The following is a 548,094-nucleotide window of genomic DNA, read 5'->3' on the forward strand; positions in this document are numbered from 1 at the left end:
AGGGACTTTGGACTGTGGGTTTTGCTCTGTAGGCTTCAAAGGAAGCAGGGGTTAATCATTGACAGAGCACTGGGCAGGGCTGCAAGGAGCAGGTCTGGAAGGGGCACAAGGGGGGAAACATTGGGATCATTCTGATTTGTTTCAGCAGAAATGCAATATTTTGGTGAATTAATTCCTACTGACAAAAGGGTTCATTTAAATCGTAGAGAACGTTCCTCTCCTTTGGGGGGCTAAATGTATTACACGTAAAGTATTTGGTGCTTTAATAAGAAGACCAGTTTCAAAAGGAAGCATTGTCAGAAGATGCTTTGGTTCAAAGGTTGCCACATGGAAATACTTCCACCAGAGCATCTCCTTCCTTCTGTTTTGCTGATCCCCTAAGCTAACATTTTGGGCAAACACATGAATCTCTTATCATTGTGCTTTTATTGTTCTCATTGTATCTGCAAGTTCTATTCCAGGCTCCACCACTCAATGCCTTTGGGATGCTCTGCTTGTGTCCATCTGCAGCCATTCACACCCAACCCAGCAAGCACTTCCATGGCTGCTCCGGGTTCTCCAGCAGTGTTTGCACAGAGCACAGCCCAGCAAAGCCAGGAGGGGCAATGGCTGCATTCTGAGCTGCTCAGACCACGGCAGCAGAGCAAAGCCATCCCCAGGCAGAACAGGGCCAACAGCGAAGGAAGAAGAGCTTCTCACCTATCAGACCACCTCTCATCCTCTGCAGCTTCCTCTCTTCCAGCCCAGCTCCTGCTCATCCTGGGGATGTCTCTGAGAGCACGGAGCTCTTCTACAGCAAACCTGATTACAGCTGACCTCCGTGCTGCAGCACTTCAGCTGTTCCCCATTTAGCACCAATCCTGCTGTCATTACTCTGCTCGAGCTGTTTCCTCCAGGCACAGATCCTTGCTGACAGCTCTCTGGAGGAGAAAGTTGCAGTGCATTAAGCTGGAGACGTGGAGGAGAGCTTGTGATGTGTCCCCAGGAGGGGTCAGCAGCAGAGCTGGGGCAGTGGGTGGCAGTGGGATGGGGCATCAGCAATCCCATAGGATTCACAGGAATGGGGCAGAAGCAGGCATTACAAGGCTTCAAACCCTACCAAATACATTTAAAAGAAAAACCTTATGGGAAAAAATTACTGTATTTAGAGGTGCCCAAAGCAACCCAGGGTGATCATGAGCAGTTCCAACGCAGTCCTCCATAGCTGCTTTAGGACACAGCATGCAAGAACAGAGAGGCACTGCAACCTTATTTCCTTACCTTGCACCTGATCCACTGCCGTTAGCCAAGAAAACAAGCTGAGTTATCACAACTTATAGCTACCCCCCAACTAGCTGAGTGACCATATGTGTGACAGATACCCAAAACCATCAGCTTCAGTGTCTGGGAACCCAGGAAACTGGGAGCAGGGATGTGAGATGGGATGGGGCACAGCTCACCACCTCTGCACCACTCCACGTTTGTTTTGGTGATCTGCTCAATAAAATGAACAAGCACAACACATGCTAGGCTCGCTCCCCAGGGAAGGAGGATGAGTTCCTACTCAGTTCTGGCAGGATCCCACGCTGCCTCACTCCTTTCCAGGGAGCTGGAGGAGACTTGGCACAAACAGAACTCCTCTGGGGGTGGAGGAAACTCTGTGTCTCCCCAGTTTGAATTAAGGAATGTACTGTTAATTGAAATCCAACTCTAATGAGACTTGCAGCTGGGCACAGACCTCATTTCAGGGCTGGTCACAGCATCAGGGCTGCTACCACTGCCTGAGGCTGTGGCTGTCACTTCCAACAAACCCAGCAAGCAACAGATTGAGAGATTATTTTCCAAGCACCTCACGTGGCCAGAATCTTGCTCTAATTCTTCCTCACACTGCACTTTATTATTTTTAAGAGAAGGAAGTAGGAACAATTGTAAACCAAAGCAAAGACCCAACATAACAGCACTGGGCACTGTCACCATCCCCCATTTTCAGTAGCATTTCCAGACTTGAAGGGACAAAGCTATTTTCCCAGAGTGGTTAACACCTTCCTTGAACCTTCATGGCTTGTATTACACAAGAGCCATTGCCTCTCCTGCCAGCTTGGTGTTTCCCCAGATGTAATACAATCAGAGCACAAAGGAGCTTTACCTTCTCAAAGCTAACAGTCAATAGTAGGTGGGCAACCTCTTGAGGATGCCTTTTGCCATCACCCCTGGTAGCTGGCCTTCTTTTAAAGTGGAGAGATGGTGGTGGTAGGTGGACTGGATGATCTTGGAGGTCTTTTCCAACCTTGATGAGTCTATGATTCTAAAATGGGCTGACCCCACCTAGAGCAGCCCAGTTAACACCAAGCCACACACAGCTCCCAGCTCCGAGCCACCCAGGCTTCAGAGGAGGAACAGCAGAGCAGGTCACGATGCCAGCAGATAGGAACCACTGCATGGAGCAAACACCAGGTACACATAAATCACTGACCTCTAACGCTCCTCCCAGCCCTTTAATTGACCACCAGAAGAGCTCAATGCACATCATAGGGAGGAAAAAAAAAAAAGAAAAAAAAAAAAAAAAAAAGAAAAAGCATTCTTCAGTTCTGCACTGGCTGCTGACATGGGTGCTGCCTCTCTTTCTTCCCAGGCTGAAGCTCAGAAGCAGACCGTTACCACCACAGCCAGGGTGAGGTGCATGAAGACCATGAGTGCAACGAGGACGAGTAACACAAGCACAACAATATCAGACAATTCACATCGCTCCGCCACATCCTGGGCTACTTCTGCTCTGTTCTCCTTTTCCTGAGCTGCTACTTCTGCAGCCTCTGCCTTTATTGGTAGCAATGGCTCCACTTCCACTAGTCTCATTTTCTTCTGCACCGGTGACAACTTGCTCTTTATCTTTGGCCTTTTCCTGCTGGTCCTGCAGGACAGACAAACAGACACACACGGTTTCAAGAACCTGAGATCTCATCACTGACCTTACAGAACCAAGGTGTTACCTTCTGGATGCATCACAAAGGCTATAACAGAACCCATCAGGGGAGGAAAGGCACCTCCAAGCTGTTATTCTATGGGTAACCAGGATGAGCTTCTCCAAAACGTAAAAACAAACCAAAGCAGAGGTTGGTTGACAGCAAGAAAGAGGAAAAGAGGTTAAATGCACATTACCTGATTCCTTTGGGAGACAGAGAAACAGCAAAGCATGTTTCATCCTGGTCATCTTCATCCTGTCCATCACTAGATGTTCCACTCGACTAATGGGAAAGAGGGTTACACTTAGAGATTTAGTGGATTCAATGCACTGGGCTTTATTTCTAGCAAGCAAAGCCACCATACAAGCTGCAGGTTGTCACAAAGGAGGCCACCTGAATTTCAAGGGTGAGAATACTCCATCTTTTTGAGCTCTAGGGGTTATCAGAACAACATTAACAAATAAGTAACTGTGTTATTGACCGCAGGAGTCTAACAGCAACAGTGCCCAGACCTAAGAAACACCATGGAACCTCCTGAAGAGTGAATGGAAGGACTTTAATCCACCAAAGAGATGAGGTTAAAAGCAAAGCTGGTTGCCTGCAGTCTGACACAGAGCCTCTGGAATGTTAACTGGCATTCAGTAAGCCACTGTACTCTTGTCGTGCTGCAAGAAGAAACACAGCTTGTATTGCACAAGGCAGTGAGTAATGCACGAGAACAGTGCTTTGCCTCCAGACACAGCATCTAATCACAGCACTCAAACTCATCTGTAGGCAAGGAGAACAGTGCTGTAATCACCATTCCTGTGACACCAATGTTCCAAGGCCTCTCTGTAGCTGCAATCCCCTCATCCTGGCTGCCAGCGGGACACAAACCCCGTGCCAAAGGCTGATGATGGTTAAATCTGTGCAGGATGAGGCCATTATCTTTAACATGATGCAACAGGGTCCATTTCCAGGGCTGAAGCCTAAGCAGATACTGTTCCTAATCAACTACTTGCATTTAACATTGCACATGCAAGTGCTTGTGCACAAAGATCTCCTCACTCCAGAGGATCCATGGCTGAATTCTACACATGAAGAGCAATTTATTCTGCAAATACATCAAAAAGTTTTCCCAGAGGGTTCTCTTCAAAGGGAGTGTCATCTTCTCTGAGATAGCATCTTCTGGGCTGCACACAATGCTGGGAAGGAAGCGAGATGCCTTGAGGGGAACGTCTGGTTCCCCTGCCAGCATTCCTGTGTGCAAGTTCACTCGCTCAGAGCTGACTCAAGGTCTTAACTCTGCACTGTGAGCCTCACAGGAGATGAGCTCTGATAAGATGCAAGACTTAGAGACCAAGGGAAGCACTTTTGGAATGCTGTTAATAGTAAATGAAATGAGATCTGATGACTCAACGTCATTTGGATCAGCCCGAAGGTGGAAGCATTTTGTGGCAGAGGGAACACAGCAAGCAGCTGCTGTAAGGTGACAGTGCCACAATACCCCAACACAGCCCTGGGACCACCACGGGGACTGCCACCACGCTGCCCTTGCACCAGCACATCAGCAGCTGGATGGATAAGATGATTTTGGAGTTCTTCTCCAAGCTCAGCATTCTACGAACGCATCCTCCAGCAGTATTTGCTCTGGCTGTTAATATTTCAACACAGACTCATCAACGCAGGCTATAGGTCTGTAATTATGGTTTCTCGTGGCGAGTTACCACAAAGTCCTGAGTGCCACACAGCACAGACCAAGCTCCTGTTAATCACGCTGATTTAATGAGGAACTTCTTACAGCTTTTCCACCTGCGACAAGTCTACGCATACAGTTACAATGCAAAGTTGATTTACAGGTATGTAATTAAGAGTCTGAATTAATCTGCAGTCCATAAAAAATAGCTTCTAGTTTATCACTAATTAGCTGTCTGATATATACTCTGTTCTTAACCCAATGAACTGAAGGCTCTGAGAGCATCCCAGCAGAGCACAAACCCAACTGAATGTTCTGTAGCCAGAAATGGACCTGGCTCCCTTCAGTAATCACCACCAGGATGTCAGAGTCAGAAGGCAGCAAATAGATGGAAATCCAGGTTAATTGCCTTCTACGATTTGGGGATGCGTGGAAGCACAGAGACATCATCACTTTTCTCCGCCATTATCTTAGCAAGCCCACAACCCACCCCATGGACAGAAGCTCCATAGGGCTTTCAGCCATTCCCAGGTGTGAAGCAGCAAGACAGACTGAGGACATGCCAATTATTTTCACTGTGGTGTTTAAAGGTGAGTATATTTTCCAACAGCAGGGCCAACCCTGAGCCAACCATTGCAGCCCAAAAGCCCCTCAGGCACTCAGAGCAGATCTCCATCCAGGACACATGGAGAAAAGCACATCCCTCTGTCATAGAGGGGTTCTGGACATCATGCACTAGACAGCCAAGTGTCCATTTGCAGCCACTAATTGGCACTGATTGTCATTACTGTGGAATCTCTTGTAAGAAAAGTTATTATTTAACATAGAGAATGTATTGAATGCATCGGGGGCTGGTCCCAGTTTTGAACACAGTGCTAAATCTAAGTGATGTCAGTATTGCAGAAGAGAGCTTGGCTTATTCTCACACTCAGGCTGGTGAGCAGACAGCACAAAACCAGGCTCAGGCTATAGAAGGATGCTATAATTAACTGATTGGAGGTAATTGCTGCAGTTGTCATGAGCTAACACAAAGAACATCAGTTGATATCAACTTGCAATTGCCTCCATTTAGCTGCACACACACAAAACATTCATGTGTTGGGAGATTCCTTACCTCACTGCTGGCAGCAATGCAGCCTGCTGTCACTTTGAAGTCCTTTGTTTCAAACGTTACTTCAGGATTTCTGTCTGAGTGAGGAGAAAGAAAGAAGGGCTTCAAATGCAAGCAAATGAGCCTGAACTATCTGTAGTAAGGCTGCATAACGTGATGCTTTTGATAGTCACAGTTCAGGGGAACTTTACAAATGTCATTGTTTAATTATCCCTGCAGTACTCTTTGATTGCAGATGGGGTTTGCATGCACGTGCCACCAGAATTCAAGCAGGCACCCACGCAAAGCAGACCCAGAAACCAGAAGTGGCTAAGAGCCATTCATCTGCTGGGGCTCACCCAAGCAAAGCAGCAGCAAACAGCATTCACCCACCCCGAGCTCAGCACAGCACAACCAGAATGCAATCTTTCCCTTATTTTCAATGGCCATACAAAGAGGCTGTGTTTGAGGCTCTGCTTTTGTTATGACAGCTGCTGAGCCATCCCAGCAGCTCAGTGCACAGCTGTTGGATTCATGGTGGAGTCTTTTTTGGCAAAAGATGTTTAAAGCACTCAGGATTTGGGAACTTTTCTTTAAAGTGTAACAGAAATGGCCCTGCCATGCTAATTGCTCCAACAAAGCTGGATATTCATTCCAGTCTGCAGCATACATGGGAAGTTTGCTTTTGTCTTTGAAGAGAACTTCAAAGGGCACTGCAATAAAGGAGAGGTGGGGACAGAGCAGGGTTTAATCCTAAAGAACTTCTAAAAAGGCTTTTAGAGATTAAAACATGGAATGTTCCACTTCAGTAAGAGAAAACGACGTTGTCTCAGGTTACCCCAAACACCTTCATTTTGGATAGGAGTTCCCAAGCAGGTGAGAAATGCATGAATTCCAGCAGGCAGCCTGCTGGCCATCACCAGAAGGGCTGGGAAGAACTACGCCCAGAGCACAGCTTGGTCTGAACGAGGCACACACAACAGAGCAGCGTGCAGATCTGTGATAGCACTGCAAAGAGAGGCTGCTCCCAGGGGGGGTAGATCTCATCTAATGCATAGGGAGCCGCTTTGGCAGCCAGCACAGAGCAAATACAGGAGTGGAAAGACACCTTTGTTCTCTTCAGGGTTTGAAAATTAGTTTGAATGCCACTTCTTGTCCAATCAACCCTCTTCATAACGACGTGGGTTTGTTTTCACCCCCCTCGCTGAAGCAAACACCTTACTGCCACTCAACCACTCTCTCCTCCCAAACTGGAAAATAAATTAATCTCAGCTGCTATTCTGCATCTTTGGATCCTCAGGAACATGTTGCACTTGGTTCCTGGATGAGGATATGTCCCTCAGAACGCAATACGGTGCTGGAATTCTGCTGCCTTCCATACAGAAGCAGCAGCACACCTCATTCCTCCCCATCCTGAGCTTATTGCCACCAAATGCCCCTGGGGAAGCTCAGCCTCTCCCATCTCACCCCAAACCGTCACCCTTTAGGTCTCATTCTGTATGACCTCAAGCACAGTGCACGCAATGCACACACAGCACTGGTCCTGGTGTGGCTGCACATCACCACCACTCACTTTGCACATTGAGCTCCTCTGGGTCGTGCTCAGCTTCAGTGTCCTTCTGTCGTTCTATCAGTGCATTGGATTTGGTCTTGAACATCTTTCCCATCTGCGGAGCTTTTGGGAAAAATAAGCAGAGAGCAGATGGTCGCCACTGCTTGAAAGACATCTGCCAGCAGTTCCCCTCTCACATCACATCACATCCAGTCCAGAAGTGCTTAGGACAACTTTGGGATCGCTGCCACTGCTGGGATGGTTTCTAACAGCCTCAGATCCCACCCAAAGATTTCAACACTTCCTTATATAGCATCCTCATGAAGATTTAGTAGCACGTTATCAATTAAACTGGTTAAACTCATTATCTATGAATAATTAGCAAGTACAGATAAACTGAATAAAGCAACACACACAGTTTTCCAGAGGATCTTCATGTTCCTGCCCCACCATTTTACTACTGGACCAGTGGCACAGCTCTCCCAGCCTCTTCCCCACCCATGGAGGAGCACAGAGCATCCCTTCCAGCTCAGTTTGCTTGAAGACCTTGGGGATGGGCTGTCCTCCCCCACCATTCCCATTATTCTACACCCATTTGCTCATTCAGAATGTTTCTGCAGCAGGATTTCATTTGCTCTCCATACAGCTCCCTGTGGCAGCCCTCATTTAGTTGATGCCTTCAGTGCTGAGGCTGTTGCATTCAGATATGTCAGTCTAAAAGCAGCACATAGAGACAGATTAAATACAGCCAAGCAATTCTACCAGAACTAAGTTAGATGCCTCTGTTTATTTGACATAGCATAAAGGAGAAAAGCACGTACAATCCACAAACCAAAGATCAGCTCTGTTGGAGCTCTATGAATAAAATAGGATATATCCAGCCATCCTCCTGCAGCACATTTCCATATATATTGCACAGAGTAAACGAATCACTTCTGGCACTGAAATATTGTGCATGACTGCATGCAACAGCTGCTCTTTCGTGCATCAGTCGCCTGTGATCAGATTTTTATTACAAGATGCACAATCCCAATAGGGGTGGAAATAAACCCAGGCGAGCACAAACTGCTTGGCTTAAGGAGCAGGGATCTTGCCTGAAGATACACCTCATTTGCTTCCCCTTACAAGGCTCTGGATCTCCCTTTTATGCCTTTCCAGTCTGAGCAATGCTCTCTGCTCACTGTACAGCAACCAGGACATGATAAATCACAACAACCTCGATGGCATTCACTATTTCCAGGTAGGCAGGCACCTATCCCAAGGGACCCAAAATCCCAGCCAGAGGCATACACGGACACCTCCAGCAAAAAACAGCGATGAAAGGGAGGGAGGGGAGGTCAGGAAGATGAGTTTCACCCAAATTGGGGTGGCAGGACCCCAGAGGTCATCTCTTACCTGTTCACATGGCCAGCAGGAAGCTGCTCTCTGAGAGCTGTTCATGGAGTGCACCCTTCCCACTGTGACATCGCTGCTCCCCACGGCAACCGACGGAGAAGTGAATGGGAAAGAAACCTTTCCAAGGGGAAATGCTTCAAAAGAAGTTGAAACCATCTGAAGCATCACAGGAGGTCAACACTGAGAGGTTGTGTTGGAGGAGCGGAGTGAGTGAATGCACGAGGGGGAGCTCATGCAGAGGGGATGTTGGGGTTGTGACCCCTGGGCTGAAGGTTTCAGGAGGAAGACACAGCAGTGATGGATACTTGCTCACTTTAATGCATGGATGTGCAGAAAAGAGAGCATAGAAAGACATCCTGAAGGGCAGATGTTCCCTCTGCTCAGTGCAGCCAGCTCACAGCAGGGCAAGGGAAGCGATGCAGCTCAATAGCAGTACTCCGATTCTACACAGACCAAAAAAAAACCCAACCAAACAAAAAACCCCAAACTACTGCATTGACTATGCATTAAAACACAACGAAAAGCCTTTCGGTGATGCTTTCTGTGAGCAGACACATTCCACTCTCATCCTAACCCCAAAACAGGATCCATCCTGCAGCCACCCCACAGAGTTCCAGGGAGCACACTGCCGTGGATAACACTTCCAGAAAGCAATTGTTTCTCCACTCTGCTTAATTAAAATCCCAACAGCAAAGGGAAAACAGACCACTCCAAAGTTTTGCCCCTACCACGACTCACACTTTGTTCCCTCTGTTAGACCCCAGCAAAGAAAACACTTTTCTGAAGTAAAAAAAGAGTGAACCCCCCATGGGAACACGGTGACCCCGACGTGATTCGAACACGCAGCCTTCTGATCTGGAGTCAGACGCGCTACCGTTGCGCCACGAGGTCCCGGAAAACCGACTCTCCGCCTGCCTCCAAGAGCCTACGCTCCACCCCGCGCATGCGTACAACCTTAAATTTTCAACGGCCCTTCCGTGGATCTCCCGCTACCGGAAAGCCCCGAAAGGCCTCCGTTGCCACCCCTCGGAGGCTCGGCTCCTCTCCTGGAAGCTACCCCCAGCACCACTAACTCCCGTTACTCCCCAAGCCACGCAAGGCCGCTGACCGCATTTCAAGCAGCCCGCCCGCCCGCCTGGCCACGCCCCCTCGGGCTGTACCACCGCCGGGGGAGGAGCCGCCCCGCACCACCGGGCAGAGCCCACGTGACCCCTCCACTCCCCAGGCCCCCCCCCCCTCCCACCTTGGTCTGTCCCAACGCCGGCACCGCAGATTTAAAGGGGCCGCGCCACGGAAAAAAGAGCTCTATTCTGAGCGCGAGGCTGCGTGCTTCTGCTTCGCTCCCAGCGAACCCACTGCCCCTCAAACCCCCGGATCTGGGCCACACGTGCAGACCCAAAATGAAGCCCATCGTTCAGAGGGGGATGAAAAACCACTTTATTGCAACAGTCGCCAAGGCTGCCTTTGGTTGTGCTCGCGCAACCAGGCTGGGAAAGTGCTGGCTCCAAGTGCAGGGATTGGGGATGTATAAATGAGCACAAACACGTGCAGGTCCAGGAGCAAAACTCAACAGTAACCGAGATGAGAGAGGGTGGGGAGGGAAGGGGAGCAATGAGGGGAGGGGAATGGAAAGGAATGGAAAGGAATGGAAAGGAATGGAATGGAATGGAAAGGAATAGAATAGAATAGAATAGAATAGAATAGAATAGAATAGAATAGAATAGAATAGAATAGAATAGATCAATAGACCCGTCCTTCAGTGCAAACCACAGTCATGATATGCATCTAGAATTCACAGTACAGTGCTGTCGGTCAAATCCATCAGAGCAGAAGCCATTGGGATGTGTGTATTTCCATCTCCTGGTGTGCTCGGAATGGGAACAGTCCCCATCTGTGCTTGTAGGGGTTTTGCCCATTGCATCCCATGCACTGCTCCATCTCTGCCAGGTGGTCGGGTTCCAAAACTCTGTTCATTTGTATGAAGAAGGCTGAAAACCAGCTCGGAGAAGGACAAGGTTTGTCACATAGCAAAAACCCTGATCTCCAAAGGTTGACAAAATCCACAGTCTAGAAATTTGCATATATAATTTGTCCAGATAATAAATACAATAAGAACAAACCTGCTCTGTGCGTTGATGTGTGCATTTGTTTGCAAATGCCACGTTTATCTTCTCAAGGGGATGCACAGCTTTGCATTTGCCACGCATGGGGCTGACCTGGTCTTCTGCCTCTCCAAAGTAGAGAAAAGTCATTTGCTGGCATCATGAAAACAGACTAAAAATAGCTGGTTTCTATGGCTACTGAGGCTGGGAGACTCCTGAGGAACAAGTCTGGGTAGGTCCCTTCGTGATGAAATCCAGGCAGTGGGATAAAAGGGAAGGACAATAAAAAGAGGTTGAATGCTTTGATCCTCCATCGACACCGCAGAGCTCTCCATGTGAGTGCAGTAACTGCAGCGATCAGTGCAGGTTTATTAGGGGGGGAACCAAGGAATTGTATAGGATCCGACATGAAACACCACACAGATGCACTCAGGAATGGGGTTTACTCCCTTCTCTTTTCCCCCTCTCTCATAAAATCTGCACCAGGAGGTGCCATGTGGGCACTGCTTGGGTTTGCTGGAAGGGGCTGAGCTATGGTCCATCCATCCCCAAAGCCTGAGTGCAACGGGGAGCCTCCTTCTGCACCCACCCCCGCTTGGATGTTTTCCCTGGTGTAATAGGATTAAAGGAGGATTATTGCTGGTGGGAAGAAATGCATTTTTCAGGAGTGCTGCGTTCCTCTTCTTAAGGAGCAACGGTAAAAAAAAACAAAAACAAAAAAAACCTGGAAAGCCACAGCATAGATGTCATGCAGTGTGCACAGTGCCAGCGTGCAATGGAAAGCATGATTTGCATCTTGCACTTTGCACCCTTTGCACGAGGATGACTGGGAGCTGCTCAGCACCCAGCAGCCAACTCATGGGTGGTTCAGCAGCCTCAGCTTCAGGCACCCTGAGGGTGGAAAAGTCTTGGAAAAGTGTTTGGGTATCACTGGAGGGACACCCCCAGTGTGCACTGCCTCCAACGTGGGTAGGATGTAGCTGTTGTGGTGCAGTCACTTTTGGAGGGGAGAGGCAAAAGCAGTGTGGATGAGCCAAAGGCGGTGTGTGTGTGTCTGTCGCTCAGGAGAGCAAGAGGAAATCCTGAACAAGAAGCAAAATCCCAGCTTATAAAAACGCCTGGGGTTGTGCAAATGTGGGGGAGAGAGAAAGAGAGGCAGGGAGAGCGTTTCTCTTCTGAAGAGAGCTGTCAGCTCCCAGCCCTCGCAGTCTCAGAAGCATCCCAGCCTTGTTAAAATGCTGCCACTGGGAAAAAATAATAATAATAATTTAAAAAAAGGAGAAAAAAAAAAGCCCCACAACTTTGCTTTGACCGCTGCAGGATTGTCAGGTGGCAGCAGGAGGAGCGCAGCATCCTGGCAGGTTGGCTACAGAGAGCGGCAGGCTGAGCCTGGTGGGAAACAATACGCAGCTGAAAGGACCTTCACCATAAATCTGGAGGTCAAGGCATGATGATGGGGGAATCAAAAAGCACCACGAGCCGTTTATGAGCACAATAGAGGTCAATCCAGGAGCAAACCATTTTGCTCGGAGCCACGGTGGAAAACATATTGTTGCTCTGAGAGCTCCATCCATGCAGGGAGGTGGAAAGTTCACTTCGAAAATAACTGTAACTCGGGCTCCTGAGCATTCAGGCTGCACCTGGTTAATTTATTGTGTTTTCACACGCACACGTAATGGGTGTGGGTGAGCATCTGCCTGTCTTGCTTCTACATCCCACATCCATTCACTGGAGATGGGAGTACTAGAGATACAGGGACAGCCCAAGCAGGCACAGAGCTGCCAGTGTGCAACCGTGGTGTGCTCCTGAGCAAGCACAGAGCTGCTGCACACAGCCAGTGTGCAACATGGTGGTGTGCTCCATGCAGGTGTGCACGGCACGAGCAGTGCGTGCAGTGTGTGTGCACAGAGCGTGCAGTGTGTGCTGGGCGTGCACCGTGTGCAGTGTGTGCAGCATGCACGTGCCATGGATAGCGTGCAGAGTGTGTGCAGTGTGCGTGCACTGTGTACAGCGAGTGCATAGCGTGAGTGCAGTGCTTCCAGCAGAGTTCTCAGCTCATCTCTTAGCACCCAGGAGCACTCAGAGCACCCCCTCCATGCACAGACTCCTTTGCAGGGATGCTCTCTGTGTATCCAGCTTGACACAGAGCCTCGGAGCAGCTGTTAGCTGCACATCCTTTGCTGCCAAACTGTGATGGATCTGCAGTCAAAGAGGTTTAGCAGCGAGGGTTTTGAGGTCATGAACCTCTCCCTCAACCCAGAGCAATATGTTAGCCTCTGTAAAAAACCCGACTGAGCAAAGCTGCCCATCATCTCCCCGAATCTCACCCTGCTGCCAAAACAGCCCTGAGAGGGGTCATCATCCCACATCTTCACTGGGGGGAACAAATTGTGTGCCCCCAGGAGTGGGGCACCAACAGCTGAACCCAAACGTGGGTGCATCAGCATTAACCTTGGTGTCTTCAGCTTCCCTGGGACCCTCTGTGTGCACTGCAAAGTAAAAGGCTGCTGCAGCCTCAGAGCTCCCAGAGGACACATTACAGCCTGCATTAACCACAGCATTTCCCACTGATCTGTGCTTGCCAGGCTGAAATCTGCTGAGCTCCACGGTGATGAAGGCAGGGACACCTGGCCAACACCCAGAGCCCAGCAGGGAAACCCCCAGCAGGGCATCACCCAGTTGGCATCACCTGAGCTCAGAGAGGGGAGAAGCAAAGTGCCCCCAGAGTGCCCCCAATCCTGGGGTTGGTGTTCAGGGACCAGGCATTGCTGCCATCCTACATCCATCCACTGCTTCCCAACCGCAGTCCAGCCCACTGGCACGCAGTGGAGAGGATTTAGAGCTCCTCAGCTGCACCTTCTGTTCTTGGCACTTCTGGCTGCTTTTTGTCCTAAATCCTTCAGATGAGAAAATAAAGTACTGGCCGTGTTGGTTCTGGGTGTTGGCTGAGCCAACAGATCTCTGAAGGAGAGCTGTCACTGGTGGCTACAGCTCTGTTTGTCATGTGCAAATGTGCTCTGAGAGCACTGGGAAAGTCGAGCTGCTTAACAAGGTGGGGGGGGAATTGCTCTCCAAGTGTGCTCAGCCCCCTCCATGGGAGCTCCCAGGGGGTGTCAGGCTGCTGCAGTTCATGCCCCCTGCTCCAGAGACTTGTCCCCCAAGTATTTACCTTCCCCACGAGCTGTCCCTCCTGCTTTTCTCAATTCTTGGCATGGCAGCACCAAGGCTCCAGTGCCTGAAATGAGATCTTGAATTTTGGGTATAAATGGGGTCAAGGATGCAGGCTGCAGCCTGCCCCAGCATCGTGACACCGAGACCCCAGCAATGTTCCCAGATCTGTGGGGACCAGGGGTTGGCTGCGGGGGAACATCTTTAGGACACCCCCTGAAAGGCACAGAATGTGGGGAGCTCCTGTATGGCTTTAACCGTAGGATGCACAGAGAGGGTGGAGGGGAAATGGGGACCCAGGGGACCTCAGGAACAGCCACACAGTGCCAGGTGAAGGCAGTGGGAGCAGGAGCAGCCCTAGGGGTGAGCATCTCCTGCCTGGTGCCCGTGAGCATCGCTTTCAGCCCCCCGTGATTGGGTTCTTCATATAGAGAAGGGAAACAGCAGGTGGAAGAATTTAAGGATTTCTGCTCTGGAGGACAAGGTTGTGCCAGAAATGTCCCTGCAGAGAGCCCCCAGTGACACGAGCTGGGGGCAGTTGGCCTTTGTGCCAACCATGAACCAGCTCCTGTTGGACAGCATTGCTCAGTGGCACAGGAACGAATGCCACCACCACTGTTGTCTCCTGCACGAGCCTGGTGGTGTTCTTGGTGTCCCCAACAGGCTCTGCTGTGCTGCAGCCACAGAGCCAGGCATGGCTGAGAGGTGGAGATTGGCTTCTTGCAGTCCCAGACATTTGCTCGAGAAAAACTTAATAAATAATAATTAAAAAAATATATATTAAAAATACAGCTTGCTTATGTGTTCAGCCAATTCTGCAGCAGTGAGAGCACTTACCACCCTGGGGCAGCCCACCCCCCAGCACTATTAATCCATGCAGGACATGGTCTGGCTCTGGATTTTGGAAACCCCTTTAGGGTTTGTCTGCAGAGCAGTGCTGGGGTGAGGGCAGGGCGGTGGGGAATCCTCCTCCGACTGCAGCTGTTGGGGTGCAGAGGGCTCAGTGCATGTGGCAGGATGGCTGCAGCACTCCAGTAATGTCTGCCACGCCAGCTGGTGCCTCCCAGTTTGGGCACTCCCATGTTTCAGCTCCTTCCTGGCCAGGCAGATGTCTGCAGAGAGAAAATGAGCAGAGCTGCAGGCTGAGTGCATTAGGGCAGATGGAGCTCTCAGCCCCATGCTGAGCCCCCCAACACTCCCTGCCCCGTCCCACCTCTGCAGCCCAGGGATCCTTATAGAGGTGACAGGAGAGGGGACAGCCAATGTCCCCCAGCAGCTCCGATGTCCCACTCCTGTCCCAGCTGCTCACACCGCCGTCTCCTGCTCTGCACTGGGTTCCTCCTTCTTCCTCTTCATCTTGCAGAAGCCATGCAGCCCGCAGAAGCAAGCAAAAGTGAATTGTGGCATCACCTGGAGCATCCAAGGGGACCTGGATGGGGACAGGAAGAGGAAGAGAAATCAGGGCAGCTCTGACAGCATGAGCAGACAGGTCTCTAAAATCCCCAAAGCGGAAAACCTCTCACTGGCACATCTCTCTGCCCCACACCCAGTGAAAAATGATGGGATGAAAGCCAACCTCAGCCCCCATACAGAACTGGGGGCAATCGGGACAGAAGTGGGGACGGCTTGCAGTGCCTGGTGCTGGTTTGTAGCCCCCCGTAGAGAAGGAGCCCGGGACCCCCCTGGCAGCACAGCACCACAGGCACAGCACAATGGGACACAGCTGAGAGCGTTGTCCCCTCACTCAGTGTCCATTTGCAGCAAAGAAAATGATGCCCCAAAGCACAGCCCTAATGATGGGCCAACAGCTGCAAAACGTGATGATGCAAATGAAAGGCTGTTTGGCTTTAAAAAAAAAAATAAAACAACACAAACTAGCAGAAATGCTATCTGCAGCAAAACCTTTCTCTTCTCCCTGTTTTCATCTGTAGCACTCGCACAGTTTGCAGGTGATCAGCCCTATGCCTGCCCACCCCACATCACCCTCCAGCCCCACACAGCTTCAGTTCATCCCGTCTGTGAAATGGGCACAAAGTTATCAAAGAGCCACGTGGGAATCTCAGTGTGTGAAATACTTTTGCATCCAGACCCACAGCTCCAACAAGGAGCAAATTCTACTTCTTTCACTGCCCCCTCCCCAGCTGTTGCCAACCATCTGGGTACCTGCCGAGCAGCCCCATGAAATACTGCTACCTCTGGAGCTCACAAATAACGACAGCAGGCTCTTTAATGAGTCTCTCTCTGGCTCTGAATGCCTCTCAGCGTAGCGGTGGGTCCCTGCGCCTCTCTTTGTGCTGCTGCTTTTTGTTAGGAGCCCAAGAATGGGGATCTGGGAGGGAAGGGCTGGAGCTGAGGGCCATGGGGATGGTGGAACCTCTGGGTTAGGGCACTCAGTCCGGATCCCTGTGCACGATCAGATCCTTGCATGGCTCATGCCACACTCCCCACCATGACGACGCCACGTCCAACAGTCTGTTATACATCAGGTGAATGGGGCTGTGCAGGATGTGCTGAGCACTGCTTGGTCCCCTCGTGCCCATTCTCACTGCTCCATGTCACTGCATCCCAGTGGCACCCATGTCCCTGTGCCACCCACATCCCTGTGCCACTCATGTCCATGTGCCACCCATGTTTCTGTGCCACCCATGTCCCTGTGCCACCCACATCCCTGTGCCACTCACGTCCATGTGCCACCCATGTCCCTGTGCCACCCACATCCCTGTGCCACCCATGTCCATGTGCCACCTATATCCCTGTGCCACCCATTTCCCTCTGCCACCCATATTCCAGTGCCATCCATACCCCAGTGCCACCCACATCCCCGTGCCACCCATACCACTGTACCACCCACATCTCTCTGCCACCCACATTCCTGTGCCACCCACATCCCCGTGCCACCCATATTCCTGTGCCACCCACGTCCCCACACTGCAAACACAAAGCATCTGGGGGGTCAGGCTGCCAGGACCCCCACACCCAGAAGGGACCCATTGACAGATCCGGAGGAGTTTGTAACGCTGAGGCTTTTCAGGCTGACCCTCTGCCTCCCATTCAGGCAGCAGACAATGATGAATGAGCCCCAGAGAATAGAGGCAGCCCAGCTGAGGCTGGCGCTCCTGTTCTTCTTGAAAAGGTGGAAAAAGGATCCTGAAGGAGCAAGGAATAATTAAAAAAATAAATGAACCAGCTTGGGCAGCGATGACAGAAACCCTGCTTGATTTGCAAGGGCCGGGCATGCTTCACAGCCCCACGCTGCCCTTTCTATTCAAGGGAGAAGATCCTTTGGATAAAACTCCGCTGCAGCAGAGAAAATGCGAGGAGCATTAAAAATGTAAAGCTCGAGAATTCTCTTTAGTCAACTGCATAACCCCAGGCCGTGTTTGTCACTGTCACGGTGATGAATTGGGAGCTGTCTGGAATCAGCATGCTCACTTTAATAATGTCACTTTCCTCGAGCCCTAAAAAATGTCTTTGCGAAGCAGCTGGACAGAGCTTGTCCCTTAGCAATGCAATTACCAGGCTGGGCTTTGCTTTGCATCCATGCAATGCTCACAGTGCACCGAAATCTCTGCTCCTCCTCCTCCTCCCCATGCAGGGGTTTGTGATGAGGGTGCACAGCGTGCACAAAGGGAGACAGAGCATCAGCATCTCACTCCAGTGCTGCTTTCCTACCCCACCCCAGCTTTGCTTTGCTTTGCTGCTTTTATTTCTGGGAGAAATGAAATCGAATGAACTTTCAGTTGGAAAGAAAACGACGTTAAGTTTTGCATTTTAAACTCTGGGTTTCAAAGCCACCAGCGTGTCGGGATTTTTGTCTTGTTTTGTTTTGTTTTCCTGGGAAATGGGATCATTTGCAATGGTAATGGGACTTTTTTACTTTATTTAGTTTTGGGGTATTTTTTTTTGCTGTTGTTGTTGTTTCGGAGGAACTGAACGGAATTAAATCGTTTGTAATGAAGAGTAGAGAAGCTCCCAGCAATTTGATTCTGGTTTGCCTTTCACTGCAGCTGGGCAGTGCACCTCTGCAGCTGGAAGAGCTGGGTGGGATGGATGCTATAGGGAACACAGGGACTTCGGAGAGCCTTGTGGGTCACAACCCCAGAGCTGCTCTGAGCATCACAGCACCATCCAGTGCCCCCTAAGCACAGCACCCCATGGTTCCCACGCAGCACCCATCACGTGAAACCCTTCCCCATCTCCTTGCGGCCACAGCATCCACCCAAATTGGTCGTTATTTCCAAGCCATCATTTCCTAGCATTGCTTTCACCCCCCTTTTCACAAAGCACGGGCATCACGCTGCTCACAGCCCAGCCTAAGACAAAGCCAACTTCAAAGCAGCCTCTCTAATGAGCGGCAGCGCATTGGAAACCCGAGACCGGGGGATGAAACCGGCCAGAAAAGAAGCGCTGTCCCTTTAAGGAGAGATAATGAACGGCCAGGCTGTTGCTTGGCATGTTTGCAGAGAAGTGCTAATTAAAACATCGCTTCTGTAAAGTATGCTGATCCCATTGATTCTTCCCCCCACACAGTTAATTTGCTGCTAGGAAGGCAAAGTCGCAAGGGCCCTCATTATAAAAATTTCACTGGCTGCAGCTAATGGTTGTAATTAATAGGTGCAATAAATTCCAAATGGGCAGCCGGGGTGTTCATTAGCTGCGGGCTGACTCAGCACCGGTGGCCTCACAGTTACTAAATAATCCATTTCCAGCAGCCGGGAGGGGGAAGGTGCCCCATGACACATTCAGAATTCCCCACCTAGAATCACACAGAACGGCCAGGGTTGGAAGGGAGCTCAAGGATCACGAAGCTCCAACCCCCTGCCACATGCAGGGCCACCAACCTGCACATTTCATAGCAGCCCAGGCTGCCCAGGGCCCCATCCAACCTGGCCTTGAACACCTCCAGGGATGGACGGGGATCCACAGCCTCTCTGGGCAGCTGTTCCAGCACCTCCCCACTCTCACAGCAAAGAACTTCCCCCTGACATCCAACCTCAATCTCCCCTCCCTCAACTTAAAACCATTTCCCCTTGTCCTGCAGTTATCAACCCTTTCAAAGAGTTGGAAAAACAATTCCCAGCAAGGCGAGGATCCCCTTCTTTTTGTCTCCTTTGGGAAATGCCCATGAAACCCCCCCTCCCCAGTGTCTCTACCAGCAAAGCAGGGTAGGGTTTCCCAAAAGTGCAACGATGCTACCTGCAGACAGGCACAGTGCAGCACCTCACAGAGCCATGCATGCCCATGCAAAAAGCAGCAGTTGCTGATGTGCTGCAGCTCTGCTGCCAGAGCTATGGGTTGTGGCACGCTCAGAGGTGTGCTAGCAGTGCACACCCAGGCTCCTCAACCACCTGCTCCATGCTGAGCATCATCCTCTATGGGATGTCCACGAGCTTGGGTGCATCACAGCTCTGATTACAAAACAACGGCTTTTGGGTTTGTTATCATCTGGCTGTAATTAAAGCATTCATTGTCGGCACTCCTTCTTTTGGTTATCTCTCAGGATTGGTATCCACAGGGCTGGGTAACCCACAGAGAAGCTGCTGCTGTTTGTGCTGCTCTCCCAGCACAGCGTTACACTGAGACCTGGGCGTGAGCCAGGTGGCCCTGCCATGCGTGGAGCCAAACTTAGGGCTGGTGACAGCAGGAGGGACAGCCAGGGTGACACTGCAGCTCCGGGCACAGCAGCGCAGCACACAGCTGCAGTCATTCCTCCCCGCAGGGCAGCACAGAACAAGCCCCAGCCTTGCCCAGGGAGGACGGCGGATGCCTCACTCTAAGCAGTGGTTATTATCTGTAATTAGCAACGTGTCCTGCTCTGCACGCTCTCTCCTGGGAGCTCAGGAAGGCTCCAGCAGTTTTCTCTGCTGCTGAAGGACAACTGCCCAGGAGCACCCTGCAGCTGCTCCTCTTCTCCGGAGCGCGGATGGAATTTTGCTCAGCACCTTTTGAAAAATAGGTGCATTCCCACATTGTCTGAGACGCTTTGAAAACGCCAACCTGCCCTCCTGTTTTATTTAACACCATGAATGTTTTATAAGCACAGCAGCAGAGGGGCTTTGCTTTGCTGCTCGGTGCTCTCTGGAGTCGATCTGCACAGCGAAGGGAGGCTCTGAGCTGGGACTGCCATAGACCCAAATGGCAGAACTGAACTCCAAAATTTGGGTGAGCAATACCAGCAGTCCTGACCCTGTGGGACTGCTGCAGCCAGCCGGGACGAGGTGGTCACTGGGGACACAGAGGCCACACTGTGGTTGAGCTGAGAGCTCACCTGATGCTGGCAGCATCTCCTCTGCACGATGGACCCCCGCCAGGGCTCCCTGCCAAGGCTTTTTGCACAGTGCAGTCTGCAGAGAAACACTTGTCCTGAGCACGTCCCCCCCCCCCCACCTCCTGCATGCCCCGCTCAGATGTCCCTCTGAGGATCAAACAGATGGAAAAAGCAGAAGCCAAACTTTGCTGCTTAAGCCTTTGTGTGCTGGATCTGCACAAACAAGGGCAAGGAAGATGGAGATTTAGCATGCAGTCACCACAGCCCCGGCTGCTGAGCATCCGATGCCCTGAGAAGCACCGCCCCAACCCCCCCATTGCTGCAGCCCCCCAGGACACAGCACTCCCTCTGTTTCTCCTGCCTGCCTGCCTTGCTAAAAAAATAAAAAATAAAATCAATAGCATAAAAGGGAGTGAGAGCAAGTCTCAGGGGCAGCATTGCACAGACACACTGCTGATAAACTTGCACTGAGCTGCTTTGCACAGCAGCCACCAAAACATCCACAGGAGCTGCTGCTGCTCCGGGGTGGGGACTCAGGTTCTCCTGTGCTTCTCAATGCTGGGGAGTGATTGAAGCTCAGAAATGGGTCTACACCCAACACCACATCCCCAGTGGTGGATTTGCAGGCTGTTTCCACGGAGCAAAGCCCCCAACACGGGGACCACAGCACCTGGAAAGGATGCGTTGGATGGAGCGGACTTTCCTTGCTACTTCCCAGCCCAACACGTAGAGTTGCAATGAAAAGGATGTTCCCAAGCTGATGTTTCACTGCTCTTTGCCATTCCCTCTGTTGTGGTAGCAGCACCCCCAGCTCCCAGCCTGGGCACACACACCAAAGCTGTGCACATCCAACCCGGGGTGCAGCCCTCCTTGGTGTGAATGGCGACCATTGTGACGGGTGAATTTTCTGAATGAGCAAATCCTCATTAAAAAATAATTAAAACAGCCCGGCGAGGTTGGCTTAATTCCTTTCATTTTGACTGATGGTGTTTAGTTTTGATGATTTATGTGGCACAGCCGTGCCAGCTCTCATGCTTCCATTGTCGGAGCTCATGGGATTTCATGATTCCCTTCCTTCCACACCTCCTTGAGTCATGGGATTACAGCGAATCTCAGCTTTCATTTTTTTCAATGACTATTATTTTTAAGGATGCATTCCAAGCTGGTGAACTCAACTTGAAAGCCTGACACCTAATGACTCAAAGCTCAGGAAGCGGAGGTGGGGAGGGGGGGGCGAAAAGAACACAACCAAACAAAGAACTGAAAATCCCTCTCTTCCTGCACGGAGAGCTGGTGGTGACCCTCAGCTATTGCTTGGTGGCATCGCCCTCCTCTCTCACACTCAGTGCTGCCCCATCCACATGTGATCTGTGCAGATTTTAATTAAAAGTGCAGATTTGCCCAACTTCTGCCTTTCTCACATGCTTAGCTTGGCACCCTCAGGGCTGCAGGGATGGGTGCAGCGTGGCACAACCCATTCAGTTCCAGGCTGCACAGCCTCCCCAGCGGGGTCGTGGTGCACCAGACTGATGGGACAGAGGTGTCAGAGCTTTTCTCAGCCACCTGCAAACCCTATCAGACAATAGCAGAGAAAAGTCTCCTGCCTTCACCTGGCTGCCGTGCCCATCGGCCCTTGGAAATTCCCCCAGCTCTCCGCCTGCCACTTTTGTTCCACAGGGTCTGCAGGTGGGGATGCTTTGAACCGCGTGAGAAAAGCTGAGTGCAAAGAAAAGCTGCTCCCTCCGCCGTGCACTGAATGGGGACGGAGGCGCCTGAAAGGCCGTGCCCCCCACCATCCCCATCCCCTTTGTCTGCCCCTCTGCTCGCCACCCCCTGCCCCATCCGTCTTGCTAAGGCCCCGCAAGGCTTCAATGCCCCCTTTCACTCGGTATTTGTTACCAAATAAATATGGGTGATTAAAAAGGGATCAGGAGTCCATGTGGTTTGCGGAGGTGCCTGGAAGGTGGAGTCCCTCCCCTGAGTAGCCCATGGCTTTTCGCCCTACATGAGTTAGGAAAAGCAATCACATAGGAATAAAAAGCCATAGACCACAGCAGAGGGCTTACCGAGGATAAGCCAGCAGTCTTTGGGGAAAGAAAAGGAAAAAGAGGGGTAAAAAGAAAAACAACAACTAATAATTACTTAAGGCTCTGTCTAAGCTCTCATCTCCCCACAGTCAGTTGGAACACAACCTGTCGCCCAAGTGCTGAGCTGCACAAAGATGGGACTTCCCCCCTTCCCCCCCCCCAGCCAGCCCCTGTGGCAGCTCTCAGCACTGCTGCAATGCTCTGCCCCATGGGCTGGGAAAGGAGAGCCAACCCCATCCCCCAGCAGTGCCTTCTCTGCTCCTTACACAGCAACAAGCAGCGATTATGGAAACAGCCACCTATCACAGCAGAGGCGATGCTGAGAAAATGCCATAGCCTCAATCAAGGGCAATATATCCAAGGAGCAGAAAATGAGAAGGTTTATTTTCACTTTGCCAGTGCTCTGGCCGCAGCCCTACCTTATCTCCTTTGCTAAACACTGGGTGTTCCCCCTCACACCGTTCTGAGCTGCTCTTCAGATGCCAATACACCCTGCAAACCTCGAGTCGCACCGGATGGTTGGCGATGGAGCAGCGCAGCCGCACACCTGTGGGCCAGGTGCTCCTTTGCAGAGAGGAGCAGCAGCCTGCAGACGCATCCCTTCTGCAGACAGGAGCTCGGGGTGCAGCTGCAACCTGTCCTGGGGCTGTTTGGGAAACCTGACCCCGAGGCCCTTGCAGCAGAATGGGGAACAGGAGCCGGCTCACCTGGCAGCACGGCGGGCGGATGCGTGGTGTGGAAGGAATGAACAGAGGTGTCTTTGTCGGGGAGACAAAGGGCTACAGAGAGCCCTGGCTGCAGAGTCACCTCCTGCAGTGCCTTCCCCTGCTGCCTTCAGGAGCCTCATCCCTCCCTGCACGTACCCAGAGGCAGCTCAGGACAAGGTGCTGCAACAGGCAGCTTCTCCAAGACTCCGTGCCTTCATTTATTCTTTAGGGAAAGCCTCTGTGCTGCTCCACACCCAAGGGAGCTCTTCTACCATCACCTCCAACCTTCGCAGATCATACCTGCAGAATGCACAGGCTCTGCCTTTATTCTCTCCCCCTGCCCAGACTTGGGCTTGGTCATCGTGACTGCTAATTGCTGGCAGCTGATAAGGTCAGCTCTGCTGTGGAACCCAGGAAATTCCCCTGCCAAAATCCGAGGGGAATTCAGCGTTTCTAAAACAACACAACCAGCAGATTTGGAATTGGGAAGGGTTCTGCACCCAGACAGGTTCTGAACACTGCAGTTTGGATAGCAGTGACCTGAAAACCAAGCTTATGAAGCACAGTGGTAGCTCTGAAGCAGCACTTCTCAAGACTTCACTTCCTTATATACTCCCATATACCACTCCCAAGAAGGAAAGGCAGCTGCATGCACACCTCATGACATGGACACACTCAATTTGCAGCCCCTTGTCCCATGGGCAGAAGGGTCCTGAGCCCCACATGGTGCCCACGTGGGAAGCACCCATGGGTGCTGGGTGCCCTATACCCACCTCTGTTCCCTCACCCAGCACTGAGCTGCTCCCAGGGGCGCACTGAGGATGCAGCCCACGCTTCCCAGATCCTCATGCACTGCAGGGTGGGGGGATGACTGTCAAGCCAGACTTAACATCTGTTTGAGATACAGCCCTACGGCTCTGCTGTGGCACTCAGCTCCGGGTGTTTGCAGCTCCACCTTTCTCTGCCCACCATTGGAGCACTGAGAGCGCACGCCCCTATGAGTGCCACCAGCCCCACACAACCCCACAGGACCCCTCAGGATGACCCAGCACCTGTCCACACCTCCCTGGGACTGACCTCACCTTTGGCAGCGCAGCATCCTCTCTGAGGGAACAGCACCACACCGACGGGGCACGGGGATGGGGATGGCATCGCCTGCACCCCCCAGCAGCACTCAGGCACCACAGGGATGCTCCAGGACCAGGGAAGCATTCCCAGCACTCTGAGCTCTGGGGGCTCACGCCTGTCCCCAGTGTCCCATCCTCACATCCCCGCCGAGCCTTGCTGCACGGGTGCATACTTGGAATGGTTGTGCACCGAGGGGCCGCGAGGGGGGGAGGGGGGTGTGGGGGGTCAGGTATTTCTCCATCCCCAGCTCCACAGAGCCGGTAACAAAGGCGCTATTGAACGGCAGCCTCTCTGGTCTGTGAAGCAGAAACCTCTTGTATCTACTTCAGTGCCTTTGATCTAACTCCCCCAGTGGGATAGATATTACTCATGTCCTGCTGCTCGGGTACTGCTGCCAGAGCGGGATGGGGGGGACCTGCCTCCCCTTCTCCTCACCCTGGGGGCATCCCAGCTCTTTCTCTATAAACCCCCTCTGCCCCACAGATTCCCCTTCCTGGCTGCGTGGGGCACAAGGCATGGCACGGAGGTGGTGGGAGTAGTGCTCTGCACCTCGCATTCCTCTCCTGTAATTAAAGCCGGTGAGCTGGGTGGAGGGGGGAATTTCCCAGAGGGTTTTACTGGCGTCTGGACAAGGGTCAGACAATGAGAACATTTGACAAGGTGCCCAAATCCTCTGTATCTTGGATACGCTCAAAGCCTCCCCTGTGTTGTTTGTCCCAGGCGCTGCAGGATGGAGGTGGGGCCCTCGGAGCAGGTTGGGGGCTCTCAGCCTTCATCCCATCAGGGCTGCCCTAAAAACACCTGCAAAGAGCTGTGAGCATTGCTGGATTGCACTGCATGTCCCCCCAGGGTCCCCCAGGAAACCCCCAGAAAAGCATCAAACACCTCAGACACTCACCTTGTGGTGTTTTAAAAAACACTTTGCTGCTATCAGCAAGAGACCTGCAAGCTCCCCATGGAGCTGGGGGCACTCTGGGCTTAGCCTGGTTCTGCCGGTCCTGGGGGACACGGGGATGCTGCAGCAAGCTGCCTGTGTATCATCCCAGAAGCACTGGAGTGCTTTTGGAAATCCTATTCCCAGCTGGTCTGCAGAAATCCTTGTGCCTGGCAGATCCCATCAGCACACAAAGAGCTGCATGTGGGCATCACCTCTGGGGCTGTCAGTGCCCACATTGTAGTGCCCAAAGGGAGGGAACCCAAAATTCTAGCACAAGTTGCAGGGAGAGCTGAGATGGGCACAGAGCTGGGGCTGCCCCATCCTGCTGCAATAGCACAGAGCAAGCAATGAAACAGTGGGGTGGGTGGACGGATGGATGGATAGATGGACAAATGGATGGATGGATGGATGGATGGATGGACCAATGCTCAAGAACACAGAGGGGCCAAGCCAAGTTCACCTATAGGAGCCCACAGCATCCCAACAAGGAGCAATCAGCTTTTCTTTTGGGGATCACCTAAAGCCCCCAGCCCCCCTCCCCAGCCCCACGCTGCCTGCAGGGTGTGTAGGACCAAACTGCTGCGTAGCTTTTAAACTTTAAGTATTATAACTTGGGGAGCATTTGAAGTCAGAGTTGGGCAGAGATCCATTTTCAAGCTGTCTTGACAACAGGCTCCAGCACAGCAAGATTAGATCTACTAATCACATTTATAAGGCGCCCAGGATCATGAATTGGGTATTTGGAGAATATCTGTCATTGTAACAATGTCATTTTCCAGCCTTCAGCGTGCATTGCTGTGTCCTCCAAGTCATCACTACTGGACTTTTTGTTTTTTATAGAAACATCTACGTGGGGAAGAGGAGGCTCAAATGTATTCCTGGTATTGCTGCTGAGGTGCATGCTGTCTGCCACTCATTTGTCCCACGGATGGGGTGATATTGGGGTTATTTATGGATTTTAATCAGCTTTCTCATCACCTGAGTTTATATGAATTCCTCAGCAAGCAGACACAAACCTGCTGCCCTCAAAAGCAGGCTGGTGTCTGCAGCAATGGGAAACACCTGAGAGAGACATGTTCAACAAATCCATGCTTGCAGCAGCGGTGCAGCAATCACAGCATTGCATTCCATGCACAGCAGCTGCTGTTCACCTGCAAGCACTGCAGCTCTGCATTACTCCTTGCTCTGAGTGCTCTGGCAGCCACAGAAAACCCAAATCCTCACCTTGCAGGTACACATGAGATCACACACTCCTCCCAAAACACACAACGCAGCAGAAAACTGTTCTGCTTTCTTTTAAGGAGAGGAGATCTCTTCATTTTCTAGCTACTTTTGCAACTTGCTCCATGCCTGAGGGTTGCTCTGCCTGCTTCTGCAACCTCTCCCTGATGCCCTGGCAGCCCCATGGGGTGGGTTATCCTCTGCCAGTGGGTCCAGGGCCCCATATGCCCTTAACTCAGGGAACTTTGCAGCAAAACCTCCCATCAGCACAGCCTGGCCAGCAGCAGGATCCCAGAGGACCGCCTGCTCCAGGGATGACTCTGGGGAGCAGCAATGTTTGCACAGAAACATTCAGCTCTGAGCCAGGAGGAATAGCTTGCAAATCCAGACAATTTGTACCAATGGGCTTCAGGTGCAAAACCAATTCTGAGAAGTCGCCAGCTTGCTCTCCTACTTTTCCATTTGGAACAGTGTCACTTTCAGCTCTCCTTTGCTTTCAGAAATAAATAAATACATACATACATACATACATAAAAATAAAAATAGAAATAAATAATAATAATCAGGTGATTGAAGCATAACGAATGGGTGAAACAAAATGCTCACCAACCCCAGAGGATTTTGCTTCTCAGAATATCTGCAATTTGACTTGACCCCTCCATGCTCTGCAAACCAACCATAAATGCGTCTCAGAATAAGCCCTGCCCCTGAAGTGAAGCCCTTACAGCCCTGGGAGCCCAAAGCCACCACGCTGTGTCCTGGATCCCATTACAAACCCTGCTGTCCCCCAACCCCTCAGCTCAGCCCCATGCATACAGTGTGGCTGTTTGCTCCAGCTTTATCTCCGAGTGGAGGGATGAGAAAGGCAGAGAGGGAAGGGACGAGATAATGACCCAGATCTGCTCCTACAAATTGCCACAGAACCCATTAGGAGAGGGCAAACGCAGCTTGGGAATCCAGGTAAGTCATCACTAACAAGATCCTCCTGGGCCTTTTAGCACATTCCTGGTCACAGCCAGTTCAGTTCCCGCGGCCCCAGCTGTAATTAAGTCTGGGCTGTGAGGCAGGAGACGCTGCAGCATCCACGGGGGGGTTCGTCTGGGGTTGCAGGAGCACACAGGGCTGATGAAGTGTTCTTTCTCAGGCAGGGGATGAGAGCATGCAGCAGCCTGTGGCGATGCCCTGAGCTCTGAGTCAGCTCCTGGGCAGGACACAGCCAGCAGCACCCATCGGGGCCCTGCACTGCAGCCAGGCAACCCCAGCCCCTCTTTCTGGCCCTGGAGGATTGCAGTGACACAAGTGAGAGAAGCCAGAGCCTGCCCTCAGAGTGCTGCTCCACCAGCTGCAGCTGGGGATGTGGCTGAGAACATGATGGGCTGCCCATGCATGGGAATGCGAGGTGGAAAGGTGACCTCATGCAGCCCTTTGTGCACTATTCCACCAATATCTGTGCCCAGTTTGGTGGCCATGGTCTCACTCTGGGTCCTCAGAGTCCCCACTCAGGGGTGGCACTCAGGGAAGGCGCTCCCCTGGATGGATTCATCCCCACCTCACTTCTCAGCCTGACCATCTTCCCACCACGTGAAAAACGGAGCGGTGTCACATCTGAGGTGATGCAGACAGGAGGGATTTGTGTTTCGTCTGCCGTTGTTTGCCATTCCCAGCGATTTGTCATGCTCTGCTGACAACTCATTGGGGACTCGTGACACAGTGTGCCACCTATTAGCATGAGGACAAATCCTGACAGAGAAAGCATCCCTCCTCCACCTCGGAGACCTTTCCTCCCTTGGTTGCCCTGCTGGACACCAGCTGCTCCCTCCTAGGTGATAAGGGACAGCCAAACCAAGGGGACACAAACCATATGGGCAGACCCAGAGCGTGATGTGGAAGTGCCCTGAGCCCATATCAAACATTTTCTTTCTGCCCAGAGCCACCCCAGTCCTGGTCCCACCCTGCCCAGTGCCAGCATGCTCTGGGCAGACACCAGAAGGTGACATCTCCAGCTCCCCGTGGTCCCCAGCCCTCCCCTCTCATCACCATCGCCTGTGCTTCCAGCAGAGAAAAATGCTTATTCTCCTTAATGTGCTATTGCAGCCCAGACAGGCATTGCACACACACACACACACACTCACACACACACAGGCTCTGCACTACCCATACCAAATCCCTGCCCAAACCATGGGGGACCATTCTATTTCTCCATACCGTTTCACCCCCCCCAGGACTCCACCACTGTCCCTTTGCTTTCAGCAGCCAAGCACGGATGAAATAACAGCAGGGATCAAACGACACCGAAATCAAGGCTATTCCTACCTGGCAGTCATTGATTTCCTTCCCCCTTTGCTGACATCACCGCTCCCTTCAGGTTAATACATGCACCACTTTCCTTATCTCTGCTCAGGATTACCTCATCGCAGCAAACCCAGCGCGCTCACTCCTGCTCTGCCGGATGCCAGCACTGTGTCTGAACTGCAACTTCCCAACCAGAGGAAGGATTTCTCCAACGCTGTTCCATCACAGCCCTGATCTCTCCCTCATACACTGACACACGGCTCTTTTTTCTTACAAATCAGCTCTTTGCTCTCCAGTGCATGCCTCTGCTCCACGCAGACCCGATCGTTCCCTTTGCTTGCTACTTGCACGCACGCTGCAAACTGCAAAAGTGCTGTGCACACACACAAAAAACTTGGCATGCATGCACACCAACATGTGCAGGAGCACTCACACAACTGCATACCTCACTGCTGAAATACAACACTCCAAGGGCTCCTCAGCTCATTAAGCTATATGCTAACGTGCTCCATGCAAACTGTGCCAATATAAGCAAGGTGAATGCACACGGACGCGTGCCATCTTCACAGATATTCATATCCTAATGAATTTTGACCAGCTGCTGATCGTTCTGCCCTAAAACAAAGAGAACTGACATTCTTTTTCTTTTTTTGGCTAATCACACCTCGTCCCTAAGAACAGCACCACTGCAAGCCAATGCCGTCTATTGGCTACAGCGTAAATATTTACATCCCTCTGCACACACAGACAGACACACACACAGACACATTTCCAACACACAGAAGCAGAAGGTGAAGCTCTTTGCAGCGCTGCTGTGCGGCCGCAGGAGGCGGTGCAGGTAATGCACGCACTGCTGCATGCAGGTGTGGGTGCACCGGTGCACTCCTGCCTCTCACCCACACAACCCCACCACGCAACGCTCCGAACAAAGAGAGAAAGAGAAAAACGCTGCCTTACTTTCTTCCTCTTTTGTTTGTTTGGTTTGTTTGTTGTTTTTTTTTTCCTCTCTCTCTTCTCCTCCTCTATTTCAGGACTTTCCGCTGGAGGTGATTACGGAGAGGAACTTAACGCGGTCGGGCGGAGTGGGGGAAAGCGTTTCGTCGGCGGAGCGGAGATGGAACAAAAGCCACGGGAGCGGTGCTGAATAGGTGTCCTCCTAATTGTCGGGAATCGTGTGGCTGTGTGTGGCGCGGGCGGGAGGGGCGGTGGGCAGCGGCCTCCTTCCCTCCCCCCCTTCCTGGGGACGGGGTGAGCTCAGAGCAGAGGGACCCTCCGCTACCCGCACCGCAACGGGCTGCGGAGCCGAGCGCACGGCCGCACCCCGCAAGAGCGTGTGGCCACCGCGGGGACAGCGGGGATGTGGAGATGGGGACAGCAGGGACACAGAGATGGGAACAGAGGGGATGCCGAGATGGGGACGGCAGGGATAAAGTGATGGGGACAATGGGGATACTGCAATGGGGATGGTGGGGATACAGGGATGGGGAAGTGAAGACACAGTGATGGGGATGATGGGGATACAGGGGTGGGGACAGCAGGGATATAGTGATGGGGACAGTGAGGATAAAGGGATGGGGAAGTGAGGATATACAGGGTTGGGGACAATGGGGATACTGCAATGGGGACGGTGGGGATACAGGGATGGGGACAGCAGGGATACAGTGGTGGGGACAGTGGGGATACGGGGATGGGGAAGTGAGGACAGTGATGGGGACGATGGGGATACAAGGATGGGGACAGTATGGATACAGTGATGGGGACAGTGAGGATACTGTTGGGGACAATGGGGATACTGCAATGGGGATGGTGGGGATACAGTGATGGGGACAGAGGGACACAGCGATAGGGATGCAGTGATGGGGACAGTGGGGACACAGTGATGGGGACACAGTAATGGGAACAGCAGGGATATAGTGATGGGGACAGTGGGGACAGAGGGACACAGCGATGGGGATGCAGTGGTGGGGACAGTGGGGATACAGAGATAACGACAGCAGGGATACGGTTGTGGGACAATGGGAATACTGTGATAGGAACAGCGGGAACACATTGATGGGGACAGCAGGGATAAAGTGATGGGGACAATGGGGATTCTGCAGTGGGGACAGTGGGGCACAATGATGGGGACAGTGGGGGTACTGTGATGGGTACAGCAGGGATACAGAGATAAGGACAGCAGGGATGCAGTGATGTGGATGGTGAGGACACAGCGATGGAGAGAGTGAGGATACAGGGATGGGGACAGAGGGACACAGTGGTGGAGATGCAGTGGTGGGGACAGTGGGGACACAGTGATGAGGACACAGTGATGGGGACAGTGGGGATATAGTGATGGGAACCATGGGAACACAGCAATAGGGGCAGCAGGGATACAGAGATAAGGACAGCAGGGATACGGTTATGGGGACAACGGGGATACTGTGATAAGGACAGCGGGGACACAGTGATGGAGACAGCGGGGATACCGTGATGAGGACTGTGGGAACACAGCAACGGGGACAGCAGGGACACAGCACTGGGGCCGCCCGGTGCCCTCTCCCCGTTCCTCCCCCTGCTTTGTCTCCATCCCAGTCTCCCAGCCAGGCAGACACAAAGAGCCTCTGACCTGGGAGGAGAAATACGTCTTGCCGAGAAAATCCGCCCCAGCGCCCTGAGGTGAGCTTTTGGCAGCAGGGAATTAAAAATAGCTGCTGTGGCTCCAAGTCGGAGACAGCACTCCTTCCCTAATGAGTATAATTAGCACAGAGCGGATGGAAGCGCGGTTCCCCGGCTGCTCCCCGTATTGCTCAGTGTCTCCAAGTGCCACTCACTGACATCTCCTCCATGCACACTGGGGAAGTGGTGTTTTCCCACATCCAGGAGCTGTGCCTGGATCAGCTCCTTGGCTGCCCCGAGCTCTTTCTCCGTCTCCATGTCAAAATAAAGATGTTCCAATGGAACAAATCCTCAAAAGCACAACCTGAGGCTTCTGTGTTCTGCAAGAGCAAAGAGAAGTCAGATCCGGGACCTTTTCTCCTGCTCACTGCTATCCGTTCCCTCAAGCACTCATAAATCCTGGTTGTACCAATGGTGTACAGGAGGGGGGTCAGGCAGGCTGCAGGCTCACAGTGCCCCACAGATCCTCCTCCTATGTCTGTGTCCAACCATCAACAAGCAGAGCATTACCTCACCATCCCCTGCTGCTGGGCTGCCCTCCCATGAGGACAGGCATGGGGACAAGGCCACCTCTCCGCTCTCTGCCCCATTGGTGACCCCAGAGATCTCAATTCTTCTTAAGCACTGATTTTGGCTGCGGGTGAGCACAGCACTGAGGACACAGCACAGTCCACCCAGAGCATCCCACCCTGAGCGTGGTGCAGACGAAATCCCTTTGAGAGCAATGCACTGGGGATGCGTTGGGCAGCTCATTAGCTGATGGGGTTAACAAGCTGCTCGGTGGGTTCCCTGCAGCCAGGGCTGGGCACAGGGTGAGCTGCAGGTGCATCAGGTCAGGAGCGGCTGCACCTCTCGCAGCATCTGCTCAGCTCTGACACGGTGCTCACTTGGGCTTTTTTTTTTAATTGTCTTGATGTCCCTCATTTGCATAATCCCCACAATGCAGCGCAGCAGGACTTTTGCTCTGAGCTAATAAATAGATGACAAAAATAAATGTGTCATGTAAGATTTGCTTCCATTTCTTTCCCCCTTTGTGAGCGAGCTATCACCAAGAAATGATGCTGGCGGAGCTGATCTCCCAGGAGCTGTCAGGCTGGGCTGCCATGAGCAGCAAAGCTTGCTTTGCCCATGGAACACAACTTGGCCAGATGTTCGAGTGAGTTGTGCGAGCTGAGAGCAGCAGGAGGAGGAGATGTCTGCACTCCTCAGTCCCTCTGCATTGCTCCCTATAGAGATGGTCCTGCAAAATCAGCCCCAGGGCTGCGGGCAAAGGGCATTCAGAAATCCATTGCTGTGATTGCGGTGTGTCCATGGCCAGGCAGGTGTTGGCAGTGCTCTATTTTCAGAGTGATTTTCTTCAAAATCACCACGCACAGGCTCTCGGTGCTCGCAGTGGAGATGGCACCATTTAGGAAATGAGCTCCCTGAGCCAAGAAAAAGAGTGATCACTCAGCTGTGAGCATCCAAGGGGACTCCTGAGGCTGGAACAGCACCATGTGTTTCCTACAGGATGATTCTTCCTGCAAGACTGTATTTCTCACTTCGAGGAACTTGGCTGGATGGCACCCAGTGAACCAAAGGGAACAAACTCAAAGTCCTAAAGGAGAGCTGAAATCCACCCTCGGGGCCCTGCATGGCTGCATGTTCTTGGGGCTGGGATGGCAGCAATGCAGGGTCAGGGATGAACTGCCTAACCCATCTCCATGCAATGCAGGATGCGGATGTGAGCACAGAGAGCAGCAGGATGCATTGGGTTCCACAAGGTTTAGGAGCTGGTTACTTTGCACCAGGTGCTGGCAGCTCTGGAGTTCATCTCTTGGGCCATTTTTTCTCCTCCCCACAGCCCTGTGAGTCAGGAGGATTCTCAGTTCTCATATAAAAGCATTTCCAACTGCGTTGTTTGTGCTGGAAAATGTGAATCCTAATGGGTAGGAGCTAGAAGAGAAATAAAGACCTGATAATATACGAGCTTCCTTTTTTTTTTTCTTTTCTTTTAGAGCCCTGGCCCGCTTTAAATCACTTTTATGGCTGTACACAACTGCCTTCTGGCACGCGGATGCTCAAGTCTGGTGTTGCTGAAAAGATGGATTCACAACTGCTGGTCAGTGGAGGAAGAAGCACTGCGTGTGCTTCCCAAACAACCCAGTGAAAGAGCTTCAGCTGCATCGATTGGTATTTCACACGTCCTGGGATGGGGCACGGGGACCCCTAGCAGAGAGGCTCCACGTCCTGTTGGTGAGGTCTGCTCCCAGTGCCAGGTGGGTTGGTGGGCGCTGGGCAGCACAAGGCAGAGCCAGGAAGGTGTCAGGAGGAACAAAACGTGGAGAGAGGTGGAAATCAGATGAGTGATGGGTGCGAGGCGCAGAGGAGCACAGAGCATCCCTCCAGGATGTGGTGGATAATTTCCCCCTTCCCCAAAGCACTGCGGTGAGGGGATGGGATCATCCATCTTCATTACATCCCCAGAAGAGGCTCTGTCAGGTTATGGTGTAAAGGCAATCGATAGCCCCATGGGCTCCCTGCGTGCTGGGCTGTGCTGCACACGTGTGCTGTCCCTGCTCCTTGCTCTCCATGGCACGGGGGACACCAGGTATTGCCACACACTGTCGGCGCCCACACTTTTTTCAGTGAGTTCATGCTTTTTCAGCTCAGAACACCCGGGTGTTTTATTTTCCCCTTCTCGCTGTAGCCTGGCACCTTGTTGACTCTTTTCCATCAGCTCCCAGCAAAGCTCCTGCAAGAAAACCTCCCAGAAGAGCTTCTCTCCAGGGAGCAAAAACCCCTACTGACACATCGACCTGCCCACGTGCAATCACATGAGCCCACTTATACTGCACCTAATTCAATCCAGTGCCCGCAGCACCTTCTGCAAAGATATCTAAGAGAAGCTACGCACGGGACACACTCCTTGTCCCCTCTGCCTTCATGCATAGGGCAGGAAGGTAACCAATGGAAGAAATAAAGGGGAAGGTCCAAACAACAGGTGATGCTGAGCCCCAGCAGCACTTGGACTTGCACCCATTTGTCCCACTGAGTGCCCACCCTTGGGACCATTCCCTGGGCAGGTGCCTGTGAGCATCCTGCTTTGCAGCAGGGAGATTCACTGTTTGCAGCTTTCAAAGCCCCGTGCCCAAGCCCCTGCTGCAAGGCAGAAGTCTCACCCAAGATGAGCCCCATCCATCTTCCTCTCAGCTCGGCCGCACGGCTAAAAACAAGCCAATAAAGTAGCAATCACCTTGGAGCAGCAGCAGCTCTATTAAAGCACAGCAGGCTGCAGCACCTGCGCCCCAACTCCACGGTGTAAACCAAAGCCACAAAGCCTCCTCCTCCTCATTGTGCCCCATGTCATGGTGTGAGGAGCCAGCCCTGTGGCCCCACTACCCAGCCAGGCTTGGGTGCACCCCACTCTGCTCCTCCAGGGATGCTGCCTTTCCACGTATAGCACACAACCAGTTCCCAGCCTGCAAAAAGGGCAGTGCTCACCTTGCACCTCTGCTCTGTACCACCAGCTTTCAGATCCCAGTATCCATTGGGACCCCCATCCACCAGCTGGGGCTGCTCCTGTGCCTCCTCGAAAAGCAGAAGGGGATCACACGGATGCAATGTGCTGGATGTTTGCATCAGTTCCCATTGCAAACACTCGTTTGTCATGTAGATCTCCTGGCATTTTTTTAAAGGGTAGATTAATTTAGGGGAGTTCTCAGATCCAATTTCCTCTGGCAATGGCTCTATTAGGCTGTGCACAGCAGAGATACAGGCTCCCGTCCTCCTGCTGCTACTGATGGAATTTGATTCCACACTGCCAAATCTGCAGGGCTGCAAACACATTCTCACTCTTGATTAATGTGAGTAATTTCTGCTTGAAAGAAGGTTGAAATGAGCAGCCAAGGGGAAGCGAGCGGTGAGGGTTCCCCCCCACATCCCTCCTCCTCCCCCATCCCTCGCTGCTGTTTGCATTTTCCCAGCTCTGGCATAGAGCTGAGGGATAAACAAAAATGCTGGCCCCGTTTCAAGAGCAGCAGAAGGTGTGGGAGCAGGGGGCACCTCGCTGGGTACCAGGCTTTGCTGCGCTCCTGCAATGCAATGCAATGCAAGGGGAGAGGTCTGGGCTGAGAGTAGGAGCAGCACGGGGTAGGCTGCACGTGGAGGTGCCTGCACGGCTCTCCAGATGGGGAGCTGCTGTATTACTGCATGCCAAGGTGGGGTGTGACCCTGCTCAGCACCCACAGCCCCACCTGCCCCACACGGAGCTGCTGTGCCATAGTGGCAGCTGGAATGGGAGCTGCTCCCCAGCGACTCCCTGGCTCCTCCGTCCCCTCCCTTGGGAGCGGCGGTGGCTGTGCATCTCCTTTTCCATTTATTTTTATAAGGAAAGAGGGAAGGAGAGAGAGAGAGACACATCCTAATCTGGCAAAATGTCAGCGAGTGATTCAGAGAAGAGGCGAGCAGCAGAGAGAGACAGCCCACACAGGAGAATTGTTTCTGATTTCCAAATGTCAGCATGTCCTTTAATTAAATGCTGATTAACAGGGGACGTGATCCCTTGCTGCTGGTAACACCGCTCTCCGCGGGGCTCCAGGGCGATGCCACCGACTGTCTGCACCCATGGGATCAGCTGGAGGAAAAAGGTCTGGGGTTTGCACTGCTCCAGATGCACTGAAAGGTGCTGGTCCTGCTGCTGTTCATCTCGGTGACACGGGGGGGGGGGGGAGGGGAACCCTGTTGTGCCCTGACCCCGTTGCCCCATCTGCCTTCTGAGCAGGGCTGTGATCGCACTTGAGGTTTTTTATCTCTGGATGAAAGTTGCATCAGATCTGCCATAGGGAAACTGCATGCAGACCCCGATGTGAATGCTCTTACTGCTGTCAGAGCAGCTCTTTTCTTCCTCAGCTTCTGTCTGTTTTCCGTACACTTCTGCAAAGCTGCAAAAATGCCGTGGCATTTCGGATTGCCAGAAACACCACTGTACTTCAGATCCCCCAAAACACCACTGCGTTTGGGATCCTCTAAAAACACCTTATGCATCTAACAGCATCCCAAAGCCCTGTCACCTTCAGTGCTGCTCTTTGTCCTCTGGGCCTGGAAGTCAGCAGAGGTTATCCCTGAAGTTAGGAGAGCTGTGTCTGCCCTGGGCGATGGCAAACCCTCCCTGACCCTAAAAGTGGAGAGCAGATGTACAGTCCTAACTGCATCTCCTCTGCCTGACCCCATCCCCTTGCACTGGGGTGGATTCTCCCCTGTGGTGCAAGGAGGTGGCACATGGATGCAGCAGCTCTGTGACATTTGGGATGGTTTGGGCTGATCGAGCTGTGGGTTCTATAGGGCTGACTGAGGTTTGTAGGGCTGCTATAGTGCTGCAGGATGCTGTAGGGCCGCTGTAGGTTTATGGAGACCATAGGGGCACGCTCTGCTCTGCACCCCAAGCATCTGCTGATCACAAGTTGCACACTGAGGCTCTCAGCCTGCTCACAGACATTCACCCTGCACAGCCCCACGTTACACCACGTGCACGGAGCACCTCATGCAAGCAAAGCCCACGAGGTGACGACGCTGCAATCACATGCCAGACGGGTCTAAAGCTAAAGAAACAGCCTGTACTTAAAATCACACTTTCCAGTACAGCAGAGGAAAAGCTTTCACGCTTATCTCCCCATCTCTAACCGTGCACGGCTCTGAGCGTTGCCCCCTTCTCTTCTCCCTGCTATCACCTCGCAGAACAGCGCAGCCGATGCTTGGCTTTGGGTCCCGGTGCCCGCGCATCTCTCAGCAACAAGTGCGTCCCGCAGCGCTGCCGCCTATTCCCAAGCGCCACCTGACGGCACCGACCTCGGCACTGAGATATCAGACATCTACACAGACACAAAGCAGCCCCAAACCGGCACCGGGGCCGTGGGGGTGGGAAATAGCAGAGGGGTTGAGCGCATCCTGCTTGCAGCACCTTGCCCTGCGCTGGGGCAGAACACAGCTGTGATTGTGCTGAAAAATCAAGAGCACCAAAGTTCCTCCAAGCTGCCCAGAAATCATGCAGGTGCTGCTTGGGGCACCCCTATGACTCTCCCTCTCTTTAATTTTGCTTGAGAAAGCAGCTCTGTGTGTCTAACTGGGGGGCAAGAAGCCCCACGCACTTCCCACCCAGCAGTGGGGAAGAAATCACTACTTTCTTCCACCCTCCAGCAAAGGGTTGTGCCTCTCTGGGGCCATACAGTTGTCAAAACCCCCTCCACACCCAAATGGGAGGGCATCCCCCAGCACAACCCGAGGTCAGCACATAGTACAGCTCACTTAACCCACATGGGTGCAGTGGCGAGGAGAGGGTCAGTTCTCCTCCCTTCCCACCCCCAAAGCCTGGCACCCCATTATAGGGTCAGATGAAGGCATCGCCAGATCAGGGTGTGCTTTGAGAGCAGATCCCCAGGGGAGGGGAATAGAACTCAGCCCTCGGAAATGGAATAGAACTCATCAATAGGAAACAGAGAATAGAACTTCCCTTCCTGCCCATCCCTCCCTGCCCCCCTGGGAGCATCGGGGACCCCTCACTGCACCCCGAGCGCGAAGCAGGGCAGCACCCGGTTCCCCGAGGACGGATCTTACCGGGGAGATCCCAGCTCGGCTCCCTCCAGCAGCCAAAATCGCAATGCCCCACGAGTGCCACCGGGACACCGACACACAGACAGCGACACGACGGCACCCAGCGGGAGGGAGAGCGGCGGGGACTGTATGGGAGGGGTGGGAAGGGGATGAATCATTTCGATGGAGCCAGATTTCCATATTCCCCCTGCTGGAAAATTCAAGTCTGCTCCGAGTTTGAATCCCAAATGTGATTGCTTTCGGATCCCCGCCTCGGAAGGACGTACCTCTCAGCAGCCGGTCCTGCCGGGATCATCGCTGTCCGTGCTTCCCATGCTGTCCACCTGCCAGCAGGCGCTGCCTTCTGTTCCCGCTGAGCATCACATTTGCTTTGAACACGGAGATAGTTAAAAGCTGCAACTTAAGGACTCGATGCGGGGTGGGGGGGCTGCGGGGAGGTGGACAGACTCACTGAGCATGAGAAGCAGCCATTGGCTCTGCTTCCCCACTGCTCTGCCAGTGGGTTAGGCTGCACATGTGTCAGCCTTCCCCCTGCTTCCCCATCACCGTGCTTTGTGCTGGGCAGGCTGTGTTTCTTGCTGGGGTTGGAAGCCCCCGGCTTGCACCTGCCCCGTGCACTGGGGTGGATGCTGCCCCAAAGCCCCCCCTTGCTGTGCACCATATGGCACGAGGCATTTAATTTCCTTCGGGGCTGCGATGCACGGAGCTGGCAGGTTTCTTCACGGGCCTTTGGTTAACCCCCTGTAGACCCATCCGTGCCAATTGCCTGCATGGGTGGAACAAAGCGCTTCCCGAATTCACCACTCCCTGCTTCCTTCCCCATTTGTGTGGAGCTCTTCCTTTGAGCTGCAGCCAGGGCAGCAGGATCGGGTCCTCCTTTCAAGCTCTCTATCCAGGCAGGTGAGATCTGTTCTCTGGAAGAGGAGCCCGGTTCCAGTCCTTCACACCCTGCCTGCCTGCTCGGTGTCAGCCCGTGCGAGATGGATCTTGCCCAGTTAAATAGCTGAGCCTTTAAGTCAGCGACAGTGCAAGAGGCCAGCAGCTCCGCAGGGCTCTGCACGCAAAGGTGGAGCTGTTGAGCTTCCACAGGTCCTCCTGGGATGGTTTTCTCTGCAACCCACTTTCCTTGCCACATGTGAGTCCCTTATTGACATGAGAATCCCCCACTTGGACACATCCCTATGCAACAGCATGGAGCTGTGGCACTGGCAGTAGAAGTAACAATCACATCGTGTTGTGCACATAAGGAGCGTGGAGAATGGATTTGCAGCCTTGGTGGACTTTGTTTCTTAACAAAAGCACAGAGAGCAAGAAATGTAATCACTTTACACTGCTGCTGTCACAAAATAAAGAGGGATCCTGCTCACCCCCAGCAAACACTGAATCATTCAGTTCTGTCTGCAGATCCCGTTGGGGAAATCTGTTTTTTTTTTGTTCTTTGGTAGAGCTCAAGATTGCAAGAACTGGGAACTGAGGTTTGGTGTGTGTTCAGTGCATGGGATGGAGATGCTGGCAGCACTGCTGAACCCAGGGATATTGCTTCCCAGAGGCAAAGACTCAAAGCAAACTGAAGCTGCTGGCACAGACACACATTGGACACTGCTGAGGAGGGACAGAATGCATTATTACAGCATTGGGATGAATAGCAAGGTGAATTCCTGCAAATTTGCAGTGAACTGCAAGAAATGCAACGCTTGCACAGCCTGTGATATGGTCAGATTGTTTGCAACGCATCCCTGGCTACAGAAGTTTTACAGCCTTGCAAATTCCAGGAGATGCTGCAGCTCGGATGCAGCGAATATTGAGAAAGCATCCCGCCGCTAGAGCGCATCGAGTTGGATTTCTGCAGCACTGAGCTCCGCAGAGGGGAGGGATGGGGATTCCCGTGGGGTATTTCAGCGCGGTGCAGCGCAGAGCTCTTCCAAATCCACTGCTTGCTGGAGCCGCGAATAGGGAGGGATGCTCTGACGGCTCGGAAGGTGTTTTTCTCAAATCCACCCGCTAGCGGGCAGTAGGAGCTGAGCTGGGGAGGGAGGCGACCCCCGGGAATTGCAAGGGAGGGGTCGTCTGACTTAAAGATATTGCAGGCGAGGTGTAACAGCTGCGGCCCAGAGCAAACCCGCGGATGTGTCACCCCCGCCCTATGCAGTAAGAACAGCCAAAACTGCGGGGCGGTGGTGGGAAATCCGAGCTGTGGGGGTTTCCTGGAGCAGTGAAGCTCGAGTAGGGGACCGGGTGTCACAGCTCAGCTCGGGTGGGTGGTGATGGAGCCGGCAATGGGGTGGCACAGAGGCGTCCCTGCCTGGAATTGGGTTGATGGGCGCAGCCTGGCACCTGACAGACGGTCGTTTCTGCAGAGGGCCACGAGGTGGAAGCAATTTTCCAAAAACTCCTGCGGTGCTTTGGGAGCCGCCATGGAGCCGGGCTGCAGGACGTGCTGAGAAAGGATGAGCAGGGATACGGGACACAGGGATAAAAGCCCATCTCCAAGGAAAGCCTCAGCCCGTGGTGTCAGCTGCTGCCATCACCAATCCGATGGAGTTACCTGGGATGTCTGTTCCATCCCTGCAGCTCAGGGATCTTTCCACATAGGCAGTGTGCAGCTCCGGGGCAGGGATGCAGCAGCACATGTTGCACAGGAACCATTTTTCCTCCTTCAAACAGAACTTGGAAACTTGAATCTGCTGCAGCTCTGTGCAGCCCACCCCCTATTCCATTTCACAGGGGGGCATCCAGACAGCTGGACACTTCTCTATCCCTCCCTATCTCATGTGCTCCACGTCCTGCTGCTCACATCATCCTTGTTTCTCACCCGAGGTGATGCAGCTGAAAGCAGGGCATGCTGCTTGGCATAGAACTGTGCTTTGCCCAACCCAACCTGCTGCATCACATCAATCAGCTGTGCCTTATCAGAATGGGGAGCAGGCAGCTGCTCCAGCCTCACAGGCCCTCCCAGCCGGGCAGGGATTGCTGGCACTTTGCAGTGCATGGCACATATCAGTGGTTTTGTCCCAGCCAGGAGAGCTCGGCTGCTGCCCAGGGTCTGGCACCAAGTGGGTTGCACAGCCCCTGTTCACATCCTTATGGCCGTGAGCAGTGAGACCTCTCTCCTGCAAAACCTCAGTGCTGAGTGTGCTAAAATATCTCCCTGAAGCATTTTATGAGTCTGAGGATAAAGGATTTGGCAGCAAGGAAATGGTGCCAAGACTTGTCCTCGTGGTCGAGGGCTCCTGCTCAGTGCCCATCAGCTTTGGGTGAGGCCCTGCACCTCTTCTCCACTGGAGATGGGCACCTTTATTAACTGTGGGGTGAAACACGGTAAAAACCCAGTAGAGGATCACACGTGGGTGTTGCACTGCTCTGACAGATGTGCTCAGCTCCCAGCTGTTTGGGGGGTTACAAGCAGCATCTGCTTCTGGGCAGACCCCAGGACCAAGGCACAGAAGCCATTTGCTCCAGCATCCCAGTGTGTGACAGCATAAACGCAGAGAGTCCAGCTCGGTACGCAGAAATGCCTTGACATTTAGCCCTCCCTTATGCTTGTTAGTAAGTAAACAGCTAAAAATACACTGGTTATACCCAAGGGGCTTTGGAGAAGCACTAAACCAAGAGAGGGAAGGTTGAGTGCTGGGTAGCAGAGCTGGCATTTTCCTCTCACTCTCAGTTCTACATTGAAGTAGCTTTATGGACTTTATTTATTTCTGGCTTGAAGCAGCATGAGCACAAGCAGAATCAGGCTCAGCATCTGCAAATACAGACCTCTTCTGTGGTGTGGATTGATGTAATCTGTGAGACAACAAGAGCAGAAATGTATCCAGAGCTTTCTTGCCTAAAACACGTATTTTGCTTTTTTTTCTTGTGGGGTCACACACATGACATCCCATCCACCACTGCCACTTTCCATTTGGAAATGCTCCTGGTCATTTAGGGCGGGATGGATGCAATGGAGCAGTCTCATGCTTTGTCCTCAAGCCAGAAATGACTGCAAAGAACGTCTGTCTGCCTGCAGCCTTGTGCAGGCTCAGAGCTCACCAAACCAAAGCAGCCAGAGGCAGGATCAGGTTGGGACCTGAGGAGAGCACTGTGCTGCAGCCCCATCCACAGAGCAGTCAGCTTGTGTCAGAACAGATCAAAGCTCCCCCAGCCAGAAGGAATCAGAGGGAAAGTTTCTCTGCAGCCTGTCAGGGGAGATGATTTCAGGCTGTGTTTATAGCAGGTGTGCAGCATGTGAGCAGGAGAGGAGCCTCAACATGCCATTAGAGCACTTACTGGCTGGGCAATTACAGCACTAATGAAATAATGGGTGCGTGCAGCCTGGAGAAGGTTGTGCTGGAGGTTCTCCCTGGAGGCTGCCTTGCAGAAGCTGCGTGCCAGCAGCCCACGGGGGTTTTCTGCTGGGCAGATGCCCCAACAGCAGCTCTGGGGCTCAGGCTGTCCTGCAGGGCTTTGTCTCACCACCAGGAACATCTCTCTGCCTGTCATCACCTTTGCATGTGCACAAATGTAGGATGCACGTACAGCAGAAGGAGGGGGAAGATACTTGCCTGCATTAACCAGTTTTATTTTTACTAGCTAGCTATTTGATTTCATGGGTGTTGTGGCTGCAACCCCCTGCCCTGGCAGCCCCCCTCTGCTACAGGGGCTGATACCTGCCCAGGAGGGAAGGACTTGCTCACAGCAAGAGGCAGCTGTGTGTGATTTTCTTTCAGCTCACTCTGCTGCCAGCTGCTCCAGTTCCCTAATTACAGCAGTGAGGTGGGGGCTGGCACAAGCACCAGCATGGAAATGGGGCAGTGTGCCCACCCCACTCCAAGATATCCAGCCACATTTCTGGGCATGCTCCCACCCCATCCTGCTTTGCTCTGTGCCCACTGTGCCCATGCCCAGCCCTGCAACCCAAACCCTCCCTTGGCTCTGCTTTTTGGAGATGTACTGGCATTTATCATCCCTCGCATGCTGCCGAAGCTTCTGCCTGCATCAATGTTTTGGGAAGCCAGAGCTGGGCTAGATTCCTCATTTGGGCTGAAAATAGCTAACAGACTGCGAGGCAAGCAGCAAACCCTGGCTGAGCTTCCTGAGGCTGTCACAGGCAGCAGAGAGGGAGTCCCTTGCTGTGACACCCAAGCTGTTCTCACTGCACAGTGCCAGCTTGCTGCTGGGGCTCCTCCCTTCCATCCATCCATCCATCCATCCATCCATCCACCCATCCATCCATCCACCCATCCCTTTGGGGGCAAGGCTGAGGAGAGCCACTATTATTCTGCATCCAGACCTCCTGCACTGCCTAGGCCAGAAGCTCTGCTGATGGGGGTCTTGTGGATTGGGCTGGAAGATTGGGCTTCTGATGCTCCATTCTTAATCACAAGATATTTCAGTCCACGCAGGGACTTCCACTTTCTGTTGGCAGGAGATGTGCCTTGATGGTGTTTCTGCTGCCTGCTGGAGAAGAGAAGCATTTAGTGCACTGAATTTGCCCAGGGACACCCTTTGCAGCACTGTGACCCCAGCTCCCAGGAGGAAGCAGAGATTTAAGGCACGTGCTGTGCTTACTCGTCTCCTCCTAGCAGTGAGGATAGAGCACCCACCCTATGGCTCACCCCATGAACTGACTGGAAAAGGGAAGCTTGTCAGTGAGTCAGTGGGACAGAGATGGATTGTCCCCTGGATAAATACTTTATCTTCTGCTTGCACTTGTGGCACGGAGGGTCAGAGGGGACAAGGTCCACTTGCAGGGCCAAACTCCCCTGGGTTGCTTTGGAAGCAGAGCAGAGCACCCATTGCTGGCATGTGGGCTGCTCTGAGCTCTGTGAAGCACCTGCAAAGCTCAGTTTCCCCCAGGTCCCACAGCTTGGTGAAGAGTCTCTGCAGAGCAGAAGGTTTGGTGCCTGATGTGCATTTGTCTGGCTTTGCTGCAGAAGTTTTGCAGGGGAATGCATTTGCAGTAGGATCCTAGTGGAAGTAGTGGACAATTGTTACTTTTTCCTACTTTGGCAGCTTCTGGTTGCTACGTGCATGAAGCTCTGGCTTGGATTGGTGGTTTTGTTGTTATGGTGATGCTCCACCAGCAAAATTCGGAGGACTTATTGCTGGATTCCCCCACTTGGCCTGATAGCTGCTATGGTCAGCTGTGTTTAGGCCAACACACATATCAGGGTGGGCAGTTGGGTGACCCACAGCCATCACACCCCCTGATAACCCCATGTGTGGTTACTGAGCCCTGTGGTGCCCCATGGTGAGTGCAGACCCATCCATGCCATGCTGGGCACTCAGCATGGACCATTTCCCTGCTTCCCCTGACTGTGCAGCAGCTTTTAGTCTAAAACATTCTGTCACTGAAACACAGCACTCATCTCTGGGCGATGATTTCCACATGCCTGCGTGTGCACAAGGGAGAACCATCCACGGGCAGGGGAAGCATTGAACACATTTACTTTCCATGACTCGCTGCCTGCACTGCTATTGAATGTCAGGGAGAAGAGAACCGCTGCCCGGATGCAGTGACTGTGAAATATTCCCTGCAGACCTCCAGGCAGCCACTTGCCTTGGAGCAGCAGCACACATGCATGCCCATGTGAGCTTAGTGGTGGGGAAAACGTGTCTGTGAGCAGCTGGGGGTCACTGTGCAGGGGAAGGAGGGCTGCAGGGGGAAACAGGTGAGATCCCCCTGGAGCTGACTGTGTTTTCTCTGTGAGTGAAGCACATTCATGCTGCTGCCATTTCACCCAGGCTCCAGCCTAGGCTGTCACAATGAATACACTCCTGTATATACAAGGATTGACAGGACTTTGCTGTGTGAGCGCTGGGCTGCAGCCTGGGGCTCCCAATCTCTCCCATGGAGGCAGTGATGCCCACTGAGCAAAGCACTTTTTGGTGGCCATCTCTTCCTTAACTGGGTCTGGAGCTTTGCTGTTTCGTCTGCAAGGGATGTTTTGCTGCTCCTTTCCTCCTTGGTGCCCCTCAGCTCTCTCCCCCCTCTCTCCCACGGATGGATGCAATGTCCCCATTGGGGCCTCACAACCACGAGGGAGGATTTAATGATCTGGCTGGGAGCCACACAGGGAGCAGCTCCACGAGGCCAGCAGTGCCCTGGCCCTCATGCTGTGCTACGCTCCTGTGCCCCATCCTCAGGCAGGTTTGGACCCTTGCATGGCTGGGATGCTCTCTCCCTGCCGTCCCTGGGCTGGCTGATATCATACAGTGACAGGGAAGGCTCTGAGAGGAGCAGCCCTGACAAACCCCTCGGGTCTGTGATTAAAATGCCACTCAGGATGCTGCAGCTTCCCTGCTGCTTCTGGAAAACACCCTGCTTGCAGCCTGCAAACAGAGGGAGCATCCCTTCCAGCTGAGGAAAGGGGCCTAGCACACAGCTGGAGTGTTTCTGAGGGTGAACTGCAGGAGGGTGAGTGATCTTATAGGGCACAGCACTAATGGGATCACTTCTACCTGGAGGATGGATGCAGGATGCTGGGGGGAAACTGTTTGTCGTACGTGGGCAGCTGGAGCCACAGGCTTTGGGTCTGGGACCTGTGAGGAACGCCAGGGCTGTGCCAGGAGCACACACAGAGCAGAGCCAGTGCTGCCCTGACTGCAGCAGGTGAGAGGCACGTTAGGAAATGCATCACTGGAGGAGGAGGAGAAGGATTTGCTGAGCAAAATCCCCCCCCAGTATGAACTGGGGTGGTCGCAGCCATGGACTTGCACAAGGTCTTGTAGTTTCCCTGCCAGACCCTTTTTGCATAAAACACCCCTAATGGCACTGAGCCCACTTCACCCCTGATTTCTCCTGCAGCTCCACAAGGATTTCACTACGGGATTTCATCACAACAATACAAAAGGTAAAAAAAAAAAAAAAAACAACAACACAAAACAACCTCAGAGCCCGATGTAATTTCAAGGATAAAGCTCCCCAGAAACAACCATGCATGCCTTTTGCTCAGCCATTAAGTTGGCGTGTTTGAAAACCGCCCTGCAGGCGCTGCCTTGCAAATGCACTGCAGAGGCATCTGCTGTGGGTGCCAAATTCTACAGCAGCAGCCTCAGTTTGCATTGCCCTCCACAGAGCACACACTGAGGGACGGTTTGCTTTGGGCTACTATTGGTGGAATGGACTCAGCCCATCACCAGGCATAAAGTCTCACTGGGACCTTGTGACCCTGCTGCGCTCTTGGCCCAGGTAAAAAAACCCATCACACCCATCGAGCCTTTGGATACACAGCTCTGGGAATCCCCCCCCTCCCCTTTTCTGCACATCTTCCTCCCAAAGCCAGCAGGCTCACAGCGAGCCCTTCCTTGGCACGGTGATTATTGTAATTTATGTTGATGGGGAACGTCATGCACCAATAAGCAGCTTGTGTGACACAGCCAGCGAGCTCGTGTCTCTGCTGCTAATTGCTTGTAACATTCCTGCCCTCCTCACATCGCCTTTTTCTCTGCCCATTTTTTGATGTGGGGGCTTCCTCTCCTTAATTAGCCACAGCTCGTGTTGGGGATCTCCTCTGTTTTCTGTTTTAGGGTAGAATCCCAGGGCCAGGTGGTCTCAGGGCTGCGGTATGGAGGGCACGGCAGCAGTTGCTCTGCTGGGAATGGCACAGAAGTGTTTGAGCCATCTCCCCCCTGGGCTGCCCACTGTTTGCATAGAGGGGAAGGGTGAGGTGGGAGCTGGAGGCAAAGGGCTTCATGGCTGCGTCACCCCGAGCCCCACTGCCTCTGCGGCCACATGACTGGGTACTCATTGACCAGGGGTGAAGGGAGGGCAGGCTTCAAGCCTGCACATTGCACCTCTGGCTTTGCATCCCCCCAACTGCTCCCCCTCCATCCGAGCACTGCAGAGCAAAGGGTGCAAAGCCCCACGGTGAGGCTGGGTTTTGTCACCTCCTGCTGGGGCAACGTGCCTCGAGCTTAGAGTCCATTTCTGGGGGCGAGTTCCAGGTCAAAGCCCATTCGTTCAGCTCCCTGAGCTCACACGGCCCCAAAATGAGCTGACTGCAGGGCTGGTGCTGAGTATTTTGCCCCACAAGAGCTGCCTTAAGCATTACTACAGGCTGTGGGTCTTAGCTGGGTGTTGCTATGGGACGAGTTTAATACAAACAAAATGGGGTTTTGAGCAGCCTGGAAAGCTGCTCCTCCATTGGGGCTCAACTTTATGCTTCTTGCAGTGCCATCTGTGAACCACTTCCCCGTTCCTCCAAACGTCTCCCAGCAAAACTTGATGGTTCTAATATAAGAAACGAGAGTTCAGCAAGTCTCCCAAGACTCCCACGTTCAAAAAGGAAAAGGGAAAAGGGAGCTCTGGCAGCAGCAGAACTAAAGAAGCCCATATCTCTTCTGGACAGTTTTCCCTGTCGGGTCTCAGAGCAGATCCCACGTGTTTCCCTGCAATAGGATTTCCCCACAGAGTGCCCCTCTCCTTGTTCTCTGTGCAGATGGATTTTGTCCCTTCCCTGCACGGGTGTCCTGCTGGCACCCCTGTCCCTCCCCCAGCCACATTAAATCCCCTGCACACCCCTCAGATTCATACACAATACCCATTAATTACAAAACTCCGCTGACAGCACGCTCATGTGGAAGGAGGGCGAGGATTAATATAGCAGGGGATATAAGAAATTAATTAGTTTCAGACAGACGACGTTGGCACCTCCAGTCAGCCTGATTTATTTCCACGGCTGCACTATTTTTGGCAAACTGCAAATGTTTGCCTCAATCTAAAGCCATAAATAGCCGGGAATGGAAGGTGAGGCCGCCACTAAAAACATTGTCCCGCTGGAGTGACGGAGGCTGAAATTTCCGGGGCAGCCCGAAGAACGGAGGCGGCCCGGGTTGGAGGAAAAGCTGCGGTGTTCCGAGCTCCCTGCATCCCGGCACGGTTGGCTCCGGGCCGTTGCATCCCGGAGAGCTGCGGGGAGAGCGGGGCTGCCCGGCCCGGGGCTGCGGCGGGGAGGAGCCTGAGCGGAACGGAGCGGAACGGAGCGGGGCGAGCGGCCGGTACCGCAGCGGGTAATGCGGGAGCAGCGCTCCGCTTCCAGCACCGGCACCGACAACGGCACCGCACCGGGTCCTGCAGAGTCAACGCTCCGCTTTTAGCTCCGGCACCGATACACCTTTCTGGTTCCGGCACTGGAACCGACGCCAAAACCGCTCCTGTTCCTGCAGCTCCGGCACCGCTTCGCTTCAGCACCAGAACCGATACCAACACCGCACCGGCACCGCTTCCGACACCGCACCGCTTCCAACACCGCCACCGGTACCGTTCCGCTTCCAGCACCCGCACTTCCCCGCCCCGCACCCATTCCCGACCCCGGTTCGGCCCCGCAGCGCCGTCCCCGCCCGTCCCCGCACCCCAGCGAGGAAGGAGGAAGGAGGGGAGCAGAGCTCTGCCCGCGGTGCGGTGAGTGCGGGGCTGCGGCCGTGCTCGGGGGGTCTCAGCCTCTTTCGGTTCGGGGCACGAAGCGGTGAGGGAGGGGACACGGTAAAAGTTGGAGGTGGGGGGAAGGGGGGGCTCAGCTGCGCACCGAGTGCTGGAGGAATTTCTGGAAGGGATCCCTGCTCGTGTTTTGGTGCTTCAGCCCGATTCAGCCTTTCCTTCAGTGGGGGTTGGGGGGGGTGGGCACGCATCCATCCCTCCGGCCAAAAGTTCCCCAGTAGGCTGAGCTGATTGCTCCTTGAGCTGCATTTTTGGGGCTGTCAGAATGAGCTGTGCCTGTTGCTCAGATAAGTTCCTGGGTGTGCAACACCATCTCCAGCACCACCCCCACCCACCCCCCCCCCAGCCATAACCACAGTCAATGTGTGTCTGTGCCGTGCCAACCCTGTGCCAGTCCGCCTTTAAACTGGCTCTTCTCTCTGCAAAAACAGATGCAATGAGCATGCAAGGCTGCTGGACACGGCTGTGGCATGACTGCAAGCAGCAGTCAGGCCTGGGGCTGTCGTGGGGTTGTGGGTTTTTTGTTTTTTTTTTTTTTTGCACTCTGCATTAACTAAATGCACAGCACGAGGTGTATATGTGTGTTTGCTGGGAGTTGAGAAGATGCCCAAAGGGAAAGAGGTCTGAACAAGCAGAGGGCAGAGAGCTGTGCTTATGGATGAGATGCAGAAGGGAAAATGCCTCTTCCAGGACCCTCTTCCTGCAAGGAAATAGGCTCTAATTACCTCCTGCATGGTAAAGGGGCAGTGTGTAGAGCTTTGGTGTGTGCTGAGACGGAGCTGCAATGGAGTAAGTGCATGTGGAGTTTTGCCTTTGGCCTCACATGGTGGTGATGAGGCATCTGGGTCACCCCGTCAGCACTGGTTCCTGTGATCCTGAAAAGATCTCCTTGATGCAAACACCAAACCATGCATCCTTTCCTCCCAGGAGTAGATACAGGCGTGTCAGTGGGATGTGATGTGATCAGGAGCTTGATGCAAGAAAAGGAGCTGGGAACCTCTGAGTTCATCCTCTCTTAACTGCTTGAAAAAAAGAAGAAATGCTGTGGCTAAAGAGCAGCACTCCAGCAGTCTGCCTCTGCCCTTGGACCCATCCCTGCATCCCCATGCCTGAGTTCACCATCTGTTAACACTTGACCTTGCTTTGTTCTCAGAGCTTTGCTCCCCGAGCTCAGTAAAGCCCTGGGATGGTGGCAGAGATGGGCATGGAAGCACGAAAACACTTGTTTCAGTGCTGGGAGGGCCCCTTGCACCAAACAAGCACTCTTTGTGGTCCCTTGAATGGACCCTTCAGACAGGCAGTGCTGAGCAGTGACAAAGAGCAAAGTGGTGGTGTCACATATTCATGCATTACAGGTGACTGAAATGCAGCAGGCGTGCCCCGATTTTCTGAATCTGCAGCTCCTGCTTTTCATACACGTTTATTGCCGTGGTTCTGCGTTGCTCATCACAGCTGGGCACGGGCTGGGCTGCAGGAGGAGATGGGTTCTGCCTTCTGGTGCTGCCACTGTCACTGGACAAGATGACAACAGCTTCGTTTTGCATCTGGGAGAAGTGGAGAGGTGAAATGGTTTGCTCCAGGTGCTGCAGAATTTTGCTCTGAGTCCATGAGCATCCCTCCTTTGCTCGGTCCCCTGCCCTAGGGAGGCAGAAACTTGTGTATTTGCTTCATGTATGCATTCAAACATCAGTGCTGCAGTTTCCACTGAAATTATCCCTTAGGCCTGGGCTGCTGGAGAAAAATCACTGCTCGGCCATTCCTTGTAAACCCTGAGACATTCCTCTGGCTTCCTCACAGTGCTGAGGTTTGGGCCAGGAGCTCTGAGAACCTCCAGAAAACCTGGGACACGTGTTTGGAGTCGCGTCCAAATAACCAGAGGAGTTTCCAGGAGGGTTTATGCTCTGTAAAGGCCTCCCACGCTCTCATTCCATGCTCAGGAGAGCTGAGGCGAAGCAGCATCTCCCTGGCATTGGCAGCAGGACGGGGGTCCCTGGGCCAGCTGCAGAGCTTGGAGCGAGTTCTGCTGTGGGTAATTGGTGCACTGAAACTCTGAGAGGTCACCTCTGCCACTGCTGCACAGCACAGGCTCGGTTTACATCCATACAGGCAGAAAAACAAAAGGTCTGTGCTTCCAGGGGCCCCTGCTTTCAGCAGGCTCTGCCCATGCAGGGGTTCGACGTGCAGGATTTGCTTTTCTCCCACTTTACTCACTTCTGTTTGTAGAGGGAAAACCGACAGCAGAGAGAGCGACCTGTTGATTAATGCAGACCTGAAAGCCCAGATTACAATCTGGCGAACAATTAACTTTGCAGAGTCGAACTGTAATCAGACGAAGCATCTTTTCTCTCTGTCTAATCGAGGTTTCTTTTCAGGTAGCATTGTGCCTGCAGCCAGTGCTGCTCATCTGGTTGTTTGCTCAGCCTCTTGCAATCCTGTGCTGCTTTGTCTGGCCAGCGTGGCTCAGCCAGGAGCAGTGAAGGGCTGAAATTGTTTTCAAGCCACAGAGCAGAGCCTGCAGAGATGGCTGTGGGTTCGTCTGTGCAGCTGACACTGCTTCAGCATCTCATCTCCCCTGTTCTTTCTCTGCCTCCCTCCTTTCTGAGGCTTAGCCATGCTTTATCTCCAGTCACAACCAGAGAGCTGCATTCTCTTACCTTCTGGGTTTTCTCACTGCTTTAGGAATGAGCTCCAAGCCACCACAGCTAAGAGCAGATCTTGCAGACAGTCCAGGTGCTCCCCACTCCTGCAGCGAAATGCCCACAGATCTCAGCCCCACCGATCCACCTGAGCAGCAGCTGGGCTCTTGTTAACATTCCCTCTTGTGCTGAATGTGTAATGACCCATGGTTTTAAGAGTGCAGGGTGTGATGTGGGAGGGAGCTCCAGGCTTTGGAGTTGGAGTTGTTGGAGTTGGAGTTGGCTGTGTTCCTATGCCCCCATTTGACACCAGGCACTGCCCTTGCCATGCTGGGAGGATAAATAGCTCAGAAGTGCTCCTGCTGTGGAACTGGGGGCTGTTTGACCTGCTGTTTTCCAAGATTGATGCTCACTGCTTCTTTTGGGAACCAGATCTCCCAGGGCAGCTCAGGTGGAGGTGTTTCAGAGCATCTCTAGCTGCACGCACTGCATTGAGCCCCATGTTGTTCTTCCCTCATATCTCCCCATGCAGACTGAAATCGAGGGCATTCTGAAGCAGAGGCTATTTCTCATTGCTGCCTTTTGCACCCTTGATCCCCAGGGCCAACGTAATGAAAATCATATATTATCCAAGGAGCAAATTGGTGAGGCAGTGCTGTCAGTGCCTAGTACTGTGGGAACGTGCAGGGCTTTGCTGCTTGTGGTGCAGAGAGGAGGAAGTAAACCAGGATGGAGAGGGGTGAGATTTGCTGCCATGTCCTCAGTGCACGGGGAAGAGATGCTATCTTTGCTCGACCCAGTGAATTATTTGATAAGTGCTAACCTTTGCTGGAACCACTCAGGGCTGTGATTTATGACCCCTATTGGGTGTAGCTCAAAACCCCCCAATGTCTCCATCTCCCCCTCTTTCCCCCAGCGCTGTCTGCTCCTGAAGCCAACTGTGCTGCTGAGCATCTCAGTCACATGTGGTGTATGAATGGGAGCCCGAGCTCCGCACCTGTGAAAATATACATGCATAAAAATCCACCTGGGGGGGTGTTTGTCCAGCATGGAACATCACCTGGAGGTTGAGTTTATGGCTTGAAGTGTTTGGAGGAATGACTCACAGGCTGTCAGATTATGCAGTGCTGGAGCAAATGCCACCAATGTGCAGGTGCTGGAGGTGTAGATCCTGCTAGCAGTGGTGCTTTGGATCCTTTTAGTGTTTCAGGCTCTATAGCTGGTTTGAAGGGCGCTGCAGCAGCCGAGGTGACCTCTTTTCACCCAGGAAATGTCCTCCCGTTGCATCTGCCCCTGTCGGGAGGTTAAACTCCTCTCTGCCATGCTTCACCAAGCGCTCAAGTGGTGCAAATCAGAACTGATTGCTGAAGTCAGCCCTCAGCAGCACAATGCATGGCCCTTCTGTCATCATCAGGGCTGCGAGCATCACGAATCCCCTCGAGTTTCATAGCAGGGTTGAACTCTTAGTGAGTCCTGCCCCATCCCCATCCCTCTCATCCCCATCCATGGGGTAATGGCCAAATCCGCAGCACAGCTGGTGGTGAAGTGCATGGCTGTCCTGAGCAGGCAGCAGTCAGAGAGGTGAGAACTGCCCCTGTGTTACTGTGGGCTGAAAAACCTTTCTGGCATCAGTGCCTCAAATTGAAACAATGATTAAAGCTGTAAGGAAATCTGCATTCAGCCTAAGGCACGTCGTGCTCCTTCTGCTACGGATGTTCCCAAGGGCTGGTCAGCTTCTAATTATTAACTAATTACTGCAGAATAATCACAGTGCCACAGCACGTAGGAGGTACAGGCGGTGTGGAACACGCTGTGTCTCACAAATCCCAGCCCTTTCTCATCTGTCCTTTGTATTTTGCCCATTGGGGTGGTATCTGATGGCAGCAGTGCAATGCAGTGAGGTGGCCTGTGGCTGCAGCTTGGTGGTGGCATTTGGGGGACTGAAGGGCAGTTTTCCCTCTGGGGAACAGAGAGGGAGAAGCTGTGGCCACGAGGAAGGCCTCCTTGGCAGGATCCTGCTTGGAGGTGACCGCATCCAAAGGCAGATCACAGGCTTGCCCCTACAGTGAGAGCACTGATGTTGTGTGTTGTGGCAGCAGCCAGAGGAGGGAAATGAGCAGCCCTGGGGATGAAAGGCTCTGTGCATCCCAGCAGCAGGTTGGGGGCAGGCTGCTGGTGGTGTCACACTACGGGTGCTGCCCATGGTGGCACATGTCCCGAGCAGAGCTGCACATCCTTTGGGGTCCCATCAGACCCAGGGGACCATGCAGAGCCCGTGGCACTCCTCCCTGCTGATGGGGCCACGGGCCAGCACAGCACTGGTGTGTTCTCCTTTTTAGAAGAAGAGCAGAGTCTGGAATGCTGCTTATCACAAGGAAACCTCAGCAGAGCCACGCTGTGCTGCAGGCACTTCCATCCCAGGGTTGCCTCCAGCTGCCCTGCTCCAAAGAGCCACAAGGTTTGCTTTTCCACTTGTTTTATCACTGAGTCGAGGCAGAAAACTTCTCTGTGTGGGTCTCAGTGCTTCTCAGCATCGAGAGCTGCTGCTGTGCCCATAGCACGGGGACGTGGGCATTTCCTATGTGCAAGAAGTCCAATGAAGCCCCTTCAGTTCCATAGCACCGTAACTGCAGGAGAAGGCGCGTTTTTATCAAGTACCATTAGCAGCATGTGTTCTATTTAAATCCTTAATCCCTTCCAATCCCTCCTTATTAACGATTAATTGTGCAACTAATCATGCTATGATAGCAGCGGTGCGGGCGCAGGTTGTTGTTGTGCACACTGCAAATGTGAAGGAGGTAAGAATTGAGCCGTGCACTCAGCTTGGCTCATGTGCTGGCCAGACCTCCTTTCCTGTCCCTTCAGCTCTCTGAGTTACGATCCTTTCTTATCTCGAAGCTTATCAGCTCGTGGGGCAGGAGAGGAACAGAACTGAATGCAGCCAGTGAGCTTTGAACGCTGCTGTGCTGCAGCCCTTCATCCTGCTGAGCTCGGAGTCCCCTTGGCTCAGTGCCTGAGCACCACGTGGATCTGTGGACATGGTTTGATTTGGGGCTGAAACAGAATTGTTTCAGGATGTGCTCCCATGGCCCCCTCCCTGCACCCAGTGTTTGCAGCACCCATCTCTGCCCAGCAGCATCCAAGGAATGGGTCTGGCTGTGTGTTTTCCCTCCCTCTTTCGTTCCCTTGATCTCTGCAGGGCTCTGTTATCTCCCCCACTTCCCAAGGCTGCTGCAGGAATGCTCAGAGCTCACAAGGACACCGGAGCGGTGAGTCTGTGGGAGAGCAGCCGTGCTTTGGAAGTGGGGCAGGGAGTGAGGAGATGGATGGGAGTGAGAAGATGGGGCTGGAGACAAGAGAACCGTTCAGGGTGTTAAAACCCACCGACTCCATTGCTCTGCCTGCCGTGCTCATGGTGACACTGCGACTTTCAGGGCGCCGTGCTGGGGCTTGGCTTGCCAAAGCAGACGTTATTTACAGTTTAACAAGGAACAAGGTTTATCTGAACAGCGTGTGCTCGCCGAGTTCCCAGATAGGCATGAAATGTTGCCCTCCATAGGGAAGTGAGGAAAAAGCTGCGGGCACCAGGGCGTGCTTAATCTATTTCTATCTATACCTGGGATGCAGGCAGGTCCGGGTTGGGTTTAATGGGATCGTGTCACAATGGTGGGAAGGTTCCTCCAGGAGGTGCAGAAGGATGGTGGGTTCCTGCGGGGTGGAGCAGGAGCTCTGCACACCTCGCCTTGGGATGCTCAGTGCTTCTGTGCTATTCCTGCCCTCTGCGTGGCCTCAATGCTGGTTTTCATGCTGTTGCCCAACCCGGGGCTCTTTGCAAAGTGGAAATGCTTTGTGTGCAGAAATCAGGAGCTCTTGTATCAGCGCAGAGATCTGAGAAGCAGAGGGGTGAAAGGGGCACTCGGCTCCCTCCAAGCAAAAGCTGAGTGTTGAAACAGGGAGAGAGCATCAGGGTGAGAAATGCATGCACACGTGTGTGCAAAGCCCTCCGAGGTGCACAACAGGTTTAAGATTAAATAGCAGCTTAGTGCAGCCCTTGGCAGGAAGGGGACTTGCAGTGTTTGCTCACTACCTTGCTATCATGTGACCATCTCAGAGCTTTAAATAAAACAGATTTGCAAAGAGTTTTATGTGCCTAATGCTGAGCCGTGGTACTGCTGCTCCAGAGTGTGGTCCTGGGGGGGAACCCAGCTCGGAGCTGTGCTGGAGTGGGGAGAAATAGGTCAGGAGCACCGTCTGCACGCACTTCTTTCTCTGTTGCTGCACAAAGATCTGTGTGAGTGCAGCAGGGAGCTGCTTCATTAGTGCCAAGGAGCTCCTGGGTCTGAGTTTGCCACGGTCGGAAGGAGCCTTAATCCCTCCGAAGCTGTTTGCACAGTCCCTGCAGCTCCTCCTCCCATTGCTGGGTGGGCAGAAAGTGCCTGAGCGGGTGCTGGAGGCATGCAGAGGGGTGCAGCTATCTGCAGCAGGTGAGGGCTGGGCTGCTTGGCAATGCAATGTGTTGGAGCAGAGCAGAGCTCCACGAAAATGCGTGGCAAAGGGCTGAGCTGTGCGTTGCTTTGGGCGCTGGTGGTGCTTCTTAGAAACGCTGTGCTTCTGTTTGTGTTCAAGCCGTTTCTCTGGGAAGAGAGATCCTGTGATAGCATGGGCCCTTTGCATGGCTTTTTGCAGGGATCCGACCCTTCCTTCATCCCTCCACCTATTTGTTGCTTCTCCTTTCTGTCCCACCCTCCCTCCCTGTTTCTCCTTGTGCCAGAGGTGGCTGCATTTCTCAAATTCCACGCGGCTATGGGGTGTGCAGGGTGTGCTTTCTGCTTCCCTAAATAACCCCTCTCAGAGTGCTTGCAGCCATTCCCTGCACAGCTGCAGGGCAGCAGCTCTGAGCCCCCTCCCCAATGCCTTTGTCAGCGGTGGATGAGGCCGTGGGTCATGGGGAGGAAAAGCTGCAGTGTTCTCTGTTAGACAGGGAAGGCTTCCCCTGCTCCCCCTGTGCTGCTTTCCAGGAGCTCTGGGAGTTGTGTGTGGGCTGAGAAAGGAGGGAAAGCTCTAATTAAGAGAGAAGAGGGAAAAAAAAAAAAAAGAGACAATAAGGAAATGGTAATTAAGAAGCCAGCAGACCCTACACACCCTGTGGGGAGGGAATGCAGGTGTGCCCTAATGCAAGGGATCTTCTCCCATAGGATTCCCCAGAAGCTCGGTGCTCCTAGAGCATCCTTCACCCCCAGGGTCTGTGCCCTTTTTCCATATCCATGCTGTGCATCCTGGTGCTCCTGAAGGGCTGAATGGAGAAAGAGAGGCACAGAAAAGGAGGAGGATAACTCAATGCCCTGCAGCAGTGCTCGGTCTGTCGGAGCATGGGATGTGCTGATCTGTGGGGCAGAGGCAGTACCATAGGGCTGCTGGCACCTTCCAACAGCGAGGGCATTGAGATGCTGCAGTGCACGCAGGCCACTGGCACTCTGTTGTGGCTGCAGCCCAATGCTGGGCACTGCTCTCAGGTTTTGCTCCAGCAAGGAATAAACACGCAGTGTTTTGTGGCAGCTGGAATAATGTGGGTTGTTCTGGTGCCTTCCTGGGAGCTGCCCTGATCTCACCACGGGCCGGGCAGAGCTGAGAGCATCACGCAGGGCTGTGGTGTGGTAGGAGTGGAACAAATCCCTCTGTGTGCCCTCATTACTGGGCTCCTTGTTGGGATGGAGACAAATGGGAGTGGAGCTGCAAGCAGAGCAGCTTTGCATCCCACAAGAGTCCCATCGCCGAGGAGAAGGGAGGAAGGATGCATCACCATTGATTATTTACAGTGGGGGAAAAGCCGTGCACGCTGTGAGCTGCATTGGAAGCCAGCCTGGTGCATTTGCTGCAGGATCATTTCTCCTCCCAAATCTCCTTTGAGAAGAGAGGACAGAAAACTCCTGGCTGCCGTCATTGCATTCCTGGTGCTCTGCATTTTTTGTATTGGCTTCTGTGATTACAGGAGAGGAAAAGATTGCAGCACAAGGGTGGATGGATGAACTGCTCCCAAAGCTCCATTTCCAGTTCTGTCCAGCACAGTCGCTGCTGTGGGATGATGGCTGTGCTGCTTGCTGCAGGGCTGCTGCAGATCGGTAGGAGCTGATTGTGCTCCCCTCCTGCAGGACCACCAGCTCCTGGTGCAGGGCTTTGCTCCCTGCATGGGGGAAGGGAAATGTCGGAGCTGCACGTAGCAGAGCCCAGCAGCAGGGAGGAGCTGGGAGCTCTGTGTGATGGGCAGGGACTGCTGCCTGTCCCAGGGTGCAGGGCTGTGCTGGCCCCTCGGGCAGCCCCATCCCTGTGAATGAAGGATTTGGGCTGTGCTCAGCTCTGCAGCATCTGCTGTAGGGTGGGAGAGGCTGGGAGAGGATTCCACGCCAACAGCTGAGCAGTCCATTAGATGGTGGGGGGCTGCTTTCCTTCCCTGCCCCACTGGATTCCCAGCTGCTGCAGAGCATGCAGCATCACCTTTCTGCATATCAGTGCTGACTGTTGCCTTGCTATGTGATGTGAGGAGGGCCACGTCCTCACCTGGCTCCTGCACACGCCGTCTGCTCAGCCCCATGGCCACGTGTGGCTCTGCATGATAGAGGTGTTTGCTGAGCAAATAGGGCTCTACCAGCAGAAGTCACCATTTCCCCTAAGTTGTTTCCTTGTTTGTGGAAAGGAATGGTTACTTGCAAGCCCAGCAGTGTGCTGAAGGAGGGAGGAGAGAGCTTCATATTGAAGCTGTGCCCAAAATACGTGGCTCTGAAGTTGCACAGAGGAGAACCGAAGAGTTTTGCTGTGCAAAGGGAAGCGATCCATGTGCACAGCCCCATCCCCAGGGCCTATGGGAGCAGTTTGCTGAACACATCACTGCAAGTGCAGCAAATACAGCTTTGAATGCAGTGCTTAAAGAATTGTTAACACCCAGTCCCAGTCATGTGATTCCTTTTCCTGACGGGATGCAGCTTTGGGCCCTTTGAAGTGTTTTAGTTACTATCTGCCTGTGTTACAGCAAATGCGGATCATTCACGCTGCTGGCTTTCATCCTGGCTTTTCTTCCTGGCCAGCTTCCAGCCGGGGTGATTTCATTTCTGCCTGTTGATGCCTGAATTCCTTCGTGCTGTTTCAGACCACTGCTCCCCTCCTCGCTCCATCCCAGGAATGGTTGCAGCTCAGGGCTGCCCCAATTCCCGGGTGATTTGAGGCTGTAAAATGAAGGATGTCATGGCTTTGCTTAGCGAGCATCACCTTCTTGCAGGAAGTCACAAAGTGCCCACGCTTCCTTTAGTGCACTGCTGCTAAAATTGATGGGGTGCAGGCAATGGCAAGCGGTTCTTCCTTTGAAATCCATAATGTGGGAAAGGGCTGGGCTGCTCCTGTAGCTGGGCTGCCTTCTCCTAGGGGAAACACAATCACAGGTTGTCCCCGGTGGGGGGACAAAGCCCTTCATACCCCATATGGGGTCAGGGTGCCCTCCTGCCTGCAGGGCTGGGAGCAGGGATGTGGGATGCTGTGTGCTGGGAGGAGCGCATCCCAACTTTGGGGCACCTCGTGGCCACGCAGGGCAGGGTGAGCTCGACCAAAAAGCACAAACAGCCCTGCAGCCTCCATCTGTCAAACCCTTTCGCATGAACCCCATCGCTGGACGCCAAGTAGGTCCAGGTGAAGCTGGAAAAAAACAGTGCCAATTACGCAGAGCCATAAAGATAAGGAGCAGCCCTGTGCATAGCAGGAGAGGCAGCCACTGCTATTTTTACCCCACCCTGCTTCCTCTCCGAGGAGGTTTATATTTAGCAGCTGCTGGGAGGGAATGAAGGACTTGGGATGATCTGGAGCATCAATTCATTGCTCAGGTGTCTGTCTTCTAAAGCTTTGGTACCGTTAGAGAAGGATGAGCAGAGAGGGGAGGAGATGGAAAAAGCCATTTCCCTCACCCGCTTCTTCCTCCACCTCCAGGTGGAATATCTGGGTTATTCCCTGTATTTTCCCTGGTTCTGGGGCTGTGGGGTGTTGTGGTGCTCAGCACCTTCCCCATCCTCCAGGTCCTGCTGTGTGGTGTGTTGTCCTGGCTGTCCCCTGCTGCTCCCTGCCAGGACTTTGTCCCAGTGCTGAGGGCTGATTGCTGTCAATGGGCATGGCAGGCGTGGTGAAGTGATGGAGAGGCTGCAGTGTCCCTCATCAAGGAGCAGGATCTGTTCTTCCTGGAGGAGAGGAAGCTCAGGGGGATCTGAGTGATGTCTACAAGAATCTGAAGGGATGGTGTCAATAGGATGGGGTCAGACTCACCTGTTGGTGGGCTCCAATGAGGAATGGGCACAAACTGAAACGTTGGAAGTCCCATCTGAAGGTGAGGTGGTGGAGTCTCCTTCCTTGGAGATACATCAGAACCATCGGGATGTGATCCAGGATGATGTGCTCTGCTGAGCAGGGCTTGGGTGATGTGACCTCCATCGGTCCCTTCCAACTTCAGCCATTCTTGGCCATGAGAAAAGCATCCTTTGTTAATGCAGCATTCATTAGTGTCAGCATCTTGGTCATCAAAGCACGTCCCTGCAGTGCTGAGAAAACATTTAAATGGCTGATGGATGTGCCTAGCATCCTCCTTGCTCACTTTGCCACTCCGAACAGCCTCACGCCTCCCATCCCACCCCCAGCCAAGCAATGCATCCTGCCTTGAATTCGGGCACACTGATCCTTCAGCTGTAGGGTTTTGCATCCCTAAAGGCGTGCGAGGAGTGGGGTGGCTGAGTCTGAGTGGTCCAGGTGAATCCCAAGGATTTGGGGGGATGGCAGCGCAGCAGGAGGCCGTGCCTCGAAGCACTGTTTGCATTGCTGATGGTAATCTTTTAAGCTTTGGGATGCCAGCATGTCAACCCAAGTGTTCCCGTTGCCCTGGCGACGCGATGCATCGGCTCTGCGATGCTATGTCTGATCGCATCAGTCTGGAATGCAATCACCAGGGTTTGTGCTGACCAGCCTGGGATGGGGGGGGCTGGGGGCTGGCAATTGGGCCACCCAGGAGCAGGGGTGCCTGTTTGGTCCCAAGGGCTGAGTTCCCTCTTACTGTCCCCTCTCCTCAGAGCCCAGCAGGCAGGTTAGGGTCTGCAAGGAGGGACCTCCCTGTGTTGGATGCCTGCAGGTGCATTCTGTTTGCTGGGAGCAGGACTGTGTGCTTCCACTGTGCTACAAAATGCATGGGGGAGAGCAAGGCTGGTGCTGCAGAGCTGTGTGCTCCCACTGTACGACTCCAGCTGGTGCTGTGTGTGAGCCTGAAGCAGGCAAGCAAGGTGGGGATGCCGAGAGCGAGCTGCTCGTGTGGCTGCTCAGGGAGCTGTGCCACGTGTCCCTTAAGGGTTTTCTTCATTTAAGGGTTTAATGGCTTTAATCAGATCTCTGGCTTAAGGAGATCCCAGTGCCTCACATCCCAGGATGTGAATCAATGGGAGCATGCTGAGCTTGGAGCATCACCCTTTTTTGGGACCCCCGTTGGTCCAGCTCCCTCCAGCACTTTGGGAAGCTTTTCTTGCATGGGGAAAGTGGGGAGACAAGGCTGCCAGGGGAAAGGTGTGCCTTGCACAGGGTGGTGTTACATCTTTTCTGTCACTGTTTATTTTTCTTTCTCGCTTTTCTTCTGCTTCTGCCCTGCTACTCCCTTTTCCAGGCATTCCCAGAGTTTCCAAGCACAGCCAGTGCTGATACTCATGACTCAGTGTCCACAGCTCTGCCCTGGGCTCACCTCTGGCAATTGGCTCAGAAAAGCCCTGTGCATTCAATGACACAAAGATCCCCATCCCCTGCTGATGCCCGGGGATCCCAATGAGGGAACATGTGGGTTTGGCTGCTGCTGACCCCAATGATGGTGGGCTGTGGGACCGTCCCACCCTACAACCACCTCTTTCCCCTTCCCTGCAGGTCAGGAGGTAAAATGAACAAGATGAAAAACTTCAAGCGGAGGTTCTCACTCTCAGTTCCTCGGACGGAGACCATCGAGGAGTCGCTGACGGAGTTCACAGAGCAGTTCAACCAGCTCAACAACCAGAGGAATGAGGGTAAGGGGTTGGGAAAGCAGCCTGGAAAGCTACTGCCCCACTGCCTGGGCTGCTTCCTACCCATGGAGGAGTTAAATCTGCTTTGAAGTGAGATTTATGCCTTAAAGAAGGAAAGGAGGAGGGCAAGGTGTTTGCACAGGGGGATGAGACATCTGTGGTTAAGGTGGGGAGTGTGAAAGTGGGGGATGCCCTCCCCCTGCTGGACCCACAGCCTTCTCCTGGTGTAGGATTCAAGGCGTTGGGTTCAGAGCAAGGCTGTGCAGGCAGAGAGCAGAGAGCTGCAGACAGCAAACCTGGTGGAGCCGGGCTGCATTCCCCCAGGGGGAGCAGAGTGCTGCGGGTTCAAGGCCAAATTGCCTGCAGTATCACATCGTGTGCTTTGCCACCTCCTCCCAAAGCAGCCCTGACATGGGTTCATGTGTCAGTGCTCTGGGCTCCACTCAGGATGTGCTGGTGCTTTTTTTTTTCCCCTCGTCCTGCAGCCACAACTGCTGCAAGCAGGGGCTGAGGCCGTGATGTAACTGCCTGGCACCTGTGCCTGCCCCAGCAGGGAGGGATGGGCTCTGCTTCAAAGTGGAGATGCAGAGGCTGATTTGAGGCTGCCTTTCCTCTCTCCTGCAGCTCATGCCACTCCTCAGATCCCTGCAGACACCCCAGCTGCCCTCAGCAGCATCGCTTCACACCCCTCCCTTCGCACCGCAGCAAACAGCTGGGGCTATAATTAGACTCGAGCCCTTAATTAGACGTGTAGAAGCCGTGGGGATAACATGGTGCAAGGCTCAGAAAGCCGCGGGTGCTGACAGCTGCTGCTGCTGTTACCCCCTGGGGCTACTGGGTGCTGGGCTGGCTGAGCCTGGGCTCATTACCTGTGCTGTGCCAGCTGAGCTGCTGGAGAGGCAATTTCCCTCTTCTTCTGCTTTAATGAGCCTTTGGTCACAGCACTTCCTCTGCAAACCAGCGCGTGCAGCAGCTGCCTGTCCTCTGCCTTTCGGTCTCTCTCCTGAAGGAGGTGGGGAAGAAACAGGGCAAAGCCAAAGTTGGCTGTGCTGGGGCTGAGGGCACTGAGCAGAGGCTGGAGCGGTGCTTGGCAGTGCTGTGCTGTGATCAAAATGCCCTGCATGGAGCTGGGGATGCAGCAGGGTATGGGAGCCCCCCACCCACAGCCCCATGTTGGAGCTAAGCCCTCTGCCATAGCTATGTGCACACTGCTCCTCCCTCCTGGGTGATGGTTTTTGGGATGTAAACGCCCCCAAAAGCCACCTCCATAGTGCCCCTAATCTCAGCCATGCACCTGACCCATCTCCTGGCTTCTCCCTATGGCTGGGAATGCTTCGCCCACAGATCTGCACCAGCATCAGTTTGTTTTTTTTTTTCTTTTCTCACCTCACACAGCACCGTGGGAAGCTGTTTTCAGGTTCTGTTTTCCCTCCAGCATCAGAGCTCATAGGTTGTCAACACTCCTGGGTCACAGCTTGGGTGTCTCCACACAGGTCCCCAGGGATGCAGAGTCCAGGAGATGGAGATGTCCAGAGTCCAGGAGATGGTGCCTCTGGCAATGGGAAAAGATGTGGACTTCCCATGGGTTGATATCTACCTCCTCCACTGGGGTGTGGAGGGGGATCCCCAGCCCTGTGCTCTCCATCCTCCCATTCCCAGGGCCCCACTGCCAGCCATGAGGGCTGGTAGAGGGAGGTTTGGGGAAGCAGAGCCAGCAAATGGAGAAGCAAACAGCTTCCCAATGTGGGCACATCCTGAGCCAGGCAGTGTCACCTTGGGGAGTCCAACGCAGCCACAAGGTGTCCAGCGTGCCCCCACACTGCCACACATCTCCATTGTACCACAGCCTTTCCTTGGGTAGAAGAAGAATCCTGGGTTAAGGGGAGCTCTGGGCAGCATCTGATCCTTGACGAGGGCCTGCACCATTTCTGAGTCTTCAGAGGCCAAACGAGGGCTCATGCAATGGCATAAATCAGAGCTAAGCCTGGCCGTCAGAGCGCAGGGATGTAAAGCAGCAATGTTGTGTGGGAGGAAGGAGGATGGATGACCCACGATCCGAGCGCTGCCCTGCCTTGAAACAGCTTTGGGAGGAGAGCTCATGCTTAGCAAAGTAATTAAAAGTTCTGAGCCGTGCAGGCAGCAAAGGGTTCTGGCCCTTTTCCTTGGGAGATCAAAGCTTGTTTTGGCAGAGGCAGTGTTTAAATATATTTATATTAAAAAAAGAAAAAGAAAAAAAAAAAGAAGGCAGAGGCAGCTGCCGTGTCTGCGGTCTCGCTTTAATTTGCTTTGATATCCCATGCAGCCTCATTACTTGCAGGGTGTCAGAGCTCACAGTGATCCACACAAAATGCTGAGCAGAATGGAACAGACCCCTGCATTTGCACACCTGTGTGATGCTGCTGTAGATGGAGGTGGCACTGAGGGTGGGTGCAGACACTGCTCTTATTTGCTGCTCCTGGGGCCAGGCTGCATCCTTGGACGTTGGATCTGTGTTCTTATGGCCCAGCACAAATTCACCCAAACTGTCTTTTAAAGTGGATGAGTTGAACTACGATCGTTCTGCTGTTGCTCTTTGGTTTTAGTTCAGATAATTTGCTTAGGACAGGAGCAAGGTGAAAAGGGTTGATCTAGCTTAAGTGATCTGTGCTACCTGTTCTTAGTGCAGGGTTCTGAGCTGTGCCTGCACAGATGGCCAGAAAGGGACAGGGACCAGAGCCCTGCAGTGCTCCTGGGGGAAGGGGTGCTTTGTGCCTCCCTGCCCAACTCTACAGAACCTCCTGGCATGGTTTCAGCTGCTGTCAGCCCCATTGGCATGGGCTGCACCCCTGCTATGGGTATAGGCTGTGTGCAGAGGACACCCCGCATCCCTTAGCTCACAGATCCCCTTGTATACAGTGACCATGGCAGGAAACTGCATTTTTTCCCAGGTCACTTGCCTGTCACCTCTCATCCATCAGATGAGCAACGAGCAGCCAGATCCCAGCCCTCTTGCAAAAGCCAGCCATCCCCTTCCATCCTCAGCAATGAGATCATCTCTGGCTGCAGAGCACGCAGGGAATGGAAGCCCAAATTTGCATTAGGCACAGAGAGGGATGGCCTTCATTCCAGCACTCCCAGTTAGCTCTGCCTCCTCCATCCCAGCACTCCCAGTTAGCTCTGCCTCCTCTCAGACAGCCCCTCTGAAAGCAGCCCCTTGTGAATGGGGGAAATGCACTTCTTACCAACCAGCCCTTAATTACCCAGTGGGAAGACGTGTGGGCTTCAAGCTGTAGACCAGGGGGGGCTCAGTGCCTCACTTTACTCTGTTTGGTTTTTTTTTTGCTCCTTTCTGGGTTCCTTGGGCTTGATGTGGCTTCACACCTGGAGTCCCATGAGAAGAGTGACTTTTAGAAGTCGCTTTGGTTTTCAAGGGAGCTTCTGTGTTGCTCGGGGCTGTGTGTGGCTGAGTGCAGCAGTGGAGCAGGATAGGAAGGGACTTCCTCACGACGCATCTCTGCACCTCCCTGCCCTTCTCTCTCCCTTTTCCCCAAAGCGAAGCGTTCGGCACCTCCGCTGCCTCCCAGCAGCTCTCCCTCCTTTCTCTTTGTCTTCAGACCTGGCCCAAGGGCACTTGCAGCTGGGACACCTGGGCAGGGACATCAGAGCAGACCCCACAGCCATCTCCCCACCCGACACAGAGGGTCCATCCCCGATGGCCGTGCGCTACCGCAGCAGCACCCAGCGCCGCTTCTCCACAGAGGCAAGTGCTGGGGCGAAGGTCCCGCAGGTGTCACCCCAGTTGCTGCCCCACTGCCATCATCACTCTTCCTTTCCCTGGGTGTTCTCCTCACCTTCCCCCTCTGCGCTCTCTGCAGGATGTCAGCAAACGCCTCTCCCTGCCCATGGACATCCGGCTGCCCCCCGAGTTCCTGCAGAAGCTGCAGATGGAGAGCCCAGAGTTCCCCAAGCCGCTCAGCAGGATGTCACGGCGAGCATCCCTTGTAAGTCACAGCACAGCATCTTTTTTGTGCATACAAGATGCGTGTGCTGATTGCCACCCACCCACTGCAGTCGCGTCCCTCTGGAGCAAGCTTCCGTGCACTGAGACACACACAGTGCAAATCCCTTTCTGCACGCTCCCAGCGGTGCACATCCCCGTGTTCCCTGTGCATACTCACACCTGTGCACGTGCACATATGCACCTTTCCCCGTGCTACTCCTACATATGCAAATCCCCAGCCTGCACATTGCTCGCCTTGCACACACCTGGCTTCTCTCCCAGCCCTTCACCTTCCAGGGAAGAGGAGGTGGAGAACCTCCCGCGGCGCCGCAAGTGCTGGAGCCTCTGCTGATGGAAATGCAAATGTGGATAAATAATGAATTACCCCTTGCATTAATGCTGACATTTCAGTTTCTTGACTGCAGAGCATCAGCTTATGTAGGAGCAAAAACACAGTGCCCTGTTTGCAAATTGCAAAGGCACATCCTGCTGCCTGGGAGCACACGGTTACAGTGGTGAGGTCTCAGCAGCACCTTCAGATGTGGCACTCCTATTTGTGAGGAGGGAGGAGAGAATGGCAGCTCCAGGAGCTGCAGTTTGGCCCCTGGCTTTGGGTCCTTTAGCGCTGGGAAACAACCCCCTGCCATGGGATGTGAGTGACCCCAAGTGACCGAGGTGCAGTGTGAGGGATCTGCTAGGAGGGCCTTGCAGTGGTTGCCCATCACTGGGTACAGGCAAACAGGTCTCAGCAACACGGCAATGAGTCCAAGTTCCAAATGGGGAAATGTGCCTTTCACACTTGACTGGAGGAGCACACAGAAACAAAGGGAGTTGCAGCAAAGGGCAGCATGTAGGGAAGCACTTAAGAAAAGGGCAGGGCTTTGCCACAGGGTCCCATCATGCTGCTCTGACACAAAGGGCATCAGCTGCTGCAGTTGGTTGTGATGGTGTTCTGATGGATGCACACAGGATCCATGCAGGACGTGATGGATTGTCCCCATAACAATCCCCTTCTGGTGTTCTCCATCCAGCCCAACACTGGTGAGATCCCTCCCAGTGATGTTGTCCTTTTTCTCTTACAGTCGGATATCGGGTTTGGGAAGCTGGAGACCTATGTTAAACTGGACAAACTGGGTGAGGTAAGGAGGTGCTGAGACCCCAACGAGGATTCAAAAGAAGTTGGAAGGACTACGATAAATCACAGAACGGAAATCATGGGCTCCAGCCCTTTAGCTTCCAATGATCCTTCCTGCAGATGTTATGGAGCATGTCCCTGTTGTGCCGCCCCCACAATGGGGCAGCCACCTGCTCACCCCTCCTGTCCTCTCTCTCCCCACAGGGCACTTATGCCACTGTCTTCAAGGGGCGCAGCAAGCTGACAGAAAACCTGGTGGCACTGAAGGAGATCCGCCTGGAGCACGAGGAAGGGGCTCCGTGCACCGCTATCCGGGAAGGTGAGGTCTTGGAGGGGGGGCTTTTCCTGCCCCTGGCCCTTGGGGATGTCCCACCTGGCACCCAGCTGTCCCAACCTGCTGCCTCCTGTCCCCGCAGTGTCACTGCTGAAGAACCTCAAGCACGCCAACATCGTGACCCTGCATGATATCATCCACACGGAGCGCTCCCTCACGCTGGTCTTCGAGTACCTGGTGTGTTGGGGAGATGCTGTGGTTCTGACTGGGGAGCGGGGAGGGAGGGAACTGGAGGCTGATGGGTGCTCCTCGTTGCAGGAAAACGACCTCAAGCAGTACCTGGATAACTGTGGGAACCTGATGAGCGTGCACAATGTGAAGGTGAGTCGGGCCTGGCTGTCCCTATGGGCGTCCCTGGCTTTGTAGGGTCTCCCCTGGCCCTGTGTTCTTGAGACAGCATCGTGGTGCCCACTGCCCACCCCCTGCGCCTCCCCAGATCTTCATGTTCCAGCTGCTGCGTGGCCTGTCCTACTGTCACGGGAGGAAAATCCTACACCGAGACCTCAAACCTCAGAACCTGCTCATCAACGAGAGAGGGGAGCTCAAACTGGCCGACTTTGGTACGTGGGGTGGGGAGGGCAGAGCATTCATGGTCCCATTGGGCAACCACACAGCTGGCAGCAGCTTCACTGCCCTCGGAACAGGGAGGGGGACCTCATAAGCAGCCTGGGACATAGTTCTCCAGCAATGATTTTTAATGTGCTGGGATTGCATGGCTGTTTTCTACCCGATTGAGAGCATCTCCGCACAGTGCTGTCCCATCCCTGAGCCTCTGCCCTGGGGAGGACGCAGCACTGCAGGAAGGTGCGGCTTCACATCCCTCCCTCCACCTCCAGGCCTCGCCAGAGCCAAGTCGGTGCCTACCAAAACGTATTCCAACGAGGTGGTCACGCTGTGGTACCGACCCCCCGACGTCCTGCTGGGATCCACCGAATATTCCACCCCCATCGACATGTGGTGAGGCTGAGCGGGGCCCATGGGATGGCGCTGCTCGCACCGTGGGCGCCGGGTTCTCCACGCCTTGTTCTCTGTGTCCTCTGCGGCTCCATCCAGAGCCAGGTGGACGGGCACAGATCCCCATCCTGGAGCCCATTTCCCCCTGCCCTGCCGTGGGGGGTGATGCATCCCATGACTTTCCCTTCTCGCTGATGCCGCTTTTCCATCACTGCCGTAGGGGGGTGGGATGCATCCACTACGAGATGGTCACCGGACGGCCGATGTTCCCCGGCTCTACGGTGAAGGAGGAGTTGCATCTCATCTTCCGGCTGTTGGGTGAGCGTGCTGCCGTGCTCCGAGCGCCCGCGGGAGGGCAGCGGTGACAAAGCAGAGCGCTGCGCTCCGGGACCGAGCGCTGAGCGCGACGGTGCCGCGTGTGTCCCCAATAAGGAGCAGCGCTGGGATGGTGAAGCTGTTGTTCCCGCAGCCGGTGACCACGTTCCCCTTTTCCTCCCCCTCCCAGGAACGCCGACAGAAGATACCTGGCCGGGGATAACGTCCAACGAGGAGTTCAGGGCGTACAACTTCACGCAGTACCGAGCGCAGCCGTTAATCAATCACGCCCCGAGGTAACCTCCTCCCTGCCCCCCGCCCCAGCACAGATCCGGAGGCGTAGGGCAGCCTGGCACTGCTCCGAAATGGGAGCTGGGGGCACTGGGTTCATCTGCTGGATGTGATGCTGAGCGCAGCTGTGTGGGGGAGGTCCCAGTTCTCCCCGCACCTCTGCCTTTTGCTGATGATTGCAACGTCCCCCAGGTGCGATAGTGCTCCAGTTTGTATTTCTTTCTTTTCTCAGGTTGGACCCAGACGGCATTGACTTGCTGATGAACCTCCTCCTGGTAAGCAACAGCGAGATGCTGGTGGATGGCAGAGGGATGCAGTGCGCTCACCCTGATTTTGGGGGCAGGGAGAGGGGCTGTGACTGCAGCATAAGCCTTATCCACACAGCTGCTGGCCCAAACCCACTGAGGAGGTCCCAGCTGTGCACTTTGGTGTGAGCAGGCTCACAGGTGTGCACTGCAGACTGTGTGATTGCCTTTCCCTGGGTCTTTGTGCAGTATGAAGCCAAGAGCCGGATTTCAGCAGAGGTGGCCCTGAGGCATCCGTACTTCAAAAGCCTGGGGGAGCGGGTGCACCTCCTGCCTGACAGTAAGTGTGCATGGTCCCCTCACCTGGGGGCATGGAGCAGCACTGCAGTGCAGCCCGAGGGGACAGCCAGCTCTGTGGTTGCTGCTTGCCTTTGCTTGAGTGCTCCTGCAGCAGAGTGGGGTGGGAAAGCAAGGAAAAACTTGGGGCAGGGTGATGTAAAGCAAGAGGAACGCAGCGCTGCGCTGCCATCCTTGCTGGCTGTGGCTCGGCCAACTGACCTCGCTCTCTGTCTACTCCCCCAGATGTCTCCATCTTCTCTCTGAAGGAAATCCAGCTTCAGAAGGACCCTGGCTACCGAGGCTCAGCCTTTCAGCAGTCAGGTAGGATGGGGGAAGATGGCAGCATGCTCTGTGTGTGGTGCCATGGATCCTGCTGGCACCTCTGGATACCCACACAAGGAAAATCCAGACCTGCCCTCTGCTTCAGTCCCTGTCTCACCTATCTGACCCATCTTTCTCTCTCTTCCTTAGCCCGAGGGAAGAACAGGAGGCAGAGTATATTTTAAACCTGGACCTCATGTTCCCTTTGTCACCATGGAGATCAGTGCACTGAGAAAGGAGACGGCGGTGCGCTCCTACCCGCCCCACCGCGTCGCTCAGCCCAGCAGGACGGAGCTGATGGCTCTCCCCACATCCCCCAGCAGCTGGTGGCAATGGACCTGTGGCCTTTTTCCCCTCTCGTTCCCTATCGGCTGCCACTCCCTGTGCAGGTGCTGCACATCCCTCCTAGGAGCTGGGTCCTGCCCTGCGCTGGGGGAGCTGCCTGTGGGGTTGAGCTGGGTGAAGGGGGGCTGTGTGAGCACGGGTTGGGGTCTGTGAAGCAGGAGCTGTGGCTGCATTGCATTCAGCCCAGGCAGGCAGCATCCCACTGCTCAGACAGCCTGCATGCAGCCCCATCCCACTGAGAGCTGAGCATCCCCCAGCCTGGCACCGGAGGACTGCTGCTGGGGCAGCCCTCCCTGCTGTGCCATTGCTTCTGCCTCTGTAACGCCTTCATCTCTGCCAATTGTTGGTACCTGAATCCCGATGACGTGGAACAGCCTCACTCAGCATCCCCTCTTCTTGCCACCGTTGCGTTCCCCAGTTCTGCTGCCATCACAAGAGGTGGGATGTGATTCCCAGAGTGATTCCCAGCTGTTCACAGGAGCCTACAGCTGAACAGAGCCCTGCAGCATCACTGCACCCCAATGCTGCGCACTCCCTGCAGTGCATTCCCCACCTGGAGGACTGGGGAGAGGTGCCGAATCTCCCCAGCTCAGCTACAGGGACCAGAAATAGACCCACAGGACAGCAAATCAGCCCTCCCCACGTGTAGCCAACATCACACCAAGCAGCTCTGGCTCAGACCGACGCCGCAGGACCGAGGGGCACACTGTGCTGGCCAAGAGCTGCTCCTGAGGCATTTTAACTGGACCCTGCCAAACCAGTCTATGGAGGATGCGCCAATGTCCCAACCTGCCAGCATCCCAGGACAAGAAGAGCTCAGGAGACACTAACTCTGCCCACACGGCTGTTTCTCCGTGGAGAGGAATTGGAACTCTATTTTTCTCCCTGCAAATGCAAAGCTGGAGGAGAAAGGAGGAGAGCCCGGGGTTCTCCAGTGCTCAGTGCACCGCACTTTGCGCTCCTCCTGTCAGCCCAAAGCTGTTAAGTTGGGTTTGTCCCAGACAAGCATCCAGACGTCTGCATTGTTTGAGGTTTGCCCATCCCTGCTCGGTTCCTTTCTCAGTATGTCCAGCATACAGCAGGCTGAATAGTTCATTAATTGTTTCCATTTGATAGGGAAGAGCGTGAAGAGCCATCAGCCACCAGTGACGCGTTTCGCTCTGATGTGAGGGTTGGGCTGTGCCTGGTTCCCTGCACCCTGCTTGGGTTGCACAGGGCTTTTCACCAGTGGGGTTTACAAAAGGAAGTGCTGAGCTCATGCTGTCACCTTTCCTTTCATTAAGGTGTTTACATTGGGATTTTTCTGGGCACGATAGGGATCTGTGGTGCTTCCCAAGGCACCAAGGGCACAGATCTGGGCAAGTCCTGCTCTTGGGAAGCCCCAACAGGACGTGCATGACCAGTTCTGGCTTTACCAGCCCTGTGCCCCGAGGCTGTCTTGGGCATAAAGCATGCCAGGGCAGAGGAAGCCTTGCTGATCCTTCAATGGGAGAGCAAGGCAGAGCTGTGGGACACAGAGCTCTGCTCACTGCTGCTTGGCAGATCCCTTGGGAACCAATGGGAACCAGTATCCCCATGGGGCAGACATCTCCAGGGTGCAGCAAGGTGACCCATGGAACGTGAGCGTACAGACAGCTCTGCTTTATCTGCAATCAGATAAGGAAGACAAAGAGTCTGCTGGCTGCTGTTTGCTCTTTCACAGCCTTTGCCTTTCCTTCTCCAAGACAGGAGATCTTTGTGTGGAGGCACTATTATTTATTTGCCCCGTGTATGACCAGCAGACTGCATTTCAGATAACCCCTTTTGTTCTGCTGTTTTCCATGGGTATTGGATTCCTATTCAGGAAGGTGATAAAGTGCATAAATATTTGGTGCCCCATTAAGCAAGCTGTGATGTATGCACTGCTGCTGTGCGTCCCAATGCCAAGAGAGGGAGGTCAGCAAAGTCCCCCCGCCTGCACAAGGTCAGCATCCCATGAGGGTATAGGGTCTGTATGGGTTTGGGTCAGCATCTCAAATGGTGCAGGGTCCGTATGGGTTCAGGTCAGCATCTCAGATGGTGCAGGGTCTGTATGGGTTTGGGTCAGCATCTCACAATGGTGCAGGGTCTGTATGGGTTTGGGTCAGCATCTCAAATGGTGCAGGGTCCGTATGGGTTCAGGTCAGCATCTCAGATGGTGCAGGGTCTGTATGGGTTTGGGTCAGCATCTCACAATGGTGCAGGGTCTGTATGGGTTTGGGTCAGCATCCCACCATGTTGCAGGCTCCATATGGGTTCAGATCAGCATCCCACAAGAGTATGAGGTCCATATGGGTTCCTGAGGACTGCAACACCCCAGTGCTGGGGATGGAGACACGAAGTGAGCTCCCAGCTCTGCCCAGTGCTGGAGCACCAGCTGCTTGAAGCAGCGCTGATGAAAACATTGCAAATGTCTGTGGCTTTCTGGAATTTATTTTCTTTTCCATTTTATGGCACCCAGCGTGGCTTGGGAGCTGTTGTTTTGTCTTCCAGGCATTATTTTCTTGCATTTTTTTATTTTTTCCTACCAATTCTGCCTGCACACTGGGGAAAGGCTGCATTGCTTTGTGCACTCAGCAGCTCCGGTCTGTGCACCACTCCTGCTGTGGTTTTGTATTTCCATCAGTCAGAATTGAGGGCAGCACCCCTCACTGCAGTACAGGTGGGATGCATCACAGGAACAGCTTCAGCCCCATGTCCTGCAGCAGGAAAACGTGACCCAGAGTGCTCAGGTTCCCACTGTGAGCATCCCCTGGTGTGCTCCGTTTGCAGGATACCGATGGCCGTACCGTTGTATGAATGGAAGATGTGTTTTAAAAGATTTATTCCAAAAAAAAGCAATGTTTTGTTTTGTTTTTATATGTATATGTATATATATATATAGACAGAGAGAGAGAGAGAGGAAGTTTTTTTCTGGAATAAATGGAAAGCAAAAAGGAATAAAAGGCTGCACCCATCGATCAACCATGTGTGTGTTTCATACAAAGACTTCAGTTGTTGCATGTCAGCTGTGACATGGACCATCCTGAGGCTGTGCTTCTGTTACAGCTGTACTGTGAGTGCTCCACAGCCAAAATTGGGCAATGAACTGTGTTGGTTGTGGGGTGTTTGCATGCGATGTGATTTTGCTCTCTTCTGTTTGGTAGGAGAAGGCTCTGTGTTGACCCAGAGTGAGTTTCCTTCCCTGTGACCTTTAAGAAGGCTGAAACCAACTCCAGAGGGGCTCGAGCACAATGGGAGTGTGTTCCTGCAGTCCCTTACGTGGATCCTAAAGCCCTGAACAAATATTGCCATAAGTTAATCAGGCCGATAAAAGAGCTCAACTGTGCCCGGCCCAAGGCTGCAAAGTGACTCAAGGGCAATGCCAGTGCGTGGATGGGGGAGTGCTGTTCCCCAGTGCTTTGGCACCTGAAAGTCCCTGGGACTGGGGCAATTCAGCATGGCAGTCCCCTGTAGGTATCACTGCTCTGTGGCCCTACAGCCACTGGGGAGATGTGAGAAGGGCCTGAAATGGAGTGCAGAGGGAACTTTGGGGCTGTGGTCCCCGGGCTGCCCCTACAGCAGCACCCAACTGCCTGAGTCACAGCAGGGCCGGGCAGCACAGGGGTTGCTCCTTCCTCATCCCATAGCACTGGGGAATGCAGCCAAGCAGCCTCAGCCACATCCTCCACCCATAGGCAAACCACAGCCGGATGCACCCAGATGGCACCAGCTCATCCCATAGGGCATCCTGGTGCCCTACAGCTGTGTGTGAGCCCTCTGCGGCTGCACCACGGCTCTCTTGGGGCTCTCAATGTTCTCAAGTGTGACCCAGAAGGGCTCTGTGCTGCATTGGCACAGTGCAGGAGGAAGCCCTGATGATCCCAGCCCGACTGGACTGGGTGTGTGGGGTGATTTCAGTTGGTAGGAAAACACGCAGCGCTTCCTCCTCCCCGACACGTGTCTGCACTGCACCAAGAGCTCTGCAGCGTGCCTGATCTCACAGCAGTGCCAGCTGCTCTGCCTTGCACTGTGTTGGCACTGCTGGCTGTGCTGTGCATGGGGTGAGCACCTCCTCGTGTCCCTGCAATGCTTCATCTCAGAGCATCCTAATAGAATCATAGAATGGCCCGGGTTGGAAGGGACCTCAAGGATCATGAATCTCCAACCCTCCTGCTACAGGCAGGGCCACCAACCTCCACAATTAAGACCAGGCTGCCCAGGGCCCCGTCCAACCTGGCTTGAACACCTCCAGGGTGTAGAATAGAAGTAATACCAATTTAACAGCTAACACGAGCAAAACCTTCCTTCGGGAGCAATCACACCAAAGCAGAACTGACCAAAGTAAAGAAGCAATTACTCCACTGGCCAAACAGAACCAGCTGATTTGATGTGAAAAATTGGGAAGAATGTGTGAGCACACGGGAAGCAAAAAGTGCTCCTCAAACCCTGCTCACATCCCTTTGAGCAGCACCAGCTTGGAGACGCTGCTGCTCGGTGGTTCACTCATTCACTCTGCACTTTGCAGAGAGGAGGGTGTTTAATTCATTGCAAGCACAACATTGGCTTCAGTTTGGAAAACAGCCCAAAATGCCTCTTCACAAAGCTAATTCTGGTCGCACACACTCAGAGCCCCACAGCTTGCATTTTTATGAGCTCCCTCTGTGGATCTGTGGAAGGATCTGTGCGTTCTTGTGCTGACAAACCCACCCACGCTGCATTTTTTATTTGCAAGCAGATCTTGCATGGTTTGTGTTAGCCCTGATGGAATGGGTTGATATTCCTGGAACCAGCCTTTATGGCATTGCTCTGCAAAGCAGGGCTGGGGCTGCCATGGGGTTGTGCTGCCATGGGGTTGTGCTGCCATGGGGTTGGGGTGCAATGGCTTTGCCCAGGTGTGGGAACTGCTCAGCTCTGTCACAACAGAAAGCCCAAAGAGCTGAGCTGATGCTGTTGGGTTACGGTGAGCCAGCAATGAAGGCGGGAGCAGACCATGGGTCTCCTGCCCATCTAGTACCCTGGAATTGATCTTTGCTGAAGATGCTGGGTCTGACCATCCATAACAGGCCCACCTCCTTGCTTGCCACCCGGAAGCAAGAAAACAGAGCTCTCCAGATCAGAGTGGTTGCTGCCAGCAGGAGGGATGTGGTCATTTCAGGTGCTGTAAAACCAGAATACTCCCAAGCCCTCCTACTGAACTTGAGGGTATACATTAAATATCTTATTCCATACTGAGCAGTTCCGCACTGACCCCTCCAGCCCCATGCCCAGCGAGCCTTCAGTTTTCCCATTGGTGAACCACTTAACAGCATTTCTCCACCTCTGGCAGCTGAGCTGCTCTCTGGCTCCTTGGTTGCTGCTGGGCACCCACAGGTGAAATCAGGGCTCCATCCCCCACCTGCTCTGTGGTGCTGCCCACGCTCAGTAGCTGCCCTCCTTACCATGGGAGGTCACCTGTGGATGCCATGGAGGTGGCAGAACTGGGACTCGGATGCAATTTGGGTTAGCTAAACATTAAGCTATGTCCAGGTGGAAATGAGCACCTGTGACCCGGAGCAACATTCCTGAAATGTGGGTCACGGGATGCTGAGTACAGCTGTGGGCTTCTGGCACTGGAGCAGCTCTACCCACAGCTCAGCTCCATCGATTCTGCTTTGCCTGGAAAGAGCAATCTAAAAATTGCAGTCCTTCCCTAAAGTAGGTGAAATATTTATAATCTCAGCCTCTAGAGGAGACCTTTTGCGTAAGCATCAGCCGCTCCAGCTCCAAAATGCACACACTCCCACAGCCCATCTCACCCTTCTTATCCACAGGAGGGGCACAGGCACCTTTAATTGCATTTGTCTGGAGCGGTTGTCTTTATTTACGGCGCTCAGGCAGCAGAGCGAGGGATTCAGCGGCTGCTTCGCTTTCTGTTGTGCTGGATGCAGTCTGAGCAGTGAAGCTCGGAGCGAGCAGTGGGAGCTGCCCACCTCTTTCTGGGTGAGATGCTGCTCCACCCCACCGCGAGGTGATGCTGGAGGCGGCGGTTCGGACGGTTCTCTCTCCCCACGGGGATGCGCTGAAGTCTCGGGGGGCTCCGGGTGGGCTTCGTGGGTTCCGTACCGCACCGCCCGCCGGAGGAAGGCTCCGCCCGGCCCCGGGAGGCGGCGGCGGTCCCCGGTCCCGGAGGCGGAGTCAGCGGCCGGCGGGCTTCGGAGCCACAGCCCGGGGAGGAGGAGCGGGGAGCGGGGCGGCGGCGGGGCCGGGCTGGGAGCGGGGCCGGGCGGTGCGGGAGCCGCATCTCCGCGGGCCGCCCCGCGCCGCCGCCCAGGATGTGGTGGGACGAGCGGGTATCGGCTCGGTTCCGCAGGAACCTGCAGCCCACCCTCACCTACTGGAGCGTCTTCTTTAGCTTCGGCCTCTGCATCGCCTTTCTGGGGCCCACGCTGCTGGACCTGCGTTGCCAGACGCAGAGCTCGCTCTCGCAGATCACCTGGGTGTTCTTCTCGCAGCAGTTCTGCCTCCTGCTCGGCAGCTGCCTCGGAGGGGTCTTCAAGAGGACGTAAGGGCTGCTTTGCTCTGGGGGGTGGAGGAGCAGCGCTGCCCCTTCGGGTCCGTGGGGCTGAGATGGGCGCGGAGATGCGGGACGGAGGGATGGGGCTGCGGGGCGGCTCCGCTCCCACCCGCACGGAACGACGCGATCCCCGCAGCTCGGGACGGGGACAGCGAAGTTGATGTGAGAACTTCCTAGAGGATGTTTTCCAAATCGTGGATCGAGGGCGTTGCGTTGACCCGGTCTGATAACCCCGGGGTCGGGAGGTGATAACTGGGGGTCGCTGGGACAGCCCACCCCGATCCCACTCTCCAAGGTGTCTTTAGAGCAAATAACGCCCAAGGCTCAGCCCTAAGGGCTGCCATCTGCGTTTGGTCTGAGGTGTGATGGACAGTCGTGCTGTAGGGCGAATCAGCTGATTATTTACATTGTTGGTAATTGTTTGGGCTGTGGCGTAATGCACCTCCATGTGCGTTTCCATACGTCACACGTGTATATTTAACAGGCACGTAAAGGAATCTTGCATAAGTGCTTCATTTCTCTAAGGCACCCGTTTGGAAACGCTTCGTTGAACTCTTGTCTCATGAATTGAGAAGGGAACTGAGTGGGAAGTGTTGGTTGGTGAAGGTGGCACTGGGGCACCAACAGCTGTTGTCCCACTTCATGAGCTGTCCCAGCACTCCTGACCCCAGAGAAGCTGCTGAACGTGGGGCTGAAGTCCTGGAGCACTGCGAGTTCAGAGCATGACGATGGCCCAAATCCCTCTGCAACTCAGAGTCCGTTTTGGTTGCCAGGATGAACTCCAAAATTCCCGCTAGCTTTCAAAGAAGAAATTTTCTCACCAAAAAGCTGGTGCTTGCAGTGCTCGGTGCCCAGCAGCTGCTTTGGCAGAGCAGCCATCACGATGGATGCTCACGACGTGCTCTGCTCTCTGCAAACTCATGCTTGGGGTTTTGCTGAGCTGTACTTGCAGCTCTGGCTCAGAATTCAACTTTTCACGTGGTGCTGTGAAATCATTCCCTTGCGTGAGTGGGGATGGGGTTTGGGGCTCGAAACACCTCCTGGACTTGGGATTCATAGTGGGAGCTGAGCCCTCAGGTGGACCCATCCTGAGGCAGTGCGAAATCCAGGTGTGGGCTCCATGCACCTGCATCCCCTCTTGCATTCCTCACCTTTGCTTTTTCCATTTGGCTGGATGTTATGCTTGCCTTGTGAAGTTGTTCTCCCTCCTTGCTGCTGTGCCACGTGCACTTGTGACAGAAGCACCGTGGTGACCAAGTGCTTGTGCCTCAGTTTGCTTTTTCCCCATCCTGAAGGTGCATTTTTGTGTCCTCCTGCATTTTTGATTTTGGTCTTGGTGTCAGAACAGCCTGAGCTCATCCTATTAGCATTAATAGGAGAGCAGAGGTTGGGAGGGGGGGTGAGGGGGGCTGCTCTGTGCCGGAGCCCTGCACAGGCTCTGCCCAAAGGCACAGCACAGCTGGAGCAGGAGAGGTGTGAGATGGCAGCCCCCAGCCCTCCCCTCATCCTCTTAGGGCTCTGGGTTTTTAATTATTGCTTTTGCAGAGTGGAATTAACCTGATGGTCATTTGTCTTCTTGACTTGAGGGATGTAGAATATGCTTCGTGAGGTCTGGAAAACCATCCTTCATGTCGGAGGGTGCTGCAGGAGCAGTGAGCTGGGGGTTATGTTACTGTGTGTGGGGGGGGAGAAGGCGAGTTTGCTGGCATTGATACAGCACAGCACTGCATCTTATGGAGGTCAGCCTGGACCTCTGGGTGTCAGATGTGGATTCTTTCTTGGGTTGTGATGGAGCCAGGTGTGTCGAGTGCTCCAGGAACCAAAAAAACTGGAAAGATCATTTTCACGATCAGTATTCGTGCTGAAAATCAAAGGAGCTTTTGTGATGCTACTGACCTCCTTTCACACCTGAATGCCTGGGACAGGAGGTGGCTGCAGGCAGGGAGCTCTGCTGGGGACACAGGGCTGGGGAGGTGATGGGTGCTGCATCATGACACTCATCTGGGTGCCCTTAAGGAGGGGCACATCAGTTTCACACCATCCAGATGTGGGGTTCAGAACCACTCTGAAGTCCTGAGGTGTCTCCTTTGAGGATGCTTCCCAAGAGTTTGTCTCTGCAAATACCCCCAGCTGCTGTTAGGGGCTGAGCAGTGCCCTCGAGAGCATCTGGGTGCTGTGCTGGGGGAAGGGATGACCCCTCAGTACCCCCAAAGGCTGGGTGCCCCCCAGACTGTGTACCACTGTCTCGGGGTGCGAGTGTGTGATGAATGTCTTATGGCTGCAGGCAGTTTTTGCACTTTGGGAACATCAAAGCGAGCTATTCAGTGCTTTATAAGGACATCACATTATTTGCAATTAATATTTAACTCCAGTAATGAGTGTGGCACCAGCAGTGCTGGGCCTGCAGGAGGGAAGAGGTGTCTCAGGGATGTCTCGATGCATGTTGCTCCATCACTCCCAGCCTCCCTGCAGGCTCAAGGCTGCTTCCCTCCCATGTGCTCACTGCTTTCCCCGCATGCATCTCACTCCCTGGCTGCAAAACCACATGTGGGATCACTGGGTGCTGTCAGAGGGAGGTCAGCATTTAGGGCTCTGCAAACCATGGGCTCCTGCAGGATGGAGGCTTATAAGCACCTCGTGTCACCGCCTGATAAGGGGCAGCTGTCCTTGTGCTGTTCCTCCCCATGCTGCTGAAGCACAGCACAAGCCACAGGCAGGATGTGGGAGGTCACGTTGCTGCGGGTTTGGGATGAAGGAGGGCTGTGCAGAAGCACAGTGGTGTGCCTGGGGCTGAGCCATCCTGCTGCCCATCACTTCTGCCTCTTTGGGTGTTCCGCTTGCTGGTCCTATGCCCATGTGTTCCCCCAGCTGCTAATTACACCTCATTTCTCTGAGCTGTTGGTCATTGCCCCGGGCTCCTCGCAGGCTGGGAGGTGCCTCTGCTATTTACTCACTGCTGTGACTCTGAAGTCCCATCTTTCTGCTGGCCTCAGTGATTCCAGCTCTCGGCTGTCTGCTCCTCGTTTCCTTCCTTCCTTCCTGCTTTCCCACTTGGCAGCTCAGGCGCAGTGCGGTGCCAACCTGGGCTCTGTTCTGCAGGATGCAGATGCTGCCCGTGCAGAGCACAGCGCAGGGCATGGAGGGAGAATGCAGATCCGTGCAGGTAACAAAGGGAGGTCCTCGTCCCTCTTCTGCCTTGGAATGTGCAGAATGGGTTTCTAGAGGTGGCTCCTCTTCTCCTCAAAAGCTGGCTGAAAGGGACAGGTCTTTGAGGCAGGACATGGCTGTGCTGTGGGGTGGTGGTGGCTGGATGAGGATGCACAGAAGGGAGCAAGTTGCTCAGCATTCCAATTGCAGCATCAGAAGAGCACGTGCTGGAGCAGAGTTAGCACGAGATACAGCCCACGGACACATCCTGTGCCACCAGCTGGCCTAGGGCTGAGAACACAATATAATGCTATGGTGCAGATGTGGCTCTCACGGAGGTAATTCTGTTTTCTTTCCCCTTTCTGCCCCAGGTTGGCTCAGTCACTGTTTGCGCTCTTCGCCTCGTCCCTGGCCATCTCCCTGGTCTTTGCCATCATCCCACTGTGCCACAATGTGGTGGTGCTGGCTGTGGTCATGGCCGTGGCAGGCCTGGCCATGGGCTGCATCGACACCATCTCCAACATGCAGCTGGTGAAGATCTACCAGAAGGACTCTGCCATCTTCCTGCAGGTGAGCACACAGCCCACGACCCCCCCGGCTGTGCTTCCTCCTCTTCCTCCATGACCCCATCCTTGCCTCATCCCACAGGCTCTGCATTTCTTCGTGGGCTTCGGAGCGCTGCTGAGCCCCCTGATAGCCGACCCCTTCCTCTCTGACACCAACTGCATCCTGTCCAATGGCACGGCCAATGCTTCCTCCAACCTGCCCCACATCCGCAAGTCCCTGGTGCCGCACCACCCGGGCAACCTGTCCCACTACGACCTGCCCATGAAAGGCATGGTGGTCACACGCGTCTCCTACGCCTTCTGGATCATGGCCCTCATCAATGTAAGTGGATGGGATCTGGGCGTTCGGGGCGTCGTTGGCAGTGATAAAGGAGGTGTGAGGGCAGATTAGAAACCGAACCAAAGCGCCCAGCAGGGCTGCGTGCATGGCAGCTGCTGATGAGAGAGAAACAGACAGCAGAACTGCTGGGCAGTGACTCTGTGCAGTGCAGGGAAGGATGCTCCCTGCCCAGCAGCAGCTTTAGTTACCTCTGACACTGTGCATGCCGTGGGAAATGTGCTTTTAATTACACCAGGGCATTGCCTACTTTCCCAGTCTGTCTTGAGCAAGGTAATTGAGTTTTTGAGCATTTAATATCTATTTTGAATGTGAGCGTGTGCAGCATGGAAAGGACTCAGCATTCAGTGCTGACACCCCAGGGAAGTGGATGGGATGAGTGAGCTGTAGGAATGGAAACCAGGACCAGCAACTGTGTTGTTATTATTTTTTAAATGGCCAAACCACAGCTCCACGCCCGTTTTCACAGCGTTGTGTGTATCCTGATGGCTGCAATGATTCATTTCCATTCCTTGCTTTGTTTCAAGTCGAAATGTCTCAATTTGACTTTGGCATCAGTGCAAAGTGTAAAGCTGACTCCGTTTTGGTGCTATTGAAGCAAAATGTTTTTGCTGTAGTTATCAGATGAAGTGCTTGGATGACTCTCGGAATGAAAAAAATTTGGCTGGGAGGAAAATTCGGGGCTTTTCATCCAGATTTGGAACAAAAACTACACTTTACAATTCGGTTTCCCACAGAACGGAAATGTCCTCATCCAAAGGGGCTGGAAATTGGGGCAACGTTCCTCTGTAGGGCTGTGCTTGTAAGGACGGTGTCTGTCCTGGGGGAGTGCTGTGCTGGGTTTGGTGCTGGGAGCACCACGGGGAGCGATGCTGGGATCTGAAATGAGAACTGGGAGATGCTGGAGGTGTACCCACACTGAGCAGCAACAGTGCAACAAATCATTGAGCTTGTAATGATTAATACCTGCAAGGGGTGGAGGTGATGTCCCCTTTGGCTCAGTGCACGGAGCTGGAGCACCTGCTGGGAGTGGAAGGGCTGGGATGGGGCAGCTGTGCCTGCAGTGTGGGCCGTCCCAGTGCTGGGTGATGTGTGCCCAAGCAGTGTGTTGGCACTCAGCTCTGTTTGTTCCTCTCCACCTGCCCGTGTAATGAGCAGAGTGCTTCCCAGGACACCCTGTCCCTGTGTTCAGTCTGGGTTTATGGTCAGGCTGTGCCACGGGGTCACAGCTTTTGGGAATCTCCTACCAGAGAGTGGCAGAGCTGAGAGCCATGGGTGACCAACCTATGTCCTGTAGGGTCTGGGCTCTTGTGCACTCAAGGCACGGCCAGCTTTGAGATATCATCTGGATATAGGGAAAGGGAGCAGCTTGCTTTGCAGATGGGATGCGTGCACAGTCCCATTGGGAACTGAGGATCCCCTCCATGCAGGTGCTGGGTGCTCCTGAAGTGCCTGGAGCTGTTATTTCTATGGCCAGTCCCTCTGGTTCGTTTTTCTTTCTTTTTTTTTTTTTTTTTTTTTTTTTTTTTTTTTTTTTGCAAAATTAGCAATTTAAAAGAATAAAATCTGGTCCTGACCTCCGGAAGGATTAGAACTATCAAGCAAATGCATTTTTCTTCCATGGGACCGAACTCACTGTTCCTATTCCCATTGTTCCCAGAACAATGAAGTCCTCATAAATGAATTCAGGCAAGAGAGGCGGGTGTGGGGGGAATTCTCCATACATTTAAATAATGCCACAAGCCAACAAAAAGCAGGAAATTGGAGCTCGAGCTCACACTTGCTCACAGACGTGGAGAAAACAAGAGCTGGGTGGCTGGAGAGTGAGCTGTCACTTAGGATTTCCTGGCTTTCTCCCCATTTGTTGCAGAATAAACACCACTCAGTTGCAGGGAGGAGGAGGCTGCTCAGGGGCAGACCCAGCTTTTCATTTACTTCCCTCTATTTTCATTCCCCTGAGAAAGAGCAGTCCCTCTGGGTTTGCAGGCACCACCAAGTCGGGGTGCATGCAGGGTGTCCCAAGGGCAGATCTGAGCTCACTGTGTTTCGTCCCTATGTGGGGACACTGAACGCTGGCACAGCCCATGCAGTGCTGACCCTGGGGTGTGGGTGTCATGCAGCTGTGGATTAGAGGGTGCTTGCATCCCAGGTCCTGCAGCATAGGCTGGGCTCAGGGGCTGTTTGCAGCTGTCTGGCTGCAGCTGTCGGCCTGGGAACCAGGAGCTCATCTCTCATGAGATGCTGAGCAACCCCTGCTAATGGCTGGGCAAAGCAGGTCTTGGAGCAGCTTGCTTGTTCCCCACAGTTCCAGCCAGAGGACTCTCGTTCATACCTCTCTGCTCTCCATGGGCAAAACCTATTTTATTATTCTTTGGGTAAAAGCAGACGTGCATTGATGGAGTTGGATGGTGACTCCTGGAGGTGTCCAAGGAACCCAGAGACGTGGCACTGAAGGATGCGCTTAGCAAGGATGGGTTGGGCTTCCCAAAAGGCCCTTGTGAATGAGGAACTGTTTGTGTCAGCTGTGCATTGCCCTTACCTGCCCCTCTCTGCTCCTCCTCAGCTGCCGGTGCCCATCGCCGTGTTCTTCCTGCTCTACAAGGAGCGCATGGTGCCGTGCTTCAATAGCAGCAGCCACCCACTGCTGTCAGCAGATGAACTGGCAATGGAAGCACGTCCCGTGGAGAAGGACGACCTGTCCACCTCTGTGCACAGAGCCCACGCTGCAGGAGGTGAGCTGCAGGCACCTCGCTTATGGTTCTGGGGAGCAGGGGGTGAGCTGAGGGAGAAAAAGCCTTCTTTTCTGCATGTCTCCGTGGTGGTTAACAAGTGAGCTTAATTGCTATTGTCTAAGGAGAAAACTTTCCAAAACATACGTGAACGTAATCCAAAAGTGCCCGAATGATCCCATCCGTTTGGTGCCCAATTGCCTTCAGATCTGATGGGGCTGCAGGGATTCCAGGCTGCTCTCCTGCGAGCTGCCCTGAAATTAAACCCACGCTACCAGGTCGCGTGGGCACAAGTGAAAGTTCTGCCCCTCTATTTCCTTCTGGTTTTCCGTCAGGTTTAGAGCTCCTCTGTCTGCTCCATGTGAAAGCAGTGATTGCTGCAGAATGCTGACTGGTATGAATCTGAGAGGTGTGAGGACAGTGCTCTTGTTTGAGACAAAGGTAAACACCAGCAATAGCCTGAACTGGTGACTACAGCCCGTTCGGTGGGCAACATCACCTTGTTCTCTGCTGCCCAAGAGGAACGTTATCCAAGTAAATCCTCCAGCTGAACGGTGAATCTCTGAAGCAGCCACATCTTCAGTTGTGCGCAGAGCGCTGTTGCAGGTGTGGCTGCTTCACCCCAACAATACAATTTTAGGGAATGCTGGAAAGAAGTGGAGGCAGCTGGAGATGTGCTGAGGTGCTGCAAGGAATGCACCTGAAGGTGTGGGTTCTCTGGTGTCTAGTAAGGTTGTGTTCATCTACCAGCACTCCCCTTAGCTGAGACATTAAGGGTTTCTTTCCTCAACCCAGCTGCCCCTTCTCATACAATCCACATTCTTCTCATCTCCATCCTTTTCTTACACACATTTGAGAGCAGCCCTTAGAGAAGCAGGACAGCTGCATGGCTGACTACTGTGATCTGTGACAGACGTTTCTGTGCTGGCAAAATCCCTCATTTCCCTATAGAAGTGGTGAGAATTTCCTCTTTGCCAGTGCAGGAACAGTCAACGGCATGGTGTGAGCCTGAGGATGGGACAGCTGGGCACACCAGGGTGCTGAGTCCCAGCTGGTTTGGACAGACTCGTGTTCTCAGTGGTTGTCAGAGGAGGTGACAGCAGACCGTGTGTTTATCACCTTTTTTCCCAGAGTTGGCTTGTTTGGTTCAGTACCTTTTAGCTGAGAAATGTGAGCTGCCCTGGGCAGGACTCTGGTGTGCCTGTACCATGTGTGAGGAGCTCTGAGGATGAGTGCTGTGGTTGAACGGGTTTATTTCTTTTAAGAACGGGAGCAGCAACGTGGAGCTCCTAAATGGGAAGGGAAGCATAAGCAGCTTTTTGCAAGCTAAGGAGCAAATATCCTAGAGAGCTGGGATCCCAGTCTGTGGGCAGTCAGCCTATGATCATAGCTGTATCCCTTCTGAAGGTTTAGGTAGGTTAAAATTAAAAAATAAAAGACATTGTGCTGGCAGAGGTTAGCAGCACTGCACGTTGTTCACAGTCCCTTTGAATCTCTGTCCTGCAGCAGAGCACAAAACAAATCCCCAGTGTGGGCTGGCAACTACCCAGCCCCAGGGGGACGTTCCAGCTAAGTTTGCTTTGCATTGTTTTTCACCAGGTCATGATGACTTGTTTAGCTGCTGCCAAAGCAAAAACTTCAGAGGGGCTTCTTACACCTACTTCGCAGTCCACATCACCGGGGCTCTTGTTCTCTTCATGACTGATGGGATTGTGGTGAGTTCAGCCGATAGAAGGATCTTGTCTGAGCAAAGCTATATGGCTTTCTTCCTTCCACATCACTTGCAACAGCCCATACCCAGAGACACCCACGTGTCCCCTGTGTGCAGTGGGCTGGACCTGATGCTCTGTCTGTGCAGCAGAGGGGTTCCCAAGGTAGCTCATTAAAAGCTGATGGCTCTGGCTGACGTGTTCCCTGCTTCTTGGGAGGGTTGTGTACCTTCTCCTAGGCAGCTAGATGGCTACTGCTACTCTCCTAGCCAGGGTAGAGCTGGAGTTGTGATGGTGTCCTTGCAGGCAGTGGAATTCTCTTCTCACTTTAGCCAGGGTGTAAAAACAGCTTTACATTGTAAGAAACGGAGGTTCTTTGCTTGATGGGTCCAAGAGGAAAGCGTGCATGCAGCCTCTCTTGGCCTGACAGCACATCCCCCAGCAGGGCAGTCACAGGAGGCTCATAGTGCTCCTCCAGATGAGGAGGGCTCATGTGGCTGCTGCTCCTTCAAGCAGGTTTGTCTCAGTCTACTCGTGGTAAAATCCTGCTGAATCTCACTAAGGCCTTAAACAGGATCCGGGAAGATGAGTGGGGTTACATCGAGCAGCTGTCAGAGACAGAACCTCTCTAGGGCTTCCATCTTCAAGGATGATTTACTCTGAGTTCTTACTTGAGATGTGTTCAGAGTATGCAATTCTAAGACAGTCCTAGGGGAAGAGAGCATCTCCATGGGGAAGAGCTTAGCACGCCTTCTGCCTAGTGCAGCTGCTCTGTGGTGCCCTTTTAGGGGTGTCTCAGTCCTGTGTTCTACTTCTGTGTCCAGCTGCAAACTCTTGGGAATAAGGTTCACCGTAGCAAATCCGTAGGCAGACTCTCCTGTGCTGTACTGTCAATATTGAAGGACAGGTTAAAGTTAACATTGCAAAGCCTGGAGATCATCACATCACCACGATGTGCTGTTCTGCCTTCCCCACAGGGAGAATACTCGGGCTTCATTTACAGCTACGCCGTGGAAGAGCCTCTCTCTGTAGTGCACAAGGTGGCTGGCTACCTGCCCAGCCTCTTCTGGGGATTCATCACACTGGGCAGGCTCATCTCCATCCCCGTGTCCTACAGAATGAAGCCAGCAACCATGGTCTTCATCAATGTGGTAAGGCTATTCCTACCTTCCTCCTGCTTGCTGTCTAGTTTCGATGCCATACCTGGGGTAGCTTCGCACCAGGCACCGTGACAAGCACAGCACTGGGGTGAGCTGCATCACCATCTCTATGTGAGTGTGAGTGACGTGCAGGAGGGAGCTAACACCTGCAGCGTGGTTGTACTGCTTTTCTGAGCTTGAGGTTTCTGAAAGCAACTAGTAAACCATCTGCCAACTTCATTTATTTTCACATCATCTTCTCTGGCATCCACAGGGAAATCAATGTCTGTGTCAGCCATGGGGAAAGGAAGGCAGCTAGCTTGAAAGTTCTCTGCATAAACTTTACTGGTTGTCAAACAAATCAATGTTACGTTTGCTTGCTTAAATTAATAAAATGTATGCACCTGAAGAAAGGGGATGGAACCCTGAGAGGATATAGGAGAGATGCACAGAAGGATATGACAGACAGCAGGGAGGGAACTGGTCCCATTTCCCCATCATGAAGAGATGGCAGTTAATTTACAATTTATTTAAACCAGAAGTTATTCTGGTGGCAGGTTTTACTGCTAATAAACAAAACAGAGTGGTGACAATGCACATCGGGACCTTCTGAAGCCTTATGCTAATATCTGTTGCTGACAAATGAGGAAGCCTGCCTGGCACCTTATTGCTGGTCACTTTGTCAACTAAATCTATATACCAACAGCTACAGCAAAGTGCTTTGCCCTTATTTTTAAAATGAGTATAACCACCTCCTGTTTCAGAATGTAGTCACTAGTGTGGTGACAAGGGAGCAGGGAAGGCTCAGCCCCATCAGCTCTAGGTCAGGTATGTGGCATGAGCCTCACCTCGACCGGCTTTATCACTTTCTGAGCTGTTTGACTGCACTCTAAAACCTGAGGACAAGACATTTTAGCAGCTGCTCATGTTTGGAGAGATAAGGGAGGAGCCTCCAACTCTTAACGGAAGCCTCCTCACTTCCTTTTAAAGGCAATAACATCACCCAAGGACAAAAACACGCATTTCATGCAGTGCTTGCTTGTTGGTACTGCTGCATGTAGTCAGACAGAGCAGCTCGTGGCAGTCAGTCCATCATCATAGCAAATTCAGTTTGAATTCAATTTCTTTACAATCCAAATTGCTCCTGTTTATATGCAAATACCCATCACCAGGGCATGAATATTTAAGGTCTCTTAAGTTGGTACAGAAGAGCTCCCTCTGCTGCCTCCCTGTGCCACGGTTACCAGCACAGTTCTTGCTATTATTGTATACTGCAGCACGACAGAAGCGAGGGCAGGTTTGGTTTAATGCCTTTGGCACTTTGGCTTTACTCTTCCTGTGAGAGGTGGGGTGTGAGAAGTTATGGAGCGACTGAACTCTTCAGCCTGCTGAGCAAGACTTGTTAATGATCGAGACTGCTGCCTCCACAATATTTACTTCATTTTAATTCAGCATTTGCCCTCCTGCTGACTCTGTGCTTGTTGCTTACAGATTGGAGTCCTGATAACCTTCCTCCTGCTCCTGATTTTCTCCTCCAGCGTCGTCTTCTTGTTTGTGGGGACAGCATCTCTGGGTCTGTTTCTCAGCAGCACTTTCCCCAGCATGCTCGCCTACACTGAGGACATCCTGCAGTACAAAGGTGAGTGGGGACCTGGGCACACCTGGCAGACTCTGAAAGCAGGCAGGTGCTCAAGCCTAGAGCTCAGGTCCTGTGACACCCAGCAAGTCCCCCCTCCTGCTTCAGGGATGCTTAGGAGGATTAGAAGAAAGGTCTGTTTTTGAATACCATCTTCATTTGAGCTTGTAGTTGGAAAAGCTGACTGCACAAATCCCGGATTTGCTGCACTAATAACTCCCACAGGCAGGGATCCAGACTGCTGCTTAGTTTCCTGCAGCTTCAGGGCTCTCAGACAAGAACGTCCGTTCTGAAAGCATCATCCAGGTTATCAGTGAACTGAAAATCCCAGAGCTTGGCCAGCTCCTACAGGAGGTCACTGCCAACCTCAGCCTCTGGGATAAGCGATACAGAAGAATGAAAATCTTTTCAGCAAGAAGCAACAGCACTTCTGCTGATGGGGACAAGTGACAGATGTTTTTTGTATTAACGTTGTTACTTCTCTGACTCCCACGAGTCAGTCTCACCGTTAGATGGAAACTTCCACTCTGCAATTTAAAGTGGTTACAGGCTGGTCCTGCTGGCTGTCACTATCACTTGTGCTGTTTCTTTTCAGGCTGTGCCACAACTGTGTTAGTGACAGGAGCTGGAATTGGAGAGATGGTACTACAGCTGCTGGTGGGATCGGTAAGCGTGGGCAAAGGGAGAAGATGAGGAGTGCCAAAACCTGCCTGAACTTCACTAGAATTCTTAGTGCAGGTTTTAGACAGCTGCTGCAAGAGCACTGTCTTACCCTCGAGCTGTCAAAAAGTAAAGCTCTCACCAAGTGCCAATTAGGTGTTGAAATGCTGCGATGACACATCTGCTGCTTTTTCTTTTCTCTCCAATTGCAGATTATACACGATCAGGGCAGCTACAGTTTCCTAGTCTGCGGGATGATCTTTGGAGGCTTGGCCTTTACCTTCTATGCTTTCCTCTTGTTTTTCCACAGGATATACCCCAAGCCCTCAACAGGTAAGAAAGCACCAGCACTCAGCCCTGCTTTATAATGAGAGGAAGAATGGCATATGCATCAACACATAACCAGGGTGCAGCACTTCAGCAAAATGAAAGGAAATGTTTATTTTACTGCTGCTTCCTGTCCCCTCTTCCTGCTTTGACTTGCCCACAAAGCCTTGGCAGCCACAGCTCAGGGTTTGCTTTCTTTGCAGTTGGAGGAACAAGGGAAAAGAAAGGAACAATCTGTGGATATCACAGAGGAGCTACAAACCAAGTAGGATACTTGCTGTGCTAGCACCACTGTGCTACTGCATAGCTAGCAGGAGCAAGCCCTACTAGGGAGGAATTGTCTGTGTGCAGTCTGTCCTGGGTTTTAGCCAGGGAACAAGCTGCCATCCAAAGGGAGCTGTCAAGATTTCTCTTACTCCTTTATCAGTCTACATGCACTATATTCCTTCCTCAAGCACCTTTTATAAAAGGAACACTGCATAACTTACCCAGGCTACTGGAAATTGAGGCCTTTCTTCCATGATCAGCAAAGCAAAACGAGTGGGATGGGCTGGATGATAGAATTGGCAATTTCAGATGAAGTACCTAACGTCCATTTTGCAGATATGGATGCTGTCTCACCTGACAAACCAGCAGTAATGGATGACACCGGACAGTATCAGCGCTGAAGAAGTGGCCATGCCCTGGAGAAGCAATAAAACAGCACACAATTAAGCAGTACTATTAAGGATGATTTTGCACTTAATGACTAAATCGTACAAGTTTCCTACAATCAAAAGCACATTAGATTGGGTAAGTCAGAATCAAGAAAACAACCTCAAACAACACAGCAAGCTCAGCACAAGTTGCCTGTGCCACATGGACCAAAAAGACTGTAAACATCAGAATGACCCTATACCCAAAAGGCTATGAATAGGGCAGGGATGATGTTGAACTCCTGCAAATGAGCTTTCACACAAATCCAGGATGGAGGGTGGGAACAAAGAAGGTCTGTTTGTTCCAGATGTAGGACTTTGACCATCTCTTGGCTTAAGTCATTGAACTCGACAGGTGTTTTTTTTTTCTGGTCTGTAAAGTACAGGAAGCCTTAAAAACGTACAGCACAATACTGGCTTTTAATTCCTTCTTGGTGCAACACATGAGTATATGCAATCACCAGGAATACTTCCAGAAAAATTATGCCATTGGTAGAACCCACCAAGTGCACAGTGGTAGCAGGATCTATCTATATTTGCACAGTTGATTCTTGTATAATACACAGTACCAGACCCGTTCACTAAGACAGTGTCTTATTCAGCATGCTGGGGCCTCTTGATTATTAAAATCATTAGCTTTTTTCTTTTTTTTTTTTTTTAAAGAGTCAAGAATGAGTTATGAGTTGTGATGGTTTGTTTTGCTTTAAGTCGTTATTTTAGCTGCTACAGTTGCAGTGTTTTTTTAGGGCAGTTTTATTTCTAGCTTCCAGTTGAAGCTTAAACAGAGGTATTTGGGAGCCAGACTCCAGCTGCTTAATCTGTGCAATACTTATTATAAAAGGTGCCTTCTGTAAGGTACTCTTATACCCCCATGCATGGCCTTTTACAAGCGATGAAGAAAGGACTGGCTTTAGGAGAATGTAAAGCTACACGCATCTATTTCTTCAGTGAGTGACTGGACATGTACTTTTTGCTTCAACTGCTGTATGTGGATGTACATATGTACGTGTGTATATAAAGCTGTGTTTAATTAAAGGTGATTTATTGATTGCTAGATTCTCAGCATGACTGGACTCGGATAACTGAAGCCTCTGGGGCCAGGATTATCTGCTGCTACCTCCACCAGTTCTGCTCTCACATTTAGACTGAATCTAACAGAATTTCTATTTTTCCAAGCAGCAGCTCTTACCTCCCATCACTACCTTCCATAGAAACCCTCTCTGAAGGGAAGTCTTGCTGACCTGCCCTTAACTCATGGCTGTACTTCAGGAGCCCTTCTCACTGGACCCAAAGCAGTAATTCTTCTCTAGAGCCACAGGATGTCACTGTTACTCTCCTTGACACAGCTGGGATGAAAAATAAGGGGTGAACTACAAAACCCAGTTGTAGGGGAAAAAAAAACAACCACCAAAACCTGTCATTACTAAAGCTCCTCCCCCTATGAGAGCATTCTCTCCATTGCTGTAGAGGAAATGAGCATGAAACAAACTGAGAAAGTTCGTTTCGAAAGACATCATACCAAGTGCTGTTAGCTAATTAACAAAAATAATCTGACTGTGGCTTTGCAGATGGGTGATACCAAGCTAAATGCTATTTTCAGAGCGGTGTTTCTTTTGGTTAAGGCATGCTTTGCAACTCCAACTCCCTCTCTGCCATTATCACTACGTAAAGAAAGCAGCCACTCACCAGAAGATCTTCACCAGGAGGTGCAGGTGGCTGATCTGGCCCAAAGGGAGTCTGGCACTGCAAAGCTGGCACCAGCAGCCTCGTCTCCATTCAAGCAAAATGTGAGGGATCCTCTGCCTCTGTGAACAAGACAGGTTAGCTCAAGGTCTGATCAACTCTCTCATTAGCACAGAGTCATTAGCACAGAGTCATTAGCACAGAGTCCTTAGCACAGAGTCATTAGCACAGAGTCCTTAGCACAGAGTCCTTAGCACAGAGTCCTTAGCACTGCCCCACAGCTGTAACTTTCAGTTTCCTCCGCTGAAAAAAACAAACAAACAAAAACCAAACAGCCAAAAGATCAGGAACTTTGTTAAAAATATTTATTTAAAAAAATACAATTGTTTTGCATGTCTGGTTGCACATAACTATTAACATATGATTGACTTGAATAATTTGCTACAATGCTTTTTTAAAGCCAGCTTGCATTATACAAAGCAAATCTCTCTGTCAGTTCTTACATAAAATAGTTTTCTTTAACTATTCCCACCCTATTTAAAAAAAAAAAAAAAAGATTGCAATACATGGATTTATTTTTTTTTTTTGCACAAAAATTGAAGCAATAGAAAAGTCACCTGATTCCTCAGGAAAGACCTTCATTATGTTTGAATAAAAACTGCCAATACGCTGCTCTGTAAAAGCAGCACGAGTCACTTTGAAGTCATTACAGTGCACTTCCTCCAAAACACCTTTTGCATCTCAGAACTTCGCCCTCCAAATCGCAGCCAAACCTGAAATGTGTTCAAAGAACTGCATATGTACAAGGATTAAGTTGATCAGACTTTTTTTTTTTTTCTCCCAACATGGTATCAACACGCTGAAGGTCTTCCTAATATGTTACCTTGGAAGGTTAAATAAAAGCAAATTTAGTAACGCTGAACAATTACTGAAAACTTTGGCTATTTATGTACTTGCATTACATACCAGCATTTTATTTTTTAAACACAATGGCATTAAGATACTCTTATTATAAGGTATTATTTTTCTGAAGTAAGAAAGACTGAGAAGCTACTCTCTCCAACTCTAACCAGAGCACCGAAGCAGTGCAAGGTCCTTGCTGTCTCCAAACCCCAGGTCTAGGATCAATCTCCAAGGTAGGAAGCACGCAGATGTTTGCTATGACATAACTTTGCATCTTGACTTGGCACTAGACACGTGAATCCAATGCAATTCTGTTCTGGAAAGAGCAACTGAAAACGTCATCTGCTGACTTCGTATCATTTTTACCACTCATGTTTCTACTAAATTGCAGGAAAATAAGAGAGGATCCACTTACAGAGTTAGCTGATGTGGTTGTCTCCTCAATCTGCCCCAAGCAGAAGAGTCAGAGCTGCAGGAGTATGAAAAATACTGCAGACATCATTGTGCTGATCCACACAGAGCCCAGACTGACCTGAAAAAACCACTCGAGGAGCAGCACTAAAGGCATCAGAAAAATCACTTTCCAAAACAGATCTGCGCTTGAAAAAGAAACAGAACAGCTGCCAACCATCACCACTGCTGAGTTGGTTGCTTAAAGTCTCTCCCATTCAGCTGATGCTTTCCTCCCTGGCTCCAGCTGAGCCACAGGCAGAAAGCTGCAAGGAGCAGACCTTCAGCTGCTGCAACTCAGAGCAGTTCTGCTGCAGCCAAGGGACCTTCCCTGCTTTACAAGCTCGTGGCACACGAGAGCTGTCTGCCATCAGCATGCTCTGTGTTCTCAGCAGTCCCAAGACAAAGCCCCATGCTGGTTGCCTCCCCTGTTCAGCCTCAGATTGATTCCAGCTGTCCCAATGCGCACGAGAGGAGACAACCACTATCTTCACTATGCGTGTCGCTTCAGCTTCCCTATTTATTCCATCTCTGTTATTAAGAATACGCTTCTCAGCTATAAAAACAGAGGGGTTGGGGGAGAGAAGCATTAAATGTGCTACTGTACTTATCACAAAACACTGTGACGTACATAAGGCCATCTGGTAACACTGCAACAGGATACAAACAAGATTTTCAAAGGGAGTTTTAGAATACTTTTTTTTTTTTTTTTTGCTTTTTTTTTTTTTTTGCTTTGCTTTTTTTAAACTACAATGAATAGTTAATCTCAACCCTGTTCACGGAGAATTAACGTTAAAACTAGTACATCATATATATAAAAACTCTGTGCAACTGAACAACAGCAGAACAAAAAGTCAACACAATTCTCTAAAGCAGTTCCAAAGCCTGAAGAGTTAAGACATGCTTGCCAAAACAACCCACAACACAGCTCAAGGAGCCCAGAGCACACCCAGGTATTGTAGTATTGTACCCCGGCACACAGCACACACACCAGGATCCATGCAGAGCCCATCCTCACCACCTTCCTGTGTTCCAGAAAATAAGGAAAGGAAAAAGAAAAACAAAAAACAGCTTCCAGTTATTAGTACAGCACTGCTGCACGTACTGCTCCAGGACGTGGGCTCCAAGCAGTGCTTTCCAACCTCCCTGCACTGCTGACAGTTGGATCCGTGTCTCCATTTCAAGACCCCTGTTTTCCAAATGCTGACAATTACACCTTCTGCAACACCTGGTCTCAACAGAGAAAGTTGAAAAAAAAAAAAAAAAAAAAAAAGCCCCAATTTTTTGTTCCATGAGCATAAAACTGTTCAAAGATACATTTAAGACACTTCTTTTTCCAGGAAGATGTGGCATACGGCAACGCCAAAGATGCATTTAAAAATAACCTTTGGGAATCCTTAGCCCACATGCTGTGATACAACCAAGAGAAAAAGAAAAGCCCCCCCCCCCCCTCCCCCCAGAAGCATCCACAGCACGTGCAAAACGTTTTCAAGTGGCAACTGCATCGTGCAGTGTTTGCTCTGGGTGTACAAACCTGGAAGCTGCACTGCATCCTGAACACACGTCCCCTGGCAGTGAACAGGTGTGCACGTGTATGTTTGTATGGAGAGAGCTGTTCAGCCTCGGTGGAACAATGCATAGAGGAAACAAGCTGTACAAGTTTGCCTTTTTTGATTAGATGCCTGCGACGGCTCTGCAATTCAAGTCTTCTACAACATTCTTTGGAAGGGGAGGGGAAATGAAAATCAATTCTGATCAGTCCTACTGTGTTTGGTAGGATAATTTATATGAATCTGATGTCTTGCTGTCTGAAAAGGGAAATACATTAGCATGCACATCCAAGCAGAAGCATGGGGCCCTGAACAGCTTTCTTATCCTGAAGGTCACTTTCTTGGGGGGGAAAAGGAACAAACAAACCAAAACAAGGATGGTGACAGTCAGCAAAGCAGCATCCTCCAGAAAGAACCAACTTCCTGCACTGAACATCATCTCCCTTATGTCTGTTTGTTCTTTGTACAAATCAAGAATAACACTCCTCACTTCTAGATCTACCAGAGACCCAAAACCAACGCTCTCCTCCTGCTTCAGGCAGCACCAGGACAGTCAGGGGATCTGAGCAGAGGGTCCAACAGTGATGCACAACACAGACTGCAGAAACACGGCAGCACTGCCATTAGTGCAGCTTCGCTGCCCCTAGATTGCATCCTCAGGACTAAAAGCCAGCTACAGAGAAAAGATTTAGTTCTGTTTTCAGGAATATTTCTCTGTTTGGAACCTGTTTTGTAGGGCTCCTGCAGAGTCCATAGGCTTTGCTCTCTCCAAGTGGAAAGCAGCGGCCGCAGATGTCAATCTAGGAAAAAGCCTCTGGCAGGAACAGCCCCACAGAACTGTGTAAAACAACTGTCACCACGTTTTATCTTTTAATCTTCATCTGACAGCCTCTGATTTCAGCAGATCAACTTTAGCACGGCACATATTCACTGCCACTCAACTTGATGGCAGTCGCCAAAGGCTCCACATTAAGCAGATTTGCTACCACTGCTCAGACTAAACAGCAGCCATTGCCAATTACTGCTTAATTAAACTCAAATCAAGCAACAACAAAAAAATCCCTGTTTAGACAAGACGTACCACCCCTCATTACAGCACCCCGAACAGCTTTTTAAGGAACACGACTGCAATTTTAATGGATTTCCATCTGATTTTCATCGGATTTTTAATTGATCTGCTGAGCATAAATCCTGCGAGGCTCGGGCTGTTTGCAAAAAGATGCTCCAAAACTGGTCAGACAAAATAAACCACTCATACCCAGGACCAGAAGAGAAATCTATTTCCTACACAGGTGAACTAAGGAACAAACCAGAACAACAGTGTTACAGACACCCAAAACTCACACGTGGAGTTTCAAAGCATCTGGCCATTCTGACAACGTTCCTGAACTACTGATGTAGTTTATTCCATAGCTGACAATACCAAGATAGCCTCTTGATACAGCACTGAGATGTGCCTTGTAAACAAACACGCGTTCAAAATGGAAGAGGTTAAGTGGTAGAGTAAAATATGAGTACATACAACAACAAAAAAAAGCTATAAAACAGTCGCAAAACTTAACTAAAAAATACACTGATAAACCACGGGTGGCCAACAGACTGGCAGTTCTATGGGCTCCGAACCAAGCACAAGGAAAATGCTACAGAAGTGGAGCAGAACTCTGAACCCATGCTTACTTGGAGCTGGCTGGATGTGCCAGGCCAGCTCTGCCACCCAGTCCCAAGCTGCTGAAATTCTTGCACCCAAGTTGAAGTCACAGAGGGTGGGGGATCTGACGTCACACAGCGCTTTGTGGTTGAAGATATGCACAAAAACAGCCCTCGTTGTGGTTAAAATGAACACTATATTAAAAAAAAAAAAAAAAAAAACCAAGAAGAATCTATCTGCTAGATATCCAAGGCTTGAAAAAACTATTGGGAGAAACTATCCCAAACAAACTACTGAACAGCCAAAGCCCTTCCTGTGATAACACACTCCTTTCTAGCAAGGATGCACAGATACCGAAGCCTTAAGACACTCTGAGGGAACACAGTGAACTCCCAAATTTGAGGAATTTCATCACTTCCTGCCCTACTGCAGAATGCAATGTGCCAAAGGCGCTGCATAGGAACCACATCCAGCCAGCCAGATTCCTGAAACGAGGCTCCGGGGTTCCACTCTGCTAAGGAAAAAGCTTCCTTCCACCACCCTCATCATTGGGATCACGTTCTCTGAAAACAGGAAGGTGGAACAGGGAACGTTGTATGACTGCAGGGGATTATCAGCACAATTCTGCTTTCCATGGATTGTCTGCTTGCAGCTAGTGGCATCCTGATGGTTCAGCTTCTCAAAAAAGACAGACATAGCACAGACAGCAGCAGCACAAGCTTTGCAACTCTGCAGTACTATTATACAGCAGCAGTGACATTTAAAAGAGATTTCTAGAAGCAAGACAGATGTTCAGCTTCCATGCTCATCCAGTCTAATTCTACCACCACCTAGGAATTAACCAATGCAAATACTATCAAAGCATTCAACAATACCACAGTTACTTCAGCAACATGAACTGCAATGTCACACAACGTTTCTGTAATGCTGCACTATTTTTTTAAACCAACATGGTACTACACCCATATTACAAACTGCTAACGTGATAATTAAAGAAGAGCCTATACTAACCCCACCTTCCCTATACTAAAAACAAGTTGCAATGAGCTGCAAACTGCTCCTGAATTGAGCCAGTAGAGCTCCAGCAAGTCACATCACCGAGCTCCGAGGAATGTGATCCAAAAAAGCTGGCAGTTCTATGCTTATTAATAAACGTCTGCTTAATGAGGCAGCATATATACAATATTAAGTATTATCTTAAGTGACCTGAAGTGGGGAAAACCTCAGCAAGCCTCTCTCCCCGTGCCCAGACTTCCAGTTTGCTTTCCCAACTGCCTCCTGAGATTACAACCCCATAGGGGACTCCTGTTTTCCAAGGCAGGTGCCTAAGCAAAAGTAATCATCTTCTCACATCACCTGTCAGGAAGTTGGACACCACCAGGCTGAAATACAGAGAGGCTGCACTTTCATAGCAACTTTCCCTAAGAAGGTATTCCTGAAGGTGAGCGTGCATCTCACAGCTATGGCAGTGCAATCTGCTGCAGCTACTTGGAGAACAGCATGAAATTAGGCCAAGCAAAAACTGACAAGCTCTATTAGTCAGCATTTGGTTCTCTTGCATATCTATGCTGAAAGTGATGCAGTTTACAAAAAAATTAAGTGCACGTGTGCACATACACAACTTTTAAACTAAAACTTGGCTTTTCTCCATAGGGGACAAGGAAAGGGAAGCAATTAAATTGCAAGTCTTTAGTGCTCATTAGTCATTTTTAAACTCTAATCCTAGTCTGCAATGTTGCTCTCAAATCCACACACACATTGGGCATAAAATTGGCCAACCTAAAACAACCATTAAAAGTGCTGCTATTTATATATAGCTATATATATTTTTCTAGAGCAAACTCATAAGCTATCATGCAAACCAGAAAATTCCACATGCCTGCTCTTAATTATGATCTGCAGGTTTCTCTCTGCATTTAAAAAAAAAAAAAAAAAGTCAATATTGCACATTGTCATTTTAAGAGCCACCGGCACAGGAACTTTATCCTGTATCTGCTGATGTCTAAATGCAAAGCAGTTATCACTCCTCCAATGAAACTCAACAGGAAGACAGTTCATTACACGAGCTCACTCCCTGCTACCAGCACCTGAAATAGGCACACTCTTTTCTCCCACTTGGCAGAGGACTTTCTGGATGAACAATGCCCAAAAAGCAACTCCATTACACCCACTCGTGTCGAGGGTGCTGTATCAGAAACATACAAAGTGGTTTATTCAATGCTAGAATAGAGAGAGAACATCACTGCAGTAAGTTAAGTCCTGGGTATTGTCGTACGTACGCTTTAAAGTGAATTCAGTCTGCAAAAGTGGCAAAAGGAAAACTGTGGTAAGCCTCAGCTCACCGTTTCTCCATCAAACAGGTGTGCTCTGCAAGAAGCACACTGCCAGCTCCTCGTGCTGTTAAGGTACAACCTTCCTCTGCTCATTAAAACTTCACAGCCAGCCACTGGGGATACCAAAGGAAGGAGACTGCTTCAATCTGTTTTCTAGAAGGTATTTTACCAAGATTACCTTGTGTCACTCAGCTCAACGTGAGTGGCAAACAGAAGTTGCTGCCTGACAGCAGATGCCCCAAAGTGGAAGGGCACGGACTGAGACATCCCACCCGTGAGGGCAAGTCCCTCTTCTTTCATTCCTCCGTTCTCTTAAAAAGGCCTCCTGAGGTTTAAAAATCGAATTAAAAAATTTCATCAGTGTTTCAAATGGCTCTGGAAACTCGTCTTCTATTAATTCACACACACACACGTGGCCACCAAGGAAAGAAAAACAAGTGCAAATTTACAGTGAGGTGGGCACCCCCGGTACCTCTGTCAGCCAGCGGTACAACATTAAGCCTAACTTTCTCAGGGTCTGAGTGCTTCCTCGAATAATAATAAAAAAAGCAATAGATTTAAAGCCAAACTCGAGATAAGAGCTGGGAAAAGCTTCTCCACTTCAAACTGTGGAAAAAAAGCAGTAACAACACTCAGACATCAGCGTTCTCACCCACTGCTTGGGGATGAAAACGCAGCATCAGGCAGCAACCTCATGTCACAGATAAACCCTCAACACCTCACGTAAAATCCACCATTCTGCTCATCTTCCAGCAGTGAGATTACAGGTCTCCGGCACAAGAAATGTTTGGACTTCAGCATTCAAACTTTCTGAGAACTGAAAAGAACTGATCCCACCAGTTGTTTGTCTCCAGGCTTTGCCCCCTCGCTGAAGGAGGGCTCGGAAGCATCCAGGAGCCAAGCACTGCAAGGCTGGGCTGTCTGCATGCAGCGTCATTGAGAAATTGTCCACATCTCAGAAACACAATCATGGAGTATGCCTTGAAAATTTCTACCTGCAAAGAGACAAGATGTTTTTACAGCAGATAAGATGCGGGCTGTTTTGCAGCTGCAGAAGTCATCAGGCCCCAAGGCAAAGCTGAGTGCACACACACACTCCTTTCCCAAGCATTTCCTGCAATGCCAGCTTCGATCGTGATTATATTTCTTCTTGCCAAGCACAGGAAGCAGAAGAACAGAGGTTTTCCAAGAGTCATAGAGAAGAGACTTCTCTGATACTATTTACTGCAAACAGTGCAGACTCAGTTACTGCAACACCAATTGAAACTCCCTTTAACCATAGTGAAGTCTTCCAACCAAGGAGGGAAGAGACCGGAGCTTCAGCTCCTATTAAGGCATTTGCATAAACATTACCAATCTGGGTCTTCAAAAAACAGGAATTTTGCAAAAAAAGGCATTTTATCTGGGAATGGCAAAAACTATGACTGCTGATAATCTCTGTGGAATTATAAATCGCTCTTTTAAAAAAATCGTGGTTAAATATAAGTGTCATCTCTTTTCCTTGCTTGCCAATATGTCCTTTCCATGAGTTCGTGTGCTATGTCTTCTGCAGATCAGGGGAAAATGGGCCAGGGGTAGAGGGTCCATCCAGTCCAGACAGTGTGAATGGGCCATGACTGTTCAGCACTGATGGAAACTAAAAGACAAAACAAAAGTGCTTGAGAAAGGGCATTTTAATTTTATGTTCTTCTCTAACTCTGCATAAAGAAGCTCCCCAGGAAACAAACAAACAAACAAAAAAACCCTTCAAAGAATCTTCCTGTCTTCCCCCAGCTAATTACTTTTTAAGTGCCACCACACCACAGATTGCACAACTCCAGCTATTACAGCCAGTGCTACAGGAGGGACACAGACTGCAGCCTCTGCACTGAGCACTGCCTATGTCCTAAACTAGTCATATCACAAGAAAATGACTTGATACAGCTTGTTGGGAAACAATGTCCTATGTTGTTCTTCAATTAATTATCGCCTGTTTGCAGAGAAAAGGGTACCAGCTACAAAAAGATCCCCTGAATTAAAGGAAACCTTTTAGTACTTCAAACTTGGAAAGACTGAGCAAACCAAAGCATGACAATATTTCATGACATATCATGAAATGCCTCTACTTAACTGCCTCATCTTATTAAACAGCAAATATTACTGCCCAAACTTGTCATCAGATTCTTGGGCTAACAGATCCCTACAGGTCTTCTGAAGAAAGCACTGACAAGTATGGCTCAGAGATGGGCTGAACTTGCTGGAACTTACCTGAAAGAGTGTATTAGCACCTTGCAACCTTGCAGGACTGAGAGGAGCAACCGGGCTGAGGGTACTCCAGAAATGAATACTGGAGAGCAAGGGGCTTGGGGTCAGCAAGATGGGAGTCTGCAAAACACACAAAGACAGTCAGTCGTGTGAAAGCTGCACTTGGAGTAATGCACTGCATATGTAAATCTGGCCACAGTAATCCAGCTCCTCCAGCTGCAGAGGGCTGGATCCCATTTTAGGAACTCCCATCCTCTCCTTCTGCCTCCTCCCACCTCCTCTTCTTCCCTTCAAACCCCACAACAGCAGCAGCAGCCATCAGTTCTCCCTCCCCTTTCTTAGCAACTGGCCCTCTCCTCCCAGCAGCTGCCAAATCCTGCTGTAACCTACAGCAAATTGCCTTCTCCTGCAATTCATATGCAGCACCTGCAAGTGACTTTGGAGAACTCAGCTAATTTAAAATGAGCAGACAGCGGGCACACACATGGTCTGAGTGACATGGGGAATGTAAGCTACAACAAAAGAAATGCACACCCAGCTTCTGAATGCTCTGGACGTTCCAGGTTTACAAGCCAAACACTTTGAAGGGTTCCAAAAGTGCAACTGCACTCTGTTTTTCTCCTGTCTTCAGCCATTTCAATTTTCTATCAGCAGTTTCCCTGCAGTTTAACTCCAATTTATTACAGGAAGGAGATTAAATGTATACAGAACAATATAACAGCATACTTGGATTCAGTTCTCTTCCAGATTTTCCATGAGGAACGAAAGCTTTCCTTTCCCACGCACTGAGAACAACCAAATTATGCAGCCATTGTTATCACATTAAATCACATTATTATGGTTTTAATGGCTACTAAATCAAGTGAAAGAACATTGCTGAACCACACACCTGTTTTTAAAGGAATTTCAGAATCAACCTGAAGGATTTCAGAATGAGCCTGAAGTGCTTTGGTAATAATTCAGTGTCACTCTGGGATGTTTACAAAAGGATCCTTACAGTGCTGGTTTGGTTCATCTGCCCTCCCTTACTGCCTTACAGTGTAACACAACCACTATTGTGGTTAAAAAAAAAAAAAAGAAAAGAAAAAAAGGAGGTGGGGGAATTGGGTTACCTGGGAGAAAAGTGCTGGAGTAAGAGAAGCAGTGGGGAGGGAAGGGCTCAGTATTCCCAATGGACTTGGATCACTGCCTGTAATGACGAGAGTAGGAGCCAACTCCAGCCCTTTGGGTTTTTTAGATCTGGAGAGGTGATTGGCAAATTCCTTCTCCAGAACAGATGAATCCTGCTCTTTGGGCTCTGGGGATTGATGCTGAAGGCTCTGAGCCTGCTCCAGCTGCTGAGAAGCCACTGATTCTATGTCCGTGTCAATGTCCAGGTCAGGATTAGAACTCAGGGGCGGCGATGGGGGGGTGGAAGGAACTTGCAGAACGGGAGAAACCGAGGATACAGGTGGAGTTGGGGTAAAGCTGGTGGTCAAGTTTGGCAAAGGTGCTGGAGCTTCAGGGATAGTTAACTTGGGGAGAACGAGAGTCTCCAAGGTCTGCAGCGTTTCTTCTGATCCCATGGGAAGAGAGGATGCAGTTGAGGTGGCAGAAGCAGTGGATGTAGCAGAGACTGTCGAAGTGGTGGCGATCAGGGGGACGGATGAAGGCTTTTTGGAGGGCATGGTGACAAACTTGATGACAGACGGCGTTGGATCCTGAGCAGCTTTCTTCTCTGTCAGTTTCTCAGCCGGATTCTCAATCTTGATGGACCTGAAGAGTTTTACGTTGGAAGAGTTCAGGGAGTTCAGCGTAAAAGAGGAGTACAAGCCTGAGTGGATGTAGTCGTTGCGGCTGGAGGATTTAGCACACGACTGAGACTTCTCCTTCCCACAGCTTTCCACGTCCTTTGGAGCACTGTTAACCTCTGCAAAGCTGCTCAGCTCGGGCTCTCCTTCTATCCTTCCCACGACAAGTGGATCCATTTTTAAGATCTCCGGATAAGAAACAAACTTGTACACAAACTTCTTACCATTCACTTTTTTAATGATATTCTGTGGGTAAGAAGATAGGTATTTTTAGCCTTTCTTTAGATTCATTTTCCTGCTACAAACTCTGCCTAAAATAGACTGAGGAATTCAATAGTTTGTCATCTTTCAACAGAAATTCTTTTTTTTCTTTTGTTTTAAACACACTGCAGTCTTGCAGTTCAGTTATCCTGCCAAAGTATCATCTCCAGAGCTCACAGACACAACAGGTGAGGCTCAACCTGACCTCAGCGCACCCACAGCAACCCTAAGAGAGCAGAGCAATTCTGTTTCAAATATTTAAGATGATCCACTAGGAAACAAAGGTACCACCATTGAAGTTAACGTCACTGCAAGCATAATCTAAGAGGAGAACATACAAGATTAAGGCTTACGAAGTTTGTAGAATTGATGCCTAATACATTAAATCAAACCACCCTTATTCTTAGTGAGATGATAACAAAAGAAAGCAGCAGAACGTGGGCTTATCAGTTATCTTAATACCACAAACTTTGTCAAACTTGCTTAGCTCCTCACTGAAACACCACACACAATTTGGGCCACAGAGGATGCTGATTTGTTGTACAGTTATTATTACTGAGACCTCATGGTGCAAAATCAGATGAAGGAAATTGTGCTGCCCAATATTAAACTCCAAGCACCACACTGCACCCCACAAGCTGACAGCTTCTTCAGAAACCTTTTTTTTTTAAATCTCTACACCCACATGACAACAGCTGTGGGATAAATGGCTTACTGGAAGGTTACTGAAATGAAGGTAACAATCCCACACTGTGGTTCCAGTTCAGCTTTTTGACACTACTCGTGTTCTTCCAAGTTCTTTGAAGACATCAGCTTCAGAAGAGAAGCACCTCACTCTGCTGGACTAAACTCAGTCTCCTCAGTAGAGGTGCATTTCTGAACACAAGAATGAAAACAAAGAACCTCTAAGCTACCATGCTGGAAATCCCTATTTTGATAGCCCCTTCATAGAGATAATTACAGAAAAGGTTTTAATGTGGTTGGAAAGGAGAATATTACTCACAGAAGGATAATAGCAAGGGCATAAATTAAAGAGGAAAACATTTTGCCATCCAGAACCTTAGAAAATAACCACTGGAGAGGAACCAGGCACGAGGATAAACAAAAGGAAAAAGAAAAACCTCTAAACTTAAGTCAGTGCACCTCACTTAACTCTTGGAGCCAGAAGTGACACCTATCCCCTCGAAGAGAATGAAAAAGGAAACAAAGCTCATTAGGCAGAAGCTGGTAAGATGGATAAGGACTTCAGGTGGATTTATGGACTTTGTTACCTTCACATAATAGTATCTGAGAGCACGGCTGAGTTTATCGTAGTTCATGCTGGGCTTGTTCTTGCGGATTCCCCACAGTCTGGCCACCTCCTCTGCCTGCTGCAGTTTGAACTCCCCGTCATTGGAGGTCCAACAGATGATATTCTTGTTCTGAGGCTCTTTCAGGAGTTGGAGGAGGAACTGCCACAGGGTGATAGCACTGTCCATAGCAGTAAGCTGAAATGCAGAGAAAAGGCAACAGATTAGGAACCGTGCATCTTCTGCATCTCCCTAGAAGGAGGGTGAGGGCACAGAGATGTTATTTCCAAAGGCAGCAAGAGTAAAAAATTATTAGTCACCAGTCGTGAAAGATGTTCCCTGCAGAACAGGGAGGCTGAGAGCCAACTGCTATCGTCTCCTCCCACATGTCAGTCCTTTTCACATGGGTTATATTTAGCCTCATTTAACTAAATCAGGTCATTTTGGGTAAGTTGCAATGAGTCATTACCCAAAGAAAAGAAAAAAAAAAAAAAAACCCCAAAAAGAAAACCACCCCAATTCTTAGTTGTTCCACGGTCACCCATTCTGAGTTGCACTGAGGAACAGCTCAGGTGCACCCAGGTAAAAATCAAACCACCTCCTCCCTTCCCACCCACTCACCTGCAGCCTCCTCCTTCAGCTTCAGATGTCACTGTGAAGAACAACCCAACCTTCCTTCAGTTCACATTTCTAACGTCCCTCCCAGCCAACCCCCAGCCTGCTCCCTTATCTTTCTTACGCAATTTTCATCCCTTTCATAAGAAATTAAGCAAAGAAAAAAAAAAAAAAAAAAAAAGAAGCAAATACAATTTCAAGCATTGACTTGGCTTTTCAAGTTTTCAAGGCTGAGGTCTCTTAGGACCAGTGTCACTCCAGCACAGTTTTCCTGCACTGCAGGAGGGATGTACAGCCACCAGTACAGACATGGAGGCCATTCCCTGACCACATCTGCCTACATGAGGTGATGCTTCCACCAAAATGTAAGCGCAACACCAATAATCCTGTCCGTACAAAGAAACCAGGCTGTGAATTAAAACAGCTAGAACCATATTCATGCAGCATCCCATATGGATTCTCCTCTCCCAGAACACGTGGCTTCTCTCCATACAGCTTCAACTTCTTCCAACGTAACAAAAACAAACACGGCTGCTCTGCAATAAGAGCCTTCCCAAAGAACTACGCTGGATGTGCGCCCTGCTAGATTTCCCCCTGCCCCAACCCTCCATAAAGGCCAACCTTTATGGCACAGGGGCTCCTACTGGGGTGAGTGCAGCTCTAGCTACCAAGTGCTGTTGGCAGGAGGAGGCTCTGAAGGCTCGCAGCCCCAGCAAGGACTCGTGTCCGTGTTGTTGAGGTCCAGGCACACACAGGGCTAAGTTTGAGATCCAGGCAGGACTGCCAGTTTGTCCTCATTACCAAAGCCTTTATTCCAATCTCGTTACTGCCCAGCACTTAGCCAGCCCTAAATAAGGAAGAGAACAGTCTACATGTCAGAGCCTCAGAATCCAGTCAGCCCTGAAAAAGGATTACTGCTGACAGTTTACACAGGACCAAGCATTCCTATTTTAAATCAGGTGCCCCGGGGCAGGTATTCTTTTTGGGCAGAGCCCATTGCATTTAACCTATTTTCACAAATACCTGCCTGATGGCACACTGACATGATGTTACATTGATCAACTCGGTTAAATTGCTGCAATTACAGGGAACAATCTCAAAATGAAGGACACCCACACCACCTAGTTATGCTGGCCTAAGGTGCTTTCCTCGTTAATTACTGATGAGCGCAACTCTGCGCTTGCCCAAATTAATTGCTGAGCACTCTAAGAAAGGCATCAGCTGCTGAGCAAGTCGTGAAGCACGGAGCTGTGGGGCAGGGAATGGAGTTAAAGCCCTCCCAGCTCTCTGCTGTGCACTTTGCCAATGCATTTCCTACAGAGCATCACCAGCACAGCCTCATTATCCTGTCAGGATGATGCACACGCACGGGGTGTTGTGTAGACATCAGGACTTGATTCTACCATTCTATAGAGCTGTCAATACCCGTGATAAGTGTTAAGAGAGAAAGAGCAGGAAAAATGAAGTTGAGTGATTATTCCCACGCTACGTTTATCTGCAGCAGCTTCAAAGCCCATAAGCAGCACTGCACCAAACAGCGCTGAGCGATGCAACGGGAGGTAATCACACAGAAATTAGATTAGCAGGAGAATATCAGGGAGGCAAAGGCTTTTTCTCCTAAAAACCTGTGATGATTGCATCCCCGAATTGAAACGCCGTGTAATTTCAGCGCTGTGCTTCCCTTTAGCAAGAAGCACTTTGCTGTCATTATCAGAAAGCTCTCCAACCTTACTGCAGTCACATCATTGCCTGGCTTATGGCTGGAGCAGAGCTGAGATGCACACAGCCGACACAACTGTGCTCCCGTGGCACGAACAGCAGCACAGCACACGCCTGGATTGAACAGAAGGGTAGATTTGTTAAAAGCCACCTTCAGAGCAATGTGCCACGTTGTCCTGAGCAGCAGAACAACACCAGGGCTCCTCGCTGGCATCACGATCTCTACATACAGCACAGCTTTACGGCTGCAGGAATCCCCCCCCAGGGGCACAGCCACGACTACAGCAAACATCAGATCATCCAGCTGCTACCAAGACTCCTGGAATCACAGGTTTCAGCACTCTGTGCCATTCCTCCCATCATTTCGCCAAGGATGCAGCACGGCATCGTGCACAGACAGGTTATGCTGCAGACGAACGCCCCTCTTCGTTCATTATTTATTGCACACACCTACAGGAAACAACGGAGCGACACCTGAACGTATCCAGGAGCCTGTCCTGGTTAGATAGAAAGGGAAATAATATCCCTGCAACCTGGCTAAAGCAATGGGACAGGTGGGCAGGTACAACCTGTCCCTTCGGGGACCTGGAGCAACTGGGAGAGAGTAACACATCCGCAGGAGAACGTGGTGCTATGAACAAAGGCACATCTAATTTAACTTTATTAAAGTTGCCTTGATACGGCATGAGAACACAAAGAACTGCTGCTTCTCCAGGATGAAGCGGGAGAAAGTAAAAGCAAACCAAAACATCACATGAGATGTACAATTAAAAAGCAGGCAGCCGACCTGCGTGTGACTTCAGAAAACCCAAAGGATGCATTCAGCATCAATTCCTCCTTCTGCAGCTGGGGCAGGAGGATGGGAACCCACCACCCCGCTCTCACAATGCTGAGATGCTGCTCCTCTTATGGCTCCTATGGAACATCTCAACTTCTTCCAGATGCACGGCCCTGCCCGTGAAAGCCATCAGTTTGCAGCACAGCTCCCGTCAGCAGAAAAAGCCTCCTTGTCTGATTGCTTTTCCTTCAAGATGATTGTGCTGATAATTACAAGCACGCCACTGAAAAACTGCCTTTCAGCTGAAGGTTATTTGCCTTGCAAGAGTCCACGGAGAAGGAAAAAGGTCTCACACGAAAAGACAAAGAGGGAATTAGGCAGACAGGCAACAGCACTGTTTATGACAACAGCCTTCCCACTTCTGCACCATTTGAGTACGAGGAAAAAATAGTTGCTAGAGGCAGAGGGCAGTTATACTTTGTAATGAGCATGCTAAAATAGAGCACTATTATTGTCTTGAGATCTTCTCTGACGCCTACAGATGACCCTTGAAGTACACAGAGGAGCTGACAGCATTTGGCTGCACTTTTCTAAATAGGAGTGCTGCAAAGCGGAGCTTTCTCGCGTTGCTGCGGCTCCGTTTGAGGCCTTGACAAAGGTACAAAGCCTCACGTTTACATGAGAGCTGGGACACGAGATATGCATCTTTTCCAGCAACTTCTCATCCATCTATGCCACAATCCGTGCGATTGCAGAGCCTCGGGGCTCCGCATCGTTTGTGGCAGGCAGTGTGCAATTGCTGGGTGGCACGGCTTCGGAAGTGGCACAGGGCAATCTGTGCTGCGGCCACAGATTTACTCACCACTGCAGAACAACCTTCAGCATTCAGCCCCGAGGGAGGCGGAACCCAGAGGAGCTCCAGCAAGGCAGGTCTGTATCCCACCCTCGCCCCCCTCCCCATCTTCGAGGTCTTCTGGCACGTTTCCTGTGTTTGACTCAGCCCTGAGAACAGCTCGAGTAATCCTTCGCCTCGGCATGTTTCCTTATCAGCAGCTGCAGGCTGATGACTTCTGCAGATGGACTGATTACAGCAGTCAGGGCTGCAACCTCGTCAGAATCCCCCACAGAGGCAACACAGAGCGTAAAGGAGAGGGAGGAAGAAGGCCGTCCCGCACAGTGAGGACAAAACCATCACCTGCAGGCACTTAACTGGCACCCATACAGCTGCCCAGCCAGCGGCACAGAAGCAGCATCTCCAAAGACCGGCAGAGCAGCACAGAGCAGCAGCAGCAGAGCCACCGGGTGACAACGCCACAAAAGATGCTGCTCAAAGATTGCCAGCAACAAAACCAGCACTGCGTATGCGTGCACCAACCACAAGGCACAGACATCTGCCAGGAGGGAGTGAAACCGCTCTGCGGGGCACGTATGCTCCTGCTCAAAAACTATTCTAATAAAACAGCAGCAGTAAGTGAGAGGTGGTCTTTGGGACCTCGTGCTAACAGTGCAGTCAGACACGCAGCAGGTGTGCAAACGAGGCTCTTGCACTGTGACAGGAAGCCCTTGCTTTGCATGGGCACTCTGCACACAGACTGCAAAAGCTGAGCTGCTAGGGCTGCACTGTACCGTTCCCCAGTGTTTCTAATGGCTGAAGATGGCCACGGTGTGCAAACAGAAGGAATGTGCAGACAATAAACCACCCCCCCCCCCCCCACCTCCTCCCGTGCAACGTTGTGCAACGCTCCTGCACAGACACGGCCTTTTGATGGTTGTTCCAGGAAAACAAACAAACAAAAAAGCAACACGGAGCACTGAGATTAAAGGAGATCTCTGCAGGTCACAGGCCCAGACAGGGTTAACCTCAAGGTAAAATCAAGCAGTTTGGTGTCTGCAGCCAAAACAACAAGTAAATAGCCACTCTATTCCCCCTACTCCTTTTGTTGTAGTAAAAGGACAAGAGCTGCAACATCACTGATGAAATATCTAATTAAGCAGTCATCAACACACAATCAAGCAACGGTTTCATTAGCACAGCACTTGAAATATCCTATTACCAACAAACCTTTCACAAAACACTTGCAAGCCCCTGGGAAAGTGATTCACCCCAACTATTACCTTCAGCATTTTATCAATTTTGATTAATTTTAGTGCATACAAAACCAAAAGTCAGCTTCCCCCGGGGGAGGGAGGGGGGCTGGCAACAGCATTCAGCCCTCACCAGAAACACACACAGCACTGTAAGGTCTCCTTTACTCCTTCTGTCGCTGTCTTGGTAGCTCCATCCCCAAAGCCAAAAGCCCAAAGTTGCCACATGTAAGGAATTCACCTAAACCTGCAGCTTGCCACATCGGTGCCTCCATCACTAAGTACATAGAAACCCCTTCCAAGGAGCATTCAGACCACCAAAATCAGGTTAGAATAAGAAACAAACAGTGAGGAAACAACTCCAGGCTCCGACAGGTTGCAGCCCTCCCTCAGCCCTGGCAGGACAAAGCAGCTCAGCTCTCAGGGCAGGAAGCTCTGGGAAGGAAGCACCAGAGGATGTCCTCTCGATAAGCACTGCTCCTCAGCTTCCCTCACCTCATCCCTCTCCAAGTCCAGCAGTCCTATTTACTTAAACCAAATGCTGCACTCCATTTTGCACTCTTGGCTCAAAAACTGAGCCTCGAGTTTATAAGAAATCAAGGCGTCAGAAAAATATTTTGAGCTTTGGGAGCAGCTTGTTTCATCGCTGTTTTGTTTGATCATTTTACCTCCTGTCTGAAAAATGAGACCTTCCTACCCGAAGTGAGCATTTTCTGGTCTCCACCTCTCAGCTGTGTGCTCAGGACAAATAGAATGGCAAACTTAAACCAACGCAGAGCCTGCGATTGGTTTCTATCACTGACGTGACTGTTTCTGAGTAAGCCACAGAAACACGTATTTCGACGAAAATGCCTCTTTAAGTAGATTACACGCTTGCTTCCTCCTTATTTGCCACCACAACGGGCTGAAGGGAATGTTTACCAACAGCAGATGACATTGGCTTCGATAGCACCATACAACAGCATCCCTGCTGGGCAGGCCTGCGCATCACCGAGCCCCGAACAACAGGTCCCATGCATTCTGCTGACCCTAACCTTATTACCGACAGGAAGCCTCATTTAAGATGGAAAAGGTCTCCTTTCATAATGTTTATAATACACTCAGCCCGGTTGCTATGACGATGGAACAACTCCTCTCTCCAAACAGGCTCTGGGACCCTAAAAATAAACAGGCGGGCCGAAATCACGACGGCGCAGTTTGTAGGGAGGGCTGTGCTGGTGCAGGCATTTTGGGGGGGGTTGGGGGGGGGAGGGGGGAAAGCAATGCTAATGACCAAACTCTGCACCCAGAGCGTGCAGCTCTGCGGTTCTCTCTGCTGCTGCTTCAAAAACAAAGCAGCCGAGCTGAGCTGACGCTGCGTGGCCACCAGTGTGATGGAGCAGGCTGTAGAACGGAGCGGGTTGGAGGAAGTCTTGGCCGTGCAAAGGAGGTGAGCGTTGTGTAATGGGTGCGTAAAGCCGGACGGGTGTAAAGAGGCGTGCAAATAACACGAGCAACAGCGGCGGATTTGCATACTTTCTCCACGGATTCACCCATTGATGTGGGCAGCATCCGCCCATCTGGCGAGGAGAGGAGAAAAGGCTGAGGGAAACCGTGGCGGAGTTGGCAGGGGGAAAAAAAAGAAAAATGTATGTATATATATATATATATAAGATAAAATATAAAACCCCAACGCAGAGCGTTGGATGGAACTGCAGCCTCCTCTCAACCCCACAGCACCGCAGACGTCGGAATCCCGAACAGCACAACGGTACGGCGGGTCCGCGATTCCCACAGCCGCGTTCAAAGCGGGTCGGACAGAAAACGGACAGAAAACAGACAGAAAACGGACCCAAACACCCCCTCCCCCCCCCCGCACCGCCGCTTTCCCTTCCCGACTTCCTGACCCCCCCTACAGCCGGCTGCCCCCCCAGCACCGCTCCCCTCCCCCCCCCAGGTCCCCCCGCCGCCCCCCAGCGCTCACCGAGGAGGAGCCCCGCCGATCCCCGGACGTCGCGGTCCCGTCGCGGCGGGCAGGTGCTGGGAGCGGCCCCCCCGCCGCCCTTCATGGCCGGGAGCCCCCTCGGCGGGCCGGGCGCCGGACCCCCATCGCTGAGAGGGAGGAGCCGGGCGAGCAGCAAAAGACAGCGGTGCGGTAAAACGGGAGGAGGCGGCGGGGAGCGGCGGCGCGTTACATGGCGGGACGCGAAGCGCCAACCTCAACGCCGCGGAGCCACCGCGGCCGCCGTACGCCACACTTCCGCCCACGGCTCCGCTGAGGGTCCGAAGGCGGCGACCAATCCCCGCGCAGAGCGGGGGCGACGCTGACCAATAGGGGAGGAGGGAACCGCCTCCCGCCGCAATGCCTCGTGGGAAGTGTAGTCCGCGCCGCCCCGCGCTCGCAGCCATGTGCCCGCAAGCCGGCTCCAACGCTGCCGCTTCTCGCCGGGTTGAGCCCCGCTGCTCACGGGAGAGAGACGGGACCCGGTCACGGCCGGTGCGGGATGCCCGAGCTGTTTGATCGGAAGGAAAACGGAGGGTAAACGTGGAAATAAGTTTAAAACAAAGAAATCGCTGTGATACCGCCGGTTCTCCGGGCAGAGGGGAGATGGTGGGCATGGGGAGATGGAGGCACTCCTAAACCAGAAAGGCTGAAGGTGTATCCCAAAATGAAGAAGGCCGAGGGGAAAAAAAAAAACAAACAACTTTTCCAAGGGGTTACGGAGCAGGAAGAGCTTCGGGGACACAGCTTGTCTCTACCAAGAGAGGTCCAGCAGGGCTGCCCAATTCCATCAGCTCTTCCAGTGCCGGTAGTGTTGATGAGGAGAGCTGCCAGTGCTGTACAACCCGCACAGCAACAGTTCTGCCCGAGCTCAGGCACAGCATGTGGCCACTTCGAACCATTAGGGCTGGAAATGGTTGTTTATGGCCAACCCTGGGAGCACAGAGGAGAGGCATTCACTGTGCCGCCAGAAGGGGTGGACCCTAGGTCTCCTAACTAATCCCCCCTGATCCCATTTAGGGGCTGGTAACAAATAGGGAAGTATCTCTACTTGGAAATCATCTCCCTTTGGAGTTTCTGGTAAGCCCCGATCTTTGGAAATGCTAAGCTATTTCTTGTTACTGAATTCTGACCACTACCTTTCTTGTTAAGATTAAAGGCAACTATCCTCACAGAGACTATAAAAAAGAAGGGGACAGACTCTAGCAGAATCTGTTGTGATACGACAAGGAGAAATGATTTCAAATGAAAAGGAGGGGCAGTTAAATTGGATGTGAGAGAAAAACTTTTTTTTCTAATAAGTGTAGTGAAGCAGTGGAACGGGTTGCACAGATTGGCGGTGGATATTGAGCCTCTGGAGATGTTCAAGGTCAGGCTGGATGGGCTCTGAGCAACCTGACCTAGCTGTTGATGTCCCTGTTCATTACAAGAAAGTTAATTTAAAGGTCCTTTCCATCTCAAATGATACTACTCTGATTCTACAATGAAAAGACCACTGAGATCATCTGCTCCACTTGGGAAAACCCACCTGGATCACTCCCTGCAGACATCCCCTATTCCCACACCTTTCCTGTGGTTCTCATTCCAGTAGCAAAAGCACAACCCTACAGCACTCCTAGGGCTGAGCAGAAGTGATGGGGGATCGCAGAGAGCAGACAGCACACGCACAGCAGGAGCCTTAATCACACTGAAGCTCATTAAAGCAGCCCATGCACACACTCCAGTCCCCAGGAAGCTGCTCACTGTGGTCAGCTGCTGCTCATTGCCTCGGCCTGCAGCAGCACACAGATGAGTGGTGATTGCCCTGAGTTAAGCCCTAAGAAAGCACATTGTGGACCAGTTGGAGAGCGGAGATTTCCCCGTTGGATTTGGCATTGGGAGCAGCAGTGAAATGCCACAAAGGCAGCGCTCTCCCCAGCGCACGCACAGCCTCAAGATTCCCACCCACTGGCAGAGGAAAACAAAAAACTAAGCTGCACTCCACTGTCAAACACCACACATGCCAAAACATGCAACCCTTGGCTTTCCAGATACGTGCCAGCAAGAGGTGAGATGTGTTTGTACAAAGTCCTCCGTGCACATTTCACCTAATTGCCTTCTCACAAACCTGACTGCTGCTCATTTTTTGTTTGGGATGTGCCATCACCCCAAACACACAAGAAGGTGTAGCTGAGATCCCAGCTAAGCCCAAGCACCTCCAGCTGCAATCAGTGCTGCTTCTCTGAAGGCAAGTTCTGTGTTGTTACAGCCCATCTCCTTCAGCTGGTCCCACTCAAATGAAGTGAAAGGACCAAGATGGGGCACGACGTTTTATTTCACAATCCCTTTAATAGCATTTACTGTTCAAGGTACAGGAGATGGAAAGGGAGGTGAAAGCCAGAATAGAATGAAGCTCAGGGAATCCTGGCACAACAGAACCTGAGGTGTCACGCAAGATGTCATCTGACCACAGCTTACAGGGATGAAGCACGGGGTCCTTCTGCAAAGCATTGGAAGAAGGGAAGCTTTTAAACCAAGCTGCTGACCATTATCTATTTATTTACACAATTTAACTACTCCATCTGATAGATAGTGTGAAAAAGAGTGGGCAGGGAGGGGAAGCACTGCATCCCCTGCACTACAGGTGACTCAAACAGAACTGATGCTCCGCAAGTGATGTGCTAACAAACCTTGGGCTCCCTCTGTACTCCATGCTGACTGCTTGCTCTGTTTGGAGCTTGGGCTCCTTCAACCACCACAAGCCAGAGAAACAAAGAAAAGAGGAAAATAAAGACGAGTCCTGCGTTCTATCAGACTCTTCCTGGAGGGTCACAGATGGGAGGTTTGCCAACATCTGCTCATGTGTACCTCAAACAGAGCTCAAGCCGTTTGTTTGGGGAAGGAGGAGCACCCGGGTTCACACATGTTGCTCAGAGCTCCTGGATCGGGCTGCTTTTTGTCCCAACCCCTTCCACTTACCATCAGCAAAATATCTCCCCCCAGATTTATGTGCTCTGATAGGAAACCATGTGTGAGCTGCACCCCAAAAGGCACTGCGGGCTCTCCCAGCACACAAAACCCTCCTGCGCTGTGCCCTGCCATCTCCGTGGCCTCAGCTGCAGCTCAGTGCTTGTGACAGCTTCACTGAGAAACAGCCCCAAAGGGTCTTTCCTAGAGAGGGAGAATAAATTTCCTGCTTTGTGCAACTCCCATTTTGTTCTGCTTCCCCTGCCGTGGGTTTGCAAGCGAACGTGGGTTTGTTCCCATCTTAGACAACATCACAAGGGGGAAAATATGTAGGACAAAGGGATGGGATGAAATAGCGCAGGCAAGCAGGCAGGTCTTAGAAAAAGCTCATACGTAAAGATGCTTTAAAAAGAAGCACTCAAGCAACAGTGTTTTAAAGGGGAAGAGACAGCAGAAAGAGAAGTCAGAGTGGGGCTGCTGGTGAAGGTCGGTTGTATTGGGGTACAGATGTTCAGATGTCACAGAATCGTTATGGTTGGAAAAGACCACCAAGTCCAACCATCAACCCCTCCCCACCGTGCCCACCAATTTGTCTTAATTGTTGCCAAGCTGGAGGCAAGGACAAAGCTGGGAAGTGAAATGTAGCTGTTGGCTGTAGGAAAACACCGGGCAGCCCAAGAGGAGAAGCGCAGAGATTGCTAAATCAACTGAAAAAGAGAAATCTCACTGCATGGCTCTGACTTTGCATCACGTGTGGTTGGTTGAGATGGTGCTGGGAGCAGAGCTCCCCTACAAGAAGCGATAGGCTGCCATAGGAGCTGCAGGGCCACCATGAGGACCCCCAGCAGCCCCCTCTTGTCCAGCCCAAACAACCCCATGGACTTCACACCTCCTGCTTGGACACGGTGGGGATGGACACAGTGAAAGCTCATCATGCAACCATGGGGACAGCAGGTCCGGATGCTGCTGCCCACCTCACTGAGATGTGCCAGCTTGTTGGCGAGGCCTTGATGGTGCTGGTCGTCAACCTGATGGGATTATAGCAGAAATCTGCCCTCACCAGGCACCCAACACACAGCAGAGCCCCCTGTTCAGCCTCCAGCCCCTTGCACAGTGTCACCTCCACATCCCTCCTGCACACCCTGGGACAGCAGTGCTGCCGTGGGCTGCAGCGTGGGGCCGGCGCTGCCTGCTGCTATATCCAGAGTAAATTCATCCCTGTATCCAGGCGGACAGATTTAGAAACGTTGCCTGAATTTCTCTTTGTGCTCTTCCCACATCCTGCCCTGCTACAACTCCTGCCTGCTTGCATTTAATTTCCTAAAGAGCAGCGCTTAGCAACCCGACAGCCTTCTCACTGCGAGCGGATCCTCCCATCCCCTCCCATCCCAGACATGCAGCCCAGCTCAGCACAGAGCTGGGGTACAACCCAGCAGCCCCAATGACACACGTGTGAGATGCATCTCAGCACCTCCGGCATAGTTTTAGCTGTGGGAAGGCAGAAGGGTCTCCTCTTCCTCGTTCCTCCCGTTGCCACAGCTCTCATCTGTACTTCCACAAAGCGTTTCTGCTGCAGAGTAATATCCTCACTGGAGCAAAGGATGGGTAATTACAGAGCCTTCAGTAAACCTTCTAAGCCAGTCATCCAAAGTCCCCAGAGGGAAGCAGGTGAGACTATAACACACATTGCTCAAGAGATATGTATCTGGAGTATTTTATTTTATAAAAATCTCTCCCCTCCCTTTGCGGTCTGCTTAAAAGAGATGGCAAAACAAACCAGGTGAGCTGCAAGCCAGCACCGCCAGCACTCCCAGCCCCGTCTTCCATGGCAGATCCACCCCGTGCATCTGCTCAGCAAATAGCTGCTGCAGCAAGGAGAAGTGCCTGGCACGAAGGCTGAGGCACAGCTCTTCTTGCTCCAGTTTGGAAAAGCGCCTTTCCCAGTTGCCTTCGGCTGCAAACAGAGGGAGGCAGGATGGGGCAGGTCCAAAACGAACAGGGAGTGTGCTGGGAGAGTCTGGATGAGGGAGAGGAGCAAAGAAGGGCAGATGAAAGCACGAGACGGGCATGAGTCACGCTGGCACGCAGCCCCTGGAGAAAGCCCTCAAGGAAAGGGCATTTAGTGAATTCCTGGTCAGGCAAAAATCCACGAACACAAAAGGCAACCAAAAATAGGCCCTTGCGTACCTGCCTGCCCTGGCTCCTCATTCAGAGCTCAGTGTTACGATGGCTCAGGAGGTGTTTCTTGGGCACGGGGCGGCAGCAGGAGTGCTCAGTGCCACCCGTGTGCCCCATAGGGGAGAGCTCTGGCTGAGGTCGCAGGTGCTACACGCTCCCACGGAAAGAAACCCCGCTGCAGGCAGAAGCTTTCTGCTCAGATTTATCCACACCTACCCAAGGACGGAGGAGTTTCAGCCAGCATCCAGAATCCAGCCCTCCCAGACCTTTGGGGAAGGCTTGGCTCTGAAGTTAAGCAGCTCCAGCGCTTTCTGTTGTAACCCCTGCTCATGTGCCTGGGGACCTGGAAAGCAATGCAGGTGTTCTCCTAAAAAACATGCAGCTGAGGCAGAGCAACTTGCTGGAAGCCAAAGCAGAGTTCCATTAGCTGTGGCCTGCACACAGGAAAAGACTCAGGGGAAGCAGACCCTTCTTTTTAATGCTTGTAACCCCAAACATTGTAGGTGAGGAATAAATCAAGGAGTTTCGGCTCAGCTTTAGGTGGAGGAACAGGGTTTGGTCCACTTCCCCACCCTTCTTCTGGGTACATCCCAACTCTCCCCACCAAAGCAGCAGCTCGACACAAGGACACAAAGTCCTGCCCTGGAAGCACACTGGAATAATGGCACAAACATTGAGTCACAAAGAGCCTGCAGGCACCAAACATCAGCCTGAGACACGCAGGCAAAGCCACGTAGGAGGGACACAGCGCCTAGCTGGAACTCCTGACGTTCGTTCTTTGTTTGTACAAGCACCTAATTCCCTCCCAGATGTTTGCAAAAGCTTGGCAAGCTGGCACGGTACAAAGAATTGGCCTTTAATTAACCAGAAGTTAAATACAAAGAGGACGTCAGCAAGCTGCACGTTGCAGCGCTCCCCCCAGCCAATGCATGCAGCTCTCCTGCATCCACATGCATCGGTGTCTCTGCACACAGAGGTTCCTTCAGCACGTGAAAAAAGGGCTTTGCTGCTGGTGCTGCTGCTTATTACATCCCTCCTGATCCCCTCCTGACACCACGCACGTCCCTCCTCACACCGCAGCAAAGTCACACTGCCCAAGGACTCCGATAGATTTCCACCACGTGGATTTCAAAGCAACAAACCCTGAACTCAACCCGTCCTTGAGGAAAGCTCCAACACACACCGTTTGCTACAACAAAGTCACTTCTCCTCTTCGGCACTCCTTTCATTACCACCAGGACTGCTCCTCACCGGGTCAGCCCTACATCCCAGTGCTGCCCAGTTGGTCCCTGTGGATCCTCACGTGCTTGGCCAGGTGGTCACTGCGGGCAAAACGCTTCTGGCAGGCGGCACATTGGTACGGTTTGACACCGGAGTGAGAGCGCTTGTGTCGGGAGAGTTCATCTGAGCGGGAGAACCTGCGGGAGAAGGGCAGCGTGGAGGGCGCAGCCGCTGTGCCAGGCAGTGCACAGCAGCCCAGGATCCTCCTGGAGGGAGCAGAAAGGAAGAAACCTCTCCGAGGAGTGGTTTAGAGATAGGGAAGAGAGGAGTAGAGCCACTGAGATCTTGCTTTCCGTTGGTTTTTAAGTTCTACCTGCTTCCTTCCTCTGTTCGACGCTCGTGGGAAGGAGAGCTGATGGCCCTAAGGACAGATGCTGAGAGAACTGCTCTTTGGGGCATCAGCTCAGGCTGGCAGGGATGTGAGGACAGAGTTCAGAGTTCCTATTGCTTCACACATCCAGCCAAAAAAGGCGCTGCTGTTGAGAGAAGCGCCTGTTTTTCCTAAGCACGCATTCTCCTTGCAAGCATCTCAGAATGGCAGCGAGTTTTCAGTGTCAGGGCTGGGAGAGAGGAGCAGCCTGCAAGCTGGCTTAGCACAGAGCACAAAGGAGGAGCAGCAAATGCAGCCAGCCCGCAGCAGAGGAGCAGAGGTTTCCATGCCAATGCGAATTTACTGGAGGATGCAGCAGCAAGGACTGCAGGAATACTCAGTGCTCACACTGCTTCTGGCTGTGTGATATCCACACCTGGTGCAGATCAGCTGCACCACCTGGAAAATCCCTTTAACCACATGCACATCCCTGCTCAATTCTCCTGTGCCCTTCTGCTCGGCACAGAGCTCCAGGAGGGAGCAGGGAGGTGATGCTCAGCCCTTCTAAAGTGCCACCTCAATGAGGCTGGGAGTTGGTGGGACTGCAGCGTGTTTTGCATGTCCGAGTGCCAGGGGAATGCTGGACAGGAGGACTGGGCAGGATTTACTCCTGTTCTGCCTCTACGGAGCCAACACAGATGGCAGGAGTATTAGGATGGAAGGGTTTTTCCATCTGGCTGAAACGTGCCCACGCAAAGAAGCACAAAGCAAGGAGCTTCAGATGTAACCCCAGACTCCCAGCAATAGGATTTCACGCTCACACCTGGTACAGCAAACATTACGCTTGCCCTTCAAAAGCTCTGTGAAGATTAAATGCATCCCAAGGACGTCCTCAGTTCATCCACACAACGACTTCTTTTCCAGCTCTATTGCAAAAAGTGAGTTCCAAAGTCTCAGCTCCTCCTGAGACAGCAGCCATCCTCCACCGTGCAGGGAATCAAGGCAGCGAGGTGGTGCCAAGGCGTTGCACGAGAAACCAAGGAAGCTGAGTGCTGCCAGCACCAGTTTTCCTTGTGATATCCTTTCAGATCTGCTGAGGAGAAGCACTATGCAAGACCTGAGGACTGTTAACCCTCCTCGCCAAAGGCTGTGCCGAGCATCCTGCCCCTCAGGACAGGCATGTGGTACCAGGAAGAGAGCACAGCAGCAGGAAGCAATCAGAGGAGCGCAGAGTGGTTTATTTAGGGAACGGAGATGAAAGAAAACAATGCTGTGCACAGAGCAAACGGGAGAATACGCACAAAGGAGCCATGCTGCAGGCCCAGCAGGAGGGACACAGGCAGGCAGGGTGGGCACACAGCGAGAGAAAGCAAAGGGATGGCCGACATGGCCATGAACCAACATGGGAATGAAGCAGCAGCTCCTGTTTTCTGGGAGAAGAATTCATTGGAAGAGCCATTTTCGTAGTCCAGCTGCACAAACTGCATTGCCAGAGAGCAACTCAGAATACTTTTTATTTTCCTCTGGGCCTCCTTAAGGGTCTCACCTGCTTTCCCCCCCCCCCATCCACGCTCCCACTTACCGCCAGCCGCAGTCGGGCCAGGCACAGCTGTAGGGTTTCTCCCCGGTGTGCCGGCGGATGTGGGCCTTCAGGTGGGAGCTTTTGGTGTACGCCTTGCTGCAGCCCAGCTGTGGGCACTTGTGGACACGTGTGGGGGCTTTTGGACACACAGGGGCTGCTTCCTGATCCTGCACACCCCCCAGCATCCTCGCTCCCATGGCGTTGGGCAGTGGGGCGATCTTGATGTACTTTTGGTCCACGAGGGTGACGGGGTGCTGGAGCTGAGGTAGGAGGGATAGGTTTTGTCCCTGTAAGCTGATGACCAGTTGGGTCACTCTGACAGCAGGCTGTGCCAGCAGGCTGCTGTTATCAAGTTGGAAAGGCTGGATATGGAGGACAACGGGAACGTCTCCGTCAGCCGCTGCCTGGTTGCTCCCATCAGCTGTCCCTCCAGGCTGGGAACCATCTGAGCCATCTTCTTGAAGTGGATGTCCCTCAGAGCCACCCGAACCGGTTTCAGATTCAACTCCAGCCACGTGCTGCTCGCTCACTCCATCCTTCAGGAACTCAGCCTTCTCCCTCAGGAACTCCTCGATCTCCTCCAAGGTGGGGATGAAGTCCTGGGAAAGGCTGCAGCAGAAGTCGGGCAGCTGGAGGTGAGCCTCGCAGGCAGTCAGGGGGGGTTTCTCCTCCTCCCCATCAGTCCCTGGTAGGGGGAGTGGGTCGCCTTCATGGCAGCCTGTGTTGCCCTCCAGGAGGTGGTCAGAGCCTTCCTTGGGGCCGTGCCTCGGCAGGAGGGATGGCGGCATGTTGTGCTGCTGGGATAAAGAACCTGAAGGGGTTGGCAGCTCCTGGCTGCTCACACAGAGCACCGGCCGGCCCACATCCCCCACCTGCACCGAGCTCCTGCTGGGCTGGATCAGGAGCCTCTGCACCACTTCGGCTGGGGAAGTCTTTGCTCATCTGCAAGGGAACACCACCAAGGTTATTTCCAATGGGAAACGAGCAAGAAAACTCCAGGCTTCGAGTGTAACAGACCGTGCCTTAGAAAGAAAACAGCAAAAGCAGTCAGTGGTCTTTGTTTGATAATAAAGATGCTGCGGCTCAGAAAACACATGCCAACCCCCTTCCTATGGAGGCTGCTAAGGGCTCGATCCCTCCCAGAAGCAAACTTCTCTGGGATGTTTATTAAGGCAAAACTACACAGTGAAACTCTTCCACCTGCAGCAGAGGGCAGCCATGTGCTGCTGGATGGCAAAGGCTCACAAATGGGTGTTAGTGGAGATCCAGAGGAAGGTTCTGGCTTCTCCAAACACTGGCACAACGACAGCCTCACACAGACATATCACAGCCAGGTTCAAACTGACTGGTTTGGGAACCATTAATAACAGTGGGAGCTGCCAGCCTGCCCAGGTTCTGGGAACGCATGGGTACCACTGTGCTGCACTGCGTGGTGCCTGGAGGAGCACTGAGCACATCCAGGCAGGTCGGCCTGCACTGTGGCACTCCTTCAGAAAGCAGTGCAGACAGATCTGGGGTCAGCTCACGGGGCCCCTGAGGGCACACAGCTCAAAGCAGATGGGAATCATCACAGTACTGAGACACGCAGTGAGGCACGGCCCGCCTGCCTGCTTGTCTTGGACTTTTAATAAGGAAAGTGAGTTTTCAAGAGAAAGAAAACCGATGCCAAAGTCACCTAAGAGTGTTTTCCAGAGTAAACAAGTCCATGAGATCTCTGCAGAGCTGCAAACCAGTTGAGCCAGTCCTCCTTATCAGTGCTTCCCCAGGGTCCTGAGAACTGGGAGAGGGAATTTCTGAGAAGCAGCCTGGATATAACAGAAAGGCTCTTCCTTTAAGAAGAAATAATCCCCACCTAAGCTCCCTGTCTGCCCGGAGTTGCACTGCATCGCTTGGGGCTGCCCACAGCCGTCCCCTCACAGCTCTGTGCCAACAAGTTGTGAGGAGCAGAGCCAGCCCTGCTCCCATGGGAGGTGAGGACGGCGCTCGGACCAACCTCAGCCTGCAGGCTGCGTGTTTTCATCACAACACAAATCCGTGCTCTGAATCATCACCTGAAAGGCAGCACCAAATCACACCCTGCTTCTGTTCCAGTGTTCTGATCCTCCTCTGATCTCTGCTTTCTGACCCTCTCATCAGCTCCGTCTGCACGCTTCAGAGGCTCTGAAGAGCCTTCCCCCTCTGGCTACCAAACACTGCTGTTTTCCAACCTGATTTTCCACCTTGCAGGGCAGCTCAGGAAGTCTTCATCCTTTCAGAATGCCCCCAAGGATAACTGAATTACACCATGAACTCCTCAGCTCTGAAGGTTTATTTAGTATATATCCCACAAATCCAAAGCGAACAGTTCTGTTGAGTGAACAACACAAACAAAAGCGCAACCAGAGGGCAGGAAGGTCTGGGGCTGAGCAGACCTGGGCAGGTTTCCTGCAGCCTCGTGCAGCTCCAGCAGAGCTCTGATGCCCTCTAAGAGCAGCAATAGCAATGCAGAAGGGAAAAGGGCAACTAATAGGGAGCTCCACTGCTAATCGACATCGGGGATGTGTTACAGACAGCAGTGACTTATCAACCCGCAGCATTTCTGCAAAATGCACATCCACCATTCTGTCGCCCCAGATAAAGCACTGCAGTGGCACGGAGGCCCCACTTTGGCCTTCAAGCAAACGTGCTGCACAAGGTCAGCGCTGCTGCCGAGCTTCACTTTGCATTTCCACCCCTGGAGCTGTTCAGATTCCCAGGAGCACTCAATTACTGCCTGAACTCCGCAGACGTGCAGCTCTCATACGGAGGGAAAATCACGGGCCAAAGTCAGTGTGAGCAGTGCTGAATGACCGCTCCACCAACACCCGCGGCCCCAGAACCCCGACTTACCTCGGGGCACAGCCCGCCCTCCCAGAACCCTCAAAAGACGCTTTACAGCGGTGCCACGTGGAGCAGAACCGTCGAGATAAAGGGATGCCCCCACGCTCCGACCCAGCCGAGGACACGCGGGCGTTCGCAGCCCGAATGGAACCCGGCGCACCGGGAACGGCTGGACCCCCCCGCCCCATTCACCCCCCGGCAGCCCCTCATCCTCACCTGTTGGGCTCCGCGCTGCCACCGCGGTCCCATCGCCCAGGGGCGGCTCCGCGCCCGCTCCGCCCCGCGGGGGTTCGGCTCCGGGGGCGGCTCCGCGTCGCTGCGCTGCTGCGGCCGATCCCGCAGGAGAAGCCCCCGGTTCTGCTATCTTATCTTTTCCTTTTTCAACGTTTCAGAGAAAGAAAAGGACAAGGGAAAGGTAGCCGTGCCCTAGCAGGCAGCTGCAGTCCGAACCACAGTAACGAAACTGAGAGCGCGAGGTCCCCGCGTGGAGGCAAACGCACTGAGCAGGGAGAAGGGAATCGCGTTTTCCTCTGCTGTCTCAAAGCACTCGTAGGGTTTGATGGCGACAGAGGTTTGGGGTCAAATATTTTCAAGCAGGTGAACAGTTCTGAGGCTGGAAGTGCCCTTGTAGGAAATGAGATTTTTCTTGTCGCGGTTTGCACGGCAGAGACTGGAGGACGCTCATCTGCCACAGCACCGTAAAGCCAAGGAAATGAATGTACATTCCTCTGCTTTGTTAGAGAGCAATTTGAGCCTGAACAAAAGCTCTCCCAGGTCTGAGCAGGACTTCGTGCTCGGGAAAAAAAAAACAAACAAACCAACCAACCGCAAGCAAACAAAAACTCCCAAACTAAAAACTAAAGGCGTGTGGTTGCTCGGACAGGGCAGCTCACCGCTGTCCCCTGAATGGGGGAGAACACCCTGGGGGAGAACACCCTCGGGTGCCACTTGCACAAACCTGAGACACGGGGTAAGAGCTGATATTACCGCAGTTCTTTGCAGGAATTGGGGAAATCCCAGCTGTTTAACGACGCGGGGTTCCAACACAGCCGGCCGAGAACGGCCGGAACGCGGCGCCGCGCTCTGTGCGCGCGGAGCGGCAGCGCTGCGGAGCCGCCGCGGTTATGGCGCCTCCTTGCGGCGCACGGCAGTAACGCACAACGTCCGTCCGTCCATCCAACACCTTTAATTTCCTCCTTTACATAATAAAATTATAACAGCCTTCTTCTCGCGTCATATACAAAATATTTACTCTACTGAATAAATAAAACATTCGCGTCTTGCAGACAGTATGTGATCTCGAAAGGAAAAAACAGCATCAAACGCTCTTCCCTCGCCCGGAGATCCACAGCAATCATCTCCTGTTAGAAAATACATTCTCCCTTTTTCCCTCCACATCCCAAAATCACCACCTTGCAAAAGGAAAAGAGAAGCACAGTGTGGCCCACCCAAGCAGAAGTGCACCTACAGAAACAGAAGGGCTCCCAGCAACAGCCTCTGAGAAGCTTGCACCCATACCTACAAATTGTACAGTATGATCCAGTCCTAAGGAGAATTCTGTGCTCGCACAAGTTAGATCAGTAACAGTGTGCGAGGGCTGTGCTTTCGTTTACCAGAACATACACAGCAGAACCCCTGCTGGGCTGTGTGGGATGTGGACACAGGGAGCTGGTCCAGCAGCACGCTGCTTACCAGAAAGGACAGTCTTAGGAAGACAGGAGTTTCTCAGTACGTATCCTGGAAAATGCCTCTCCTATAAGCCTCAGTGACATCCTGACCTAGGAAGAAAGGCTTTTGGTAATGATCCAGGACCAGACTGCACTCTGTGGTTTTCTACACAGCTCTCTTGCAGACAGCCCCCATCTGTCTGGGTTTGGGCTCCTGCAGGGGACAGGGTTAGCAAAGAGCAACGGGTCTTGGCAAGAGCTCCTCCCTGCACCCATCTGCCCACTGTGTTGGGAGCTGGCAGAGGGCCCAGCAGATTTCTCCTGGTGTAACAGGAGGGTAAGGAGGAAAGGAGCAATTACCGAATCCGCAGGGTTTCACTCCAGTTGAGGAAATGGAAAGAAGGGAGAAGAGGGAGCTGAGAAATCAGAGAGTACATAACCAGGGAGCTCTTCTCACACTTGCTGAGCTGACTGGAACAAGAGCAGCACAGCCAGGATGCGAATGGATGGTTAGATGGGACCACATCTCTGCGGAGAAGGAGCTGTGTCACCAACCACCTCCCAGGTCAGGCCAAGGTGAAACACCAGGCACCCACCTGGAATGAAGCAGCAAGAGCAGCTGGCCACAGCCATGGGCTCAATGGTCTTTTCAGAACATAAATGAAATAAAAGCAGGCACCTCCCTGGAAGTGTAAGATCAGAGTTACCACCAAGACCTGGGCACCAAAGCCTTAGGGCAGATGTGGATGGGTGATCACAGAGCCTGAGTGGAGGGCAGATCTGAGACCCAACCAGCATGGACCGACCTCAGGCCCTCCAGCTCAGCTGGGACACACAGCCTGCTGCACCCAACGTCACCACAAACCACTCCTGGCCATCGGTACATCGCTGCTCCAAAGCCATCTCTGTGGATGGGGGAGTCGGGCAGGTTTCAGCCTTCCACTCTCGACAGACAGCTATGAGTTAAGGATGAAGAACTGCACCACCTTTGGCTCTCACATTCCAAGCCAAAAGATGTTATGAGGAAAGGCTGCCAACCCCCTGAGCCCACTGCTCTCTCGAGTATCACTTAGATGTTCTTAACGAAGCTCTCAAGGCCCTCATCGTTCCACCTGCACACCCGGGCTGTGTTGTGGAAGCACTTTTCAGGCACTTAAACAAATGGCAAAGTGTTCCAGCACTCAGGCAGGGAGCTCTTCGAAAAGGTTACTGATCCCTGGGAGCATTCAAGAAGTGCTGCACCTTTAGTAGTGACCTTCTGCCTGCAGGACTTCCCCCTGAAGTCTGGGGAGGACAGAGACCAGGGGTGGAAGCACACACAGAAAACCGCTTCCGTCAATGGTTACGCAGCTGCCAAATCCATTCCCAAAACAGCTGCATTTCAGCACACGGGGCTTCTTGTGGGAAAGGGAAGCTGGTAGGCATATAATTTGAGGAGAAATAAAACAAAAAGAGTCACCCCTTACGGGAAAGATGTGTTTAAAGCAGTGAGGAGAAGCCCTCTTAGGACCCGCTTGCAAACAGCAGGGCAGTAATCTCACTTCCATGCCAAGGAATATTCTGCCACGACCTTGCAAAAATAGCAACATTTTGCCCTTCAGCAGTGCCTCACCAGCACATCTCACTGCCCACACATCTCCACTGAAAATTGGTCCCAAACACTTTGTTTGCAGCTGAAACTGAGGGCTGCTGAGTCGTGCCTCCAGATGTTCGTGCCTCACTCTGGGCACTGTTTGCACCATTTCAGAGCCTAAGTGCTAACTGCAAGCTGGGATCTCGGCTCCTACTCAGCACAGGGGTGATCTCTGAGTGCCAGAGCTTTGGTGCAGCTGGTGCACTTGTCTCGGGCCAGCAGAAGGTGACTCACATCTGAGGGCTGACCAACCCAGCAGCACTGGTCCCAGTGTTATGGGATTGAGAGGCACTTGGAGCAGATAAGAATTTGATGAGGTACGTTTGTTCCCAGATCGTCTTCATGGAGAGCTCTGCCTGTTCTCCTCCCTCGCTGCAGGACTGAACCCTCGTGATGCTGCAGCATCGGGTTTGGGGGTGCAAACCAGTCTGGATCTGGTAGGAGGCACTGGGAGAGAGCAGGCGGCTGTTCTGGGCATTGAGAGAGAGGTCAGTTATCCAGAAGTGTAAGGAAAGCTAAAAAGAATCATTCCTAAGAAAAGAAATAAAAACGTTAAGCAGTCCTTTCCATCTGATGCAATTTGGTGCATAGGTAAAAGATAAGTCATCTTTTGGAATCGGTCCTAATGAAACGTTCCTTGTTTTTCCAAAACATGCCGTAGTGACTTTTCTCCTGGGTGGTTTCTCCCAGTCAGAACAGACACACATCCCTCCTGCTCCACAGCCAAACCTGAGCTCCCATCCTTCTTCCAAGGTGATCTCCTCTCAGTGTCCTCTTTGAGGAAGCGTTACTCAATAAGTTGAGTACAACTGCAGCAAGCGGGGGAAGAGGATAAATGCATCACTGGAAGGCAGGAGAGCCAGTGGCTCTTCCCCCCTCCCCACACCCGTTACTAAAGGAAAAGCCCGATTCCTTCCTCCCCCCCATTGCAATTCCTTTGGTGTTGGCTGTGCAGTGCTTACTTTTGAGAAAGGCACTGTGTGGAAAGCACTGATGGCCCAAAGCACGATGCCCCAGTGCCTCCTATTTACACCTGAGCTTATCCCTGCCGCCTCTCTGCCATCCCCAGCCCCAGAGCAGCACTGGGGTTCCCTGCAGCAGCACGGGGCAGCACACACGACACGGAGCACTCCAGAAGCAGCCATGGGGACGTGCACACCCCTCATCTTGGCACCCACGTGCTGCCCCGGTGCGTTCGCCATCACACCGAATACTTGGCCATGTCACTCTTATCAAAGACAACTTTGGTTGCAAAGTAAATGGCAACGAGGCCAAAGCTGGCAGCTGACACCATGTAGGCAGTCACCGACTGCGTAAACTGGACGATGGACCCCATGAAGAGAGAGGGGACGACCTGAGAGAGGAGGAAAGCACTGTCCAAAATGGCCAGGTCCAAACAGATCCCTCGGCCTGGAGGAACCGAGTCCGGCTCGCCCACCATCATCATCAGTGAGACATCGCAGGAGGAGCTGCCACACAGGGCAGAGCTGGCAGCTGGGGGAGAGGAGGAAGAGGAGGATGAGGAGTAGAGGCCCCCGGAGTGTCCGTTCTGGTAAGGCAGCTTTTGGCTGGAGAGGTGGCCTTTGGGGAAGGATGATTTCTTGTCCGATCGAGCTGCGTCTCTCTCCTCTTTGCTCTTGTATTTATGCAAAAATACCTGGTGGAAAGGAGGAGGGCACGTGAGGAATGAGGAGGAAGGGCGGAGGCCGTCGCGCGAGGTGGGGGGTCGGGGTGGGGGGCTTAGCGGGTGTGAGGGAGCAAAACCACCCCGTGCTGGGAGTGCTGGGTGTGCTGCTGCAGGTGGGAGAGCCCGGTCCACGTGAGATGGCCTCCAGGAGCCAGCCTGGCTCTTCCCGGCTGGCACAGGGCTCAAAGCAGCCATGACTCACAGGGAAAGCAGCCAAGAGGTGCCTGTGCTGCGTTGAAGCAGAGCACTGCAGCCCAATGCCAGCCCTGCGCTTGGGGACGTGGTGTTCTGAGTCCTGGGTTGTCACATACCTGCTGGGGAGGTGATAACCTGAGGCTGAGGTGCTCTGCTTAGAAAGGAGCAAAGGGGCAGAGCATCACAGAGCCAGACATCCCCCCCCCCAGCACAAGGACAAGCCTTTATAAGGAGGCTGACTCCTTAATAACTGGGATATGAGGGACAACATCAGTGAGGGCGCAACGCTGGGGGCTCAGGAGAAAACTCCCTGCTCGGCTCTGCGCAGACCTGGGTGAGATGCTCTCCCCACTCAGGCTGGAAGAGCGAGGGAAGAAAAGATTTTTCCTTCTCACCTTCTTGTGCCTCACTGCACCCAGGCTGTGCGATCTCTGGGGCATGGCTCACTGCAGCAGTTACTCACAGAGTGTTTGGATCAAAAAAAGCTCTCCGTCTTAACAGCAATAAATAACATGCAGTCGGGTGCAAAAATGTTGCAGAGCCCCAGCTACAGAACCCCAGGGCATTTGCAATTATGCACAACCACTGGCCTGTATAGGGTACAGCAGATAAGGAAGGACACGTTCATCCGTGATGATGAAATAGAGCAAACAAAGAAACTAAAAGGGAAAAAACAGTGGCTGTTTGTGAGCAGAGAACGCTGTGTTCAGCTCCAGGGCTCAGAGGGGCTTGCTGAACGACCTTGCCTTGTGCAGGAGGGACAGGGACACAGAGTGCCAGCTTCCCCAGCCCTGTTGCAGCCACCCCAGAGCTTCCAGCAGCACTGGAACCCCCCCAGCTGCACCCAGCCCTGCCCCAATGTGTGTCAGCACCAGGCAGCCGCTGTTTGCACAGCCCCAGGCCATGGCTGCACTTCTGCAACACAAACAGTTTTAGGTCCCATCAGAGAAGAGAAACCAGACGGGAATTTCACAGAGCAGGAATCAGCTTCCAAAGGTTTTCCTTGCAACAACCAGGCTTTGCTCAGCTGCTCACTGCACCCTTCAGCCCCTCGAGGCTGGGCTCAGAAGCACAAACCCAGGCTGTCACATATCTCACGTGGAGCACAAAAATCTGCCCACGTGGCTCCTGCTACCACCAGGAAGGGCACTGCGTGATCCAAACTTGGCTGCGCCCCACATTTCCAGCCTTCATCTATTTTGTGTCGATGCTCCCAAAATCCTGCTCAGGTTAGGACGTGAGGTGCTCACAGGAACGAGCATGGTGAGGATATACACTCCCAGATCAGCCCGTGTAATACAGCACACAACCCAGGGGCTGCTGCCTCCATCAGCAGCTTCGTTTCCCTCTACGTTTGATGGCAAGAGGTGGGAATGAGGAACCTCTCCCTAACCCCACGTGTGACCATTCACTATGTCCCTCACCGTGCCCTCGGGTGCTGTTAGAACATGCAGGTCCTTTTCCACCCGTTCCAGACAAGGTTTAGTGGCCATGCAAAGATGGGAGGGCATGCAGCAGAATGGAGTGACTTACAGAGCCTGCACACAGCATGAAGCTCCAGCAGCTCCAGCCAAGGTGGGCTGGCAGCTGTCACCACAATCCTGCACGGGGTGGGAGCAACAGCTGCTCTGGATGCCCCTCTGCTGATTCAGTCTGGGAGCAGTTCAAATAAATGAAAGGTGAAAAAAGAAAGAGAGGGAAGAAAGGAAGCAGGGAAGAGGGAAGGCAAGCAAAGCTGATGATGGATTTCAATAGTAAGAGGGAAAAAAAGCGGTGAAGGTGGAGAATATTCTGCACGGGGATGCCTACCGTGGGTCTCCCTGCAGCCTGCTGGAGTGTGGTTGGTGGAGGAAGGAGAAGCCCTCAAGCTAAGACAACAGAAAGACCAAACCCAGCTGTGCCCCATCTCATTGTACTAACGAGCTTTTCCCCATCAAGCAGTTGGATGTGTGGCCTTTGCACTCACAGCCCGTGGGGTTTGGTTCTGCCACATCCGTAAGAGATCCCAGCCAAGCTCTCCTTTATCTCCCTGTTTGGACGCAGTGCCTGCTGCAAATCAGGACAGGTTGGTCAGAAGTATTTGTTCAATGTGAACATCTGGATGCCTGCAGTGAGAACTTCTTATTTCACCATATTACCATTGGGATGAAAGGGCTGCTCTCAAGCCACAGATTAATTGTGCATTTGCAGCACAAGAGAAACTCCTATTAATCCTGTGCACAACTCAGGAACCTCTTAAGACTTTCCCACTAGGGAATCCCATCTGTGGGATGGGATTACTAGCTTTGGTGCTGGTGTCAGAGGGGTTTCAGTGTCTGTACTTCTTGGAGCCAGAGGAATAGGAAGAACCGTAGTTCATTATACGGACAAAAACTGTAAGCCTCAGGTCAACAATTTTGAGAGCACAGAGGGATGCTGGACACCCCTTTTCACTCACTTCTCTCTCCCATTCTACTCCCACCCCAATTCTTAACACTTCCTAATGCTTGTTGAGAGATGCTGAGCTCTCTTCTCTCCTTAACATCATGGGAATCTTTAGAGAGGACACAGCCTGGGGATAAGAGGTGAAGGAAGAGAACCTTTGTGTGCTCCCACCGCACGCCCAAGCAGTCCTGGCAGCTCCAGAGCAGATCCCTACCTGTTTTTCATGATGGTACAGTGATGCCAGCGTGTATGGCAGGATCTGGAGTGCAGAGAAGGTGAAGCCCGTCAGAGCAGCAGAGATGGTGACAACGGTGACACTGTGGGAAAGGCACATGACAAAGGCAGCAGCAGGGAAGAATACCACGCTGGCCAGGTACACAGCTCGTGTCCCAAACTGCTTCACCATCCGGTCCATGATTGTCGAAAAGAAAATGGAGGTGACGCACTGCAAAAAGAGCCCCAAACTGCCCATCCGGACACCTGCAGGAAAAGAGAGGGTCAGACACTGCCACAATGGCTTCAGGCAGCTGAGCACCTTTCAGCCTCAATCTGTCCCTGCGCTGTCTGACAGCATCGCCCACATGTGCTCCTGGACTCCTTGGTCTGACTGGAGGAGCAATGGGAGGTGGGAATCCAAATGGTGTTCTTCTCCTGTATACAGTTCTTGTTCTCACCTTATTCTAGGCCAAGATCTGTCACCTGCCCATAAACCAGGATCTGTTATCTGATGCCTAAAGCAGCAACAGAACAAAAGGAGCAAGAAATTGTGCTTCAGCCAAGGGAAAGCATACAACCACCACTGAGCAACTGCCGTATCTGGTAGCAATCCGGACCTCACCCTTTCCAAAGATCTATCAGATTTCAGGGAATTAAAGCCATTAACTCTTTGAAGCGAGGATCATTACTCAACACATGTTTCTGTGACTGCTAGCACAATGGAGCCCTGACCTGCAGGAAGCTTTACAGTGCAAGTGTTAAATAATAATTAAGCTCCTTCTAAGTTAAACAGACACTTGGCACAAAGAGGCAGTGTACTGCAGAGGCAGCGAGTGGAAAACCTGGAGGGCAAGGTACACAGCTGGGGAAGGAGGGCCAGGGAAGTGCCTCCAGGAATAATAGACTTAGATCTGGGGGGGGGGAAAGAAGAGCTGAATGGTGGAGTCAAGGCTGTGGGGCAACACAGCCACTAAACAGAGGACAGCAGGCAACAACGAGGCTGCACTGCCAGCTCTACTCCTGTGCTCAAAGAACAGATGTGTTTCCCTATTTGATCCACTGTGGGTCACGGCAGAATGCTTTCTCCTGACTCAGCTGCAGAAAATCTGGTTTAACAGTGTTGTGTTTTTGCATCACTGGCAGAGCTGAACCCATTCCTAGCTCCCACTAAATACTCCTGTAGCCTCAAAAAAAAAAAAAAAAAAAAAAACAAACCACAAAAAACCAACAACCCAGTTTATTTCTTACCTTCATCATAGCGGCGTCTGGCATCTGTGCCTGGCTTGGCTCTGGGGACACCATGGTACAGCCCTTCCCCAACAAAGTCCGTGTAGAACAGCATGAAAGTCATGAGTGCCATCCAGCTGCAGAGCTCAGCCACAAACAGGCGCCGGATGACCTTGGGGATGCGGCAGTAGAGGCTGTGAAGCCGTGGCACCAACGTGCAGAGGTTTCTCAGGGCCTGCATCATGTGCCTGGCCTGCAGGAAGCTCGTGGAGAGCTGGCAAGAGCAGCAGGCAGAGGGTGAGGGCTTAGGGAGAGCATCCTTCAGTGCTGGGCCATCCAGAGCATCTGCTTGAGCAGCTGCTTCTTCGGTCACAAAGAGCGTGGCCAGCACACAGCCAAGGAAAATGACAGCGAGGAGGCTGAAGAGGCACGTCTCCTGTCCTCCCAGGTATGGGGCCAGAAAGCTGGCCCCCCAGTCAATGGCTGGAAGCAGGTAGCCGATGCAGCCCCCCAAGCTGATCATGAAGGCGTACATGGAGAAGGCCTGGCGGCAGTTATCCGGCTCCTGGAAGAGGTCTGAGAGCAGAGCCTCCAGTGGGGTGAAGCAGACCTGGCCGCAGAAATCCAGCAGTCCAATGCCCAGGATGAGGAAGGCGATCTCCAGAGGGCGAGTATTGAGGGCAAACAGGCTGGCCAGGCTGCTGGAGTGAGGGATGATGAAGAGGCTCAGCAGGACTCCCAGGCACAGCACCCAGATGAACGGCCGCCTTCGGCCATAGCTGCTGTGCCAGTGGTCACTGGCGGATCCAATCAGTGGGACAAAAACCAGGCCAAGGACAGGTCCTATCCCTGGGGCAGAGAAAGAAGTGGTGTTAGGGGACAGATCTGGACAGGACGGACATCTGTGTGCACGGTAACAAAAGCCTGGGGCATTTCTGGAACTCACTGGGCTTCAGTGGGTCACAGCCTCCTCCTCAAACACAAGGCTGCCCCAATATCACAACAGTCCTGCAAACAGCCCCCCCAGACACACACACTTTTATGCCCTCATCCGCCTCTCAAAGGAGAAACAAACCCCACAAGGATAAGGGAGAAACTGCCTACCCAACACCATGGTCATGAACTTCTCTTCCACGCCCACTTCCAGGAGCAATGGAGGCACGTAGGTGATGCCAGCAGCCAGGCAGACCTCCAGCCCGAATGTCAGAGAGTTGAGCAGCAGGAGCTGAGCCCTGCGGTTGTGCAGGAGCACATTGAGAGCCATGCTGTCCCTCACTGCCCGTGGGCTGCAGCACTGCAGCACAACCTGGGGTGTCCCACAGGTAAAGTCTGCAGTTTCTTTTCCCTGTCTGCCGGACAGATGCTGCCTCCCATTTTTAGCATCGGTGAACGAAGCGTCTTTTCCTCCTGCTGAGAGATGTGGTCCCAGTAACGTCAAGTGCGGGCAGGCAGGGATCCGCTCTGCGCTCACCCTTCTGCTCACATGATGTGCTCTAAGAAAAGAGAGAGCTTCGTTAGACAAGCAGAGGAAAGGGCTTGGACCCGGTGCTACTTGGACACATCACAGCTGAAGGAGACAGCCCCTGACCCAAGGGCCCCTGGGAGAGCTGGGGGGTTCTGCGACTCGTGCTGGGCCGCTCTCCAAGGGCTCATGGCAGGTGAGATGGGCACCTGTCAGAAATGGTTTGGGAAAATCCAATCCTGCCTTCAGGCTACAAGAGGTCTAATGACCCCTCGGTGTCCCGCTCAGCCTCATCTTGCAGTGGGAACAGAGCCACAAAGAGCAGATCCTCCAAAAGGACACAGCATCCCTTTTCCCAGTGAAATCAATTAGGAGCCCCTGTCTGAGGACAGTGCGTCCACAGGGACACTCTGGAGACCTGAGCCATCGCTTAATGATAGGGACACCTCCTACTCAGCTCCTGGGGAAGCACTCACCCAAATCCTGCTGCCAGCCCCCAGCACGGGGCGCAGGGAACAGATGGTGCCTCCGTGGAGTTTCACAAACAAACCTGACCCACTTTATCCCTGTCTAACAGTGAGCGGCAATTACCTTCCTCATTAGTCTGAGTCATTTATTTGCCCTGTAACACGCTCCCTCTTCCCAGCCTTCTTCCGAGGGGAGAGGCCACCAGATCCGGACGGGGTCTGAGCAAATAAGGGAAGGCAGCAGGTGCTGCTTAGAAGTTTGTAAGGAGCGTGCCACTGTGCCAGCTATAAGCAAAGCGACAGCACAAGGCTTCCAGCATCCAGCCCCCTCCACCGAACTGTTTTGCTGAAAGCAACTCGGGAAGATGGTCTGTGGTTATGCTGGGAAAGGCAGAGGGTTTAGCAGTGGGGTGACGTTCAGCTCCTGCACAGATGTTGCTTCGGGAGTAAAACAAACTGCAGCCTCATTCTCAGGGATTGACCCATTCTAACCTCATTCCCTGAATAACCTGCCAGTGGGTTTCTCTGCACGGACGCAGCAGGTCTTGCTGTCCTGATCATGGATATCAGCGGGGCATTCAGGAGGAGCACTTTATCTCCACCTGCCCCATCTCTGGGTGCAGGGAAGCAGTGGCTGCGTATATCATTCCCTTAACAGCACAGGGTGAGTCCAGCAGGAGGAACAAGGTGAAAATCCAGTTTCGCAGTCCTATCCCCCTCTAAATTCTTTGTCTCAGCTGGAGGAAAAACCATCTCCTCCTACAGGGAACGTGTCCAGGCCAACACGTGTTCCTGTCTCCAGCTCCCAGGGATGGACATGGCTGGGCGGTGCTGGAGGAGCAGCAGTGAGGTTTTACAAAGACAGAAGCATCACTCACTGCTGCAGGGAAAGGGTGCAGCTCCCCAGCTGAGGAGCTGTCAGGCTGCCAATTACACACAATGAGCACTGATTATTTTCCTACCAGAATCCCTCACCTTCCTTCTCCGCGCTCCCTCAGACCTTGACTGTCACGAAGAATATCTTCTTTTAACAACTGGGAACATTTAAATGGCTCGCTCAAGGTCAAATAGCAAGCTGACAGCAGAGGGGGGAGAGCAGCAGCTCGTCTTTAATCTCTGCACAGCACTTCAAAGGAACTCTCAGAAGCCCCAGCTATGCTCAGAGGCACTCAGTTTGCAAGGAAGCGACTGGGGGCAGCAACCACCTTTCTTAGTTGTGGGCCAGACACAGGATGTCAGCCTCGCTCCTTGGTGATGGGTACACAGCTGGCTGACAGCCTCAGGATAGGATAGGAAGCTAAGCTGCAGCCCTCCGGCTCCGGCAGAGGAAAAAGCAGCTCACAAAGCAAAGCCCACGGATCCTCCACCACTCTGAGCTGCATCTGGATGGGTGATGCTGCGTTACCGGCTGCTGAAATCCCACTGCTGTAGCCTGGGGGTGTGGAGAGCTTATGGAGGGAAACGTATCCCACCTTGAATAGAAAGTAAATGATGCCTCACACACACGTATGCACAAGGAAATAAAATCTTCTGCTCTTTATCCCGGTGATATTGCTAGCACTGATTAACTAACTAGCACTGGGGAGGAAGAGGGAAGCTGTACCTCTCCCCGACTGCCTGAGAACTTTGAGTTAAGGGAGAGAGCCTGAATTTCTCACCAGTAAGAAAGAAGAGACCCATCTCTTCCCCTCTCCACACTCTCAAAGGACTTCAAAGAGGAAAGAGATCTCATTGTACCCAGTGGTGATACCCACGCACAGCCAGAGATCAGAACTTAGCAGCTGTCATCTGTTGCTACAGATGATCACGCACCTCCTGCTCTTTAAGCTGCATTCTGTCCCAGTGTTTTTTAACTACCTCTTTATTTTGCCCACAGGGCACAGAGGGGCTGAGCTGGAAGGAATTGCCAGCGCAGACTCCAAAAGGTGTCTGGTCTGTTGGTCTGCAAGGATGGGGCAGAGAGGTGGAAAAGGGAGAAGTGTCAGGCTTGCAAGAGCCAGTACTCACCTCCTCCATGCCAAGCAGGACAGCAGATCCCTGCAGCACTCCCTTGAGCCAAGCCCGGGTACATAGCATTCAGGCAAAGCTATTTAAGCGGTGTGCAGGCAAGCAGAGGTGGAACCGAGCAGCAGGTACACACGAGGGTTTGGTTTCAGGGCCCTCCCTGCCTTCTGATAACAGCACGTGGTGTGTTATTAGCAGCACAGCCACACCTGTGCTGGGCCCCTCGTGTATGGTGCTGAGCAAACACAGGCTGCCAGCAGCAGCCTCACGGAGCCCCTGTCCCAAACCAGCTCAGAAGGAAATGCCCAGACACGGGCTCACAGCTGAACCTTGCCCAAAGCCCTGCCTTGGTGTCAGTGTTTGTCACCTCTGATCTGCTGGCGCTTTGCAAACAGCTCCTCTGCACTGCAGGCGTGGGCAGGTGACAGGGCAGGGATGTGCAAATGGGGCTGCTGTCCCCCAGCAGAAGGACCACGCTGCTCCTCCCTGCTGAAGGGCCCGGCGCTGAAACAGGGTATTATCATTTTATTACAAGACGATGAGATGTTGCCTTCAGTTCTGCAGGTGACACCTGGCTCTGAGCAACAGACCCAGCAGAAGACCTAGCACCTCATTTAAAATGCAATTTGCCTGGCAGACTCTGCAGGAGGACTGCTTGGGGCTGCTGCTCTGACCCTTCATCTCAATGGGGAGGGAGAGATCTGCAGCTCAGCAGCATTCATTCATTCCTTACACCCAAGTCGGCAGAACACTGCTCCTCCAGTGCAGTGGGACCTGATGCACCTTGTGCTGAAGAGCCCTCCACCATCAGCTGGGAGTGGCTGGCCAGAAAGCTGCAGGACAGAAAGCATTTTTTGCCCTCTGGCCTCAGTTTCCCCAAGCTGCTACAACACAGACAATGTTTGGACACGATGCCAAGCGCCTTGACAAGGGTAACAGCCACCCCCCAAAAAAGGGCACGCCAGCCCCACTCTCTGCCTAAGATTTCCTGCACGCAGAAGCAGAAGGAGCCACGTGTGGGACTTTCTCCCAGCTTTCACAGAGTTGTTGTGCCATGGGGACACCACCTGCTGTGAGCACTAAGGTTTTTCCTCTCCCTCCTGCAGGAGAAATGAAGCACCTTTTCACCCCAGCTTTCTGTTTTAGTTTTAAGCTTGCAAACCAAACTTTTCCTTTCCTTCCTCTACGGAGAAACAGCAGATCAACACCCGGAGGCTTTCAGCTGGCACCAGGAGGAGGGCGGTCCTGGAGCAGCTCCTACCACTCACCCCAGCTCAGCCTGCCCAGCACATGAAGGGCTGCACCCCTGGTGCCTCCTGCACCCACTCCCTTCCCTGAAAGCAACCAGAAGGGCAGGAGGAAGGCAGGCTGGACTGTCTGCATCCCACTCACCTGGCAGCACCAGGGGTGAAGCCAAGAAAACCAGCTTCAGAGTGTCCATTTCTTCCCAGGTCTTGGGCCATTCCCTCAGTGCCCACTCACACGCTACAGAAAAGCTCTGACGCACATTCTCCCCATCTCGAAGCATTGCAGGTACAGCATGGCCATGCAGGGGGAAGCCCAGTGTGAAGCCCAGAAATGTGCCAGCAGGTGCACAGGCACACGGAAATACTGAATGCACTGCTGGTCTCGCACACAGGGACTCATTCACTGAGCAATACAGCATGTAGAAAGTTAACCTCCCACTTCCTTTCTCAGGGCAGAGGCTCCGGGTCACACCTTTTGCTTTCAGATGGCACAAACCTCACAGCACCCGGAGAAATATTTTAAAAGTAGAGTTTGGGTGCAGTTGTGTGGCTGAGAAAAACTCGCGGGCTCCTCAGGAGGATCCGTATCTTACCTCTCCTTAACCTTCCCAGTCACTACAGGCACAGAAGAGCTGAGATCACCCTGCACACAGCTGCAACCTTCCTGATTTATGGCTGCCATGCACCTAACCCTGGTTAACAAACAGCTGCAGCAACCGTCAGACCACAGAGGATGAGATTCTCCTGTTGTTTGCAACCTGCTAGGGCTCCGTAACAAGCCGAGCTCTTTCCTATACGGGAAATAATTACTCTGCATAATTGCCAAGGCTGGAGGCAGGCAGTGCTGCTGGGCAGGGGCTGCTGCAGGTGACACAGCCCCACACCTTTCCTCCCCTCCGAGCCACAGACTGGATGCAGAAACGCATTCCCCATGAGCAGCAGAGAGAGAGGGGAGGGCGAAGGGTATTGTCAGCCCTTGGGTTTCCATTCATACCCGCAACGTTACATTTCCAACCTTCCAAGGGGCTCTTTATGAACGTTATTAATTCCCCGCTCCCTGGAAGCCCTTTGGAAGAAAAGGGTGGGAGCGAGCGCTTAGGGAAGGGCTGTTCATACAGTGCCAGATCCTTTCACAGCTATCAGTGTCCATTCACCGCAGCTGAATGTGAAATACACCATGGAGAATAGCTCTGGCAGGCTCGCGCGGGATGAAATGGAAAACTCACCTGACCTCTCCTGACCCTCTCCCCTTACCCCCCCTGCCAAATCTCCTTGACCCCATTCACAGTGTGGGGAGAGGGGAGTGGTCATTAAGCGGCGATGGGAGAATTGTGATGTATTTAGGCTCTCTGAATTAACTCTGCGTTTCCTTTGAGCTCAGGGCTCCATTATATGGGCAGCTTGGCTTAGGAAAGGAGCAGCAGCGGGTGGAAATCCCCTTAGACCAGAACAAGACCTGAGTGCCACTGCTTGTTTGAAATCCCCTCCCTTACCCCACAGCACCCAGCAGCTCAGATGCTGGGAGCTATGAATCCAGGATAAGCACTGGGTGCTCCAGATGCCTCAGGGGATGTCCAGAACCCCGAGGTGGCTCCAATGCCTTCCGCCTGATTTGTTCATAATGAGGCAATGCCATTTGTTAGATTGAGAGCTGTGCTTTGGTGCTGCATGGAATCACCTCCCTGCAGCACCCACCATGCGTTTTCGCTGCTCTCAGAGCTATCAAGAGGGCACAGCTCCGCTCATGCTTGGCATTTCCTTGAAGGACAGATGGATCCCTGCCCAATGCATGCTTGCACAGATTTTCAGGGGGTTGTGGGCCACCAAACCACACCGTGCCACCTTATCCATGGCTGCTGGAGCTCGCCAGGATGGGGTTCGAGATGCAGCCTCCAGCCCTGCCACCTCAGAGCTGTCGTGATCCATCCATGGCCACCTGGGAGCAGGGGGAGGAGGCAGGTGAGTGCTGAGCACCTTCCCTGCTTTGCAGCAGAAAGGGTGCGAGAAGTAAGTCAGGATCTGTCCCATTCTGATCAGTTGGACAAAGCAAAGGCACTGGGGCAGGCTACGAGCAGCAAACAAAAGTCTCTATGAGATGGAGAGGGTCAGGATGTGCTTTTAAGAATGGACATAAGGAAAGGATGCTTTCCTGTCCTGGTTAGCAGCACTGCCCGTTCTGCACTGCTCATATAGAGAGGAGACTTTCCAAAAGAAGGGAGAGCTCTGCCCTGCCTGCCCAGCACTCCACACTTCTTCATCTGCACCAACAGAGCTGCCACTGCAGAGCATCACTCCTCATCACCACTCATCCTGAGCTGGAACCAGCTCTGCAAGGAGCAGCCCCAGACCCCCAGATGGGGCTTGGGGCTCTACATCAGAGCTGCAGCTTTCTTTTGCTATGGCACAGCCTGAGCCCTTGCTTTCACTCACAAGAGAAGCCCTTGTTCTGGGGTGGGAGGGGGAAACAAGATGATGCAGTTCCGTTTTCTGCTCGAGTTCATTTCTGCTGTTTAAAGTACTGCACCCATCACTTGCTCTGACTCAGCCTTTCCTCCACCCCCTCCCTCTTTTTTGTTTTTTTTTTTTTTAAATTATAATTATTTTTAGCAAAAGAATAAAAACCTAAATCAAACTGGAGAGGAGGAAAATAAATGAGAAAAGCCCCCTCCAGGTGCCCCCCTTCTCAGCAGTGCCGTAATGGGCCCAGATTATATCCAGCACCTCATGAGCAGTGTCTGTATTTATCTGTCAGTGTGCAGAGCCCACCCTGCTGAGTCCTTTTCTCTGGGGGTTCTCACTCTGTGCCCATCCAGCAGGCCCACAAAGGGGATTATGGAGAGCTTCCCCCCCCCAAATCCTGCAGAGTAATCCATCAAATTATCCCTTGCTGGCGTCGTTGTCCTCTTCAGAAGAGGAGGGGGGGGTGGGGGGAAATAGGGGAAAAAAAATAAATAAGAAAGTGCTCTGAAGGCTTTTAAAGGCACCGAAATTACACTTGAGCCTGAAATGCTCCATCCAGCTGCCACAGCCCTCTGCACAATGGGTTGGTTGTGAAGGGAATACTGGGCAGCAAGGAACAGGAGAGGGACACTGTGGATGAGGGACAGGAGCTCCCTCCAGGAGCTCAGACCCCATAGAACCAATGCAGTGTGCACCCCACTGCTGCGTGCTGGGAAGAGATGGGAGGTGGTGGCCGTGCCCAGAGCAGCCCCAGCCCTCTTCTGATGGGACAAGAGATGTGCTCAGCACCAGCCCGACCCCAGTGTCAATCCATGCAATCCCACAGAGCCCTGCACAGCACTGATGCATGCAATGGGCTTTTCCAAGTGCCCCCCACAAGCAGTGCAAAGCCAAAGGAAGACCACTCTCACCAAAACTCTTCAATATTGAATCCACGTTTCCCTCCGCTGCAGGTATTTAAGAAAATGATGGTGTCATTTTTGGATCACCTCTGGCACAAGTATGAAGTACAAGCTCAGCTCTGGAGGATGACTTTCAGCACGTGTAGAGAACACACAGCTGTCCCAGCGCAGCTCATGACACACAACTGCTGAGCTTTAATCAGTGGTGCTGACCAGAAGAAAAAAAATTCCCCACCTCTTACGGAGAAGAGAGGGCAGAAACCCCAGCTGCTTCACACGGTATCTGCTTTGCCATGGCTGCTTGCAAGGCTGAGAAAACGGGAAGTGAAATTGGAACTCATGGTTTCCACGCAAAGCACAAATGCTGCGTAACGGCACGCCTGAGTCCCTGCTGCCCCTCCTGCCTCCAGCACAGCTCTGGGACTTCCAGCCCATCAGAAGGCTTCTCCATTTCTGGCTTTACTTGGAAACCTGTGACAGTCACAGGGACAGCACTGATGTCCCAGGTTTGTGCATAGGGAAGAGAGGAGAGCAGCCAGCCCCAACCTGCTCGGATGGCATCAGGCAACCAGCACGGACCTCTGCAGTCCCTTTTGCTTCAAGTTTTGGGAGCGTGACCTCACGCTCTCCCTCAAAGGACAGACTTTGAGTCCTAGACACACACAGAACGAATGGGCTCTTTTGTAATCACATGCTAGTTAGTCCATTTTTTCATGGTAATTTTCTGGTCTGCAATTCCAGTCATTTGTGTCCCCGTCGCAGAAGCTGGATGCTAACATATCGCTCAGGAGCCCTTTGACCCCCGCTGGCAGGTTGGTGGGTTTCTCCCTCTCTGTTTTCTGTCTCTAAAAATGAGGTCATGGCTTTGAATGAGACAAAGAGCCTTTGCAGTGTGAGGAACAGCCCCAGGACAGCTGTGAGTGCAGAGCCCCGTCCATCACATCGGCCCCTGAGCACGTGAGAGGCAAACGAGCTGCTGCAACACTACAGGAGCAGCAGCATTTCCATGCACCCGGGATAGTGGAGCTCTGCACGGGCTCTGTCAGCAGCCAAGAGGTTGTTCCTCATCACAACAGACCAGTCATGAGGTTTGGGTCTGAAAATGAGAGATTCTACGATTTTACTTCTGTCCCAAACCGTCCAGATAACGACAAAGATAAGAAGCAATCAGATGGTATTTTTTAAAGCAGATAAGCTTCACTGAGAGATTGTTAGAGGGAACTTCAGGAGTCTTCTGCTTTCCTCATTATCAGTTTCATGTACCAAGGTCTCCACACATGCAAGGATTTCGTGTTATGCCGTAGCCATCTATGCAGAACTCACAGCAACACCGACCATCAGGAAGGGGAGGTTTTTCCTTCTGAGAAGACAAGGCTCAAAGCTGCAATTCCTATAGGCAGCAAATGGAGCAAAGCACTGTGCACCCCTCACCTCTCCTTACAACCAGGCGCCTCGCTTCTGCTTCCAGCTGCAGGTACCAGCAAGGAGTTCAGGTCCAAATCTTCCTGAGTTTTGCAGAACATCTGTTGGTTAGATTTGTGCCTTGGTGCGGAGTACATCCATCAGGGAGGACAGGCAGGAGGTGATCTGAGCTCCGAAGTTACTCAGCGCTTGCTGAAAAGGTTTGCTGTAGCAGAGAGGATAAGTGGGAGATTGTGCACTGCAGACTCTCCAAGCAGAGGTGGGATCTTTCTCTCCACATTGCCTATGTTTACTGGAATAAAGTTCAGCGAGCCACAAACGAAGCAGAAGGACCTCTGCTATCCCTGCAGGGTGCTCCAGGCAACTCATGTGGGGCCACACAGTGCTGCCATGCCCAGCAAGAGCCAGGACACAGGGGTTATCACCAGCACCGACCCCAGCATGTGCTAACTAGTCCCAGTGGCACTGTCCTGCTAACGGAGGGGATTGCCAGCATTCCCTGCTCTTGCCCCAAAGGCTCATTTGTGGCTATCGGTGTTGGACACAGACAGTGATGAATGGAAGTATCTGGGGGGGGGGGCAGCACAAACATGGACTGTGTTCACAGAAATCAAAGATGAAAGAGGCCCTGTTGAATCACTCTCCCTGGGGCTGCTGCAGGGCTGCTCCCAAAATGCACATTCTCCAGCAATTTGTCCAGTGGATGGATGGATCTCAAGCACTGAGGTTGCAAGAATAATACATGTAGGCTGAGCGACTTCACAGCTGGAAGCACCCTTCCCACTTGCCCTCCCTCTGGCTGCCCTCACGCCCTTCTCTTCACCTGCATGGTCTGACCCCCCTCCAGACCACACTTTGCCACTCTCCCAAACCTGGTTTTAGTCAGTCCTCAGGAAAAGCCACCCTTCCCAGCCCAATAATTGCTGCTCCGGCCTTGGCTGCAGCACAGCAGCCTTTTGTTCCAGCACAGCTCCAGCTGCTCCCACCGCCGTGCACACAGCAGCTGTTTGTCACAGCGCACCTCTTGGATCCAACAGCACCCACACAAAGCCCTCTCCTGTCACCACACATCGGTACCTGGTACGCACGGAAATGGAAAGCTGCTGTCTTCTCATTGCTCCTTTGTTCTCCATCTCTTTGTATTTACGAGCTGCCTCCAGCCCAGACCTACAAGGGCGCTCTCTCTGCGAGTGGAACAATCCTTTATTCTGTTTGCACAGCTCCAAGCAAAGCAGGAGCATCCTGCAGAGAGCAGCGCAAGCAATAAGCACTGCAGAGCGAGGACATCCAGCAGCAGCACATTGGCCCAGATGCTGTGGATCACTGACCCACACTGGGTGCTCTCTCTCCAAGCAGAGGATCAGAGCAGCTCCAGACAGAGCACTGCTCTGCAGCCAGCATGAATTCAACAGCAGGCGACTCTTGGTGTCCTTGGAGAGGACAGAGCGAGCACACCTATACCCACTGAGCAAAGAGCCACTTCTCTGCTTTTCTCCTATAAATAAAATGCAGGTAGTTGGGAGGAGATGGCAGAAGAGCAGTGGGTGTGAGGTCTGAGCACTGGGAGGTCAGATCCCAGCAGGATCACTGCTAACACTGGGTAATGAAAGTGCAATTTCTGAGTTTTATTGCATGTACCATTTCACCAAAAGTCATAGCCCGTAAATCCAAAGCAGGATCCGGATGCTCTCCATAACTGTGCACAAATTGGCTCTAGCCTACTCTGCAAGAACATTAATGTCATTTGAGTGCTGACATCTCGCATGGATTTGAGTCACTGCACTCATTATATTTGCATTTTTCCATAAGTCTTAACTCCTGGAGACAAACAGCCACAGAGAACTTCAGCTCCCAGCAGAGCAAAGGGAAAGCCAGCCTGCTCCCTGCATGGAAGAGGACCTCAACCTCACAGACCAAAACCACTGCCCATCGCTGCTTCAGTTTCCTTATCAAACAACCCCCATTACTTTGCCAGAGGTCAAAAACTGGCAACTATGGGAGCCTACCTGCAAGCCCCCAGCTGCTGCTTCTTGCTGAAATCAAAAGGGCTGCTCTCACGTGCCTCTGCAGGAAGGTTTCCCTCCAATGTAAGATGGGACAGGCCCTGGAGGTAGCCTGGCAGCAGCTCCTGTCTGTGTGCAGACAGCAATTGGAGGCAAAATTCATGGGGTCTGCTCCTCCTCTCATGCAGGATAGCAAAATTAAACTCATAGCTTTGGGCTGTGAGAGGAACTGACATGCTAGGATATGAAAACAAGGAAGGAGGGAACAAATCTGTGGACCTCTAAGGAATAGCACGTGTAAAATCATAATAAAATGGGTGCTTTATATATCCATGTTTTCAGAACAAGCAGCTCAATGGCTTTGTTGGCACATCAGCAACTTTCTGCAGTTCTATAACACAAAATTGGATTCAGAGATTCTTAGAGCACTGATAAACAATAGCAGCACAAGAAATAGACCCCACCTGGGTGCTCGTGCATGGCATCCTACACTACTTTAAACCAGTCTAGGGCTATAGAAACAACACATAAAGAGTGGTACAGTGCAGCAGATTAGCAGCATTGTGTATAAAGGCTACAGGGCATCCAGATCTGTTTTCATTTGCTTTCGTACAGTTCTTGGAAGCAATTTGCAAGCCTTCAGTGGACCCAACACAAACAGCTCCGGGTTCAGGTGCTCAGAGTGAGGCAGGGACATCACGGAGCAGCTGCCACCTCCAAAAAGCATTCACAAAAACACACTCAGGGAGACCCACACATCTAAGAGCCACCTCTGCCCTGCCGCTTTGCTGTTTCATAGATGTGATGCTTTTAGAACCAGCTTCTTCGGTACACATGCTGGCAAAGCTCCTACCAGTGGCTTCTCTACAGGATTGGGCCACTTGGGTTATTATTACTTTTAAACTTCATTATTTATTTTAGAGAGAGCAGTGACCACAGCGCAGGAATACATGTGGCCACAGAGTGCCCCTGGGGGAACGCTTAGCAGGAGGGGGGCCACACATACCCCCATCTCTCCTAGGGACTCTGGCAATGAGCAAACAGACCAAAAGGTTTCACTTTCCAACTCAGCCACCAGCCTAGAGATTCTGGCTTCTCACAGAGCATTTCTCACTGCTGGCAACAATAGGCTATGAGCTTCCAAAAGAGATGCTGTCTGGAATACGCTCAGCACCTGCTGTCACTCTGCTGTGTAACTGATGATAAGCTCAGAGAGCAGCCTGTGGGATTGCTGCTTTATATGCAGGTATCTCCAGGCTGCTGCAACGCACAGCCACGAGGTTTGAGCTCAGTGCTGCTCAACCAGAAGCTCTTCCAGAAGAGGAGATGCTCCCACAGAAGACCCCACAGCAGCTGTGTACATAGAGCTGCAAGGCAACATACCCACCAGCAAACAGCACAGGGAGAAACTCCCTACAAGGAGAAGCTTCTCCCTAAATCCTAAGATTGGCTTCTGCCCCGAAATACGGGGATTTATATCCCTTGCAAAGCCCTCGTTTAATTTCCTATTAATTCTAGAGATTCTTGCTATCCATATCAAGTTTCTAATCCTTTCTTTTCCCCCAAATCCCATAAGCTGAGCCCTCTTGGCTCCCACAGCATTGTGCAGTAATAACTTTCAAGGCACTGCAGGGATTGCTGCTCTCAGCTCTGCACTGCTCCCACTGAGGGACAACACTGCGAGCTGTGGGTCGGGCAGGTCCAGCTCACCAAAAATGAGAAGCAAATTGCAGGCAGGGTGAATAACAGGGATGGTTTAAAGGCTGGTACACGTTTTTCAGGAGCGCCTGCATGATTCCGGTGCCCAAATCATTTGGGTGCTTTTGAAGTTCTTACTCATGTTCTATTTCTATAAATCCCTGGTTATTCTCACGTTACACACACACACAAACACTTCTCTCCTAAGCCCTTACGGAGGACTAAACCAGCCACAGACCCGGATCTGCCCCAAGCTGGGTTGCTTTCTCTGTGCTGTCCACAGAGAGGTCTGAATGAGGACCGGGAAAATCGTTGCTGAGATGTTACCCCTCCAAATTCAGTCTTGTTATTCTAAATGCAAGCACGAAAGCCCAGCACCTTGCCAAGCCTGCCTGCCACCGCAGTGAAAGCTCTACCCGATCCCAGTGCTCTTCTCTTCCTCCTAAAGCTGTCACTCACGGGACGACCGATAAATGCCACAAACAAGGGATGCAAACATCTGTACCATCAAAGCTCACAGCCGTGCCCAAGGCAGGAACTCTGCAGAGCAGTCACACAAAACCCAACGCAGCCCCGTGTGCTCCCCCCCATACCCGAGAAGGACTCAGCGCAGCGCAGCAGCAAAACCACGCAGATCTGCAATGAACGCCTCCTCCTGCCACGTGCTGGCTTCCTTTGGTTTAAACATCCACTGACCTGCGCTCGTAGGTGCTCACAGGTCCCCGTGGCTCCTCGGGGGGTTCAGGAGGTGCGCGCTCAGCTCTCGCTCCCCAAACCTTCCGCTCGGTTGTCCTTAAGCCGAACTCGGTCACAGCAGCCGCCTCTGCAACAACGAGAAGCGTGGGAAGCGCTCCGGCCGCGGCTCCGGGGGCTGAGAGGTGCCGCCCCGCAGCCGCTCTCCCTCCGGTTCCGCACACGTCGGATTTTTGGGTTTGGCTTTCCCGCAGCGATAGGCTCGAGGGGAGAATCGGCAGAGGAGATCTCCATTCGGCTATGAGCAAGCCGCAAACGCTGCCCCGAGCCCTGCGAGCCGCCCCCAGCCGGAGCATCCCCATCCCCATCCCCATCCCCATCCCCATCCCCATCCCCATCCCCATCCCCATCCCCATCCCCATCCCCGCTCCTACCTCAGCCCGGTCCCGGTGCAGCGCCCGCGTCTCCGCCGCCGTTTAAATGTGCAGGTGGGGGCGGGAGCGAGCGCTGCTACGGGCGGAGCAGGGCCGTTGGGGGGATCGGTCGGTCGGTCTGTCTGTCTGTCGTCCGCCCCTCTCCCTCCCGGTCCCGGCACCCTCGGGTCAACGAGCAGTCGAGATTTTAAGAGCCTTCCCTTCCCCTCCCCGCCCTCTTTTTTTTTTTTTTTTTTCTTTCCTTTTTCTTTCCTCCTTTCTGCTGAGGAATTAACAGCAGCCTGAATCGTTTCTCGTTTTGTTTGGTTTTCCTAATCTATTCATTACTTGTAATTGCTCGGATTGTATGCAAATGAATTCCATGCTATGGGAAGCTTGTGACCTGGCCCCTGGACATTATTCATGGTACATGACTGCTTCAAATCACACGGCATGTGTGCGAGAGCGGGGGGAAGACAGACAGACAGACTGACCATGGACCCACACACTGTCTGGCCCTCTCTGAGTAATGTCTAATTGCTCTCACAACAGCCAAACAGAAATGGGAGCTGAGGAGAAACGAACACCGACCCACACGATGAGCACAGCAGCCATCCTCAAACATCTGCAGCAACGCAGGGACAGGGGAGAGGAAAAACAAGAGCACGGCTGACAAAAGCAGCTGTTCTTCAGTCCGTGCTCACAAAGGGGAGGGCGAGCACTTCAGCCCATCGGTCATCAAAAGGCTGTTGTCAATTTGTACTATTTAATAGCAGGCTGTGTGTTTTGCAATGCTTTGGCCAAGCTGCAGAAGCGTTGGGGAGATGGAGTTATTTTTAATCTTCGCAGGGTCCCTCCTTTGGGCAACTTTGTACCTCTCAAGGTCAGAAATCCCATTTCCCCGTCACATTTCAGCTTGGGTCAGCAGGATGGCCTTGTTTTCACCCAGCAGCTGTTCCCTCCCTGCTTGCTGAAAGGACTCACCCGTCGTGGAAAAAGCAGACAGGCACCTGCACGTGTTGTCACTTGAACCGATGAGGACTCGCTCGCAGCAGACAAGGAGAAATGACACTCCTGTTTCCTGCAATAAGTTTTTTGGCACTTTCAGATGCACTCACTGGAAGGAAAATAACAGAAAGCCCTGAAGAGCTAGCTATGACTTCAGTTGGTAAAGCGCCAGAGCGCACATTTGGGTGGGGAGAGCTGCCCCTGTTCACAGGCAATTCAGTATCTATGAGCACTGCTCTTTTTATGCTCTTCCTTTGCAGCAGAGCACACGGCTCTCACCCAGAGGATTCCTGAGCACAGGGCTGGGGCTCAGTGCTGCAAGGCTCTGCTCGCACCGGCAGCACAAAGTTGGATTTCTTATTCCCCTCTGCCAGTTCTGCCTCCAGTGTGGAACCCCGGCTCAAGCAGAAGCACCTGCAGGTTGGGATGGCAGGTGCTGCTGCTAAGGGGAGGCTCTGCTCCTTCCATGGGTTGTCACAGACTCTCATTTCATTTCTTCCTTTAATAAAGCAGCACTAACATTCACATGCTGACACACAAGTCAGTAAGCTAGCAGCACAGCAGTGGCAGCACCCACACAGCTGTGAGCACAGAGTGGGTTCCAGTGTTCCCAGCAGAGCAGAGGAGGCTGCCAGGGCAGCACTGTGCCTGCAATGCATCTCCTGCTCACACACCTATGGGATGCACCAATTTCCAAAAGAGTGACGCTTGCCTACAGGGACATGAGGCCTTCTTCATAGACACCACTAAAGTGAAAGAAGACCCACCTCACTGTGCTGATTTCCACTCCTCCCTGCTTGGGTTCTTCTTCCTTTTACTATAGCTTTATGGATCTCAGTCTGTATCACAGACACAATCACAGCTCCCAGCAGAACAATGAGGCATGAGAAGACTGGATATTTTCTGAGTATTCCTACGTGCTCCTAAATGCATCCAGCAGGTAACCACAGGGTTCTGAAACGTCAGGCCTGAGCACAGCAGTAAGAGCTTAGCACCATTTGTGCTGCTTGTTGCAGTAGATCCAGTCCTGCGCTTGTAACTGGACCTGATCGCATTGCTGAAGCAGAATGAGGAGGTTCAGAACATTGCAGGATGGAGCCATCATGGGAATCTGCAAATAAGATTAATTTATCAAAAGAGGGGAATACAGCATCAACTCACGTCTCAGCTGCTCACGCCTGATTAGATGGCAGCACAGATTTGCCCCAGCCTTATCTAAATCTCATGCGTCCAGCCCAGCAGAGCTCAGATCGTGGTATCTGCTAGAACCTGACAAGGATTAGACACCACCACATGTGGCACATAACACAAGTAGCTGGTGAGCAGGAGAGGGCCCCAGCTTTACCGTAGGTGCTGTGCTGTGACAGCTCAGGCCATTTGGCTGTAGGTCTCTTCCTCAGACCTTCACCCTGCTGCACAGAGGAATTCCAGGGATGCTCTGCATTACCCTGGAAGCCACAACAGCCCCGGATTGGCCAAAGGTAGCCTTAAACCCATCTCGTGTTTAATTACTGAGCTTGAATGCTGACTCACAACGCAAACCTTTTGCTCTCCGTAAGCCAAGAAAACAAACCCATCCCCAGCACCCCACCCGGGAGGTTAGCAGTGACTATTTACAGAGCGCTCCGATGCTATGGTGGAGAAATATTACAGAAATGCAAACAAGTAACATGCTTTGGAGGTGCTCAGTTCTGCGCCTTGAGCACAAAGGTGGGAATTCAGCGTCGGAACTGCGTCCTCCAGGCAGATTTCCTGATGAGCTGATGGTCCCGGAGCTCTCGTGCCAGTCAGGAGTGATGCTGCCAGAAAATGGACTTTGTATAATTGTGCCTAATGTACCTTTAAGGAGAGAAAGCTGCTAGAACAAACAAAAGCAGCGCCCGGCTGTGCAGGCTGTTTATACTTGGGGTAGCCAGAGCACAAGGCTGCACTTTAGGGCTTATCTTCTCTCTCTTTTTAAACAGGAAACGCACTTTTGTTTTGAGCATTCTGGGAGAAGCCACTAGGGCAGAACCTTCAGAACACAGGGTGTCAAAAAATGAGTGTTTCAATTCCCTCCTGATGCCCAATGGGTGAGCACCCCAACCAGCAGGGATGCTGCTCCTAACCACTACAGGGACATCCACACTGAGCAGCCAGTAAGGCCAGCTGTAGGTCAGGCAAGTCTTTAATTGCTATTTCTTAATTAGGATTCTCAAGACTTAAATAATCTCATGCTTTCGGTGTTTTGGGGTTTTTTTTCTTTTTCTTTTTCTTTTCAGACACTGCAGAGTTTGGGCAAATTTGGTTAGAAAACCAGTGTTTGGTGCAGAGGAAGAGTCACTGGTGTACCCCTTGCTGGATTCCAAGGCCTTTGCAGCCAAGCAGACTCTCGCCCTTGTCAAAGTCCTTCTTGATACTAGAACTGCTCCCACCATTTGCCACTCAGCATCAGTGTTACTGTTCCCGTAGGCGACGCAGAAAGCAAGCTGTCTGCGAAACTGTATGCACACGAGTGTTGCTAAACTGGGTTTGAAATGCAGGCATATCTGCTGTATTTACAGAGCATAGGACAAACATTTTAGCGTTCCCCCTGCTGTTCCCTGGGCTGCATTCTTAACCTCTGCCTCCTCCAGCCGAGCTCCTCCGCTGTACGCAGCATCACGCGCTCAGTTGCCTCTGCTGATTTTCAGGATGGAGCTGCAGTGTGGAGCTGCCTGCCCTCCACCAGGCAAGCTGTGGTTGCCCCTTTCCCTGCCAGGAGGGCACTGCAGAGCCTGGCAGGGAGGCGTATCCTTGCTACAGGGAGAAACAGCCAGCCACAACAGCAGCACGAATCCAAACAATCCCACAAAGGGGAAGCTGAGCATCACCTCACTGTACAGCCTATAGGACATCACAGACACCACACAGCACATTGCTGCCCCTTCTCCTTCATCACTCCTCACCCTACAAATGAGGCAGGGAAGGATTTCCCAGCCAGGGTCTTCAGCCAGGTTAGGAAGCATGCCTCTGAGATAGCTCAAGTTCTCCTCACTAGATTATTCAGCAGCTTCCCACATCCTGCCCACTTTCTTCCCACGTTTAACCAAAGGGGGTATATTTTATTTTGCTGCAGCCTGGTCACATCCCCACAGGGAAAAGCAGTTGTTTCTAGTGTCAGTTTACAATTTTCAGCTCCCAGAATAAGATTTTAGGGTCTTCCTCACGGGTTAGCCTAACTCGATTCAAATCTTGTCAGAGAAAGAGGATTTAGCTCCTTCCCACCCTGCATATTTGGTACCTGAAACTTAAAACTGCCCTCTCTGCCTTGTCCCGCTCAGTTCTGCTAAGCTAGAGACAAAGGAAAGGATTTATTTCTGTTTCGGGTGCCAAGGAAACTGTCAGCTCCCATTCAGCCTGGGCCATTCCCCGCACCACACTTGCTCAGCCACTTGCAAATGATGCACCCCATGAGCCATCCATTCGATTTCCCAGGACAGCTTCAGCCACCAGCACTGCTGGAGACCGCATGGCAGCAGGCAGAGAGCAGTGGGATGGGGCCCTGGGGTGCACCAGGCAGAGGACCTCGGCTGAGCAGTGCTTACTAATAAAAGTCCCTCTCGAAACAGGGCAACAAGATGAAAAAACATGTTCTTGGCTGCCAGTTCCAGCTGGGGGCCATCTCATTAATGAAATCTTACTCATTTGCAAGTGGAAATGCAAAGTTCCAGTTCCCTGAAAAATATCAGGACTCCAACAATGAGAATTCCTTCCTCCAGCTGACAGCAGGAGATCCCAGCAATCACAGCCATGCTTACTGAGGAGAACTCGCAGCACTATTTTTCTAAGATTAAAACTTCCATTTTCTTGGCTATTTTATGGCACAATTACTGGACGGATTTTTTGCTCCAGGTAAACAGCATGCACCCTGTTTATAGGACACAGCACAAATATTTCCCAGCGTGTTTACTCCCAGATACTCGTGCTGTATGGACAGGAAGCGACTGCAGAAGAAAGCCATCCCAGCTCTGCTCCTTCCCAAAGCACTGTCAGGAGGTAAGAGCAGCTTTGCTGGATGCAGAATTCTGCCACAGAGGACCAGAGATATCAGAGATGGAGAACACTGCCACACACTCATCTGCAGAGATACAGAAAGCAGCCCCATAGGATCGATTCCATTTCATTCAATTAAAAAAAAAAAAAAAAATCATTTAAAGAGTAAGATTTTTCTGTTCAAATCTCAAAATGATAGAGCAGAGTGAAGATACCTATGATTTACTCATAATCACTCCAGGTTTCTGGGCTTTCACTTGTCTTGCTCCTTTCTCCCTTTGTTTGCTCTAACAACTAATTTTCTCTCACATTTCTCTATGAAGAACTGAGTGCTGTCCCCAGCATTATGAATCAGGAAGGTGTTCCAGCACCTGCCAAGATAAAAGCTCTTTTGCTTCTGCTGTGATATTGATGTGACAAACTTAAGTCCTAGGGATGACCAATCTGAAAGTTAAAAATGGTTCTGTGATGAAACCTGTGAGATATTACTGACCATTCTCTCCCAGCCCAGGAGACTTTCTGAGGGGTCCCTGGAATCCAACAAATCACTCGTTTAACAAAGGAAGAATGGAAGCATTGCCTGAGGTCAAGACACAAGCACCACTGGAGACCCACCCCAGCAGTGGTCCTAGACAGAACCCTCCCCCTTTTTCCATATGGTAGAGTGAGCGCTCAAATTTGATGTAATGAGAACTGTCAGAATGGGATCAGCTACAGAGAATGATCAGTTACCTCCCTTAATTCCTTCTAAGGAGCACAGAACCCTTCTCCTGGCGTGGAGTCACCTTTGTATAGGGCAGCTTTTTACTTTGCTGAAACCTAAAAGTCAGAGCTGGAAAAGATCAGACAGCTTTGCCATCAAAATTAACACAGGGCTGCCTGCCAGCATACCTCTTGCACCGCAGGGCAGCTCAGCACCTCTAGCTGGTTGGCCACAGCCACTTCTTAGAATGAAGGAATGTCCTGAAACACTCCAGCCACCTACAGAGACTCAGGGCTACCAAAAGGATAGTGCTGCAGTGCTCACATCAGAAGTTTGCTCTCCAGTTAGATGGAGATCACCACCGATCTGTTTCCACTGGGTTTATTTTTTCCGTGTCAAGGTCAATTGCAGATATGTTCCAATGAGGAATGTGCTGTAAGCAGCAGCTAACTGAGTCAAAGTTTGTTATCAGAGCTTACCACAGGAGGACAAAGCTTTCTCTAAACTTCTAATCCTCTTATCGCCATGCAAGCACAGCCCCCTAGTGCAGACACAGCTCTGGGATGGTGTTCCCTACTCCCTCCTTGCTCTGGGACCAGGATATGCCAAAGAAAAGCCTGGAGACAAAAACTAAGAGCTTTCAGAAATGTTGCAAAGTGAGAAGGATTTTTGTTGCTGTTGTTTTCTTTGCTTTTTGTTGTTAAGATGCTGTTATGTCAACAGCTGATCTGCCAAGGCTGCCAGACTGGGTTTATGTAAGCTTTATTATTTGTTTTGGTGTCATGTATGCCTTCAAGCATCCACAGACTTTGATTTTTTTAAATAATTATTATTTTTAATTTTAATGAGTACTGTGTTCTACCATCAGATCAGAGAACGAGTCTCTTCCTCGTCAGGTTTGCACTGAACTGACTGAACAAGCAAAAGAGATTATAGTTGAAAGAATCTTACTTGAAAAGACCTGTTTGAAAAGAGAAAGAGATAACAGTCAGTAATTTTGCGTGAGAGAAACCTTTCTGCACCTATGTTTGACAGAACCAAAGTAGTTTCACTGTCCTGAGAGACCTTTGAAGTATACAGGTTTTTCTTAGGAAGAAAGGTCACGGAGGAGCCACACATTACTGCAGAGAAAACGAAAGAACAGTCATGTAGGTGCAGTTTCCAAAGGAGGTGACTCTAAGAGCCACAGCCTGAGCTCAACTTTAAGATCAGACTACTTGAGAGGATGAGAAAGGGTTTCAGAGAGAAGAGCAAGTGGCACTGTGAGCATTTAACTCAGCAAGCTGCGGAGTGCTCCAGCATCGAGCTTCTGTGATGGGACTGCAGAGAGCCCAAGGAGCCAAAATCCCCAGCCCATGTTCTCGTGGCAAAGTTCCACCAGGCATCCTTAAGGAGCAACGCTGTGATAATGCAAGCTCTCACACCCTCATTAACTAACTGAAATCACTATCTGGAAGTATGTGTAAAGTAAAACAGACTAAGGTGATTTATACCTTCCCAAATGGCACTTTAATGAGCTAAACCATTTCACCACGTAGTAGCTTGACAGATGACGTTAACTATATATTAAAGACTTTGCATTGGAAAAACTACCTTTTCATCAGATTGCACACACTTTATTTTCTAACACAAACCAGCTATGTTCCAGCATGGAACAGCAATGAAAGAGATGCAATGGTGAACAGAGAAATAATAGAATAAAGAGCACCACCCTTGGGGCATTTACCTAAGGGTTCAGCTAAAGCTAAACCTATGGAATCAACGCTAAGAAGGAAGGAGTTTCCATTGGGCAGGGCTTTTCCCCTTCCTAAACTGTCTTTGGGTCCCTTTAACAGAGCCTCTGAAAGAGCTTGGCCTCTCTTACAGGAGATGCAGTCTGTCCTCACCAACGCTCAGTGCATCCATTCAGCAAAGACCTGGCAAAGACCAAACTGAGACATATTTCTGGAAAGAAAGAAAGAAAGAAACCAAAATCCAACAAGCTCTCTTAGATTGGAGACAGTCTAATAACATCTAGCACTGACATAATAGCCCTCTTTTTCAAACTATTTATGTTAATATTCGTGTTTGAATCTAATGACCTTGGGAAAATAAAATGTAACAAGTCACAGAAAGATTAAAAAAATCTGCAATTTGGTCTTCTACACTTAAAAGCCACTGGTGCTGTGGGGAGACGGAGATGCAAGAGCCAGAACGAGGACTTGCACCCCAGATGCTTTGTCTCTCCTTTTGGTACCCTTGCTCAAGAAATGAACAACATGAGAAAGGAGTTTAAAAGTCATTAAGTGGTATTACACATTTAAGGGTGCAAAACCAGTTTAGTTGGATGTGAATGAGAGTGAAAGAACCCAAACCATCTCTGAATGCAAGGCCTGGTTCGACTGATTTCAAATGCACCGTCATAATCAGCAGCGTGGCGTGAGTTCTAGGGAGAAAAGTGATGGTTCAGTATAATAAACAGGAGTGTGCTCCAACTATTCCTTCCCTTCATTCATTTCTCAGGAAGTAAAAACTGCATATTTTAGAAGTGACAACGATATCCTTCTCACAAAACATTCAGCAGAAAAGCTGGGGAAAATATCAGCGCTGATGTCATCTCGAGAAAAAAAATGGACTGAAGTTCTCAGCCATAAAACATTCCAATTTATCAAAAATGTTTGAAAGGGAAAATGTTTGTAATGAACAAAGCTAACAGACACCGCTGTTAAGGAAAGCCACTAATTGATGATGCTGAACAAAAGCTCCTAACAAGGCCAACTGCTTAGTTAGAAATGCTTAGGGAAAAAAGATAGCGCGACTACAGGAAATTTATTGCTGCTGGAACTGTTATCTTATCTACTTAAAACACAAATGTTATTTAACCTGAAAGAAAAGAGATTATTCAAATAAAATACCAGCCTTTCTTTAAGCTACGGCGTTTGCAAGCAAAGCCCTGAATATAAAACAGATCATCATTCTGAAAGGTAAATTAAATATGAGGGGAGAGAGTGAGAAATTCACCTCTGCCTTTGTGCAAGATTATTTCCATTGGCTGCCTATCTAAAAAGCAGGCAGCCAGGAGACCAAACTGCAACCACACACTAAGGCCAAGGGGTGGGTTTGACCTGGAGACTTTAATTTGGTACTTACTTAAATGAAGAGAAGCCCTCGTGGGTCTCTGTCACAATGAGAGAGTACACTGTGCTGCCTGCCCGCAGTTGGATAACAGTGCTTGAACTTGACCTGTATCTATGGAAAGAGTTAACCCAAAACACACAAAAACCATTTCCTGGTCTACATAAAACTCTGAGGCTGGAGATGTGTGTTAGCCCAGGATGTGGTTATTACTGAGCTAACAAGCCACACTTCCAGATCAAACTCAAGTCTAACGTATCACACGTCGCAGGCGTTTGTACTTTTCAATCAATGCATCACAAACACAGCAGGCTGCCTCACCAGAGCTCCACATTATCCTCACCCTGCAGCCCCAGGGCCTTTGCTGCACAAATAACCTCAGCTCCTGTGGGGCAGCTATTTTCATCTACCATATTGCATGGGGGCACAGACCCCAAACACCGGTGCAAGAATGAAGAATTATTCTTTTTGTGGTTTGCTTTATAAAAACCATACGTAAAATATGTCCCTTAACGTACAGGAATCTCTCCATCTCCACAGTTCTTCCAGGTTTCTTCTGATGCACAAGATTAGTAAGAACAAAAATGGCAGCTCTTCACATCAACTTGATCTCATTTATGCATTTTCAAGGCCACCTACAGGGCCAAAATATGCTGGACAGCAGAATAAATATCTTGAACTCCACCTTTTGACTTTATTTCCATCCTATAATCGAGCACCACCAAAAGAAACACAAACAGTATATTCCTAGGGCAAAACTCTCAGATTAAGACTTCACAGCTACTGTTCTTTGCCAAGGGAATCTTATCCCCCTGGTTGGCCATGCTTGCTGCAGTTACAAAACCCTACATGCTTACTTCTCAGTTGCACACCCTTTAAAAGTGACAAAGAATCATTTGGTTCTGTATTAATTCCCTGTAAATCTCACTTCAGAGCCAATGGAGACTTTTAACTTGTGCTGGCTGAGCAGTCAGTAAATATACCAGGTTCAAAAGATCAATACTGAGGAACAAAGGGGCTTAAGCTCAAAATCATACACACAAAGACCAGGGGCAGTGGGGAAGAGCAGCTCTTTAAGGAGAGCTCACAGACCCTGGTGCTGCACCATTTCATACTAAGTCGTTATTTCTGGGACAAAGTAAGTGCCACACCTCCTGATTCCATCACTGCTAATTAATCAAAAGCTGAAGCAGTGCAGTAGTACCTGGAGGTAATGCTGTATCTGCTCCAGATAAAAACATCCGTGACACAAATGCAGTGTACAACTGCAGATACCATAGCGATGAGGGTAAGTGCCCGGTATGTTTAAAAAGAAAAGGAAGGAATGCCATAAGCTGCATTATTAAAACACTCCTTTGATACAGAATCTCATTTTATCAAACTATGGAGGAAAATAATCAGGTCAGGTAGAAAAACAGAGACTGCAGCCAAGCACCAGCTTATAGCTGGCAGTAAGCTTGCAAGAGTTGAGCACAGAGAGGGTAGCTCACAAAGTTTCCCTAACAACCTCTGAAAGCAAACACAGTAAGCATCGTTTGCTGCAGCTGATGGAAGCAGCAAACTGGTGCCCTGTGCAATTGCATCCATCACCAAATGGATGAGCCACCATAGCACCCTTTATGGCTAAGCGTGCTGCTGAATTGGGTACATACAAGATGCATTGAAATTACATGTGCTGTAAGATCACAAGCTTGAGTATTCTGCCATAACACACCCTTAGAAAAACTGGGTCCCTTAGGATGAAGCTGCTTCTGGGATCCTAAAAGGAATTAGGAACGAATGCTTTGCAACGTTTATACTGATGAACAGTAACTTCTGTTTTTAAAAGATACACAAGCAAAATGCAGACAGAATAGCAAGACGTAGAACTTTTGATGACAAGGCACTGTTAGCTTAGCACTGCTTACAACAAACGCCAAGGTGTTTTCCATCTCATCCTGGACAGAGGAGGAGGAGAAGCATGCTCAAAGCATCCTCGCGTGCACTGCAGAGGTCCATGCACGCCCTCTGCTGCTGGCCTGAGCTCCCACTGGCAGAGCCGGAGAGCGAAGGGGGTTGATCCATCCCCAGGGACCACCAAGAAATTAGAAGTGCTTTTAAACCAGCTGCTAATTAAAAACAAAGTTTCGCTGGAATTGAGACAAGGATCTGCTATAACCTATCTTTTAAAAGTGCAAGCTCGCTATGTATGATAACCCAGCTGCACGTGATGATGCATTGAGAATGCAATCTGCACCGTGGGTCAATTTATCTGCACGTGCACTGACAGCCCCTCTATCTAACTAAGCCAAAGTGTACATACAGGATGAATGCAGCTGTCATCTGACACCCCCAGATAATGCACAGACTGTATATTTACTCTCACTGCTGGGACATACGTGGCAAAATAGGCTATTAATCGCTAAGGGAAAACTTGTAGAAGCAAGGATGACAAATAAAGGGCTTTGTCTCCTTGTAACTGGGCTTCACTTCGTTTTGAACTTGACAGCCTCCATTTTCTTTGCTGCCAAGATGACTTAATTCCTAACGTCTTCTCAACTTATAGGTAGTAACAGGGAAGGATACTTGCCAAACTGTTCTGGCCAAAACCTGACTCACCCTCCTCAGAAAGAAGCAGAGTCTGCAAAGGAACAAATCCCAAAACAATCTATGAGACATCAGGAAAGAGGAACACATATCTCACTAGCATTGGCAAAGCAAAAAGCAACCGCAGAACAGCGATACCCTTGGATAGCAGAAAAATTACACAAGTCGTGTTTATGGGTTATAAAAGCCCTTTTATAAAGCCATTTTTAAACAAAACCAAAAAGTTTACAAAAGAAAATAAAAGATACAGAAGAATGAGTTGCTTAATATATTCCAAAAAGGAGAAAAAATAAAAGAGGGGACACAATTCCAACATGCTGAACAATAAAGGGTTCTTTTTCCTTGTGTTTTTTTTTAATACAAAATACAAGCGAAGGATACACATATTTAAAACAGAGCTCAGGAGCAGGTATGCAGTCCTGGGAACCCTTCAATAAAAGCAAAGCAGGGTTTTGTTATTTTTTAACTTTTCTTTCTTTGCAGGTACATACAGAGACTGGAATATGTCAAATTAAGTAGCACAAAAGACCATCACACAATTCTACCAATGAATGTTGCATCTATAAATTCACGAACATGGTCAACAGTCATGTTCACTTCAACCCCTTTAAAAAAAAAAAAAAAGAAAAAAAAAATGTTGTTTTTATTTTAAATAAAGCATTAATGTTACATTCAAACAGAACTCCTAGTACCATGCTGTAGAGCTCAGTATTGTCAAGGTATTGCAAAAGTTGCCAACCCTGTCGGGCCCAGCGATGGCAGCCACGTCTGCGCACACCCCAACCATGGGGCAGCTGCCCCTTTTTCTGGCCACTCTTGACATAAAAAAAATATATATATATATTAAAAGGGATAAGGAGGGTTAACTGCAAAGAGCCTGATTTTTAGAAAAGCTCAACATGGGACTGCAAATACTCCGAACAAGTACTTGTTGCATACCATATAACGATGCTTCGCTGAAAGCCAAAGGCCCAAGGCCCTACCTGGAGTCTCTTCCTTCTCTACCTTCAGAGCCATTATTCAGGGTTTGCTGTGACATGATGTTCATGGTTAAACAAAAGAAGAAAGTCATGTAGCTCTTATTTACAATTTTTTTTTTTTTTGTTAACAATTGCTTCTGCAGGAAGAAAAAAAAAAAAAAGTAAAACTCACAAATTTTCAGAACACAAAGGGAATAAAGATGTCAGACACTCCCATGCGTGCACTCACACTCGCGCACTCACACACCAAATACTTCAGGGGCTTTTACACACATTATTCTGGCTTAAGTTGATTGAGTATTTCTCCATCCCACCCGCTACCCCTCCCAAAATATATATATAAAAAACCCTTGCCCCAATATACAAAGCATATGCACAATGGTGTTTTGCAGTCACACTGAGCATGCTCAGACCGATGGACCCATTCGACTCGCTGCAGCTGGAGGGGGCAGGCAGTTGTTTCCCATAGTGGTTGATGCAGAGTCAGCACGTAAGTGAGAACTTGACTAGACTTAGAAACGGTTTTGTTTTGTTTTTAATACAAAGAGTTCGATGAAAAGACATTTGGATGCCAGTCTGCTACTGACATGGGAAGTCTAAAATGAGGATATGCTCAATCTGGGGACTCGAAAGGACACTGTCACCTTTCGGAGCTCTCCTATTCCTCAGCATTTTGAACAGAACAGCTTCATTGCCCAGTTCCACGCACATCGTTTGTATTTAAACCTCCCAAAACTATAGGAAAATATTCAAAGTTCAGGGAAAATTTTCTATTTGATCATATACATATAGAATATATAATTTCCACATATAGATGGGACCCCACCCACCCCCCAACTTAATGCATCCTATATGCCAGCAACTATCTTGTGACAGTGTCCCTTTACACAGCTATCTGCTTACATTTTTCTTATCCTGCCTCCCCCAACAGATGAATTTCCACTTCTCAAATACTTAAACTCATGGATCAGTTTGTGGTTTTTAAAGAACCATGTGTTCAACAATATGATCTGTTATAAAAATAAACACTTCACAAACAAATTACATAAAGCAAAGCACCAGTTTCTACAGCTCAAAAGCTTCCAGCATGTTACAGTTTACTTCCCTCCCTCCTTAACCTGGGTGCCTCAGTGTCTATTGTACCTTTGTGACCATCAACAGTGGAGGGGGAAAAAAAAGAAAAAAAAAAAAGAAAAAGAAATTCAAGTGCATTTTCTGCCACTGCCCTGGTAGTTCATCACCTGCAGTTGTGTGGTGGCACAGGAGCTGAGCACGTTCACCTGGCATTTAGGTAAGGTGTACTGCTTTTCCCTCCCCATGCACTCCTTTGCTTTGCTGAAGTTAACACAACAGAACTAAAAGTTTCCTGGCTGCCATATTTCTAAGTGCTCTCACCCACGAGCCATTCTGAAACCCATCTAACTTGACATGTATGGTGCTCTCATGCTGATCAAATACAAACTGGAACAAGTAATCTTTAGGATGAAATTCCAACCACAATTGCAAATCTTTACTGATCAAGCCTTGTGGCCAATTAAGACAGTATTCTTTGCGTACAAATGTAAAACAGAATGTACAGAGGGATGCAGAATAGAAATTAATAACAAACCTTTAAGTGTGAGACCAGGGCAGGGCACAAGGTTAACTGAACTTTGGAATAAATCTGTTTACCTCTCTGCAAACGCTCCACAACTACAGCTGTTTAGCAGAAGACAATCTTTTCAAAGCTTTCTCCTGTGAATGAAGCTTTCTGCTCCTTGGTGGGCTATTCACGTCTCTAGAGAAAGGTTTTTTTTTTTTTTTCTCTTTTTAACAGCTTTCCTTCAAGAAACCAGAATGCTTAAAATACAAATTAATTTAGAAGGACATTTTTAAATGTTAACTTTGTTGCTATCGAAAAGTGTGTACTAAAAAGTTATGTATTAACCTTCACAATTTTCTTCAATCTGTAAAAATGTAAACTGTGGTATTTCTAACAGGGTAACCAAGAGACCATTAGGGCTTAGTGTCTGCACAAACCAGCAAAACAGTAAGGCTATAGAAAATGTTACAAAATCCCAGTAGTAGTACAGGATTTACATAGTGTTTGGGTTGTGACACAAACTCGAAGATAACATCATGCAGCCCGTGACAGCCATAAGAGATGAATATATGAGAAAACAGAACAGTTTTACAAGAGAAAGGGCCAAAATCACCAGGCATAAAATAATCTGCAGTCCAAAACCTGAACTGAAAACAACGGAAATGCATTTTTCACAGCCTGAACTTAAGTTAACCATGTTAGGAAAATTAAAAAAGAACAACACAAATATATATCTTAAGTGGAACTTACAAAATACACTCTTAAGAAAAAAAATCTGGTCTAGCAGGTAAAGAAATAGCTGTGTGATTAGATCAACTAGAGGTATTCTACATTTATGTGATCCTTGTACATTTTAATACCAAAAAAATAAATCAAGACCCTAAAGAGATTAGAATAACTTGAAACACAGTCTTGACTGAAGAGGGAAAAACTACGTGGGCCAGACACTAAGGAAAGTATATACTACCCCCAAAATATTAATCCAAACATTATTTGAAATTTGGCCATTTATTTTCCCGTATGAGCCAAGAAATGCTGAGCTGGGAGTGCAGGGGATGCAAGAGGCTCTGCCCTCCCAGAAGATGGAAAAAGTTGGTGAGGAGGAAAGGGGAGCACGTTCACTTCTTTTCAAAGACTGATACTTGACTCCAGCCTTAAGCTGTTCTGCAAAACTAAACCAGGTAAAAAAAAGATTTACAATGGAAACACTGATCATCTTTATTGTAACGGCAACAGTAGTTTCATTATAGTAAAGAACGTTAGAGAACTTCAAATTTTATAAGCCAAGGTAAAGTAATTTACCAGCCTCAATAAAATCCATGGCTATGAATCACACAAGACAATCACTTGGCCGTTATATTAACGTTCCATTCTGTGGTATAGGCTCCACACTGTGCTCAGTATCTTCAGGCTCCCTCTGCCATTCAGCCAAGTGTCCTTCCTGGTCATATTAGTGTATCACATCTAAAAGCTCTCTGAAGTCCAAACAGGATTAAAAAATCTGGTAGCACGTCCACCAGAAATCCGACTAGTTAGCTGCCTTATGTTACCTTCAAGAGGCTGGTTACAAAATGTGTACTTCATGACAAAAAAAAAAAAAAAGAAAGATGCAAAGCTTGTCAGCTGTAAGGTAACTGTGAGCAACATACAAAAGCACAAAGGGTCTAAGGAAAAAAAGAAAGAAAAATGGCAGATCCAGTTTTTAATATTTCCACCAACAAACATGGCAGCAATCTCTGCATCAGGGTTTGAAAACCAAGGCTTGTGTACTTCAATTAAGTTTTAAAAAAAAAAAAAAAAAGATATGGCTGCTTTGATAAAAACACATTAAAAATGCCACTACACACACCTCAAGTATCTCGCGTTTAGAGGGACATCCTGCTTTTGTTACAGAACCATAGCCCTGCTACACTGTTTTCAAAATTCATTTCCTCTCAGTTTCATCCTTTAACACTGTTCCCTACTCCACACTTCTTAGGCTTCGGGAACAGAATGACAACCAACAGAGGCAGACATGTCAGTGTGGGAGCAGAACGAATAAATCCTCCCATGCTGCAGTATGGGAGGATGAAGAAATGGAAGTGGTACTGGGGTGATGTTCACTATTGATGGAGTCTACTGTCCAACACCGTAGCTGGAGAGGCTTAGACATGATTACACAGCCTTCTGAGGACAGATGGAGGGAGAGAAGAGAAGCACTTAAGCGTGACTCATGGGATCCGAGACTGACCAGAGCATTACAGGAATCCTTTGCTTCACATTTATAAAAGGACATCCCTCACCCCAAAAGACAAAAAAAAAAAAAAAATCTACTTCTATAATGTCCATCATTTTTTTCCCTTGGAACTTTATAGAAAATTTCCACAATGTCAACTGGAAACCAGAGCTTTAAAACTTGTTTTCAAATTTCTCTTCCCTATTCTGCCCATCTATAGCCGACCTTGGAAGAAGTAACACAGAATTAGTGGATGTGAGCAGCTTCTAGTTGTGTGTCTGAAATAGTACAGAATGAACTGAGATCTGCCTAAGCAGAATAGTATTCTATCCAGGAAAGATGAAAGATCTTGCATCCTAACTGGAGGATTTTTCCAGATAAAAGATAGTGGACCCCCTATAAGTCTCTTGATTGCTTTCCATTAAAAAGTTGCATGAATCCAAGAAACACAGGCTTCCTCCCCATGTTTCCTCTTCTGCAGTTTATATATATATATTTTTCCTTTTCTGAGAGAAGGTACTTCTATTGAGAAAAGTCTATTAAAGCATGGTTGGTTTGTTTTTTTAACCATGTATTGAAATACAGAATTATAGTTTTGAAGAACTCTTACCAGCACTGGGAAATCTATTCTACTCAGTGATTTGTAAGTGTAGTTTCCGTTTATCAGTCCCAAACCTTATTGCTTCACAACTGCAGTATCCCTTGAAAAAAAAAATATATATTCAAATGGTCTGTTAATTTGTCTCAAATGGCTTTTGGATTTGGAGGGGAAGGGAGAACGGAATGGCCAACAGAGAACAGTGACTTCAAAATATTACTGTATGAGGGTTTCCTCTTATTAAAAAAAGGATACACTGTATTAAACAGCTGAAAGTAAAGACAGCATTCAAAGCCCATGAGTCAAGCCACAGCCAAAACCGTGTTCTACCCCTAAGTATGTTTTCTTTTTCCTTTTTTCTCTCTTTTTTTTTTTTTTTTTTTTTTAAACAAAGATATCCTCAACTGCCATTTAATCTTCACCAGAGGGTGCTTCCTCTTCAGATCCCTCATCCCCTGACTTCTCTGGTGGAGGGCTGGCTGATTTTTTCTTTTCTGGAGGACTTTCAGGCTCTTCATCCTCTTCTTTGGGGGATGGGGTCTTTTCTTTTGTTGTCTTGGAAGCTGTGGGGCGGCCTGCCTTCCCTTTGCCTTTCACTGGACTGGGAGTCACTGGAAAAGGAAAAAGCTTATACAAGTTATTATTAGCTACCAAAACAAGAAAGTGACATGCCTTTATACAAACAGAATTTACAAGACACTGCAGTAGCAGGTCTCATTTTGCTTTGACCATGGCGTTATACTCATTCCATAATCCTGAAGTTGAACTGAATGAGGACTGCTAGCTCCTCCACCCTGAATACTTATTAATGACCAAGAATCCCAAACAAAGCCACAGATTACATTAATTAGTCATGAGATGCAGAATGTCAGACTGCACCATACCAGTAGATGTTCACAATCAACGCAGGTTTTGTCAATGATATATAAATACTAATTCAATCTCTTTATTAAGTAAGAATTCAAGACATTATCACTTCACTGTGTTACTTTAAATCACGATAAGTTACTACTTACAAGAAAAAGCCCTTCAACATAATGATGTAATGCCTGCTGGCCCCAAAACTTACTGTTCAGTCCTCAATAAGTAAGTACTAGTCTCTAAATTAAATTGCATAGTTCTGCACAGACTCACCTGTAGCCTTTAGCCTGGGCTTTGGCATCTTCTTTTCTTTCCTCTCTGGTTTGGACTTCTTGGAGGCCTTTTTATTTTTCTTTTTTGAACTGCCATAGTCACTATCATCATCATCTTCCATGAGAAAATCTTCATCGCTTCCTGAATCTTTTGAAACAATAACAAAATTAAGTTCTTGAAGACAAGGAGAGGAAGCAAAAAAAAAAAAAAACCCAACCAAAAAACAAGTTAAACAGAGAAGTCAGAAAACTAAAGATGCTGTGACCTTATGAGCTTCCACCTGCCTGCTGTCCTAGAGAAATGCGGCAGAAGATTTCATAGTAGCAGGGATAAAGTATGACAGAACAGGTGGCCTTTTTCAGAACCTTGAAATACGATCCATCCTAAGGAATCCATTAAAAAATGGATTTGTGATGATAATCGTACTCCCTTCTGAACTTACATTTGCATCCACTATTTCAAAGAAACTTACTGTGGTTCATTACTGGTTGAATTCATCTCTCCTTGTGAAACTAACTGTTCTACTTTGATCAATCAAGGATAAAGTATTTTTTTCCATCAGCTGAAAAGTAGCACCAACACCTCAAAACTGATGGAGGTAACAAGAAGCAGCAAGAAACATTAAGAAGTTTTCAGTGCTCCTCAAGTGTTGCTTATGAAGAATTCCATATTTGCTGCAAACTTAGAACAAAATTTTTAAATGTCAAAAATTGACAGTCTGACAGACAGGTATTCATTAACAAGCAAGCACCAAAAAGAATAACTTATATCTTAATAGTCAAGTCAAAAAGGAAACTGCTCCTTTTTCTATTTGGCCAGACCCATCAACCTACATCTGGTACTACTGCCCATATGACCAGGGTTTAAACTTTTTATGATGTTTGTCAGTACAGTCCCATTTACTCACTCTCTTGAAACTGTGCCTCATCGTCCTCTTGTTCTTCCTCCTCACTACCCACATCATCCATAAGCATCTCTCGTTGTTTGGAAGCCGCTTTGGATGCTGCCTGTCTCTGTTGACGCACGTTTTTGTGGTCTTCTTTCTCATCCTCGCTGTCCTCTGCAGCACAAAGTCATTGTGTTATAATGAAGACAGGAAATACTGGCCAGCACGTCTTCATCAGCCAGTGAGTGGACAGACAAAAGTCTACTTTATAGAATGTGTGTAATGAGTAAATGCATATGCAGTACAGAACTACTGCAATGCAACACAGGGAATGAATACAACAATCAACATTCATACTTCTTGAACGACTTTCTCAAAAAAAATTAGACTTATTATTGCAATTGTTTCTTTACCTGCAGGCCTTTTCCTGGTTTTAGAGGCTCTCTTATTCTTATCTGGTTTGGCCTTCTTTCCTTTTTTGCTTTTTTGAGAACTCTCATAGTCACTGTCAGCTTTGCCATCATCTGCTCCTAAGTCATCATCTTCACTGCCAAAATCTTCATCTGAAAGGAAAAAGTGAGAATATTAAGCTTCTTCTATGACCATGGAACAGATGAGAATCCCAGGGAGGAGATGAACATCCATCTCTCTACCTGTGAGGACAATCTATAGCAGCATCACATTACACAAAACACATCTGCTGCCCCCAACCAGGGCTGGAAGTAACAAGCAGCAGAGGCAGCACCCAGCTTAAGGTAAACGTGTTAGAAAAGTGCATGCTTCTCTAAGCAGAAGAACTTCTTGTGTGTGTCAGATCCTGCAATATTCTTACAGATTGGTCTTTATTTTGAAGGTAACATTATCAGTGCAGCATGGTTAGTTACCTGCTGAGTGCGAATCATCTTTCTTAGTCTTCACATCTTTTTCCTCTGAATCCTCACTGAAAAGGAGGGAAAGATTGCTTAACTCCTATTTCAGTCATTTGCTATATGGAAAATAACAATTTTCAGAGAGTAGAATTGATTTCTAGGCCAAGAATACCCACTTTTCCTGAACATTACCACATTATACTTTAGCATTACTCAGAAGCATATGTAGTTATGGTTGGAAAGAAAGTTCAAACTTTGTATCACATAGTGCCAAGGAAACCAACCAGGAAATAAGAATAAGATAACCCACGCATTTTTCTCCAGAGTCTACTGATAATCCAGATGTCTTCCATTTCACAGTTAGGATTTTGAAGTTATATATGCTAATACATGGTCAAATCTATTAAAAGGAATATAGTTTTATCCTGACTATACGTATAGTGAAGTCCCTTCTCTTTTTCTCATTGCTTTCTTTGGAAACCTTCACTCTGTCTGATCAGTTAACTAGAACATATTTGGTCTGCAAGCTCCCAGTCTGATCTCTGACAGACTTTCACCATCCCTTACAGTGGTTTCAGTCCTTATTAAAGACTGTTCCATCAAGTAGGTACTACTGCTTCTGTTCTTACCCAAATCCCTATCACTTGTCATTTTTACTGTCCAGGTTTGGCAGTTGGAGCTAACACATAACATTGCTCAAGAACATCCATAGTTTAGATAACATATTACACTGCAGTCCCTCAGGCCCATTTGATTTCAGTCTGATGGACAACTGTGGATTTCAAATCAATACATGCATTTGTTTCACATTCCGACTCTGTGCAATGCTTGTAATACAAACAGAAGTGTTCTTACATACTTAAATATCACCTGAGTTAATAGGACATTGTGGTCAACTATTTAGTTGCTCTGGGAGCTCCCTAGCCCAGTTTCTTTATAGAACATCTTATCTACTGAAATCTTTATTTCATGCGTTATCTGGAAGTCTGACCTCTAGAATTTCTTTAAGCATTGCATGAGCAGAACAAACACACTGGTCTAAGCAAACTGCAGCAATCTGCCAAGCAACAGATGAGCTACACTGGGCCACAAATAACACAGTTAATTGTGATACCTGATAGTACTTGTATAACGTCACTTCTGCATTAAATTTTTACCCATCATTTGTGTCAAAACAGTGCAACACGAGTCAAGAGCAACAGCAGGAAATGATTGCTTGGCTTTTCTTTCCTGAAACCATTTCAAGATATGAAAACATGATGTTCACAACTTTGGGAAAATTAAAAGCCATGGTGAAAATGGCCTCGCCCTCTCAGTTTATAATAGTAAGTAAAAATGTTCCCTCATGCCTACATTCAGCTTCCACCTTATAGCACAGGAACTTTAAGGGAGAGAGAGATGGAGAGAAACATCTTAAGCATACCTTGTGGTAAGTTAGCTATATTCCACCAAACAATGCAAGACAGTTAAGAGATAACCAGCTGGCAGAATCTCCGTCCCTGAAAGCAGTCAATTGATTTAATAGGTCTCTTTTCATCATGTTTCTTACAGCAACCATTTGCTGATTACAGCTATTGTAAATGCAAGATACCCTCACTCTACAGGAAGGACTTCCACTGTTAGCAGGGAATCACTTAGAATGCAGACATTTCACATTGCCACAGCAATTCAGTTATCAAAACAAGTTACTCAGTTTCTGAATTAGACAAAATAGGAAGTGAAAAAAACCAGAGCTGCAAAACTAACAAATGGCCCCTACTACTACAGTCACTGTACCTGCCCTATTTAATCTTCAACCACATAAATGCTCTGAGCACACAAAAAAAAACACAGAGAATGAAAGGCACCCAGCCACTAACTTACCTGGAGATAATTGCACCAGCTGCCAATCTTTGTAACTCGTATCAAGCTCCTTGCCATTCCAATTGTATAGCTCTGGAAGGCTATTTTAATGCCAAAGTGCTAGTGACAAGTACTTTACACATGATTTCCCTGCCAACTTCAATAAAAAAGAACCACCTCAATGTCCAAGCTGGTTAGGAAAGCTTAGTGATCAAGAGCTCTGTATCTCACACTGCACGTTTTGAATTCCACTTACAATCATTCCTCTTAGAAGATACAGCTCCCCACATACAGGACAAGGTTTAGAGACATGTTCTTAACAGATGAAGTGCTTCTTTTACCTGTCTTCCTGAGAATTCTTCCCAGATCTCCTCTTATTTTTAGCCTCTCGGGGAGATGAGCGGATTTTCTTGGATGGGGGACCTGAATCTCTCCCATAATCTTCATCTAGATGGGACAGTACAAAATGGTTTTGAATCAAACTCCTACTTCCCAGCAAAATGACTTCCTCAGCCAGCTGAAACTGACCAATTCAAGCACATAAAAAGTAGCTCTTAAAGAAAAAAAGATAAAACCACAGTTACAAAGAAAGCTTTACAGAAGTGAAGTCCTCCCTTCAGCTACTGATTTACCTTTTCTTCTGCCAACAGCACAATAACAGCACTGCACACAACCAAATCTGAAACAGAAGTGTTGGGAAACACACAAAATGCTTCAGAAGAAAAAGGGGTATCTTAACTTTACAGCTCATTAGGAACACAAACCATTACAGAAACCTATTGGAGGTTAACATCCATTCATATATTTGTATGCTTTTAACAGCAACAACTTTATTTACTGCCCTATGATGGAAACAGAGCATTACACAATACCTTATACAATACAACAGGGCATATTTGTTCCCAATAATTATCAGTGTAAGCACCCTTAGGAGACAGTAGCACTGCATCTATTTTCTAAGAACACAAAACATATTCCATATGGCTGCCAGAAATATTTCATTAATTCTGACAGAATATGCTAAGTTTTTTTTTTTTTAGGTGCAATTCACAACTATGCCCGACATGATGGAATTAACTGAAGCCCACTAAAATAAATTGAAAACACATTTAACTATAGGAAAAAAAAAAAAAGCAGCACCAGGGTTGTTGTTTTTTTTTGCCACAGAACATAACAGAGCAAGGAAGATGGTTGCTGCCAACAGCCTGAAGGCACTACAACAATACAAGCGTTAAATAACAAGATTTCTATCACCATTGTTTGTTTAATACAAAACACATGAGAACCATTATATTTTCAAATGCTCATTAACAGTTCACAGACTGCAGAGTAGAAACTCCCCAGAATTTAGGTTAAAGATGTGACTAGAAGCAACGTAATTAATATGCAAAGCCTTAAACGAACCCCTGTAACCCAAGGATATTATATTGTTAAGAACAAAGTCATTTACCAGCATCATCTGATTCCTGAAACTGGGAGTAATCGACCACCTTCCTGTTCCTGTTAGAAAGGAGGAGGGGGAAAAATAAGTCAGCAGTTCACAATCTCAGGGATACAAAAGCTTTATTTAAGTAACAAGAAAGTGCCACACTCTTATTTCCAGTGCAGTGTTTGTAGACCAAAAAACATCCCGAGAGGTCCTACACAAATAAGCCACCTACAGCTTTGTGGTCCCAACAGAAAACATGATATATTTGAGCATTTTTCTAAGGCTGAATTATAGTCTCAGAATTCAAAGGTGCTTTTTGATAAGCAGCGCTCCCTGACGGCTCATAGCTGCTGTGACAAGAAGCCACCCAACCCCGTGTCATGCAGTTCTTTCATTATTAAATCTACACATACATCATTACAGCCACTGCTGTAAAAGCACTCTTTAAAGGCAGAGCCCACATCCAAAGATTAAAGATGCATTTGAAGAAGGCATTGATCTGAGGTTTCTTAAGGCAGAGCTCCCACTAACTGTTTCAAAGCTGTGATGTTCAGGATTCTGGATTAAGAACAAAAAACAAATGCAAGGAAAGGAATGCTGACAACTTATTAAATGTCTTTTGGATATTAAAAGTGCCTCTTAACAAGGGAGCCTTGCTGAAATAAACCAAAGTTTTCAACAGGTGCCAGTGCACAGGTGAGGCAGCAATAAACACCACTTGTAATGCAACACTGCACATGAAGCCTCTCTGCTTTTTATTCCAGTACTACAGTTGTGGGTTTTCTGCAGTCAATGAAATCTGACAAAGTTACTGGAATGCTTTTCAGAATGACTTGAAAAGCTAAGGGTTTATGTCTCCTTGTCACACAAAAATGAATTAAAAAAAATCACTTAATTATTTGCATTTTTACTCTTGAAGGAAAATCTTAACATTATACTTCTCATAATGGTTTAAAGCATTCATTTCTGTCAATTAACTCTCACAATTGATTAAATAATGCTTTGGGGAAAGTACACTAAAGTCTTCTCAAAGCTCCTAATAGCACAAATTAGCTGTTTCCTAGCTGCTCTTTTTCAGATTTCAGCTCCTCACAGCTCAATATAATCATGCTTGCTCTCATACCTCCTTGAGCTGCTCCTGTTCCCATGTGTTCTCTAACACCTGCAGTTCATTGCTGCCTTTTGGCTGCCTTGTCAATCAGTTACTCTGATGCTCTAATTAATATGTATGACAGCCCTAACAACGGTTAAAGCTGTTCCCAAACGGAACATTAGCAAAGGTTCTGCATGCATTTTACCCCACCTGCATTTCTGAGCAGCACCTGAGCACGGACCAATTCTGTCCTTACCCCATCAGCACCTTCTCTGCTCTCTAATAAGCTGCAAATTGTGCAGTAATGAGTGTCCTTAACACAGCAAACACAACAGCCCAGGACAGTCAAAATAGGCAACTGCAGAAATAGAGGCCACCAATGCCTCGCTTGCCAACAAAAAGTGTTTCTCTAACTTACTTTTGACTCATGGTGAGAGATGAAGCCATCTGCCTCCATCACAGACCTGAGGACCCAACACAAACCCCTCCAGCACCCTGCCCTTCTCCTGAGCTGTACGCAGGACTGCTGGATTTCATGTTCACTTTCCAGAACTGAGCTGCATTTTGGTCAATATCACACTTGGGATATTCAACCGGGCAATCTTATCAACCACGAGCCAGTATTGAGTTCTGGTTGTCGCTCCCATTTTAAGCATTCCTCCTGTCCAAGTACCTCTATTTGTGACCTACAGCAGAGCAGCAGCCTTCCAACAGAGGAAGCAGCATCATTACTTTATTTCAAGCCTACACAAAGCCTCTTAAAGCTCCAACAACAATAAAAAACAAACCAACATAGCCATCAAAAGAAAGCAAGATCAGTCATCAGATTTCTACAGGTTGAATCCCATCCAAGCTTCAGGGTAAACGTGAGTACAAAGTACAGCTGCAATGCACTACAGAGCACAGCCAGCCCTAACAGTACAATGCCCATTCAGGAATACTATACCAGCAAGGCCTGCACCACACAACTCAACCCCCTGGTCCAAGAGGCAGTCAGAGCACAGAATCATAGAATGGCCTTGCTTGAAAAGGACCACAATGATCATCTAGTCCTCATGGGGACTCCTGCCCACACGTGGGAAGCCAAGTTTATTCTGGTAAGCATGTGAAGAACGATGAAGTTGCTAAGTGAGATGTTTGATTAGGTTTAAGTTTGAGGTATTATGCTTTTCTCAATAAATGTAACCAGGGAAAAGAAGGTAGAACTGCTGTACATTCAGTTCTAGCAGGTTTGTAATACAGTGGTTTCAAAGATCACTTTACTAAGAAGCAAGATGGAAATTGCAATATTGCAATATTTGGTCATACACAGCTTACCTTGCTTATTTCAGTTACAGACCCACACTGAATCACATATTTAATAGAAAACAACAAACAAAAGGATACAAATCGTCAATGTCCTTTCTCTACATACTGTACATTATGTGTTTTTAGTCAGAAAGTAAATTCTGCTATTTTCTCATTACCTGCCCTAAGGAGTAGGGACATTTGGAATCATTAAAGAATCACTATGGCAGAAGCAAACAAGAACAAAACAGTATCTGTACTGATATTACCTAACTTGAAAGACTTCCAGCAGAATCAGAGAAGCTCACGAGCAGAAACAAAACCAACTGCTTTCCCATTTGCCATTCTTCTCACTCCACTCTCATCACTCACCCCACTTATCCTCATATTTTTCTTCAGAACCGCCAGCAGTAACTGCATGTTTGCAAAGACTGCATCTCCTACTGCACTGATGTGATAAAGTCAGGGAACTTCACTGGAGATGAGATCCAGGGAAAGCAAACAACCCAAACCCACCAAATTGCAAGCAAACATACAAAAATACACTGTTAAACTCAGACTGAGCATAAAAAGACAGACTAAAAGACATCTGGGACAGATGTTGTTCAATCTGGTTTAAAACAGACCATGAAATTTTAAGATAACTTCTTTGCTCTTACAGCTTAATATTTAAAGTGTACATCTGAGAATGAGCTGGGGGAGGAAAGGCACAGAGAAAGCCCTGAGAGCTGAAGTTTCTCGTAGCAGCTGTCAGTTCTGCATTTCTGGAATGAAGATCAACTCACCCAGAAGCACGATGGCACATGGCATTAAAAGCTCTCCAATGATTTCATAAGAACTCAGAGCTGCACAGCAGAGTTCTGACAACTCATACTTGAAGCGTATCAGAATCCAGTTCTAACATGATGAAAAACAACATCAGTATTTAAAAGGATCACTGAACACCTACATGACTGAATACAGGCTGTATAACAGTATCACATCTCCAGCTAACACAGTCCCTTGAACAGCAGCATTCTGAAGTTGCCTTGTCAGCACACAAAATAATGGGGAGTTAAAATTGTTCTGTTTCTGTAAGGAAATGTTTAAATCCTTCCATATTTCCACAGGCACTACAGATAAAGTCCAAGATAAAAAAATATATATACATATGCCACTGAAAAGCAAAGCTAAGAGTCTTCAGAAAGCTCATAGCTGCCTCATCTTGCAAGGAAGAGGAATGTTTAGGTCAAGCAATTATCAGCAGAAATAACAACCTACTCTCTTATACAACTTGAGAAGTAAAATGAATGAGAGGTTAAGTGGTTACTGATGGCTTTGTTTTAAATTGTGGCATGTAATTAAATAAACATCCAACCAAGCTTCTGTGAAGAGGCACAGCCTGCTTTCATCCCCCATGCCTGGCACACGCAGGGTCCGTTTCAACTGCAGGTTTTCATTCTAGTGGGCAGAGCTGCCCTGCTTGGATGGCAACGTGTTACCAGTAAACACTGTCACTAACAGCACCACTCTGTGCCTTCTTACAGAGACACAAAAGATGGGTAGGAAATATTCTTAGGGGCTAGCTCTACTGAGGCAAGGCTCACTGTCCAGAGGATCCCAATTAAAGGGGTCATTATTTGGGTCTGGACTTGATGCAACTCCAAACATCAGTAAGACTGGGCACAGCCGATGTTGCATCTGCAGGATTTTTAGGGATACACAAATTGAAACCCAATAGAACAATTAAATGATTGATGTGGCAGCAGTTTTATCAGCCTTGTGCCCATCCTCCTTTTGAACTTAACTGCAAATGAGAAGATGTTATAACGTGATATAGAAACATTCTAAAAACAAACAAAAAGAACACAAGATAGCAGAAGCCTGCCTTCTACCTTGCTTCTTGTTTCTCATCACACCGCAAATCTTCAGAGCAACTGACTTGTCTTTTTACCTATCCAGAAACTATCTTGCTCATCTCTGGACATTGCCACATGAATTACCCAAATTAATTGCCGCTGCCCAAGGCATTTTCTGCTCCCCCATGCAACTTATCCAGAATCCCACTACTTACACTTCACATTGTTCAGGTGCAATACTAGCAACAAGACAACTGATATTTAATAAGTGCATTCTTTTTCCTGCAACACTATTGCCAACGCAGGACTGGAAGTTGCTAGTGATGAAGAGCTAAGTACGTAAAGCTATGAAGCCTTGAGACACTGACAGAGATCTATTCGTAACTGACTTTAATCTCCAAACAAATCAACCAACCACGCTGGGATTTCAGTGCTTGCCCACACCTTTCCATTTTGCAATGCCTGCAGGAAAGAAGCAGCAGCAGCAAGAGAAAGTGACCACTGTGCAGCAGAATGTGGGAGTTGATTGCAGGATTTCATTAATCAGCCACATGAGGGAAAGGTTCACTAATTGTAGCTTCCTTCACTTTTCACTACTCGCCATCTTCTAACAATAGTGCAGATACCATCATCAGCCACCCAGAAGTTGTCTAATTGCATAGAAAGGATTTAGCTCTGAATTAACAAGCATGAAACCTGTAAACACATGGGCTTTATAACTACTTAACAACTACAAGCAACTGAATTCAACAACCGGACTCAGTTTTAAGGCAGCCTTCTACTGACAAGCAAAAACTGGGGATACCTGCTGGGTGTTACAAAGTTCATTGTTTTAGGTATGTATACATTCAATAGAAAACCAGCAAACATCATCAGTGAATTAAAAAACATCACTACATCCAATTCTGATGAGGAACTTGTCACCAGACTTCCAGATCACCAACAATAAAACATCCAGAAGTTATAATCTTAAAGGTTTAGGATTTGAAACTATGGTGAGAGTTCTCCAGCTACTCCCAAGCACAGCAGTGCAACGGACTGGCCAAGTTTTGTCCTGAGAGAGCTACGAAATACAGCTGGGCAGCAGATTGCTACACCTCGTGCTGACACGTGCCAAAGGGTGCTGTGCTACTAGCAGCATGCTGGACTTTGGCACTGAGCTCTGCTGCATAGCAGTGCCTGTGAACTGCAAGACAGGTCAAGTCTTTTGCAACACTGCATGATTTTATGGATTTTTGTTGTTGTTGTTCTGGTTTATGATAGGCTTCTTACAAAGCTTCCCTGATACCAGAAGCCTTAAGAACTGAGTTGTTAAAGAAACACTTTCCCAACCTGCAGCAAAACTCCAGTGCTGGCAAGTAAATCAGCAGCAGAACACACACTGAGCAGCATAGTCACATCAGCACTATTCCAGGACACAAACACTGCCAGTCAACATCAGACCACGGGTCCATTTACCCCAACAGCCGGTCTTGCAAAAAGCCAGAAGCTGATGGGGCAGAGCAAGGTGTTCACTCTGCTCACCACCTCCCAGACCTGAAGCCATTCCTGAGCTTAGCCCCCCTTCTTTTTGCAGGCAGCCAAAGCTGCTGACCAAACAGTCAAACCAACCAGCTGTGACAACTGTTCCATGGATCAGTGTGACAAACATCCTGATTTCATGCTGTATTCCCACTCTGTTTTGTAAACTCTCATGTTAGGGACATGAAATGAAAAAGTAACACCTACAAGTTGGCATACATAAATAGTTTATGGCCTATATTTACAGAATCATAGAATGGTTTGGTTGGAAGGGACCTTTTTAAGGTGATCTAGCTCCAGCCCCCCATATAAAATAAACCTTAGGAATGATATAAGTCACATCTTTCCAGCCTATGAGGTTATCCCATGTCACAGAATCATAGAACTGCAAGGTTGGAAAGGACCTACAAGATCATCCAATCCAACTGTCCTCCCATTACCCTTGATAGCCTAGATCACGTTAACAGAACCACAGAATGACTAGGTTGGAAGGGACCTCAAGGATCATGAAGCTCCAACCCCCTGCCACATGCAGGGCCACCAACTTCCCCATTTAATACCAGCCCAGGCTGCCCAGGGCCCCATCCAACCTGGCCTCGAACACCTCCAGGGATGGACGGGGCATCCACAACCTCTCTGGGCAGCTGTTCCAGCACCTCACCACTCTCTCTGTAAAGAACTTCCCCCTGACATCCAACCTCAATCCTCCCCAACGACCTAAAAAGTTTAAGTAATAACTGCTGTGCAACCTTGAGAAAAATGGTCAGAACATGCAAACAACACACGAAGAAACACCTCACCAACAACGACGATTTCAACGACAGAAAAACACGGCCAGCAGCCTCCTCACGTTCCTAAACCCCACACAAACCTCGCCTACCGCCGGCACATCCGAACGGCCCGACCCGAGCAACGCGGGTCGGGCGGGGCTCTGAGAGCGAGGTTCCCGCGGGGGCGGCTCCATACGGCTCCGCCCCCCCAACAACGCGCGGTTCTGCTCCGCTCCCCCGCACGGCTCCCCCACCCTCCCCCCCAGCCCCACACTGCGCTCCGCCGTGCGGAAATGGCGCCGCGCTCCGCAGCCCCACGCGGGTCCGTGACTGAGGCGCTGCGCTCAGCTCCAAGCAGCGAACGGCGCTCCCTTCTTCTTCTCCTCCTCCTCCCCCCCCCCCCCACACACACACACAGCGAGGCCTACACAACCCCTGTCTGTAATCACATTTCTATACGCGATTTTACACACGTAAAGGACGGGGTTACACCAACCAGCGGCCCACGCTGCAACCCGCCCGGCCTCCCCGCCCCCTCCGCCTCGCACAGCTCACAGCCCGGCCTCCCCGCCCCGCCTGCCCGCCTCAGGCCCGGCCCCGCGCTCAGGGCCTACACCGACGGCCTACACACGGCTCCGGGCCTTGAGGAAAGGCGGGAACGCGGCCTCGGCGCCCTCAAGGACTCACCTGACAGGCCTGGACATTTTCCCCGGCGCTTCGGGCCCGGCCCGTTGGAAGCCTCCCGCAGCCGAGGGGGAGGGAAAGAAAAAAAAAATAAACCCCGCAACGGTCGCTCGGTGCCGCCCGTCTCCTCCCCGCAGCGCTGGGCCCGGAGCCTACAGGCCGACGCCTCTCCGCCCAGCTCAGCCCCCTCAGGGCCGCAGCCTCCGGCCCGCGCCCGCCCGCGGGAGGCTCCGCGCTTCCTGTGTGTGGGCCCGGCGCCGCCGCTCCGCCGATCCCCCCCGCAAAATGGTCGCGTTCGCACCGCTGAGAGGATGCGAGCGGGGGGCGGTGCAGCCTAGCTCACTGGTACCACCTCCCGCCTCGCTCATTGGTTGCGAAAGGAGGCCGGCCGCCACTCATTGGTCAGTTCGAACCATCACGGCCGGTAGGCCCCGCCTACTCTCCCCGCGGGGAAGGGGGGTGAGGACGCCCCGCATGCTCAAGCTGCTCTGAGTCACAGAGCGGGTTGAAGCGCCGCCGGCAGATTCGCCGCCGGCTCCGCCGCTCCGAGTGCCGCGCCGCCCACTTATCCGCACACCTCCTCTTCAGATACAAAGCCTGAATTTTCTCCGGGGGGCAAACGGCTGTGGAACAGGCGGGGCGCGATCGGCAGATTCGCCGCGCGGGGCCCGGCGTGCCGTTGGAGGAAAAAGGCGGGGAAGCTCCGCGCCGCCCCGCAGCGGCAACCAGAGCCCCGCAGCGCCGCCCCCGCACGGCCGGGCCTGCGCGGCTCCTCTCGCACTGAGGCCCCGCTACCCAGGAGAGCTCATCCGCTCAACCGCCCGGCCCTGCAGCTTAAGGCCGCGCGGTTAGAGCAGGGAGCGGCCTTTGTCATGTAAGTGTGCCCGCGGGCCGGGCCTCCCGCCGAGGGCTTTACCGAGAGGGAGCCGCAAACGCAGCCCTGCGGGGCCTCGTGGTTAGAAAAGGAGCTGCTTTTCGCTTGTGGAGAAATGAAACCTACCCACAAAGGACTGGTGGGGTTGTAAGGGAGATGTTTGAGGTCTTCACATCCAAGCCCTGCTAACGTGGCAGCTCCTGGGGCAGCTGTAGGATGTATCACAGAATGGCCTGGGTTGGAAGGGACCTCAAGGATCATGAATCTCAACCCCCCCCCACCGCATGCAGGGCCACGAACCTGCACATTTCATAGCAGCCCAGGCTGCCCATGGTCCCATCCAACCTGGCCTTGAACACCTCCAGGGATGGACGGGGATCCACAGCCTCTCTGGGCAGCTGTTCCAGCACCTCACCACTCTCTCTGTAAAAAACTTCCCCATGACATCCAATCTAAATCATCCCTCCCTCAACTTCAAACCATTTCCCCTTGTCCTGCAGTTATCTACCCTTTCAAAGAGTCGACTCCCCTCCTGTCTGTAGGCTCCCTTTAGGTACTGAAAGGCTGCAATGAGGTCACCCCGCAGCCTTCTTTTCTCCAGGCTGAACAAGTCCAGCTCCCTTGGCCTGTCCTCATAGGGGAGGTGCTGCAGCCCCCTGATCATCTTTGTGGGAGACTTTCCTCTGGACCCTCTCCCACAGCTGCCTTGTACTGGGGGCTCCAGACCTGGACACAGTACTCCAGATGAGGCCTCACAAGAGCAGAGTAGAGGGGGACAATCCATGTCCCTGCTGGCCACGCCTTCTCTGATGGAAGAGTACCCCTGTACACTGCAGGGACTCATTCCTTAGTGCCATTAAAAAACATTTTTGTGAGATTTGAGATTGTCTGAGAAGACGACCCAATCTGCTCAGGTCTCACCTAACGGCAGGAGTCATTGGGATCATTAATTCCTTGCCTGAGCCTCATTTGCCCCCTTTGCAATCATTTCTGATCAGTTCAGATGTGCCCCGTCCTTCCTGCAAGTCAATACTCATGAAAATCAAGCTGATCAGGAAAAGAAAGGGGCATTCAGAGCCAGCCTCCAACTACACTGTGTGAGCTAATGAGCCATAAGGAGCAAGGCCTATTAACAAACAGCCACATCAAGGAATTCTTTTCTTTCTCCTCTTAGCTGGATATATTGGATTAAAAGCCACTATGACTGCCTCACAGATGCGAAAGTTTTGCATGCTGATGTCCCACTTGTAGGACACAACAATAATGAAGACAGCAAGATTTTCCAGTGAAAAGGATCTAATCTGCTTTGTTAGGGAAGTCCACACTGGATGCTTTATAACACTTCCCGTTCTTGGCAGCAATATTTCTGTTTTGATCTCATGAACCCATTTCTTAGGGCTCTTGTGACAGGAAAACAACTACTACACAAGTAATGTCAAACTCTTTTATTTCAGACCTTTGCTATACTGCATTCAGTTACAGATTGATAGGGAGAAAAACCTCCCAGCAGTTTCTTCTCTTTGCATTAACACGATAATACTGCAGTGTTACAGTACAGAGAAACCTGTCTCTCAAATACTTGTGCATAACTGCAAGCTGTTTAAAAACAAAACAAAACAAAACAAAACTCAATTTTGACCTCATTATTTCTGATTCTATTTCAGTATATATTTCTACGTGGATCCACAGATTGCTGTCATTTGAGACCCATGACCACAAATTTAAAGAGTTAAGCATGAGAAACACGTGGAATGGAGTGAAATAGATATGGTTTGCCCAGAATCACACAGAGTACAATGTCAAAGCAGGCACTGCAGGAAGGAGAAACCAAAGTCATTTTCAAAACAAGTGGAACAGGAGTCACGTATAACATAAGAAAATCAGAAAAGTTCTTCCTTTGGCTTTTCCTTGTTTCTGAGAAGCACTTAAGGAAAAAATCAGAGGTCTAGATATTAAAGAGGCACTGGTATGTATCCAACCAATGTACAGAAGGTATGAGATGCTTTCCTGCAGGATGCATGGCATGCTGGCAGGCCATGGAAACCATGGCTGTGCAGTTCCTGCTCAGTTCCAAGCTTTTGTGGCTGCAGCAGTTGGTCCTGGGCAGAGATTTCCACTGTGAGCCTCAGCCCCTTCACCTGTATGGGCAGCTCTAACTCCTGGCCTTTGCTCAAATATAGCACACACAGCAATCAGTAAATAACACACGAGTCTTTATGGCTTCATGATGGACCCTTTTAAAAATTAGACCCTTTTCCCTGTATTTCTAAAAATATTTATAGGATTTTTTTTTCTTTTCCCTGACATGTTTAGGAAGTAAAACACAAGACAGTTCAATTTTGCTCCTAACCACTTCTACACATTTCATGTGTTTCTCCAGTTAATCCAATGGCACAGAGAAAGATATATTTAAGTGCTTATAAGGCAATATTTGCACAACAGAATCTTACCCCAGATATTTGGAACACAACATTAGGCCTAGATTTTGTAGCCCTTACTCACAGCTTATCTTTCTCAACCTCAGGTAACAAAAACTCAGCTTTTTTGTTGGTGCTTAGTGAAGGTAATCAGTTCCTATTCTTACTCTGCATCCACAGGCAATGGATGCTCTTAAGGGAAAGTTCTGTCTTTTAATCTTTTGGCACACTGAGAGATGTAAACTATTAGAGAAGAGAAAAATTATTGAAGAGCACTTCTTTAAATCCTAACCTCAGCACAGGCAGGACAATTCTATGGCACAGCACGGTGATGAGAAGTTCATCAGTGCTGCATAACTGCAGCCTTGCAGACTGGCCTTCCTATGAACTCCTCCAGGATAACTCTAATGTGCCCTTACAGTTTGTTGTTGGCAAGAGCCATTCACAGCTGTGCATACCTAGGGGATGCACTAGGAAAAGCAGGCACAAAAAAGCAAGTGGGGAGCAGGTCTCTCCATTTCCTTTTGCCCTGCAAAGTCTTTTCCTTTGCTTGCACTTTGGAGCACTAAAGGCAGTGGGCTTCCAGCACCACGCCTGCCACCAAAGTCGCTGCACAGTAACGGTAGGAAGGCAATTCATCAGCAATTGCAAAGCTTTGTGAGATGCGAGGACACAGAGTGGGCTAAAAGTGAAAAGAACCGTTATTCTGTCATACAAAGGAGTTTACAACCCATTCCTCATTCAGCTCCCAGTGTCCTGACAAAGCAGCAGCAGAAGAGAACACTTAGGATTCTGCTAGACAGAGGGTAAGAGCAAAGGAACAGAAGGCAACTGGGCAATGCTTGACAGAGTTGTGGTCTGTGCTTTTCAGTTCCACAGTCAGCACACACGTGATTTAGGGCTGTGCTACATCTCAAATCCACACCTTAAGGACATTGGATGACAGTGCTGAGATGCGTTGGTCTCCAGTGACTTGCAGGCAGAGGTGTGCAGTTCCAGAGCACAGAATGAAAGGTTTGCTGTAATCCCACCTCAGGAACACACAGGAGCAGAGAGAACAATTCAACTTTGTGTGGATCAAACGAAGGTCACTGCAGCACTCCGGAATGGTGCCTCTGTGGATCGGGCTCAGGTTGTGGGGAATAAAAGGTGCAACAGCATTAAAAATACATGTTCCACGTCCTTCACCCTGTGTGACACAGGCTGTCCCACAGGAGAAGATGAAGAAAAGTGCTCAATGTTTTAAAAGATAAATCTCAGCCATGTGCTTGAGCACAGACTGCGCCGTGCTCCCACTGCTGCTGTGCTGGAAGAAAAAGGACTTCCTTTTCTCACTCCTTCCATTCCTCCCTCCAAGCCATTGCAGCAGTGCTTAGTGAGGATGAATGTATGCTAAAGAGAGGACAGTTCACTATCTTCGAAAACAAACAAACAAAAAAAAGGGGTAGGAAACAGAAGCAGGTGGTGCAGGCAGTGCATCAGCAGCATGCCCAGCCTGGCGGGGACGTCTCCTTGATATTAATATAATCCCCCCTCCAGGAAGCAGCAGAACTTCCATCCCCGGTGGATGAGGACATCATCTTCTCAATCAGGACTCTGGAAGACAAACAGATGTAAAATTGGTTTTTTTCTTCAACAAGCAGCATTGGGCCACAGAGAAGAACAAAATAAAACAACAAAAAACCAAAGCAACAACTCCTAGTTGTACACAAAACTCCAGAGCTTTAAGGAACAGAGGATCAGCTTCCTGGGTACAAGCTGCTTGACCAAGGGCAGCAGAACTTCTGACCTCTCAGAATTCAGTTTCCCTTCAGGAGATTCACTTGCATGTTATTGCTGCTATCTGTTACTCACTGACAGCATCTCCCCTTACCTCAGCCAGTGCTGTTGAAGGAGGGAATTAACTCCTGCAGTGTGCCCCAATCGCTGTTCCTACCTCATAGACTCATTGATGTTCTTGTTCTCCTTGACGGATGTTTCCACCCAACCAGAAAAGCCATTTTCTTTGCTGAAACGATCCACTTCTTCTCTTGTCACTGCCCACGGGGAAAGGTCACACTGTAAAACAGGAGTCAGCCAGGTGATGCTCAGTCTTTCCATTCCCAAGCTGGGAGGGGAACTTCCCCTCTTGCCCGTTCAGTGGTGGGCAGTGGGAGGAGGGCTCAGCCCTTCACATCTCCGCAACCCCAACCTGACACAGAGTTCTCAAGGCAAGGTTCTTAGCAGGATGTTGCAAGCAGCAATACATTTATCTCATCAGAGATCCTGACACACCTCGGTCAAGCACGCATGGAATGGAGGTTCCTCCAGAAAGCACTGTCACTCATCCCCAACCCACCAGCAGCAGGATAGCATGAGTGGCACAGTGCTGCTGGGGCACCTACACTGCTGGCACTGGGAGGAGTGGGAGCACCTGTGCAAGGAGAGCCCGTGTTAGTGTGAGCACAGCACCCATAGGCACACAGCTGCTCCCAGTTCAGGCACAGCTGCTGTCAGGAAAAGCATTATTTGTGAAGAAGAGGAGAAGAAAAGCTGTTTTTCCACCCAACCTTCATGTTTTTGATTCAGCTTCAACTTCAGGTTCTTTCAAACCAGGCAAGCTGAATCTGGAAATGACTGCTGAGCTGATGTTAGCACGTGAAGAACATAAAGGTACTTTTAAAATGAAAAGCAAATGAATCATTAAATGACAGCAACCAGCCTGCACAGTGAAACTTGATGCTGCATTCAGAGGAAAAGCAGTCATCCATCCCTGCAGAGCTTGTTTGTCACACACCAACTCTGCTGTGTAGCACAAACCAATGGAAGAGCAGGAGGAAAGCTTTGAACACAGGGGCTGCAGAACTGCAAAAGGAACTGCATCCTAGGAGCAAGCAGTTGCTAACATCTCCTTGGGGCCACCGGTGTGTTAAGTCCTACTGTATTCTTATTAATGCAAAGCCTTGCTAGAGACAGACAAACCAAGAAGAATTCAGGAAAGCATTAGGAAGGATTTTGGAACAGGCTGCCCAGAGAGGCTGTGGATGCCCCATCCATCCCTGGAGGTGTTCAAGGCCAGGTTAGATGGGGCCCTGGGCAGCCTGGGCTGGTATTAAATGTGAAGGTTGGTGGCCCTGCCTGCAGCACGGGGTTGGAGCTTCGTGATCCTTGAGGTCCCTTCCAACCTGGGCCATTCTGTGATTCTTTGAAGACCACAAGCTGTCCTACAACCTACTGGTGATTCGTCTCCTTGCATTCTGCATTCCCTTTGAGTTGTTGGTCCAGGCACACACACACACACACACACACACAACCTGCTCTGTGCTTCTCACCTTGTTGGCCAGCAGCAGGCACGGCACAGGGCTCCCATCCGGCAGCGTCAGCTTGCTGTCCAAGTCCTGCTTCCACTTCTGGCTGTTGCTGAAGGTGCTGACATTGGTGACATCAAACATGATGATGCAGGCTGATGCCTCCCTGTAGTACAGCCGGGTCATGGACGTGAAGCGTTCCTGCCCTTCAGGATCAAAAGAAAAGAAAAAAATCCCCCAAGAATTTACCGTTTTTAAGACATAACCAAATAAGTGCCTACAGCAGTACTTCATTTCTAAACTCCACTGAGGAAACAGAGGCACTGAGGTGCACCATAATGTGAGGTGAGAAAGCAGCGATGTGGGACCACCTGCACTCATCTCCTCCTGCTCAGCCCCCACCAAGCACTGCATGGGATGAGGGACTCTGCTTTCCCTTCCCAAATATCTTTTGGGGACTTTTTCTTAATCCTCTTTTCAGGACTGAAACCGAAATCCACTTCTTTGCTGCAATCTCCTCATTGCAAACTTCTCCTTCCTGTTTTCTTTATGAAGATTCCAAACGCTCACACCCAAACGGCGAAAACGGGGGGGGGGAAACCCACAACTCTGCATCCCGATCTGCTCTGCATCCAAAATGCCCTCCCATCCCAGCACAGGGAGCTCAGGACTGTGTCCCCTGGAGGAGCCTCATCCCAACCTGGATGCAATTCTGGGCTCTGTATGAACATACCTGCAATATCCCAGAGCTGAAGCCGCACCGTCTCTGACTCCGACCACTGGACAACCTTCAGGGCAAAGTCCACTGTGAATCCCCAAAAGAAAGGAAAAGTTGTTAGGGGCATTTTGCACGGAGCAGGAGGGGCTGTGAGAGCTGTGCCCTCTCCTCTGTCATAGGAAGCTGCAAAATTAGCCTTAAATCCAAACAGCCCCACACGCTGCCCACCTCACAGCCAATGCCTGCAGCTCAGCTTAACAAACTTGGCAGGGAGCAGAAAGGCACAGCCATTATCTCAGGTTGGGCTGCTTTATTTTTTAACTGTGGGAGGAAAACCGTCCCCCAGTGCTGCCAACCCTGCAGGCCTGGAGCTTTTTGAAGCTGGGAACTCATCATAAAAAGGATCGTGGAGCTCCCGGTGCTGCAGCTTCCCCAGGACGTGGCTCTGCAGAGCATTCAGCATCGGGCTGACGAATCCCCTCCGGGTTCACGACAGCCCCTGCGTCCCCAGTAAAGCCTCAGAACCCCGCACTCTTTGCAGCTTCGTTCACCTCCACATTACACAAAGATCTCACCCCAAACCTCGTTCCAAAGCAGTCGCAGTCTGTCGTCCCCCCCCCCTCCCTCCAACCCTTCCATCCGCCCCATCTCCGAGCACAGATCTCACACACAACAAACACCGGGGGCTACACGGGACGGAGCCGGGACCCCCCCGAACCCACAAAGCATTGAGAAAAACCCCGCTCAACACCTCGGATCTCCGCTATCGGCACGGATGAGGATTTAATCCCATCCCACCTCCCCACCCCCCGGTAATTCGGATCCCCCCGAGCCGCGCTCACCCCCCACTGTGGATTTGTAGTGCCGGTTGAAGCTGTCGTTAGCGTAGCGTTGCACCAGCGATGTTTTCCCCACCGTGGCATCTCCCACCACCAGCACTTTGAACATTCGGTCCCGATGCCCCATCGCTTCCCTCCCCCCCTCCCAAGCTTCGCCCCCCCCGCCTCCCCCCCCGGCGCTGAGGTCACGTGACGGTCAGGCGGACTCGCGCAGTTCCGGAGCGCTTCGGGGCGGGGGAGGATCGGAATAGAAGAGAGAGAACGGAACGGAGGTGAGCGGGATGGGATAGAACAGAATAAAACGGAACAGGATAGAAGAGAGCGAAACAGAACGGGAGAGAATAGGACAGAATAGAATGGAATAAGATAGAATAGAATGGAATGGAATAGCACGGAGTGGAACAGAACAGAGCGGAATGGAAGAGCGCGGAAGGGAACGGCGGAGAGCAGGAGAGCTGTGGGAGGCACCAGAGATCACAGAGCCCCGTTCCCTGAGCGCTGTGGGCCGGCCTGAAGTTACAGCACATCATTGAGAGCGTCACCGACATGTGCAGGCCCCACAGCTCTGCTGCTAACCCCTCTCCCCCCATAGGAAAGCCCTTTCCTTACTGCTTCCTGACCCCCCATGCACAGCTCTGTGCCGTTCCCATGTGTTCTGCCATCAGTTCCCAGGAGCACAAACCCACACCTCCTTCCTTCCTCCCTCCCTCCCTCCATCCCCCCAAAGCTGAACACGGAGCATCACCACTGCAAAACAGGAGCAGCTTTGAGCCACACACGGAGACCGATGAAAGAACGGCACCAAAGTCCACATAAATAAATGTCATCTTTATTTAACGAAATATAATTTATCAGCAGTTGACATCCGTCAATCCAGTTACAGTAACTATAAATAATTAAGACAGTCTTTTTTTTTTCTCCTTTAATAAAAAGAGTAAACGGGTGTTTCTCATTTGCAGTCAGCTGTAGGTTGGGCCATGCAACCGAGTGCAAGTGGTTGGAAAAGCTTTTGGCTGTCGATGTGCTGAAATGCTAAATGAGATTCTGCCCCACTCCATTCACCCCACAGCACCTCTGCACCCATGGGAGACCACGAGCACAGCTCTGGCACCACTTCTTTCCTGCGGAACCAAAAGCTGATATCACAGCACAGAGCAGCAGTGGCACAGCTATACACAAATGTGTGTTAGCAGAAGGAAATCTCACATCCACTCCTCAGCATCAGGCATGGATAGGAGGTGACAGCAGAGGATGCTGTAGGAGTCCCTGGGCTCAGACTTCTTGCTTTGGGATGTGATTTTGGTTGGTTGGTTGTTTTGGTTTTCCTTGTGTTTTTGAATAGAGCTGTGGCTGAATCAGACCTGCGAGCAGCCAAAGTCACTATGGGGAACAGGAGGAGGGTCAGAGCTACTGCAACTAAGGACAGCACAGAGATAGAGAGGGGGAAGGCGAACTTCACATCAGCAAGGTAAGGAGGGGAGCACTGCCTCTTTGTGCAAGAAATGCTGAGGATAACCTCAGGGAGGAACTGCAGCCAGTCTACACAAAACAAGAAAAGCAGCAGCCTGTAGGCAACCCCAAATCCTGCAGCTCTCGAGGGATGCTCTGGATCTGCAGGCAAACAGGACAGGCAGCAGCACAGCAGGAGCAGGGCTGCAGTGTGAGCTTTGTGAGAGCTCAGGTGTTATTTCAGGGCCAGAACATGATGCTGGGCACTGTGGGCATCCCCCTGTGCTTTGGGCACTGCAGCAGCAAAACTAGGTCCTGTAGGACACCACGATCCCTATCCCTACCAACATTAGAAGCTCTCTCCCATGCATTCAGTTTACATCAGAGCCTGTTTAACAGTGCTGTCTGCTTGAGTGCATCACTTAAACTCGATGCAGCTGACTGAAGCTTCCAAGTCAGTAAGACCTGCTTAAATAAACTGTGCTCAGCTCACTGAATCAATTTATATCCAAATGGGAAAAGTAAAAAGCGCTGAGTGCCAACAGCACTCAGGAAGATGATTTACAAATGCCTCAGTCACACAGCCAGAACAAGTTTTCTCTTGCTATGCTGCTGCAGACTGCATGAGAATCCTCCCAGCCTGCAAAGGCAGAGGAAGGGAAGGCTTCCTGGCCACCTCCAAGCTGGGCAGCACAAAAAGCAGGAGGGAAATAAGGCTCACAGTGCTCAGCCTCTGCTGGCATGCTGGGCTGTCACCAACCCCAGGCTCCCTGTGCAGCTCAAGGCAAGCAAGGTGCTCTGCTGAGAGCCACGCAGAGCACTGCACCCACAGCGCATGGCTGCACAACTCAGGCTGTGCTGCTGACCTGTTTTCCTGCTTTCTCCTACGCATACAGGGAAAGCCAACGACTGAACACAGATGGCATCTTCTAAGAGCCAGCAGTAGCATAAGGCTCCCGAGTTTGAAATGCTTCAGGCTCAACAAGGGAAGGTACTGAGCAGCTCCTGCCCAGCTGCAGCGGGCCCATCAGCAGCACACACACAGCAGCTGAAAGCAAGCCTAAATGCACAAAACTGGATCATCTCCGGACCAGACAGCTGCATGCTTTGGGTGCGAGGCACAGGGGAGGGATTTGGGGAGAAAACATGAGGGAGAAGGGTCACAGGACAGAGAAAACAGGAGATCCCCGTGTCCTCACCCACAAAGCTGTACTTTGCTAGAAGGTGCCCTCTCAGCAACATATATCTGAACCTTATCTCCAGTATTTAAAACGCTTATGAAGCGAACAAAGCAGCCCTTCACCTCCAGTGGCTGGGACAGGTGGGCCTCCTGTGTGCTCCATCAACTGATGGGCAGCTCCCCTGGAACACTGGTCAGACAACTGCTAGGAAATTGCACTTGGTGATTGTCTCGTTACACTTTCGCGTCCTTCCTAAAACTAGATTTATTTTCTGTACAAACTTGGCTTGAAATATAAACCACATAAAATTCCCATTGAAAATAATGAGAATCTTGTATCAAAGATGAAGTCTCGTGAGAGACGGGGTTGGAGGAGGAGGGAGGAGAGGAGAGCGAGGATGGAAGAAAAACAACCATGACAAAAATGAATGGAGGAGAACAGAGAGGAGGGGAGGGGCAGCAGGGAGAGCTAATCCCCCACATCGGAATCTCGGTCACCAATAAGCCAGAGGACATGAAAGCTGAGAGCAAGGAGACCTGTTCCGATCAGGTCACCCAACGCTGTCAAGTAGGGGATGGAGAAGTTGTCAGGATCGAGGTCCCTGCCCCACATCCAATGCACCATCCAGTCAGCAATGTAGAGCAGAATGAGAACCTGGGAGGGAGGCAGAAAAGAGCCACGTCAGCCACAGCCCCAACCTCTGCAACCCCTGTCCTCATGAAGCACCACTGCAGCCCGCTCACCCCTCCTTCCCTCCATGTGTCCCCATCACATTCAAGCATAAAGGCTCAGCACACTGATACCCGAACACCAGGAAGTCTACATTTTGCATCTCCATCTTCAGATCTAACCAAAACAAGCTCAGAGATATAGGGCAAAAGAGAGGACTCAGAAGCACACAGGACTCTTAGCAGCATTTGGATCCCAGGGATAAAGAGCAGCTTCCCAGCAGCTGAAGCTACCGGAGTGTGATGTTCTCCCCACTTCCTCCATATCAGTGATTAAAGACAGCACAAATCCACACTGGATCCTCTGAAGCCTCAGGTCTGGGACAAGGTCTGGAAGAGGCTACCTACCTCTGAGCACCACCTCTGGTTTCTCAGGGCTGGGAGGGCCTCTCTTGCAAAGCAGCAGCACCACAGAACCACACAGCCCAGTGCCCCCAGCCTGCATGCTGCTCATACTGTGGCTTCACAGAACAGCTGTGAGCAGAAGCCCCCTCCTCGTGCCCCCAAGCAGGAGCTCATAACTCAAATTTAGCCTCATGGATGACAGCTCCCTGCTCTTGTCTCTGATGGATGCTCTGACTCATTTCCTCAAGCCAGTTTCGGTTGTTGATTTTAGGGGGCACCAAAACCATGGGGTGAGCAGAGGGAGCTTGGCCAGGCTTTGTACAAAACCCCCCAAGCAGAGCAGCTCTCCCTTCCCTCCTACACAGACAACAGCTGCTGCATTTCTGCAGCAGGAGCAGCTGGGTCTGTGCGCATCCCTCACAACAACCACTGCCCGTGGGCTCACACAGCTGCTGTGAGAGGAACAGGAGTGCCAGGCCCCTTCCCCACGTGGGCAGGAAGAGCCACGAGAATGGGGGTCCTGCAAACTGCACAGCCTGCTTTCTTCACCAGCAGTTTTCAAACGACTAAAGCACCTTACAGAATAGATGAACACAGAAGAAGGAAACAGCAGAGAGACCTCTTGGGGATAGCATACATCCCTCAGCAATGCACCTACAACAGCAGCTCCCTGCTGCAGGTGACATGGCAGTGTTCCTTACTGCAGCCTGAGCAGTTGCAGCCACCCGGAGGGGCTTCAGCTCACCTGGAGAAGTGCAGCTGTCATGTAGAAAACAATGAAAATAGGGGTGAGTGTAGTGTGTCCACCTTGCATGGAGCTGATGGTGTAAAGGAAAACCAGGTGTCCAGGCACGACCAGAAGGAAGAGCACACGGGCAGAGCGAGAATTCACATCTGTTGGGAAATGAAGGTGGAGTTTGGGCTTCAGTGGGATGGGAGCACAGCAGCCCTGCAGCCTACCTACAGCTGTGGGCTAAGCAAAAGCAGACACCAGAGCTCTGGACTCTCATCCCTGCAGTCCAGATTTAGGCTGGAAAACAGCACCCTGAATGCTGACTTAAGTGTCAAGATGAACAAAGATTCCATCAAACTTGGTAGGAATGCTTAACTCTGCTCCCAGAGCAAAAGCTGTTCTCAAAGCCCAGCTGCCAAAAGGACTCGTCCCACCTCTGAGAGCACTAAGTTCCAAGCTGCCAGGAGTCCAACATGAACACTGAATTTCCTTGGAGCTCTGCTGGCACCTTGTCTGGAGCTCAGTTTTCTGACAGGTGATGACCACACTGGAGACCTCTCCCCCTTTCTGCTTCCAAACCCTGCAGATTACAGCTGGTACACACGAACAGAGCACCTCAGATCTCCCTTTCCAGGTGGCAGCCCCTCTATCAGAAGGTCAGAACCCAGGCTGTGGAGGATCAAACCTCTCCCAGGCAGTCTGGAGTATAACCACCTCTGCCCACACTATGTAGGAACGCAGGTTTGGCTGCTCTCTGCTACACAACAGCTACAAATAGCAGGGCTAAGAAGCATTTGCAAGCTAGTTTTCTGTAACAGTAGCTCAATAGGCCCAGCAGACCTGTAAGACTCAAGCAGCCTCAAAGCAGGTTTAGGTATCCTGAACATCTGGAAAAGATTTACAGGGTGGAGGAGTTACAGCATTACACAGTCACGGCATGAGACTTTGGCAACGTGTTTCCCTAATCCAGCAGGGATACGTCCTCTTGCATAGCAGCTTTGCTAAAGGTCCACCCGTCTCTAGAGGGCAGGGCAGGCCAGAAGAGCAGACATCCACCAGCTGACAGCTGCCTCTGAGCCTCAGCCACCATTTCCTGCGACAGTGCTCCAGTGACAGCCACAGCCAAGCTCGGCCAGCCATTTGCAGCAACTGCTGCTGGCAGAACTCAACACATTTCAATCCATAACTTGAGTACCTGAGCTGAAGAAAGTGCTGCAAGGGCTGGGGCATTTGCGAGGGGCTGTTTCAGGGCTCTCTCCAGGCATCCCACTCATGTGCAGGTAAGTGGAGATGCGACTCGCCTGCACTGCCACCAGGTTGCCACCCACACCTGCAGATAAGGAGAGAACAATAAGGCAACATTTCAATCCCATCTGAAAGCCATTTTCAGCAGCCAGCACAACCAGAGCTGCCAGGTGCTGGGACAGTGCAAGACAGTCTATTTCTGACACAAACTCCACCACTTCAGGATGTAAAGAGCTGAGACAAAGAATGCTGTTCTGCAGCTTCCCCCAAGGTCTCCTAGTAAAATACATACAATTCTATCATGGCAGCTTTGATTGGAAAGAATATGTGAAACAAACATGACGAGTGGGTCATCAAAACAGACATGGGAAGTTTAAAGCTGCTGCTTTTTGCATGAAGCACAATGAAACTCTGGAACTCACTAACCCAAAGATGCTCTGCTGCAGAATTAACTCAATTTATTAGAATTAACTCAATTTATTGCAAGGCTGAGAACTAGTACACAACAGAGCTCCCTTGGTTCATCAGGCAGAAAGGAGGTCAAAGCTTCATTCCAGAACAAACTAGATTTCCTGACTCAAGTTGCAAACCCAAATCTTTATGTTATTGAGTGCTGCAGGGCTTGTATCTTGCATCAGGGGTCTTCAACCAGCCAGAAGGAAGTGGAAAACAAACACAGCTCTTGTGGCTCAGATTTGGAAAGCTTCTCTCAGGCAATAGCCTCCCCTAGACCTGTTACCCTCTGCTGAAGGAGAAGCCACGCTGCTGTAAAGATTGGGTCTAACCTCATCTCACTGGTGATCTAGCAGAATTAGCCTCCTTAATCTGCCTGCACTGAGGCAGAGGCCAATTTCAATGTTTGCCAAGAACCAGAATCAGAGCTGCAATATCAGCATGAAAAAGAGCTTACCATTAATAACTGGTGTGAAGACAGCCATCCCAGCAAAGTTTGGATCCGAGACTGTTCTGTCCAGAATTAAACCCCCAACACTGCAGAGGGAAGAACGAAGAGGTCAGTGCTGAAAGCTCATCAGGCAGCACACAAAGCACTGCAGGTCCTCTCTGCTGCAGTGTGTGCACTGGGTGACGTATCCACCCAGTGAGGTGTGCAGCTACCCCAGTAGGTGCTGTAGGTGCTTGGTTTTAGGCCTTGATATTTGGTAACAAAAGAAAGTTTTAACACAAGCTTTATCCCCCAACGTACAGCTTACTGCAACACAGTAAACAACAGCAACCCTGCCCCATTCAGAGGGCAAACAAGGCTCCTGTGAGGACTGCTGGACAGGATCTGCAGCCGTGCCAGCTGTGCAGCAGCAGGCACACTGCTGAGGCCTTGGATTCCAGCAGTCAGGTGCCCAAAACCCCTGGGCCTCGATCCCAGTGTCTTTGTCTGGAAAACACAACGTGACGTCCAGTTTCCTGGCAGAGGCCACTGTGAAAGGAGAAGTTTGGTTCTCCATCTTCTTTTGGAATCTGTCAAGCGTGAATAGGTTGGAAGGACTGGGGAAAAAAAAGAGGCGTTTTCTGTCTGTGTTTCAGGGAGAAGAACTCTTGCACACCTTCCTACCTGCTAATTGCCATTGCAATAATGACTGGCTCCCAACCAGAGTACAGCACCTCCCGAGTCGCTGCATTCTTCTTGGCAATGATGATCCAGATGGGCAGCAGGGCTATGAAGAAGGCACACACCAAAGGATTCACGTATGCTTTGCTCTCTGAGGGGGAAATAAGCAAAGGCAACAGATCAAGGACACATCCTCAGCAGTGAGCACATACTTCAGCTGAGCTCATCAGCCCTGCCAGCAGAGAGCTGCCATCCCCACAGTCAGAAACATACAAACAAGAGCCAGCGTTTCCTCCTGATGCACCTGCTGAGTGCATCTTTAGTTTCCCAACTGCTCCTTCCTACTTCCCACTCCTGGGTGAGACCTCCCAGCAATGCTTCACCTTTGACTGAACCTGGCTGAGTCACATCCTCTGCATCCCAGCCGCCAGGGAAGGAGAATGGAGGAGAGGGAGGAGGAAATGTCATCACACAGCTGCAGCTCTGCACTGAGGAACTCCCAGCTGGTGCTGACAGTACACAGGATTACAGCCAAAGCTGCCTTCCTCCACTGTTTTAGCCCTACCAAGCTCCTGGCACTCGGAAGCCCCAGAAGGATTAAGGGTAAAGGAACAGGGTGAAACTCAAGGGAGACACTGCAGCAGACACAAGGACCAGGGAGAAACAAAAGCCTTTTGTTGCTCCTCACCCAGCTCTTTGTACAAGCCCCAGCTGATTCCTGAAAGCAGAGCCAGGGTGATGAGATCCCCCAGGCTGGCAGCAATTGGTGTGGCTACATTATCAGGATTGATTCCCATCTTCCTGGATCCAATGATGACTCCAATCATGATCATGCCTACAGCAAAAAAAAAAAGAGGAAGAAAATAGGATGAAGGCAAGGAGAGCCCAGCATGTTAGGAAGAGGTGCATGGAGAACGTACATGATATATCTCCTACCCAGAACAAGGGAAGCAATGAAAGCAGTAGCCACGCTGCTGGCACAGAGCAGGACAGCATGGTCAAGGCTGAAGTGCCCATCTGGAATCCATCCAAATATCACTGCTGCAATTGAGGCCAGAAAGCCAACCACGGTAGCCTGAACCTGAAAATAAAAGCAAAATAATCATCAAGAAGACTGAGGCAAAATGGTACTGGGGTACTATTTCAGGTGGGTTAGCACTCAGCAAGGAAACACCAAGTTCAACCTTCAGGGCAAACTGCTATGGTAATGTGACTATGGGATAATAAGGTGCCATTTGTTTCCCCACCAGACTGCAATACTGAATACCCAAGTCAATACCCAAGAGGAGACATTCAAGCCTTCCGACACCTCTTCAAGTTGGACTTCAACAACCACCAATGTTCCTCAGTTTTCTTTCCCATTTTCTTACCTGTATCAGAGCCATGTTCCCTGTTATCATCTTCCAGAGCTCCTTGGGTGTATCCATTTGGCCAATATTAGCCTGCAAGAAGACATCATAGGAACATCAGAACATTAAAAGATGGATGGCATTTCACACTTTCCAACAGTCAGATTCCTGCCTTTCAGCTATGCAGGTTTGTGCCAGGAGCAGGAGAGAATAATGACTGCAAATCCTCACCTCTCATAGCAGAGCAATTTAGCAGCAAAGGCACGTGTGTCCACGTGCACACAGATGCACAGCCAGGGTACATCTCTGCAGTAACACCCAAGTTTGGGGCATGCAGTTCTGTGAGTATCACGTGGGCTCCACAGTCCAAGCAACAACCTGTAGCTCTTCCAACAGTTAGCCTGGCTTTGTTGCCCAGCACACCAAAGCTGTTCCCAGTTTCGGCTTTGACACCTCTTTCCATCAACAAGAATGGGCTGAGACACTCCTGTGCAGCAAGAGCAGAGCACTACAGAAGGAATTTTGAAGGGAGCATAAGGTAGAATCAACAGCAATAGAAATTCTGATGAAAATCCTGCCAAAGCAACAAGATACACTTTGCCCTCACGCAGAGCCACGCACTGCTGCTTGAATTTACTTCGGTGGTGATGAAGCCAGGCCTGGCCCAGGCCCAGTTGGGTCACACTACCCCTCGATTTGGCCAGGCAGGAGGGAAGCAGGGGTTGCACAGATCCCAGGTCAGCTATCTGAGTGCCCCCAGCTCTGACATGGGACAAAGCCAGAGCAGCATCACGTGGGCACAAGGAGCTGGCAGCAAGAACTACTGCTGGGGATAAAAGTTGAGTAAACAAGGCTAGTGCCACGTGGAGACCTACTGAGTAGCAGGAAGCAGCCATGGCACACGGGTCATCTGGCATCACTACGGGAGATGCTGATCAGAATAAGCAGAACAGAAGGAAAGCTGCTTTAATTTCTTGGCATACAATCCAAACAAAACCCAGCAGACTCCCTGCAGGTCGCAGCTTATGCAGAACGCAGGAGTTCTGCTCTCCCCAGCACCTTCTGGTCTTCACAGTAAGTTGGAAAGAAGGACAGGCAGAGAGATTGTGCCTGTGTACAATCTTGTAGTATTCAAAGCTGATGGACACGAGGGAGAAACGAGTTTGTCACTATGAAATCATAAGGGAGAGGCTCAAGAAATGTGAAGTAGTTGCACGATGGAGTCACTGGCTGAAAGTGTCAGACTTCAGACAAACAATAGAGCAGCAATTCCTGCCTCTTGGGTTTCTTTCCTGGTCTACACAAAGAAAGAAATCTATGATCAGTCAACCCTCGTGCTCTCCTTACTGCATACACACTTCAGAGAGCTGCCAGGCCATGTCCACCATCACTCAGATATGCCCATCTCCAGGGTGAATTCTTCTGGTTGGTATAGGGGAAAGGGAAGAAAGACTGGGGAAAAACAAAACCTTGATTATAGAGCTGCACTGAGCACATCCAGCACAGGAATTTGAGCTCCATACGAAGCCTGACCTTAACATTCCTGCCACATGGCAATTAGGTTGGGATTAACATAACCTAGCTGTAGTCACTGGCAACAGGATTTTAATCCTTTAATTTAATGGGAGAGTTTTGCTTCTTAATTGTGAAAGGAACTTCTGAGGTGACTTAATGCAGCACTAATTAGAAACCCACAATCTCAGAAATCCTTCCAAGTCTGCTTTCCTGCAGGGCGAGCACGAGAACTGCATCGTGAAGCACTGCCCAGAGGAGAGCCCACTCCCCATGGGAAAAAAGGGAAAACTAAAGAGGCTGTCAAACCCCATCATGCATCAATACAAGGGAGTGGTGTGCAAGGCTGGGAGATTCACACAGAAGCAGCACAGCCTTCGTGGGATGAAGGAAAGCAGGGGAAAAAGGCAGGACAGGCGTGTGAACTGGAGGGATGCTCTCTGTGCCAGTTTCTTGGTGACTCTGCTGCAGCCACCAGAGCAGATGGGAGAAAGTTCTGCATTCCTGTGACTTTCCACGCAGCCAGGACAGTCTCATTTCCCCACCAAGCTGCCCCAGGGTTGCTCTGGGCCAAGCCCATCAGGGATGGGGATGGAGAAAACCAAAGCTGCAGAAAAACTTTGCTATCTATCTTAGTCCTAGCAGAGCTAAGCACTCACCCTGATCAGTCCATGCTTAAAGTGTGCTCTGAAAGCTGGCCAAGGCCAAGCCAAGGCCAAGAGGGAAAATGGCCTGTGTTCGGGTCAGTGAGGATTCTGACATGATCCGAACAATAGGGAATGAATAAAACAAAGGGATTTGTTTCTGAGAATGAAGGAGCAAACAAAGCTCAGCCTGCCACAAGCTGCAGCGCTCAGCCTGACCCTGCAAGCTCCGGGTGCAGCACAGCAGCTTTGTTCTCTCCAGTAGCACCTGGAGAGAGGAGATCAGCACCAAGGGAAGCTGTTCCCAGGTGGAGGTGGTACCCAGCAGAGCTGGGGCCAAGCCAAGGGCAAGTGATGCCCATGTGCCACTGGTTCAGTGAGTTAGAAGGCACTGAGGAGCAAAGAGTCTCAGCATGGATCTGCTTAAGATGGAAGAAAGAGAAGCCAGAGGAGCAAATACGCAGAGAGCTCTTCTATGCTTCTCTATGCTTTCTCCTGCAGCAACCAGAAAGAGGAAAGGGAGCATGATAAGCAGCAGTTCTGCTAGCTGTGCTTGCTGCTGCCACCCAGACAATTCTTCTTCTGCAGTGCCAAGGCTGAGCCCAGGCTCTTGCTGCAAGGGTTCTCTTCCAGCACCACCCAGCACAGAAACAGTAGAGGTGAACACTCAGCAGCAGGTAGCTAACACCCTGCAGATGGAAGATTCAAAGCTACACGCTCACCATGGGACCCACAGAAACATCAGGCTGCCACTTGCTGTCCCGTTCAAGTAGATGCTTTACAGATGGAGTATTACTGTCCCTGTTAAAAGAAGATGCCTCTCTCCAGTTCTGCTCAGCTACAGAGAGACCGCTGTGTTACAGAAACATTTAAACACAAAGCAATTCATTTACAGCTGGACTGAGACACTATTCTGAGGAGCTAACAGAGCCTGTCTCCATTTCTCATAGGGAGCTCACTGTTACGTGAGAATCAGACTGAGTTCTAGCAAGAGAAATGCCCTGCCATTCCTCTCCATCATTTTGAAGAGGCTGTCAATCCACCTGACAACTCTCTCTGCAAGCTCTCTTCCATCTCAGCCTTTGCTGTACAATTCTCTGCAGGCTCTCACCTCCCAGCCCTGCTGAACCTGGCTTGTTTTGGCCTGCTCTGTGTGCTCTGGTTGCATGCCTGCACCCAGCTTCCTTGTAAACGAAACCAGATCCAAGCACTCCAGGTATTAAACTGCCAAAGCCTTTTTGTGCACCATACCTCCAGGCTCACGAGCAGTCCTGACAAGGAAGTGAACTGTCAGCAAAGCTTAAGGACTATTGAGCCCTTTAAATCTGATCAGTCAAATGGGATGGAAACACCTGGCTAGACAGTTCAGCTCCAGCCTCTGCTTTGGGTGGTCACTGCATTCGTAAGCACGTGCACATCCCCTCCTGCCTCCCAAAAAACAGACATCCAGCTCCTCAGCATGCCCTGGATACTCACAGCTGTCGACAGTCGAGATGCCAGAGTCATCTCCAGGTTCCCCTTCAGACCCAGCAGCGCAGGCACCAAGATGAAAACCTCGGTCACGTATTTGAAGACATCCCAGTGCTGCAAGATCGAAACAAACAAACAAACAAAAAGACAAAATAAATAAATAAATAAATCACAGCTGTTAGAAACCTTTGCTTTGGATTGAGAACCTCCTCCACTCCCTTTGCATTCTGGCACTGCCTGCGTGCAGCCCTGAGCGGATGACTCAGTTTCACTTCCAGTTCTGGTGCCACACTTTCCAGCAACGTTAGTGCTTCTGACATTTACGTAGTAGTGACCACACGGTTCCTGCTGAGCTTACAAACAGGATCTCAGCCTGAAACTTTCAGTTCAAAATCCCCTAAAGCTCAACTGCTGACAAAACGCTTACACAAGTAGAGGCCAAGAACAGGGAGAGAGGAAGAAGCTTTGCCCAACACACGTCGGTTTTGGCAGAATCCAGCACTGAAGTTTGCCCAGAGGCACTTCCCATATGAGCTTCTTCCAAACACCTCGCAGAGCACAGCACTGCAGCTCCCTGATGCTGCCAGCCCCAAGCAGTGCCTCACTGCTGTCTCTGCTCCCACTTCCACTGCAGAGGGGTTGGAACCACACGGTTATTAAGATCCCTTCCAACCTAAGGCATTGGATGACCCTACGATGCTCTCCCAGAGGTGTGTGCCGTCCCTCTACCTGGCACATACATCACACCTGCAGGTGTTTGCAACCCTCCCTGGCTCTAGAGCAGAGTCAGTTTCTCTGGACAAGAGACAGAGCAGGCAGCCACGGTTTTTTAAGGAAAAAAAACCCAAACAGAGTCTCATAGGAGAGCAGCTGGCTTCCCAGAAAACATGAAACCATCCCCCAAAACTCACAACCACATAAAAAATAATAATAATAATGCAGGCTGTGCAAACCTCTCTGCTTGATTCCCTATTCTCATGAGCGTTTTGCAAGAAGACAGTGTCCAAAATAACCCCTGCTTCCCACACTGCCTAACTGGCATCCTCCTCAGAGGAAGCTGCTGGAATGGTGTGTTCAGAAGCTGCCTCCTGTGCTGAGCACGTTGGCAGCTGCAGTTTCCTTCCTGCTCTGTTACCTGCACTGGGCTCCGTGTCCTCAGCTCCCCCCTTGGCAGTGCTGCTCAGGCTGAGTACCCAAAAGGATGTGGAATTCCTTCTAGGACAAGGAACGCTACCAGCCAACACCTTACAGCAAATAAAGCTCACTACCTGCATGACTAACACCTTCCTGTTGGGAAAGACTTCAGTTATTTTTGTTTATTTTCCCATCCTTTGTGATGCTTGCCTCCGGATCTGGGACACTAAAAGCCATCACTTCCTGCCAGGTCCCCTCCAGTACCATGCTCAAGCTGCAAGCATTGGAAGAACGGTCTGAGAGAGAAGTGTGACCACAGGAGGCTGTAAGCCCTTGAGAAGGATGAACTGGGACCATTTCTCCTTAAAGAGAAAACAGCTCCTCGGTCAGTCAAAAAGCAGTTTCCTTTTTAGCACATCTGACAGCTCAGTGAGATGAGCCAACAAAGTTCCCACCCCCGGGTGCAGGGATGGAAGCTGCTCAGCTGTTCCAGGCACTCCTCAGAGCCCCCCACTGCCCGAGGACAGCAGGTTCCAGACACTCACCTCCTTCTGAAGCAAATTCTCTCCCAGCTGCTGCTATGGGCACTGCCCAAGGAAACCCTGCAGCCTCTGAACTGCTTGCACACAGTGAGCCTGAGCCCCAGAGACCTCCTGCCCACAGCCAGAGGTGCCCTAAAAGCTCCATCTCTGCACAGCCATCCCAGCCAGCATGCAGAGGGATGCTTCCTTGCAGCACCCACCACCGAGCAGACAGAGGAGGGAGAATCAGTCTGTAAGATTTCCTTTGGCACAGCAGCACGCCAGGCTGTGCTTCCTTTAAGGTCACACCTAGGAGCAGGGAGCTCTGCTCTCCTCAGACTATTTTTAGGCAGGCATGGCAGTCACTACAATTATTTTGCTGCTTGCTGTAACTGCAGATCCTTTACTACGACTTCCCCGTGCAGAACCTGGAATTCAATCAGTGTGCAGCACGCTCCCACTTCGCAGCTGGATGAGCTGGGTGTCAGAATCACTAAATGAAAGGAAGTCTGACCACAGGATGGAAGTGCTGTGCAACATCTGCCTGGCTCCCCCTTCCTCCAGGCAGACCACAGGGGCACGAAAGGGTCAGGAATAGCCAGCACAGGGCTGCAGCCCTCTGCACCTCACCCCAGTGCCAGCAGTGCACCTTAACCTTTGCAGGAGGCTGCTCTGCAACCAGTGCCAGGAGCTGCTGTAACTGAGTAAGACAGAGGTGTTCCTGGGGAAAGGGAAAAAAACCATCTTTGGGGAGAGAAAACAAGAAGATTTCTGCAGACATCAGCAGCTCGCTTACTGCAAAGAGCAGGACCTGTGGGCTCCTGCCAACGTGCTTAATATAAGATGTTATACAACACTGGTCTACGGGCACTTCGTACGTCTCAAAGGCCTCCTGGCTCCTGCAGAGCACAGCCTTACAGGAGAGCCACTTCACAAGCCCCATAAGGGGGGCAGACAGCACAGCCCACGTGGGTTGCCTTACTTCACCCCCATCTGCCCAGCAGAGGCCCTGGGCTCCAGCATCAAACCCAGGTGGTGTTTTGCTGTTCTTCCAGGCTTGCTGCGTTTCAGAAGCTTTGCACCTGCAGGCATCAGATTCTTCCAGGACAACAGCTGCTTTTTGGCCTCTGCTGCATTCAGTTGCTGCGTGTGGGGTTAAGGCATGCAGCAGCATCGTGGGTCGGAGCAGGATGGTGACTCAGGACTCAGAGGGAAGGAAGCGCTGTGGAGCAGCAGGTCGGAGCTATCGCTGCCTCAGCACACTGCATCTTGGCCCTCCAATGCCCCAAAGAGACAAACAGCCTTGCCAGGAGAGCTTCAGCCCCGTGCTCCTTGGGGAGGAGGAAAGCACCAGGCACAGCAGATGCGTGGGGAGTCATGCAAGATTCTTCCAGGATCACCCTCTCAACCACAGCGCTCAGTGGGGCGAGTCTGGAATTCTGGGCAACTGCACAGCAATGAGAAGTGGGCCAGACCTGGATGAAGAAGGAAGGCTCAGCATTCCCCAGTGCTCCCGAGGGGGATGCTGACACCAGAGGTGGCCAAATGGGGAATGAGCAGACTCCCTCCTCCATATTCAATCCCATCTAAAGCATCTCCAGGGAACAGGCAAGTCTGGAAAACAACAATCGAAGCTCTGCAGGGAGAGGGGACTGTGCCAACAGTGCCCTGCTGTACGCAGAGAAGCAGGTGGCACACGTGTAGGTCTCCAAACCCAAAGGGAGCAGAAACAAATTAATAGGGACACATTAATGGGACAACGTGGCCAGAGGCCAGGGCTGCTTGTTTTCACACTGGGGAGACCAATTACAGCTGGTTGATTACCCCATTTGTCTCAAGTGGAGCAAATTGAGTGCACGGTGCCCTCCATCCATCACAAACCACGGCTACATCCAAAGCAATGGGACTCCTGCCTGCCCCCAGCAGCTCGCTGCCTCCTTCCCCAAGGCTCTGAGCCTCTGGGAAGCCAGTTCTTAAGATCAGCTCCCCAAACTCCCCAGGCAGACAAGCCTCACGTTTCCCTCCCCCCGTTTCCACCCTATGGCATTTAGATGCCTCATTTAATCCCAAGGCTAAAGGGAGTTAAAGGAGTTGGCAGGACACGCTGCGTAGCTACACGCTGAGCTGCTGTGGAACAGAGGAATTACGAAGCTTTATTTCTAATGGCCGTAAATAAAAGGCAGGAGAGCACAGCAGTATGCCACAGTATCCCACCCAGACCTCCCCCCCCAGTCAGGAGGGCTGTGCCTCTTCCAGGAAGGACCTGGGGCTGTGTTCAAAGCCCTGGTCCAGGAAATTGCCAGAAGAGCCAAACATGAGCTTACAGGGATTTTGCAAACGACAACATGCTTGAAATTTCTCTCTTTTCAAGGAATCTATTCTAGTAAATCTCTTCTGGCTTAATTTAACACAGCCAGCCCTTCCTGTTCTCAGGCACAAGTCCTGCTTCACAACTCTCCCAGCAGGTTGCATCAGGAGAAACTGTAAAGATGACCAGGGTGCTAAGGCATGCAGGAAGCAGCCACTGGGGCAAAATAGCAAAAGAAGTGCCTGCCTGACAACCTGCACATGTGGGAAAGAGCCTGCCTCACACAACGGACAGCTCAGGTGCAGATAAACATCACTGCCATCAATACACACACAAGTGACTGACATAAGTGTTTTTATGTCAACATTGCAAGGGCTTGTTTACACTATTTGAGTAGATGAGAGAGCATCAAACAGAAATTTTGGTTGACCGCAGCTCTGACGTGGCACCACCTGCCTGCTGCTGATGATCAAACCTTGTGCATCATTCACTGCTTTGTGCTGGGCATCACGACAAGGAACTGCACAGGAGGAGGGGGTGAGCAGCTGATCAGCTGCCAAGAGACACCTGCTTGGATTTCCATGTTGAAAGACATGGCCTGGTAAGTCAGCACACTGCCCACGTCAAGCTGTGCACTTCCCACAGTGCCACCCACCTCGAAACACCTAAGGAGATGTCTGGTAACACAGCAGTTTGCAGCTGGAGGTATCAGCCAGCTCTCTGGTTGGTCTTTCCTAAGAATCAGCTCCACACAGCTCTCAGGAGGAATCCTGTTAGCCCAGTTGCTCTTGGGTTGCTTCAAGCACATGAGAAGGCAGAGCAGGGCCACTCAGCCTGAGCAAGCCACCAGCAAGTGTCCTGCACCCACTGCAGCACGGGGATCATTAACCCAGCTGGCATCAGCCCAGTGTGCTGAAACAGTACAGCAAACACCACAGGCAGTAACAGGAAACGGGACCCAGGGAACTGTGGAGCAGGGCTGGGATGATGGTCATCATCAGGAAATGATTACCACATTATTCCCAGCAGGAACGTGCATCAGTTCCCAGATAGGTCCTTTGGCTGTACATTTGGTAGCCATGACCTTGTCCTAAGAGCTGGAGCAGGGCTGCAGTGTGTAAGGGTGACCAAAGGGCTCCTTCCCTTGCTCCAAGTCATCACTGAGGTCTGCCTCAGTCCCAACTGCCATGCAAGGAAACACAAGTCTTCCCATTGTAGCTGCTATTTGCCAAACTAGCCTTCCAATTCAAACACCCCCCTAAGCTATCCAAATAGCTTAGGATCAAGCCAACAAAGATGGGGTTCAGAGCCCAGCACCACACCTGAGAGCTTAGTCTTACCTGCACAATGTCCAGCACCATTCCAGCAGCAACTGTCCCAAAGCCTGCCAGGAGGAAGGGGAAGAGGACTTGCAGCCCGATGGAAAAGGAGGTCTCCTTGAGTGGAGAGGCTGGCTCGGGGCCTCTGTCTGTGCTGGTGTCATCACTTTCGTTGCTCTGGCTGCCATTTTCCAGCAGGGCATCTTCTTCTCGCACACCTTTAGCATTGGCACGGGACTCCAGCACCACCACTTCCACCCCGACACCATCAGGTCCCAGGAAATTGGAGGGCTCCACCAGCTGCCCCCGGTCCGGACTGACAAGGCAGTCCATGGGCACAGCAGGCAGCACAGCCCCATTGGCCTGGTGGGTGTCCTTCTGCTCTGGCTTGGAAGACATGCTGCAGAGAGGCTATCCTGAACCTCAGCTTGGTGGGCCTACAGCCAGCAGCTGTTCCAGAAGAGACCTTCTGCCAGGAACTTACACAAATGGCCTTTCCGGCATCTAGAGGCCACCTCTCCTACCCCTGCTCTCCTGCCTTTGAGTGCAGAGGCTGCTCCCGCAGCAGAGATCCCCATCAAGCACAGTCCAGGAATGGGGGACACCAACAGCTGAGCCAGCAGAGAACACAGCGGGACCTGGGAGCTACAGCAAGTTCTTCCTTGTCCTCCTTCCTTCCTTCCAGCACTGGGAGGTACACAGCCACCAAGGCAGGATCCAAGCTTCTCCTCTTTGACGTGTGAGGCTTTAGCACATCCTTCTCCAGGTTTTCTTCCAGCTGTTGTGATGGAGCACGCGAGGCAGAGAGAAAAACAGATGAAGTAAAGATCACCGAATAAAACAGAAGCTTAAAGGAAGCAGAGGAGAGCTGTGAGATGGGTTGGCTTTCAGGGGTGATACAATCCAGCTCTTCTTACTCTCAGGGCTTTGTTACTTTCTCCAGTGGCACTTTTCCTCTGCAGAACTCGAGCCTGACAGCTCCTGCAGGCGTTTACTCCGACCCAGCCTGCTTTCTGCTCTCTGCCAAGCTGCCAGCACCACCAGCGAGTTCCAAGTGTCACCGCCGTCCTCTTCCAAAAGAAATTTCTCACCTTACAGCACGAGGCACGGAGAGTTCTTATTTAAAGTAACAGCGGCTCCCAGTTAAGGTTACTTACTGAGGCGAGCAGGCTGCAGGGAAGGAGCTGGCATTTAGGCTCTCCTCTCCAAAAACCCAGCTTTCACCTGAAGGGAAAAAAAAAAAAAAAAAAAAAAAAAAGGGGGATTCTTTGGCGCTCGCAGCACAACGCCTCATTCATCCCGCAGCATCATCCTTCGCAGCTCGACACGTCAACAGCCGCCGCGCCGCTCCGGCCGCTCCTCCCAGCCGCGGTGCGGTGCCGGATGGCCGCGGACGCTCACGCGGAGCCCCCAGCCGGGATGCCGCAATCTCGCAGCGCTCACAGCCGTTTTTCCCCCGCGCCGCGGGAAGCACGCCGTTCCCACTACCCGCAGCGAGCTCGGCCAACCCCCCGCCCTCCAACACGGGATCCCCGCGGGGCCGAGCGGCTCTCGTCCCTCCGCCCGCCGCCTCGTCTCACCGCTCCGCTCCGCCGCCCGTAGCCGTGCCCATGCGCGGCGGGGAGGGGCGCGCTGCCCACGCACCGAGCAGAAGCCCCGCCCCCGTCCGGAAAGGGGGTGTGGCCTGGGTCACGTGATGCCGAGCCCACCTGGAGCCCGCCGCGCTGCCGAGCGCAAGCCGTAGGAAGTTTGGTAATTAGGGAGCGCGCGGCAATTAAGCGAGGCACCGTAATTAGAGAGCTCGCTTAGGACGCAGGCCCAAAAGCAGCGACCCAGCCCGAACGTCCCTTTGCTTCTCAGACCTCTGCCAGCCCGAAGGCTTCGGCAAAGACAGCCTGCAATATCACGGCGCGCACCAAACCCATCCGACGAACCTCCAGCTGCTCCCCAGCGCCTCACTGCAGCGCGCGACTCCGCCCTTCTGAACGATCCGAGCGCTCCTGATTCGTGTTTCCTTTTATTTCCATTTTTTTTTTCCCCTTTGCACAAATGGAACTTGTGACCAGCGGCTGTTTTTCCTTCCCTTTCCTTCCCTTTCCTCCCAGGAAGCAGCCAACCACGAGTTGCTGCCATGCCCAACTCCGTGCCCTGGGGATGATGCTCAGCAGCAGCACCAGCATTGAGACACGCATGGGAGAGGAAGCAGAGCTCAGATCTGTGCCCCGCGGGTGTGGTGACTTCATTCCTTACAGCAAGGAAAAGGAGGCAGCTGTGTGAAGGCAGCAGGACACACGTGGAGGCTGAAGACTCTAAAGGATGTGTGCTGTGCTGCTTAACTCCTTTCTGCCCACGTTAATGGTTGAGTGTTGGGAGTTTGCTGAAACATTTTGTACGTTGGAAGCAAAGGCAGAGCAGAATACATCCAGCTATACATCCAGAATATCTATCAAGCAGTATGAAGATAGCACAAATAAAACTACCATGCTTTTCCAACTCCCCCCGGCCCCAAAATCTTTGCAGATGTCTAAGAAAGCTGAACTGCTGCAGCAGATCATCAGCACGCTGCTTTCAGTGTGTTGACAGCAGCAAAATGCACTCCATTTTGTTCCAACCTGCTGCTGCTCTGTCTACTTGAACCCACTGCTCCAAAGGCTAACGAGCATTAGTGGTATATTTGTGCTAATTTAATTCTCACAACCTGTGATGTGACACTGGCAAAGAAACATAGAAAACTTGAGGCATACAGAGGTGATATCTAAACTGAAGCACTGGTCTAGCATTAAATGGAGAGGTTGGTGGGTTGGTGGCAGGTGGGTTGGAGATTCATAATCCTTGAGGCTCCTTCCAACCCGGGGCCATTCTGTGATTATGTGAAGCAGCAGCAGTTCCACACTGCAGCTGGGATGGCAGCCCCAAATCCTGCCCTCGGCCCCAGCCTTCGTCCTCCTTTGTCCAAACAAACCTGCTCTGCAAGGCTCTGCCTTCATCTTTCCTTCCTGACCTGGAAAATCCACATCTCCCCCAGAATAACCACTCTTCCCCCACCCCATAAAGACAACGTGCACCAAAATGTGACCTTGTTGATTAGCAGCCCGGCCAGCTGCACGCTCAGGAAGTGGAAGCGTGAAGACAAAAGCTACATGAGACAAGAGAACAGAAATAGATAAAATCCCCAGCAGCTACGCTGACACGCGGAGATCAGAAAGGCAGAGGATGAAAGGGCAGGAAATGGCTTTCCAATTACAGGTACCAAAGGCAACAAACGTTTGGAAAGGAAAGAATTTACCACTGAGCTACACTGGATCATGGAATTGGTGGCCATGTGTTTTACAGCACTCACGTGAGTTCAGTGCTACCATACTAACACAGCACTGCCCAGCTCTGGACATGCACAAGAGGATCCAGCAAAAGGAAGTAATTTGGTCAAAGTCAGTGAAAACAAAAAGCTGTCATATAATGTAAGAGTGTTCTGGGAGCTCTGGACCCTTTGTTCCCTGTTTTAGCTTTGCTGCAGTCTGTCCCAGATCCAAAGTCAGACTAATCAGGTTATGGATAATGACTTATTTACCCCTGCAGACGTCAGTCCTGAGCAAACAGTTCACAATGGCAGGCAGCACTGGGAAGCTGACCCTAATCTGGCCCTGATCTGGAAGAAGAAATGCAGCTCGTGGAATTTTGTTTTCTAGCCTGGAAACAAACAAAACCATCACCATCCTTTTTCTCGAGGATTAAACCACATCTCTCAACTGCACTCAGGTGTCACCCACGTGCTGTGTGACAAACAAACACAGGCTGCCCTCAGCCAGGAACATCCTGAGGGCTTTCAGCCATGGGAGAGCACCTGGCACAGGGGAGCTGGAAGGTTTTGGCTTCCTGTGCTCCAGGGCAGAGGTTCCTGTGTCACAGCTGCTGACCCAGTGACAGCACAGACACCTGCCACGTGGGGACTGAGGACATGCCTCTCATTGCTGCTTTGCTCCGGATATAAGCTCCAAATTCATTTATATTCTGAAATTAAGGTGAAAAAAGGACTAACAGCACAAGGCTGCTGGGACGGAGAAGTGAGAATCACTTTCTGACTCTCCACTATCCCCCACTCCATAAAGGTCCTTTCACTTCCCAACAGCCCAAAGGTGACACTGGATTAATTCTGGTGTCTAAGTAAAACTACACAGTACTGCAGTAACAAGATTTAAGTATCCAGGTGGACTTGGAAGGATAAAAGTACTGCAGGGCACATTACTCTTCCTAAGTACTTACACAGCTTGCTAGGTAGGCTGAAATCAGTCCTGTACCAAAGTTAGAGTATGGTGAGTAGGGAAGCTACAAAGTTTAAATGTGGTTTGGATATGTACATAACAGATGTAGTAGCCAGAAAAAGAAAGAAAAAACAACCACCAACCTTTCAGGTTCCCTCTTGTAAGCTTTCTGGAGGAGCTCAACTCCTTTGCTGTGGCCTTTGGATCAGTCTATGACAGCAACCTGCTGCTGCCTCTCTCTAATCACCTTTATCAAACAGAAAATACAAAAATCAGCTGGTAGAGTTGTGTAGCCAGAGAGCATGCAGAGAACCTCAGCACTGCCATGCAGCGAGCACAGCCCCTGAGCAGAGGATTATTGCCATGAGCTAGAAGGAGCTTTCTGATTACTCAGAGAAATAACTGAAGTGCAGCCAGGCTCCTCCGTGTGGCTGTCCCAGTAGTGCACTATTAGGCACAGTGCTCAATGATCCAAGTGCTCACAGGGCTACAGTAAGCCACATAATTACGCTGGATTAAAGTTATAAAAGAAAAGATATGCCAAAAAGCTTCCTGGGATATGCTTCGTGACTTGCACGTTGCCCCTCACACCCCACTGCCCAGGCAGAGCCCAACACAGAAGTGCATTCACTCTTTGTCTCCCACCCGTTGCACTAACCACCCTTCCATGCAGTCATTTTCCTTCCTGCTGAGAACTGAGTGCAGCTTCCTTTGGGGCCCCCCATCCCAGCTCTGAAATCAGTCAGCAAGATCTCTGCAGTGCAGGGCAGGGCACTCCCTTCCCCCCCACGCTGAGCTCTTGATCACAGCCGCCCTGGCAGCTGTGGAAGTAGAGCTGAGCCCCCTGCATGGCAGTGCTGACCACACGCTGCCTGCCTTGTCTGTGTTGTTTGGTTAAAGCCAATAAATGGCAGGGCAGCACTGCTGAATACCTCCAGGCTTTGCTATGAGCACTGGGAGATGGTGGAATGCAACTGGTAGTGCTGTAAAAGAGACCTCAGAGGTGAAGGGAGTGTCATTTCTTTAAGAGCTGAATCTAGGGACTAAAACGACAAACCCACGGCTGTAAGTGTTTCTGAGTGCCAGCAAGCACTCTGCTGCTGCTGAGGACTGCATGCAGTGCAAAGGCCAATGCTGGGTTCATCCTCCAAGCTCCTCAGTGAACAACAGAATGGCTTAGGTTGGAAAGGACCTTAAAGACACCCAAATTCCCCATTGTGGGTTGGCTGCCCCCCACAGCTCAGGCTGCCCAGGGCTCATCACAGCACCTCCAGGAAAGGGGCACCAACATTTCTCCATGGCCTCACTGCCCTCTGAGTGAAGAATCTGCCCCTCACATCTACCTTAAACTCTTTGTTCTGTGGCACTGACAAGACCAGGGCTTGGTGATGGCACAGCCTGCACTGCGTTCTCATAGCACCTGCTTGAGCAAATAGATTCACCAATGAAACAGCAATCAAAATGGCAAAGAGGAGCCAAAAACATCGACCAAATGTAAGGCTGGAGGGAAACAACTCTGTAAACACCTTGTTCCTGCATTCTTCTTCAGCCCTGAACTGTCCATGGTCACTCAGGTCTCAAAATAAACCACGTTGTTTTAAATAGATGCTAGCAACAGAGTTTTCTTTAGGCAGTGCAGGTGTGGAGCATGACCTTCTCACCATCCTACTGCAGGCACATACGACCCTCCATCAGCTGGGGTGCTAGCAAGCAGGCTGCTAATTTCAAACAACAGACCTGCTGCTTTGAGAAACCACTGTCAGAAGAATGGCAGCTTTGTAAACTTGCCTATTAAGAAGGAAGTTACTATGGCTTTAACACAGGAACATGTTAATGTACTGGAATCTGACTAATGCAAACAGCATTCACAACCCTGTTAGATACAACGCCAAATTACGTGTCTTCAGAACAGAAAATCAGGCTTTTACTTCTCTGATGAATCAGAGGTAATTGCCCTAAATGACCAGAGCACTGTGACTCTTTACAAAAAAAAAAAAAGAGCCAGAGCTATCAATCTGTATTTGTGATGGTGTACTTGATATTACCAAGCAGTTACTTATGCTATGCAAAGTATAAGATCTCAGCAGAAAAGGCTAAAGCATCATCCTTACGTTTTTATTTACATGATGACACGAAGATTTCAAACACTACACAAGATGAGAGACATTCCTGGAGAGCATATCATGAACAGAAAAAGGAGCAGGGAAGAAAAACTGCTCTGTTAGAAGAGGTGTGCAGATACCAACACTGAGCAATCGTTCAGAACTGAGCCAGATGAGCGTGGCATGGCTGCTGATCAGCTGGGAATACAAAAGCAAAGCTGCTGCACAGGAAAAAAAAAAAAGCAGAAATGACTGGAGAGAAATGGGGAAAGGTGGAAAACGTGCTCTCCACCATTGCATCCTGGATGAGGCCTTCAGTTGAGTGGCTTCAGGTTGTAACAAAGCTCTGCTTGAACATCTGCACATTGCAGAGGCGCTGCATGATGAGCAGTAATTAATGAGGTTCTGCAATGAAATGCATTAGCAAAACCTCATGGCACACATTTGCACCTTACCTGCCAAAAACAACCATGCTTTCCCAGAACTGCTTTGCTCTTCACTTTTCCTTCAGCAGCAAAATGAATCTTCAAATGAATCGTTTTAAAGAAACAGCCCTCACCAAAACACAACTGATGAGCGATTTTTATTTGGGGACAGGAAATTACAAAAGAATAAAGGATGCTTTGTGTCTTTAAGGCCCATTTGCTATTAGAACAGGCAACAAATCCCTCCTAAACACCACAACACAATTTCCACTGCACAACAGCATGGCCTAAGATAAGATTTTTGCAACATGATCCCTACAACAGAATCAGAACAGTTAAGATTGGAAGGGACCACGAGACACCATCTAACCCTTTATGTTACTACCCAGTAACACATAGACTTAGTGAGTTAATTTTTGTATAAAAAGAACACCAAGGAGGGTGCAAAGACTAAAGCAGGCTGGAAAATATGTGGAATTGTTTTGATGGAAACTTCATGACTCGCTCTGCTGTAGAATCAGGTGTGGAAATGATTTCATTGCAATTATAAAGGTACATCATAAAACTAAATAATCATCATGAAAAGAACCTGCACTCGTTGCTTTATTAGATAAAAGTGCTGGTTTGGTTTCAGTTATTTAATAGCTTGAGGCAGCTCAGCCCATTGGCAATACTGATAAGATCAGTCTGCAAATAAATAGAAAATGGTGAATGGGAATTAGGAATCACAGTTCCACTGTTTTTCAGGCTACATTCCTGGGTATTTCCTGCACATCCCAGCACATTTTACACTATGAATTAAGAGCAGAACAACCATCCGATTCCAGTCTATCACTCACACTCAGAAAAAAGAGACACACATCTCTGCAACAGTGCAACAGGAGAAGGTCTGCCTCCTTCCTACAGCAGACTCTGCATGTCAGTGCAAGAAAACAACCTCCACAGTCTTTTCTTTGGCTAATGCCTAATTCTGAATTCTTTAACAAATAACAGTAACTGCAACTGAACAGACTGTTGAGGCCAAGAGAATGCTTAACCCTTTAGTGTCAACAAAGACAGGTGTGCTAGTGCAAGAAGAAATAAAAACACAGCCAATATCAATGGCCTGTGCACATTAGACTTCCCAGAGAGCTGAGTCAATAGAAGCAGGAGGTAAAGTGAGAAGTGGAAGAGTAGGCCATGAAGGTGGAGAGAAGGCTCTGCTCCCTCTGAACTGGAGAAAATGGGAGAGCTTCACCATCTTTCACAAAGAAGTTCTCTGGGGAGGAAAAGAGGAATGCTATAGAAATAGATTCAGTGAAAAAAGAGATGGGACGATCAGACAGTTTAGTTTAGTTTACCTGTTTCAAGCCACATTTCCTCACTCAGACACTCAGCATCACAACGTGTCCTGGGCCTTACTAGAGGGAGACAGGGAGAGCCACAGAAAAGAGAGGAAAAAACATTTCTAGCACCACATAGATCAGAGCAACTTATGTTAAAGCAACACTGCTAAAACCCCCCAAAGCTCAGCATTTTAAGCTACAATCAGAAATCAGTCAGAAAACAGCAATATCAATTTCACCCTGGCATCATCTGAGAGCACCACTGATGCTGGTTAAAAGGATCAGCTGGGAAAGGAGCCCCACCCCATCAGCAGTGCAACAGCCTCTTAGTGCAGCTGTATCCAATGACATCCAACCTACAGCCCATCCTGTTCTCCTCACGTGAGCTTCTGACAGGCACATCGTTTGTGAAAACTAATTAACTGTAAAAGACAACTCTGACATTGGAAGATCAGCCTCTTTTAACGATGCATGAATGATTACAAATCACAGCTTCAATATTTAAGTGACTTCCAATTTCAGAGGCTTAAAGACTGAAGAAAATGCTGAAAAAATTAATAATCTCAGATTAATGGCTGCATGTAAGGCCAGGGATGCACAGAAGTCTGGTTGGCTGTGTTTTGTTCCTATTCTTATCACTTAACAGCAAACTGTATGTTTGCCTGGAGCTGCAAACCAGCAGTGTTTCCATCTGTATGTAAAACCAAACTCCAGACATCACTCAACGTGCAACACACAACTGCTGCTTATGGCCCAGACCTCTGCCATCCCAAAGTCCACCTCAGTAGCTGTTCCTCTTGGGTTTTTGTCTCACAGCTCATGAGAGTTTGCGTGAGGCTCCGGAAGCTCGTCAACATCACAGTTCTTAATCAGCTGAAAGAGAAACTCGACCTGTTTCTCATAACTCTCAACTGAGATTCTCTCATTCAACCCATGGATCCTGGTAGAAAGAGAAGAACGTTTTTCATTCCAACATGCATTTGTGACCCACCTGCACATACCCAGCACCTACTTGCCACTTCATTAAGCAATGCTCAGCACAAAAATATACAGCAACAGATGCCAAAAATACTGCAGTGTCTGTTGCTCAATCTAACTGAAGTAATTTACTGATCCTAAGGCTCACAGCACAACTAAACTCATGGTGTACATGGAAAAGAAAACTTATCCCAACTCTTTTCCCACCTCCTGACCATTTATGTCACTGTCCCACACAGCTATCAAAGCATTACAGCACTCCTGTGACACTTGCACCTCAGTAAGATGACAAATGTACTACATATTACTCAAAGAAACAATCCTTTCTATGTTGGAGTTCTTGGTTATTGCTTTACCCCAGAAAATCTAAAATGCAAACAAATTCAGTGTCCAAACAGGGACAAACCTCTTAAACAAGGCCAAGCACCAGGACAATACCTTTCACACTGCAGCACTATATAAAGGAGCCAGTCAGCCTCACTGTATTGCCAGCACCTGAAGGAGGTCTTGCTCACATTTAGAGTAAAGAAGAGTAAGGGCTAACGCTCTCTCAGTGTAATTACCATCCCCTATTTGTGCAGCACCCAAATATGCAGGAAATGGGTGGCCTTGCAGAACGTGCAGCAACACCAGCACCACGCCAAGGTACACAAGGCTGGGTTTCCTTCAGCCTAATGCATATCAACTCTCTCTTTCTCTACTCCCCACCCCAAACAGCTGCCCACATGCAGACAGAATACAGTACCTGGGGAGATCATCTGACTTCAAGAGCACTGGGTTGAATCGATAAATGGCATCTGTGACGTTAGTGAAATGCCTGCTGTCTGTGTTTCCAATACACGTGCCTGGAAAACAAACCTCAGGTTTACTTTGCATGGCAGCAGCAATTTAATGACTCACACTTTTTTCCCCAGGAGAAAGGAAAGGCATCTGATTACAGTTCTGTGTGACACTGAACTACATCAAAATCAAAAATCACTGAGAACAGTTTATTGGAACATCCTGGAAGAACAACATTCTCTCCTTTACGAAGAAGAGGAACTGAACATATGATTCAGTCATTCTAAGAACAGCTGTGATACTAAACCTGTACCAAAGTTCAAGCTTCAAACTGCAGTCTAACAAATAGTACAGAAATAGAAAGGAACTGCAAGCAAGGGAAGGGGCTGGGATGATAAGGAACAATACAGAAAAGTAGGAATGGCTTTGCCAGCTCTGAAAACTATAAAAGAAGAGCTAAAGAAAGAAGACCTCCTACTTTCCCCTCACAATTCCTTTCTTCCCTGAAGAGATTCCTTTGTATGTGCAGAGAGTCAAATTCAAGGCTCATTGTTCCTGCTGGTTTCCTGTTTGCTTTTTTACTTCCACCACTAAAAACTAACATAAAACTTGAAAACATAAAGAGGGAACTGAGTAAAAGAGGAAAAAACAGCTGTTTCCAGTAGTTAACAGCTGGGGTGGAGAAATACATAGAAAATGGAAACAAGGCAATACTGGGAGGTGGGGGAGAGAAAAGCAGGGAGGAAGCTGAAGAGGAAATAATTGTCATGTGCTTGTTGTTACCTGGGACTACACTGTCAACATTTGGGAAAGTATCCAGAATGGTTCTCTGAAAAACATGGACTCCAAAGGTCTGGTCATCCCATGGGCTGATGGGAAGGGGGTCAAAGGCCTCTACAACATCAATCTTCACTCTGTCATCAGCAATCGTGTTTCTAACTGTCTCTAGCACCTATGGGTAAATCACAGAGATTAATCATAATAATAAAGAGAAGAAAGAAATGAGAGCATCTCTTCTAGATGTCAATATACTACTTTGCAGAAGATGTTTCTCTACGGACTGCTAACTTTTGCTCCAAATATAGATGCAGAATCAGGACCAAAATGGTGTGGCAGCCTCTCTTCCTTTACTGGGTGGGTAGCTGACACTTAAGCTAACATTTCTGTCTCAGTGCAATCAGATGCACATCACTGCCTCAAGGTGTTCCTCAACTACTTCAGCTCTGACAGCTTGTTGCCAATCTCCTTTAATCCAGAACAAGCTTCCAGAAAATACAAACTTCCAGAGGTTTTGGAAGGGAAGACACTACTTTTTGATAATTTATCACAGCTGTCCTTGGCTGAGCAGGAATGTCCAGCCTGGAGCATGCAAGACTCACACATTCTCACAAGTCACAAGTCCTAAGCTTTATTCCATTCCACAATCACATATAATGCACATATGCTCTTTGGCACAAGGAAACTTTTGAAATCTGCTCAGTGTAATTGCAAGACACAATTCCAAGTTTAGTCTGCCTCTTGATCTGTTCCATATTCAGAAAATACTCAGAATCTGTACAGCATTTCTAAGAAGGTTGTTCTGAATAAACTCTATTCCACTCATAAACAAATCAATTTTGCTCACTTGCACTGCACTCCTAAAAACAATACCCAGAACAGAGCCTGACTGAAGCAAACATACCCACATGTAGTGCAGTACTGAGGCTAAGTGAGGAACAGGCCATAGTAAACAATGCACTTTGCACTCCATCTCAGAGGAGAAAGGACAGGAGCTCAGCTGCACTTCTGACAGCCTCCATTAAGAAGCAGCTCCCAAACCTTCCCATGCAACTGTTTAAGCATAAAGAGAGATGAAAAGAGTGTTCTTACATCTACTGCCACAAGGGCTAAGTTAATTTCAGATGGCAGAGCTTCACTTTGCTGCGGAGGGATGGAGAAGAGTGGGGAGGACTCACGTGCCTATATGCCAAGGCACTGTATTGCCACATCCCACGTCTGAGCTGTGTTATGTGTGGTTCTCAAGTAGAAAACACTCAAAAGCTTGGAAGGCAGAATGCATGAGAGCATGGAAAAGCATTAAAACAGAGGGGAGCTTCCAGTCAGCAGAGCAGCCATTAGTTATCTGTTTCAAAGGTAGAAAAAAAGTAAGTTATTTGAGATGAGAGCAAAAAAATGAACATTTGTGCAGGCAGGAATACCTCCCTGGCCTTCTCTGCAGAGTGGATCCGGAAGTTCACAGTTGCTCTTGCAGATGATGGGATGACATTGAGCTAAAAAAAAAAATATCAGGACATAAAAGGAAGGTTAGAAACAGATTAAAAAGGCAACTGCAAACTCAGAAACTGCTCAGTGATGCTGGGCCTCGCAGATGAATGTGTCACTCCATTTCCACTGATACAAATACGAGATCTGTTTCTGTATCCAGCATTCAAATACTGCATCTCATTTATAATGCAGATAACTACAAAAATAAATAGTTGAGTCAATGAAAAAATGAAGCTAGCTGCTACACAAAAGCTTTCTTCCTGTGATGAGACACTTGCCTTCAGAAACTCTGCATTGAGAAACTTTGAGAAAGCCTTTTTTCAGTATTTTTCCTTTTACGGCCACATTATTTTTTTTTAGTTCTGGGATGTGTTGTGTCTTCACTAAAAAAGTAACTTACTCTTCTTTGCTGCAGAATATTTAAATTTTGTTGAAAAGGTATGAATTAAAACAACAAAAGAAATGAGAGTGTTACTTCTCTCCTGGCCACTCAGTGTCACTGTTCAGCCACTGTATCACTCCTGTATCAGGGACAGACACACCAAAAGTCCTGTTTATTTTCCAGGGCTGTAATATTTTTGGATAGCTACACCTCTTTATCAGGGCAAAATCTGCCTCTATCAGCCAGAACCTGTTTTCTCTCAGTCCAAGGTGCATGCTAACCCTCCTCAAATGATGGTAAAAACCTGACCTATGCTCACAAAAGCAAGTTCCCATCTAGGTGAGGGAAGCAGCTGTAACAGTTTCAGTTAGTGTCCACAACACTTTGTGTAGTTTCTCGTCTATCCTAAAATGTAAACAATTTTAATGTTGGTTTACAAATGTCTCTCTGTGACAGATTTCAGATACTTCAGAGAGGAAATAAGTCGCAACTGCAGCTAAATTCAAGTCATGCCCGAAGTAAGAACCGGACCGGTTGTGACAGCACACAGGGTCTGAAATTAGGGCTGTACTGATCTTATAATTAAATGCATGTAGACAGAAACTGAAAGTCCTAACTGCCCCATTATACTAAACAAATAATAATAATAATGATAAACATTATCAAGATGAAGCTACCTTGATTCCTGCGTTAAACATTGTGACTGCTGTAGTAGTTCGAATCAAGGCATTAGTGGAAGGTTTCCAGGCAAGAACTCTTACAAAAAGAAAAGAGTCATTTTTCAAAGACATTTCTTTTCAACACAAGCACCACATTTACATAGGGAACAAGCTGAACTGAGCCCTATTTAATTAACAAATTGCTTATTATCTGTAAAGCACTGACTTTAAATGGTAGAAGTGATTTCCTGGGATGACCAGAAATCAATAGTTTCTGACAAGCCTTCGTTTCTTACAAGTGAGACTGAGAGTGTTCAGCAAGGATATGAATTCTTACCTGCTGACAATAGGTGAAAACAGCCAGAGATTGCTCATGATGAGATTGAGAGGAAAATTGAACTAAATGGAAGAAACAGAGCCACAAAGTAGTAAGTTGCTGGTTGTCAAGAAGATAACGCGTTCATGCATGTGAAACAAGGCCAACAGAAAAAACTCACAGCATGGGACAAAGCCAGCTTCAGTCTTCTTTCCAAGAATTACCTAACTGTGCTCCAAGCTCATATGCTGAGTTACTCTTCACTCAGCAATATGAAAAACTGGGAATTAAATTATGGCTCTTTCCTCACCTCTGATGCAAGGTGCTCCATAGTCATGAGTTCCGGACCATGGCCAAACAGATTGCGCATGGGATTCTGCTCCAGCCTAAGGCAAAGCAAATCAACATTGGGAATTAGAACAGTCTTTGGCTGTTACTGCTTCAGAAGGCTGATGGGGATTTGGTTTCTAAAACATATCTACGTATTGGAGATGTAACCACACTTTCATCCATGAACACAGGTCCAATTTCTGGGCGTTCCAGTCACATGCAAAAATTTTCTTTCTAGACCAACTGAAGAACTCTCATAAAGAATACATAAAAATCCGTTTAAAAATGACTCCACATATGAGGTTTATCTGAAATATGTACCTACTAGTCAGTTTGCTACCCACAAAGATATGTAGTGAGAAGATTTACTCAGCTTCAGGATAAAACATTCTAACGCTACATCATGTTGATTGGTTTGGACAATTAGCAGCTAGACACTCTAGACATGTGGCTATTGTCCCTTTGCTGGGCACTGCATTTCTGCCCTTCAAAGTGAGCTGCAAACTTCAGCTTCAAATTTGTAAGGGGAATTTGCTAAATACTCTAAAAGCAAATATCACAAAAGCAAGTCAAATATCAACACCTGAGGAACCTGCCTGTCTTTGATGTCAGACAACAGGGAAGCTCTCACCTGGACATTGCTGTTGCAAGAATGCCAATACTTGTCTCTTTTGGAGGGAAGGATGAATGTCCTGGCTCTTTTTCCACGGTGAAGTTCAGTGTTATTGAACCTTTTTCTGTGACAGCAATTCTGGCCAAATACAAATAAATAAATGATTGATGCAACTCCAAACACACATGCACAGAGCATAGGTAGAAGAAACTAGCCTGTACACTTCTAGCATTACATGAAACACTGTAGAAGCAGCAATAACAAATTCTCAGCAATCTTTAAACATTTGAAAGTCTGATAAGTCTGATATCTTGGCTTCTCCTCCTGTGAACAGACTACAGCATACAATTAGCACTCTTGCATGAGATAAGCAGAACATTCTGCTTTTGTCAGCACAGCTGTGATGGACAGCAAGCAAACCAAAGGCCCTTTGCTCGCTGTCATTTCAGCAATGCCAACGCTGCCTCATGCCTTGAAAACATTTTGGTGACATTAGCAAAGTCATTTCTAACACATAATTAATGGAAATGAATCACTTTCATCACAATGATTCTTTTTCTGCTTTACTTACAGAGCTACTGGCTTCTTCATGCCCGCAATGATGCCGTCCAGTATCGCACTTCCCTCATCCAGCAGGAAGGAGAGTTTCACTCCTCTGGATTCCAGCAGAGCTGCAATCTTCACTGCTCCCTTCCGACCAAACACCTGTGAGAAGCCAGTCAGGAAATGGCAAAGTTTAGCCACATCACAGGGAGGAATGCTGGAAAGCATTTTACTGTTCATCACCTGCAACAACGAAGCCAATCTTTGGCCAGCTTGCCATGTCTTACTTACACTCCCAAGCTCTTCCACGTCTGCAATCAGAAAAGAACTTGAAATAACACTCTGCTGCCTTTTCTCATTGCTCATTACACCAAACCCCATCAATGTCACTTAAAGCCAAACAATCAATACATAACTATGAGCACGAGCCTGACAGTATCTACACACATAACAAAGAACAGGAAGGATTTTCTAGGTGAACAGTGTTTAAAGAAGTAAGACTTGTTATGTACATGCCCATCAAGTAGTTATCTAGCCAAAATGAAAGAAAATACCTCTTCATCATGGCCAATGCCAACATAGAAAGACCTGCGGGGTCTGTAATTTCTTCTCAGTAAGAATTCTAGAGCTTGCAGAATGCCCTGCAGAAAAGAAACACATAAACCCACCTCAGAATATTTTACTACCCTATGGCGTTAGAGGGAGGATAAGTGTAAAAGATTGTAATGTAACAGAAAGGAACCACGATGCATTCTCAGCCTGTAAGGAGACTTTCTCCTGCTCACAACTGAGTTTTTACTTCTTCAGCTCCTGCTGATGACATTCATATTCTCAAGTAATGCTTCAGGCTTGGTGTGATACAGTGTCAGTCTATGCACACACAATACAGTGCAGGTTTGTTCTTCCAACTGTGAAATCAGGGACAAACTGCATAGCAAGCACGATGCTTTTCATCATCCAAGGACTCCACTGCTCCTTTAAATCGTCTATCTTTTACACAGCCTGGCTCTGACTTGAGCTACCAATCCCATTTATGTTAAGGAGCAACGTGTTTCATACAAAAAGTACTACGGTAGAAACAGAAGAATGAGAAATTTACTCTGAAATGAAATGAAATCTACCCTTTGCCCCTTTGCCATATTTTTCCATTTCCCTTGTCTTTTAAACTACAGTTTTCTGTTTGTTTGTCATTTTTAGCAGAAATTTATATCACCTCAACCTCACAAGCAACCATCTCATCTTTTCCACCAAAATCACTGATTTTTATTGTCCATTTGTGGGATCACTCGTGCGGTTCACAGTAGGAGGGAGTGTCAAAACAAAACCACTCAACCAAATACATCTGCATCCGTAAATATATTTTTCTACATCTTGAAAGAGACCTCACTGTTTTCTTCAGTAATAGAAGACCACCTCGCTGCATCTCTAGGAAAAGTTGGGGAGAAATTGCAGGGCTCAGGAATTTTCTTAGGAAAGAAGGGCAAGAGAGATAACTTGGTCAATCTCAAAAGAGCACATTCTTTCAATTTGCTTTTTCCTCTCCCTGAAATATTACCAAGAAGACGTACAATGGCAGAGTTTTTGTTGTCCAGAGTTCCTCGTCCATAGATGAAACCTTCATGCTCTGCAGCTGAGAAAGGAGGGAAATCCCAACCCTCAAGGGGAGCAGGCACAACATCCATGTGTGCAAGCAGCATGTAGGGCATCATTTCAGAGTCAGAACCCTGAACTGTGAAGAGGTGGCTGTACTCCCCAACGATTTCATGTTGAATGAACTTGGAAGAAAATACAGCTGGGAAGACTGTTTGGAAGAACAGATAAATAAAAACACAAGAAAAAGAAAAATCAGTGCTAATTTCCAATTGTATCACTGTACACCCCACGGAGCAGTCAGATACTTAGCTTCGGTGGGCTCAACAAGCTTGCTCCAGGAAGCAGATGTGCAGCTTCACTCTTACACTCCCACCAGCCCATATGGGCTCATATTTGGGATTTTCTTAAGGAAAAATGGGAACTGTCATCTATCAGTGCTGCAGCTGTTTTAGAGCAATGATGGAGCTGTCAGTTAGGCTGAAACAGTACCTTAATTTTTTTTTTTATGGCAAAGTCATTTAGCCATCTAACGAACACTAAAAAGGGCATCTGAACTTTTTCTTTGCTAGCTTTGGCTGTTGGTGTATCCCTCATAAAATCACAGGACGGCCTGGGTTGAAAAGGACCACAATGCTCATCCAGTTCCAACTCCCTGCTATGTGCAGGGTTGCCAACCACCAGACCAGGCTGCCCAGAGCCACATCCAGCCTGCATGTACTGCTCCACTGTACAGTGAAAAAAGAGTAGCAGGGATGACTACTTAGGATAAGCTTAATACCTTTCTGAATGTAATCCCCAAATTCTGCCATGGCGGTTGCATTTAAGTCCTCCGGAGACACGGAAACAGTCGGGATTTTAACAGCACCTTCGGTCAAACAGAAAAGAGATCAAATGACACTGAAATCAGACTGGCACTTCAAAAGGCAAAGCAATATTTACATTCCTTGGCATTTTTGAGGCTTTACAGATTGTTTCACAGCTCAGGGAAGGGTGACCGCAATGGGAAGGACGGGCGCCCTTCAGCTCAGCTGTGTCTGCTGCATTTCCCTTCTGTTTCAGTCTTTTTCTCCCCACAAAACCGGAACATATTTTGTTTTTTCAGCCCAGAGGGGTGCCTGATGGTTGTCATTAGGGATGGCACCACTACTAAGGAAACCGATTCCTTGCCCACACAGCGTTCTGACAGTTGGGAATTCCCATTCCCAACGGCAATACACTCAACCCACAAAGCCTTATCACCGAACAATGCTTTCCTTGCTCAGTCTCAGCCCTCCGAGTCGCACACACAGACCCTCCAACACCGAACCCTGCGGGACAGCCCGGGGCTCTCGAAACGCCCCTCACCTCGCAGCGTTTCCTTCATTTCCAACCTCTCTTCGATACTGAAAGCGGCCGTTCCCCCGCGCCGTGCCCACAGTCGCGGGATGGCCGGGGATCGCAGCGCGTAGGCGCGGATCAGCACCGCTGCCGTCAGCGCCAGCAGCGCCGCGCAAAGCCCCGCAGCAACCGCGCACAGCGCTGCCCGCCATCGCCCGCAGCCACCCGCCATGACCGGCGGACTTCGACCGCCACTGCCTCCCGCTCTCGCTAGGAGGCGGACGGACGTGGCCGCGGACCAATCGCCTCGCGGCTGCTCGAGGAGTTGGCCAATGGGAGGCGCGGTCCCGCCCTCTGCGTGAGGTATCTTGGGAGTTGTAGTTGTGTGCTGTTGGCGTGGAGGGAAGTGCTTTTCTCCTGTGTGTGCGCTCGCTGAAAATTGAGCTTTTTATCCAGGAGTGAGCTGTGCCACGGGGCTGCTGGCAATGTGACAGAGTGATGTGGTGAAAAACGGGTGTCTTTGTGGGGGAGTAAGCCGCGCTGTGGCAGCGGAGATGTCTGGCAGCAGCAGGCCTCATGCTGAGGGGATTCAGGCCCTCAGGAGGTTCAGACCTCAAGAGGTTCAGCCTCTCAGCTTCCAGCAGCTCCACAATCCACCCCAGCCACATCTCCTTGACTCCCACAACATTTTTTCCTTCCATATGTGTCTCCCAGTGTTCCCCCTCGCTCTTCCCAGCATTAGAACACATACCTCCTGTCTGGTTTCACCATGGAGCATGATGGAAAACATGTTCCTTCTTTACAGCAGCGTTGTGCTGAAGGGTTGCATTGTTTTATCCCATAGCATCAATGTTTCTGAGGTGCTAAATGCCAGCTGGGAGCTATCAGAAAGCCTCAAAGCAGCAGCAGAAGCGAGTGATTGTTCAGACATTCTTTATTATAAAAAAGAAAAAAAAAAGAAAAAAGAAAAAAGAACAAAACCAATATTAAATTAAATAAATTACAAACATTCTGAGCTGGTTATACATCATGAGTTTATCGGGGGAGGCTTCAGAGCTGTTACATACCATCAGCAATAAAAGGACACTGAATTTAAGATTTTCTACCCCAGTATAAATTGGAGTTACCCTCACTCTCCTGACCAGGACACGGAAATGAAGACATTGTTGAGCTTCCAGTGGTTCTATCTGTCCACGTTGTCACCAGAAGTAACCTGTGGCTACCAAAAGGAGGAATCATTTTTCCTGGGCTGTCATCACTGTATGCCAGTGCTCATATTGCAAGGAGTCTCCCTTGAGATCCCATCTGTTATGTTGTAGGAAACAAAATCTATTCTTCATGCACAGCCTGTTGCTCTGAGGTTTCCTGTGTGAGGTCTGGCAGATCCTGAGGAATCAGCCTCCTCCAACTAAACATGAACGAGGAACTGGAAACTGCAATTTTCCTTGTTTGAAGCAAAGCGACCTCAGAGATACAGAAATACTGACTGCTTACTGTAGAATAGCTTCGTGTTCCATTGCACCAATTTCTTTTTTTTTTTTTTTTTTTTTCAAATGAGTGAATAAAAGGAACTCTCAGGCAGTAGCAAAACAGCGTGAGTAATCACCCTCAAAGATAAGACAATTCAGCTCTTGTTTTCAGCTTGTACAACAAAACACAGTTCTGGAAAAAGCACTGCTGTCTCTGATCAAAATAAGTAATAACTATTAGTAGGTGGCTTTTTTCTTTTGGGAAAATAACTTTCTTTGGTGTTATTACTCTCGTGCACCACATAATCCGAAACTGAGGTAGAGAAATGGTGGCTTAGTTTAATGAGATGTTACATAAAACCAAAGTGGCAGGTCGTGATGTGATTACCTGTAATGGTTGTCTAGCTCTGATGGTACATGAAGCTCTATTTTCCTTAAAAATGGGACATCTGGCAGCAATAGGGAAGCTCTGCTTTTTCTGCCCAGAAGGCCTTCCAGCAATGTGTTAATGAATCAACTCAGTATGTCCCTTGAAATTGTATGCTAAAGCTTGTTTATCTTTTTAAAGTCGTGGAGCAATAAAATCAAAATGAGCTTTAAAAATATAATTTGCTTTGATTATTAAGGCTACTTTCTTTTTTTTTTTTTTTTTTCCATTCATGGAAGTATAACAGACTGTTCAGTTTTGCTTGTTGACTCTTGTCTTTATCCCAGTGCTGGAAATACTTTGTAGGAGGATTTGAAAATCAAACAGAAAAAGCTGCATTCGTTGCAACTGAAGACATACTAAATTTTCTATGGCCTTACTTTCATCTAAGCCATATTTGAGGTTGAAATGCACTGAAGAAGGGTCCCTTTAACTCCTGGCTTCTGCTTAGATTTTTTCAGGCTTTAGATTGTTATCTTGTCATTTCTGTCACAATATCAGCACTGGGTAAGAAGGGAAGATGTCAGAAAGGGAAATTAAAATAGCACTTGTTATAAGCATCTCTCAAATATAAAAGAATGCCAGATTTCTAGAAATGATTAAGATCTCATCTGTCTATCTCTGGTTAGAGTGTCAGGCTTGTTTGCCTGAGAGGTAGATGGTCCTGGTATTATCAATCTGAGATGAATTTTAATGAAAATCGTCAAATATGCAGTAGAGAATTGTTACAGAAATATCACCTATAAAAAAGAGTGTTCCCTTGCTGCCTGAGTGACCATTTGAGAGCTCGTCATCGGAAGCCCTCCATAGTGCAGGTGTTACAGTTGCAGATACAAAATGGGCTGAAATTTTCAACTTGCTGCCCTGGATCCAGGACTTTACAAGAAAGAGATTCCTCGCTGTCCCTGCATTTGCTTTTTGTGGTCAAAACGACTTCGGAAAAAATATATATAGATGTATATATATCTCCACAAAACACTAATCCACCTACCAGGCTGAATCATTTAGATACTGCAGTCAACAAGATGGAAAGAGAGGCAGAACACCCTTGGAATTAATGCTTTCATGACATGCACAGTCTAAAAATTTTATCTGCAGCCCGGTTCAGACAGAAGGAAGATGCCTAAAAATGTCAGGAGGGATTTTAACTGCAGCCTGAGTTCTTCTGAACACATACTGACTTACTGGGCAGGCAGACCAGCGTGCACACACAGCACACCTTGACAGGGAATTCATACTCCCAATTATAAGCTAGTCCTATTAATAAGTAAAAATATAATCTGGAAAATAGCCCTCCTGAGATACTGCACCAGGGTGTTTAGGGTGTGAGAAACACAGCACTGATTGGAAGCTATGGTTTCTAGGTCACACAGAGAGCAGTGCAGGGGCATGGAGAAATGTGGGGGAACACAAAGGTTGGCACCTGCAGTGCAGGCTCCCCGACAGTCAGTGCACATTTTGAAACAACATTACCTTACAGGCTGCACCTTGCAAAAGCTGTTTTTGCTTGTGATTCAAAGCCGTGAGAGGCTCACAATATTTGCTTAATTTCATTTCATTGGGAAAAGAAGAAGGAAGGAAGAGAAAGAAGGGGGTTGCCCAAATGATGTAATGCCTCTGTGGGCAGAAGATTGTGACTGTGTGAGACAAAGGCAAGCATGTGGCAAAACCAACTGATCATCCCATGTGCTGAGGCATCTGCCATCAGGTGAGCTTGCTTCTCTTCTGTGATTAATAGGTGGCATTTCCTGAGTTCCTGCTCCGTGGTGTTCTGTTGTCTGCTCCAGAGGCCATTTCTCTGAGCACCAGAAGCAGAGCAGGAGGAGAAATTTACCAGTTCAAGAGGTATGATGACCTCTTGCTTTGCAAACTCTTTGTATTCCTGGGAAGGAGTGCAGCTCTTCATGATGGGATGGGAGAGAGGAGGCTGTCCAGGAGGGTTTATCAGCACGAGGCTCACAGCGCTGTCTGTGTCTCTGAATGGAACATGCTTCCAAACATCTCCTAGAGGGCACACAAGGCGTGCTGAGTTAGGGCTGGTGCCATGGCAGAGCACAAAGCAAGTGTTTCAATCACACAGAGAAATGTCAGCTAAAGCCCCAGCCCTTCCCTGGTCTCCTTCTTATAATAAGGGGGTCAGCATCAGGCAATGCCTCCTCCTGGGGAACTGCCTCCTGGTTCAAGGTAGAATGTCCCACCTGGTCTCCCTCCTGCCCACAGGTGAAGAAGTGACCCAAGGCACTAGGACTGACCTCCTCCAAGTTTGTGAACTCCGAGCTGCTTTCATCCACAGACTCATCGTAGATGGAGAGTTCTGTCTGATTCGGCCTCTGGGAAGGAAAGAATCAAATTCATGAATTAAGAGAGTTCAGGGACAAACACAGTGAAAGAAATGAGTAGCCCACACGTGCCCAAAAGGAAGTGCCCAAGCAGAAAGGGCACAGGTGGAATCTTGTTGCAGCTGTTTATCATCACTGACTGAGCTAGCACTTCCATATCACTGCAGAGATAAGGCACACGTAAACTTATTCTTATGAGATAACTGAGTAAAACTGCCCTGGTTCTAGCCCTGGTTATTATGCAATAAACCAATGTATGTTTGGGAAATAACCTATCTGACCCTCTGTTGTCAGCATGTGCCATATTCCTGCTTTGACCTTTTCTCTTCCTACCAAGGGAAGCATTCATGGATGTTCAAGGGCAGGTGCATTTGCTTTGCCTCCTTTTGCAGTGGCCATATTCTGCTCTTGAGAGCAGTTGCATGCTCCAGCCAACGCCAAACAGAGAGCACAGACCTGGCACTGCTCTATGGGCCTCTACCAGCTACATTCATCTCCCAGCTTGGGCCTTGCAGAAAACATTTACACTTCTTACTTCCATTTAATGCAATTCAATCAGCAGGTGCTTGGCTCGTACATGAAAATTCGGATACGAAACAGTTTGTTGGATTTAGATCTTTACCGCTTAAGATAAACTAGAACGTTTACTACGTGCATTAGTGAGATTTTGTTCTTCCTTTGTGCTGGCACAGTGTATGGACTTAACAGTACAGTACTGTGAGGTGGAGAGAAAGGAAATGGGGAGCAAATGTACCTCTTCTAAGATGGGTGGGTGGACGACTTCTTTGATATTTGCCAGTGCGAACAAAACAGCATCGTGGATGGTCAGGAAGATGTGTTTTCTGTCCAGGCCTCCTTCTTCAAAAACACCACCTGTGCTAATGTCGTTGTACACCTGGGCTGGGGAAAAGAAAGGTGCGTGAAGCAGGGTGAGAGCAAAGAAGGAAGCCTTCAAAAGCAACATGGCTGATGGCGGCTCTCTGAGGTAGGGCAAGCCCAGAATGCAGTTTGCTGAATTATCCTATTGCCAGTCTATTTTTCTATGTGCTAAAGGCAGAGATTTTTCAGTAATACCACTTCCCAAACGAAAGAACCTATTATGCAGACAGAGAACAGTGTTTCTCCTTTGTTTCTTCTGTTCTTTCATCTGTTCTACTCTTTCATCTGTTCTGATTTAGTCCTACGAAGGGATGACAGCTAGCAAAGTTTGCATGAAGAAAACAAAAAAGCCCCAAAATGGAGAAAATGCACATGGAAATGTGCTCTTCATGGATTCTTACCATGCACGTTTGCCAAGAACACTTTAATCCCAATCTTCTGATAGCTGGAACACAGCTAGAAGGGATGAGAGGGCAGAGAAAGGATTAATAACACTGCTGCTCTGGCTTTGTGTTTATACATTAAGTCTTTTATCCAAGGCTTTACACGTGTCCTGGGAATGCTGAAGGAGAAACTCACACAAACCTCCGATTGAGGAGGGTAAACATCTTTATCTAAACTGCACAAGGGAGTGGAAAGTACTTGGGTGGTAAGGAGCCTGGCTGTGTTCGTAGCAGAGGACTCACCTTGCCCAGTGCTTTTGTGCCCATGAGGTCAACAAAGCACACCCCACTCATGTCCAGGATGATGGTGTGGAAGCTGACGTAGGGCGGTGCCGTGGCCATGGGGTCACCATCTGCAGTTGACATGTCCCTGAAGGTGCTTCCTTGTAGAGTGGTGGTGCTGCCCAGCTCGCTGGAGGTGTGTACCTGCCTGGTGCCGTTGGCAGGAGGGCAGAACGTGATGTAAGAGATGCTGGCGCCGTTAGCAGTCGTCTGGTTGTTGTTGGTGTCTGTTGGAGAGGTGCTTTCGAAGTCTTTCTGGAGCTCTTGCAATGATAAGGTCTATGGGAAAGCAGAGGTAAGCAGACAGGCAGGACTGCTGCTCTTTGTGAGCCAAGAAACGCTTTCTTTTTTGCACTGAAGTAATGCAGGATCTTTTCAGACACTGAGAAAGGATGACTGGAAATGTGCTTCACAATGGAAGGATTTGAGCTGAAATGCTGACATAGGTACATCCTTAGGGCAAGTCCACATTCTAGCAAAAGAAACTTTCTTGCTGTCATTCCAAACTTGCTATCTCTACATTTTTCCTGCTTCCAGCCATTTCCAGTTGTCCTGCACATAAACGTTTTGACTACTGGGAGAAATGGAACTGTGGGTGGGAAGGAAAGAGTGCAAGTGGTAGTAAATGTGACTGGGAAGACCGTACAGAAAATCATACATTGAGAGGAGCTCTCTGATGGAGACCTGGGGAGTTTTGTTCAGCAACACTAGCACCCAAACTGAGTTACCTTGTTCTGCCTCAGTAAGAATTTTGGTGGCTTTGTTGATGGTTGTGCTGTCCCCTTCTCCTGCCATTTCACGTATTTCTTCCTGGCTAAGTACACTTTCCCAGGATCCACTCCAGTCTGCAGAAAAGAGATTTTCTCTGAAAAAGCCTCTTCAGCCCCAGAATCAGGGATCCCCCCGAGCTTTCCTGGCCTGTGGCATGCAGCACAAGAGGACAGCAGCAGCAGTTGTGCACAGGAGGTGACAGTGGTGGCAACCAGACAGCAGCACCATGTCCTGCAACGCAGGGTGGGCACGTGCATGGAGAGACACGTGCAGTAGGGCAACTACTTTGGCAGAGCCTGGAGGAGGAGACTTGCCAAGATGCAAATATAACCTCTAAAGTGAGATCTAAGAACAGATCAGAGAGAAAAGGGCAGAAGAGTATGTCTCTTGATCTACAAGAGCATGATGATCCTTGGATTAATTATCTCAGCCTGGCAAGACAGGAGAGAGCAAGGGCTATTTGGGATTGGCTGCAAGCAGGAATTTCTCAGGGCATTGCTCACCTTGGCTATAATCTTCTCGCGGAATATCTCTGAGTTGGCAAAATACAGTGGCGAGCAGTAGGTCACAATTTTAATGCCGTTGAGTTCGTGTACCTGCAAGAGAGAGGAGAGCTCAAACCAGATGTGGTGGGGCTGCGTGGGGTGCAGAGTGGTCAGGGCTTCGGGCAGTGGATAATTGGGAAAGCCAAGGTGAAGGGCAGCCCTGAAACAAACAGCAAACAACCTCACTGGGACAGAAACCTGGGCTTGGGCCTCCTGGTCACATTGGGCACCAAAGGCAAAGAACAGCTTCCTCTCTGAGGATATTTTAACTCCTGCTTACCTTGTTGTAAGCTTTGGGGTTCTTGTAGATGTCCATGGATGTTACTTGGCCGAGTGCAGAACCGTTCCGGCTGGGAGAAAAATCCAACCAGAGTTAGAGAAGATCTTACAGAAGAAGAAAACTGCTTCTCTTTGTACCCATCACCAGGATTTGAAGCACCACTTTAGGAACACGCTCAAATTTCAGCCCTGCAGAGCCTGTTTGGATGCTGGCAGAACACAGCCAACCCACAGGACTGCCTTGCTCACCAGGGAAAGACCCAGCACAAGGCTGCAGAGCAGCCAGGCAGCACTTCAGCTGGATCCCATGCTTGGCTGCAAGCCTGCTCCTGGCAGGGCTCCCCACCCCAGGGGCCAACTGGCTTTACCTGAGCTCCCAGTCTGGGAGGTGTTAATGAAGGGCTTTGTGGATTAAAAATAGCGCTTCTCTACACATACATGGGGCTCTTTCTATGAGCAGCACTGCTGGGAACTATGCAGGTAGCTTTTCTGGCTGAGGTGAATACCTTCTGACATCCCCCTGCCTTGGATGTGCACATCGCTAACCGTGCACAGGAGTGGGAATGCAGGCAGTAAATTAGCGCCTGCCATTCCTGTTTGCACATTCCAGGGGCTGAGGAGGACACCTGCACTCCCCCAGGCTCACATTGCACGTTCCTTCGAAACACAGGCCAGAGGTTGCTTATGAAAATAACCTACTGCTTATTATTCTGCAGCTGGGAGATGTTTCCTTCTCTTTAGGTTTTTGGAGCTATGGTGGTACTTACAACTGGGTATGGAAAACCACGACCAGCACGGAAAATCCCACACCCACTGCGACTCCGTAGGGCAGGCTCAGGAAGAAGGCAGCCAGGAAGCTCACCAGCCAGACCAGCTGCAGAAAGAGAAGGGCAAGGCATGGTTATTCTGCTGTGCCCGGGCTGGAGCACAGCGAGGGATGGAAAATGGCTTGTGCTGATATTCGGGACCCAAAGAACAGCACAGCTGAGGATCAAAAGAATGCTGCAGCTATTCTAATTACACTGCTTATTGCATGTTTTCGTGTGAAGCGTCGCTGCTGGGAAGCTAGCCAGAAGCCCCAGCTTTTCAGCTGTAAAGCAACCAGTGTAATTCTTCATAGCTGCATGACCCTCCGTCACTCATTCAGCTCAAAAAGTCTCAAGAAAAGGCTCCTGCAGATCAGACCATCTGCTGCTCAGCAGCACTCCCACCCCCGGGAAAGCTCCTGCTGTCATTCAGGGCGTTTGGAAGGAATGAGCATCGATCTGCAAACCACCTGAGAGCCTGCTGTAAATGACCTGAGCACAGAGCAGATCTGATGACAAGGTGTGACAGGGCATAGCAAAACCTGCTCCACCTCTCAGCTCAGAGTCCTGTCATCTGTCATTTTTATATATTAGCACGTGAGCATCTCCATCCACATGAAATTAGTCCTCTATAAACGTGCCTTGTGAGAATTATTATCAGAGGATTATAAGCTCATCTTCAAGACTATGAGGAGTTAACTTTGATATTAGTCAAATCAGGGTGATTTTGATAATTTCAGCATCTCAATATCAGATTAAGAATGATGCCTTTACATGGGAATTCTCTCCATCTGGACTGGACACAGGAGTGTGCCTATGGAGCAATCTGTGTGATTAGCACCAAAACACGACCGGACCTGAGGTAATGGACACCAATGGGCTGACAACACCCAGAAGTGGTATTCCCCAGTTTGGGACAGGAAGGGCATTGAATCTAGTTCAAATTCCAGGAAGATTAAGGTCAGTGGAGCGCAGTTCACCCCAATGGCATTTGCTTTGTCCTCACTCTCTTTGCACTGAAGGCAGCTTGTGCCTACTGGGAGCTCTGTGCTGGACAGAGTGCCTTCACCACACATCACAGAGCTCAGCTGGGACTGCTCACCCATCTCTGTTTGAACAGTGTTTTGGGAAAGCTGTTGATGACTCAGTTCAGCCCCTTTGGACTCGCGATGTCTGCGATAAGGCAGTGCACCGGGTCCCGACAGGATATTGGCTCGGTGTCCACGCACACCACTCAGCCCTGGGAGCCCTGTTCAAACACTGTCTTTTTATGTCAGACATTTCCAAATTCCGTTCTCGCTCCCCCTCACGCCACCCCCTTGGGTTTATACATCAACCAGTGCCTGGAGTCCTTATCGCTGCGAAGGGCTCTCCTCACCCTGGAGGGCTATTGTGTGAGTTTTTAAGTCATGACTCCTAGATATTGAGCAGGGCCGGTTTGGCTAGTTCTGGGCAAACAGGCTCCTGCCGATGATTGGCATTTAAAAAGAGCAGGTAATAGTTCAGCCTCCATGATATGTGGCCAGGCCGCGGTTCCGGACCACTCAGAAGTGGATGGAGCACAGCAGTGGAGCAAAACCCACTTTCCCCAGGAGGGATCCAGGGGTCTCCCCACCCACCCCCAGGCACTCACGCAGTCCAGCTTGCTCTTCTTCCACAGGTAGAAGGGGTCAGCCAGCTGCTTGAGGGAGTTCTTCAGGTTGACAGCGATGAGGGCTCCCAGGACGGACTGTGGAGGGGAGGGCATGGTGTTACCCTGTGCACGGTGCTGAGCGTGTGCCACATTTCACAGCAGATGCTTTCCCAGCCCGCCAGCACAGTGGAGACAATGAAGATCACGAAGATCATGTTTGGAGCATGATGGTTTAAAAGATCATTGTTTCCTACAGACAGGACCCCAGCCCATAGCAAATCATGCTGTGCAATGGTTTGCATCAAGCAAGGCTTGATGAGTTCTCTGAAGCAAGGCTGAGCATTCTCCAGCATGGAGAGGTTGAGATGCTGCTGCTGCACTTTTTGCACATTTGTTCACCTTACCTTTGGAAGAGGCTCAAGATAAATTCCCAGAGAAAGCATGGTCACCATAACCACCAATGCCACGAAGAAACTTGCCACCTGTAGAAAGGAAAAAAACCATTTCATTAAACATCAGAGTCTTCCTGAACCACCTCCTGGTCCTTGCTCTCCAACTGCTTCAGCCAACACTGGAGCTGGGCACTGCAGGACTGTGTGAGCAGCCATTGCCTCTGAGAAGCAGGCTAAAATTTCCCACTTCTCACAGACAGCCCAAAGCTTCCCTCATGTGGGAGCTCTGCTCTGCTCTGCTCAGTCTGAGCAGCCAGAGTGGGAGCACACATTGACAGCCCTACGTCTGTGATGGGTCCAATGAACCGTGCAGGGAAAAAATGGGGTTGGTGGAGTAAATTTTGTATTTAAATTGTATTAGCAATGTGAAGAACTCCTACATGGAGCTTTTTCAAGCCTGCAGTGATGTCATGCTGGCAGCATGCACCTCTGCAGGGATTTGCATTGAACATGTGGGAGTACTAACTTGTGATTTCCCTCCTGCCCCATCCACAGCGAGAGTGACAGAGAGAGCGCAGCAGATGACGTGGATTTTGAAGAAGGATCCAAAGAAGTTACTGCAGCCCAGGGCCAGCATTTCCTGTGGAGAAGGAGGAAGACAGTCATCTCAGTAAGCAGCTCCAGTCCTGCCCTGTAAAGATGTTTGAGAAGAGAAACACAGCCCCCAGCTCCTATTCTCTACAGTGTATCCCAGAGCCTTTCCTTTCAAGAAGAGCTGAGATGGGTTCCAGCCACTGTGGCAGGGCAGCCTGGAAGCACCATGCCATACAAACATGTTGTCAGTTGTTGACACACTGAGGGCAGGGCTTCGTGTGGTATGCGTGGCTCTTACTGAAAGCTACCACTGGTGCCAGTGATGACAGGAGAGGATTATTTAATGTCCTGCCTCTCACAGTATCTAGGTGACACACCAGGAATCCAGGCCCTCGTCTGCTCTATAAGAAACACATGTGCTTCACCGTGCTTCAACAACCTGCAAAAAATGCCATCTGGGCCACAACCTGGGGCTGAAGTCTCAGCTCTGGAGGGAAAGCAAAGCAGTGAGCTGAAGCTATGTCTTTTCTTCCTTTTGACAGTGCCTCTCCCACCTGTAGGAAATGGATCTGCCATGTCCTTTCGGCCTCTGCCTGGCAGGCTGCCACGTGCGTGGGAGAAGCACGTACATTTTGAGCAGCCACAGCTTGCATTTGCAAGCTTCCCATTCATGCAGCAAGGTCTTCCTTTCACGCTGAGAGCCAGGGGAACATTCCTGCATCTCTCCAGAGCAAGCTTTACCTGGTTGGGGTCCACATCATAGCCATGCTTGGCTGCAAGCGTCCTCCCCATGGCCAGGTTGATCACGTAGCTCACGATGGCGAGTGAGAAGGCTGTGCCAATCATGTCCTTCCACTTGCTCACCAGGGGCAGGGTGGGCTCTGGGAACCTGCATTCAGAACAGAGGAAAGAGGTGGTTGGGATGCTGGCATTGGAGGCAGGGATGTGTTTTTAGGAATGGTGTCTAAGCTGTGGGCAGGGTTAGGGGATGGTGGCATGGTGGAACAGGGCACAGCAAATCTGCCTGGAAGTTCTGAAAGGGGATTGTTGTAGAGCAGAGAGGGGTTTTCCAGGATGCGGAATAAGGAGGAGGAAGGGAAATTATTTGGATGGTGAGTCAGACATGCACACATGCTTACCCCATGCTGATCTTCCCAACCACTGGCATATTGTACTTTTCAGGCATCTTAAAGCTGCCAGAGATTGCAGTTGCAACTATTACCTGCAAATGCAGAGAGTAAAAGAGCAATAAGCAGAAAGAAGGTGAGCTCTCTCAGAAGCATTAAGTGGTGTTCCTGAGGCTGATGGTAGAAAATTAGCTCCAAATTCAGACTGGAACAGAAGAGAATGTCCCATGCAGGAATTTTGTTTCTCATGTTTGGCATTACCAGGATGCAGTTGCAGCCCAACAGGGATGAGCTGTGTTTCAAGGGTATCCTCCATGAGGATGGCCCAATTTCAGACTCCAGAGTACTGCACTGAGCATGGACATGCTATACTCCTCCAAAGTCCCCTTCAGAGCAGAATTGGGCATCCCAGGACTGAGATGGGAGAGAAGGTCTGTCTCCTGGAGGTCTGAGGGACAGCTCATGTGTCACTTACAATGATGATCTCCATGGGAATGGGCATCCGGATCTTTTTCATGTACTTCAGGTTGAGTTCCTTGACAACAATCAGAAGCACAGCACTGATCAGGGCATAGACCAGGGAGGCCACGTTGGTTTTGGGCAGACCTTTGCAAATATCAATGAATGTCTAAAGGGGAGAGAAGAGGAGAAGGTGTCATGGGACTCCAGACCCAATGGACAGCACAGTGGACAGTACTCATTATGGAATCACCTGCAAACACCCTGAGACGTGATGGGGCAGCACTGCAGGTGTGCAGCCAGCTGCGTTCCCCCTCCCTCCAGCCTTTCCCCTTCTCCAAGTCCCAGTTTCCCCAGCACAGTAACAGTGGTGCCTGCAGTGTGGTGGGGAGGAGGTACAGGGAAGGACCCTGTCCAAGCACCCACTTACATAGACGATAGCTAAGGGCCCGGTGTAAGACGGGACTGTCAAGCCGAAGACGTACTTGAGCACGGAGATGAGGATCTGCAGCCCTGCTGCTGTCATGAAGCCCCTGATGAAAGACTCTGACAGGTAGATAGCAACAAAGCCAAACTGCACGAATCCCAGGCACAGCTAGGGTAGGACAGACAAGGAGTTATTAGAAATGGGCCAGCCCCAGTAGGGCCACTTCCAGCGTCTGCTCCCAGCCCTCGCCTCTGCTCCAGGGAGGATGAATCCCTGGGGGTCAGCTTTGGACGGGGCACACAGCAGAGGCAGTGAAGAGTCCTTACTTGTATGATGGCAGTCAGGCAGGCTAGCGTGGCAGAGATCTCCAGTCTGGCTGCTTCCATGGCTGTGGTATTCACGCTTGTCTCATTGGTAGTGTGGTTGAAGTACTGGAAGTCTGACTCTGGAGCCAGCTCATGGCAGACGTTGCCAACAATAATGCTGATGACTGCAAAAGTACCTTTGGCACAACACAGTGATGTCAGTAGTTTGTTCTGGAGAGTGTCCTGCCCTGAAAAGCACTTGGACAGGTTAGGCTGTCCTGAACGAGTCACTCAGCCCATCAGGGGATCATGGACACCATAAGCCAAGCCTGCCCAAACATTGCTACTCCAGGACACACTGAGTATTCCCATCCAGTTGGTACTTAGCTACCCTGTGCAGAGAACTGCTCTGCAGACTCACCTGGGACCATCTGGTGGATACCGCCAAGGAAGAGGTATGTTATCAAAGGGAAGAAGGAGGAGTAGAGCCCGTTGACAGGAGGCAGGTTGGCCAGCAGTGCAAAAGCCATCCCTGGGGAACACAAGGGGAAGGTGCAGGTCAGCCTGGTCCGAGCAGCCCCTGCCCTGCTCGTGCTCTATTCCTGGTCCTGAGGATGCTGACAGTCCCAGAGCTAAGCACTATATGGCCAGTGTGGGTGATGCTTTCCAGGCAGAGCTGGAAGGGGAAGGGTTCCAGAGGAACATACAGGGACAACCAAATAGGAGGGAGAGCTTGGGTTTGCATGTGCCAGCAGTAACGGAGGTAACCCCGACAGACTGCGCATCCTCTGTGCTATCCCCTCTCAGTGATAGGGAAAGCTGTTGCTTCTCACCTTGTGGCACTTGGATTGTCCCCGCACTGACCCCACCGAGAACATCAGGCAAAATGTACTCCTTGATTTTATACTTGGGAAGCCATACAAGTATTGGGAACAGGCTGAAGAGAATGAGCTTGAATCTGGAAGCTGAACATCTGGAGGAGACAAAATATGCAAAGAAGTAGAGAAGGAAGGAAGTAATCAGGGACATGAGCAAGGAAGGAAACAAGGAAGCAAGGAAGGACTTTCTGAGCAATGTCTCAGCCTTTCCCCGATACCAAATCCTATGCCCAGTGTTTTGGGCACAGCCCTTCCATGCAAGTGCAAGGCTCTTGCAGTTAGCAGCTGGCTGTGCCATGGAGGATTATTGTGGGAAGTCCTGGGAAGTCCCCAGCGCTTCACAGCTCTGAAGGGTTTGGCTGCCCAATATCTTGAGTCTTTATTTCTAGTACAAAAGGTGTGACACAGCTCAGAGATTGACGGGGCAGTTGTGCAGAGACAAAGATGAACTTCTGCAGGTGTTTGGTCAAAAAACCCAAAGTATGTCAGAAAGAACACTGTTTCTGAGCTGACACATGCAGCTTCTCACACCTCTGCCTGCCAGCATGTGTGCGTTCCTTCCCTGTACCACTGCCTTCACTCTTCCAGGGAGCAGAGTGAGATTTCCAGGACAACAATCAGCAGGATTATTCATCTTTCTTTAATGGAAGCGAGTACAGGAGCTGACAGAAGGAAATCCCAGCTGGAAAGCTTAAAGAAATAGTCTACTTGCTCATACCTGTATCGCCATTTACGCTTTTTTCATTATTAGTAAAATTTGGAAAACAGCAACTCAAATCCCCAAAGCAATTGGTGCAAACCTTTCTGCTTCTGTGCCTTACAGTGTAGCAGCTGAGGCAGTGAGAACAGCGTCCTGCTCCACTTGCTTCTGCACCACGTGTGTTTTTCCCATGCTTTTCATTCATCAAAGACCGCGGAGGTTTCCCAGGATTAAAATCTGAACTATGTCCCCAGGTCCAAATAATAACCCAATTCCAGACCAGCTCTGCTGTAGTTTTGCCCCATGAGTAGAGATAGGATTCTGTGTTACCTGAAAAGGTTTTTCAACTTTTCCCCAACGGGATAACTTCTGCTTTTCTTCTCAAACTCTTCATCAAAGAGGCTGACCGAGTACGCAGGGCGTTCGATGGCATAGCGGGGTCTGGCGTGGCTCATCTCTGGATCATTTAAATGTTTCCCAGAAAAAAAAAAAAACAACAAGCAAAGCCAAGAATGTGACTGGAGCTGTCCCCACCTGCAGTATAACAGACCGGACACCTCCAGCGTCTGGGAGCCCTCCCAGAACATCTCCACCCTAAATAGTTTCCCTATGCGCAGAGGCAGGCGCTGGGAGTGGCTTCTCCAGCACTGGGGACTGCTGCTCCCCATGAGCCTTCCCCAGCTACTTTGAGGTGATGCTAACGAGGGATGCTGTGTGAAGGGGACAGAGCCCACCCTGCACAGGTGTTAGACTCAGTTCTGCCCTTTTTGCCTTAGGCAGGTCACTTGAGCCATCTCGTGCCTCAGTTTCCCCACCTGCCATCAGGGTTGGCACAGCTGCACCGCATGCTCCTATACAGCAGACACCGGTGCTGTGGTGGAATCTTGTTCCCATCCAAAGTGTCCCTGTTTTGCTGCCTACTGCACTCAATCACATTCAGCAGCCTTTCTACGTCCCCTTTGCCTTGAGAGGCTGTTAAGTTGTCCTGGATCTATTCTAGGAAGCGATGCACGGAAAGATAACTGTTGCTAATTTGTTTCAGTGATGATGTTGCTGAAGCATCCTGATGGACTAGTCCTGAGCAGTATCTGGGTCTTACCAAAGAAGCTGAGGAACTTCAGAAAGCCCTCATTTTACCATGACTGGGTAGAGGGGAGAAACGTTACAAGTTGGGAAGTCTGAGGGTGGAGAGAGGAAGTGGTCAGGCGTGGATTGGGGTATTGGTAATGATCTGTGGCACAGCAGTGATGTAAGTGGGTCGTTGCCCAACACAGGAGCAAAAGAGGGGGTGGAAAAAGCAGGTGATTCAGACAGGAGCGTGGATCAAGAAACAACATCCAGGTTGCCAAGGCTGCGTGGAGCGATCTGAATCCTCCCTCCCCTCTTTCCTCACTGCTTCCAGGTACCACTGAAGTCAGCACACATCCAGGATGAGCAAACGTTCCTGTGTAGGAGCGACTCTGCCAGCGCCGTGCGGATCCCTCCCTGGGTTGGAGGGCGTGAGCAGCACAGAGCAGGAAGGAACATGTGATGCATGCAGCCGAAACTTTGGGGGAATTTAGGTCAGCAGAATCATAATGCTAATGGGTTAAGAGAGGGAGGTCATCAACTCCACTGTCGTCTTAGAATCACAGTGGCACCGAGAGCACCTTGTTGTAAACCAGCACCAGCAGTGCTGCGCTTGGGAATCCGGGCTCTGCTCCACACTGCCATGGCTCGTGGGACGCCCAGGAGCCCCCACTCTGGATGGCTCTGAGGGCCTGGTGATGTCCCTACAGCAGGCCCTCAGTCCTCCTGCATCCACAGGCACTGCAGCCACTGCCCTCTGCAGGCACACATCCACTGCCAGCTCTGCATCCCTTCCTACCAGGGATGCCCTTCCCAGAGAAACTGATTTCTGCCTTCTGGAGGTTTGGTGCAGGCTGAGAACAAGCAATGTTCAAGGTTCTTCTCCACTCCCCACAGCAAAAACCCCTCTGCTCTTCTCATGTCGAGAAGATCCTGTCCCAGCTTCACAGCCTTGTTCCAGGTCCCAGCCCCACTCCTCTGCTTTAAATTTCCTATTCTCCCTCATAAACATTTTCTACTCCAAGTCCAAACCATACAACAAGCTTCTAAGAATGACAAACCCATCAGTTTTGGTCTCCCAGCTTTATTTCTCGGCTCCATCACTGCCCAGCAGCCTGCCTGCCATCAGACAGACTCAATCAGCCGATTATACCACAACTCTTTAATGAATTTCTCCCGCTGAGCAAATGTGCTGGCAATCAGGAATAATAATAAACAAGGCAAGAACAGAGGGGAAAATATCCCCATGATTAAATTCCATCTTAAACAAACAAGCTGATGATGTCAGCGTCTCGGACAGAGTCAAGTTCTTGACTTGGCTTATCACTGGCCTTGCCTTAGATCAAACAGCAGGTTAAACCTTTGAGATTTTGGAATTAAAGAGAACCAGCCGTGTGATTTCGCCCTGAACAAAGGCAGAACCAGCTGTCCTGGTGCTTATGGGTAAGACCACAGGGACAGTGAAACAATGCAATGCATGCGAGAAGGAAAGCAGAACAACAGCACGTTGTTGCCTCAAAGGCAACAGAGCTCTGATCCAGTATGGGCATGGAAATAAAGCACGGGGCTGGGGAAGAGCTCCAAGAGCAAAGCTCCCACGGCTCAGTGCCCAATACAAGCTGAGGCTTCAGGAAATCCATTTCTCTGTGTGCTGGCTGGAGTGGGTGGTGCTGAGAAATGTGTCATTGGCCCCGTGGATGAGCCCACTGAGCATGGCATCTTGGACAGCTCGGGAAGCACTGGGGATGCAGCTGTGATGTGATACCTTGTGCAAGCAACAAGTGAAGCAGGACCACATCACTCCGAGACTGGGATGTGGGTGATGGGTGTTGTGCCAGGTCACAGCTGAGTCCCACCAGGACACACCTGGCTGCTCCCTGCCCTGCTGATCTCAAACCACTTTGTGTTTGCCAAGCACAGACTTTTCCTCCCAACGTTCATCTCACAAGTGCACTTTCTGGGCTCTTATCTCCTGTCCCCGTGCTGGTGATAGCTTTGTTTGGGAAAAGTCACATTGAGGTTTCTGGTGAGTGTTGATAGGACCCATTGGCGTAACGCTGCTTTCCTGTACTGGCACAGCCCAGCAATGGGACTCCAGTCCAGTCAGTAGGAATCAGAATTTGGTGAGAGAGAGAACAACGTGATCTGGAGCTGTGTTGTGCACAGGGTAAGGGCCCAAACTCATCCCAGTATGGGAGTATGGCATTCAAGGAATCTATAAATCTATAATTTACAGAGAAAAAAATCGGTGCTCTGGAAAGGTTTCCTCCTTTTTCTACCCCCTTTCCATCCCCCTTCTCCTTGCACAAGCATGTGCACACACAGATCTTCTGCTGACTGTTAGTGGAGGTCAGAGGTCTGGCCCCTTCCAAATCCTGGCTGGATCTTTGTTAGAAACATCTCTCTCCCAGCTGCATTGCCCAAGAACGGGCTGTAAAAAGCTGCTCTCCCCTACCCCAGGAAGGAGAGTCTGGCCACAGACAGCAAGCACAGGTGCAAGGGTTTGGTTGCGACACCAGGACAAGGTCTTGACTTCATCTGCTCTGAACCACTGCTTCCAGCTCCCACACAGCTCTGACTGCAGGTGCCATGGGAGCCCTGGGGCAATGCAACAAAAGGGCTCACATCTCTGAGGGACATGTGGGGAAGCTGTCACCTCTCCCCTGAAACCCTTAGATGCTCACTTGCTGAGATGGAGCATGGGAAAGGACAGGGTAGTTGTGGTGCTGGGTGCTGCAATGCTAGGGGCTGTGGTGTTGGATGCTGCCATGCTGGATGCTCCTTGAGGCTGAGCTCTGCCTCAGCCTCACACCACACACCTGCATCTATCTCACACCTTCTCCCTTTCACATCTCCAATGTCCAGCTGGGCTTGCCAAACACGCAGGCAGGAAGAAGAGAAGGAGGTGGAGGTTTCTACCGTCAGTCAGCTCAGATATTTCAGAAGGATTTGATATAATTCTCCCCACTATCAACACCAGTCAGCCCTGCAGGTCCACTCCCATGTCCGTCACATTCTCCAGCCTCCTGGTATCAAGTCTGGCTGATGGCCCTCACCAACATCTCGTCACCAGGGCAGTGCCTTCAGTGGGGCTGTTTGGCTGGGTGCACCTTTTTGCAGTTAAATTCCCTTTGACCCAACTTGCATTTAGCTTTGTGTTGCCCTAGGGCTTATCTGTAGGAAGAAAGCACCTTGAAGAAGTGAGGTCAGATCTATAGCCCTACGTTTTTGGCATAAATATATTGGTAATAAATGCCTTTCCTAATAGTGCAGATAACTTGGGGAAGGGGAGGAGGCAGAAGTTGGGAACCAGTGATTGCATTGCTAGGGCTAAGCTGCCAGCTGCACGCAGCAGCATGCACTGAATGTGGGTTTGTAACTTCCTACTAATCTCTCCCCTTTGGAAATAGAAGAGGCTGATGCCAGGAGAGTAGTTCAGTGATGAAAAATATCCTACCCCAAAGAGGACTTTTAGCCTTGGCAAAGGCAGAATGACAGTCTACAAAGTCCAGCAAAGACTTAGCTGCTTCAATCCATTCTCCTTTCAGAGTTCAGGTTCCTTCTTGATGGCCAATGCAATAAATGCTGGGGAGACAAGAGGAGGAGGGAGACACGAGCTGGTCCTGCCTGACTGCCACGATGGATCTGCTGATGGCCTCAGCTCCATCATCCCTCTGAGCAGCCATCCTGTGCCCACACTCCTTCACTTTCATCACGGAGCAGCAGCCAGGCATGGAACCAATACTTTCTTTCCATTTAGATTAAACATTTGGGGTGTTTGGTGGGTGATTTCCATCAGGCAGATGGCTCTCCTCTTGTTTGGAGTGACCCAACCCAGTGCAGGCAGCAGTGCTGCGCTCCGCTCCCGTGCAGCACTCTGGAAATAGCCCTGGGCCGCTGCCAATGTTTGATGTACCACTTCACATGAGTTTCTAACCAAACTAGCTCTGCGCTTGGTAACCAGAATAATAAGATCTGCAGACATCTGCCAGCTACGGAAGGTGAAGCCAAAGTGGCTCAAAGGGAGCTTAAAGTAAAGTGCTGGTATTCGGCAGCCTGACTGCTGCTCCTTTTAATGTCACTGTTAATGCAGCAAATGCTGTGGGCACAGGGATCTGCTCTGTGTTGGCAGCAGGTTAAACAAGCCCAGATTTGGCCAGCTCTTTCCATGATGTGTTTGATCAGCCCGCACGCTCTCAGCTCCTGCCCTGCCCTCCGTGGCTCCTGCAGTTGCACCCAGTGCCGTGCCCAGGGGGCTGTGCTGTGCACGTGGAGCCCATCCCAGCCGGGAGAGCCACAGCAGCAAAGAGATTTGGAGCTAAGAAAAGGCACAGTGTGATGGCTCTGCGGGCCCAGAGCATCTATTGCCTGCAGCCCCAGCTCATTGCCTGCAGCCACTCCGCCTCGCCCTGCAGCAAGGACCCCTTCTGTCCTTCCCCTCTCTGATAGGAGACGAGAAAGGAGCCAGGATGGAGACTGGCTTTTGGGGTGTATCACCAGCTGGAGCTCCATGAGAGTGCTCCAGGAGCTGCCAGTTGCCCTGCTCTGAGCTGGTGGCAGTGCCTGGAGGTGTCACCTTGCTGCTGGCAGTGCTGGTTGCCAGCTCCTTGGCAGGCAGAGTGCAGTGTCTGACCTTAATGGCATTTGCTTCTGTTCCTAGGAAGCAGAGTGCCCTATCCCTTGGCTGCTCCCTCTGAATACAGAACTCTTGGGATGAGGAGGAGGAAAGGTTTGAAAGTGAAATTAGAAGCAGAAGCTTGGCCCTCATGAGTCTCTGCATGCCTCTGACACAGACCTCGCCCTCCGCCTTTGAAGAGCAGGTGGGCAACACAAATCCCAAAGGAATTAAAAAGTCTGCAGGCTGCAGCATTCTTGCACTGAGCCGGGTGCCTGCTGAGAGCTCCACAACACAAACAGCCACGGGTCAGCCGGTCCATCCTCCCCCAGAGGTAGAGGGTGGGAGAGCATTTCTTTGCTGGAAAGCTCTGCTCTGGGGCAGGTGTCACTTCAAAGGAGGGAAGGACAAGTCCCAACTGAAGCTTTCAGCTTGCTTGCAAGTAAGGCATGGATATATTTTATTGGGGCAGAGAAGAAAGCGTCTTGTCTTCGTGAATAGCAGCGTACAGCAAAGGGAGGAATTCTTCTCTAGTCTGTATTTGAGGGATCCTGCCCAAAATGCACACCCATGCAATGGCACCAGGAGGAGATGCAGCCCCTGCACCCAAGCTCAGCCTGCCAGCATTCCCAACTCCAACAGTTCCTCCTATTCTGCCTGTGTGCCCACAGCCATGCAGTCATGCACCTGCTGTCCTAGGCAGCAAAGGCCCCTCACTCAGGCTGGATTCCTATGCACAGCGAGTGCTCCTCTCCCATTGCATAGATTTTGCATAGATCTGCACATACCTTCTTGCTACACCTGCACGTGCAAAGTCTAATCTGTGCTGTGACATCCTTGGGGCAGGGACCAGTTACAGATCCCATGCACAGGATGTTCTGCTAATAAGGATCACAAAACTGAGGGTCTCTCATCAGTACTGCTGCTCCTATATCAGGGAAATCCCCCCCATGGATCTCAGCAGGGGGCAGCCAGGATAAAAGGATAAGATGGCAAGATTTATACCAGCAATACCTAGTTCAGATATTTGGCTCTTTCAGCCTCTCTTCATAAATCAAGCTCCTGGATTGTAAGTGTTGCTAATTCTCCAGTAAATCTGCTGCCACAAATCCCCTTTGCAAAAAGAGGGAGGGGAAAAAAAAAAAAAAAAAAAAAAAAAAAAAAAAAAAAAAAAAAGGACCAGTTCTCCAAATACTGAAACTCACACCCAGTGGCCGTGCAACCAGAGGGTAAATCCCCCACGCCCACCCAGACAAAGAGCGGATTGTTGGTGCTGGGTTACCTGTGCCTCGCCGGGCGAAGGGAGGGTCGGTCCTGCGCGGAGCCGCGGAGGTGGCACGGAGCGACGGAGCGGAGCTGCCGAGAGCCGTGCACAGCTCTGAGCTCAAATAAGCCCGTGAGTCATTTATAAATCACCTCAGTCAAGGGGACCGAGGGCTGTGCTCGGCGCCTGATTGGCTTCTCCGAGGTAATTGCAAGAAAGTACACCCAGGCTGAGCCCAGGAGATAGCTGGGGAGATAAGGAGAGATCTGAAGAGGGACAAGGGGTTTTTTTGGATGTCCCCCCTCACCCCGCCCCTTCCCGCTCGGTTCTGGGCTGTTTGATCCCCTGTGCAGGTCCTGGTGCTCTGGGCTCCCCGTGACAATAGCCCATATTCAGCGGACCCCTCCCTCGTCCCGGCCGCACGCGGTAAGCAGAGGATGCTTTGTTGGCCCGGGGCGCTGGGCAGCGTCTCCTGGCTTTTGTGCTCCAAAAAGGACAATGGGGTGCATTGTGCCAGGGCCTGGACCCCGGGCTTTGAAGGTGGGATTGGCAGGGGAGAGCAGCTTCTATCTCATTTCCAGGTTCAAAGAGATGAGAGGAGCGGAATCGGATGGGAAGTGATGGGTGAGGGCAAAGGGCTCATCCTCAGCACGCACTGCATGGAGCCATGCAGTCTTTTCTGTTGCTGGGATGTGGCAGAGATGAGATGGTCAGCACCCATAGAACTGACATAGCCACGGCATAGCTCTGAGTGTGGGTGGAATTCATCTCTGTGCTCCTGCTGTCGTCCAGATGTGAATCATCTGCAGGGAAAGCTGCCTGCATGGCTCCAACCTCGAGCCTGAAACGCAGGTGGGAAACCTGGAGGGAAAAGAGAAAGGGAGGGAGGGGAGGATGCAGGCAGTGGGATGGCAGGAAGGATGAGGGCCGTCAGTGCAGAGAGCTGTGGTAGATGCACAGCTTGGCATCAGTGTTCACAGTCACAAAACCTCATCGTATGGGAATCAAGAGCCGTGTCAGCAGCACATCAAAGCAACACCCTGCAGCGGGGTGCTGCCACAGGGGGCTGATTCATTGCCCTCTTACAGACAGAGGTAATAATTGCCAAGCACTTCTCCTGTAAATATCATTAATAACCCATATCAACTGCTTTTTAAAAGGGCAGCCTGATAGGCAAGGAGCCCTTTGAAACGGAACTGTGTGACATGGCAAGAACACAGCCAGGCCACCCCTGTGCCCAATGGTCTCTGGTGCTGTGTGAGCCCAGGGCACGGCCCCGGGGGTCCAGGGGGTCCTGCAGGTGTGAGGCATGCAGGGAGAGGAAGCAGAGTCCGTGCTGCCTTGCTGGAGTTGTGTTCTGTCATGCTGAACGAGATGTTATTGCTGTCATAAGGTGGGAGCTTTTCCCGGCAGGTATCTGAACGATGCATTTTTTTCCTCATCTTCTTAAATCAACATCTTGGTGTGGGGCTGGAGATGTGACTAAGGGACATGGGGGTAAATGGCTTCAGTGAGACCTGTACCTGAGCATGGGACAGGACCCAGAGCCCTGCGTTCATTCATCTCCTCTGATCACAGCTGCTTGTCTTTGGGAAGAGGCAGCTCCATGCAGAGGTCATCCAGCCACCCCTGTGTCCCGAGCAATGCAGCTCCCCTTGGCTGGAGCCACTCCAAAGTCCTGCTGGGTGTGATCAGGGAGAGATCAGCTCGTGCAGCCACCGATGGTCCTTTGGCATTTCTTGCAATGGGAGGTGCACTCCTGGGCAAATTCCAGTCTTAGTGACTATTAATACAACCCCAATTCTGCCCCTTTCTGCTGCAGCCCAGCTTTCCTTATGGGATATGGTCCTGACAGCCCAGCCAGGGTCGCTATGGTATGTGGGTGAGTATTTGGGAGCAGCAGGGCTGCCCCAAAGCAGAAGGGTGCTGAGGGATGTGAAGGCACCTCAGGGTCTTCTCTGAACGCAGCACGGAGCACTGAGTGCACAATCTACTGAGCTGCTTATCTTTGGGTCTGATAACAGCATACCGAACAGTGCGACATGTGGATTTATTTGCAGATGATTAATATTAGCAGATACATTGCACTTATTGAGGGTAATAATTCAGTGGTAATTTACTGCTGGGAATGATGGGAAAGCTTCCTCAAAGTCCTGGGTCATGGAGGCGAGGTGGTGCAGCCCCCAGGATGGAGGGGTTTGATTTGTGGGTGCTGCTGCTTCTGGGAGCCAGGCAGCACTCCCATCCCATCCCATCCCATCCCATCCCATCCCATCCCATCCCATCCCATCCCATCCCATCCCATCCCATCCCATCCCATCCCATCCCATCCCATCCCATCCCATCCCATCCCATCCCATCCCATCCCATCCCATCCCATCCCACCCCATCCCACCCCATCCCACCCCACCCCATCCCATCCCATCCCACCCCATCCCACCCATCCCCATCCCATCCCACCCCATCCCATCCCTATCTTCATTCCATCCCTTTCTCCATTCCATTCTTCTGACCTGTGGAGCCATCTCCATGTGATGGAGATGTGGGGCTCACCTGAAAGGCAGCCATCAGCTGCCATGGGAACCAGCAGCTTTATCTGGGCAGGAATGAGGAACACCAGATCCTGGAGGGAGATGGTGGCATTATTTACAGCGCTGAGCTTTAGGGAAGGGAATGCAGTGTGGAGCTCAGCACCACGTAGGACATTCTGTGGTGTGAACATAGAGCTGCAGAGAGCTTTCTGGATATCTTCTGCATTCCGTGTGCTCGTGGCCTTCCTCAGCCCCAAAGGCAAGGGAGGGTGGGGAGAAATGAGCCCATGGCCCCTGCGTGCCTATAGCCCTGTGATATATGGTGTTGGTTGACTTTTTTATGGGAAACCCATGGGCCAGGAGAGCAGGGAGGGCATGGTGTGATCCAAATGAATGCATTTCCAAATGGGAGGTTTGCAGCACAGTGCTCCCCATCCTGAGGGGCAGAGCCTCAGTCCCATAGAGGACACAGATGGGGCCGGAGGCAGCGCCCTGCTAACTGCCCGTCCTGCTCTGCCTCGGGTGACCTTGAGCACGGGCTGTTATCTTATTTGTGAAAAAGGCACAAGATAGCTGCCTCCTCTGAGGGAACGCAACGTGTGAGCATCAGCAGAAGCGCCGGGAGCGGGGAGCAGCCCCAACCCACACCTTGCTCTGAAAATGCCTTGCATTGCGGGGCTGGGGGGGGGGAGCGGGGGCTCAGGTGCAGCGGGGCCGTGGGTGCTGGTGCTGAGGAATTTGGGCTCGGGGCTGGCTGCAGGCTCTGCCTCCCATTGCTGAGCCCTATACCCCCCCGAGGCTCTCTTCCCACTCTTTGAATTAGCAGAGCCATCACTTGTGAGGCTTTTTGGATTCCAAGAAAGGGAGGTTTTTCAATTTGTAAAATTCCCCCCCCTAAATGAGTGGGGGGAGGAGGGGAGCAGCCCTGCAGTGTGCAGCTTCTCCCTCCATCCTCTGACAGTGTGGTGTGAGGTGGTGCAAAGCTTTTGGGACGTCGCTGGGATGGGGAGGATGGGGGGGGGGAGGGAGGGGGCTGCATATGGGGCTTGGGGGCTGCACCTGAAGAACAATCGGGGTTCCAAGAGGGCAGAAGCCATCGCTCTTGGTGCACTGCTGCTGTGGGTTGCATGGCCTTGGGCAACTCATTAAGGCCAAAATGCTCCAACTGAAGTGATGGGAGATAAGCGGTGAAATAAAATGCCTCTTTGTTGAGGGTTTTGAGGTCAATGTCTTCAGGAGTACTCAGGTGTTTGGGATGAGGATGGCCGTGCTGGAGGTCCTGTCACCCTGGTTAGGGAGCTCAGCCTGCTGGTGCTGGGATGAATGCTGCAGATGGGACGTGGCCAGGCCCATGGCTGAGCTCCAGCAACAGGAGGCCAGCAGCGAGCTGGGGCTGTTGCTCTGCATGCCTTTACACCTGAATAAATCATTTCAGGCCCATGTGTTGTTTCGCTCGCATGAAACCTACCCTGACAGCTGTGGCAGGAGTGTGCGGCTCTGCTCTGAGCCAGGCTCAGCAGTGGGTGCTCGTGGGCTGCTGGCATCCCCAGGGGCACTGTGTGCTACCAGGGCAGCAGGAGGAAGAACTTTGTGTGTTCCCTTTGGTCAGTGTGGGTGGGTTCACCCACGGGGCTGCAGATCATCATGGGTCACATCTGCCCGTGCTCTACAGGGCCGTTGGTTCATGCAGGACTGGTCTGAAAAGCAGAGGATCTGGGGTGCAGTGAGCATCTCATCTGACAGCAGCGACACATCCACGTGTGTGTACGTGTGTATGTAGATGCATGTACACATCTGTCACCTGCAGGTAACCCGTAGCACCAAAGCCAGCACCCAGCCACACACACACGTGGAGCTGGGGCAGGAGGATCCTGATGATGTACACTGTGGGACCCTGTGTCCCTGTCCTTCCTTGATTTCATCCCAGTGAAACCAGTCCTTCTTGCTGCCCACTTATGGGAACCTTGCAGTCATTCAGCCTCTGCACGGCCCTCAGCATTTTTTGCAACTGCTTTGCCAAATTGACATTAATTGTAGAAGGAGTGGAAAATCCTCCAGCTCCAGCTCGTGTCCCAGGAGCAGAGCTCAGTGCTGGAGGAACCCAGGGAGTGCTTTGCTGTGTCGGGAAGGGCGTGTGGAGCTGTGGATCACTGCTGACTTCAGCACATCCCCTCGCTGCCTGCAGCCCCTAATCCTCCCTACGTGCAGCCTCACATATGGCCCCAGGTCAGGCAGAGACCCACGGCCCTGTGTGACCCCACAGTGACACACGGCTGGGACAGGGAACAAAGGGCACTGCGGGGACCCCGAGGAGTGGGTTTGAAGGGGAAGCATCGGTGTGTGCTGTAAGCAGGTGGACAACAGAGCACAGGAATAGGGAACGGCACGTGCTGATTGCACATCGCTGGTGGTGCCCACAGTGCCCCAAAACGCCATTGGTGTCACCTGCAGTGGGCTTTGCTGAGGGCTGGTTGGAAGTGAAATAATGGAGTAGTGAGTAAAGAGGCAAAGAATCAACATCCAAATACTTAGTAACATTGGCAGCGCATGGTGAAATCAGAGATGATTTGCTCTGACTCCTTCCTCATGCCACCTCCTTAGCAGGTGTCGGTGGCTGCCCTGGGTGCTTTGCAGTGCAGGTGAGCAGTTCAGGGGCTGAGCAGTGTCCCAGCACAGCAACAGATGGGAAGCAGGCAGAGGTAAGGCTTTGTTTGATGCCATCATCTTACTTTTCATATCTGAAGCTCTTGAAGGGTTTCCAGTAACTTTGAACGTTGGGGGTTTATCATGTTTGTTTTAAGACCAATTGCAACATCTTCAAGTGGCTGAAACTGTATGCAGTCAGGCCCACCTCTGGGCTAATGGGGCTCTGCTTTGGGATAGAACCATTGCACAGGGACAGGCTCTATCCCATGGTTTTCCATTTGGGAATTAGCATCCTCAGCTGGGCGTTCTACTGAATTTTGTGCATTGCTTCAATCAGTGAAGGGGAGCCCGCAGCTCAGCAAGGTGCACAGCACAGAGCCCAGCATTAGGGCTGGGAAACCTCTGACATGAAGTATGGCAATGCAGGGTCACAACGGAGTGAGGGCAGAGCTCAGTTCGGCCTGGTTTCTGTATGGTCTCCACGCTCAAGGCGCTCTGCTGGGATGAGCTGGTGCCACTGACCACATAGGAACTCACTGAGTCACACAAGGCAAATATTTTTCCCTTTGATTTTCACCCTGAGAAAAAAATCTAGAGCTGACCTTGTTAATCCCACGCATTACAAACCTCCCCCCGTCCTTTATCACGTTTCGGTTGTGGGGTAGAGTTACCAGCTTAGCACCTCTGCTGGCTCCTGCCAGCATCCTGCCTGGCACCCAGCCATCCCATTGAGTCTCCTGGTCTTCCTGGAGCCTTCCTGGGCACCCAACCCTCTTGCATTGCTCCGACCATCCCAGGCATCCCGATCCCATGGCTGTGCTGCAGGAGCTGCTCTGCACACACAGCAGTGGGAAGCAGCTGCTTGCCCCGACCACCCAGCACACAGCTTGGGAATGACCCCATGATTGAGTCCGGGTGGCTCTGGTTAGTTCAGAAAGGACTACGATACAAATCTTGGGGAGCTGTGTGTGGTCTGTAGCTGCAGCAAACACCCTGCTGTTCTCCATCCCCTTGAGCTGGAGTCCATTATCTCCAAAATAGCCCTTCTCTCCCTGCTTCTCCATCTCCCAGGCTACATCTGAACCACATCTGGCAATTGCAAGCAGGGTGAGCTGCAGCTGGAGTGATGCACAGCCCAGGGCTGGGTGCTGCACCCCATGGGTGATGCTGGGCTCTGATCTCACTGCAGACAGGCAGCAGCACAGCCAGCTGTGGGATGGGGCCTTTGTCTGTTTTGGGGGCACAGATAAAGAGAATGTGGGGGAGGAAAATGTTAATCCCTCTCTCCTCCGAATATTAAGGGACAAATCCTCTCCCCGGCTTGGTGCCCAAATAAACAGGCTGAGAGCATTGTGTAAGGAGGGGATGGAACACCTCTGCATGCCTTGCTGGATTGGAGCCTGGCAGGTGAACTGCAGAGCTGGGGCCCCCGCACCCCCAGTACCCCACGCCCAGCCTATGCTCAGGTTTCACACTGCCCTGCTGCCTCCTGCACACAGCAGGCACACGGTGCGCTGACACTGATGTCACAGCCATGGATGGGTATTGCTTGGCTGGGAACAGCTGCAGTGGTGCTGTTGCAAAGGGAGAGGTGAGGGTGATGCTGGGCACGGCTCCTGCAGGAGTGAGTCTGGAGGATGCAGGAGGCCCTGATGTGGAGACCTCCATAGGTGGGCACAGTGCAGGCTGCATGCTGGGGACACCAGAGAGGCATCACTCCATGTTCTGACAGCTCGTGATGCAGCAAGGAAGGCGGCATGGGATGGTGGCAGGAGGTGGCTGCAGCCACCAGCTGTTCTGCCCCAGCCCTGGGATGTATCCCAGTGCAGCTGCTGGAAGGTGCCCCATCAGGAGCTGAGCTATGCCCGAAGTGCAGCGGGTGCAGCTCCCTTTGGGCTCCCTCTGCTGACAGCTGCTCCACCAAGGCCATGCCACTGTGTGCCCTGGGTGACTTCTCCCCAGAATTTGCACAGGAAAAAAAAAAAACAAAAACAAACAACCCCCAAAAGCATCCTCCTCCCAGCTCCTGATGCAGTGCTTTGCAACCTCAGACCGCTCCTTGTGCTGTCAGAACACTTTGCAACCAAATGTAGAAATAAAAAGGAAATATTTAATTTTCTTAGGGAAAAAAAAATAATAATAAATCCCTGACAAAGTGCTTTACAGAGGATCCTCATCAACGAGGTGGGAAATGGAAGACATTTTACAGAGGGTGTGTGTGAGTGGGGGAAACTGAGGCACAGTGCGGTGATGGGTGAAGCAGCCGAGCCTGGGGGGGATGCAGTGCTCTCAGAGCTGTGTGCCACCCAGCGGCCCCTCTCCTCTCCTGGGAGCAGCTGTGAGTGCTGGGGGTCTGTGCATGGTGAAGGCTGCAGTCACCCAGCGATGCTCTGGAGGATGTCCCATGCCCCAAAGGCACTGCCCAGCATCCTGGCACCGTTACTGCAGGGTCGCTGGCACCGCAGGGATGTGTGTTTGGGTGCCAGGTGGGTGGAGAACAGAATTCACCAGGGGTCACTGTGCCTCGGTGGCTGATTTGGGAGAGCAGATCCAAGCAGCAGGACCTGGGTGCACAGCCCAGCCTGGGTACATCAGGAGGTGACCAACCATCCCATATCCAGGCTTGGCAGAGCCCTGGCACAGCCAGGGGACACGGAGACCCAGGCAGGATCCCGGCGTTGGCATCACAGCCCCAGGGTGCCTGGGATGCTCAGCCACGTGTGCAGATCACAGCACAGCTCCGGTGCTGGACTCAGCAGCATCTCTTGGTGGGTTTGTCTTCAGGAGTGAGCTTGATGGAGTCGGTTAAATAACTCTCGTAAATCCCTTTATACTGAAAAAAAAACAATACAGAGAAGGGAAATGATGAGCGGAGCTGCCTCAGCCTGAGCACAAACAGATGAATGTGAGCCAAGGAGAAAGCAGCGCAGGCTCGCTCCCAGTTTGTGGGTAAGGACAAAATCCAGGCAAGAGGGATTCGGCTCGGAGCGGAGCCACCGCCCCATTTGGCGACACGGGGACACGAAGGACAGCCGCTAGAGGACAGTGGTGGCACACCGTGAGAAGAGCGACAGCGATTCTTGCTGCTTCCCGACTTGTTAGAGACGGCTGCACGGAGCAGGCAGTGCTCACCGTGGTCAGGGCTTGCTTGGCGAGCGTCTCGAAAGCTTGTGCCACGTTGATGTTGTTCTTGGCGCTGACTTCGAAGTAAGGGATGTCTTTTTCCTTGCACCAGGCGGAAGCGATCTCTTTGGACACCTGCAGGAAGGGATCCATGTCACAGCTCTGCACGGCCACTACCTGCTGTCCCCGTGCTCCCCACCACCCCTACCTGCCGGTCACAGAGGTCTATTTTGTTCCCCAACACGACCATGGGGAAGTCGTAATCCCTTGGGATGACCTTCTCCAGGAAATCATCTCTCCAGTTATCCAGGGACTCAAAGGACTCCCTGTCTGTCACATCGAAGGCCAGCATGCATCCATCAGAGCCCTTGTAGAAGGTCGACACCATGGACCGGAATCTCTCCTGTCCCCCCGTGTCCCAGATCTAGGGCAGAGAAAGGCACGGACGCACCAACAGGCATTTGGGGACACGGGTGTCACGGGTGCAGGGCAGCAGAGTGCCTCACCTGCAGCTTCAGGGGGGTTTTGTCCACTGCGACGACCTTGGTCAGGATGCTGGCGCCCAGCGTGGTGCGGTAATCTTCATAAAAGGTGTTGTGCACATATTGGTGCAGGAGGGAGGTTTTGCCCACACTGGTGGGATGGAAGGGACACAGGTGAGGGCTGTAAGCTGCAGAGCCAGGCTTGAGGGGTTGGGTGCAGACAGCATGAGGGCTGTGCACCCATAGGATCCCGGACTGGGGAATGCATGGGGTTCCCCCATTGCCTTCCCTGCAGGTACAGCATGGGGTTTGGGCAGTACGCAGTGTTTAGAAGGATTTTTGCATTGCTTAAAAGCACAGAGAGACTCAGCAGCCCCAGGGATCCATGTGGCTCCTTACCCTAAAGCTCCTATGATAATGATCTTCAGATCCACCTTTTTGCTGGCGTCCATGGATGGGCCCTGCGGGATGAGAAGGGTCACACACTGAGTGCTGGCAAAGGAACAACCTTGGTGAGATCCAGTGCTGGAGGTGCAGGAGCAGCTGCCGGCCCCTGCAGCCCCTCCCCCTACCCCCTCAGCACCACAGAATGTGAACTGAGCTGTGCCAGGAGCAGTGCTGGGAGCAGAACCCCCTGTGCCAGCCCAGCCCACATCACCACCTGGGACTGCTCGCAGCACGCCTGGACATGCTGCCATGTGAAAGCCTGCCGTGAGAAACCTCCCAGCCCTTCTGTCTCCTTCTGAAGTGCAATTCCCTCTCCATAAACCTGACAAACAGGGAGGGGGGAATTGCATTTACGAAAGGAGATCGTGGCTGGGTGGCATTGCCTGGCTGCTCCGAGCACTTCAGGAGTGCTCTGAAAGGCAGGAGCTCGTGGGGGAGATGTGACCTCGGGGACAGCTTCAGTCCTGGTTAATAATCACTGCTGAGGGCAATGCCCGTGTCAGGGACTTGAGCCCTTTGCTGCCTCTTTAGCACTTGTAGGAAGAGCCCGAAACAGGAGGGGGCTTTGCTTTGGATTTCTGCGTAGTCCCATGCGAGCACCAAGCCCCGAGCACCGCAGCACCCCCTCCCCAGCAGGGTCAGCGCGCAGTGCCATCCTTCCCTCCCGGCGCCGTTCGCACCGCAGCGCCAGCCCTGCTCTGTCAGGAAAGCCCTGGAAGCACTCACTAATCCCTGCATTTTTTCCCGATGCGTTGTCCGGCTCCGCGCAGCTCTCCATACACGGGGCGTGAGCAGCGCGCTTCCTCCGCCAGGACGAATCGCCCACCCGAATCCCAACTTTCCCACCCACCCCATCCACGATGCTCACCGAGCCCCGTGCCGAAGCTCACCCAGCCCTCCCTGTCCCCGTGCCAGCCTTCCCAGGGCCGGCAGTTCTATATCCTGCCCCGTGCGTATCCCAAAGCTTTGCTCCGAAGAGGTCTGAGGTTTGCGCACCCACCTGTTGGGGCATCGTCCTCCCGGGCCGGAGGTGCTGAGTTCTTTTGGGAAGAGCGAGAGGAGGAGCAGGAAACGGCGTTGGCCCCAGCGTTGGTTCCTTCTGCTCGAGGGAGGGCGGCTGCTTTCCCCCGCGCCGTGACATCAGCACGAAGGGGCCGGGAGCTGCGGGGCGGGCGGTGGTTCTGCGGGGCTGGGCTGGATCCTGGCGCTCAGCATCGCTCTATTGCACGGGAATCGGCACGGACTTTGCTCGGTTGCTCCGCTGAGCAGCGCGGTGGGGTTGGAAGAAGCGGGGGCTGCAACGGTCCGCTCCCCCATCTCAGGGGCTCTTTGCAGCTGCGTCTCCTTTCGCAGGCAGGCGAGGTCCGGAGCAGCAGAGTTCGCAGCCCTGCTGGTCGCGCCGCGTTCACGCTCAGCCAGCGCCCACGTGTGCGCTGCCATCCCATGCACAGCTCGGAAGAAGGGAACGATGACATTAGGAGCCCTATGCTCAGATTCGGCTGCAGCTCCTGGAGCAGAACGCGTGCAGCAGAACGAAGAGGATTTTATTGCTCTCCTCGCTCAGCAAAACAGATCTACTGAGCGGGGAGCACGCAGCCGCTCCCAAGCACTGAGACATCCCCCCATGAGCATCGGGACCCAGTGTGAGGTGTGTGCTGCAGAGACATCACAAGAACCCCGCAGTGCCACGGCTGCAGAGCTGTGCTTGGCAGTAGGAGCAGTGCCCGGGGGCGATGCAGGCATGCAGGGGCAGGTCCGGAACGTTTGCCAGGTGTGCAGGAGGGTTCAGATCTTCCCCACCCCCTTTTGTGAACCCCCAGGCTCCCCTACCATGAACAGCAGCCACAGGCTGCTGCATTTCTGCTGCCTGCACTCATTTTTTTGCTTTGCTTGCTGGCTGTCCCCAGCACCAGATTACAGCCCAGCAGTGACTCACGCTCAGCAAGGCTGGAGCTTCCCACTTGCAGCCTCACATGCTCCCTGTTGGAGGACAGCCCTAAACCCTCTGTCCCTTCTATCTGCAGATGCTCCTTATGGGATCTAAGAGATCGTTGTGTTCAGCAGGACAAACTCTCCTCCTCCTTCCCAGGTGTAATTTTGGGACCTGTCTGGCCAGAAACTCTGCCTTTCCCCCACAGGGCAGGCACAGGGAGGGGTGGGGAGGTGGAGAAGCACCTGAGCCACCGGCCTGCAGGCAGCTCTCTGTTTGGTGGATGGCACACTCCAAGAGCAGCTCTCTCCTGCCTTCTCCTGGTCCCTGTTTGCAGCCTTTTGGTTGTGCTGCTTCACTTTTGCCCTTGCAGGAGGACTCAGTGGTGTCTGTTGCCCCAGATCTCCCTGTCCTCCTCCTTCCCATGTGCCCATCAGCCTGGCAATGGGTGATGCTCACCGGTCAGATGATCCCCGTGTCTCCATGTCACCAGAGATGGGCTGTGTGGTTGCATTACCACAGCTGATGCCCACTTCTGCTTTTGTGCAGGAGGGCCTGGACCCACCAGAAGCCCAGCCTGGGCCGGTGGCAGCTCTGCTTTTGCATGGTTTCTGCTGAAAAGGAATTTTCCTGGGCTCCTGCTCTCGTCACCACTCTCAGAGCAGCTGGGGCAATCTTTGTGCAGTGCAGCGCAAAGCAGTGCTGCGGGCTGATGCCGTGACAGCTCTCTTGACTGCTCAGCAGCTCCTGCAACCACAGCTACAGTCCTGCTTGCTTCACCCATGGTCAGCAATTCTGAGGGCAAAGTGTGGGAGTTTGTGCCCTGTGACAAGGAGGAAGGGCTTGCAGCTGGGAAACAATGAGGCACAGGATGGCTGCAGGCAGAGGAGGGGCTCATGTGGGCAAAGAGAGGACACGTCATTCTCTGCAGCAAGCAGAGGCTACAGAATGAGGGAAGGGGAAGAAAGTAAAAGGCATCCCATTGACCAATGTGTTCTCTATGTGTCGTGCAGCTATTCCTGCTCTCCAGGGACAAAGGGAGATCCCTACTGAGATATTGCTGGAGCAACATCCCCTGAGCATCAGCTGGGTGCTGAGAGCTATGGACCTCTGTCCACCTCTGCTGTCTTCTCCCTCTCTGAAACCCACCAAGGGGGCATGGGATGCTCTGGAATCCCAGGAGCAGATGGCACTGGAGGAGTGATCCTGGATAGGTCCAGGCAGTGCCACCATCACTTAGGGACGCAAAGTGGTCCCTCGCTGTGCTGGATGCCTCCCCCTCACCCATGGCCATGGTGATGGGCAGGTCCTGCAATGCTCAGCAGCACCGTGGTGTGCAAAGTGTTAAGCTGTCAGGAGCTGCAGGAGGAGAGCAGACCTTTGTCCAGCTGCCCCTGCACCTTATCTGCGTGGTGCCTGGGTGAAGCACGGCGAAAGGTGATGTCAATACAGCAAATAGTTACAGAAACCATATGCTGGTCAGCAGCACAATCAGTGTTTCGAAGTAAGGCAGATATTTCCTTTTGTGGCAAACAAAAATCCAAAGCCTCAGTGTTTACTTCCAGCTCTGAGCTTTTCAGTGACCATTCAGCTTTGCTCTGGAATCGCTGCAGGGGGACCTGGGCACCCGACCCCCAGCCCTGCTCTGAGCTCAGCCCCGCAGCAGCAAGGAAAGCTGTGCAGAGCCATGGATAAAAATAACCCTTCCCTGCACTTGCCCATGTGCTCAGGATGCATCATGCATGAGCCATCACGCATCACCCGCATCCCTTGCACTGTCAGCAATCACATGGTGGCTCCTGGGGAAGGATGCAGCTCCCTGAGACCCCCGCAGCCCCCAACCCACTGTGCTGGCTGCAGAGATTTGGCAGCACGCAGCTCTGTGCCTTTGTGCACCCACAAACCACAGTCCTTTGAAAGCGCCTCGGGGGACCGAAGGAAAATCTGCTGGAAATCACCTGCTGTGCGGGGAGTTTTGTGGCACAGAAAGAGCCGTGGTGTTGCTTCGCTCTCATAATGGTCTCCTTTTCTGTTGGTAGCAGCTCAGCCCGCTGAAGCCATGCATTTTGCTGCTGAGCTCTGCCCTCCCAGCCCCTGTCCTGCCCAGATCCACCTCCCGGGGTTTTCTGAGCAAACTTTCCACTTCTTCCACTGCAGAAATCCCAGTGACAGAACACAAAGGCCGACCCTCCAGACCAAATGAACAGCACGGTCTCGTCCTGCAGCTCACTCCAGCACAGTCAGCATTGTGGGTGCACGGGGAGGAAGACACAGGCTGGGGCAACAGAGACCTGCAGGATCACTGCTTTAGGAATGGCACCACTCCGGGTTCTGTTTTACCAAAGCATTTATTGAGCCGTGTTCAAAAAATGACAATCTGCAGGGCGTGCTCCACAGGGCCGCCCAAGGCATTTTGTGTGCACTCCTCGGCACGGGGTGAACCTCTGTGTGCTCTGCACTCCCCGGGTTGGGGACTTCTTCTCCACCCCCATGGCGCTGAGCAGCTCCTGCCCCACTCGTGGCCACAGCCGCAGCCCGGCGGCTCCACTTCCCTCCCACCCCATAGGACTCACAGCCCTAAGGGGCAGCGGGCGCGAAGCCCACCCGGTTATTTCCACGGTCGAAGACGGAATAATACTGTCGGATGAAAACGTCACCCAAAATCCAGAGGGGTCCGGCAGGAGGGGGGACATCCATACCCTGGAAGCCGCTGAGGCAGATGTCCATGCCGTCACTTTGCTCCTGCAGGGAGAAAGCGATGCTGGGGTCAACCCAAGAGCACACAGAAGGAGAAGGAAGGGGGATTTGGGGTCCTGGGAACCCAGCAGGTGGAAGCTGTGGGTACCATGAGGGTGTAGGCTTGGGCAGAGAGCAAGTAGGGCATCCCGTTGATGGTGAAGGTGACGATGGGCATCGAGCTCAGGAGGCTGCAGTCCACGACGTACTGCGAGAAAATGGGGATGGCTCACATGCCAGCACTGTGCATTCCTCTTCCCCCACCACCACCTTGGCAGTGGTCCCCTGACGTTAGCACATGGGTAGCAATGAATGCAGAAATCTTTGCTGTGATAGGAATGCCTCAGTGCCCCAGCACACAGTGTTACCCTCCTTCGGGTATCCTTTGAAGCACTCCTCCCAGCAGTGCCCATCTCCAGGATTTTGCCCCTGCTCTCCCCCCTTGCTCTCACCTCACCATCCATAGGTGTGGCACCAATATATCTTTGCATCTCCTTTATGTCCTTGGTGGGACCAGTGAGCAGAGACGTGCCGGTGTCCACGATGGCCTGGCAGCCATTGGCACAGAAAACCACCGTCCCCCCTACCTGCACACTGCGGGAAGGTGCAAGAGATGGGGAGCACTGGGGATAACTGGAAGGGACCCCAAGCCTCCACGCTGCCCGGCCCCACTCACTTGTCCAGCTGGATCTGCCAGTAGCCCTGCACTGTGACCGGCACCCAGTGCAGGGTGCCCAGGAAGCGGGAGGGATCAAAGCCCCCGAAGAGCACTTCTCCACCCAGGGAGGAGTCCGGGTTCCTGGAGGAAGGGGGGGATGTGAGCCATTTATTTTCCTTTTCCATCTTAAAAAAATATGGGTTGATACCTGTATGCTTCCCACGGATGCTAAGGGTTTTAGCCTCACTCTGGTGTGGTCTGAGCTCTGTGATGCTCAGCACGCTTCCAAAAAGCCTCCTTGCCATCCTGTTGCAGCAGCCCCTGCTGCTCCCTAAAAGTAACACCTGCACCAGAACCACATCCTTACGCGCTCATGTAGACAGAGAAGATGGGCAGTTCCACCAGATCTTGGGCCATCATGTTGTCAAAGACAGGGGTGACCCCATCCACGGCCAGCGAGGGGTACGCCAGCCCCAGGATCCCATCAAATTCCGAATCCTGGAAGGCTTTTCCTGGCTCGCTGACGCTCTCTGCAAAGGGCTGGTTGCACACGGTCATGCCTTCCACCTATGGGATGGACGGGGCTCATTGATGGCTCTGAGACATCCCATGTCACAACTCAGAGCAGAGGACCTGAACACGACTCACAGTGACTTGATCAGAGCCGATGATGCCAGTCAGGCTGCCAGTCCCATATTGGAGGGAGATGGGGAGGCCCAAGGGCTGGTAGGTGCTGGAGCGTGATGGCTGGAAGCGGGCGTGATTGGCTGGGGAGAGAGCAGCTTGCCAGAAAAGTGGGCATGCAGGGGTGTTTTGGGGGCTTTGCTGGGGGGAAGGGTGAGCTTGTGCAGTATTCAGTGAGAGCCGATGGTCACCAGTGCTATTCCCAATGCACAGACAGCGATTCTTGCAGCCCATCACTGCAGGCTGTGCTGTTTCTGGCTTCGTTCCCCAGCCCCTTTGTGCTTTGCAGGGCATTGCTGCGTGATGTGCTGCAGTGCTGGGAGCTCAAACAAGCACAGCACTTGTCCCCAGCCCAACCCTGGGCACCCAGCCCAGCAACGTGGTCTCTATGCCTGCCTTGTTCCTGCCACTCAGCTCCTTGCTGACCATCCACATTATGTGCTATAATCTCTCCTTGTTTGCTTAAAGGCCCTCCCATAAGAATGGCCCAAAGAGCCTGGCCGATATCTCCCACGGGCTGATGGTACCGGGTCCTGGTGGTGTGATTGCTGCCGAGCAAATAAACCCACGCTGCTCCTATCCCCACTGCACCCCATGCAGAGTGCAAACACTGCACCTCCTGCATCCTGCTGCTGCTGCTCTGACCCCATGGCCCCACTGGGGCCACTTTGCACAGTCTGACTGGTTCAGGGATCCCCTACTCACTGCAGGCTTTGCTGGTGCAGTAGATGGATGGCACCCAGAGGTTGGAGGAGCCCGTGTCGAATATCACCGTGAAGTTCTGGGGTGGGGTCCCGATGGAAATCTGCCCGAAGTACTCCATCTGGGAAAGGCAGAGCAGAGGCTGTTGTTGGCCACCAGTGCCGCAAAGCACCCTGGCAGAGGGGCTGTGTGTGGGGTGAATAGGGATCAGTGTGAGGATGGCTGCACTGTGAAGCGTTTGTCTGCCTGGGCTGCATTGTGCAGAGGGAAGAGAGAAGCCAAATATTTACGGAACAGCAATGCAAGCTGAGAACAAAGGCAGGATGGTGGGTGTGGGCACGAGCCTCTTCCCTCAGGGTTGCAAGGTAGGGTCCCCTTGCACTCCCCACCATAGACATGCAAATAATACACAGGGCTCTGGAGACCCCCTTTGCCCCTGCCCGTGCATCCCCTGTGCAGAGGCCTTCTTTGCTGCAGATGAAGGGGAATTTGGCTCCCTGGGCCTGGGTGGGTAGCACAGAACAAGCAGGAGGAGGGCTGGCAATGAACACGCTGCCTTGTTTGTGCTCAGCATCATCTGCAGGAACAAAAGGAGCAGCTGGGTGCAGGCAGCCACCATCCCAGGCATGCTGCAGCTCGTTCCTTGCGCGGGAGCAGATTTATTTGAGAAGGATTTGGGCATTCAGGAGCACTCATGCAGCACAGCAATCTTTCAGGGCGCTCCGGGCTGCCACCACTTCCGTTGCACTTACATCCAGGTAGTTGATGAGGGGCTCGTTGGCTTCCCCGAAGAGCGAGCAGTCCTGTGTGTACTGCACCATGTCGAGCCTGTGGGCCTTCCAGAACTGGGAGAGCTGCCCACGGTCCCGCAGTGACTTCCGCAGGGAGCGGTGCCGCGTCAGGGTCACCCTGCAGAGCGCGGGTCTGCATCACTGCATGGGCACAGGGCTCGGGATGCTGCAGTCCCTGTGCCCCTGCACCCACCCCGAGCATCTCCCAGTGCTGATGCAGCTCTCAGCTGCGTCCTCACCTCCCAGTGCCTGTATGGGAGATAGCAGCATTTCCCTCCCTGGGAACCCACCGGCACCCTGCAATCCCCTTTACCTCTTCAAGCCGCTGCATGGGGCGAGGCAGAGCACGGCGAGGAGGAAGAGGAGGAGGAGGAGAAGGCTGTGCATGGCGGCGGTGCAGAGCTGCACGGCGAGGTGGTTCTTATACCAACAGGTACACCCTCGCCCCGCGCTATCAGCGATAACGCCCCTCTCCGTGTCAACACTGGGCTTTGGCTGTGGCAATGAATCACTGGGCACCTCTCGGTCAGGTCAGAGCGCCAGGTTGCTGGGGACGGCGAGGGGCTGGGCCATGTGGGGCTGTATGTGAGGTGGGCAGTGGGGGACTTCTGAGCACCCCCGCTGTTTTTTTCCTCCCCATCCCAGTATTCTTTCACTAGGGCTGCAGGAAGGGGACATTCAGATGGTGCCGAGCTGCCTCGAAAAGGCAGAGCTCAATTAGCCTTGATGAGCGGCTCAGGAATCTGCAGCTTTGCTTTTTGTCATCCAAGCACGGGCTTTGGCAAGAAGCTGCTTTGCTTTAGGAGCAGTTACATGTTGCCTTACAGCCACTGATGGGTTCTTCCTCAGTGGTTTCTGTTTAACACTGGACAACCATCTCATTAAGCATCTGAGAATGCAAATAAAGGATGCTAATGAACAAACACAGCTCCTATCTGCTGCTGAGGCTTTGTCTTCCTGTGGTTGTTTCCCATGTTTGTGGCCCTGCAGTGACTGATGATGGATGCCACAGAGAGAGGTGTGAGCAGCACTCTTGTTATTAACAGCATTTCTACCCCTAGTGCAGTGCTAATCAATTTCCCATTTATCGTGGTTAGACCGTTTTATTTAATCTTATTTAATTAATGGCAAAGCAATCAGCACTGAGGGGTCCATAAATGCACGGCAGTCACCTGGAATGCTCTGTAGTGGGATGGATGGAGGTGGTTCTGCTAACACTGGGCTGGATCCTAGGCCAGGAGCAGATCTGCTGTTTGTCCCCACCTCCCTGCACCCAGGCTGGCGGCTGCAGCCTTTCCACTGAGCAGCCCTTGCACAAAATCATCCCTATCATACTTAAGACACTGTTTCATACTCCTTTCCCTACAGTTCCATGCATCTTCTCTCCTTGTCCCAGTAATATGTGGGACATAAAGGATTAGAAAAAAAGCAACCCTTCCTATAAGGAAAATAATTGCAGCAAGGGGAAGATCAGCCAAAAGCCATCCGCAGCCGAGGAGGCACAGCAGCACATCCACTGCTCCAGATGTGACTTATCCACTGGAAATCCCATAATAAACCCCTCCTGTACTCAGGCTGTGTGGGGAGCATGGGCTGAGTGCTCCACGTTTGGTACTGGAAAAGATCCCTTCTTGGGTCAGAGCTGGAATGGCCACAGGGAGCAGGGATGCAGTGTGGGTGGGAAGAGACCTCCCCTCAGCTCCATTTATGGCACCTGACTCATTACAAGAAAACTGCTCTCAGGCTAAAAATAGGTTATCTGCATTCTCTTTTTTCTTTGTATTTCCTTTCCTTCAGCCACTTCCACTATTAGCAGTGAGTGATTCACATCATACCTGAGCATCACCTTCTGAAAAGCCTTTTTCCTCTGATTATCAAATCCATCTCCCACCTGCTAATCTGTTTGCATATCACAGAAAGAGTAAAACCCTGTAACAGCAGCACTGAAAAAAAAGAAATATTTTTATTTCAGAGAGCGATAAACACCCAAACTCCAGCTAAATATTTACCCACAGCAACAGCAGCTGATGGGTGAAGGCTGAGACCCAATGGAATCACCCAACAGCTCTGGGGAGCCCAGCTCAACCTTCTCACCTGTGGTGATGGGGTTCATGGGGGGGCTCACGTGGAGCGTTTACCCCTCTGTACCCAGAGCTGTTCTGTGTGCCCTGCTTGCAGTGGACCAACATTGTCTCCCTGCGTTAGAGCTGCCCATGGGAGCACATGGTGCAGTTGGGCGGTGGGAGCTTTGTGGGGCTGCAGATTTCCCAGCCTGGGGCCCAACCTACAGCAGAGAAACACCCCAAAATATTTAAATGAATGCATGCAGGCGTCATGGAACCTGGTGCCATCACTTTTGGGGGCAAAGCGAGACCGCATCCGGGGCCCTGTCAGTGAGCACTGCTGCACCAGCTGCAGGCAAACATCCACCAAAAATGCTCCAGAAACATCCCTGACATCTGCAGAGCATCCCATCCATCTGCTCTGTGCCCCGAAGGCAGGACGGACAGACGGAGGTCTCTGCACCCCAGGTAAACTCAATGGGCACCCAACGTGCCGCGCTCAGTGTGATGCTGGGCAGCACGGGGCTGTGCTGGGGCTGTGCTGTGCTCTGTGCTGTGCTGAGCTCTAGTGCTAAAACTGAGTGCCAAGGTCAGGCAGGAATAGGTTTGAAGTCATTTGGGGCAACGCCGTGGGTTTGCTTACCTTCAGATCGAGCGCAGACATCTTGCACTCGCAGCTCAACCAGCCAAGTGCTCTACAAACCTTGAGTGCAATGGGGCATCTTGCTATAGATGGAGTTAATACACTGGGGGTGGGCAGGAGGGGGCTCGCAGCCCCGAGACACCAAAAAAGTACATGTGCTGCAGCCCTTATCTGCAAAATAGGTATTTCAAGGCACATCTGTGCGTAATCTCTTCCATCTCAGTGCACCCCAGCAAAGAGGCTGCCTGCTGCTGGTGTTTGGGTTTGGGTCCTGGTTTGCTGTTTCCTTCTAAGCAGTTCAATTCTCAGATTGCTATCTGCTGCTGCAGCATCTCCTGCACCAAAATAGGAAATGAGCCACTCAAACGACGGCCATCTGAGGAGGGTATTTGGGGTGAGCTCAGATCAATAAGGGAGGGGGAAAGTCCTGCCAAGACATGGACTCCTAGCTCAGCAGGTGCCCAAGGGTTGGGTAAGTGGAATGGTGCAGGGGAACGCTGACTTTCTGATGCTTTACTCTTGGAAATACATCTTTGGGATTTTGGCCCATGGGATGGATGGGCTTTTGCTCTGTCGATCTGCATTTATCACTCACATCACTATGGCTCCTTTAATCACCGTCTCTAAGCTTTAGCTGAAGATACCTCTGCATGGAAACCGAGGGCACTTTTTTGTGAGTGAGCACTCATGAAATGAAGGCTCTTGATTGCTGTCCTTCATTATAAATCCTCAAGCAGTACGGCCAAAAATCCCAAGCCAAGGAGCCCGCTTCAGGCACACGTATTATCTGCTGGGCTTTAAGTCCTGTCAGCTTCAGCAGGATTGAGGCACTCACCTGCAATGAAATCCGGGGTGTTTCAAGCACAGTTAAAGGGAAGTGCACTCCTCCATTTGCAATGGGATTTGAGCAAATGATTTCCTGCAGCACTTGGAAAATCCTCTCTCAGGTGCCCGGCGGGCGGCAGTGAAGCATCAAGCACAGCTTTGCCTTTTGGTTACTTTCTTCTACGATTTATTTTTGTCTCCAGATGAGAGTTATTGAGTATTTTTTTGCAGATTAAAAGAAAAAAAAAAAAAGAAAAAAAAAAGTGAAGAAATGTGAAAGAGGATTAAAGCAAGGAGGATGCATTGCAGCTGGCGGTGGTGGGGCTGCTATCAGCCCCGAAGCTCCGTGCTGGGAGCAGATAGAGCTGAGGGGATAAGGGCAGGGGGAAGGCTGAGCATAGGGGTGTGTGGGGCTGCCCGTGTCTGTCTGTCTGTCTCCAGGAACCTCGGGGACGTTGCTGGCACCACACTGATGACGGAGATGGAGCACTGTGAGTGGTGAGTGCTGCACGGCCCCATGGCACAGCTGGGGCTCGGGGTCTGGGCTGAAGGTCGGTGGGAGCCCTCTGCATCACTGCTGCTTGGGGTTTTCAAAATCCCTACTTGGGATGGGACCTCAGAATGAAGGGTGTGGAGCCTGGGGAGTTAAGAATGAAAAGCAAAACCAAAACCTCTGCTGGCAAACTTTGGGCTGAGCAGGCTTGGAGGCCATGTCAGCCAAAGCGGTGCCAAAAGATTTAAAATAATTCCGATATTTCTTTCATTTGGGCAAAATCCTTTTCTCCCATTCAGGTGGGTTCCTGTCGCCACCTCAGCTGTGACCCTGCTGCTCAACGCTCTACTCCTGCTGCTGCTTTACATCATGCTCAGCAGGAAAATAGGTAACGCACTGTCCTGAGCTCCTCCATCAGCCCTCAGCTCAGAGAGGGAAAGGGATCTGCCCAAAGCCTCAGCACCCACATCCCCGAGGCACCCCCAGCACCTTGTCCAGCCCTGGTTCTCTCTCCTGCTGTGGGGCATTGGGTGACCCCTACACCCATCAGACCCCCCTGCTCAGCACCGATGTGGGGCCGCATTGATCGCAGCACAGCAGAGCAGCCATGCACAGTGATGGAGTTGCACAGCCCGGGATGCAATGCTGTTGCAAAAACATTTTGTGTTATTGCTCCGATTAGAAGAGCGGTGGGGAAACAATGACGGAATCAATTTGCAATATCAGAATCCAGATGGAGCTGTGATTTCCAGCAGGAAAAGAAATGCTGCCCACATCTGCATACAACATGTGCTCTGCCGGGCCTGTGGGTCAAAGCAGATCTAAACTTATACATGGGAAGGGTCCCTGATGTGCTGATTTGACTTTGGAGTCTGACATCACAGAGAACAGGGAGCACACTTCATCAGCTCAGTAATTGAATTGACAGACAATTGCCCACTCCAATACAAAATAATAATTGCTGCTGAGCTACGGCCCGCACCTAGCTGGCTTTGGGGAGCGGAGGGGGGATGAGCTGTGCAGGAAACTGCAAGGGAACTGGGGAGAGAAAGCACCCAAATGACACTGGAGGGGTGAAGGGGGGGCTGCAGCTGGCTCAGAGCTGCAGCAAAGGGCTGAACCCTTCCCCCCCCCATTGCAGACAGGCACTGCTGCAGCGCACAGGTGAGCAGTGGTCCCACAGCACAGCCCCAGCAACCACCCATCTCTTCAGCTAGAGGGGAGGGGGTGCAACAACCAAACTATATGGGTAAGGGGGACCCTGCAGCACGGCCATGCGTTGCTTTGTGCTTTGTGCTTTGTGCTTTGTGCAGTGCTTACACAGAGCTGCTCAGTGCAGCTCCTCCGGGTGCCAATGCGGAGCAGGCAGTCTGCAGCCATGCACTGTGTGCAGCAGCTGTGTGCATTTCGGGCCTCTCCTGCTCCTTGTGGGCACTGCTGGTGGGCAGGGGGGTGGATGGGGTGGGATCACACTGTGTCATCTGCATTTTCACTTTTCACCTTGAGCATTATTATGGACTGAGAGCATTCCCATGTGTGTGTCACTGCTAACGACGGGGAGCACAGAGGCGGCCGCTTCTGCTTCTCACACTGTTCTCTAATTGCTTTTTCCCCCTGATTACACATTTCTGGGATACATGTCCCGTTTAGAAGGGAGCAGCGAGACGTCTTCAGAGACCTCAGAGGACTCGGACAGCAGCTCTCTGCACCCACAGGTACGGAGCTGTGCTCCATGGGCAGAGCTCTGCCAAAAGCAATCACAGCTGCTACAGCCGTGGCAGCACGATGAAGGCAAACACACTGAGGTGTATTAAAATAACCAGCGGTACAACTGTAGGTGTTGTCCCCTGCCCCATGCAGTGCTGACAGAAGGATGTCCCCATGGGTGATGGGGGTGCCAGGGCACGGTGTGCGTTTCTGTTCCAGGATGCAGGCACCCTGAGGTGCTGCTGTCTGACCCAGCACTGTGCCTGCTCCCCCAGGAAAGGAAAACCTGCTCAAAGGAAAACCTCAACTACACATCCGTGCTGTTCCCGGGGAAAGGCCACGGCTCAGGCTCTGATAGGAACTACGAGAACATAAAGATCGGCGCTGATTACGTCAACGTGGACCCAAAAAAGAAGAAAGCAGATTTTTGGACCTGCTCCAGCCCTGTGGCATCCAAGTCCATCGAGTACACAGAGGTGAAGCTGTGACACTCCCTGGGGTCCCACAGCAGCCACCGCTCTGTGCCCAGGTCAGTGCTGGCACAGGGCTGCTGTCATTCCCTGTGATGGTGCAGCTCCCCCAGGGATCTCTCGGGGTCGAAGGCTGTGGGTGTGGGGTGATGTGGGGCTGCCCCACACCTCCCTGTGGGGAAACGCTCCTTCTCAGACTGCCACAAGCTCTGCACATGTGTGTGAACGCCGTTTTCTCATCTTGTGAAAGCAAATGCTCCCCCAGCAGGATGTGGGTAAGAGAGGGAAATGCAATCATTTCCAAAACACCTCTCCATTGGGGTGACATATCCCGTGAATAATGCTTCCTTTGCTGATTGCTGTCATAAAAACCTTTTAAATACACTCCATCCACCGGCTTCACCCTTCCTGCCCTCACACTGAACCCTCCTCCCTGCACCCCATTTTCCTCAGATGCTAAACCCCCTCAGGGCCCCATCAGCCCATCACCTGGCACTGGGGTGGGCACTGTAGGCATTGCCTCTCTCAGCTGCTGGAGATCACTGGGGCTCTAAATCCCCTCTGGTTGTGGGAGAAGCAGGATGGGACTACGGCATCTATGCATGAGTAAATCACTGCATTGCATTTTCCCTGCCTCTCACCTTTTGCTTTCCCTGCAGCAAACATGTGGGGTGCAGGAGGTGATCTTCCCCACCCAAGCTGTGCCCACCCCAGGGTGAGTGTGGCTCCCACCTCAGTTGCAGCTCGATGTGACCAACCATGGCTCACCTGGGATGCTGCAGGGACAGAAGGAAGAAATCCCATTGCCTCCAGGTCCTGTGCCCTGCAGGTGCTCTGCTCCTCGCTAAATAAGACAAAAGCAGCAGCAGCGATTTGAGAAGGGTTCTTTAATGTGCAGCAGCTGTTCAGCAGTGCAGAGCAGCAGTGTGCAATGGCTGCTGACTGCAGGAAGAAGAAACCTGGTGGGAGGGAGGCAGGATCTGCCTGGGTGAGGTGGAGGTGGGCCAGGACTCTTTCAGGCATCTCCTCAGTGTCTGTGCTGCATTTGGGGTGCTTGTACTACTGCATTGCAGTACTGCAGAGGGGAAATACCTGGTGCAGTGCAATGCTGCAAAGAGCAATGCAATGCAATGCAATGGTTGTGTCTGCTGCAGCCCTGGGGACATGTGCAGAGCCACAGGGCAGGGGGAAGCCGTTTGCATTGGCTGCTCCACCAGCAAAACCATGAGGCTGGGAGATGGCAATGTGACTGCAAGGAGCTCTCGAGCAGATGTGGCTGCAATGCCTCCTGCTGTGCTCAGCCTGCTTTGCTGACAGCTGTTAAACACCCAAAACTCTCATAAAAGGGTCTTTCCAAAAAGAAGCGCTGATGCAGCATCCCCATCAGATGCCTGGGTAATGAGCACAGAGGGGAGCAGGGTGGTGGATGGGGATGCATCATAGTGCATGGAGGGGTGAAAGCTGCACATAGTGGTGGGCTGCCTCCATCTCCCGATGCACACAGCAGACGCAGTGCATGCAGGAGCAAAACCCACCAGGACAAGAAGGCTGGTGATACCTTCTGGGTTAAGGACACAGCTCCTGGTGGAGCTACCAGAAGGGGAGACAGTCCTGCAGTGCCATTGTCCACGGTGTCACAGCAGCACCACAACCTACAGTGTGCCCGATTCGGTCACCGCTTCCTCCTCGGGGGGGCTGAGGTTGGTGCCACTGCCCCTGTGCAGGGGGATGGCAGCACTGAGGCCATGGCTGAGGATGGTGGTCCTCCTGCTGCACAGGCTGCCGGCTGAGCCCTGCCTGCGTGGTGCGGATTTGGGGCAGCCCCATAGGGCCAGGCAGCGTGCTGCATCCTGCAGCGGGCGCCCGCTGAAGAACATGTAGATGCAGGGGTTGCAGCAGCTGCTGAGGCTGGCCAGCAGCATGGTGATGGTGAAGGCTGCGTCGGCGGACTCTGGGGAGGCAAAAAGGGGGGTGTAAACCTCCTCTGGAGTGGGCTCAGGGTGAAGGGGGCTCAGCGTGCAGAGCTCAGGGCTTCTGAGGGATTCTCTGTGGCTTCAGTGCTAAAAATTCCCTCTTGTTCTACTCCCATCCCATTGCTGGGGCGGCAGCTGGCAACTTTCAGACCCGCTGCTTCCCTCAGTCTGCTGCCACAGCACCTCCCAGGGGGCTGGCAGGCTGGGCAATGCCTCAAGCAGGCCAGGAGAGATACTGAAATTAAAAACGTATGAAATGAAATCCCAAATCAGCTTCTCCAAGCTCTGCAGCTGGCTCAGCAAAAACCCAATGGGCACTCGATGCTCTGTGCAAAAGAGCAGCAATCCCTCCGGATGGACGAGGGGGGAAACTGCACAGATAAAACTCTCCCTGCAGCCACACGGGAGCACAGCAGCTCCTAGAACAAACTCCCAAATGAGGGCAGAGACACATGGCAAAAAGTTTGCATAACAACTTGATGCCTCCCTACAGCTGCTGGTCAGAAGTTATCGGTTTTCAATGGGTTTGATGGAGAAAAGAAAATGATTTGGCTCCGCTATCGGGGAGTTAAGCAGTGCTTTGCCAAGAAAAAATAACTGCTCGAGAAAATAAGTGGGCTCCTGCTTGTTAAAAACACAAAGGGCTCATCCCCACCACTACTCACCATCATCAGGAGCATCCTCGTCCCACACCGACCACATCTGCATGCTGAAGAAGGGAGCCCAGCAGGCAACGTAGGCCACCACGATGACAAATGTCATCTTCACCGTGCGGATCTTGGCGCGGGAGATGGTGCGCATGCTGCTGACACGCGAGGGCTGCCCGGAGTGGCACTGTGTGCCCTTCTGACCGCAGCACGGAGCGCTGGGGGAGGCTGCAAGGAGCCCTCCTGCCACGGGGACGCAGCTCTGCGTTTTGCCTTTGAGGTTCTTGCAGATCTCACGGCAGATGAGGCTGTAGCAGGCGGTGAGGATGCCGACGGGCAGGAGGAAGATGCACAGCGTGGTCCAGGTGATGTAGGCACGGGCGCCCCATGGGTAACCGAAGTCAGCCCAACAATCCAGCACCCCTGAGCCCGGCCTCACCTCCCGGAGGGAGAAGATGAAGAGTTGAGGGGTGCTGAGCAAGGAGCTGAGCAGCCACGCAGCCCCAACCATGGCGCAGGGCTGGCGGCTGGGCTGGCGCAGGGCGCGCAGCGGGTGGCACACGGCCACGTAGCGATCCAGCGTCATGGCCATCAGCATGTAGGTGGAGGCGAACATGCTGAGCACCTGCAGGTACTTCACCAGCCTACAGAGCAGATCCGGCCCTACAAAGCGGTACGTCACCTCCCACAGCATCTGAGGCAGCACCTGGAAGAACGCGACGCCCAGGTCGCTGAGTGCCAGGTGCAGCACAAAGAGGTGCATGCGGCTCAGCTTCCTCCCAGGGCGGCACACGGCCAGCAGCACGGCCAGGTTGCCCACGGTGGCCACCAGCAGGATGGCTGCCAGCACCCCCACCTCTGCCCTGGCCAGCTGTTCATCCCGACCCTGCAGCAGGGTCCGGTTGGGGGTCCCAGCTGGGGGCTGAGAGCTCTGCAGCTCTGTGCTGTGCGTGGTCTGACTGCTGTGAGAGCTGTTCCAGTCCCAGCCCGGCTCCATCCCACTCCTTTGCGTGTCCCCCAGCGCTGTGGCTGGTTGTCACCTCTGTCCCTGTGCACCCACTCGGCGTGGGTTTCCTGTAGGGGTGCAGCAATCCCGGCTCAGCCTTTGATCTGGGCTGCACTGAGCACTCCTAGATGCTTAAATCTCCCTGCACGGTTCATCTTGCAATCCACCTCTATCCCTTAATTGTAGGAGAGCTCCTCTTTTTCGCTTCTTTTTAGTGCAGTGACAGCAACAGAGGCTGCATCCCTTTGGCCTTTTCCCTCCAGGAAGCAGGCAGGACACCAGAGAACCAAGCACACAAAATCCCTGCAGTGAGCACTGCGGGCAGGGATTTATAGTGGGATCTCTCCCTCCCCCCCCCGCTGCCTCCAGCTGCTGCGTTGCTGCAATCAGAGCTGTGATCCTGACTCTGAGGAGCTGTGCTGCTCCCCCCACCTGCAGCCCCTCTTCATTGAACTCCACCAATATATATTACGTATACACGTGCCGTTCCACATTGTTTTGCAACACTGAAGCTTTGGTTTTCCCCTCCTGGCTGTTGATTTACGCCAAGAAGAAATAGAGATATGCATCTGTTTGTGGAGTTATTACTTTTCGGGGGAAATACAGCAGCAAACAAAAGGAGTGCACTGGGAGAGGCTTCTTCCCAGCAGCTCCCTGCCCCACATTGATCGGTGTGTGCACGGCTCTGCCCCACTGGGTGTGATATCACCATTCAGGTGCCCGTAAGAGGCAATTATTTGCCGAGTAAAGATTTGCAGATCACCTCTAATAACCATAAATGAGCCCAGTTTGTGTCTAATTAAAAGACATTCATCCTTATAAGAGACCCTAAGGGCATAAGCTACCTATCATAGGAAAGAGCCTCTGTGAGTTGGTGACAGGAGGTGTTTTGGGGAATGATGCAATTTGCTGCGGTTGTGATCAGACAGCTGCTTTGCTGGGAGATTAATAGAGGGCAATGCAAAAAAAAAAAAAGAAAAAAAAATAGAAAAAAAAACCCAACCAGCCCACAAATCAATAAAAAGCAAAGCTGAAGGCAGAGGTGGAAGGGCTGATCCTGCACAGATGAAGCAGAACTTCAGCATTTTGAGGCCACGCTCAGCTCTCACTGCCACCAGTTTGATTTGGAGCAATTCCCTCTGCACTGGGGCTGCTGCTCCAGATTTGTGTGTTCAGCAGCAAGGAGAATCCTCCTGCAAAGGCGTTTATGGGAAAGCAGAGCTCATCCACAGAAGGAAAACGATCCTCAGAAGATAGATGTGCATTTTCTATAGGGAAAGATTATCATGGAAAGGAAATTTCTCAAGCAGAAGGATTGAAAAATAAACTCATTCGCTCCCGTTGGTTTCCTGCACTTTTCTGAACACGTTGCTGGTGTTTCCAGGTTGTATTTCAGTATTTCAGCCAAACCAGAGCTGCTCCTTCTGCAACGGCAGTGCGGTGCAACGCGTTGTTTGCACAACAGCTGGAAGGACAAACTGAGCAGGGATGCACAGTGCATGGCATCCACCTGCAATGCATGCCCTCCTGCTTGACCTGAGGTCCTGGCCACGCTGCAGCTATGAGTTCAGAATGGCCACAGCTCAGGAATTGCTCACACAGAGCTGTGCAGGAGCCCTGGGGCTGAGTGTTGAGCAGCACACAGCTGTGCCCTCACCCACCACCCACAGCTGCAGCCACTTGGGGCCATTTCCCAACCATCAACCCCCCAGGAGCAGACCTTGGTGGTAGAACTATGCTTTGTTGGTGCTGCTCCTGTGAGCGTGGTTTGCTTCCCAGCAAAGGAAGGAAGCAGAGGGGGCCATGGGGAGCCCCAGTGCTCTGCATGCTGCTGGCTGCTGCTGCAGCACTCTGCATTTCCTCGTTCCTCCTGGGTGTGACGCTGAGATACCAGACTGTGAAACTCAATTTGTAAGTCCTTAATGTTGTATTTGTCAAGGTAGAACCGTGTCACAGAGTCAATTTTTGGCAGCTGGTAGCATCAATATGACATGGAGCAGAGCACGTGAAAGGTACTCTGTGTTCCTGCACCCTGTGGCACAGAGAGGGAAGTTTAACAGTAATTCAACCTCTTGGCTCTGTACCTGGTTCCTTCGTTTTGTGGCTAGCTAGTTAATAGGAAAAAAAAATGAACGAATTAAGGTTGTTGGCTTGGGTTTAAGCACTGCCTTGGCTTGCTCCTCAAAACAAATATTTTCCTTGCGGTAAGTGATGGGGTCAATCTCGTGTTGCTGACAGCAAAAAGCGTGCTCAGGCTGTCTTTTGTCTTTAGTATTTAAAATGCCTTCTGTAGTTCAGGTCAGGAGGGGTAGATCTGCTCGTGTCACACTTGTGTGAATGCAGTAGGGTGGGTGGTGTTGCAGTAGGTTGGGATCGTTGTGGTGAGGCTGCCTGGGGCAGGAAGGAGAGCTGGTCCTCTAAAGCCAGATAGCCTCCAAAGTTTTCCTTCCACCCCAGAAGATTCCCCTGCTGTGAGGGTTCCCAGTCCTTACAGCCTTGTGTGCTCTTACAGCCCCAGCTTGGCTGTGCCATTGATTGCAGTCTGTGCTTTTCTCAGGCCTGGGGAGCTGCAAACCAAAAACGTGACATCACTGCTTCTGGTTGCTCGCAATGTTTGTGAAGAGCTTTCAGAGGAGTGCCCACGTGGTGCTCCTCTTATCAGGGCACCGAATGTCTCTGTGCTGTAGTCATCAGTGATTGCACCCATCAAGGGCAGGGCTGGGAGTGGGCACAGCCCAGTGCTCCCGTGGGCAGTCCCAGCTCAGCACCTTCCTGCCATCGCCCTGCAGACCTCTGTGCACTTGGGCAATGTCAGCTGTGGCACAACCCTGGGTGCTGCAGGCAGGAGCTGTTGTGATTTGAAAGCAATTACAAACCAGATGTGCCCATCAGCCTCCCCTTTTTCCAACCCCCCCCCTCCTCCCGGTTCCCTCTTTCAGAGTTGTTTTGCGTTTTTTGCCCTTTAATTAAAACCCGTGATGCTGCTTCATAATGGAGAGCATCCATCAATATGCTGAACAGGTCGCAATGGAAAGCTGTGCTCTGGGGTCAGGGCAGGGCTGGGTTTGGTGCCCATCTGCAGAGCAGCAGTGGGAAAGTACAGAAAGATGGGAGGGCCAAAGCACATCGCGTGCAGCTGGAATCCTTTCCTTGAATATATTTGTTTTCTACTTAACTTCTAAAGCAAAGAGTGAGGGGTGACCCTGAAATGGTGGATGGCACCAGGGGGTTTCCATTCAATGAAATGAACGCAGCCCTGGGGCTATGGCAGCTGATAGCTCCATTACTGTTTGCTCTTTCTGCTCCTTCTGCTGTACCTTTTAATTGGACACACACGTGTGGAAGCAGTTTTCTTAAGTACAGACAAGAGCCTGAGGGCAAATAGAAGCTGCGCACCTTCATGAGGGCAAATAGCTTGCTTGCCAGCCCTGCTGGTCCCCGTGTGCTCACAGGGGGGTTCAGAGCAATGGGAGCTGCAAAGTGCTTCAATTTCCTTCGTTTCCTTCTGCTGTTATCACCATTAGCATTTAAAAACCAGACCCAGGCAGAGGGCGTATGACCTTAAATCGATAATAAAAAACCCACAAGATTACATTTCTAGGCTGGAAGCTGATGGTTTGGGATGGGTGTTTTTCTCTCTTCCATTTATTTGTGTTGTTTTCCCTCTCCTGATGCCACTGTAGGACATCTCCATGCTGAAGTCCCACTGTAACCAGGTTGGGACAGGTCCCAAATTTTGCTCTATACAGTGGGAATCCGATCTGTGGGTGTGATTTTCATACTCTGCAGCCTGTAGGGATGGGAGGTGTTTCTTTCCATGAGAAACCTTGCAAGCAAACCTGCATCCATGGGACGGGCAGCTCCAGCACCTGCAGTGAATCCAGGGCTGCAGTGGGCATGGAGCTCTGATGCAGACTAAGGAGAGCAGAGGCTTTAGGATGCGTTTAATTCAGTGTAAGGAGATGACCAGACCCTCTCCGTGACCCCAGATTCTCTCTCTGCTCTTTTCCCTTCTCTCCCAATGTAAGCACTGCAGTCATTGGGAGCCCATTGCCTCCCAGGTGAGAAGCATCAATCAGGATGATGAAAGCAGAGGAGCAGCTGCTTTGGGATGTGTATTAGGAGATGATGGATGACAGGAAGGATGGCTGCAGTGATCCGTGCTCTCCCCACTAAAGCAAAGTTCAAGGCTTCGTGATTAAAGGCAGTTCTTGCCTGGTTGATAATCAGGCCCAGGTTATATCCAGATACAGGGGAAATTTGTTTTATGTATTGCTTCCATGAGACCACTTCTTGTTTAAGTGGCTGGTATTGAGGTCAGCTTGTTTCCTTCAGCTGAAATAGGTGATGCTGGGTATTTCTCACCTGCCTCGCTATCTCTGCCTTTGGCATTATTACTGAATGCTGTTAGGTGGCCAACTATGGGCCTCCAAGAGGTTGCAAGCAAGGACTTGGCTGCTAGAACTCCTGTGGGATGTGCTGTTCAGCATCTGAGCAATGTGCTTTGCTCTCCTGCTGTCATTTTGTGCATGTGACGTGGAGAAGAGGACAAAATAAGCCCAATTATGGTGCATTATGGTGGCTCCAGCAGTAGTTTAGCTCAGCAGATCTGAAGTGCCAGTGGGATTTTTACCTTCTGCCTGCACGATATGTGCGTGTCTTATTTTTTTTTTCTTTCCCCCTCCCATTCAAGTGTGTGAAAATCTCCTAGGAAACGTAGCCCTAATGATCTGCCTTCTCCCCATGCTATGCTTCCTGCAAATGAAGCAGAAAGCTGCTCTCTAAATATGCTCCCTGCTTCTCCTAATGGAATGGCTGGGCAGAGGACGGAGCAGTGCTGATGGAGTTATTGCACTGGGGTGATGGCTTTGTTTGCTGGCTTCCTGCTGGAGGTCTCAGTTTTTGGGATGCACAGTTTGTTGCAGTGCTCTGAGCATTTCTGTTACTGCAGGATCTGCTGGGCTGGGAGGAAGCACGAAGAAAAAGCCCAGCAGATGCTGAGAGATTATCACCCAGGGGAGCAGCCTTTCTGGATGTGAATGGGGAGAATCGGCTTCACCCTTTGGCAATGGGTGGGTTTGGGGTTATCACCCCATGCTGTGGGTTCATCTCACCAGGCTGTCTTCTCAATGCTGCTTTCCCCACACCACAACTTGTTTGGGAGCAGGCAGCAGCTGGCAAGGGCTGGCGCAACGCGATGAGCCCTTCCCTTTGTCCTTTGGTTGGGACAAAGCCAAGCTGACCCACTCCCCTTCTCTGGGTCCTCCAGCAGATTGGAGCCCTGGGCAGGCAGTTAATGCTGCTTAATCCCCTTCCGACGTGGGATGTGTGTGAGGGGAAGGTGATAAAGCACACGGCTGCACGCAGTGTACTGACTGATGCTCAGGTCATCGCGGGCCACTACCCGGAGTTCAACCTCTGATTCCTTTTTGGATCCTGTGAAGAGTGGACAGAAATGGATATTTTTCAGTCTACAACGTTGGAAAATTGTCCATCTGTTCTTCTTGCAGTCCGGGGGGAAACAGCATTTATAGGATGGCTTGTTGTGTTGCTGGTAGAAAGGCAGCTCCCTGGGTGACGACTGCACGGTGAAATTGGGCACAGAGCAGCATGGATTGGGGGTGAGCTGCTCCCTCCTTGGAAATTGATTGGTAGAATCATAGAATGGCTTGGCTTGGATGGGACCTCAAGGATGAAGTGCCTGACGTGGTGCCTCTCACTGCCTGATAAAGACAAACCAAGGTGAAAGCCATGCTGGGAGCATAACTCCTGCTTTTCAGGCAGAGCACAGACTGAAGGGATGATTTCAGCTGAAGCTCTGTGGCAGTCTGGTTCGTGCATCCCTAAGAACCCCATTTAACATCACAGACAATTACTTTGTCGCTGGCTCTTCCCTGCAAGCACAGTGCTAATTGCCAAGGCATCTCCTAAAAGCTGTTTTCATATGCATTTGCACAACAGATTTTTGAAAGGCCATGAGGATGTGCTTAGCGCTGCTGCAAATGAGGAATGTTGCCCCATGTTTCACAATAATGACATTTTGGGACCTGCCAAATGCATAGGTTTATCACTTCTCATTCAAATGATCTGTGGACCCGTGTTCTTGGCTGTAATGGATTATCACTTCATCATGCAAGCAAAGCACAGCCTGCAGTCAGAGCCTGCTGGTGGGGAAACCACAGCCTGAAATCAATGCATTTTTTCAGGGGCCTCTGTGTTATCTTGCTGTCTCCCTGAGCTGCTGTCGTCTGGAAAATGAACCACATTAACATGCAGGTCAGGCTGCAAGGGGTGATTTTTCCTTAAGGCTTCTGCATGGGTATGGCAATACGGATATTGTAGCAGAGACAGATTTCTGTCTGTTCTGCCCAATCTTCAGAGGAGCTCACGCACCAGAGCTCTTCCCACCTCCATGCTGAGTGCGGGGAGTCGAGTGATGTGCTGGGGTGGGAGGGATGGATGTTTGTTTCTCATGCATTGGTGGTTTGAGGTTATACAAGATGGAGAATGAAGGTGTGCTCTGGCTGTGGAGCTGGGCCTCTCAAAACTCTCCATTTGCTTGCATCTCATTGATAGCCTTGGAGTCATTATGGTTGGAAAAGACCTCTAAGATCACCCAGCCCAACAACCCACCTACCACAATATTGCCCACGGAACCACATCCGTAAGAGGAGAGCAAAGGAAGAAATCCAAGCATCCTCAGCCTTGCCGTGGAGCAGAGATTGCTCTCCATGCAGTGCTGTGGGAGTTTGAGGGTGAACCACGCAGGTCTGCAACCCACAGCACTGCTGGTTCCCTGCGTGTCATTCATAACCATTGGGTGCTTTGGGTTCCACGCCGAGGCTTAGCAATGTGTCTCACCTGGAGGTGACAGCAAGCACGGCCTCAGTGAGGGGGTGGATTTACAGCTAACTGTTGGATGCAGGTGAAATGGGAAAATCACTGCTAACCCCTTTGTGCTGAGCTGAGGTTGGAACCCTCGCACTCTGCGGTCTCTTGGGTAGCTTGGTTTGATGGCGAGACTGAAAAATAATTAAATGAATTTCTACCTCCCTGAAAACTAATTGGGAAAGGATTACTGGGAGGAAATTGGAGATGCAGAGGAAAGGTCCCTGTCCCTGATGTGACCCATTCCTGCTGCCTGGGCGGGCGCTCAGCCAGATGCTGCTTTCTCTCTTGGGTGATTTGTGCAGAACAGAATCCACCGTGGCTCAGGGCTGACTCTGCTGCACTCAGGATGGATGCTGTGCTGCCATCAGCACTGCTTGAATCCGCCCCGCTTGAAAAACCCCATTTGGGATGCAGGGGAATGAAGCATTGCTTGGGAAGTTACAAAGGTCCCCAGAGCCCTGGGCAGCCCCATTCAGCTAATATCCCAACTTCTGACAGCCAATATCAACTGTCCTGCCCCACAACTAATTAATTTTATACATGAGTGGATTTAACACCATCGTTTAGCTCCGTCTGCTAGAGGAGGCTTTGAAGTACAAACTGATTATGCAGGGAGCAAGCTGGGAGCTGGTTAATAAGCTCCAACAAAGTGTATGCTGCTGGGAGACCACGTTAGATGAAACGTAGAATTTTATTGTTGTTTTCTCTCAGACCTCAGCTTGAAGACGAGGAGATTTTGTCACCGGAGAGAGAAACCCAGTGACAGCACTGGGAAGTGTTTAAAGGTGTTCATGTGCAGGGTCTGGCTCTGCTGCTCTGAGAGCTTCGTTCATTCTTCACCTCATTTGTTGGGCTCTGCTTCGCTTCAGGCAGACTGTTGTTAATGGAGATCAAATTGAAGCAGCTGAACAACCCTGCTGGTGTGGATATCGTTTCTTGGATGTTCCTGAATCCTGGTGCTCACCTCTCCCTCTGCTAAAGGCATTCTCTCTGGGTAGCCACGTTCTTTTGTTTTGATCATCTTGAGCAAATGGCAAGGAGGTTTTTAATTGAACACCTTCTGCACATTCCCAGAGAAGAGGTTTGCCAATGGGAAGCCAAGATCCAGCCAACACATTCCCCAGGGATGATCCAGGTTTAGGCAGTAATGATAGACCAATTAGGAAACCTTTCCCATGTGGCCGTTAAACGACTTTGTGCAGGACAGCATCTCCAGCCTTCCTTTTCCTTTTGATCCTTGCTACGGGCTGTTTGTTTCTTGCTTTTGTTGCTATTCTACTTATAGATCTGGCTCAAAGAGAGCACTCTGAATAGCGGACTGAGGGGCTGGAGCATCACCAAGGGCACAGCCGTCCTTTCCGGTGTGGCACTGTCCTCTAGTGGGAAAGGGGCTGCCTGGAGATCTTGGGCAAGTGTCGGAAGAGGCACATCACTGAGAGCATGCACGGCTCCGAGCATTTCTGCACTGCAGCGAGCCGGGAGTGCTTGGAATCTACCGTGGCCGCCAGGGAGGTGAGAGAAAAAAAACTCCTCAGCTCTCCTAACGCAGACGCTGAGCAGCTTTGCGCCTCCCGCACCGAAACCGCGGGGCGTTTCCCACCGCGCTGAGCTTCCGCGCTCCGCAAGGTGGCGCCATAGTGCCGGCTTCGGCGCGCCCTGCGCGGCTCCCGGCGGCGCCCGGCGGAGGGGCGGCCGGTGCCCGGGGTGGGGGAGAGGGAAGGGGGGTAGGGGTGAGTGCAGCTTTCTGGAGGTGCTGTCAGCTTCAAGGGAGCGATGCTGGAGGTCGGGGGTCCGGCAGCAATGCGCTGCTGGGGGAAGCGTTGTGCGTCTGCGGTGCGATGGAGCAACGCGAGTGACAGCGCGCTGGGAGTGGAAGGGATGTGAAATGAGGCTGAAGCGAGCTGATCGCTTCGCTTCCCGGCAGGGAAAAGCCTTTCCAACTCTGTTGCTGCCCCGGAGGTATCTCTGGTTTCCACCACAAGTGACAGAGGAATTACCCCTCGGTCTGCTGCTCTCTTGCTGACGTGGCTGCACTTGGATGTCAGATGCTGGAAATCGTTTTTGCAGTCTCTGAAAGTGCTGGGCTGGAGGAGGGGGACTGAGCTGCAAATTTCTCCCTTGTAAGCATTACAGCTCGGTGGGGACAAGTTCAGGGCCTGTTGGTACTGCGTTTCCCACTTCTGTGCCGTTCGTTCCCATCTCTTTCTGGCTTTGGTGTCAGGACTGTAGTCGCCAAAACGTGGCTCTGGTAGCCAAGGAGGTGGTGCCATGTCTGCGCTCAGGCAGACTTTGCTGGCAGTTACCAGCATGCGACCAGACCACGTCTAAGATCTTATTTAAGAAGCTGTACATTGCTCGAGTCGCTTTGTGATGCTCGAGGAAAGGGAGACTGCTTCTTCCTCTCCTGGGGCTGCATGTAAGGCTGTATCAGGGCAGATGCTGGCACTGTGCTCACTCAGCTCCCTGACATTCAGCTGCTCCCAGGCTGCGGGTCAGTCAATGCATGACATGCCCAGCAAAGTATGTCTGTGCCACCAAAGGTCAGCAGTTCTGGATGAGGGAGGCTCGCCGCAGAGCTGCTGCCATTGCTTTTGCACTTGTTAATTCCTGGCCAAGTCCTTTAGAAATGAGACTGAGGTCTTTGCCCCAAAACGCCTGCCATGACATTCTTTTGGTTACACATAAGCAGTTAAGAATTCTGGAACTGGTTGGGAAATGTTTGCCGTTATTCAAAGGGTGATCTGGTTGTGACTGTTTTGTTTTTGCACATGTGAAATGTCTGCATCTTTCTCGTGTGTCTGACAGCAGAGTTACAGCAGAGAACGCCGATGCTCCAACCTCACTCAAGCTGCTTTTATTCCTACCACGGTTATCTGTGTAGTTCTTTTCCTGTTCAGAATCAGGCAGTTATGTCTTGTGTGCTTCAAGATGTGAGGAGGATATTTCTGTGGCTGACTGGGCACATGGTACAGACACTGCCCTGACGTGTGCATTAACCACACCTGCACAATGGCAGATTGATTTCTGTCTTTTCACCTCCCTTTGAAGCTCCTGATATGGCCTTGGGCTCCTGCAGGGCATGACAACGAGGAGTAAGAACGTAAGGAACATTTCTTTTGAGCTTAATTAGCAGCATTTCTTACCCCTGCTGCATGCCTCAGGAGTGACTCCAGGCTTAGCCCCATGTCTTGCAAAACCCATTTGGCATTCTTAGGAGAGCTGATGTTTTTGGCGAGTTGGAGTTTATTCTGATAAATGTTGTTGGCACATCTGATTTATTGTCTGCCTCTGTTCCCAAGGAGACCACATATGTAGCAGTCTGAGATAAGCAGCTTATAACCCAAAGGTGGCTGCCTTAAAATATCAGCGTCCCTTCCTCTGTTTCTATTGATAGTGAGCTCTTGTTTTTTCCCTGCTATCTTTATTTCACTCTGTTATCAGGGAATTAAATGCTCAGTGCTGTGCAGAGGAACCTCTCTGTCTTTAGATTTGGCTGAAGTTCCACGTGGATTTTCTGTTATCTGCTCTGAATGTGGATCCATTGAGTATAATGGCAGCCTGTGGGCTGGTGGTGGTTTGTGCCAACATCCAGAGCTGGCAGCCTCTGCTCACCGTGGAACGAGCACAGGGGGCATTTGTGAGCTCACCTGCAGGAATAAAGGCAGCTGTCTCCTGGGCTGGCCAAGGCAAAGGGTCACATCTGGGCTGGAGGGACCGGACTTCTGCTCGAGGACCACAACAGCCCCATCCGTGGATCCCATGTGCTTCCTCACTCTGCTGTGTTGGATGGAAGGATGCTTCCCCTCACCTCCACTAAGCAGAGCTGTGACCCAGAATCCAAGCACAGAACGGCCATCTTATGGCATCCTCTGTGAGTTCCCAGCACTGCTCCCTTCTTGTGGCTGAGTCAGCAAATGGAAGATGAGTTTCCTGATTTTCAGTTCTTATTTCTCCGATTGCCTCATCACCAGTGTCTATGAAAAAGCAACCGAATAAAATCTAAAACCTCAGGGAATGGGGAACGTAAGGCTTTAGGAATGCGTCACTGGGTCTGTGCTGTGGCATCAGAGCTTGTGTTGGTGTTGAGCTCCTGCTCTTCCCAGCGCCCATCTCCCAGCCGTGAGGTTGGTTGCTGCCTCTTTGTCCCCAGGTCGTTTGCAATCCAAGTTTGGTTTCAAGGAGCAGATGAGGACAGTGTGAGAATTTGTGAGGGAGAGGTGAAGGAAATGACAAAGAGGGAAAGAATTCATTTCTAGCAGAGAGATTTTCAGACTGTAATTAACCTGGGTTCTCCATGCATGTATGTGCACGCACACAGCCAAGCAGAGCTGTCTTTGATCTCTGCAAGGCTTGGGAGAGCAGAGGCTGCAAAATCAAATTTATTAGGGACAGAGCATGGGGATAACTGCAGTGCTTCCCTTGGGGTGCTGGAAAACAGCAGGTTTGGGTTCACTCAGCATCTCTTGTAGCCTACAGAGCACAGGAGGAGATGCAGTGGACCTAAATACAGCAGTGAGAGGGGAAGTGATGCTGCATCTCTTGTCAGGTCTGGCAAAGTGCACTGCAATTAATTAACCCCCAAATCAGCTGTGCCCGGGTTTGCACCCCCATCCTAACCCCCCTGGCAGGAGCTGGAAGGGCTGAAGTGATGCAGGATGAGTGGTGGGTTGTTATCAAAGCTCCTGCTGCTTTCATTGAGCCCTGTGATTTTTTGTGGTTGGGTTACAGCAAATGCTGCTCCATGAGCATCACCACTGGGATGGTACAAAGGGAGGAAGCCACTCCAATTCTGGTGTTAGCATTGGTGTGTTCATAGCAAAGCCAAGTGGGCATCTAATTTAGGATAGGAATATAGGATTAAAAGCTTCTTACAGAGGTCAGAACCAGATGCTTCAAGCAATGGTTGATTTATTTATTTATTTTTTTGATTGCACAGAAAATGTCTGGAGTTAAAAAATGGGCACATTTTGCTCAATATATCATTCCTGACACCTTGTGGATGTTGCCTTCTGGTTCCAGGTGAGTGGAAAACATGGATGGCTCTGATTTTTCATTTCTGAGCTATAAAATCATGTGGATTTTTGGTAGAATTCACTTCCAATCTGTGTTCCAACAAAAATTTACAAGAACGGGGCAACGTTATGGAAAGTCGTGTGCTGAACCTTTGTGCAAGAGAGGATTGCTTCATTTTTTCCCAAATATTTGTTGGCATTTATTAATATCTGAGTGGATGCTATGGGCGCTCTGTGTTAGCTTTCACAACAGCCCCTCAGATGTGACCCTGTGCCATTCCATCTGCCTTTAAGCAAACTCTTCTCATCTTTTGTGGGATTGGGTTGGCTTCATTGAGCACGCCGTTGGGAACCCATTGCAGTTTTGGTATTCTGGTGCCCTAAAACCTATTTCTTTCTCTATATCCACTTGCACAGTGATGAGCCAAAGAGAGTGAGTGAATCAGCCTGAGGAACGGCTCTGAAATAGATTTTCTCTTTAGTTTGCCCTTTTTATGAAATCATCAGGTGCGCCCGAAGGAGACAAGACCTATTTTTTCCCTTTTTGGTTTAATATCACGCCTGTATTTCTGGCACTGTCTCCTCATCTAGCAGAAATAGCTGCTTGCACCAATTTCTACGTGCTTTGATGTGCAGGTGGGAGTGCATGAGAGTGCTGTGGTGCAAAGTTCCCTCGTGTGCCATCACCTGGATGCATCAAGCTGTCAGCATTCCAGTGACATCAGAACCGAAGCACTGGGGATTGTGTTTGCCTTACATCTGACCAGCTTCTTTGTTCCTTGTTGGTTTTTTTTTTTTTCCCCCCTCAACGCTGTCCAAAATGTGAGCCTTGCTTTCTAATGAGAAATCAATAGGGTGCAGGCTCACTTTGTTAAGCTCGTGTCACACATGCACGATGACAAGGCTCTGCAGACAGCAAAGCAGCTGAAGTGTCCCTCTGGCTGTTAAATGCCTGGAAAATGCTTTTTTTTTTAAAGCATAGCATAGTTGATATTTCCCAACGAGGGGGAATTTTGGGTGGTGCATCAGCAGCTTGGAGGTGATTTCACAGGAGATGTTGGAGGCGAGCATCCTGCTTTTCTCTTTTGTCATTGCTTTGTGCAGAACTTGGAGAGCACACCTCTTAGTTCTGTGTATTCTGAAGGCTGTGCAGGTTTGGAAGAACCTGTTTTCCATGCAGGCTTTTGATGCTAAGGGAAAATTCACTTTGTGTGATAGAGCAAGAGGAAAACCTAATAATGCAGCAGAGCTGCGGGAATGTTGGCATAGAGATTGCTTCTTGCTTCAAGTATGGGATGACTGAGTACATGTGCTGGGAGAGCTGAATCTGTTCACAGACTTGCAGATGCACCTTGGAATAGGAAGAAGTGATCCATAGCTGCAGGAGCAGGCCCAGCTCAGCTCTCTGTTGCAGCATCAGAGCTCAGAGGTTCCTCTGCAGATCTTTGCAGTTCTGCCTTTACCTCTGCTGGAGCCACTTGTGCTGTTCCCTTACCATCCCTTGGCTGTTCTGTTTACAGTGTAAGTTCTTGGAGCCTACAAGTTGTTATGCTTGTGCAGATTCTTGCACAATAAGCACCCATAGCAGTTATACCCTACGAGCCTGTAGACACTCCCTTAATCCAAATAATAGTATACAAAGGCTGTTTACTTGGGATATGTGCTGTTCCTTGGGGTATGCTTTCAGAAACCACACAGACGTAATAAACTCTGTGACAATAACCTCTCGAGACAAAGTAATTAGATGATTTATAATGAATGACCATTTTACCTGACTTAAAAAATCATGCTAATGGCAGAGAGAAGAGCAGAGGTGGCTCTCAGCCATTCCTGCCTCCTATCAAACCCTGTGGATGCAGGTCTCAGTCCCAGCAGAGGTGACCCATCTTCATCTGGTTTGAAGCAGATGAACTGCATTCCAGGCTACAAAGTGAGTGCCTCTCATGTGGAACCTCCCTTAATAATCAACATATTGGTTTGTACTGATAGAGATCACATACTGAATTTCATTACAGGATGATGCTTACCGTGGTCTTTGCAGCATGCTGTCGTCTCCTTGGCAGCTGTTTTGCATCTTGGAGTTGGCTGCAGTTCAGTGCTGAAGGAATTCTTTACTGTTTGTCATTGGAAAGCCCTTTGGGGTGAATGGTGTTACATAAATGTGAGATTATAATTAGGCATTAATCTGTTCTGGAATAATGAAGAATATTTAAATGTGCTTTTTCATCTAGTAATCTTCACTTAATAGGAAGAAGAATCAATCAATTTATCACTGTCTTGCTATGGCATTCTCCTACCCCTCCAGCTAGAACAGCAAACTGCAAATTGCAGAAAATGCTTGAGCAAGGATGGCAGCATGATTGAACAGAGCCCTGTGATCCACACTGAAGCTATTTATCCTCAGCGGCTTTGGGAATTCTACTTTCCAATGTTTTCATCCAAACAAGTCTGCTACCCCAAGCCTACGAGTCAGTGTTACACAACCTCAGGGAGCTGCTGGGGGGGTTCTGGTGTGCTGTGTGACAGATGGGTGCCCTGGGGCAGAGGTCAGGCTATGGGCATTGATTTCAGCTAAGTGATCAGAGGCAGGAGGCTGTGTAAGGCTGCTGGTAGCACTGACTTTGAGTCGAAAATTGCCTGTTTAATCAGATCTGTTTTATTCAGTAGAGATTAGAGACACTAATGTTAATGAGGAGAAAAGCCTTAGGATGGAAAACAAAGCTTGTTTTCCAGCTTTGTGCTTTAGGACTGCATTGGCTGCTCAGTTCAGGTCATTTTAACTTTCACTGTAAAATCCTCAGCACAAACAGCCACACATCTTGTGTGTATTTGACTGACCGACCCCTGCTGTTCCTGCTCCATTCATTCTAGCAGTTATCTGTCTTAATGTTCACCACGGGTGTAGCACGTCCCTTGCCAAGCCTCACCTTCCCAAGGGTTCATGAGATCCCAGGGCTGTGCTACAACGTATGAATCTTTATGTCAAAGAGGACAGAGGAACCCGAAACAGAAGTGGTGAAATAGAGATGTTAGTTACTGAGTTCCAGCAAAGCCCTGGGAAGTTAAAGCGCATCAGAGGGTTTCTAGAAGCACTGATGTAGCTGTGCGTCAGCTGCTTTGTGTTAGATGTATCTGTCAGCCTGGAAGGGAGCTCCAAGTGAGTCTTGGAGCCTTAACCCAAAACATCAGGGCCCCAAAAAGAGGCAGTACCAGCTTTACCACAGACTGCTTAGTCAGGTCTATTTTAATTTCAGAGAGAAAGCAGCTCGAGATAGGGTTAGTCAGTTTGGTAACATTCCTGACAGCTGCAGCAATAGATGATGTTTGTTTACTTTTCATATACTACATACAACTTATTTATTTTTTTTTTAGGATAAAGATAGAACTTACTTAAGAGTTGGCTCATTTTTTATTTCAAGCTGATGCCTGGTTGAGATGAACTAGCTCCAACAGGCCTGTGTAATTATAGTAGTTCATAGTAGAACTTCCAGTTCTGTGTGCATGAGCAGATAAGAGAGCAAAACCAGAATTAGTGACTTGTTGTGAAGTCCTCTACTGCTCTATGGGTAAGGAGTAAGAACAGCTCTACAGTCACCTCTGCCACAGACATAGAATTGACTCATAATTGTGCAGATGAGTGTTGGGGAAGGTTGAAAGTGGCAAATGTGGAACTCACAACAAAGCAGAATTATATTATGGGGTCTTTTTTGAACTATTTGTTATTTTGAACGACTGTTTTCATCACCTAATTGATGCCACTACACACCCATACTCGTTACAGCCCATGGAATACACAATCCAAGCATTTTATTTCATGAGCAAACACAGGAAATCCAAATGAGGCATACAGATATACATAGGCACACAAATATATACACATCAATATACATTTATACAACGCAGAAGAGTTAATTCCATTAATTAAGGAATACATCTAATGCAATAAAGACATGAGACAAGTCAGATCTGCCTTCGTGATGCCATAGCATCATGAGAAGCTATGGAATGATTTATTCAGCATCAATCAGAGTTTAAAAATGTAGTCAAGTCTCTTACGTGTCTGTAACTTGAATTTTCCAAAGATCATCCTTCAGGTAATTAGCTGAAGGGGACAGGGGTTAGTTAATAAATAAAATACTATGGCTAACGACTCACATAATGAACTTTAAATCCATTATTTCTTAGAGGAATGAATGTGTCTGTACACTTCAGGATGTAAAGCTTGAATATTCAACTTGACTAAATTCTGTTTTAGGGAAGTGCCCAAAACAAAATAAAGAAAAAACAACACAAAATTGGATGGATTTCAATGTTAATCTTGACCAAAGTTCTGCTGTAGTCCCGAAGTTACATTAGACAATAACAAATTTCAGTATTTAGATTTACTTGGCATGTGTATGGGGGAAAGAAACTGAGAATTCTGAACTTAATTCCTGCAGAAACATGATCCTAAAAATACTGAAAGATGAAGACAGGCAAACTCAGTAAGACAGCTCCCCAGTCCTTATTCAGGAGCTTTCTTACATGCCTCAGATGTCTAGAGAACAAGCTGCTAAAAGCAAGAGAGATCATAGAGCCAAAGCTACAACACTTGAAGGCATTTGTTCAGCTGCTCTTGAATGCAGCTCTGGGCAATGGGTGGTCTGCATGGCTACACGAGCAAAGCTCCTTCAGACCATTATCCATCAACCAAACCAACTATTTTTCAAGACTTTTAAGCTGTATTTCCAGCAAGTGAAAGACCTCTCTGCTAATACTGTTTTAGAAAAGAAGAAAAATACTGTTAAGAACAGAATTAATTGAGGAGATTTAAGTGTAAAAGGAAAACAGACCAGGACCTCAATGCAAATGCACCTGCTGTCTGCATGTCCAGGTATTGGAGAGGCAGATCTCATCAAGCCATATGTCTGGTCAGAATAATGCATACACACCAGGCAGGTGTAAGAGTTGAAGGAAAGCTACAGTAAAAGATGACAACTTCCTTTCTTAGGGTTGCTCTCCAGATTTCGTAGCTTCCTCTATTGTTGAAACTCTGATGGGTCAGCAGGAAGAAGAGTCCAAAACAACCAGCAGTGCAATGTATCTAGGGGAAATGCTGTGGTGTCTCTTAGATAAATGTTATCTGATATACTCCTCCTCAGAGATGCATGACATGTCTTCATCTGTGTTTTCCTCCAAATCTGGCAAGTTGCCCCATAGCAATACATTCACACCTGGTGGAAAGAAGGTAAGACAGACAAGGAAGAAAACAGAAAGAAAAGGTAGTTTTGGGATTGTGACCTCGTTTTCAGGTTGCTCTAGTGTCTATTTTCAGAGAAAATAACTACCCTTATAGCTGCAAAACCTGGTAAATCACATTCATGTTAAATACATCAAGACTATTTCCTACTTTTCTTCCAAAGTGATCTTAAGTGTTGTTTACAGCACCGTTCAAAGAATTAAGTCCCTGTATACCGATGTACTCGTGTAGTTAATTCACGTGGTTATTGATAGTCCCCTCATGGCTGATTTACTTTTAAACGCGTTGATTTGAAGCGCAGGGTGACACTGAAAGGTTTAGACAATAAGTTACTCTCATGTGCAAGGCAGAGAAATGATTTGTCAGAATGCTATGCACTCCTGAGGACTCAAGGCAAATTATGCTAGACACTTGGCATCCAAACAAGATCTAGCTGAATAAAGCAGTGAGCATGAGCTGCAATTCCAGCTTGAGCTAATGGGGACTCAGTTATATGGGGTCAAAGTGACAACATGACTCACCCAAAAAAGAGTGCCCATAGGACAGCTGCCTGATAGCACAGTAAAGCCATACATACTGTTATAAATAGCAGCCAGTGGCCACATTGCTGCCACTGCTTATAATATTGCTTCAGAAAATCCTGACTTCTGTCTTTGAGAACAGTAGGTTTTCTGATGAAGCTAATTTCTGCTAGAAATATTAACCTACCCAATAACTACCACTACCTCCTCCATAGTAGCTTGCTAGATTAGCAGTACAGTAACACTTGCTGTATGCTTCCATATGTTATATGTTCTCCATATGCTTTAACTACACTGAGATGTCTCATTAGAAAGTGGATTTGGAATTCAGGATTTCAGGGAAGAGAAGGAAACATATGTGTTCCTTACCAGAAGAGTCTAGTCTGTTGATGCCAAAGACTGCTTGGCTATAGAACATCCAGAAGTGACCATTATTACAGGACAGCAGGCAAGGTTTGCAGGGAGAAATCACATGATAACCAACAATGTTACCACTGGAAAGACAAGTGAAATAGTGAGCAACACAAATGCCCGATAAAAAAGTAATTTTTTAAATTTATCTAACTCAAATTAATGTTCTGTAGCCAGAATACAAGACAGCTATGTGATGCTTCTGTTGTGATAAAGTTAAGGGAACGTAATCAAGCAAGCATCGAAAATATTTAGAGAACATCTGTCAGAAGTTATGGAATATCAAGGTTTTAGATCTTTGGCACAGAGAACCATTTAGTAACATAAATTGTGTAATCCAGAGCAGTAATCTGGAGTAGTTTGCATACCAATGGTACTGTATCACTAATTGTAGCATGTTGTTTTTTTTCTGAAGGCCAGTGATTCCACTGGAATCAAATCCATCGTGTGCATACAGTCCCTCTATAGAGAAACACTGTGTATGAGAGAGTATCAGGAGTAGGAGGAGTATTGAGACTGAGAACATAGATGCCTTATCTGGTTGGAACTTAATGATAGATTTTCTACTTTCTCAGTCATGTACTCCAGAGAGATATTTCTGTCCTAAGAAGACACAATTTTACCATAACCCACTCCTACCCTTTAAATCAGAACAAGGTAAAAGTCACACTTACGAAGCAGAGAGGATTCTCTCCACTCTACAAGGAATGTGTTAGGTTTGTTTTTAATCTTAAATATCATGCATTAGTAAAGAGGATAAAAGAACTCCAAGAACTTTAGTGACAGCATCTTCCATCTGCTTGCAACAACTAGATCTGCCAAGAGGATGTTCTATTAATTAGAACGAATAACTACTTCTTACTGCAGCCTTATTCACACAATTATCTCAGTGTTGAAGCAGACGTTTAATCAAGCAGGTGGCAAGAAAGCCTTCCCATATACTCAGACTACTGACAAGGTTGTCACATTTCCACTTGGGACTTGCACAGAAATAGACTGGCAGCCAAACCCAGAAGCAGTGGGCTGAGTTTTTATCAGGCAGCATTAAATCTGAAATGGAGCATGCAATCTGTTCCAAAGCTGAAAGCTGAAGGAACTGCAGCAGTCTGCAGTGAGAAGGACGAGCAGCACTGCATGCATGGTGAGTGGGTGGGTGCTGCTGCCACTGAATGACATCCTTACCACTTCAAACACGCGATGTTCTTCAGTTTGCACTTGCAGATCTCAGTGAAATAGCAGCTGCCGATGAAGTCAATGGTGCTGGGTGGGAAGAATGGAAAAGTTTAGCTATGTCTCTGCTTCCAGCAGGAAGGATTCAATAATACAGATGTGAAATCACAACAAAGCCATGTTAGTGTCAGTCTTGTGTGCTGCTTCATTCATTTAAAGCTCTCCCAGGAGGAAACTGTGCCCAATCATAGAATGGCCTGGGTTGAAAAGGACCACAGTGCTCATCCAGTTCCAATCCCCTGCTATGTGCAGGTCACCAACCAGCAGCCCAGGCTGCCCAGAGCCACATCCAGCCTGGCCCTCAATGCCTGCAGGGATGGGGCATCCACAGCCTCCTTGGGCAACCTGTTCCAGTGCCTCACCACCCTCTGGGTGAAAAACTTCCTCCTAATATCCAACCTAAACCTCCCCTGTCTCATTTTAAAACCATTCCCCTTGTCCTATCACACAGGGGCGATGCTCCCAAGGGAACAAGAAGACCCACACGATGTGTCCTATTAAGGATCCCTTCTGAAGAGCCCAGAAATTTCTCCCACAGCACAGCAGCTTAAAGCCTTGCCAAAGCAGGCCTTGGACCCCTTCTCTCCTTTCGAACCCCGACTTTCTTATCAGCACCTCGTTCTTCTATCTTATTTCCTCAGCATTCAAATGTTATTGTGGGAAAGCAGCACAGCCAGCTCGGAGCCTGGTTGTTCCGGTAACTGGGCAGAGCAGGTTGGTTGTATTTGCAGGTTCTCAGAGCGCAGTTTGTGTTCTGCAGGAGCTCCCCGCTCTGTGTGCGGTTCGACGCCCGGCCCGGCGCTCCTGAGGCGGCTCTTACCCCGAAGGCGGGATGTCGGTGGAGTAAAGATCAGTGTCGGTGTCGGCCAGCAGCACGGCTTTCATCCCCCGCGAGCTCAGCACCTGCTGGCAGAAGCGGCAGCACAGCACGGTCACGCTCCGGTCCGCGAACGCGCAGCCATCGCCCGACATCGCGAGCGGCCGCCGCTCCGCTCTGAGCCGCCAACGGCCACGCTTCTTCCTGTCAGTTTGAATTCCCAACCTCGGTCACCTATTGGTCGTGACGGGCCACGCTCCCCTATTCTGATTGGTGAAGAGTAGGGGCGTGGCGCTTTCTTTCTTGCACGCCGTTGGAGGAGTTGGGTGGCAACACCCCTACTGGCCGGACATTGGCGGAGGGGCACGCCCTGCTTCGCTTCCATTGGTTCGTCCGGTAAGCTCTTTGCATAGCTCGCCCCTCCCCTCCGCAGTCCTCGGGGCGGAGGCCACAGCACTGCGCTTAGCCCCGCCCATTGGTCCGCGGAGGGGCGGAGCCACGAGAGCCAAGCGGTGGGCTCTCCCGATTGGCTGTCACTCCCGCTTATCTCCCCCATCTCTCTCCGTCTATTGGCAGCACCGCGTGGCGGGGGCGGGCCCGGCTGCGGGCTGCCGTGGGTGAGCGGGTGGCGGGCGGGCGGCAGCGGCCGGAGGACGCCGGGCTGCGGGAGGCGGCTCCGCAGTGCCCAGGTAACCGTCCCGCCCGGCCGCGGGGCACCCATACAGCGGGGAACAGCCGCCGGGCCCCCCCTCAGCCCCTTCCTTTTTAGATTTTCCCCTTTGGTTGCGGCCCCCGAGGCGGGGCGTGGGGCACGGGAGCCCCGCTGTGTGTGTGTGTGTGTGTGTGTGTGCGTTTGTGTGTGTGTTCCCCCCGGGGATCCGCCGCCGTTTCCTTCCCCACCGCCCTCATTGTTCTGCGGGGCGGGATGCGGATCCGCTGTGTTTATTCTCTCCTTCCTCCCGCGGGGTTAGGGTAAAAAAAAAAAAAAAAAAAAAAAAAAAAAAATCGAAAAAAAAAAGGCGGAAAAAAGAAAGGCGGAAAAAAAAAAGGCAAAAAAAAGAATAAAAGAAAAGGGGTGAAAAAGAAACCCAACCGCAGCCGAACCGCGCCGTGCCCGGCTGCCATCCGCGGGGTGCCGCCCCTCCCCGCCCCTCACCTGCCCGCCCTAAAGCTCCGCTCCCGCTCTGCAGGCACACAGCGACGGAGCCGCGCCGCCGGACGGATCGGAATCGCCGCCCTCCAGCCCCCCCCACCCCTCCTTTTTCACCGCCTCCCCCCCCAGCCATGCGCTGTGCCAGGACGGCCCCCGGGCTGCGCCGCTGTCGGGAGGCGCCGCGCTGATGCTGAGCCGCCGCCGCTGCGCTGCCCCCCGCGCTGCCCCACGCCCAATCTCCATGGACTGATTTTTTTTTTTTCAATTTTTATTTTTCCTTCCCCTCCCCCTTCCCCCCTCCCCTTTTTTTTCCTTTCCCCCCTCCCCCCTTTTTTTTTTTCCCTCCTTTCCCCCCCTTTTTTTTTTTTTTTTTTTTCATTATTCGGGGCGTTGAGGGCGAATCGCGTTTGTAGGTTGTGGATCCGCTTGGAGATTAAGCTTGAAAACATGACGTCGCCAGCAAAATTCAAAAAGGATAAGGAGATCATCGCTGAATATGACACTCAGGTGAAAGGTAGGGACTGCTTCGTTCCCCTCTGTCTGCTGGTTGCAGCTCTGCCTCGCGATTGTGGGAGTTTGCAGTGGATGTTGGGTGGGGAAGGGGAAATGCTTTGCAGATTGCCTGGAATCTGCGGGGCTCGCTCGTAATGCAATGCTGGGTCGGCTTTGCAGTGCTTTTTCTCGTCCTCCATAGGGTGAGTTCCTCCCGTGCTGTTGCTATTTTAAGGTGTCTCGGCTTTCTTAGCGAACACAACGGATCTTTGAGTTGGGAAAGATCCGTGTTGTTCTGTCTGCCGTTCTGAGCCCAGGCTTGGCGTTTGAAATATGAGAGCCACTTAATTGCTTTTTAATCCTCCCATCGCAGGAATCTTTGCAGAATCTGTGCGGTGTCAGAAGAGCCTCTTTCAGCCAGCGGTAACTGGGACTTTGCCGAGGGTCCCTGCAAGGCAATTTGTGCTGGAAAGTTCCATTTATTCGAGCTTTTGCTCTTGCTCAGCCCCTAACATTGCTGCCTGCTCTCCTCCCTGTGCTCTTGAGTGCAACGCCTCAAGGTTGCAGTGTGTGCATGCACAAGCAGACAGTTGCATGCGGGCAGAGCCGAAGAAAGCTGATGCTCCAATGTTACTCCAATATCATTGCAGGGAAGGTAATAAAGCAGCAGAGGCATATTTGCAATGATTGTGCAAATCTTCCGCAGAATTCAGCTGGCTGGGCTTCAGGCCCATCATGTGCCAAAGGGGGAAAGGAAAAAAAAAAAAAAAAAAGAAGAGGAAAGATGGTGAAATGTCAGCTTAGCTTCTTGTTTTTGCAAAGTTTTCAATAGAACGCTTATTAAAAGCGATCATGATTGCTCGTGCTTGGCTTGATGTATGGCTGTGAGGGCGTTAGGAGGGTTAGTGATTTATCTAATTGGTTAAAACTTGCTTGGTATGCTTGTAGCCTGCAAGAAGGATGGCCTTCGGGCAGGGCTGACGGAGCGAAATCAATGGGAGTTATACAAAAAAAAATGTGATTTAAATCTGAGGAGGAAACCTAGATTAAAAGTGACAATTAAAATATCACTCTGCAATTACACACTGCGCTGTTTCTTCCTGCTGGGGGGGGTGTGTGCTGGTTGTGGACCTTTGGGATAGCTTTGTGTGTCCCATCCTGACCCCAGTGCTGTGCACCTAGAAGACATTTGGACGTCTTTGTTTTAAAAAACATGCACAACTGAGCAAATGTAGGGCTGGGTGAGAGCTTATTTTGATTGGCTTTCTTTTAGAATTGGATTCTTGAAGATAGGAATGGAGAAGAATGGGTTTCTTTTTTACTCGTTGAGTTTCTGTTCCTGTTTCCTCATCGTCGTTGGTGGAAATGGGAATTGGAGATTGTGGTAGTTGGCAAATGCAGTATTTGGGATTAAACTAAACAAATACTGACTGTGACATGTCAAAGGGACACAGTGACCAATGGGGCTTTAGCATCAGTAGGGCTCATCCCATCTCTTCACAGAATCACACAGAATGGCCCGAGTTGGAAGGGACTTCAAGGATCACGAAGCTCCAACCTCCCTGTCACATGCAGGGCCACCACCCTCCCCATTTAATACCAGCCCAGGCTGCCCAGGGCCCCATCCAAGCTGGCCTTGAACACCTCCAGGGATGGACGGGGCATCCACAGCCTCTCTGGGCAGCTGTTCCAGCACCTCACCACTCTCATAGTAAAGAAGTCTCCTCATGTGTTGGAAAAGCAAAGCCATTATTCCCTTTTCCAAAAAAGAGACCAAGAGGATGAGCAGAGCTGGGAGGAGCCCCTCCATCTGCAGAGACCATTGGTGTCAGAGCTTGGGTCAGCTCCTCCTGTGTGCTTCCTATCCTCTGAGAAGCTCTGGGCTCCCATCCCCACGTGGTGGAGCTTGCCTTACATCTCAGATGCTTTGGTTTCAGGTCAGATAGCAATCTGGCAGCATCAGAGTGGAAAGACCTCTTTGGCTTGTAATGCAGGAGGCTGCTGGGCTCTGCTGCAGTGGGAGCATAAATGGTGTTAAGAAACACATCTGGTCATTAAGCATCCATCACAGTGTTGGCGTCCTGATGGTGTTTGTACACAGGAACAGCATGGAAGTGGTGCAAACTGGGATGATGGGATGTTGAGCATCTTCTGTGACAATGGTGGGAATGAGACAAGTTGGGTGCTGGTGCGCTGTGCAGCATTGGCTGCTACTTTCCTCATCAGAGGGGAAATTCTGGGATGTTCTGTGCTGGTATTTGGCACTCTGTGCTGGGCTCTGTGTTGGAGCTGTGTTTAGAGGCTCCATTTAAAAGCATTTACCCACTAACGTACTCAAGCACTTTAAATTATTACTGATAGAATGATTGAGCTTTGTTTAAAAATTTAATAGTCTTAAGTTAATCAACGACTGCTTACAGGATGATATTGGTTTATGGCTAATAGATCATTTACACAACGCTTTCTGGTTTTCTGTTGCTAAATTAACTTGGTAATTTTTTTTTTTTTGTTAGAAGTGTATGGAGGGGTGGGATGCTGATGGGAGGGGAGGGATGGCATTCTGACCAGGGGGACAGGAGGACAGACAGGATGCTGCTGAAGGGGTGGGATGCCGATGGAGGAGACTTTGTTCTCCCTTGCTCTTGTCCTGCAGGTGTGGTCTTCTTCCAACAACCAGCTCTCTGCTTTTTGGAATGAGATTCTTCCGGTGGTTTCTGCGTGCAGCTAGTGATGTTAGGTTGGGACGAGCTTCTGGAGGTGGGAAAGATTTACCTCTTCCATATGCAGTGACCAGGGGACAAGGAAGGTGCGATGTCTTTGTGGGTACCAGTGCAGCATCCACGCGCAGCCTGTGCTGACCAGGTCTGAGCCCACAGCCGACCGCCTGAGCTCCCTCCAACCTCAGATATGTGATGCTCCAATGCTCTCCTCAGCTGTGAGCTCAGTGACACATCTCTGCCTTGCAGATCCGTTGCATCGAAGTGTTGGTGGGCACAGCCTGCAGCGTGGGGCTGTGCTGCCCGGTGCTGCTGTAGGTGAGTGTGGCTGTGCTCCTTGTGAAAGCTCACTGAAATCACTGCTTTGAGGGGGGAAAAAACTACGAAATGGCCTTGTCACACGGCAGGAATTCTCTTGATGAGATGACATGGGGTCAGCAGGAGAGGGAAGCGTGGCTTTGATACGTCCCTGTACCATGTGCTCGCTGAGATTGTGAGTTCTGTGAAGCTGGGAAGTGAGATTCTGCCGTCTCCATATGGAGCCTTTGATATCTCCAGCTCATCCCCTTGTCTGGATTGTCTCTCCTGATTCCTCTCTGCAAGTTGTGGTAAAGCAGAGATAATGACTTTGTGCTGTGGTTCTGTGCGATTTGGACTCTGCCCGACCGAGGGCTGTCAGACTGATTTTTGGTGTCGTGTATTAAATTGGAAAGTACATTTGCTGAGGAAAGAAAAGCCAGTGATTTATCTCTTAATTCTTCATTTCTTTCTCCTCGCGTCCCTTGGGAGCATTATATTTAATTAGTTTGTATAAAGCTCCAGTAAATAGCTTCATGGTTCGGGCTACAGAAATTTAATGCTGATTTCTTCTTTTTTTTTTTTTTTTTTTTAATGCAGTGAGAGCTCATGAGCTGCTCCTGTCCTTCAGCAGTCCTGGGGAATAGCAGGCTTCATTTTGGTAGGGAGGGGGGATCTGCTCAGTGCATCCCAGCGGGGAGAAAAGGGAGAGGAGGAGTTCCCCAGGTGCTGCTGTGATGTCTGAATATTTCTTTTAATCACCTCCAAATTGCTGATCCATTTCAGATTGGGTTGTGGTTTTTTTTTGTTGTTTTTTTTTTTTTTTTTTCTTCCTCTCATGATGTATTTGATCATAGGAAGGAAGGCTTGGGTTGGAAGGATGCAGCACCCTGCAGCAGGCAGGGCTGCCGACTACATCAGGCACTAGATCAGGTGAGCTTCGATTCCTCAAGCAAAAAAGCAACAAAACTAATCAAGCTGTTCCCCTCCAAGTTCTCAGTCTGACCATGAACTCGTGGGAGCTCCGCTGTGCAGAACGGGTGGTGATCTTTTGTCCTGAGCACTGCTTGTAATTGAAAGCCACGTCTTCTGGCCACCAACACAACGCCAGGCAGTGCTTGGTCCTGGGGAGCTCCAATGGCCACAGCTGTGTTCCTCTCTATGGGAGAGCTGTGGGGTCACAGTGTGGTAAGCAGGGCTGGGTGATGTGCTGCTCTTGGTGGTGCTTTGAAGCAAGGAAGCCAGGATTTCTTTCTGCTGCTGAAAGTTCTCTTTTGTTCATGCTCTCTGTGCAATAGGACGGAGCCATTTGTAGAGCTGTCTTTTGATTTCTGGGTAAATGAGTTCAAATTGCTGACTTGGTGCAAGCTGTGCACCTGGGAGATGGAGGTTGGTGCTCCGTGGGTAAGGTCTGGTAGTGCAGTCTGTGAGCTCACACAGCATTACTCTGCTCACAGACCCACGTGCCTTTCCCAACATGTGCCCTGGTGTGGTTCAGTGGAATATTTTTAAATTTTGAGTTTGTATACATTGGATTACCATGTGCATTTAGCATGTCAAACTACCTTTTAAGGGGTTTTTACAGTTAATCACTGCTCTGTGTGTGTAAGTGATTCCAGTTGTGTGCAACAATGACTTGCTCCAAACTCTGGCTATGGAGCTGCTTGGGGATCATCTGTTTCTTTGCAGTTCCTGATAGTGCTAATCCCAGGGTGCTGGGCTGCCAGGAGGGGGAAGGGGCTGCTGGGCTGTGGGTTTGATGTTGCAGCAATAGTTTGTTCTTCTTTGTCTTACCCGCAGCTCCTACTAATGGATTATTAACGAGGCAACAAAGAGGTGAAAGAATGCTAATTCTTCCTGCTTGCTTCTTGATTTCTCAAATTCCTGGTTGGGTCTCTGTTGCAAATCCAAGTGCAAGGTGAGAGATTGGAGCTGACCCCCAGCACTGAGGCGTTGCAGTTCCTTCCAAAAGCAGGAGGAGTTGTCAGAGCAACTCCAGGAGGGGCTCCTATTAAGAATTCACTGGTAGCATCCATCCTTCCCCCACACTTCTAACTGGAAGAGCCTCTATTTCTCCTGAGCTCTGAATGGTTCATTTTGTGGTAAGGGCATGCATAGGAATCTTTTCCTTTTAGTTGAAACTCTTGACTTTTCTATTTCTTAATGTGCAGTAGTTCTGCCTTGTTCTGGAATTGATTGAGAAGAAACTTATTTGCCTGATCAACTTTCAGCTGTCTTTATGAAGAGGGAAAATCTTCATAAGAGCGAAAACCTTGGAGATGGAAAATATGTTTGAACACGTGTTCTTCTGAGCAGCTTTCCTTACGCCGTGCCCAGTTTACGTGCACTACTTATTACCTCATGTCGTTCATTTTTTTGTATGACTTTTGCAGATTTTATGCTTTCTTGAGAATTTCTGTGCTTCTGCAACACGGTGGGTGTCCTCTCTCTGAGTAGAATCATAGAATGACCTGGGTTGAAAAGGACCACGGTGAAAAATCTCATTTCAACCCCCTGCTATGTGCTGCCCAGAGCCACATTCAGCCTGGCCTCGAATGCCTCCAGGGATGGAGCATCCACAACCTCCTTGGGCAACCTGTTCCAGTGTCAGGAACACTGTCTGTAGTTTACTGGGGATGGAGGGGATGATTTGCTTTGCCAACAGCAAACAACAAGCATGCGAGAAGATGGAAGAAAGCGTGTTGACTTAGCAATAACTCCATAGTCAGAGTCCATTTTGCATTTCTTCTTCCTTTCTCCTCTTTTTCCAGAGCAGCGAGGTTACAGGAGGCAGAACAGAGCCTTGTTTTGGAGAAATCTCTGCGTAGTGCTCAGCAAAACTCCTGAATTGAGTGTAAAAGCCCATGAACGTGCATGTGGAATGACTGTCAGAGAGGCTGAGCTGATGTGTTTTCCCAAGTAGATGCTGCAGATGGATTTGAGCCATGTCAAATGTTATTTCTTGCCATCAAAATAACTACTGGTGTGAAACTCTAGAGCTCCTGACCCGGTCACTTTCCTTTCAGTTGGTTCCGTGAGAGTTAATCATCACTGCTTGGAAGAAAGCCGGAGGGGTTGGGAATGGACAAATAAATAAATAAAGCACTTCCTTTGCAGTTCTGGATGTGAAAGGAGTCACAAAATGCTCACAGGGTTCTCCCCTACCCTTGAAAAAGCCTTTTTTTTTTTTTTTTTTTTTTTTTTTTTCCTCCCTCCCCCCAAACATTTTCTCTCCAGGTGTTGGCCTGAATGCGGTGCCTAAATTCCGAGCTCTGAGTGCTGTCAGCGAGCCACAAAACAACTTTTACACACATTTATTTCTGTGCTACGAGCTGAACCAGGCTGGGAGCCGACTTATCTGGAGGCCCAGGAGCAGCTCCCGGCTTCTTGGCTCTTGAGAAGGAGCCAAATAAACAGATTAACTATAAATCGAGAGCGGATTTCTTTCTTTTTTTTTTTTTCTTCGGTAGAGAAGTGCTGCAGCAGGGTAATTTGGTCAGCCCCGCTCATTTAGAGGCTGTTTTTTATTGCAGGACTTTCCAGGAAGAGCTTTTTGGCTTCCATCCTTTTAAGTAGGGAAAGCTTTTTTGGTTTGTTTTTGTACCGCTGTCATTGGGCAAAGGTTTTCCTGCAGATGTCAGCCATGGAGCTGCGTGATTCATGGATGGGAAGAGCCCACAGACTGCATCTACTGAAAGCAGTGCAGTTGTTGCCCAGGAATCAGTCCCTGGCTGCATTCGGGTAGCTGTCCTGCCCTGCTTTAAGGATGTTTTGTAGTGTTTTTTGTTTTTTTTTTTCTCTTTGAGGAAGGCTGGTTTTGTTTCTGGCAGGCTTGGAACTGCCCAGCTGTGCTCTGAACAAGCTGATCAGTTGTGCTCTGTGCAGAGATCTTCCATCAATCAAAATATTTCGTGTCATTGCCATGTTTTTGTAAGGTGAGCTATGCCAGGTAATCAGATCTGCTTTCCTCACCCCAGCCCTTATACAGCGCTATGTGAGGAGGGAAGGGCTGAGAAGGAACCCTCACACCATTGCTGTTTCTCACCGTTCCCCATCCCCACACTGCTTCCCTCGCTCTCAAAACCATCAGTGATGCTGTAGGTGATGTGACCAGTGCTGATCTTTTAATTGCCAGCCCGTTCCGTTTTGTTCAGAGGATGTCTGGATATGGCTGCAGTAAAGCACAACCCTGCATGCTGCTGTGGGGGCTGAGCTGAAGGAAGCTGTGAGGAGAAGGGCAGCCCGTGTGAGCCAGCCCTGCATCCTCACCTTGGTGTGGCCCTATTGAAGATGCCTGATGGATCAGCTTTGGGTACAGCAGCGTAGATCAGTGTTGCGTCTTTGAGGATGCTCCTGTGTTAGTATTTAATTGACAAAGGTAGGCATTATGGGCAGTTCCATGAAATCACAGAATGGCCTGGGTTGAAAAGGACCACAAAGATCATCTCATCTCAACCCTCCTGCTATGTGCAGGTCACCAACCAGCAGCCCAGGCTGCCCAGAGCCACATCCAGCCTGGCCTTGAATGCCTCCAGGGATGGAGCATCCACAGCCTCCTTGGGCAACCTGTTCCAGTGTCAGGAATACTGTCAGTGGTTTACTGAGGATGGAGGGGATGCGTCACAAATGCTTTTCTTGACTCTAGCTTACACTGGTGCTTTTGCTACCCTCCCCCCAGCCCCGTTCACCAGGGAGGACCCTTTATATGCTTTACTGTGATGAGTTCATTTCTCCTAAAGCTGTTGGTGGCACCATGAATATCCATCTGAGATGATGATGATCAGTAACCCGGAATGAAGCTGTCTAGTAAACCAATTCTTGGATATCATCCTCCTGCAGAGCAGAACTGGGACATGCAGAGTGATGTTTTATGGAACGTGGCTGTGCCTCCTTTTAGGAGCTCTCCTGACTGCAGCATTTCACATATCCAGTGATGGAGCTGTGTTATTTGTTCAGTCTTCAATAGATGCAGATCTGCTCTGAAGAGTTGTAGCTGATGGACGTGAAGCGCTCAGAAAGCTCAGCATAGAGAACCTGCACCCAAACAGCTGTTGTTGCAGTGAAAAAGGGAAGTTTCCTTTTGATTAATACGTGCAGTGGATGTATTAAGGAGTATCAGTGACAAACCAGAACGCACTAAATATTTTATGAGCTGTATGAGCACCATGGAGGCTTTTCCCCCGCGTTCGATAACCAGCTATCCAGAAACTTAATAAATGAACGTCTCTATGAAGTGGTTTTGGAAAGGAGCCTGTTCTTGCTTTGGTCTCTTTAATGAAAATAATTCTCCCTAGCTTTGTGTTCTTTCCATCTGTTGAAAAGAGAGGCCTGCTGCATCCCATTTTACCCCCCCCAAAAAAAATCAGCACTCCACCAATATCTGCCCTCCTGGTTGCTGCAGTTCCCATATCAGTGCTTCAGGAGTGACCCATGGCACTGCAGGAGGATGCTGAAACACCAACAGAAGCACTGCCAGGAGCCAGCCCACAAGCATGCAGCTGGAAAAGGGAGGGAGGACGAGTTTCTGTGCTCCTTAAAGGGAGGAACAATTGCAATGCTGCAAAGGTCACAGGATACTGTAATGATGTTTGGATGGAAACTTAACTTGCAATGAATGAAAATGTGCTCTTGTGTTTTCCCCCTGGAGCTGAGTGTCTGAAAGATCTGGATACTTCTTGTTCTGTTTCGTTTCTATTTGTGTTTTGTTTTTTTTACCTTTTTTTTTTGGCTCTTCCATGAGTCGTGCTATAGAAAGGAGAAGCAGAGGACAGGCAGCACGCAGTTGCTGGCAGAAGCTTAACTGTGTATTGCTTTAATCCAAGCTGGAGCATTAGTAGTTTGTGGTTAATCAGAGGGTTCCCTGCTTTCAATCAAATTATCTCTTCCCCCCTACATCCATCAGAATGAACCTAATAGCTGTGAGGAGCTTGGTGCATCCCTGTGCTGCTGAAATGCCTTTCATCTTTCTCTCTCTCTCTCTCTCTCCAGAAAATGTGTCTGTAAGAGCCCTGGAGGCAGGTGGGGGGTGAGCCTTGCATGTAAACCAAGGGAAGAAATCCCAGAGTTGGGCTGGGTGGAAAATCCCTGTCTGTGAATTCATCTTTTATGTGCTGAAAGCAGTGAGCAATGGATTTGTGGCTGTGTTTGAGGGAGCACCCAGGGTAGGAACATCACAGTGCCACGGTCCTCGAGGGAGGAAAGCTCTGTTGGTATCATGGGAAGGAGCTGGTGGTCACCAGACCCAGCCCAAGGAGTGTGCAAGGCTGCTGTGCTTTCCTGCTGCTGTGGGTTCCTCCAAGATCAGCGTCTGCAAGTGGCAGAGCTCTGTAATGAGTACTTGCTGTAAGCTGGCAGAGCAGCTGTAATTTTCTCCATACTCTGTTGCCTTTTCCAGCTCCCCAGCATCATCCCTGTGGTTTTCTGATTAGGATTCATGCAAATAGTTCCTCGTGGCACACCCTCCTCCAAACCCAGAGGAGGACAGGCTGCTGTGGTTGGGATGAAAGCTCTGTTGGTTTGCTGGTACCTTCAGTGAGGGATTCTGGATCTTGTGACAGGTTTACAGTTGTGCTTGCTAAGTTATTTATATGTTGACTATTTAAACACGTTTATCAATTCTGAAAGAGCAGTGCTGCTCCTTTCAAGGAGATTGCTTTGAGATGCAGCGTGGAAATGTGCAGGTGGGGGAGGAAGGATGAAAGCTGCACGTACCTGCAGGAAAGAGTCCATTGACTTCTGTTTGTTCAGCATTCATGAAGCCCAGCGTGGTGGTGGCAGTGTTGCTTTGGGTCACCGTGTTGCTTGGGGCGTCGGGCAGCATCTTTCATATCTGAGATCCAGAAGATGCAGAGAAGAAGCGCTGTGTTCGAAAGGAGGTGCAGAGATTAAAGAGCAGCCAATTACTCGACATGACCTTAAAACAACGACCCTGCTGAGATTTATGGGATTCCATTACAGATCTTGAAACACGTTGAGAGAACGTCGTGGGTTGTTTTTTTTTTTTTGTTTTTTGTTTTTGTTTTTTTCCTTCTTTTGGTCTGGCAGTGCAGGCTGTGTGGTTGGAGACGTTGCTCAGGGTGTTCCTGCACAGCTGTGCAGCCGCCGCTTCCTCTGCTGCTCCGCTCTCTTCGTCCAGCAGAGAACAATCAGAAGCAATTCCATCAGTGAGGCGCTGTGCAGTGCTGAGTAGTATTGGCACGTAGCTGAAGTGCAGCCAGACAGCACTCAGAGCCCTTCTCTTGACTCCTTTTGCTCTTTTTTTCTTGTCCTCCCTGCCTTCCGTCTTTGGGAATTGGACTGGGAACGAGTGGGAAAGAGATGCTCCACTGAAATTTCAGAATGCAAACAAACAGGTTTGCTATTTTAAAATGCTTTTTTTTTTTTTTTTTTCCTAATGATTCTTCCAAAGTTGTTCTTGCTCCAGTGGGAATGAGTCTGAATGAATGTTTCCTTGATGGTTTATTTTTAGGAGTGAAGGGCTTACACGAACCTCAGCGCTGGCAGAGATGCTGGATTGACGGTCCTGGATGTCAGACGTGCTTTAAAACTTACAAACCTTTAAACTGCCAAAAAGATGGATGAGTTGAGAACATGGCCAGAGATGCTCACCCGCTGCCTCTTGCACAGGGGCTTGGTGGGCACTTCCCTGCAGCTGTGAGCTCTCAGTGCTGAAGCACAGCCTGCAGCCCTTCCCTGCTGAGCCATCCCATGGCTTTCTCATCTTCGTATCAGCTGGGGCTGGAACAGACACAGCTACAAAGCAATCGTTCACATCCAAGGAAGGGGAAAAGTGCATGGAGAGCTAAGGGAAATGCACTTGGCCGTGTCAGTAATGAGGGTGGACTGACAGTTGGGATCCTGGCTCCGTGGTGATGTCATTTCCTACATGCCTTAGCTTGGTTTGAGGTTAGGCTGTTCATACTGACAGCATGGATGTTCTCTGAGTAGTGGTGATGGTGGGGATGTCTATTATTACTGATGGGAAACGCTTAATGGTGTGGTTAGGCTAAGTAAACGAATAGTGCAGACTGCATTTCTTTCACTACCTAAGTTAGTATTTTTATACACTTATTCTTCACTTCCCCATGAGGCTGTTTTGGGTTTAATTCAAGCTCTTTTGCTCTGCCACATGCAGCATTTCTGCAGGCTGTGGATGAGAGCTGCTCCCCACTGTGGGTTTGCACCGAGCAGAACAACTTGCTCTTATCTTCACTGCTGTCATTGGGTTTGGATGCAGGCTGGTCTCAGCTCTGTTGGCAGCTCCACGAGCCCAGTACTTGGAAGAGAGCAGGGAAGCAGTGGGTTCACTTTGAGAGCTGGCTTTTCTTGGCTTGCCAAGGGGTTCCTCAGTGATATTTCCTTTAACATTCTGTTCATGCTAAGCAGTCTGCAGACAGAATAAATGAAATCTACTTTAGCAAGCGAGAAGTCAGAGTGGAGGACTTGTACTACTTTTCTTTTTTTTTCTCAATCCTGCTTCATATGCAGTCCCAGTCTTTGCAATGGGAATGTCACAGGGGAGGGCTGAGCTGCAGGGTGAGGAGCACTGCCAGGCTTGATGCACTTGTGTGCAGAGTGTTGGGGTGATGATGGGCATCCTGAGTCCTAAGGAGCAACCAGGCTTCTTAAAGGCTGATATCCAGCATCGATTCTGAAGCAAAACTTGAATCTTTACAGAAATAACGTGAGCATGTTGTTTTATCTTGTGGAAGGTGCATCGCTTCATAAATAAGTGTAAGTGATGCTGAGAGCTGGGCAGTGTCCCAGGGAGGGGCTGCGTGAGGGATTGGGAACCCATACAGCAGTTCCTGCTGCCTGCTTCTTGGAAAGCAGCACACGGCTGCTGAGTGCCTGTCCTCATCACCAGCACGAGCACTGAAGCAGCAGCTTGGTGGTGTTCTTTTACTTCTACAGATATCTCTGTGTAATTCCAGAGAGAATTACTGAATCCCCAGCTTACTGCAAGTGCATTGGAGGTAATATTTACCCTATGAAAGCAATTCAGTGTGCAGTCTCCCTTCCCACCCGGGTTATTTAATGGCCCTGCATGTGTCATGGGTGTTCCACAGCCAGATGCTGCAGTGAAGGCCGTGCAGGAGCAGCGTTGCAGCCACAGCTTCCATGCGAGATCAACTCCGTGCTGCGTAATTAGCGGGGAGCCCTGGAGAATGCAGTGATGCTGCAGGCTGTGCTAGCCCCGACTTCCCGTATTGAGCTGACATTCAAAGAGAAACTTGCTCGTTTGACACTTTAAATAGCTCTCAGATGGAAACGTGGATAGGAGCGCACAATGCGGCGGCTGCTGGGCTGTGTGGGCTCTGTGCTTCTATTATTAGCTGACAATAGCCGGAATGAGAAGCCATAGAGCTTTGTGGCCTCTGAGCTGTTTGTCATCCCGGAGCCAAAGGTCCTTTCTTGCACTTCTTGGTGGAGACCTCTCGCTGGTTTTCTTTGCTGGAGGTTAGAAGGGAAAATTGCTTTTGAAGCTGATTGGCAAATTCTGCTTCTTTGGGATAAGGCTTCTGACTGTATAGCAGACAGTGCACGTCTTCCCCATGGAAGGTGACAGCCTGCAGAGATGAGACAGCTAGGACCTGTCAGTACATCTGTCTCCATTCCTTCTTGATCGGTGCTTGCAAGAGGAGGCTCAGGCCTGCAAATAGGAGGTTGTGACCTGCTGCTGCATTGCTGTGGGGTCTGAGGGGCACACGTGTGCCAGAGAGAGCGCTTAAATGTTTATGTAGCAACATAAATCTTACTGCAGGCTGTAGATGGACAACTGCGTGGTGTTGTTTGCAATGTGCGGCTGGAATGCCTTTCCTCCTTCACCTTCCCAAGCGTTAGCAGAACAACCAGCAGCAAAGCAAATGGAGCAGAACACTTCCTGGCATCTTCGCAGTCAGGTTTCGTGTATGATGCATGTGTTGAACATTGCTGCATCCTTCTGGGTGAGTTGAAGTGATGACGCCTGATAACCGATCCAGACCCTCGCTCAGCACCAAATGCTGTTTTGGTAACTCAATATAGTTTTAATAGCTCTTTTCCTTGGTTAGAGTGAAATCTTGGTTTGGTTTTCCACCCGTTCTGTGTCCTGTCTTCCTTGTTTTGGTGTGCAGTCTGTATGGCTCATGAGGGTTGGTCCCCAAGGGTTGATGCAGTGGTGGCTGATTGCAGCTGGAGGTCAGACCGTGTTGCACCAAGAGGAGTTGATGAAGCTTTTGCAAAGAGGGAACTGAAACCTTTAGAGAAAAGAATCTTCTGTTCATTCTATTTTTAAATCAGTTGTGAAATCCAGGAAAGCACAGCGTTAAACTTGAAACAGCAGCTTGGGGCACAGCAAAAATTAATGCTTTGGGTGAAGTGTTGGGTGAGCAGCGGAGCTCATCTGCTGTGTTGTGGTGCTGCTCTCCCCAAGCACTGCTGTCTTTTCCTTAGCAGGCTCCTGAGTTTGAGGAAGGCTGTTTGCATTGCTGGGCAGTGCTGTTGCATGGTGTTGTTTCAGCTCAAGCTCTGTGTTGAGGATGCACAATAGTGCTGCAATGTCACCGAGGGTAAGAATGGAGTTTTTCAGGTCAGGCGAGGTGGAAAGCTGGGATTTATCCATCAGTCTTCACACTGCGTTTGAAGGATGTCATGCCAATCAATCAATAGTTCCTGGGCTGTGTTTAGGAGATGAAGCTGAACGTGCAAACCAGGAATGCAGAACCTCCTCACAACAGCACTTCTGCAGTCACAGTGATGCTGAGGTCGGGAGGTTACAGTTTGCTGACTGCTATTGCAGAAGACCTGGTACTCACTCACTTGCTGTATATCCATTTTCCTCAGGCAAACCAGCTGACTTGCATCCATATTTTTAAAAAAAACTTAATTTTATTCCTTCTTTTAATTACAGCATCCTCTGCAGATGTTGCAGTGCCATAAAAATGAAATGTAGAAGCAAGCGTGAAGCTGTCATGGGTTGCTCTGAGTTGGAGGCAGTAATTGGGGAGCAATGGGAAGTTCTGCTGACTTCAGCTGAGCATCCTTTGGCAGATGGCAAAAGGAAATGTGAAATGAGCTGGGAGCAGCTCTTTGTTCCTGTATCAGTTGATATATATGTAGCTATATGCATTTGTTTTACAGATATTTTTTTAGTATATATAATTTTTCACCCAGAGGGTGGTGAGGCACTGGAACAGGTTGCCCAAGGAGGCTGTGGATGCCCCATCCCTGCAGGCATTCAAGGCCAGACTGGATGTGGCTCTGGGCAGCCTGGGCTGCTGGTTGGTGACCTGCACATAGCAGGGGGTTGAAATGAAATTTTCACTGTGGTCCTTTTCAACCCAGGCCATTCTGTGATTCTGTGATTTTGACCTTCAAACCCAGAAGAAACACCTCTTCCCTCTCCTTCTGTGTTGTCTTTAATTGCTTTACCAGTTGTAGCTTTCTGACATTCATGACCTAAATGTGTAATGAGCAATAAAAGAAGCTGAAATGTATTGATAATTCATAATTCAAGGATGGCAATATGGGATTTTCTACATGACTTGAGGTGCTGCCAGCAGTAGGGTTTACTGAAGGGTAAACGTGCAGCCTTATCAATGGAATTCTTACTGCAGCATTGATATTCTAGCTCTGTATTGCTAAGGCAGTTAAGGGCTGTTGTTATAGACCTTCCTAACATAGGTTCTTCTTAAGAATTCATGCTTAAAAAATAAAAACAACCTCATCTCTGGTGCTCGGATCAGGCAGTGCAGCAGTCCCAGGCTGAGCACCGCATGGCATTGCAGGGATGCTTCCTCCCCATCATTCAAACGTGGTGGTTTTCTGCTTTTTGTCTTCATCTTTTGGGTTTGTTTTTGAAGGGAAGACGGTGAGATGTCTCAAAGGAACCGGAGTGTGCACTGAAATGGAGCGTGGCAGGCCTCTGAAATAACTGGCACTTAATCACCTTCCGGCTATTTCTCGTATTTCAGTGCTGGGCTGTTTGTTTGGTTGTTTTATTGGGCGTGTTTTTGTTAAGTTCCCTGGTAAATGAACCAACATAAACATTCCTTTTAACGAGGCCTGGCAGAAGAGCTGAGGGCGAAGGCTCAGCTCCTGCCTCCCATGTTGACTTTGGCTTCTGCTCTATGGGGCTTTTTCAGCAGCTCATCTTGGCAGATTGCTGCTGCTTCAAATAGAAGGGTAAATAAGTCACACCCGGATCGCAGTCCCAACAGTGAATGGGTTACGTGTGCTTTGCTTTCCTCCTGCCCAGATGGTTTTAATACATCTTATAAACCTTTTTTTTTTTTTTTTTGGCATGTATTTTGTGGGGACCAACTTGTTTCCATGGCATTGCATTAGGCAGATGAGAAATGGAGTGCGTTGCTCGTTGGGCTGCAGGTATGGGGCTGTGGTTAATGGTGTGGTGGTGATGGTCAGCAGTTGGACTTGGTCTTTTTCAACCTTAATGACTCTATATTGAGCTGTCTGGGCTTCCAAAAGCAGTGTTCATGCCTCCCTTCTGCCCCACTCCCACCTGCCTGATGATGGAAAAGATCCCATGGGATTTCTCAAAAGCAGGACATCACTGGACAGCATTTTGCTGCTGGTGAATGTGTTCTTGCGGCTGGGTGCTGCTGTTTGATGCTGTGGTTGGTGCTGGGATCTGGATGAACACCTGGTTTATCCGCCACGCTCAGCCTACGGTTGCTTCAAAGATGCACCAGAAATGCGTTGTGGTTTTGCTTTCTTGCATTCCGCTACTAATTGCATTCCTGTGTGATCATCTTAATGAGTAGCTGCAATCTGTCTGCTCTGTTGCATCTGTGTGTCTTTGGAAAACCCTTTTTTTTGGGGCAGTAAGGATTTCTGTAGAGGGGAGCAGGGGACAGCTGGGACGGCTTCTTAAGTGAAGGTTTGTATTTAACTTCTTTTGCACAAACTTGCGACTGTACATAATAGTAGGTAGAACCTAATTCATGTTCAAGAGGAGGAGGACGTGTGTTTTGATGCCAGCTTTGTGATGAAGGCATATGGAAAACCATCATCTCCTTGTTCCTGCCCCGCTTTGAGCTGTGCTGATGAATGGGTGTTGCTACAGCTGACAAAGAACTGATAGAAAAACGATGATTCACGTAATTCGTGCTCTGCAGGCTCTGTCAAATACTCATTTTGCATCTTTACAAGAGGTGCTGTGGATCAAAATGCCAGTTCCTCTGCGTGGCAGCCCTTCACGTACGCTGCTGAATATTTATGGCTCTGATGGAATTTCTTCCCTGTCCTCTGATTGCATTGGGGACACCTGCTTGTGCTGCCTTTGCTTTCGTTGAGGGTTCCTGGGGTAAACTTATGAATGGGAACAAGGGCTGAGCAACAGAGAGAAAAGAGTAAAATTTTTTGCATAACCTTCTTCGGTGGTTTTAGATTAGGTTTCTATCTTCTGCTTATTAGCCACGCTAAAGGTGGATTAGAAACAGTGCTCCCATTTAATTTCTGGTGTAAACTGTTAAGATGGATTTACCATAAGGTGTCGTGCCATTTTAAGGGTGCAATGGGCCCCATAAGGGCTCCTGTGCCCAGGGATCAGGAGGCGGCCAGCTGGGAAGTGGCCCTGTCCACAGCCACCTCGGGTCACCACGTGGGCCTTTTTGATCTCACTGAATTCATCTGCCACGATGCTCATTATTCACCTCTCCCGGAATGCTCATGGTTAATTAATGGCTCCCCAGAGCTCCCCAAAGCACGCACAGGGCTGGCTGGGAGGCGGGCTGGCGCTGCCACTGGGCTGTGCTTGACTCACGGTGTTGAGTTGTCCGTCCGTCCCTCCTTCTGTCTGTCCGTCCATCCTGCTCTTTGCAGGCTGTGGCTCCATCGGATGCTCACCATGGTGCTGTCCCCCAGGCCACGGGGCTGCTGGCCCAACGTGTCCCCTGGCACCGCACCGCTCCGACGCACAGGTGGGTGCGGGTTTGGTGCCATTGCATGAGCTGGACCTCATCCCCTCTGCTTTCCTATCTGTAAGAGAGATTCTGAGCGTCGGTTCTTTAGGATATCTAGAGATAAGAGAGGCTGGTGGCACCGAAAGCCATCGCCGTGCTCCCTCTGGGTGTTGGCTCTGTGCTGGAAGGGGCTGTTATGGAGCTCGAAGCGCTCACACGTCCCTTTCTGTTCCTCTTCATTTATTTCTTGATCATTTATGCATGTTAATCTGTTAGCTACCAAAGAGGAGAGGGAGGGGAAGGAATCCTGAGGTGAAATTAAATGAGACGCCGGCATTAATCATTCTGTTTGTATCTCTAAATATATGACATAATTCACCCAAGGATTTTCCTTTTATTGCGGAGATTAAAACATAACTCATTAATTGCCACTCGTGTACCAGCAATTTTATTGACTTGAAAAACGCACCTGGCTTTGCTTTGCATGGAATGCCCTGTGTAAATGTCACATAAACTGGGAAGAATTTTTGCAGAGCATTCTGCCCAGTGCTGTACAGTGCTGTAGGGATGGGCAGTGATGCTTGGGCAGCCCCCGCGTGCTGCTTTACCTTTATGGCTATCAAATATCCACAGAGCTCTGCCGGGTGGGCTTTGGTAGCTCTGTAATTGGACAAAATGAGTTACAAGGGTAATTAGTTGTAAAAGTAGGAGCATTTGGAATGGAAATCAGTTGTTCCTCTTTGATACCCAACCCCTGGAGGTGGGTGTATGAAAGGATGGGGCAGGGCTGTAAGGGATGGAGAGTTTATCTTAACTTTGCTGTTGAGCAGTTATATAGAGACTGATTCTTGATCATCTGAGCAAAATACAGCTAACCAGGGCACGTTGTTCATTTTGGACCAGACAGGTCCAACGCAGAGCGACGTCCAGCACAGTCTCTGGCATTCCCACATAGAGAAGTGGCAGCATCTTAACTCTGCTTTTGTCTTCCAGACCTGTTTTGCTGTTCTCCTCCTGCTGGATTTCCATTCTAGCATAAATAGATGTTTCTGTTGAAAGCAAGTGCCAGCCTCTCCCTTTTACACAGGAATTTAACTTGCTTTGTGCAGCCTAAAACAGGGCCGTGCAACATTCTTCATTTAAATGGCTTTCTGTTTTGAAACTCAGAGCCATGAGTCCCTGGCTCCCCTCCCTCCTCTCCCCACGCCCAGCCTGCTCATTGCTTGCAAATGAATTAAATGAGTTTCCCACACCTTGTGATGGATCTGATGAATTCTCACAGCCGATGGAGAAGCCCAGGGTGGGCACTGCTGGTGAGCCATCCTTGGATTTGGTGTTTCTTTCTGTTGTGACTTTCTTATGGTGTTTAAAATGGTAAATAGTGGTGTGTATATAAGTGAGTCTTTCACCCAGTGGTGATCACTTCAATTCTGGGTTAAGACCAAAACCTAAACTGTGCACTGCAATGCATACAAGAACAGCACGCTTGGTTTAAATGGGAGAAAGATGCAGAATGTGACTTGCTCAAGTAAAGGTGTCAAAGGCCGAGCTCTGCTTTGGATTGCTGTCCAACGAGGGGCTGTGGACACAGCTGTTCCCCCAGCTGTGCCCCATGGTGATGCTCAGAGCTGTGCTCTGCTCTGTACCCATGCCCAGGGATGGTGCAGTTCCTTCTCTCTTTGTGCAGCCTGGCTCTGATGCACAGACGCTCCGATGATGGCTTCTGAACTGTGACTTGTTCAAATAACTGGGCTGTCTCTGGGCTTTGAAACAGTCAGCCAACATTAATTATTTCCAGTGTCACTCTGCCCTGCCTGTGCTTATTGGAGGTGCAGCTCGTGGAGCAGCGGATGTGCTTATGGAGCAGATGAAAGGAAGGAAGCCGTTCTTCGCAGGGATGCTGTGTGCTCCAGGACAGCCCGTGCCCCTGGGAGCCCCCGCCCCCCAGCCACATCTTTGGTGAAGAACCCACGGCTCTGATGTGATTATTCTGCTTCCTGCAGACAGCTGAGCAGAACAGAATTTAATTGTGGCTCTGACAGATCTGTGTGAGCTGCTGATTAAAAAAAAAAATCTGTCGCTGTGAAAGCATTCGCTGAGCCACTTTCTTTAGACCATCTCAAGCAGTGTGCTGCTGCTCGGTTGTCCAGACGACTCATCCCATACATTAACAGCATCCACCAAGTCTTCGGCCATCCCTGCAACGCTGGATCCGTCACTGTGCATGAAAGCAAGCTGTTCAAAGAGCCATCAGGAAGCTGCTTGGAGAACACGTTATTTCAAGTTGCTCCATAGCAGTCTGTGGGTGCTCAGGGCTGGAGGCTGCAAAGGGTTTGTCAGCAGGAGTCAAGTTCTGAGCACTGGGGATGCGAAGTGATGTCTGTGCATTGGGTTTGCTTATGCTAATGGTCCCTGTGTCAACATGATTTAATTCTTACATTCTAGAAATCCACGCTGCAGACGAGTGGTGTGGTTCTACTGCTCGTGTGTAAGACTTTCTCTGGCATTCAGAAAGCATAAGCAGGTTTTATCTGCAGGTATGGAGAACAAATACGTAGGTTTGCTCATTCAGTGGGGCTTTAGCTAAAGAACACTTAAAAACATCTAAGCTGTGAGTGAGACAGCATGCAGGTGGGTTGAGTGTGGGCAGTGTGAGCTGCGTGGCTCCTTGGGGTGATATTGTGTCTGGGACAGCAACTGGTAGACCCGAGTAATTAGTGATGCAAATACATTTAGGATGGAGGTATGCAAAGGAGAGATGAGTGTTCTTGGTAGTTCTCAGGGACCCAAAGCCTGCCTTGCTTTTTGCTTGCAGGCACATCTCATAACCTTTTCCTTGACTTCGCTCATCTCATAACTCCGAACATCGCCACAGTCTGTATCAGAAAGAATTTTGTTGACTGATGCCTGTGACTGTTCTACGTGTGTGTGACAAGAGCCCATCTGCAGTTATAACAATGTCAGTAATTCTCCAATGAGTCACGGATATCCCGTTGTAAAGGGAAGTTTACCTCTTTCCAAGGCAGGCAGTTTTTAATAGGACTGTGAGTCTGAACCTCCCTCCTGGCTCTGGCCCTGAGCTAAAGCTGCATGTCCTCCTCTTGGCATTTCCACTTCAAAGTGCAGTTCTTGGATTACCCTGGGATGTGTCTGCGATGCTCAGTGCTGGCAAAGCAGTTTGCTCCATTCCATCCTCCCTGCTGCTGGATGGGAGCTGGGAGGCTTAGCAGTCAGTGGTGTCCTGGGAGCGTTCTGTGTGCAGGGGAGATGTTGTGCACAGCAGAAAGCAAAGCTCAGATTATACAGCACAAAGTTTTTTGGTTTTGTTTCTTTTCCCCTGGAAGTGGGCCGATGCAACTGCATTGTGGAACCGCTGCTTAAGTGCCTGTGTTTAATTCAGGGGCAATTAGCTGATGATAAATGCAGCATCACTTGTGCCTATCAGTACTTTATATGCCGTAGGGTTTCTAATGGAGGGGGTGTAAATGTGGAGGATGACAAATGTGACTGAGATGCGGAAGGTGGAAGATCTTTCTGTCCCAAAATGCTTTAATAACGAGATGTGCTTGCTGGGTGCATACAGGGAACGTTGGAAAGCTAATTGCAGAGAGGATTAAAAAAGCCAAGCAACTGTCTGGGATTTTACAATACTCTGACTGAGGCGTGTGATGGAAGTGAGTAAACAGTTTGTTTTAAAGGCATGGAAAGCTTTTTCCTTTTGCTGGTTAGGATGTTTTAATTGCAGCACATGAGTTTGAAATGCCACAGTAAGGGCTGCACAACAGAGCAGGGTTCACTGGGAGTCAGAACAGCTGGGCTATAAGCCTGGCTCTCCCTGACCTGCATCACTGTGCTCTGTGTCACTGTTGTGAGTGGTCACTTGGGGTGGCTTGAAAGGTGTAGGGAAGGAGGTAGAGGGCTTTGGGGTGTTCTGATGTGGCTGTTAACATAATAACTTGTGTCAATTAAAGATGCAACAGCAGTGAACTCGAAGTCAGCAGGCACGGGGAGGTGCTGTGATGGGGGGCCAGCATGAAAAACCCATCCTCTGCTTTTGTGGGGAACCAGCGGATGCTTCGTTCTCTGCAAAGCCCAGTAAGCCTCAGGAAATTCCTGCCTTGATGTCACAAAATATGGGGTGGTGATGTTGCAAGATGAGCAAGGTTGTCCCTGCCTGGCAGCAGCAGAGGCTCCACCAGCTGCAGCTGAATGGAGGATTGTTCCCATGCACCCCATCAGCCGCTGCTTCCCTTCCAAACAGCGCCTTTATTGATAACAGAGAGTGCTGAGAGTGCATTTCTGCTGAAGGCAAAGGTTACCAGTCCGTGCTGCTTGCAGCAGGAGAGCTGCCTGCGAAATACTCTGCCCTGAGAACCAATGACTTTGTTTTAATTTTCATACTAAAATGAATGCGCTCTGCTGACCTCTGAGTTGCAAGTTCTAAGGGGGGGGGGGGGGGATAGGGAATCTGAAGGGGTTTTTGGGGGTCAGGATGGGGCTGGGTGGGTGGGAGGAGCAGCAGTGTGTGCTGTGGGAATGCAGCCTGGAGGGACGCACATGCTGCAGTGGTTCTGATTAAAGAAGTATGCGGACAACTCGGGCTCATGTATTTGCTTGTAGCTGTGTTTCCTGTTGAAAAGACAGAAGTTTCCTGTTCTGAAATCCTCTCCCCGGGGTGAAGTTGGCACTGATCAGCTTTGTCCATGGGTTTGTTCCTCTGCTGTCACTTTGCTGCCCTGTGTTTTTTCCACGCGCTCTCAGAATTGGTCTGCACTAATTGCAATGCTAAGAGAGGTCATCTTTGAGCTTGAACAACCCGCATTCTTGCAGATCATTTTTTGGCAAGCCTGATGAACAACTGTGTTTGTATACATGTGTTTTGGGTTCCTGAGTCCCTAAAATAAAGATGCGTGCTTTCTTTGCTTGCAATCCCCAACCCTCCAAAACTGTTTGTTCCTGCAGATGTGAGCGCAGCTCAAGGCAGCAGATAAGCATGGCAGAGAGGAGTGCTCAGGGGATGGGACTCCCCTGCAGGGACTGGTGATAAAGATGTTGATCAGTGATAAAGATGTTGATTTAAAAAGTTGAGTTTGGAAAATGATGCTTCCCCATCTTCGGTTGTGGTGACCGAGTTGTGCTGCAGCTGTGATGTGTGGACAGATGCAGAGCTGTGTGTTGGGAGGGCCTGAGGGCTCCACTTCCCAATTTTATTGCTTATTGAGTTCAGGTTGGAACAGCATATCTCTGAACTTTGGGCAGAGCACAGCAACTGTCCGGCTGCAGTGGGCAGCTCTGATGTTTGAGTGCTCAAAGTACCTATTTTATTATTTGCATGCTGAGTTTATTGCCTTCTGAAAGTAAGCTCTCCCAGTTGCAGCACTGAATGTTTCCACATATTTGGGCTGATGCATTTCCACGTTCTGTTGGACTGTGGGGAAATGGTCTCACCCAGTCCCTGGGTCTCCATAACGTCCTGGTGGGAGGCTGCAATGTTTGTGACACATTCTGCAAGCAGTGGCTAAAATACAGTGTAAATACAGAAGCTGTCTTCGGGAATAATTACATATAATAATCATTTTAACACTTGTCTGTGTTATTTCTTTATGGTCCTTTAGTCACAGTGCATTTTTAGGCAGTGACTTCTGAATGCCAGAGGTGCACTTGGAGCTTTGCAGCCTCTGTGCTCCCAGCAGTGCAGCTCTGCCCATGGGTTGGTGCCCTGCAGCCTGCCCTGTTCTGCTGCACCCTTGGGGGGCAATGCAGCCATCTCCTGCCTGAGCATGGAGTTGATCACAATGGAGCTTTGCTGACATATTGTTAACGAGGGATTGTGTTTTGACTAGATTTTACTAGAGTTTTGTTGGTGTTTAATGGGATTTTGTTTAATCTTGAGTGCTTTTGTTTGTTGCAGAGATCCGTGCCCAGTTGGTAGAGCAGCTGAAATGCCTTGACCAGCAGTGTGAGCTCCGGGTCCAGTTACTGCAGGACTTGCAGGATTTCTTCCGCAAGAAGGCAGAGATTGAGATGGATTACTCGAGGAATTTGGAGAAGTTGGCTGAGAGATTCCTGGCTAAAACTAGGAGCACCAAAGACCAGCAATTCAAGTAGAGTATTTGCCTTTTTATTTTTATTTTTGTCCTTTTTTTTTTTTTTTTTTTTTCTGAATGTGGTTGCAAGTGTAGGAATGCAAGAAGTGAGCTGGTACAGTGAATGTCAGTGTCGGCACGGCTGTGAATGTCAACGTTTCCCATCTTCATGATGAACACAGAACCCATTTCATGTTCATAGCCTGCTTGCCGGGTTCGTTTCAGCATCTCCTTCTAAGTCATACGTTGTTCCACAAGGAATGGAATGGTGAAAAATTGGCACGGTCTAAAAAGGAGGAGGCATTTTCTTGGAAAGGTGGGCAAGGTTCTGTGCCACATTTGGTGCAGAGAACTGGGATTTCCTTCAGTCTGAGTGACAGCAATTGCCTCACCTACTTGAAGTGCTGTTTGCAGGTAGGTCTGGCCATCCTGCTCTGGTTGCTCCCACTCAGCTCCTTGGGTTGGATGAGCAAGAAGTGGCGGATGTGGTTCCGTGGCACTGAGTGTGGCCGAGCAGCCCTGGCCATGAGTCACTGAGCTCCACTCTGTCTCCTGGCAGCATCCTGCACTGCCTCCACCCCGACTTCTGGCACTGCTGGGCTGGGCCCTCATCTCTGTGTTATTGTTGTTGCTGTGTGGGGGGATGGGGGAGATCGGCTTTTCCTTCCAACTATGGCCCTTCTTGCAAAAAACACTCAGTAGGCACCATTTCAGCTTCGGTTCTGTGCAGCTTTAGTTTATTTTCTGCACAGCTCTGTCATCTGTTTAGTTCTTAGTTAAGATGGACACTGTGCTACGTTGCCTGGAAAGCATGACTCTCAAGTGCAGCCATTTGAGAAACGGAGGAGACTTATTCTGCATATATGTAGAAAGTAATTGTCTAAAGCATACGTGTCCAACCCACTAGCTTTTTGGTTTTTATTTCATTTATGAAACATCCCATCAGAAATGCAGATTTTTATTTTCTGTTTTTTCCTATTTCAGTTTCCTCGCTCACCCTTAGAGCTGTTTGTCCTCAAATCCCTCAACTATTGTGTGGCCTGAATTGGACAGGTGAATTTATCAGCACATAAAGCTTTCACCTGAATTGCTGAACTACGTATCTCTGCTGTTCTGTCGTGTCCAGGCAGCACCCAATGCTCTGAGCACTGCACTCACGTTGCTGTGCACAGGGCTGACGTGGCTCACTCTGCTCCTTTTGCTTATGTGAGCAGCAGATGGCTCCTAGCTGGAGAGCATTTTGCTTTGGGAACGTCTTGCTCCACAGGGCTGAGTCCCAGTTGACCAATATGCTCGTTTGGGTAAGAGCTGGGATGAGGGGAAAATCCCATCTTTATAAAAACCCGTTGTCGTAAGGCTGATTGGCTGCAGACAGTGTTGGTCACTGCAGTGAGTCTTGCTGAGCTCTTGCTGTTGCTCGTTTGGTCACTGCTTTCTGCTGGCATCAGCATTTAGAAATACATCCAGATACCCCAGGGATCAGTAAGGAAGCAATTCCAGTTGTAACTACCCATCCCAAACACTGCTCTGTTTGAGCAGCGAGGAGTGACTTGGCTGATCATCTTTTCAGTAGATGCTGAAGCTGTAATCTAATCTGGAACCCCCTAAAAGGCAGTTTGATCAAAGCCAACCATCGCATCTCTCCACCTACGGAGCCTGGGATTATATGACTTTGAGATGTGCATGGGCTGCTGGCTCCTCTGTAATTGCGTGGCTGTGACCCTATAAATATCCCATAATAGCATGTTCCTTCTATTACGTGACAATTACATTGGAAGGTACCATATCATTCAGGGACTGCTTACCATGTCACTTGCAGATTTTAGATCTCATAACACATTGTCAAGGAGGAAACTTGTCAGGCAGGAACCCTGTAATTTGCATGTGCTTTCATACTTGAGAGCTATCGTGTAATTGCTGAGCTTGCTCCAAAGGGGTTAATTTCAGGGAGAGCTGTCAAGGGCAGGAGGCTTCAGCCTGACCCTCGAAATTGGGCTCTGTGGCATCCTCTACCACATACATGGTACAAACACCCTATAAGGAGAGGTGCAGCTTGCAGTAACTGCATGGTGTGGGTTTTGTGCTTTGTAGCTGCGCCGCATCACATGGCTGTGTTTTCCAGGTGGGCCTTGGAATCTGGCTGCTGGGTCTCAGAAGCACAAGCTGTGTATGGGCTGTGATGGGCTTAAAGGGTGCTGCACGTTGTGCAGATTCAGGCTGGTTTCACGGGAGCGTCTTAAAGGGATTTGCAGAGGCAGGTGTCTGTTTTTCCCATTTTGTAGCTTTGAAGAGGGGGAACAGATTGATTTAGCCAAGGTGACATCTGAGTTGATGGCAGTTGGATACATCCCAGGTTTTAGTTGCTTTTATCTTCTCTGCTGTGGCTGTGAGAGCTTGCTTGCCTTGCCTGGTCCTCTTGAAAACTGGTTTTCCAATTAGGACAGGCTGCTCGAGAGGACAAACCAGATCTACTTGGTAATGCTTCTTCTCTGCCCCTTGGAAAATATCCCCACATGAGCTGTAAGGGGGAGGAAATGCATTTTCCAGCCCAATTCTTCCAACTCCTATTGTTAAAGGAGCTTGTTGCTCTGCAGTTGGAAGTCATCACTCCTTAAATATCTGTTGAACCAGCAGCCCACTATGTGGCTGTTCATGGGAGCTCCTGGGGTCTCCCGTGGGTCCTGGGGTCCCTTCTGGTGGCACGGATGTGGCTGCCCTGCACTGAGACCCTGATGCTTCCATTGCCTGGCTCTGTCCTACAGACCTTTGCCTTTTGGAATACCAGTTAATGTGAAAACCACAGCAGATCTTCAGTGAGTCCTTTTCGAGGGAAAAATTTAAAGGGGAAAAACACGCACACGCAGTGCTATTTTAAGGCCATTTAAATCAGGGCTGTCCTTGCAAGTAGGATACCAAGTAGCAATCAATTGTCAGCTGGAGAGCAGAATGTCCAGGATATCCCAGCGTGATTCAGATGGCTTTCTGGCAGCCTTTGCCTTGAAGTCGAAGATGCAGAATAAGTCTGGCAACCTTCAGGCTTAGCACTTGTAAACAACAGATGTTCATAACTGGAATCTTTTGGAAGTGAGGGGCAGGGAGCAGCGTGTGCCTGAAATGCTCCAAATTTGCAGCTAATGCTGAGCAGTGTCAGGAAGACTTGAAGGGGAAACGAAGAGTTCATGTGTGTCAGCACTTTGCAGAGAACTTTGCTTTTTCTTGAGAGTGCAGTGGTTTCTTTAAAGGAGAGATGATGCAGGTGGAGAGGGAGGTATCAGCAAAAGCACTTGCATTGGGTGGGCTCCTACTGTATTGCTGTAATAGATAAATATGCTGTATGCTGTTTTGACCTGGGATTCCTTTTGATGGGATGAGCCTGGAGCACTTATTCTGAGTCTTTCAAGTATTTCACCCCGGGCAGAGGGTTGTATTGGCACCGAGGTTCCAGCAGCTTTCTTTGTTGGGCTTGAAATCATTTTGCTGCTATTGAGAGGCACTTGTCAGTATCGCTACAATGGCACTGTGTCACACGTTCAGGGCAGCTTCCCGATGTCTTCTGCTCTGCAGGGTGACTCGTGGTCCTTCCTCTGGCTGTGACACCCTCAGGGCTGCTCTTTGTTCAGTGCTGGCACCCAGACATTGCCAGGGGGTTTGCCCCCAAACCCGCAGTCTGACGCGGCTGATGTGGCAGAGTGATGTTAATGTCAGCATTTCTTTCTCTGTTTGTAATAAATTCATTTGCCTCTGACTCATCCTCCTTCCTGTGCTCCACGTGGATACGTGGTATTCCCATTGCTGGGTTGTGGGTGGGCTTTTTTCTTCTTTTTGGGATGGGAGGAACTGCTCATTAAGATGTTTTTTCTGCTCTTACCCTGAATGGGCCTACCGTGCAGAGCTGAGCCAGTGTCACTGCCTTAGAGCAGATAAATCTCTGATCGTCTGTGAGTTCCTCGTATGAATCAGTAATTTAATTAAGAACTTTCAGATACTTGGACTCAATCTTCCCTTCTGATCTTTCGAGACCGACCGAAGCCTTTGAAGTGGAAGTTGCACAGGACTCGATCAAGATAACGCTCAAAAACCACAGGGCTTCATACTTTGTGGTTCCTTAAAAATCTGTGCACAACTTCCTCTTCCTGTTCCCAAACACCCCCAATCTCTGTGATCTGCTGCAATTTAGGCTAACCTAAATAAACTCCGGATTCGTTATCATCACACGATCTTTAAGCTGTATAAACAGCGCTTGAGGTGAACCTGGATGCTGGCATCTTCCTGCTGTTGCAGGGGAACCTGGAGTCGAGTGAGTGCAAAATCGCTTTGAGAAGTTGGTATCCAGCTCCTGAGGTTTGGTTTTTACTGCTCAGCCGCTCCAGGCCATCACTGCTGGGATACCCAACCATCACTGCTGCTCTGTTTCTTTCCTCACCCCTCCTGCAGTGCCCTGGAGCTGAGAGCAGAATATCTCTGCCAGCTCCTTTGAGAATTGAAATGGTTAATGGAAATCACAAATTGCTTCTCTGCCATCTGCTTGTGGTTATGATAGAAAAGGGCCTGTTGTAAACAGTTGTATAACTTCTGCTCTGTGTTGTGAAAACTGTTGCCATGTTCCTCCCCAGAAAACGCTGTGTTTTAGGGGTGGTTTAAAAGTTAAAGTGCCTGTAGTCCTAAGGGCTATTTAGAAGCCCCGAAACGAGTAACCATAACAGCTGAAACACAAGTAACTTTCCTTTTCTGTTCTGTTCCTGTGCAGCTTGTCTTCTGGCCTTCCTTTGTCTCCCTTTTGCCAGGGTGACAGCGTTGTGCTGCCCGGTCATGGGGAGAAGTTGGTTCTCGCTTCCTCTAAAAGCTTAGCAGTGAGCAAACTAAAAGCTGCACAGAAAGGAGCTGTTCTCAATCAACAGGGCTTAATGAAACCAACAGGCACCAGGAAATGAAAGGAATTGGAAAGGGAAAATCTCAGGGAGCACAGAGTGATGGTGTGGTAGGGTTAGGGTTGGGGTTGGGGTGCATCCCTTCCAGCGCAGACCTGGAGGTGACGATCCCATTTGCAAATGAGAATCATGTGGGGTTTTTGTGACTGCTCCTTCCTGCAGGACTGCCTTTCATGCTTAACCACATGCAGTGTGTCAACAACCTAACCGGCGCCAGGAGACACCAGCAGTTTTGCTCACCATACTTTTCATGGGCTGGTGGTATTCGTGCTATGCGCTGCGTTCTGATGGCTTCGGGTGTTGCGGTGCAGCAGCTTGGGCGGTTGGGAATTGGCTGCTTAACTATTGCATCCCTCCTGCTTCTCAGTTTGGGTTTGGGTTTTCTTTGGAAAATGGGGTGCTGTGAGCAGGCTGTTGCCCTGCAGGCTCTCCTGGCTGTGGTTGTAGCTGGGATCCTCCAAAGCACGTGGTGAGGCTGCCAAGGTTTGCTGTGAAAACTCAGAGAGGGAGGAGGGGAAAATGCCACGGGGGTCATTGGGGCTGAAAAGAGCTGAGTGTCTGTGGGCTGACATCTGGTGCAGTGGTGCAGAGGCTGCATGCATGAGCTCTGGGCTGCTCCACTCCTAGGAGCTGGTGAAGCAGCAGCAGGCTACTTGGGGCTTTGAGATGGGATTTGGAATGGCTGCGGTAGGACCAGCTATGAGGAGTCCTTCCTTACTGTTCCTAAGCTTCATTCCCATCCCTTCTTTTGGCTTTTGATGTTTTATGTAGCCCTTCCAGCTTTGAAGGCAGATATTAAATCAGTGTGCAGAGTGTATCGATAGCACTGGTGCAGCCAACCTAACAGCTACGTCTCTTCCCTATGTGCTCTTCTTGACAATCCTTTGCAATCCTCTCCTGTTCAGCTTGCCTCCTGTCCTCTGCCATCACCACTGCTGCAGAGGCAGTGGCTCTGTGTTGACACACGCATTTCACTCCAGCACTGCTCCATTGGGACCTCATCCTGCTGAGGACCTCCTTCAGCCCTACTTGCGTTGGAAGAAAGTCAGGTGTTGTTTCTTGTCTCATCTAAAATTAACAATCAAAAAGGGAAAAAAACAAACAAAACCCTCTGCCTAAATGGAACATGCCCAGCTCCTGTCGTGGTGGAAGCTCTCAGCCTGCATTTCAGATGGATTCAGCCCCTCTGTGCCCTTCCAGGGCTGGCTGCAGCCTGCTGCATTCACACTGCGAGTGTCCTGGTCTTGCAATTGCTAATTAGCTCCTTGGCATATTAACAAAACAAACAGTATGCTGCAGACACTGATTGCAGGAGATCTGAGGGCAAGTACTTGATTTATAGAGCTTAACATCTGGCAGTTTCAACCTTGTACAGTTCTGCATTTTGATCGTTCCATCTGGTTTTGCCCGTGTCAGCAGTATCTGCAGTATGCGACACTGAAGTACAAAGGCAAATATTGTCTAAATGAAATCTCTGCCTTCTCACATTTTATTTTCTATGTTTTTATTCAAAACGCCAGAACCGAAAGCCCAGAATCCTTTATATGCACACAAACTCACACGTGCCAAGCCCTGAAACAGTGCAGATGATGAGCTGCAGTTGTTTCCTGAGCTTTTCATTTTTTAAGGGAAAGAAACCAAGCATCAAAATCAGCTGTTTGGAAACTGCGCTTTTTCTCTCTAAAATTGCCCATGTTGCACTACAGCTCCAAGCACTGATGTCATGAGAAGGGCTGTGAAGGGCTGCTGTGGCTCCTGCTCTCATTGCAGTCAGCTTTCAGGTATTGGAAGAGAGCAATAATGTCTCCCCTCAGCCTCCTCTTCCCCAGACCAAACAGCCCCAGCTCCTTCAGTCTCTCCTCATAGCCCACATTCTCCAAGCCCTTCCCCAGCCTCGTTGCCCTTCTTTGGACCTGCTCCAGCACCTCCATGTCCTTTCTGTACTGAGGTGCCCAAAACTGAGCACAGCACTCGATGTGAGGCCTCACCAGTGCCAAATACAGGGCAGGATGACTTCCCTGCTCCTGCTCAGCACATCATTCCTGATCCAAGCCATTGGATGCGATTGGCCTTCTTGGCTACCTGGGCAAAGGTGTCCAAGTGTTTGTTGGCTTGATCCACGTTTGCTGATTCTCCTGCTTCCCCCTGGCCCTTCGTGTTGTGCGTTTGCAGGATGTGCAGGGAATCAGCCATAAGGTTGAGAAAGTTCAGAGAATGTGGATCTTGTGGGATGAGCGCTGCTTTCTCTTTCATTCAGGACAGATGCAGATTCTTGGACAGAACTGCTTTTATACAAGACATAACATTTTGTTTCCTACGCAGATGCTATTTAGCTAACTGTGTGCTTGAAGTCTTTTGCTTGTGGTGAGGCACAGAGGTCTGGCAGCATTGCAGACCCTGCTGTCAGGCTCCATAGCCATCACTGTGCCTCGGGCCCTGCAATTTGTGCTCAAGTTCTTGGATTCAAAAGAAAAAATCAGAGCGTGCATTTGGCATCCTGTAGCTTGCACTTGCCCAAGCAGTTTGTTGGGGGGAAAAGCCAAGCCGTGTGTGATGGAGGGCTCATTCTGTGTGTGTGCCAGAGCCATTTGCTTTGCTCCCATCTCCCTCATCAAATCCACACACACTGCAGCCGTGCTTCTGGCACGTAGAGACACAGAACATCATTAACAACCGTTTTGTCTCCTTCAGGTGAAGTCCTATCCAATTCTTGTTTCTATTTTGCGTCCTTTATAGGAAGGATCAGAATGTGCTCTCACCAGTCAATTGCTGGAACCTCCTCTTAAATCAAGTGAAGCGGGAGAGCAGGGATCACACCACCCTAAGTGATATCTATCTCAACAACATCATCCCACGCTTTGTCCAGGTCAGCGAAGATTCTGGGCGCCTGTTCAAGAAGGTAACTGAGTGCTGCATGTCTTTGTTGTTGTGCCCTTCCAAAATGCAAAATGGGAGATGTTCTGGCCCATCTCGTTGTTGTTCTTTGTACCTAACGCCTGGTTTGGGGGATAACTGCATTTGACTTGTCATTGTTTAATTGTTTTCTTGTCCTAGAATTTTAGGATTGAGGTTTGAGTAACTGTGGGCTGTGTTTTTCCTCTCAGCCTGCTTGCAGCTTGGTGTGTGCTTCGAAGCTTCCTTTAAATAAAAATAAATATTCCAAGTTTCCACCTTTTTATTTAACGAAAAGGAACAAAGCATCAAGATCAGCTGTTCTGAAATGATTCTTTTTCCTCAAAAATTACCCAATACAATCCTCCAAAGATAAATTGGTATCCAATGTCAAGTAGAAAGTCAAAAGTAAAACTAGGGAGAACTCCAACCATTCTAAATAACACAAGGATGTATTGTCCTCCTCCAGAAAAGGGGAAAATGTAATGGAGATCCCTTTTGTTGGCATTTTCCCCTTTCTCTCCCCTTGAGTTCCACCTGGAGCAGAAAGATGGGACAGTGTGGGTGTATTCTTCTATTAAGAATCTGCTCTTCCTGTTGCAGAAACATGATACGGAAGCTTTGAAACTATTAAATAGTCATGCATGGGCTGCGTAGAGATTTGTCAATGATTGTACCATCTGTTGGTTGACACATTGAAAGCGTTGCAGTTTGAACTTTGGGAGCATTTTCTCTCCCCCCCACTGCCCAGCCCTGCAGTGCATTGTGCTCCGGGTGAGTTATTTCTGCCATAGCAGTGCTAAGGAGAGTTCCTGCCTTCACTGTCATTGCTGTGCATGTTCCTTGAGGTTTTAATGGTTTTAATGGCTAGCAAAAGACTGTGATTACAACAGCTTACATATTGAAGTGTTGCATTCTGTTTTTCTTAGAATTTTTTTTTTTTTAAACATCCTCCAAGTAGGGGTGGAACCTTCTCTTTTTCAAGCAACGTCACACTGAGGCCTTTTTAACCTCTTAAAACTTTCTGGTAATTACATTATGGTTGATTAGATACTTACATGGGATTACTGAATGGCAGCCACTCTTCTATTCCACTAATCCTTCCAAAGGATAAGTAATCTCTGCTCTGAATTTCAGCAGGGGCTGTGCTTGAGCAAGGTGGCTCAGAAGGGGCCTCGTAAGGACATCCATGGAAATGGACACCACTGCAGTCTGGCTGGAAGCTTGCAGCTTAACTTTCAGCCCCTCCACAAGCAGAGTCTTACCTTGTCTTGTTTTTGGTTTGAGCAGGACCCTAATAGGGGGGGAAAAAAAAAACAAAACAACAATCAACAACTACCAACACCACTTTGGTTTCTTTCTTGCAGACGGAGCGGAAGCTCTGCAATCAAAGGGCACTTGTGGCTGAATTCCAGCTCCTTGTCTGGCTGCAGGCCAGCACAGTATTGCATTGCTCTTCCACCTGTGCTGGGTGGTTAAAAACCAAAAACTGCATCCGTTCTTACCTGCAGTCATGCAGTGGGATAAGATAGCAGCTGATAAATAGAGAAGTTTGGTATGTGTTTTGGGCTGTTAAGGTTAGGAAGGAGGATAGAAACCAGGCTGGCCTGAATGGAAGTTAGAATTGTGTTGATGAGAGCATCTCAAAACATTTTCCTCCCCGTCCTCTTAGCATCTCCCATCCTTTCTTAACCCTGAGACCGATTATGTCCATTTGTGGAGAGAGAAGAGATCAGTGGAGGATGCACCAGCTCAGGGAATGGAGCAGCTTATAACAGCCTTGAAGCGTTTCATTTATACAGAAGCTGCACAGGTGTAAGAGAACAGCTTCCTCACAGCCTGAACTGATGATTGAGCACCTGCTGAAGGCTGGCTGGCCCAGGAGGCACAGGTGCAAGCAATTCACCTGTGCTTCCCATGTGACTGGAAGGGGTGGTCCCTGGGTCCCACCTCCCTGGGCTCATTTAAGGACTGACCTCCAAAAGCAGAGCATCTCCTGGGTGAAGGCTGCTCCCAGGCAAGGAGTGTTCTGTAGCTAGAGAGTCTGTAGCCAGTTAAGTGAGTTAACTTTTTCTTATATATCATTACTGATATTCCTAGCAACGCTTGGCCTGGTATCACAAAGAATCTATCAGAAGCAATTTCACTGCTTCCAGGGGCTAACAGTGAGGAAGAACAGCTCTGTGCAGTGCTGCAGACCTTCCTGCGAAGCTGTGCGAGGCAAGCTAGGAGCTCCCCATCAAATTGCAGTCTGTGCAGCCAGCCCTGTGTCCTCAGCTCTCTCCAGCAGTGCTTGTCTGCAGGGTAAGCTGGGCTTTCCTGATGTTGCTGCTGAGAGCTCCTTGTTGCTGTTGGTAATCTGCTGTGTTATGTCATACTAACAGCGAACCTGCAGATGTTATTTTGGGTAGCAAACTTCACACAAATCTTGTTTTCATGACCTGGCATGAGGCATTGCCTGGCTGGGTCTGGAAATGCTGTGATGTGACTCCTGGCATCTGGAAGTCTGGAGTGAAGGGTTTGTTACATCTGTTTGGAAAATAATTTTATAAGAGGATTTGTGGGTCAGGCTGCTTGCAGTAAATGACGCTTAGGATCTGTTTGCAGTCTGGGTTGTAAGTGCTATGAACTGCAGAGGAGATAGTGGTATTGGGATCTTGGCTTGCTGAGAGTGCTTGCAATAAAATGCTGAGGTATGAGATCTTTTTCTCGGGCCGTTTGTAACTGAAGGCTTTTTAGGCTCAGCACTTGATATCAAGCTAGGATAAAGCAGGTGAGCACGGAGGGATGCGTGGGCTGAGAGGGATGCACTTGAGATCCTTTTGTTGCTGAACTCCTGAGCGTTGCTGTGCTGTCAGAAGCAGTGAGCTTTTATGGGATGTAAGAGCAGCTGTAACACAGCCCTGAGGCTGCAGGGGTCTGGCTGGGTGTGATAAGGGCTGTGCTGGGAGGGAATGGCTCCTGGTGGGCAGTGGAGGTGTGGGGAAGCAGCAAGTATGGTTTGCACTGCACTGGGAGCCAAAACATCAGGGCTTCTTGTAACACTGCACTCCTTTGTGTGTGTTGTGTTCGTGTTTTAGTGAGGAAACGCTTTCGTGTTTCAGTGCTGGGCTGCTGGTTGGGCACAGCTTGGTGCAGTCTGTGACCAAGGAAAAGAAGGAAAAATGGTGAAATAATAATAATTTATGCAAATAAAACCAGGAGCAGCTGGTGGAAGTGCCCTAAGAGCAAAGTGCTGCACTGTGGGAAGGCAGTGGGATTTTAAGGCAGGGTGCTGCCATCCCATTACCTTTCCCCATCCTGGGAGCTGGCAGTGCTCTGAGGTTGGCCCCATTGCTGTGCCCACTTCTGATTCTGCTCAGCTTTTATAGGGAGCACTGCTTTGATTCCTTCCTGCTTACCCACCTTAATTACCTGTTCCAAGTGTTCTTCCCTCTGAGCTGATTCCCATTTCTGCCTTTTCGCTGCCCCTGAGCTCAGCCCTAATCCCTCTGCATGGAGCAGCCCTTCAGGTCGTGCCATGGCTGTCAGTTTGTCCTACAGAAGGATCCTTTAATGTGATCCTGTGATGCTGTGGATGCTGTGCCCTTTGAGAGGCAGTCCCTTCTGTTTGTTACCTCCAATCCCTCTCTCTGTTGTTGCTTTGAGGTTTCCCAAGCAGCAAACTGAAAGCTTTAGTTCCAATTTAACAAGACCCTATCCTTAAGATGAGGGCTGTGGAAGTCTCACTCAATTTCAGTATCTGCTGAATGGATTTTTTTTTTTTCCAGCTTACCCACCCAAAAACCACCCTGCTGTGCTCCCTGAGGGCTGCTGCCCCTATGGATGTGCAATGGCAGCGTAGCATTCCTGTATGCTGCTGTTCCTTAAGGATATTTAGGGGGAGAAAGCCCAATGAGAAGAAAGCAAAACGACTCTTTGAAATTTGCTTCCCGGTTAATACCTTTAATTGTGGAAAAAATCAGTTTATCTCCAGCGCCCTGCACAGCGTTTGATGTGAAATGAAAAACCTACAGTGAGTCGGTGGAAAGCCTTGCAGTAATCAGGAAGAGGAATTATTAATTCTCCGAAGGGGTCCTTGCTTCAGCTGACCTACTTTCAGCTGCACTGCATCTCGTTTGCTGCATTGGTAGTGGAATATGAAGCATTTAAAAATACATTGCATGTGGAAAAAATGAAGCCTGCGAAAAAGGCACTGGTTGGAGTGATGGGTGTGAGAGGGCAAATCACAAATGCTGTGAATAAAGCTGTCACTGAAGGGCAGAGTTTGGAAGTGCTCTGAGGAAAGCACTGCATGCAGCTATGGGTGCATCTGTTGGTGGTGAGGAGGATTGGGTTTTGTGCCAAGGGAAGGGTGGAAGGGGGGAATGATACAGTGCAGATCCTTGCTGGTATCAGGTCGAGTAGTATGTGGTTCTTGCTGATGAGATTGCATGGAGCTCCTGTTTTCCCAACAGCTCAGGGTGCAGAGGCCTGGTGCAAAGTGATGTGCTCTGATTTCTCTCCTCTCTGCCTTCCTACCTGCGTGCTTCTACAGCAGAGGGGGGAGGAGGAGTGCAGCTGGGTGTGTGCTGGTACCTGTGCTGTGTGCAGCAGTGTGTGTGTCTGCTTTGGAGCTGAGGAGTGACCCCTCCTCAGGTGGGTGCGTGGAAGGAGCAGAGCCTTTTGCACGGTGTGATGGACGTGCTGCAGTTGAAAGCATCACTTCTGCATCTGGAATGGACGAGCAGTGTGCTTCGTTTGGCTCCTTACACTGTTTGAAATTGTCCATTATTGTGTTTAGGGGGAAGTTCTTTACAGGGCGAGTGGTGAGGTGCTGGAACAGCTGCCCAGAGAGGCTGTGGATGCCCCGTCCATCCCTGGAGGTGTTCGAGGCCAGGTTGGATGGAGCCCTGGGCAGCCTGGGCTGGTATTAAATGTGGAGGTTGGTGGCCCTGCATGTGGCAGGAGGTTGGAGCTTCGTGATCCTTGAGCTCCCTTCCAACCCAGGCCATTCTGTGATTGTTTCTGATGCCTGTTGTGACAGCCTGCCTGTGTTTTGCATGCAGCTCAGCTGGGTCAGAGGTAGCAGCCCTTGCTCTGGGTCATTCCCCTGACTGATCCCTGCAGGTTTTCCCTAGGGATGCATCACAGCACTTGAGAAGAGGATTCGGGGCATGCAGGCAGCACGGAGCTGTTGTGAGGAGCGTTACAACTGAGCAGAATGACAGAAGATCACATGCAGTATTTTGCAGGACTTCCCTCCTTGCTGGTGGCTCTGCTCACCTTCTGCAGCCCGTTTCCCACGCAGCTCCCTTGACTGAGAGCACTGCTGGCTTCGTAGCAAGAATGGATGCTCTCAGCCAGAAAATAGCTTGGTTTGTTGGAACAGAGTGCCTGAAGCATCAGCACCAAATACTGCAGGAAAAAATAAAAAGGAGAAAGAGGGGTAGTGGGAGGTGATTCCTCCAACCCAGAGTGTGGTGGGAGGCAGCAGTCAGCGGTGTGATGGGGTTTGATGTCAGAATGGCTTTTTCCAAGTGCAGTGTTGTGCCTTATGTGGGAGAAATTCCTTATTACTGACATAGTGGTGAAACAAATCAGTGGTAAAATGGTGGAGAGAACTCGATAATACGGCTGTAATTTAAACGAGACTGACCAGTGTATAATGGATCATTAAAGGAGAAGCTGATGATCTGTTGCTCCAAGTATGTGCGTGTGTTGTATTGCACAGACCTCATTTTCTAAGCTTTTCAAAATTCCTGAGTGTTTGACGCTGGAGAAGAAGAAATCTTTGCAGAATTCCCCTTCACTGGGGTCACAGCTGAGCGCTGTGTCCATAAAAGTTGTGCAAGAAACTGCATCAGACTTGCATAGTTTTGGATTGGTTGTGAGCAAAGCTGAGTGTGCAACCCTGTGAGCTGAGTGTGATGCTGGTAAGGGATGGACTGAGCTGCTGCTGGCCGTGGGATGCTCTTATAGCATACGGCTGGTTGGTCTTCTGTTTAGGGGAGAACATGAAGATGGTGAATCATATTTACTGCTGCGTGCAAATGAATTCAAGGCCTGCTGAAAAAGAAGGAGAAAAGTACATTATTGGGGCTCTAATTAGGGTTCTAAGCTTTTGTCAGCAAGTGTTACATGTATGATCTTGGAAAATCCTACCTGGCATGCCTGCTTGTTAACAGACTTTGTGAGTAGATGTTAACTGGAGTATAAATGCCCTGACTGTAATGTCAGTGTAGGATTCCTTTTGTTCCTCTTTATACACTGCAAATCTCATCAAGGCTTTCTTCCCTGCTCCCACTGCTAATTTAAAAAACATTGGAGCACTTAATGTTACTGCCCTACCAATGCATGCTGCATTTCTCTGCTCTGAGATGTGAGAAGCAGCGTGTGAGAGGACGGCTCTGTGGGCACACGTGGATTTGGCTGCAGTGCTGCTGGGCCAATAGCATCCAGTGCAAGGCATGAGATAAGTGTTATCACAGCTCTTGGTGTGCTTGCTCAGCGCTGCTGAACGTGTTCAGAAAGCTTCACAGTGTGCTGCTTCTGCAGCCATCCCATGTCCTCTCAGATCTGGGGCTGCTGAGATGCAGGGCATGAAATACTGACAGCAATCCCGAGCTCTCCTGTTTATCATTTCCCCCCCCCCCCATGAAATACTTGGGAGCTGAAGTTGTTAATGCTGGGTGGAATGCGGAACAGCCAGGCTGTGCTGCAGTCAATCCCAAAAACATCTTGCTTAAATTAGAGGGGAGGAGGGATGGACAAAGAGGCCTTCAGGAGCTGGTATGGTGTGCTGGGAATCCCAGCCCCAGCACACAAAGGAGTGTGTGTGCATGGATGGATGTGCAAGGGTGTGTGTGTGTGTGTGTGTGTGTGTGTGTGTGTGTGTGTGTGCGCGCACACTTGGGGCAGCTTTGGGGCTGCAGAAGCAGTTTGAGAAAGGCAGCTTGCAAGCAGCACCCCACTGGTGGAGGTTGATGCTCCTGGGCAGCAGCTGCTCCATCACCTTGCTTAGCAACTCGGCTGTGCTGCTGGTAACCTTCAGCCTTGCTGCCTCAGCAGCTGGAATCTGTGTTGAGGAACATGAAGTGTTCATGGCTTAGCTCTCGTTTATGTGCCACCTGTGATCTCTTACCTTCAGCTCAATGAAAGGCTTTTTCTAGTCTGGAAGTGCAGCAGTTTTTTTTTTTTTTTCTTGAGAGCTCATTTGGAAACGCAAAGAGTTTTGTGTTTTGACAGTTTGGCTCCTACGCTTCTTCCTTTCGTCTCCAACCCGAGTGTGCATTAAAATATTCATCTTATTCCAACTTGCATAGTTGATGCTTCAGCAGTTTGTGGAATGAATGAGCAGTTTTATGTGAGAAAGGAGCAAATGGGCTGAGAACTGGTGAGAGGAGGGCAGCAGGTCCAGCCAAGGCAGCTCAGGCAGTGCAGTGAATGGAGCATATTGCTGAAAAGCTCCTCCTGTGTGACAAGCACTGAGCTCGGGGCAGGCAGGCCCAGCACATCGCTTCCATCCGTCACCCAACGCTGAGACAAAGGCAGAGCAGTGAGCAGCAGCTTCAGCTTCTGTCTGCAGTCAGTGATGGGAGGAATGCAGGAATGGTTACAGCATCTCTGTAAGGTTGTGGGAATCATCCGCTTCTTTTTTTTTTTTTTTTTCCCCTAAATTAAAGACTCAGGAAAAGGAGGGTGCTTGTCTTCCCAGCAGGACACCAGGTCACCTGCAGCAGGTCTCAGTGTGTGAGGCTGGAACACCAAGCACTCAGGCTCCCACCTGGGCTGCTGCTTGTGCGAAGATGGGTTATTTTACATCATGTAATCTTTTTGCTTTTTAATCCATCAGTATTTTTTTTTCACATGCTTTTATGCCATTTGATATCATAGCCAGAAGTACGGGTTAAGTGCGGGTTTGTCTGTTTGCATTACATCTCTTAATCTTTCCCTCAGTCAGGAGGCATAAATCACTTTGAACCTATCAAATTTGCTTAAACCAGCAAATATTGTATGCCTAAAACCTGTGGAGCACGGAGGTGCAATCGGGCAAATACTGCCTTTGTGGGCAGTGGTAATAATGTGAAAATTGCTGTTTTAGTAACTGGCAGTAGATGCAGTTGTGCTTTCTAATTAGTGGGAAAGCATGGGTAAAATGTAGCTATTAGATTGTTTGAACCTATCTGTTTATCTTCTGAATAGTCCTGCTGGTGTGAAGGGACATCTGCTCTGTCCCTACTTCCTCCAGTAGCTGCTCTGGATGTCTTTCATTAATAAAACCTCCAAGGGAGTGGAATTCAGTGCGCTTTTGTCCTTCCTGCACCTCGGAATGATGAGAGCCATTAAATTGCAGGTAGATTTTAAAATGTGAAAGGTGGCAGAGCTGGGGCTGCGTGTTTGGGGCTGTTTCATGGCTGATCCCTGCTGGGCTCCTCCTGGTTGGGGCAGTGCAGCCTGAGCACTGGGACGGCTGCGTCCCTCCGTGGTTGGGTTGGTTTGCTTCCAACAAGGTAAGCGTAAAGGTGTGTCTGTGTGCCCTGAGTTATCTGTTCCTCATGGCCGGCATCGCAGAGCCTTACAGGTGGGCTTTGCCCCTCCCTGTGCATCACCTTCCCTTCTGCAGGATGCAAATGACAGAGATTTTAGCATGAAATCCCATCTCTAATGAAGAGAGCTTAATAGTACCGTTGAAGTCGCTAGGGAAGCAGCTTCGCCCTTCTTTGCATGCAGGCTGTGCTGTGTGCAGGAGTCCCTCTTCAAGGAGGGCTTTGCATACAGAGCTGCCATCCTCTGGTAATCACAAGGGTGAGTCTTTGGGCATTTCACTCATCTGTATTAGAAAACCAGAAATCTGTTCCTCTTGTATTTAACTGGAGCTGAACGTTTGCCCTTTGTGCAGCAGTTGCCTCCAATTGCGACGCAGAAGCATTGGCTGCTTGTTGCCTTGCAGGGAAGTTAAATAAGTAAGTATATACTTAAAATCTGAGGCTTGGCTGCAGGGTGGTTTGGATGGCAGCCGGGTTTGACAGCCCCTCGTGTCCACCTGCAGTTTTTTCTATTGTTGCAGCAAAGGGAACAGGTTGGAGCTGTTAAACCTAAGGCTGTCCTGCACAGCTCACTAATGCAAGTGCCCTTGAGACAGAGTGATTTATATTGCTATGGCTAAATGGTATTGTACTCACTGTAGTTTAAAAAATAGATGTATTTGACATAAATGCTGTGCTCAGAAATAGATTGAGGGCTCGTATAGGCATTCAAATAGAGTCAGAACAAACTCCAGGGATCAGAGCATCCCACAGCACTGCTGTGCACCTCCATCTCCGTTCCTGTGACAGACTTACTGCTTCCATTTCAGAATCCCAAAGAGTGTCTGTTGCCCTCTTAAATCAGGGGAATAGGTCTGTTAATTTTTCTAGCTGTGCATGCATCTTACATCAAGCAGGAGCTGGCAGGCACTGCAGTAAGGTTTTTCCTCCTGGATACATCTCTAAATTTGGATGCTTTTGTTTCTTGATCTTCCATATTCCAGTGCATACTGAGCTGTCCTGTGTTATCTTACTCCATCCTGCAAAGATCAGAAAATCTAGGTGTTTCCAGGCTTGGGATGATGACAACGTCGTGTTATCAAAACATTTCCCTGCCTCTGTGCTGTAAGGCTCTTCTGGCCATCCCTGTGCAGTGTTTCAGTTTATTGTTTGTGCAGTTTGACCAAATAAGTGGCTCTGGGCTGAGCAGCTGCTGGATTTGCCAGTATAAGTAGTAGCACTTAATTGAGCCTAGATTATCTGTAGATGTAGAGCATGCTGGCTTCCTCTGCCTTTCTGCCATCTTCTCCAATTAACTTTCATTTCTCTGTTCTCGTTGCAGAGTAAGGAAGTGGGATTGCAGCTCCAGGAAGACTTGATAAAGGTCCTGAATGAACTCTACACGGTAAATCCAACTGACTTCTTGGCATCTTTTCAGACAGAAGGAAGAAGCGTTGGGCTTTTCCCAGCCTGCTGTTAGAGCACAGCCTGAGCACCAGTGCTGATAAGTTCCTGCAGTCCATGTGATTGGAGGCAGCAATGTACACCACTGAATGCAGTGCCATCAATCTCAGTTTTCAGTCTGTCTTCATATTGCTTCAGCTCTGTCAATGTTGGCTTTGCTTCCCAAAGATCCCACCTTCACACACAGCCACCTCTGGCTACAGTGCTGCTTTTAGAAAGAGATTTAGAATTATTTTCAAGTGCACAGAAATCTTTGTTCAGGTCAGGTTGCTGAATTGGGTCAGCACAGCAGTTTCGAGCAGTCTGCATCTGGAAATGAGCATACAAAGGAGAGCACACAGGCGAGGAGCCTGCTGTGTTGGTTTGTTCCTCAGCTCTTTCAGCAGCACGGCTCCCTTTAGAGTTATAGGCTCCATCTGTGTGTTTTGCTTCTCAGTATATCCATTGGAGGCACCAAGAAAGGCATTGCCTTGAGAAGGAGAGGGGTTGTGTTTGTGAAAGTTCATGAACTGCTTGGGGACTGTTCCTCTCACACAGATGGATGGAAGAGCCTGCTGTTTGATTAAATTTGTTCCTTTTGGTAGCTGTTACTGAGTGAGTTGTTGTAAAAGCAGAACCTACTCGTGGTTTTATTGCTCAGATGCCTCCTTAATGACACGTTGGGTCATTATGCTGAGATCTGTGTTCTTTTCCTCATTCCTTCAAAAGAAGACCCAGGGATATTTCCCGGGTCAGCTCCTATCACCTTGTGATGAAATTCTGTATTAATATCAAAGCTGGAACATGATGGGGAGCATTCTTGGAATTGCCCATATCAACAAAACAAATAGAAGAGAATTGTTTCATTCCAGTATCAAAACCAAATATTGCCTTGGGGGGGAAAAAGGCATTAAGAAGTAGGAAAAGATCACCTCTGTGTGCCACGTTTGCCACTTAGGTTGATTGCATTAGGAGATTTCAATACCTGGTGGCTTCTGGGGCTGCTCTTAGTGGTACTGCCAGGAACACTACCGCCAACTCATCTCTTGTTCTGCTGGGTATCTGGAGGACCAGCAGCAAAATAGATGTCCATAAGAGTACAAACATACCTAAAATACAGAACGCTGCTACCTGTGAGTTGTCTCTCTCAGCTGTCCCGTGCTGCTGACCCTGATGGCAGGGGTGAGTTGCTACGACCTCCTGCCAGGCCTGGGGCTGCCAATGTGACCCCATCAGCAAGATGGAAGCAGTAAAACTGGACTGCATGTCTCTGCTTCCCTTGCTTTCTGCCAGCTCCACTTGCAGTGACAGAGGAAAAGAAAGTGCTTTGCATCTGTTATGATAAATGCCTGCTTTATAGTCCAAGCGTATGCAGTAGCTGAAAGTGTGTGTGTAAATTATTCAGAAAGTCTCTCTTTAATACTGGCTGCATTCACAGTCTCTTTCATGTTTAAATACAATGTCTCTTTGTATGTGAGAACCTTTGCTGATTGCTGCATGGAGATGGAGCGTGCATCCTACTTATGGGGAGCTGTGCTACAGTTCAGGCTGAGGTGGAATAGTTATAAATGGGTCTTCATCTAAAACTATTTGCACGTGGGTATTTATTAGAGCTGGGATTTTGGGGTGTATTTATGCAACTGTGCAGTTCGGGGCACGCAATCAAAATTAGAGCTGCTCATTTTGGTGTCCGTGTGTGAAATGAATGGCTTTGTAATGATGGGTAAAACTGCCAGTCTGGATGTTGTGCCCGTTGGTTTAGTTCTGTTTTCTTAATGCAAAACTGGATGTGAATATCCTTTGAAACAAGGATGTTTTGTTTTTGTTTTGGGGAATCTTTTATCTAGACCTGTTCGTTTAATACATAAATAAAAGAGCTGTGATAGAAGTTGTCTGTGCAGTGGGAGCTCCAGGTCTCCTTGAGCAAAAGAACTGCACTCTTTTATTAGTATTGTTATTAGATAAGGCTAGAAGTGCTTTTTCATATCAAATCAGATTTAAACAAGTTGAACCTTGAGTTGCTTTTGCAGCAGTTATGTTCAGACTATAGATTTGCATACAGTTCCTCGAGACTTGTGATGTTTAAACGACTGATTCACCCTGAGGAATGACTGATAACATCCCTTTGGAGCCCCTACCTGGTGATGAAAAGCCATCACTTGTGAGCCTTGGCATGTAATTCTCTTTGAATAGTAAGGAGGCTGAATTTAGCCTTTTTTTTGGGAGGGGTTATTGGATTGTACAAGGAGGAGCATGCCAAAATTAAACAAAGAAGCAGCTGCAGAATAATCCACTTTGGTTTCGGATTTGTGCTGAGAGCCACACTTCCATGCCTTTGTTGTGCTTTGTTCAGATGCAGAATTTCCCCCATTATTCTGCCAGTTTACATACTTCAACTCCCAGTCAGCAGCCAAATCTGACCTGCTGGTTGCTGGCCAAGTGTGATAGTTGGCCATTAATTAAACACGATGGCCAGCTACCCTAATGTAGTTACATTAAAGAAGCTTGCCGTTTTGACCACATCCGACAAACATTCTCACGTTGTGGCATATAACTTCTTTCTGAGGATTTCTTCCTCCTTCCTTGCTTGTGATGCTTTCCAGTTAGATGTAAACCATTCTGCCCCGAGGCTTGGCCGTGCAGATCAGTGAAGGCAGGATGCCTTTGTGCCTGGTTACTTGTGCTGGTTAGGTGAGCTTGCTTCTTCCTGAGCAAATCCAATGTGATGCACTGCAACTCTTGTCTATCATCCTTTGCAGGTTATGAAAACCTACCACATGTACAACGCTGACAGCATCAGCGCTCAGAGCAAACTGAAAGAGGCAGAGAAGCAGGAGGAGAAGCAGATTGGGAAGTCAGTGAAACAAGAGGAAAAGCAGACGCCGCGCTCCCCCGACTCAACTTCCAATGTCAAATTTGAAGAAAAACACGTCCGACGGAGCTCTGTCAAGAAAATAGAGAAAATGAAGGAGAAGGTACTTCCACTGCATTGCTTGTGTGAAGTGTGTGAGGAGGAGACCTTTGTGGCAGCTCAGCACAGGGGGTTATGAGCTCCCTGGTGTGAAATGCAAGTGTGGTTTGTGAAAATGCGAGTTGGTGTTTCTCCACAAATTCTCAATATTGAGATTGAGGAAAGGCAAAAGCTAGCATCACGTTTGTTTTAGGATAACTGAATGTCTGCTTGCATTATCCCAGGTTCTGCAGGCACATCCCAAACGTTAAAACAGGCTCAGAGTATGAAAGTAACAGCTGCTTGTTTGGAAGCCACGATGAGCGTGTTGTGCACAAGATTTTGGGCTGTCTCTTTTGTTTAATGTTCGTGCCAGCTTAACGCCTGACCTGTGTACAGGGAGCCATGCTCTCCCAAGGTGACTTGCAGGCAGAGCAGGTGCTTTGCAGTCAGCCAGGCAGGTGGGCAGCTCAGCACTGAGATTCAAGGCAGCAGAAGGTGCAGTGTTATTTTGGGATTGATTTGGGTGCAGCCCAAGTGAACAACAACGTGTGAGCAGGGTGAGATCTGCTCAGTATCCTCGCTCTGGTTGGTGTTACTAAGAATGCTCCTGTTGCTGCTGTGCCTCTTTTTAGAACACACTCTGTTGTTGGTTTCTCTTCCAGCGCCAAGCCAAGTACACAGAAAATAGGCTGAAGGCTATTAAGGCAAGAAATGAATATCTGCTGGCTCTGGAAGCAACAAATGCGTCTGTCTTCAAGTATTACATTCATGACCTGTCTGATCTCATTGATGTAAGTGCTGCTGCTCGGGTGCTTATGGTGAATATCATTGCCATTAACCCTCATGTGTGTCTCTGCTCCTTCAACGCTGCGTGTACACAGCTGGCAACATCCCTGCAGCTGTGATGTTGCAGCTCTGATGGCAGTAAGAGCCACGGTAACCAAACATTAATCTGTTAAGTGAGCTTTTCTGAGGTGTTTTAATCAGTCTGTTACACAGATAGAAGCTTGCACAATACACCTGGCATTGAAATGTGTAGAATGAAAGTTGCTTAGTTAAAATGGAACGGTTTTGGTGTGATGTTTCTGTTTGCTATTTTAAGCAAACCCTCAGCTCAGAAGTGTGTTTTTTAGAAAAGGAGGATGTTAACTGTAAAAATCAGTGTGGCAGCTGGTGAAGGAAATCGAGGGCAGGAGCATTTCCTAAAAGTGATTTGAACTTGTTTCTGAAAGATTCCATCCGTTTCAAACGGTTGCTTTGGGTAGCATGTCTGACAGAGAGGGATGTCCGTGCCATTCAGAGCTTCCATTCTCTGATAGCCTCATCCACCAGGAGCCTGATGTGTTCCTCCTGTCCGTGGGACTGCAGAGCAGTTCTGGATGATGTGAAAGGAACTCGTTCCCCAGCTGCCCCCAGACTTTGCTCTGGAGCCAAGTGAAAGCCCTCAGCATTCCATGGGCCTTAGTTCTGCTCTTGGTAAGATGCACAGCAAGAAAATAAATCTCTCCTCTTTGAAAACCCTTTGAAAGCCAGTTAGGAATCCCAGCATTTCTTAGAAACTGTTCCGCTTCAGCGTGCACAGCTGAGTCCCACGTGCACTGACTGTGTCGTGTCTGGGTCTGTGACTTCTGCTGGGTCTTCCTCTGCCCACCAGCACAGCCCACTGCATCCCCGTTCAGAACACTGTTGTAGAGGGAACTTTCTTTGTAGGTGGGTGGGTGGGTAACTGGCAGAAATGTCTTGTTACAGGCAGTAAAGGTCACTGGATGCTGTCAGTCAGCCAGCTGCACAGCACCTGACAGTATGTATCATGCACCAGTGCAGCTGACTGAAAAATCACACAAGGTGCACGTAGGCATTTATTAGCTATTCATTTTTTTTTTTAAATCCCTCCTTTGGAGGACAGGCCTGTCTGTGTTATGAGCTTTGAGAAACGCTGTTATTTCAAAATATCATGTTTTGTAATGTTTGTTTTGGAAATCTTCTCTCTAAATCCTCCCCCAGATATTGCAGATGTGCTCGATCCAGTTGCCTGCTATCAGCCTGCGCTCGGTGGGTTTTCATGGATCACATAGGAAGGAATTGGTTTGGATTTCATAAACCCCAGAGAAATTTTCACCCAGACCTGAGATCTGTAGTAGTTTGTTGGCAGACGTGGGTTACCCAGCTTTGAAGGAAGTGCTCCTTTTGCTGGGTGCTCTCAGCCATCCCTGGGGCACTGCAGGCAGTGATGCAGGACCAGAACCCACACTGCAGGGCACTGATCTGTCACTGCTCCTCAACAGCAGTGGCTCAGAGCAGTTCTGTGTCCCTGCTAAACCCCCCCACCCTTAACAGAGCATCACAAGCTCTCAGAATCCTTAAAAGAAAAGTGTTACCTGCTCTGGTTTCAGAAGGCATGGGAAGATACGGAATGTAACTGAATTGCATCTCCTGTGCTCCCAGCTATCTCACTGCTAAGACACAGTGAATATGGATTTATTGATGCTTTGATCTGAAGGGCCGAAAATTGACAATGAGAGCCAGTGATGTTTATCAGGAGCATCTGACTGAAATAAAAATATGGTGGTTTTTTTAAGCTAGCTCTTAATTCTTGTCCTTGATCTAATCGTTTGATACCGCAGCTTCAAGTATAATAGAAAAGCAATCTTCAAAGTTCCAAATAAATTCTGTTAGGCCAAATGCCTTTAAACTCGCCGTGTTTGTACAGCACAAACCTGTGTTCACAGAAGGATAACAGCACATTGCTTCTTCTGTGTGAGTTAAAAGCAATAAGCTGGCAGAGCTCTGAATCTCCTGACTTTGGGGACAGAGGCACTTCTTTGATGCTAATGAAACATTACAGTAATGGGGAAGAGATATTAAGAAATACCTCCTGTTTCTGGAGGGGTCACTGGGACAGAATGTCTTTTAAAATGCATGGGATATACGAGTCCTGAAGCTGATTTTTATGCTGTTTGCTCATGGAATTCCTTTTTTCCCCTTCCAAATGGAGATGGTGCTTTAAGACAGAGGGCTCTTAACTCTCTCCTCGACTCTTCTGCTTTGAGGTTTTTTGAAAGCCTCTGACTGGAGAAGGGTTAATCAGCTGTCATGTTGGGAAGTGAATGTGAATGAGTTATCATTAAATTCTTATAAAAAATTGATTTCCTCGGAGAACGATTCCATCAAACATTTATGTAACCCAGCAGAGGGATGGCAAGGCAGATAGGTTCATAAACAGGGGGTGCTGGACTTGGAGAAACAGCAAAGTGAGGGAGTGGGCTGAAAAACGTTCCCTGTCACAAGCTTCAATAAAATAAAGCTAAAACCCTTTGGCATCTTAATGTGGCCCTGCTGCTCTGTGAGGTGGGCCATGAAATATTAACTCTCATTTGACTTTGCAGTCCCAGTGGTTCCTCTGAGCAGCTCTGCTCTGCTTGTAGGAAGGACGGGCTGCTCCTGCGTGCTCTGAGCCCATTCTTGTGTGGCTGCACGTTGGCTTCTCGTGGGTTGGCTCTCTGAACTGCTGCAGGAATGGCAGAATCGTGTGTGTGCCAGAGAAAGGGGCTGGTGAACGGCTGCTTATCCCCAGCACGTGCAGATTCTCATTCAAGCATCTTTTGGGGCTGTTTTTCTGTTGTTTCTGATGGAGTGCAGTGTCCTTTAATTATCTGCCTCCAGTCTAACTGTAAGTGCTGCTCTTTTTGCAAGGCCCTGTGGCTGCTGCAGCTGGTTGGCACAGGAGCCAGGCTCTGCTGGTGGCAAGTCAGAAAAAGCAGGGAATGGGCCCCCAGTCAGTGGCTCCCTTCTCTCTCCCTCCACCCCTTCCTTTTTTTTTTTTTCCTTTTTTCTCCTTTTTTTTTTTTTTTTTTGCATTTATGCACAATGACAGTGATGAGACCCAAATGATGGGTGAGGAGGAGATTTCATCTGAATTTTGCTTACAGAGCAGCACAGCAATCAAGCAGATGGTCTCTTTCTTTCTTTCTTTCTTTTTGGATATTCTCCTAGCGTGCGTAATCTTGCTTGTAATTCCAAGAAGGTGGAACTCCTTTCTCACTCACTTTATTAAAAGCCTAAAAGTCTGGGCTTTTTTTCATGAAAAGCTCCTTTCTCCCTCACAATACGTGAATACTTGGCTGTGCAGTCGTGGTGGAGATGAAGCTGCTCGATTGTCTTCCAGTGACATCATCCTCATGTCAGCAGTAGCCAGGAAATTCTTGACCGTGACCGCTCTCTGCTTGAGCATTTTTGCTCTTGTTTCACCCCAGCAATGAAGTCAGCCCTGCCAGCCACTGCTGGCTTTTGCATGGCTCTCTTCTTTCTGCCTGTGTTTGTACAGGTCGTGTTCTTGCTCCCTGAAGTACACCGAGTTGAGCAGTTTTCTGCATCCTGGGTGGAATAATTTAGATGCAGATTGATCCTTGAAGATGATGCAAATCCTGTGCTTTGTTGTTTGTTCTTTGTGTTTTTTTTTTTTTTTTTTTTTTTTTTTTCCCCTGTAGTACTTCAGTGCGTTGTTTCCCTTTTGTTGAGAATAAATTTACTGAAGAGCTTTGGAGTGCTCTCAGTGGGCCTGGAAGGAAAGTTAGAATTGGAAGAAAAGACACTTTTGTACCTTGGGATGTACCACTTCTAGGGTGCTCTTTTTCTAAGCAGAATAAAACGGGGCCTCTGGTGCTCCATGAGAACTCTCCTACTGTTAAAATCCTTTAAGATGTGCTTGTCTTGGAGGAAAACTATAACACAGAATAGAAATTTCTGTGGGATTATGGGCTCAGAGATCGGTGTAGGGACAATTCCAGACCTCGAGTCAGGATGCCTCTGTGATCCGTGGGCTGGGAGACAGCTCTGGTCCTCAGAAGATGATAAAAATAACCACGGTTTGTCAGCTGCTTCTATGACTTACAGCCTCAAACGCATTTTAACTTCAGTTTCAGATTGTCTTCGCTTATTCACTTATGGAATTGTGTGTTTTTCCAGCAGTGTTGTGACCTGGGGTACCACGCTAGCCTCAACAGAGCTCTCAGGACATTCTTGTCTGCTGAGCTAAACCTGGAGCAGTCCAAGCACGAGGGTCTGGATGCCATTGAAAATGCTGTTGAGAACCTGGATGCCAACAGTGATAAGCAGCGCCTGATGGAGATGTACAACAACGTCTTCTGTCCGCCCATGAAGTTTGAGTTTCAGCCACATATGGGTGACATGGTCAGTTTGTCTTGCTGCTCCAGCTCTGCCTGTCTGCTTCCTTCATCTTTGATAGATGGAGGCGTTGGAAGACCACCTGTTGGCCTCTATTTTTGGGAGGCAGAGGGGAGCCTTGCAAAAGGGAGCTGGTATGGAGATAAGAAGTGATGGATGCCTGCATGCAAGCGATCCTCACTTCTGCATTGTCACAGCTCCTGAAGGCTGAAGTGCTTAATTAAATATAGTGCTAAAAACGTGTTTGCTGTCTACATTAACCTATTCTTCAGGCCGTTGTTAATTCCTGCACCCTGAGACAGGCTCTGAAGTTAGAGATCTGAAGTGTGATCTGAAAGACATTCTCGTTCTGTGCTCCGTAAGCTGGCTTGTGTTGATGTGTTTGGTGATCTCATCTCTGGCGATTCATGGAGCTGCTTAGTTTTGCTGGTGGCACTATTAAAGAGATGAAAGGAGAGAGCTTATGTGGGTTAAAAGATGAAAGCATAATACCTGGGCATGTGCTGCCAAGGTATCAGTCAGCCTGCTGGGTAGATAAAGCAGCTTTTATACTGCTTTTAAATAAGTGTTGCGCCACGGGGCTCCCAGAGGAGTGAGATGACCATCTCCTGGATGCCTTCCCACCTTCTCCAATTTAGCTAAAACTGGGTTGAGCTTCTGGTCTCATGAATCCCTTTGTAGCAGGTGATGTGTCTGCAGAGACCTTTGAAACGGAGTGGTGGTTTCCCAGAAGCAGTGTTTGTCTGCTTTTAATTACTACTATTATTTTTCTGTCTGTGTCAGTAATCCCATAACTTCAAGCTTCACAGCCAGTCAGTGATCAGCATCTCTTTCTGTGAGCCAGCCTGATTTCCAGAGACCTGCAAATGCCTCAGAAAGGACAACAGATAAAAGATGTAAACACTGTTTTTTGGGACGTGGGTGTGTAATCTTAGAGCAGAAGCAGTTTATAATGGTGCTTTGTGCGTGTTCACTGTGAGCAGCCAAAGGATTTTCATTTTTTGGCAATGAAAATCTCTCTTTACAGGTTTATCAAGATTGCAGGTACGTGGCTGGGAGCTGTTTAAATCACATAAGCTGAAACCAGCTCAGAAACATAAATAGGAACACATGTACCATATATTACTTCAGGTCAATTAGAGTTCTAGATTCTTCTCTTGAATAGTCAATAAAATCTGCAGGGAAGGTTTCTTGCCTCATCTTTTGTTCCAACAAATGCAGTCACTGCTTAAGGCAGAGATGAGGAGGAGCCTTCTGAAGGGAGTCCCTCAGACTGCAAATGACCTTCTTGGTTTTCCCATGCGTTGGGAATATGCTGTGAGACAGGGGGAAGAAGAACAGCCTGCACACTGTCATTGCTACCAGCTCACGTTGACAGAATCATTTATCACAGCCCTCCTCGAGGCCAAATGAATGTGATAGGTGCAGAAGTGGTCTTGCTCGTGCCAGATTAACTGTCCGATTGTATACATGCATTAATAAGACTCTAATAATAATAATAATAATATACAGTGAGAGCAATGTTTTCCTGCCTCGTGCTGTAATGTCAGGCTAATTATTAACAGCACGAGGCAACCCACAGTTGTGGCATTTTCCACAGGTGTCTGACCAGTTCTTTTCTTTATGAACTCCCCTGGGTTGATTAAGCAGCGTGCCTTTTGTGTGCCCTGTGCCTGGATGCTCTGCTCACGGAACCCAATTCATGGTGTGATGCATACCAGCTCGCCTGCTTCTCCTGGGGGTTTTGGGGTGTGATGCAGCCTAACTGCTGTGACAAAGCACTTCCCGGCTTTCAGAAGATAGAACTATTTCACATCACTTAACCCAGCTAATTTTTTCTAGTTAATTATGGATGTTCATGTCCTCTCTCTTTCTGATTAACTTTGGGACAATGGGGAAGTGGACTGGAATTTGGTAGAAAGCTCTTTGCTGATTGAAGTTGGCAGCTGATAAAGGTTTTTATGAGGCATTTTGGGGGGGGGGGGGTGTTAATAATAATGAAGTAATTAAACTATTGTTGATGGTGGGTTTCCTGTAATCAGTGCTGCTTTTCTTCCAGGAGTCCCAGCTGTGTGCCCAGCAGCCGGTGCAGAGTGAGTTAGTGCAGAGGTGCCAGCAGCTGCAGTCCAGGTTATCTACACTGAAGATAGAAAACGAAGAGGTGAGCTAATTGACCCAAATCAGCAACCCTTCTGCTGTTTCCAGAGGGCAGTGGCAGCTAATTAAGGAAGAACGGAGTTGTTGTGCTCCTCTTCTATGAAGATTTCTAGTAAAATTCAAGAGTAAGGCAGCAGTATGTTAGCTTGTGACTTTGCATAAAGGCTGAGTGCGTGGAGGGGAGCCATTAAAATTTCCCCTACCCTTTTTCCCCCGTCCTTAACTCAATAGAAGTGGTTTTGTTGCAAATAGTGTGTTTGGCCAGTTAGGAGGAAAAGCTGAATGTAATGCTTCAAATTGAAGTCAGTGAATAATGGAAGGTAAGAGCTAATTTTGGTTTAATTGGTCATCTAGGATGAGGAGAGTTCTTGGGCAAAATTGGCAACCCCTTTTTGTCTAAGAGGCTGATTGTGGCCCTCAGCAAAGATTTGCAATGCACCAAAGCCTTTTTGTAATCTCACATTTCTGTTACACCCAGTAGATGTAATTACAGAAGTAAGATGTTTATTTCTTTCTTCCAGCACTCCTTGCTTTGAGGTTAAATTTCCCTGCTTCCCTTCCTCACCTCAGCCTGTAAGGTTACAGCCCTTGTCTGACTGTATGTTCAGCATGCACCAAGCCTTCATTTGTAGGGATGGTGTTCTGTTAATGAGCAGAACTTGGACCTCATTTATGGCTCACAGGACGTGAAACAAGTAATTCTTGTTTATTAGTAAAATGCTCTGCAGCAACATGAACTCTTTCTTTGTTTCCCCACTTGCAACGTAGCTCCATTTTTCTCAAGCATTTTCCTTTATTCTTGCTGGCCAGGTGAAGAAGACCATGGAAGCTACACTGCAGACAATCCAGGACATAGTCACGATAGAGGACTTTGATGTCTCTGACTGCTTTCAATACAGCAACTCTATGGAGTCTGTTAAATCCACTGTATCAGAAACCTTCATGAGCAAACCAAGCATTGCCAAGAGACGAGCCAACCAGCAGGAGACAGAGCAGTTCTATTTCACAGTAAGGAGTTAATTTTCAGCGTGAGCACATGTAATGTTTTTAGAATTATGCTTGCAGGAGAGAGCAAAATAATGCTATCATCTTGCAAAAGTGCTTCTGTAATTGATTTTGGACAAGCAGAGTGAGCATATTAGGTTGTAAAAAGAGTTGCTTTGAGTTCTTTACAAGTATACTGGGATATGTTTGTCTGTTGATGCAAGTTTAGTGTGGATAAATCGTGTAAAATTTGATTTCTCCTCTGTCTGTGGGGAAAACAGCTATCAACAGGGCAAAGCTGCAGCAGCGTGCTGCTCCAAAGCTGCCACATCAGGCACCAGGCTGGCAGAAATACACTTGGGATGGGTTTCAGGCCTTGGAGATGTGAGGAGCAGCAACTTCAGGGTGTGCTGGGTGTCGGTGAGAGGGCAGGGCTGTGCAGCAAGGCGCCCTTTGTGTAGGGGAAAATGAAATGCCTGAGCAGTGCAGCGTGCGTGCAGTGCTGTGAAGTGAAAGAAAAACGTTGACTTCAAAGAGTGTAAGCCGTGCTGGAAGCCCCACTTGCTGCACTGCTGGTCAGGCAGGACTCACAGGTTGATGCAGTGATGGGAAGGAAATGGTAGCACTGAGTTGGAGCTTTCCACTGAAGGCAAGTTGTTGCACTTATGCTGGGATGGCTGTGGCAGAAGGAAGGTTTGTGTTCAGAACAGAAGAGGACAGCACAGGGTTGATGTCTGTGCTAAGCTAATGAAGCAGTGGAGGAGCAGCAGCAGCAAATCGATGGACATTTACAAGGGTGAGTGCATGCTTAGGACATAAGTGTTACACAAATCTCCACTGCTGATTGCTCTTGCAGCAGTGTCCTGCTGGCCCACCTGCAGCACCTGATCCCAGTGCCCTGAATCACTGCCTTGTTCAGAGCTGCTCCTGGGGGGCAGAGGGGAGGAGAACCGCTTTGCTTTCCAGATTGTAGGCAGTTAAGGATGTGGGACAGAGACAAAAACTGTGCTGCTCTGCAGCCTCAAAAGCACTGAGACTTATTCCCACGGGGTGGGGAGATAAGGGCTGTGCTTAGTGCTCCCACCCAGCCACTGCGTTGTGCTGGAAAAGTACTGGTGTGAGTGAGGGTGTGGGGAAGGTGTCAGGCTGCTTGCATTTGAGGAGATGCTGGGTGTGAAGGTTCACCTTCCCTGTCTGACAGCAGATTTTCACCTCCTTCGTTTCTTACAATGTGGAAACGATGTCATTTGAGGATGTTTCTCCTGCGTTGTGTCCGACTCCGCTGTGCTGTCAGAACTGAAATCCTGAGGAGTTCATCCATACTTCAGTTTCTTTTAATTTTTTTTTTTAATTAAGCCATGAATTGAACACTCGTGCATCCTTAATTCCTTCAAAAAGAAAAAAGAAAGCCTTAATTTGTAATCACTGATTTTTTTTTTTCTTTTTTCCTAAGAGCACTACTAACAGGGTGCAGAACGACAGGCGTGAGGAATACATGACATATGTGCTCCTTGCTGGTTGGAACCCTCCCTTCTCTCTCGTAACCCAATCCCTGCAGCTCTGCTATAGGCAGGCGATGTGCTCAGCGTCTGTTGGAGCTATTTTGAGCTGAGCCTTCTTGTGCTGCCTCTCCTCTCCTCACATTGGCTGTGAGGCAGCAGCTCGGCGCCTTCCAGAGTCGCATTTATCCTCAGATCCCCGCTTACACGTTTAGAGGGGAGTCAAAATTTGGTGCAAAAATGTAACTGGTTAAGAAAACACGCTCAGTATTGGCAAAGGGAGGCTGCAGAGGAATCCTGCATCATCTGATACTTTCTTTCTGCCATAGCGACCCATGCTTGCTGCTGGAGCAACCAGAAAGCTGAAGCATTGCAATGGGAGGTGCTGGCACTGCCCAAAAGGAGTGGATCTCCTGATGTTTCTGTTTGGTTTTATCAACCAAAGGGACGTAGACTGTGGAGTTTAGCAGTTAATTAAAGCTTTGTGTTTAATATTGCTTCTTGGTTTGTACCCTGCCTTTCTTGGGGCTTGCATCCAGGTTGCTCCCATTGTACAAATACCATTTTTCCCCTTAAGGATTGATGGGCAATACCAGACCAGAACTGGAAGAAAGCGAATCATGTTGGGGAAGCTGAAGACAGGATCAGAACCTTGTGTTACAATGAGAATCTTTTCCTTGTGTTTGTGTTACAATGAGAATCTTTTCCTTGTGTTTGTGTTTCTAGCTCTTTTTAAAAAAATATCTCATGTTTCTAAAGGATGGTCCTTGGTGTTTGCAGTGTCCTGTGCTGTATATTGAGTGTAAACATGTGCTAATTATAATATGGCTGGCTACTGTACAATGGTATTTCGTGTGCTGCGGCACAGCAGAGAGAAATAATGCTGTTCTGAGCTGCAAAGAGATGAAAGAGCTGTAAAAACTGCATTTGCAGAGCTGTGAAAGATCAGGAGCAAGTGGGAAAAGTGGCTGTGTGATTGTATAATGTTTCTCCGAGGGAACAAATCCCAACTTCCATAGTATCTCTATTTGTTTTGCCCTGTTTTCCCCCCCCACCCAACGCTGTGTATCACCCAGAGTGGAGGCAGACGCGGTGTTTGACGAGTGAAGTGGGGTGAGAGAGGTTAAATGGGAGAATAAGCACAGTAGCAGCCTTTTAGCTGGGAGAAACAGATTGCTCATTCAGCTGGCGGTGATGCATTTCCATTTCCCCGTCTGAGGAGGAGATGTTTGACAGCTCCTCACATGTCTGAACGATGCCAAACGTTCCACTGATTCCACAGTGAGACAATAGGAACGGCACACAGATATGTATGGGCAGAGCAGTGGGTTTGCACCCACCCGGGGGGGGGTTTGATGCATTCTTTGCACTGCAGATCTCAGTGCAATCTGGTTCTTTGTCACTGCATTCAGAATTCATGACCTGCAGATGCAGTCGTAGGAATCAGCTGTCCACTCGTCACATTGTTTTCTTCCACTCTTCCAGAAAATGAAGGAGTATCTGGAGGGCAGGAACCTGATAACGAAGCTTCAGGCCAAGCACGACCTCCTTCAGAAGACCCTGGGAGAAAGTGAGTGGGGACCTGCATGCCTCTGCCTGCATTGCCCAGCTAACTGTCTAGAATTACCCAGCCAAGTGGACATTTTCACGTTTCACGAGTTTCCTTTTTCCAATCCTGATGGAGAAGCCAGCTGACCTACATGGCTGCTTGAATAATGGGGAACAGAAAGAGCTTAATGAGTCATTAGCGTGCGTCGCTCATTGGGTAAAACGAAGCGTGTGCCCTCTTGCTCATCCTGACCCCTCCCCATTTGTGCACGTTCTGCTTCTCACTGAATAATCCATATTGAGTAAACCTCGTGACTTCCAGATCAGTGATGAGTTCCAAAGCACTGCCTCGTTAGGTGGGTCGGAAGGTTTGCTCACATGGCAGCTTGGCTGCTTCCAACCTCTGGGGTTCAATGCAGACTGAGCTCGTGTAAGTGAACGTGGCTTTTGTTTGGAGAAAAATGAATGAATTTTGCATCGTGGAAAATATGTTGGCCATCTGCATGACACTAGGCATTTGTTACTAGGGTCAGAACAAAGCAAGATTTCTTTTCCTTCATGTTATGGGCAAATTGTGTTGGCCAAACATTCCTGAACTATGCATCCAAGTTTCCATAGAAACCTGACTGCCTCATATTTGCAGAGGAGAAGGTTTGAAGGTCTGGATGTCAGGTCACAGACTGGTTCTGGGTTTCTAGGCCAGGGAAGGGCTCGTGGTTGTGACTTAATGGGACTCCCCACCGTTTGTGCTGTGCAAATCTTCTGAATGGAAATTTAAGCAGCATGTGGTCCTTTAAGCATTTTGCTTTCGTTTTAAAAATTACACTACAAAAAAACAAACAAACAAAAAAACTCCACTGCTGCAGTAATTAAGAGCTTCTTGTTTATCAGACCCAAACTGGAAGGTAAGGCATGAAATGAATCTTGTGCTTGGTAGAGGTTCTCATCTCTCTGTTAGTCTGTAAAGAAAGGTGGATTCAGGGCTCTGTGTCCTTGAGGTATGATTTCTGCTTCTGAATATCTCCCAATGACACTGCAGTGCCCCTGTGAGTGATGACATTCCTGGATCTCAGTTGATCTGTGCACCCAGCCCTATTTTCTCTTACCCTGCCTGTCTCTCACAGGGAGCCCAAGCTGTGCTGGGAGCAGGAAATGAAATGTGATTTCTGCATTGCTATGTAGGTGTAAAGGCTGCTTCTGTTCTTGTGTGGTTGCTTTGCAATAGCAGAGCTTAGCTGCTCTGTAAAGGGCCCAGTGTGTGCTGGGCTGAGCTCCAGCAGCTCCCAAAAAACGTCTCTTCTGTCACCTGTGAGATCAGAGGAGCTGAGAAAGCCAGGCACATCGTGTGTTGCAGTTAGCAGGTTAATGGTATGAGCTGTAACCGTGTCGAGGCTTATTCATAAAATGGCACTTAAATGACACGTGGGCAAATAAAATCCCTTTCATGAGTCCCAGGAACACGTTTAGGAGCTTTGCTGAAAAACATGCATGTAGCTGCATGCCTTCTGTCCCCAGAAACTCCTGGGTTTGTTTTGGGTTTTGTTCTTTTCCCTATTCTCAGGCAACTTTTAATAGTCCTCTTGCAAGGTACCTTAATCTAAAGATGAAAAGTTGCAGTAATAGAAATAGCAGCAAGTCTTCCTGGGTACGAGCAGTGATGTCCTTGCCTGCTGTATGCTTTGCAGGAGCCCCTTGATGTTGCTGCAGCCATGGAATTTATATATATGAATATTCCGTGATGGAAATGGGACAGATGGCTGGAAATTCTGCTTCAGAATAACATTTTCATGTAAATTATGCACTGTTTGGGCTTTAGGTGGGGAAGGGAAAGCAGCTATCAAGATGCGTTCAACTCATTGTCAGCCATCAGCAATGAGCCACGTCCCTCCTTCGTTCCTCCTCCTCCTCAGGAGCAGGAAGGCATTGCAGGAAGGTGGATTTCCAGCTCAGATCAGTGTGGTTTTGCTGATGCTGGCCTGGCCAGAGTGATTCCCACAGCCCACACTGCTTCTACGTCTCTCACTGTGCTATTTCAGAACGATGCTGCATAGGCAGCAGTTGTTAGCTTGGCTGCTTCCTCACAAACTCAGTGCAAGTCAATGGAACGTTTTTATAGATGTTTGTGGAAAATATCATTAAACGTCTGCCTCCCAAAATAGCCTCATGCAAGCGAGCTTGGTCCATGGGCTAACAATTCTGCAAATGTTTCCAATCTTGCTAAGTGGCTTTATAAAGTATAATCTCTCTCCCTAGCAATTCCCCTGGGAAAGGGGAGGGCGGGAGAGGTTGACAAGCCCAGTTTTTTGGCAGCTAAAGTCACCAATTAAGAGTGCACAGGGAACCAATTTCCAAAAACAATGCTTTCTAAAGAAAGAGTGCTGGGGCAGCCCGAGCTGTTCTGTGCTTTCCTGGGGGGCCGTGCTCTGCTGACCTCCTTGGCAGTGCTGCAGGGATGCTCACATCCAACCCTCCGACTCTCCTTGTCCTCCTCCTCCTCCCAGACCTGGCTCTGCAGAGCAGCAGAAGGTATTTTCCCGTTCCTCTCCCCTAATGATGGTTTTTTTTTTTTTCTTTGTCTCCACCACAGGTCAAAGGACTGACTGCTCTCTTGCCAGGTAGGTGTGGCACAAAGGCTCACTTTTGCTGCAAATCAATTGCCAGCCCAGGATATTCATGTGTTAGGAAAAAAAAAACCTCATTTCACTGATGTGCAACCACATTCCCATCCTTAAATACCATTGCAACACGTCAGTACGGAGTGGTGGTGCTTCTGATTTTTTTGTCCCGTGCTCTGCTCTGCAGTGGAACTGGATTGCAGCAAGCCCCAGAGAATCACCTCCTCACTTGTAATTAGGACCAATCACCGAGCAATAACTAACCTTCCCTTGATGGGGGTTTTTATAAAGCATAACAAATGTCTGTCTGCAGATGGATGGGTTTGGGGAGCCGGGCTGTGCGTGGGGGCTGTGCATCATCCTGCCTTGTAACAAAGGGAAGGTGATTACTGCTGATCCACAGCCATTACTACTTTTCAGATTCCTCACAGCAAAGCAGAGCTGACAGGTCCTAATTAGTGCCTGACATCTGTAATAATAAAATATTATTCATCATGAAACAATTTTAAATATCAAAGAATCATTACTGCTAATAGTTTAAAATAGGCCTTATTGTCAGTGACAGCCCATGGAATCTGCTTGCTTTTTTTTTTTGTTTTCTTTTGTTTTTGTGGTTCATTCAGTGTTTTTGATTTATTTTTTTCCTAAAAGGAATTTCCCCTGAATTAACAATGTGTTTTTTTTTGTTTTGTTTTTTTTTCCCTCCAAATTGCAGTTCTAATCACCTTATTTATAATTCAGCAGCCATCTGCTTGAATGAGAGGCATTAGGGCCTTTCTCCCACTATCTCCCATATTTTTTACCAGGGACTATAGGAATCTTAAACCCCAGTAATAAATCTTAGGGCAATATCTTGGCAAAGGAAGGCTCCTTCCTTGTTTCCCTTTTTGTTAAGGCAATTAATGTCTTCCAGCATCACTAAATGAGGCCATCATGATTTGAATCGAGTTGGCTGAGCCTGGCTGGTGTTGGGGGGCACTCATTTATGTGTCTGTTTGAAGGCTCTCCCATGCAGGCACAGGGCTTTGCAGCGATGCTCTCTGGCAGCTGCTCCCACCTGCTCCAATTCATAGCAAACTTCACCTCGAGTGAGGAGCGGATGGAACAGATTTCCAGATGGTTGGAATTAAAGCGTCGAGGGGAATCTTTTGTCAGAGCGTTGGGCTCCCTTGTGTCTGTGTCAGGTTCGTGGTGATTTAAAGTCACTTAAAATCCTACGAAGTTCCACACGTTGAACGAGAAGAAGTCGTTATGATTCGTATATCTGGCTCCTTCCCTCCCAAATCAGCATGACTTGGAATACCAAGCAAGAGCTATGATAGTAGAGAATTATCTTGACTTTTTCTCCTCTGTTTTTCCTCTGGCATCCATGGGCTGTTCTGATCTCATCAGCGGCAGACGCAGCTCCACTATAAGAAAGCAGGTAATCAGTGTTTGCTTAAGTAATGGGGTGTGTGTGTGTGCAAATGAGGATAGATGGGAAACTGAAGCCTTTCCATCCTTTTCTTCCACGTCCCATTTCACCCTCCTTTAAATGGAACTGCTGTCTGCTAATTCACTAACTGAAATCAATAAACAGATCCGCAGCCTCCCTTCGTTTTCTTTGACAAAAACTTCAAAAGGGGTTTTATTCTGCCAGTGTTTCTGAGGGACCTGGAACCAAAGAAGCCAAACAGCCTTGAGCTGTCTGCACGCTCATGGTTTATGGGCTTCATGCTGCTCTATTTCTTTGTCCCCTTTCCCTTTGTTTTCTCTCTGGAATGCTATTAGAGCAGTACCTACTTGCTTGTTGCCTCCATGTAATGAAGATTTACAACAGCAGTGCATCGGTTTGCTGGCTGTAGTGAGTCATTTATTACTTTTTAGAACCTAAACAGATCTGGAACTGCACTGGAGCAGAACGTGGCAGATGAAAGGACACATTTGCTCTCCGTTGCTTTCCCCCAATGCACCCCACCCCACTTCTTCCTTTTTACTTTCTGCAGCACATTTGAATATGAGGAATGTGGAGATCTGTATAAAGCAAAGCTCGTGCCCATAGCAGTGCTATCAAGAAGGTCTGAGTAGCCTTGCAGTCTTGGAGCACGTTATGCTCTGGGCTTTTGGAGGCTTGGAGGTTTGCCTTCATCACCAGTCACTGTACTGGGGCCAAATGAGAATTTCTAGTCCTGTTTTTGTATTTCTTGGGTTTTTTTTGTTGTTTGTTTGTTTTTGTTTTTTTGCCATCCCTCTGCATTCTGACTGCTATTCTTTTCTCCCCGTTGTGCAGGATTCCTCTCAAGCCATTCCCCTGGTCGTGGAGAGCTGCATACGGTTCATTAGCAGGCATGGTGAGTTCGTGGGCAAAAAGTTTCCTGTTCCCTCTCTCTCTATATATAACTACATGTATCTATCTATCTATCTATCTATATATATATATATATAACTTTATAGACATAGAAGCCTTCTGAAATGCTCAGAGTAGCTTGGGACATGATACTTACACAGATGGAGACTGCAAGATAAAGAACTAGTGCTGGCTTTTTGCTATGTGCTTGGTGTTGTGTGTGCTCCTAATTCCTCCAGGCTGCTGCAAATAAGTGATGCTGTAAAGGTAGAGCAGTAAGCTGTGCTTCTGACAACGTTCCTTTATGAAATAAGGTTCCCATCCTGAAGTACCACTCACACCTCACCTCCCTTCACCTTGTTTTGGGATGTGAAATGTGGCTTTCACCACTAACAATTGTGCTTCTTGTAGAGGAGGAGGAATACTCCCAGCACTGAATGTAGGAGGTCAAGTAGTGAATTAATTGCTTGCTGCAATGAGATGATTTGTCCCTGTTTCTGAGGTTAACTTCACAGCTTTGAATGCTGTAGAAGATTTTATAGGTTTGTTTTAATTTGTTTTCATTTTTAATCAATATCATCTGTTGGTAGCACGCGAAACAGCTGTTAATTAACATACGTAGAAAGAGGTTGCATTTATCTTCATTAACCAAGACAGAGCCAAATAGCAGGTCCTGTTTCGTTTTCCTTGTCTAATTACCATCTCACATTAGAAACTATAATTGGGAGTTCCATTCTCATCATCACCTGGGAGAGCCAAGGGCTGTAATCCTTTACTAAGGCCATAATTGGACATTTGCTGGAGAAGTCATTGAATCCACATTGCGATGCAAATCAGAGCATGATGAAATGAGAGGCATCAGGAGGTTTTATTTTTAGAAGTGTGTTCCTGGTTGGGTCATTAACAGACACGTTTTCCAACAAAGCCAACTGACTTCTGCACAGTATGAGATGGTGGCCTGAAGATTCAGCCTGCAATGAGGAGGAAGATGCTTTTAGACAACAAATCCACTTGAGTGGGAAGGAGCCATACAGCTGCTGTAGGAATTAATGTGGTTGGAGGTGGCCTGGCTGACATTTACAACTGCTTTCCTCTATGGGAATGGGATGAATGTCATTCCCCTCCTTGCTTCTCCACGCTCAGAGTTGTTTCTTTTTGCTGTTGTGAAGCTGTGTCACAGCTGCTAGCTGCAGCACTACAGAGTTCCATTGCATTGTGATAAGAACAGTAACTTAAGCTGAGAGGAACAGCAGTGCACAGATGCATTCAAGAGAGCTTATTAGTTTATGGTTGTTGTTATAAATAAAGCAAAGGCCTTGCAACACTTTCAGATAGCATGCAGTTAAAAGCTTCAAGTGAACACGAGTTGATTTTGCAGATGTGAAGAAGACTTGGTCCATGGGTTGGTTTGTGATGGTTGGTGCTAATCTTACACCAGGCAACCATACAGTCGTGGTGGTGGGATGCTGGAACATCTCACCTACTGACAGTTGGTTTTCATGGCTTTGCTAATGGTGGTGTTTAGCAGGAGTGGCTTAAAGAGCATCCTGGAGCCCTGGGTTTGGGTGGTGCTGGGGAGTGGAATGCTTCCATTCCCATGGGCTGCTTTGCCCTGGGCCATAGCATTGCTCCTGAGAAGCAAGCTGCTTCCTCGTGTGGTTGGCACTGTTGTACTTCTGGCTGTTAAATTATTAGGTTGTGATTTTCTCTGGGTTGTCAAATCCCATGGGATCCTCCAGGGTACAAGATGGCACACATGGCTGCTATAACCAAGGTATTGTGTCAGTTCCTTGAGAAGGGTTAATATTTTTTCCTCAGTGCTGCTGTGTTCTGTTCCTGTACGCATCCACGCACGTGCACAGTATGTAGGAAGACTGTTTTTCTCAGAGCATCCTTGTTTTGGTCCATGTTTCTTACATTTCCTGTATCACATACGCTGTAGTTGAGCAGGGTGCCAGCTTGTTGATCAGCATCTCTCGTTGCCTTTCAGGTTTGCAGCATGAGGGAATATTCAGGGTGTCTGGATCGCAAGTGGAAGTGAATGACATAAAAAATGCATTTGAGAGAGGTAAGGAGGATCTTTCCCAGTGTCTCAGAAATGATTGCCAAAGGTGTCAATGTGTCAGAATGTTCTGGAATGGTGTTTTTTGAATGCAACTTGCATTCTGTTCCTGTAGTTTTTTTTCCTGAGTGGCTGTAGCCCAAACACCTCTCTGGTGCTCATTAACCTTGAATTCTCCACGTTGTTTGGCATCATGCTTTCTCTCTTGTAGAGTGTATAATAAATATTCTGAACTCAATCCTCGCTCATGTCCAACAGCTTATTGATTATTTGCAGTGCTGTAGAATAGAGAAGAATTCATTATTGGGTGTGAATTATTTTCCTGCCCATCCCCTGCAAGCTCTGTGAGCAGTTTGTTTGCTGGAGGACGAAGTCTTATGTATTCCATGTTCGTAGAATGCAACTTGGCTACATTTATTTTAAATATCAGCAAATGAGAGTAAGCTTCAAGATGCAGTTAACATGGTGTAGCTTTTAATAGATTTCATTTTTTTTTCCTATGTAAAGAACCTTTCCATACAAAGGCATAGAATGACTGGGAAGCTCCTGACTCATCAGCTTCTTGCTGGGCTGCTCTCTTGAGCTGAGCAGGTTCAGAAGAGCTTTGCACTCAGGCAGTCCTTGCAGCCCTGCTCTGGTCACTGGAGACAGCAGAGCTTGTGTTAAATTTCTGTGTACATCACTCGTGGGAGAAATGCTTTCAAACTGAAGGAGGAAAGATTTGGATTGGATGTAAGGAAGAAGTTTTGTACAGTAAGGGTGGTGAGGTGCTGGAATGGGTCGTCCAGACAGGTGATGGAAACAGCTGAGGTCAGGCTGGTGGGGTTGTGAGCACCTGAGGGGCTGTGGGTGTCCCTGTTGGTTGCAGGGGAGTGGGACCAAATGGCCCTTAAGGGTCCCTTCCAACTCAAAGAACTCTAAAATAATATAGTTGGTACATTACTGAGCTTGCTTTTGGGAGAGAGCAGCAGCAAGCTTTTGGGAAGAGGATTTTAGTGGACAGCGTGGCATCTGATGTCACCCACCTTTATCTCCATCAGTTTGAGAACAAAAATTCTCAAGGGCAGAGAAGGCAGAAACGTGTGTCACAGTGTGAGTAGAGGCTTGATATCAGTTAGCCCCTTTTAAATAAAAGGAATAGCTGTCATCTTGAGAAAGCAGCCAGTTGTTCCAGCACTAATGTGCAGAAATAAATGATTTCTTGCTTCCTCTCACTTGTTTCTCTGATATACAGGACTGACAAAGTTAACAGTAATGTCCCTGCAGTTTATTACTTCCTCCAGAACCCTTGGTGGCAGTTAATATCAAGGATAATGCTCTGGTTCTTAGTGCCCATTTATTATCTGGTGTATTATTAAGATTATAGGCAAGCTTTGGAAATTCCAGTCACATAATGGATATATATAGCTTCAATCTGAGGTTTGCCCCGTCATTAAATCTAATTATATGCGATGGGGAGTTTTCCATAGGGAGCAACTCCTTAAGTGGGCATCTTCTGTCACACAAACACTGGTATATCTGCAGTGACAAACTGTTTGTCCCAGAAACAGCCCCTGCAGTTGAGCACAAGGTGTGTGCTCCTGCTGAGCCTGCTTATGATGCTCACTGCCCTCTCGCGTGTGCACTGAATGCAGTTGGCCTTCAGTTGTGAGTTTGCTGCTGAATGTTGCCCTCAGTAATGGATTGGGGAAGCTCTCACCATATCAGAAACCTGAGGTTTCCGTCAGAGGCTTCCCTTCTTGACTGCTGCCTTCAGGGAGCTCTGCCTCATTGCTGTTAATGCAGCTGGAGGAGCTGGGATGAACTCTGTGCTGCATGAATTTTTTCCTCCAGCTGAGTTGCATCCTTCCATCCCGATTGTTTTCTCCACTCTTCTGATCTTTCTTGCTTGTTTCTTTGTCGTGAAGGTGAAGATCCTTTAGCTGGGGACCAGAATGACCATGACATGGATTCAATAGCAGGAGTTCTGAAGCTCTATTTCCGAGGGCTGGAGCACCCTCTCTTCCCCAAGGACATCTTTCATGATCTGATTGCCTGTGTCAGTAAGTACAGATATAGAAATGAACAGATTGTGAAGGCTGTATTGTGGATTTGTCTGACATAAAGGTTTGTGCCAGGATTCTTCAAAAAAGAATAGAGCAAAATCCTCTCCTTATGGAAAAAAAAAAAAAAAACAAAACCCTGATCTTCAGGACCTCTTATCAGAAGGTGTGAGAAATGCTGCTTAAGAAACAGAAGGTGTTTCCAGCAGGGTTTCCTCCTGGTGCTAATAGATCTGCTGCCTGTGTGCTGACACTCCTGCATGCTCTGTTCTGCAAGGCAGTAGCCATCTGCCTTTGCTTGGTTGCCACAAGGGGCCATCTATTGCCTCTCGTTACAGAATTTCAATCACAAGAGCAGTGGCAGTCCACTTGTTAACATTTTTGGTCGTTTCTAAAGGTGGTTATGGTGGGCAGGGGGGTCTGTGTTTTGATATTGGAGTAACCTCATGTTACACAGCCTCACCATTGCTGTGTTGCTTAGAATGAAAGAATGGTTCCATTGTCCTGGTGGTGAAATGGCCTTTGCAGTGGTGGCCTTTGAAGCAAAGCAAGAGATAACTGCTTCTAAAATGACTCGTGATTGTCTTCTCCTGATAAATGCGTTTACAGAGTTGAATTCACATTACATAAGAAGAAAAAATCTGCTTCCAAATAAGCTCCCCTTTCTGGGATGATTTATGCTGCCCACTTGTTTCTCAGTAGGCTGCTGCACACAGAGCTTTTTGCCTCACCCTTTAACTATGTTAATTCTCCTTTGAGTGTTGTACAGTTTCTCTTCTTGAACACCCACCTTTCTAAGCTAACTTGAATGAACTATTGTGCCAGAGCTATTGAAGGAGATGACATCCAGTGCTCCCACGCTAGGAAGGAGCCTGCAGTGAGCTTTTCCATGTTCTGGGCCCTTAATTGCAAAGGCGTCACACACAGGACCTGCAGCCTTTGGCAGGCAGCTGGTGAATCCAGGAAACAGTCTGACCCTTGTGCTGTGCTGGCTGCATGTTTTCATATTTTTACCTGGGAACCATCTCATATGCTGACTGCATTTGGACTCGGTGGCAAGTTGGGATGTGGTGATAACTCAGTGATGCTCCTTCTTCCTTTCAGCAATGGATAATTTGCAAGAGAGAGCGCTCCACATCCGAAAGGTGCTTCTGAACCTCCCTAAGACCACTCTGATCGTAATGAGATACCTCTTTGCATTCCTCAATCAGTGAGTACCTGCTGCAGAGCCAGCCTTGATGTTGCTGCAATCTGAGCAACGATTTAAAGCACAAATGTCACTAGATGACTCCTGCATCTGTCTTTCCTGAGCTTTTGAGCCTTGCTGACATTCCTCCAGATGTTAATGCCATCTCAAAGGAACTCCAGCAGTGGAAGTGAATAATGTTGCTGGCAAACGAAGCGAAAAATGATAAGGAGGGATCAGAAATTGCATCCCATGCCAGCAAGGAGCACTGTGCACTAAAATAGTATGACTGACATAACTGTTTTAAAGCTGTCCATCAATGCGATGGGTTTGTTGGGCAGCCCAACAGAATCATAGAATTGCTCAGGTTGGGAAAGACCTGAAAATCATCAAGTCCAACCGCAGCTTCCTCCAGCACTGAGGTCTTGACACCTGGGGTAGCACAGAAGGAAAATGTCCTACCTGAGAGTTAGCAGTTTAAATATTCCCCTGCTGAGGTTGGTAGTGTTGAGTGATGCTGCTGTTCTTCATCACGTTCATCTTAACAGCAGGAGCAAAGAAAAGGAGAGATTGCATCGGGATGTGTTTTAAATCTGCATAAGGTGGTTAAACTATAAACGGGGATTTGAGCAGGGCTGGGATCAAATCAATAAGGCTGTTAAAATCTCGTTGAGGTTTCTATTTCATCTCTTTGTTATGCTGTCAGTCTGTCTTTTTTTTCACAAAACCCCAGCATATTCGAGTTCCAGGAAAACAGCTTCAGCAGCAGGAAGCCCAAAGCCAACCTTCCTCACTCATCTGTGTTCTCCAGCAGATGATGGTGGTGATGATAACATTTTCTGCTTTTAACCCTCCTCCCCACATCTGTCTCTTGCAGTTTATCTCAGTTCAGTGAAGAGAATATGATGGATCCCTACAATTTAGCCATCTGCTTTGGGCCAACGCTGATGTCGGTGCCTGAAGGTCACGATCAAGTCTCTTGCCAAGCCCACGTCAATGAACTGATCAAAACCATCATCATCCAACATGAGAACATCTTCCCAGGACCGAGGGAGCTGGAGGGTCCAATGTATAGCAGAGGTGGAAGCACTGAGGATTACTGGTATGATGGATTCCACTGAGGGGAAAATGAATGGGTGCACGTTTGTTTGCTGCTCAGAATCCTCCAGTCATGCATTTTGCATTGTCTTAAGTAGGATTCGGACATCTAGCCCAGCCTCTCAGATTCAGTGTAATGCAAGAGAAGGTGTCTCTGCTATCTCTGGACAGTCATTAACTTAGAAAGTCTCTCCAGTCCTGGTTTTGCATTCTCTGGTTGTGTAGAGTGGCTTTAATTCAGAGGAAGGATCGCTTGCAGCCGAACCCAAAAAGCTGTGGCATGGTCGAGTTTTCAGGGCAGCTCTGATGGTGGGGGGAGGGAAGAGAGAGGAATGCAAAATCACCATTTCCATCCAGCTTAAAGCTCGAGAGGCCTGGCCTCGTGTTCAGTCTGAAAGCAACATCTGGAAGCAATTCAGCCAGCGCGGCTCCTGTCATCTGCAGGGGAAGGTGGGGGAGTGGGGGAAGGAGAGGAGGAGGTGTTTTCTTTCCTACTGGCTGGGGCTGATCTCTCCCACTGAAAATGAGGAATGTTAAGTCGTGTCCTGCTTCTCCCCCCATCCCCCAGGTTCCCTCCTCCACTGTCCCAAGAATGCAAATGATTATTTTCATATACTAAAATAAATATATTTTTTTAAAATGAAGTCACTCTGGTGACAGAGCTGCCCTTGTTTTCCTGTCTTGTTCCAGAGTAATTATAACTATCAGCTCATTCCATGTATGTGCAGTGAGAAGCAGTTATTTCTCACTAACTGCTCTATGCAGAATTCTTACCAGTGTCTCTTTTGGAAATACGATTTCTTCATTCTGACATTTCTAATTAATGTTATGCATAATTGGATTGTGCAGGGGGAAAAAGACTTAAGAATTCTTAAAACCTTCAAGAAATACACCAACAAAAGTCTTTGTCCTGTAAGGTGGAGGGATTAACAATGTTAAATGCCCAGCACAGTGCAGTGTGTGCAGCAGTTCACACCAGGATGTAGGATGCAGCACGTCCTGCAGAGCAGTACTGCTTTCCTGAAGGCACTTTGCCCTTCCCAACCGCCCTGACGTGAGACCCTGCTGAGCACAGAGGGGTAAAAATGAGCAGGGAAGGCTACTTATGATGTGAGGAAGAAGCAGCTGGTTCCCACTGCAGCCTTCCCACAGCCCCGCTGTTCACATAGCTGCTGGTTGCTGCCCACAGGGCTCCGTGCTGCAAAGCATGCCTGAAGCAGAGGGAAGCCATGCAGCTCAGCTCATTCATTGGGAGTGAAGCCTGTGATGTTTGTAATTGCACTGTGCCACTTGGCTGCTCTCGGTATTTTGCCTTGGAGCTTGCAGGCTGTGTTGCCCTGTGGGTGGACGTGCCATGGAGGTCAGAAGCAGCTTGCCTGGGGCAGGGTTTGGAGTTGGTGGTGGAAATTCAGGGCCTGTGATGCAGGCATTTTTGAAATACCGCCTTGCTTCAAGCCCAGAGCTTTGCTGCTGTCTGTCTGTCCGTCTGACAGCGCAGAACAGCTCAGTGTTAGCAGCATATTCAGCCTACGTGCTGGCATTGCAGGGAAGAGGACAGCACAGAGATGCTCTGGCAGCACACCCAGCTGCACTGAGCCCTCACCATGATGTCCAGCAGCCCCAGGTTCTCCTCCCACACCCTGGGCTTGCAGGCTGTCCCTGCAGTGCAGGCGGGTGCTTTGGCACTGAGTGCTGCTGGAGGCACGTGGGCTTCTCTGCAATGCTTAGCTGTGCAGCGTTGGCTGTATGCGACATTACTTCACAGTCTGCACGAAACCTTAACCCTCAGTTCTGTGTTCCCTTTGGGACCTCCGTTTGGCCTTAAATCCTTCTGTAAACTTTATGAAGTAGCGTGAGGGCTTTGCAAAGGATGGGAAAGGTTGGTTCTGAGGCACTGACTCAGATGTGGATTATGTGGGATGCTAGAATTATTCAAACCTTTTACCCCTTCTTTTTTTTTTTCCATTCTCTTTTAAAGGAGTAGGAGAGGTAGGTGTTCCTGCAGGTCCTGCCAGACTCTGTCTTTATATAAACATAAATGAGTACCCCTGGTGGGTTTGGTGCTCTGTAAATAAAGATTGCAGGCAATCCGTCTAACTGGTGGGATGGTCTGGGCAGCCTGTGATGAAAGGGAAGGAGGGAGATGGCAAACTCAGACCTGGAAATATCACTGTGAATTTAGAAATAATTTCCCCCAGGAAGTGGCGGCTATCTCATCAGTCACATAATGAGCTAATTAGAGCAGTGGAGATGATAGCTGGGGGAATCGTTCTGGCATAGCAGAGAGGAGCTAGACCCAATGTGCCATTGCTGTCTGACTCCTAAAGATCTCCAGAGCCCTGGGCTGCAAGGTTGAAGTTACGCTGTTCTGACAGCATACAGAAGCTGTTCAGTTTGCTTAAGCAAATCAGAGCTTGCTTTGGTTGGGTTTTACAAGCTGACTTCAGCATGTGCAAATGCATCCATCCCAGTGGAACCTGGCTATTGACTTCCCAAACGAACGTTCCTGATTATCTTTGATTTTTTTATTTTTTTTTTTGTAAATGAGGGAGCTCAATGAAGCACTGTCTGTTTTTTTTTTGTTTTTTTTTTTTTTTTTCCCTCTGTTGCAGTGAAAGCCCTCATGGAGAAAGAGCTTCTGCAGAGGATGCAGTGCAGGACGTGGCTGTGGAGCACCACACCAGCGATGACGGTTCGTAGCTGCCATGGGGATAAAGGAGATGGAGCTTTGCAGTTTCAGTTCAAAGTTAAACCTAAACTGGGGTTGAAATCATAAAGCATCATGTACAGCATTTGTTCCCCTTGAATCCTGCACCTTTGTAAAGCAGCCCTTTTTGCCAAGCGTTTGTCGATTTAGCAGCAGGCCTGGGCACACTCCAAGCTGCTGGAGGATTTTGGAGTTGGAAGGCACGAAGGAAGGATGGAGCCAGAGGCTGAGTGTGCTTCAGCGTGCTCTCCCACTCCTCTGTGTGTGTGTGCCAGGCAGTTCTCCTCCAGTAGCTCTGGCAGGGAACTCGGTGCCTTGAGCTGCAGTGGTTCTGCTTCATGGAAGCAAGCAGACAAAAATCCAGAACTGCTCACCTTCCCCTGGGAAGACAGATTTTGGGGCAGGGTCCTGGTGGCATCTCTGCTTGATAATTTTTTGGTCTTCCTAGGGAAACTCCATTACCCTTCTTGTGGCCTCATTAGTAAAAAGGGATACCAGCTGTGAGAACTGCCCAGGATTTCCTAAGGTCTTGGGGTGGCTGTTACACCTCCAAAGCCTCTTTCTTCAGTGGGGAACAGCTGCATGTGAACACCATGTGGGACAGAGGAAGATTACATTATTGATGTGAAACCGGTCCCCAGAGTATAACAAAGAGTGTAACCAGCACGTAAGGCAGAGTGACCGAAACAGGATGTAGCATATTTAATTCTTTTTTTGACCCCTTGCAATTTTCTTAAAGTCTTGATTTTATTTGTGATAGTCTCAGCTGTAAAGATGGGAGGAGGATGGCTTTTCCTTTCAGCGAGGTGCTGTCATTTCAATCTTCATTTGGTCATTCATCATCTTGGTCTTCAGCCATTTGCTCCGTAGCCCCGTCATGCTCCTGTGCTGCCTTTTGCTCTCTCTGCTCCACCAGCTGTCTAACAAACCCTTTCCGTGGCACTGCTGTGCTCCTGCTGGCTGCATGATGTTTGTGCACCACTAACAAAGTAAGCCGTGTTTGAGCACTGCCCAAATGCTGCAGAATCAGTGCTCCTGCTGCAAGGTTGGTCAGTGTCACAGCGACTCCTCACCAAGGGTTGTTGGGAGGAAACACCACGGGGTGTCCTTGCACTGTTTCTGCGTGGGGTTTTTAGGTCACTTCTGCAGCCAGGAGGGCACAGTGATGGGAAAATGAGCAGCCAGAGATTAGAGATTGACACTGCTTTGCAGCCTCTGGAACGGGATGGTGTGGGGCCCCTGTGCAAGGTAAAACTTGGAGGCGTTTTGGATGGAGTTCTGCAACCTCCACGGAATATTCCATAGGAAGTGTAGTTGGGAGGGAGAGTTTGGCACCGAAGCAGAGGGAAAGCGGGGCCTCCATCCCTTCTGCAGGAGCAGCAAGGGCTCATTGAGCACGGACTCTCCTGGTTCTTTGAGTTCTCTGCACTGCAGGTGTACTCAGCAGCAGTGCTGCGGCTCGGGTCACTCAGGTTTGAGTTGTTCTCTCTCCTTCAGCCTTTAGATGAGACCTTTAGTGAGGCTGGACCTGGTCCTTCCACGGCACAGCCTCCATCCCAGCAGCACTGAGGTGCAGATGCTCGGCCACATGAAATCTGCACATGCATTTTGAACAGCAAAGGAGCATGCAAGGCTGCTAAATGGAAGGAAACAAACCGAACTTTAGCAAAATTATTTAAAAACAGGCTTTCCAGACTGGCAGGACTTAGCCTGACTGGTTCTTATTCTCACAGCTTTCTGCTCTGGGCATAAGTGTAGTAGGAAAAAGCTACTGGAAATGAGAGGCTAAAATCTCTCCTGGATGAAAGCCAGAGTCCTAAAAGGCAGATTGGAAACATAAGAAACCTGAGTGCTGCTCTCATCTGGAACAATAAACACTTGTTAATGAAACAGAATTTACAGAACCGCAGCCCCGTCGCTTTCGTAAATGGAGGGGACACCAAAAAACAGAATTTGTTTTTTTTTTTTTAATTAAAAAATATGAATTAAACACGATGAAGAAGCTGGCTCCAGAGGCAAAACAAGCAAGAGGAAAGCAGGAGCCAAAGGCAGATAAGTGTGTGCTTTGGGGAGTCTGGAGCGAGGCTGCTATCGCAGGCTTTGCACCCATGCTGGTGGCCAAAGGCTGATAATGGGATTTGTGAGGCTGGCCACAGAGTTACTGAATTGTGTCATTTGTGATAATTCCTCTCCGTCTGGTTCAGAAATGAAGGAATCCAGTAGTGGGGGCTCAGTGTGGCTGATGGTTCTCCTCTCACCACCAGGTCATGCTTTGTAGAGAGAGATGCTCTCTGGGTGCTGCTCCCACCCCGCACCCTCAGCTGTGTCCCTCTGGGGCACCATCAGTGCTCTCAGATGGGTTTACCCTACAGGTGGTCTGTGGCCCAGCTGCTGCCTGGCTCTGTGCTAGGAGACCTAATTTTTGAGTGGGTGCCCCCTTAAGGAGTGATGTGCAAAGCTGTGGCCCGTGTTTGTCCTTCAGATCCTTTCAGGCTGCAGAAGCATCCCGTAATGCTGATGGAGATCTCGGGACAAAATAGCACATCTCCCTCCTGGAAAGGAACCACAGTTCTGTTCCCCTGAGGAGGAGCTCTGTTTCCATGGCTGTGCTAGAAAGCTCCTTTCAAGTAATTAGCAGCTGAAGTCCGCTGGGGCCGTGTGTTTGAGCTCATCTCCATTCCCCTGATTCCAGCATAGAATCAGAAGCTGGTGTAATACATTCAACGTTCAACCAATGACAGATTATTATTATTATTTTTTAAGTCTTAAAAAATAATCCCCATGAATTTCCTATTGATTTTCCCCAGGGTGTGAACGCCCGCATTCTCCCTCTGCATAACGTGGGTCCCTCAGGGACTCAGATCAGCGCCTGGCTGCAGACACAGCATGGCAGCAATTCACCATGGAGCTTATCAGCTAGGAGCCATCAGCAGGAGCACGTGCTGCGTGGCTCTGAAGCAGCTGCACAGTGCAATTTGTGGGTCTGCATAGGCAGCCGTGGGGTGGGTGCTGTGTTTTCAGTGGTTCCTGCAGCACTTCCATGAGCACAGCAGCCTCCTGTGGTAGCAGAGCCCATTCTCCTGGGCTGGGTGAATCTCATGGGCAGCAGAAGTTTCCTTCTGAATAGCTGCTTTATTTCCAAAGCAGCTTGGAATCAGAGGTTTCCTTCCTTTAAATGCTAATAGCAAATCCTGCTTGCCAGCCCAGAGGTGTAGTTGAGCTGCCTTTCCGAAACCACGTAGGCAGAATTTGTCCTGGGCTGTATCTTACTGCTCACTTTAAGATATTAATTTTGTCATTTGTCGTTTCCATCTGGATGCCTGAATTGCTGTCAGTGGGTTTATGACATAAGAAATGCAGCTGTGGCTGTAACACAGTGATCAGATACATCTGAGATTGCAGCATCCTCACATTGTAGGGACACCCCTCTGAATCTTTCTGCTCTCTGCTGCCTTAAAGCATTGCTGTCCTGTGTTCCACGCTCTCTTTTTGCAACAGGTATGAACTGCTGAATGCTTTCTGATCCTGAGCCCTTAGGATCAGGATTCTGTTTATTCCTGTTTATTCCTTTCTGTCTCCTAGAGTGTGAGCCCATAGAAGCAATAGCGAAGTTCGACTACATTGGCAGGACTGCACGAGAGCTGTCCTTTAAAAAAGGAGCTTCTCTCCTACTCTATCAACGAGCCTCAGATGACTGGTGGGAGGGACGCCACAATGGGATTGACGGCCTCATCCCTCATCAGTACATCGTCGTTCAAGACACGTATGTTACGCTTTCAGTCCATCTGCCAGATGGGCTTGCCTAAAATCAGGTGTGGAGTGGAGCGTTTGTGTCAAGATGTTGGCACCGCGTGGGGAGAGCTCATCCTTCAACCTTCCCTGCAAGGAGGGGATCCTATTGAAACGAGCCGAGGTGTCTGTTTGCATGGAGATTTTAAGCTTCAGTGTGCAGTAAAGATTTGCTCTGGTGCTGGAAGGATGCAGAGCTGGGATCTGCTGGTTGCTTGCAGAATTCAGGCTCTCTCGTTTGAAAAGATGTGTAACGAAGGGTGCTAGCACAGTGCTGTTGTCTTGCATGCGTTTGAGATTCCGTGCTGCTGGTCCTGTGCTGGTTGTGATTTCCTTCCCTCCTCCTTCCTAGTGAGGACGGTGTCTCTGAAAGATCCAGTCCGAAGTCAGAGATAGAAATAAATTCTGAGCCACCGGAGGAAAAAGTGACGGCCAGAGCTGGTGCCAGCTGCCCCAGCGGGGGCCACGTGGCAGACATTTACCTTGCAAACATCAACAAGTAAGGACAGCCTTGTGTTACTCTGTGTAATTGTGAAGGTATTGGTGACGAGTCCCATAAAATATTCCCTTCCCTGAAGAAGGTTAACGAGCGCTTCCCCCTTTGTTCTCTGCTTTTGCCTCTTCCAACTGGCTCGCTTTTTGCTGTCCTCTTTCACTGATGTGGCCAATGCTCATTTAAAACCCCACTGGCTTCTGTTCCCTACCCCTGAGCTGCCATCTGTTCCTGTTGTCCCAAATACGTCCTGTTTTGTAAGCAGAGGATACCAAGAAAGGGAGGGAGATGTGGAATGAAGTCCTCAGAACCACGTGTCACCATTCCTCGTTACGTTCCTCTGCTGTTATGTCTCGTTTACACATCAGTGTTGGGGTTTTGTTTTTACGGGGCGTGGGACAATCTTGCAGAAAGCATGGTCACACATTGTGTTGATGGCACACCTGGAGGCCCCGTCTTGCCTGTAACATCTTTCCATCTCTGCAGCACTTCTCACCTTGCTTACTAACCGTATGCTCGCAGTGAAACAGCACTTCTCCCTCTTGCTTTAACTTCTGCTAACAAGAAGTTGTTCCCATAGCCAGCAGTCAGCTTATGGGCTCAACTCCCCGGATTTTTATGAGGAGGCTTCTTGATCTTCTATTTACTTTATGGCAGACTTATCCCCTAAATCCTTCTGATTGATTACTTGTTTATTATTAAAACAAAAGCAACTCTGGGTATTGTGCAGGGACAGAATCTTAATGCGATAATTACAGTTTTATGATGTTTGGAACCATCAGTTAGTTTAGGAGGCTTCAGCAGTCCAAGCTTTTAAAAAGGATGTATTTCTGTTAATGCCTTTATGGACTGAAGTCCTACACTGAGCTTGGTTTACAGCAATCAGCAGAGCTCTGTTGATATCAGTACTGCTGTGTTAGTCTGCATCAGCTTGGGATCCGGGCCTTCTTGCTGTTATCTATGGTGTGAGCTGTTGAAGTATGCAGTTCCATCAGAGATCCATGCAATGAACAGACCTTTGCTGCAGCTTCACCACCTGCTAGTTTTTGGTAGCGTTGTGTGTAGTGTTTGTAAGGGCAATGTCCACTCCAGTAGTTCTCCCTTTACTAGGGGACCAGATATTTAGCAATAGCAGCATAAGACTCATTTTGTTGTTTTTTCTTTAGGAATGAATCTTCTGACCTATGTGTGAGCAGACTTGAGCAAAATTAAATCAGATGGTTTCGCAGTGACAGTTGTGCCACCCACTGAATTATTATTTGGATGCCAAAATCCTACTGGAGTTAACACTTTCTTGCAGTTATTCATGGGGCTGGTGCTATATATAAATGGATCCTTCCCTGTATAATGGATGCCAAGCTTCAGACCTATGGCATAAAGTGTTCTTCCGCAGTGGCCTTTGTGTAATTGGAATGGAATCATGCTGTCAGACCTCATGGTGCTGGGGTAGAAACTAAATTGTTTGGACCAGTTTACCCGTTTGATGTCATGTTTTGGTTTATCTGTAGCCCCGTGTCGATAACGCCTTATGGTCCTGCTAAAGCAATGAAAAAGAAAGCTCTGTTACCACCAGCAAATATTGGAAATGGTTGTTGACCTCAAACTATGGGGTTCTTTGCTTGCCAATCTCTGAAAATAACAACTTGATGCCTTGGGCCGGGAGCTTAGTAGACTTATACCGTGTCCTCCAGTCAAAAAATTGTAGCTATGCTCTTCTAATGTAATAAAAACACATCATCAAAACCTGCTGACGGCACAGAGGGTTTTTTTTTTGTTCAGAATTAAAAGATTTACTTCATGACCAATTTAATTACGTTCCATCCAAGCTTTCTGTTTTTGCTATGAATGTGCACAGCTGCCAGACTCCTGTTGTTAGAAGTGTTAAATGGAATGGTTTATAACTTCACTGTTTCACAGCGACTCCTAAAACCCTGGGTGAACTTTGTCATGTGGATATCTTTATGTCTCTTCCCGTTGTCTTCTGTGTTGTTTTGGGGGGATATCTTCAAATGACAGCCCGTTACGTGTTCCTGCTTGTATTGACTTGTTTTGCTTTTGTGACTGAAGGCAAAGAAAGAAACCAGAGTCAGGCAGCATCAGAAGAGCCTTCCGTCAAAGTGACAGCCATGGACTAGGTAGCTCAATGGCAGAACCAGCCTCCCCAGGAGCCATAGCCGGTTCCAGACCCTCATCTCAGCCCATTATGAGCCAAAGTCTTCCCAAGGAGGTTCCAGACAAATGCTCCATCAGTGGCCACGGCAGCCTCAATTCTATCAGCCGACACTCATCTCTGAAGAACAGGATAGACAGCCCTCAGATCCGGAAAACTGTGACGGCAGGGAGGTCCAAGAGCTTCAACAACCACCGACCCATGGACCCCGAGGTGATCGCACAGGTAAGGAGCGCTTTGCCTTCGAGGCTCTTCCTGAGTAGAACCACAGAATGGCCTGGGTTGAAAAAGGACCACGACGATCACCTAGTTTCAGCCCCCCTGCTGTGTGCAGGGTCGCCAGGCATCAGTAGTAGATTTGCAGGATGCTGAGTACAGCTGCGTGGCTTTGTACAAAGTCTGCATTGATCTCCTGTGCCTTCCCTTCTGGCAGGGCAATATTAACGTGCTCCACGTGAGGTTTAGTCTTTCAGCCTCGCTCTGTGTGAGGCACTGAGACTTCTTTCAGGAGGGGAAGATAAACAGCCAGCTCCTTACTCCGTAAAAGCTTGGCCCTCTTCTTTATTCAGAATTTTGTTTCGACAATAAAAATAGCCACTTCAGAAAGTTACACGGATTCCAAAGCTGTCAGCAAAAAGATTAAACAGTCCTAACTTCAGGACTTGAGAAAAGTACAGTATTTAGTGTCAATTGAAAGTCCTCCTTGTTGGTTGTGCAGACTTGCCTGTGGTTTGGAGGCATATGGAGAAGTACAGTCAAAATAAAAGCAGGCTGCTGAGTTGTGCAGCGTTCACAGTGCCATCTTTATGTGCTTACAGGGACCAGCGTGATTAAAAACCAGCTTTGGACATAACGCTCCTCTAGTTTTCATTACCTGTTTGTTTAGACAAGTGCCTTGGAGTGAGGGCAGGCTACCAATGCACATACAGCTGTGCTTCAGTTTTACAGAGCTCTGCTTTTGGGCCTGGCTCCACGTACAGCAAGGCAAGTCTTCCTGTGCAGCTGAAAAGGAATGGTGTTCGTTCTGCTTTTCTTATTCTTTGCTAGTTTTGAGGCAGTATTGCAGGTATTCCCTCTGCACAGAACCTGGTCCGTTCCTGCTTTTGGAACCGTGGGCTGCCACAGCAGTGACTGTGAGCACGAATGTAAGCGGTGTTTTTGCATCTGTGATTCTGCGAGCAAAAGCAGAACAGAAAATAATAAGAAGTCAGGTTTTGAAGAAGTGACAGCTCCTGATGGGGGAACGATGTAAATGTTGCAGATTCCTGTGTTCCTGGTAGGATCTTCCCTTTCCCAACTGTTGGATGTGCCCACGCACGCACGCTTGCCTGTACCAACTGCTTTCAGTATGTGATGCATCCATCTAAAGCTGAGGAATGCCTGGGGCTCAGGTTACAGGCAGCTCTGGAGACCTGACTTCTTGGCCTCTTTCGGTGCAGAAGTCTGTGGATTTCTAAAGAGGAGGGGAAGAGTGGTGGAAAACTTAAACTGTGTTTTTATTCACAAGTCGGCAGCATCAAGTCATAAATAAGGTCTGAATAAAAATCTGTATTTTGCCCTTTACCCATTTGTTCCAGTGGAGTAATAATACACAGGTCGAGTCTCCGTAATTCATCGTCCTTCCAGGGCTTTGGTTGATATAAATCAGTTTCTTTGTTTTTTCAATTAAGCTCCAACTGAAGTCATTCTGTCCCTTCCTTCTGAATGTTAAGTCCATTGTTTTCACTGCAGAAGTCTGGGGTGGGAGAAAAGAAAAGGAAAAGAGAGGAGAAGGGAGGCTGTGTGAAATGCATTTCTCTGAGCCCTACAATATCTGTTCAAACGCCATTTAATAACCATCCCACATTTTCCGTGTTTTTCCCTGACTTCCTAAGCAAAATCTGCCTGGCCTCGAGATAGACTTGGAGGGATCAGATTGCTGTCTCTGGTTTCTTCCGCTGTTCTCAGACTGATGCACCTTTCCCACTCCAGCCTGTGCAGCACAGGGTGGCTGAGCCCCTCTGCTCTCAGCTCTGTGTGATGTGGAGGTCCTGACACAGCTGGGAACAAAGCAGCCACTGTTGTTAATATCAGAATTCTTCTGATGTTCGTGTTAATAACTGTAACGCTCGATAGAATGATGAGGTGCCAGCTGGAACTTCTGCATTTCTGATATCTTCTCTGTTTTTTGGAGACGTTGAAGTTTTGAGTCCTAATAGTGTTATGGGAAGGTAAGACCACATGGGCAGCAGGAAAGCCAGCAAGGCAGCAGCAGCGCATCATAGAATCACAAGGTTGGAAAGGACCTACAGGATCATCTAGTCCAAATGTCCTCCTATCACCATTACTACCTACTAAGCTACTAAACCATATCTCATAGCAGCTCGTTCAGAGTTCAGCATTCAATGCTAGAATCCTCAGCCTCTTCCTTTCCTTTGCATATTTCCTCTCCTAAATCTCCCACAAGAATGGGTCCGTGGCACCCCGTGCTTTTGTGTTCGCTGCTGCATTTTGGGATTGTAGTCATCTTTGATGTCCAAGCAGCAGCTGGAGACGTTGGGATCTGTAAAGGACTGAAGTAGTGTTAGCAATTACTGTTTACCCCCCAGTGGTGAGAAATATTACTCAATGTATAACCTTATGTAGCATATGTTTGTCATGGGGTTCACTTTGACACTTGAAGATGACCTTCCAGTTGACCTGCCAAGAGGACTTGAGCACTGATGCTTACAGAATGAAGGGGAACATGTAGTTCTCCAGCACTGAATTCTTCCTACTTATTTACGTGTCCGACTTACTCCGTTTCCTTTCTCTTCTGTGTTTGCAGGACATTGAAGCTACGATGAACTCTGCTCTGAACGAGCTGCGGGAGCTGGAAAGGCAGAGCAGCGTCAAGCACACACCAGATGTCGTCCTCGATACTCTGGAGCCTTTGAAAACCTCCCCAGTGGTGGCTCCCACATCCGAACCTTCCAGCCCCCTGCACACCCAGATCCTCAAGGACACTGAGCCAGCCTTCCAGCGCAGCGCCAGCACGGCCGGCGACATCCCCTGCACCTTCAGGCCAGTGAAGTCAGTCAAAATGGCCACGCAGGTCAAACCCCCCGCGACGCGGCCGAAGCCTGCAGTTTTCCCCAAAACCAACACCACAAGCCCTGGCGTTGCCTCCTCTGCATCTCAGCAGCCTGCTGACAAGTCCTGTACTGTCTGATAAACTCGATGCTGCTCTGTGGGTCCAGCCGTGTTGTTACAGGTGAAGAGACTGTGCTAAAGACGTTAGAATTCCTATTTAATTGAATCCTGAACTTGTGCTGAAGGTTTGTGGTGAGCTGCTCCCTCCTGCTGGGAACAGGCTCAGTGCTAACAGCCTCACCCTGGTGGTGTCCGTAAGGTGAAGCCTTTCGTGCCACGCATGGGGAATCCAATATCAGGTCACTGTGAAGCTGAGGAGGAAAACAAAACAGCACTGAGTTGGATCTTGGTTTCTCCAAGCCTTTGCTTCAAGCGTTTGGCTGCTGGAGGGAATATTTGGCAGCATCATGTTTTGAGTACTGATGTAGTGACTTTATATATAATTCTGTGTTTCGTCTATGGCAGGGGAACAAAATAGGGTAGGTTTTAGTCTATTGCATGTTTTGGTGCCACTCGTTTTGTGGAGCTTGGACGTGCTCCTTCTTGTGCTTTGTTACGACGTCGCCCGCTGGTGCCACTGTGGTTAAGGGTCTGTCTGGACTTCCATGCCATCCCTGGGTTTTGTTTGTTTGTTTGCTGCCCCGTCCCTCCCCGCAGGGCTTTTGGTCATCCAGCCTCATCTTTTCGATGACACGTCATGAAAAATAGTTTCCTCTGGAACACTTGTAGGTTTTGTGGAATGATACGTGATGTGTGTATGTGCAGATATGAACAGATACGTTCCTGGGGTCTAGGAGCATAACAAAGAGCCCAGTTGTTGCTTATGGACAATCTAGCTGTTTTTCTCCTTGGCTTTCCCATATTTAAAAACAGCTTCATTGTTTTCCAGTGTACTTTTAGCCCATGGGCTGCGATGTGGTGTGTGGGCTGGGGAGACTGAATGTAAAAACAAGCAAACTTCAGAAATCCAGCATCCTCTCGTGGGGTCCCACTTCGTAACGCACACGTTCTTGTTTTGGTCATGTATCAGGACGGATCCTTAACAAAATCCCAGTGACAAGCACTGTAAAACTTTGACCACAAGTTCTCAAGCTCTGTATCTTCCCCCCCTCCCTCCCATTCCTCACTTCAGGGTGAGCTGCCCTGGGGTCTGCTCTCATAGAGCAGCACTGCGTGGGACGGTGCCATGGCAGCATGCAGATTCTGGAGTGGCTTCACGGCGTGCTCTTGGTGGATGGCATGCCTCTGGAGGAGTCCGGACATTGGAATGAACTTTTAGTACATGTATTTATATGGCAGGCAGCAAATGCTTCAGCCGTCAGCGGGCTGCATGAGCTCTGTTTGTGCTCTACTGAGAATTGTCCATGATGCTAATTAACACTTATTTAATTTTTACTAAGGAAGGCACGTGTGCCACTCACAGGAGTGAGGAGGAGCTCGTGGTTCTGCAAGAGGGGAGATGGACTGACCCTCGCTCTGCATTGTTCCCAAGCTTTTCTGGGATTTAAAAAGTAGCTGCATATCTGATGTTTTCATCAAGTAAATGCAGGCAAGGGCAGGATAAGAGAAGTTATTTTCCTCTTCCATTTTATCTTCTGGTTTTAAATCTGTAGGTTTCTCACACTCAGCTTCCTTGTGACTGCATTGTCCTGACGATTGGCACTTAGCAATTGAAAAAAGAAAGGAACAAGCAGAACTTAATAAAGAACGGTTTCCTAAATGTACTTTTCTCTTGGATTGAAGGATGTTACTCGGAGAAGTGAAGGGGGTTTTACTGTGTCATCCCCACCTGTACAGAAGTCATACAGCTGTATTATGCCCTGCGGGAGGGATCCCCCAGCGACCAGCCAACATTGCTCTCAGGTTCTGATGGACTTCTACCACCAAGGAATCACTTGGTCTTTTGGGGAATAAGAACTGAACTTGCAATTTTTTTGCTCAGGCAGAACTTTCTGGCATTTACTTTACGTAGGGAATTTTTGCTTTTGTTTTGTTTGGTCGCAAACGACCGATTACTCTGTGTCAAGAGCAGGATCTCTGTGAAATTTACTTTGACTCATTTGTAATGCCTTATTTTCTTTATATTTTTATGCCTAGCATTCATGTTTCTAAGAATAAGTGTCCAGCCACGCACAGCACATCTGGAGGAGATGCTCTTTTCTGTCTTTGAGGTCTGAACGAGTGGAAATTGAGAGATAAAGACTTCAGGTTACTCTGTCTGTATATGAATTACTGTGCTTATCTCTAGCATCCACAGCTCTGGGACAATCCTACTACCAAGAGGAATATGCTTAGCAGGATAAACTGTATACCGAGCAACTCAACTGGAATTTTGGTGTGCACTGTGATTGACACTTAAACCTACAGCAAGCAATATGGCAGACTGAAGAACTTCTCCTCTTCTGCGTGGCCTGGGCTTGTCCAGCCAGCAGGAAACGCACACGTATGGGGGGAACTCGAGGAGGAAATTCGTAGCTCGGCTGCTTCGCTCCGTGAGCATCCCAGGCTGAGCATCCTTGCCATCGTGGTTTACTGCCGTGGGGCACTGGGGAGGTGGGGAAGGAAAACTGGAAATATCCACACCGCCCTGCAGAGCCAGCGGGCATCTTGTGCGGGAGGTGATGGTGTGGATGAGGAAGGCACGGTGGTTTGCCTGGGGAGGTGTCACTCTTACTTCCTATCTTCATGTTCAGAAGAAATATTTGCTCTTCCATGGAAATTCTTTCATGATTTTTATGTAATGTATGTGTCGGATATAAAGACAAGCAGTGTTTGATAACTGGAATAATGTCTGTCTGTTTGATAGTGCTTTGTATGAACAAAGGCTTCTTGTTCATCAGATGTTGGATTCAAGTAATCCAAAGCAAAACTTTTAAAATACGGTTTTAGGTGAGCAGTCTTAATAGTTTGGGAAGCTGTAACCTCTCATGTTTTATTTCCCTTGGTGGGAACTGAGCAGTGTGCTTTCATGGTTGCTAAATTTCCGCCTCTCTGAGGCGATCCAAAGGCTCTCAGTTATCTCTTGGAGGGGTTCTTCATGTCAGAGAAGAACATGTCCCATGTTCTTCAATGGGACGTGAACCAACTCTCTCACTTGATCTGTACTGGCAATTTTCTTGCAATGAAAATGATTAAATAATTAGAGTGCACTGTGACAGCAGAAAAAAAAAAAAAACAAACATGTTGTATATGTATGTATTTTGATACCTGTTGAAAAGGAGTCTTTGGGTTTCCTGTGATGAATACCTCATATGTTGAATTTTTTGGGTTTTTGTTGAATTGTTATTGTTATTTTTTTTTTTTAAGGCAAGATTGTTCTTGCTCAAAAGTAGGTTAAGGTAACCGAGTTCTCATAAATTTATTTACAGAATCCAAACCCTTCAGAGTTCGGCAAGAAATTCCATCTGTTCTTCCAGTTCCTATCTGGAGTAATATTGAGACTATAGAGGTCTGTGCAGATGGAGTTTGCTGCCTCATTTCTTTCCTCCTGTGTGTCAGAACCTCAGACTCAGCTGAACGTTGTGTGTGCTTTGGGTTTTGCTGAGGGATTTTCTTCCAGATGTCTCTAGGTGGCACTTCAGACCCTTTGCATCCATTTACCCGATAGACTGGAATGCTCTGCGTGCAGAGGGAAGACTCGAGGCAGGTGGTGGTTCTCACAGTGCATGGTTTGCTCATCAGGCAGCTGTGATGATGGAGGTAGGCCCATAGGGACAGCTGGAGGGGCTCCTTGACTGGTGGGCAGCTTGTGGTCCCTGTGCCTGGCAGGATCCAGCCCTGACCTCATGGAGATGCTCTGCAATGAGCAGATGCCTTTCCTCACTGCTCTATGAACCACCAGCAAGGGGAAAAAAAAAAAAAGAAAAGAAAAAGAAAGAAAAAAAAAAAAAAGAACATAGGGACCTTTAGGCACTCCCATCACTAATGGGGCGGAATGAACAAACGAGGGCTTTATTTATTGTGAGGTTTTTAGTTGTAGCCTTTTTGTGGGCTCTGCTGGCCATGGCTGGAGGTGCTGAGCTCTGATGGGCCGTGCTGAGCTTTGGGTCTGAGCTCACACATCACTTTCTGAGAACCCTCCTTCTGGATCCGCTCCTGCTCGTCTCTCCATTTCCTGGTACTTGAAACCAATACTTGACCACAGCGGTGCTGGGCAGGGCTCAGTTCTTGGGGTCTTTGGGTGGACCTGGAGATGCCAATGCAACTCAAGGCCTGAAAAATGATTTTTTTTTTTTCCTTCTTTTTGTGCTTCCTATAACGTGGTCAGAGACGAAAGCGTCGCTCTTTGAAGATGGGCCAAAAAGAGGTGAGGGCAGCTCCCTGCTGTGCTGATACTTGAGGTACCACGCTTGGTACAGGGTAAACACTGAGCGCTTTGCAATGGCAAGAGGAGGATCCTTCACTTAAAGGCACTGTAGTAACTTTATGCTTGAAGTGGACTTCACCCTTCCTTTCTCTTCAGGCACAGCCCTGTGGTTGAATAAATGAAGTCCAATGGACTTGGATTCGTGTGCGTGTGCCAAACTGCTGGAGCAATACTTGGAGCAGCAGGTTCTGTACCAGACCAGCTCTATGTAGCCAAAACAGGGCCAACACTGAAACCATCTCCGATGCACATTGAACAGCAGCCACATCATGGTTCGACTGTACTGGAGTAAAAAAATCTGACTGCAAAGTCTGGAAACTGCGTTCTGTTGGTCCAAAGCTTCAGTCCTGCAATGGGCTCTGCGTTGGGATTTTGGGTTGTTTGGTGGGATGGGATGTTCTTGCTTCAACAGTTTCCATTGTTTCATGTCTTCTACACCAATATATATATGGTGTATATATTAAACCGTGTAAAGTTGTACTTTGTATATATAACTGTACAATATGGAGGTACATCCTTTTTTTTTTTCTTCCTTTTGGTACAGTATTGTACAGTATTTAGGAGTATATGTGTTGGAAATGTTAAATCCGTACTGGGGCTATGAACTGTATTCATTGTCATTAGCAATAGTTTTGGAGAAATAAATGTTTTGGGTATGGTGGAAACGCTGACCTATGGATGCCAATGAATGATGTATGGAATGGGTGCTGTGGGTGTGCCCATGGGTGCAGGGGTTGGAAGGAGAGAAGAATCATCCTCGTGTGTCTGCAGCCAGCACAGCCTTGTCCTGAGTGCTGGGCTGTGTGTCCAGCTGCTCCTGCACACACCTATCCAGCAACAGCAGGCTTCAGCAGGGCACACGTTTCCTTTGCAGTGACCTGATTTAAAAATGCTTAATCTTCATCATTTTCCTGGAGAGGATGGGCCTCAAACTGTCTGGGAAAGAGGATTTGAGGTTGAGATTATGGATTGGGTCGTGTTTGATAATTATTGTTATTTGCTGGGTTTGCCCCCATCTCAGCATGTGTTTTTTCAGAGGGGGGTGAGGGAACTGTGTCAGGGCTTTGTCACGTTGGATTCCCTTTGTTTGGGTTCCAAGGAATAAATTATTTACAGTGAGGGCTGATGCATAACCGAGCTCTGCTGGGGTGACCATGCTGTGTCCCCACATCCCTGGGCAGTCTGTGGGTGCTGCTCCTGCACCATTCCATCCCCAGTCTTATGGTTGGTGCTTGGGGACACAGCAAGGCTGCCAGCCCAGCTCCGTGTAACACCAAAGGCAGCTCCCTGTAGAGCCCCCATTGATTTCCAGAGGATGCAGCTGCACATTGGTTGGTGCTTTTCAAAATCACATGCAGTAGGAAACAATGACGGGGTGATGCCCTGGTAATGGGGTGACACAAACAGAAGCTTTGGGGCATTAACCCACTGGCCTGGAGGAGGATGCTATAATCCCTTAAAGCCCTCTGATCCCATCCGTGTTCGCTGTTGGGGCGGGCAGCCCTCCCAGTGTTTGCATGCAGCAGAGCAGAGCACAGCTGGGACGCATTGCTGGGGCTCTGCTGCCATCAGCCGGTGTGAGCAGTGCACAGTGCTGAGCTGCCACTGGGAAGCAATTTTGGGGTGTCATAAATGCATCAGTTATCTCCTACCGTCGGCCCAACTCGACTCATCTGTCACTTGAAAGCGATGTGTGTGGGTTGGAAGTTGGAGGAAAGCTTTGCTTCGTGCTTGCTTTGGGGTTTTATTGCTCCCAGAGCCGTTGTTTCACTTTCTTTTCCCTGCTGCGGGGCAGTGATGTGATCTGAGCTCTGCTGCCTTTGGCCCTGCTTTGGTCACTTTGCAGGGTGTGCTGCTCCCCGATGGGTTTGTAGGGCAGCCTTTTCATGGTGCAGAAATGGAGCTCAGTAATAATTAGCAAATGATTCAGGTGCACAGTCTGCGTGCAGACCAGTGGAGCACCGTATCCCCTTTGGGATGCATCGTGTGCTGCAGACCCGAATAGCAGTGCGTGCTGCATTTCACCAGGAGAGCTCCTCCAGACACACATCCGTGTGATCCTAAAAGAATACCTAATAAAGGGGATGTGGGCTGCTGGGGTTGAGCAAGGCAAAGCAGCAGGAAGCAAGCAGGAACATGAGCCAGGCCCTGCAGCAGCAGAGGACCCTGAGCACAGTGCATCTCACCCTGCATCTCACTCTGCACCCTGTCCCATGTCCCACCCTGCTCCCACATCCCCCCTCCCCACCAGTTCCAGCCCTCTGCTGTGCCTGGTCTGTGTCCTGCCCTGGTCTGGGGATGTCCTACGCTGTAACTCCGGGCTCTGTTCCCGTGTGACCACATCTATGTGCACGTGGGACAGCAGTGCTGTCACTGTTTGCTGCCATGAGGAGTCCCAGAGCTCTGACCCAGGGTGAGAGCAATGCTGGGAGCGGCCGGGGAATGCCCGAATTGTCCCCACTGCCCTCTGCTCTGTGCTGGGCTGGGTCTGTGCTGCTCATGCTGGGGGATGGGTTTGTGGCTGGGGAAGGAGACAGTGGTTTGCTCTGTTTGCACCTGCTTCCTCTTTGCCTGCTGTGGGCTTTATTTTGAGGCAGTTTTACCTGGGTGTGAAGGACTCACAGCTCTCTGTGCCTTTGGCTCCTGCAGGAGTAGGAGCTGCAGTGCTGCCGGCGCTGGGGTCTGCAGGGACACCCCCAGGGAACCTTAATTGATATCCTATGGTCTCAGGGTGGCCCATCTCCTCCCAAGGGCTGCAGGCTTCCCCATCACAGCTCTGCAGCACCCACGAAGCAGCACAGCGCTGCAGCCTGCTGACATCTGAACATCCCAACTCTCGATGCTGTGCCCCGTGTTGAGGACACAAAGAACAGCGGTGACTCCACGGAATGGCACAGAGGAGACCACGCACAGCGCTGCTCAAACCCTCAGCCCTTTCCCCTAGCTCCCTGCCCCATGCAGCATTGCATGTTGGCCATGCCCAGCGCCGTTGGCCCTTTCCAGCCGTGTCCCAGCTGCCTGCGGACGGCTGCAACTCTGGGAATTTTTTTTCACAAGCAGGAAGCTGAAGCATTTCCTCCTCCAGCCGCAGCCGATGCTTGCAGAGCGAGTTTTGCAATCCCGTGGGTTTCTGTTCTGCAGCGGGGAGGTGCCTCTCTCCACCTTGCAGCTCTCTCCTCCCGTACTTTGTTGCATCCGCCGTTGTTGTGCTGCCGGCCCCGACAGGTCCCAGCGAGCAGCGGGGTTTGGCAGAGCACAGAGCAGCGTCGCTGCCTCCCATGTGCAGGTAGGAGGAAGGCAGTTGTGCTGTGCCTGCAGCTGTGCTGTGCCTGCGGCTGTGCTGAGCCTGCGGCTCTCCCATGCATTGCTGGCAGCAGAGGGGAGAGCAGCGGTGACGGCGGTGCTCCCGGTGCAGGAGATGCAGAGCACCCCTAATTACCTCTGGAGCACAGACGACCTGCTGGGCCAAGGAGCCACGGCCTGCGTCTACAAAGCCCGCAGCAAGGTGAGAAGGTGGGGGGGATGGACACACGGCTACCCCAGGGCAACCAAACCCCCGTGCCCTCCTGCTCTGGCAGTACCAGAGCTTCTTTGGCTTTATTTCTGTTCTTCCCTCTGTGGCTTTATGGGATACAAGCTAGTTTTGGGGTGAGCTCTGTGCTGTGCACGATGCAGTGTTGCTCCCCCAGCATCATGGTGTGTGTGGGGGGAATGCCTGAAGTTCTGTAAACCCCCAACTACGGCCATTTGCATGCTTCATGCAAACACTTGCCAGCGCTGGGATGGAGACTCACAGCCCTGCTGTTCTGTGATCTTTGTTCACTAAGCACGGGGCAGAGGTGAGTTGGGAGCAGCAGAGCACGGCAGTTGGATGCCCCCACCCCACTGCAAACCTCTGACAGCGCTGCAGAAACGTGTGCCCACTGAGCACGTGGGTGCAGGGACAGGAAGCAAACGGAGTGAGCAGCAGTGTTTGCTTTTGCAATGCAGGAAGCTGAGGCTGCCTGTCAGAAAGCAAGCTGTGCTCGGGTATTGTTGGCACCCAGAGCAGCAGTAAGGCTATTGGTGCTGTTAGGGATGGGGTGAACCATCGTTCCCTTTTCCTCTTTTTCCTCCTTTCCCAGAAATCAGGGGAGCTGGTTGCTGTCAAGGTCTTCAACAAAGCCAGCTACCTGCGCCCGCAGGAGGTGCAGATGCGGGAGTTTGAGATGCTGCGGAAGCTGAACCATAAAAATATTGTCAAGTTATTTGCTGTGGAGGAGACAGTAAGCAGGACCGGGACCCTCCCTCCTACACTGCTATGTCCAAGCAGAATCCTACGGCCTCACTGATGATGGGTGCCTGGTCTTTCTGGGGGGGATGGGAAGGTGGGGACTGTACAGCCACCCTGCCTTTGCCCTGCTCCCTGCAGGGCAGCAGCAAGCAGAAGGTGCTGGTGATGGAGTACTGCTCCAGTGGCAGCCTGCTGAGCGTCCTTGAAGACCCTGTCAACGCTTTTGGCTTGGCTGAACCCGAGTTCCTCGTGGTGCTGCAGTGCGTGGGTGAGCAGCATCTCTGCCTCAGAGCCGTTGGCATTGTGAGGTGGACATCGGGCACTGGGGCTAACCTGCGTGCTTGGAAATGGCACTGCTGGGTGGTTGGGGAGCGTGGCTTTGGGGAAAACCCTAAACGATTTCCCTTTCCAACAGCTTTGGGAATTGGCTCTGCCCCCACAACTGACAATTTAAAGCTGTGCAACCCCATGCGCTCCCTGCTCCTCCCCATTAACCGAACTCCCAATTACTGATGTGATCCCCATTAATGTGTAGCCCTCCTGGGGTTTGTCCCCACCTCTGTCCTTCTCTCATTTATGCAAACACAACTGCTGTTCCCCACCCGTTTCCAGTAGCAGGGATGAACCACCTCCGTGAGAACGGCGTTGTGCACCGGGACATCAAACCTGGCAACATCATGCGCCTGGTGGGGGAGGATGGGCAGAGCATCTACAAACTGACTGACTTTGGTGCTGCCCGGGAGCTGGAGGACGATGAAAAGTTTGTCTCTGTCTATGGGACAGAGGAGTACTTGGTGAGTATGGCCCCGGGGTGTGGACAGCATCTATCCCTCCATCCAACAGTGAGGCGCTGCATGGAGAGAAGCAGTGATGCTCAGAGCCCCTTTCAGAGGGGCTTTGTTTTTTTGCAGTGAGCTCTCAGCTCGTAGCATCACAGGCACTATTTGGTGTCGAGGACATGGCGCTTAGAATCATAGAATCATTAAGGCTGGAAAGACTGCTAAGATCATCCAGTCCAACATCAACCCACCTCCACCATAAGGGGCAGTTTTGAACGGCACCCTATGGGGCTCGGTGGGCAGTGATGCTCTGCTCTGTCCTGCAGCATCCCGACATGTATGAGCGTGCTGTCCTGCGGAAGCCACAGCAGAAGGCATACGGGGTCACCGTTGACCTATGGAGCATTGGTGTCACCTTCTACCACGCTGCCACTGGCCGGCTGCCCTTCGTGCCCTTCGGGGGACCCCGCAGGAACAAGGAGACTATGTGGGTACCTGGTGCAGGACAGCACCGTGTCCCTTATAGCTGCATCCCTTAGAGCCTAGGGGTGAGTTAATGATCCCATATAGCCTAGGGGTAGGTTAATAACCCCTTATAGCCCTGAAATAAGGTAATAATCCCATCCAACCCTGCAAGGCTTGCAGTGCAGTTCCTGGCTGCCTGCAGTGCGAGGACCAGGCGTGCTCATGATGGTAAAGGACGTGTGTTCCATTTACTGTGTTTGTCCTTTACACTCATCCTCGTGGCTCTGAGGTGAAGCACCTCAAAGAGAAGGCAGCATTCAGAGGGGCATGGAATTTTTTCACCCTTTCTTGGACTGTTCCATCCCTCCACTCTGCGTTCTTGCTGTAAGCTGTACCTTTTCCCATCCCTCCCTGCTGCACCCCAGGTACAAGATCACCACTGAGAAGCCCCCCGGGGCCATTGCGGGCGTGCAGCGACAAGAGAATGGCAGCATTGAATGGAGCTACGAGCTGCCCCTCACTTGCCAGCTGTCGGTGTGAGTGTCCCCATGGGGTCCCCTGCATACGGCCACAGCAACACAGATGTTCATCTCACCTCCTCTTGCTGCTGCAGGGGGCTGAAGGATCAGCTTGTCCCCATTCTGGCCAACATCCTGGAGGCAGACCAGGAGAAATGCTGGGGCTTCGATCAGTTCTTTGCAGAAACCAATGACATTTTGCACAGGATTGTGGTCGACATCTTCTCCTTGCAGCAGGCGTCCTCGCACCGCATCTACATCCACTCCTACAACACGTGAGGGTGCCCAGCGAGGCTGGGTGGGTTGGGGGGCTCAGCTCCTCCATGGCCTCGGTGCTGTTTTGCTACAAGAGGACATTTGCAGTTCAAGAGGTGGAAATCTGAGTGCTTTTTTTCCCATTTCAGTACCAGCAAGTTTTTAGATGCTGTCTTCAAACAAACAGACATAGTCCCTCACCACCAAGAATATTTTTTTGAAGGCCACCCATACGAGCTGGACCCCAACCTCCAAGCCCATAACTTCTACAGGACAGCCCGGCACAACCCTCTGACCCTGCTGAGCTGTGCTGAGCAGCCAGAGGACGTGGTGGGCGTGAGATACAGAGACCGTGAGTACTCCATCTGAGGTGCATTGCAATGCTCCCCATCCAGGGTGTGGGATGGGCACCATGAGAGGTTTGCTTTGATGACCACCACCCTGCTGGGCTCAGCGCAGGGGCAGCAGGGTTAGGAGGCTGTAGGGTTATTTTCCCCCAAAGATTGTAGCATGGGTGTGATGCTCTGCTCTGCAGGTGGCTTGTGCCTTCATCCACCTCTGCAAAAACATAGATGCATGGAACAGCTTGGGTTGGAAGGGACCTCAGAGGTCATCCAGTTCCAGCCTTGGAGAGCTGCCCTCAGTCTCGGGCACTGCAGTGCTCCAGTGCCTGAGCAGCTCTGGGATTTGTTGGGATGTCCCTCCTGAAGCGCTCTGACCGCTCTCTACCTTTCCAGCGGCTCTCGACTTCCCCAAGTTTGTCCCCAAGGTGGATGTGGTGGCCGACTGCAGCGCTGCCAAGGTGGGCAGAGGAAGGGGGGCGTGGGGAAGCCCCAGCAGAGTGGACACAGCCGCTGTCCCCATCCCTTTGCTTTGCAGAGTGCGGTGGGCGCCGTGCACCAGGCGCTGCGGATCGCACAGGAGCTGCGGCGATGCCAGGAGCTGACAGTGCGAGGGCTGCACTGGGTGATGTGAGTGCTGGGCCCCCCCCTGCTTCAGTGGGAGTGTTGTGTTGAGTTTTGGGGGGTTCTATGGCAGGCGGTGTTGGAGCCCTGTGTGTGGAACGCATGTGTCAGGCTGGGAGAGGACTGTTCCCAAATGGGGACTCGGTGTTTGAGGATACTCCTACCCAAATTTGCTGCTTTCAAGTCAATTTTTTTTTCAGTCTGGGAGGTGCTAGGAACACATCATCATCATCATCTTCCTCATTGGGATTATCACTGTGCATTTTCCCCACTGCACCCATTCCCTTTGGGCAGGAGCTCCTTGCGCTGTGTCCTTGCTCCCTGCAGAGCAGCATCCTCACACCCAGCACTCCTCCTTTCTTATTGCACTCAACCCCTTGCTTTTCCCTGAGTCGCACGAGCCCTAAAGCTGATGGCATAGAGGGCGCATGATGCACTAATTACTTTCTCTCCTGACAGTGGCAACCTGAGGTCTGAGTGCTCGAGGGTTTTGGAGCAGAGGAGAGGGGTGCACGTGATGCTCTCTGGGCTGCAGCTGATGGAGGGGAAGACCCGCGGGCTGTAAGTGCAGACGGTTCCATGGGGCTCTTACAGCCCACGATCTCAGAGTGGAAAAGCTGCCCTGGGGTGCTCCCAGCCCTCTTGAACCAATGGGATGCCCTTTGTGTCCTTTATAATTTTACATCTTTTATACCATTTATGTCGTTTTATGTCCTCGATACACTTTATGTCCTTTGTGCCCATCAGAGGGGCTTCAGTAATGGAGCATCATCTCGAGGAGCCTGGGGCAGTCCTTGCCCTGTTTGGGTGCACCACCTCAATGCTCTGCCCCAGGCAGAACCAACCCCATAATGTCTAAAATAACCCACTCTGCTTTTGATTTTGTTGTTGCAGTGCGAAGTGCCTTGCTGCTGGCTTGCCTTCCTTTCCTCTTTTCAATTCAGCAAGCTTCTTAATTTCCATTTCATCTGAAAAGATGCAGACACATGGTTCCCATTGACTTCAATTCAATTCATGTAGTTCCAAAGCACTGATGCTGCCTCTGGATGCGGTGCTCACCCATCCTTTCCAACAGGGTCTGGATTGGGCTCATTTCTGCTGGCTTCAGCAGCTGAAGCCTGCACCAGCTGCGGGAAGTGGCAGCATCTAGGATGGCACGGAGCCAGCTCACAAGAGAACAATCTGGGAACAAATTGCACACAACCAAGTGAATTCATACCCACCAGTGCTTTGCATCGTGTGGCTCCAATTGGGTGCCCTGAGCTTCCCCATGGAACTGCTAGATGTTCTTCCTGCTCAGGTGATGGCTTGTTTTCAACCTTTGGATATTCAAGATGGTTCTGTTTTGGCTTCCTGCAGGTACGAGGCCGTTCCTGGGGGCAGTGCACTGCCAGCCCTGAAGGACGTGGCTGCAGTGAAGATGCGGCTGCAGAGGGTGAGCAACCAGGGGGAGGGAGGAGGGAGCACCCGTGGGTGCGGGCAGCACTGGGAAGAGCCGTCCTCACCTCCCATGGACCCCCACCTCCCATTGATCTCTGCAGGTGGCAGAGGAGCTTTCCCAGTGCTCCCACAGCATCTTTGACTTCCAAGGGGCCCTGGATGGGATGGTGTCTGAACTGGTGCAGCATGGGCAACAAGCTCATGAAGACAAAAGGTTCGTAGGTACAAAGACAATGGGTTTGTAGACACAAAGACAATAGGTTTGCAGATACTAAGACAAAAGGTTTGTGGATATACAGGCAGTGGTTTTGTAGATGCTTTATGCAAATCCCCATGGCTGATTTCAGCTTGATTTTGGGTTGAGGTGTGTACATTGGGGAGGAAACCCCAGTCTCACACTCCCTCCCATTGGCCTCACACCTCCTTCCTGGGCACAACTCACAGCATCCAGCAGATCGAGTGCTGTCTGGAGAAGATGCAGCTCATCTACAAGCAGTTCCGCAAGGCCAGGACGTGTCCAGGTGAGTTTGGGGCACTGAGCTGCAAGAGAACGAGTAATTTCCCTTTGTTGGTTTGTATTTCTGTGCTGTGAGATTAACCCTGGGGACTGCTGCTCTGAAGAGCCCCTGTGCACTATAGGATCACCCACTGATTGGGCTGCAAACCCAAGAGGTGCAGAGCTGCTCTGATGGTGCCCCATATCTTTCCTCCCACAGCACTGGGCTACAATGAGGAGCAGATACACAAACTGGACAAGTGAGTGGCACCACCCCACCCTTCCAGCCCCACACTGGCATTGTTATGGCATCCCAGTGGGATGCAGCATGTCCGTGGCTCATACAGGCTGAGGAGGGACAAGCACAGCATGTGGCTCCATGAGGAACCAGTAGTGTTCATTTCCATGCCCATTTTCCTGTTCATTTTTCCTCTCCCGGTTTCAGGGTGAATTTGGGGCACTTGGCCAGGAAGGTGCTGCTCATCTTCCAGGAGGAGTGTGCACAGCAGTACCAGGAGGCTCTGGCCCTGCACGGCAGCAGGATGAGGTATGGATCCAGCTCATGAGTTTGGGGCCATTGATTCAGTGTTGGGATGGGGCTATCCGTTTGATATTAGGGCCATCGATCTGAAGTTGGGCTGTGGATGGGGCCATTGACCTGGTGTTGGGATGAGGCCATCGATCTGATGTTGGGCTGTGGATGGGGTCATTGACCTGGTGTTGGGATGGGGATGGGGCCGTCGATCTGTTTTAGGGCTGTGGTTGAGGCCATTGATTGGGGAGTTGGACTAGCTGACCCTTCAAGGTCCCTTCCAATACTAAGGATTCTATGATTCTATGATTCTGTGATCAGTCTGGTGCTGGGATGGGGATGGGACCATTGATTTGACACTGGGCTGTGGATGAGGTCGTTGACCTGGTGTTGGGATGGGGATGCAGCCATTGATCTGGTATTGAGATGTGGTGTTGGGATGGGGATGGGGCATTGATTTGACACTGGGATGTGAATGGGACCATCGACCTGGTGTTGGGATGGAGACATTGGTTTGACATTGGGATGTGGATGTGGCCACTGACCTGGTGTTGGAATGGGGATGGGGCCATTGATCTGACATTAGGATGTGAATGGATGGAGCCCGTAGAACTGCTGCTGAGGGACTCATAAAGTAGCAGTGAAACCTTGGAGCAGCAGCTTGATGTGACCATGAGCAAACCCTCCCCATGTCTGCATTCACCCTGTGCCACGCTCTTTAAAGTTTGGGAACAGCCCCCATTCCATGTAAACATGCAGCTTCCTTCTTGCAGCCACTCTCCTTGCAGTGAGGAATGGTTATTCCATCAGGAAAATATTGCTATTGAGACAAAGAGATCCACTTATTAGCTGTGCCTTTATGTTAAGTGGTGTTTGGGGAATAAAGCACAGAGCAGGCTGCCCTGCATTGCTCCAGCACAGCAGCAGAGAGCGGGGGGAGGGGGAGCAACTGCTGTTTCCTGGGGTATTTTTTGCATGTTTTTCCATCTTTAGGCAAAATGCACAGTGAGTCACGACTGGTTCTTTAAAATTAGTTTCACTCCAGCAGTAATTGCCTTGTTTTGAGTTTATCCCTGAGCATTTGTGGCGGTGTGGGTGTTTTTCTGGGGAGCAGAGGTGGACCATTCACCTGAAATATTCTTCCCTTTTTATTTTAAGGCCAAACCAAAGTTTTTTTTATACAAGTGTGTCATTCCTGGTGCACTTCACCCCGAGGCACACAGCATTGGCAGCAGCAGCCCCAGGGACAGCACTGCACTGTGGGCAGCAGCAATGCTCCCGAGCCGAATCCCACTTAAAGCAGCACTTTCCCTAATTAATTAGTTTGCTATTAGTGCTGTTTGGATAGCAGAGCTGCAGCCCTAATTACAACACCGTTGTGACTCATTTGCTTTCCTTTGGGATTTTAACTCGGATCCGGCACAGTCTGCAGAAAGCAGAATCAAAACCACAGAAATATCAAACAGTTTGACCAACGTTGACCAGAACATTTGCTCTTGTTGCCCTTCCTAGGAAGGTCTGTGAGATAAAGAAGCACCTGAAGAGGCTCAGCAACCGCATCAGCACTTGCAGCGTGGAGGCCAGCGAGTGCCAGGACTGCCTGCAGCTGGTGGGTGCTGCAGGGGCTGTGCTGGGTTCAGGGCTTGCAGGGTGTTGGTGTTATACTTGGAGTTTCTGGCCTTTTGCTCAGAGGTTTGGGAGTTTGCTTTGCCCCACTGAGCAAAGCAATGGTTGGATGAACCCCTGGCAGTGCCACTCTTGCTCCAAAACTGGAGTGGGTTTGTGCTCAAAAAGGAAGCTGCCATCACAAAAAGGCTGAAGCATCGCCTCTGGTTGTGGTGATGGATTACCTGACATGCTGCAGCAGGGCTGGTGGGTGGATGGGTTGGGTTGTTCTGTTTATCCTGAGGAGTGGGTGAGCTGGGTGTGACCATGCGTGCGTCATTTCCCTGAGTGTTTTGTCACCCTGGGGTAAGCACGGAGGGCATGCACGCGAGCAGCTCGTGTTTGAGCTGTATCCTCTCCATCTCTGCAGGCTTTGGACAAGTTTCTGCAGACAGTTGTGCCAGAGAAGCGCAGCCTGGCCCTGGTCCCTGCAGTGCCTTCGCCCGTTCCCCTAAGCCAAATGCGCCAGGAGATGGCTTTGCAGTGAGTATTGGGGACAGTTTGTCCGTGGGGCAGTTTGGCTCTGCAGAGCTGGTGTGAGGCTGAGAAGCTGTGTGCAGCCCCGTGCAATGCCCTGGTGCTGCCAGGTGCCGTCCCAGTTCAGGGAGTGGGAATGGGGGCATCTCCTGTGCTCCTCTGGGGGACGGATGCAGCTGAGCTGTCCCTGCTAAGGGCTGGGCTGTGTCTGTGCAGGATGCAGGAGCTGCTGGAGCAGATGAAGTCAGTAACGTGCGACCTCCAGTTCAACAACGGCATCATCGAGCGGTGAGTGGAGCACTTGGAGAGCCCTGTGTTCTGCACTGGGGCCGGGCACTGAGCACAGCCACAGCTGTCCCAGCAGCACCACACCTGCATCACCCTCTGGCAGCAGAGAGTTTGTCTTTCTTGGAAATTTAAGCATAAACCCGTGCAAATGCTGTGCAACGCCCACCAGCCTCTGTGCAGCCCTTTCCCTGTGCTGCTCTGTGCTGCAAAGCTCAGCATCCTGCTGCTGGCACAGCCCCTTGGGCTTCTTCCTCTGCATCCTTTCTCCCAGGGCCTTAATGCACACCAGCAGTCTGGTTATGCATACCGAAATCTCAAAGAGTTTCAGTGTGGATTTTAAAAGAAAACCATCAGTGGTTCACCCCAACCTTGTTTGTGTAGGACTGAGTGCAGTGCTGCAGCACATCCACAGTGAATGCAACAAGGGAAGAAGGGAAGAAATTACAGAAGCAGCCATGGGACCAAGCCCAGGGTCAGCACTGCATCTGTAACCCCAAACTTTGCTCTGTTCCCACAGGCTCAGCGGGGCTGCTCCTGCTCCTGGGGTCTGAGCATGGTGTGTTTGCAGCTGCAAAAGAGAACAGGGGATCACTGCCAGCACCACAGGTCCTGCACCATGCACTGCTCCGACACTGCCTTGGTGTTAAAGCAGCTCTCTGGATCCTACCTCTGTGCTCCAGCACTTTTGCACAGTTCTCCTGCGTTGGGTGGCTGCAAACCTTGAATATTTGATGAGAAACGGATGCAGCACCAGGTTTTTCCCTTTTAAAAAGCGCTTGAAGGACTCAGTGACTTTCTGACTTCTCTGTATCCCAGTGTCAGATGATGAAGAATGTAGACAGAGAAATTTTCTTTTGCCTTTTTGCTTATTTAGGGAAATTCTATTCTGACTCTGCTCACGGAGCCCAGGGCAGGAAGGGCTGCATCCAAAGGAGGCGATGACAAAACTGGTTCCAGTGCTGTTGCTGCCCCTGTTGCCCTACTTCTACCTTGTCCCCAACCCCAGCTCAGCTCCATCCTGGCAATGCTGATGGCTGTGGGCACAGGAAGCTGGGGGAGGTTTCTCTGTTTTGATGCATTTTTGTAAATATAACTGAGATCTGTCAAAAAGAATTCCTTCACGTCCGCCTCTGCCTTTAATTTGCAGGGTGAAATAGTGGAGATGTCAAGGCTGGGAGGCAGCAGCAGGGATGGGGGCAGGAATGGGGATGGGGATAAGGGGACCCAGGCAGGAATCCACTGGGGTGTCTGAAGCTGCCCTGGGCAGAACACCCCTCTTCTTCTCCAGGGAATGGCACAGCTGGGGAGCACACTGCTCCCATCCCACCGGAGCCCAGAGCTCTTATCGGGGGTGTCTGTTAGGCTCCAAATTTCCTGCTGGTTCTGGCTTTCACAAGAGGTCCTGGATTCTCTGGTTATTGCTGAGTCAGTGCTGAAGGTCCCAGCAAAACCCTGGGATGACTCCTGCAGCCCTGGCTCAGGGTTCAGCGATGTCTCTGCAAGGAGAGGCCAGGCCACGGTCTGGGCAAGCCGGTCTGACTCAGCGTGGGGAGGCTCAGCCTGCCTGCCTGAACCCATCCCTCGGCATCTGGCTCTGCCCTTCACCCTTCCTCCAGTCCCCTTCCCAGCATGTTCCCCTTCCCAACATGTCCCCAGCCCAGGACTGGGATGGTGCACAGAGGGAGAGCAGCACCGAGAGAGGCAGAGCCCAGTGCTGCTCCTTGCATTGAGGAATATTCCCACATTCTGTTGGGACACCTATAGGGATGTGATGCAGAACAGCTTCCTTCTTGCTGCAGCTCTGCCTGGCTCTCAGCACAGACACAAAGGGAGCGAGGCACACAGCACGCCTCAAAGGAACAGGGAGCAGTGGCTCCAGGCTGTCTTGGCTTCATTTTCCTATAGGAACAGGAGCATCAGGAGCTGCCCCAGCACGGGAAACCACTTCTGAATGATATTTGGCACCAAATCTGTACATTCCCATTCATTTTAATTGTAAAAACCAACATCCTGACTGCCAAACCCAACCGCTTGCTGTGGAAGCAGTGGAGCTAAGCCACCTCTTAAAAGCTTTTCTCCTGCAAGTTATTTTCTAGGATTCTCCCAGCTTTACAACCAGCATTACATTGAATCCAGGTCCAGCAGAGCTGTGCTGATGTGGACCATGCGAGTGTTTGACCTGGAACGTGTTTGGCTCCAAAAGAAAGGATTTATTTCTTGGCATGCACCAAAAGGACGAGCTGCTAATAGCCCTTGTCGTGCTTCAGCTGCCATAACGCAGCAGCTGCAAAGAGGACTCACAGAATCTAAATGAAACAGGGATTTTCTTGCCAGTGTTCATCAGGATTTTTCTCCCTCCCTTCCCCCCAAATTATTAACCCTGGTCCTAAAAGTTTCCTACACTGTCAGGACTGAATGCCTGCTGAGGAAGCAGAGAATGGCAGTGAATCTGCTCTATCTCCCAGTCTGGGGGGAGCACGGAGTAAAACATCTCACTTCGGGGAAACCATTTACCCAGGAACAAATCTGCTGCTCTTCTCATGCAGAAGAAGAGGATGCATGAAAGTGAATCAGGATCCCGAATGGGGAAGAAAAAGACCTTCCAATATGAGTCATGCTACTTAACAGAACAAAACCAGGATTTTTCAAGCTGTATTACTGCTCCTTTAGTTTTAAGCTCTTATTAGGGATTGCCTATTGCACACATCTTTTGTAACTCAGAGCCAGATCCATCCTTCAAATTAAATTCCTTCAAAGGGATTTAAGCATCCTTGGCTTATCCTATCCTCAGAAACTCGCTTTGTCTCTTTGTCATCAGACCTTCGGTGCAGAACCTGATCCATGCACCCCCATCTCTGCACCCCAAAGCACCCCCACCCAAAAGCACTGCAAATAGGCGTCCTCAGAGCTGCACTGCTGAAGCCTTTGCAGAGCGACTCCAAAATCTGTCCATCATATTTTCCCTTTCACTTCTCCCACAACCACAAAAGCCTCATCTTGGGAGAGCTAATTGCTTGGGCTCGCAGCCTTCAGCGTCACTCCGGTGCCCTGCTGTCGTTTCAGAGGGGAAAGGCAATTTGTTCCAGCTGTCCCTAGAGCCTGGTCCATGCACTGCTCTGTGCAGGAGGATCTGCGCCTTCAGCTCAGTGTATAAAGCAGCACTGAGAGGTGATTTCACTGCTCCTGGAGTGGCAAAACCGGGGATGGGATGGGAGTTGATGGGACGCGATGCTGCTGTGCTCCTGCAGTGCGCACTGAGGACAGCTCTGTGCTGCACGCTGCCCACCCCATTTGCAGGACCAGAATTAGGGTGATGTATGCGTGCGACGTCCCCGGTCCCGAGCGGAGGAATGTCCCGCGGAGAGAGGTTTCACAACAGCGTGGGTTGGGATTCCACAGGGAAATCCTAAAGGGAAATCTTGTGGGGCAGGAGAGGGGTGGGAAAGGGAAGTACAACCGCCATGGGTCCCATGGTAGGAATCGCTCCTCCGAGAGGGTCACCACGAGAAGCTCCCCGCACCACCCCCTCTCCGTGTCTCCACCCCGGGGCGGCCCAACGCGCCCGCCCTCCCGGCCACACCGCCCTCCCGGAGCCCGCAGCGCGGCGTTCCGTTCCGTGCCCACCCGTGGGGCCGAACCCCCCCCCCTTCCCCAGCCCGCACCCCCTCCGCGCCCGGCTCCATGCGGCGGGGACCGTCCGGCTCCGCTTCCCCCGACCCGGAGCCGCGGAACCTCCGAGCTCCGGGAAGCCCCGGCGGTGCCAGGGCAGCTCGACGGCTGCGGCGGCGCGGAGGGACCCCTCGGCTGTTACCCGACGTGCGCAACATCTTCGCGTCTCCGCGAGAAGCGGCGGAACGCGGCCGCGGTCACCGTTTCGTCCCCCGCGCCCCGCACCGCGGTTGGTGCGATCTGTGCGGAGCGGCCGTGCGGGAGCGCGCCCTGCGCTGCGACTGTGAGTGCTGCCGTCCCGCAACTCTGCCCCGCACCGCATCCCGCACCCTGCTCTCCGATACCGCCCCGTGACCCCCCCCTTCCCATTCCCGGCCCCGGGTCCCCCCGTCGAGCTGTTCCCGTGGGGGTGCGGGGCCGTGCGGGGGATGCGGGAATCGAGGTTTTTCTGGGGGAGATGGGATTATCGGCTCATCGGGCAGGAAGGACTCGTGCTCGTAACGCCTTATGGTGGAGCTAAATCCTTCCAGAAATAGCACGTACATCTCCCTTACGTTTGTTGGGCACCTCGCTCTGCTCCAAACCCCGGGGCGAGCGGTAGGAGCTCTCTAGGAAGACGTGCAGTGCTCCCATCGGCTGCGTTAACGCTTGGTTCTGCAGGAGGGATTCACATTCCCATCGTCTGTGGGGTGGAGGGGATGTGAACGGGGCGTTCTGGGGCAGATGCAGCCCGTGTGCATCACTGTATGGGGGTGGCATAAGGACTGGGCTATGCCGGGTGGGCAGCCCTGCATTACAGGCAGCAGAATTGAGCAACGCAGGTGCCACAAATCAGCTGTAAATGCTAACAAGGGGCACCTGCTGCCTTGTTATTCCATACCTTCTGAATGGGGAAAGGGCTCACAGCCCACAGACTGTGAGGAGTGCCTGGGGGTGGAGCTCCTCCTGCCCAAGCAGTGCACCCAGCAGGATGTTTTCAGGTAACTAAGGGAAAATGAGAGCTTTCTTGCTGGTTGGGTTGATCTTTCACATTTCTGTAGTGCAAATGTCAGTGCTGTACAACGAGCACTGCTAGGAAGATGAGGACTGCTGATGTATTTCTAGTGCAATTAATCTTGGTAATGAATCCATTTGTTCTTCCCCGGTCGCCGGTTGACAGTGCAAATTAATGAGGAAATTTGTTCTGGCAGTGCAAAGCTGGGGCTGCCAAACGTGGCCTCGCTCCATGTGGGGTGAGGATGCACATGGGGTGGGTGTGGGGCTCTGAAAATCCCGATCTGAAACAAACTTTGTGATGCTGAGTGTTGTAAAGAGATTTTTTGGAGGGATTTCTCTCCCAGGACTCTTTTCTGAGTGATATTGAAAGAAGCCTGAAGCGATGGCTTCCCTTTTTGTTTCTTCTGAGAGCTGTCAGACTGTGGGAATGGTTCTGCCTCTAAAATTACCCGAATAATGAAGTGTCATCGCTGGGAGGGAAGGAAACTTCAGGGGGATTCTTGTAACATCTGCACCCATCACCCTCCCCTAGCAGCAGATCCGTCTCTGTTGGTTTGTTTGGTTTTTTTTTTTTGGTGTTTGTTCAGGTGGGGTGGAGCACGGATGTTGGAATGTGAAGGTGACAATGCGGCTTCCAAGTCCGTGCTGAGATTTATTTGGGTTCTGACTGGGGATATCCAGAGTGTGTGTGTGGGCTCGGTTCTGGAAGGCTCTGTTGGTGCAGCTTCAGAATCACAGAATGGCCAGGGTTGAAAAAGACCTTGAGGATCATGAAGCTCCAGCCCCTCTGCCACAGGCAGGGCCGCCAACCTCCACATTTCATAGCAGCCCGGGCTGCCCAGCGCCCCATCCAACCTGGCCTTGAACACCTCCAGGGATGGACGGGGCATCCACAGCCTCTCTGGGCAGCTGTTCCAGCACCTCACCACTCTCATGGGAAAGAACTTCCCCCTGACATCCACCTTAAATCTTCCTTTTCTCAAAACGATTTCCCCTTGTCCTGCTGTCATCAACCCTTTCAAAGAGTTGATTCCCCTCCTGTTTGCAGGCTCCCTTTAGGTACTGAAAGGAACTGACAGAGTTTCATTGTGGCTCTGTGCCGGTTCCCCCAGGGTGCCCCACTTCTTATCCTTGCAGCACCGGTGGTGCAGGTGCTGAGTAAGAAATTCCTGCTGCTGGCAGCCCACAGTGCCATCCCACTGCTTGCTCCTTCCCCTTATTCCATGCATTGTGGGCTGGGCTTTTGCCACAGGTGTTTTCCAGCCCTGGGTCCACGCTCATCCTGGCAGCACAGGGCATGACTTACAGCCTATGTATTTCCTGGGCTGTGCTTATCTGACCCTGTGGGGTGAGCTGGGTGTGCTCCTGCACTTGGACTGACCATGGCCAGCCTCGTTTGTTGTTCTCATGGTTCATCCCCATGGACCCAATCCCACCCCAGGACATCATGTTAGCCCTCCAGGACTCAGCCAAGGGGTTTCCTTGCAGGAAAATCACACAGCTCGGTCTGTGTTAAAGCACTGCTGGATCAGGACCCATTTCCTTGAGAAGGAAGCTGGCACAACACACAACAGTTCTCTTTCTACCTCGTGAATTGCAGCTCTGCCATTACAGGTTCTTGAATGGCTGTCTCATTAAGATGAGGAGTTCTGTAGCAGGTGTGGGTGCTCCAAGCTGGGCTCTTGGATGGGGGGGACTCTGCCCACACCAGCAGTGCTTTGGCTGTGAGGGTTTCCCATGTCTCCTTCCTGCACTCCCTCCCATCTCTGCTCTCATCACAGTAAACAATAATTGCCACCAGCTCCCAGGACCCACAGTATTGGGGCTTCCCTCGGTCTGGCCTGGGCAGATTCTTGTTCTCCCAGCAGCGCTGGCTGAGGATGAGGGCAGTGGGGAGGGTGCAGGGCACATCCTGCCCACAGCAGGCATTTCTCATTGGGGGACTCAGCACAGGCAGGGGATGCTGCTGTCCTGGGGGGGCTCAGGTCCTCGGGTCACCCTTTGCTGCTGCCTTCCCATCTCGTGTTTATGGAGAGAGACACCAGCGGAGGCTTTGGTTCCCCAGGTGAGGTTTGGGCTGTCTCTTCTTCCTTTCCTGGTCTTGCTGGTGTAGCTGAGCTTGATGGTCTGGGTTGGGAAGCAGGGATGTGTGTGTAGCTGTGGGTTTGGGGGATGTTGAGGGGGGAGGAAGGAATTCCTCTGTGTTATCCTGTGCTGCTTGGTGTGATGTTTGGGGAGATTTAGTGAGATTTTATCTTTGCAGTTCTAATGGATGAAATGGGAAGAATGCGTTGTGCAGGATGCGAGGAACCTGCCCCATTGGTGTGGGGATGACTGTGATACAGAGGTGGTGAGGTGATGGGTTTAAAGCCCTTTGTTGGGTGATGGGGTGGATGCGGGCATCATCCAACACCTTGCGTGGCTAGAAATGATGGATGCTACAGGAAAACTGCAGCACTGATCCAAAAACCTCGCAGGGCTCAAGTCAGCATTGCTCACATAGCCAATCTCAGTGGATTCCTTTAATCGAATGTTTGATTCAACATTGGAGGCTTTGAGACAACTGCAGGGGAAAAGCAGCAAAGTGGGGATGTTGGAGAGGGACCTCCCAGCATGGCTGGGTCCTGCGCCTGCTCTCCACTCTAATCTCTTCCGTTGGGTCATTTTATCTTATCAAGTAAAAAGCCCCAGAAATAGAAACTTTTCCATAGTGAACAGGACGAGCCCTGAGGTGCATAAGCCCCAAGCTGTGCATTGCTTCATTGTTCCAAAAAAAAGATATCCGTCAAATAGATCCCCAATGGCTCATGTCAATGCTTTATCTCCATGGGATAAGGCTCCGTGGAGGCAGGCGCTGCTCTGTGCAGTGCTGAGCTGCCCTGGGAGCGTCGGTCCCTCTGCTGAGGATGTCGGAGGGCAGAGCAGGGACAGCTGCCTGCTTTGGGATCATCACAAAGAGAATCCGCCAAGTATTTGGGCACTTTCCCAAGCCCAAGTCTTGCTCGGAGGGATCGCAGAGGCTGAGCAGGGAGGGCTCACTGCTGAGAGGTAGGGGCTGTGTTTGGGTGTCTGCCGGTTGCTACTGCTAATGAGGGGTAATGAGATTCCATACAGCACAGCTGGAAGTGCTTCATGCCTCAGCTGTGCTGCTCAGGACTGGTCCTGGTGTGCCAGCACACCTCTGTGCCCAGGGGGGAAGCTGCTCCATTAGGAAGCAATGGCTTTGGAGCATCACCCGCCCAGCAGCTGCTTTGTGCTCTGGTCCCGCTGTGGTGCAGTGGCTGAGGTTACCCCCTGATGCTGGACAGCTTTGAAGAGCATTATACCAAAGGATGCCAACGGCACACGGGGCTGGGCAGGGTGACTGCAGGCTGTGCTTAGGCGGATGGATGAACATCCGGATGGAGTTCGGTTGCACATCCAGTGTTATCACTCTGAGAAACTTTATCTGCATATGGAGGGAAGTTCCTTTCTGCCACCAAAGTTTCTTGCTATGTTGCAATCAGACTCGGAGGTTTTCTTTTTAAAAGAAACTGTTTCCAACTGTGGCTTTGTTTGACTCGAATAGAAATGATCTCACGGTTGCAGGGGAGGCATCCTGCCCCGTCACGTGGCTGCTTCCCAGGGCCGTGCAGAGCTTCTAAAATTAGTGCTGCCCACCAGATAGTGGTGATTAGGGCTGTTAATAGACGGCGGTGACTAAGGAGGTGTCATGCTGTAATCGTGTGGGGAAATGCCTGGCTGTGATGGATCTGTGCCAGAGGTGGACTCAGGAGCTGTGATTTGTGGTCCATATTGCGCACTGCAGACTGCTCCCCATGTGGGTGCTCCACCATTCCTACCCCACAGGCTGTGCTTGGGGATGGCTGTCTGAACGTGATGCATTTGGGGCTGCTGTGTTGGTGCTCAGGTGGGGCTGCAGCCACAGCCTGCTGTGCTTGGAACTTCCAGTACAGAGATGGCAAATGTCCCACTGAGCAGCTGCTCCAGCTGTTCGAAAGGTCATGCATTGCATTACCATGCAACTGCTTGGCTTATCCCTAATTAAAATTAAAAAAAAAAAAAAAAGGGGGGGGGGGGGTAAAAATAAATAAAAAGGCCCTCTTGCTTTTTTTCTCGGCCTTGAGACAACCGACTGGAAATGGGAGGATGGCAGCTGGTGTCAGATGAACGCTAAACAATCAGTGGTTCCCCTAAGGGAGATGCTCTGCCCCAGGCACTGCTCCCACAGCACCAATGCTCTGCTCCTGCCCAGGAATTCCCTGATAGGAGCAGGCATCTCCAGTGAGAGAGAACGTCGGATGTCACTTTGCTTTCTGCAAGTCTGAGAGGTTTGAAAGCAATGACCCAAATGCCAAAAAATAACAGAGGGAAAGGCAGGTTTTCCTGCAGAGGGGACCTCTGCTCTGGTGAGAGTGTTATTTTTTTGGAAGGAGTGGGTGTTGGGTAGCCAACAGGTCAGTGACCGTGCTGGAATTGTGGGTTGTGTAAAAAAAATAATTGATTGAATGCTGTTTGTAGAGCTGTTAAGAATTAAAAGGGTGGAAGGGCTGTTGGAGCGGGGGGAGCGATAGCTGCGCTCGGGGGATGCGGCTGCAGGCAGCACCCACTGGTGCTGGTGGTGCACAGTGGGGAGGACCCGGGGCTCCTGGCTGCTCTCCCATCACAGCACGGCTCTGTTCTCTCTCAGACTGCAGGTACACGTGCCACCAGCAGTGTCACAGCCTCGTCCAGCTGGACTGTCGCCGGCCCGACCCCGGGCAGCTCTCTCCTGAGGGCACCATTGTGCTCCCCTGCAGCCAGGTATGCCCTCATGGTGGTCAGCCTCTGTCTAAACCCCATTCCTTGCTCTTAGCAGGATGAGATTTTGTTGCAGAGCTCAGCCTGTGGCCCCAGCTGATGCTTGCTAATAAATTCCCGATATCCCTGTGTATCGTGTGCGCATCACCTGGTGGGAGGAGGTGGTGTTCATTGGCCCTTTCCCCTGCCTTTAAATGTAGATGCAGGTGTCTGATGGATGCAAAGCACTGCATGGCACAGGAGGAGAAGTGAAGGTGCGCTCTGCCAAGACGCAGAAGAAATGCAAGCGTGGGTCGGGCAGTGAGATCTGGCTTCATGTCTTCCAGTAATTCTGGGGGAACTGAGGCTCCCCAGTCTGGGTTAGGGACATGCACTGTACACCAGGCTGCTCCAAAATTTTTTGGCATGGAATGCATCTAAATGCAGCACTGTGTGCTTGGTGCTGCTGTGAGATGCTGCTGGGCTGGATGGCTTCTCCCTTGAGTTCTCTCAGTAAGGGAATGAGGCTGCAGATGTGTTTGTTTGCATCTTCCTCGTGTGTCAGTGGGCTTCCCCCCATCAGTGTTAGAAAAGTGATTTTTAGTAAAATTAAAGGTTTCCTCTTTAGGGTGATGAAAGCAGTGGGGGGTTATTGATGGCTCTGATAATAACCACGGAGCCCTCATCAGTTCATCACTGATGTGTTCCTGATGTCCTCCCATCACAGCCCCAGCGAGGAGAAAGGAAAAAGGGAATAGGTGCCAGAATACACTGGGGTAATGGGGAACAGCACAGTGGGAATGTGGGAAATGCCATGGCTGGTGTCGTTGACAGCCAGTAAATAGCATTATCAAATGTAAGCAAAGCAGGAGCGGCAGAGAAAGTAAAGTCCTGTTGGCATGGAATATCAAGCATTAATAATTTGGGCTTTGATCCAGCAAAGTACTTAAGTGTGCTGCATTTGGGTACTGGATCGCTCTCCCTGGGTGCAGTGCAGCCAGCACAGCCTCTGCTGGGCTCAGCCCTGGGGCAGCAGCGCCTGGGATTTCCTGCAAGAAGAAACGGAAAGACTCAGATTTTCAGTCTTGGTGTTACCAGAGGTGATCTCCAGGCACAGGGCTGTGATGGTGAAGTCCAAGCTGCTTGGAAAGCTTTGCATAGGCAGCTCCCTCCTGCTGTAACCCCAAGCTGAGGCTTCAATGCTGACCCAACTCTATACCTGACACAGCACTCGGTTCAGCTCATGCCCTGCACGCTTGATTTAAGCCTATTCCCCTTCTAAATATAGCCCAGCCAGGCTGTGGAGGCTGATGCCACCGTGCCACTGCAGAAGTGTGCATGTTGCTATGAGGAGAGCTTTGCTTTTTTTGCAGTGTTACGAGTTGCTTTGTAAAGGTGCCATCTGGATTCTCTCCTTCCGTGTTTGCGATGCAGACGTCGCACCTTCCACTGTGCAGTGCTGTTGTGTTCGTGGTGCACAGCTGGAATTGGGTCTGGAATGTGCTGGTGGTGAGCTGGGCACAAAGAGTGGTGCACGGAGGGGTGCTGACTGTGGAGAGAGTGGGCTCAGGGTCAGGACCTCCTGCACTGTTGATAGGATGCCCTGTGAGCTGCAGGAACTGCAGCCACAGTGCTGCAGAGAAGAAAAATGCATTCCCTGCCTGTAAAGTTTCCAAATATTTACAGCTTGAGCATAACTAGAAAGCAGCCTGGAGCCTCCTTATTTACACCAGGGGATGGGAGCAGCCCCGAGCAGGGGTCCGTGCCACGTTGAGATGCTGAGCATGAGTTTTCATCCCCCTGCAGTGAGGGGGTTGCTGCAAACGGGGTGAAGGAGCTGGGCGGCATTTCCCTGCCTTGCACCCACTCCTGGGGCCGGCTCTGCTGGAATCGCTGCTCCCAAAGCATCGGCAGAGCAGAGGGGCACCCACTGCCCCCTGCACAGCGCTGCCCTGGGCTCCCCTACCCCTTCCCCACCTGTTTTTTGGGGCAGCGCATCTCTGCGAGCATCCCTCGCTCCAGCCTGGGTTTGTTTCCCAGCGCAGCTCTAAGGACGCAGGGAAGGAGCAACGCGCTCTCTGAGCTCCGCATTAAGGACAAGGTTTCCAGGCATCAGCCCCACGGGAAGCTCCGGGGCTGCCCAGCACCTCATCCCTGCTCTCAGGGTGAGAAATTTTGCAATGAGGAAGCGGGCGCGCTGCGCAGCAGGAAGGGGGAGGCGATGCTGAGCAGCGAGCTGGGGGCGAAACGGCGCGGCGGCCGCTCCATGCTGCGCGGAGGCGGCGGTGGAGGAGGAGAAGGAGGAGAAGGAAGGGTTACCCGAATTCGGGAGCGATCGCTGCGGAGGATGAGCGGCGGGAGCTGCAGATGAGCGGCGGGCAGTGCGGGATGTGAGCGCTGCGGGGCCGCCTTCGATGACCATCGGCAGCAGCATGAGCAGCGGGTACTGCAGCTTGGATGAAGACCTCGAGGATTGCTTTTTCACGGCTAAAACCTCTTTCTTCCGCAGCGCGCAGAGCAAGGGCCCCGCCAAGGTAACGGCTCAGCAACTGCAGCGAGGAGGGCTGTGCGAAGCGGGGGGTGGTGGTGCGTTCTGGGCACGTTTGGCTGCAGGTGCTGCTGAAATTTGCTCGTTCTTGAGGTTGAAGGGGCCCTGCCTGCCTCCTGCAGGCTCGCTGCAGGGCTTTGCTCTGCTGCAGGATTTCTCAGCCTATCGATACTTCTTCGCCTCCTTCCTGGAGGGTTCGCAGAGGAGGAATCGGCTCTGAATGTTGGGGGTTGCAGCTGTGTTTGTTGGGTTAGAACCCCAGCCAGAGTCCTGTGGTTTGGCCCCAAAAAAGTGTTGGCCACTGTGCAAACTGCACCTGTTGGGTTGGCAGTGAGATGGGGGAGATCCAGTACCGAATTCATCTGCAAAGTGGTGATTGCAGGGATGGATCCCATCCTTACCTGGGTGCGTGGTGCTGCCCTTGGGGAGAGCACTACCTGGGCAGTGTCACTGCAGGGTGAGATTTGTGACATCAATAACACAGAAAATGCACAGAGCTGCCTCGTGTTGAAGTGTTTAGTTTAAAAATACGACAACATATCCCTGCTGTAAACTTTGCCCCAACCAGAAGTGAGCAGAAAAGCAGAAGGAGAGCAGAAGCTGCTGCGGAAGTGGGGTTTTACTCAGGAAAAGCCCTGAAGTGCTGAGAGATGAGATGTTGGGTGGGGGACGGTGGTGGGGAGGGCACTGAGAGGGCTCCAGAAGAGCCTGGGGTCACCAAAATCAGCAGCACTGCACTGCTTGTGGCCATGCTGTATTGGCATGCATGGGGCTCATGGCTTCCAGCCCCCAGCAGATGCTGTGGGCTTCCATTTCTGCAGCACAGGGCTGGGGCTGCTCTCCTGGTGACCTGGGCTGTGATCCCTGCAGGGCATTCCATCAGAGTAATGTTGCAAATAACAAATTTTTGAAGAAATTCTCCCTTGGGTTTAACGTGGGATCTTCCCGTCCGCCGCCAGCTCCCTCTCGCTATGATTACCAACACGTACTGCTGCTTTCTAAATGTCATCTGATGATTCATTTGTGTAGGAGGTGTACGAGATTACGATGTCAACCATGGTGCAGTGCTGGTTCTCACTGTGCTCGGGCACTGCAGCTCCTCCAGCCTGGCCCTACCTGTGGGCTCTCCCTGCACAAGGATGCTCAGGTGCTGCAGTGCCTTCTGGCCAGGCTCCTCTGCTGGGAGCTGACGTGGTGGTTGCTGGAGAAGATGGAGCCTGCTGGGGTTACATGGAACAAATAGCTCCTGCTCATGGAAAAAACACAACACTGGTTGCCCCAGCAGTGTTGCTGAGCAATATGGATGAAGGTGGTCCCCAGCTTTTTTCTGGCTGGGGGTGGAAGCTGTCTGCAGCACTTTGGTGGAGGAAAGGAGTGGGGCTTGCAGGTGCAGGAGCTGAGATTGCAGCTTGGCTCGGTGGGGAAGTGGTCCCAGAAGGATGCATGCACAGGGCACATCTCCTGTGAGTCCTGCATCACTCTGCCCCTCTCTCTTCTCTCCAGGTGACATCAGGAGCTGCTGCTGTCAGGAACATCCTGTTTATTTTTAACTAAAGTTAAAAGCAGAGGTGCAGAACAGCTGTTTCCAAGTGAAATCTCCATGGCAATCAACGCCTGAGTCCACAGCTTACTGCTAACCTCTCTGAATGTACTGCGAGGCTTTTCCCTTTCCCTAGAGCTGCTTTCTTGCCTTTTCCTCTGAGCCCCACAGTAAACAACATTGCCTTGTCTGAACTTCTTGAGGGTGGTGAAACGTGCAGATCTTATCTGCAGCACCTTGGGGAGCTGTGAGGGAGGAGAGCAACGGGGTTGGGGTGCTGTCCCCATAGAACAGCACTGGCACCAGGTACAGCAGGGTGCAGGGCTGCTGACCTTAGGAAGGGCTCTTGTTTGGGTTTGATTCCTGCAGAAGGCTGTGGGAAGGATGCTCTCCAGCTGGAAGTGGAGCACTTCTCCCCCCGGCATCTTTGCAAATGGATAAATACAGAAGTCGGTCACCGAGGCAGAGCGGTTCTTTGTTGGCTCCAGATCTCTCTTTTGAGAGCATGTCACCACAGTCACAGTGGCCCCAGGGCTTTGCCTTCCCCCATAGCAGCCTGTCACGAGTTCACCCATTTCTTACATCCAAGGAGCAGTGGTGGTTGGAGGAGGAGCTGCATGGCAGGAGGATGTGAGCTCATCTCCGTGCTGCGCGGCCCTGCATCCCACACTTTGCTGCGCCATGAGGGTACAAAGGGTTTGGGGTCCTTTCCCCCCCACGTTGCTCTGTCCTGGTTCCATGAGCTCAGCAGTGCCCCTGGGGTTGTTACCGTGAGCTTCTGTTGTTTGCAGCTTGTTTCATCCTGTCCCCATACGACAGGAAGTGTGGCAACGGTTGATGGTTAAAAGAGCTTCTGTTTTTCTTCCATCAGTGGTAACCGTGCATTCTGCAGCAGAAACTGCAAAACCAGAGGTGTGGGCAGGTTCATGAAGAGCAACGCACAGCTGATCTCTCAGTGCTGCTCAGCGTAGGGAGCAGCATGGCTCCTTCCAGGCTGGGTCCTGCTGTGTGCTGAATATGTCCCTGTGTGCACAGGAGGGCATGTGGGCAAAGCATCACTCCCACAGTGTTAGTGAGGGGAAGAGAGAGCCTTCTTCCAGCAGCGTTTTGCTGCAGCATCGGTGCAGCACAGCACGTTGCAGTCTCCCTTCCAGCATCACAGTTCTTTCAGGAGTTGCTCTGGCTGTTCCAAGCTGCTGCAGTGTAAATGAGAACCGAGGCAAGCTGAGCTGATCTATTTGCTTTCGTCGTGCACGTTTGGAGGGTGCTGGTCTGCACTTGGTGGGGTTTGTGCTATGAAAACAGTGCAGCACACACGTGGTCTGTGTGCAATGTGGCTGCAGTAGGGCCAAGGCAACACCCTGCAGATGAAGGGATGCACCTCTGTGCATGCATTTAAGACCTACTGCAGTCAACAGACTGCAGTGTTGATGTGTCTGATGGCAGATTGTGGAGCTGAGATTGCCAGTGGGATAAAGGAGTGCTGGTGTGCAATTCTTGAATACCGCAGCCAAGCTTTGCTTTTAGTTTTTTAAGGCAGTGAACAAGAAGGAGAATGTAAGACAACATCAGTGCTCTTCCGTTGGGTTACTGCTGCTTCCAGAGGTCTTGCACTGTACGTCAGCCTTGAGCAGAAGTTGAGACATCTGCTCTGGGGAATGGCTTGAATGAATCCGAGGCTCTCCAAGTCCCAGAGCTGGAGCTGTTTTGCCAGATTGCGACCAGAGCTCTTGTTTGTCCCGTGCTTGATTCTCCTCCTGAAAGAAATGCCACAGTCAGCCTGGGGCGATGCTGCCTATGGTGTGCTCATCTGATGGATGTGGGCCTCCTTCTGCATCTGCACCTAGGAGGAAAAGCTGTCCAGATCTTGGAGTTAAGGCTGAGAAGTGCAGGGCTTTGCTCCTTAAGTTACTTTTTCCACACTTTCTTGTTTTCCCTTCTTGCTCTGAGCCCTATCAGCCTCCATAGCTCATCTCTTTGTGCCGACTTTGGAGGCAGCCCACACAGCAGACAGAAGATGTGCAGCTTCAACTTCAAGCCATAGGATTCTGTCCCTTCTGTGTCCCCAGGGCATGGAGTGCTGGCACCTGGGGACTGGAGCCCTGTGGGATTTGCACCTTGGGGTGGGAATGCAACGGGCCTGTTTAGATGTGCTGGAGCATCCTTTCTGTCCTCACAGCGGGGTTTTGGAACAGAGCGTTTTGGATTCCGTGTTCCTGCAGTGCCTGTGGATGCCTGGGCTCCATGTGTTGGACTGCTCCATGTGTGGGATTGCATCCTGACATTTCCTTCCCGGGGTTGATCCGTGGGCCTTTGCAGCCGGTGCCTTGTGCTTGGCATATGGAAGGTGGGAGCACTGCTCAGGCTCTCTGTGAGCCTGCAAATCCCATTGCTGCAGGAAGCCATCTGCAGCAGCAGCACGTTCCCGGGGCTCTGTGAGCCCCACTTTGCATCCTGAGATGAGGTTCCCCAAACCATGGCATGCAGCAGCAGCCCTGTTCTGCACACAGCATTGTGCACTGCAGCAGCTCTGCGTGGAGCTCTGTGCCTTCACCACATGTCCCTTTCTCTAATTCATCTTTCACGCTTTGCCACCTTCAGAGAAATTCTTCTCTTCTGTATGGAGTGCTGAAAGCTCTATTTTAGCTGAAATTTTCTATATTTGTTTTTCTATTTAAAAAAAAAAAAAAAAAAAAAGATGTCTCTGCAGTGCCAGAGGAGCACACTCTGGAGAGGCTTTCCTATACTTGTGCTGCACTCAGCAGAGCATGTCCTGGAGCAGCTCCTCCCTGAGCTCCTGCAATATTCTGTTTGTGCATTTCCCAGCAAGACAGAGCTGTTTGGACACAGCATTACCCCAAACAAACCCACTGACACCATCTCCTCTTCTTCCAGAATGTAACGAAAGCTGTAGAAGAAAAACCAGAGCCTCCAACTGTTGAGGAGATCAAAGAGAAGATCGAAAAATACAATGCGAAAGTTACAAACTGCCTGCTGATGAAGCTGGTAGGTATTGCTCTCATGTTCATCTCAGCTGGGAACGTTCACCCATATCACTCAGTGATAGCTGAGAGCCACTTGCCACCAATAGATGGGGGTGGGTTTCCATTGCAGGCTTGTTCCCACCTGTGAGGATGCGCAGTGAAAAGTAGGATCTGATTTACAAAGCAAAGCGCCACAGAGGTGCAAATTTGAGATGCTCTCACAGAGCAGTGGGAAAGGCTCTGTGAAGCACCAGGTTAAATCATAGAGCTTCCATGAACAGCAGCTCTGTAACCTCCTGCTGATGTCTGAAAGTCAACCTTAAATTTATTTAAAATAGTCAAGATTAGAACAGTTTCTAACAAGCTGATCTTGAGCTATGAATTATTACATAGAGAACTGAAAATCCTCTAATGGGAGGGTTAAAAACATGACATTCCACTGTGCATGAGGGGTTCCCAGAGCTTTAAAACCCTCATTTAACTGCGATTTATGATAGTTTCCATAGCCAACTTGTAGCAGTGTTGATGTAAAGTAAGAGAAGACAGCACAGCTCTAGGTGGAGGTGAGTCACCGTGGAGTGGAAGGAACAGAAAGCAATCAGCAGTGACTAACCCTAACTTACCAGTTGCTTCTTGCATCATGGCCAGAAGCCCCAAAGCTGTGCAGATCAGTGTCACCCACCCACCACTGTGTGTCATTGTGCAGAGTGATGATGGGACCTACACAGGCTTCATTAAGGTGCACCTGAAGCTGCGCCGCCCGGTGACGGTGCCGGCAGGGATCCGACCGCAGTCCATCTACGATGCCCTCAAGGAGGTGAACCTGGCAGACACCACGGATAGGAGGACGTCCTTCTACTTGCCACTGGATGCCATCAAGCAGCTGCACATCAGCAGCACGACCACGGTGAGCGAGGTGATCCAGGGGCTGCTGAAGAAGTTCATGGTGGTGGATAACCCGCAGAAGTTTGCGCTGTTCAAGGAGATGCGGAAGGATGGGCAAGGTGAGTTTGGAGAGCCCCAAAATGGTTCAGGTTGGAAAAAGCCTCAGAGATCCCCCAGCCCAACCCATCCCACCACGCCTTGGTGTCACATCTCCAAGTTCCCTCAACACCCCCAGGGATGGTGACTCCCTCGCTCCCTGGGCAGCTGTGCCACAGCATCCCCACTCTTTCAGAGAAGGACTTTTCCCTCGTGTCCAACCTGACCCTCCATCCCAGTTCCTTCAAGCACTCCCATGCCCCCAAGACCCAACTGATAGATGTTCAGTGCCTTGACAATAACCCTGAGCAGCACAGACTGCTCCCAAAGCCCACCCCACTGTTCCAAGCCTCCCTCCGGGCTCTGCAGGGCTCACAATGCTGTCTGCTTTCCCCTGCAGTCCTCCTGCAGAAGCTGCCCCTCACTGAATTCCCGCTGTACCTGCGGCTGCTGGCCGGCCCTGACACCGATGTGCTCAGCTTTGTGCTGAAGGAGAACGAGACCGGGGAAGTGGAGGTACGTCTGGGGCTCCTTTCCTTGGTTTGTGCATGGACAGGTAGTGTTTGGTGATGGGATGGACCTGCAGGGTCCCAGCAGGAGGGAGCCAGGCTTCTTCCCCCCTCTAACACTGTTGGTTTTACCACCTAAAGTGTTGTTTGATTCCAGCTGTTCCCCAAAAGTATCAGACTGCTTGTGTCTTGCTTTGAGAAAATATATCTCTGGGTCACTTGTTGCTTCTGAATTACACTGAGTTAAAAATAAAACCTGCCACCTATTTAGAGTGCTATCCCAGAGTTAAACCTCAGTAATCAGATTCAGCTAAATGCTGCCATAAGTAATCCATGAGTTTAAATAGAAGCTTGGGATGCCCAGGTGATGAACACAGCTTTATGCCGTGGCAGTGCTCCCTGCTGGGACTCATTCAGATGTCAGTGCCTGCATGGGAGCTTTCATTCATCCAAGCACAGATTCCTACTGAATCCATGTGTGGGCTCAGGGCTGGGCTGGTCCGTCCTGGTGATCTCACAGGGATGCTTGGAGGTTATGCTGCATGCAGATCAGCATGCACTGATCCTCTACAGATTCAGGAAAAAGCTACGAAAGCCATCGGGTGAATTACGTGTGCTCACTTTGCCTCTGCTTTGCTGTTCCTGCAGTGGGATGCGTTCTCCATCCCAGAGCTACAAAACTTCTTAATGATCCTGGACAAAGAAGAGAAGGACAAAATCCAGCAAGTGAAAAGGAAGTATGAGAAGTTCAAACAGAGACTGCAGCAGAGCTTGAAAGAGGCTGGAGACAAACCTGGCTAACCCTCAGGGCACACCGGCAGTCAAAGTAAGCTACGTGCTGTTCTTAAAACGAACAGACTCTTCTCAGGACACCTTTTGGTGGTCACCCTCCCACTTCATCCCTCCATTAAGGACCTAGCACCCATTACACGGACGTGTTGTGTTTCCTTCTTTTGAAACCTCATACCCCAGGACCAGAGCCAGCCGAAGAACGGGACGTCTGCACCGGAGCTGCTGGGGTGGGCTGAGCAGCTCTGTGGGCGACGCTGAATGCTGAAGGCAGCAGGAAGAGCAGGCTGAGCTGCTCACGCTCCTCCCAGCAGCTCTCTTGCTATGGTTCTGCAGTCGCATCGCGTGTCCCCACGTGGCCCAGTTCTCATTTCTTAAGCAGGGCACAGGAAGGAGCAGATAACACAGAGGTTGGTGCGCCGACCCGTGTGGGTGTTGCAGCTGTAACCAATGCCAGACAGACTTGTTCAAGGCTAAGGTGGGAAATGCAGTCATGGCAGCTGCAGCACCCTGATAGCCCTTCGGTAAGTGATAGTCATTCCAGGGAAAGTCATTTATTTTGTTTCTAATTAACTTCGAAAACAGACTTGAATTTGAGCAAATATCCACGATGCTTAGCTGAGCTAGCCTGTATGTTATTCTACTCTGTAGGAATCGGGACCTATTTTTAAGAGAAAAGCATGAAGATGGAGGGTGTGGGATGGTGGTTCTGCATAGAACCCTGAGCAATACACAGCCAGCAAATGATTGCAGGGAAGCTCAAACCCAATTTCACCAATCAGACCCATTTTGAGCTGTGAAGGGGTCCGGCAGGAGAAAGAGGAGCTCCAACCCAGGCTGGGTTGTGGACGTGTCCACAGCAATGTCTGTGCAGGAGATCCTTAGCACCAGGAAGAGCAAGGGAACCACAAACCTGAGATGCTTTCCTGCCACCAGCCCCTTGCGCCATGCCTCCTCTCGCTGACCCCCCCTGTGCTGCTCTCCCACCTCTTTTCTCCCTTCCTGGCCCAAGGGATGCTATGGGGATGCCAATCCCAGAGGTGATTTCCCCACCTTTACTTTCAGCACTTTGGACTCAGCACACTGCACGTTCCATCTTCCCTCTGTTCAGAGGACAGTGCAGCACAGTGTGAAAAGTGAACATGAAAACTAGCTGGGTACAGATGGAGCATGTGAAATGCTCTTGGTGACCCGAGTGTCTCCCACCTATGTGAAGCGGGAAGGAGCAGGTTATTAGGGAACAGATGATGGAGACAACTTGGAAGAGTCTAAAATTTACCTCAGTGCCTTTTATTTTTCCCCTAAGTGTGAAAACTTTACATTTGGGTTAAGGAGGAGGTTGGAAGGGGGCTTTTGCAAAGACCTTGGCAGCGCTCCCCCAGGTCCCTGCAGGCTGCTTTTGTCCAGAGAGAGAAGAGGAACCGTTGTTCCTTTCTGCAAGGTGACTGCTTGGCTTTTCTTTTTTTCTCCCCCCCAGATTTATACTTGAGTATGTTTGTTTATAAAGGTATGGGAGTAACTGCATCACTTACAGCCCTCTCTTTGTCACATCACAAATGCCACTTGGTGCAAGCTCAGTTCCAGCTCTTGCCTTACTCAGTGGTGTAAAAGGGTTTCCAGGCGAGGCTCCAGCCACTGCCACACGGTGCAGGAAGGGCCTCCCAGCTGTACTGTATTCTCTACCCAGATGACCTTTAACAGCATGGCAGCAGCCCAAATAGAGCAGTAATTTTCATGCTCTGGGGCTGTTTGCCTGTTTATAAAAATACTCATTACTTCGCTATGCACTTGTGAAGTAATTTAAGTAACGTTTATCCACTGCTTTGAGTCTTGAAAGCACTGTACAAATACTTCTGTTCAGGCAAGTGTAAGAACACTGTAGAAACTGCCTCTGGTTCTGAGAAACAAGACCCAGATGCTTGCTTTCAAATCCCTTATCTTTCTGGCTGTAAGTTTTAAAAAGATTACTATTATTTTTCCTGGCTGCTGTTGTTTTTTACTCGAGTTCTGGTGACCATCTCCCCTTCCCTTCCTGGAACCCAGCATGTCTTTGACATTCTGTAGAAGGCATGGCTTCGTATGCAATTACTGTGAATGCTGCTGAAAACCTCCTGCAAAGAGGAGGGCTCTTTCTTTCTTTCTTTTTTTTTTTTCTTTTCTTTTTTTTTTTTTTTTATGATATGGGGCATTGGAAGTGGTAGATATTGAAAACTCAAATTCCCAGCAGTCAGTTATGTCCAGGACAGGCATATTGGGCCCCTTCCTTAAGAGCTGAGTACTGTTGGCAGTGCCTTTGGTTAATATGTTGTGTTGCCTAGTTTGTGTGACTTTATTTCTCATGGCTCTTGTAAAACATGTAAAATAATGTGTATAGAATGGAATAAGCAAAGCTTCTATGGCAAAGTGAAATGCATTTTTTGCGATGCTGTAATTTATTTTTATTACTCCTTAGTAATTCTATGGCATTTTTAAAAAATGTCTCACTCCCAGCTTTTTTTTTTTGAAGGTTCTGAAACTACTTATTCATATGCAGACAGTGTAAAAGACAACGACAATAAAACTGTCAGTAATTAAAATAAAGAATTAAATCTCTGACTTATTTTTCTGGCGCCCTCCTATGGCATTTTCTTGTATTGAGTCTAAAGGCAAGAAATGGGAGCCCTTCCAGAACTGAATTGGAAATCTAAACTTCAGCTAAAGCAGCACAGAACATCTACTTCTGAGAATCCAAGTGTTCCATTAATTGTCTTTAGTATTTATTAGTATTAATTTGTCTTTTGTATTTAGATGGCTTTTACAGAACTACTGCCTCTCATAAGCTGCAGTTGATGTTATACACGCAAGTAAGAATTTGTTCTGCACCCTGAAATGTCTTAATATCAATACCTGGAAGTGTCTAAAAGGATGACATCTAAGCCAAATGCTTTTTTTATGTGATATAAATGCTCTATGGCACATTGTCCTGGAACATTCTGGTGTTGGAATGTACTCTGCAACATTCTGGATGAGGTTCTATTACAATGCTTTGGTTTACAAGGTGGAAAGTAAGAATGTCAGGCTGGCTGTGAGGCTCTATAGAGGGGAAAAAAAAAAAAAAGCCCAAATATTAGAAAATACATGGAAAAAGATAAAGCTATTATTTTTTTCAGCTTTTTATTTTTATGAAAAACGATCACTTAGAGCAATATTATTATTTGGGATAATCCCACACCATGTAGAAATGCAGGACTTTGAATGAATAAGGCCTGTACACAACCTTGATCTGTTGGCAGGACGTTTCTATAAATAATGAGAACTGATTAATTCTTACAATAGATTTTTCTCCTACTTTTTCCGGCCGAGCTTTGGAGCCTTCTCAAGGCCTTGGATATATTTCCGAGGTAGTTGGTATTCTTCTGCAACATAAAGAAGAGTCCATTTTAGGTAAAAATTAAATGACTAACTAAAATCTGTATCTTGCTATAACTAGTCCAAGCCCAGCTCCAGAACATTCCTACCTAGCAGCATCTTGGCCAGATGATGGACTTGGTTGCCTTGGATCTGGACCTGAACTCTGTCTTTTGCTCCAGGCACTGGGGTGATGGTGGTGCTGGCCTGCACTTTCTGTTGTAGAATATTGGCCACACACTGTGGGTCTAAACCGTACAGCTCGAGGTTCTTGATAATTGTCACCTGAAGATTCCAGCAATGATTGCAGACGTTACTACTGTCAGTATTCATAAATTGCATCCCATTCATCCCAGAAAAGCAGGCTGCCCTCAGAATCGGGACTCATTCATATCCCATCTTTTAGTTTCTCTTCTTACCTTCTTATTTGATGATCTCTGTGCAGTGGTTATATCGATGGGCTCAATGTTTCCTTTCCTCACAATAGGTTCTTGTCCAAAAAATGTCACCTGGTGTAAGGGCTGCAGACGCTCGAGGCACCTGAACAAAGTTTATAGATCCAACTGGTCTATTCAACATCAGTCCTGCTGTGCTAACTGTGTTTCTGCTGCTGCAGCCTTTCAAGGTTTTGAGACTACGTATAAAATCTAGAACTGCACGGCCAAGAAAGACCTTGAACATAAAGAGCAGGATGACTACTGTTGCTTAAAAAGGGTATGTTCACTTATCTGCTGCAAACAATAGCTTCACAGATATGTATTTACAGATTGTACAGAGAATCGGGCAGTGCTTGTTCAGAAATCTTTTCCTGATAGTTAGCACGTAAACAAAACCAGAAAGCAACATCAGTTAATGATAGATGGTGGTTAAATGGTGAAGAATGAGATATGATTGAAGGGAAGGCCTCTGGATGTTTTCTGTATCACCAGGAGGAAGTTACAACTTCAGTAACTCCAGTGACACGGGGCTTTGACTTGTGATAAACTTGACATACTGTGATAATTTTGTGTAATACTGAAACAGCACAATGGAAAAACAGTCACCTGCTCAGGAGGTCATCCCACTTCAGGTGTGAGATTTCATCTTGCTCTGATTTATCCAGCAGGCAGTCACACAGAATGGCATTTACTTTTACAAAGCTGTAAAAGAAAAACGTGCATTTAGGAGAAAACAAATTCACTTCTTGTTTTATATTCAGCATCTCCTGTGGAAGCAAGGTAGGACAACTTTTATGTATACTCACTTCTTGTTTGTTTCATCAACCAACTCGTTAGCCTTCACGTAGTTAATGATGATGTTCCTCACCTCACTGCTTGAGAGGATGCTTCCTTTCCTAAATAGAAAGAAAACTTGATTGTTTCCCCTTGAAAGCAAACAAAATGGCAGCAACACAAGTTTGTTAGCCTATCCCTTAACCCAACAATTGATTTTATTGCATTTTTCCAGTGCTCACTTGTGTCCAGAGTCCTGAAAGAGTGGCACCATCTTTGCTGAGACCCCATACAGAGGTATGATTTCAGGAGCACGGTATACTTGTTCCCTCTCTTCACTCTTGTTGTCTTGGGCAGCAGAGGCTGAAGAAAATCCTTCAGGTACTGCAAATGCTTTAATGCTAGGAAAAAAAAAACCAACATTATTTGGTGGGAATGAAAGAGGTTGAAATTTGTAATATCAGTTTCTGTGCTTGCAAGTAAGAGAACACAGCAAACTGAGCTTGAGCATCGCTCTGCCTCCTAATGACAAGGCTAAGGATGATGAAAGAAAAGTTAATGCAAAAAGTCAAATTCTGCTTCTTTTCAAATGCAGAAGATATGCTTGTATCTACCAAAATATTCTCCAGCCCATTAGTTGCCAAGGAGATGTGACATAACAGCAGAACTCAGGCCCAATGGGAAATTCCAAGAGAGAGCATAATGTGCTGATATGCAAAAGAAAGGAATCTGGTTCTTGATTGTAACTATTTAATCCTTAAAAAGATAATGGAAGCCCTGATAATCAGGTAATAAGCAATTAAAAAGGTATTTGTGTAGATTAGTGTGTAATGTGAAACAGTTTTTCTGTTTTTTAAGGTTATAACTTTGCTGATTTGACAAAGTGGCTGACTTGATCCCATGTGACATTTTAAGGCTGTAGTTTCATAGGCATTTGTGCAGCAGCAGTGTCATCTTCTCACTGGAGTTATTTTTTAGACAGATAAGTTCACTTCAAAGCTGAACAAAGAATTGTCCCAGCAGATAGATGGGACTGGGAGACCCGCTTAAATGGGAAAGGCATAAGACAGTGATACCATTAGACTCAGTGTTAAATAGCTAGAAAAAATACCTCATGGATATAAAGCTTTCTTCCCTTCCCACTAAAAAAAAAGCCATACAAATTATCAAGACTCACTGTCAAAGGAATGTGCTTTTTAGTGACTGCTAACAAAGGTTATAAAAGGTAACAAATGGAGACGGATGATTCTGCTCCTTCTTTTCAAGGGCTATCACCTCTCTCAAAGACTACAACATTCTACATACTCTGGATGCTTCCAGTCCACCTCCACAATGCTTTCCACGCCTTTGGTCAGCTCCTTCACTTGTAAGATCTTCTGGTGCTGCATACTTTGCAGGAATTTAGAAAACTGAGAAAACAACCATCAGAAATGTGGAGTTGAGCATTTTAAATTCCTCTTTGTATTTCTGACTGCCCAAAAATTATTTGCTAAAGCAGAAGAACTTACAGAGGGCGGGGGAACCCAGCACTGTAGCCCTTTGCTTCTCTAAACACAGCAATTACAAAAGAATAGTGCGTGCCTCCATCATGCTCTAAAACAGAATTAGCAAATGTTCCTTTTGTAGGTCTGCCACCTGTTTGCTCTGTGACCTTGGCCAAATCACACTCTGTGTCACATGGACTGCTGTGACATCTTTGGCAACAGGCTTTGTCCTTGCCTGTCATCTCCACTCTTTTCATCTTTGTTCATTAATAGCTTCAGAAAAGGAATGATCCCTTCTTGCAAGAAACTGCAATGTCCAACAAGATCAGAGCCTTTAACAGCTATCACAGTACAAATACCAGACAGCATTAGATACGTTCAAAGAAGTGCTCATGCTTTCAGGACTGTAACTTTCTTCCCTTGAGCTCTCAGGAGCAGAGATCTGAGTAAAAGAACCTGGCTTTTAGGAACAGCTAACAAGACTTTTCTGTCTGTTTTATTAACACTTCAACAATTTGAAGCTCAACATTTTTATCTCCTTCTACTTATTTCAAGTAACGTAAAAAAAAAAAAAACAAAACAAAAAAAACACCAAGAAAATCTCACCTTCTTATAGCTTGACTTCTTTATATCCAGTTGCTGTCCAGCAGGGCTATAATGGATTTTTAATAACAGCTCTTTAGTTATAGGTACTCTTCATTTCTTTGTAAAGCTTCCTACTTATGTTAAAATTATCTTAACAACACAAAAATATGAGCTCCACATAGAATTACTTCAAGCAAACTAACAGACAGAACATGATGAATTCAACTAGCACTGAACATGATGAATTCAACTAGCACTGAACATGATGAATTCAACTAGCACTGAACATGATGAATTCAACTACACTGATGCTCCCACAGGGAAGCAAAGAGCCATTTAAGTGATCAAGAAATCTTTAAGCAGTTGTTAGTCAACTCAAGTTAGCTATTAAATGCATATCCTGGTTTCAGTCATACAAACACCTTGATGCAAGAAGCATAATCTTAGGTAACCTTAGATATAAGGACTGGATTTTACTTCTGAATCAAAAACTTCAGCCCAAATGTTCTATTCTAAATATTCCACTCTTTCTTGCAACCCCAAAGACTCTTCTTACCACATACCAGCATGAGAACATATGGCTGCGAAGAAATGTGCTGGTGAGCAGAGGGAGGTCTGACTTCTTCACTTTGCATTTTAAAGCATGAAAAAAGCACTGATTAAATAATGCATCCATTTGCTCTGTAGGGAAGAAAAGGACAAGTATGCAGTGAGCAGCCTCTCCTTTAAAAAACAATGCTCAGCTTCAGACCACAGAACTCTATCCCTATACTCTGTGCTGTCTAGAATGCACAGTAACCTAGATCATGGGTACCAGCTTCAGCAAACAAAAGGTGCTTGGTTTGGATCCATTGGCGTGCAAAAGTACCTTGTGGTGTCCTGCTGTCCTCTGCATCCTGCTGAGCCCCTGTGCTACCCTCCTCAGCTGTTTCTGCAGCTCTGTTCTCATTGAGTTCCTCCTTTCCCATCACTACCGCACAACTATTTTGCTCCTTCAGGCTCAAATCACCAATGTTCACATGCTGTGGTGTCTCAGTGGAGAAGCTGTTGCCAGGCTTTTTCCCCTCTACCTCTTCTTCATTTTCAGCATTCTCCTTCTCAGCAGGATCTGCTACCAAGGGAGCTAAGGTAGGAGGACAAGATTTGTCACCATACTCCCTACAAAAGGAAGAAAAAGCATGATGTAGCTTTCTGTTTAATGCTTGGAAACCCATAGGACAATAATACTCATAAATGTTCCCCTGATAAAAGGCATGGGGAGTCGTATGGATCTTAAACTATAAGATTTATTTCCACCTCTATTGGATAGACCTCAGGAGAGAGAACTGCTTCTGTCAGAAAAGTGTGGTCATCAAACACACGTAGCACAGCTGAAGCCTTAACAGAGGTCACATCTCAGCTGTACCCAAACAATGAATGATCCAACTTACTGGGACACAGCTTTGATTTTAGTAAGACTTGTCACATGTTCTACAAAATGCCTGGAGACACACTCACCAGAGATGATCCATGTAAGTATGCAACACAGCAAAACCCTTCCCTTTCATTCCAGCAGCCAGCATCTCTGTGGTGGACATGGCAGCAGCTGCAACTGCTACAGGAGCTCTGGGGAAACACAGCAACGTTACAGCAGGACAGCACAAACACAGTGTGCTACTTGAACAAAAGAACACTGCTGTTGTGATATACTGGGATTGTTTTACAATGTTCTTGTTCTTTAAAGCCATGCAGGCATTTTGGGGTTTTGTCCCTTCTCTCTGGTATGTAAGATCTTTCAAAGAATCCCATGGATATGTGCAGTTGTGCTACTGCAGTGACAGGTGGGCAGTGATGCATTCTTCCCTTTAAGAAAGCACAAGGAGCACTGCTAAAAAGGGACCTGGGTGAAGGGAGAGAAACACAGCTTTAATGCTGTTCCCTCTTTCTGAGCTTTCACACAGACAAGAAGATAACTGTGTAGATTATAATTTTATGTAAAAACTGCTGTTTTGAAAGAAGTCCACCAGGCCCCAGCTCCAAGGGAACAAATTTGCATCGCTTTCCACCTGAGCTCAAACATATCCCAACCCAGAAATGTAACAGCATTTTTTTTGTGCTGACTTTTCCACTGTTCAGGTTCACAGTGCATCAAATGCATGAGAATAATTCTGCTCCTATTCCCCTAGAAGCCCCAGAGTTTCCACGTTAAAAATAGCTTTCCTTTCAGTGCTAGTTTCTAAGAAAAGGTGGGAATAAAGAGTGCTCTGTACCTGTTTCCCAGGAGGGTGACAGCACAGAGTGTGCCTCGCTCTACTTGTGGAAAGCCAGAAGATGGCACTACAACTCCTGGCAGCATCAGATCTGAGGACAACAAAGCATCCATTTCTCAATGAAAGATTCAGCCACGACCTCCTCCACCCCCACCCCTTCTGTTACTCAGCAAAAACGCAGCCTGCTAAGCGCTGGGTACGTGCCAGAGAAAATATCGTTCTGTGTTTCCCCTAGTGAGTTAGCACTTCTTGCTACCACCCCGTGGAATAGGGGATTCGATTTGGTGTGCACATCCTAAAACACAACAGAAGAGCTATACGTGCTCAGTCCCTTGCCTTGTCAGGCACAGAGAAGGTACTCTTCTAACAAAAAGGAATAAGCTCTCAGCCTAGACAGCATTACTCTTCATTGATGACAAGGAAAAAGAAAGGAATGAGAACATACATGCAAAACCACCCATTTATTCTGCCCTGTCCCAAGGCAAAGAAGCTCTCTCTTTGCTAAAATTTGCCACTGATGACCCAACCACCCTGACCTGACAGCAGCTGCACTCAGTTGTGAGCTCTCCTCAGCAGGAGGAAGTTGCCTTCACCACCTCCTTGCTAATCTGGACAGAAACTAGACAGGACTTTGCTGTGTGATTTGTTCTACTTTCCGTGTCTGGGATGAACAGACTAGCACGTGAGTAAAAATGTGTTCCATGCTTCATGTTTGGCATCATGTCTTCACTAAATTATATTAAAATCATCCACTCTCCCTCATAGCAGCTGTAGTTGTCTAGACCTTGCAGTTCCATGGACTGACCTGTGTTCCATACATTGATTTCACTTTTCTCTCAGCATCTTAGACTTAACCTGCATGCTGAGAGGCCAGCGATATTCTTCCTCCTATTCACTGTCACAACTACTTTCAGCAAACCCAGAATGAACTCTGCAACTGCAGGCAAGGCTCCACATCTCCAGGGACAGAAATCATGCAAAAATCTTAAAGTGACAAGGTAATGAGCTGTGTGCATCATGTAAGTAACCAGGGCAGGCAGTGAGACCTTTGAATTCAAGGAACAGATGCCATGAATAGCACTGCCTTCCTTCTCTTTGTAACTGATTGCTTCCTCAAGTCTGCTCCATCCCTCCATGTCTGCAGTGCTGGACAGTCTCACGCCTTTCCTCCCATTTCTATGACAGGACTCAATCTTTGCTCTCTGCCTTTGCTGGCCATTGTCTCCGTGGCCAGTTTCTTATCTTTGGATCATACCCAGCAGTAGCCTGGTTGTCATGGGAGATGAATGACCTGCAGCCCTCTTTCATCAATGTTCTTCTCCTGTTAACAAGACTTTTTTCCTCCAGAAACTAGGTCACTACAAGCCAGCAACAAAGCTTGCTCAGATGTTTATCATAGCTACGCACTTATACACTTTATTTCCCCAAGAGCAGAGTGAACAGAGGGACTTGTCTGCTTCTCTAGACAGTGTGTAATGGAAAAAAGACATCTATTTCTACACGTACACTTCCATTTATAGATTAAAGCTGCAATGGCTGGAATTCAATCTTTTCCTGGTTGAACAGTTCTGCTGCTTCAGGTTTATGAAGGCCTGACTCTTATGCATCTGAACTGCATCCAAAGCAGATGCCAGAAAATAGATTCATTTCTTGTTAGTCTCGATCTGTAAGTAGCTGGTAGAGCCAGTATTCCAGCAATTCAAATCCAAGCCCATCTGCAATCCACAATTTACCTGACAGTGATTAGAACTGTAGGTTCCAGTACAAACTCACTCACTCTCCACAGGATAAGCAGGCTCACCTCTGAACTGACAGGACCCAGAGTGGCAGCAGATGGAGTCAGCTGCCCAAGGAAAGCTAAAAAAAACCCCACAGAGCAGTGACACAGGCTGTTCAGTGTCCCAGTTCAGAGTCACTGATCAACTTTACACCCTGAAGAGGCACTTCCAAATCCGAGACTCTCAAATGGAACAGATTACTGCATTTAAACAGCTTAACCTACTTTGGTTCATTCACAAACTTATCTGCTGCTGCTGATTTATTTTCAGGAGATCAAGGTGAATTACTCTGTGCCCTAGTCCTCTTTATACTTTTTCACTGTTTCAGGTCCCACTGGGAAATAATATCACCAAAAATCCCTGAAGGCAAATCCTATCTGCAATGGGATGTGACAAAGTTCTGATTCTCTTACCTGCTCCTCCTGCTAGCTTCTGTAGCACAGGGGGCCATGTTGAAAAAGCAGGGAGAAGATCTGGAAAGACCCACAGAGTATACACTGTGCCAAAACAGAAGAAAATTTTAAGAGGTATCATTAAAAATGCTAGCTGCTGCTTCTTATCATCTCGAAGACTAAGCAGGACCATGCTAACTGCAAGGTCAGAACAACCCTATGATAATTAGAAAATAGTGAGATAGAGAAAAAAACAGCTATTTAAATCACGATTCTGCAAATTATTATAAAGATGACCCTTTGAATTATTGGAAAAAAACAAAAACACAGAGTTATCTATCAGAGCAGCTTGTTACCTAATTCCAGGGCTGCCTGGATGTGGATGTGATACTTGCTGATACCAAGTGAACAACAGAAGGATGAGAGGCGAGGATGCGAAGCTGTGGCTGAATTGTTTCGTGCTTCCTAACCTCTCAGAGCCTCCATTCTGCAAGAATCTCACTGGATTTCACATTGATGCCAGCAGAATAAACACAATAAAGTGTGCAGATGAGGTGCAATGGGAGATGTGTAAGCACTTAAACACAAGCAAGGGGGGGGGGAGATCCTGGTTTGTATTGAGTAAACAGGGAGGACTCCTCCACTGCACTGCCCATACCTGTGGGATACAGAGCTTTTTCAATCTCAAACAGGATCGGGTTCCTGCTATTCGTGTACACAGTGCCAGCCTCCCCTTTGTGAGTGTATATCTTGATGACATTCAGCTCATCCTTGTTTGGAATCAACTCCACCAACCGCTCAGCACTCAGACTGGGAAAAGCAGCCGCAACATCACCTCGCAGCTTTTTCCTGTAGCGATAAAAGCAATTCCCCCTTCAGTATTTTGTGGCTACGAGACTCCCACTTTTCCACTAGCGACCGTGGGCTCGCAGGGGAAACCCCGACAAGCTGTGAGGACTCTGGGAAGAAACCAGATGTCCTCCCCGCTCCCTCCCCGCAGCTCTGCCCTCCTGCCCCGCACCTCCCGCTCCCCGCACACCGGCACTCACCGCTCGGATCCCTTGATGGCGGTGCTGGCCCTGACTCGGAACGCCTTGCAGAACATGGCGGCTCTGCCCTCAGCCCCCGGCGGCCGCCATGGCACCGTGCGCTGCTCAACGAGTCCGGGTGGAAACAACCCGCCCGACCGGGCCGGCCCGAGGAGAAAGGGAAAGTTTGAGCCGCCGGGCTTTGTCCTATGGTTGAGATTTCTTTGTTCTGAGTGCTTTTGTGGCTGCCGATCACCTCACACACAGAGGAAATAAACCCCTGCCGAGCTGCAGCAGCGCTGTCGTGAGAACGGGGCTCATTTCAGCATCCCCGGCGTGCGGGGGGTTCTGACAGCTCTGAGCGACGCACGGGATGTCGCACGGGTTTCTCTCTGCTTATTGCACAATAATTCAACCCCTTCTTGCCACTCGGGTCGAAAACGTGTTGTTTTAATACAAGAACCGCTGAGTTTGCAGAAAAAGAAAGCGAGGTCAGGGTGGCCATAGGGTGTTATATGGCTCTCAGAGAGCGGAGCGGAATACTTCGGGATGGCAGAGGAGCCGGCTGTGCGCCGAGAGAAAACGGCCGCTCGATTCTCCCCGGGCCGGCCTCGAACCCGGGTCGTTCAGAAAGCGCGGTGCTCCTTGCCCCGCCCCGCTCGCAGTGCGCATGCGCGTTCAGGCGGCAGGCGGGGGCGCGTTCCCCTGGCAACGGGCGGCCCCGCCGCGGCCCGGCAGTTGCGGGCGGCCGCAGCCTGGCTGCCCGCCGCGGCAGCGCTGGACGGCGGCGGCGAGGCCGGAGGTGCGGGGCGGCGGCGGCGGCGAGACGGGGGATGGGGGCCGCCTCCCCCCGCCACCATGCTGCTGGGCAGGAAGCCGGAGGCTCCGCTCGGTGCAGGTGAGGCGGGAGAGAAGGGCCTGGGAGCGGCCCCTCGGCACCGGGCGGGACCCGCGGGGGTCGGCGGAACAATGCGGGCTGCGGGCGGGCGGAGCCGGGGAGCTGCGGGTATGGGCGTCCCGTGCTTGCGGTGCGCGCTGAGCGCTCCGTTTCTCTCCGAGTATTTCTCGGCTACTGAGCAAACAACGCGACCTCTTTTACATTTATTTTTTAAAATTTATTATTTTTTATTTTCCTCGCGGCAAATCCTCCGGCTTTAATTCCCCTGTATCGTTTGTAAGGGGTAACCTACTTCCTAGCTAGTCCGATCAAGGCGTGTGCTCCGTTTGCATTGCTGCTCGCGATGAGGCCACTTTGGGATTATCTGCTTAATGCAGGGAGGGGAACGCGCTGTCTCCTGTTCCTGGAGGGTGTATTTGCATTGCAAGCATCGATTAAAAAAAGGAGAAACTCTAAATTAAAGCAAAAGTGTCAAACTAAGATTCTAAGCAGCGTTGTACTCCGGTGTTATAACACTCTGAATGGCATAGTTAAAGATTGTTTACTAATTATATGAGAACCTTCCAAGGAGGCTGTGGATGCCCCATCCCTGGAGGCATTCAAGGCCAGGCTGGATGTGGCTCTGGGCAGCCTGGTCTGCTGGTTGGTGATCCTCCACATAGCAGGGGGTTGAAAATAGATGATCATTGTGGTCCTTTTCAACCCAATTCTATGATTCATGAGTTGCACCCAAGCTTTTGCCTCCATCCGTAGCAATGTGAATTGTCAATAACTGTATGGAACATTTCCAGCCAGGTTTGGAGACGGATTATATGACTCCTATATGAGGATAGATCAGCTTAGGTACCAAGAGTCTGCAAATGAAGAGCACAGCCCCTCAGGACTGCCTTCCCTTGGGAGATCTAACGTGAGTATTCTGAAGTTTTCATGTGGTATTATGTGGCAGCGTTTCTCATTATAGAAAGTAAAGGCAAAGATGGGATGTTGCTTTTACTAAGCATAAGAGCAATTTGTTATTTTGTACAATGTAAAATCACCAGGCGGTGTCAGAAGTCCTGTGTTATTACCCTCAGCTTGTATTTTAATCAAAACATTTATTCTACAAATGGTTCAGGCGTTCTGCTGTGTCACCTAATGTGTTGATAAGTACATAAGTCCACACACCTTTTGCTTTAGCTGTTGCACGTTTCCATTTTAGTTTCCTTCAAGACAACCCCAAAGCTTCAGCGTAGGTTTATGTCTTCAAACTTCTTCCAGAAGTCTTTCTTCTCTGAAAAATTGGGCATTATTTGCTGCTTTGTCTGCTAGCAGAATAGCTCTGTATGGGCTGAAGGTGTAAAGGTGTTTCTTTATAAGCACTGTGTTTCCTAAGCAGGTGTGGAGTTATGCAGTCTTTCCTCACACTGTCTCAACTGAACAGTGATAGTCGTGTTCATCTGCACAGTGGTCTGACCTTTGTGTGGTTTTGTCTCTCACTGAATTGTGGCAAAACTAAAGGAGCTTGTGCTTAAGCAACAACAACAACAACAAAAAACACCACTATTTAAAAAATGGAAAATAAACTTTTCTTTGAACAAAGTATGTTTGAAAATCGTCACCTAGTGTCAGATTATTCAAACAGATATTAGTAATTAATTTAGTCTTTGCCATTCACTGAGCAAATACAGTAGCACAGGCTTCCTTTCTTGGCTGCATTGAGAAAACAGAGGCAATACAGAGATTTGGTGAGCAGTAAATTTGTGGGGAGGGGGCAAATGAGAACTCCTAGATGCAGTGTTTCATAGTGTCGCCACTGCTCATAACTAATCAGAAATCAGTAGGCTGGAACTGTCCAGTGAAGTGCAAATGTAATTGTATGAATGTTTTGTTTCCATGGTGCAACTTATCCTTCATTTGTATGTTGTCCATCACAGCTGAGAGCTTTTTAAGACAAAATTAAGGGCTGTAAAATGGCCTAGTTTCACCCATAAATATAAAAAAAAAAATACAATCTCAGTGATATCTTGCATGCTGAAGTGTGCAGGGGTGAAAACTGTGATGCTCAGCTTTAAAGGAGAAGCGTATGGATTTCAGTGATGCTTGATTTCTTGCTTTCCAAGATTTTTGTATCGTGATGTAAACTTACGTGAGAGCTGAGGATGCCTGCTACGTGCAGCTGTTGGCTCTTTTCATCTCCAGCTATATCAGAGAACATAAATATTTCTGCTTTGAGAATAGATGGGTTTGATTCAGTTTGTGGAAATAACCGATGCACTTTGGAAAAGAGAATTGTGTAGGAACTGGCTTGAGTGTTTACTTATAAGACTTCATCTGAAGTGAGAAGGATGTGAGAGTCTTTAATGCGGTGCCAGTTGTGTTGTCACTGTGATTTCCTGGCTTCTACCAACATATTTTATCCACGACAAAGGAATACTGGATAGCCTGGGATTTGTAAGAGCAAACTGCTGAAGGAAAGCTGGTGTTGCTCAGAATCATCTGACGTCAAGTCAGACGGAGCTGTGTGTGTGTCCTGCTGTCCTGTGGCAAAGGATTGTGGCAGTCACCTGAGAATGAGAACTCGGGCTTTGCTGCTGGATGTGGCTCTGGGCAGCCTGGTCTGGTGGTGCACGTAGCAGGGGGTTGAAACAAGATGATCATTATGGCCCTTTTCAACTCAGGCCGTTCCGTGATTCTGTGATCCTTAAGGATGCTGAGCCTGGTTTGGGCTCCAGAACCATCATTTCTTCTGTAAGAAACGATTGTGGTGGAAATACGATCATGAATTCTTTGTTTATTGAGGAAGTTAGAAGCAGTATTTGCTGCAAACAGCAGCGCTTTCAGGTGGATCGGGGTTTGTTGGGCTTTTGTGCTCTATCTTGTTTGTTTGTAAACGTGCTGGTTTTGTGTGCTCCACCGAACGGTGTTTTTGCTGGCTCTGAAAATACGCCTTCCTTATCTCAGAGGTTCAGCCAGGCTCCAAGAAAAAGGCGTTCATTCTAAACTACAAGGGCTGGGCTTTGCTTTTTTCACTCAAGAGTTTCTGGCAAGGCGTGCCTCTCACAGTGCACCGTGCTTGAGGCTGATAGGGCTCTGGGCAGTGGGACTCAGTAGGATGCATCCAGTGGCCCCACCAGCCTTCATCTGAAACCAACTGCTGCAGGAAATGCCCATCTTTTGGGCTTATGAGCAAAACACACAGGCTTTGAAGAGATGTAGCTTGCTTTCGGTGAGAACATTCACTTCTTTTATTTATGGGCTGTGCTAGGATGTTAGATTTTGTGTAACTAAAAAGGAATTTGGTTTTATTGCTATGGCTCTGCAGGTTTATTTATATTTTTGTGTGATTCCTGTGCAGCTATTTCAGTTTTCAGGGATTGGGTTTGGCATGTGTCTCAAATCTTTATTTTTAGATTAAAGGACAGAATGGAAAACAGATGTTGCTACTCCAGTCTCGGCTTCTTCCATGTTGTGTGGGATAAAACAACACCTCTTTGCTGTCTGTCAGCATGGAGCATCAGTGGGGAGAAGAAGGGAATAACTGCTGTGCAAATCGTGGTCTGAATTCCAGGGAGTTCAGCACTTACTTGTTTGAAAATGTTAAACTTGAAGCTTCTTCTCGTTCTTATTTGCTATTTCTGATGCAAATATTTTAACATATGGCAGTAAGTGGCAGTGGTTGCAGGCTGCTGTCAAAGAATAAAAAATATTCTTGATTATGAAGGACTTCCAAGTCCGTCTTCTCATAGTTATTCAGCTACTGCGATTCCAGAGGGACTGTGGTCGTGATGTGTTTTTCCCCTTTAAAAAAAAGAATAAACACAAAACCAAATGTTTATATGTATGAAAAACTTTATATACAGAAGATTTATCTTGTCTTGCTGTCTGTTCAGCTTGGCTGCACCAGCCTGACATCATTTGCTGTTGCTTCTTTGTCTTTGTGGCACGCTTGTCCTCGCAATGTTGCCAACACTTCCCTGCACATTCATGTCGTGTTGCTTGTTTCAGACAGGTGCAGATTGCATCTGTCATTGGTTGTGTTTGCTGCACCCATGTTGAAAGCTAAACATAGCTGTTCCCCTGGCTGTTTGCTGACTGTGTGCACGCTGCTGGAGATAGGTATTGTGTCCTTGTTTGAATGTTTGACTCTCTAGGGTTTACCCTGTATGGGCTTAAAAATACATTTGTGCATGTGCTTGTTTCACTAAGTTGCATTTTCGTTGTATGTTTCCCTCCTATGACTACACTTGTAACTTGAGTTAGCTTAGGTAGTGAGTGCAGCATTCTGTATTTGTTCCCAATGGAAATGCAAAACATGCTGGTGTTACTGTTTTTATTTGTGATACTGATTTCGTTCTTAAAAATAAGCTTTGTTTAATCTTTTTATTGTGTTTCTGTCTGTAGGTTTGTAGCAACAAACTTGCAATGAAGGATCACCCTCTGAGTGGGAGCCAGGTCAAAGTGGAACAATTGTTTGAGGACTCTGGGAACAGGAGGAGTAGTACCCTTCAGTCTGCAGGAATTACTTGTTCAGAAAGATCTCTTCCTTCCCTGACAAAAGATAAAAGCATAGAGAGCTTAAGCACTTCTAAAGGTGGCAGCAGTTCCTCAAAAGCCCACAAAGCCGTTTCCCAGGCTCCAGAACAAGCTGTCAAACAGTACAAGCATCAATTATCTGCGTATGAGCAGCAAGAGATATTTAACTTCTCTGAGATTTACTTTGTGGGTCCAGCTGCAAAGAAGAGGCAAGGAGTGATTGGTGGACCCAACAACGGAGGTTATGATGATGACCAAGGCAGCTACATTCATGTGCCCCATGACCATCTCGCTTACCGCTATGAAGTGCTCAAAATCATTGGCAAGGGCAGTTTTGGACAAGTTGCTAAAGTCTATGATCACAAACTCCACCAGCATTTAGCCTTAAAGATGGTTCGTAATGAAAAGAGATTCCATCGGCAAGCAGCAGAAGAAATCCGGATCCTGGAGCATCTGAAGAAGCAGGATAAAACTGGCAGTATGAATGTTATTCACATGCTGGAAAGCTTCACCTTTCGGAACCACATCTGTATGACCTTTGAACTCTTGAGTATGAACTTGTACGAGCTGATAAAAAGAAATAAGTTCCAGGGCTTCAGCATCCAGCTGGTGCGCAAGTTTGCTCACTCTATACTGCAGTGCTTGGATGCTCTCTATAGAAACAAAATCATACACTGTGACTTGAAGCCGGAAAATATCCTCCTCAAACAGCAAGGGAGGAGTGGAATCAAGGTTATAGATTTTGGGTCCAGCTGTTTTGAGCACCAAAGAGTCTACACGTACATTCAGTCTCGATTTTATCGAGCACCGGAGGTAATTCTAGGGAGTCGCTATGGGATGCCCATAGATATGTGGAGTTTTGGCTGTATTCTGGTGGAGCTATTGACTGGATACCCTCTTTTTCCTGGAGAGGACGAGGGAGACCAATTGGCTTGTATGATGGAACTTCTTGGAATGCCCCCTCAGAAGCTTTTGGATCAATCCAAGCGAGCCAAGAACTTTATCAACTCCAAGGGTCATCCTCGCTACTGCACTGTAACTACACATGCAGATGGAAGAGTGACCCTCAACGGGAGCCGATCGCGCAGGGGAAAAGTGCGAGGTGCTCCAGGGAACAAGGACTGGGTGACAGCACTGAAAGGCTGCGACGATCCCTTGTTCATAGAGTTCTTAAAGGAATGTCTCAGCTGGGACCCTGCTGTGCGCATGACTCCAAGTCAAGCTTTAAGGCACCCCTGGATTTGCAAACGAACACCCAAACCACCCAGCACTGATAAAACCTCCAGTAAAAGGATTTCTAGCTACACGAGTTCCTTCACAGGAATTGGTTCCAAGTTGCCTCCTGTGGTCGGGGTAGCAAACAAGCTGAGGGCTAACTTAACATCCGATGCCAATGGCAGTATACCTTTATGTACTGTGCTGCCGAAGCTGGTCAGCTAGTAGCAAATGACATCTTGCCAGAATACCTACTTTTTATTTTAATTATTTGTTAATAACGTCAAAGGAAGCTAAAGGCAGAGGTTTTTAATGGATTTAAACGTTTAAAGGCCTAACTTTTATCAAACTGTTTCTCTCGCAGCGTGGTGCGTGTGGCATCTGGGTAGGTCAGCTCATCTGATGGGTAACGTGGCAGTTTGGCTGCTATGCTATTTAATAATACTCTTTTGGAAACCAAACTAGTTCTTATCAAGACAGGTTAGGAGATTATTTTGCTTAAGACAGCAAGGGAAATCGACTTATAATGTGTATTTTCAGTTAATCTCCAAATTAAGTTTTTTTTTTTTTTTTTTAGATTTTATTCTGGGGAGAGTTTTTACATCTGTTGTCACAAGCACAAATGCATTATTGGTGTAATGCATTAAGAACTCACTAACTTATGTCTGAAAGATTGGACTCCTCTGTGCTGCTTTTCCCTCTTCTATTCTAAGAATTTTAAGAAATACCTTTGGGTAGAAACACCAACAAATTTGGTGTTGGCATTTTGTAGTCTGATTTAATTTTATTTTTTTTTCCAGGAACACTATGGAACACAGGAGGTGTAGATAGATGTAATGCCTGCACACGTGCTATTTCCCTTAACAGGCTATGGAAGGCTGACAGGGAAGCTCAAGGAGCAGAAGGAGTCCATTGCAGGCGTGGGCTGCTTTGTTTAGGGCTGATGATTCCATTACACATTTCTTGGAGCTCAGATTTATAAGTTTTCCCAGGTGTGTGTGTGTGTGTGTGTGTGTGTGTGTGTGTGTGTTTGCTCATTGGTGTGAGTTCTTGGTTGGTTTGGTTTTGTTGTTGTGTGTGGAGTGAATTCCATTAAATTCCATGGAACTCTAAAGCATGCCACCCTGAGCAGGCAAGTAAAAGTTCTCGAGACTTAGGATATAATAAAACATGTGTGGAACAGCCCTAATAAATAGAATAGCTCTCCAAAATCTCAATGTGATCTCAGGAAGGACTGATAAGATGCAAAAATTCATAGATCCAAATCAAACTGCGTTATGAGATGAATTATTTTAATTCTAATCGCATTCCTTTGGGACTGTGAGAGATGTTTCTGCATGCTTGAGATGTGTAAGCTTCTAATTTCTTTATCTTCCAAGAACATGGGGTGATGGTGTGACCTGTAACGACAACAGCACAGCTTGTTCTGGTTCTTAGCTCTTGGAGCCACATGGCATGGGTCCATTTACAAAAACATCTGATCTCCTGCCAGGTTCCTGAATGCAATTTTAAACACAATTTAGAGCCTTTATGAAGAGAGGGTTTTAAATTTAATGAGTTTCTTTGCAGCAAGTTTTTAGTATTAAAACAAGGAGACTTGTTCTACAAACAAAAAAAGGCTCAGGGTGATTTGTAAGATAAGGTGACCACATGTTCAATAACAGAGCTGCCTTCTGAGAAGATGGGGCTGTACTTTCAGCTTCGCCCTGCTCTAATTACAGCACTGCTCAAAAGCTGGATGGAAAGGCCAAAGAGTCAGAGCCAAAGCCCTAGGCTTCCCACAACTGTCCTTTAAGCAGAGATTCTCACACAGGAGCTTTGCTGACTTCTGTTTCATGAGGGTAAATGCACTAAGCTCAGTGATGCTATTAAAATAGCAAAGTCTAGCTTTTATCCGCGTGGCCACGAGCAACACCAGTGCACGTGTTGTGTCTGTGGTTCACTTCGTAATAAGGCACGAGTGGTATTTTTGTTTGGCAAAGCTGAGTGGTGTTTTGTTAGAACGTACAACCGAGGAAACAGATTGTGGGGGGATGTGGGGGAATACACCACCAATTTTAGCAGCATCTCTAATAGATGTGACACGTTTCTCAAAGCCAGGAACATCCCGTTTCCTCCTCTGACTTTCCTATTTGCATTTTTAACTGTTGTTATTTTTTTTTTAAACCAGCTGGGTGAGGAAGAAGGGGAACCTTTTGAGGAGCAGTAGCTTGGTAAGAAAGATGTGTAGAAGAAGAGCACTTTCTATAGAAAGAACTGTACAGTGGTGGTAGTGTTTAGAGCCAGGAAGAAGACAGAGAGTTTGTGTTAGGAGCTATGCAAGGAGAAGATGGAATACCCTTTTTTTCAGGAGCAGCGACCAGTGGCTTGGCTGTAGGACACTTTTCATCTCTAAAATACCCAATGTGGAATGATTATTCTCCTGGGACTTCTGGGATCTGGTTATGACAAGGTAACTTCTCATGTCACAGCTGTGAAACTACAAATGGAGTCATTAGCTGGCAAAAAACGTTGCCTTTTTCCCTCAAAAATGTGTTCACCTTGACCTGACCGAGCAAGGTGCCCTCTGCGAGCTGCACACGTTTAAGAATCAACCTTATTTACCTGGGACTATTCCTGTGTTTTAAAATCACACACTTAGTTAACTATCTTGCTAATTGGAGGCTCTGGTCTAGGTGGCCACAGCAGATGAGAAGGAAAAAGAAGCAACTTTGGAAGATTTCGACTATATTGAAAAAAGGTTCTACATAACCCAGAGAGCACAGCTCTGTTTTTATTTACTAAGCCCCATTTCTTTATGCAGTATTTGCTTTCTAGGAGGAGTGTGGCACGGTGTGCCCAAAGTGGGAGAGCCCTCCTTCAAGGGAGATAATAAATTCCATGTCTGGGAGAGCTGAATTCTCATCCCTACAAACACTTCACTTGTTGAACTCGTGGTGGGTTCCTATGGGAATCACACACAGCCATGCTCACAGGGCTGGAACACAGGCTGTGTTGTTAACAGTGTCGTTTATCAACCACGGGTATGTTTGCAGTGTCAGTCTTCAGTGAGATGATGTCAAATCTCAAATTCACATTTGCTCTTTGGGAAGCTAAGCACTATAATGAGGTCTGAGGTTGTCAGGAGTGCATCGGTTTTGCTACTTGTGATACTGGTTAGGATGCTGAAGTGATACAGGGCTGAACTCATCTGAATAGAGAACAAAACAGTGTTTGTTTTTGAGGAACCTCTTTGTCTTGTCAGCACACGTGAGGTTCCCCTGCACCCTCAATCATGTTCTCTTAGGAAGTTAGCATGACACGAATGCCAATTGCTTGGGATTCTGAACAAAACAGACATCACGTTTCTAGGACTTGTAACGAAGTCATCCAGACTTGTTTTTCAGTGTTCCTTATGATGTTCCTTCTGTTTGACTGCTCGTTATCATTACTCTTTGTGTTGGAAGTAACACGCTGTTTATTGTCTGCATTTTTATCTGTTTGTTTGAGCAATATTTTTAATACAAAACAAATGACAAGGCACGAGCATCTGCCAGATATGCATTGCTTTTACGTTGGGGTCCAAATACCACGCAGCTGTCTCAGTTGCAAGGAGCAACTTGTTTCTGTTTGAACTCAGTGGGGCGGCGATGTGGTCACTGTGGGATGTGGTGCTGCAGCCCCCAAAGCAGGCTGGTTTGGGCTCATCAAGGGCAGGCAGTGCACACACTGCCTCCAATGTGCTCTTTGCTAGGGTTTGCTGCCCGGTCTGTCCTGTCTGAACAGGAGTTCTTCTTGCCTGGTTAGCTCAGAGCTCAGAACAAACCCCTCTGTAAGGTTTGAGGTGTGTTATGCAGTCTGCCATTGTTTACAATAGCTGTGAGGGCTTCCGTGCAGTTGGAAGCTGTTGGAATTAGGAATTTAGCAGTAGAGGTTCTTTGCAATGGTCATCTTTGAATCTACCTCTGAAATAAACCTCGGGTCCTTTCTAAAGGGATGTTCACTGCAGACTGCAGCTCTATTTTTATTTTTTTTAAACACTGATAGCTGTTTTGGCTGTGAAATGTACACATGATGATCTCAGCAATGTCTTACTAATCCTATCCACACAAGCGAAAGGCTGATTGTGCACTCAGATCTGAGCTGAAATGATTGACACAAATCCCCTGCCTGCCAAAGTTTAATGCTGGTATGGAAGCGAAGAGCCAAAATAACATGGGAAGATCTGCAGTGCTTCTGTGTGGTACCCAGCTGGGATGGAAAGCAAGCCACAGTGAAAGACTTTTCCTTAATTAAAAGAGCTTGCAGCTTTTCCATGCGTTGAGCACTAGGAGCTGTGGGTACCCAGCACGTCTAAAACTGGACACCATGGTTTTTATATCTGATGTGTATCAAAGATACCACTTGATTGTTACTTTTTTTTAACTTGATAAGGGTTTGGGGAAATGTCTACGCTTCCTACTTTGCATAAAAGAGGCCTTGAGTGTTCACAAGCTCCACCAACACTTTGTTCTCAGCTCCCACTGTCGCATTTTAGACCTTGGGGTCATCAGAGCAGTCTTGCATGGGTGAGCATCGCTGTGTTCAGAGGGAGCACAGACTCCAGCCCTGCAGGAATAACCCGTGTTCCCTATCCATAGTACTGTGCCTTATTATTTGACCAGCCTACATTTGTCTTGGTGCAATGAATTTACTATTCAGGGTTTCTTATACTTTGCAGCTGTCCACACTAAATGTCGGTGCGTGTGAGGAATTCACAGGTTAGCCTTCTTATTGTAAATATTGTGAGGTGGAAATGTAGGAAACACTTAAGGTGCATGTGAACATAACCCTGGAAGGAACACTTTAAGTCGGTCTCAAGCTCTGTATCTCAATGTGACGGGCAGATATTTCCTAATGTTGTACTTCAGTTTGTTTTTAAAAGAAAATAAATGCGTAATTTTCTTTAGCATCAGACTGTGAATTCCTGAAAGAACAGCTTGGTTTTCATCTATTGTAGATTGCTTCCAGAGAGTGCAAAGTACTGCTGTTGTTTGTATGGCCCTTCGTGTCAAAGCAGAGATGAGCAGGAGGTTTTTGGACTCTACGTGGTGATTTCAGTGTGTCTGTGCTGATGGAGTTCTCTGATGGGACAAACGTGCTGTAATTAGAACATCCCGAAGTTTTGCCATAACATTGGTTGGTCATCACTTTCTTATTTAGCCCAGTGATCTTTTTAAAGCTCAGAATCCCTGGGCTGCGCTGAGAAATCCAGCAGCAGCCACTTAAGGAAGATTTGCTTTTATTAGAAACCTATAAATGGGAAACGTCCTGCACACCAGTGGATATCAGAATAGTTGGGAGGTGAAATCATCCTGCAATAAAAAGGTCTGTAGTTATGACCTGCGTGGTTAAGTGATGTACATTACATGCAGAGACACTTTGCAGGCAGCAGAATGAGGTTTTTCCCTTCTTTTAGCGTGGGTGAATGGCAGACGTTTGATTAAACAAGAGCTGATGTAGTAACAGAAGGTGTACATACAGACACTGAGTGTTCTCTGAGTTTTTGTGTGGATACATGGATGTAAATGCAGGCTGTAGGCTCTGGGCCGTGTGTCCCCCGTAGAGCTGCAGTGCTGGCAGTCCTCTGGAGTGACTCTCAGCCCTTCACACAGGGTTTGGCTCATTCCTTGGGGTTGCTTGGGCTGCAATTTTGCCCATAATTAGGTTTTCTTGAAGCATCAGAGCCAGTGCTGCTCTCCATGTGATTCATCTTATCCTTTTTATAAACGGAGCCCTCCTCTGCACAGAAGATGAATGAATGGTGGGCTGTGCTGGGATTGTTTTCTTCCCTCTCATCAGATCTGCCCGAAAGGCTCTGCAAACACTTCTCAGGACCGCGTGTGTGGATGCTCAGAAGCACAGTTGCTCTGAAGGTTCCTTCCTTCCCCCTCACCTGAGCGCAGCTGTTTCTCCCTCTCCTCTCACAGTTTGGGCTCTGTGAGCCATTCCCATGGTGTGTTTCAGTTTGCTCTGTCTATGGGTCTGAAATGCACTCAGTGGAGCCTGCCGTGCCCTGCTGCTGAGAAGAGCTTTCTGAAGATGCCAAAGACCTCAGCCCTGAGCTCTGACTACGGAGCAGCATCTTGTAGGGGTTTGCATTCCTCTAGAAGCTCTGAAATTTGGCTTTGCAGGTGGAGGAGCCGGGAGAGCTGAGAAAGAAAAGAGCTCAGAAGAAAGGATTCCCACTGGGCTGTGCCCTGCGTGGCTGAGCTGCACAGCCATTGGGGTGACAGCCTCCTGCACAGCCAAAGGATGAGAAGGAAGGACACAAGTTTCCCTCAGTGCCACTACAGATGCTCAAAGGTCCTCAGCCGTGTCTGCACGGCCCAGGGCCCTGCACTGGAGTGATGTCTTTAATATCTCTGTTCAGTGCTGGGTGACAGCAGTGCTGATAGTGCTGGCATTGCTGCTCCAGGAGGCGCTGGTGACGGATGGCAGAAATGAAGCGATGCTGGAGGGCTGAGCAGCCGGCTGTGAAGGCATCAAACAGGAAAGGTCACGCAGGGAATTCACACCAGAAGTTCCCTCTCTTGAATTGAAGCACAAAATAAATGTGGGCAGGCGAGCAGGGATGGTTTTTCTGGTATGAGCATAAATCTCTGAGCCATAAGCTGTATATCCCCTGTATATCCCTTTGCAATTCCCTTCGTTGCTGTTGCCCTGTGCAGAGTTCAGTGCATTGCAAGCCTTTGGCACCGCTCTGTCCCTGCGCTGCCAGCTCATCCTGCAGAGCTGTGCTGAGGCTGAGCACCCAGGGGACCTCCTGCACCAGCTGTGCCCACAGCAGTGTGCTGCCTGCATGTTCCTCTGGTCTCCTTTGGATGCATATAAACTGGGATGCTGCAGTTTCTGCTCCTTTGCTGGGAAGTGCTGCAGCATCCTGGGTGCTTTACATCCCTCATCGTCTCATTTCTTGCTGTGTGAGGCAATGGTGGTGCTTTAGGAGCAGCAATACGTTGGTAAGGGGGTGAGAGAGGGACAAGATTTCCTGCTCAGCTTTTTTCCTTCCCCCTGCTGCGATCACATGCAGTGCCATAACTATTTCCAGCTCTCCCTTTAGCACTTGCAGGTCCACACGTGACCCTTTGACGCATCCCATTGTGATGGGAAATGCACGAGTCTGGCACAAAGCTTAACAAATATTCCTCGATGATTCATTTTTTTTTTTTTTTCTCTTAGACCTGACCCTTCCCTCGTTGCAATGCAGAGGAGCAGTGGAGGGATGGCACAAGTTGACAGTCCCCACCTATCCTGCTCCCCCCATTGTGCTGCACCCAGCATCTCAGTGCATGGCAGCACCCCAGAGCTCAGCATGCAGGAGGGCAGTGTGCATCGCTCTCAAAAGCTGCCTGAAAAGATCCCTGCAACACAGCCTGGGCTGCTCACCAGGAGCAAAACCATTTATAATGTAAACAGATCCCTTCCACCCAAATAAATAGATCCTCCTGGCTTTAATAAATAAATTATATAAATAGAGGGAGATACATCTTACCTAGCTGCTGTTGCTATTATTTCCGTTGCTACATAAACAGTTTTATTTCTGGCCCGTGCCACATGCCAGGTCACAGCCTGCTGCAATGTAATCTCTGTTCCTGGTTTCAGCACACCGGGGTGGATATGGTGCTGTCAGAGCAGGGCCCTTCCCGCACAGCCCTCAGCAGCTGCTCCAGTTGGCCACTTTCAGCCTGTTGCTCAGTGCCCCAAGTGATTTTCCACCACACGCAGAAATGCAGATAAAGCCCCATCAGCACCCACTGACACTGCGCTGAGCACGGGGTGCTGCCCTTCAGCTCTGAGCCTTGCACGGCTGCATCACCCTCAGCCACTTTTTAGGTTTAGAATGTGCCTTTTTTTTTTGTCTTCCTTCTGGTTGTGCTCCCTGTTCCCCCTGTTCCTTCCTCCCCTTTCCTTGCTGGCAGTGCTCATTGCTTGCACCTGAATGCATGGAGCTCAGTGAGTCCTTGCTGCTGATGGGCAACAGGTGTCTGGGCATCCCTTCTTGCAAGACACAGCAGTGCTGCTGCAGAGAGATGAGCCCTTCTGCTCCTGGCAGCACAGCTACTGTAGGGAGAGGCAGATAGGGGGGATAAAAGCTCCTCCATCACGGATGTGCAATTGTCCAGGCTTGTATGGAAAGCTCTGCACAGTGGCTGCTGCCACACGCATGGGGCACTTTTAGGTGATAGCACTGAATGCTAAAAGCTAAAAGCTTGTTATAGATCGAGGTACCCCACAAAAAGCAGCAAACAGAAAGAGCCTGAGCTAACGTTGTGTGTTATTTGCTACCCAAAACACGTGGAAAGGCTGTGTAAAAAAGCAATGAGAGCCTCAAAGTCCTCATAATTGTGTTGAGGCTGAAGGCAGCTGTGGCAGCAGCAAAAGCCATAGGACTGAGGAACTTTGCAGGGTCCTCACTGGCACAGAAACCCCCAAAATTGTCCCCATGGGCTCTGCTGTGTCCTGCAGGGCAGCCAGCAGCAGCGTGTGAGCTGCAGGCTCCCACTGGATTAGGGCCAGCCTGGGAGCTGCTTATCCTAATGGAGCTAATCTCTGTAATCTCATTGCACAAATGCCTCCCTCCTCTCTGCTGGCAGACTGCAGGGACCTGAGCACGAGGTGGATGCCGGCAGATGTAAATGCATTGTTCATTGGAATGGCCCAATTTAAAAGCAGATCCCTTGTCCCAGCACTGAGCCTCTCACCCTGCGTGCTGCCCTTCCGCTGCCCTCACATCCATCCAACCTTCTGCAGCTTATTCCCTGTTTTTCCCCTTTCTGTGGGTAGCACAGAGGTGCTCTCGCTGTCCCTGCTCTGACACCACTGCCTGCTGATAGGGCTTGGCTCTGCTTGCATCCATCCAAGTTGTTTCTCACTCAGAGGCCCCTGAGCTCCCTATCTCTGCCCCAGAACTGAGTGTGACATTGCCTGTAGTGAGAAGCGGTGTGGAAGTAAGAGGCAGTGCCAGCCTTGCTGCCTGCTGTGGGGCACTGGCAGGAGAAGCAGGCAGCTCCATCCTAAAGATTGTCACCTATTTTTCCTCAGGGACTGCAGCTGTGGATCTACAGGAACCCAGGACCTGCAGGCAGCTCACAGTGGGCCTGTCCCCACCACGACACACTGAGCTCCTCCATCAGGTTGCTAAGCTGAAAGCCCATCCCCTCTCCCTGCTGGTGCTGCTGTGGATTTATAGGGAAAAACAAATAAATCTGTGCTTGGAAAAGCTGAGGTGAGGGTCAGACCTGCAATTCTCACTCCTTGTGGCACAGCTGTGGGGCTGAGCTGCTGCTGTGCCATAGAGGAGCACTAATATTTGCTTTCAGGTTCTGTTTTGCCCCCCGTGTGGAATCTGTGGCTTATCTTGTCAGTTGGGCTACATGCCTTCCAAAGCAAATTCTTTTTAAAGGTATATATTCCCGTGCTTCTGAGCAGCGGTTTTTGTGACTGTGAGTTCAGGCTGTCCATTTGGCATCACCCTGTGGGCAATGAATCAGGATTCATTTTCCATTTGGAGAGAGAAAAAATAGCCCTGTGTGGAGAAAAGTGCTGTATGGGGTCAGCTCTGGGACCTGGCTGCATTTTTAATGCACAGAGGAGCGTGGGCTGCTGTGTGCTCCTCCAACCCTGTGCATGGGGTAGCAGCAGCTGGGGGCACAACCCTTGGTCCCAAGCAACAGTTCCCTGTGTGTCTCATAGCTGTGGGCTCTGTGTGCCCAGCAGAATGACTGTCAGGCCATTCCATGGGTATGCCAGCACTGCTGGGTGCTAATCTGCCAGAGAAACCATGCCAAGGGCATTTCTACCATCCTGCTACAGGATGGGGTGCCAAGGGGAATATCCCTGGCTGGGACCAATGTTGCCAGCTGGGAATGTCCCTTAGTGCCCCAGGGCTAGGGGAAGGCTCTCCATCTAAATGCAGGATGACAGCAGATGAAGGGCAAGGCGCAGAAAGCATGTGGCTGCTTTTTTGGATTGTGAATCCAGGTTAGAAGAGCTCCTTCCATCCCTGAGGATCCCACAGTGCTCTATAAATACACTGTGCTCTGGGATCCCTTCCCAGGGACACAGCAGCTGCTGGAGCAGCACAGGGCTCCCACTCCATCCCCTGCACTGAGAAGGCAAAAACCACAACTGCTCCTCCTCTTGTTCCAACCCTCCCATCGCTTTAAGACACGAATAGCAGTAATGGGGATTAACGATATCTCCTCAATTCAATTACCCCTACCCTAGAAGCATGCAGGATTATTTAGATGTATTATCATTTTTAAGTGGGGAGAGCAATTTCCAGCAGCCTGACACTCATACAAACCCACCCATGGAGAAGGACGGGATGCACGCAGCGTTAACAATTGTTACCCTCATCTACAAGGCCTATTTTTCCCATTAACTCCGTGATAATCAAATAATAATCCAACTAATTACTGGCCAGGGAGAGCACATTGACAGATCAGCCTGCAAACCTGCTGCCAGCGCTGCAGTTCCCAAACGGAGATGGAAATGGAAGGAGGGAAAGATCACTTCAGCTGTCAGCAGGCAGCGGCTGAGCAGGGTGAGGACAGCGGGGCTGCCGTGTTACCCCCGTGGTGAGGTTTCTATGTGCTGATAACGGGTTGTTCGTACAGATTGCCTTCTCGGAGGCTGTTTCCTTGCAGGCGTTGTTGCCGTTTTGTTGTTTCTTTTCTCCCCAGCAATCCTACAGCTGCAAAGCTCAGTGTGCTCCGGGGGCCACCTCGTGGCTGCACGATCGCCCTGCGGAGCCCGGCGGTCATTAGCGTCCTATTTTTTAATTTGTACGTTTTTCCTTTCTTTATTTTTTTTTTACTTTTTTTTTTAATGTCTTTTTAATTTCAGCATCATTTTTCATTTTGTATTTTTATTTTTAAGTTTTACCTTTCGTTTAATTTCTTTCGGTTTTCATGAAATCCTCGGGTAGGCGATGATGGAGCTGATTAACCCGGTGCTGCTCCAGCTGTAGGCTCCTGCAGGGCGCTACTCGAGCTGGGTGACGCTATAAAAGGTGAATGAAACTGAAGGAAGCAGAGCAGCACAAGAGGTTCATGGTTTCCTTTTGCTCCCATTCCACTCTGAGCTCTGGGATGGAGGGATGGGAGGTGATGCTTAGAGGCCCTATACAGCTCCACAGTGTCACTGAACCGTGTGAGGTTGGTGTAAAGAGGGCTGGATCTCCCCCCAGACATTGTTAATTGGGGTGACAGATGCTCTTCTTCACTAATGATGCTCTCTGATTAGCTGAAGCTGCTCCTGTAACAGCTACTGATCAGGTTTTGTTAAAAACTGACTTTTAAAGAGCAAGAGCTGACCTTTTCTAACAGATGGGGCTGTATTATTGGCTTGACTAACAGATTGGAGCAGATGCTATTGCTCATGGAAGGTACAGGCATGGCCCAGGGCCTCCTGCTCTGCTGCCAACGCTCCCCCCACACGTTTGGGGCACCGGACTGCAGCTCATTGCCATTCTTGGGGTGTTTGTGTCCTCCCGGAGGCACCACGTGCTGAGGGTTTGGGGTCACAGCCATCTCCAGGCCGTGTTCACTGCTGTTTGTGGGTGATAGAAGGGTGAATGTAAACCAAGGGTGGCAAGCAGGCTGTGTATTTCGTATCCGCGGATGAAACATCTGAATTTCCAATTTCGTTCCAGCTGATAAACGTGCAGCAGGCAGCACGACAGCCCGCGGCATCCCAGCAGCTCCGAGCTGGGCAGCGTCTGTGCCGGATTCCGGACTGAGCGTGGAAGAGAGGGGACAAATCATCATTTCATTCTTTCGGACGGTTCTCCCACGCTTCGTACGTCGGTGGCATTGTCCCCATCTCCTGGCTCCAAGGGATCTACTTCCAGATAAGAGTTACCGGCAGGGAGGGCACTCGGCGGCCATCAACCCCTTCCTACCACCCCCCGCTCCGCTTCTCCCTGCGGGGCCGGGCCGTGCGTTCGGTTCCCCCGCCCCGCCGAGCGCAGCCCATCCCCGCCCCGTCCCTCCCCCGTTGGCCGTGCCCGGCCGCGGCGAGGCGCTGACATCAGAGCCGAGCCGCGCCGGGAGGAGGAGAAGGAGGAGCCGGCCTCACCGGAGCCTTCCTCTTCCCGTCTCCGCGTTCGGGGCCGGGGCGCACCGGCGGGGGGCGGCGGCGGCGGCGGCGCTTCTCCCCTCCCCGTGCCCCGCTCCCTGCGCCCGCCCGCCCGCCCGCTCGGCTCGGAGCCCTCCCGCACCCCGCGGCCCTCCCGCCGCCGCCGCCGCCTCCCGCCATGCTTTCCGGGGCGCCGCCGCCGCCCGCCGGCTTTCCCAGCCCTCCGCCGCCGCAGCCGCCGCCGCCCCCGCCTCCCGCAGCTCCCCACGGACCGCCGCCGCCGCCTCAGTTTCCACCGTTCCCCGTGAAGGGCGGCCTGCAGATCCGGAAGAATGCCATCACGGACGACTACAAGGTCACCACGCAAGTGTTGGGGCTCGGCATCAACGGGAAAGTTTTGGAGATCTTCAGCAAGAAGAGCGGGGAGAAGTTCGCCCTTAAGGTGCGCGCCGGGGCTCTCCGCACTCTCTTTCCCCCGGGGCTCCCAGGTCGGGTTCCTCCGGGACCCCGGGCGGTGCGGGAGGTTCGCCCCGCCCCGAGCCCTGCTCCTCCCGGCGGCTCCGCGCTGCCCTGTGAGCGGGGACACGGGCAGCGAAACTCGGGAACCGGTTCTGCGGAGCGGGCGGTCGAGCTGCGGGCGGCCCGGACAATGGGAGCTCTGCCTCCCTGCCCTGCTGCCCGTCCGGCCGAGTTGCTTTCTATTAACAGCGCCGGGATGTAGCTTTATGGCTTTCTAATACAAACAAAGCGAATAACGTCTGCTTGTGCTGCCTTAGGAGCCCGGGCTTGGTGGGATTTGTCTGGTGAGTTTGTTTGCTCTGGTGTTCGGATGGCAGACTGACCTGGGGTCCGTGCACTGAGCTCCATCGTGCCCACAGGTCTCCCCAGGCTCCATGAATCAGCGCGTAACAGCGAGCAGCAGCAGAGCATTTCCGTGTTACTCTGCTCATCCATTGTCTGTAACTTGTTCCTTAGCATCCCCTGTTTAGCTGTGGATCTTACAGACAGGCATTTTTGTGACCCGGAGGTTTCCTTGTTTTGAAATCACTTGTTGAGGGAAGGAAGCGTGTCTCCCTGCTGGAGAGATACAAGGGGAAGTTTGTGGAGATTGGAGCCGGGTGATGCGGGTGCAGGCAGCCTGGGAGCGCCGCGTTCCCAGCAGAGCTGCAGCTTTCGCCCACGCAGGAGCTGTTCAGAATCTCTCTGTTACCCTGAGGATGGTGTAGGCTAAACAGATAACTGTCTGGATCTGTAATCCCCACCTCTTGTTTGTAGAGTTGCCTCTCTGTTGCTCTCAGGGTTTGCCAATGTGAATGAATGAACAGGTGGGCTCTGGAGGTACAAGTGGCACTGCGAAGGTACGTGGGGACAGCATGGTGCAGAAAGTGTGTGGCTAAGGAGAGCCTCGTTCAACAGGCTGATGAAAGCTTGACTTTTCCTCCCAAAAAGCAGGCAGTTTCCATTAGCCGCACCCCGTTATGCTGCAGGGTGACACGTGTTGGCAGTTCGTTTGGGTGGAAATCAGCAAAATCCTCTTCTGTTTTGACAGATGAGCTCTTCGCTGCTTCTACAGTTGACTCAACCCTATAAAGCATGGATCCGGCACTTCCCTTTTGCAGTGCTGAAAAGGGGAAGGATGGAGCGGCGGTGCGGGGATGGGTGACACCAGGGCTCCTTCTGGGATGACTGGGGCTGCGCTGTGCTCCCACTGCTACCAGAGCACACTGCAGCTGTCAGGACTTAACGCTGAGTGCTGTATCGAAAAGCATCTTGCAGAGCAGGACTTTGTGTTATAAGTCAGGATGCCTGAGCAGCTCTTGGAGTGTGATGCTCTAAGATCTCTGCTTTGGAAAGTTGCTGGTCTTCTGCCTTCTGTCCCCTGTCCTGGCCTCTTTGCACTTCCCTGATGCAGAGAGGAGTGTTCAGCTGAGCTCTCTGGCTTTTCAAAGAGCAGCACAGCTGCTGCTGTAAGCAGTTCCTTCCAGCCCCTTAAAAACCGTTCTGTGGGGGGTTTGGGATCCCAGACAAGCTGCCCTGTGTGCACAGGTCTATGGGGTGACAGCCTGGGATGCGATGGGAGCTGACTTCATCCATCCCTTGTTCCGCAGTCGGGACGATGTCTCTGTTGGGGACCTGCAGAGGTATTTAGATTGGAATTACTCATGGGCTGCATCAGTGTGGAATGATGACCTAAAGCAGGATGCACAGAAGTGATTGCATCGAGTCGTCATGTTTCAGATGATGCTTAAAAGAATTCTGATGGCCTCTAGCCAGAAGCCGCAGCTGAAATCTCTTCGTGCCGCCTGCTTTGGTGGTGCAGCAAACCTTTCCATTCGGAACAGTTTCTCTTTACATTTTCTGTTCCAAGATCTCTTACATTAATGCAGTCCTCTGCTGGAGGGAAACAATTGTGTGTCTCCTTAGTATTAATGGTGTCTTCTGGTTACATTGTGCTTCCTCTTGGGTCAGGAGCAGCTATTATGTTGCTAAGCCTAAACAGAGAGATGCATTGAAACCAGCGTTTTGCTGAGGGTCAGTTTGCTTAAGAGCACTTTTCAGTGCTTGGGGAGAGCTTGAGCTCAGAGTTAGCGTTCCAGCAGCAATGAGAATGTTACAGCCAATTTTCTTCCAGTGCAATGATCCGTGGCAGAGATGCATCATTAAATGAAACAGTGCTGTGTGTGAGTTAATGGGTGCTAGTTTTATTAGCTGCACCGTACCTAGGTAAAAAGTGGAGCTTTTCCTTTACTTGTCTTCTTGATCGTTGTTTATTTTACTAGCTTCCTGCCCTCAGTTTTATTTCTCAGCATCAAGAAGGACCTAAAGCCCTCAGGATTTCACCTGCAGGGTCAGAGATGCACCTGAGCTGCTGATCTCAGCCCGCAGCTGCTGGGACCCTGTTGGGTGCACAGTGCTTTACTCCTGGGTGCTGAGCAGCATGGGGATGTGAAGACTATAGAGAAGTGATGGATGGAGCTGAAATGTGAGGTTTGAGTGGATTCTTACCCGTTTCTTCCTTTTACCTTGGTGCTGTTTATTATTAAGCAAAATTAGGCTTGTAACCTCAGTGAAAGTTTCTGTATGTAGGTCACTGCTGACCAGACTCAGCTGTGGTCAGGCTGCTGGCGTTATGTGATGCAGGATATGATGGTGGCACGGGGCTGTGAGCTGCAGATTCCACTTCTAGCTCATCTTTAGGCAAAGTGCAGGTGGGAGGTTGCTGTCTGAATTCAGCGTATGGCAGGGAAGTGGCAGGTAACCCAGACTGGAGAATGGGCCAAGTAGAGTAGGTGATGGGTTTGTTTCTTGGCTCTGTGTCATTGATGGAACAGTTTTCCTTTAAAATAAACTATCGGTACTCCTCACCCAAATTTCAGAGTAGGAAATCTTCACTTCTTCCTTCAGGTGGGAGAGCCTCAGGCTGCCTGCAGGGTTCTCCCCTCTCACAGATGGGTTTTGGAGCATCCTCAGTGCTTCAGGGCATGTTTGCGAAACAGTCTCAGTCTCACTCAGTCTCATCAGATAAGGTGAGCGATGGTTCCTCTGGTGGAGGAAGGAGCCCAGCACTTTTGTGGTTCGTTATTCTTCTGAGCTGCCTGTCCTGGAAGTAGGGCAGGCTGTATTGTAGCTGTATCTGCACAGTGCTGGGTGTGTTTGTGTAGCTGGTGGCCTTGTGGTCAGCCGTCATGGCTTAGGTGTTGTATGAAGACACTTAAGGAAGCAGAGCACCCTATTTCCCATGGCTTTCTCTAGCTTCATTTGAGATCATGTGCTTTATCCTTCATATAAACCAGCTGGAAAAATACCCTCGAAGTGATGGAGTGTGTGAATATCCTGGGCTTTTGCTCCAGAGGAACAGAACACACGTTCTGTCTGCGGTACTTCTGCTCCTGTGTCAGTGGTGGGATTTTTGTGAGCTCTACCATGTATTTTATGTAACCAAAAATGTATTCACTGTGGCTTTTTGTGCAACTCATAGTTTTAAAACCGTGGAAAGTATCGTGACATCACCGGGGCTTTTCCAACGCGGTGGTTTATTATCTCATTGACCAAAAGAGTTTACTGAGTTGGGTTTTGAGTTTATTTAAACAATTTATGATCGGCCATAATCCCTTCAGATTACATTACATGTTCCGAACAGTCATATTGACAACACAGATAAACTGATAACAGCCTGGGAGCCGGGGACTGACTTTTGCTTTGGCAAATGCTCAGGAAATGATAGGGGCCCTTTCTCTTAATGACTGAATGCCCTGGGGCTTGTAAAGGAGATCAGTGCTTCCTATGCTCGCAGGCTGGAAGGTGGGGGTTTACTGGAGTTGGCCATAAAGTGAGAGCCTAAATGCCTGCCCTCGCCCCAGGCTCACAGATGACATCTAGATAAGCCCGGTGTCCTCATGCCTTGGCTGGACTGGTCAGGAGAGCTCCAAGAGAACTCTAGCTGAAGAAGCATGGGGGGATGTGGGGGCTTGCTCTGTGCTGATGTTACGGGTGGAAGGAGCCTGCGTGCTGTGCTCGCTGTAGGCCCCAGGCCCGTGTAGGCCTTGCAGGCTGCAGTCAGGCCCCTCTCCCAGCCCGGCGTGCCTGGCCTCAAGTTGCAGCATTCAGGCAGCATGAGCTCACCTCCTGGTTTCCAAGAATAACGCGCTGCCTCCCCTCCCCTGCGCCGGGCTGGCTGCTCTGGGGCTGCCCCTGGGGCCTCTCAGGCCTGTGCTCCCCCAGGCCTCCCCTGCCGTGGCGTGGGGTGCTGCTGGGCTCCTCTCCCGGCTGTGGGGTGGTCAGGACCCATTTGAGCCAGCAGGTTGAGTAAGGAGAGGCTGAGGGTGTAGGTCCATGAGGATCAAGGCAGTCCTTCCAGCAGCCCCATGGACACAGTGCTACCTGATTTATTTGATTTCTTTGCCTTAATAAACCTGCTGGGAGCCCAGGCTGTCCCAGGTGGCTGTGCTGGGATGGGGCTTCAGCACGATCTGGGCTTCTGTCCATCCTGATCATCACCTGTGGGCAGCTGGCATTGCTCCTTAGCAGTGAGCACCCTGCATGCAGGAGGCGAGGCTGAGTCCAGAGAGCTCCAGCAACCTTATATGCTGTGCTGGAAGCACGTGGAGCCCAGCCACGGCTCAGCCTCGAGCCTGATGCTGCTGGGGAGGATGGCGTCATCTTCCCATGAATTAGTGCATCATGTTGGTGCGTGGCTTTGCTGTGACAAAGGAAATTCTCCCAGCGGAAAGGGCAGGTGAGCAAGTTGGCTCAAACAGCCTGTGACTGTTGCGGTGTTTGCCGTCATATGTAATGAGATTATTTAAGCTGTTGGCGTCAGGGATGCATGTGATTATGCGCCAGGGCACCCAGCAAGCTGCAGTCTAAACTAGAGATAAAGTTCAAAATACAATCTCAGATCTGAATGTTCCTGGGGTGTCCAGCCAGGCAGGCACTCTGCAGTTCAGCTCCTGTAAGACATCCCAGTTTGGGATCATTGGAAGGATGGACTTGTTTTCTCCATCATAATCACATTTGCTGCCTCTCAGTGTTTGCCCCTGCCTGCAGGCAGCTCCCTGGGTTCTCTTGGTGAGTTCAGCCCTTTCAGCTCTCCCTTAGGATGGCAATGTGCATGAGTTTGGACTGTCATTGCCATGTGCCTTTCATGCTGGAGCAGACAAAAGCTGCACAGCAGTAGGCCAGGGATTTGCTGAGGGGCTGAGACCTTTTCAGGCAGCCCCATCTCTGGGTTCTCATGGGGTGGATGTGGAGCATCCTCTGCTCTGACTCTGCAAAAATGAGCAGTTCTCAGTCCACTTTCCTTGCCCATGTCCTCTAGCTCTGAAACATGGTGTAGAGCTCGTGTAGCCTCTTGAAAGTCTCCTTGGACTCCCTGCCAAATGCGTGTTTTCAGGGAATGAACTGGAGCTGGGACTGCTTGGAAATTTGGCAGTGTGTTCCATCAGCCGCAGTAGTCGTGGCTGGAGCTGATAGGTGCGGGTGGAAGCAGGTCAAGCAGCACTGCTCGGAAATGGGCACGGCATCCCACTTGTCTTATCCTCAGTGAGGCTGGGGGAAAGCATGTGCAATCAGATCTAAGCAAACAGGGAAGAATGTGTGTTATTTCCAGCTTGCTGTATAAATAAATAAACAAACGGGGAGGAAGGCTGGCCTGGTAGCAAGACTGTTTTTATTTTAAGTAGTAATGATAGCCGTATTGTGTGCACCGTCTTGAAATTCAAGAACAGGTTTAATAATTTCTGTATCCATGTGCATTAGCAGAAGGGCAGGGATTGTGCTCGCTGTCTTTATCACTGTGGGTATCATGTCCCATCCCCCTCTGATGCAGCCAGGCTGCAGGAACCATTGGAGCCCATGTTGGCCTCCTCTCTGCTCTGCTGCATCTCCCTTTTCCTCTCCAGCCATTTCGCAACGTTGCTGCTCATGAGCCTGAGCAGATCTCTAAGAAAACATGGGCTGCTGTTGCACAAGTTGCTCTGCCACAGTGGTTGGATGCCTTTCCGTGGAAGGGGAAAGGGTGGGCTTGCTGGGAAGTTTAAAACCAAGCTGTCTCCTGGAAGTCATCAGAACTGGGCGCTGGTGTTTTGGGGTGTGTGCACCCTGTGCCATGGGTTAGGTGTGGATTTCTAGCTGTGGCACACAGTGTGTGGTGCCTTGCTCGTGGGAAGAAAGATCTGGGGAGCCTGCCTGAAAATTCCCGGGGGAATGCCTTCATCCGGCTAACTTGGGGGCTTGCAAGATTCTTGCTTTTTTTCTTCAGTGAGTTTCCCTGCAAGGAGAAATCTCTTCCCAGCACCAGGGACACGAGAGAGAGCAACCGCCCCGCGACTGATGGGAAATTCACTTTGACTCTTGGATGGAAGTTCAGAGCACAGGAACTCTCCCTGCTTTCCTGTCTGACATGTAAACATGCAGCCCTCTCCCATCAGCCAGACTGTCCCATCTGGGAGGTGGCCACACCTCGCTGTTTGGCTCTGGTGACTCTGTGGTTCGTTCTGTGTAAGCATCTCCCTCCTTGTATCCCCATTCACGCTCTTTATTCTGCTCTGGGGATGGAACTTCCAGTGTGTTATCGTGGGGAAGTCATCTCCCTGCCCGTGGCACAAAGTGGCTTTTCTGGAATTGGTGCAAAGCAGGACCCAAGAGCTGCTTCCCCTCATCCTGTGCCTGGGGGTCCATGGTGAACCAATGTGTTGAGCTGACAGTACCACGTTGGTTTGGTTTTAGGGGCTGGGGAGGGGATCGTCTGAGATGAACGGTCCCAGACAGCTCTCCGGGTGCTGGGGCAGTGGCAGTAAATGCAGTGATAATTTCTGTTTGTTCGTTTGTTTTCATCTTTGTTTAAGTGCCCCTGCTTTTTTGCTTTTATCCTTTCATCCCCCTGTCCATTGTGATGTAGCAGGCGAAACACTGGCTGTCGTACTTAGTAAGAAAACAAGGAACTTAGTACTTAAAAACTGCCTAGCAGTGGGATACTGAGCATCTGTGAAAAGATCAGCAAGTCTTCCCAGCGTGTGCGTGTTCTCGCTGTGTATTTAAAAGATGCAAGCAGATAAAACCTCAGCTATTGACTCCTTGCTCTGCAGTGTGCTCAGTGCTGGCCCTCTTCGTGGGAGCTGCTTTTAGACACCAACGTTTCCTTCTCAGTAGTGGTGAGAGGGGAGAAGGTTTTTCCTCTGATGGTGCTTTTGGAGGCGTGTGCGTCCCGGCGCTGTGCTGAATTATGCATGCTTGCGGGATGAGGTATTCCGAGGTTACGGGCTGACCGGGCTGCTGAGCCCCGTCCTGGCTCTGCCAGACCTCCCTGCCTCCCTCCTGCTCCCCGTGCCCAGCGTGGGGCTGCTGCTAGTGCTGGGAGAGCTAATAATAGCAGCTGTGTCCTGAGTGCTTTAATGAGGTGCCAGCAGGATGCGAAAAGGGCTTTTTAAAATAGAAGCGTAACTGTGTTTTCCTCTCAGCTGGAATTGTCTCACGATGCCTGGTGCAGAGGGGCTGAGCTCTGCAGGGGGGGTCGGGAGCTGGAAGGGCTGAGGGCTGGGAGCTGGGTGGGCTCGGCGGGGCTTCCCACGTGTGGGGACAGTTCGTGGGTGGCAGGAGGCTCCCGACATCACTGCTGCTGTGGCCCCAAGGCCTCTTTCAGCTCCAGTTGCTATACAAGGCCACGTGCAGGGATGGTGGGGATCTGCTGGGAGGCACAGCCTGCTGCTAGTGGGGCTGCTTGTTTGTTCCCACTGCGTTGCTTTGAGGTCAGGATTTCCTCTGTAATGCTTCTTGCTCCGGTGCTCAAGGGTACACGTGCCCATGGATTGCTTTGGGTTGGAGGGTTGCTCAGCTCTTAACCCGTGTGGCTTTGTTGCAAAACATTTGCAGTGTGCCGCTGTACAAACTATCATACGGATCCTGCAGAATGCGAGGGCTGCGGAATACCCCGGAGCAGCAGGAGGAGGAGCAGAGCAGCTCTGGGAAAGCCCGAGGAGCTTTTACGGTGTGGAGCGGAGGACAAAGGCGGAGGAGGGCGGTCACATCTCCGGGGGGAGCATGCTCAGGGAGGCAGCCGTGGGGCCCCTGCTTGCGCAGACAAAGGCTTGTTATGAAATCTCCGTGTTGCTCTTGTTCCGACCTTCCCCCTGCACAACACAAAACCTCCTTTCAATAGCAGCAGCGGCCGCTTAACGCAGGAGCTGGTTACATAGGGCAGCAGCCGGCCCCGTGTCCCTGGCAGCACCCAGACCACGTGGGGAAGGATGGGGGGAGGGCACAGCTCATCCCAGGGCATTCCCACATCCCAAACGTTGGTTTTGGGTATGGAAAGGGGAACTGATTACCTTCTAGGGTGATGTGGCACGTGTGGGATGCGTGTCTGGGGTGCAGAGCTCTGAGGTGACCCCCAGGATTGGGCTGCTGTGGTTTGGGGTGTGTGTCCCTGGGCTTGGTGTCAGGAGATGCTTGCTGACTGCTGGTGTTGACAGAGCCTGCCAAGGGTACAAAATGCTCTTAAACAAATCACCGTGGAGAGGACGGAGTGATGCAAACGTGCTGTGCGTCACCGAGCTTCAAGGGCACGTAAATAAAACCTTGATGATGCCCTGAATGGTGATAGCAGTTTCGGGAGTGCTGTGGTGCATCCTGATGGCTTTTCCCAACCCATCTGGGAGAAGGAGGCTACTCAAAAACAGCTTGAATAAGTAAATATGGGGTTCTCTGTGCAGCCAGGCAAAGGATTGCTCTGAGGCTGCTGGGGCCAGGGACCCAGAGGGATGTTCCGAGCTCCTGGTTCTTGCTCAGGGCTGGGACCACCAGTGTGTCTGCCTGGGGGGAACCCTATGGACTCAGGGCTTAAGCTGGCACCCTGCTGTGGCACTGAGATGCTGCAGTGTGGGCTGGAGCTGTGGATTTTCAGGCCATGCGTGCTGCCTGGGGAGGGAAGTACAAAGTACGTAGGTCAGAGCCGAGTTAATGGTTTACACAGTGCTTGCTTCTGTATTAAACACACCCATAAATATCAACCACTTCCTATCATAAAGGACATGTATGTGCTTTTCCATTCACGAGTGCAGCAGCTCTGATAGGAAATCTGATTAGACACATGGCTTCAGGGCTGGGATCTGAAGGGAGGGCTGGAAGCAGCCTCAAAGGCTCTGCAAGGAGGTGGTGATAAAGAGACTGAGTGTGAAACACTGCCTGGCCTTGGTGTAGCTCATGTGAGGGTGTTGTTGTTCACCTCTCCCCAGCTTCTCATTTTCCTTTTGCTTTTTGTAGTGCAGACCCTGGTGCTGATGGCAGTGCTGGTCTCTGTCTGGCCCCAAGCCAGCCAGCCATCGCGGTCCCCTGTTTGTCCTTCTCACCTGGTGTCACAGTGATTGCCAGCAGGGATGACCTGAGAAAGGGATGAACAGCATTTGAGGCATTCTGGGGTCCTTTCACCTCTATGTGATTTATGCCCTGCTCAAGCATCAGTCCACGCTGCTTCTGCTAGAAGCAGCAGAAGCAGGCTGGGCTAAGGTATTAACACACAGTGCAAACCCTACTGTCTCATTAGGACAGAAGAATAATGAGTGAGTCACCAAAATTCAGTATTTCTTCTGATGTACGGGATGGCGGTGAGAATAGGATCATTCCCAGACAAAACCCAGGAACCGAAAGGTCCTCTCATGTTGTTTTTCTCAGATACACGAAGCAGACACTCATCATTTGTCTCTATTAAGCGCTGCTGCCTGCTGTTGGCGTGCCGTCGCTGCGAGGCTCTGAGTCAGCAGGGCTGCCTCGTGCTGCCATTTACCTGCTCTGACTTCTCCCGTGAGTTCTGCAGCTCCATCCCTGCATCCTCATCCTGCTGTCCCTGCTGTGCCGATGCCCTGGGTACTTGCATGGGACCCTTAAATCGCTGTACTTGGATTTTGCTGCAGCGGAGCCAGGCTTGCTGAGCAGCAGCATCCCACTGCATGAGGCCCTGGCAGGTGGCTCCTGGTTAAGCCACAGCCTTTTTGCTCATTGCCTTTGTGAGCCCGGATGGCCTTTTGTTGCTGCCTGAAAAGCTGAATAGCTGCCACATCTGTTGTGGGTGAGGAAAGGCTCAGCAGATGCCCTGGGCTGGGGGCAGCAGGATGGGGGTCCTCGGTGTCCCCCTGCAGCAGGACCAGCCTCAGCTGCGCTGCTGTGGTGTTGCTCAATGCTTGCAATGCTCTTCCTTCCGGGATTTTGCTGGCTTTGCTCTTGCAGGGCTCCTTGTGAAAGCATCATGCAATCACCACAGCTCTTCCCACGGCATCCTGCATCCTCTGCCCGCTTGTGAAACTGCCAACTCACGTTGGCATCGCCAGCAAAACATGTGGCCACAATGGCGTGGGGACTGCAGGAGGTGTTTGAAATGGAGAGTAAGCAGGGAGGAGGAAAGAGTCCAGGAAGCTGGGCTTCCTCCCTGCTCTCCTGTTGCTCTGAGGGGGACTGTAGCTGGTAAGGGGGGCCTGGGATGCAGCTGTGTGGGGCTGTTGCTTGGAGGGTCCCAAATGGTGTGATGCTAAAAGCAGCAAACAGAAGTAGGAGTTGTCCTGGTGGGGCAGGAGCTCTGCAAATGTGTTGGCAGCTGTTTTTTTTTGTTTTTGTTTTTGTTTGTTTGTTTCTTTTGCCAGAGTAAAGTGTGAAGCACTGCTGATGGGGGAGCAGAAAAATAAAGATACATCTGGCTGTGGCAGCAGGCCGGGGCTGCTGTTAAATCCCTGAGCTGTGGGATGCCAAGCAAAGCATGGTCCTGCCCTGCTGGGTGCCTGCAGGGAGCTCCCTGCTTCCACCTGCTGTGACTCACACACACGACATCATGGGGGGTGGTGGGGCTGATTCAGCTCTGTCTGTGTGTGTGTGGGGGGGAAGCAGAGCATGTTCTGTGTGTGCTCTGCTCCCTTCCTTCCTTCCTGGCTCCCACCCACCTCCCTGCAGCACACTGAGGGTCTCCAAGGGCTCTCAGTCACTGCAGAATTTCATGTCTGATGCTGCTCTGAAAACCTGGGCAGCCCCAGCCTGGCACCGTGGGCTGGGGGCAGTTAACTCTTGAACATGAGGTGCTTGTCCTATTGCAGCCTTCTCTTTGCAAGCCAAGAAATATAAATATGGCTGCACCCTGGATAGCAGAGCTAAAATGGGGACATGGGCAGTGTTACCAAACACACCCAAATATGCTGGACGTAGAGCACACGTGACCGGAGTGAGCAGCAGACTGCAGAAAAATAGCTTTGTTTTGCAGCACTAAGATGGTGTTAATGGAATCTGGGGGCAGTGGTTAAAGACCTGAGCTACAAGTGGGAAAGCCAGGGCTCGGATTGTAACTGGGAATGGGGATAAGCCAATCTTCGTCACTTTCCATGAGTGTGTGGTGCTGTGTTTTAACCTGAAATGGGAAGGCATGAAGGTTTGTTGTTGGCTCCGCAGAGCTTGTTGGGGGGCTCGGCACCAGTAGGTGCTGTAGGGCAGGGGATGGTGGAGGTGGAGGTGGAGGAGGGGGTGTGGGATGCTTTCATAATGGCTTGGGCATTACCACGTCCCTTCTGCATCCCCCTTCCCCTCCCACCTCCCTGTGCCCGGCCCTTAGTGGGCACCAGGAACATTTCCTAAATAGACCCAATCATGCCCTTAAGGAGGCTGGCTGTGCTCTTCTATCGCATAGCCAGCAGGAAGCCGGAGTGAGGCTGGCCTGTTGGCTGAGCTGAATGGCAGAGGGTGTTTGGGAGGCCATCAGGAAGCTGTTTGCTTGCCTGTGGGTGCCTGAGTACAAAAGCAAATGTCACAAAAGCAAATGTCACGGCCGTGCTGTACAGGTAATGGAGGTGGCTGTCTCAAGCTCGTTAGGAATACAATTAAGCTCCCTGAAAAGCACTTTAAAAATTGGATGTATATTTTTGTACATCTCCTAGTTGTCTTGCTTAGAATTACTCTGTCTGCTTCCTGCTGTTCAATTTTCCCAGCGTGCAATTACTATTTGTTTTCTTTTTTTTTTTTTCCCCCTTTAAACTTCCTGACTCCCCACCCAGGCTGTTGGAGCAGAGCTGTGGATAACAAAGCTTTTCTCCAGGCCCTGTCCCAGCTGTGTGCTGCTGGAGATGCAGCAGCCTTTCCCCCACCATCTGTGATGCTGCAGAGAGAGGTGTGGAAATACAGCATGATTTTTCCTAAGGCCAACCCTATTCCTGGTGCCAAAGCCCCCAGTGCCAACCTGAGGTCAGGGCAGTGCGTGCTTTGCTCTGAAAAACCCAACCCCAGAGCTGCTGAAGGCAGGAAGGAAGATGAAATACACTCAGGATAGGCACAGTTGTTGCTCTATATTTAGAAGTATAATAATTAAGGCTGGTTGTTTATCCTGACGAACACGGTAATTAATAGTCTGTGGCAGCCTAGCAAATCCTTCCTGCACCTGGGAACTGTGAGTTGTCTTTGGGAAGGGCAAGGGCCTCATTAGAGGGCTGCTGCTATTTGGGGAACATCTGGCTGCTGCTTTGTCCCTTCCTCGGATGTGTGTGCTTTGGGCTCACGGCCTCTGGAGCTGCCTGTGTGTGGGGCCCTGAGCAGAATGACCCCACCATGAGCAGAAGGTGAGGTGTGGGGCCAGAGGTGGTGGCTGGATGCAGATGTTGGCCCCAAGGATCAGTGCCTGTGGATGGGCGGTGTGTGACTGCCTGGGGAGGATTTTGGTGGCACTCGGGGATGTGATGCTAACAAAGCAGCTTCGTAAGCACGGTGAGAAGTGGTGCTGGTTGGTGTTCTGGGGTGCAGGAATCTCAGATGTGATGCGGGGAAATGAGGACAAGTGGCTTGGGCTGATGTAAGGATGTAGGGGAGAAGGGTGCAGAGGAGCCCTGGATTCGTGGGGGAGCTGAGAGCAAATCAACCCCGTGTTAACGCACGAGCCTGGCTTCTGCTGGAGCGCTGTGGTACTGCAGTGTTCCCTGCTGGGCACAGGGCTGCAAACGGGGCACTTCCAGGCCATCTGCCTTCCCTGGAGCTGCTCTTCATTGGCTTTTGCTATCCACCAGGATCACTGGCGCTGGATCAGGAGCGCAGCTGAGGGTTAACAGGACGGGCTGCACTCTGTCACCCCCCCGGGTGCTTCTCGGAGCGGTGGCTTTGCGCTGCTCCCGCTAGATGGAGATGGAGGCATTGCATGCAGCACCGAGCTGTGCTCACACAGTGCCTGCCTGCCTTGCCTGGTGCCTGCTGCTCTGCTCCTCGGGGTGCTGAGCTGATGGAGTTCTGCCTCTTTGCAGATGCTGCAGGATTGCCCCAAGGCGCGCAGGGAAGTGGAGCTGCACTGGAGGGCGTCGCAGTGCGCACACATTGTCCGCATCATGGACGTCTATGAGAACCTCTACCAGGGGAGGAAGTGTCTGCTCATTGTCATGGAGTGGTGAGTGCACTGGGGCTGTGTGATGGGGAGGGGTGAGGTGTCCCACTGGGGGACACTGGCGCCGTGAGAGGTGTTGCACTGTGATGTTCAGGACGGACTTCCAAGGTGCCGTGTGCCCTGTGCTGGCTCTGAGTCATTCTGAAAACTCGCTCAGGCTTCAGGCCTGAGTTCTGGCAGCAGATGGGTCATAACCAAACTCGCTTTGGCCGAGCAAAGCCAGGCTCAGCACCAGGTGCTGGCACCCAGCGACGCAGTGTGGTCAGCAGCACCTCAGCCAGTAGCGCTGCTGAGCCAGCCTGCTTTGGGTGGCTGCTTGATACAACATGGGGAGGAGGAGGGATGAAGGGGAAAGTATTGAAACCACATCCCAACCGCAGCTGTGATTTAATACAACTTTCTTGCCAAAACCTCTGGCAAGCTGGTAGGTTGCCTGGGGGGGCAGAGGGTGCACGGAGAAGCTCTGGGATGGGAAGAAGCTTAGAACCATATCAGGACATGGGAGCTGCAGGTGGGATAGGCTGGGATGGGATGGGATGTCTGCCTGCATAGGAGGAGATGGTGGAGTGACGGGCAGTGTGTCCTTAGGGTGGAGACGGTGGGTGCTGCATGCTATTGTGGTGGCTTCCCTCTGTCCAAGGGGTGCTTGGGATGCACCTCCATGCACAGTGCAGTGTGACCATAACCAAGTGATGTGTGGTACTCCCGGGTGGTTTGGTGCTGTCCATGTTGCAAGATGTCCAGCTTGAGATGCTATCTGCACCAGGAAGGCCAGGAGCTGTTTCTGCTTGAATTAGATAAGGCTGAGACAGGAAGTGCTGTTATCCCTGTTCTCATGGAGAAGCGATCTCTGATCTTATCCTTGATCTGTCTTGGAGCTGAGCCTTTCCTTAGGGCATATGGGGAGCCCTCGAGGCCCAGGAGCCATTCCAGTTTCCCCTCCCCTTCCCAGAGCCTTATCTGTGAGCTGCTCTGCTGCATTGGAGTCCATTTCTGCCTCTCTCTCCATCCCATCTCCAAACCAACGTGAACCATGCCATGCAGATCCACTAGTAGAGCTCAGCTCTGCACCCTGCCTGTTGGGATTTGGGAGATGTCACCCATTCCCATGCCGGCACATGGCACCATGCTGTGCAGCCACCTGAGCTCAGCACTTCGCACAGTACGGGGTTTCCTCCCCCCGTGATAGTTGTCTCGTGAGCTAAACTAGGCCAAGAGGTACTCTCGCCACATTAGAGCATTTTGCTGTCTTTACTGTAAATGTGTTTTTGTGGCTTGGTGGGCAGACCACGTCCGTTCGTGCCTGGCATCTCTGCAGCGCATGCGAATCCTCTGCCCCTCTCATTTCTGGAGCACCGCTGCCTAGAAGTATCAACCTCAGAGTGGGGATGGAGAGGAGCTGCATCTCTTGCTGAACTCATGCAGCTCCTGGCTGGGCACCAAAGGGTCTGACGTTGCTCGAGTTGGGGCTGCTGACATGCTCCCTCTGTCCCTAACCCTGCTGCTTCTCTTCCAGCTTGGATGGTGGGGAGCTCTTCAGCCGGATCCAGGACAGGGGAGACCAGGCCTTCACGGAGCGGGGTATGGTGCCCACAGTGACCTCTATTCAATCCTTGAGCAATTTCTTGCTCCTTGTAGGAATGTCCCATTCCCCTTGTATCAGTATCAGGGTTTTGCATTTGGGGAATGCCAAGTTTGGATGTGGGTGCCCAGCCCTTGATCACAACTCCTGTTTTTCTTGCTCAGTCAAGAGCAGAGCTAAGGGATGTTTTCTCAGCATCCATTGCACTCCAGCACAGAAACACTGCCCCCAAATCCATAAAACACGAACTCTGGGGGTTGTGGTTTTATAGGGAACACATGATCTGTGGAATCACTGCTTGGGGGAGGGAGGTTTCAGGTAGAGGAAGCACTTCTGGCTTCAGCCATAAGCTTTGACTCCTGTTCTGAACAGTAACCTAGGGAACAGTGCCTGCTGTAAGTCACCTACAAATGCTTTTATTGGTTTCCTTGCTGCTTCAGAGGCCTCAGAGATAATGAAAAGCATTGGGGAAGCCATCCAGTACCTGCATTCGATCAACATCGCGCACCGAGATGTGAAGGTAGGAGCGGTGCTGAGCCCTGCCCTGCCACAGCACTGCTGGGGCTGTCCCCAGCCCTGCCCTCACCTCTTGTCCCTTATCTTCCCGCAGCCGGAAAACCTCTTGTACACCTCCAAAAGGCCCAATGCTGTGTTAAAGCTCACTGACTTTGGCTTTGCTAAAGAAACCACCACACACAACTCCTTGGCCACTCCGTGCTACACGCCGTACTACGTGGGTAAGCTGCTGGGGGCTGAGCTCTCAGGTCTGCAGGGATGAGGGTGAGGGGACCCCTCCTTGGTTGGAAGTTGGAGGGAAGCTCAGAGGGACCATGCTTACTGCCTGCAGCACAGCCCATCAGCTCTGCACCCACCTAATGGTGAAGCAGTTTTGGGGATGGTCAATTGCTGGATTGCTTTTTGCTGCTTTTGGGGTTTGCTGCTTTTTGGGTGCAGCTTTGCTCGTGCTTGCAGGATGAGCTGCTCCATGCGTGGTACTCTGTGTGCAGCACTTGGCACAGGCACTGCATGGACAACACTGCTGTGCTTGTGCTACAGCTTCATGCTGCAAGGTGGCACAGGCTCTGTGCATTGCACTGGAGCTGCACCCCAAAACTCACTCTCTTGTCCCTCAGCCCCTGAGGTGCTGGGCCCGGAGAAGTATGATAAATCCTGTGACATGTGGTCCCTCGGCGTCATCATGTACATTCTGTAAGTCAGCCATTCCCTCTCCATCCTGGTGGGGTGTCCCATCACCTGCTGCTTCCTGCTGGGAGCACACACTGATGCTGCCACACTCCACGCAGGCTGTGTGGGTACCCCCCCTTCTACTCCAACCATGGCCTCGCCATCTCCCCTGGCATGAAGAAACGAATCCGCATGGGCCAGTATGAGTTTCCCAACCCCGAGTGGTCAGAAGTGTCGGAGGAAGGTAAAGCCTGTTGTGGGGCAGGCTTGAACTGGGTTGGGGCATTTGGGGGGCTGCGTGCAGGTGTTTTGGGGCTGGGGGGAGCTGCCCTGGGACCTACCCGTGCCCCCTTCTTCTCACCTTCTTGCAGTGAAGCAGCTGATCCGCAACCTGCTGAAGACGGACCCAACTCAACGCATGACGATAACGGAGTTCATGAATCACCCCTGGATCATGGTGAGCAGTGGGATGTGCTGGAATGGGGCTGGGGGCTGGGATATGGGGATGGGACACCCCTTGCTGATGCTGCTCTGCTCCCCCCTGCAGCAATCCATGCAGGTGCCCCAGACCCCACTGCACACCAGCCGTGTGCTGAAGGAGGAGAAGGATCTATGGGAGGATGTGAAGGTAAGACTCTTCTGAATTGATTTTCTTCCTCCAAAAGCTCTGTGCTCTGGGTACTGCCTGGTTCTACCTTTCCCTCGTGCTGGGCAGGTCCCAGATTGGGCCAATCCACACTGGAATTGCAATTCAGTATAAAATTACGATGCAAATCCCAGTGGATGGAGTGGGCTGGAAAAATGAGCTGCGGATCCATTGGTCCCATCCCATAATTTCCTTATGATTGGGACTGGGGGAGGTGGCAGAGACCCCCTTGGGGTCTCTTTGGGGTGTCACAGCAGAGCTGACGGGTGCTGTGCTCTGCCCATCCCTGCAGGAGGAGATGACGAGCGCGTTGGCCACCATGCGAGTGGACTACGAACAAATCAAGATCAAGAAAATCGAGGATTCCTCCAACCCTTTGCTGATGAAGAGGAGAAAGAAAGCCAACCCTGCGGAGCCTGCTGCACTCCCACACTGAGGGCGCCTGCACCGCCGGCCCTTGAGAAAGCAATAACTATATATATATTTTTTTTAAGAAAAAAAAAGACAAAAAGAGGCAGACTGTTATATCAAGCGCATGGAATTCAGACATTTATACCAGACTAGTTATTTTTAGCTACTCACCTGTGTTTCTGACCTTTCTGGAGCAGGCGATATCCCCCCTCTGATCCACGCTCTCCAACCAGGGGGGTTTTGTCCTATAGGTGAACGACGCTGATAATTGGATTTTATTTTTTTCCCTTTTGTGAAACATTTTTGTTTTTTATTTTTATTGTGTTTTTCTTTTTTTTTCTTTTTTTTTTTTTTTCTTCCTTCCTTCCAAAGACATGGAAATTCCTGTGGTGACCTTCCTATAGGGTATATAACATAAGTATTTTTTAAAACTACTGTAGAGCTGAAACCCTGACAGCGTGCTCCCTGCGTGGAGCGCTGGCTTGAGGCAAGCTTTGGGCAGAAAGCAGCTGTGGGGGGGTTGCTGGGTGGCGTGCTGTCTCCCTAGCCTGGAAATCTGCTGCTTTAAAAGCACGCTTGGGGAAAAAATGAGGAAAAAAGTATTTTTGGAGCCCTGCCCTGCCTTGGAAGCCTTGCCGCTCGCTGGGGGCACAGGGCTCTCCGCAAGCACCGCGTGCGTCTGTGCTGCTGTCTGTCCGTACGTGGCTGTGCGTCGGTACGGGGCTCACCCCCACCCTGTGCCATTCAGTTCTGACCTCAGGGCAGGTGGGGGGCCGGGTTTGGGGGTGTCCCCCCCTGGTCTCCCAGTCTGTGCAGGGCAAGGATGCTTCCCTGTCCCCCTACCTGCATGATGCTGTGCTGGGGGTCCCCAGATGATGGAAGGAGGGAATGCGGTGGTGCAGGGCTGGGGTTTTGCTGCCCTCCAGTGTGGCTCCTATGGGGGGCCGGGAGCGAAGCCTCCGTCCCCAAGCAGAACAGTGGCGCTGAAGTCTTTAATCCATGAGTTATTATTATTATTATTATTATTATTATTTGTCACAACGTTTCACCGCATTTAATGTGCTCGGGGAGAAAGAAAAATGTTTTTTTAAGGCCATGTTTAGTTTTTAGGTGATCTTTTAGACACTGTATGCAATTTTAATTTGTTTTAAGAAACAGTTTTTATATATATATATATATATATATATATTTTTTTTTTTTCTCCCATCTGTTGGCTTATACTAACCTTTCTGGTCTGCTCTTCGGTCCTTTGGATTAAAGACTCTTACTGCGTCTCCCAGTCTCTCCTCCTTGCTCACGTGGCTCCCGGCCAAGTGGCTGCTTGGTGATGTCCTGAAATGGCTCCTAGGCAGCTGGGCTCCCTCCCAGAGTGTTCTTCAGGGACGCAGTGCTGCTGTCCCACCAAAGTCTCTTTGTTTGTGGATATGGTGAGATCTGGTGGCCAGGTCTGCCTGGATGATGCTGCAGGTGGAGTTTCTTGCATAGCATTGCTGCTGGGATGGGGGGTTTTGGGACCGTGGGGTTTTGGGGCCATGGGTGCTGCACCCAGGTGCCGGCAGGGGGAAGTACGCATCCGGAATTGTGGTTGTGCTGTGGGCACTGGGGCACACATGGTGCTGCCACTGTCCCCTCTCTGCTGGCTGCTGTCACAGCAGGTGACACATCAGGATCTACAGGCACTGGAAGCTGCTGCTGCTCATCCCTGTGCTTGGCTGCAGCAGTCTGAAGGTGGGGAGGAATTATCAACGCCCCCCGTGTTGCCCTTCTTGTGCTTCTGGAGGTGGAGATGCTGCTGTGCTGCTCCCAGAGGTGCCACTGCGGGCTGCTGTCGTGCAGCTGTGCAGGGAGGACAAGCGTCCGATCCCACAAAGGTGCAAGAAGGAGCTCTGGCAACCTCCTCCCGTCATCTTTGCAAGTGAGCCAAATGGGGAGGAGTCATTCTAGCTGCCAAGTTCCAAAACAGTGAGCTCATAGCTGCTACCCAGCAGCCCGCCATGGCTGTTTGCACAGCGTAGCTCTCCCCACGGAGCGGAAATGTGGACTGTACAAACACACACTGCACCCAGAGGTGTGAAGCGCAGTAGATCAGTTTGGGCTCAGCCCACAGCAGCCGTTAGTGCTCGGGCTTTCGTAGGTTCAACGTTTTGGAAAGAAGTTATTTGTAAACAAACGTAATCCCAGAGATAAAACTCCAGTGTGGGGTGGAAGGTTGGCATTTTCTTTATTTCTCTTCCTGCCCTTCCCTGCAGATCACTCCAGAGGGGCCCTGTGCACCCCAACTCCTTTTTTCTGTCACCGCTTTCTGTCTGGTGAGGTGGATGAAACCAGAGCTGCGTCTTTTCTGTAAAGATTCTGATACTAAAAGGAATAGTGGGGTTGGTGTGGGCGGCGGGCGAGAGCGGGGACTTACTCACACGGGGCCATATTTTGTCACTTTGGGTTCGAAAGCAAAATTTTGAGTCAGATTTATTCTCAAAGTACTGGAAGTGAATAGGGTGAGGAGGATAGCGACCACGAGCTGGGGAGAGGCATGATGGTGTTTTCTATTATACCTGGGGAGAGCATCCTCTGAGCTGATGGGGCTGACGGACTCAGTCGTGGGAGGAGGTGCTCTTCTTCTCCTGCTTTTCACAGGGGAAACCTTGGAAACCCTGAGTGATGCAGGAACAGCAGGAAGCTGTTCATTCACTCCTTGGTAGAGTCAACGGTGAATACCAGCACTGTGCCTCTGCACTGATGTCACCCTGTTCACCCTAAATTTGCTTGACTCCTAACAGCAGACAGAGGTGGCTGATAGGCACTGGAGGCTGGGTATGAGGTAAGTGCTATATCCCACCCTTAGAAGTCGCATCAGTGACAGCATGCAGCTCTGAGTTGCATGGCCCCAGTGCCCCTTCCCTCAGCACCTCCTCGCCCATTGCTCTTCATCATTCCGAGAACCTGCGGTTGGATTCTGCTCTCACATTCCTCCTCCACACCTCTCTCCCATTGCTCTGAGCTCATCCCCAGCGCTGCTGTTAAAATGACATTTGCATCATATTCAACCTTTGAGCAACCTCACCCATCACGTCATCCCCATACGTGTGTGCTGTGACGTCGGTGCCCAGTGCTTCAAGTAAACTCAAGGACCCATCCGTGTTATGTGCTGACTCTAAAGGAATATGTGAAAGATACACCGCAATTCTTTAATGCTCGGTAGGAAAATAAGACCCGCCTTGTTATTTTTGGTAGCAAACTTCCTGCTAAGAAGAAGAAAATACATTTTTCTCTCTCTTGCGGGGGGTCGGTGTTGATCAAAAAACCTGGCGCCGCTCCAGGGGGACCGTCAGCATTTGCTGCTACCTGAGAGATGAATCATGGAGATCTCATTTCCTTGTTTGCGATGAGCAAAGTGCCTGCAGCTCTTGCAAGGACAGAGATGAGGCCTGGGCTGCTCGGGACATAGCACAATGCATCCATCTCCTGTGGTGTTGGTCAATGCCGGGCAGCCCCGGAGGGACGAGCTGTGCTGGGGATGTGCAGACAGGAAGATGCGTTGTGCAATGGGCAGCAATCAGAACAGCACTGAGCACTGTGCCTCCTGTTTTCTATTGACAAGGGTTATGATTTTTCCCATGTGTGCACTATCATAAGCTGTTGTCAGTGCAGTGGAAGCTAGCCACGGTCTTCTGTTGGCTGAGCAGGCTTTGCCTTCGTTGCATTTCTGCTCTGTTGGTCCCCAGGTGTGCTTTGCACAAGGCTCAGGTTTTGCTTCTGTGGTGTTTCAGAGCTGTGCTGGGATTCCTTGCAGCTCTGTTTGGAGCTGCCCCAAAGCGGCCCCAGTGGCAGGATGGGGCTTGGCCATTTCTCCTGATTTGGGGCCACTTCATAGGCTCCATGCACTGGCATGGCTGAGTTGCTAATTAGGCTTTCTTGAGTGTTTTAATTAAAATGCCAGGCATTAGTCTTGCTTGACCCTATGGTTAGGTGGGTCCTGCTGAGTGCTTGCTGAATTTGAATGTAAAATCACAGAGACTTTGGACAGCACTCATTAGGATGATGATGACTGATAAACTCAGCTGTAAAAACAGGCTGTGCAGGAGCACCGATCCACATTTTTTCTTTTGCTGGCAGAATGGGGCTCTCCAGCAGTTGCCCTGTTATATTAAAGCAATCTGGATGCTTCCCTAGCTGGGAAGGCAGAGGAGTTCCTCATTTCTCTGCAAAGCCTGGTGACTGCAGAAGCCAGCACAGAGCTGTCAGTGTGTTATGGATAGAGTGTGAGGGCTGTGCTGGTCACAGGAGCTGGGCTTAGCATTGCAAAAGAGAGAAACTGAAGTTTCATCTCAGAGAGAAAGAAATTTGGCATTATTACCAGGAATTGAACCTTGCAGCCCTGCCTTGACCCCCTGGATTTCCTGGAGCAAAGATGTTGTTGCTTCAGGGTATGATGAAACGGTGGAGAGACCCTGCAAGAGGCAGGAGCACAGAAAGCAGAGATGTGAAGTGAGAGCTGGCTGGTGTGTGTCATTGCATTGCCATCCCTATCCAATGGAGATCTCCATTTCTTTAATCAGAAAGCCCAGCACTTGGATTGAGCATCCAAGGAGCTGGTGTGGCCAACGCAACAATTTCTCTTCCATATCACTGTACAATGGGGTGAGCCTTTGTTAGAGCTGTGCTCAGCCCCTTTCATCAATTAATAGATGGCATAGGATGAAAAAACATTGCAGAGATCACACATCTCAGTCCTGCAAACCCCAGGGTTCAGTTCCAAGCCAAGCCCTCAGGATACATCAGGATGGAGTGATTGAGAGAACAAAAAGGAAAGCAAACGACGGCTGTTCCTGTTGGGTCCCTGAGCTGAGGGTAAGCGGCCATTAGTCATCATGAAACCATCTGCGTGTGGAGGAGACACACGGGGCTCAGTGCAGCCCAACACACTTGCATGGCAAGGAGCTTCGCTGAAAACGGGCGGCTTGATGAGAACCGCTGCCCCCCACAGGGCCCTGAGCTGCTGTGGGGGCAATGGGAGGAATCGCTTTGCTTTGCACATCCCACTGTCCAACCCTGGTGCTTTGCACATCCCATCACCCAGCCCTGGGGTAGCAGCTGCAGATGTAATAGGAGGAATCGCTTTGCACGTCCCTTAGCCCCTCATATCCATTGGTTTTGCTCGTGATGCTCCTTCTGCTGTGCTTGGTTTCTGGGACAGTAGGGCTGCTTTCCTGGGCTGGAAAAGGAGACAGAGTGCTCAGCTCTGCTCTGTAACAGTACAGCATTGTCAGTAACCATTACAGGCAGTGCAACAGGGTGGAAATGGGCAGGTAGAGGGCTTTAGCGGTACTTTCGTAGGGATGTTTTGATACATGTTGAGCCCTTTCTTTTTTTCCATTTGCCTTGCATCTTGCTATGCTCTTCATAAAGAAAGGAGTTTGTGATAGGAACCTGCAAAGCACTGATTTCAGTCACATGGGGCTAAAATCTAGGGCACAGAGAGGCATTAGCATGGCCCGAGAATTTAAAAAAAAACATTAAATAACAAGTGTTAACTGTAACCACAACTGAAATTGGGAGAGTTCTGAAAGCATTTGCAGTTTTGATTTTGTCTTTTTGGTGCTTCGGTGCCCTCATGGCACTGAAATTTGGGTCCCCATCCTTTGTGGCCATTTGAAATGGTGCTGGTGTCCAAAGGCATACTTCCTCCCTGTTAGCAGAAGACGAGTGGCTTTCAGGAAAGATTCCAAAGAGGATAAAATGGAAAAAACAGAAGGAATTTCTGCTCCAGCCATGGGCAGTCTGATGCATTTCCACCCTTGGTGCGTCCCCTGTTTGAAGTGACATTTGCTCATGGAGGAGGGAAAAGCTAACGCTTGGGTATCTCAAAGTATCTGAACTGTATCTGAACTGTGTGTGCTCACATGAGTGACTGATCTGAAGCAATGGCGAAACCATGACTGTTTCACCTGTGCAAACCCTGCATGGATGCTCTCCCTCTCTTCTCTCCGGGCTCTGTGCTCTCCCCGAATCCAGGTGTCTCTCTGATGGAGAAGGGAAGGATGGAGCAGCAACCCTCATAGAACTGCTGGTGCCCACAGCAGTGATTCACCCGCAGAGCTCGCCTGTTTCACCATTAAATCATCTGACATTGGGGTTGTGCAAGCCTGGACTTTGCTGGTTGTCCCTATCCCTGTTTCCATGCCTCAGAGTGTGCCCTGTGCTTGAAGCATGGGCTGAGTTTTGCTGGGCTCTTAGGGAGGAAAATAAAGATTAGGAGCGTGTTCTTGGTTTTGCTGTTGGAAGGAAGCCCTGTTGGTGGGTCGCAGTGGGAGCTGAGTGGGTTTCCATGCAGCATTGGCTGCACTGTGGCAGCCCAGGTCAACTGCTCTGCTGGGTCTGTGTTCTGGTTGGTTCCTGATCTCCTGCATTGCTTCACCCTGCGGGAGCTGAGGCTCTGGTGAACATCCTTCAATTCTTTTCCCATAGGACTTAATGGTTGTTTCTATTGTTTTAACTCCTACGTGGTTTATCAGCGTGCAATCAATACCAGACTGCAGTCTTTGCAGCAGCTGCTGCCTGGTCTGGAGGAGCTCATGCAGTGGGAATGGGGCTCAAGGAGCCCTCAGGCAGTGGGGTTTTGCTCTCAGGAAAAAAAAAAAGAGATACCCAGTGAGGAAACCATTTGCTTCCGTGGGATAAGAAATAAAACCAACAAACCAAACAAGCAGAAAACCACCGCCTGTGAGAGATGTGACAGTCCCACGCTGTTACTGTAACACCCAGACAGACTGAGATTGGCAGGAACTACATCAGCACTACGTGGTGTGGGATAATGAATGCAACACCGCAGCCAGAATATGGCACAGCACATCTTGGGGTGCACGAGCAGCTGCAATGCCAAACCCCTGCTATCTAGAATACTCATTTTGTTGTATTTCTCCATAAAGGCTGATGTTTGAGGTGTGTGCTGGTGGATTTGGGGCACCCAGTGAGCTGCCACCTGTCCTGATGCATGCAGCACATGTAGGAGCAGGATGCAGCCTGAATGGTGCATGTGCCACGTTCTGCTTTGAGGTGGGTGTGAGTCACAGTTGTGACTTGGGATGGTCCTGCTGTGTCACATTGCATGCTGCTGTTTATTCTTCCTCCTTTTTTTTTTTGTCCAGGAGTGGGAGGTACTGCTGTGGATAGGGATGGCCCGAGGGCACGGCCAGAAGTGACTCACAGCATTGCTCCTCTGCTGTCACTGTCATCATCAGTGAGGGATTCTGGCTTTGGTTGCCCAGGCAACATCTGCAGGGATTTCCAGAGCCTCCCTGTGAAAACTCCTTGGGGTGAGACATGCCTTTAGTCACAGGTGTGTGTGCATGTGTTTCATCCACCAGGACAGTGTCGTGTTGCAGACATCCCTGTGTTTTGGTGACAAACAGCACAGACACGTCTGCACGCTGCCCCCAGCCCCGTTGTTCCCTTGCAGAGCACAGCTGTGCTCTGTGTCCTGCACTGAGCTGCTCCAGCAGCCTCAGGTAACTGGAAACCTTCCTGCTCTGTACAGTACGAGGCATCCCATCCGCTTCCTTCCTGTGGTTAGCTCAGCAGAGTGACTGAGCTTTACTGAAAAACTCACCGCCAAGCTGACTCAGCCTTTTCCCTAGGCAGGGGCAGGTGCTGAGCTCCTCAGGCTCCTACCTGGAACATCTGCATTGGGTGCTGTGTGCCCAGGGGACACAAGTCGTGTAGAAGGGGTGAAACTGCAGAGGTGGATATTGGCTGGTGTTAGAGTGGAAGTGGTATCTCCTGTCTGATCTGGGGTCAAGGCCTCGTCCTGATGGAGAGCAAAGGAGAAGCCATGGGATCACCGAGGTTGGAAAAGGCTGTAGGATGGCCAGGTCCAACCCCACCCCATCCATACTCTGCCCACTGACTGCATCCCTCAGTGCCACTATGGACTGCATGGGACAGAGTTTCTCTGCCATAACACAATGGCAAAGGGGTTTGTTCCAGTGAATATTGCATTAGAAACTTGCATTTAAATGTGAGTCCCCTGTGTCTTCTTGCTTCTCTGGTCATTAATGCATGCATTGAGTCCTTGGTGGTTCTCCCTGCATGCACTCATTTCCCATTGCCTCCATACACTGGTGGTGCTGTACAGCCACGTTAACAGCTTGGAAGAACAGAGGAGAGCCTTTGTTTGCCACAAGGTCTTTATTAGCAAAAATGATATCTTTCTTTCCATGCAAACTCATGGAGCATCTCACACAGTGACAGCAGCTGGGGCTGTGCCCACCTCCAGTGAGGATCCAGCAGTGCCCTGAGCCAACAGCACTGCACTGGGAATACTTCCCAAGCAGATGCCCTTCCATCTCCGTACACACAAAAACAGAACAAATCACATATAAATAGTCACTTTCCAGCAGTAATTTACAAAGTACAGGAAAGCAAACAGCAAACTGGCTGCGTTTCATCGTCCTGGTGCACAAATACTTCTAAATATTAGAAGCAAATGCCCTCCAGGTCTTGGGATGTTCCTCCATCTCCTCTTGCAAATTAGAAATGAAACCAAATGTTGCCAGTGCTGCATGCGGCTCTACAGATTTGAATACAAATTACTCAACCCACCTTAAAATGGTGGCGAATTAAATATCCTCTAATTTCTAAAAATTAAAAAAAAATATAATAAACACTGAATAAAACTCAACCAAAGACTGAAAACTACCCGAGTTAATTCTTCAAAGTGCAGAGTGTCCAACCCAGCAGCTCTGGAAGCCAGTCGACAGCAGCCTTTAAATCAAGTTCTATTAGAACCAACTGCTTAATTCCTACCATTAACTCTCTTTGACCTCGAACAGCATAGAGGCTGGGGGAAATAGCCAGGGTCAACTGAGCTATTGCTGAGGCAGTCGTGAATTGTTTGCTGGGGAGCAGCTCCTCTCCTCCACGTGGCTTTCCATGCAAAGCAGGAGAAAACCAACCTGCTTTCTGTTATTTCTGGTCATTTTGCTCAGTGCAAGGCCGTGTGATAATTCTGGATGTCTCAGTGCTCAATTGCAAGTGCAAAACCAGAGACGGGGACGTGGCTATGGAAAGAAATAGCTGATTGCTTAAATAAATCATAGCTGCAAAGAAGGGGAGCAGAGGGCTCAGCTGGTGTTTGCAGCTGGGCTTTGATGAGCCCAGGGCTGGGTTTGCTGCTGCCCAACGACTGTGCTCAAAGCAATTGCATTCAGGGTGAACTCGGCTCATTCCCCAGAGGGGTGGGAGCTCTAAAGCAACAAATGCAACAGCGCTATCATAAATGGTACAAAACACGGAACAATAAATAGTTCACAAACTAATAATACAATGTTGTAAACATAGGCACTGAGGTATTAGAAAAAAAAATAATAAATATTAAATTCATTTGGAAGGGAAAAAACACTTAAATAGAAAACTGAATGTTAAGCTGCCACTGAGCTGTAAGCCTTGGGCTGAATCCCAGCACAGCATGGTGTGCTTCGTAACACCACAGGGTTGGGCTGAGAGCAGCCGTGTGTGCTCACTTCCCCCTCTTCATCAGCAGGTACTCCTCGATGTAGTTGATGAAGATGTCGAACTCCCCCATGGCTTTGTAGATCCCGTTCTCATCCATCTGCAGGTGAAAGTCAGCCCGTGATTCATCGGCTGCACGCGCGGTGCAGAATCCCCAGCTGTGCTCTCCTTCCACCGAAACCTCTGTTCTCTCCCCACCCACTGAAGGAACGCAGCAGCTGCTCTGAGCTGAGCTGCTCTGCGTCGGCACAACTTTAACACCCTCTGAGTGCGTGGATCCAGCAGCAAAACCGCCCTGAAAGACACCCACCTTCTCGAACGTCTCCTTGATCTGCTTGATGACTTTGCTCCTCCTCTCGCAGGTGAAGAAGTGGTGCTGCAGAGGTGAGAGGCGGTGGATTAACTCAGTGCTGTTCCTTCCTGCTGCTCCTGGGGTGACTCAGCCCATGCAGCAGCTCCAGCAGCGAGGATGCCAATGCATGCAGGTAAGGGATGCATTCCCTCCCCTCCTCCACCCCCTCCACCCCCTCACTCTGTTAGATTACATCAAATGGCACTCTGAGAATCCTCCCTATCGCTCTGATTATCAGGTATAGAGAAGGGCAAGGAGAAATGCCACCCCGATGGGGTTTTGCTTGTTCTAATTGCTCTGCCCCCCTGGCTCCTGGCCCCATCTCCCTGCCCCAGGGGGACCCAGGGACCATCCCTGCAGTACAGAGCCCACTCACACAGCGCTTCATTGTCATCTTCAGGCCCAGCAGCATGTTGCCCAGGTCGCCCATGCTCTCCTGGTGGCTGGTGCTGGTCTTCATGGCGCGGGGCAGAACCTCATCTGTGTAGAAGCGCAGCATCTCTGACACTGACTGGCAGCCAAAGTTCCCCTGGGGGGAGGAGAGAGTATGCTGATGGCAATGCTTTTGCAATCTGAACCCCAGCAGTGGTTCTCAGAGGCTGGGAATGAGTGTGCATCAGCCCTGCTGCAGGCACCTTGCTGGAAAGAGGGTCCATGGGCCACATGTGACAGTGGGAAATATCCCAAATTAGGATCATTTGGTGGAAGGATGCAGAAGGGCAGTGGCCTTGCACTGGAATAGTAATCCTTACCTTAAATTCATCCAGCAGTTCGGAGTTGAGCAGTTGGATGTTAAGTTCATCGTCTCTGGATTGCTGTATGAGAATGCAATAGAAGAAGTGCTTTATGCAGGCAGCTGTGTTTTCCTCTTTGCCTCACTCAAGGACTGCTCTGCTTGCTTGCATTTATGCTTTAACCCCACTGCTGGCATCCCTTCAGTCCCCATTTCCAGGGGCTATCTGTGCCTCCAACTCCTGAGCCCAGGCTGAGCTGATGCTGCGCAGAGCATCACCCCATGGCACCAAAGTGCTCAACAGCTTTACTGTGAGGTAAGAAAGTTTCATTCCTGATATTAATTGAAAGACTTGCAGCAGGCTTGAAGTGTTAAATCCCACTGATTGTGTTAATTTAATAACTAATACAAGCCATGCCGCTCATCTGGCTTTTAATCCGGAAAGTTGTGTTCCTTTATTGCTAAAGCATGCTGGCAATAGCTGAAGGAGGAACCCTGGGGTGAGCACCCATCCCTGCAGCCCCGCAGCACCAGCGGGTGCTCAGTGCACTCCGTGCTGCTCTGTATGCAAAGCACTGAGATTTGTCACAAGGCAATCACTCAGGCTTCTGTGGCTCTGTCAGAGAAAGTCTGTAGCAAAAGATTTCCCTTTTCAGACAGCGCTGGCTTCAGTGAGGCCGGAGCTCATTGCCCTGAAGAATTTAATCCCTTGCTGCTAAGTCAGTGCATGATTTGCTCTGCAACTTTTAGGGGGAAGTCTGCACAATAAGGCTTGCATTATGAAATCTCTCAAGTTCATTATAACTAAAACCAGGAAGAAAAGCCTTTCGTGTTATCTCTCAGCAAGCAGCGAAACCAAAGGGCAGCCCATAGCGCAGCACACGGCCAAATCTCTTCTGCCCAGAGCAACCTGCTGTCCCCTCATCCAAACAACTCAACTCTGCAAAATAACCCCATGAGACAGAAGGAGGTGTCATACTTACAAAATAGTCCTTAATTTCCTCAAATTTCACCCTCAGCTCCCGCAGCTGGATGGGCAGCAGCTCGGAGAAGTGCAGGCAGGTGGGCTCCAAGCAGTGGGCAGGCAGGGTGCAAGCAGCCAGAAGCAGCAGCAGGGCCTGGCAGCAGGTCTGCATCTTGGGGTCTTTATCCTTTATTCTGCTGCTGCCCCTGGTTGGGTGCCACTGGAGGGCAAAGCACAGCTCTGCAGACTTCACCTTGATGGAGCCCCTCATTTATACTCTCAAAGCATCTCAGTTTCCTTTCCCCGCTTCCTGACGAGTGATATTAAGGGTATAAGTCACTCACTCAATAAACCCAAATGTCACTTGGGTTTCCCGTCAACTTTGGGTTTCCTGTTCTCTTGACCCCCCTCCCCTCCTCACTACCCATCAAATCTTTTGTGCTTAGACTCTGCATTTTTTTTCTATTGCTTGCTTCTTGTAAATTTAAATGAGGCGACAGATACAAAGCGAAGAAGGAAAGGTGCTGTGTGAGCTTACATCTGCATTTCACAGCCACTTTTTATTTTTAGAAGAATGCTCTGCTCTCGGGGAAAAAAAGTGTTTCTATATTTAATTCTCCCTACAGGTTGACACCTCTGATCCCCAGCACTGAGCATCACCCAGCAGCACTGCATTCAGTGAACCTGTCCAGGTGCTCCTCACTCCAGCATTGCTCTTACCCAACCTGCTCAAACACTGTCACCTCCCTCAGCACTGTGATGCAAGTATGCAACACTCTAAATCTTTTTTTTTTTTTTTTTTTTTAATGGAGTTAAAACAAAGTCAGTGTGAATGCTCCAGCCCTCAGCTGATGTTTTACCCAGGCATTACCATGGTCAGCCCTGTGCACAGCACATGGAGACACGATGGGGACTTGGGCTCCTGGTATCAGTTCTGCATGCTTCCCTGCTAGTAATGAGAGCAACTATCACTTTCTTAAAGTGTTTCCTAGCAGCACGTGCTGAGTTTTATTGCATTGTATCATGGAACCCACTCTTTGCACATTGATGTGCTTCGCTCACGTGTCCAAGCTGAACACGAAACCTTTTCTTTCTTGTTCTTGGATGCAATTTTGTTTCCAAGAAATGGACAACAGCCCCAGCTGAGCTCCCAGCACCAGCTCCATGAACCGGGTGTGCTCTCCTCCCCACTGATAAAAGTGACCATTGCAGTGCTGAAGATAACTCCACTGACGTCTCTCTTTCTTCCGTTTTCCTTTCTTTCACGCTCTCTTTCTACATAACTTTATACTTGTTTCCTTTTGGTGATAAGGCTGTTATCCAAGAAAGAGAAAGCAGAGATTAACTTGGCCTTTCTGGAGGCTTCTTTGAAGGCTTTTCTGCTATTTGGAAGTGGCATTCCCCTCATGCTGCCTCCAGCTCATTGCTAGGGACAAATCACTCTGATTCTCATTTCTTTCATTGCCCTGAGCCTCCTTCAATGTGAATTTGCAGACTCATGTGAAGGAACTTGTTACAACTAACGCTGGAAAAACGCAAAGTATTCCTTATACCATATATTTAGATTTCATTTAGAAAATAAAAGAGAGGAAAATTTTGTGTTAGAACATGCATGAGTAAGGGCAGATGAATTATGTATTTGTAATCAGGTGAGGTAACTTCTCTAAACACAGCAGCAGTGAGGGATTTTGCCTGGTTTGTTTTCTTTCTGTTGGTGTTGTACCTTTCCCAAGGGCCGGAAGGGAGATTTTTCTCAGTGAATCACTGCATGGGCACAGAACTTCTATCTGAATCAGAGTGCGTCATGGGGATCGTGCCCCGCTTTTCTTCCCCTGTTTGCGTGCCTCGGTGTGGTTTCTTCCCTTGACCAGCAGCAATGAGGTTGGGAGGCCATGAGGAAGGAGAAGGGCAGCAGCTGACTCAGACCAAAATGTGTAGTGTTAAACATAACCCATTTCACTGGTGCTGTCCCACTGCTCTGTGCATTCGCCCCATGGTGCGAGCCCTTATTGTGGGTTAACTCCAAGCTGCCTCAGGTCAGTAGAGTTGTGTGAACAGGACCTGGTGGCCGCTGAGTTCCATGGGAACACCAAAACCCTCCTGCTGGGACGTGGCAGCACCTGGATCTCACCCCGTTCTCTGTGTATGCGGGGCCAAAGCAGTGACTTCAAGTCCCCTAGGTTGGTGCAGGTTGGGGAACCCTCCTTGCAAACCATGCCGTGCTCTGCAGGAGTTGCTCGGCGCTGCGCTCGTGGCTCAGCGTTGGCATCGCGAGGCTCGGGCTCTGGCCATGGTGCTGACTGAGGGGTCCCGGCCTGGGGGTCGTCCCACTCTTTCCTTCCTGCCCAAAAGCTGAGCTCATGTTTCCAAACTTCCCTTCTTCTCAGCAATCATTGCTCTCCGTGAAGTCATCTCAGTTCGACACCCAGACCATACCGAGCATCTCCCTTATGCAGTTCCCTCCTCCCTGTTTTGGAACCTGCTTTGTTTTTCAGCTGCACACCATGTAAGCCAGTTGCGTCCATTCCACAAAGGAAACTGCCCTGCACACGCACGATGCTCGCTGTGTTTACCTGTGTTTCCTTCGCCATGGCAGAGATTTTGACGGTGCAGTTTCGTTCTGACTCACCACTGCTTACTGCTGTGGAAACACATTGACTCTGCAGTACTACGAAGTAGTTGCATGAATGAATAAAGCACCTTTCCTAAAGAGTGTCCGAGGACGTGGGTGTATTTCTAAACCTTTAGGAAACAGCTTTCATGATTGCCAAGAAGAACATTTCAGGAAGGAAATGTTACTCAAAAGCCTTTTGCACTCTTTGATGCTGGCAGCTTCCATAGGGGCAACTTCTCCCATTTTTTTTCCCCTCTGGGTCTCAATCATTGCCTTTGGACAAGAGAAACTGGTGTATTTTATGCACTATTATGGATACAGCTGCAGGAATTGCCTAGATTTCCAGGCTGCTTAACAGCATGTTTCTTACCTCAAATTCCCCACTTCTCATCCATTTCTATTTGCTGCCCGTGACACCAGGGAAGTGGTGGCTTTGCTGCCCTTCATTCACCGCTACCAAACACCCATTAGCTCTCTCGGCAGCACCCTCTCCGATGACTAACAGTTCCTGACTCATGAAACACATTGCTTTTCCTTCATGATCTTTTGCTGTCAAAGCACAAAGTTGGACTTTTCACTTCTGGAAAGCGGCTTTCTAGCACTTGTTGGAATTTGCAGCTTGACTCATCCCAACCTCAACAGGTAAATCCCAAATTACCCTATGGAAATTGAACCCACGTCAGTAATTGTATTGTCATGTAACCTTTAAGAGTCCCAGAATAGATTACTAATCATGAATAGATACTTTGTTGTGACCTCTAATGCAACTTCTACTCTGACACAGTCTTACATAAGAATTTCTTAGTAGGTCCTGAACTTCCATCTGAACTAAACAAAACTGGAATCCTAACCTAAAGACATTGGGCAATGGAGATTTTGAACTTGCAATATCTTTTCCGATGAGATAAAGGAGTGAGCTCTCAAAAGTCATAGAAGTGAATGGATTTTTCTAAGTAGAGTCTAAATAGAATTTCTAACTGGAGTTTCTAGAATCATTAGGAATGGTGCTGAGCATTGTTTAATGCTGTGTTGTTTAACCAGCAGTAGCTCAGCACCAAACAGCCCTTCACCCAGTGGGATGGGGGAGAGAATTGGAAAAAAAAGAAAGAAGTAGACGTAGAGATAAAGCAGAAGTTAACTATTTTCTAAGGTAGAAAAAGAAGAAAAAGCAGCAGTAATGATGATAATAATATATATACCCAAAGAAGTGATGCAGAATGCAGTTGCTTACCACCTGCTGATTGATGCCCAACTGTCACCCGAGCAGCAGCTGCCACCCAGCCAGCTCTCCTCTGTTTTATAGCTTTCAGCAAGATGTCATATGACATGGCACATACCTTCGGCCAGTTAGATCACCATCCCCCCCCTACACCCCCTGGCTCCTTGTCTCCTTGTGCACTCCAGCTCATTTCCTGCAGGAGGGTACAAGAAGTGGAAGGCTGAAACACCCTTGACTCTGTGCAGCACTGCTCAGCAATGTCTAAAAGATCAGTGTGTTACTAATACAGTTTTTCTCCTCATCTCAGACACTGTGAAGGAAATCATCTCTGCCACCAGGTGCAAGACCAGCATGTCATGGCGAGCTGCAGCTGACAGCATCTTGGCAGTGCCACATTCCCAGCCCTGCGCTCCCAAATGCTGGGCAAGAAGCTATGGGTTTTTTTGCTCATTGAATACTGCAGAGCAGTTGAGAAATCCTGGGTTTTCTCTGCCAGCCCATAATTTTCAGAGCAGCACTTTCTGGTTGTGATGCAGCGTGGGCATGCATTGTGCCTGTCACCCCACAGCCCCTGGGATTCCCCCCGTGCCATTGTCACCTGCCCCAAATGGCAGTGGGATGGAGTGGGGGGGACTGCCCATCTAGCATTACTGTGAACTGGGCATGGGTTTTGATGACATGGTGTCATTGCCATGGACAGAAATGTGGTGTCCAACTCAGGCTGAATTACAGCTGATATTTCCAAGGCAAAGCTAAAGAACAAGGAACGAGTTTCATGATTCAGATTCCCAGTAAAGTCACCCCAGATTTGCAGCTGGCACTTCTGCTCCTTCAGAAAACAATGCAGGAAAATAGAATTGCTCAAGTTTTTCATTCTCTTGCATTTTCTTATTTTAAGCTGACAGCGTGAATTTAGCAGCCACTTTTTAGTTCCCCCAAACTGGGAGATACATGGTGACTGTGGGCTGCACTTCGCTTCTATGCCACTTCCAGGAAGAGGGAAATAATCAGCATTTGACTCCCTGTGTCAAATGTAGGCAGAGATTTCTGAAAAAAGAAAAAAAAAGATGTCTGAATTTAAACATTCTTATTAAATGTAAAGTACCTCCTGCTGGGTGCTTAGACGATAAACATGCAAAGGTCAGCAAGAGGAGAGCTGTGGCAGTGCTGCTTTCCATGTCCCTTTGGACGTCCGTAAGTGGGAAGTTGGAGATGAATCTGAATGGTGGAAACCCCCCCCCTCCCGTGCTGAAATAAAAGCTTAAAAAAAGAAGGGGAGAGGGGGGGAAAGAAGAAGAAAACGAATCAGAAGTGAACTTCCCCCACTGGCTGCTGCCTGCTTAGGACAGAGAAGTGTGGCCATTTGTTTTTTTTTTCCTCCTGTGTGACCACATGTTTCCAAAACTGTGAAGTCGAGGAAGAGCTTTCACTGGTCACTTTGTGTGTGCAGAAATGTGCCCCAATGGATAGAATCTCATTTTCCAAGGGTTCGTATGGAGAGGCACACGCTGGGGGTGGGACAATCCCTGTGCCCTTCTGGGGTGTGCAATGTGAGTGAGCCCTTTGCATGGTGGAATCCTTCCTGGCTTCCCATGTCGATTTGCCACATTTTTTTTCACATTTCCATTAAGAAATAATACGTGAGATGGGAAACCCTTTGCTCTCTCCCTCCTTCTGTGCTCCTCCCTGTGGGCACAAAGCCTCGGGACTGTTAAATCTACACCCTGAACTGTGCTCAGGGCAATATTAACCCCAAACCGAAACCTGCATGTGAGCGCCGGGTGATGCACAGCTCATGCACTGAAATGTGTTTCGGTTTTGGTGAAAGGTAAGTGGATGGGAGTTCTGCCTGACCATCGGGATGATTCATTTGTTCCCCAGATAATTGAAAAATCGAGCTGATAGCTGTCAGTTTCTCCTTTATTAGGCATCATTTAGTGCCTGCACTGTCAGCATGTTTTGTGCTCCCAGGCAAAAGTGGTTCTATGAGGCATAGAGCTCAAATTTGGGGCTGAGTGAAGACATCTGAAAGACTGCAGCTGACAGCTGCTCCCTCCTCTCCTGGACATCTCTGCTCAATTCTAAAGCTGCACCATTAGAGATTTGTCTGCCCAAAGCCTAGAGGGTGAAGGGGTGACTTGGTAAAAGCAGCCCCTCTGGGTTCCAGTTCCCACACTACCTGCACACTGCATATCACAGTATTTCCAGGCTGGTCTGAGCTCTGAGCAACCTAATCTAGGTGCAGATGTCCTGTTCATTGCAGGGGAGTTGGACTGCATAATCTTTAAAGGTTCCTTCCAAATCTAAGGAGTCTATGAATCAACGTGGCCTGCTCTTGCTTATGGAGGACATGACCTCCACGTGGTCCAGACAGTATGAGAAGTGATGCTACATTCCGTGGCTGTTCATTTGTATTGTCAAAATGAAAAAACTTTTCATTTTGATTCAATAAAACATTTGTGGCTGTGTTTTATTTCATCCCCCTTTGTTCACCACCCCCATCCATTGCAGAGCACCCACAGACCCGGGCACTGCCTCGCTTCTCCAACATGAACTCGATGGGACCCCTCTGCACTGCAGGAACACACGAAACATTGCAATAGACAGTAAAACGCAATTCCTGATTGCAGCTCTGATTGCAAGAGAGGAAAAAGGTTTGAAATTAGAACCAAGCCTATTACATCCAAATTCTTCAGGGAAGATGTGTACGGGGCCTCTTGTGGGTTTTGAAAGTACAGGTCAATGTGCTTCAATTGCTCTTCATGCACAGCTCTCCCCTCAAGGAACACTCTATAGTACAGTTTCGTTTCCCTGTGAGGAGCTGAGCCCCGCTGCCATTGCAGCTCGGTGTTGCTGCCTCCTCTTGCCTTGCATTGCCGTCACTATTTGTTAGAGAAGCCCAGTCGCTAATATGTCAGACACCCACATCAAAAAGCTCCTGAAACCTCCTGGAAACTGAGAAGCTTCATTTATTAAGGCTGGGTTTAATTTCGTTGGCTGATTTGAGTCTCTGATATCAGAGATGTGTGTGTTTGAGAATGGATGCGTAGCTCAGCATGGGAGCTGATTTTTGCATCATGCATCAGTGGGAGCTTTCATTCATGTTCAGCAGCAAGGCAGTTTTTTCTCAGGCTCTTTAACCCCATTTTTTGCTGAAATGCTGATTTTCTTAACACGATGGGGAAAAGGGAAGAAACCAACCATCAAAGCTCACTGTGAAATCTTGATGAAACTATCACGAGCTCACCGTGTGCTCAGGCAGGGACTGCAAAGCCTTATGGAAACCCTGCAGGCTGCTGTGGGATTGGGGCAGGAGTTCTCTGAGAGCAATTTGGTTCCCCATCCGACTCCTGGAGTTGGCAGAAGTGAGTTCCCTGCCTGGTGCACCTGCCAGGATTATGATGTTAAGACGTGCCTTGTGAGTTTCCCTTTGAGGAAGATGGAACTGATGACAACTAGAACACGAGTTCATGCTTTATCAAAGCTGGGTTAGCAAGTATTTAACCCTCACCACCCCCTACCCTCCTACTCTGGTGACTAAATTAATGGTTTTCTTCAGAACAGCCGTGCCGATGCACAAAACCCCTCCGCAAAGATGAATCTTAGAGGAAAAAAATTAAAAATCTCTCCTTTTTTTTTTTTTTTTTTTTGCATTTATTTTTAACCTCTCTATGTAAAACCCTGGCTTGGTGGCAGCACTGCCAGGAGTGAGTCATTTGTGTGACATCACACCGGCACTGTGAAGGCGGCGGCTGAAGCAGCGGCACTTTCTGTGACGTGCAGCCAGGATTTGGGGACAGCCAGCAAGGACAGCAGGACCCCCGAACATGAGACCTGTGGGGCTGTGCTATCGCTACCCTACATGGCTGAAAGCGCTGCAGAGTGATGGTGTCCCCCAGAGGATGCTTTGCAGCAGGGTGGTGTCACACCTTGGGGATGCTCTCCCAAAGCCCTGTGGAGGTGTTGGTGGTGGGGCACGCGCTGCTCTGTTTGCACATGTGATAAGCAATGATATCCTTGGGCTGTGTGTTGGTGTCCTGGCCAACACGGGCTCTTCCAGGTGAAGGTAAACTTGGGGAAAGAAACATACCTAGCAAGGTGGAACACCTACAGGACATTCTAATGACAAACTTCGGGGCAGCAGCTTTGGGTAGAGGAAGAATTCAGTTTTTGGGCACCTTTCACATTCAACTTTGGGTAGAGGAAGAATTCAGTTTTCGGGCACCTTTCACATTCACCCTGATGTGACCCCTGGCACTGCCACCCTGCTGATGGCAATCTGGGCATCCCTGTGTGTCCGTCTTTGGGCTTTGGCATCACTTGTCCTTGGTGCTCCGGGTGAAGCTGAGCCTGGGAGGCAGAGAACAGCATAATTTCAGAATTATTAAAGTGGTTTGGGTTAGAAACGTGACTGAGAAGAGGGCGCACTATATACCACACCTATCAGCCAATTACTCCGCGCAGAACTCTGAGTCATTTGACGAGTTTACTGAGAAAAACAATTTTCTACTTTTGTCAGCAGCTGCGGCTGAGCGGGCGGTGCTGCTCTGATAGCAGCTCCCTGGTTTCTGTCGAAAATGGATTGCACTAATTAAGAGAGAGCAGAGCAGTCAGATTTTTAGGGCTTGGATAGAGCACAGCAGAATATTTCCATGTGAGCAGCAGCTTACAAAGCACGGTGCTGAGGTGGGGATTGTCCTCAGGGCAACCCCTGGGTTTGGAGCCCCATTAGTTCCAATGGGGCTTGAGATGGGCTCTGGATTTGAGGGTCAGGCAGTAACTTGACAATGATCCTTGACATATGACAAGGTGTTGGTTAGCTGCAGGATCACCAAAGGAAATGGCAAACTCTACCCTGTGCTTTTCCCGAACATTTGCCTTGCCTGGCTGAGTTGGTTTTTGTGGATGTTCTCCTGATGCATGGTACAAATTTCTCCCTGAGCTCAGATATGGTTGCAGCTCTCTGCTATTTCATCTGGATTTTTCTTTTATTAAAATGAGTGCTGGCATTTCTATCATTCATGCCATCTCATTCTGGTGATCTGTGTACAAATCATTATCACCTTCAGATCTGATATGGTGGAGTACCTAAAACTGCTGTGAAATGAGTAATGCAACCAAATGACAAACCAAGGGTGGTCTGCAAAGCACTATCAGCTCTTGTAGCATGAAACTACTCTGAGATGTGCTATTGAAACATATATTATCACTCTGAAATCCTTTACTGGAAATCTAGATTTTACACACGTATGTGGTCAGTCACTGACAGAGCAGCTTCTATTTGGGTCAGAGAATCTTGGTGGTGGTTTTTTTTTTTTAAGTTTTTTTGTGTGGTTGCTTTTTAGGATGAAATAAAAGCTTCTGGATCTCTGAATGACTGTGGTGTTGGGTCAGCAGGGGCTGCTCGAAGTGTTGCTCAAAGGCTGCTTTCTTCTTTTGATTTCAGATTTGGAGGCAAATTAGTGATGCAGAGGGCTTGTCCTCTTACCTTGTAACCCCTGATCATGGCGACAATGGAGATTGCAAACCCTACCGTGTACTGCTGTGACAAGTTATTTGTGACCTAGCTGCTTTCTGGGCTGCCTGGAAGGACAGAACAGGGCCACATCCCCAGGGTGCAGCCACACATCAGAGCCTGAATGACGCTGGAGGTGCCCCAGGCACCCAGTTCCCACTCTACCATCTGATCTCAGCTCCATCATCACACTGTGCTTCAAAAATCCCTATTTCTTTTTTCCTCTTCCTTCCCAGAGAACACGAGCCACAGCTTGCTGGTTTATTTGGGATATTCTGCTGCTGCTGCAGTTGGCACATGGTCCAGATCCTCTGCTATGTGTACTGAGAGGAGAAAACAGAGCATCACCCCATCATCCATTGGCTTCCCCATGGGGTGGATTTTGCATTGAGTTTCTCACCCACTGGTGCTTGGCTCACCTGCCTCCTAGGCACCAGTTACCAAAAAGGAAAAAGTTTGGTTACCAAAAGGAAAAAAAGAGAAGAAAGAGAAGTCCCTTCTTCTCATCTGCAATTTACATAATGAAGTAAGAACTCACTGCTCTTCCCTTGTTTCCCTGCAGGGCTGGGTGTGCACTGGGTGCCTGGGAAAGCTGCAGGCATGTTTGGGTTCTTGCGTGCCTCTTCCTCTGCTCTGAGCAAAACTTTTGTTGCAATTTTACGAGCAGCAGGTGGGGATTTAGAAAGGAAGGTGCAGATAAACAGGCATGTGCTGCTGAGGATCGCTCCAAAGCTTCGACAAGATGGCATGCAGCCTGAGGTGGGTGTGGAGCTGCCTTTGGCTGGTTTCCTTTATAGGGACCAGGGAAGAATGGTGAGTGCATTTGTGGCCATTTTAGCTGTATGCAACACAGTGATCAGCCTGGGCATAAAGCCTATTTGCCTGCCCTGATGTGATGATGGATATAGTCTCAAAATTGAGTTTCTTTATCAATAAATTACTCACCCAGCAAAACCCAATGGCTCACAGGTGTTCACACCCCATCCCTGCATTGCAACAGTGATGACCCCAGGCTGCTGCTCTGCACTATAGGATGCAGGTGCCCCCAGGTCCACCAGTGCATCCCCATTGGGTACAGGCAGCCTGAGTTTATTTAGCTGCTCATTAGTTTACAGGCTGAGTATGGCTATGTCCAGAAGGAATGAGCTACCAACCAGCCCGGGCTGTGTGTAATGATCACCTCCATTACATGTGCTCTCGGAAACCATCTCATGGCCCCAGGATGTTGTCTCAAAGCTTCTTGTACCCAAGCATCTCTGTTCCCCAAACACTGAGGACATGCTTGAGGATATGAACACCCACCCATCCCAGGAGCAAGCCTGAGAGCAGGGTCCCCCTAAAACGAAGGATTAAGGTCCCACATGCCAGGACAGTGCTGGAGAAGGGGCTCAGCATCTTCCCGACCCTTACTGCAGGGCCAGATGCCTCACACCCAGGGACACCCCAATGGCTGGAGCTGCCACCCCAGCACGGTGCTTCCCCTCACTCCCATCCTCCCAGCACTCTGTGCCAGCATCTCCCGCCCCCAGATGGTAGGGAAACACCTGTGGGTGAAGGAGCTAGTCGCTATCGCTTGCTAATTAATTCAGTAAATTGCAAAGGGAAATAGGCGCTGGGAAAAGCAAGAGAAATCCCAAAAGTTAATCCATGAGCTGTTTCCTCCCAGAACCTGGATAAAAACACGTCCTTTGGAGCTCTCTGGGACAGACGTCGGTGGGACGGATTGACCCGTGCCAACAGAGCAGGTAAAGTGCTGGCTTTTTCTTTCCATCATGAGTCTGTATCTCCTGTAACGAGGTTTTGTAAGGGCTTTATTTATGAATGTCATTGTGAGCACAACCTATGTTTGAAGTATCCATGCTGTTCCATAGGGAAAGTATTCTCCCTTGGGAAAAGCCTTTAGGGTCTGCTGCTTTTGGTCATACTTTCAGCCCTGCTGTTCCAGCTTGATTTACCCATGCTTACTTTTTGTTGAAAATTTTTGGGTAGAGATTTGTCTGTTCACCTGAAATTTTTGCTGTTTTTTGCTCTTTTTCTTTTCCCCCTTTCTTTCTTTTGGAATCTTTTAGGAAATATTCCTTCTTAGTTTTTCTCTCTTGTAACTGGCAAGGAAGAAATGGGTAAGAGGTATCAACCAGTGTTGCTTTTAAACATACTTACATGCATGTGTATCACCAGTACAGTATAAAATGTGTGTGTTCCAGAAATTGTTTAGCTGTTGGCATGTCCTTACAAACGTCCCTGCCAGATGTATGTTCCCCGTGCAATCTCACTTAGTCACTTACATATATGAGGTGAGCAATGAATGCTGAATGATTTGTTGGAAATCTTAGTAAGAACTTTTTTTTTTTTTTTTTTTTTTTTTTGTGCTTTTTATTTTTATGTAGAGGGAAGATTTGAGGATACACCATTCTCAACAGGTGCTCCAGGCATGCTGGGCTCCCGTGTGCTTCTCTGCCTCTGCTCCATGACCTGCTGTCTCACCCTGCTGCCAGCAGCTGGGAACAAAATTCTCCTCTTTGGCCCCTGTAGGATTTCAGTGAGCATGAGTGAAATCAGGGCTGGCTTCACTGCCATCAAAACCAACATTGTAAGTCCTGCTGTGGGCTCCTGGGGAGCAGCCTGTGTTCCCATAGCCCTGCAGTGCCAACAAGTCCCTCATGGCATCTCTCTCTTCCACACAGCAAGCCCGGGACCCCATCAGGACACTGAGCATCCTGTCCCATCCACACTCCCTGCACAGGGTCCAGGTGGGTGCCCTCAGTGCCTTTCTATGCTTCATTCCTCCCTGCTAACTGTGCTCAGGGCTGGGAGCTGCTGGGTGATGCAATGGCATCTGAGTTCCTGCGAAGTGCACAGGAAGAAAGGGCAGGGCAGGGAGGGAGGACGAGTGATGTGAAGGTGTGAAAGGAGCTGGGGGTCCTGCAGTGGTTTCTGCATGGAGTGAGCTTGATGCTTCTCCAGAAATATGCACAGCACCTGGATGGGTGTCCAAAAACTGGGAAACACAGAGCGGGAGAGAGACGGGAGCATTGGGTGGTGGAGGACAGCATAGGCTGCACTGCTCTGGAGGGATGGGAAAGGCAGGGAAGGGTCCCTGTTGGTGCTCCTCACCCTCCTTTCTCTGCAGGGTGGTGGGCTGAGAAATATAAATAAGGCTTTTGCAGCTCTCTTGCTCCAATGCACTGCACTTGGGCCACTGCTTCATGCCTCTAACACCCAGCTACAAAGCCAGCTTATTGGTTTGGTCACTTAGGATAAGGGTGGGCCTGGAAAATCACTCTATATCTGTTACCGATATACCTCAAGCAGAGCTGGGGAAGGTTTATACACCACTGTCAGCTCCAGTGATGGGTGGCAGAGCTGTTTCCTTGTAGTGGTGGGAAGAAAGGCTGTGCCCAAGGGTTTGAAGCACATGGGAAAAGAGGAATTTGTCCCTTAAGCCTTCAGATAAATGCTGCATGGTCCACAAAGTCTTCAACTTCTATGTGGACAAAGTCTTCAAGCACTGCCAGACCGAGAATTCCTACATCAACCGAAAGATCAGCAGCATAGCCAACTCCTTCCTCAGCATCAAAAGGAAACTCGAGCACTGTGTGAGTCTCATGTTGCTAAAGTTTAGTTTCAGCTTTAGCATTTGGTATGCAAATAAATCCAAGCGTTTCATAAGTTACAAAATCTTTATTTAGAGGAAAGCTCTTAACAAGAATAGGAAGAAGCACGATGTGAAGGGTTTGTGCGTTCATTGAGAAATTGTGGACGTTCTCATTCACTGCCATGGCAGTGACCAAAACCATCACTGGGTCTGCCTGGGTCTGCTCTCAGTGGAGCCTGATTTCAGGACCTCAGATGGGTTCCCTGTCTGTTTTAAAAGCAATCCCTCATCCTTAAAGCACTCAAGTTCAAGAAACATGTAGGGACTTGGTTACTGGGGAATTATTGGTTATTGGTGGTGGATGGATGGTTGAACTGGATCATCTTGGAGATCTACTGCAACTTTGGTGATTCTGTGATTGATTCTGTGATTGATTCCATGAAAACAAAACCCTCCAGCTTAACGAATTCAATTTTGTTTTTCTAGCACGATGAAAACAAGTGCTTGTGTGGACAGGAACCCACTGAGAGATTTAAGCAGATACTTGTGAACTACGAAGGGGTAAGCTGATGATTAACCCTAGTAATTAATGCAGCTATTCAGCCTCATTACACTTGGTGGTACTACAGTCTTTGCAACCTGCTCCTTTACATCCCTTTCAGCTGAATGTCACATCTGCAGCCATGAAATCCCTGGGTGAGCTGGACATCCTGCTGGACTGGATGGAGAAATCCCCATAGAGAGGAACCGTGTGCTAACAGAGCTGCTGGGGGGCTGCACACCTTGGGAATGCACTGTCCCAGAGCCATTTCTTGCTGACTGTTTGATCAAGCACTGAGTGTATTCTCAGGCACAGGAACAGGCACAAACATCCACGGAGTCTTGCATTTGGATGGCAATGTGGAGTTGGCTTGAATCAACAGAGCGTTCACATCTCTGACTTCTATCAAACGACACTTTCCAAAGGGAGAATTTTTAAGAGTTCTCTTTAGCAGGCAATAAGCTATGATAACTTAATAAAAGTATTGTTTAAATTATCAACTCTTTGCAGAAGGACTGTATGTTCATGAACACTGGGTGCCTGGCAGAGCTGCTCACATAGAGCTGATGTTATAGAGCTGCATTTGCCTCTCTGGGCTCAGCTCTGGCTGAAAGGAGGTGATGGGTGACAAACACTTGCAGGAATAGGTTCTTGCAGGTGCTGCAAGCCAAGGAAATCTGTGTTTCCTTTCCAGATGATGTTTTCTGCAGTATCAGTGAAATGAAGTGTTCTATAGAAGATATGTGGTTGCTGAATAGAAGAAACCTCTGGTGTGCATTTACTGACACTCAGCAGGAGGTTTGTGGAAGGCTGATGCACTTACTGTAAACAAAGCCAGCCTGAAACTGTGCTGAGTTTGCGCTGAATTCTATCAGAATTCAGAGGAATTACATTTCGAGTTGATGAAACTCTGAGCTCGCTGTGGTGCCCTCTCAGAGCAGGCAGAGCCCCTGTGATCAGATGCACACTTCACCTATGAGCGTGGCTCTAATGCCTAGTAACTTCTCTTTTTAGGAAAGAAAAACCCATCCACAAGTGATGTTGGGTTATTTGCGAGAGCAGCCATGAAGCAGAAGGGGTCTGATTTTGTTTGCTTTTAGATGTGAGTGGATGTGCTGAGGTGGTGGAGCTGAAGTGCAAGGTTTCATCCTGGGGCTGCAGGGGGAGGAGGAGCGTCCTGCACTGCACACCTCCTATGCTGGAAACTCCAAAATGTAAACTGGAGCGATGTGAAACCAGCCCTGTTTGTCCATGGGATCACTTCCACTGTGCACGATGGATAGCCTCCCATCCTTACCTCTTTTGGGCTCTTTTAGCCTCAAGTGGCTGCACACACAGTGATCGCTCACCATCCTTGCTCAAATATTTGCTTATGCCAGAAAGGAAATGCTTCCAGGGCCCTCCTTCAATTCATTTACTTTCCCATGTACAGCATTTTGCAGTGTGACTTCCATTCTCCTATCTATGTACTCAACTCCTGCAGAGGAAAGGCTGCCCTGGGGCAGGTGGAGAAGGAAACTGCTTCACAAAGGGACAGAGAAAGGGGTTTTCTCCTGCTGGAGATTTCCAAACCACAGTATTCTCCTGCAGTCGTATTGCTGCTCAGCCCCTGGGGATGTGTTTCCTATTGCACCAGAATTGTTCATTCACTTCCAGCAACCTCGGGCAGGCACAGACCCATCCTGTCCCAGCTGCTCCCACTGCTGCCCCGTGCTGTGGAGGGGAGGATGCAGTAATGCTCCTTATTCTTTATATTTTACCACTTGCTGTCAGAGATGCACATAACCGGGGCAGAACCAGGGAACCTGAGCAGGTCAGTACTATTTCTGTCCATCCCCTCCATCCTCTCTGCCTCTCATCGCCCTGGCTGATGCCTGGGGATGTGCAGAACTTCATGTGTTCAGGGCAAATTGCTGCTTCTTTGTCACATCTCCATCCTCACTGCTTCTGCAAGGCTTTATCTGTGGGGTGTTTGGCTCTCTTTACCAGGATCTGACCTACAGGCAGCAGCGCTTGCAATGCCATGCACAAATAAATTGCTTTTCTCTGTTGAATAACCCACTCTCGAGGATAAGACCAGGAGACAACACTGTTTTAATTACAGTCATCATTGCTTCTGCCTGGACAAGCACAAAACCAGCCAGGGAGACTGACCGCTGGTGTCTATTTCTTAATCAGTTAAATGGGTTGTCATATTAATTAACACCATTCTGTGCTTTCCCCATGCTCTGCCACAGACTGAGAGCCCGTCTGGTCTGCTGAAAGCTGCTTGTATCTTTATTGGACATGAACAACCCCAGGCACTCCTGGTCTGCAGCTGCTGCCCTATGACCAGGAGAGCAGAGGGGAATCAAAAGCAAAAGGCATTGGCCTAAAGGGATTTCGGGGGCGGGGGGGAAGATTGAAAAAAAAAAAAAGATTTAAAAATACACATCTTGTAGTCTTTGGGAGCGTTGAAGAGGGCCCTGGCTACGCTAGTGATGCTGGGGCTCAGCCTTTATGATTCTGGCTGAATCTCTGCTCCAAGCTGAATGTAAAGACGGAAAATCAAGCAATAGCAAATGGGGGCAGCAGCAAGCAGCGCAGCAGGCTGAGCTCTAGCAGCGAGCCCCATAGCAGAGCCAGCCCCCAGTGCATGTCCCCGTCCCTCGCCCTCACATCGAACCACCCCACAGCGGGGGGGCCTCAGCCGGGGCTGTGCTGTCCCCCACGGAGCTCTGGGTGACAGTGCTGGGGGTGAGGAGAGAGGCAGAGTAGGCGAGGTCAGCGTCCTCCTTGGAGCCCTGCAGGAGGGAGGATGGAGGACATGGTGAGGGGTGATGGTCAGTGCTGGGGAGGGGGCATGTGTGGAAAGCATTGCTTGTCTTTTGGGTTGGTGTACAAAAATTGCCTGAGCTTGTGGGTTCTCAAGGCGGGAGATAGCTGCAGAAGCTATTTAGGTAGAAATTTGGTGCTCCTGGCTTTGAGGAGGATCTCTGTAGAGATCTGGTTCAACTCTTGGCACTTGCAACTACAGCTAACCCGTGGCTGGGGGTTAAAAAGAGGTGCTCTGAGCTCGTGCTGTGTGTTGGTACCACACTGGCAGCACAGGCTCACCCAGGGTAGGGCAGGGCTTGGGGTACATGGGCTGGAAGGGGTTACAGCCCCCGGTGGCTGATCTGCTGCAGGTGGGCAGACTCAGCCATGATGGAGGCAGCTGGCTACAAATAGGGCCCAGGGGCTGGGGCAGCTGCTTTGGTGGTGCTGCAGGGCTGCATTGGGGCTGCAGGTCAGTGTGCTCTCTCCCACCTCCCCTTACCCGTTTTGCCTTCTTTGTCTCCGCAGTGCTTTCAATGCTGGCTGTGGTGGTGACAAATTCTGCACAGACAGAAAGGCAGATGTTAGAGTGTGATGTCTCAGCAGCTGTTGGGCTTCTACCAGCCCTTGCTGCCTTCTCCAAAGCTTGGGGTTCTGAGCAGTGCCGTACCATCCCCTCCCAGCTGGGTCTCCTGGCTCTGTCTCATGCACACGTTGTCGTTTGCTCCGTACTCTTTTGCGTTCTCAAAGTCTGACATGCTGATGTTGGTCCTGTAGCTGCCCACTGACACCAGATCTGTGCAGGAGAAGCATTCAGAGTGGTACTGGGAGCAGCTCCAGCCGGCACGCTGCGAGCATGCTCCCTTCATCTTAATACTAGGGACACTTCAGGGTTACCCAGGGCAGGGACTCACCTGATCGCTTGATCTGACGATATTTAAAGACAGCAAAAGCTGTAGCAAGGACCAGGAGAGCTGCACTAACGGGGCCAAGGATTAAAGCAAGAGTGTTGGGGCCAGAGCTTTGCTCAGAGCTGAAAGAGAAGAAAGTGGAGCACCGAGCTGTGAAAAGCATTTTCTTACAGAATCATTCTGGACTGTACAATCTACATAGATTTCTATCCGTCTAAATGTCTATACAGGATGGTAGATCTCAGTGAGTGTGACGTAATCCAATTAATGAACTGATCTGAGCACATCATAGGAGGGTAAGGGAAGGTGTTGGATGGAGGTACTGCCCAAGAAGCTGCAGTAGCAGTTGAGTAATAGATGTGTGAAGGAAGGCTCTCTAATCTTGACAGAAATGCTTTTAAAATTGACTTTTCTCTACCTGGAATTTCCAATTGTTTCCTTCTGAGACTGTGTTTTCCTTATCTAGAGAGTAATTCCAAGTCTTTAGCTGTGACTTTTTGCTCCTTCTGTTGCTCTGAGCTTATTTCTTTGGAGAAAAACATTTTATTCATTGCTGAACTACGTGCAGAGTGTGCAAACAGCCTGTCAACAAGAAGTTAACTTTGCAAAACTAATACATGAGAGAGGCTGGGGAAGGACTGACCTTTCTGAGGCAGCTGCCCTTTGCACCCCAGCATCGCTGTTGGCTCTGCCCTGCGGAACAGCCCCAGCAGGAGCAGCAGTATTGCTGGCTTCCAGATCCAGGAGCTCCGGGCTGATGTTGACAGCTTCCCCTGCATGGTGGAGGTAAGAAGGGTGGTGAGGTTTGAGCAGTCTAAAATACTGCCCGAAGCTGATGCTGAGCCCCTTGCTTGCTCGTAGGGAACTGGGGACAGCTCTTCCTTTCTCCCTCCCATGCTTTCCCGTCTATAATGATGAATGGGAGCTACACACAGCCCTTTGTGTGACTGATGTTGGAGGCTGCATCATGTCAAGCGATGCTATGACTTGTGAGAGCAACTCTTAGTGAAGATGGGGTTGAAAATGATGAGGGAAGAAGTGACTGTGGGACTGGAAGGATTTTGTGAATGGGAACCAAGGCAGCCGGTCTGGGAGAGAGCTCACGTTTGGGAGTATTTCTGTTTTGAGGTGCTGCAACCTAGCGGACAAGGAGAGGACTCTTCCCAGCAGATGCTCCACCCCCCGAGCTTCGTTCCCTGGGGCTCACCTCCGTCCACCTGCAGGGACACTGCCATGGTCTCCCCATAGTGACCATTGCGTCTCACCCCACACCAATACCACCCCTGGTCCTCCACTGTCACAGGGTCGAGGCTCAGGATGAGTGTTTTGTTGGCAGTGTCACAGCTGACATCCAGCCCTGGTTGGCTTTGGTCAGAAGCAGTCAGTGGGGTGCAGCCATCGCTGCTCCACTTGCACCAATACTTCTCATAGGAGTAGTACTTGCATGAGTAGGAGCACGTTAAGTCCACCCGTGAACCCACTTCTGCCTGCACTTCCTCCTTTCCTGTTAATCCAGGCTCTCCTGTGAGGGCAAACAGAATGTGAAGCTGCAGTTGGTGGGTTAGCAGTGAGATTGGTACCCAACAGGTGTGGGGCTGCTGGAGGTGGTGAACCAGGAGGTGTGACCTTGAGAGAAAGTGTTCCTTTACATCACTAAATTAATGGTGGGGATCCCACATAGATGTCAGGTGAAAGCTGTTTTTTGTAATACTTGGGATGAGACCTTTGTGCAAACACTTCCCCCTAAGGCCAAAACCTTACATTTCCATTCTAAAACTAGAGGAGCATGGGGGAACTCTCACAATGCTTTGCCTAGTGACAAAATTTCGGAATCATTACTCGCATCTCTTCCCAAAAAGTGAGATTGCTCTATCGTGGCAGTTGGACATGATGACCTTTGAGGTCTTTTCCAACTTTAATGATTCTATGAAACTTGGTAGGTTGTCTTGTTTGTATCGAAAGGCAACTAACTGCTTATGGGTTCGTACCTTCTATGATCTTCAGCTCCTTTGATGTTTTCCTCTCCCTGTGATCATTTGTCATGCACCAATAGAAGCCCTCATCGCTGCTGCGCAGCTGGTTCAGGATGATGCTGAATGTGCCATTCTTTGGGTTGTCAAACATGGCCACTCGTCCTTCATATGGGATCGACAGGAAGCCAGTGTTATCTATGATCCGAGCACAGCCCGTCGTTCTCCATTTGCACAAATACTTCAGCGTGTAATTCTTGGTCGGATCGTAGTTGCAATCAATAGTTGCTGAACTTCCTTTTATTCCAAATACTGTGTCCTTTTCTTGTGGAGCTTTTGTCCCTGGAGGTGAAAACGAAATGAGCAGCCTGACCTGCTTACCTTGTGCCATGTGGCAAGCTCAAGTACAGCCTGGTGGTGCTCGGGTGCAGATGTGAGGGGACCATTCTGGCACTGCCAGAATTGACCCCAATGGATCTGCCATGCCTTTCCCTTTCCCAAATCCTCTGATGATTGTTGTCCTTGTGCACTGGCCTTTTTTAGTTTTGGTCCCTCCACTAGATGAAGGGTGGTCTTAAAGGTCTCACTGAGTAAGTGAGATTGTTAGTGGTGCTTCTAAGGAAAAGCAGAGATAAAGAGAAACAAGGCATTGGGAACAGCTCACTCACCCTCATAGACGTGCACACTCAGCTCCTTCGTTTTTCCATACTCTCCATAGGAGCCAACCCCACACAGGTACAGGCCAGCATCTTCCCAGCCCACCTGGGTTATCATGATGCTGAATGCTCCTTCTGTGTTATCATTGCTCAGCAGGACTCTCCCTTGGAAATCCGGATCTATTTTCCCATATGTATCGACGATGTTGCGGCAGCCGCTCTTCTCCATCTTGCAGAAAAACTTCCTTGTGCTGGCATAATCCCCCCCGAAGTCACAGGCCATGCTCACAGAGCCTTGCAGCTCCACATAGAAGAGCTCAGCTTCCTCAGGTATGTCTGGACCTGTGCAATCAGAGAGCAGTCAGTGTGTTCCCTATTGGAAGTCGGGTGATGGGCAGTCCTGCTTTGAGCACCTCTCCCTGTATTTCAGTGGCTGAGGAAATCAGTGCTTTCCCAGCAAGGTTTGTTGCATTGAGTTTTATATCTGATTTCTATGCCAGATTTTTGGTCAGAGGAAAATCTGTTCTGTAAGAACATTAGTGAGACCCTGGAAGCATGGAACGCCCTGAGCTCTTGGAAGCTCTTCTTGGGTGGGCAGACATCCCACAGAGCTCTATCAGAAAGGGGAAGAAAAAGTGAAAGAAAAGGCTGTGATTACCTTCAGAAACGTCCAGTTTGACCTTGTTGGAGAGCCCTTTGCCATTGAGCCCGATGCCACACTGGTAGGTGCCCTGATCTGCCAGGGCCAGCTGTGAGACGTTGACCAGCATGATGCCCTGCTCCGGGAAGTCGGCAATGGTGACTCTGCCCTGGTAGCCCCGTGCTGTGTATCCACTGGTGGATATCACAGTCAGGCAGCTCCTGGAGGATTCCTTGCACCAGTACTTCCTATCGTGTCTGTTCACCGTGGTGGAAGGGTAGAAGCACTTGATGCTAACGGAGCCATCGATCAGACCGTACACCTGCTGCGGTCCGAACACTGGGTTTAAGCCTGCAAGAAGAAAACCCATTGGGTGTGCATGCCATGCACCATGCAACCATGGCTGTGCAAAGGGCTGCATGTCCTGGCGTGCTCTGAAAGGTCCCACGGCAGTGCTGGGTGTGAATGGGGACCCCAAGCCCTTCTCTCTCCCTTAGGAGTGCATCATCTGGTTTAATGCTGCCTGCAAACCTCTGTGCTCCGGGCGGGTTACACTTACTTGCTTTGGGAGGATATCTGCTTTTTGCAGATTCAGCTGGGAGGAAGGAGAGCAGGAGGATGAATGCCAGTAAAGTCATTCTTCTTGCATTCCCTGGAAAAGGCACGGAAATTGGTGAATAATAGCACTTGCAAAAATGATTAATGGTCAAGTCACCTGATAATGTCTCTGCCTGGATGATAAGAGCATTGTGGCTGTTAGAGAGAAATACAACATTTAATCACTTGTCAAGCAATTTAATAGGAAATGGGGAGCTGATATCTGTCCTTGCCTGTTTTGCTACACTGTGACTACCTGTGCATCTTAACACCTCAACCACATCAAATGGCAGGAGTTGTTTTTACCAGTTAATGCCAGGCTTGCAGGCTGACTGTGGCTGCCTCTTGGACAGGCAGCAGTGGCAGTGTGCACAGCACAAGGAGCGATTTTGGCCAAACTGGGGTTGATCCAGAGTCAGAAGTGACATTTGGTATTACTCATTACATCGGAACAGCCCATTGGAAGATTGAAGTTCACAGATGGCCCAAAAGCTGCTGAGCCCCAGCAGGGCTGGAATTAGGGTGCCCAGAGCTGGGCTGCTCTCATGATCCTTGCCAGAGGATAATGCCACTTGCGATGGTTTGTTGTCCATGCGGTGAAAGAAGGGTTTGTTCCCTTCTGAGCCCAGGTGCCAAAACCACTCCTTGGGAAAACCTGCTTGTGTAGAGCAGTTCCTGTCTGAAACCCGTATTTAATTTCTGATCTTTGCTTCCCTGTTCTCTTCAAGAATGTGATAGAGTTGGGCCTTTTCTCCCCTTGGCTGCTGACAAAGTTGGTGCAGAGATTTAAACCCTGTGGAGAAGCAGATCTGTGTAACCCTGGCAGGACTCAAAATGATGGCTTTTGGGAGCACCAAACCAAGCTGCTCGTTCCCTGAAATGTGCCCATAGGATGAATATTTATGGCTTATCCCTGTTTTGATACCAGTGATTGCCCAGGGAAAGCCAAAGCTTTTAATTCACGTCGATGTGAGCGTGCTGTAGGATTCTCCATGGTGAGCAGATGCATTTCCAGACTGTTGACTTACCCATTAATTATTACAAGCTATTGTGATGATGATGGATGCCAAGGAAAGTCTTTATAAACAGTCACAGGAATTTGATTTCTGGACATCAGGTGATAGGGTTTGTTTTATTAGGGGTAATTCCTGGCAGAAGAAAAATGTCTTTGCTTCCGTGTGAAGATGAAAGGCGCTCTGTTATGCTTTCTTCCTTGTATTGGGACTTTTAATTGCTCGGTGTCCACTTGTCTATGGCTAATAATTAACCCACTGAGCATGAAAAATGCTTCTTCATACATATCCCACAGGCAGCCAGCAGGGCAAACAAATCATGCGATGTGGAAAGCAAACAGTGCGGTACAACACAGACCCACAGGGCTCCTGTGGCTGCTGCCCTCCCACACTCACTCAGGGCGAGACAAGGACAGATCCTGGGTCAGCTTTTCTCCCTTCTTGGCACGGTTTGTGTTGGTCTGATTCCTTCCCAAAGCAATCGGCTGCCAGGCAGTGAGGGGTTATGGAGGTCTGTTTAGAAATGAAGCTACAGCTGTGCCCAGAAAGATGTACCAGAGTGGTCTGTGCATGTAAGAGCAGAAAGGTTTTGCATTTTTGAGCCCACATGGATGTAGTTGTGCCTACCTGAGGATAACAATTTGCATGTAGCGCTGCACACATCTGTAGCTCTGCACTGCCTCTGCTTCTGCTCTGATGCTAATACCTTGCATCGCTTGCTGAATGAATGGAGGCAGATCCCATGCACAGCCACACGTTACATGAAGTCTGGGCTGACCCACTGAGCAGGCTGCATGGAAACCTCTTGTGGTGCTCTGAGTGCCCAGAGATGCTACCCAGTGCGTGGATGAGCTCTGTTGGATGCTCTGCATGAAGCAATCACAGTCTGCATGCTGGGGGAGAATCACTCTGAGCCTGCTGATAACACAGCTCAGGTTCCTTTGTGCTTTCAGAGACTGGATTTGCTGTCTTCAATCAGAGGACAGGATTAAATCTCAGATCACAGCTAAGAGAAGATGCTGCTGAGCTGTGTGGGAATGCAAGTAAGTGGCTGTGCATGCAATCTGCATTAACACTGCTCCCAAGGGTGGTTCTGAGAGAGCCCTCACATCCTTGTGAGGTCTGGCATGAAGCACGAGGCTTGTTTGCTCCCTGTAGCTTCCAACAGAAGCCAAATTGGGTCATCTTATGCAGGAGGGGTTGCCACAGACTTCATGGACGCCTCCATCCTTTGCATGGGGCTGTGTGACATGGCTGCTCTCATCTCTGAGCTGTTCTACTGGGCTCAAGTGGCAGCTGGACTCTGCTCCTGCTGCACTGCTCTGTGTGTCTGCGCTGGGTTCCTGATGTCCTTGGAGCAGGAAAGACTGAGTGTGAGACCATGATGTCCCTGTTGGCTGATGGGTGCTGGGAACTGTGCTGGCACCAGCCCTTCACGAGTGCATCATGTTGGGCATCATGCAGGCTAGTGGGAACCTGCACATGGCTGGGTTGGTTGTCTTGGTTCGTGCAGGAGCAGCACTTGTTGTTTGGGCTGCTGAGCCCAACGCTTTGCATGTGCTGACTTAAAAACCTGATGTGTTAAAACCTGAGTTTGAGGTTGTATGGCAGGTGATTCTATGAGATGGCCAGAAGAAGAGGAGAGGGAGCTCAGTTATTCCCAGTGGGAAGTGTCTCTGAAGCTGCACTGCAGCACAGGGCAAAGAAGCTGCAGACGGGAAAAGCTGAGCTGGCATTTTGGAATTTCAAGCCAAATTCTGGTGCTTAGTTTAAAATATTTTGATGGCTAAAGGGAGGAAAAATGACAAGGGATATGCATGGGATCAGCAGAGGAGCAGCCACAGTTGGAAAGTTTCTCCTGTGGCCAAGAGGCTGTGTCCCCTACTGTCACCAATCCCTGATTCTGCAGAAAAGGTTGTCTGGATCAGCACTAGCTATGGGCTGGGTTTATTCTCATTCTTTCTTTGTTGTCGTTGTGTTTTTTTGTTTTTTTGTTTGTTTGTTTTTAAATAAACTCAAATCTTCTTTTTCTGAAGTAGAATCAACTTTAATCTTGCAACATCAAAACTATTGGCTCCTTCCTCTTCCCTGCCCCCACGTCATGTATTTCAAAGTTGAGCAGTACAGAACTGTGCAGCAGCAGAACTGCCAAGTGGGCTCTGCATGCTGCTGCGTGAGCCCTCCTCTCCCAAGATGGGTTGACCTGGACATTGGAGAGGAATGTCCTCAGATTTATGCCGGTACAAAGGAGATCAGGACTTGAAACAATTTATGCAAGCGCAAGCAAGGAGCTGCTGTGAGTAGGTATGAAAAAGCAGAGTTCAGTTCCCAAATTCTGCTGACTCAGCTGCAAGTTTCTTACCTGAGAAATCGGTGTACTCACATGGTGCAGCTTGCAAGGGATCAATAGCATGTAATCTATTAGCCATTAACTATTGCTCTTAACAATGACCAATGTCAAGGACGTGCATTGGGATCAATGGAACACAAAGAGATGGTTCCTACGACGCTTCTGCTTTGTATAGCACTTGCTGTTATTCCCATAATTAAGAAATGACATACAGAATGGAGTAATATATATATTATTTTCTCCCTCAAATTCTTTTAAAATCAGACCCACTTTTACTGGGGGTGAGCTGTGTGGATGCAAGCTGCTGTGGGTGTGATGCTGAGCAGAACAGTTGGGGTTGCATTGAGGAGGAACGTGGACGTGGATGCTGGGGGCGATTCTTGGTGCCTGGAATCAAAGCACAGACACAGCTGTCCTGCTGCCCAGCACCAAAGCTCTCTACATCTTCATGGGACCCATCACAATGACTGCACTGATGGCTGCATTGTGAGTGTTGCTAATGGGGAATCCCCTTGGATAGAGCATTTCATTGCACTTCGTGGAGGTGAGTGAGCAATGGATTTGTTAAAAGATCAGCCTGACCCGAGCGCATACCAAAAATAAATCCTTCGTGTTCCAAATTGATGCCTGCTTTACAATATGGAGAGGTTAAACAGGGCGTGCTGATTTTGTGATACAATGAGCAGAGAAGGCAAGGCAGATCCTGCTGGAGATTATCAACAAAATCAACAGCCTTCAGGAGTTCCTGCAGTACTTATTGCATCCCTAGCTAAGAATCCCTTTTGCTCCAGGTAAAACTACGAGATGAGCGCTATATTTTGGATAACAAATGAAAAAGAATGCCCAGATGATCCCCATGGTAATGACTGAAGTTTGCACTGAGGTGGTGCTGATGATGACCTGATTGGAAGCTCCTTTAAGCTGTTAGATGTGCCCCCATACTAACTTGTTGCTTTTCAGATGGGATTTGAATAGTTCACTTATTTCTTGTCTCTGTTTCTATTCTCTTATTCTGAAAAGTGAAACCGAGACTACAAACTGCTCTTCCAGTTTAAAACTGTGAATATTCCTGGAGCTTATAATCCAAAAGCACTGCAGTGGTGCTGTGCTGTGAGAGCTGGATGAGTGGAGAGCACCTGTGCACCTGTCTGCAGCCACAGTGTGGCTGCTATTGGCAAGCATTATTTCTCTATACAAACGCATTAAAAGTCCAAAAGGACTTTGCATGGTAAGCATTTAAGTGTGCAGAAAGCCAGCCTTTGCTGCGGTACGTTCCCAAATCCATATCCTTACGACTGCCTCCGTGCTGCCATTCAAAAGGCTGTAATGATCACAATAGCATTACTAACAATTATTTCCTATCAGTGCAAATATTGTGATGATAATTAAACTTATTTCCAGAAATGGAAAATTCAAAGTCTACCACGGAGGAGGAAGATAATATTATGAGCCTGATTCTGTGCTTCTGATGTTCTTTTAAAGTAAGACAGCATCTCTTCACCAGCGAGACCTGCACGCCCATGCATGGCTGTACAAAGCTGCTAATTTGAGGTGGGTGAGTGAGAGGAAGACAACGAAGAAGCATTACTTACACGTCAGGTTAATTCTGCAGACCGTTTTGTACTTCTTGCTTTCTCTTTGCTTCACCACTCCTGGCTTCGTGGTTGACCCCAGGACCTCCTTGTGTGTGTGCATGTGTCAGTCCTGTCTCCTTCCAGGATGCCAGGCTCGGGCAGTGCCAGCCAGTTTTAAATACTCATACTTCTAGCCCTGCATTTCCACCTGTTGTGCCTTAAGGGAACAGCATCCAAGCCCAAGTGAGCCCTGAGCCACGTGGGAGCAGGGCAGCCAATGTTCCTCCTGGCTCTGCTGGCACTTGGCTCTGGGTGCAGCCTCCCGATTGCACCCTGCTGTTGTGCAACCAAAGGTGGGCTCTGACTCAGGGTGCTGCCCTGGCACCTCTGTTGGCTTTGGGAAGGGATTCAGCTTGATACCAACTCATGGGTCTGCTTTGTGTGGAGCATGCTGGGGTCCTGTCCCTGTCCCTCTTTCTTTGGCACTGAAAGGAGAACTCCCCTGTGCATGCATGGCTCACCTAATTCCCAAGTTGTGACATCCCCAACCAACAGAAGAAGTGCTTGATAGGGCAAATCTGGGCAAAAACATCTTTGTCACTGGTTTTCCATCTTTTGGAAACAAGTATCCCAAAGCAGACCCAGGCATGTTGGCTTTCCAGGTAGGGCAAGTTGGCCTTGCTATGGAGGTCTGCCCCTTCCCTGCCCTCTGTCTCTACCTCCTCCTGGGGAGAGAGTAAGGCTTGGCCTTATGTGTGTAGGGCAAGAGCTCTGCATGTTCTTTAAAATGAAATGTGTGTGGGTGCTTTGTTGTTGTGTTCAGCCTTGCTGCTCTGCTCCCCTCTATGGAACGCTGAGAGTCCCAAACAAGAGTTTCTTCTGAAGAGTGCGGTTGTTGGAGATGGAACTGTATGAAAGCCTAAAATCAGAGACAACTGAATTGTTTGTGTGGGATGAGTCATTAACTGGCTTTCTTTTATTCTAATAAGGCAATAATTTTGTTTTAATCAGGGCCACGGGAAGACTTTCTCACTTGCTCGTAGGAGTAGCTGAGGAGCTGGAGCAGGACAGTGGCTCTGGGGTTTTGCTCTTGGCCATGATAAACACAGGTGTGTTTGCCTTTTGTACACCTACTGTTCTCAGGAAAGCCTTTCCTTTTTGGATGCCTGCATGTTGCCTTCCCACCTCCTGTCTGGCTGCTGCCGTGCACAGAGATGTGCTTGGAAGGAGCTGGAAATGGTGGAACAGCAGTAGGCAGAGGAACCCCGGATGAAAGCAGCTGGTGAGGGCCTGCAGCCATTTGGGCATCTTGGACAAGAGGCAGTTTCTGACAGACTAACGGCTTCTTTATCCAAACCTCTTTCTTTGCCCTTGAAGTTTCTGGTAAAACCGATCCTTTGTCTCTGAACAAGATGGAATTACGCAAATATATTTGCTTTAACAGACAAGGAAGCATCGTCTTGCCAAGTCACAGGTGCCAAAGCACTTTGGCATCTCCAGAACACAAACAACCCTTACTTTACTTTTTTTTTTTTTTTTTTTTTTCCCCCCCCCTCTCTCCAGGCTGAAGTATGGCATGTAGTCTGGGCTGCTGCTGGGCTGAAATCTTTGGTGTTGGACTGAAGTCTGACATGGTTTGTGCTTTGCAAAACAAATCCCTAGGGATGAGGATTGCCAAGAGTCAGACCTGCAGGCTTGAGGATCCTTCCATTCCATACCCAGCTCCCCATTGGGGTGCTCTGCTCTACAGGAGACAGGATGGCATACAGGAACAGCATGGCTAGTTGCTTTGTTCTCTACAAACCACACAAGAAGGATTTGGCTGCAGAATAGGGAGCGAGGAAGAAGTGCTGCATGCTTCGAGGTTATAGCTGTAGTTTGCCTTTCAGTAAAGAAGTTTCTGAGCTTATGTACATCGTGCTCTGAGAGAAAGGGTTCTGCCTGGGTTCCCTTCATCATTCTTGTTGGAAAGAATATTTTTCACTGAAGGATTTCTGTGAAAAAAGAAAAAAAAAAAGCTTTTATATGCTAGTGCTTTTACAGCAATTTTAGAAGTGATTTTATCAGTGTTTGATTTTATGCTCAGCTCTTTGATATCTACACTACATTATCCCAATGCTTTTGTAGATGTCTGTAGATTTGCTTTCTGCTTCTGATCAAAGTCGATGGATGTTTCAGATGGGAGGAAAGATGTAAGCATCCACCCATTGGTGTGTTCTAGAGGGCACAAGTTGTCACAACCAATTTCCCTTTGCAACAGTCTGCCTCTGAAATATTAGCAGCTGCTTATAGCATCAGAGAGCTCGGATCCAAGTGCATTGTGGCAGGAACAAGAAATGCCATCACCAATCTTCTTGAACCACTGCGACAGTAATTTGGATATTTTTTTTGTGATGGAGAAGTATATTTCACCAATACGAATCTCCACAGGTTGGGTATACTTGGAAATGTCTCCGTGGGTGTTTTCTACAGCAGTATTTCTCTGAAGGTTACCAGTCCCCCATGACAGCCCCATCAATTTCACATGTTACCCAACAACGGACACTTACACACAACCTTGTCTGCCCGAACCTTCCGAGGAGAGCACGTATTATCCTGCATATGTAGGGCAGAAAAAAAATGATATGATTGCAACACTGATCAAGGATTGCTTCTGTATAATACTGCAAGAGGTTGCAAGCAATCAGATTTTGTTGAAACAAGCAAGCAGGAAGAGCGATAACGCGTTCATAATGCGTCAGCAAGAGTTGTAATCGACACTAACACAAATTTATAGGCCTTGTGTAGGATTTAATCAAATTATTTTGAAGATTATGGTTCAATGGCTCTTGGTAAGGGATAAAGGCAGCAGTTCCGGGAATGCAAACTCAACATTTGTCTTGCAGAGATGTTTTATACGCTGAACAACAGGCCACCTTAGAATTAGTTTTGTGACTCTCCTATTAAGGCAGCTGGCATTTGCAGCGCCAGGTGCAGGAAAACACCCACCAATGTCTGCCTGACTCTGCCTTGCATCCATTGGTGTTGTCCGGGCTGCTGAGTTCCTCCATCCCCTGTCCTTCTGTGGGACTCGGTCCAGTCTGCACCAGCACAGCTTCTGTCTGTCCCAGGGTGCTTTCTTCTTCTCCTGAACAAAATACACGTATGTGGGAGAGGGAAAAGTTCTTCCAACGCCTACTTGCATCTATGAGCATGATACTGGATTTGCTTCTTGTTTCCCAGTCTCATTCTTGTGAATAATACATTTGGATCAAGTATCCACCACTCTTCTCGCTGAGTAATGGCCCTAAACTTTTAGCTAGAAACACAGCATGAGATGTGTGTTGTTTTTTTGTTGCCTGTTGTTGGCAAGAGTTTTTCCAGCACCTTGGTCTGTTGTGCACCCATTGACTCAGGTTTGTCCTTGCAGAGCACAGCCGTGTCCTTGCCCTTTATGCTAAGGTTTCCAAGCACTGTGGAGCTGTAAGGCTGTTTGTTCAACGTGCTGCTCCCTAAGAATGCAAGCAAAGCCCTTCCAGAAGAAACAACTGTAACCCAAAAGGTGTTGTCTGGCCAACTTACCTATCTCCTTACGAAGCTTTATTTTGGTAAGGACAAGAACAGTGGTAATGATGAAAATCAGCAAAACAAGAGCTGGTATCACAACGGAGAGCAGAGAGAATTCGCCCGATGAGCTGGAAAGAGGAACCATTGAAACTAAATAAGATTTTGAGTCAATTACTGGGCAGCTGAATGCAGGCTGCGGATTTTATAGCAAATAGCCTGACTGACTCAAAGGAGAACAGTCAACAAAGTCAAGCAGACTTGAAGTCATTTGATCTGGAGTTTGGCTTATGAGGAAGTAATTTCTACAGCTACCTCTGCTCTACCATGCAGGGTTTGTATTTCACATTGACTTATCCCCTCCAAAAGGAAAAGGAGCTATTTTCATCATGCAAACTCCCAAGCAAGGTTCAGGCTCTATGAGCTCTTGTAGGCTCTCATGCTGTTGCAGAGCATCTATGTGCTGTCTCCTTGAAAAATGCCATAAGTGCTAATAGAGTTTGACACACAGACAGTGAAGAATCCAACCCACAATACAGGGTTGTGAATTGAGGTTAGCAACGTGCTCTTTTTGACTTGAAGGAGGCTGCAAGCAGTGAGAGTGGGGTCGGAGCGATGGTGCTTTTTATGCAAGCTCTAAGGTGAGCAGGGTTGCTGCTCAAGATGTCGGCATGGATTTGTGGACTTTGTGGTTTTTCTTCAGTTACAACTGATACTGCAGTATCTGATGCTCCTGTGCCAGCTATGCAAATCACTGGTGCTGGATGGTGCCATAGGTGGGGGAAAGGGTCCAAAAGTTCGCAGCTGTCCTGCTTAGCAGGAAGCACAGGAGCTAAAATCACCAGGTGAGCAGCAATTTTGTAGAGAAGTGCCTTGGAGTAATTACTGGCCAAAATAGCTCATGGCCTTATGTTTAACCTCGTCCAAAGATAGGTCCTTATGCAATGCACCCAAACACTGCAGTGCACTACAGGCTGCCTGTAGTGACTGGGATTAAGGTGTGCAGTAAAGTATGAGGCAGCTACTGATTCACCAGCATTATTGCTCAAGCCTGCTGTTGCTTAATGTCCTGTCTCCATTCTAACCAAAGGAAAACAGGCAGGAACACATCTATTGACTCTGGCATCTGATCTACAGGAGTGACCAGCACCAAAAATTCAAGACAAGTTCAAAGACCCACACCACAGATGGACATGAGATATCTTGCCTACTGCTTTTCTAATTACTCTCTTCTGTCAGAGTTCATAATCTGCAGCGTGCACACCGCCTGTGTAGAGCCCAGGGAAACTGGGCAGTTTGAAGCAAAGCACCAAGGTTATGGCTATGGGAAATGTGGCCATGAACTTACCTCTGGCTGTAGGTGTCACTGCGGGAGGTCACAAAGGTGCTGGGGGGGAGAACTGGTGGATGGGGGCTGGTGCCCTCAGTTCTGGTGCCCGTGATGTATGCCAACTTCGTGGTGAGTCTCAGCCCAGTGATGTATGTTGGCCACATGGTGTCTGTTGGTCCCATGGCGTATGTCAGCCCATTGGTGTCTGTTGGTCCCATGGTGTATGTTGGCCCCGTGGTGTCTGTTGGTCCTGTGGTGTACGTTGGCCATGTGGTGCTCCTCTGTGCCACCATACGGTTGGAAGATGACCTTAATGGCAAAGTGGGGTTCGCAGAATTGTGCCTTGCTGGGTTTTGTGAAGTGAAGGTTTCTGCAAAGAAAATGGTTTGGATGCTTAATTATTCTTTTTTGTTGTTGTTGTTTCTGTAGAGAACATTCCAGAATTTCCAAAGATTTGCACATCTCATTTCAAGTCTGCTGATGGAAAAAAAAAATGCAACATCATATGACCAGTTCAATTATAGAAAGCAATTTGGGAATACTAATGAAAATCCATCAATACTTGGACAACTTTCCTACTTCAACCTCACTATTCCTGTCTCTGATAGCTGAAGAGTGAATTGCATCCCTGTTTTTGCATGCTGAGGTTCCTAAAACTGCAAGATAACCTTCAGAGCAAAGCACATCTCCATGCTGCACGTGTTGCACTCAGGATGTCACGTGCTGGTGTTTTGCATTGTGAATGATCAATGATATTTTCAAACAAACTAGATTTCTGCAGAAAGCTCAAATGTTTCTTATAATGCCACTACATTTATGCACGGAACAAAGGAAAGCATTTGAAGGGGGTGTCCATGAAGGGATATGGGGAAGAGTGATTAACAAAAGGAGAAGGATTGTGTTTCCAGCCAGCCATCGCCTACCTTTCCCAATGAGCAGTTTCATGGAGGTCGTGTGCTCCCTATGCCCATTTCTGGCCCCACACCAGTACCACCCTGCATCCTCCTCTTGCAGATGGCTCATCACCACAGTGTAGGTCCCACTGTCCTGCATGCTGCTGCTGATCCATATGCGCCCTTTGTAGGACTCGTGCACAAACCCATCGGTGTCCACCAGCAGGGAGCAGCTGGCCTTCTGCCACCTGCACAGGTACTTGCTGGTGTAGCTGCCTGCAGGGTCGTGGTGGCACCTGAGGGACAGTGAGTCCCCCACCCTGCCATGCAGAAACTTCGCCCTCCGGGGCTGGGCAGGGACTGCAGGTAGGAGAAGTTCATGATGATGTTTGATGTGGCAATGAACCCATGGGACACAGCAGCCCCCCAGAGCCCCCTCTTACCTGTGGTAACCTGCAGGGCTACCATCTGCCAGCTGTTCCAGTCAGCTGGGCTGCCCATCCCACATGTGTACAGCCCCATGTCTTCTGGCCTTAAATCATTTATCAGCACTTTGAATGCTCCGGAGCTCTCCTGGGGGGTAATATGGATCCGTCCCTCATAGCTCTTTCCCACATAGCCGTCGGTGTCAGCAATAAGGATGCAGCTGCTTCTCCCCACTCTGCACCAGAGCCTCCTGGTGCCACCCCAGCTGTCACCAGGTGGGCAGGGGATGGTGACAGAGCCACGGAGCTCCCCAAGGAACAGCTCAACTGGCCTCTGCGTGCCCACATCTGCAGGGACAGAGAGGGTGGGTGTCACCTCCTTTTGCGTTGGTACTTTAGTCACATCTGTGGGTTTTATGCCCACGACTGCCTAAAGCAAAGGGTGGCAAAGGGGGCCTGACCCTCTCCCTGTCCCATCACTGTACCTGCTGACACCGTCAGGTTCAGGCTGACGTAGAGGTTGCTGTTGGTGGGGCCAATGCCACAGCGGTAGGTCCCTGTGTCACTTGCCTTCAGCTGTGTCATCGTCACCATGAAGGTGCCATTCTGAGGGACGTCCTCCAGAGCCACTCGGCCCATGTGGTCTTCTGCGATGAAGTTGGTGGTGGAGATGATGGTGTAGCAAATCCCATCTCTCTTCCTTTTACACCAGAACTTTCTGTCATGCCTGTTGGCAGGCGTGATGGAGTAGAAGCACTGGTGGGTGATGGACCCTCCAACTGCACCTGTCAAAAACCTGGGCCCATACAAGGTGCTTGAGGCTGGCTCTTTGGGGAAGGAGGGAAGAAGTGCATTAGTTAGAGATGTGAACATCTATGTGGATGGGGAACCTTACCATCCCAAGCAGGATGCCAGATGCAAAGCTCCACCAGCCCTGGCCATCCTGCTCTGTAGTGATGGGGAGCAGTAAACCTCCAGCAGGAACCTTTTGTGCCTGCAGATTTTCCTGGTGACTCACCTTGCAGCAAAGCTAAAAAGAGGAGGAGAACCTCCATGTCTGCCCTTCTCGAATGTTCACTTGGCAAACTTCCAAATCTCATTTTGGGTAATGGTTTTTGCTGGTGTCCCTGTGAGCAAACAGAAGGGAGATTGTGGTTTGGATCTGCAGAGCTGAACAGCTCCAAAAAGGCATGCACAGGGAGTTTGAGGATGGCAATGGTGATTACCAAGCCCAGATACAGCCGTGACCCATGGCACCTCACTGGGTCTTGCCCAGACCTCTGCAGCCCAACCTGGGGCCGTCAAACATGCTTATCTTCTTTTTTTTTTTCAGTGCAAAATCCCAGCAGCATGCCTTATGCTCCTCCTGGTAAGGTGCAATTATCTTTCTAACCTTTTAATTTTACTTACCTGTAACTGAACTTCTTGCAAAAAACCTTTGGGCAGACTGCTGTTATCCATTTCCAGATTTAGAAGTGATGTTTGGGTGTTTAAGAGGGGAATTACTTCCTTGTGCAAGTTAAAAATTGACTTTCGATTACTGGAATTTCATACTACAGAGTCCCTACTAAAATTCTTTGAGATTTACTTGACACTCACCATGATTCAAATCTGAAGTTGGCACAAACCAATTGATTTATTTCATCCTTGCTAACTCACTGAGCTAACCTCAAAGCATTTTGGAGACAGGAATAAGGAAATGGCCACAATGCAGTGCTGTCGTGAGCCTTATTTCCAGCCATGGTGCTGAGCCCCGGCAGCAGCATGTGGGGTAGGTGCCCCTGGATGTGGGTTTGGTCCATGCAGCATCTCACTCCCTGAGCCTTGCACGCCTTGCTCACCTTGCACAACTTGCATTCGTTGCTCACCTTGCATGTCTTGCTCACCTTGCATACTTTGCACACCTTGCACTGGGATTATGTGCTTCTCTCCTGTAGCTCCCCAGCTGCACTCCCTCCAGCTGTGGGGCTTACAAACCCAGCTCAGAACCAGCTCTCTGCCCCAGTTGCCTTTCTGCTGATGGGAAGTGTGGCTGGGACAGCAGAAACGTGCTCTTCCCTTTTCAGTGCAGACAGAAGTGCTGTGGCAGTGCAGCTGGCCCTGCATCCTCTTTGGGCAGTTCCCCTTGTTTTTATTCTCCCCCAGTGTATGAGGCAGTGGGTGCAGCTCTGGCACCCAAAAATTAATGAAGAAGTCACAAATTTTCCCAAAGCTCCATCATTTAGCTGGCCCTGCTGCTGGCAACTCAGGTTAGCATTCTAAAAGGTTTTCTTCCTATATGATACATTCTGTGCTGGCATTAACTTGCTAAGTTCTTCCTGGCATTTGGCCATTAGTGCCTGGATGTGAAGTGTCTGCAGGCTGGTGTAGCTCTGAGCCTCCTTAGGGGTGGGTGCCACGCTTGCACAATCACCCAGCTGCAATATTTTGGGATCCCATACAACAGCTTCACAGCCCCACTCGTTCACTCCTCCATTTCCTACCCTGAAGCAACAAGCAGAGTGTCAGCACCGGGCTGGGAAATGCCTGGGCTGTGCTTCCAGGACCGCCACGAAAATGCTAATTAAAAAGGAGATCTTGCTTCTTCCAGGTCCAATTACCTTGAGCAACTCCAGCTGAGTGCCAGCCACATGCATTCTACTTGCAGCACCAAACATGCATTTTCTGGGTTATTTATGGCACACTGAGCTGCACATGATTGGCAGCTTTGAGGACTGGTATGTGCCTGGAGTTCTGGGTGCATCCCATGCTGCAAACGACTTCTGGATCAGATGGAATCTAAAGCAAAGCACATCCAGCAGGTCTGTCCTATCTGTGCATCTGTACTGCAATGCTGTTGGGTCACTGAGCTGCATTCATTTACTTATTTATTTACAGCTTTCTGTGCAAAGGTTCTCATTCAGCCTCAGGATTTGGGTAGTTTTACTCTCAACCAGCAAAATTAGGCACTGCCCACCAGCAAATAACAGAAAGCGACAGAAATAGCAGAAAGAGAGCTAATATTATAAATCCCATCTTTTTTTTCTTCCTGTCTTCAGTTCAGTTTTCTGCAGTGAAAATGTCTGCGTGCCCAATTTTATTGCACCCGTCTGATTAAACAGCCCTTCCTCCACCACCAAGAACACTGCTAGTTACCTGCTGCTCCATAACAACTGCTTAGCATCTCTCCATGTACATTAGAACTTGCCTCATCTACCTCAATTTTCTGTGTGTTCTTTGCAAAAATGCAATAATCCATTTGATAGCTTTAAGGAGAGGAAAGAAAGAATTATGCTAGCTCTAGAAGCAATGGCAGATTTAAGCAGAAATGGGTTATGCCACTCTTCCTGCACTACAGATGACAACTTTACATTGCAGATCTATTGCATACTGACATCCATCCTTTGCAAAAGTGAAATCCATCAGAGCAGTGCACACTGCTGCTGTGTGGTAGCACTGCACCCTCTTTGCAATAACTTCAGGGCAAAGTGAGGATCACCCACCTTAGGTTAGGATGCTTCTGCTTCTGATCTGCACCTCTGCAGGTCTCCGCTCAGCTCTTGATGTTTAATTCTTTTTTTTTTTTTTTAATGTAATGATGTTTAGAGTTAATAATGATTTTGCTGTATTGAGGTTCAGCAGTGCATTGCTGAGCAAGTTGGAGACAGCCAGAATAATGACAGAAATAGGAGAAATGACAGTGATGTACTGAATATGGAACCTGAAGAGTGCTCCTTTTTAGCCACTTAATGATGGAAAGGAAACCAATGAAGAAGCCAGGAGCAGAAACTGCACAGTTCGAGAGGAATTCCCCAGTGCTTCAGACAACATGCAAAGTTGTAGCACAAAGGAATGGCTTTTAATTACTAGCATTGAAATGCCCTTTGCTGGGAAGGGCCTTTAGGCAGAACTTAACATCAAGAATGAACGTTGTGCGTGTTTCACCCCACTTCTGCAGTCTGAACCACCCCAATGCTCATCCTCTGGCACCACACTCTCAAAGATTCCAGGACAAAAGTCTGTGTTCTGCCTCAACAGTTGTTAAAGTTTCTCACTGCAGCAAGCCCAGCTCTACAGTGTTAAAAGCTGCACTGCTGTGCTGTGATTTCCAGGTAGTTATAATCATGTTAATGGAGGGAAATTATATTGGATCATTGCAACATGGCCTGATTAAACCAAATTGCCAATCAGCTAAAGAGATCAAAGTTGAGAAATCAAAGCAGCATGTTACTAAGGCACGTGGACTTTACTTGAGAATATCTTCATGATCTCTCAGTCATTTTGTAGTGATTAATTTCTTTCTTAATTTAATTGTGCTGCATTTTAACTGCTGTGCATTTAAAGTTGGTTGGTTGGTGGGTTGCACTGCCCTTCTGGAAAGGCAGAAGTGTGCATAGCAACAGTTGTGATGTTGTGGCAGACTTTGCTCTGTTTTCCCTACAAATAAAGATGATGGATTGAAGCACAGTCAATACACAGCAATGCTGGAAACACCCCAGGCTGGTTCTGCCCTCCCCATACCCACAGGCTTTGCAGGACATCACACTCCATGTGAGAGCAGCAGGTGGTTTGGTGCTCATGGCAAAGCCAATAGATGTCATTTGCTGGAAAGCTTTGCTCTGCCCTGCCCAACGTGCCAGGGTGCAAAGATTGGACTCTCAAACTTCTGGGGCACAGGTATGCTTTGAAGCCTCATGCTTTTTGAAGCACTTTAGATTCTCCCTGGACGAAGGTGTATCTCTATCCAGTAGTTTTGCTTTCTTTATCGTTGTTTGATGACTTAAATTGCAGTCATTTTGTTGCTTTGTACCAAACCTGTGTGATAACTAGCTCCCAACACCGATTCAGCTTCAGTGATATCAGTCTCCCAAAGGGCATTTATTTGTTTTTTACCACATTGATAGCAAAACAATTGGATTGCAATAAAATGTGGCACATAAAACCGAGGGTGAGAAACACCTCCATGCTGCAGGTGAGAACCAGAACTCCTTGTCCTTGTCCTTGCCCTGTGGGAAGCCACAACTGGGGCTCAGATGGGTCCGGATGACACCTGGATGGCAGCTGGGATTTCACACAGATGATGGAGCAGCAGTGACCCTGCAAGACCCCATGGGTTATCACTGGGGTAAGAGTTGATGCCCATGGGTGAGCAGAGATCTCAGCTCAGGAGGTGCAGTGAAGGGTCTGAGCTCCATTGGTGCCTCAGTCCGGGAAGAACTCCGTGTGCTCAAAGGTTGCCCTCGTAATTGTTTTATTACTGTTGATAAGACAAAGCCTCTCTACTTCCACGCCGACGTTAATAATTCCCTACGGTCCTTTGATTCTGTGAATTCATTTTAACTGTGGCACTGGGTTAAGTGCCCCACATCTTCCTTTCTCTTGCCTTTCCCTCTGTTTCCTAACCGTTCCCTCGCCATCTGCGTGACATCAGTGCGAGAACAGCTGACGCCCCGTGCATTGCTATGGGAGCCGTGCTCCTGCCCTTCGGTGCGGCGCTGGGATGGATGCGGGCGGAGGGAATCGGGTTTGGTCATCGTCACCTCGTGTCGCGCACTGCCACCGCGTGTCGCTGCCGCGGATCTGTCACGGCAGCAGGATGCTGCTGCTGAGCCCTGGTGGGGAGACGTGCAGTTTGCAGGTCACAGCTGGGAAAAGAACACTTCTGGAGAGTAGATTTCTATCTTTTTTTCTGGTTATTTGGATGCAGATTCCTGATTTTTCCAGGTACAGGGTGGGGCACGGCAATGCTTCTGCATTTGCTTCCCTGTAGAAAGGGGCTGCGCTCGCGGCTCAGCATCCAGCTGGTGGGAAAGGGAAGGGCACCGTGAGGGAAGGAAGCAGGTGAGAGGAGCCCAGCCGCACAGGAGGGGTTAAGGCTGCTCTGTTTGTTCACTGCCTTGTCCAGCATGGGAGTGGTTCAGCGCAGGCACCAGAAGAATGAGCACTCATGGGTTGTCTGTGCTGGATTCTCCCTTCCCCATGACCAGGATGCTCACGCTGGTGCATTGTATGCTGTCACCTTGCTGGTGGGACATTGCACGGGCGACAAAACCTGGTGACCTGCCACCAGGAGAGCCTGGCATCCCATGGGCCCCTTACAAAAGGTGAAGAGAAGGACTTCTGGTATGCAAAGCTGCAGCAGAATGACAGCCCCATAGTAGGGAGTGGGACCACGTCCCCGCTGTCCCCACACTGCACTCCAACTGCTGCAGCTGTGCCTGCATTAGGAGTGAGCTCTGGCTGCAGCAGGGTGAGACCAAAGGCAGCGGTGTTGCTGTTGGATGAGCTCTCCTGAGAGCAGCCGGTTGAACCGGGTAACACATCCTGAGTCATTTTGATGAGCAGTGGGGTGGCAAGATGCTTTGGGTGGAGGCTGATTGCTTTTGACCGAGGTGATTTGAAGGGTTAGTAACAAACAGTGATAGCACCCAGCTGCTCCTTTTGCTCACCTGGGTATGAGGTCCCCAGGTGTCCTAGGCTGACCCCAGCTTGTCAAGCAGGGACACCTGAACTCCCCACCTCCTTGAGATGAAAAAGGAGAGAAATAGAGCAGAGCTGGAAGAAAGAAGGGATATTTTCTCAGCATTATTCACAAAGCGAAGGACATGGCTATGGAGAGTGGTGGTGCCAGCAGGCAGAGGCAGGGACTGCATGGAGGCAGTGATGGCTTCTCCTGTTACTAAACAAGAGCTGGTTCTCAGATAATTTACAGAATTAGCTCCTTTGAGCCATGCTTCCTTTAATGCACTGTGGATGGGCATCATATTGGGCCCCCAGTTTGTTTTCCCAGTGTACAGTTGTGAAGGTGCTGTTTGTTAATAAACGAGAACAACAGCCTGTGCTTGTTTTGCAGTGCCCATCAGAGTTAATGATTAAATAGTAGCAAGGGCAGTGTTGTTGAAATAAGTCAGGTGTTATCACTGTGCACAAACCCCTCTGTAAGCAGCAATAATAACCCATCCTGCCTCTTACTGAACTTCAAAGCTAAAGGGCATTGGAAAACAAAGAACAGCTGGGGTCTCTCTGAAACAGGAGTGTGTTCACCCTGCCTGTGCTGCCAAGGGGGATGCAGTGGCTCACTGGGACTGATGGACTCACTGGTGGTTGCTGAGCACAGATTTTAAGAGCAGGAATGAAGGACGTTGTTTGAGTTTGGTTTTGACATATCAGGTAAGTTTGCATCACTGGGAAGTAAAGCAAAACAAACCACAACCCGAGAAAAATGCATTCATTTGAATGCTGCAAGGCACTTGGGTGCATTGGGCTCAGCTTGTCTTTCTGTCTGCTCTGCATCAGCAGGCTGTGAGCTCCCCACACTGAGCACTGTGCCCATGGGGACCACAGTCAGGAGGGTTTGGGACCAGAACTTATCAAACCACTTCTCCTGAATTTGATCTTTGTAATGAAAGATGTATATAAGAGTGTCTTTAATTGGGCCGGCAGCGACAGACTCACACAGACATGGAAATGACACGTCTGAGTGTTGTGGGATGGATAGTTAAAAAGTGGATACACAGCCAATGCAAAATGCAACGTTGAGTGTTTGGGTCTTTACAAACATTGCTGTGATGTGCAAACACACTGTGTAGTCTGCATGAAGGCACTGAGGGCATGTTTACCAACTCCTCATGTTATATTGTAAATATTATGCTCACTTTCTTATTATTTTTATTATTATTATTATTTGTAATTATTATTTGTAATTTTGCTTCAGACACAAATCAAGCAAATTATGCCCAGAGTTAAAAAGTACCAGATCTGCTTTGGGAGGTACCCAACCAAGAACCCAGGAGCCCAGTTGGAGTCTGGCTGAACCTGGGCTTTGTTTTTGTTCTTAGAATCACAGACTCAGAGGTTGAAAAAGACCACTGAGATCATCCAGCCCAACGATCACCTCACCCCTGCACCACCGCTCTTGCTCTTCTCCTGCCCATCTCCTGCACGCCCTGAGGAAGCCAAGCACCCACCACAGCTCTACCAAGTATCTCCTTGTTCTGTTTCTGGGTCTCTGCACATAATATGTGAGTATTTTTAGGACAGAAGCAAGCATGTCTCTGCAAGAAAAGCAGCAATCCCTGCAGCTCCCTACACCAGCTGTGCTGGGGCCACAGGCTTTGGGCTCAGCAATAGGAGGCAGCAGCTGCAGCAGCACCTGATCCCGCTGCCCTCATTAATGAGGCTCTCTGCCCTGCTGAAGTTCCTTCTAATCTGCAGAAAGGGGCAGTGTGGATGCCATGGGGACATGGGCTAGCTGGGGCTGCTCCTGGTGTGCAGATGGGCAGCATCCAGCCCCCACCCAGCACTGCACGCCCCAGGCTCTCGACTTATGGGTGCAAATGATTGTCAAGGAGAGAGAGTGCAGTCTAAATGTCAGAGGAGGGGTTGAGCTCTGAGTGAAGGGATCAGAGCTCTGAAGGCAAGTCCATTTTTCACAGCCCATTGCCTTTCCAGAACAAATTCCCTGTTTGGAGGTAGCAGCTGTTTCCCTGTTTCCTCCTGTAAGCAGAACCCTGCCATCCCCATCGAGCACCAGCATCACAAATATCACAGAGACCAAAACCTTGTCTCTCTCTGCAGAGAGCCTTCATCCATAGGCAGCCCCTTTTAAAGCAAACCCACAGCTTCCCCTTCATGACAGCCCCTAAATGCATTAATGATTCTGTAGATCATGCCCCAGCCACACACTGGCTGCTGACTTGTTCAAACAGCTCATATCTCGCCGTGTACAAAACATCCTATACAAGTGGCACTACTTTATTAGGCACGATGTCCTGAGCGGCTCCACGAGCAGCAGGCCCCACGTTTGCCCCCCGAGCTGTCCCAGCAGCAGGTGCTCATCCAGCAGAACCACGCAGGGTTGCAGGCTGTGCTCCTCGCTCTCGCCCAACGCTACTCCTTCAGCAGGCCAAGCTTCCTCAGTGCCTCACGCCGGTGCTCCTCTGTTGAACCCTTGGGGGAAATCTTCACGCTGACGCAGGAGCGGGTCGGCCGGGGGAAGCTGGGCAGCGGGCTCGACCTTCTCTTGCTGCTCTTCTCCACCTCGGTGGGCTCCTTCAGTGCAGCAAAGTCCTTCCCCGCCCCGAGGGATGCGGGCCGCGGTCTGCTGCTGCGCAGGAAGCTGGGTGCCAGCCGCTCAATGAAGGACATCTTGCCCAGCGAGCCGCTGCCCTTGACGCCCGGCTCCTTGGCCATGCAGCTGCCCAGCCCTACACCGGAGCGCTCCAGGGTGTTGGATTTGAAGTTCATGGCCCGACCCGCTGGGGCTGTGCTCGGTGCTGCCTGGCCCTGGTTGCAGGGAGGTGGCACAGGGCCGGGTCGGGCGCAGGGCTCCTGCAGGTCCTGTGGCAGCCCCAGCTTCTCCAGGGCCTCCCGCCGGGCCTTCTCCCTCTCCTTGGGGTCGAGCTGCCCTGAATGCTGCTTTTCTGCAGCAGTGTCTCCAGCAGAGCCGGCGGGTGATGGTGGTGGTACCTTCACCTTCTGGCCAGGCTCCGCACCGAGCGGCACTGGGCTGGCTTTGCTGGTTCTCAGGATAATGTTTGGTGGCAGTTTTCGTGGTTTGGGGGCTGTGGGAGGCCCACGCTTGGTTTCGGGGTCCTGCGGGACCTCCTGTGCTGCTGGGTGCTTTGCTTGGCTCTGAGGAAGCGCTGCAGTCTCCTGTCCCATCTCTTGGTGTGGCAGTGATGTGGGACTGGGGACAGCAGCCATTCCCAGGGCTGGACGGGGCCGTGTCCAACTCTCCTCTGTGTTGTCTTTTCTGGCATCTGAGCCATTGCTTTGTGACTGCTCTGCATGGCTCTCCTGGTTGTCCTGGAAGGGAGCTGGAGGTGGGATGATCAGGGATCTCACCTCTCTTCTCATGTTAGCTTGGCCAAGCCTGCCCTCCTTGCCCATCTCCTGTGGAGATTTACCCGGTGGCACCGAGTCCTGCATGGTGCGTGCATCTGTTTTGCCATCAGCTCTGTTTGCTCTTTGTGCATTTGCTGCAGTGATGTTCCTAGGAAGGCTGTGATAGCCTGGGCTTGGTGCCGTTGCTGGAGCTGAGCTTGGGAAGCCAGAGGAGCCCTCAGTGCCCTTCTGGTCAGCTGCATGCTGCTGAGCTGAGCTTCCAGGAGGAGCCCTCTTCTCCAGATCTAGGCAGAGAGAGGCGAGAAATCATGCACTGTGCTGCACATGCACACAGGATATCTTACCATTTACACAACGCTTCTTCATGTCTGGTAATGACAAGCAGAGAAGCTCTGCCCAGCAGTTCTGTTTGCCACATTAGATAGCAGCTAGCAGCTCCTACATGCAGCACCTGGGAGAACGCAGCTGGTGCCCTACATATCCCACCACACACAGCCTCCTCTCACCCATGGAGTGATGAAAGCCATCTGGCTTTTGCTTATCAAATAATAAAACTGGGGCAACGCTCCCTCCCTGCCTGCCAAGGAAGCTCACCCCAGTGTGGAAATCCTTTGCAAATAGGGCTGGAGCCCAATTCCCAGCTTACCTTGGGGAGCAGAGTCTCTCTTCAGCCGTGCCCTGGGTAGCCGGGAGGCCTCTGCATAGTCAGTCTCATCAGTGGAAACTCCACTATCTGCTTCTGCATCCAGTGAGCCAATGGTTTCTTCTAAGAACATCAAGCACTCCTTCTCTTCCACAGATAAGTAGTCATAGCTGTTATCGCTCTGAGAAAAGAAGGGAAAAAAAGAAAAGTACTGATAGGAACTAAAAGCACTTTTGTGCTTTTATTTATCTGGGGATCACAGAATCACACAGTGTGATGGCAGTGTCTCTCCTTGTTCTACCATTGATATCACAGCCTTGAAAGGAACACAGCGAGATCCTGTTTAATTTTTGTTGCATTTCAAGCATCGTGAGATACGATCACTGTGGAAGTGCCAAGTCAAAGTGCAACATGTAATATACATCATTAAAAAGCTGAAGTGCAGGAAAGGATGGAGCATGTGTCAGATCAACAACCATGGGGGAGAAATTGTTCCAGGTGGAGTTGTTTTGCAGAGAGGCGCCTTCCCAAGCCTTGCACCATGCAATACTGCAACCAGTTTGTCCATCCCTAATAAATTTTAGAGGGTTTGGTTCTGGTTTGCAATACATCAAATGGAAAATCTGCCCAGGACTGAGCTCTGTCCTAGCACATATCAATTATGCTCCAAGTCAGACAGGATGTAATTAAGCCATCAATCTTGGAATCAGTGTTTGGAGACAAACAAGTTTTAAGGAACAGATAATGAAAAATTGCACATCTACACCCATTGTCCCAGCTCATCTCCACCTTAACTCCTAAACCCATCTCTTGTCAACCAGGGAGGAGTACAGCTCGATGCCTTCTCCTGATGCAGTCACCCTCGTTGGAGCCACCGTGACCCAGTTATCCTACTGGTGCTGGGACAACCTGCCCTGCCCCTGGGCTGTGCCAAGGGCTCCCGCAGTTTGGTGTTATTCCCTGAAGAAAACAAGCAGTGAGCTTGATCGCTGCCATGAAGGTGTGAGAGATTGTGAGCGTTTTGGGGTCAGGATCTGTGAGGTCCTTGTGCTGCCACAGTGGTTTTGAGCAGAAATCCAACCGAAATCTCATGCTGAAGGGAGTGAGCCATGCCTGGGCAGAGCGCAATGGGACGACTTACCCGCTGCGAGTGGTTGGAGGCTGTGCTGACCATGCTGTCACAGCTGTCTGAGTTGCAGGCAGCCATGCCCAGCCCCAGGTCCTTCCCAGGCATGTCACGGGCTGCAGTGTGGGCTGGGACAGGAGAGAGGAGATGTGTTAGGCTGCAGGGCTGCTGCGTGCAAATGTGCGTGCTCTTAGGCTGCTCCTAGCAAGGAGAAAGCATTTTTGAAAGCACCTTTGGAAATGATTTATTTTTTTTCCAAATGTATTAGAAATGGAGTAAGACCTGGAGAACCTATCCCATAAGGAGGGCGATGATTTAATCACCCTGGAGATGTGGTTCCTGAGCAAAGGAAGGAGCTGCAAGCCTGCAGCAGGCATGCACACTGACCTGTTGCAATTGAGGAGCACTGACAGGGCTGTTCCACCCCAAGCGGAGAGCCCTGCCCATGGCTGGTAGCACCTCCACATCCACCCAGTGCCCACTGAACAACAAGCAGCCCTTGGGATTTCTACGTGCAAGATCATTCTGGGCAGGGACCCCAGGATCCCATGTTACACTCACAGCATGCACAGCAAACAGAGCTTCACCCCCGGGAGAAAAGACAAAGCAGCCTACAGAAGCCATAATTACTTGTATCTATAAAGCATTAATCTTCCAAAAGGTTCTGACACCACCAATTACGTGCTTTCTTTGCTTGCACCGCCCATTCTTTGGGAGATGAGAGCAGGGCTGCAGAGCACAGCAAACAAACGCCCTCCCCAGCACACACAGGCCCACGCAGGAGCAGTTGTTTGCAGGCAGACAGAGGAGCTCTTTGTGCTGCAACCTGGCCACAGGAGCACACTGCTGCTTTTCTTGGTAGAAGGATCAGGGAATTAGATCTGGTGATAAGCGAGCAGATCTGGCTGCTCGTTAAGACAGTCAGACCCTGAAAGAATTCTTTTGTAATTGGAATATGCCACAAAAATCAGATTTCACCGCCCACAACCTGGAAGATCCAATGCTTCCACTCAGGAGGAACTTAGTGCTTCAGGTTGGGTTTTGTAGTATTTACTGCCCAAATTACAGCTGAGGAAACAGTGTTTTTGGAGCAGAATTACCCCCAGTTCTTTGAATTTGGAGAAGCTTATAGCCAGAGCTGTTAGCTCTTGGGAAGCACAGGCTGGGGCTGGGGATTTTCAGCCTTCCCAAGCTGCATAACCTTGCTGCACACACCATTTGTAGTGTGAAATATAAGTCTGCTTCCAGGCAGCAAGAGTCTATTGCCTGCTTGATGGGGACCCACAGGATTGCTGCAATGTTCTGCACTGCTTCCTACCCACTGCACAAACCCGAGGGAGCAAAACAGGGAAGCGAAAGTCTCGCTTGAACTTGATGCTGGAGCAGCATCCTCTGCGCAATGCCACAGCTGCAAAGCAAGCAGACCCAAGCAGGGGCAGCCACATGGGGGTCTCTGAGTTGATTCCTGGTGGTCAGCACGTTGGGAGAAATAATCTGAGCAGCCCTCTCATTTAAACAGTGCGAGCAGGAGGAGGCAAAGTTCAGCAGGGAGCGTCAGGAGCTGCGCAGGAACAAGGGGCTCATTCTGCTGTGTGCTGTTCTCAGAGGAGATTATGGTTGTGACACATTCATCCGATTCAGGAGAGGGAAAGAGGAAACCAGCCCTGAAAAATCTCAGGTTTTATGGTTCAGAAGGATTTTGCAGTTCGCTCCTTACAAAAAACAACAGGTTAGCCACAAACTAAACATTCGACCGAGTGTTTAAAGTAAATTAAAAGGATACTTGAAAAGCTGTTTCTTGCTCATGTGCTCTCCCACTAAAAGGGTTTTCCAAGAGGCCACTTTTTATTTGAAACTCGCTGGGGCAGCTTTTGCAATATCTGCTGTAACTGTCCTCTGCAAAGCTTGCCGAGCCCTCAGACATCAAAGAACTGCTGGGTAGCAATTAACGCTGATTGCTTTATTTGAAGAAGTTACTTTCTTCTAATCCCGGTGCAACTACCAGAGCTCTATCGCAGCTCTCCAGCAGTGTTCACCAATGTCAGTGCTTTTTGCAGCTGTACTCTGATGCCCTACACCCACTCACAAAGGGCCCCATCCTAAACACGAAGAACACGAGGAAACAGAGCACAGGCAGCTCCTGGCCTCTCCGTGCAGTGGGACGGATCCCAACCCCAGGGTGACCGAAGGCGATGGCGCAGTTCTCCAGTTCCTCCTCTTTAATCAAATAGGGCGCACATTTCATTTTCAAGAACTGAGTTTGCTGTCCTAAGAATGAGTTTTACTAGTGTCCCACAGCTCTCCAGCACCACTTTCCAGCCCCCCCCAGTCCCCATCCTGGTGCCATTTGGTGTGTCAGCTCTGCCACTCTTTCTCCTTCCAAAGCAAAGTCCCCAACATGAAGGCACCGCAGCCCCGTGCCCCGGGCAGAGGCACTCAGCTCTTCACCACAACCACATTCAGCAGGAAAAGCAGAGAGAGCAGAGAGCAGGAAAGAATAAAGATTTTTGCTCTTTTTTTACCGGGATGTCCGACGTCCCCCGGTGCCCAAATCCTTGTCCTGGCCACGTCTATCCCAGCACGTCTTTGCTTTTCTGTGCTAACCAAACACGGGCAGGTTACACATTAACTCCCAGCACTGATAAGGCTGCGCAGGGCACAGGCAGCAGCCCGCCCATCATCTGCAGCACAGCCAAACCACGCTCATCCCAACCCGAACACGGGGAGATCCTTCCTGCAGCTGGGCTGGGGTCAGGGTGCAGCACAGCCCCTGCTCTGCCGGGTGTGCAGCTCTGCATGGGTTGCCCGGGGGGGGCAGAGCCCAGCGAGCGGCTGCGGGCTCCCGGCACCACCCAGCACCCTCCCTTCCTGGCCTCGGCACGGGTTTCACTGGAGACTCCTTAATCCGACATCCTGTTCTGCAGCATAGTTGCTCGCTGACATCTGGAGGCCCTGACCAAAACGCCCTTTTGGCAGTGATTAAGCCCTTCGCCGGGTGTTGGCGCTGGGTGCTGCGTTGCCGCACAGCAGGTTTCTTCTCTTCCGTGGTTTGGGGCATCGGGTGCCTCAGCTTGGTGCAAGACCTGGTTCCTTCCCAGCTCTGAGCGTACAGATTGTTGCTGGAACAGAATGAGGCTCATGCATCACCAAAGCTTTCCCAGAGATTGTGTTATCCCACTGTACACTTTACAGGGATTCTTTCGTAGAAGGAGGGGGGAGAGTCCCAGGAAAATGGCACATATCTCAGCAGAAACCCTGCGGGGAGATTCCAGCCATCATTCAAGTTTTCATGCTTTAATGATTTTTTTTTTTTTTTAAATAGTGTGTTGCAACATGCGCCCTGCTACATAGAACAGGGAAGTGGAAACATGGGTTATTTCAAGCTGCAGAAGGATGGAGGGAAAGAGGATGAGTGGGCACAGAGCTTCCCAGCAGCACTGGCAAGCCACAGCTGTCCCTGTTACAAAAGGGCCATGTGGGCCGAGGAGCAAATCACAGCAGATTGGGAAACTGGAGAGTGTGGGGAGTCCCATGCCAGTGCTGCCCTCCTGTAGTCACACAGCAAAGGTAAGAGATGCGGATGTGGTGCTTTCAGTGCAGCTGTTGCATTGCTGGAGCAGTGCAGCAGCCTGGGATTGTAGAGCTTAGTGCTTCTGGATGCACTCACTGGCACAGTGCTGGGTGGTGCAGTGGTTTGAGCAGCCTGGTTTGTGATGCTTTTGTCTAGTTGCCTTTGGTTCTGAGTCTGCTTAGGACATGGAAGCATGGCAAAACCAGATATGTTTTGTTACATACTTGGAAACACAGAGAATTGAACAAGCACTCCTGATGGAGAGGCCGTGTGCTGAGAGCACGATGCTGACAGCACTGGGACCTAAACCTATGCCATGTAATCTATAGAGCTTGCTGCCTGAAACGCTTTATATAGATCAGAGAAAACATCCTATTCCATTAAGAGAAGTCTTGAGCTGCTGAGAGCTGACTTCTGTACAGCATGGATGCCTGGAATGAACCTGATCTTTTTCTACACTCTTCCTCTGACAAACAAAACCAGCTGCTACTCAAAATAAAGCGTGATTTCACGTACGTGGTATGAAGTCTATGCAAATAGTCAAGTGATGCAAAGAAAACTCTCCAGAATGCTGTGAAAGAACTTTGGCATGCTAACAGGCACCTCGTGCCTCGCCCTCTGCACAAACAGCAGAGTGTGGGTGATTCAGGTCTGGCACGGAGGAACTGCATCCGCACAGATAAGGCACCTGCTGACATAATGACCTGGGTTTGGCTGGAGGGCTGCTGGAGCCTCCCCTCACACTGAGCTGTTTGTAAGGTGCCACGCGTGCTGACAAAGTAATTATGGAAGAGATTGGGTAACCCACTGGCTTAGAGAAATAAGGAGGTCTTAGTATGGCTGTGAACTAAGAAGGAACCCAATTTCTTATCTCAATTTTAGAGAATAGAGGTAGAGATCTCCATGGCTCGCTTAGCATTAACCCCACATGAGAAACGAGGAGGCAGCTCAGGCTGTGTAATGCAGTTCCCAGCACTTTCCCCAAGGCACTGATTAAAAATAATCCACAAGGGCACTGCAGTCCTGGCCAACCTGATTTTGCTAACCGTCCTACTGCATTGCTTTGTTACAAAAACCCGTCTGCTGCTCACAGAGGAGTGAAATTTCAGCAAATTGAAAGGAACTTCATTGCGTTCCATCCAGCACAGAGTCAAACCTGATGGTGGTTGTAAGACTGAAGGCGCAGCTTCATTTACAACCCAGGCAGACATTTAATTTGTATGATGAAGAGCTGCAATTTTCCTTAAAGCAAGCTGAAAATGTCGTGTTCCTCTTATGAAAGAGTTCCCCTGCTGGGACGGGGCTGAGCTGAGCTTGGTGCAGGGCTGCCTGGCCCATGGGCACGTGGCATTGCGTGCAAGGCAGTCAGCAGAGTTCTGCTGGGATCAGATGTTGCCCTCATTGCTGCCTGTCCCCTGTCACTCCTGCTTCCTCTGTGACAAAGCAAACAATGCTGACAGGTCAGACGTGGTCGGAACGATGATCACTGTGTTCCTTTGCAGCTTCTTGAGGGCTCTGTTGGCTGTGTCTGAGCTCAGCTGTTGCACTGTTGTGTATTTGAACAGGCTGTTGAAAAACTGGGGTGGGAATAGGATGTTCCTCTGCAGGTGCCACAAGGGAACAGGAGGTGCAGTGTGAGTTCTGACCCTGTTCCACGCAGGGAGGTGCTCCTTCTTTCTGTCTTCTCCCCGCTATTTCTTCTTGCATAACTTGTCCAGAACCAAGGAATCATGCACAAACTCATGCTCTATCAGCTCCAAGGAGAATTTTGCTTTTCCCCTTGCTCTCAAAGTCATATGAGGAATTAAGCACTTATTAAAGGCATGGAAAAGTAGCTGCTTTGAGAACTGAAGTTGCCATGCCATTATCCCAGCAAGCCACAGCTATAGCTGGGGAAACACATACTTGATTTCCTCCTAATATTGCCCATGTAGGCAATTGCTTCCATGAAATGGACACGATGTTACTGAAACAGGGAACTCCTAAAGTCTGTTTAATGACTTGTACATCTAAATGCACAAACAATTCTAGAGCAGTATAAAACTCTTTGGTCACTCCTCTTGATGCCCGAGTACATCAAGGAGGTATTTTACTTTTAAAAGCATAAAACTACATTGCTGAAAATATAACTTTATATTTTATGTTGCTGGAAAAGTTGAAAGTGAAGATTTATCCTAAAAGGGCTGTGGGACTGAGCCCTTCTTGATGATGTGGTCATCCCTTAGTGACAAAGGGAAAAGTGAATGAGACAGAGAGGAAAGCAGATATAAATTACTCAAAGACTGCGCTACAGATGTGAAGGCTGTAAAAAAAATACACTGGTGGAACAACAGTGAATAGAGCAAAAACCTGGCATTCAAGAGCTGAGGCAAAGACTACACTAAACAAGGGTGCATGCATCAGTCATGTTTATTGGTGCATCGACAATTTTTGCAGTTCAAGTTACGTGTTTAAGGAAATATATCATTCCAAATGGTCTGCACTGATGGTACATGAAGTGGAAGGCTGTATTACAGTGGTAATTAAGACTTGAGAATCACTTGCTAACACCATTTGCTCTGCTGCAATAGGAACACGCTGCTGACAGAGCGAAGTCCTCGCTCGATATCTGCTGAGCATGTAAATTCAGACCAACTTTTAAAGTGCTGGTAAACCCATGAGATGTGCATCTCTTCCTACAATACAGTGTTTGTAAAAGGCCACGTGATGCAGGTGTCAGGCTTTACTTATTTAAGGAAGGATTTTAGTGCTGGTGAAGTGGCCAGGCAGGCACTGGGAAACTGAAATTCTTCGCTTAATTAAGATCTACTGCAGGCAAGGAAGCCAACGTGAACAATGCAGCTTCTACCAAGCCCACCTCTGAAGTCAGAATTTCATTTTCCAGGGCCTGAGTAACTGCTGACCTCTGTGCTGAAGCGTTCAGTGAGGAAATTGGTGTTTAATTTCAATCTGCATGGGAATAAGTGGCATTGGTAAGGACACACACCCATAGCTCACAGGCTTTGTGGATGGGTACAGGCTGCCTGCCACCACCTGAGCCCACAACACGTCTATTCTAAGGTATCTGTAACAACAGTTCAGTGCAAACGTATCAGCAATGCTCAGAAATTCACCCCACTGCTGCCAGGATCCCATTTTTGTGGTACTTCCACAGCTGTATCATTAAGGGCAGATAAACACTGCTAAAAAGATGTTAAAAAAACCCCTAATGTTCCATTCTTTTACAACTCCCCATTTTAATGCAGTTCAGGAGCTCCTCCAGCTCTGTCCACATCCCCAGTTATTTGCTCTTTGTCAGCACATAATAATATCAACGTTTACAAACACAAATTACAGCTGTCCCGTTGATATTTTGTAAACCAAAGGGATTTTATTTTCTAGGCAACTCAATAAAACATCCAAGCGGTGACACTGAGGCATCTCCCTCACATGGAACTCCTGCTCTGTTAGTGGATTTGCTATGCAGACATGATAAAGCAAAGCTAAACACTCCAGATTCAATACAACTAATTTGAAATTTTAAAATACTGCAGCTGAGAAATAATTCCCCAAAAGTATTTGGACGCGCTTTCAGAAATCCACCCAAGATACAAAGCTAAAAAATTCCAAGTGTTGCTCCCAAAATTCCACGCCGTTGCAAACGTGGCAGACAATAAATACGTATCTTCTTCTTCTACAGCACTTCTGTTTCAAAGACACCCAAAGTACACCTCTCTGAGGTAGGTATTGTCCATGTAACAGATGGCAAACGGTGAGGAACAGCTCCTCGTCCCAGGCACCTCACCTCTTCAGTGTGAAAGCTGAGAACATGATTTAGGGTCGAAAGTCTCTTGGTCTCATTCCTAGACAGCATTTTGTCTCAAGTCGTTGTATTGGTGTAATCTTCAAGTTCCCTCTTTAGATTCATAAGCATCTCGAGGGCTGTTGGTAAGGATTTGTTTTTTCTCGTGATGGATGAAAAGCAAAATGTGGTTTAACACTGGAAGCAAAGTGGTTTTCTATTGGAAACTCCCAACAGTGTGAACACGTATTTTAATACTGAGATAAAATGAAAACTGGTCCATAGTGCTTTTGGCAATTCTATTCTTTATCCTTAATTATTCTTGCCTCGATTTAGCAAAGCATTCACACAATTACGCTCCGTTTCCTGTGAGATTCCCTCAGTATTTCAAAGTCCAATTCAGCTGAGAACCTCAATGGAATTGGCTGCTTACAGAAAGCAGGATTTTCTCAGCAGGAGTTCAGCTACGTGCCTCAATGAAGGGAGGCCTTTAAAACTAAGATTGATTCCATTTGGAAAGCGGCTTTGTTTCTGCCTCAAACTGAAGATGCACGTTCCTGCTCTCCGTTTGTAGGAGGGCAAGAGAGGTAACTGGAAACAGAGTGATAGAAGGCTAAGAACGTTGTAAAATTCCTTAAAACAAATGTGTATTACAGGCATTACAAAGGAAAAAAATAAATCCCCTTCAGTACTACGCACCTATACAGCACCTTTTAAAAGACCTCAAAGCACTTACTGTTAAGCTCACAACTTTGCTGTGAGGTAAGATTGACGAAATCAATTCCACCTTCCCTGATTCTGAGCAGTATGAGAAGTAGGGCGCTTCACCCAGCTTGTTTTGTTCTGACAGTTCAACTGCATCCTTCATTATCCAAATTAAAGTCTTGCTCCTCGACAGTCATCGCTGACAAATCAAACACGTTAAGGCAGAATGCAGATGAAGAAACCTCGAGCCTCCCTTCTGGATTACTACTCCGTCCTTCTAAAAAGGGTAAGACTTCTTATCAGCAAAAACAACTGAGAACTATACCTTAAAGTGCTAATTTACAGTATTTGGAATCTGCTACAGCTTAGTAACACTGTGGCCGTGAGATCAGCTACAGCCAAATGAAGACCATTCCAATGTATTGAACAGATGCAAATTAAGACACTTCCCTAATTACTGTATTTCCCTCCTGCCAGAATTTGAGATATTGTTAAGAAGAACCCAAGTATTCCCAGTAACATGCCTACGTTCCAATGCAGTGTAAACACCAAGGGGCTGATAGTTATTTTCCAAGCAACTAAAAACTACCTATGGAGGATTAATAAGTTTATTCAACACTTAACCACCTACTCGTTAATTTTAAGAAGGCTATCTTAAAGCTTAAAGGCCACTTCTTTCTCTAAAGCCGTGACTTCACACAAACAATACATTCTACTTCTGATAGTAACATAGTGTAGGGCAGCTTTAGGGATGCTCTTTCCACTAAAAACTCTGCACCCTATGCGCAGAGTCTATTTTTTAGTATAAACAGTGCTGATATACACATTTCCTAAACCCTTAATTTAATTACCCTGAAAACATAATGCTAATAGATTAATTCTGTAATTTAGAGGCTCGCTTTTTACTCTAGTATTGAACAAGCCTGGTTCTGTATGGCCACTCAGAGCACACACACAAAGAGAAGATTATTTCAGAAATCAGGTTTTAGCTGCCAGTGTATTTCACCTGCCAAATGACTCTAAATTAGCATGCGAGGAGACAACCTACTTCAAATCAGTTGGAAAAGTCACTAACCCCACAAACCTGTGCATCTTGGCCATCGTTAATACGCTTTTCAAGCTCTGTGAACGGAATTTTGTGATTACATACAGCTTATCTGGAAATCCAGAATTTGATTCCGGATGAGTGAGGTAGTAGATGTAACCATCCTCATGCAGGTTGTCACACCTCCCCAAAGTTGGTGTGTCCCGTCTCCTTGGCGTGTTCTCTGGCTTCCACTTGTCCCGTCAGTCCCTTCTGGCACACCATGCACCTCAGCGTGAAGCGATTCACATCAGTGAACTGCCTCTTCCGTCTGGCTTCGTCTGCTAGCTCCAAGGCTTGTGCGAGAACAACATCATCAGTGGTAGAGAAAATGGTCTGGGGAGGAACGTCCGAGTCGGGGATTTTACGCTCGAGCGGATCGTAATGAATCCCATCATAGATCAACAGGACCCGCTTGGTGTAGCCGGCATCCTCCCCGAAACGATCGATTCTGACCGTCTGCGTGTCCACCACACAGATTTCACACTGATAAAACTTAGATAAAATGGAAACCTCGATGGCTCCCCCCCAGGTTTCCTCTCTCCGGATCCAGTCGCAGTATTCCCTGTTGCTTTTCCCCAGCACTGCCTCACAATACGCCTCGGGGTCGCTGGCTACGATCTGTGCGATGAGGCTGCGCATCTCCGGGGCGCAGCCGGGGTCGTACACACCTCCCTCCACCACGTAGTACACGCTGGTGAACAGACACGAGTTATCAGCTGGTACCACCCTCCGGGCCAGCACGGGAATCGCCTCCCTCACCGCCATCATCCTCTTGGCCACGACCGGAGAGCCGGCGCCGGGCTTGGATGCGTCCTCCTCCACGATGAGCGTGTCTCCTGTCGGACAGAGCGGAGAGCTGAGCGCACAGATCGGCACAGAACCGAATCGTTAAGGTCTGAAAGGAACTGACAGCTCACACACACACACACACCCACCCATCCCCACCGGACCCACGGGTGCCGCATCCCTGCGGTTCTCGAGCACCTTCAGGGCGGTGATCCCGCAGCCTCACCCGGCGCTCCGCTCCAACCTCTCCCCCCCCCCGGCCCGGCGCGATGGGTCACAGCCTCGCTTAATTAAACTAATTGCAGCCCGCGGGGCAGCGGAGATGATAAAGCGCAGGCGCTGCCGCCCGGCAGGCCTCACCCGAGTGGATGCCCAGCTCGCCCAGCCGCCGCTCGCCGTCGCTGAGGTCGAGGCTCCGCGGAGGGAAGCCGAGCAGCAGCCGCTGGGCCGGGGCGGGGACGCCGGTGAGGGCGGCCAGGGCGGCCTGCATGTCGCGGAGACGGGAGTGTGCCGTGAGGCCGGGCAGCGGCTGGGTGCCGCTCCGGGCCTTGCAGCGCAGCCGCAACATCCTTCGCGCGGCCGCCGCCCCCCTCTTCCTCCTCCTCCTCCTCCTCCTCCTCCTCCCCCTCCTCCCCGCCCGGCCGTCTCCGCTTCCGCCCCGGCCCAGCGCCCGCTCGTTCTCGCGAGATCTTTTTCCGCGCTGTTTCATTGGGCGCTGGGCCGCGGCCAATCGCGGTGCTGCCAGAGCGGGCGGCGCGCACCGCGGCCGGTGTCGATCTCATTTGCATGCAGGGCGCGCCTGGGGTTGTGGCGTAGCGCTGTTCTCCCACCCGCTTGCCGGGGAGCGATTTACATCTCATTTGCATGCAGCGCGGCGGCTCGGAGCCATGGCGGCGGCGTACCGGCACGGCGGCAGCGCGCCGCGGGGCAGAACCGGGGCCCAGCGGGGCGGAGAGAAGAAGTGCTGTGAGTACCGGGGCGGAACCGCGCATGGAGCGCTTTTCGCGGAGAAAAAAACAAACAAACAAAAAAAACGGTTGTCGGATTCGCTTAACAAAACGCGCGGTTCCCGCGGCACGCGTGGATTTGACTGCGCGCGGTGGAGCCCTGTTATCCCGGCGCCCTTCGTGCTGCTGACAGCCTCAGCCCAGCCTCGCTGCAGCCCTGCTGCCTCCTGACCTCCTGTTTTCCGTGACCATCTGCTTAAACCCATGTTTTCTTCCATCCTCAAGCCATTTTTCTTTTGCCCTTGGCAGCCCGCGTCTCCTGGGTAAATATTTGTCCCGTCGAGAACCGCATTAGCCCCATTAGCTGCAGCAGGTGCACCGCCGCTAATCACTTTCATTAGTTAACACCGCTTGCAGCACTCATTAGGAGTAGCAGCCAGCTGCAGGACAGCCAGGTCTGTCTGTCCACTGGGCTCCACGCTAACATTTTCCTGCAGCGTGGGCATCCTACATGACCAACTCGCCCACCCTCATCGTGATGATCGGGCTGCCAGCGCGCGGCAAGACCTACGTCTCCAAGAAGCTGACACGTTACCTCAACTGGATTGGGGTGCCCACCCGAGGTGTGTGCCCCCACAGCCCCTGCCCACAGGTGGGAGGGTGTCGGAGGGCACCCGTCTCAGCACTGCGTTGTTTTGTGTCCCAAGTGTTCAATTTAGGGGTGTATCGCCGGGAAGCTGTCAAGTCCTACAAATCCTATGACTTCTTCAGGCACGATAACAAAGAAGCGATGGAGATCCGCAAGTGAGTTGGCGTCACGGGGCTGCGCAGATGGCCCGCGGTCTGCTTAGGCTTGGGGTTGGCAGCCCGTGTGTTTGTGTAGCACAAAATGACATTGAACGGCACGGAAGGAGGTAGTGCAGTGCACAGATCCCTTGGCAGGGTCCCTGGATGCGTGGGAATGTTGTTGGCATCAGGAGAAATAGATGGAAAGGAGGGGCTTGGAGCGCCCAGAGGAGCAGGGAGTGTAGGGGGTATCTTGGGTGCTGTTCCTGTGGGATTTCCCAGGTGTGGATTTTTGCCCTCAGAGATGTCTTTCTGAGGGTAATGGGGCTGGGGGTCTGCATGAAGCCTCAACTGGTAGAGGCAGCAACTGGGGCATCCGTAGGGCAGGGATGGGAGCATGGGAAAATGGGGATTTAAACAGAGTTGAGCTCTGTAGAAGCCCCCAGGAGTTGGAAAGAAGCGAGGCTGGGTGCCCCATCTGTGGAGAGAACAGACAGCTGAATTTTTCCCAATCTCAGAGACTCAGAGGACCTCCAATCTGAATGCCTTGCACCTGCTCTGACACTGCATTTCTCTCCTGCAGACGATGTGCCTTGGTGGCCCTACAGGACGTGAAGGCTTACCTCCTGGAGGAGTGTGGGCAGATAGCTGTAAGGCTCTTCCCAGCCAAACACACCGTATCTGGGTTGTTCAAAGCTGCCCAGAGCGTTCGGGAACCCAAATGCAATCCCTAATCATTTTGGAGCTCTTTTAGAAGCTGCAGATAAACTTTCTCATTGCCACTTATTTTCTGGTAGGTGTTTGATGCAACCAACACAACTCGGGAAAGACGGGACCTGATCTTAAATTTTGCTAAGGAAAATGCTTTCAAGGTAGTGCTGCTGGATTTAATTTGTGATTGGGATCACAGTGCTGGAGCTGTTTTTGACTTCTGATTTAAACCAGAGCTCTTGGACCTCTAAAACATGTTTCACTGCCTCCTTCACAGGTGTTCTTTGTGGAATCCGTGTGTGACGATCCGGAGGTCATTGCTGCCAACATCCTGGTATGTTGCCAAGCTCTGTGCCGTGGAGCTGCGTGCTGTGCAAGGTCGCCAGCTCTGCTCACAGCACTGCTGGTGGATTGTTGGCATTAGGGATGATGTGCACAGTGCGGTGGTCGGGATCCCGCTCAGACTGCTGCTGGTGGTTGCAGGCATTCCCTCTGCTGCAGGTGCCAGCTGGGGGCTGAAGCTCTGTGTGTCACCTTGCTGCTCCTGCAAGGAGGGCTGGGGGCTGAATGAGGCTTCCCCGTAGTGCTCTTACATCTCAGCTTGTAAATCCTACTGAAGGTTTATGGGTTGTAAAAGCTGAAGGTGCAGTTGTTGAAGTTGGATGTGAGCTGAAGCCGGGCTGTGTTTGACCTTGAACATGGGATGACAGGCAGCTGTGTCTGCACCGGGGCCAAGCACTGCAGTGTGCCTCCCCATTGCCTTTTGTTGCATTGCCAGGAGCAGGTTTTTCCACCGGGCAGCACTAAACAATGCTGTCTTGTTTCAGAAGGGAAGGATGATGATGATGTTCAGTGCTGCTTTTACTCCGTGTCATGTTTGCTCAGCTTTCCCCACGTGTCTCTTTCTGCTCGACAGGAGGTGAAAGTCTCCAGCCCCGATTACCCCGAAAGAAACAGGGAGAATGTGATGGATGATTTCCTGAAGAGGATCGAGTGCTACAAGGTCACGTACCAACCCCTCGATCCTGATGAGTACGACAAGTAAGCAGCGAGCCCGGGCTGTGCTCTGTCCCTGAGCTGCTTTGCTTTGCTGCTTTGTGTTCTGTGCCCGAAGACTTGCAATGCTTGTGCTGAAGCATTCCCAAAGCTGAGATTTGCTCGTGCGAAGGCGATGCCCTCGGGTTGCACTGGATTTGAATGTGATGCTCCCTGTGTAAGCACGGTGTGTCCTGTGTCCCCGCAGTGGTGCTGATGCCTTTAACTCAGGGCAGAGAGCTGGGGGACGCCTGCACGTGTGTCAGTTGTCAAACCCGGCGTGTGGGTGTTCTTATTTTATGTTGACTCCAGAGATCTTTCCTTCATTAAAGTGATCAATGTGGGACAACGGTTCCTAGTGAACAGAGTCCAAGATTACATCCAGAGCAAAATCGTCTATTACCTAATGAACATCCACGTGCAGCCACGCACCATCTACCTCTGCCGGCACGGCGAGAGCGAGTACAACCTCCTTGGCAAGATTGGAGGGGACTCTGGGCTGTCACCACGCGGCAAGCAGGTGTGGTTCTGCAGCACCCAGATGGCTGCACTGCAAAGTGTCACAGCCCACACTGCACCCATGGCATGGGTGTGTGTGTGGGGGGGCAGCTGCCCTGTGCAGCTTCCTGAGCTCCTCTGCCCTCTCTCAGTTTGCACAGGCGCTGAAGAAGTTCATTGAGGAGCAGGAGATCGTGGAGCTGAAGGTGTGGACCAGCCAGCTGAAGCGCACCATCCAGACAGCTGAGTCACTGGGGGTGACCTATGAGCAGTGGAAGATCCTCAATGAGATTGATGCTGTGAGTGGGGCACGGTGGAGCCTTCTGTTTTTCTAGGTGGAAAATAATTAAATTGGGCATAAAAGTGTTTCCCGACCATCGCTCAAGTTTTCCAGCCATGGCTGTGCATAACACCCTCCACCCCTCTCAGGAGATTTGGGGTCACTCACTAGGGCTGAAAGCACCTGGAACTGTTAGAGCTTTGTACAGCAGCAGACCTTGCACCCCAGCTGGTGTTGGGAGAGTGACATTGAGCATCCCACGCACTCGTGGGGTGCATGCAATGCCTTGCTGCACAGAGTTGTGCTTCCTGCAGGGGGTGTGCGAAGAGATGACGTACGCAGAGATCGAAGCCAAATACCCTGATGAGTTTGCCTTGAGGGATCAGGAGAAATACCTCTATCGCTATCCTGGAGGAGAGGTGAGAGCACTTAAGAAAAGCACAGTGCTGCAGTGTGCATTGGGCAGTGTGTGATGAAGAGAGTGGAGGGGCTTTGCTTGGTTTCAGCTCTCTGTCCCCAGTATTTCCATGAGAAATTGAAAGCCTTAGGAAACCCAGCTCTCTTTTAGAGGAAAGGAGCACTGCTTGCTGTTCCAGCAGTGTGTGAAGCAGGTTCATTGTGCTGCTCTCAGTTGGCTGAAGCTGAGTTGTCCCTATGGAAAATCACCCTGGGAGAGAAATGGCTGTGGGTGGGGATGGAGTCACTTCTGGTTTTACTTCACAGCCATATTTAAATGTATAATTTAGTGGTTTATTTTCTTTTCAAATTGCACTTGCTAAGAGTTATCACTAATCTGAACTTCCTGTAATCTGAGGGTTGCTGCCATCCAGTTTCACCCAGAGCTGTTTCCTTATTTTCCCCTCTATTTACTCCATCACTTCTGCAGTTTGATGCTTTAACCGATACTTTCCTGGAGGTGAAGCTGCGTTAATTGCTACTTCTGCTCCAAGTCTGTTTATAAAACCCCTTGCAAAAATTCCTGTTTTGTTTTGCAGTCCTACCAGGACTTGGTTCAGCGCCTAGAGCCCGTAATTATGGAGCTGGAGAGGCAGGGCAACGTCCTTGTCATCTCCCACCAGGCAGTGATGAGGTGCCTCCTGGCTTACTTTCTGGATAAGAGTGCAGGTACAAAAATAAACGCGTGGTGGTGGGGGCTGGCTTCTATTTTTGCTCTTTTTCAGGGTTTTTGGGTGGGTGTCTGGTAATTGCTGTTTTGATTTTTCTTGATAATGGAGGAACTGCTTTAAAAAAGAAAAAAAAAAAACCAACCAAAAAAAACCCAACAACACCCACTTCTGAAATGGTTTAACCATTGCATTTCAGCAGAGCATTTTGCAGGATGTGCCCCGTGAGGGCAGAGCGCTGTCTGCTCAGTGCCTGCCCTGCTTCCTTTCTGCTCAACCCTTGTTTTCAGAAGTGCTTCAACCAGGAGCATCTCTATGGGATTGATTTTTTTTATTATTATTATTTTTTTTTTTGATTTAAGGAAACTGTGCTCTGGTAGAGCAGTGAGGGCAGTGCTCCATGGCACAGCGATGCTCTGCAGGACACACGTGACACAATACATGCAAGATGCTCTGTGATGGGGATTGGCTCCTCCTCACTTTGCAAACAGCACTGCTCACTGATCAGCACAGAGCTATCTGTGGTGGGAAGAGCACTGTTTGAGGTCACTTAAAGAGAAAACACCAGGCCCCAGGAAGCTGGGCACGCTGCTGGGGCAGCGTAGTGCTGTGTGATGCTGAGCTGCTGCAGTTCTCCCTGTGCTGTGGGTCGGGTTTCCCCTGCGTGCTGCTGGGGGGCTGTGGTGGAACCTTTGCTCCTGAAGGTAAAGCTGATGCTGCCTCTCCTGCAGATGAGCTGCCCTACCTGCGCTGCCCCCTGCATGCCATCCTCAAGCTCACCCCGGTCGCATACGGTACGTGCCTCCTTTGGGTGGGTACAGCTGGGTGTGGAACAGCAGTTGTTGCTGTCGGTGCTTTTGGTGATGGTGGTGGGATCAGTGGGATGGTGTGTATTGGAGGTGGAGATTGGATGTAAGGACAAAGTATTTCACAATAAGTGGGGTGGGTGTCTCCATCCCCGCAGACTCTCGAGGTCAGAGGATGGGGCTCTGAGCTCTCACAGTGAGGGTCAAAACCAGAAAGTGTGAATTCTCTCTTAAAGCAGAATGAACTGTTCATGAGATTTTTGGTTTGAGTTTAGAAACGAGTAACAACCTTCTGCTCACTTGGCATGCACTTTATAGTATGTTTTTATTCTAAATGGATTAGAAAATAAATTGCACTTCCTCCAATAAACTCCCCCTTCTGTTTGGGCAAGGTTGTAAAGTGGAAACGATCAGCCTGAACGTGGAAGCAGTGAACACCCACCGGGACAAACCTTCCCTGAACTCAGTAAGTTGAGCTGCCTTGTTCTGCCTCTTGGTTCAGGTGGTTGCTCAACATTTGCCTTCTGTGGACATAAATCAATTGCAGCTTTCCCTGCTTTAAGTGGCTGGTTGCTTTCAGTGCCAGCAAGGCTGCTTCAGAAGCAAAACTCATTGCACGTAGAGTTGTTTGTGCTTCTCAAGACAGTGGGAGATATTTTGAACAAGTATTCTGTGGGGCAGAAGTGGGCAAACTGAAGTCACTTGGGCTAGGATGTACATCTTTAAATCCCAGGTCTTGTTGTTGATGCTTGTTTGGCATGTCTGCTTGGAATTAGTGCTATTAACACAAAGTATTTAGGGAATCCCTGCTGCCTTCCTGAGCTTTCAGTCCATTGCAGAGCCATAGGCAGTGTAAGGCTGCACCTTGGGGTGCATTGTGAGGTCAGCAGACCCAGGACAGGCTGCTGCTGTGCTGTGGGTGGGAAGCATGGGGCTCATCCCTTCCTTTGAGGTGAGGATGTTTGTAGCTTGCTGGGTGATGGCTCTTTGCCCTTGCCCTTGTATTTGTGGATCTCACCAGTGTTTTGCAAGCATTCTGTGGAAGTTTCCACTGTTTTTGTGCTCGCTTGTGCAGGCATGCTTTTGTTTTGCAGTGCCCGCAGGTGTTGGGGAATGCCATTGAACAACGGGTTCAGTAAGGCTCCCTAGTTAAGCACCACAAAACCTAGCACTGCGTTAGGTTGCAGGAGAGCTGATCTGAACTGAGCACATCTTCAGCTCCAGTGCTGCATGGAGGCTTTTAGCCACCCCATGGCATTGTAGGAGGTTCTAGAAAGAGCTCCAAGGGAGGAGGGTTATCTGCCATCGTCTCAGACTTGTTGCTTTGCTGCTCGTGTGATTCCTGTGCTGAAATCATTGGTGCTGCTTGGAGGAGTCGGAGGATGCTCCTGCTCTGTGCTTCCTTGGGAACAAACTACCTTGAGAGCAGAAATACAAATAAGGGAAGTTTTTCTATTTTTTTTTTTTTTTTCCTGAATCAATTGTAAAAAATCAGTAAGCAAAAAAAAAACCAAAACCCCGACACAAACTAACTCCAAACCCAGAAGGAAGTAAATCTGCAAGCAAAGCAGGCGTAGGACATCCACCACCGCGTGTCCGCTCGTGGCCAGAGACTCTCAGGGATGCACTGCAGTTGTAACATCTCCTTCCCCTTTTCCCTTCCTTGTGATGTCCTCCACCTGCAACCAGAGCTGCCTTCCCATGATCCAGAGCCCAGGCAGGATGAGGAGGAGCAGCCTGACGCCGCTGGCCAGCACGGCCACGGAGCAGCGCCCGCGGCACCACAGCGTTGGGAGCGGCCCCACTGACCTGCAGGTTCGAGGTGCAGCTGCTCAACCCCGGCTGCAAACCACTGTCCAGGTGGTGCCCTGCTCTGCTTCCCCTCCCGTGCCACCCATGTCACCCAACCATGGCTGTAGTCCTGGCAGAAATAACCCGAAATGCCCAAACGCCACTGGGAATCGTTCTGCGTTAGGCACTCTTAAAATAAACAAGGAAATGCATGAAAATTTCTCCATTAAGCTCGAATTGTGGTGCCAGAGGTTTATAAAACCCTGCCCCGTGCAGGCAAGCTTCCATCAGTAGGGTGGTTCATTCTGGGTCGTGCTTTCCAACAAAAGCTTGATTGGAAAGAGTTACAAATATCAGCTCTGTCCAAATGTGTTGGTGCAGCCAAGTGCTGCTCCAAGCTGGAGTGCAGTTGGTGGGGAAATCCCTGTGCTCAGTGCCTACGTACGTTCCTATGGATCCCACCAGCAGCTGGTTGAGCAAAGGTTGGGCTCCTGGTGTTTGGGTGCTGCTTGGTTTTTTGCCACCTAACACTTCTTTTGGTTTGAAATCACATTGAGCCCCATAGGGTGGTATGTGAAGCCCCGTTTGCTTCTTTGCAGGATGAAAATTGGTTCTCTTTGCTGTGTCCCATCACATGAGGTGGAGGGGGAGGGTGGGGGCTCCTGGTTGGGGTCCTTGTGCATTTTGTTCCCCTCGGTGCAGTGTGAGACTTGTCAGTAAAACTGTGGCTCTTCTATAGGGGACTTCATTTTCAGATAACAACAAACAGCTTTAACCTCAGACATTTCACAGCTCGATATTTTCCAAGCTGTTTGCAGTTTTGCTGCTTGTAGTTGTGATGCTGTAGCATCAAAAGCTTTGAAGCTCAGGAGCCACTGCTTTCAATGTGGGTGGGGATGGTGAGTGCTGTCCTGGAGCTCTGCCCTGGATGGAGCCACTCAATGAGCTGCTGCAGCTCAGGTGCAAGCCTGCAGTGATCTCCCTACCCTGAACCCCTTGGGTTGCTTCCCTTCTTTCCTCATTTCCTTCACTCCTGTTACTGTTGCTTGTAAACTACCTTTAAAATGCACTTTGAGCTCTCCTATGCTGTTTCTTTTTCCTTTGCAGCCTCAAGTGGGAAATGCTTGCCTGTGAGTACCGCTGAGAGCAGCTTGTGTGCGTTCTGTTGTGCTTTAGTAAGTAGGACTTCTCTTGGCTGAAGTTGCATGGAAACTACTCTGGGGAAAGACAAATGCACTGAACACAAGGTCTTGCTGTGCAGTAATTAGTCACTAAGGGGACCTTGATGGGTGCACAGGTTCCATCCACCAGGATGAGGTTCCATCCACAACCCCTCCGTGCTGTCACCCTTAGGGTGGTGCTGTCCATCACAGGGCATTGCAGGAGGTGGCTCCAGTGGTGTTGTCCTGTGGCTTGGGGTGAGCTGCATGGATGGAGCAATGGGGGGGGGGTTGGAGCTGCACTGGGGAGGGTGTTTGGGAAGCAGCTCTGTGAGTGTGCCTTGCTGTGCTAGTAGGATTGCTACTGCCTCCTCTATCATGTCCCTCTGTGGGCATCCTTGGGGTGAGCAGGGCAGGGCCAGCTTTCACCCACTACAAAGGGAGAGTGTTTTCTTGTTTGCATGCCTCTTTCTAGGGGAGCTAGCAGCCAGTGTCACCCAGGAGACCTTGGGCTCTCCCTGCTGTGCTGTCCCTGCAGTAGTAGCAGCTGTGGCAGACCCTGTGTGACCCCTTGCTTGGCTTCACCTCATCCAGCTCATGCAGTGTTGTTGTTTTTGTCCTGTAGGAGCTGGTTGCAATTCATGTTTGGTACCTGACTGTATGGGATAGCTCTTAGTGTGCTTCCCTGCACAGTGCATCCCCATGCATTTGGGACGACCACAAGATCCAGTCTGCTTTTACCCATCTTTGGAAGCATTCTGGAAAGCTTTGGGTGTTGCATCTGCACTGCTGGACCCTGAGACATGGGACTGCCTTTGATCTGTGGGCCTCTTGCTGCTGGTGCTTTGGCTTCAAGTGCAGAGAGCTTGATTTAGTGGACAGCGAGGGGAGTGGTTGCTGGTTCCATTTCCTGGTGGATGGAGGAAAGATGAAGGTTCAGTTGGGGAGGTTGTGCCTCACCTCCAGGTGAGGGAGGGCACTGCTTCTGCTGTTGTGGGGGGGATGAGTTTCCTCCGGATCTCATTATTCCTATTGGCATGTGCAGCTTTTGACTTGGCCAAAAGTCAGATTTTGCACTTTGTCTGTGAAGTGAAGCTCTTCCAGTTGGTTTTTCTTTCCGTGAGACTCCCTGTCATCACGTAGAGCCTCAAGGTTGCCTACTCCCCAGCTTTTAGGGTCCTTAATGGTGAAGAAGAGGGGAAAAGCAGAAAGAAACTGGGCTGGGGGAGCTTGCAGTGCATCATTTCATAACATCCAAAGCCTCAGTCCTTCAGCTTTGCCTTTGTTCTCTGAACTGCAAGGGGCTGTAGAAAATGAATGCATATGCCAGCTATGAAAAATTACCCTTCTAACACTATGCTTCAAGTTTGCTTTCCCTTTTGTTTAAAATAATAATAATAATAATTCCTCAGGGGCATCCAGGAAGGGAGTTCAGTCCTACTTCCTTCATTCCTCTACAAACCCTCTCTTAATAGTGGTGTTTTGCTTGAGAAAACAGCATGTGAGCAGCTATTGTGAGTTAACTCTGATGGTTACTTATTAAGTGTCACTGCTGGGAAAGCTGTTCAGATATTATATTTTTCTTATCACAAATGGAAAGAATGTAGAGTCTGAGTTTCCTGAATGCTGGACCGAAATGTTGATGCCTGCTGCTAATTGTCAGCAAATTGGCTTGAGAGCTGTGCCTGCTGTTTCAGTGCAGAACAGTGATGGTTGGGTAAGAAGGTAACAAGGCAAATGGTGTGTATTGATTGCACATCCCTTTGCAGTGTCCAAAGCACTGCTGTGCACTGCAGCTCAGGTCTCTGGGACCATTGTCTGTGCTCTGGGACAGGGAATGAGCAGCAGCTGCTGTAGGCTGCCAGATTTTAGTCCACGTGCTTGCAAATGCAACATTCACTTGTTCTGATGTGTGTTCCTTCTGTGGCCCCTTGGTGAGGCACTGGAAGGTGTTTTATCAGAACCAGAAGTATTTATTGTGGCTGATATGGGAATTTTATTACTGTAACTTTTCTAACATTTGTCTGGAAGTGTAATTTCCTGTGGAGAGGAATAAAACAGAGTGACCCCGAGTAGCAGTCAGCCTCGTTCCTGCATGGTGCTCAGTGAAGGTTGCATGCCCAGGCTTGGAGCAGCTTGGAGAGCTCTGCAGGAGGCTGAATGGCGAAGCAGGAAGAAATTATCTGCTCAGGAACAAGTTCATTAGCAGATCCCTGGGTAGATGTAGTCAGGTAGATCCACTGCGTGGAGCTGGTTGGATTCTGTGCTGTGAAGCATCTGTCTGTGGTATCCTTTGGTTTAGCACTTAGCACCCGTGGGTTGAGCCATGTTCTAATCTGTGCCTTTCTCTCCACAGAGGCTGGCTGGCTTAGAGGTGTAGGGCTGCAGTGGACAGCAGGAGCCTGATGGGACACGGTGCCAGCTGGGAGCACAGTGAGCAGTGCCTTCCTGCAGCCATCCTGTCCTTGTGAGCACTCAGTGTCTGCCATGGCACTGCAGAAAACTTCCTGAGAAGATTTTTCAGCTGCTTTTAACGTGTGTGTGTGTTTGTGTGTGTGAGCAGCAGGACATGTGAGTGAGCTGTCCCCGTGCTTTGTGTGCTCAGAGCTGCCTCTGTGCCTCTCCTCCCCTGCTTGCTGAAGCAACTTTTCTTTGGAAGATGTTCTCATCAGACCCAGTTCCCAGGTTTTATTCAATCTTTATCATCTCTGAGCTCAAACACAGTTGCTCAGTGCAATTTAACAAGCAGAAGCACTCCAGGTATTGCTTGGCTTCCATGGCTGTTGCTTTGAATCCCCAGACCTGAGCCTCTTGCTTTGCTTTGGGAAGGGTTTTGCATGTACTGTGGCAAAAGGCACTTACAGGATTGTCCAGTCCTACAAGATGACCCACTGCAGGGGACAAGGACATGGATGTGCCCATTGCCATCTGGGAGCAGCCAAGCTGCTTTTGGGCTCAAACCCTGCTTTGGCTTTCCACTGCTGCATGCCTCACCCTGTCGTCTTTTCTCCTGGGCTTTGTGGATGCTTTTCTCTTGCAGCAAAAATTCCTCACTCTGCATTGCACAACACTGTCTTCTTCCTGCATTCCATGCTTGCTGTCCTGTTCCCTTTACCTTAGCCAAAACCTCTCACGATAAGCTTGGATGTTTTGCACTCACACACAAGTGATGCATCGGAGAATCGTGGATTCATTGACCAAAGCTGAGTCATGCTAATTCTGCAGAACATTTCCTATTCCTCTACCCATTTCGAGATGTTTTTGTTGTCAGAAGGTGGTGAGGAGCCCGGGCTGTGGGTGAGGTGAGGAGCAGCAGTGGGGCCACGTGTGTGTGCTGTGTGATATTTTTTTTTTATTCGTCTCTTGTACCAATTTTTAGACCCGCAGCACATTTCTGTACTCACATGTGAGTAAGCTGTGAACGTTGCTGATGTAATGCTGCCTTTTGTGGAGTTGAAGCTGGTTTAGTATTTAGGGCACAGGTGATGCACTCCTTCAGTGCTGGCTGCCTGCTATTGGGGTGCCCTGCCGAGAGGTGGGGTGATGACACTCCGAGTTCTCACTTTTTTCTCTTACGAGTTATTTGCCAAATTCCATTTTCTCTCACTCCCAATGTCCCCCCTTGAAATTAGGGCAAAACTAGCAGGTTTGCAGCCCTGACATTAGGTGAAGAAATGGGCATTTGGGGTTGAGCAGGATGCTGTTACAGACTTGCTCCGTCCAATAACTCCAGGATCTGTGACTAGGACCCAGGCTGTGTGTATTAAGTGTGTAAATCAGTGCCCACCCACAGATACCTGAGCCCCACACACTCTGCCTGTGCTCAGTTGGCTGAGGCTTACCTGGGGATTTGTGTTGTAAACACTCCCACAGCTTTTATTCTCTCAAGCTGAGATGAGAGGGCCACAGCAGAAGCCCCAAACCCTTTAGGATGTACAGTCTGCAGAAGTTTTATGTTGATCTTAAGCAGTTATGCTCCAGAGGGATGAAATTCAGGGGGTAAAAAAACTGAGTTTTATTGTTTTTACTCCTTAGGTTGTTCCCACTGAGCAGTCGTCCTTGTTACTGAATGTTAGAAATAAGCCAGGGGTGGGAGGGGAAAGGGAAGGAGAAACAAAAAATTGAAGGAAGAGTTCTATAGGCTGCGTAGCACAGCAGTGATCCTCCAACGCACAAACATGCTGGGATGGGCTGGCTGCAAACCTGCAGCATCAGAGCCACCAGCAGATGCCAACTGTGAGCTGTTCACGCACAACATGCTGTAATAACTGGTGATAGTTAGGTATATGTGTATCACTGAGGAGCTAATGGCTGTAATGAGGCATAGCTATTTTTTCCTGCCAGAATTCATGAATGTAGCTGATGAGCATTGGTAGTCGTCAGTTTTTAATTGCTGCTTAATGTCTGCTCTGCAGTGGTGGCTGGCTGTGGGTTGCTGTGCTCCCCAAGCGATGCTGCAGCAGCTGCATGCTGGTGCTGGGACAGAGCCATCTGCAGCAGCCAGACCGTCCCTCAGTGCTTTAAGCCAAAGCATAGCTGCTTCTCCTGCACCTTAACTTAATACGTGTGTCTGTAAGGCAGAGCAATGGCAAATTCACAGTGACCGTGCAGGTGAACGGTAGGTGACAGCGTGGGTGCTGCATGCCCAAGTGAGCCTCTGCCTGTGCTGGGTGCCAGGCACTTCCTTGAAACCACCTGACTGCCCTGGCACTGCTTGTGCAAACAGCTCAGGATAAATAAGGGTTGCACAATTTACCTGAATTTAGGATTAACGGGGGCTTGCACTGCTGGTCATACAGAGCTGTGGTCTTGGGCTGTGTTCAAAGCACTCCAGTAGCTCACCATGGACTGAAGGTCCAGTGGTGGGCTTGTCTGCTTCGTGAGCATTGCACCAACACCAGATTTTACTTCTGAATCTCCCTGATTTCTATTTCCATCCGCTTTTGATGTCAGAGGTGCTCTGTGCTGGTCTCAGGGTGCTGCTCTGCATTTACTGTGTGCTGCTTCCAAACTGCATCCTTGTGCTGTGCGTGGGGAGGGTGCTGTCTTGTGTTTCACAGAGTTCTGCTGTGTTACTGCTTTCTAATGGTCTCTTTTCTAGGTTTTAAAGAGAAAAGCAATGTATGCAGAGCTGTTGTGTTGTGTACTCTTTGCACTTACGCACAATTGTCCCATGAGCATTTATTTACAATACCGAGGTTTTAAAAATAAAATCTTGTTTCCTCTCCTTTTCTGTGACTGTTTGCTATAACTGTGTCACCAAACCAGCACACAACGGGTGATGCTGAGCTCAGGGAATGCATGGGAAGCACTGGGGATGAAGGTGAGCTTGGGGCAGGGGACTTAGGAGCAGGAGAGGTGGGTGCCATCCCCTTCCCTAAGTAATCCATGTTAAAAGTGATGATGTTGGAGGAACCAGAATTCACATTATCAGATTTCTTGAGGTGTTACGGTAAGAACAAATCTCTTTTCCTAGAAAAAACATCTAGGAGAGCAATGGGTGAAATCACTTTGGAGATCCCTGAGCAGATTGAGATGCTGGATAAGCCCAGTTCTTCCTTCTGCTCTTCTCCAAGAGCAGAGATCTGCTGGATTTGCCCGTGATTTAGAGGGAAGCTCTACCTCTGGAAGCTGTGCATGTACTTTTATTTCTGATGAAGTTAATAGCATTCATTATCTTGCAATCCTACTTCTGTCTTGCAGTGACACCCTGGATGAAATACTCTTTTCTTTCTGCTTACCCAGCTCTGAGCTGTGAGGTGGGGACAGATGAGGGGCACTGCATGGCCCTGTGGGTGCAGCTGTGTCCCGGTGCCTTCAGCACAGACAGGTGGGCTTGTCCTGTGTCATCTGGAGAGAATAAACCAGGAGAGCCTGTGTTTGGGTTTGGGATTAACTGGGTTTCTTGTAAATAGTCAGCAGAGGTCACTGCCTGCTGGGAGTGACTAAACAAGGCCCAACTTGCTGTGGTTTAGAGAACCAAATCTGCTCCGTTGCATCTTGGCTGGGGCTCAGGCAGGCTTTGGGAAGGTGGTATTTCCCTGCGGGTCTGAGGATGTGAGATGGTTGGTTGTTTGTTTGTTGGCCAAAAGAAATCTTTGCTCTGGCAGAACCAGCTGTGAGAAACACAACCCAAGTTGAAAAGGGTTGATTTTCTGATAGCAAATGAAGCTTAAGTGAAAATGCACAAAGTGCAAAAGGAGCAAATGGTCGTGGCCTCTGCCAACGCTGTTGTTATTGGAAAACAGTAGGAACTGTGTGCAGCATCAGTGGAAGGGCTGAGCTCAGAGTGCTGCTGAGCTGAGTGAGGAAACCCTGTGGGCATTGCCATAAAGCTTTCAGGTAAGAACTGCAGTGCCCAGAGGGATGCCATCATCTTGAGGACACCCATGGGCATTGTGCAGGGACCAGCTCTGGGTGCCTCCACCCCCAGACTGTTTCAATTGGCAGCTCTGCACACAAAGCAAACAATTTCAACATCTGCTTGGGTTGCATTCAATTTTTCTAGCTTTTTGTTTCGTAGGTTGGGTAAACATCTTCTTTCTTGCTAGGAGGAGTTAATCATTGATAGGTGATCTGGTACGGGTCTGGTCCCTGCAGAGCATGCAGTTGGCTATGTGCAGCCATTTCTGAGCGTGTGGGTGGATCAGAACCCCTCCTTCAGCACAGCAGGGCTGTGTCAGTGCCATTGGATGCACCCATCGCTGCCTGCAGAGCCCAGACCGGTGCCATCCTCTGCAGAGCCCAGGTAAGGTGAGCTGAGCTCCAGGAGTGGGATTTTGGGGTATTCTTGCAGCTTGAATGTGCTAAGGGAAAAGTAAAAATAAATTGAATTAAACCAAGATCTGTAATAGGGAGTGAAGGAAAGCCAGAGCAATGAATCAGCAGCAAGAAGAGCTCAGCTAGGGCAGTGGAAAAAGGGAGGAATAACGTTTATTAGGAGGTGCTTAGCTTTCCTTTCTTTCAGTGACCAATTTCTCATCAGTTGCATTCAGGCAAAGCACCAAGGTGGGCTGTATTGCTTCCAGGAGGAAGGCAGGCACTCAGTGTGTAACCCTGGGAGGGTTTGGGCTCACAGAGGATGATCCTGGAGAGCTGCAAGTCAGACAGAGCTCTCTGATCCTTAGAGCAGCCAAATGTGCAAACTGAAGCTCAAACGTGCCAAGAGAAGACCGGTGAAGGAAAGCCTACAGGAACAGCTTAGAATCTGCAATCAGCCATGGTGACCCCAAGAGAAACTCAACACTTTTCTCCCCTCCTCCGCTATTTTTTAAGATATTTGGCCTAGAAAAAGAATGCTGTGACATCTGCGACGTGGTCAGGATGATGATGGTGCCAACTCTGGTGTCAGTGAGACCAAGGGGCCGTGCTGTTGTCCTGGTGCTGCTCCTCACTGCTGCCCTGGTGATGGGCACCCAGGGTAAGCAAACATGAAGTGAGCTGAGCTGGGATCCTCCCAAGGGGAAAACTCCTTCCTGAGGTTCACAAAACCTTGATCCTATTTTCCTCTTTGCCTTTGCATTTGAAGAGCCCTGTGAATCTGATCGCAACCATCTTCCTTTGCCTTTCTGCTTTCTGTGCAGAATGGCTGTGAAAATAATTCTGGGTAACAAAGGTGCACTGACTTACGCGCTACTTCAGGATAAGGAAGCTGTTGGTCTGGGCTGTGTCACCATCCTTAGAAAGTGCTGGATGAGGTGTGAGGAGTGATACATGGAGTGATGCTCATCCCCACTGCAGGCTGCAGTCTGCCCTCCTCACTTTTTCTTCTCTCTTCAATGAGTTTTATGGACTTTCAGAGCAAGCCACTCTCAAATTTGCAGTTTCCCCAGCATTTTCCTGTTGGTGTTTCTGTTGGTAGGTGCTTGCGATGCTCCGCCACGGTTCTCATTTGCAGAACTGAAGGAGGACTACCTGCACAACAGGACATTTTCCACCTCTGAAGTGGTGGAATACAGATGTCGGCCAGGCTACATGAGGAATTACAACGCACGAAACACTTACATTTGTGAAAAGAACAGCTGGAAAGGATCAAACAACTTCTGCTTACGTGAGTACATTTTGGGTTGGCTTCTGATTTTGGGTGAATCCGTTGGCTCGTTGGGCAGCATTCTGGTGGTGGGAGTGGGATCTGTCTGGATGTTGCTTGCTCTTTACCACTGACTCTGGCTATGCTCAGAAGTGCATTTTTCTCTCAGGTACTTGTGAGCACTTAGTTCAATATCAAGCTTTCAGTAAGAGAATCTTTAGTCTTGGTAGCAACATGGATTGTGACACAAGTAGGAGTGGAAGGGGAAATCCAGAGAGCTGCAGTTCGTCTGCTTGCTCAGTATTGGAGAGGTCTTCTGCTCTCCTGCTAGATGTTCCTGATTCTCCATGAACCTGAAGAACTAACTCTGGTCCTGTTGTCCCCCAGCAAAGCTCTGCAGTTACCCTGGAGAGCCGACCAATGGCAGGCTTGTGGAAATAGAGCAGTTCACCTTCGGGTCCATAGCAAACTACAGCTGTGACACTGGGTAAGTTGGGAGTACTTGGGGTCCTGCAGGTCCTTGTGATCCTGAGGGGATGTCCAGCCCATTTCCTGTAAAATAGTGACTACAGAGCCAATGCACTGGCTCTGCAAATCAGATACGAGCTAAAAGGCCTTCATATTCCCTGGTAGGTTTTCTGAAGTCCTTTTGCTTTAGGTTAAAGCCTGCACTATCAGAAACCTTATGCTGGTGTAGGTAATGGCAGACTAATCAAAGTACTTTTTAACTTCTCCTTTGAAAGCTTGAAGACTGAGTTTTCTTCCTTTCATGCTTTGAAATGGTTCTTAGTATTGTCCAATGCCATAGGTTGGTAGGGACCTTAAAGAACACCTAATTCTTGCCAAGCTCCAGTTCTCTCTTCAGGGCCCTTCTAAACCATTCCCAATATTTCAATATATTTTCGAAGGAAACACATCATTACTGAAGTCAGAGCTTATGGTTATAGTTAAGTTATAGTTAACTATAGTTAGCTATAATTAACGTGTTGTCTCACTGTTATAGTTTCACTGCAGTTGCTATCAACCATTCTACTAATTTGGTTAGGTTGGGCAAATTTCTGATCAGTTTTAATTCCAAGGAAGCCAAAGCAATCCTGCTGGTGGTGTTCTAAATGAAATTAAAAAAAAAATCTAAATTGCACTCGACAAGTAATTCCCTCCACTCTGTTCCACACAGGTACAGACTGGTTGGAAATTCCCAGATTAGGTGTGTGATTAAAGATGGGCATGTTACGTGGGATGGAAATACTCCCATCTGTGAACGTAAGTAGGGTCTTGCAGCTCAGCTGCTGTCTGAGTGGTGCTGGGATGGATGAAGATAGAGAGGGCTTTGGTCATTCACTGCATGTTGGAAACCTGGAAAAACACTTTTCTTGGTGTTTTCCTTCCTGCAGCCCATGGAAGCATTCCCTGGCAGTAAGGCAGCTGCACATCACAGGGATGTGTCCCCAAAACACCCAGTTGTGAGGCAGAGCTGCCCTGAGACCTGCCTCTAATTTCTGGCACCTCGGGCATTTGTGTCTCAACTTCAAACCACACCTTTAATTAACATTAATTTTTCAATTTTTATTTTTTATTTTTTTATCTTTTTTTTTTTTTTTAGCAATTCCATGTTTACCCCCTCCAAAAATAGCTAATGGAGATCACAACAGAGGTGACGTCGCGCTCTTCACTTACGGAGCTTCTGTCACCTACCACTGCCACACTGACAGCAGGGGGAGGAAGCTTTTCTCCATGGTGGGGGATGCCTCTATTTTCTGTACAACCACTGACAATGTGAATGGTGTCTGGAACAAGCCAGCCCCAGAGTGCAAAGGTGAGTGGCAAACTGCCCACAGGGGATCTGGGAGGGGGCATTCATCTGAGGCCATGGAAGAAACAGAAGGCTTGCCAAGATTCAGAAGCTTGCTGTGATACCTGCTGCCTTTCCTTTGTTCTCATTCTTAATAAAATGGGGGGAAAAAAAACCCAATTAATAAAAAAAGATGTAATATCAGACAAAGACTTGAAAAATGCTGCTATGTTGTCATGCCCATTTTCATCCCTTTTGATGAACGTGTGCTCCAAGAATCGTGGATTCATTGGGTAGGAGGGAGCTTTAAAGGTCCCCCAGTTTGCAGCCCCCCCACCAATGTTAGCAGTTGCCAACACCACATCAGGCTGCCCATGCCCCATTCACCCTGACTGCTCCAACAGCTCCAATGCTTTTAATCATCCCCCCCCCCGACCCATCACTCATTGCCTGAGCTCTGTTGTTTCCCCCACGCAGTGGTGAGCTGCAGGGAGCCCCAGGTGGAGCACGGCAGGCTGCAGAGCAGGTACAGAGCTGAGTACACCTACGGTGACACCGTCGTCTTCGACTGTGAATTCCGTTACGTGCTGCTGGGCAGTGACACAAGCATGTGCCAGGAGGATGGCAGCTGGGATCCACCACTACCGCAATGCCAGCGCAGTGAGTGCCCACGGGGACTCAATCCAGGCCATGGCTGTGCGGGTGGTGGGCTGTATTCTGTTGTTTTTGCCTCTTGCACTTTTGTTTCCCAACAGCTTGCTGGTGATGATGTAGGTGTGGGACTTTACGACTTTGGGCCTCATAGCTAAAGTCTTGTTCCAGGACCCAAACTTGATGAGTTTCTTGCTAGAGTTCAGAGGGACTAAACTGACCTCTCTATAGTCAATACTTTTAAAGGTCGATGGTAGGTTAGGGCAGAGAGTATTGGCTTTGTTAGATATTGCACATTATTGCCACGTTAGTGTAAATCACCGTGCATTGTAATAATAGGTAATGCATTTCATTTTACTTCCATTGCATTCACTCTCTCAATAGCACCGAACTCATAAAAAATTGCCTGAAGTGAACCTCAGGAAGAATCACATGAGCCCATGTTTTCCCCCAGATCCTTTCGTGTAGTGTACTGTCCTGCACCTCACTGCTTTCTCATTGGCAATGTCATCGAGTGTTGATTTCATTCCTAGGCAGCTGTGATGACCCTCCTGACGTGCAGAATGCTGTTAAAGCAAGACTTGCGGGCAATTTATTTCCTGTTGAGACTGTCATCACTTATGAGTGCCAGACAGGCTATGAGTTCAGCCCTGGAGTAGTGACACAAAACATCAATTGTCTGCCAGACTATACATGGACTGAAATTCCACCGCCCTGTAAAAGTAAGTGCACGTTCCTTCAGCTTAAGTATCCTTGTGTTTGGGCAAACCTATCCCCAATTAAAGAATCTGTGTGCAGTCTACCTTATCTACCGGACATGCTTTCTGCTCCTTTGAACCCATGGAGAAAATAGTGTACCATCACTAAGATGGGATGGCATGGTGCTGCCAGTGCCCAACAGAGAGGGGAATGTACATCCAGGAAAGCACCATGAGTCCAGTGGTGCCCATCAGCATTGGTGGCGGGATGCAATAACTTCATATGTATGTCCAGAAAATAAAACTGCCTTTAGGAGTGCCCAGAAATGGCCATTCATTCTCCTTCTGCCTCAAATGAACCCGCTGTCATTGAGGTACTTATGCCATGATTTCACACTTGCTGCTGTTTGGTGTTCCTCAGGAATTAGTTGCCCAAATCCAGCTACCAAGAGGGGAATGCACATAAGCTCCTGGGGCAAAAAAGACACGTATGTGATGGGAGACAGAGTCCAAATTATTTGCGACCCTGGCTATGTTTTCAAGGATAGTGATGATTATGTCGTGCTTCAGTGTACAAACGACGGCACGTGGAACCAGGAAGCACCGGAGTGCATTGCAGGTAGGAGAGCTGCTGCATCACCTTGACTTGTTGACTGCTTACTTGCGACTTTGCCAAACCTCTGAGTCACTCTGTACAGGACAGCTGTCTGCTACCATCAGTAGAAATCTACCTGTGGCCTTGCGTAGCTGCCTTCTCTGTGGAAAGCTTCTCCACGGGGTTCTTCCTAAAAATTCATGAAATCCTTTTATTTTTTTCTCTTACTCTTAGAACCTCGTTGCCCAAAGCCTGTCATTGACCACGGGAGAGAGGTTTATAAGAGCAAAAATGATTACACAGTTGGGACTCAAGTGAAGATAGAGTGTGATGAAGGCTACATGATCAGTAACCAAGAGTCGATCACGTGCCGGGCTGATGGGAACTGGTTTCCCACGTTACCCTACTGCCAGCAAGGTATGGGCAAGGCAGGGGCTGTGATCAGCACTGGGGCAGGGCAGGCAGCTTTCCTCCAGCATCACCTCTGAGATGCAGGGAGGTGAGCACTGGCTGTGGGGCTGAAGGTGTCTTCCCCAGCAGATGCTAGCCAGGAGCTGAGCACAGGCTGTACACATCCATGCTGAGTTCTGACCCGAATATGATAATTGTGTATTTCATTATTATTTTTTTTTTTTTCCTTCTTAATCTTTATTTCATAGCCTGCGGCCCTCCTCCGCAAATCACCCACGGGCTGGACATCAACCCAACATCATCATTCTTCCACTATGGCTACAGAATGAAATACGGTTGTGCCGCGGGGCTGTCCCTCATCGGGGATGAATCCATCTACTGCACCTCTGAAGATGGAGTGAACCTGGAATGGAGCGGCCCTGCCCCGGAGTGCAGGAGTGAGTCTATAGGGTCACCCCATAACTGGGGCATCAGGAGGAGCCCCTCATTTATTCCCCCCACCCACTTTCTGTCCCAGGATATAAGGCATCCCTGTACTACAGCCCTCTGCTCTCTCCCTAGTTGTTCGCTGCCCCAAGCCCGTGGTTGAGAACGGAGAGATGGTTACACCACAGCACACCTTCCCTTATGGGACATCCGTGCGCTTCTACTGCAAGAACGGCTTCACACTGCATGGCGATGCTGAGAGCCACTGCACGGCTGATGGCAGCTGGCAGCCAGCCTTACCCAAATGCCAGCCAGGTGGGTCCAGCCCCGCACACCGAGGCTGGCAGAGCATTGTCTCCTCCTGTTACATTATAATGCTGTGTATTTGCCTTCTAGTTAAGTGTCGTGTACCAAAGAACAAGGAGAACCTACAGATTTCCTCTCACAAGGAGGAGTACGAGTTTAATGAAACTCTGTACTTCACCTGCAAGCAGAGCGGCAATCCGACAGAGATGTCATTAACCACCTGCTCTACTGGTGGCTCTTGGATGCCGCCACCCAACTGTGTGAGTACCACTGCCTCGTGTTTTGCCCCATTTATAGCTTGGAACAGCACCAGTCCGCCTTCATGAACACGCTTTGTTACGATGGGGCCGGCACAGCTGCGGGTCTGCATGGTGGAGGTGTGCAGCACGTGGGTCCCCGTGGCACTGGTTCATGCTTTCTGTCTTTGTCTTGCTCTTTTAAAGAAAACACTTCATGCCTGCAAGAAGATTCATCAAATCCAGGAAACTTTTGAGTGCGGAGTTCCTCTGGCAGAACTGAGAACTTTGCTGGAAGTACAGAAACTCTACCTGGAGATCCAGAAGCTGGAGAAGGATCTGGGAGCCAGAGGAAGCCGCTCATGGCTGTGACTGGTATTGTGGTGGGAAGAAACAGAGTCAGTGAAGCGAACAGATTCCTGTCATAGGAGGAATCAGAGTCTCTTGGCTCATTCTGGTAGAGCTTGCTGCATAGGTTTGTGCATCACTTTATACCTTTTAAAGCTTTACATTTAGGTCTGTTATCCTGAGAGGTATGCGGTCTGGAAGGAATGGAACTGAGAGAGAATTGTCCGAGTCACACACGTGTATGGAGAGCCACCACTCACCCTCTCCATCTGCAGCCCCGTTCAGCCCATCACTGCGTGCCAACAAGCACTAACAGCCTAATTAGACACCGCCTCCAGAGCTACTTGGTGCAATGGAGAAATCCTCCAGGCAAAACTAAACGCCAGCTTTTCCTGCCAAGTAGAACAGTTCTGATCTGGCCTCCGTGTGCCCACTGCAGAAAGTGCAGCCCCTGGAAATAAAACTGGAAAGAAAGAAATGGCTGAATTGTTTCTGCGACGTCCAGCGAAGGGGAAGTGCTCTGCTAACTCGTATCGTGTGACCAGACTGCTGTTCCTTCACTAGATTTATAATAAAGCTGCAGTTCTAATGACTGCTGTGCCTTGTTTGCAGTAATTCTGCCCTATCTGTGGTATAGAGCAAGGGGCTGTTCATACTCAGGTTGAAAGGCAAAGGGGACACGCAGCCCTGTTCCATGCACTGACTGTGGCTCTTTCTGCTCCAGAAAGAAGGCAGAGCAACTCTGACCATGTAACAGCTTTGCTCCCCACCATCCCCACACAGTGCAGAAGGAATGCTGTGCTGCCGTCAGCGTGGCCCGCCTGCTGTCCCCCACTTCCTCCACCTGCTTCCCCTTCCCCTGAGACTTTTGCAGTCTTGTGGCACAGCTGCTGCTCGCCATGCAACTGCTCCTGCACTGGATGGGGCCATTGCTGGCACTGCTGGTGCTGCAGCCAGCGGGGAGCCTGGGTGAGTGCCACCTCCTTCCCTTCCTGCTATGGCTCAGCTTTGCTTTTCGATCCGACATGGGATAAGCAGGCTCTAGGGATGCGTTCCTCTGCTGGAGGTGCTGCTAAACTCTTGCTGATGCTCTTGTGGAGCTCGGTGCCTACTGCTCCACGGCACATTTTTTCCTCTTTGGTTGCTCTTGTAGGTGCTTGCAAAAGGACACCTCAAATTCCTAAATGCTTTCCAGTAATCTTACACTGCCTGAGGGGCTGCAAGCTCATCCTTGTGCTACCCAGGGCCAGGTCCTCGTGCAGAGTTTTGCTGAGCCTGTCCAGGGCTTTGCTGCACCACTGCCCTGGGTCCTGCTGATCAGTGCAGTAGCAAAGAGTCATTCCCTGGGCTGGAGCATGTCCTGCAGCTTGGAGGCTCGAGATGAGGATGGTGGTTGGATGGGGAAAATCAATTGGACAGGATAGCTTAATTGTTTAATTAAAAGGGACATAATTTGCAGTTTGAGTGGTGTCAGTGGTGTGTAATCACAGGATGGTGCTGGCTGTCACGCGTCCTGTGGGCTGGCTGCTGAGAAGCAGTGGTTTGCTCTGTAGTGACCCTCAGAAGAGGAATAACTCCCTATTTCTGCTGCAGCTGACGCTGCCTCTAACAGCAGGTGCTCCTCTGATGCACAGAGCAAGCAGTGCAATGAAGGGTCACAATCAGCCATGGGTTGTACCCGTGGAATCCTGCTGCTGGTGGCTCCTCGAGCATGCTGTTAACCCCCAATCTCCCCATCCCAACTGCTTCGCTTGCTAAACCAACTCATTTATGGGAGGCTCTGCCAATAAGAACCCTCCTGCAAACTCCCACTTGTTTGCTGCAGCAGAGGTGCAGTGCCCGGTCCCAACGATCCCTCATGGGCGGCTGAATCCTGCAGAGAACCTCAGTGCTGGGAGCACAGCCATGCTTGAATGTGAGGCTGGCTACGTCCCCGTGGGCAGCAGCAGCGTGAGGTGTCTAAGCAGTGGCAGATTGCAGCCACGGATGCCAGCATGCACCCGAGGTACACACTGTCTTTCTTCTTGGTCTTTCTCCCATGCATTCATATGGGTTTATTTGTTAAAAGTTCATCAAAGGGGGGCTGGGAACACAGAGGCAAAGCTCAGCCCCATCCTTGGTTGTGGGGTAGAGCTGGTGGCTCTGTGTGCTGCTCCCCAGGTCGTTGTCCTTCCCCTCCTGCTGTTGACTACGCCGACCGCAGACAGCCATACGAGCTCCTGGTGGGTTCCACCATCACCTACTTCTGCAGACACGGGTTCGTGTTGATCCCCGGCGTATCTCCAACAACAACGTGTCTCAAAAATTTCACCTGGTCAGCGATCCCAGCTCTTTGCCAGGGTGAGTGTTCCCTTCTCTTTGCCTCGCCAACAAAACCATCGATTTAACGAGGTGGAAATAACATAGTTTTCAATCCTTCAGTGGTGCTGTGCTGCAAGGGCTTTGCTTAGCAATGTTTGAGCTCTCAGTAATAATTTTGCTGTTCTAAGTGTGGTGTGGTGGAAAAGAAGCACCAGAAACTCACGCTAATCATTTAGCTGTCCCAACAACAGCAATATGTTGTCCCACTGGTGCCATCTACAGCCAACCATGGGGTTCAGACCGTTCTGTCTACAAAAGGAAATGGTGGTATCGCGTAATTACAGTGATTACAGCGATGCCTGGCTGGTTTGCAGTGCTAACGAGCACTGGAAACAGGCTGGCCCAATCCATGAAGCTTTCTGATGGCTCTGTCCCTCAGTGGTGCAGTGCCCGAGCCCAACCATCATCAACGGGAGGGAGACGAGTGCAAAGCAAGAGAAGTACAGCGTTGGGCAGCAGGTGGAGTTCCAATGCAACCCAGGCTACATGCTGTGGGGCAGCCAGAGGACTCAGTGCTGGTCGGATGGGACGTGGAAACCCCCGGTGCCGTACTGTGATAAAGGTGAGCCCAAACGACACTTCCTTGGTGGGAGCTGGGAATTGCATCTCTCTACAGCACATGGAAGCAGCAGAGAGAAAATCCTATAATCTACGGTGTCTTATCTGTTTTCTCTCATAGTCTGTGCTCCCCCTCCGCTGATCATCAACGGGCAGCACACTGGCTTGAGAACAGAACTTTTTCCCTACGGTACAGAGGTGAAGTACAGCTGTGCTGCAGGGCTGTCCCTCATTGGGGATGAGTCCATCTACTGCACCTCTGAAGATGGGGTGAACCTGACATGGAGCGGCCCAGCCCCGGAGTGCAGGGGTGAGTCACAGCAAAGCCTGAGCACCAGGAGGAGCCCCTCATCCCCCCGACCCTCTTTGTGTCCCAAGGGATGAGCCATCCCCCTAACGCAGCCCTCTGCTCTCTCCCCAGTGGTTCGCTGCCCCAGACCCGTGGTTGCCCAGGGAAGGATGGATCTGTCCTGGCACACATTCCCCTATGGAACATCCGTGCGCTTCTCCTGCAATGAGGGCTTTGTGCTGCATGGCAGTGCTGAGAGTCGCTGCATGGCTGATGGCAGCTGGCAGCCAGCCCTGCCCAAATGCCAGCCAGGTGGGTCTGACTTTAACAACTGATTTCTCATTTCTACAGATTGAAAACCACCTGCACTGACTCACCTTCCCCAATTTCAGGCTTGGTTTTCTACCCACACAATGACATTCCCCTTCCTGAGCTGCTTTCTGCTATGTGATTTGCTTTCAGTTCTGTGTCCCAAACCACGAGTTGCCAATGGAAAGCTGACAAGCACTGATCAGACGTGGTACCCAATAAACACAACGGTCACATTTGTGTGCCACGAGGGATACCACCACTTCTCAGGTGATGGAGAAGCTGCATTAAAAGACTCTTGGACAGCCACGTGCTTGGCTGATGGCAACTGGACGCCATTGCCCAAGTGTGTAAGTATTGTGGTGTGGCTGTTTCTGGATGAACGCTGCCTGATCTCTGCTATGAAAAGTAACCCTGACCCTCTTAAAAAGCCTTTGTTTCATTGCCGTGGTGGGGGATGCAGCTGTGTTCAACCAATGCACAGCAAACTGGGAAAGAGTGCAGCCTCAAAGCTGCAGTGTGGGTCCCCATCTGCAGCAATTCAATCACACATGGCTTTCTCTGCTTTTGCTGTTTTGCTTAACAGAAGAAGGAAGGTGATGCTGATGTGTGCGGAGAGGTTGCTTATATTCAGAGCATCATATCTGACTGCCACGTGCCTACAGAGGATGTGAAAACTCTGCTGGAAATACAAAAACTCTTCCTGGAGATTCAAAAACTGAAAGTGGAATTCCAAGGACTGAGCAAGGAGGTCCTGGAGCACATCCTGCATTAAACAGCCTTTCCTGTGGGCACAGTCCATACAGTCAGGGTTCCTATAAGAAGCCTCCTAGGAACTGTATGGTTTTTGCTTCCATAGGGCCAGATCACTTCTGCCATGCTACATGATAGAGCACGGAGGGGTTTTTTTCTAACCCTCAGATAGGACATGCTTGATTTGCTGTGTACCACTTTTTGCTTTAGGAAGCAAAGCAAGAAGTTCAACTGAGCTTCTCTGAGTCCCTGTATAAATTGTGCTAAGCCAGAAGTGGGGTTGAAGTCTGTGAAAGCAAATTCCTGGCAGAGGTGATTGCCCAGCACCAGGCTACAAGTGTTTGCATACCACGCCTATCTAGACATAGCAATGGAGTGAGTACTGAGCTGCATCACTTCCTATTAACCTGTGTCACGATCTTCCATGGTTTCTATTCATCTAGTTACGGGCAGTGTCAGGGCAGTAACAAAACCAGGCTCTAAAGCCCACTTGCTTATCCCTGGATTTAAGAGGTAACAGGATTCTGTACTTGAGAGATGCCAGTGTTGGTCTCATCTTCCACATCCCTGTGTCTGCAAGCAAATGCTAAGAATAGAGGGTGCAAGTTTAAGTACAGCGAATCAGATAGCAATGATTTCTCTTATTATTCAATAAACAATAATCCCTTCATGCATCTCTGCAGTGAAAGAATCAGGAGCTCCATTCAGGAGCTCAATAGAACAGATGTGTGACTGCGGATGTCCTCTGGTCTGTCACATTGGCTGCAGATGAAGCAGTGTTTGTTGAGGTCAGGCAGATGCAGCCAAGAGCAGAACCCTGGCAGTGGGGCAGGGGGGGAATGGGGCAGGAATGCAATGAACACATGGCCCTGGGCTGTGCTATGCTTCTGCCATCATCCCTGGTACAACGCCCCGGGGGAGTGATGACAACTCATGGGATGCAAAGAGATGCTTTGCTCTTGCATCCCATGCTTCACCAAATGGATGAGAGGACGCAGTAATGGGGTGCAGAGCTGGTTAGCTGTCCTTGTGCCACGTGGAAACCCATGCTGTGGCCACCTGGTGCCACAATGGGCTGCAGCCAGAGGCAGCATATCTCCCTAAGCAGTGCTGAAAGCACCAATAAGATCAGGGTGTTCTGCCCTGTGTGTTCCTATCGACGTATCTGTGTGCCCTAAGCTGAAGTCATGTTTATTTCAGTGCAGATGGAGCTGCTCACATCCCTCTCTAATTACCAATGAGTCAAGCAGCCAGGAAAAAATTAACAGACAAAAAGGATAATTCTTTTATTTTAGTTTCAGTAACTCTGCTCATGGAAAAGCTGTGCTGTTACTGCCAGCAAATGGCTGAGCAGGGGCCGGGGGCTTAAATCTTAAAGTTTTCTGTCCTGGCAGCATCTGGTTGTGGTAAACCTGTGCTCTGCCAGTCTCGGGTCAATAAAAGGGTTGAGGATTCCCCCGGCCCTGTGTGGGCTGGGAGGACATAGAGGCTTTGCCCAGGCCCCTGGGTGACGACTGCTCCCCGTGTCCCTGCAGAAGGGCTGAGCTCTGTGTGAGTTATGGGAGGGTTTCCATTGTTCCACCAGTTTGGCTGCATCCACGATGCTGCATCCCCTCCCAGCCTTCCAAAGCAGCTGCTGGGAGCCAGCAGCACTCTGCAGAGCAGCATAGGGACTGCTGTGATGGGGTGTGGAGGAGGAGGGAAGCATCCAGACACCTCGAGCTGCTGGGCTCGTGCTGCAGTGCAGGGATCCATACGTCCTGCACTGCTCCTGGCTCTGCTGTGGCTCTTTGGCATGCCGATGGCTCACGGTAAGTACAGCACTGGGATGCATGTTGGGCAGCAGTGACACCTTCCCAGGTCCCATCATTCTGCAGGGGGGCTGGGGATGACGATACCACCATCCCCGAGGGCTGCAGCTCAGCCTGCTGCCTTTGTTCAGGGGAAGATCCTGACTGTCCTCCTGGGAGCGGAGTTCTCACCCTAGGAGGTCTTCTTGTACCGCAGGTGCCTGTGGGCCCCCGCCTCACATGACCCACTCCCAGCCCTCCGGCGTCGAGCAGCTCAGCAGCTTCCCTGTGGGCTCCAGGGTGACCTACACCTGTCTGTACGGTGCTATCAGGATCCCCAGGCTGTTGGACACGGTGCAGTGCCTGCCTGGCTCACGCTGGTCGGAGCTGCGCGATCCCTGCGGCCGTAAATACCCCACTTTTCCTGGCAGAGCTGCCTCTAGCTTAAAGCTTCTGCAGCAGCTGCTCTGCACGGTGCATCCTTTGCTGCTGCAGATGGGCACAGTGCTGATGATGATGGGTGAGTGGAGCTGCAGCTGTGATGCTGCTGTTCCTGCAGAGCCCCATCTAGCAGCTCCTGGCAGCACGGTGCATCCTGCTAGCAGCTTTGTGCATGCAGTCAGAGCATCCTAGGCTACACTTTGCTTATGGATGCATTTAGCACAGCTCCAGCCTGAGAGAGCAGAAGTAACCTGCAACGAGCACATAGAGCTCTTCAAAGGCTCCATAGCAAGCATTCTTGCACTTACAGGCTCTGCTTTGCGCAGCTCTCATTGCCAGCTCTCAGACTTGCTCTCCTTGGTTGCCAGTGAGCTGCACTACGCCGACCACGCTGCACTTTGCTGCCCTGTCCAAGGTGGACGAGATGATCAATTTCTATCCTGTTGGGTTCACTGTGAGCTACGTCTGCCGTCCTGGTTATGAGAACATATCAGAAAGCCAACCCACCAGCACCTGCCTTGAGAACCTGATGTGGTCAGAGGTCCCGGAGTTATGCCAGAGTGAGTACAGCCTCTGCCTGCTGCTGAGCATCCCCATGCTGTGCTGAAACACGTCCCCATGGCCACACACTTAATGCAGGCTCAGCTGGATGTTCCTCTTTAAGACCTCATACAGGAGTTATTTCATTTATTTGGTAGCGTTCTTTATTTTCTGTTTGTACAAACACATCTGTTTTGATTTTCACATAATATTTGCAGCTGGACATAACATACGCGTGGGACAAGCGCCAACTTGCAGGGAGGATTTCTAGCATGGAAGACCAAGCGTGTTCCCTAATGAAATCCATACAGCATTAAGAAGGATGGTGTGGCAGCTATAGGTTTCTTACAGCCGAGTGCCCCGCAGCCAAAGCACTGGGATGGATGCTCACTCTGCCCTTCTCCCTGCAGGGAAATCCTGCGGTCCTCCAGCAGCCCCACCTGCAGGGAGGACCCTCCAACCCACCGATTTTCTGTTTGGCACACGTGTGAACGTGATCTGCAATGAGGGGTGAGTCCTGAGGGGCAGTGCTGGTGTTGGATCACAGCACTGCTGGTGCTCACGCATGGAGCTGTGGCTCCGGGTTGGGCTGATCTCTTGCAGCTGTCCCTGCTGCAGTGCTTTGCTGATGAGTGCTTTTCCCTTTTGAATTTCAGCTTTGGGCTGGGAAGGGATGAGGCATAGTGGGCTGGGCCTTGGGTTTATGGCAGCCTTTTCCTTCAGGTGTCATCCAGAGGAAATCTAATTGCTGGAGGGTAAATACCCCAGCAGGACTGTTGTGGTATCACTTTGTAACTGCAGACCTCAAAACAGATTACCTGCAGTATTTCAACTGAAGGTGTTTGTGCTACTGTGAATAAAAGGGTTATGTTTGAATGTTAAAGCCAAGCTAGAAAACAGGAGCAAAATGCTTCCCACCCATCAGTCTGACTCATGCCCTCTCTGTGCTTCCAATCAGGGCACACACGCAGTGCTAGCAGACCTGCAGGCTTGCAAAGTGGAGCTCAGACATTTCCAGCTTCTGTTCTTTCCTCCCCGGCAGGAGCTGGCATTGCCTGCTTGTTCTGTCCCTCTGTGCAGCAGATTCCAGTGCAGCAGAGACTTTTTCCTACAAATATTCCCTTGGGGAGGCCTGGAGGGAAATGACAGCACATCCCACGGGTGGGATACACACATGAGGGTGGAGGGATTATGTTATCCATGGAAGCAATATTAGCTATTATCGCTGGTATGCAAATGATGACGTTTCAGAGCAGGAGGATGTGAGTGAGTGCTGCCAGGACAGGAGGTCAGCTTCCAGCAGCACGTCCAGGAAAGGCAGATTCCCACCTGGTCACATCAGCACAGGGAGGAGAACTCTCACAGTGTCAGGGTACTCACACAGATTTCTCCTATCGTGTCCTTTCATACAGGTACCAACTCCACGGGAGGAATTTCATCCACTGTTGGCTTAAAGGAGATGATGTTGAGTGGAGTAAACTTCCAACCTGTGAACGTAAGGCTGATCTGGTCCTCCTCTGAGCTCAGTAGGTCCCACAAGATAAGGTCTGCTATACGACTGGTATAACCCCATCTACACAGCGTGTTTGTTTTTTTTACGCTATGTGCCACCAACGCTGCAGCTCAGAAGTGCCCATTCTGCTGCTGATGCTGCATTTCAGCAGTTCTGTTCCCACAAAATCGCAATATTTTCTCATGATGTGAGGTGAACAGTGGAAGGGATGGGCTGAGATTTCTAGGGCTGAAGAGCCAGGGCACGGCAAGCTGAGCGCAGGGAGTGCTGGCAGCCCATCTTTACCTGTTCAGATCTCTTCAGATATCTTAGCTGGGTTCAGAAGAAGCATTTCACATTCATTATTCCTGGGGCTTTCAGTAACGCTGGTCTTGGCTTTCCGTCATGCAGTAATCACCTGCT

The 548,094-nt window shown here is 49.8% G+C and overlaps 33 protein-coding genes, 2 long non-coding RNA genes and 1 other non-coding gene across 93 annotated transcripts in view; 15 read left to right on the forward strand and 21 right to left on the reverse strand.

Moving 5' to 3' along the window:
- Positions 1-407: 407 nt before the first annotated feature.
- LOC146542624 (uncharacterized) lies at positions 408-9,833 on the reverse strand. Of its 2 annotated transcripts, XR_014879906.1 has the most exons (6): positions 8,652-9,833; positions 7,278-7,379; positions 5,729-5,802; positions 3,136-3,221; positions 2,126-2,887; positions 408-920 (listed from the first exon to the last, which is right to left on the reverse strand). XR_014879906.1 is itself a non-coding variant. In XM_085210269.1 (5 exons), the coding sequence occupies exons 2-5, from the start codon at positions 7,369-7,371 to the stop codon at positions 2,620-2,622; spliced, it is 522 nt and encodes a 173-aa protein (XP_085066395.1). In that variant the 5' UTR covers positions 7,372-7,379; positions 8,652-9,833; the 3' UTR covers positions 1,852-2,619. The 2 variants fall into 2 exon arrangements, 1 of the variants encoding a protein (XP_085066395.1); XM_085210269.1 differs by lacking the exon at positions 408-920 and having other exon boundaries at positions 1,852-2,887.
- TRNAW-CCA (transfer RNA tryptophan (anticodon CCA)) lies at positions 9,471-9,542 on the reverse strand. The gene has a single exon. It is a non-coding gene; the product is annotated as a tRNA-Trp (tRNA).
- A 4,839-nt stretch (positions 9,834-14,672) lies between the features above and the next one.
- On the reverse strand, positions 14,673-38,236 carry BLACAT1 (BLACAT1 overlapping LEMD1 locus). Of its 4 annotated transcripts, none has more exons than XM_085210423.1 (3): positions 38,071-38,236; positions 15,135-15,350; positions 14,673-15,033 (listed from the first exon to the last, which is right to left on the reverse strand). In XM_085210423.1, exons 1-2 carry the CDS (start codon positions 38,097-38,099, stop codon positions 15,227-15,229), a joined length of 153 nt encoding a protein of 50 aa, XP_085066549.1. In that variant the 5' UTR covers positions 38,100-38,236; the 3' UTR covers positions 14,673-15,033; positions 15,135-15,226. The 4 variants fall into 4 exon arrangements, with proteins under 4 accessions (XP_085066549.1, XP_085066547.1, XP_085066546.1 ...); XM_085210421.1 differs by lacking the exon at positions 38,071-38,236 and adding an exon at positions 37,808-37,962; XM_085210420.1 differs by lacking the exon at positions 38,071-38,236 and adding an exon at positions 24,061-24,298.
- A 9,100-nt stretch (positions 38,237-47,336) lies between these two features.
- On the forward strand, positions 47,337-72,158 carry CDK18 (cyclin dependent kinase 18). 6 transcript variants are annotated; one of them, XM_085210326.1, is made up of 16 exons: positions 47,337-47,797; positions 60,785-60,921; positions 64,512-64,684; positions 64,773-64,898; positions 65,980-66,036; positions 66,237-66,351; positions 66,449-66,543; positions 66,625-66,687; positions 66,803-66,926; positions 67,203-67,323; positions 67,541-67,638; positions 67,826-67,931; positions 68,159-68,201; positions 68,421-68,511; positions 68,754-68,831; positions 68,982-72,158. In XM_085210326.1, exons 2-16 carry the CDS (start codon positions 60,798-60,800, stop codon positions 69,014-69,016), a joined length of 1,449 nt encoding a protein of 482 aa, XP_085066452.1. In that variant the 5' UTR covers positions 47,337-47,797; positions 60,785-60,797; the 3' UTR covers positions 69,017-72,158. The 6 variants fall into 6 exon arrangements, with proteins under 6 accessions (XP_085066452.1, XP_085066451.1, XP_085066448.1 ...); XM_085210325.1 differs by having other exon boundaries at positions 47,339-48,188; XM_085210322.1 differs by lacking the exon at positions 47,337-47,797 and adding an exon at positions 53,739-54,129.
- A 3,186-nt stretch (positions 72,159-75,344) lies between these two features.
- Positions 75,345-89,736, forward strand: SLC60A1 (solute carrier family 60 member 1). The gene is made up of 10 exons (XM_031557019.2): positions 75,345-75,717; positions 79,248-79,446; positions 79,525-79,764; positions 82,343-82,511; positions 84,108-84,223; positions 85,195-85,368; positions 86,848-86,995; positions 87,588-87,658; positions 87,865-87,985; positions 88,583-89,736. The coding sequence occupies exons 1-10, from the start codon at positions 75,488-75,490 to the stop codon at positions 88,645-88,647; spliced, it is 1,533 nt and encodes a 510-aa protein (XP_031412879.2). The 5' UTR covers positions 75,345-75,487; the 3' UTR covers positions 88,648-89,736.
- ELK4 (ETS transcription factor ELK4) lies at positions 81,270-118,430 on the reverse strand. 6 transcript variants are annotated; one of them, XR_014879915.1, is made up of 7 exons: positions 109,986-110,463; positions 102,808-103,023; positions 100,598-101,521; positions 99,489-99,605; positions 98,237-98,877; positions 88,468-90,479; positions 81,270-85,104 (listed from the first exon to the last, which is right to left on the reverse strand). XR_014879915.1 is itself a non-coding variant. In XM_085210329.1 (5 exons), exons 2-5 carry the CDS (start codon positions 103,012-103,014, stop codon positions 98,779-98,781), a joined length of 1,347 nt encoding a protein of 448 aa, XP_085066455.1. In that variant the 5' UTR covers positions 103,015-103,023; positions 118,301-118,430; the 3' UTR covers positions 90,709-98,778. The 6 variants fall into 6 exon arrangements, 3 of the variants coding, with proteins under 3 accessions (XP_085066455.1, XP_085066453.1, XP_085066456.1); XR_014879914.1 differs by having other exon boundaries at positions 81,270-88,012; XR_014879913.1 differs by having other exon boundaries at positions 81,270-90,479.
- LOC104914496 (Krueppel-like factor 15) lies at positions 114,648-122,194 on the reverse strand. 2 transcript variants are annotated; one of them, XM_010724204.4, is made up of 4 exons: positions 121,169-121,325; positions 119,976-120,077; positions 118,301-119,242; positions 114,648-116,545 (listed from the first exon to the last, which is right to left on the reverse strand). In XM_010724204.4, the coding sequence occupies exons 3-4, from the start codon at positions 119,086-119,088 to the stop codon at positions 116,389-116,391; spliced, it is 945 nt and encodes a 314-aa protein (XP_010722506.2). In that variant the 5' UTR covers positions 119,089-119,242; positions 119,976-120,077; positions 121,169-121,325; the 3' UTR covers positions 114,648-116,388. The 2 variants fall into 2 exon arrangements, with proteins under 2 accessions (XP_010722506.2, XP_085066457.1); XM_085210331.1 differs by lacking the exons at positions 119,976-120,077; positions 121,169-121,325 and adding an exon at positions 121,376-122,194.
- A 132-nt stretch (positions 122,195-122,326) lies between these two features.
- Positions 122,327-147,041, reverse strand: SLC45A3 (solute carrier family 45 member 3). Of its 6 annotated transcripts, XM_085210319.1 has the most exons (7): positions 146,755-147,041; positions 145,964-146,060; positions 144,570-144,696; positions 131,313-131,701; positions 130,230-131,057; positions 128,980-129,245; positions 122,327-126,116 (listed from the first exon to the last, which is right to left on the reverse strand). In XM_085210319.1, exons 4-7 carry the CDS (start codon positions 131,470-131,472, stop codon positions 125,661-125,663), a joined length of 1,710 nt encoding a protein of 569 aa, XP_085066445.1. In that variant the 5' UTR covers positions 131,473-131,701; positions 144,570-144,696; positions 145,964-146,060; positions 146,755-147,041; the 3' UTR covers positions 122,327-125,660. The 6 variants fall into 6 exon arrangements, with proteins under 6 accessions (XP_085066445.1, XP_085066446.1, XP_085066444.1 ...); XM_085210320.1 differs by lacking the exon at positions 146,755-147,041 and having other exon boundaries at positions 145,964-146,071; XM_085210318.1 differs by lacking the exons at positions 145,964-146,060; positions 146,755-147,041 and adding an exon at positions 145,001-145,182.
- A 9,533-nt stretch (positions 147,042-156,574) lies between these two features.
- Positions 156,575-175,483, reverse strand: NUCKS1 (nuclear casein kinase and cyclin dependent kinase substrate 1). Its single transcript, XM_085210332.1, has 8 exons — positions 175,136-175,483; positions 167,961-168,010; positions 166,852-166,957; positions 164,684-164,739; positions 164,213-164,362; positions 163,821-163,973; positions 162,914-163,060; positions 156,575-162,390 (listed from the first exon to the last, which is right to left on the reverse strand). The coding sequence occupies exons 1-8, from the start codon at positions 175,150-175,152 to the stop codon at positions 162,191-162,193; spliced, it is 879 nt and encodes a 292-aa protein (XP_085066458.1). The 5' UTR covers positions 175,153-175,483; the 3' UTR covers positions 156,575-162,190.
- Positions 175,484-177,436: 1,953 nt separating this feature from the next.
- RAB29 (RAB29, member RAS oncogene family) lies at positions 177,437-183,430 on the reverse strand. Its single transcript, XM_010724198.4, has 5 exons — positions 183,271-183,430; positions 182,444-182,515; positions 181,735-181,916; positions 180,360-180,481; positions 177,437-180,019 (listed from the first exon to the last, which is right to left on the reverse strand). Exons 1-5 carry the CDS (start codon positions 183,392-183,394, stop codon positions 179,902-179,904), a joined length of 618 nt encoding a protein of 205 aa, XP_010722500.1. The 5' UTR covers positions 183,395-183,430; the 3' UTR covers positions 177,437-179,901.
- Positions 183,431-184,074: 644 nt separating this feature from the next.
- SLC41A1 (solute carrier family 41 member 1) lies at positions 184,075-202,455 on the reverse strand. The gene is made up of 11 exons (XM_085210727.1): positions 202,350-202,455; positions 200,791-201,993; positions 195,494-195,601; positions 191,883-191,954; positions 191,449-191,593; positions 191,201-191,347; positions 190,516-190,663; positions 189,859-189,938; positions 188,899-189,033; positions 187,716-187,864; positions 184,075-186,551 (listed from the first exon to the last, which is right to left on the reverse strand). Exons 2-11 carry the CDS (start codon positions 201,166-201,168, stop codon positions 186,366-186,368), a joined length of 1,548 nt encoding a protein of 515 aa, XP_085066853.1. The 5' UTR covers positions 201,169-201,993; positions 202,350-202,455; the 3' UTR covers positions 184,075-186,365.
- Positions 202,456-207,696: 5,241 nt separating this feature from the next.
- PM20D1 (peptidase M20 domain containing 1) lies at positions 207,697-218,952 on the reverse strand. Of its 4 annotated transcripts, XR_014879974.1 has the most exons (15): positions 218,684-218,952; positions 218,118-218,204; positions 217,315-217,547; positions 216,301-216,387; positions 215,775-215,908; positions 215,222-215,341; positions 214,571-214,646; positions 214,282-214,343; positions 213,963-214,041; positions 212,837-212,908; positions 211,422-211,590; positions 210,604-210,703; positions 209,640-209,820; positions 208,896-208,955; positions 207,697-208,813 (listed from the first exon to the last, which is right to left on the reverse strand). XR_014879974.1 is itself a non-coding variant. In XM_003212910.5 (13 exons), the coding sequence occupies exons 1-13, from the start codon at positions 218,886-218,888 to the stop codon at positions 209,691-209,693; spliced, it is 1,554 nt and encodes a 517-aa protein (XP_003212958.4). In that variant the 5' UTR covers positions 218,889-218,952; the 3' UTR covers positions 207,697-209,690. The 4 variants fall into 4 exon arrangements, 1 of the variants encoding a protein (XP_003212958.4); XR_014879973.1 differs by having other exon boundaries at positions 207,697-208,955; XR_014879972.1 differs by having other exon boundaries at positions 208,896-209,820.
- Positions 218,953-219,572: 620 nt separating this feature from the next.
- On the reverse strand, positions 219,573-240,462 carry SLC26A9 (solute carrier family 26 member 9). Of its 3 annotated transcripts, XM_085210726.1 has the most exons (21): positions 240,377-240,462; positions 233,742-233,868; positions 232,667-232,806; positions 232,255-232,365; positions 231,855-232,030; positions 231,532-231,696; positions 231,118-231,270; positions 230,655-230,737; positions 230,257-230,404; positions 229,448-229,561; positions 228,934-229,011; positions 228,530-228,625; positions 226,858-226,964; positions 226,092-226,161; positions 225,770-225,862; positions 225,224-225,340; positions 224,457-224,774; positions 224,172-224,226; positions 223,646-223,791; positions 222,805-222,882; positions 219,573-222,556 (listed from the first exon to the last, which is right to left on the reverse strand). In XM_085210726.1, exons 2-21 carry the CDS (start codon positions 233,864-233,866, stop codon positions 222,509-222,511), a joined length of 2,421 nt encoding a protein of 806 aa, XP_085066852.1. In that variant the 5' UTR covers positions 233,867-233,868; positions 240,377-240,462; the 3' UTR covers positions 219,573-222,508. The 3 variants fall into 3 exon arrangements, 2 of the variants coding, with proteins under 2 accessions (XP_085066852.1, XP_010722498.2); XM_010724196.3 differs by lacking the exon at positions 240,377-240,462 and having other exon boundaries at positions 233,742-240,279; XR_014879971.1 differs by lacking the exons at positions 219,573-222,556; positions 240,377-240,462 and having other exon boundaries at positions 223,646-223,786; positions 233,742-240,316.
- A 7,163-nt stretch (positions 240,463-247,625) lies between these two features.
- Positions 247,626-250,920, reverse strand: RAB7B (RAB7B, member RAS oncogene family). Its single transcript, XM_003212919.5, has 6 exons — positions 250,588-250,920; positions 249,540-249,601; positions 249,165-249,291; positions 248,867-249,082; positions 248,668-248,793; positions 247,626-248,368 (listed from the first exon to the last, which is right to left on the reverse strand). The coding sequence occupies exons 1-6, from the start codon at positions 250,726-250,728 to the stop codon at positions 248,288-248,290; spliced, it is 753 nt and encodes a 250-aa protein (XP_003212967.2). The 5' UTR covers positions 250,729-250,920; the 3' UTR covers positions 247,626-248,287.
- A 2,926-nt stretch (positions 250,921-253,846) lies between these two features.
- On the reverse strand, positions 253,847-257,502 carry CTSE (cathepsin E). Its single transcript, XM_010724192.2, has 9 exons — positions 257,402-257,502; positions 257,050-257,206; positions 256,301-256,418; positions 255,560-255,678; positions 255,279-255,478; positions 254,930-255,052; positions 254,706-254,847; positions 254,363-254,461; positions 253,847-254,259 (listed from the first exon to the last, which is right to left on the reverse strand). Exons 1-9 carry the CDS (start codon positions 257,473-257,475, stop codon positions 254,095-254,097), a joined length of 1,197 nt encoding a protein of 398 aa, XP_010722494.2. The 5' UTR covers positions 257,476-257,502; the 3' UTR covers positions 253,847-254,094.
- Positions 257,503-259,408: 1,906 nt separating this feature from the next.
- Positions 259,409-264,652, forward strand: RHEX (regulator of hemoglobinization and erythroid cell expansion). The gene is made up of 6 exons (XM_010724194.4): positions 259,409-259,619; positions 261,061-261,117; positions 261,412-261,500; positions 262,254-262,361; positions 262,763-262,827; positions 263,095-264,652. The coding sequence occupies exons 2-6, from the start codon at positions 261,092-261,094 to the stop codon at positions 263,305-263,307; spliced, it is 501 nt and encodes a 166-aa protein (XP_010722496.1). The 5' UTR covers positions 259,409-259,619; positions 261,061-261,091; the 3' UTR covers positions 263,308-264,652.
- A 37-nt stretch (positions 264,653-264,689) lies between these two features.
- On the reverse strand, positions 264,690-266,948 carry AVPR1B (arginine vasopressin receptor 1B). The gene is made up of 2 exons (XM_003212935.4): positions 265,928-266,948; positions 264,690-265,240 (listed from the first exon to the last, which is right to left on the reverse strand). Exons 1-2 carry the CDS (start codon positions 266,904-266,906, stop codon positions 264,942-264,944), a joined length of 1,278 nt encoding a protein of 425 aa, XP_003212983.3. The 5' UTR covers positions 266,907-266,948; the 3' UTR covers positions 264,690-264,941.
- A 15,660-nt stretch (positions 266,949-282,608) lies between these two features.
- FAM72A (family with sequence similarity 72 member A) lies at positions 282,609-288,257 on the reverse strand. Of its 2 annotated transcripts, XM_085210189.1 has the most exons (5): positions 288,193-288,257; positions 287,040-287,122; positions 286,172-286,249; positions 284,948-285,072; positions 282,609-284,031 (listed from the first exon to the last, which is right to left on the reverse strand). In XM_085210189.1, exons 2-5 carry the CDS (start codon positions 287,102-287,104, stop codon positions 283,937-283,939), a joined length of 363 nt encoding a protein of 120 aa, XP_085066315.1. In that variant the 5' UTR covers positions 287,105-287,122; positions 288,193-288,257; the 3' UTR covers positions 282,609-283,936. The 2 variants fall into 2 exon arrangements, with proteins under 2 accessions (XP_085066315.1, XP_010722492.2); XM_010724190.4 differs by lacking the exon at positions 288,193-288,257 and having other exon boundaries at positions 287,040-287,261.
- On the forward strand, positions 287,609-372,416 carry SRGAP2 (SLIT-ROBO Rho GTPase activating protein 2). 6 transcript variants are annotated; one of them, XR_014879883.1, is made up of 24 exons: positions 288,056-288,703; positions 311,511-311,703; positions 319,350-319,512; positions 329,355-329,417; positions 332,215-332,430; positions 333,071-333,199; positions 337,374-337,598; positions 339,652-339,753; positions 340,560-340,757; positions 343,718-343,802; positions 346,368-346,395; positions 347,788-347,818; positions 348,665-348,725; positions 350,712-350,789; positions 352,691-352,825; positions 353,930-354,035; positions 354,889-355,113; positions 357,722-357,801; positions 361,399-361,579; positions 361,958-362,104; positions 364,166-364,493; positions 367,075-371,078; positions 371,647-371,685; positions 371,842-372,416. XR_014879883.1 is itself a non-coding variant. In XM_085210187.1 (23 exons), exons 2-23 carry the CDS (start codon positions 288,637-288,639, stop codon positions 367,456-367,458), a joined length of 3,225 nt encoding a protein of 1,074 aa, XP_085066313.1. In that variant the 5' UTR covers positions 287,609-287,725; positions 288,227-288,636; the 3' UTR covers positions 367,459-372,416. The 6 variants fall into 6 exon arrangements, 3 of the variants coding, with proteins under 3 accessions (XP_085066313.1, XP_085066314.1, XP_085066312.1); XM_085210187.1 differs by adding an exon at positions 287,609-287,725 and having other exon boundaries at positions 288,227-288,703; positions 367,075-372,416; XM_085210188.1 differs by adding an exon at positions 287,624-287,725 and having other exon boundaries at positions 288,603-288,703; positions 367,075-372,416.
- Positions 372,417-373,563: 1,147 nt separating this feature from the next.
- On the forward strand, positions 373,564-385,011 carry IKBKE (inhibitor of nuclear factor kappa B kinase subunit epsilon). Of its 3 annotated transcripts, none has more exons than XM_085210406.1 (20): positions 373,564-375,250; positions 375,870-376,010; positions 376,157-376,286; positions 376,634-376,812; positions 377,124-377,284; positions 377,688-377,798; positions 377,876-378,055; positions 378,185-378,387; positions 378,773-378,837; positions 378,915-379,006; positions 379,460-379,561; positions 380,360-380,435; positions 380,542-380,654; positions 380,885-380,961; positions 381,157-381,196; positions 381,382-381,483; positions 382,981-383,077; positions 383,504-383,616; positions 383,827-383,898; positions 384,416-385,011. In XM_085210406.1, the coding sequence occupies exons 1-20, from the start codon at positions 374,840-374,842 to the stop codon at positions 384,447-384,449; spliced, it is 2,499 nt and encodes an 832-aa protein (XP_085066532.1). In that variant the 5' UTR covers positions 373,564-374,839; the 3' UTR covers positions 384,450-385,011. The 3 variants fall into 3 exon arrangements, with proteins under 3 accessions (XP_085066532.1, XP_085066533.1, XP_019478787.2); XM_085210407.1 differs by having other exon boundaries at positions 373,565-375,250; positions 376,631-376,812; positions 378,873-379,006; XM_019623242.3 differs by having other exon boundaries at positions 373,568-375,250; positions 376,631-376,812.
- Positions 385,012-387,540: 2,529 nt separating this feature from the next.
- On the forward strand, positions 387,541-405,281 carry RASSF5 (Ras association domain family member 5). 4 transcript variants are annotated; one of them, XM_085210680.1, is made up of 7 exons: positions 387,541-387,850; positions 393,254-393,366; positions 400,326-400,436; positions 401,121-401,418; positions 401,796-401,911; positions 402,553-402,730; positions 402,877-405,281. In XM_085210680.1, exons 1-6 carry the CDS (start codon positions 387,580-387,582, stop codon positions 402,703-402,705), a joined length of 1,062 nt encoding a protein of 353 aa, XP_085066806.1. In that variant the 5' UTR covers positions 387,541-387,579; the 3' UTR covers positions 402,706-402,730; positions 402,877-405,281. The 4 variants fall into 4 exon arrangements, with proteins under 4 accessions (XP_085066806.1, XP_085066805.1, XP_085066807.1 ...); XM_085210679.1 differs by having other exon boundaries at positions 387,543-387,850; positions 402,553-405,281; XM_085210681.1 differs by lacking the exon at positions 387,541-387,850 and adding an exon at positions 390,917-391,611 and having other exon boundaries at positions 402,553-405,281.
- A 548-nt stretch (positions 405,282-405,829) lies between these two features.
- Positions 405,830-415,316, reverse strand: EIF2D (eukaryotic translation initiation factor 2D). The gene is made up of 15 exons (XM_003212952.5): positions 414,829-415,316; positions 414,438-414,628; positions 413,801-413,884; positions 411,610-411,700; positions 410,858-410,965; positions 410,229-410,518; positions 409,924-410,041; positions 409,382-409,427; positions 408,597-408,700; positions 407,534-407,692; positions 407,324-407,413; positions 407,124-407,219; positions 406,500-406,620; positions 406,191-406,365; positions 405,830-406,088 (listed from the first exon to the last, which is right to left on the reverse strand). The coding sequence occupies exons 1-15, from the start codon at positions 414,882-414,884 to the stop codon at positions 406,018-406,020; spliced, it is 1,800 nt and encodes a 599-aa protein (XP_003213000.3). The 5' UTR covers positions 414,885-415,316; the 3' UTR covers positions 405,830-406,017.
- Positions 415,317-415,473: 157 nt separating this feature from the next.
- DYRK3 (dual specificity tyrosine phosphorylation regulated kinase 3) lies at positions 415,474-426,359 on the forward strand. 3 transcript variants are annotated; one of them, XM_085210675.1, is made up of 3 exons: positions 415,474-415,705; positions 416,497-416,612; positions 420,086-426,359. In XM_085210675.1, exons 1-3 carry the CDS (start codon positions 415,666-415,668, stop codon positions 421,655-421,657), a joined length of 1,728 nt encoding a protein of 575 aa, XP_085066801.1. In that variant the 5' UTR covers positions 415,474-415,665; the 3' UTR covers positions 421,658-426,359. The 3 variants fall into 3 exon arrangements, with proteins under 3 accessions (XP_085066801.1, XP_085066800.1, XP_010722488.1); XM_085210674.1 differs by having other exon boundaries at positions 416,501-416,612; XM_010724186.4 differs by lacking the exons at positions 415,474-415,705; positions 416,497-416,612 and adding an exon at positions 418,442-418,910.
- Positions 426,360-433,550: 7,191 nt separating this feature from the next.
- MAPKAPK2 (MAPK activated protein kinase 2) lies at positions 433,551-452,520 on the forward strand. The gene is made up of 10 exons (XM_010724297.3): positions 433,551-433,976; positions 447,286-447,425; positions 448,939-449,003; positions 449,445-449,524; positions 449,615-449,741; positions 450,138-450,213; positions 450,309-450,433; positions 450,561-450,646; positions 450,737-450,817; positions 451,128-452,520. The coding sequence occupies exons 1-10, from the start codon at positions 433,713-433,715 to the stop codon at positions 451,269-451,271; spliced, it is 1,188 nt and encodes a 395-aa protein (XP_010722599.2). The 5' UTR covers positions 433,551-433,712; the 3' UTR covers positions 451,272-452,520.
- A 6,891-nt stretch (positions 452,521-459,411) lies between these two features.
- IL10 (interleukin 10) lies at positions 459,412-463,432 on the reverse strand. 2 transcript variants are annotated; one of them, NM_001303189.1, is given in 5 exon segments: positions 460,761-460,853; positions 461,064-461,129; positions 461,482-461,634; positions 461,858-461,920; positions 462,822-462,974. In NM_001303189.1, coding segments are annotated over 5 exon segments (528 nt in total).
- Positions 460,882-469,140, forward strand: LOC104914484 (uncharacterized). Of its 3 annotated transcripts, none has more exons than XR_014879925.1 (5): positions 460,882-461,021; positions 461,116-461,238; positions 463,429-463,567; positions 465,298-466,058; positions 466,943-469,140. It is a non-coding gene; the product is annotated as an uncharacterized LOC104914484 (long non-coding RNA). The 3 variants fall into 3 exon arrangements; XR_014879926.1 differs by lacking the exon at positions 466,943-469,140 and adding an exon at positions 461,873-462,154 and having other exon boundaries at positions 465,298-465,512; XR_004162062.2 differs by lacking the exon at positions 466,943-469,140 and adding an exon at positions 462,045-462,154 and having other exon boundaries at positions 465,298-465,512.
- Positions 469,141-475,611: 6,471 nt separating this feature from the next.
- On the forward strand, positions 475,612-478,713 carry LOC104914490 (interleukin-20-like). The gene is made up of 3 exons (XM_031556966.2): positions 475,612-475,746; positions 476,232-476,306; positions 476,408-478,713. Exons 1-3 carry the CDS (start codon positions 475,612-475,614, stop codon positions 476,483-476,485), a joined length of 288 nt encoding a protein of 95 aa, XP_031412826.2. The 3' UTR covers positions 476,486-478,713.
- PIGR (polymeric immunoglobulin receptor) lies at positions 478,541-489,063 on the reverse strand. Its single transcript, XM_010724183.4, has 11 exons — positions 488,812-489,063; positions 483,819-483,911; positions 483,278-483,610; positions 482,632-482,961; positions 481,982-482,305; positions 481,201-481,515; positions 480,637-480,766; positions 479,997-480,115; positions 479,753-479,878; positions 479,585-479,643; positions 478,541-479,069 (listed from the first exon to the last, which is right to left on the reverse strand). Exons 1-11 carry the CDS (start codon positions 488,912-488,914, stop codon positions 478,941-478,943), a joined length of 2,061 nt encoding a protein of 686 aa, XP_010722485.2. The 5' UTR covers positions 488,915-489,063; the 3' UTR covers positions 478,541-478,940.
- LOC116217470 (uncharacterized) lies at positions 483,905-504,381 on the forward strand. Its single transcript, XR_014879877.1, has 5 exons — positions 483,905-488,770; positions 489,805-489,902; positions 496,318-499,640; positions 501,996-502,133; positions 502,802-504,381. It is a non-coding gene; the product is annotated as an uncharacterized LOC116217470 (long non-coding RNA).
- Positions 488,843-498,607, reverse strand: LOC104914489 (polymeric immunoglobulin receptor). Of its 3 annotated transcripts, XM_031556965.2 has the most exons (10): positions 498,467-498,607; positions 496,003-496,111; positions 495,470-495,811; positions 495,003-495,332; positions 494,590-494,919; positions 493,685-494,036; positions 492,355-492,467; positions 491,782-491,920; positions 491,343-491,388; positions 488,843-490,787 (listed from the first exon to the last, which is right to left on the reverse strand). In XM_031556965.2, exons 2-10 carry the CDS (start codon positions 496,082-496,084, stop codon positions 490,749-490,751), a joined length of 1,773 nt encoding a protein of 590 aa, XP_031412825.1. In that variant the 5' UTR covers positions 496,085-496,111; positions 498,467-498,607; the 3' UTR covers positions 488,843-490,748. The 3 variants fall into 3 exon arrangements, with proteins under 3 accessions (XP_031412825.1, XP_010722483.1, XP_085066297.1); XM_010724181.4 differs by lacking the exon at positions 488,843-490,787 and having other exon boundaries at positions 491,185-491,388; XM_085210171.1 differs by lacking the exons at positions 488,843-490,787; positions 498,467-498,607 and having other exon boundaries at positions 491,185-491,388; positions 496,003-496,261.
- Positions 503,697-509,130, reverse strand: C28H1orf116 (chromosome 28 C1orf116 homolog). Its single transcript, XM_010724179.4, has 4 exons — positions 509,101-509,130; positions 506,594-506,706; positions 505,456-505,633; positions 503,697-505,093 (listed from the first exon to the last, which is right to left on the reverse strand). Exons 2-4 carry the CDS (start codon positions 506,684-506,686, stop codon positions 503,853-503,855), a joined length of 1,512 nt encoding a protein of 503 aa, XP_010722481.2. The 5' UTR covers positions 506,687-506,706; positions 509,101-509,130; the 3' UTR covers positions 503,697-503,852.
- Positions 509,131-512,540: 3,410 nt separating this feature from the next.
- On the reverse strand, positions 512,541-517,232 carry YOD1 (YOD1 deubiquitinase). Its single transcript, XM_010724178.4, has 2 exons — positions 516,869-517,232; positions 512,541-516,558 (listed from the first exon to the last, which is right to left on the reverse strand). The coding sequence occupies exons 1-2, from the start codon at positions 517,215-517,217 to the stop codon at positions 515,858-515,860; spliced, it is 1,050 nt and encodes a 349-aa protein (XP_010722480.2). The 5' UTR covers positions 517,218-517,232; the 3' UTR covers positions 512,541-515,857.
- Positions 517,233-517,293: 61 nt separating this feature from the next.
- On the forward strand, positions 517,294-530,873 carry PFKFB2 (6-phosphofructo-2-kinase/fructose-2,6-biphosphatase 2). Of its 9 annotated transcripts, none has more exons than XM_085210161.1 (16): positions 517,300-517,474; positions 517,953-518,078; positions 518,163-518,259; positions 518,825-518,891; positions 519,039-519,113; positions 519,230-519,286; positions 519,869-519,993; positions 520,300-520,507; positions 520,638-520,784; positions 521,080-521,184; positions 521,761-521,890; positions 522,621-522,683; positions 523,088-523,161; positions 524,385-524,555; positions 525,594-525,661; positions 528,003-530,873. In XM_085210161.1, exons 1-15 carry the CDS (start codon positions 517,396-517,398, stop codon positions 525,618-525,620), a joined length of 1,551 nt encoding a protein of 516 aa, XP_085066287.1. In that variant the 5' UTR covers positions 517,300-517,395; the 3' UTR covers positions 525,621-525,661; positions 528,003-530,873. The 9 variants fall into 9 exon arrangements, with proteins under 9 accessions (XP_010722476.2, XP_085066287.1, XP_085066286.1 ...); XM_085210160.1 differs by having other exon boundaries at positions 525,594-525,616; XM_085210159.1 differs by having other exon boundaries at positions 524,385-524,517.
- A 1,318-nt stretch (positions 530,874-532,191) lies between these two features.
- Positions 532,192-539,731, forward strand: LOC100548828 (C4b-binding protein alpha chain-like). 3 transcript variants are annotated; one of them, XM_085210170.1, is made up of 15 exons: positions 532,192-532,394; positions 532,922-533,066; positions 533,508-533,696; positions 534,063-534,162; positions 534,853-534,938; positions 535,279-535,491; positions 535,945-536,127; positions 536,652-536,840; positions 537,238-537,435; positions 537,646-537,828; positions 538,071-538,259; positions 538,384-538,563; positions 538,645-538,814; positions 538,998-539,165; positions 539,295-539,731. In XM_085210170.1, exons 2-14 carry the CDS (start codon positions 532,970-532,972, stop codon positions 539,160-539,162), a joined length of 2,142 nt encoding a protein of 713 aa, XP_085066296.1. In that variant the 5' UTR covers positions 532,192-532,394; positions 532,922-532,969; the 3' UTR covers positions 539,163-539,165; positions 539,295-539,731. The 3 variants fall into 3 exon arrangements, with proteins under 3 accessions (XP_085066296.1, XP_085066295.1, XP_085066294.1); XM_085210169.1 differs by having other exon boundaries at positions 532,193-532,399; positions 538,998-539,731; XM_085210168.1 differs by having other exon boundaries at positions 532,193-532,394; positions 538,998-539,731.
- A 226-nt stretch (positions 539,732-539,957) lies between these two features.
- LOC109371063 (membrane cofactor protein-like) lies at positions 539,958-544,082 on the forward strand. Of its 2 annotated transcripts, none has more exons than XM_085210177.1 (8): positions 539,958-540,107; positions 540,964-541,143; positions 541,299-541,478; positions 541,879-542,061; positions 542,179-542,367; positions 542,479-542,658; positions 542,809-543,005; positions 543,242-544,082. In XM_085210177.1, the coding sequence occupies exons 1-8, from the start codon at positions 540,038-540,040 to the stop codon at positions 543,428-543,430; spliced, it is 1,368 nt and encodes a 455-aa protein (XP_085066303.1). In that variant the 5' UTR covers positions 539,958-540,037; the 3' UTR covers positions 543,431-544,082. The 2 variants fall into 2 exon arrangements, with proteins under 2 accessions (XP_085066303.1, XP_085066305.1); XM_085210179.1 differs by having other exon boundaries at positions 539,968-540,107; positions 540,967-541,143.
- Positions 544,083-544,204: 122 nt separating this feature from the next.
- Positions 544,205-548,094, forward strand: part of LOC104914483 (complement decay-accelerating factor-like) — a 7,642-nt gene continuing 3,752 nt past the window's right edge. For 3 of the 4 annotated variants that reach the window (XM_085210172.1, XM_085210173.1, XM_085210175.1), the window contains exons 1-6: positions 544,205-545,219; positions 545,416-545,604; positions 546,008-546,199; positions 546,590-546,689; positions 547,592-547,674; positions 548,083-548,094. The exon at positions 548,083-548,094 is cut by the window's right edge and continues 183 nt beyond it. In XM_085210172.1, the coding sequence (XP_085066298.1) occupies positions 544,967-545,219; positions 545,416-545,604; positions 546,008-546,199; positions 546,590-546,689; positions 547,592-547,674; positions 548,083-548,094 (829 nt within the window). In that variant the 5' untranslated portion in view covers positions 544,205-544,966. The remainder of the gene's footprint in view (positions 545,220-545,415; positions 545,605-546,007; positions 546,200-546,589; positions 546,690-547,591; positions 547,675-548,082) is intronic. The other variant, XM_085210174.1, reaches the window with a different exon arrangement.

The sequence above is a fragment of the Meleagris gallopavo genome, chromosome 28, assembly GCF_905368555.1.
Source record: "Meleagris gallopavo chromosome 28, MGAL_WU_HG_1.1, whole genome shotgun sequence".
NCBI lineage: Eukaryota > Metazoa > Chordata > Aves > Galliformes > Phasianidae > Meleagris > Meleagris gallopavo.

Excerpts from the sequence above, each read along its gene's own strand:
- ELK4 (XM_085210329.1), bottom strand. The coding sequence starts at position 103,014 with ATGGACAGTGCTATCACCCTGTGGCAGTTCCTCCTCCAACTCCTGAAA. Across the intron at positions 101,522-102,807 it reads TCAGATACTATTATGTGAAG|AATATCATTAAAAAAGTGAA; the intron begins GTAACAAAGTCC and ends TCTTACCCACAG. Across the intron at positions 99,606-100,597 it reads CTCCAGCACTTTTCTCCCAG|ACTCCCATCTTGCTGACCCC; the intron begins GTAACCCAATTC and ends TGTGTTTTGCAG.
- LOC104914490 (XM_031556966.2), top strand. The coding sequence starts at position 475,612 with ATGGTCCACAAAGTCTTCAACTTCTATGTGGACAAAGTCTTCAAGCAC. Across the intron at positions 475,747-476,231 it reads AAAGGAAACTCGAGCACTGT|CACGATGAAAACAAGTGCTT; the intron begins GTGAGTCTCATG and ends TTGTTTTTCTAG. Across the intron at positions 476,307-476,407 it reads TACTTGTGAACTACGAAGGG|CTGAATGTCACATCTGCAGC; the intron begins GTAAGCTGATGA and ends CATCCCTTTCAG.
- MAPKAPK2 (XM_010724297.3), top strand. The coding sequence starts at position 433,713 with ATGCTTTCCGGGGCGCCGCCGCCGCCCGCCGGCTTTCCCAGCCCTCCG. Across the intron at positions 447,426-448,938 it reads CTGCTCATTGTCATGGAGTG|CTTGGATGGTGGGGAGCTCT; the intron begins GTGAGTGCACTG and ends CTTCTCTTCCAG. Across the intron at positions 450,647-450,736 it reads TGAATCACCCCTGGATCATG|CAATCCATGCAGGTGCCCCA; the intron begins GTGAGCAGTGGG and ends TCCCCCCTGCAG.
- IL10 (XM_019623143.2), bottom strand. The coding sequence starts at position 463,073 with ATGAGGGGCTCCATCAAGGTGAAGTCTGCAGAGCTGTGCTTTGCCCTC. Across the intron at positions 461,921-462,821 it reads AGGAAATTAAGGACTATTTT|CAATCCAGAGACGATGAACT; the intron begins GTAAGTATGACA and ends ATTCTCATACAG. Across the intron at positions 461,635-461,857 it reads AACTGCTGGATGAATTTAAG|GGGAACTTTGGCTGCCAGTC; the intron begins GTAAGGATTACT and ends TCCTCCCCCCAG.
- BLACAT1 (XM_085210420.1), bottom strand. The coding sequence starts at position 24,281 with ATGCACCCGTGCAGCAAGGCTCGGCGGGGATGTGAGGATGGGACACTG. Across the intron at positions 15,351-24,060 it reads GCTGCGCTGCCAAAGGTGAG|GTCCCCTTGGATGCTCCAGG; the intron begins GTCAGTCCCAGG and ends GTCCCCATCCAG.
- CDK18 (XM_085210322.1), top strand. The coding sequence starts at position 53,936 with ATGTGCTCCCATGGCCCCCTCCCTGCACCCAGTGTTTGCAGCACCCAT. Across the intron at positions 66,544-66,624 it reads CGCTGGTCTTCGAGTACCTG|GAAAACGACCTCAAGCAGTA; the intron begins GTGTGTTGGGGA and ends TCCTCGTTGCAG. Across the intron at positions 67,639-67,825 it reads TCTCATCTTCCGGCTGTTGG|GAACGCCGACAGAAGATACC; the intron begins GTGAGCGTGCTG and ends TCCCCCTCCCAG.
- RASSF5 (XM_085210680.1), top strand. The coding sequence starts at position 387,580 with ATGCGGCGGGGACCGTCCGGCTCCGCTTCCCCCGACCCGGAGCCGCGG. Across the intron at positions 393,367-400,325 it reads TTGTGCTCCCCTGCAGCCAG|AATGTAACGAAAGCTGTAGA; the intron begins GTATGCCCTCAT and ends CTCTTCTTCCAG. Across the intron at positions 401,419-401,795 it reads GATGCGGAAGGATGGGCAAG|TCCTCCTGCAGAAGCTGCCC; the intron begins GTGAGTTTGGAG and ends TTTCCCCTGCAG.
- AVPR1B (XM_003212935.4), bottom strand. The coding sequence starts at position 266,906 with ATGGAGCCGGGCTGGGACTGGAACAGCTCTCACAGCAGTCAGACCACG. Across the intron at positions 265,241-265,927 it reads CGAGGATGCTCCTGATGATG|AGTCCGCCGACGCAGCCTTC; the intron begins GTGAGTAGTGGT and ends TTGCCTCCCCAG.
- RHEX (XM_010724194.4), top strand. The coding sequence starts at position 261,092 with ATGACGGAGATGGAGCACTGTGAGTG. Across the intron at positions 261,118-261,411 it reads GAGATGGAGCACTGTGAGTG|GTGGGTTCCTGTCGCCACCT; the intron begins GTGAGTGCTGCA and ends TCTCCCATTCAG. Across the intron at positions 262,828-263,094 it reads GCAGCTCTCTGCACCCACAG|GAAAGGAAAACCTGCTCAAA; the intron begins GTACGGAGCTGT and ends CTGCTCCCCCAG.
- EIF2D (XM_003212952.5), bottom strand. The coding sequence starts at position 414,884 with ATGTTCTGCAAGGCGTTCCGAGTCAGGGCCAGCACCGCCATCAAGGGA. Across the intron at positions 410,042-410,228 it reads GGACAGCAGGACACCACAAG|AGCAAATGGATGCATTATTT; the intron begins GTACTTTTGCAC and ends TCTTCCCTACAG. Across the intron at positions 406,089-406,190 it reads TCTGGCCAAGATGCTGCTAG|AAGAATACCAACTACCTCGG; the intron begins GTAGGAATGTTC and ends TTTATGTTGCAG.
- PFKFB2 (XM_010724174.4), top strand. The coding sequence starts at position 517,396 with ATGGCGGCGGCGTACCGGCACGGCGGCAGCGCGCCGCGGGGCAGAACC. Across the intron at positions 517,475-517,952 it reads GGGCGGAGAGAAGAAGTGCT|CGTGGGCATCCTACATGACC; the intron begins GTGAGTACCGGG and ends ATTTTCCTGCAG. Across the intron at positions 521,185-521,760 it reads ATCGCTATCCTGGAGGAGAG|TCCTACCAGGACTTGGTTCA; the intron begins GTGAGAGCACTT and ends TTTGTTTTGCAG.
- PIGR (XM_010724183.4), bottom strand. The coding sequence starts at position 488,914 with ATGCACACACACAAGGAGGTCCTGGGGTCAACCACGAAGCCAGGAGTG. Across the intron at positions 483,912-488,811 it reads CTGCAGAATTAACCTGACGT|GGAATGCAAGAAGAATGACT; the intron begins GTAAGTAATGCT and ends TGCCTTTTCCAG. Across the intron at positions 479,070-479,584 it reads AGACAAAGAAGGCAAAACGG|GGCTCCAAGGAGGACGCTGA; the intron begins GTAAGGGGAGGT and ends TCCCTCCTGCAG.
- CTSE (XM_010724192.2), bottom strand. The coding sequence starts at position 257,475 with ATGCACAGCCTTCTCCTCCTCCTCCTCTTCCTCCTCGCCGTGCTCTGC. Across the intron at positions 257,207-257,401 it reads CCATGCAGCGGCTTGAAGAG|GGTGACCCTGACGCGGCACC; the intron begins GTAAAGGGGATT and ends CGCGCTCTGCAG. Across the intron at positions 255,053-255,278 it reads TTCTCTGTCTACATGAGCGC|GAACCCGGACTCCTCCCTGG; the intron begins GTAAGGATGTGG and ends CCCTTCCTCCAG.
- FAM72A (XM_010724190.4), bottom strand. The coding sequence starts at position 287,191 with ATGTCGGGCGATGGCTGCGCGTTCGCGGACCGGAGCGTGACCGTGCTG. Across the intron at positions 285,073-286,171 it reads AACATCGCGTGTTTGAAGTG|TGGTAACATTGTTGGTTATC; the intron begins GTAAGGATGTCA and ends TTGTCTTTCCAG. Across the intron at positions 284,032-284,947 it reads CAACAGACTAGACTCTTCTG|GTGTGAATGTATTGCTATGG; the intron begins GTAAGGAACACA and ends TCTTTCCACCAG.
- SLC45A3 (XM_003212906.5), bottom strand. The coding sequence starts at position 135,604 with ATGGCCCAAGACCTGGGAAGAAATGGACACTCTGAAGCTGGTTTTCTT. Across the intron at positions 131,702-135,533 it reads TTCACCCCTGGTGCTGCCAG|AGCACATCATGTGAGCAGAA; the intron begins GTGAGTGGGATG and ends CTCTTTTCTTAG. Across the intron at positions 126,117-128,979 it reads TGTACCATCATGAAAAACAG|GTATTTTTGCATAAATACAA; the intron begins GTAGGGATCTGC and ends CCTTTCCACCAG.
- LOC146542624 (XM_085210269.1), bottom strand. The coding sequence starts at position 7,371 with ATGGGAAAGATGTTCAAGACCAAATCCAATGCACTGATAGAACGACAG. Across the intron at positions 3,222-5,728 it reads GCATTGCTGCCAGCAGTGAG|TCGAGTGGAACATCTAGTGA; the intron begins GTAAGGAATCTC and ends CTTTCCCATTAG. Across the intron at positions 2,888-3,135 it reads CTGTCTCCCAAAGGAATCAG|GACCAGCAGGAAAAGGCCAA; the intron begins GTAATGTGCATT and ends TCTGTCCTGCAG.
- SLC41A1 (XM_085210727.1), bottom strand. The coding sequence starts at position 201,168 with ATGTCTTCCAAGCCAGAGCAGAAGGACACCCACCAGGCCAATGGGGCT. Across the intron at positions 191,955-195,493 it reads CATCTCGACTGTCGACAGCT|GCTAATATTGGCCAAATGGA; the intron begins GTGAGTATCCAG and ends GTCTTCTTGCAG. Across the intron at positions 189,939-190,515 it reads ATTGCAATGGCAATTAGCAG|TGTTGGGGGTTTAATTCTGG; the intron begins GTAGGAAGGTGT and ends TTCCCTCTGCAG.
- SRGAP2 (XM_085210187.1), top strand. The coding sequence starts at position 288,637 with ATGACGTCGCCAGCAAAATTCAAAAAGGATAAGGAGATCATCGCTGAA. Across the intron at positions 311,704-319,349 it reads ACCAAAGACCAGCAATTCAA|GAAGGATCAGAATGTGCTCT; the intron begins GTAGAGTATTTG and ends CGTCCTTTATAG. Across the intron at positions 333,200-337,373 it reads ACCTGTCTGATCTCATTGAT|CAGTGTTGTGACCTGGGGTA; the intron begins GTAAGTGCTGCT and ends GTGTTTTTCCAG.
- NUCKS1 (XM_085210332.1), bottom strand. Across the intron at positions 163,974-164,212 it reads AACCAGGAAAAGGCCTGCAG|AGGACAGCGAGGATGAGAAA; the intron begins GTAAAGAAACAA and ends TTTGTGCTGCAG. Across the intron at positions 162,391-162,913 it reads GCCCAGGCTAAAGGCTACAG|TGACTCCCAGTCCAGTGAAA; the intron begins GTGAGTCTGTGC and ends TTCCTTTTCCAG.
- DYRK3 (XM_085210674.1), top strand. The coding sequence starts at position 415,641 with ATGGGGGCCGCCTCCCCCCGCCACCATGCTGCTGGGCAGGAAGCCGGA. Across the intron at positions 415,706-416,500 it reads GGAGGCTCCGCTCGGTGCAG|GTTTGGAGACGGATTATATG; the intron begins GTGAGGCGGGAG and ends ATTTCCAGCCAG. Across the intron at positions 416,613-420,085 it reads CTTCCCTTGGGAGATCTAAC|GTTTGTAGCAACAAACTTGC; the intron begins GTGAGTATTCTG and ends TTCTGTCTGTAG.
- PM20D1 (XM_003212910.5), bottom strand. The coding sequence starts at position 218,888 with ATGGCGGGTGGCTGCGGGCGATGGCGGGCAGCGCTGTGCGCGGTTGCT. Across the intron at positions 218,205-218,683 it reads AATGAAGGAAACGCTGCGAG|GTGCTGTTAAAATCCCGACT; the intron begins GTGAGGGGCGTT and ends GTTTGACCGAAG. Across the intron at positions 215,342-215,774 it reads ATGAAGAAGCCAGTAGCTCT|AATTGCTGTCACAGAAAAAG; the intron begins GTAAGTAAAGCA and ends GTATTTGGCCAG.
- LOC104914496 (XM_085210331.1), bottom strand. The coding sequence starts at position 119,088 with ATGCCGCCATCCCTCCTGCCGAGGCACGGCCCCAAGGAAGGCTCTGAC. Across the intron at positions 116,546-118,300 it reads TGGCCCGACTGCGGCTGGCG|GTTCTCCCGCTCAGATGAAC; the intron begins GTAAGTGGGAGC and ends CTTCTCCCGCAG.
- LOC104914489 (XM_010724181.4), bottom strand. The coding sequence starts at position 496,084 with ATGAGATTTGGAAGTTTGCCAAGTGAACATTCGAGAAGGGCAGACATG. Across the intron at positions 495,333-495,469 it reads GAACCTGACGGTGTCAGCAG|ATGTGGGCACGCAGAGGCCA; the intron begins GTACAGTGATGG and ends CTGTCCCTGCAG. Across the intron at positions 494,037-494,589 it reads GAAACTGCTCATTGGGAAAG|AAACCTTCACTTCACAAAAC; the intron begins GTAGGCGATGGC and ends TTTTCTTTGCAG.
- LOC100548828 (XM_085210170.1), top strand. The coding sequence starts at position 532,970 with ATGATGATGGTGCCAACTCTGGTGTCAGTGAGACCAAGGGGCCGTGCT. Across the intron at positions 534,939-535,278 it reads AAATACTCCCATCTGTGAAC|CAATTCCATGTTTACCCCCT; the intron begins GTAAGTAGGGTC and ends TTTTTTTTTTAG. Across the intron at positions 535,492-535,944 it reads GCCAGCCCCAGAGTGCAAAG|TGGTGAGCTGCAGGGAGCCC; the intron begins GTGAGTGGCAAA and ends TCCCCCACGCAG.
- RAB7B (XM_003212919.5), bottom strand. The coding sequence starts at position 250,728 with ATGTCACGGCGCGGGGGAAAGCAGCCGCCCTCCCTCGAGCAGAAGGAA. Across the intron at positions 249,602-250,587 it reads GGAGGACGATGCCCCAACAG|GGCCCATCCATGGACGCCAG; the intron begins GTGGGTGCGCAA and ends CTCATCCCGCAG. Across the intron at positions 249,083-249,164 it reads AAACCCCCCTGAAGCTGCAG|ATCTGGGACACGGGGGGACA; the intron begins GTGAGGCACTCT and ends TCTCTGCCCTAG.
- LOC109371063 (XM_085210177.1), top strand. The coding sequence starts at position 540,038 with ATGCAACTGCTCCTGCACTGGATGGGGCCATTGCTGGCACTGCTGGTG. Across the intron at positions 541,144-541,298 it reads GATGCCAGCATGCACCCGAG|GTCGTTGTCCTTCCCCTCCT; the intron begins GTACACACTGTC and ends GCTGCTCCCCAG. Across the intron at positions 543,006-543,241 it reads GGACGCCATTGCCCAAGTGT|AAGAAGGAAGGTGATGCTGA; the intron begins GTAAGTATTGTG and ends TTTGCTTAACAG.
- SLC60A1 (XM_031557019.2), top strand. The coding sequence starts at position 75,488 with ATGTGGTGGGACGAGCGGGTATCGGCTCGGTTCCGCAGGAACCTGCAG. Across the intron at positions 75,718-79,247 it reads GGAGGGGTCTTCAAGAGGAC|GTTGGCTCAGTCACTGTTTG; the intron begins GTAAGGGCTGCT and ends TTTCTGCCCCAG. Across the intron at positions 87,986-88,582 it reads ATACCCCAAGCCCTCAACAG|ATATGGATGCTGTCTCACCT; the intron begins GTAAGAAAGCAC and ends TCCATTTTGCAG.
- SLC26A9 (XM_010724196.3), bottom strand. The coding sequence starts at position 234,079 with ATGGGGAGCAGCAGTCCCCAGTGCTGGAGAAGCCACTCCCAGCGCCTG. Across the intron at positions 231,271-231,531 it reads GGCCCTTAGCTATCGTCTAT|ACATTCATTGATATTTGCAA; the intron begins GTAAGTGGGTGC and ends TCTCCCCTTTAG. Across the intron at positions 225,341-225,769 it reads GCGAGAAGATTATAGCCAAG|ACTGGAGTGGATCCTGGGAA; the intron begins GTGAGCAATGCC and ends TCTTTTCTGCAG.
- C28H1orf116 (XM_010724179.4), bottom strand. The coding sequence starts at position 506,686 with ATGCCTGGGAAGGACCTGGGGCTGGGCATGGCTGCCTGCAACTCAGAC. Across the intron at positions 505,634-506,593 it reads CCTCCAACCACTCGCAGCGG|AGCGATAACAGCTATGACTA; the intron begins GTAAGTCGTCCC and ends TTCTTTTCTCAG. Across the intron at positions 505,094-505,455 it reads GAGAGACTCTGCTCCCCAAG|ATCTGGAGAAGAGGGCTCCT; the intron begins GTAAGCTGGGAA and ends CTCTCTGCCTAG.
- IKBKE (XM_085210407.1), top strand. The coding sequence starts at position 374,840 with ATGCTTGCAGAGCGAGTTTTGCAATCCCGTGGGTTTCTGTTCTGCAGC. Across the intron at positions 378,388-378,772 it reads GGGCGTGAGATACAGAGACC|CGGCTCTCGACTTCCCCAAG; the intron begins GTGAGTACTCCA and ends CTACCTTTCCAG. Across the intron at positions 383,899-384,415 it reads AACAACGGCATCATCGAGCG|GCTCAGCGGGGCTGCTCCTG; the intron begins GTGAGTGGAGCA and ends CTGTTCCCACAG.
- RAB29 (XM_010724198.4), bottom strand. The coding sequence starts at position 183,394 with ATGGGGCATCGGGACCGAATGTTCAAAGTGCTGGTGGTGGGAGATGCC. Across the intron at positions 182,516-183,270 it reads CTACAAATCCACAGTGGGGG|TGGACTTTGCCCTGAAGGTT; the intron begins GTGAGCGCGGCT and ends GGGGATTCACAG. Across the intron at positions 181,917-182,443 it reads TCAGCTCTGGGATATTGCAG|GGCAGGAACGCTTCACGTCC; the intron begins GTATGTTCATAC and ends TTGATCCTGAAG.
- YOD1 (XM_010724178.4), bottom strand. The coding sequence starts at position 517,217 with ATGAAACAGCGCGGAAAAAGATCTCGCGAGAACGAGCGGGCGCTGGGC. Across the intron at positions 516,559-516,868 it reads CGAGCTGGGCATCCACTCGG|GAGACACGCTCATCGTGGAG; the intron begins GTGAGGCCTGCC and ends TCTGTCCGACAG.